The sequence below is a fragment of the Anser anser genome, assembly GCF_964211835.1.
Source record: "Anser anser genome assembly, chromosome: 7".
Lineage (NCBI taxonomy): Eukaryota > Metazoa > Chordata > Aves > Anseriformes > Anatidae > Anser > Anser anser.
In genome coordinates, this window is record NC_139727.1 from 7,525,811 (window position 1) to 8,102,526 (window position 576,716).

General features: G+C 41.9%; 3 protein-coding genes and 6 long non-coding RNA genes across 56 annotated transcripts in view; 6 read left to right on the forward strand and 3 right to left on the reverse strand.

Annotated features, from left to right (window-relative positions):
* The window catches only part of LOC310902288, a 455,554-nt gene extending 446,648 nt beyond the window's left edge, over nucleotides 1-8,906 (forward strand). For all 11 annotated transcript variants that reach the window (XR_014586613.1, XR_014586614.1, XR_014586615.1 and 8 more), the window contains one exon: nucleotides 6,598-8,906. This is a non-coding gene — a long non-coding RNA (uncharacterized lncRNA). The remainder of the gene's footprint in view (nucleotides 1-6,597) is intronic.
* A 5,962-nt stretch (nucleotides 8,907-14,868) lies between these two features.
* LOC310902576 lies at nucleotides 14,869-34,055 on the forward strand. Of its 10 annotated transcripts, none has more exons than XR_014586803.1 (6): nucleotides 14,869-16,210; nucleotides 16,570-16,618; nucleotides 16,949-17,073; nucleotides 27,318-27,419; nucleotides 28,169-28,386; nucleotides 28,688-34,055. It is a non-coding gene; the product is annotated as an uncharacterized lncRNA (long non-coding RNA). The 10 variants fall into 10 exon arrangements; XR_014586804.1 differs by having other exon boundaries at nucleotides 17,036-17,073; XR_014586795.1 differs by having other exon boundaries at nucleotides 14,869-16,618.
* A 7,696-nt stretch (nucleotides 34,056-41,751) lies between these two features.
* Nucleotides 41,752-48,237, reverse strand: LOC310902119. Its single transcript, XR_014586503.1, has 2 exons — nucleotides 48,149-48,237; nucleotides 41,752-44,823 (listed from the first exon to the last, which is right to left on the reverse strand). It is a non-coding gene; the product is annotated as an uncharacterized lncRNA (long non-coding RNA).
* Nucleotides 41,806-395,050, forward strand: ZMIZ1 (zinc finger MIZ-type containing 1). 26 transcript variants are annotated; one of them, XM_083843113.1, is made up of 25 exons: nucleotides 48,249-48,391; nucleotides 96,419-96,529; nucleotides 163,969-164,051; nucleotides 180,712-180,832; nucleotides 225,517-225,698; nucleotides 234,507-234,617; nucleotides 251,911-252,024; nucleotides 265,157-265,262; nucleotides 341,608-341,752; nucleotides 356,904-357,018; nucleotides 359,276-359,493; nucleotides 360,910-361,108; nucleotides 362,076-362,366; nucleotides 364,556-364,738; nucleotides 367,010-367,184; nucleotides 368,480-368,666; nucleotides 372,023-372,233; nucleotides 373,452-373,557; nucleotides 374,120-374,280; nucleotides 374,592-374,659; nucleotides 376,574-376,642; nucleotides 377,193-377,440; nucleotides 380,321-380,484; nucleotides 386,232-386,480; nucleotides 390,396-395,050. In XM_083843113.1, the coding sequence occupies exons 6-25, from the start codon at nucleotides 234,558-234,560 to the stop codon at nucleotides 390,501-390,503; spliced, it is 3,177 nt and encodes a 1,058-aa protein (XP_083699239.1). In that variant the 5' UTR covers nucleotides 48,249-48,391; nucleotides 96,419-96,529; nucleotides 163,969-164,051; nucleotides 180,712-180,832; nucleotides 225,517-225,698; nucleotides 234,507-234,557; the 3' UTR covers nucleotides 390,504-395,050. The 26 variants fall into 26 exon arrangements, 25 of the variants coding, with proteins under 25 accessions (XP_083699235.1, XP_083699219.1, XP_083699221.1 ...); XR_014586502.1 differs by lacking the exons at nucleotides 180,712-180,832; nucleotides 225,517-225,698 and having other exon boundaries at nucleotides 390,396-393,042; nucleotides 394,231-395,050; XM_083843111.1 differs by lacking the exon at nucleotides 225,517-225,698.
* LOC310902120 lies at nucleotides 105,332-163,962 on the reverse strand. The gene is made up of 2 exons (XR_014586504.1): nucleotides 152,285-163,962; nucleotides 105,332-149,368 (listed from the first exon to the last, which is right to left on the reverse strand). It is a non-coding gene; the product is annotated as an uncharacterized lncRNA (long non-coding RNA).
* Nucleotides 395,051-404,760: 9,710 nt separating the features above from the next.
* On the forward strand, nucleotides 404,761-412,490 carry PPIF (peptidylprolyl isomerase F). Of its 3 annotated transcripts, none has more exons than XM_083843115.1 (6): nucleotides 404,761-404,975; nucleotides 405,564-405,594; nucleotides 406,420-406,508; nucleotides 409,001-409,097; nucleotides 409,879-409,954; nucleotides 410,808-412,490. In XM_083843115.1, exons 1-6 carry the CDS (start codon nucleotides 404,811-404,813, stop codon nucleotides 410,941-410,943), a joined length of 594 nt encoding a protein of 197 aa, XP_083699241.1. In that variant the 5' UTR covers nucleotides 404,761-404,810; the 3' UTR covers nucleotides 410,944-412,490. The 3 variants fall into 3 exon arrangements, with proteins under 3 accessions (XP_083699241.1, XP_083699242.1, XP_083699243.1); XM_083843116.1 differs by lacking the exon at nucleotides 404,761-404,975 and adding an exon at nucleotides 405,021-405,354; XM_083843117.1 differs by lacking the exon at nucleotides 404,761-404,975 and adding an exon at nucleotides 405,178-405,190.
* Nucleotides 412,491-426,023: 13,533 nt separating this feature from the next.
* On the forward strand, nucleotides 426,024-457,467 carry LOC310902400. 2 transcript variants are annotated; one of them, XR_014586700.1, is made up of 3 exons: nucleotides 426,024-429,838; nucleotides 430,520-430,626; nucleotides 452,032-457,467. It is a non-coding gene; the product is annotated as an uncharacterized lncRNA (long non-coding RNA). The 2 variants fall into 2 exon arrangements; XR_014586701.1 differs by lacking the exon at nucleotides 452,032-457,467 and adding an exon at nucleotides 448,722-449,133.
* ZCCHC24 (zinc finger CCHC-type containing 24) lies at nucleotides 432,713-543,662 on the reverse strand. The gene is made up of 4 exons (XM_083843880.1): nucleotides 542,700-543,662; nucleotides 525,040-525,240; nucleotides 449,141-449,305; nucleotides 432,713-439,095 (listed from the first exon to the last, which is right to left on the reverse strand). Exons 1-4 carry the CDS (start codon nucleotides 542,937-542,939, stop codon nucleotides 438,982-438,984), a joined length of 720 nt encoding a protein of 239 aa, XP_083700006.1. The 5' UTR covers nucleotides 542,940-543,662; the 3' UTR covers nucleotides 432,713-438,981.
* LOC310902397 lies at nucleotides 507,718-566,254 on the forward strand. Its single transcript, XR_014586694.1, has 6 exons — nucleotides 507,718-524,432; nucleotides 553,405-553,603; nucleotides 554,993-555,140; nucleotides 563,878-563,971; nucleotides 564,792-564,892; nucleotides 565,418-566,254. It is a non-coding gene; the product is annotated as an uncharacterized lncRNA (long non-coding RNA).
* Nucleotides 566,255-576,716: the final 10,462 nt, after the last annotated feature.

Consider the following 576,716-nt stretch of genomic DNA (forward strand, 5'->3'; position numbering starts at 1 on the left):
TCTGCCAGCAATAAGATAGATGGTCCGTATCTACAGAGGAGCATTGCAAGCCTAGGCAGAAGACTTTTTTGGTTTCCTGAATAAAAGAAAGAGAATCCTCTTCCATAAGAAAAATATGTATGAAACAAAAAGTTTTAACTTCGGTTATGACAGTGAGGAGAAGCGTTTCTCTCTATTCAAGTATTGATCCATGTTTCCATACAGCACTGGTCAGTGTGCCCCCACTTTGGCTGTCCTTTTGTATGTTGTTAGGTAATGGCATGTTTGGGTTAGGGCTGTGGTGCACTGCATTGGTTTTGTGTAATGAGAAAGTAGAAATAAGATCTGAAAGTACAAATTATTTCTGTCTTTATTCTGTCTTGAACCAATATCTGATACAAGACTTCCCAATTATTTTGGGGTTCGTCTGTCTTCATGTGATGATCCTGACCTCCAGTTATGCATAACATGTCACTCTCAAATGTAGTGCAACACTTTGTACCAGGAACCGCATTTCAGAGAAGGTGAAGCTGGGGTCAAAACATTCCTGTTAATTGCACTGATTGCAGGAAAGTTATTCCATGACTGAATTTGGTGTCTGGTGTTAAAGGGGTTAGCTGCTAACTGCCTTTAAGGAGGACCCAGAGAAAGGAGGCTAGACAGTAACCCCCTGCCCAAGCACGTGCACACACACACAGATAAGTGTTGCTAAACTTTTGGGGGAGTGTGACAGGTAAGGAGCGAGTCCAGGTCGCTATGCAAGGGCTTGGAGGGCAATACACAACCAATCGGTGACAGAAAATTGGTTTCTCTATGTCCATTAATTTTGTACTGTTGTTACTGTGTAGACTAAATATAATATATTGATCTGATTTCTTCAAATCAGACCTTTAAATCAGTGAAAGGACATGGCCACCAGCTCATTCCTGCAGTTACTACGATGTTCTGACTGTTCTCATCTTCCACAAAGCTTATCTGCTATTACCATGATCCCACCAGGCAGCATATAGGTTTCCTTCCTGACCTGACTTTTTTGTATTTTTTTCGCCATTGATCGGTTCGTAATCTTTCTTTTAGTTGAAAATCTCACAAATGGGGCAAGGAGAGCCACACAAGCTCTAGTGCATGCAGACTATCACGGACTAGTTTTGGCTCAGTAACGTGCGATGTCAAGGACAAACAAATCCTGTCTCCCCACTATAATTTATGATTTGATATATCAGGGAAAGCATCAGTTCATTATCCTACTGTAATTGGGCTCCCTTTCTTCCACTTTTCCCAGAAATCCTTGCTCCCAAAACCTTTTCTTCTCAGACATCCGGGCTCTGAAAATTGCCTGAACAATACCTCATTTTGTAAATGTTTCTGTTGCCTGAGTCATCCTGTACCTTATTGCTGAGAAGAGTGCAGTCCTGCAGAGTAAGGGGAATTGCCTAGGGTTTGGGAAGGCTTACCAGCTTGGGCTGAAATTCATGAACTACGAACCAGGATAGCCATTTGCATCAACCTGAGATTGCTTGACTTGCAGAGCTCTTACTAGTGGCTACCTCAGGAGACTGAGAAAGTTGCAGTCTATCTAGTTTTAAGAGTTATTCTATCTGTGCAGGGAGGAAAAAATAAAAGGGGAGGGCGGGGAACCGTTAATGAGATTTTAGCTGACAAATGTTTTGATTTGAGTTCTTCGGGAGGATGCAGCAAAATTGTCAGAGTGACTTTCTGTGCTGAGGTCCAGCTGCTCTTCTTTGGCTGCTGTGTCTTCCCGGCAGCAGCAGGAAGGCCAGGCTCCATTTGAAGCCCTTGGCTTCTGACAGCATGCAACTCCTGCCCCGCAGGTACGCTGCCATAAGTACTCTGCCTTCGTGTACAATATGCCTTTGCTGAGTGGGTCAATGAGGAGGCAGAAGATAACCCCAGCAACTGAAGTTTAGCAGCTCTGGTTCACTGCTCAGCAAAGTCAGTGGGCTTCAAAAGGAAAGGAGCAGGGTATAAAGACCAGCCCGATTCAGTGTAACTCAAAGGAAAAGGTGGAGTGAAACCAGCTAAGAATCTGATTCTGAATGATGCAGGCAAGTTTGGAACATGCTTGTAACTGTTATTTATGTAACTTTCAGGTAACTAAGGCTGACTTCTAAAATGGCTTCTGTAAAAAGCTCTACAAAACATCCATAATGCAATTTGCAACCGCTCCCCTGTACCAGTGAGTGGAATGGGCTCACTGCACATTTTCTAAGAGGCAGGCAGTGACCACGGAGCAAGTTTTGCACTGAAATCAGGAGAAACTGTAAGTTTTGGCCCGAAGCTTGTCAAGTTTAGAATGAGTCAATGTTGACTTGAACCCAATATCTATAAGCAAAATCAACATAGTCTTTGCAAAAATAAAAAATGTTATCACCAACTGCACGCAAACAGTGTCAACTCTGCAGTACAAGCACGGTGGCAAAATATCTCAGGCCACGTTTCTGGTGCTGCTGCAAAGCATTTGTGACCAGACAGAAGTGGGTGGCACAGGCCCCATCGAAGCTGTGGTCAGGCAGCGGATCGTTAGGTCTGTCCCTTACTGACACATCTCTCCCAGGTAGGAACAGCTTTTCAGTTAGGTAAATGCTCGATGAGGTGTTTTTGCTTGCGAAGGAGTTGATTGTGACCTAATTAAAGGTGATCTAGTGGCACAGAGTTCTTTCTCCCCTGATTTTGTTCTTCCCACAGGCTGGTATTTTGCAACCCAAGGCTTCAGCTCAGATCCCCTGTTCAGAAATAGATCTGAACACAAGGCAATGGGAAATAATTTCCTCGTTAACTCACCTGAGCTGTCAGGGATTCTGTTTTCTCTGTTAAGGATGATGAAATTGCTAACCCCAAAAGCTCCCTGCCCTTCATTTAGGGATTAGTGACTTCATCAACATGAGCAGAACAAACACAGAGCTCTGAACTGAGATCTTGGCAAGTTCAAAGCTTCCCAGTCCAAGATGAGAAAATAAGGAAACACAGCAGCAACACTATTTGAGCCTTTTAACAAATGAAGGGACCTACAAGCTAATGATAAAGGCTTTGGAGCCAATCAGCCAAGCTCATCCCTGCTGTAAACCTGGTATTCTTCCAATTCAAACAACAGAAAAGGGGCAAACAAGAAAAATCCTTGGTAGCAAATGTGATTAGATGAAGCAAACAGTAAAGGCTCCACTGTAACTGCAGTTCATCACGCAATTAGTTTCTTAACAGCTTCACCATTCAGATGGCCTCTTCCCTGGCGCAGTGCCACGCCAGCCAAATAAATCAGCTCTGCATGCACAGCTGTCAGTGCGAGCTGTGTCTCCAGGCTTCAGGGCTGAGCTGGAAGGCTGGATTGAAAGGGAGAGGGGAGAGAGGCCCCAGTAGGTAGGTGGAAACAGGGCGGGGAAGAGAGGACGAGGTAGCCAAGTAGCACCGGCCTGATTGCACGGGGTGTCCAGGAGTCCCTAGAGGATGAAGGGGCTCACCAGAAGCATTGTGTTAGCGAAGGCCCTCGTGTCTCTGGCTCTGCTCACCTGAGAGCTGCTGCCTTCAGAAAAAGGAGCTATCACTAACCAAGGCAGCGGTCGCTTGTAAGAGGGGCAAAACCAGAACAGTGCTCTAAGGCAAGGCTCAAATGGGCACAGCTGGGTTTTGGGCTCTTAGGATGAAGTAAAATCTTGTTTGTTTGTTTGTATGCTTCACAGCAGTGCTGCTTTTCAAAGGCCACTGAAAATTATTTGATAGATTCCTTTTTGCCTGTAAACATTTTTTTTATTTTTTATTTTTTTTATAAATAACTACCACTGTATATTTCAATTATGTGGGGAAAAAAAATCACAGTAGACATTTTTCTTAAATCTGGAGGATGGGAGGCTATTTCAGTGTAGTTATCTCAATATTTATTTTCTCTTATATGATTTTAGAATGTGTAGAAAGAACAGAGCTATGGTCAAAATGATTTAAGATGGGGGGCCAGGTTATTGTAGGTGTTTACGGAACAGGAGCAGAGTTGACATTTTCTATAATAAGTGTCTGTTTGGTTTGGGGGGGTGATGATGGTGGTGTTTTTTTTTTTTTTGGGGGGGGGGAGGGTGTTGAAAACTAGCCAATAAATGTTTACTAAAAATACTGTTTTGGTCTAAAACCAAAGAAGAAATCATTTAAATTCTTTGGAAAAGTTTGAGTACGTAACATGCCTCATAACTCCCCTAGACCAGTGTGGAAGAGATTGTACTGCAACAAAATTTGGGGATTAAACGAGCTACTTAGCCCAAGGCATCATTTAAGGTACTTTCTTATTTAACACAAACTGTGTTATTGCTTATATAAGAAATCCTACTCTACAGCTATTTGTAGTGTAATACCACTGAAGTTAGGGAATTGAGACTGAGGACAAATTTGCACTCTTACTGCGTTCTTCACTTTATTTGACGTCAAAACCAGAATCACTCACAATTAGTTATTTATCAGTGTTAAAAGTTTGGCACTGCTATGGGGAAGGGGGGGGGGGGGGGGTGTGGAAATACATTAAAAGCTGATCACGGGAGTTCCTGCTCAAGTCAGTACCTGCCAACCCAAAGCAGTGCAACAGCCACGATGGCTTCAACTGATAGTTGTAGATAAAATGCTCTGGCCTGCAAACCAGCTGGGTTTAAAATAGAAAGCAGTGTTTGCATTTAGATGCCTAATTTCTCTACTTGAATTCATGCAGTGGAACTACCATTAACTCATAACTCAAATACTGAAGTACTTTGTGAACAAAAAGACTCTGTGCCCTGCCTTGGCTTCAGTGGGAATGGCTCCCAGCTTTCTGAAGGCCAGATGTTCGCCCTATCTTGTGGCGATATTTTGTTCCTTTATTTAAAGCAAAGGTTATTGTTTTTTAAATGGAAAAGAGAAAATATTTCTGAAGCCTACAAATATATCTGAAGATTTTTAAAGTCCATTTTCAGCATTGGTGTTCAAGTCACCTGTCCACAGATCTAAAGATATTTTAGGATACATCTAGTATACTAGAAGAAATGGACCTACCCTTTAAAACTGAGCCTGTGTTCTGTGTGACACTGATTTTGAAATTACAGCTGATAAAAATATAGTTGTAAATTATTTTTAAGTACTTAACTGTATTTATGTTCTTACTTTTAATAATAAATTCCCACATTTCAATGGCTTCTGACCAGCTGTACTGGAACCAAATCCACAGGGAGTTAAGACTCTTCACAATACCCCTGACCCAAAATCCGTCAAATCTCGTGGTTTTTTTTTATTTTTATTTTTTTAATGTACCTACAAGGCTAAGATAGTCATCACAAGAACCAGACACAGACTGAGATTTCAATCTTATTTACAACAGCATAAATGAAGTAACTTCACTGAGGCCAAGGGAGTTACTCTGGATTTACACTCATCACTCTAACAAATATATATATATATTTTAAAAAAATAAAAAATAGTGCTGGTTAGGACATTGTTAGATTATTATATCACTGAAAACATGATGGAGCTTTTTTTTTTTCCTGTTTGCAATATATATATATATATATATGTTTTTACACATCTTCAGTGAAAGTGTATATTACATTTTGAACAGAATTCCCATTTTCTATGAAAAATGGAATTTTATATTTTTACAAAGAATTCCATATACTTGCAAACTATTTTCTTTAGGAAAACTCTTCTGATGGAAATTTTATGACCTGCTATAAGCCTAACTCATAATTCATACAAATCAGACAGTGCTCAGCAGATGTTCAGGAAGGAGCAAGCCAGTGAAAAACCTAAATGACACATGCAATCCTGTGTGGTTACACTTGAGGTTCTTGATGTGAAAACAGGCAGGATGGGACAGTAGCTAAGGCAGAATGAGTTAGGGGAGTTATTGATTTTTTTCATTCAGTAATGCACCTAGTGTTTTTTTCAAGGAGGAAAAAAAAATGGTTTCAGATTAAATAAGGAATGCACCAGTTCCACTCTTAGAGAAATATTTCTGAGTGCTCCTTACCCCAGCTGTTGTGAAGTCTAGCTCATTTTTATATGCAAAGTGAAAAAATTTACATCTTAGAACATATCAAACTATATCGCTATAACTGTTCAAGAAGTTTGACTTGAATTTGGCAAAGATCTCTGTGACTCTGAAACTGCCATTGGCAGTGAATAAGATGATTGAGTGGGAAAAGTCTGAATCTGAGGGATATTCCAAAACGTGGCCTCGGGAGCAGCTTTCTCTGGGTCTCAGGACAAGTCACCAGGGCCAGGTCCTCACACGTACTTGCTTTTTCTGGAAAAGCGGTGTTTTGAACATCTCTGCTACAGTGTCTCTGTATTAATTCTACAGTTGTATCACTGCACAAATATATGAAGGACCAGCTGGATTAATGTAGATGCACAACTCTAAAGAGCAAGGCCCAGTGATTTCTTCACTGCAGCCACTGAAAGAAAAACCTGACAGTATTTACATGTAAACAAACACCCCTCTTTTTTCTCCAAAATGTAGAATTTCCTGCACAATGATGAAACTCTGCATTTTCTTATGTCATGTCCCATTTCCCTTCAATATTCTAGATGCAAGGAGGAATACAGAGTGTTTGATCTGCCTTCCCTTTGTAACTTTGCTTTACACCATTGCAGACTGGTGCTGCGGAAGCCTTTCCCAACCCAGGGATGCTGGTGGATGGATGGATGGATGGACCAGAGGTGTGCCTTTCCTGCAGCAGCCGGCTCCAAATGCTCTGCAGCTCATCACGGCATCAGAGCTACGGGAAACGGCCAGAGCTGCTGTTCAGCCATTGATCCCTTCCCCTCCCTCCTTCCCTCTCACGCTCTCCCTGCTGCCTGAGGGCTCGCCTGCCTCCTCGCTGGGCGCGCATCCCTTCTGCAGGCACGCGGAGATTGTGGTTCCTTGTCGGGGGGAGAGGTGGAGGTGGCAAGGAGACGGCCTGTGTTGGTTTTGCATCACAGTTTTTCAGTGACTCCACATCAGTAAAAAGAAAGAAAAGAAAAAAAAAAAAAAAAAGGAAAAGGAAAACAAGAGGCTGTGGCTGCTGTCAGAGCCTTTCCACAGTAGCGAGTGCATCTGCTTTTTCTGACCTCTGAAGCAAATCAATATGGCTTTAAATGATTTCCCTGATGCCTAGATCTCTTACCTTGCACTGCTGTTATTCCAGCCATGCCATTACCTGGTCATTCCTTCCTCTTCTTTTCAGACTCTCTCCCTTGGCTGTTTCACTTTGCCTTCTCTTAAAGACACACACAAAATGCTCACTGGAGCAGCTCAGTTTTGCTCACGTGTTTTCTCATACACACAAATGTACACACACAAACATTTCCCACTGCTTGCAGCCACACACAGTCACTGCAGTGTCTGCCTGTATCTCCATCTCTTTCGCTCATATGCACGCACTGCCTAGCTGAGCGCTGCCTAAGCAACATCTGCTTATCAGGAGTTTTTCCTCTGATGCCGTGGTTAGTGAAGGAGTGCTCATGTTTCTTTAAACCTCTGTCTGCCAGAGATACTTGAGCTGGAAAAAAAAAAAAAGAAAGAAAAAAGGAGGAGAGATAGAAAAAATAAATAAATAATCTGCTCAGCTCCAATCTTTTCCCTCTCCCATACACCCCATCCCCATTGGGGCAGACATGCTTGAGTATAAACCTATCGCTAGTGCTAAAAATAAGACCTCCATGCAGCTAAACCCACGCTTTTGGGACTGCCCTATTTTTTTAGATCCTGCCTAATCTAGGATTTGGGTTGTTCAGAAGATGAGGTATTCCTGATGGTATGAAAAGCTGTCAGAAATGCTTATGCATCATCTAAGTATATTGACATTTGGGTGCTGTGTATAGAGAAGCCAGCCCCCCATCAGTGCAGTCAGCTCAGGCAGGAGTCCCCCGAATGCCCTTATCCCTTCAGCGGTGCACAGAAACGCCTTAGCTGCTTAGCCCAGGCAGAACTTTCAGCTTACAAATCCAAAACACTTTTTCCAGCATGGTCAGAGTATTTCTTATTTATTTCTACCATGTATTGCTCTCTCACTAATTTTTGCGTTTTGTGATGCCTTTATACGCCTAGTCACCCACTTAAAGCACCTAGGAGATCATTATTTGCTTCTGATTAGCACAGTGCATTTGAGGAGCATGCTAGAGGCAAAAATTTGAAATTTATCAAAATGCAAATATTCTCCCATTGACCTCTGGAAAATGCATTACATTACAAAGTACTTTCAAAGAAAGCTAGAAAGGAAGAGGAGAGAGGTCATGAGTTTGCACAGAGGTTTATGATATTAAAAAATTAATAGTAAATGGTTGCTTGGAATTCCGCTTTGTGAGTAAAGCAGAAAGCTTTTTTTTATTTTTTTTTTCCTTTATAGTGGGAGTGGAGGGACCAGATTATGATACTCCTGCCCATTTTCTGTATCGCTTTGCTTACTTTGCTAGAAGAACCACTGAAGTGAATGAGGTTGCTTGTGGTGCATATTTTTCAATCATCTGCCAAGATTCAAATATGTAGTCTAATGTATGGCAATGGCCCAGGGTGAGAGACACAGGAATTATTCATGATCCTTCTTCCAATGTGAAAGACTCCTTCTATAACCTCAGCTTAATGACTCTGCATTTAAGAAGTAAATGGTTTTCACCAAGGAAAGTAAGAAGCAGCCAGATTTGCTTGGAGAAAATAACGGTAGTATTAAGACAAGTGATATCCCAATGGTGAGGTATTCCTGAGAAGTGCATTGAGGAAAAAGATGCGATGTTATGCAGGTTATTTGAGCTGGTTGCTCTCTTACCCTCACCAGTAAGAGTAAATATACTCTTTCACTAGAGAAGACTGCAGTTAAATGTTGGGTAATGCTGGCCAAAAAAAAGCAAATTCTCCACACACAAGATGGAAGCTTATGGCCTGCCTCATCCTTATTCTCCACAAAGCTTTTCTGCAAATATTTGTTTGCCTGGTGGCGTGACTCCTCTCTAATCCCGTCATAGATCCAAAAATGGCGGTGTCCTCTCAAAGCAAGTCAAAAGCTTTAAAATAATTTATCTTATCCAAGCAAGAATGTGCATGGATTTTAGCTCAGTGTTCAAATTAGCCCTGCTGTTGTAATGAGGAAAGTCACAGAAGCAACCTTTGAGCAGCGTTCTTACTGCATTCCCCATTGCTGGTGTTCGGTGTCTGAGGACAGGAGAAAAACCACAAGGAGAAGCACTACGGCTTCTGACTGTACCCAGTCACTCATAGCCTTACTCTTCATATACGTATCTAATGTGCTAAACACAGTCAAGAACGTAGCGTATAGCCATAGCCATGATGACTACTAGCATATAAAGTTCATGGGGAAGAAGCAGCATTCCTCCATCTCACAACGGTTGTTGTGCCATTGCTTAGCTGGTTCCCTCATCCCTGGCTATTGCTTCATTGCACTTGGTCATAAATGAAAGCTATCTAATGCTAATGACCATGGTGCCCACCCTAACCATGCATTTGAAATATTAATAAAAATAATTTATGTCATGTGACTGCTTTTTAACTAGCTGCTTTCAGGACTTTAGATCAGGATTATAAAAGACGTGCATTTATAAATTATTAGCCTTGAGCACATAAGCACTGCATACTATGGGGAGCACTTTTGTAGCACTTTAAATTAATTTATTGTTATTCATTCCAGCTGTCTGTGATGTAAACCTTTGGCTATAAATTTGTACCATCATCCAACACACCATTAAACTAAAGTGGTGCCCGTGCTGGAGCATATAATAAAACATATGAATAAGATTTCTGTGGGGACACTTTTTTAAAACTCTCTTCTCAGTTAATGACACAAGAAAAGTGAGATAACATAGTCACCCTGTAACTATGCATTCATTAAAATACATCTGGTGGGGGGAGACTTTCAAATTTGCACTTCTATTGAATTCTGACTCAATGTTTTTCTTTACCCGATTGTTTCAATTCGTATCCTATCTCAAGCAAAAGGCTTTGCCAGAACCCGTCATGAAGTCACTAGCTAAGACTGTGAGAGGATTTTGTTGGACCTGAACTTCTCAGCAGTGGAAATAGATCCTGACCACCGAATTACAGAAGTACAGGAGCAGAGCAGTTTTAATGTCTTATCTCCTCTGCAGGCAGACATTCTTTTTCCTACAGATCACCATTATGGTAACAAAACCTTATCTGCATGACTAACACCATAATGTCTTAATCCACTTAACAGTATAGATACATTTCATACCAGCCCATTGGGATACAATTTCCTAAACTTTAAAGCAAGTAGTGGTCGTGCAGTACGCTCTACCAAGCGGAGTTAGAACCTCCCAGCTTTTCTCTCTCCATATAGGTCTCATCTTGCTCACGTGCTTTTTAATACTTTATGTCATTTTTGTGGCAGATGATCTTTCCAAAACTGCTCAAAAGAAGTCTTGCCCATCTCATGTTTCTACTGGTTCCAGTAAGAGTTGGGCTGCTTAAAATTTTGCAGATTTAGACTCTTGCTCCTGATACCAAATATAGCTATAGGAAAACAGACTAAAACCTGGATGTCAGATTCATGGCTGACAGAATATAGCACAACTCTTTTAATTTGTACCAGCTGATCACATATTGCATACTTTTCATATCTTATGCTTTCACCCAGTGGCAAGGCTTTTGGAAAATTGACTAAGAGTGGAAAAAACATACTCAAAAATGATACATTTTTATTTTAACTAAACTCATTAATATAAAGATTAATTTGATGGAATAAAGTGTTTTTTTTTTTATTTTTTTCTGTTTGTTACTAAATCTTCCCTAAACTTCAAGGTTTGGGAATCTGAGTATTTAATTTGGGGTCCTCTCTAAATAATCAACAGGATATCTGCACTACTTGGGAATATGTCTATTATTACCCAATAACTGCCCTTTACATACCAAAAAATAATATTTATCTATAGGAAGACTATATAGCAAGGTACCACCCTGCCAGGGAACTTTCTTTTGATACCAATATCTAGAAATACAATAGTCCAAATTTCTTGAAACATTTTCAAGAGAAACCTCAAAAAGGAGCCTTTAGGACACAGCAGAACTGAATTCTGCTCCAGATACTTGAACCATAATGGTGTTCTTGCAAAAAGATTGACACTTCTTGACTCCTATGTACCATACAATAAATACTGTCTGATTTGTATGCCACAAACAAGCAAGAACCTTATGTGGAGAAGAGGGGACTTTTACTCTGTACAAGAGTGGAATATGATAGTGGTGTAGAGAAGACAGAAATCAATTGATTTATTTTTTTTTTTACACTTTTAGGAAAAACAGGTGAGCAGCCAAATTTACCTGGTAGTGTTAACCCTGCCTCTCTGAGCAAAACATAAATTACTATCAGGTAACAACTTTATACCACTTCCAATTATAAGAGGACACAATTATGACAGTCTTTGGTCTGATTGCAAAATGTCTCTCAGCTTCCAGTGAGATGTAGGGTCTTCACTTGAAATCTATCAAACAAGGAGTTAATCATAGTTTAAGCTTCCCTGACACAGGTACTTAGGAAAATAGGTATAAATTAGGAGCCTGAGATACCACATTATTGCAATTACTGGGTGAGAGAGTTAGCTGTTGTCTTAGCTGTGAGTACGAAGACCTGGGTGGTTACAGTGGTCAGCACTGTTTTGAGCAAAATTCTCTGTTCTTAGGGTGTTTCCTATGAAGGAAACAGACGTACCCTGTCACTTCTAGCTATAGAGTTAGTTTTCTGGTGATTTTCATGTTCTATCTGAGGGTATTTTGCCATGGTAGAATGTTATTTTCTTGTTCTAAGTTAGGTTTTAACTTACTACAAAAGAAGACAATTTGGTTGGGAGCGGGGTATATGGAGTTTTTTATTAATTGAATTATCACTGTTATTTAATTAAAATCTTGAGAGAACTTCCTTTTTTGTAACATATAACCTATAATTAGAATATAACTTACATGGTCTCAAAAGAAGGGAGTGCATTGAAGTTGTAGATGCTAACGTGACAGGATTCACCTCCCAGCTGCTAATGGATCTTTTCAGTTACCTGTGCCTTAATTTCCTCGCTGACTACATAGGAAGAAGGTGCCTTTTTCCCTTTGTTCTTAAACTGTAATCCCATAGGAGACAGTTCTATTCACTAGGTACTACCAAAGTTTGCTTAAGCCCTCTAAAGATGCCTCAAGGAGAACAAGAGGAGCTTGTCTTCAGTTTCCGTGTTCCCGATGACACGGGAGATACCTGCAGGACAGGCTCTTTTCCCTCCCTTTGTTTGGTAGGACCAAGCTCCTTATTCCATTACAGTGCTCCAGGCAGGCATGAGGACCTCACTTTTTGCCAAGCAGTGAAGAAGGGCTGTTTCTCTAAAGAGAGCAAGTCATGTATGACAAAAGATGAGTGGATACCAAGACCTGAAGGTAGCTGAAAGAAGTGGTGGCCAGGCTTCCACAATTCGGCAGCAGTAGTCTCTAAGGCAGCTGTACGAGTGGTACACTCCAGCTTTAATCCACATTGCTGCCCTCAAACAGCTGTGGAAAGATTGTCTGAGGAGGGCTGGTAGCCTGCTCATCCTTCAGTTTATGGACACGGGGCCTTGTGGACCCTGGAGGGCATCTGCTTGTATCCAAGTTGTTAAAGTGATTGCAATGCCTGCCACATCGCAGCCTCACAGACATATGCTAGTGGTTGTGGTACTGTCAAAATATGCTTTAAAGCCCATTTCAGCAGCAAGCTCACTTAGATTCTGTGCCAGGAAATGTTAATTACTGTGGTGCAGTCTTCTGTTTTCTGTGGTGCAATAACAATTAATTTACGCCATTTGGAAAAACACTTACACTTTTTTATTAAAAATCAATCGAAGGAAATCAATACAGTGTAAAGTAGACAATATCAAAATGAAAAGCTCTTGTTTTTATACTTGGGCATCCCTAATAAAATTTCATTGTTGACTCAGGCAGCTTGTCCATTGTAATCTAATGAGAAGCTGCCTAGCTTCTTTTTAGCATTTTGGAAGTTACCATGTAGTGGGGCAGCCATTTTTAGTCAAAGAATTCAATAATTAACCCCCAACTTGTAAGTCAACATGATGATGCAGATGCTGCTGCATTCGTTTCTCTGCATTGCATCACCTATGCACCTGATAATCTGTGGACTCTATTTTGAATCAAGATGAAGGTTAATTTTTATTTATAGTTACAATTGGAAAAACACTAGCTCTAATGGAAAGTGCTCCATTGCTAGAAGATATCACCATAGAGTAAATTCCACAGCAATTTTGGCATTTTAACAGGTCAGAGTAACACAAATGAATTGCTTCTTGCTGGGGAAATCTGTTTATTCTTCAGAATATAATGATTTAATGGGACAATGATCTTGAAGAAAAAAATCCCAGAGTTGTTTTTTTCTACCATTGCTCCAACCGCGCGAGGTGCTGCATAGCCTGGGAAGGCAGCTCATGCCAGTAATCTCATGGTTCCCTGGCTCCCTGCAGCAAGGGCCAGGCAAGACCAAGGTTCTTGGGAGACATGCGTCCCAGCCCCTCAGCACCCTGCCTCTGAGGGGGTAGGAGCCCTGGGACTTTTCTGGTGGTGATCCAGTGCCACAGCTCTAGCAGGGAAGGGGTCCCTCAGTGCACAGTGGAATGCTCCCAGCTGCTGCAGTGAGGAACGCTTTGCCCTTTAAAGCACAAGCTGCTGTTCTCATCCCCACGATGCACTGCCATGGTTGTGTGTTTCTGAGTGCAGCCACCACAGCTATGACTGGCCTTCTAGGAGTCAGCCAGAGCAAAACGAAATGGGATGGCTTGAACCCTGTGAAAGCATTAATGTAAGCAGCTGGGGACATATCACTGTGGAAGGGCAGAGCACCATTTCCTTTCTGCAGATAAAACTATCATGGGTTTGAGTCTGATGACTTTTGTTAATGGTGAATTGATAGAAGGTGCTTTTCAATGTGTGAAATGATCCAGATATGATGGGAGATTTTTCAAAGCAAATAGACAACTCTGGTGGGTCATGACAGTGGGCTGGGAGAACAAGTGTCACTGAGAAAAATGCATTAACTGGACTAATTTTAAAGGAATGGAGAACTCATACAAAACTGCCAGAAAGTCCTTCTGCTTTGCTACAGTGGTGCTGGGAAGCTAGACATGGTAACTGAACAAAAGGAAACACTCTGAAATAAAAAGTTTTGCAAATTGGGATGTTTGTTTTGAATTATCTCTAGAAATTTCAAAAGCTTGGCAATATGTCACTGTGATGCTGGGAAAAAAAAAAAAAAAAAAAAAAGCTGTGATCTGTGTATGTCATTATATGCAAGTGTTCCCCTCTGCAAAGGGAGCTATGATGTAACCAAAGTTTGTTACTGTTACGGCTGAGTCCAATGTTTCCCTTTACCATAAAAAATTACATTGGTCCATCTTGCTCTTTGCATGGGGTGTTGTATTTTTCCTCTTGTATATCCTATCTGCATGGCCTTTATTTCAGTTTAAGTTTTGTTTTCTGTCTGGTAAAACATAATGGCTCCTTACCTTCCAATGCCTGATCCAGCTAAGCTATGACAAGCTGTGCAAAGGTATGATGATTATTAACATTATATAAGCCCTCCAGACTCTTGAAATAAGGGTCCTAAGCATATTATTACCTTCAGACATATTAGTAAGCCCCACTGAGGTAAAAAGGATGTGATTTAGGGCACAGGTGACTACCAGCTAAGAAATATATATATTTTTTTTTTTTTCATTCACAAGGGTAATTGATCACTTGTGGAATAACTTCTCTCAGAAACTATCACTTGATCTGTATTTGAAGTGTATAGGAGTGAGCTGTATGTTAGTAATCTCCTTCTACTGCAGAATTGATGAGTCGCAATAAGACTGTAGGAGTTTCAAATAGAAACAGATGTTCTGTTGGACATCCTGTAGCAGAAAATCAATAGTAGGTGAACCATAAGTAGACCTTCCCTCCTGAGATGGCACTACTGTGATAGCTGTACAGGAACAAACTCACCATTGGACTGGGCTAGTAGAGGTGACATTAAGACAAGAAAGGTTTTGTGGCAGGCTTATCAAATGTCCACTATTTGGCTTACCTCAGGTAAAGTAGGTGCTTTGCATGATGCTCTTTAATTACCCTTCAGAGGTACTGTGTACTGATTTCCATCTGCAGCTGGAGTAGGCTGCTTTTCAGTTATTAGCATAGTCCTAAATTTTTGTACGGATATACCAGGTAGAAATGCAAAGGTAAAAGCTCTGAAAAAACATGGTAACATGTTACCTGTCCCAAGGAACTTAATATTTATCTCATCCTGAAGGATGGCTAGGGAAAGAAGCTGGAATGAAGCAATGTTTCTGCTTTTATTCAGAAGTCCACATGGAATGAGGAGCAGGAATTGAGTTTTCCAAATGGTACAACAAACATATTTAAGGGTCCTTTGGAATATAAGATGCTTTACAGACTTTAAATATTTCACTGGTTCTCACATTCAGGCAACGTAGTGTGGCACTCTATGAATGTGCAAGAGGGATTTTCAGCTGATACTCCTTTTTTTCTTTTAATGGATGTCACAATACAGAGAGAAATATTAAATGCAAGCAAGCCCTATGGTTTTGATTGTGGTTAGTCTGACGGTTCTGGTTTGCTTTAAGTGGAAGCTGATGAACAATGGTTTAAAAGGAGAAAAGGAAAACGGCCCCAGCACTGAGGTCAGTCAGCCACTTCCTACAAGCAGCTGTTTCAGTTTATTTTTTTAATTAAGTTTGGCTTAAATTAATGATGACAGTTTAAAGAGAACTCTTTCACCTATTTAGCTGACTTTACATCTGAAACCAAGTCCCTTCTGTCCAACTGCATTTTGTTACAAGACTTGCAGTTAAGTTCCTAAAAGTTCCTGGTTTCTCCCCACTTTATTTTGTCATCTTTCTGCTCTGTTATTGCCCTCTGCCCTTTCGTGTCCTTTCAAGGGAGGGCTAAAGCTATTGCTGCTGCGGTATGGAAACAAAGTGCCTCCTAATTGATCGTTAATACTGCCAGAGAGTGAGGATGTTTGGAACTGCCATATCAAGCCCATTTACACCAGCTTCTGGGTCAGCTCTTCAGCTGGTATAAATCAGCCATCCTTCCTGGCTTCTTAACAGTTCAGTGTAGGCTGCCCCACTGAGGAGTTGGTTTTGGCTCTGTAGCTTGGTGCTCTCTACAAGCACCAGATCCTACAGGGCTCTTGTCTAACAATGAAGGAATACTCCCTGCTCCAAAATAGTGGTAATTTATATCCAGAAGCCTTAGAATTAATAGCTCTAGAAGTATCTGTCAGCTCCCCAATTTAGGTGATGGGGAAAGAGAAACAGCAGTCTTAATTTATCAGAAAGAATGCAGCTGGAACAAGAGCTTCTCTGATCCTATGAGATACCACAGAGATGCACTCATGTGCATGGTTCTGATTCTCTTCCTAAGCCTGTGGAGTGCCTGCTTTTTTCAACAAACTTCATACTTGCTATAGAGAAGGAAAGAGTTACCTGCTCTGGGGGTTTTGGCTTCATTATCATGGAGATAGCTTTGAGGAATTTAAGTAATCAATTTAAGCATTTTCTGTAGGCCTGACTGACTGCTTCTCTTTTCAGACTAAAGTAATTTTTTCGTAGATGGGGAGACTTTGCTGTAGTGCTTAAGGTAAGAGCTGATGACTCATCACCAAAATAATGAATGAAGTGCTACTCCTTGTACCTTTCCGTAGTTTGCTAGGAAAGCAATAAGAATTGCATCATCACTCATTGCAGATATAAACATGATCATTATGTGTGCAGTCCTCTGTAAACAGTAAAACGTTAAATGTTCCTTAAATTGAAACAAATCCCATGGCCTGAGCAGTCCTAAGTCTTGTCAGGCGTACAAGATTTTCTAGGGAACGGTCTTTAACTTGATTCTTAAGAAGATTGTCAAAAGCAAGCAGACTTGTGGTGTTTTGGTCATTAACGAGTTAGAATTACATTGTCTCTACAGTAGAAGTCAGCAGAGGTAGGGCTGCACTTAGTAGGATGATAAAAAGAAATCAGTTCTATAGCTGATCTGAATCCATGACGGAAACAGGCATGAGCTAGGAAGGACAACAGAGGATGTTCTCCTGGGTAAGTCTGTGCACTTTTGCCTTTTTTTTTTTCTTTTGCACTTTCTTGGAACATACCTTCTAAGGTATATCTTGGTAATCATTATAAATGTTTTGTGATGCCTGATTATAAAGACTTTGTAACCTTCCTTCCTTCCTTCCTTCCCCATTGCATGTTGTTATTGAAATGACTGTTGCCGATGTAAGATCAAATGTAGTCTGCAGATATCAGGTGAAATCTCCTGTATAGATTTCTGGGCCCAATTCAGTTGAGATGATAAATAGCTGTGTAGGTATCATTATATAAAGTTGTCATAAATTGGGATTAATAGCAAACTGCCATGACTTGCAGTAATTTTCTACTTTTTGTGTACAGATCAGGCAAAAGTAGTTGAAAAAAGGTCCCTGTCTCTGCTCTCCTTCAAAAATACCTAAACTACTTTATTTTGGATGTCTCTTTTCTGCTTTATTATCAAGATATTTAAAATGAATTTCAAACAAAAATAGAAACATTTGAAGAACATAATGACATGCTGCTTTCTTTCAAGCCAATCTGCAGAACCTATTTCAGTGTACTTTGCACAAATTCAGAATTAACTTTGACTGACATTGAACTGTATTTTTTTTATGTTCCTCTGTGATGAAAATCTCTTCTTCACTTGAAAAAAACTTCTTCAGCTGTACTTCTGGTCTTTGTCTAAGGTGTTAACAACCAGACTCTAGCACCTTGTTTTCAATTTTGTCTCTGTTGGAGACACTACTTAAGTTTGGGCTTTTCTTTTATTGGCAGTAGCTACAATGATCTAGGCTTTAATCACCAGCAGCTGTAGAAATGAGAATAGGATTGCAGAAGTCCCCTCGAAGATTCATTGAATTCACATCTGCATGTGCACTGTTTTTCTAGTATTACGCTCCAACTCAGCAAGGTTTTTAATACCTTGGGAACTCATTCTTGGCTCTTTTCCCACCTCTGGGTTAAAATCAAGCGTAAAATACTTATTGTACAGGGAACAGTGATGTGAGCTGAGCAGAGTATCTTTTGCCTGGCTTATTTCAAAGGAACATTTTACAGAATTTATTCTATGGTTTTGCAGAGCCACAAACCTACACAAAACTCCTCCTGAAATCAACCAGACTCATTGTGTTAGCCAAGCCTAGTGGATGCAGAAATAGAACACAAATGAGTACTTGGTCTGGTATTTAATATCCAGCCTATCACATTGTAGATAGTTGGTAAAACACAAAAGGGAATTTGCAGACTGGGACTCCTGGGCTCTGGACCACTTAAAAAACTACTGTTCCGTAATGCCCATCCCACCCCTCAGGTAGAAGTTGCTGTAGCAGGGGTGCAGAACACATAGCTTGCTCTTGGGCCATTGCAGTTGACAGCATGGTGTATTAACTTCAACAGGCATTGATTTCAATTTATGTTAACATGCTGGGCTGTGAGCTGCAGCAGGAGGGGTCTCTGGTTCGTGACTCCTGTCAGATTCAGAAAAGCTGAGGTTATCACCTCAGCAGTAACCTTTTTAGCCACCAGAGCTGAATCCAATTCAATCATGAATCAGTGTCCTTAATTAATTCTCCTTTATAAAGGCCCAATGCAATCATACTGATGTCCATGGAAAAAAAAAAAAAAAAAAAAAAACCAGATGAGTTTGATTGTTCCTTCAATAATAAATAATAAAAAAATTTTAAAGGAGATAAAAAGCTAAAACCAAATGTGTCACTGGGGAAAGGAATGGGCCATAAATATATATCATATTTATTTTTCAAAAAACTTGTGTGTTAACAATTTAACCCTCACAGTTTCTCAGGAGGAAAATAATTACTGCTCTGAAAGACTGACTTACCTTCACTGTACTCCTTTAAAGCAAATGACTCTATTTGAAAGGTAGGAATACATTTTTAGTGAGAAAAATTATGCTTAAGAAGTAAACTGTCTTAATATCTGGATAGACCTTTCCAGTCTTGACATAGATGTATGCTTAATATTGCATATGCACGAACTGTGAAGAGAGATCCAATCTACAAAGGAAGGTGTAAAGTTTTGGTAAAGACTAAATTCTGAAGATTATCATGGATAAGTTTTCATCTCAGAAAGGTCAGCATTGTTGTACTCTTCAATACAGACATATCAAAAGAGGTTGGAAAGGAGAAGTGCTGCTCCAGAAAATGTCTTTCATTTTGGTCCTTGGGTGTCCTTACATTCTCCTGGCCTCATTAGGAAGCAAATCACAGTTAAGCAAGTTAACTGATGCTTGAAATCTCTGATTTGTGTCTTGTCTGTCTGTCCATCTTGAGTTTCACCACTGCACATGGGAATACTTGTCCAGTAATGATTAGGGAATAAAACCTGCGGCACCAGGATCCTGAGGGAGGGTGATAGGAGCAACCCAGTTTTCATGCAACAAATTCACAAGCCTGGGTTTTATATAGTGTATCTGGATGTTGCAGTGAAAGCAAAATAATTCTTCAAGTTCAAATTAGGACATATTTAATCTTCTTTGGAAGTAACAGCAAAAAATAAGCTGTTGTACTTTTGAAGAGAAATCCGTCAGAAGTAGATCAGCACACAGGCCCAGAGTGAACTTCCTCCATGGCTGTGCCCTGAGTGTGCGCACCTTGTGCTGGGCGGGCTGGCCAGGAACAGAAATACGCAGAGTCCACGCTGGGCCATGAGTGATAGGCTGTGACAAAGTAAGCTAAGATGAAAGAGACTTAACAGTAGTTAAATTAGGACAGAGAAAACCTTGTGTAAAACAGCATCAGTCTGGTCCATCTCTAGTATGACTCCAAGTTCATCAGCAGGCCTATATGGCTCTGAGAGAGTTGGAGACAACAGGAATGATTTTGCCAGCCTTAAATTCCTCAAAGTCAGAAGTAGCAGCAAAATCACGCCTGGGTTAAGCAGCACATGCCAGAAGGCCTTGGTGCATTTATTAAAAGAGGCTGCCTAAACCCCTCCACAAGACCACTGCAGGGTCCCCATCTGTGGTGGCACAGGGCCAAGGAACAGCCACAGTTGTGACACAGCTCAGCCGAGGCTGGAGTCACGGGCCTTGAGGTTTAGGGCACCAGGACTGTAGTGAGGAGAAGTCTGAGGGCACTGATGTCTGCATCCCAGGGCTAGGAGCAGCCAGGTTCCCCCCCCGGCTTTGGAGATGTGAGGGAGCCTGGGCCTGCGCGTTGCGAGTAAGGGAAGAACTTTTCAGGGCCACAGCGGCCCCTGACAGCCTGAAGTGCCTGTGCACAGTGTGGTGGTGGCGGGGACAGCCGGGCCTACGCACTGGTCACAGGAGTGGAGCTCATGCCCTTGTGGCACAGGGAGGTGCAAGTTGTGTAAGGCCTGGGTGAAACATTCCTCAGAGACATCACTGACTGAGGGGGAGAGGAAGGGAAGCCATTTGCAATCTGAGGTCTGCAAGTCTCCAGCTAAGAGACAAGCTGGGCAATAAGACCCAGGCAGAATGCTGATCCTTTTTTTTAATGGGTTGAAACAGAGCGAGCTGCAGCAAACAACACTGTGGATTTATTCAGCTGCAGGAGCGGCACACAGCAGGTGCCTTGGAGGGACAGAGGGAAGGAGCAGAGGAAAAATGAAAGAGGCTGAGGAGAGTGAGCAGCCAGGGAGAAACCTCTGGAAGGTTCGGGCATGCAGTCAGCTGCGTTCATGCTTTATGTCACTGCAGAACATTAAACGAGCACTTGAAAAGGTAATTAGCACCTTTTCATTGGACCAGAAATCAGAGGTGTAATTTACCAGAAGTCAGTGAACAATGTAAGAGATCTAATTTAATCACGTTGTGTAGCTTATCCAGGGTGAAAAATGAGAAGCATAGCTTGGCTGAGTGGTTACGCCTACAGCAAAGCCATTTCTGTCCCCCACACCCCCACCCCGCAGGACAATGCCGCCGGTACCTGAACTGCGCTTGGTGCAGGGCTGAGGCAAGACACAGGGTACTTGTACCATTTGAATTTTACGGCATCATTTTCATTGTTTCACAGTAAAAGCGGGAGGTCTATGATACACAGGGGATAAAAAGCTCCTGTCTAGAAGAGGTAAAAATTATAGCCAGAATTCTGCAATGTAGTCCAAATCTTTTCTTTCAGTGCCTCTACACAGATACTCCCAAATTCAGGTAGAAGGGGGGCAAACAGGCTTTGTTTGAGCCCAGTGTAGATGAAGCCTGCTCTTTCAATATTCAGAGCTCAGTTTAGACTGTCCAGTCCTGCCTTTAGGGTTTGGAATGGGTGATTCAGCTTATTTCTATTCTTTGTACCAAGTGAAGTGTTCAAAAGATTGATAGTTTTTTTCCTCCTTTTATCAAAATTTAAGTGCCATATAAAGAAACTAAGCTTTAACTCAGTTACTTTTCAAGCTATAGCACAAGGCAAGTTACCTTTATTGGGATTTCTTAAATAAAAACGTGAACTGTGTATGAGCACAGTTGTAAACTCAAGCTGTTAGCTAACTAACAAAGCTGCAGTACAGCAAATCATGTTCAACATTACACCACCTAATGAGGATTAAACTTTGTCCTCTGAACACTACTGCCTTTCCAAGATTTCTGACTTTGTTTTTTCTTCTAAATCTTTGTATGTGTTTCTGTGGCAGTCTGGAAAACCTGGAAGACCTAACCACAGTGGCTAGAATTAAACCTGCTGATCATACTGGCCACCTCTCGATAAGTACAGATGGTTCCTCTGCTATCACTGTTTTAAAGGTCTTCACAGTTGCACTTGAGAAAAGAGGCAGCTGAACCTCAGCAGCAGAGCAGTACTCTCTGTCCTCACGTGCAGCTCCTCTGTTGGCAGCTGTAGTGTGGCCAGCAGAAGATAATGAACTTGGAGGTGATGTGGTCTGTACTAAACATGTCAAGAGAACAATTTCTGCTGACTTTTTCTGGGTGAATAGCCGGGACAAATAGTAATCAGTCCAAACAAATAAGATTGAAAAAGTAGTAATCAAATTTGATGTGGCAATCTCTAAAAGAGATGCAGTTTACTTAACAAAAATTCAACAAGCAATAAGTGTCTCTTTGCTGCAAGACATTCCACTCATCCCATAATATATTACCATGCTCCTAATTATTATATCTAATTATATATAGATTTTCCTAAGCGCATTGGCAAGGGAAATATGTTGTAAAATATAAGTTGAAATATTACTGTGCTATTGTTGAGTCAGCTCCTGGGACATGAGGCGTTAAATATCTGTATCTGTGGCTGATTTCAGTGTTTTTTATGTTGCTTAACCACACTGCTAAGCTGTATTATTGCAAACTTCCCCTTGCTCATTAAATTTAGTTTCTCTGCTCTCCAGGTGTAATCTGATGCCTGCTAAAACTCTTTCCCATTCTTGCGCTTTTCTTCCACCAGATGTTTACTTCCCCAACTGGCCTTATTTCTTTTATCTTTTTTTTATTTTTTTTAAACTAGACTATAAACATTGATCATTTCAAGTTTCACGGTAAAACTGTACCATGTGTTGCTTCTTCCTTTGTATTGCAGCCTGGTATCAGTCCCCTGCAAACCCTAATATTCTTGGGTATGATTTGTACTCTTTGGTCAGTGGATGTGGGATGTGATATATTGTTACCTGTACTCTGTTTCATCACATGTCCTACAAACCACTTGAAAGATTTGGACCTTGAGGATGAGTCCACATTAAGTGAATTAGAATATTAAGCCATAAGGAAAAATAGCTGGCAGTAAAGCATGGAAGAGAGAGAGCCCTGGAATGGAAGAATTACTTTTTACTTTATCTCTCCACAAGTGGGTAACAGGAGAGAGTCTGACACAGGCATATTGTTTCAGCACCCCCATAAAATATGTTATGGCCTTCCTTAAAAAATGAATAGTAGTGATTAACTGTTAAAATGAATTGCTCTTTTTTTGTTGTTTAAAAAAAAAGGAGAAAAGACCCCTAAATCATCGCATTTATTAATTTCTAACCACTAATCTTTTTAAGTAATCCCCTTAAAACACCTCTGAAATGCTTCAAAAATCTCTAGGAGAGTATCAACCAATTACACAACAAATGGCTTCAAATAACCATTGTGTAGTCATGTGGTGACTTGCAATACAACTCCTGTTTCTTTGTCTCTTAATTACGCAATGATCATGTACTGCACTTGATGACTGTATTGAAATGTACAGCGAGCCATGCTGTCAGATAAGCCTTATACTGTGAGCAGTGGAATGAGGATGAGCTAGGAGGCCGACGTTGTGGCTGACATGACTAGGTATTTGGTAGAAGCCTTTTTAGGTGATTAACAGGTTGAATTTTTATCAAACGTTACAACTGTGGTTGCATATGGAAAGGCAACATAGATGAGGTGAACAAATGACAGTACTGTTGATGTTCCTTGTCTTAGGACAAATATAGAATAGAGGATGAAACTATTATTAGAAAAGCTAAATTTATTTTTGCTGCTTACACAAACCAACTAGATCTCCCATGGCATGGCTACTGTTTCTAGCAAAAAAAAAAAAAGAATAAAAAGAGAGAGAAAAGTCTGATTAACTTCAGATTGTTTAGTCTGGGGGAGTGCCATTCTGTCCTTGGAAAGGCTGCTTTTATCTCCTTGTAAAAACACTGCATCTTTCAGTCTTAAAGGACTCTGGTGTTTTCTCCTGTCTCAGCTTCATACTAAAATGGCTTGAAGCTCAAATATTCCATGATGGACTCTAATTGATTTCTAGTCAAGACCTCTTATATCATATTTCTGAAAAGCCCACTTCTTATTGGCAGGCTATTTTCCCCATTTTTGATTAGTGTGTACTTCTTCAGTTTTACAGCACAGGAAGCAAAATGTATTTACGTGCAAAAGTTACCTGAAAGGAAATGAGCAGTGGACAAAAGCAGAGCTCGGCACTGGCAGAGCAATGTGCCTGTGTTTGTGAGTGCCGCAGCCAAAGAGCACGGCGGCTGCCTCTGAAGATAGGCACAGATATTACAGTGTTGCGAGTTCAACATGCAGAAAGCAAAGTGAGGAAAATTATAAGTTTCAAACATCCCTTTTCTGTTTTTCCATTGCACACACTGCAGTCAGAGCAGCCTGACCACAGGTCTGTTTGATATTTATAGAATACAACTCAGTCACATACCACAGAAATGCAGAAGAGAAAAGACCCACTCACAAAACCTGTTAAAATGATTTGCTGCGTGGTACCTAAGGCTGATGAGCGTTGCATGCAATGGTGGCTGTGGGGGCTTCTCCCCTGGGCATGGGTCAGACCTCTTCTTGTGTTCAACACAAATGTTTTCACAAAGTCCATGATCTGTGGATCCGACCCTTAGATGTTATACAGGTAAAACATGGAAACGAAAAGGACTCTGGGGAAAAACATCTTATTAAACCCCTTCAGTTCTTCATTCTGGGGAGGAAAAAAAAAAAAGTGCACTTCAATGTAATAAAAAACAGTTCAATCTTTTGGAAAGATTTAACAACGCAATCTCACTTGAAGAGAAATTCAGCATACTCTCTGTAAAAATGGATCCTGGCAGTCCTCAGTACTTTTGTCCAAAACTTCCAAAACTCACCTGCCCAAGTGCGAAGTTAGGACCTGCCCTGAGGAAATGTAAATATGCTGTTATATTTTCCTAAGCTGCTAGCAAAAGTTTGTAAATGCAGTTTCCAGATCACACCCTTGAACAGAGAACACTGTGTCCTGTGCAGAAAAAAAATGAATGCCACATTGCCTTCTCTTTAACAGAGAAAACTTGGAGAGGGGCATGGCTGGACTCACAGAGACTGTCTTAATCTTTTTAACCATAGTTCCTTTAATTTTAATTTCAGAAGTAATTCAGGCTTATAGCATACGTCAGCCACTACCTAGTGGCAATTCCAAGCAGCTACAAAAGCGTTTTAACAGGTCTCTTTGCATCGTTAGAGATGTAGGGCAGAGCAAACCACTGTCCTGCAGTTGCGCAGGCAGTAGGATGGGAACGATAACTGGAAATTATCACAAAGGTGGATGAGAATTACCGTGTGGAAGTTGTCATAAACCACAGCAACCTCAGCAATGGAGTTGTGTGGGGCAATTCATTTTTGTGGCGCTCTCTTGCAAACAAGTAAAGCTTTACACAGTCAAATATTTCAGATGTGCTCAACATTAGCTTAATTCTAGCGCTGATGTGGGGACTAAATTTGATTTCCAATGATTTACATTAGTTTTTTATCACGACATGTCTAAGCATCACCTTACAACCTCACATGCTCATTGGTCCCCAACGCCATGTGTTTTTGTTTGTTTTGGTTTTTTAACCACAACTCTGCAAAGCAGAGGCCACCGTTGCTGTCTGCAGAGAGCACATTTCACATAGCACAAGCACTCCAGAAAACACTTCAGTAAAGTTCAGGGAGGCACCAATTCATGATGTAGATATACAGAAAACTTCATGCATGGCTGGATGCAGAAGAATGCATTCCAGAATGCAAACCGTGACACAGTGAAGTGGGATTTCTCCTGCTGTAGTGTCTTAAAGGGCACTACAAGGTCATATTACACTCATCTTTCTTAGATGAAAACTTTTGATCGTGGGATACACATGGATAAACCAGAGGGGTGATAGCTGCATGTCTTTGTGATTGTAACACACAATGTGAGCCTCAGAAGTGCTGGTCAAAAATAAAGAGGAGGAAAATAAATACAATGTGAAAAGGACCGTCTCTGATAGAGAGATGGTAAAACCTTCTTCTGACCAGAAAATGATGTCCTTATATGAGCGCTGGCCAGAATGAAACTAGAGAATGAAAGTCTTGTTTGGTGGATTTTCCTTTTTTCTGTACTGTCCCAAGGACACCAGATGTCCACAAAGGCAGCCTAAAATGTTCAAGGCATTCTTCCTCACTACCATTTCTCAACATTTCTCAGCACAAAAGTAAGTAGTGCTTCTGTGAAAGCTGTATCACAACTTTTTGATGAAATATTTTTCAGTGAAATAAAGTAAAATGTGAGAGACATGCAGTAGTAAAAAGTACATCTTTGGAAATTAAGTTGTTTGTTTGAAAACCCTAATTTCATTTTTAAAAATGCAACAGTATTAGTTTTAGTAGATGAAAAAGATCGAGTCAGCTGTTTTCCAAACTATATTTGTTTCCTAAAAATGCTGTAGAAGAATTTGTAGGAGCTTCTTAACAGTGATGTGAAAGCTGTCAGTGGAGGGGAAAAAAAACAAAAACAAAAAAAAAAAACACTATCTTGAAATCACAAAATAACTTAGCTTATCAGACACCACCACACAGAGCCTGCTCAGAGTTTATACTGCTGTAACACTGTGGTGAACAAAGCTGACAGTTTCCACAACTGGAGGTATTGTGAGTAACAAGTGAGGAGTTAGGCCAAAATTACAAAGGCAGCTGGATATGAACCTTGATGCCTGGCAGCATTTAAAGAAACAAATGGTTCTGGTGACTACCTCCCAGCGATTTGGTTAGCTATTAAAACACCCAGCACCTCCTGAGAAAGGAATATGCTACTCAGAAGTCAGTGATCTGCTAATGCTTCTGTAGTTACCTTCCTGAGTTTTAAATACTGAAAATGAAGTATTCTGATGTTAAATATTTTCAGAAAACTTAAATAACGCTGTAACTGTGAAGAAAACTGAGAGGAACAAATCATTCTGAACGTTACCAGCAATGTAATTCGCTCATCAGCTGGGAGACAAAGGAATGTCAATGTAAGCCTCTAGGACTGTAACTAGAAAGAGCAGAAGGTTATCTGGAAGACCAAGATGATGCAGTTTATTTTTGGTGTGCTGTTCCTCTGCTCCATTTGGTTGAGATTGGAGCAAAGCTGGATAATGAATGTAATATAGTGCCTGGGGACAGACAGTATATATCAGGATGGTTTAGCATGTAGCATAATATGTGAAAGACTAACCAGAAAGGCTTTTGTTTGGGGGGTTTGGTTTTGTTTTGTTTGCTTGTTGATTATGAAAGAGGCTGCAGTACCAGCTGGGCAACTGCAAATGGTTAATCTTCCAGAAATTCAGAAGAGCCCTATCAGACTAAAGCTTTAAAAAGAAACGTAGAAAATGAACCTACCCATTAATCATTGCAGAGTCCATGACCTTGCAGGTAAAATAGCATGCTAAATGATTATTTGCCTGCCTGCAAGTGCAATCACCATAATTTTAACCCTGTTAAGATGTTTGAAGAGTGCAGCCCTCTTGCTTTCTTCTTGGGAAAGAGCTCTTATAGTCTGTGTTGGTTGCACTTCCCTACTTTGTAACGAAGGTTCTTGAAATGTATTCAGAGAAAAGACAGACTGCAAGCAAGCAGGACTAGAGAGGACCCAGGAGCCCCATGGGACACTCTCAGATGGTCGCCATGCATGAGAAAGGGCAGCTCGAGAAAGGTAAAATAAATCGCTGTGGCACTGCAGGAGCTGGGAAGGCCTGGCTCTGCCTAGCTCGGCCACCCGTCCCCTCCGTCACTAAGCCAGTGGGAGCTTTTCTCTGCATTGCCATTTCTCCATCCCTAGAGGTGGGAGGCTGATCCTTGTCCTCACAGACCACAGTCACTGACACAGAGCTGGCTGTTACTACTGCCAGACAGGCTTGTGGTTAATACAATGGAAGGGAAAAAAAAATCTCCCAGCTATTTGATGCTATTGTTCTGTTTATGTGTATTCTTAATGACTTAGAAAGGGAAAGTAGAACATGCTGATTTTTATCCCGATGTCTGTTGTGAGAGGCAGACGCAGTCATAAGAGCTGATAGGAACTGTGATACTATGGATGAAAGGGTATATCAGAAACTGAGACTTGAAAGCTTTGTTTTTCGTAAGTGAGATATATAGCTTTCCAAGTAAAGGCGTTGCTTGGGGTGTGGGAGGACTGGTGAGCAAGACTGAGAACTGATACCTTCCTCAAAGTACTCAACAGAATTCATTTTTTTTTGCCTCCAGCTTTTGAACAGCTTTAGAACTGATTAGAAAAGGATAATTTTGAATATATGCATATATAGATAGATTAATTTTCTATGGTCTTCTTATCCTTCTGCTCCTAAAATTGTCAAGAGTTTCAAAGGGTATTGAAATGCATCCATATTTCCAACAACCATATTCGAAATACCAAATCAAAATATTATAAATTAACATTTTAAGGTAAAAAGCAGATAGACAGGGTCAGCTGAAAATCGCCTCAGGTTGATTGTCACCCTCCATCCCTCCCCGCGGCTGTTCATATCTATGCTACGTCCTCCTTGGCTGAAGGGCTGTTCTCGTCCTCCTTGCAGTCTGCCTGGGACACGGCAAACACCACTTCACCATTTCCACCAGGAACAAAGAACCATGCACAGCGCTGGCTGCTGCTGACGCACGGGGCAAGTTTGATACAAAAACATTTTTGTTACAGTGCAAGATTTGTCATGCTAGCATAAACCTTTGTGTGGAGAACTTTATCTATGCTTAGCATGATAATGGTAAAGCAGACATAAGTAAATTAACCGGCACAAGACAAATGTCAGTGAAGTTAGTTTAAGAAATTTAAGCCGATACAAAATGAAATGTGTTCCCTTTGGAATTGCCTGCTGTAGGGTATTTGTGTAGCAGATTTGCATCTTAATTTTAAAACCAAACTTAAATGTTACCTCCTATTTGATTTTCCTTTTGTTTTGCCACCAGCTTCAGCAGGCAGCAGAGAAGTCCCACGGGGCCACAACCCAGGGCAGCCTGCAGCTCTTGATCTTGCTCCCACTTGTGAGCAACACCATGAGAAGATCCCAGCAGCAGCTGTGGGGTGGCCCAGCAGACAGGCAGCACCAGTGCACATTGCACCTTGTAGGGAACAGCACTGGGCAGAGTATGATGCTGCATTAATGCCAACACTAGCATGGGGGAGCAGGCACTATCCCTACAGAGACCACGCTTTGGGGCAGCCAAAGAGTTTGCCAGTGCCAGGAGAGTTTTGGACAGTGCACCATTGCTTCTGCTGAATTGCCTCTTGGTATCTTCTACACACATGTTGATTTATTTGTCAGGAAACAGAGGAACCTGGTAACTCTGTGTGATCCATAATGATAATAACAAAAGATATAAATCAGATGAATTTCATTTGACTTGCACAGAAAGGGTTATAGTTTTGCCATAAAAGTTTATTCAAGCTAAGGTATTCTTGAAGATTACTATGCCATCCAAGGGTTTACTTTATGGATCTATACTATGAGGCTAGAAATAAAGGCTAGGCTGTGGCTTCGTTCCAAGTCCTTAGTATGAGTACTCAGCTGTTACAGAGTGGAAGTAAACCAGAGCACCTTTGGAAGCTCAAAGGAGATGGAGCAAGCCTTCGATAAGCTCCTAGAAGGATATCGAAAGAGCAACTTTCAATAAGCTCACACCTATAAACAAAGTCAGATGCTTCCTTCTTTCCTCTTAATCCTCCCAGGTGCTCTGACCAGGAAATTTGGGAACTGCAATGACATTTAAAATTCTTCTAGCCATCCCACCTGCTCCATGTCTTGCTTCACCTTCTTCTTGTAAACTCATATCCTCACACCGTGTCCTCAGCCCCCTCGAGCTGTTGCTCCCTGTCATCCTGTCTGATCCCCAGCCACTAGGGGCAAGAGCTCTTCCCAGCGCAGCCTCAGGAGCCACAATCTCAGCCTGGACCAAGTGTCTGCATGTCAGCTGCCTGTGCCCAGTGTCCTACACCACAAAACATCAGAGTGATCCATGGAGCAGCTACCTTAGAGCAGTATTTTTTTTTCCTGTAGAAAGCAGCATGTTCCAGCTACCATGTTTGCTCTCTATATCCTGTATGTTTCTGCTAGAATAAAGTTCCTCTTCATTCCAGGCGGCGGTGTGAAATACCTAGTGGTCAATAAAATCCCTCACAAGCTGTGGGATGACCACCACTGTTACAAGGCGCCCGAGGAACTGACCTGTGACAGTTTCAGTTAAAAAGGAAAAAAATGTACCCTCCATGTAATGATGCCACAAAGGATTCCCCTTTGATGCACATAGTTGGATGAGTTAAGAGATCTCTCCTCAGAGTTACGTTGTTTAACGAATGTTTTCCCGTTTATCAATAGCAGCAGTGTTAGGCTAGGTAAAGTACTGTTAGCTGCCTTTACACGCCCAGAAGTAAGAGAATGACACAAAACTTGATGCACTGCCCCACAGACTTCACTTTTCCAACCATGCAAAGGTTTTGAACTATTAAAGACATAGACACGGTGGGATTTATTGCTCCTCTTCCTTTATTAAACATGATGTGCTGAAATAGGGCTGACCTTACAGTCTTTTTGTCAGTTCCAGTTCTTGTTTCTTTTGGTTGCCTTCTGCCAGATAGATCCTTAAAGTTGGCAATGCTGCCTTGGAAGGCAGATCCCGTCCTTTCCTTTGGAACAGACACGTTTATGACAGCTGCCTTTTTGCTCTGTGAAAAAAGTGGTCAGCAAGAGGGGGTCTGGAAGCCTCCAGAAGCCCTGGCCATGAGCGGGCCACTGGGGGCGGTGGAAACAGGAGCGCTCTCTGTGCTGGCTGGAATTTCCTTTCTCAGGAGTTGCAGCTGGCACTCTGGGCCTCCCAAGGATGACTGCAATGAAGTCCTTTTTCCAGACTAAATAACCATGCTAATGTAAGCAGCTCTCTCAGAGGCTTGAAGATTTTTAACAAGATTCTTTTGATTCAAATCAAGCGGGTCTCTTACCTCGAGCTCTTCCAGAAGCGGAGAAGGGACTTGTGGGACTTCCTGAAGGCAGTAACAGAAGAGACTGCTATTTCAATCGCTCCCCTGGCCTCATTCGCAAATCTCTTCACTGTTTTCTGTGGGTTTGGTTGAACCTTCCTGAAAGCTTATCAGTTTGAATCAAAGCCTCACCTGCCTCCATATGTTGAAGACATTGTGCTATGGACTTAAGCAAGTTCTGGATAAAGCCTCATGAATTTTAAGTGTCCAGGTCTTTATCAAGGAGCTGGATTTAAAGTTTTTCCCAGTCCATCAAGACATCCTTGTGAATCATTGGCAAGAGCAAGAACATTTTGAGGAACTTCAGTTGTACCAAAGGAAAGAAACTTGTGATAAATTACATTAGTGGATGTTAAGTTTCAGTTTTGACCTGAGAGACATTATTCCAGGATCTTCCTCTGCAGCTAGCAAAGTATTTTAAAAGTCCTCAAGCGCTGATTTTTTTCACACCTCTATTGATAATGTGGTTACGTATCTGCTGCATTGCAGCAAAAGGTAAAGCAATTATCATATACTGTTTATCCTTTGTTTGGGAGAACTAGGAAGCTCAGTTGAAGGGCAACCTAAATGCATGAAAGACACTACTGAAAAACAAAATCTTTGTACTATTTTCAGGACAGAAGTGCAGAAGACAAGATTGTACATCATTTGTTAAACAGTCTGTCTTCCATGAAACCTCAAAAGCTTCTTTTCATATCCAGAATTTCTGGCAAGTTGTTCCTTAAACTCATACTGCTTAGCAGTTTTCCTTGCCTCCCTGTACGTTTACTTCTGCAGCGGCCAAGAGGGCAGGCTGAGCTAACTACAGATAGCATCATCTGATGCTCTACGTCAGAACCAAATATATAAATATATACATATATATATATAATACAGAGCCCTTTGATTCCCTACTCCCATTAGATGTTATGCAGCATTTCTATGCATTTGAGTGATGTTACTGCTGATACTTGGTTTTGGAAGATGAATGCTCACCCATACACAGGATTCAATTAACATTCTTTTATGACTGCATCCATATTTTTCTTAATGAGCATACTCCTTGGTGAGAGTGAATATTTACCTCGTGGCATTAAATCCACAGTTATCTACCACAGTCATTAATGATCATATAGCAAATGATCACCCCAACACTCTGGCTACATTCCAGTTCAAGTAATTATATTCTGCCTCTCTTAATTTCCTTTCGAGAGTAATTGGACATGATAATAGTCTTCACTTGTTATCCTAAACTGCTGTGCAGCCTGACCACATCTCAAAGCTTCAAGGACTTAATCACAGCTCCCAATAAGTAGAATATTGATAGATGATCTCTCTGTTCACCCCATCTTTTTACCACATAAAAATCCATTAATTATCATAACACCAAATGAAGGCATCTACCAGATTTGACTATGTAGATGCAATACACCATACCATCTGTATAGTGCTAGCTGTCTAGAGACATAAGCCAGGAGTTTAAATGTTCTCAGAAACTTACAAAGTCATTGATTTTAGGAAGCTGATGATATGAATTGCTGTACCTTTATGTGCCTCTGCCTTTGTCTACATTAGCAAGCAATTAGGCATAGGAAGAGCAGCTCAGTACAACAATGCAACTGGCTGTGAGAGCTCTACATCTAGAGTGCAGGCAGTTTGGCATTTTATTTTAGATTATATTTAGTTTGATTGACTGGACAACCTGAATGCATGTGGTTTAAATGTCTCCTAAGGACCACTTTTGTCCCTGCTAGGGGCTGAAGCACAACCAGTGTGTACCTGAAGTAGACAGCTTCTGCTTTAGTTTCCTCCAAAAAGAAAATGATTCATACACTCCAAAACTGCAAATCAAACTAGGGCAGGATAAATGAGGATGACGGAGACAGTTGCTGCAAACCTGCTCTACTATTCTGAGCATTAACGTGGATGGGATCCACTGTACGCTGAAGTGTATTGTTATATATGCAAGGACTGTTAAAGGACAACAGGTCTTAACCGGGCGCTGTATTCTGATGAACAATGGGAACAGAAGGTAATAACAGAGCTTATAACTGAATTATAATGTATGAAAGGAAGCTTTTGGACAGAAGAGCGAAAAAGACAAGCATGCTTCAGCAGCCTGGTGGGGGTGCGGTCTTCAGGAAGAAGATTCTCCAGCCGTAAGGAAACTGCTCCAGATGGCAAACAGTCCGAGACAGACGGAACTCGTAGAGTTTATTTGATATATGCTGGTTTATTTTTGAGTTATTCCAGAGAGACCAAGCAAAGAAACAGCATTGCTGCCCATTTATACTGCAAAGCACTTAGAACATGTAAGAGCACTCTTAGTGTGGCAGGAACCACCACTGCTGCGACAGCAAATGGGAGTCTCTGGAGTCAGTCTGGAGGATACCTCACAAAACCAGAAGATTACATTAGAGTAATAGGAAAAGTCCTTAGCATCAGGAGGAAGCAATGGGAAAAGTTGTATTTCATTTCTGACTTAGCCAGGCTCCAGATTCAGAACCACTTTTAAGGGTTTTAAGCCTAAACTAATTGTGAAAATGCTGAATTTTAGCAAACTTCTACGAGAAAGGAATTGAATACTAGAAGACGTAGAAGTAAAGAGAGTGTTAACATTTTGATTTTTTTCTCTCTGTGAGGTTATGTGAAAAAAAGCATAAAAATTTCTACAGTTTTTTTGTTTTTTCAAGAAAATAAATGTCTATCTAGAGAGATTGTTCCAGTTTGTTTTTCTAGTTGAAATGTACCCAGCAGTTCTCTGCATGCACCACTGTGGTGGTTTTACTCCGGTGGGCGGCCGAGCTCCACCACAACCGCTCTCTCACTCCCCCTCCTGAAAGAGGAACGGGGAGAAAATACGATGAAAAGGGCTCAAGGGTTGAGATAAGGACAAGGAGCTTGTGCAGTAATTATCGTGACGGGCAAAACAGACTCAGCATAGGGAGATACTAAGATTTATTGCCTATTACTAACAAGCTAGAGAAGCAAGAAACAAAGGAAAGAAACCAAAAGCACCTTCCCTCCTCATCCACCCTCTTCCACCTCCTCCCCCCGAGTGGCATGGGGGAACGGGGGTTATGGTCAGTCTATAGCGCTTCTTCTCCGCCGCTCCTTCTCGGTCACTCTCGTCCCCTGTGCTGTGGGGTCCCTCCCACGGGACGCAGTCCTTGCGGAACTGATCCGGCGTGGGCTGCCCACAGGCAGCAGCTCTTCAAGAACTGCTCCAGATATGGGTCCGTACCGCGGGGTCCATCCCTCAGGAGCAAACTGCTCCAACCTGGATCCCCCTCGGGCAGCAGCTCCTGCCAGCTCACCTGCTCCTGCGTGGTCTCCTCTCCACGGGCTACAGGTCCAGCCCGGAATCTGCTCCGGCAGGGGTCTTCCACAGGCCGCAGCCTCCGTCGGTGCAGGCCCACCTGCTCCACCGTGGTACTCCATGGGCTGCAGGGGGACAGCCTGCTTCACCATGGTCCTCAGCACAGGCCGCAGGGGACTTCTGCTCCAGTGCCTGGAGCACTTCTCCCCCTCCTTCTTCACTGACCTTGGCACCTGCAAGGCTGTTCCTCACTCCTCTCACTCTCCCAGCTGCTGTGTGGCGCAGCGTTTTTTTTTTTTTCCCTGTCTTAAATATGCTCTCACAGAGGCAGAAATCAACATCACTTACTGGCTCTGCTCTGGTCAGCAGTGGGGCCCTTACCTAACATGGGGCAGCTTCTAGATCCTTCTCACAGAAGCCACCCCTATGGCCCCCTGCTACCAAAACCTTGCCACGTAAACCCACTACAACCACATATCCCAGCAATTTACTACATGATGTGAAAGTCGGCCTCTGAAAATAAATAGTTTAGAGCTAACAGTAGCCAAAGCTGAGGTGTCCTAAAACGAGCACTAATCTGGAAGGAAAAAGGTAACTATATAGAGGTTTGAGAACCGTGTTGCAAAGATGTGTAGTTCCTAGGGAAGTGCAGACTCAAGTTCTTGTGAAATACACCATTTAGCACTTGTTACTGTCTAGTTGTATTCTTTCACTTTACTATTTATATTTACTCACCTTTTTGTGCCTTTTGATCTTTGCTGTAGCATCATAATTTTCAGGTCACTTCATTAACATTAAGTGCAAACAACATGCGATCGAGTAAGAAGTAGCCAGGAAAATGACAAAGAGCAGGGGGTCCTAGGTCAGGAGTCACCCTGAGGTATTTGATGGGCCAGGGAAGATTTAAATTCTTTCAGTCATTGTCTTCTTTACATTCATATGGTGCCGCACACTGAGGACCATGAGAGTGGGCTGAGGTCTTCGCATGTTTAACGTAATATGGAAATTTTCAGTTGTTATGTATTACCAGATAGGAAACATCTGCCCTGCTGGGGGGGGCATGGGACTGGGAAGGAACACCCAAGTCACCCAAAGTGATCCCTGCAATAGTGCAGGAGATATCCAATGACAGGAGCTTCCTCAGGATGACGATTCCACATCCTTAGCCAGGGAAATATTTCCTAATCTTACTGAACAAAACTACACTGCAGTTATAGACAGCAACTGTGTTTCATGTTATAGAAAAAAATAAACCAAAGGAAAAAAGAGTTTTAGATAAATGAAAAACTTCCTCACTGTCCAGAAAACTGATGATCAGTTTAATTCTGAGGATGTGAGCAGGACACTCGGATCAGGTAGCTTAGAGGATGAAATGCCAGCTAAATCTTGGACCAGTCGGCATCTCTCATCCAAACACATCTGCTATGAGAGAAGGGCAAGGGCAAGCCACTCCATGTGGTACGAAATAACATTCCTTGCCTCAGGAAAGGGAGGGTGAAAAAGAGTAACTATATGAAGAAATGATGGTCTATCTGCCCGTCTTTTGTCCTGCAGCACAAGGTCTGTTGCCGTTGCTCCATAAAAATTAGAAAACAGGAGTCTAATTGCCAGTAGCATCAAAATTATGCGCCTCACACAAACTACAGTTTGCACATAACCCTGGGAGGTGTCTGCAGTGCTTATTAAGGGTGTATAGCTGTGTCAACGATAGCTATGCTCAGCCTACTCTAGTTGCCTGTTATCCTGTAAGAGCTATTCAAGTCCCGTTCCTATGGGAAGGCTTTCAGTGAGATGACCGGGTGCCAGAGCTGCTCATTCCCAGGACATAGCCCTGTGTGGCATGGTGTGGTGGTGGGATGTAGCAGGAGCCCTCCAGCAGACTAAAAACAGTCCGGGGGGGATCCAACTCTTCGTGGAGGGATGCATATACTGACAGATACCCCACCACCCTTACTGCCATTGCAAGCTTTAAGCAAAAGGACTCAAAGTAAGCCCTTGCAGTATTCAGCCGTAATTCCTAGTCAATGGGAATTGTTCCTATTAAACTGAGAGTGCAGCTGATCTAATATTTGAAACTCCTCTTAAATATAAATATTGACATGGTTTAAAGGGATAAACCACAATGACTGGATTCTTGTTAAAAACTTTTTAAGATTAAAAAGAACTTTTTACAAAGTTTTCACAGTGTTTTCAGATGTCATTTCCTGTGATAAAATAGAAAAGGGGGTTTTCCCCTTTGAGACTCTCCTTATATAAAATATAACTCTCATAAAATTACACATCAAGTAGCTCTGTGTTTGACTTATTAATGGGCAGTAAATGATGTCACACGGGTGGCAAAGAGGGAAATAGGTTAAATTTTCCAAAGCCATATACTTTAGTGCTACCAACACAAAGTTGCTGGTTCTGAAATTTAATTACTCAGCTACTTTTATTTCTGGTAAGCGCAGATTACTTAGCTTGCTTCTCTGCATCAGTGATCCCATCTGTAAAATGGGAATAATCACTACAGGAACTACAGAAGCATTTACAGCTGCTGATTAACCCAGTCCTCACTGCGCATTCCCACACCACAGCAGCAGCCTTGTCTTCATCCACCGCTGTCTGCGTGTGACAGTGAGGACCAGCCTCCCCACACACAGGATGGCTGGTGTGGGGAGAGGAGAGGATAGGCTCAGGCGCTCCCACACCTCTGAAGCAGCCGGGTGAAGCCAGAGTGAAGCTGGCCCTGTGCACATGCAACACGACACAGAATGGCCTGGCTGCTGGGAGGATGCTTGGGCTACTAGAGAATGAAAGTGGAGATAATATTAGATAGCTATCAATATTACAAAAGCCTTTGAACTCAAAAGAACCTCAAAAAAAGCTCCCAGTTTTCTCTGCAAAAATCCTTGAGTTCAATCTTTGGCTTAGTAAACTGTTTCTTTTAGCAAAGCAAATTCAAAAATGCCACAGTGATGAACAATATAATAAAGAAAGCCATCATATTATTCTTGAATGAGGTTTAATAAAAATCAAATAAAAGCAATTATGTGAATTTTCAAGAGGATCACCTCTTCCTTCCCTGAGGTATGAAGCAGAATGAATTCAGGAAATCATTAGAATCAGAAACTGGAGCTGCACAACAGAGCCAGTGTTTGCTGTACAAAGACAAACAGAAATCTCTTCCCAGGCTAGCAGCCTGGTTGCTGAGGCTGGCTGAGTGGAAATTCCACCTATGGGTGAAGGAGGGTAATTAAAGAGGCACAAGAATTTCTTTGTAGTAGGGCTGGCTTTTCTACTCCGGAGCAGCCTTCAGCTTTTTCAGTTATTCTTGTTCTTCTTTATTCACGCAAAAAGATGGACATAGTGAAATACAGCTGCCCACAGATCTCTGTAAGCAGGTACATGGAACTGATACCCATTAACAGGTACCACATACCACTTTCTGCTCTGTTACACCAGTATATATATCCAGAGGTCCAAATTTACCATTTTCTCCTACCTTATGCAGTCATTTAGGTTGATGGAGAGCATTTGCAAACCACCCCCAAACAGGGTCAATACTAAAATACTTGTCTTTACACTTTCCAGTTGGAAAATGCACTTTGAGAGAAATCCAAATCTTTTGTGAGAATGTGTTGTTTTCAATGACGTTTTCAAAAGCAGAGAGCAGAAATGCATTATTTCAACATTCTCATTTATTCTGATAAGAGGAAAACATTTCATGCTGACTCTCATTTCAGTTGCTTTTGTTTTCAATGTTATGGTAAACTAAGTATTGCAATATTGATATTACTGTTTACGATTTTGATGACAAGTATGGTTATACAAATTTTTACAAGAAATCTTCAATGTGCCAACTTTCTCCTTCAGATTCAGAACAAAAATAAATTCTGAAATAGAAATCTTACTGTTGAACTAAAACATATAGCTAAATTAGAAACACACTGCTTGGAAGTCAGATGCAGAGCAACTCCCTTGCCTTCAGAGGAGCAGCTTTCGCTTGCTGCCTTATTCCAGGAGAACAGAGCTATGATGTCCTCCACATTATAAAGCACCTGTGGATGGTAACAGACTATTTAAAAGGGGAAGGTTGTATTCTGTTTAACATTTATAAATGACCTGATCTCCGCAAAGGAGGGTGCCTGAAGTTTGATGGAAGAGGCGGAAGCTAGACGGTGTGATCAGGTGCTCTATTTTCACTGTGAATGAACTTGTATTTTTGGTCAAATCATTCAGGGGCTTGAATCAGTCTTGTAGACCTTGGTCCTTACATGTCTCATGTAATCACTTCTTAATGTGAGTCAGATTCTTGCTCTGAAGTCAAACTCTGCATGGCAGCCCAACAATTAATTAGTAGAGCAGACACTGACTTAAAATGCACCAACAGTATTGACTTTCGTCAAAACAATTTAAAAGGAGAAACATAACAACTCAAAAATAAGACCCAAGGAGGTAGAGAGATAGGGAGAAAAGAGCCTCTGATCCTAATCTCGCAACAAATTGTATGCAAATGGTGCCTTAGGCAAGCCATGGGGCTGTGAGAGTTTTCCTGTTAAGTATTTTGTAGAATTTGGGCCTTAACTTCATGTCACAAATGTGGAGAAAAACACTGAAGTGGAGGGAGGTTTGTCTCTGCTCCTATTGATGCCCTGTGGGATTCATTGTTCAACTGCCTGAAAAGAACAGCAACAGACTCCTTGTTATGTATATTTTATAATTCTTGGAATGAGTGCTGTTTTGCCAAACTGCCAGTTTGCTTGGCATACGTTTTCCCCAGAGAAATGGCTAAGAACTGAGAAATGCAGGTTCTTCAAATTAAAAGAGGAAAAATAATCTTACTACAGGTGTCTAAATATTACATGAATTACGTGAATTCCACTCTGGCAAGATGCATCTTCCATATACTGATAAAAGAGCAAAATGGTTGTTCATATATTTGAAAAGATCAGAGTCACTTCTCTCTACCAGATCACTTTAAGGAAAGATAGGAGAGATGTTTAATACTGGGTTAAGGTAATTTATTGTTTGTTTGCTTTTTTCCACCTTTGTCATTTGAGAGGATGGTTGTTCTGGTCATCTGTAGAGCCAAAGTCTTCCTGTAGTCACTGAGGACTGACTAAAAGATCACACAAGTAGGCGACTGAGTCAAGGATGGGCTGTAGCAGCACAGATGGCCCATAATTTTCTTTTACCTCTGAAAATGATAAAACACTACAGGCAGCATGAGAATTTATACTTTCTTCCCACTAAGATTTCTTTTAGCAAAGGTGCCTTCTGATTTCAGGACTTTGACAAAGGTACCCTGTACTCCCCAATTTAATCTTCAAGTCCTACCGAGCCAGTGTAAGACATAATGCTGGAGGTGTCATTGTCAACCTTTGCACTCCCCACCACGTGTGACTGTAGAGCCTGAACAGAAATAATTTGAGTGGCTAGCTTCCATCTGAAAGTCTCAGTTGAGTTTTATTCAGTATTTAAACAAACCCCAATAGTAGCAGCCACATAACGTATGTCATACATCCTTCCAGCTGGGTTTGGGGATTTTCCAGGTTTTTAAAGGTGAAGTCCATGTAGTATTAAGTGCTCTTAAAGGCATTTCTACATGTTGGAACTATCTTTGTTCTACCTACCAGATAGGATCTAACAACCATATGCCAGCTGCCAAAAGAAAAGGAAAAAAAAATCCAGAAAGGATTATGGAAAAGTAGGCTCGGTAGAAAGAATTTCATCAAATGTTAGGAAGCCATTAATTCAAGTCAAGCTTGCCGCATGTGCCTCTGTTTTGTTTAAACAAAACACTGAAAAAAAAAAAAAGGGAAAAAAAAGTAGACTCATTTACAATAACAGGAAATCAAATGGATGCTGTTTCAGCATGTATACTGGAAAATGTATATGCACAGGGATTAAATAAAAGAAAATCTCTCAGCTAAAGAAATGGCTTAAATGATTACTTTTCCACTTTTAAATTTTCGAGGGCAAGGTTGAGTGGAACAAGTGTAATTCTGCTTGGAATAATAGCATTCTTCTTCTTCTTTAAAGGAGCAAGCACAGTAAACAGCAAATGCTAGTACCCTTCCCTCCGTAGCCGTACGTTGTGGAAGAGCACACAGGCAGTAGCTGCGTGGCTGTGGGTCACACTAGGGACGGAGCTACCAGGCTAGGCCTGCTCCACAATGGGAAAACTTCTTAGCAAGTTTGTGGCAGGTTAGCAAGGGCGGCACGCTCGGGTGGTTTAGCCTACATTTAAATGAGGGTGACTCAACACAGGGATTTAAAACACACGTACGCTGCGGCTGTGGCTGGCTTGTTGGAACAAGGCACCTGCCAGTGCGGTTCCCATGTCAGGAACAGGTTCAGGTACAGATTGTGGTCATGAATTTGCACTGATTTTTGAGCAAATCCTGTCACCTAAATTTCCAAGAATATCTTCTATTTCTGGTTGCAAATATCCAGCAAGGGACACCTTCACCATGGTTCCTATGTCCCAACAATCCCTACCAAATAGCCAGTTATGCCAGCATTGTTCCTGCAGGGATCTCAGAGCAACCAGTTCATTTCACAAACACCACCCGTGATGCATATCGATACACATATATTTGTATTCATTTATATCTACTTATGTTTAACAATATTTATTCATGTTGCTCATGCAAACCAAAAGAATCACACAATAGTTTAAGTATGAAATAAGCCAGTTACTAACTGCAGGTGTTTTCATGTCCAAGCTATCAATTTGAGACACCAGGGACATGATTTTTCAGAAGAGATAACCTTACAACTCTTCTTGCTAAGGGATCTGAATGTCAGCTGTACCAGCAAACTGATTTTGCTCATCTCATTAACCAAACTGTTTTCATAAATTAGGCAATGTCCATTCACAAAAGAAGGGGCTTTTACTGGAGCAGTAAAGGGGAGAGCTGGATTAGCACAAAAACATCTGCATTTCCTTCTTCTGTTGTTCTTCTAGGTCACTACAGTCATTTTACCTTTTAATGATACTGTGTGAAATGGAGCCAATGGCAGCGACCTCTCAGGTTAAAAAAAAATATGTGAAACATACTAGAAAAGCAACAGTGACCTGTAGGCAATATGGAGAGAACAGATCTGTATTTGCACCATTGCTAGCATCGCAACTCACATCTGGATTCTGAGATACCAAAAAGAAGTATATGACATCGTAATTGTAGACATTGTAAATGCTTTCAGTTAACCAGTTCAGAAAAAAAAATAGGGCCCAGGCAAATTCTTTTTTTTTTTTTTCCCCTCCTATTTGTGACCTGTATGTCTTCTCCAGATGGAAGTATTAGATTTTTTCCTGCCTATGCAAACTCATTGTGTGGCATGGGGAGGAGCAGCAGGTCCAAGGGACCTTGCTGGAGTGCAGGCTTACTCAGCCTGGGTAGTCATGATGCTGGAAACAAGTGTTTATCATACGAGTTGCCACTAGACATAAACATCCGAAAGACCTTTGGTCCTGCATTAACAAAAGTTAAAGCACTAACTTAACCTCACAGTGCTGCTATACAACAAAGACAAGCCGAAATAAATTCCCTACAGACAGGCTGAAAATATGCTACAGCTGTAATCCAACTTGCCTGCTTTCCAGTCATGACCACAAACACTGTATTCCATGAATTTTCGACACCCACTACCCATTATCTGAAGAATGGTTCAATTTATTGTAAAATCGAATGAAATTAATGCAACAGACCACTGTTTTAGGAATATTTATTTATTTATTTTTTGTCAGAAAGACTACATTTGTATGAAATCCTCTGTACTCCTTCAAGATTTCCAGTTAACTAACAAACACTTTACTGGAAATCAAAAATTTTAAAATGACACTGTACCGTCTTTAATCCCTATCAAGCATGAATGCAGACATTCTTATCACCATAGGAAATTAAAAATCCTGAAAATATGTCTACCGTTAGAAACAAAGTAGGAAATAGTCAATGTCCTAGACAGTTTCTCTTGTTTAACTGGAACCCACCAGTGAAGAGCTGTTTTAAAAATAATTTTGTATTACTAGATTTGATGATTTTTTTAATTATATAACTATATAGCATATCTGAAATATATATCTGTATATATCTGAAGTTCCAGTCAGTTCTTTCCCTTATACTTTAAATAAGCACACAAAAAAAACAATTATTAGTACTTTTTTCAGAAGTAGGTGTTTGGGGATTTCAGTGTTTGTGCAAATGGGATTGTTGTTCTGCAGTTGTGGGATTTATGTTTTCTTTTTTAAGGCAGAAAGCAACGGCAAAATTACACAGTCAAAAAGAAGTTTAAAAAAACAAAAGCAAAAAATAAAAGTAGAACTCTGGACAATTTCTCCAGCCCAGGAAGTATGAAAGAGGGAACTAATTACTGCCCCAGCTGTGGCTGAGTAGCCAATATGAAACAGCTGCGCTAAAACCCCCTCCTGAAATTAGTAGCTGGGGCTAGTGCTTGAGGCCTTAGTGAAGGTTGTGGAGTGTTGTTGTACAGCTCTGGGGAAGTCTGGAGGCTGCAGGAGATGGTGGCGTGTGTCCTGCTGTGCTGTGCCATGTCTCCTGTGACCCAGCATGGCCTGTTCTGTGTCCTACCAGCAACAATTGTGGTTGGCGGTGTGTTGTGTTGTGCTGGGACATGTTAAAGGTAGGTGCTGTGGACGTGGGGCTTTTTGACCCATGTGTGTAGGGTTAGGTTTGAGTAACAGTATGTGGCTATGAGTCCTCTAAATCCTCTTAAGGCATTGTTGCAAATTCTGAGGAAGCTCTCCTTTGTGTCTTGGCTTAAATTCAGTCTTGGTAGCTTAAAGCTCTTGTGTTGGCTGTTGGAGGTGGCCCTGAGGAAGCTGGGCACTTGTATGCGCAAGTGAGACTGCATGTGTGCAGTCGGGGCCAGCAAGCACGCCCAGAGTGAAATGGCGTGGGGAGGGCTACTTCTGACTCAGTACCGGTCAGGTTGGATGCAAGTCCCATGAATGCAGGTATCTTTCAGTGGCCATAAAAACAGCATGTGGCTGAAGTGATTAAAACCTCACACAACGTGTTTTGAAGCAGGAAGCTCTGTGGTGTGAAACGTGCTGTGGATCCCAGCACCTCTGTTACGCTGCTTTACCTACTGAGCAGCCCCCTGCGTGCTGGGTACCCGTGTGGTGGGGCTGCTGCCAGAGGCAATGAAAGCAAGCCAAGCCCAGCCCCTGGACTGCACGTGTGCATCCCTGTTTGCTGACTCGGGATGAGGAGACAAGTGCTGCACGTTTCCAAAGCCATGTTTCCTTCTGTGCCCGGAGTCATTATGGAGCATTTAATTCCCCAGGCCCTGAGTGCCCTGCTGGGCCATGGGCTGCGGCCTGGCCTGGCAGGAGGGCCCTGGGGCACCCGCCTGGGCAGGTGGGGAAGTAGACAGCGGGGGAGTACCTGAGTGTTAGTTTTCATCTGCCATGAAAAAACAAAAGTGTGTGGGGTTGTTGTTTTTCCTTATTTATTATTCTAACTGATAAGAATCTGAAAGGAATTGTGCCCAGGCATGACAGCTGTGGTTGATGAAGTAGTGTCCTCTATCTGGTTATTTATGAAAAGATCACTGCGTTTTATTTAAGAAGTGTGTTCTTCAGAGCATCCTCCTCCTCCCCTTCCCCACTAGGTTACATGACTGACACTTTTGCCATGACAAATCCATGAGTGTTTTAAAAATTTACCATGAAAACCCTGGAGCTTTAATTATTGTGCATTTACATAATTAGTGCAAATACATGCAATTACCATGTGTACCTACACAATTACCAGCTACAATGATGTACTAACAATCCTTATTAAACTTTAGTGGGGGAGGGATGCACTGATTGTGTGCGCGAGCAACATCTGTAGCTTGATCCTCCTTTTTCTCTCCCTTGTTTGAAGCCGCCGTGCTTGTCTGGGGACAGGGGCTGACACGCTGGGAGCAGTGACACGCTGGAAGTAGGTCAATCAGCTGTCCAAATTGGAGTTCTAGTGAGACGAAAACACGATAGATGCTCCCAGTAACACTTCCAGGGTGCAGTAGCTTTTGCTGTTAGTGTAACACCATCAATTCTTGATTACCCATGGGTTAATAATCCAAAGCGTGAGGTAACTGTGCTGCGTCAGTATCTGCACCTTCCTTCACATCTGTAGCTCACCTGAGTGGAATCCCCCAATTTGTACCATAGCTGCACTCTCCTTGGAGTTAGAATTATCTCCTTAAACGGAGTCCTTGCGGTTGCCGTGTCTAGCTGAATGTCTACTACAGGTGTTTCCAAATGAATTATTTATCTTAATTAATCTTGGAAAGAAGAAATGTTCCAGCCCACAAATGATCTGTTGTATAACATTTGCTTCCTCTCTCATAGAAATTACTTCATGTAAAAATCCAGAGTGTTAGGAGGTCTGCTAACTCAGTAGTTCTCCGGGAATTTCTCCTCCTTCTGTTGGCTCATGGACAATGAAACAGTAAACGATGCGTTAGGGACCGCACCTCTTCCTGTTGTCTTCAGTTTTTGCACTTATTCTGCTCTTCAGCTGTAAGGAATTAGTTGCCTGTGGTACCTCTGAGAAAGCGCCTTACAAGGAAACTCCTCTCTGCTCCTTCTCCCTTGTGTAGTCCCCCAAATAGTGAGGAAAAAGTCAGTTTGTTTCCTGCGCTTGACGGAACACAGTTCAAGCCTTGATGGTCTTTTATGCTCTTTACACATAGGCCTGTGGATTGTATGGTCACAGAAAACTTGTGTTTTGTTTTGTTTGTTATTTTACCTCTTCTTAAAGCAGAAGGCCATAGTGTCTGTTAAAGGAGTGAAAAATCGAGAGGTTAATTGTTGCTGCGAAATGCAATGAAGTAGTACTCTGGGCTCTCAGGCATGTTTTATGACCAATATGGCAATTACTGAATAAAATCCCATGCCCCAGAATGTTTATTTGTGTAAACAACTTATGGTTATTCATTCATATTTTATGAATTTCTTTTTTTCAAAAATTGTATTAACAATCTCTTGTGGTACAAAATAGGATGTGGTGTAACTTTTCTATTTAGAGTTGGTTAGGAAAGGATCCATTGAGAATCTAGTCCTGAGTGTGTTTCAGGCTACGTTTTATTTAGCGTGATTAGCTGTGTTACAAGGTATTACAGTGTTCTGGCAAGCTCTCTCTGGTTTGAAGCAGTCCTCGCGCTCCTTATCCTTACAATAACATTTTACTCCTTGCTCTCTTTTCATGTTGTCAGGCTGGCTAGTTCAGACTAAAACCTTTCACACAAACTCAGGCCAGGGTTCAACCTCAATGTTGTCCAGTTGGTGCCAGTGGTGTTAGTCGCCTTCCCCCCCGGATGGGGAAGAGCTGAAGCACAGGGGAGAAACAGAAGCAGGTCTCAGGCCTCAGCATTTGTGCTCTACAAATGGCTGCATGTGTTGCTCTTTAAATCTCATTATCTTTCACAATTAAAATTCAGTCAGGCTACAAGAAGACCTGCTTACTGTCAAAATTTGGTATTAGGTAGTCAAATGATAGAAAGACAGTAATATTTATTCCATCTATGAAATGAGAATCTACCTTGTGGACAGCTCTGCTAACATACTAAGTGAAATGATTTCGGAGTAGTTATGTGCCTGTCTGGTTTTACGTAGGGTTACTCGACTGTATTATTTGGAGCAGATGAAAAAAATTGTGGTCATTCAAAATCCATGGGTATGCTTTTGTAAGAGTGTGGTGTTGCACATAGCATTCTGGCTATCTTCCAGCTTTAGTTATATTCTGCCTGAAAACCTTATCCAAGTTAAAATGCTGGGGAATGTGTTGTTTTCTTCAGGTTTCTAATCCTGAAACTGTACGGTGTAGCTGGGGGGGGGGGGGGGGGGGGGGGGAGTTTAACAACAGGAGTGACTGAATCCCCTATTTACAAATCTCAGCTGCAGTGTTTGGAAGATCTGGAGCTTTAAGAGCAAGGCTTGGACTAGTTGAGTGACTTTATTCCAGATCAAATTTGAGATTTCTCAAAGTTGAGATGTGCTTGGTTTTTGATTCTAGATTTTGATTTGGCTCTGACAGGGCGCTGTCTCCTTGGGTAGAAGGACAGATTAGCATGCACCGGGGTGACAAGTGTTTATGTCCCTGTAAAAGTATACTTTCGGCACTATATAAATAGCATGTTTACAATGCTGTGTTTCCTCAGCTCACGTATGTTAAGTTCCTTCTCAGTACGTTATAATCACATGGCATGCCTTCTCTTCCTATTCTTTCAGCTCACTTTTGTGTTTTTTGAGCTGTATCCTTGACTCTTGAAGGCATACATCCTGGATTTCAATGCTATCTCGCCACATCATTTTTAAAGGCTTTATTCTCTTTGCCAAACTAATCAAGTCACCCTCCTTAAGCTAGAGTGGTGTAATGATGCTGTAAACCAGAGCCGTGACCCTTTGCAGAGGATGCCCTGTGCTTCACCGAGCCATGGGTGCCAAGCTGCTTGGTGGTTATTGGAGAGTCACAGCAACCGGGGTCTTGTGTGTGCAAGGTGAGGGACTTGTTGGTCACGTCAACTGCCTCAGTGGCAGCCCCAGCAGAGTTCAGACTTCTGAAACCATGCAACAATTTGCAGAAGTCTGGCATAAATAACGGCTTGGCTCGGGTAGGGTGAGTGTAAAAAGGAGGTGCAAGCGTAACTCCCCGCGCGAGACGAGGTGCATTTCCTTAGTGACTGAAATTGTGTTGCTGCTGCCCTCCGTCTAGCTCCGAAGCTCCTGTGGAGGAATCCAGTCCCCAGGTTCACTCACAAGTGAGTGAGGTCCTTAAGCAGCGCGGGCGGAGGAAGACCAAAGAGATCAAGTTGAGGACTACGCAACCCTTCTTAGGCACCGCCTGTTCGGGCCCCCCCCCCCCTCAGCGGCTCGGTGCGGGGCGCGCGGCGCCTTTAAGGGGCCGGGACGGGAGGGGGGGGAGCGGCGGCGGGGGCGCGCTCGGCGCGGGGGCGCGCGCGGCCGGCTGGCAGGCAGCGGCATTGTTCGCTGACGTCACTGGCAGGCCGCGCGGCGGCCGCTCTCCAGCTCGCCTTTGTTATTCGGCGCTCCCCGGCCGGCGCCGCGGCCGCACGCAAAACGCGGAGCCGGAGCCGCGCGGGGTGGAGCGGAGCGGAGCGGCGGGGCAGCCTCCCCGGGAGCGGGGGGCGGGCGCCGTGGTTCGGGGTTCGGGGGGGTGGGGGGTGGGGGGGCGGTGCTGCCCCCCCCCGGGGCTGCGAGCACGGGGGGCGGGCAGGGGGCGGGGCTGCGGGGAGGGGGGGGGAAATGGGGGGGGGGTCTGGGGGCGGCTCGCCTAATTAGCAGCTCCTCGTAAAGAGCTGATTGTCCTAGGAGTGCGCTGGGGGGGGCCGGGGGAGCAAGGCGGCTGCGGGCTGGGTCCTCCCCGCGCACCGCGGTGGGCTCCCGAGCCCCCCAAACGCCCCGGTGTTGGCGGGGGGCCCCCCCCTCTGCCCTCCCCCCGCCCCGGGGACCCCCGGCCGGAGCCGCCCCTGCCCGGGGGGGCCCCAGGGGGTGGCAGGGAGCCGGGGAGCAGCTGCCCCGTGCCCGCCCGGCAGCTTCTCCCCGTTTCCGTGCAAAAAAAAAGAAAATAAATAGTAATAAATAATAAAAAAATCTGCCGTGCGGACGGAGGCACCGCATGCTTCGGAGCGTGCTGGCTCCCGGGCGGCTTTCCCCCGTGGCAGGCAGGGAAGGGGGGGGGGGGGGGAGGGAGGGGGGTGTTCTCCTGCTTTGGCTTCGCGGAGTGGAAGGGTTTTCTCTTTTTCCTTTTTTTTTCTTTTTTCCTTCGCGTGCGTGCGACCCAGGAAGCCTCAGCCGCGCCTCCCCGCCTCGCACCCCGCCGTAAGCCGATATTCGCGATTTCTTTTTTTTTTTTTTTTTTGGAAACTCGCCTCCCAGCTCTGAACTCGGGGTGGTGCGTGTGTGTGTGTGCGTGGTGTCGGGGGGGGGGAACATCCCCGCAGGAGGCAGCTCCCTTTCAGATAGGAATCTGGGACAGATTTTGCCAGCAGCCACCGAGCGTGGCCCGCCGGTCCCCGAGCAGCCCGTGTAACCCGACACTCCAACTTGCCGTGCGCCCTGCGAGTTGATTCACTTACTCACCCGCCGGCACCGCGCTGCCTGCCGCTGGCCGTGGGCGAGGAAAAAGGGGGGGGGGGGGAGAAAGGGGAAGGGGGGGGAAGGAAAAAAAAAAAAGGACAAGGGTGGGGGGGGGCGGGGGGAGCCGGGCGAGAGGGGGAATAAAAAAAAAAAAAAAATCTGCCTGGCGGAATACCCCGCTAGAGCCGCGGAGCGGTGGGGGAGAGAGGACGGTGCCTGGTGCCGAGCCGAGCCGTGCCGAGCCGGGTAAGTTGGGGGCGCCGCACGCAGCCCCCCGGGCAGGGGGCGCGGACAATGGGGGGGGGGGGGGGGGGGAGCGCGGGGAGTGCCCTTGGGGGGCCCGGCCCGGGGCGAAGTTGGCGGCGGGGGCCGGCAAAACAAAGGGGGCCGGGGCCGGGGGGGCGAGCCCGGGGGCTGGGGGGCGAATTGCTGGCGGCTGGCTCCGGAGAGCCGCTCGGGAGCGGGGCCTCCCCGGCGGGCAGCAGGAAGGAGCCGCAGGCGGCCCCCCCGCCGGCCTTGCCCTGCCCCCGGTGCATCTGTCCGGGAAGCCGGGGGGGGCTCGGCACGGCTCGGCTCGGCTCGGCCGCCTTTGTGCGAGGGGAGCGGCGGCGGGCGGCTGAGCGCCGCTCCGGGAATGTAAACACGGCGCGGGGCCGCCGGGCTCGGGGGGGGGGCGGCGGGGCCGCTCGGAGCCGCGCCGGGGGCTGCAAACTTTGCGCCGCGCCCCGCCGGGGGTCGGCTCTCGCAGCGCCGGGGGGGGCTCGGGGGGATTTGGGGGGTTTTGGGGCTCCCCCAGCAGCGGGGGCGGCGGGGTGCGGGGGTAACCCGAGGGGCAGCCCCGGCGCTGCCCGGTGCGGGGCTCCGAGCTGCGAGCGGCACGGCGGTGCCGGAGGAGGGAAGGGGATTTCTGCCCCGGGTCTGCAGGCCGGCGCGGAGCGGGTGTTGCGAGTGCCTTTTTCAATGCGTTGACACGGGAGAAGAGGATTTAACTTGGCAGCCTGAACAAATGCTCTATCAAAGGTTTCCTAAGAGACAGTAGGAGAGCGGGGGAGATGAATGACCCGGGGTGGTTTTAGGGTGCTACCTCTGCAGGCTGCCGTTCACATACGCAACGGCCATTTAGGGCTCTGAATAAAACTCCGCGCATCAGAAAGGCGACGGGCTTATAAAATTTAAAAGGGCAAAAGCCCATTAATGCTGTGGCAGGGCTCTGGCTCCCAGCTCTGGTTGAGCAGCTCCAAGCGCCTTCAAGTGCCAGAGCTTTTAAGGAATCCCTAGCAGCAGCAGCAGCAGCTCCCCAGGGGCTGCCGGGTGGACCTTGGCCTTGGGCAGAGGCCGACCTGGGGCAGGCTCTGCTCCCCAGCTGGGGCAGCACGCCGTGGGGACCAAACGGGAGCCAAGTGAAAGCAGGACGGGGGGAAGAAAGGGCCCAAGGCCGGGATGCGCGGCTCGCAGCTCTGCTGGCAGGAGGCGGCTGGAGGCGCCGCGCCGGTGCAGCGGGGGCACGGCGGCAGGGCTCCGAGAGCGCTGCCAGCAGCAGCAGGAAAGTTTCCCAAAAGAGTCGAGCAAAATTACGCTCCGCTGACGGTCTCTGGGAGAGCAAGGGTCCGTCGAACAAACGTAGTTGGTCTGCGATTCAAACTTCCACTTCCTTCTCTCGATAGAGAGAAATTTACTGTGGCATCAATCTTCTCTTGGCGGGGCCTGATTCAGGTTTGTGAATGCCAGGAGACTTGCTCTGACCTTTTTCTGTTCAAGTTGAGGATGTTGAAACACCAGCCATCAAACAAAAGACACATTGAAAGCAAGATCTGCAATGGAGCACGTGTGACTTTGAGGCTAGTTGAGTGCGTTTGGTGGCTGTTTTCCGCTGAGCTGGGGGGAGGAGAGAGAAAAAGGCCGCTTATTTTTTTAAATGAGATTATGGAAAACATGACTTGAAATCCCCTAAATATCCCAGAGTCAAGGACCTTTTTTATTTCTATCTTTACTTTTAAAACGTCTTAGGAAAATGCCTCAATTTTTGCTTGTTTTTATATTTATGTATAATTTGCAAATGACGAGTATATTTTTTTCCCCGCGAGTGTGAAGATGACCAGGAATGTTACAGAATTTCTGAGTTTAAAAAAAAAAAGGCTTTAGAGAATTAAGTGACTTTAGGATTACAGTTTAAAACAATGAAAAATTCCCTGGGGTTTAATTGACAGACTTGCGATTTTTATCTACTCAAGATAATACTACCTTGAAAGGTGGCAGATTTAAAGATTACTCTGTAAATTGTAAGTTAAACTTAGTTTGGGCTTGGAGAATTGAAAAAGAACCCCCTCAGGACCAGTCAATGTAGGTATCTAACCTGCTGGTGGCACTCATAACAGGGGCAGATGCCGTTATTGTTTGCATTGTTTACAGTCCACAATACCTTAAACGTTGATAATGATTAGAAACAATAATAGAGGCTGTGGCAAAGGATCAATGAAAACTTTGCTTCAGGAAAGAAGCGAGTTGCTCTGTGTGCGTGTGTGTATATGTATATACACACAGTATTTTGTGCTGTTTGAGATGTGCAGTCACAGTGCAGTACAAAATTCTGTTTTTAGAATATTTTAAGAAACCCACAGTAGATAATAGATTGGTTTTGGCATAACCTAAGATTTGCACTGATCAGCAGTGGTTACGGGGAGCTGAAAGGAGAGGGCTCTCTGCAGCGTGTTTCCATTCATAACTTTTCTTGGGAGTTGCTTGCACTTTACCCTAAATCTCCTCCACTTTTATAGGTTCCAAAGGTTTTGTGTAGACAAAGGAGGAAAAAAAAAAACAAACAAGCAGCCAACAACCCAAACATCTCGGGTGGCAGTTACATCACTGATACTATAGTTGGAGACAATGTTGGCTGTTTTTTTTTTTTTTAGCAACTTGGTGTTTGTACTAGCAGCTCTGGAGAGCCTGGTTTCTTCTCTGGAAATGGAAGAAAAATGCATCTCCGAGGAAACAAAGTTGGCGTTCTTTTTGCCTTCCCCAGTGTTTCTGGGAGGCTTCAGGCAGCTGGACCCGGCTTCCTTCCCGCCCCAGGGGAGGAAAGGTGGCCGTGGGTGCTGGTGGGCTGCTGCTGCCCTACCTGGGGCGCCTGGCTCTCACGAGCAGTTCATGCCTGCGGTATGAGATTTGACCACTGTGCAATTGGCTGATTTGTTCACTCCTAGTTAGACCAATTTTTGTGAAACCCTATCCTCTATTACAGCCAAGTGACAAGGGTATTGCTGAAGAATTTAGGGTTGGTTTACGCTTGTTCTTGTCAACTGTCTGTTGTGGGATGAGGAGCATGAGTCCTCTTTATCCATTTCCGTATTTTTATGAGAAAGCACATCATATGGCAGCAATACAGAGCACCGTGGATGGGCACTGGTGTGCCTGCTGCTCAGAAGTGTGTGCTCCTTTCGCTGAATTTGGCATATGTAAGCTTTCCTGCTGATGGTAAGTGGAGGCTGTGTCAGTGGTATTAGAAATCATTTCTGCTTGAAAATGGTGTCTTTGGCTTAAAAACAAGGTTTGAGAATTGGAATGTTGCTTTGTCATATTGATTTTTCTTCTGCTTCTCTTTCTAAAAGCAAAAACTTCTTATGTAGCAATTTCATTTTATTTATTTCGCATTGGATTTCGCAGGATCATTAGCATGCCGCTTGGTTAATGTTTGAAATTTTTAAAGGTGGTATAAGCTGCAGGAGCAATGTCCAGGCAATGGGTTGTAATGGATCTCCACAGCTTGACTGTTGGAGGCAGTAGTGTATTATGAGAGTAGAGGATGGTCCTACACTTGTTTTGTGTTGTTTTTGGTTCTAATCCTCCAAGTTGCACTGGAGCTTACATGGCCTGGAAGGGTGAGGTTTGGGGGTTTCGGTACTGTGCCACTACCCTTTATCAAGCAGGGCAAATTGCTGTGGGTGTTCTGTATCTGGGGGGAGGGGGAAAGAAAGCTATTTTTAGGCAGGCAAAATCACTTTCCATCAAATTTCTCATGCAAGTATCAACAGAGAGAAACTTAGTTCTCAGCGAATGACTCACTCATTAAAGACCGTTCCCTTTGGAAGCCCTGGATAGGCACTCATTTGGGCCCAGGCCACCCATAATTTCCTTCAGTTGCTTGCACTTCTTAGACCTGTAACAGAGGATAGGAAAAGTTGTGCTCCTCTACCGAGTCCCGGGGCAGCCAAACACAGTCCCTGCTAGTGGGGTTGACGCTCTTCTGAATAAGGTTTAGGACCTAATGAAATCCCTGAACTCAGACCCATCTGTCCTTTCATTAGGTAATTCGATAAATCGAGCTGTTTTGTGTAGCATATTAATGTCAAGGTAGTGGCACAGAAGTTATCACGTTGGCATTCCATTAGGATTAATGTAGGAAGTGCATCCCGTTGTTGATAATCCGGCATTTGTTTTGACTCAACAGAGCAGCTTTGAATTGATTCCCAAAGTGACGTGGGCAGGCTATTGGTCCAGCATGGACGGGGGGAGGAGGGACACAAGACATCACGCCAAAGCCGTGAACGTGCACGCTGCTACTGAGTGGTGGAAATTGCATAGAACTGGATTTGGACTGCCCCTCCTGCTCCTTGTTTGTCTTCGTAAGGAGTTTGGTTTGTTTTTTCCCTCCTGACTTTGTGTTTATATGCCAGTGGATGATGGCAAGCTGATTTACACAAGCAATATGTCCTTGTGCGAAGGCGTCCTCCTGCAGCCCGCGGACCACAGCCAGGCGATGATACTTGGCCGCCCGACCCGCTGGCAGTGCTGCCCTCCTCACCCTGCAGAGCCCTGCTTCAGGTGCTCGGTGCTGGCTGCGAGCACAGAGCCGTGGTGCTGGCTGTCAGCCTCGTGTTGTCGGAGAAGAGCAGCGCTGCTGCAGGTCGGACTTGGGAAGTGGGGACAGCTCTAACCTATGGATGGTAGCTGGGCGTCGTCAGGGCTAGCATGAGAACGAAAGCCACGGGCGTCATGGAAAACCATCACGGGAATTGATTGTTGTCTTCAAAGCTCTGGTTCTGACGCCCTGAGCTGTGCCTGGTGGCCTCTGGTGACTCGGGCTCGCAGTCCATCTGGTCAGCATAGCGTTAAGTGGAGAGCACTGCCTGCTTGGTCTGCCCAATGCACAAACGTGGGCAAGCTCTGCCTGGATCAAGTTGCAGCTCTTTGCAGCTGGGAAATACCATTTGCCATCTTTGCTGATTGGATATGTGTTTGAGGAGTGAGAGAAAAGGAATACATAGACAGCAAGCTTGTGTTGTCTTTGGATTTTCCTTTTCTAGTGTCATCAAGGCTGTAGGTCTGCAATGGCTGACCAGCTGGCAAAGTGAGTGTTACCAGTTTCTTGGTTTCCGGATGGTCTCGTAACTAATCAGAAGGGCTTATTTATTGGGGCTGCAGTGACATAGACATGTGACAGAATAGTAGGGGCTTCAGTTGGCTGCTTGGTAGCAGGAACAGTTCCCTTGATGAATATCTGCTTGTTTCTTGGCTGTACTCCTGCTTCCCTCTGAGAACAGCGGAGCCTTTTAGGCTGCCCTGAAATGCACGCCCTCCCCTATCTCCATCAGGAAATTTTGAAGGGCAGGTCTCTTATTCCTCAAGACCCATTCCAAATACAGATGAACCGAGCGAATGTAGGCTCACTGTGTAAGGACGTGGTGGGATGGGGACGGCAGCGCAGGGTGCTGCTGAGGCTGTCTCCTGCTGGGCAGCTGCTGGTGAGAGGGGCTGGGGCTGGCCTTCCCTGGGCTCTGCCTGGTCTCACAGATGTTGAGAAGGTGGGCTGTCACTAGTTTGATCGTTGCTTCTACCTCACTGAAGGTTTAAAAATAATAGCCTTAAGCTCATGAGGGTTTTTACAACTGGTTTTGCATGCTGCTGCAGCTCAGAGCCTTCCCCTGCGCTGTTCACTCGGGATGATCTGGAGCGTTGTCCAACAGCCGCCCGGTAAACATGCTCCCTCCAGCTCAAAGGTTGCCATCTGCCTTTGGTTGTTTTAGAGGTGTGACGGGAAGAAAACAAAGAGGAAGAGTTGAGTGGCGGTGAGAAAAGGCTTGTGGCTCGGGCTGTAGGACAGCATGCCCTGGTTACCTTGCATGCTCCAGGAGGTGAGGGCAGCTCACCGCCCCATCGTCCTGCTGCCCCAGAGCCTGGCCTGAGCATCTGCTTGTCCAGCCAGAAGGTGGGCTGCCCACGTAGGAGGTTTGAAAATAGCCGTGTACCTTATGTATCATCACTTGAACATACACTTTAGTTTTTCCTTTGCATTGCGTGTAACTGTAAAAGCTTTTTGCTGTGTAAATGATTTTAAGAAAACACACCTTATCAACAGGAAAACTTGTTCAGAAAATGTTTTTGCTTAAAATGCGTGGCAAAAATACAAGTTACTGCAACCAGAGTAGTTTGACAACCAGTGCTGTCACATTTGCATTTTAAAGCTAAGACATTGGTGGGCCAACAGAAGATCCATTTGGCTTTCCATCCGTCCCCCCCCGGCCGCTTTTCCTCTATCCCCCCAATAAAAAAATAGGCAGGATAAAAGCTTTAAAAAGCATTTTGTAAGACTTTGTTGACATTGAATTCTCAGAAGAACAGTTTGTTTATATATCTCTCTATATACGAAAGAGAGGAGGGTTTATTATCCTGCAGGTTTGCAAGGGGAAAGAAGAATGATGTGGTTGTCAGGTAGTCTACCCGATCTCTTGGTGTCATGCTTGTAAAGTCTGTGTTTGTTTAATGCTCTTATAACCCTTTTCCCAGTAATGGGATCACAGAAGTTAACTTGTGTAGAGCTAGTATACAGCTTACGTTGGCCTCCCTTGCAGCAACCCAACGCCTGCCCCAAGCATTTTCGAAGAAAGCTTTTCTTCACTCCTCCTCTTAGCGCAGGTTGATGCACTTTACATTTGATTAAACAATTATTTTTTTTTTTAAGATGGGAATGCTTGTTCTAAAAAGACTCTGGGCTGTGAGCTGTCATCCTGCAAATGCTCTCGGGATCCTGACTATCTGCATGCTGGGGTCTCTGCTCTTCAGGTGCTTTGTGAAGCCATTAAGTGCCCCAGCAGCCGCTGTCTGTGTTTCACAGCAAGTCATGGTACTGAGCTGTGATGGGTGCGTGCCTGCAGACACAGGTGGCAGCTCCATGACTGGAAACGTGAGTGCAGCGTGCTGTGTTTATGAGGCTGGTTTGCCATGGATGTAGTGTGTGTTCAGCTTTGTTGCATTCACAGGTTTATTGCTTCAGAGAGGTCTGCTGTCATACAGCTTGTATGGCAGGGCTCAAAGCCACTCTCAGTTGCTCTGTGAGAAATGTATTGCAAGAACTATACATGCATCTCTTTGGTCCCCCTCTCAAGTATGAGATTTCTTCCCAGACTTACATCACTGGTTTAAAAAGCCTGGGATTGCAGTCCAGCTGGAGTGTGATACCATTAGACGCAGGAGCCTACTGGCTTTCCAGCTCAATGCATAGCTTTGGCTTTTGGCACTGTAAAACTCTGACATCTCACACATTAAAATCATAACAGCATTATGTAAGGAGAAGTTATTTTAGGTCAGTAGCAGAGCCTCGGAAAACTTGGTTAAAGCCATCTCAAGAGCTCAGACGCGTGGGCTTGTGTACCACTGTGGCCCATTCCTAGCCCATGTCCTGCTGCTGCGGGGACACCTCGGGGGGGTCTTGGCCACGCTCAAACACCCAACAGTGCTGGGAGCAGGCGCTGGGTGCCAGGAGGGCTCTGAAGCCCGGCCGAAGAATGTCGCACCTCTCCCTTGAGCGCCTGCTGTTGGCTTGTGGCACAGACGGCGCTTCTTCAGTTGACGTTGTTCTTCGTCAAGGGACAAGAAAATTATGGCAACAGCTGCTGGCAACCTATGGGAGGCAAAGTGCGGAATAAACCTGGGAGAGCCCTTGAAGTGTTTTTAATAACAAATAATTCCGATATTTAACAAAGGTGCAGCTTAGGTGTGAAAGATGCAACACTCTGACTTCTCCTAACAGTAACGTGCCTGCCTTCAGGATGAAGCCTGGCGTACCAGATGATGCTCAGGTGTGTTGCAGACAAAGGGAGGAACATTCAGACCTTGTTTATACTTCAGAAGGAATCAGCAACAGGACACGTGATAAATATTTTAAAGCCGTTGTGTAGACCACATGAAATTGCAATGAAGCCTGAGCACGGAGGCGATGGGCACACTTACTGACGGAGCAGCACAGGCTGAGAGCAGAAGGCAGCCCCCGGTGTAGAGCAGGCGGTGCTCGGTGCTGCTCAGGCTTGGGCTAAGGGGTAGCTGTGTGTGCAAATGCCTTGAAAAAGGCAGTGCTATGGAGTTCAGAGCTATTGGGATTACAGCAGGCTCGGAAAGGACTTTTATTCCACCTTCATCGATAGCAGATTGCTCTTTGTGAAGAGGCCAGCAGACGGAGGGACCTGGAAGGCGTGCGGTCTGCAGGGGAGCGGAGCAGGCATCTGCCAGGGGGTGCAGAGCTGGGGTTTGAGGAACTGGTGGGGGCAAGCAGATGGGCACCTTAAATTCAGGGCTGTTTTTTTTTTAATCGCTAAGCAAAATATCAGGATTGCTTTGTCTCTAAATAAATGCAAAAATATGTGAAATTTGGGATTCATCTGTTGAAGTTCCTTTTGTTAACTGATTGATATGTTGAGCATCCATTTTGAAGAGTTTGGCGTGTTGCCTCTAGGATAACAGAGCATGGTTGCTCGCCCCGGGCAGCAATTGTTGTAGGGCACTATTTTTTAACCTTTGGATACCTGGGGTCAGTGCTACCCGTGTCTGCAGCGGTGTCTTCACAGGCATGACACTGGACATGGACACCTAAGAGAGCTCTCACGTCTGTTTGCCCTGTAGCTGGGAGTACTAGACGCATGCAGGTAAACATCTTAGCGAGCTGAAATGAGCCAAGGGGAGGGCAGCGAGGCTGCTGTTGTGAAGCTCCCGGGGTCTGCAATGGTGACTAAGATGGCTTGATAGCTTCCTTATTGGCCACCATCTGCCTGCTGCCGGCTGGGCTCCGAGCAAGGCGAGCAGCACAAGGGGAGCAGCGTGGGCGCCGGCACGGCCAGGGGCTGGCTGCTGCTGGGGGGTGCTGGGCAGCGTGGTGGTGAACAGCAAAGCATAATGCTCCCGAGGCTTCTGGTCACAGTTGTGTGACACTTCTGTCATTAGATTTGTTAAATCACTTGAAAATGAAATAAAATGAATTCTAAGAGATGGTGTTTTCATTTTATTAAACTTTGTATCCTGAGTGCGTAGATAAATTATTCTCCAAGTGTGTGAACCCCTCGTGAAACCTTTTGTGGAAGAAAGTCCTGTACTCATGACTATTTTTGGAGTACTACTCCTCTGAAAATTCCACCAAAATTTCTAATATTTTTGGTATTCTGTGGTGTCATCTGTTTTAAAATGTTCATTTAAAACTTTGAATTTGGTCATCCAAAAAGGAACAGCAGCGTGTCAGCACCGAGTCTTCGTTCTCCTTTGTCTGAAACTACAGCTCCAGCCCTCAACACCTCTTTCTCAATAAAGAGAAATGTAAATCAAAAAGTACTTGTAATGTTGCCAACATCTTGTCCTAGCAGTATCCCAGCATACTAAATCATACAACGAAGAAACATAGTTCATATCTCCTGTCACATGAAAAAATACGTTTTTAAGTATAGCTCTGCTCTATTCATGCTCCTTCAGCGTTCATGAATTTATGCTTTGTTCTGCTGAAGACAACTTCACCTGATAAACTCCTTCTTGAAGTAATGAAGGACTGCGGAGTTAAGCTCCCCTTGTCACTGCTGCACCTGACTGAGGAATAATTTGTAACGAAATACAAATGCACATATGCTAATCTCTTGTGAAGATTGCCTGACATCTTCATTTAGTAAGGATTAAACCCTGCAAAAGGAACACAGAGGAGGCAGGAATTCTCTGGCAGTTGATCTATTTGTGTGTTTAACGTAGAATATTTTTAGTTCGAGATACAAAAATACAGACTTCTGTATCCAAAGAGACTGTTGTTTCCATTTATTTTAAAACCCTGGATGGGAAACAAGATGTTAGACCTATTATAATGCAACCTAGTAATTAACATATGTTGGCCTGCCTCTGCCAAGGCTTCCGTGTGAGTAATGCAAGTTGCACAAGTAGAGGAGTCAGGTTGTTTGTCAGCAAAGAGCCATACATACATGCATGAGTGATCAGATTGTAGAGGCATCATCTGAGGCTGGGATGGGAATCTGTGTTTGAATATAAAAGCAATTAGCGTTGTCCTCTCGGCTGCGTGAGGTTTGGAAAATTTTGGCTTTTTTCTCCTGTTGCCAATAAAAGAAATTATCCTGTGCAGGATTAAAAAAAAAGATAATGATCAATAGAAGCTTCCAAGTTTTTGGTGTGTGTTTATGTTTAATTCCCCAGTTACGGGGTGACTGGAGGGAGGAGTCTTGGGGATGCTCTCAGCAGCAGGAGGTCTCTGTCTCAGGCTCTCAGAGGTGACAGAGTGCTGCGGGCACGTCGGGTGGGTGCCGGGGCAGGGATCCCCCTTCTGTCTTCGGAGGGGCCTTCTGCAACAGAGGACGGGGGTGACTGTTGAACTAGACACGTCTTATCTGTGCTAAAAGCTAATGTAGAGGTCCTACGAGAAAGTACATCTTTATGTAAAGCACAGACTGCACGTGTTCTCTATAGATTTGTTACTTCCACCCAATGTGCACCTTTTGTGGTTATGCCAGTTAGACATAGGGAGAAGGAGAGGAAAGGAGCAAAAGCTGAAATTAAAAAGTGTATGTGTGTGCATAAATGTGTCAAAATCAAATCACAGGTAGGTCCAGATTTTGCTCGTTTCCCTCCCCCTTACCCCCCCAACCAAAAATGTATGAGCAATTAAGACCTACTTTCCTAGTAAGTGTTACGGGAAGACAAAAGATGTATTGTGCATTTAAACAAATGAAATGCGTCCTCAGAAGAGTTTGAAGGTCGTATATTCCTGAGCTCTAAAACGTGCTCCAATTAGTGCTCTATTTAAAAGCAGGCTTAGTTTGTTAACCTGGGAGCAGACAGTTGCACACCAGCTAATGGTTTAATGGGAGCTCCCACCTGGTGCCTGTTCTCTCTGTGCACTGATCTCGATGTGACCCAGTCATCTTGGGTGGAGGGACAGGGACGTGGAGGGGTAATAGGATCAGCTGACATCTACACACGTTGTAAGTATTAACCTACAGACACCGGAGGTTCTGCGGTACCTTACTGTAGTAGAGTGTAATGCATCATCACTTTTCCTTTTAGAGAATTACGTGTTTAATTTGTAGCTTCTATTTTGACACTATCTGTTAAGCTATAAATAAAGCGTGACTACAACAACGATGGCCTTCAGGCTACCTTCTGACTGTAAATTCACAATTGTTGGTTTTGACTTGTCATTTTCATGCTGTGTACCCTGGATGGTGTTGAAGAAAAGAACTTATAGAAATGTGGGTTTAGTGCTTAGAGTACTGATCGGTCTAATTTAAGATTGCCGACCTTAAAATAATCAGGCACCAGAAGCCAGGCCCATAGGATCGTTTAAAACAGTGCTAAGGTCGTCTTTGTAAGAGCTGGCTTTTGGGGCTTGTTGAGGGTTCATACTTTCAAGTTTTACCCACAGTCACAAGCGCTAGAAACTCCCTGAATAAACAGAGATGCTGTTACTATTGTTGCATTAAGGAGTTGGGTCTTCAGTGTGTGTGTGAAAATAGTACTAGACGTAGCTCCGGGACTCTGTACTTGTTTCTGTTCCGTGCTCTGTGGTGGTGGCTGCAGTTTGGCGAGGGAGCCCCATTGTGCTGCAGCCTGGGGGACGCCCTCCCCAAAGCAGGCTGCTGGCAATGCTGTGCCCCTGTTTGTCAACCTGTCCAACGTCTCGTGGCTTTCCCCCAAATGAAGCACGGACTGTGTGGGTTAAAATTTCTGGTTCTCAAATTGTTCACGTCCAGAAACCGCACTGAGAGCTTGAAGGGCAATTGTTGGGTTTAAAACCTGTTCCCCCTTCCACTGCTGTTAGTCCAAAGCAGGCAGATGCAGCAGGCTTTTTGGAGATGCTGAAAAAACTGGCTGCTCTAAGGGGGAAAATTGCTGGCTGGGAAAAAATACAGGGTGAGAAAGGTGTAGTTGGATTTACCTCCTTGGCATTTTGGCAATAAAAAGTGAAGTTGCTGAATTTGTATTAATATACTTGTTGTGCATTTAAATACCTGTCAGAAGGCTTTGTGATCTATGGGTACTACTTCTATCTTCACTCACAAATCAGCGGATGTCCCCAGGACTGTTGGACATCCATCCTTTTGAGGCATTTATGAATAAACAGTTCTGCCTGTTGTAATTTTGGTTGGTCAAGTCCCCCTGAATTGCTGCACTCTGTGCGGTTGTGCTAACACTTAAATACTGCCTGTGAGGAGGTTTGATTAAAATTGCATCTCTAGGTGCACGCTAAATACCTCTGATATCTCACCTACAAACAGCAGTAGAATTGTTGGTAAGAACGACAGCTGCAGGCAATAAATGAGGACAGTAATAGAAGGCTCAGGGCTGGGTAGAGCATCATAAATCGTGAGGCGAGAGCAGCGAGAGCGCTGACAAATCGGCGAGCAGCTGCAAACAGCACTTTCCAGGTAAGAATTACTGCGCTCGCTCCTGATAACTGCTCAGAAACCACCTCTTCCTCGTACGTGGGCGACTTCCCCGCTGCACGGCCGCTCGCGCTGGTGCAGTCGGTCGAGCTCGAGTGTTTTTGCCTGGGAACGGGGAGCGTTTCGCCTGGTGTCATCTCCGTACTGCGTGCCGAGCCTTTGTTTTCGTCCCGGGCGTGTGCCAGTGCGAGCTGTTCCTTTCTAGGAGGAATATCCTAATGCTTTTTGCAGCTGATGAGCTGTTTTATTTAGTTTCCTCGGAGACTTTGAAGAAGTGTTTTTTGGAAGGTGGAGATAAGGGGATGTGTTTGGCTGGTTTTAAGCTAGCTTGCTTTGTTAGCCCGTGCTTTGGGGCAGTTGGGAGGAGCCTGTATGCTCCTAAACAAAATAAAAAAGTAAAAATCTGGAATAGTACAGTTCAAGTAAAGGAGATAACGATCTAGTCACCCGGAAAAAAATCTTACTCTTGCACTGTTAGAGAAATGAAAAGTATTTTAATGGAATAACGATAGGAAACAGATGGCAAAGGGCTAGCGACTGAAATGTTTTTGAACACTAAAAAATAAGTGTCAAACACATGTGCCATATTTTAATTATAGCTGAAAGCATCACGTGGCAGAACGCTTTCAAATTCTGAAGTCTTTTATGTTAATATTCAACCTTAATTTCTGTTTTTTTGGTTACTGGGCATTATTCTTGGTAAATTCAAGCCTTGGGAGGGTTTGGCGGTCACAAGTTCCTGCCGCGAGCGCCGAGCCTCCAGAAGGGCGTTGCGGTTGGCGCACGTTCATGGCCGTGTGAGCGCGGGGTCTCAGAAGACTGCCCTTCTGGATGCGTACGCTGTCACTTGGCTTGGCGTGAGAAGTGGGTAATGCACGCGGGCTGCTGCTGCTCGCAACCAGGATGCAGGCAGAGCAGCTAGGGCGGCGCGGTGTTGGGTGCCCTCGGGGTCACCGCCCTAGGGGCTGCGCACACACTCGAAATGCAGCATCTTGTGCACAGCGGGAGCCTTTGTGGGCGCTGCTGCTGCTGCAGGTGTGCTGGCATGAGGTGTGCCTGGTGGGGCTGTGCTTGTGTCCGCAGGTGCTCGGGGTGGAGATTGTGGTTTTAACGCGCTGCGCTTATGGTTGGACAGCAGCTGTCCTCCTCCGAGGCTTTAAGCAGTGTACTTAAAGCATACAAATAAAGCGTTCCCAGGAGATGGTCCTTTAAACAACAGTATTTACATTATTATTTACATATATGGTAATCATGGGTCTACGTAAAGCTGCAGGTCCCACTTACAGCACACACACATGTATGTATGTACGGCCCCAGAACAGCCAGCGCCAGGCTGTTTCCATGATTAGCTGGTCTTGTTTTGAAAGGCTTTCCTGCCCCGATGTTTGCTCCCGTTAAGGTCACTGGTTGTGTGACTCACGGTCAGTAGGATCAGGTCACTGACTGGGTAAAGGGCTTTGTTTTTTGGGGGAGTGTTTTTAGCCTTTGCATCGCCCTCCCCCCGCCCCAATTAAGGTTAATTATCAGCTGAGGTAGCTGCTGTTGACACGGCTGGCTGCACTGCGCCCAGCCCCTGCGCTGACCAAGGGCCACGCTGGGAACGCAGGAGGCAGGTTGGTGGGGGGCCAAAACCCCCCCAGCTCAGCTGTCCAGGCTTCCCCTGTGGTCTGAAGTCACCTTCCAGTTCCCCCAAACAACAAAAAGCATTTACACACACCAAAACAAATTGTTTTTCCAGGAACAAATGCATGTTTTTCTTCTACAGAAAAATCTTCAAAAGTTAACAGCCGTCCCAGAGAAGTTATTTTTCTATGTTCCTGTGGCATTTAGGTAACATACATCGTGTGTTCAAACGCAAGTCTTTGTGCATTTTTGTTGAAGTTTTGCTGAACTTCCATCCTCCCTTGATTTAATGCTGAAATTGCTGAAGGGTGCCATTCATCTGGCTGGTGGCACGGTGATTTTTAGAAAACAAGCGGGAGGACATGTACCTGATTGAGCTCTGTTCCTAGCAGCACAGGACTTTGGCCAGGTTGTCCCCAGCATGGCCACATCCTGCCCTTGCCGAGTCCCCATGCTGACAGGAGCCACAGAGGGGAGGTGTGTGAGTGCCCAGCCGGGTCCCATCTGTGTCATTTGTTGTGTCCTCTGGAAGATGGCGAGAAGCAGTGTGTCTTGGAGATGGTGCTGGCCATGCCATCAGCACAGGGTCACTGGGCACCAGGAAGGGAGGGTGACAAGTGAGCAAGGGGCCATCGCTACCAGATGTGCAGTGGCTTGAGCATGGGGCAGCATGCAGAACTGTTTTCCTCAGTTGTTTCTCCTGGCCAGGAGTAAGCAATATTGTTAATATTGTGGGAGCTGTACCGTGATGCCCAGTACAAGCATTGTACTCTGTGAGAAGGACGGGTGATCAGTGCTTCCATCGTCAGGCTGTGGCTTGGCCTTGTTGGGACTGCTTCAGCCTCTGGTTCCCTGCTGCACGTTACTCCCATCCATACGCTGCGTTAGCATCAGTGTTTGTACAGGTGTGCGATGAATCAGACTGCTGAGCTGATGGAGAAAACAAAAACCTTCTTGCGTTTCTGTGCAGGTTCTCCTTCCTTGCCCCCACCTCTTGGTTCCCTGCTCTTTTTCCCCATGTGGACGTGCAGGTCATGGTGTGAGCATGGCACGGGTGGCAAAGCTGCGTGGGGCTGGGGAGGAGCACTTGAACTGCTGTTCCTGCCTTGGGAAGTCAAATGGATCCCCAGCCTCACAATTAGCTGAAAATAATAAATAAAAAAAATATATAACAATAAAAATAATAAAATAAAAAATACTCAAAAATAGATTGGGTCAAGTGATATTGTGATTTGCATAAACTTACATTCTTGTTAGTGCTAGAGCATCTGTTGCTGGGGGCAGGTAGGCTCTCACTAAATGGGGACACAAATTACCTGTGACCTTCTCTGCTTTGGCCACCACTTGGCCTCTGGTAGTACAGCCCTGGGAACTGGCCGGCGGTCCCAAAACCAAGAACCAAGTCAGTGAAGAGAACTTAGCTCTTCTGATACTGCCTGTGCCAGGCACCGGCCAGCTCCTAGGTCGAGCTGGTGACTTGGGAGGCTGGACATCTCCGCTGTCTCCAGCGAAGCGAGGTAATCCTGGAAACGCTCGGCCTCGGCTGTGTCTTTGGCTCATGGGCACCTGGCGAGTGCGGCAGGGCCAGGGCAGCCTGCTCTGGAGAGGAGCAGAAAGGTCTGCAGAGGGTGCCTCCAGGTGCCACGGACTGTGGAAGCCCTAATGTGGATCTTATGCAACATGGGATCCCCTCCCCCTCTTTTGTCTGTATGAACTGCTCTTCTACTGAAATGGATGGCTTCCTTTTCTGTCAGAGCAGGTCATGGGAACTGCGCACTGTAGAGCTGGCAGGAGGTAGCACTAACCTCGACACCCATCCTCCCCTAGGTTTGGTATGCCTCTGGGATGCCTCCAGCACACCCGTCCGTGGCGGATAAAACCACAGTATATTGTCAGAAAGCGCACGGTGAGGTCTGAGCCAGGCTCCCCTGTGCAGAGCTGAAGCATTCGCACTGGGACCCGCTCTTCCCAGGGCAGAGGCCCGGTGGCAGCAGCCCCTGGCCACCTGCTCCTGCCTCATGGCTGGGACACGGCTGCAGGACCATGCAGGAGTGGTCCCGTTCCTGCAACGTGCAGGGACCGGGGCTCCTGGGCACCGCAGCGATACAGATAACCCTGGCTGTTAAACTGCGTGTCTTGACTAGCTGCCAGTGGTGACTTTAAATTATTATTCCTTAAGTTCCCGAAGGAACATGGCGTGCCGTATTTTATGCTCCCTGCTCTTAGTGTTATTTTGTAGCTCAGCGTGGGGTTTTGGCTCTCAGGCCAGCTCACGAGTGGCCCCATTGCTTGGGTAATTGCAGAGTACATCGCTCTGGTTGTAGGTGTATGTGTGTCATCTGCGGGGTGCCTCACGGTCCCGGAGGCCTACACATCCCCCTTGATTATTCAGTGCATGTTAGTGGAGGGGCTTCTCACTTGTTAGGCGTCGTATGAAGGAGGGGACACAGACCTGTGCAATGGAAATGTATAAAACAGCTGTCTTCATCAGCTTCCAGAGGAAACTTGCCCAAGTAAAATGAATAAAAGCAAGTGAGAACCTTAAGCTGGCCACTATTTCTATGTATGTAACCAGGGACACTTTAAGCAATCTCAGTGAAGTGTTCTGGTGCACTGATAACGCCTGAAGTTAGCAAGTACGCATGCGTGCAGGTGACCTGGCTCTGCACCTTGTCCCTACACAGCGAGCAGACTCTTGCTGTTTGAGGTACAGCATGGCGTAAAGAGCTTGGTGAAGAAAATCACGCTCAAATAGGAGTACAGCTGGTAACTTTCTATGCAGACGTTCAGTACTGCCAGCCTTGATTTATAAAATAATTTTAAAAATATCACTTTGAAAGTTTTGAAAGTCGAAATAATTCTAATTCTCAGCAAAAAATTAAATTTACTCAAACTCTATTTGTGAATATCTTCATGTCTCGCTTTTATTTGTATATCAAAATTTTGTTTTGATTGGGAAAAAAAGGAGAATTCTTCAAAAATACTTTTTTCTATACAGTGGCTGAGTCTTGAAAATGCCTAAAACAGGTCTCTATCCCATAAAGTGCAATGCATGCTATTTCTGAAAATCTGTCATTTTCCACAAATATGAAGTGAGTCATCCAAAAAACTCCAAATGCTTTGAAGTCTTTAGAGTTTGTTTATTTGTAGGGCTTTTCTGAAAACTAAGGGCATGGATTCATTTTTATTTTTTGCAGAGGTCTTGCTTTTTCCTTTCCTGATTGGTACTTATATTCTGAACAAATCACCGTACTGAAATCATGCTATGTGTCAGTAGATTGAGAGTAACATAGCATGAGCTTCTGCCATAAATATTCATGGTGATATTTTGTGACTATATCTGAGGATATTTTACTGAAATTGTGTTGTTTTACATCTTTGTCATTATTCCATTCAACTCTCATAGCATATTATTAAAGCCAGTTTGTGTACAGACACTTGATTTTCCTTCTTTTGTCTTATCCAGAGTAAGAGATTGTTTGCATCCATTAATGTCATGTTAGGGACTCCAGGGCTGGAGTTTGATGGGATGCTGTTTTCTGATGGCTATAGGAGCTCTGCGGATTTCAGAAATTAATGGTGAGACTTCAGTGTATTACAAGTTAATAAAAACTTACAGCAGGCTTTATTTATATTGAAGCGCAAAATAGATACTGAGTTTTCTTTTTAAGAGTAAATTGTTTGGGGGATTATGACAGTTAGTGAATCACTCTGCCAGGCTTTGTGGTTTTAAAGCCAGAATGCGAACACTCGAGAGCATTTTTTCTGTCCTATTTCACTATCAAAGGCTGTACACAAACAGAGGAAACTGGCAGATGAGCTCGTCTATGGGAGGAAATAGTTAAAGTAGCTAAGCACCGGTGCTATCAAATGCATAAACAAACCTATAAAAGTAACTTTCAGGTCAACATTGTTAACTCACTATTTTAAAACATTTCTTACAACTGATGCTGAAGAGGGAAGAGGCTAGGAAGTATGATATTTAAACGGACCAAGCCTGCTTTCTAATACTGGGAAGTTGATGAGCATGCCTTGATTTTGGTGCTCAGCATTGCAAAAGTCTTTGGGGCGATGAAGACCAGGTTTAGCACTGCTTTGCTATTAGGATCCAGGAGGAAGTGCTGCTGCTCATGCTCCCAAAACTGCTTTTGTATCTTTCCAGTTTTTAATCATTGTGAATAACACTTCTATTAGTCTACCAAAGTTTTATTTTTTTCAAGTCTGAAACGGTCGCTGTCTGTATAGGTCAAGGATTTATCCATGTGCAGTGTCATGGAAATCTCCACGAAGGGTGCATGAGCTGCCTCGTTGCAAACTCCTACTTAAGCTTTTTGTAGGAAAAAGATAAAAAAATTGGTTTACAGCATCTAGGTAGACTGCTCAAATTCATCTGTGTGAGATTTCAGAATGTGTACAGGTATTGAAGCTCTAGTCTAGCTCTTTGACGATGTGTTTGCAGAATGCTAACCACTTAAAAGCAGCTTGGGGTTTTGGGTTTTGGATTTCCATGTTGCTCCTCCTCTGTTTGCAAGCCAGGCAATGCAGGATAGGGCTAATGCATGAAACTGAGAAAGCAGCTCCCTTCCTTGACCCCAGCCACTCGAGAACCAGGTGATGCAGTGAGCGCAAGGAAGGAAAATCAAAGTCACAATCCTGTAAATATTTATGTACATAGTTAAGGTTAGACATAAAAATGGTTATTTGAACTTAGTTGAACTCCTTGCACATAAAGTTAAGAATGTGTGTAAATATTTGCAGTCTGGAACCTATTTCAGGTTTCTAAAATATTTAAAGTACTTTTGAAAATACGTTTTTTATTAAAAATACTGCAAAGCCCCGTGCTGCAACAAGATGTGTTCAGAGAACGCAAACCTGGCCACATGCATGATTCCTTCCAGCAGCAGCAGCAGCAGCAGGCCAGGTAACAGCCGGTTTCCAGACCCGTGCTTGTCTCTTGTCGAACTACTGGGGCGCTCTCGGCAAGAGTTAAGTGTTCGGTTGGAGGGCAGGAGGTTTGGCTTTGGGTCACTGAACTCAGGGCTGCGGTTGTCTGATTCAGCTAATTCTTCCCCTGCAGACTTCTCAAGTAACTTTGAACAGATTGCTTAGGCTCCAAGTGCCTGCCTGTCCCAGTAATAAAATGGGGTTAATTATGCAATCTTTCTTCCAACTTTTGCCTGGACTTCCCCTGTTTTGGTGCAGAAGCTAGTTTCAAAGCAGTATTGTTAGATGAGTAAATGGAGAACTCACTAGATGTGCAGGTGCTTGACTACCTGGAAATGTGAAAGATGGGGCTCATCGTGTTTCTGTAGGGTCTCATAAGCACAGTGTATGTCAGTCCTCTCGAGAGCTGTGACTTTTACTTATTTTTTTAGTTCCTGGTACAAAGGAAGCAGTGCTGTCCTAGCAACCTGCTGTCTTCATTTGTGCTTTGAGTGCATTTTGTGTGTGTGTACAGACGTATATTTTTTAGTAGCGAGCAGCTGCGGACATGTGCATGCCAGCCATGTGCCGACGCTGTGCCGGCTCCAGCTCTCGCCCACCCGCCCACTTTCCTTCCTTCCTTCCGTGGAGAACTGGCAAACAAACGGCAGCCTCGGTGCCTGTGCTGCTCAGGCAACGGCCCGCCGGGGGGGCTGGATGGGGGAGAACATTTGGACGCCAGATCAGTGTCTCATTAGGCGTTTCTTTAGCGTATTTTACAAGTCTGCGGACAAACAGTAGTTAAGACTCAGATGAAGAAAAATTTATATGCTCCCTGCAGGAAAGGGGGCTTGGGCTGGGCACTGCTGCTGCACCCAGGCTTGTCCCACGCTGTTGCTGGAGGTGCTGCAGCGTGCCCAAACAACCTGGCAGGCAGGAGGGGCGGCTGGCTCTGCCCAGGATCAGTTTTGAAACCCCAGTTCAATTAATTGACTGCTTTCTACTCGGAGATGAGGTTTAGCAGCGCAGAGTACAAAATGCAGGAGCAAGTCTGAAATCAGGCTGAATTTACCCCCAAACTGTTTTAATGAATGGTAGTTTTGCCAAGTCATATGACTGAGTCAGCTGACTTCAATGGTGTTTTTAAGTGAGTGTTAGAGGAGGCATTAAGCTTATGTTTCCTCATTGCTGTTGCTGTGTTTTTACCATATTAGGGTCTTAATGTTTTCATTTATTTTTTCCACAAACAAGATGACCTTGGCAGCCAGTGACCTGCTTGTAGTCTCTGGCATGGTGGTGGTGCGGTGGGGGCACTCCTTAAACCCGTTCAGTATTGCCGTGCTGGGGTAGGAGGTAGCCCACACCAGCTGTGAGGAGGGAGGGATTGGAAGCGCCATCTAGGAGGAACAGGGTGCTAGTTTTGGGGGCCTGATGCTATGGCAGGGGGGACAAGCAGCTGGTCCCCCATTTGGCTGCATTTTGCTGCACAGCTGGAAGCCGAGTGGGTTTGCTCTAGTGGGGAAAGCCAGCCCTGGCACCCCTGTAACTGCAGGGTGCAGACAGGCAAGGGGCTGCCTCGGGTGCCTTAGAGCAAACAAATGGTTAAATGTGGGCCTGTGTCTTCTATATATGAAAAAGACGTAAATAAGTAGCGCCAGGCCTTGCTGACCCACATCGCAATTGCTGGCCAGAGAAATACTCAGCGTGCTTGGGCTGCACATACTTGGCGCTGTGCGCTGCCTCTGTGTGTTGCAGCTGCCGTGCCGCAGTTGCAAGCTTAATGAATAAAACTGACGTACAGAGCTCTTAGGTGTAGGTTTATTTTTATTTTTGCTGTTTTTGTGGGGTAAGGGAGAAATGAGTTGTGCCTTTTTAATCTGGGATTGCCATGCAAAGAGGGTTTGTGTGAGAACTGCAATGGTGCCTTGGGAGGATTGCCTGACTCTCTGAAGTTGCTTGGTCTGTTTCCCCTCTGTGTAGACCATGAGGGGTGCATGGGTGGGTGAAAAAACTCCTAGTGTGGGTCTGTGGGTTCCTGCTCTTGCCTTTGCAGTTGGCTGTGAGGCTGTGACCATGCGAGCAGCAATTTTATTTACCTTGGTCTGCTTTCAGCCTGTCGCAGTAGATCGGTTTCACTTGTCGCTTTGTAAATCATTATATAGGATTAGGCCTTTTACCAGCTTTTAAGAATTCTGCAGTCATTTTAAGGACTTTCCCCCTGCCTGGCTCAGCCAAGCGGCGGCGTTCCTCCTTGCAGAAATGACGCTGTGCGTGATGAGGAGGAAATGCTCCCTGGAAGGCGACCGACATTTTCAAAAGTGCTGTTCCACAAAGGAGACTTTGAACTGTGCTAAGCCTTTAAAAGTTGAATAATATTTTGAATGTTACTGTTCTAATGTTTTCCTATTGTCATGGGAGACTTGGATCGAGTCCCAGGGTTGTGGTTAACTTTGCCTCCAACTCTTAGGCCTTATTTATTACTGCTGAGGAGATGAACTTAAAGCTATTTCAGTCCTCTCTTTTTCAGCTCTTAAAATCAGTCTTAAGGTGTTCTAAGATTCTTTTTCTTAAACAAAAAAAGCTGAAAAGTGGCTGATTTTTTTTTTAAACTGAGGGATCCTGGTGAGGTGCTGCCTCCACGTGCTGCCAGGGTTGTTGCCTCATGCTGTGTAATGGCCGGGCCTGGCACGCTCCCCGGGGCATTTGGGAATACGAGTAATAAAGGTAGTTAGAAACACCATATGGAAAGATCAGACATGGTATACAGAGGCTAAAATTAGGCCCACCCAAGCAAAAGGTTTGCGTTTCTCCCAAGTATTGCTTTTAATGACAACTTCAGTGTCCAAAGGCACAGGGCAGGTACACCGCAGCTGCTGGGGGAGAGAACGGGACTGACTGAGGCCTAGGTCTGGCACAGCTGAAAATGCATCAACTGGGCAAGCGTTGTTTGCCAAGCGTTCAGTGCTCCTGATTCTTCAGAGCTGTAGTTGGAAACTCTTCTGTGTTTACCTGACAAATGAAATATGAAAAATCTGTAAACGTTAGGGGAGGAGGTGGCCCAGAAGTTCAAAGAGGTGGGGGTTTAATTGGCAGAGGACACAACCCATGGTTGTGGTTTCCTTTAAAGTCAGGTGAGTCGTCTTCCATTTCACGGCCTCTTGAAGGGTACAGCTAGAGGATCAATTTCAGTGGGATGAGTTTTTTTAGGAAATCAAGTTGATAAATACTTTAAGGACACAGGCTCTGTAAGTTCTCAGAAAGCTGTCTGATGTATAATAAGTAACTTCATCATCCTCCTATGTGTTGGTCAAATCAGGACTTCCATTATTATGTCCCCCTCATGCACTGCCCTGTGCTTCTATTTGGCATAAGGTATGATTTATTTGACATAGGATAATCTGCATATGGTTGCCATGACGGTATTTGAACTTCTGCTTTGAGGATGCAGGGTCTAAGGCTTCCATTGGTCCGTGAAGTCTCCAAGGGCTCATTTTCCATTTATATATACTTCCTGTCCATCCCCAGGAGCCTAATTATTAATGTAATAATATGTAATAATGGCTTATCAGACCAGATTGTTGGTGTAACTTGCTTTTGCCATACGTCAATGTATGTTAAAAGCATTTGTTGGTTTAAACTGCAAGCTCAGTATGCTTCTCTACTGAATAACTATTCCTTTTAGGCTTCTGAAGGAATAGAAATCCTTTTCTATTTAGCCATGTTAAGTGTGTGCTAAATGCAAAATAAAGGTAGTTTCATAGTTAGGTTTTTGGCCCAGGTAAAAAATGTAATAAATTAATCATGAGGCAGAGGAAGGGGAAGAACCTAATCAGATGCTAAAGAGACTTCATGAATATTAAGTACTTTCCACTTAAGCAGTCTTTTTAATAATGTGAAACATTAATAGCAGTATGATTGCATGCATCTACACCAGCTGTATAAGCGAGATAAAAGCCCCAGTTTAACGTGATTTTTATCAGCTTGCTCATGCTAGTGTTTGACTTACAGAAGAAGTCAATTTGCATGTTGGAAAACAGCTTTCTAACAAACAGAATCGGCTGTATGCACAAATAAATAGCCTAAGTGTCGCTTAATTCTTGATCTAGGGAATAATAGAATAACTGGTGGTGGTTAGACTACTTCGGGTTTTTGTTCCCCTCCTCCCCCCTCCGTGGTGTTCAACCTTAGTGCCTAGAGTTGCACTTAGTGGTTCAAGAATAAACCTGTAAATGCACGTTGAATATTTTCTGGTAACTAATTATAGGAACTGTTTGTTCCCAAGTTAATGAATTCCCTATTAGAGTTGCCTGCATTTAGCCTGTTACATGCGTTGCAAAATAATGATTGTGATTTTTTTTTAACGTGTGTGCTGTAAATGTAAGTTGCGCCAGTAATGTAGAAGCTGTACTTGTGACTTTTCTCTACGCTGTCCATGGATGTTTAAATTTATGCCCATTCCCGTCAGGAAGATACTTGGAAAGGTCTGCTTCCTTGAACCAATTGTGTTTTCCTGCCTGGTTTGCTTGCTCTTTTGGGTACTCCAAAAGGGAATTCTGATGAGGTGCCTTTAACTTTTGAAGACGGGAATGAACATGGGTGAAAGTTTTATACATGTTTAAGTGGATAAGTAGATAGCATTTAAAACAAAACAAAACAAGAAACATAAAACAAACCTCCGGCTTCAGGCTTGTCTCTACTATTTCCTGCTTAGAACAGCTGGTCTGCACTGCCCCTTCCTCCGACATTTCTGCTCCTGTTTGGGAGCAGCTGAACTGCTGAACCGGTTGCCTGTACTGAAGTGAGCTGGGATCCGTTTCATTTGCTCTTGGCGTTGCAGGCTGTGATCTGTAAAGAATCAGCAGCAGCCAAACTGCTCCTCTGGCACATGTCAGGTGAGCAGTCTGGAGCAGGGATTTACCTCCAAATTTGTGAATCGGAGCATGCAGTAAAAACCGGGATCCATTCAAGACCATACTGTAATACAGGTAATTCTTCTGGGTATGTTCACTCTTTGCTTGGGGAGCGGAGTCTGAGAGTAGAAAGCAGGTTAAGGAAACCTCATATATCTTCCACGGAGAAGGATGTGTTGCACACCTCTAAAAATAGTGGATTGCCAGAAAATAAGAAAAAAAAATAGGAGCAGCATTTCCTACGACTTGTTTGTGTAAGGTCTGGGCTGTTCTGTATCTAGAAGCAGTTTCTTATTCCCTCTGTGCGTTTGCTGGTGATGAGCTCTTTTTCTACGTTGCTTGTAATTCGAGATCTCGCTATGGAGTTAGGGAGGAGTTTCTATAGAACCAGATATGGTACTGTCTTTTGTAGCATTTTTTTTAAAGCATTCGTATTGATCTGTTTGAAAATCCATCTACTTTAATAACTCTAATTCATTTCTTACAAAACTCAAAACGACTAAATTGCTGTTGTCAAGTTTAAAAACAAAAAAAAAAAGGGAAGAAAGGTAAATGGGAAAGGATCTTACTCTACATTACAGCAGTTCTTGTTTGTCCCATCTGTCTTCATCTTGCCACTGTTACAGACCTTGACTTAATGGTGGTTTACTCACTTATTTTAACTACAAACGCTGGAAAATGTTGTTTGGGACTTGGGAAAAGATGAAGTTAAGAGATTAAAAAATAGAGAAGGAAAACTGTATTTCACTTTTGCTTTTTAAGGTGTTATGGAACCTTTAAATGTCTCTTCTTAAAAGTATGACAGCTTTTATTTGTTCTCTTTCAAATCTTAGAAGTGACAAGAGTAATCCTCTGGTGGGTTTCGTTGCCAGGCTCAGTGGGGCTGGGGGGAAAGGACATAGTGAGTTCGGGGACGTATGGCAATAGATCCTGGGTATTTCTGGGAGATCCCTTCCCAAATACTTGAAATTTGAACTTGGGTATATATTTACAATATGTGGTTATGGCTTAAAAAAGCCACTACGACTTGATTTGTTGTATTGCATTATGGCATCATTTTAGTAGCTGTGATAGTTGTGTTATCTGATTTATTTTGTTTTCAGTGGAGAAAGTTTTGGATGAAAAGGACAGTGTAAATTGGGCTATTTGCTACACAAAAATGTGTGCCTGTTCTTCATGATACCTGTGGAAACAATTTCAGTCTATATGGCAATGTATGTTATACACTCTTCCACACCCATGATTTTATGTCGTCAACAGCAGGGATTTATAAGACTTTAGGGAAACTGCTTTTCTGGGAGCTGAAGGCACGGTGGGTCTATTTGTAGCTTGCTTGGGCAAATTAGTGAATATTAGTGGTGCACTGTTTATCACACCATACTGCGTAAGCCCTTTTAGTTATAGACCCATAACTCACGGGTTACACAGTGGTATCTGAGTGATTTGGAGCTCTCCTGGAGGGAGAACGGAGTGGTGTGAGGCTGCGGTAACCATATTTCGCCTTAGTGTTTTGTGCATCAGCTGTGTAGCGTTTTTAGTTATTGCTAAAATTTGTGGTAGGAAGCTGCCTGAAATGAAATGTGAGGAACTCTGTATAATAATAAAATCAATTGGACTGTTTCCCCAGTAATTCTAGAGACTGATGCATCATTAATGTTGGTAATACAGTGGCTGTCAGATCACAAACTTCTCAATAAATGTGCAGCTGGCAGGCTTTGATGGAAATTGGAGGCAAGCAGAGAATGAGATTTAGGGCTTTGATATATGGCATGTCAGCCATGCGATGAAGTTTTTATCAATTTCTGTCACTTCTGTCTCTTATGCTCACTACATATGTGGTCTTCCTTGCAGTTTCTGTTGGTGGCTGAAATGATAACTGCACCTTTTTAATGTTTAGTAATGGAAATAGTGGTTAAAAGCCAACTTCAGTTTTAAATATGTTGCTTTGTTACACGGTGGTATCACATCAGAAATGTAATGCTATAATCAGCTACTACACAGCGAGCGATTCATTTGTAATAATACTTCTGATGGAAATTGAAAGCAGAACTAGTCGTCAAGGAGCCTGTGCTAAAACCAGAGCGAGGCCATGGTTTAGTATCCCAGTTAACAACCTGTACTGGGGAGGCATCAGGAGAACCAGTTGAGTGGCTTTTCCGGTCCTCCCAAATGTGTTTTTTCATGTTTGTGTTTTAAACTGCTTAGTAAATCAGGATTTCTCTGTATCTTTAGACTAAATCATTTGAAAGACTTCCTAGTCTTAGAGCAGCTGCTTGAAAAAATCAAGCGGGTATGTTGCAAATCCCTGTCAACGCCGGTTTAGGTCACAATTACATAAACAGCTGGAAAGTGGCACAAATATCTGCAGCATAAAGGAAAGATAAACATGCTAGTTTGCTAAGAGTAAACACTGATAAGGAAGTTTGAATTCGAACACCCTCAGCTGCTGCGTTGTGAGGAACACAAGCTTTTGTCGTGGGCTGCACTGATTTACGCTTTCCTTCAGTTGATGTTTGAGCCCTGATCTTCACACTCCCGTAACAAAATCAGGTTTGCAGAAACACAAATGAAATACTTGTGCATAATAGGGATGAATTTGTGACTTTGCATCGCAGTAGCAATAGCTTTGGGTGGCTCCGGGCCAAAGCTGGCCTAAATTTTTTCCCAGTTGTAACTCCTTGCAGGCTGGGTATGGCAAGTGTGCAAGTGCACTTTGAGCTGTGCTGTTGCAGGGGAGGACGTGCCCCTGCTGCACAGAGCTGCTGTTAATTCCTGCTCTTTAAAAGCTTTGACGAAAATGTTGTGTTTTTTTTTTCTCGTTTAGATTGTGACAAAATCTTACCTCTAAATGGAGGGTAAAATGAAAATTTGGAGGTATAGGTCCTTGGAAGCTGCTCCACACATTCTGAAGCGTCTGTGAAAAAGGGCATATTCCTGCACCATTTCTGAGAGATCCCTCGAGTAGCAGAGGCTCCTGAGAACTTCTCCTAAAGTAAATTGAGGGGTAAGATTCTTTACAACAAACAAACAAACAAAAAAACCAACCCGCCTCTCAGGAGAAGTTTTGAGTAACTCCAAAAACGTAGAGAAATAAAACGATTCTCAAAAAATCAATAAAATGAACATGCAGATATTTTATGTACAAACTTCAAAGCGTAATCACTTCTCCTTCTCCCTACCCCCACACCAGGGAGGAGGTAGCTGGTAAGTCTCATGCCTGAAATCCCATGGAAATTATTAGTAATATAACACTGCATAAAATGTATTACAGGAGTTTAGTTAAAAGAAATACCCTTTAAAAAATTGATAGACTGATTCTCTGTGGGCAGATTCCAGACTTAAAGAGGACTTTTTTTGAGCATAACCCAGCTTTTTTCGGTAGTTTGTAGCTTGATAATGCCATACTCACACTCCTGGGTTTGCTGTCATTACAGCTGCAATGGTTCTTTTGAGCTGTGATGAACTGGCAGAAGTTTGGAGAAAAGTCTTTGGCCCGTTTTGCCCCTCTGGGATTGCTTGTGCCCTGTCCAAAAGCAGTTTTTAGTTGTGAACACCTGCAGAGGAGGCAAGGTAATAAGCGTGCTGATTCACTGGTGCCCAATATAGCCTAGTGGTGTTGCCGTGTGAATACCGGTGGTGAATACCTAGGACTGTTTGGGCATGCCAGCAGTTTTAGGGAGGGTGAACAGAAGTTTTTTTCCTGAGCATTGACAGTAATTGCTGCATCTCTAAGCTGTGGATCAAATGCCTCATATAATCTTATAAGTCATCTGTCCCGGTAATTTGCAGTGCACATCAACACCTAGCGTCCCACAACAGCATAGAATGAAGGGTTGTGGTTCATGTGCAAAAAAAATAAGGGGGGGGGGGGGGGCTGCACATATCCAAGAGACATTTTTTCAGCTTTATAAAAAGCAGTAATATTTGAATAGTAAAATCATTTCTTCCCCAGATGATAGGCCAAATGCACAAGAATCAAAGCAAAAGATTTTGGTTTTTATCCCTTCTGCAGCTTGAAAAGAGTTACACACAAAGTAAAGGACACTGGAAACAGTATTTCTCAGGAAGATTTTAATTCCAGTTCTAACTAGTGTACTTGGTGTATTTTTAACTCCTCCTGTGGTCTTAAACCTATCTGCTCACCTCTCGTCTGTTCCCACTTTCCTCAGAGCCCTGGAATTGGCAGCTGCGTTTAGGAAGAAAGCTGTAATGCAAGTCCAAACTTTTCTTGTGAATATGTGCATGTGATGATTTGCTAGCTGTACTGTAAACATACTCGATGGTTTAAATGTAGGTGCCGACCCTCATTCAACTCACTGATAATTATCTTTTTCTTTAACCCAGAATAATTGGACATACTTATGATATTATCTACATATTTGACTTTCTTAAAATGACTTTGTCAGAAACTTTTTAGTATGATATGGTTTTACTTTTTTCCTCTTTCTTGCTCTACCTTTCAGTTTCTTTCTGTATTTCATCCCGTGCAGAGAGTCTGTGTTTGAGACCTTGTTCCTGTGAGTTTGGTTAAAGCTCTGTAAGTACACTTGGTGTATTCTAATGTGAGCGGAATTGCCTAAATAGATTTCATTCTGCATTAGCCCTTTAGAAGAGCTGATCTGAAGTTGTGTGTAAGAGTTTCCAGAAATGAGATTTGGATTTTTAGTTGGATTTGATTCATATTTGTTTCATTTTTGTAAAGCTTATCTTTCCTTTTATGGGTTAAACATTTGTGTTTGTGTATGGGTAGACAGTATTCGTTTTAGTTTTCTTTCAAAAGCAGGGCTCTATCTGGCACGTAGTCTCACAGGCAGATGAAATGATGAGGAATATATGGTGATGTCAAGAAGAATAGATGATAAAATTATTAAATTATGTTGCATTGTCTAATCTGATCACACAGCTTTCCTGTTACAAGTGACAAACTAATATGCCATCAAACTTGACAGCTCTCTTAGTTTATTGTAGAAATTTGACACAAACTGTCGTTCATGTGCTCTAGAAGTGATGTGTTTCAGATAACAGGAAATACATTCCTGTGGCACCTTATAAAACTGCTCAGTTGGCTGAGTGTTACATGAAAGGAAGCTTGGAGTCCAGTTCATAATAAAAAATCTGGGTTAGACTGAATACGTGCTCTGGTCCTCTGGCTTTCCTTGCATAGGGGTTGGTGGAATCATTATTTCAGAATTAATGATTTGGTTAGAAGAGACTCTGAAAGTACATCTGGCGTTGTTCCTGAAAATAGTGTGGTGGTGCCAAGCCTTGTGGTGGCTTTGTAATGGGGCTGATGAACACGTGGCCGTTAGCTGGCTGCCACTGGTCACATCTTGGAAATCAACTTCTCTCCAGAGGCTAAGTGGTTTGCCATTACGCTGACCCACTGCTCCACTGAGATAATACCAATCAGCTGAGAACATCCTGACTTCATAAAATGCATCCAAGGCAAATTGCTCAGACTAGAGTGAACTTGAAGCTGCTTTTTTTGTGCAGTTTCTGATGATGGAAGATAGGACTATATGTTACATATACACACAGAATTTTGCATCTCATTGGCTGTCTTGACACGATGGTCTGTCTGTTGTGGCTGTCTCACTGGTGGAGAATGCACTCAGACCAGACTTGTTCCGATAAAACATTTATTCCACGCGCTGGTAATCTGCCTGCACCATTCTGTAAAAGGCAAATCATTGTAAGCCAGGTAGAAGAATAAAGAGGGTCTGTGTTCTGTTTTACTCTGGGCAGTTCTCAAGTGCAGTTCTAAGAAAAACTGATAGTGAGCAGTTTTGTATTGATAAGGGGTTTCTCTCCCTTTCTAAGGTTAAACGCCAATCTGTACACAGAATTCCAAAAGGACTAGAGGTTATCTTCCCAAATTCTCCTTTGGGAAGATGGCTTCTCTCCCTTGGATGAACTTAACTGCTTTATTTCCATCTGTTTGCTCTCTGGTGCATTGTCAGAAGATGATCTGATATTTAAAATTTCTTGCCTCTATACTATTCTGCTCATATTAAAATCTTGCCAAAAGTGCTGATCCAGATTAGCAAGAACACGATATATCCATGAAGTATCAGGCATGATAAAAATTAGTTTTAACACATAGGATCAGGGCCATTAAGATTGCAAACTAATTAGAGACCGAATTAGCCTTGAATTACGACCGATTTTCATATCTTCTTGAGATGGAAAGACAAATATGTAGTAATAACCAAAGAGACGGCTTTTAAAACTTTTAAAATTCTCCAAGAAGGAGAAGAGCTGGAGTAAGATGAGGTTGCCTTTGTCTTGTTTTCCTCTTCAAAATATATCATTTATCCAGTGTTCTTGGAATTTAGCCTTAGTTTTCTCTGGGTGTTTCAGGGAAGAGAGACACTGCTAAATGATCATTCTTGACAAGGTGATGATAACACTTAGGTATCTAAGTTGTTTTATGGAGCTTACTGGCACCCCACAATTACGCTGTTGCCTTCCAGCCACTGCACACTCGTGTACACTGTATTTTAAGACTTTTTTTTCTGAGGAGTGCATTAAGAGTGTTTTAGTTACAGGCATCAGAAGATGTGTTAGGTGAAAGTTTAGAATTTTTTCTTTAAGGTTTACTGTTGTATTAAACCATTACAACTTATCTAAGTTCTCCTAAAACTCTTTAAAACCTCTGGATGGGTTGATTCGATTTCTTTCCTGTGGAAGAAGCATCTCTCAGATTGCAGCCTTCACGTTGGGTCAGAAGAGTTAAGTGCGTATCGTTGCCTTTGATCCATTTGCCTGGAGATAAATCCTCAGTATTGGATGGTCTGTGTGGGGGTGTGTGCTTTTCTTCAAAAAACGTTTTAACCTTCAATCAGTAGGGGCAATCAATGAATGTCCGTAGGCAACCTATAGAAGACAGGACAGTGTCTTTGTTACTCTAAAAACTAAGTTTTTAGAACAGCTAGAGTGCATTTGAGTCTGTATGTGTAACAACCAATTCTGTCATTTTTGAGTCAATTTTTAAGGCTGTTTGAGCTCAAGTTGAGTCAAGCACATGCTAATTTTGTCCTTATTCAGAAAAGTGCTTACATTGACCATATGCTTAAATATCATCAGCTGCTGAATTAAACTCAAATCCCTCAGGTGTTCTTCTGGTTTGCTTTTATTGCAGCCTCTGTACCTCCTAACAGGAGGTTGGTTTAGGATTGTCTTCGGTGGCATAATAATTTTATGAGGAGAGCAGAAACCTGTAAGTATATCATACAGTAGCATTTTGAGCTTTAGGGAAGACAGGGAACTTGGTCTGTAGCTCTCTTCTTCGTGTAGTGACTTAATTACTGGCGAAAACATCTGATGACTGTACAGTTTAATAGTGAAGTTTTAAAGAGCACCATAAAGATCTGTTCCTTCTTTCTAAAGGTATCACTTGCTGTAGTCTTTCTCAAATACTTATGCAACTATTTTTTGGAAGATCCAAAGGTTTAAACTGTAGTTGAAAGCCCTTTCTGAATTTGTTGCACTTTTAAAAAACCTATCATGTAAATGCTTTGTTTTCCTCAGATCTGTGCAAATTCTACATGTTAGTAATAAATTACTTCTTTTATTTTTTTTTTCCTTGAAACATCCATTTCCTTTGCCTTGGAGCTTAAATGTGAGAAGAGAAAGGAAACCAGAATATTAATTTCGTTAGCATAGCCAAATACAAGATTAAGGTGCAGAAAGCTAAGTGCCAACAGCTGCTGACTATGACAAGGGGTACTTGGTGAATGCCGTTTTAATGATGTTAAAGTTAGAAAATATGCTGATGAGTATCTTGAGCAAGATTAATTTATATAACTTGTTATAACTTTCAAGAGGGCTTGAGATTTATATCTAATAAATATTGATGGCTTGTAACTGAGTTTGTTGTGCAGATAAGTGCCATCTGACTATTATTGTCAAGCTTGTTTTAACCTTCAGAGATAACTTTTTAGGAGAGAAACATACTGCAAAAGCTATCTGGCAGAAAGTCAAGAGTTGGAGTCTGTTGGTCTACTTAAAAATGTTACTCATAGTGAAAGAGATTGACAGTGGTGTTTTTTTAAATATCTAACTCATTAGCTATTGTTCCACCCAGCAAAGCACTTCAGTGAATGCTTAATCCTGAAGCAGTCCCTTAACTTCAGGGAATACCACTGGCAGTAGATGCTTCTGGATTCTTTACCCAGAGTCATCTGGAATGCTGCGTAGACCTTCTGTTTAAATTAACCAGCCTGCCTTTGGAGCTCACAGCCTGTTTACCAAATGTATGTTGTGCTTTAAGCACAGAAACACATGCTGGTGCTGCCTTATCCCAAAATGCCGTAACGTAGCATTCATAGACATTTCTGGGAGAGCTCAACTCTTTTGAGAAAAATATACTTCAATATACGTTACTGCAGTACGGGTGCAAAGAGGAGTGCCATGCGAAGGGAAGCACTGCGGGCAGCACAAGGAGGCGTGTGCCTGGCCCTTCTGCAGGAGCTGTTGCAAGGCACGCTGGCTGTGTCTCCACTTCATTCCTGTACCTCTCTTCAAGAAAGACACAGTGTGAATGGAAGACTTTGTAAAATTATGACTTGACCTGCTTTCGTTAATGATAATTAATGTGTAATCATGATGAGACGTTCCATGAAGTATTTTCTGATTTGTTCATTGCAACTTCGGATGAGCATTTCCACCACGTTAATTCCAAGTTTTTGTGGTTTTCTTAAAGCCATGAATGTCAGGGCACCTTACTTGCTCTTTAAAGGAGTGGTATAGGAAAAGAAAAATCAGGTCTCTGGAAACTATCGATCTGATGCAGCCAGCACTTACGATATGGGTTCCACTGAAGTCATTGTCAGAAATGTGATTGACTCCAGTACAGCAGGGATTTTGCTTGTGCTCTGATGTGTAAATTTAAGTGCCTGTGTAGTCAACAGTGTCAGCAGAGTTTCCTTGCAAATAAAATAAAGCTTGTTTGCGTCATCAGGTGTTAAACCATGTTTTCAATTATATATATATATATATATATATATTTTTTTTTCGTCAGGAACATTTTCTTCACTTTAAAGCAAATTGTTTCAGATTGATGGTGAAAAGCTAATAGCACTGGGAAAGGATGGTTAAGGTTCTGAGTACTTATTTATTACCGGGCTTACATTTTGAAAACTGCAAATTTGAAAAATAGTGTTTTAGGGTTGCTAGTCCTGTTATCTTCTGGCTGGTATGCTGGCCTTTCTGGATTCATGGCTGTAATTTTAGGTTGCGTATAGAAGCTGTGCTTTGGCTTTAGGATGCTTACAGTGTGATGCTGATAGTTATGACCTTGCTTTTTCTTTGGCATAGGTGAGGATTTCAGGCTTGAAACAGCTTAGAATAAACAGCTGAAATGCTGATTTTCTCTTTAAGTGTGACTAAAATCTGCTTTTGTATTTTGAGCGTGAAATGGAAAGGAAGAACCTAGGAGTTGTGAATAAGAACTCAATTCCTTAAGTCTTCTCTATTTTAACCAGCCTAATGTTTCCAGTACCTGGTTAGGATCTCTTGATTACTACAATTACATAAAATAACAAAGCTCAAGTCCTTTGGGGAAACCCAAGGCAATTTCCAGTGGTGTTTGTGGATGGACTAATTATTTTAATACGTTTGGAGGAATGCCGTTTTTTTTTTTTTTAAACTTGAGCATCACTGTAAACAAAAACTTAATTGGCTGTAATTTGTTGGATAGTTAGGTGTTCAGGAAATGGACAGCAGAGCTCTGTTGGATAGAAGTTCTCTGCTTTTTATTTGCGTTTTGGGCATTCTCCCAGAGTGTTGCTGAGTTTCAACTCTTGAAGACTTGGTCAAGGAAATAGTCTGTACGGATTCTAATTTTGAATTAAAAATAGTAATAAAAAAGAGGGAGGAGGGGGAGAGAGTCCTAAGGGCTTGAAAACAATTTTGGAGGAGTGGATCCTTCTGAGACGTATCAATGCTTACTGTCCGTTTGCACAGCTAGGGTCTTAAGTAGAGATAGCTTATGAGGCCTCAGAACCAATGGATTAATGTACACCTGTTAGCATTTGAGGTGCTGGGAGGTGAGAGGAAAAAAAGGTGCTATTGATTTTACTGGGTTATTTCCAGTATTTTTTTTTCCTGTGTATATGAACAAAACTTGATAATTAACTTACTGCTGATAATTCCTCAAAAAAATGATCTTATAGGCTAACATTGGTGCTGGAATGAGTGAAAAGACCTGTTTTTTTCTTGTTTATTTTTTTATAAATCCAGAAGACCCACATACTGGAACACACATAGACGCAGCATCCCTGTATTCATAATGCAGCGACACCTGATATAGTACATTAAATCATTACACTTGTGTGCTTTTATCACTGCATGGGATCTTTGTCTTAGCCTTTGGACCTTGGATTTTGTGCTAGGGCCTTTAAGAAACAGCCAAAGCTAAAATACAAAAAATAACAGCAATCTGATAATGTAAATCCACTGGTGGTAACAGGAGCGAGGATGCCAGCTGGTAGTAGGGTGTCTTGTCAGCACTTTTAATCTTTTACTGAGGAAGGTCATCTAAGGAAGAAGTAAAAATGTTTTGATAAAACGAGGCTGAGGACCTGCGAGAGAGCTTTATTTTTAAAAGTCAAAGGTAGGTGTCAGCAAAACTTGTCCTGGCTCTGTTAGCTCAATTTTTAGCAGATTTGAGTGTAGAACTAGTACATGACCACACACCAGGCTGGCAATGTTGTGTCAATTTTTAGAAGAAAAAAATGGGATTTGGTTGTCTACAATTTGACTTCCTTTTATTTATCTGAAAGTGTTTTTGTCTGAACCCTCCAAGCAAAACTGTGCCTCCATCTGCCAGAAGATTCCTGTGCCATTTAGGCAAGTCCCTACAAGTGTTTTTTGGGTGAGTTTTGGTTGAAGTTCAGGTATTTGCACTGTGTAAGCTCAAAAGGCAATTTGAGTGTGAACCCATCCATACCTTAAACAAGAAAAAAATAAAAAACTGTAACCACAACTTGACACAGCTCCAGTCATTACCTACTGCTCATCAGCTCTAATCTGTGTGTAGCAGCTTGTTTCCTCTCCTCTCTTGAGGTTAAAGTTGCATCAAGGAGGGAATGTGTTAGCGTGTGAGATCAGAAGGCTTCCAGAGATCTGCTCGGCAGAGCTGCTGGCGTGGAAAGGCTCGCAGTTTGGGCCCGGGGCAGCCAGCCCAAACGTGGGTACAGGGACTAAAATGGCTTTGTTTGGGTTCTTCTTCCTACTTTGCTGATCCATAAATTACTGTCTGTTCATTTGGGGAGATAAAAACTGACAGGAGAATGGGCTCTGCTGCATCAAGGCCTCTCCCTTTGCCAGCTCTGCACAGACCTGGGTCAGGAAAGCTGTGAGGAAGTGCACGGGCGGTTGTGGCCAAAGGTCCAAAGTGCAGACACGCTGTTGCTGTTAGACAACAGCAGTGGCACATGTGGAAGCAAGCACAGCCTTCACAGCACTCGTGAGCGGTGAATAGAGCTGAAAAGCTGGAGAGTGGGTCTGTCTGCTGAGAAGTGATTGGCAGGGCTTGAACATAACTCATTACAGAAGCAGCAGAAGATTGGGAAACGTTCGTTTATGCCAATTGAAATTGCTCTGGTCCCTGGAGACTTGGCAGTGTGATTCACCACTATGAAATATTCAGGTTTTAATCATCTTTGCCTAGTGCAAAAACTGTAACTTGGCTGTTTCTGCGATGTTGAGCTTTCTTCTGCATAAACAAGCCTCAATGTATATGATAGGTACATGTCAATATATACAAAGTATAGCTGCTTCTTTAGCTTTTAAAAATGTGTGTATATACATATTTATATACATACGCGTATGTATATGTATATATACACACACACAGATATATATATTTGTGCATGCACACTTGTATTCATTTGTCTGCAGACTTGAGGTTTGTGGAAGAAAGGACCTGTCTGCTAGGCATGGTTCCTGTGTTTTGCCCAGCAGGGCACAGAGCTGAACAGCAGGTATGTGATCAAATGAGCCGTGGGTCATCAGAGAGGACTCTCTCTCTGGTTATATATCTTACACAGTTACCTAAATTTGTTGTCTGAATTGCTCTCATGCTTTATTTGAAATACTAAGTTCAGGTCTAGTTAGCCTGCCAACCTCTGCTGGATCCGAAGGTGGATTTCTGTGAATGCTGATGTTTTCAGTTTGTGTTTGCACGACTGTTCCTCGTTGCCAGGCTTAGTGCTGCAGAATAGCCCACGCTTACAGATCCCCCTTCTCCTAGGACTGTCTTCTAGGAACCCCAAGCACCGGTTCCTTTCTGAACGTGGCTGTCCGGACAGCTTGGAGTCGGCGTGCTTCCTGTTACATAGCAGAGCTGTCCCTCGGTGACTATAGGGTGAGGCTCTCTGCCACCCGATGGCTGCATGGCCCCAGTTACCCTGCATCCTTGTGGCCCTGCCACATGCTCTGTGCCCCCCCCAGCTCTGCCCTGACCTATTCAGGATGGTGTGATGCGGTGTGGTGTGCCTGCTGGCCCCACGCCTTGTGTATGGCTTCGGCTGCTTGCTGCAGCTCCGCTGAGAATTACTGAGTAGTTGCAGTGGGACTTGGAGTGACCGTGTTCTGGAGAGGAAAGCACACTTGTGTCCTTTATGCTTTTTGAAGAGTTGTAAGCAAGGGCTTGTAAAATAGCTTTCAAATGGCATTTTTAACTGGCTCTTAATGGATGCTAAAGGCCCTCTGGCCTGCTTGACCACCTGAAGGTTTCTGTTTTAATGACGCTGGAGGAAGTACATGTGTGGGAGACATGGGCCTTATGAAGCAAACCAGAACTAAAATCTTTTTTAAAAAACGAACTTAAATCTTTTTGTTCCCCTCCCTTAAGAACCTAAGAGATGTGTGCTTTTAGTTTGTTTTTATGAAGGCTTTGACACTCTGCTTTCCCCACGTATACTGTCAGAGCACCACAATTCACTTCTCTTAAGAACCCCTGCACTCACCCTGAAAGATAAGAATAAAAGGAAGAAGTAAGATCGCCATTGTTATTAATGCACAAGTTCTGTGTGTATGTGAGAGGGAGAAAGGCCTGTATTTCACTCTAAAACGAGTTACTCCTACTTCAATCCCTGTCCCCCATCTTCATGTTAAGGCCTATTTTGCACAGCTGAAGTGTGAAGTAACAAACAGATGATGTTAGACCTAAGCTGTTTATGCATATGCGTGTGTTTTTCTTAACAGGATCTCATTTAAAAGGTGGATTTTGTGTTTTGGCATTTGGGAAGAAACCTAAGGTCTGTTTTAAATCCCGGGTAAAATTGATTTTCCAAAACAGCAGTGTCCGAGGTGTCTGTGTTGGGCCATAAAGCCTCAGTCTTGCTTGCTGCAGCAGGAAGGATTCAAATGCTTTCAGATTTTTCTTACAAGGTTTTAGCTTGTTGATTAGTATTGATTGCTGAAGGAATTGGCCACTTGAGTAGATGCTGAATCAAATAATCCCCTCAGTTCTTGCCTTGCAAATCCATTGTCATGGAACAAGCTGCTGAGAAGCTTTGCATAGGTGCCACAGTCAGATGGAAAATTCTCTCACAGTCCCCTTGGTAAAAATTGCACTCTATTATTTTTTCGAGTTCTATTGACAAGTGATATTTGTGCATAAATTTTTAGAGTAATGGTTTGTAATTGCAGCTAATAGAGTAACAACAAAAGGCCACAAGTAGTAGCTTTTTGATACGTCTTAGTGATACAGACATAGGGAGATTTGGCTTTCTAAAACATACAGATCCTTTTGACGGGTGATTCTCCTCATGTCCTTGTTGAAAAACTCTCTACCACTGATTCAGTTCTCCTTATACATGTCCGGTATAAATGGAGCTCCTGTGGTTAATGCAACTTTTAATTTTGTATTCTAAACTGGTCCCTGAGGTATTGGGGGTGAAATCATTGACTGTCCTTGTCCCACCAGCTGAAGAGCTTGGCAGCAGTATGTGGTGCATGAGAGGTATGTCAAGATGCTGCCCGGGGAAGCACAGAGCAGGTGATACCATGGAAAAAAGCCTTGGGTTTTGTTTGCAAATTTCAGAGAAATGCAGTGGGTTTATTCTGCGTTAATTGGAATTCTTAGCGTATAAACTCAGGCCGATATTTGTAAGAGATTAGTGCTGACATGTGAAAGTAGGGATGAACCAAACTGGAGATGCGGGATCAGCCATGTAAGCCTTGTTTCTGCTAATTGTCTTGTACAAAGCCCAGGGAAGTCAAGCGATTCCTACTGTGCTGCTATTTACAGACTCGGACCCTGTCTGAAAGATGGTTACCTGTTAGGCGTGGACACTTCAGGGTCTGACTGCTCTGCTGGTTGTTTCTGTCCTTGATCCTGAGTTTCCCCTTTCTCCTACTGCATTTTCTGTTACTGTTCATGAAAAATGCTCAGCTGAGCTCTTACTGAAATCCTAGCTGTGTGCTTCGTACTAGCTATAGCTGTAGTAGTTGTGAAAATATTGTTTTATTTCATAATTTCAAAAGATCGGTTATTAAGTACTTCTCACTCAACTTACTCTATCTAAAATCTGTGAACTGTTCCAAATCGTTTGATTAGAGGAGAAAATTATTTACATGGGACATAGAAGCTGTGGGGAAAAACGTCTAAGCTTGGGAGAAAAATGTAGATAGTGTAAGTCATGAATTGCATCATGTTGTGGCAGGCATCCGCATAGTGCGGTTAGACTGGTAGGTGTAGGTCATACTGGTGTGTAGGAATAGCAGAGCTGTCAGTAGCGAGAGAGTTGTGCAGGAAAAGGTCCTTGTAAAGGATCCTTTGTAGGTAGTCATTTCGCCCTCTGCTTTGGTTTCTGATAAATTCCAGAGGCTGAATGTCTTTTAACTAGCCATTAGCTCTTGGATCAGGGATCAGTGTCCAGAGGAAACGTGTTGAGAGCTGTTTGTGACCCTCCAAGCTTCAGGACAAGCAAATGATCTGGAGGTGGGAAATATAGGTATGATAATAATAATACAGATACATACACATACATGCAGATTTTGACTCACTGATTCTTCCTTCTACTCTGGGAGACTAAAGTTCAAAGTGTCAGCCACTGACCACTGATCTGGAGAAGCCTATCTCAAAGAAAAAAAGGCATCAGAATTAGAGATCAGAACAAGGGAATTCCTAATCATTTCTTCCTAAACTTTAAAGAAAACATCAGAATTAGTTAAAAAGTAGGTTATTACAAAATAATATGAAGTATCAATACAATAAGTAGATTAATACCTGTAGTGTAGAAAATGAAGAATTATGATGTTGCTAGCACTGCCTTTGAGCATGGTCAATGAACAAGTTTTAACTAATTGCTTAATGCCTTCCATTTTTGAGGTCTCTGAGCTTGCTAGACACTTGGGAAGATGAGCAAATCTGAAAATAATTGAAATTGCTTTCCTGAAACATTGCAAAAGAAGCAAGGTAGTACCTAGTGCTAACGCTCTGTTCTCTTCCTCATGTCTACTGTGCACTGGCTTTTAGGGAGGTAGATGATGGGGCACTTGAAGCAGAACTGTTTGTCTCTTGCTGATTTTGCAAATCTAGAACTAACCCACTGGTTTTAAACATCTCTTCCATATTGCAAGCGCAATGCCTTGAAATCATTGTGCTGCTGCACAAGTCTTTACTAGCAGCTGGTATTGTTGCCAAATGATCTCTGCATATTGATAATAAATTTTTTCTGTTCTGCATGTAACTTTCCCTGGGGTGGTGTGAAACTAGAACACTGAAATGATTTATGAAATGGAAACCTGCTTGAAAGGTCGTATTAGTGGTGGTTTGACAGCTGTTTGGCTTTGTTATTTTAAGCAACTTTTATCATGGTATCAGCTTACAAAAAATAATAATAAAGGGGGTAGAGGATGGGGGGATGAATGTATAGGTGCTGCCACAGAAGACCCAAACATTCAATGCAGAAAGGTCCTGTCTCAGAAATTAATAGGTGCCAAACAGTTGAGCCTCATGTTTAGATCTGTGATAACTCAGTTTAAGAACTCAATACTGTGCTAAAGATGCAGCTTTCTTCTCTGATAGTGTATCCCTTACAAACACTAATGAGAAGTTGAAAGCTTTAACTATTATTTCAGAGTTGCTTTCCATTAGACTTATCTGTAACGGTCTTGAAATTTGCATTCAGGGATCTGAGAAATTTTGTTTTGCACCCTTGCTTATGGATTCTTATGCTAGTCTTGCTTTTGGTTGGGAAGGAGAAATGCCAGGGAGGCATGGGCAGTCCTGCTGAATCTTTTAGCTAGAAATCCAAATCGTGGTGTTGAAATAAAAATTCCAGAGAACTTACTGGAAAGCTCATGTGCTTCAAGACTAGAGAAAACTCAATAGCAGTTGTATCTTCTTTAATTGTGCATTCTTGGGGGGAAGGAGTGTCTTGAGGTGTGGACTTAAGTGGTTTAAAAAAAAAAGTGGGGTAAGTACTTTATGGGAAAAAAAGAACTTGACAAGAACGATGCATTACAAGTAATCCCTACTTTTGGTCAAAAGAAAAAGTAATCCCATCCAATACATTATACAGAGAGGAGCCTAAAGCAAGCGCCAGAGCTCCATGGGCTGCCTGCGGATGCCCCCGGGGGTGGCAGAGCGAGGACTGTTAGCCTGGCGGCTGCCTGCTCTGCTGTGCCAGCGGCTTGGTGCAGGCGGCCCTGGAGCTGCTCAAAGTGCCTTTCAACTTCCATTCCCCGTGTCCTCACAGCTGTGCACTGCTCGTGGTCGGGAGGGTAGTGAGCATCTCGCCACAGTTCATGGCGGTTCCTGGACCGAGGCACAAGCTTGTAGCTGTTGCGTGCTGCGCAAAGAATACGAGCTGTTACTCACCCAGTTCTGTATGCAGATAAGGATTAATAGCGTACTGGGATTGATTGTGAATTACTTAGTTTGTTGATGTATCTCAAAATCAATTCACTGATGTGTAATAGCTTTGTATTGTTATTTTAAATGCTGGTATTACCTTTCTTGGGGCTCAGTGTAGTAAGATAAGAGTTGTTCCTAAAGGAAACTTTTTTTTTCCATGTAGATTTGCACTAATGATGGTTGGAAATGTCTTTATTTTGTAACAAAGTTGACTGTAAACAGGCTAGAAAATGTTTTCCAGTGACAGCAGCTTTTCCTGGCTACTTCAGTATCAACATTTGGCATTATCTAGTTGCTCGGCTCAGTGCATTCTTGAATCGTTTTCAGGAAAAAAAACTCCATAGGACTTAGATTTGGAAGCAGACAAAGATTCTTTCTGTACTTTTTTTTCATCTTTAATGTTCAGTTTTTTCTGCATGAACAAAAATGTTCTTTGAAGAGATTTGTGCCCTCATGGAGAGTGGAACACTTTGGTTACGAGTGTTTCCTGCTGGTAATTTGTGAGTGGGCTCTGGGTGTGGGCAGAGTCCCCAGAGCGTTCCTGGGCATTGTGTTCAGCTCCTGACCTGTCGGCACTGTGCTCCAGAGCTATTATTACAGCTCATTTCAATAGGCGCAAGGTTGTTTAAAACAAATTAATTTGGGTTCTGGTAGCAGTGCTGCTGCAGGGCTAAGGTTTCACTGGCCGAGTTGTCTCCAGCCAGACCTGGTGTTTCTGTGCGCTTCGCATTGATGTTTATATAGCTATGGCTCGCCTACGGTAGCTGCTTCAGAGTAGGTCAGGTAGGTCCCTGCATGCTGCAATCATATGTGGTGTTCCCTTTTTGCTGCGTTTTAAACTACTGAACTTCAATAAAATTGCGGGGGATGAAAGTTGAGAGAGCACCTTTGTAAGACAAGCTTTCAGTCTGTCCATAAAATGGACAGAAAATGGGATTTAACTTCCCCGCACAGCTAGCCAGCGCATCACAGCCAGGCGAGGTGCCACCGACTGGCAACTGCCTCCGGATTCCCCATGTTGGCGTGAGTCATTCTGAGCTGATAAAAGCATTCGGTCTAGTCATAACTCGCCCCAGTAAAGATTCACAATAGCTTCAAGAGACTATCTCAGTCCCCATCACTTTCTGAGCTGAGGCCGTCAGTTTGGTGACATCTGGGTTTTTCTGCACATTATCTGTTTTACTGGATCGCTAGCGGCGGGCAGGCTTGGGGTGAGATCTTAGTCTCTGTGAAGTTGCTGGGCGTTTTACCACTGACCTCAATGCTCCTTTCTTCCCCGACACGTTATTTCAATACCATGTATTTCCATTAGAGATACCATCTGGGAGCACTGGCGGGTTGGCCCTAATGGCTGGTGGGTATGGGAGGTGATTGCTGGCATTGCTGCTGGCCCCGAAATCAGGTGGGGGGGAAGTGGTTGGGCCTCGGTCCCCAAAATTGTCGCTGCCTTGTATTGCTGCTACCTGTTTACTGCAGAAGACAGAAGCCTCCTTTCAACCCGTCTGCTTCATGTTTCAGCCTCTCTCCCGTTGCCAAGAATATTTTTACTCTGCATCCAGAGAAAATGAATTCATGCCTTCAGGATTTGTACTCTTCGCTCCGTGCTATGTGATAGCAACCCAGTGAGATACGCAAGTGGAAACTGCATTAATGATTGATAAAAGCTGAGAGCTGTTTAATTTTTTTTCCTGTTTAATGACTATCAATAATTTAATGCATTTACTGTATGTTTTTAAGAAATAACACCCGTATTAGAGGCTTGGGTTTAATGGGCTAAATGATTCAAGCCTCAAAAGATACTGATTTCCAAGGCGCAGCGTATCCCCTTTTTGCTGAGGGATAGGACAGACAAATACGTGTTGGGCTCAGCAGCTGGTGTCCTGTGTGCCCCCCGCCCACCCTGTTTTCCTCCTGTTTGCTGCACAAGGCAGGAGCCAACCTCCCTGCAGCCGGGTGAGGGTGGCTGCAGCGGCACGGAGCCCCGGGGGGACACTGCAGGCCAGGCCAGGCCATTGCTGCGCACCTGCGGCCTTGCTGCCCCTCGCCCCGCGGGGCCGGGTCCCACGCGGGCACAGCCATTTTGGTTGGCCTGTCAGCATCCGGCCACCGCGGTCGCCTGGAGAAGGGTGAGGAGCGCGGCCCCCGGAGGGAGGTGGCTTCCTCTCCTTTCTGCCTGAAAGGGGAAAACAAAAAGTGATTCCTTCCCCTGACATTTCCTGGGAAGGGAGCGGATTTTTCAAGAGAGGAGAGTCTTCCCCTGTGCTTGGGTGCACTGGGTTTGGTCCTTAAGGCTTTGCATATAAAATATCTGGTATAAAATGTTATTGTGTGTGTGTGTGTGTGTGTTACTTGTGTGTGTACCTTTTACTGGTGGTTAAGAGAACATTTAACTGGTTTCTTTGGTATTGGTGGCCATTGCAGTTAAAGACTGGTAAATAAAAGTCATGTGAAGGTTTGATATAAGCATGTCAACTAAACGCATGAGTAGTGATTTTGTAAACTTAGTTTTGTATCCGCGCAAATACCATTTTGTGAAGAGTTTTTTTGACACAAAGCAGGTGGAGAAATGTCTAGATGTATATTTAAGCTGCAAAGAAGTATGTAAACACCTCTAAATAAAAACATGACATTTAATATATTTGGCATTTGAATGAAAGTGACTCAAATTTAATAAAAAGTATGGTTTCAGAACTGTATTTCATATAAATAAAGAACAGTCTTCTACGTGGACAATGGTTGATGGGTAAGTCTGTTAAGTCCACTAAGACCTTGGGCAAATCAAAGGAAAATGTGAGATCTGTTTTGATTCTTTCTTACCCTGTTTTTATCCTTTGACTATACTTCTCCGACAATATTTTGATAACTTCTTTTTCAGTTATTTGTACTAGATACTTGAGAGAGAGAGAGAGAGAGCGAGAGAGCTTCCTCTATGTGCAGATAGAGTTCTGTGGAAATAATGTTTATATTTGAAGCTTGTTCCTGCAGAAATACCTCCAGTACAGGTGTTTGTGGTGGAAGTGTTTACTCTTTTCTGTGTATAAAGGCACAGGTGTGCATGTGTGCACACATACCAGTGACGGTGATGTTTTCACTTCATATTGAATTGAATGAGCTTTTTTTCTTTGTAGCTTGATCTGTGTGTTGCTGTAGCTGTGTGCGATGTTAAGTGCAGCTTTATTTTCATACGATCTCTGTCTCAGTTACAGATATCAGAAAATGGATTAGAGAAGGAACCTGCCACAGAAGGAGGCGAGGTTCCTGGTTCCAAACTGTAGGGATCGGGGTACAGTCCTGAGAGCTGAGGGAGGGCACCCAAAACCCATGGGTGCTGATAGGGTGGCCCCGGAAGCCATACAGCCTGTGGCCCTGATCTCTGTGTGCCTGGCAGCACCTCCAGAGCCCTGCTTGCCTCTGCCGCTGCCATCGGTGTTGTGGTGAGGTGTGTGAGAGCCCCTGTGGCTTGGTTCCGAGGAACATTTCAACCAGAGGTTGGACGAAAATTCTGTCATGGTGGATAGGAGTGCTTTTATCTTGTGTGTTTGTTTTCTACAAGAAGGAATTGTGATTATTTCTACCTCAATGGTTATTCATGGAGTAGTTACTTTATTAGATGAAGCCTTGTTGAGGAGGTTGAAAACAGACGACTATAAAAACATATTTTATTGTGATATGAACTTGACCTATTTCTATTAGTGTAAGCTGAGCAAGTGTTTATTTTACCTGAAGGAAGGTAGCCATTTGGAAAATGAAGACTGAAGAACCTTGAGAAGACTGGTTTTTGCCCCTCTGAAGTGTGCAAGCTGGTGATCGTGTGCTGTTCTTCTTTAACCCTGCTTTGCCTTATGTTATAAATGAAGCGGGGGGGGGGGGGGATTGAAGTTGGGGGGTTGTTGTTATGTACAGATGTACAGAAACACTCTGATGTTGTTCCTTCCTCTAGTTCTTGTTGTGATAAAGGTAATAAACATAACAGGAGATGCAATAAATCAGAAAGCCTTCCGGGTCAGTTGTGTATGATGGAGGCTACCTTTAACAGGGCAGTTCCCTGGACAGCTGGGAGCAGGCCTGATGTCAAGGGAGTTCCTTGTCACTGTCGCATCACATAAAGGGGATGAGCTCTTTGTTGGCTCTGTGGTTCAGACTGGAAGTGAGAGGAGCTACTTTCTCAAAACTCATTATTTTCTGAGCTTAAAATGTCTCTGAATCAATTAAAATAAGGATTAGATCCTAATGAATATCATGCAGGATCATTTAACTGTGGGAAATGGGATAGATTTAGTTAACACCTGGAAAAAAATGTGTATTTCCATTATACACCAAGAGGAATGCATTTGGCATTGATCCTTTGGAAAGAAGGGTTTCCAAACCCTTTGGCACTGGTCCTTTGGGAAGAAGGGAAGTCGAGGTTGCATTTCAGAATAGCTGGTCCAGTTCTGAACCTTCAGTTCGAGCACTGTCCAGAACTGCCATGTGTAGTGCAAGACTTGGTGAAAACCCAGCTCTGGCTGGGGGAATTGAGGATGATTTTTATTAAGCTTGATATAGGAAAGTAACTTGGCTGAATCTGCTGCAGAAGTTGACTCACACGCCATATGAGGGTGTTTGTCTTAACATATGCCTCCTCACTTATCTAATGTTGATGTCAATGATTTGTTGGTTTCCATACCATGTTTCCCAGTTTTCTGTTTGTTTCCTTCCTGTCGTAGCAGTAGACCCAAAACATTTTGACATTTTTCTCAAATAAATTATCTCTGGTCCTGCCAGAAATTGAGTCAAGTCTTTTTGTATAGTACGTCATTTCACTAGATTTCTCCAATTAGATTTTGACTTTTAGGTAATGCATTATTTCTGCTCATTTTAATTCATTTTTTATTGCCTGAGGATTTGAGAACAGAACAATTTCACTTTCTTTGAGGGAAGTGATGTCTGAGTCAAAACTACATCCCTAAGTGGTACTTATGACAGATTCCTGTCTTTGAGGATGCTGTTAATAAACTTTAGCTTTTTGCACTTAGCCTTCTTTTTGCCACCTTGATTTTATGTTTGACTAAAAATATGCTTCCTCTGAATCTTGTGCATCGACTCTAAATTTTTTCTTTTGGCAGTAAGAGGATGAAAGTGTAAAATTTTTAAGCACTTGAAATGTAACCAATATATCAATTCTTAACAGACTTTACCTGACTTATGGTGGGGAGTTTCTCTTAGCAGAGAGAAAAATGCTGTCTAAAGCATTCTTCTGATTTAATAATGGGGGAAAAAAAGGGGGAAATGATGCATTAGACTTGGGGATGCAAAACGAGAGGGTGTTTGGGGGGTATAACATATAGTGACCGGGTGTTCACTGAGCTGCTCAGCAGGTAGAGCGTAGCAGGTTGCCTCAGGACAGCTGCGTGTCAGCAGCAACTCACGGAAGGTCACTCCTTGCTGTGTCTCTGCAGTGAGGGCTGTAGTACCGTGTCCCCTTCTTTTAAGTGTAAGAGTATGAGTACTCCCAATGTTGGCTTAAGTTGCTTTGCATCAATTAGCGCAAAGGGGACTGGAGTCTGACGGCAGGTGGGAATGCCAAGGGGACGTAGGACATCAGGCAAGTGGAATAAACCAGTGTGGGAAGGAAGGTTCGCCTGCAGGGAACAGGCTGGGGAGGCACAGTCTTGAACAGGTCGACTTTGTCTTGGATTCCCTTCTTCTGCATAGTCAGATATTGCATGACCTATTTATGGTGAGTGTAACAAGGTAGAGGAGGTTTTGAGTCACTAATCTTGTTCTTTCTCTCCTTAGTGCGTGTTTTTCCTTTTTTGTGATCCTTATTTAGTTTTTCATTGTTTATTTACACTGCCATTGTTACTTCATGAATTCTTTAAATCATTGCCTATCTAGAGGGGAATCTGGACAGAATTAGTCTTGCAGCTTTAAGTCTTGCTGACAGGAGGAGGGAAGAGCAGAGCTTTTGTCCTTGAGAGAAATGCAGGAACTGTGGCCATTTGGAATCAGACAGACGTGGTCGGCCTGGAGGGAGATGTTTTTATAGAAGTGCTGCGTGGTCTGCTGTGTTCTGTATCTGTTGGAACTCCTTGTACCTACAGAATCTCTTCTGGGAGACTAGGATCCACTATGCCATTCTGCACTCTTGGCAGGCAGGATAATTGTCTTGTATGTGTGTGATGGAGGTGTGTGCAGAAGTCTATCGTAGGCTTCTTTCCATGTTTTGAGGTCTTGCATTTGGATTTTCCATGGGACAGAAAAAGGGCAGTGCTTTCTGTGTGAATCTGAGCTAACAAAAAGTGATGGAGAACAGACTGGATGTGTTTCCCTGTGCTCGTTCCCCACGGAGGACCTTGAGTGGATTGCCATTTCCTCAAATATGTTAATGGCTTGCATGCACCCTTCAAACTAATTTTCCACTTGATTTTCCTGCCTTTCATCAGAAGCAGGTACTGGAGGTAGGGAGGGGCCCATTAAATCTGGATGTCGGTAAGTTTCCTTAAATTCCTGGTCAGAATGGGGCAAAGAGAGAATCTGAGGTGACGGATTATGGTTTTATGGCAGTGAAGCAGGAGAAAAAATGACTTCTAAACGGCATTTTTATTCACAAGAATGCTTTTTGGTTCCCTTTCCCTTCATTCTGGTATTTCATTTTTTCTCTTATTTATTGAAAGATTCAATGTAGCTGGAGTAAGTTGTCTAAAGAAAATAGGTTGTTTTAAGAAGAAGAATAGTTATATCAAGCAAAAGAAATAGAAGTTATGACTGGTTGCACATGCACATGCCTCGTAATTCTAGATATGATCCTTGCAGTGCAGAGTACATAAGCACTTGAATGTCAGTGTATGCCTGTATGTTCAGGATACAAGTTGGAATTTGCCTTTTGCCAACTACTTTGATAGTAAAAGTGGTTTATTTAACTTACTACACAAGTGGGTACGAGTGTGGCTGAAGCATGTTTACTTCTCTCTTCTCTACTACTGAATGCTCAAAAATATTTTTGGTTGGGACTTTATCCTATCCTGATTATGGGACTTTATCCCAATCTGGGGTGAATCCATCTTCGTTTTCTTAGTAGTAGGTGGCTCAGCCTTCATATTCCTTATTTGAGTTGATGATAGGAGACAGAACAGCTTGAGCTGATATTTTGGGGCTGGGGAAGGAGAGGCACGGTAGCTCATTGAAGTAGTTGTAATCTGCAGCGTCTTAAAAAGAACAGAACTAATACTTATCGACAGATACTTATTTTTTGTTTTGTTTCCCCCTTTAGGGAATACTGTTGTGCTGAGGAAGAAAACAACTCCAACCCCCTCCTCCCCCTTTCCTTGCCTGAATTAGAAGCTCCAGGAATGTGCTAATTGGCGGCGGCCTCTTCAAAAAGGTAAGAGGCAATTGTTATTTGCTCACTGAGGTGTCTTGCCTGTTCGGTTCCTCTTGCAAAGATGGGTGATGTTAGAAGAGGCTTGTCTACATAAAGTCTCCGGGTTAACATGGGTTGCTCTTCCTTTGCCTTTTAACAGTCTGATGCAAGCAAAATATTTGTGCACTTTGTGCTTCGCTTCGTTGTGCGGGATATGGTCCCTCATGAAAAATTGGAAGATGAGATAGATTTTTAAATACTTGTGGGGAAAAAATAAATAATGTAACTCTTGTACTGTGGACTGATTAACTAAGTCTTTGAATATTAGCTTAGATGAGAAGATACTGAGTTAGGTCTAAAGAAGCCGAGTTGAAAAAATATAATCTCATTAAGTTTTTCTTCTTATTTTTTAACTTGGCTGTCTTTTCTGGGGTCTTCAGTGGTTTCATGGCTGCTTGTACCACAGGCAGATAAGATATGAACGAACACCAGCTCCATATCTGAACGGTGTTTTGTGAAGAGTTGCGGACAGGCGGTAATTCTTTACCTCACCAGACTTAAGGTTTTGGGCAGAAGTGCAAAATATGGTGGGTGAGAATTCAAATCAAGTACCTTTTTTGTAGTATCTCCAAGCAATTACATTTTGCAGTTACATCTTATGATGCAATCCACGTCAGTCTTTCCATTTCCAGACATAAAATTTGCAAGGGTGTATGTGCGCTGTAATTCATAGAGCATAATGGGATGCTTGAGTAGACTGAAGTAAGCTGCTGGACAAATTGCATGTATATTTTAATACTGAAACTCAGCGTTTAGATTTGTATTTCTTCAGGAGGTAGCTGCAGTACTTTGAGATGACATTCTGACTCTGTGATCGAGGCACATGCTTCTTGTAGTGGAGGCAGTGTCTTCTGTTTAGACCTCAGCCATTGCAGTTCAATTTGATGTCTTAGCCTAGCACTGAGAAGGAGTTTATGCGAGCTTGCTAGGTTCTGAATTTGGGAAGCCAATGCATGATGTATGTCTTTCTTCTAGATATGTTCTGTGGTACTAACCTTTGTGAAGGGTTTGGGGAGACATTGCAATGCAATAATGTCTTAAATTGTACCAGTGAGATTTGTCAGAGTTCATTTGTCAGACCCCTCAGACTGACTAAGTACACTAACTTATCAAGGATAAGCTGCAGACAGGTAATGTGCCTTGGGATGTTCTTTCTCATTCTCCATCTCATTCGTGATGGTGCAGAGGCAAGCTAAGTCTTTATTGAACGGCTGCTACCAGCTGCCTGGCTACCTTCTGCAATAAAGCTAATGACCTAATGGGCAAATGTTTCTTTGAGACCTTCAGTGGAAATGGAGACAAGGAGAAACATACAGACCAGCTAAAGGGTTCTTGAGGAGTTTGCAATTTCCCCAGGGCCCTGTCTATGTAATTACCTGTCTATCGCTTTGTCTCCTATCTTTTAATGCAGGAGGAGTGTCAGACTCCAGGCTGCTAATCTTTGTTACTATGGAAAGGCTGCTTACACTCCTCTTCTTGCACTTCAGAAATGGCAATCGCTGGTCCCCAGCTGGTTCTTTGAATTTAACTTAAAAATGGATGATAGCTTTTCTCCTTGGTGCCAGACTAAATAATGCAGCTGACTGCGCTGTTGCAGGCAGGCATTGCCTCTGCTGCTGACGCTGTGGTGTGTTGGGAGGACAAGCCCACAAAAGCTGCCTTGTAGCTGTTGGACCCGTTTTCCCCCAGACAAGTCAAGGGCTCTAAAATTCCTTTTGAAACACAGAGTCTTGGGGCACACCGAGACATGGGAGCCTTGGCTGAGCTGCAGGTGTGAAGGAAAGCTGTTGTTAAGATTCATAGCTCCAGCCGAGTTTTTGTACGGTTTCTGAATGCCTTCAAACTCCCTGGCTTTGGGGCTGTGGCACGCAAAAACTCTGCAAGCTGTTTGGTGGGATTGTGGACATCAGCTGTTGCTACTGCCTCCCACCAGCATGCGTCTCACGCAGTGATTTGCAGCGGAGGCAAGTTCTTCTGTCTTCTGTCTGTGCACAACCCCTCAGTCGACCCTTGGTCATTTCTCTGTGTCTGAGACATCTGTTTGTTCTTCTTAGACAGTGCTGGAAATCTGGAGGAGATTCCTTGCTTGCTGCTGTCCTCCTCCTTCCCCTGCATGTGCTTCCTGAGTTGCAATGTCAGGCAGATCATCCCTCCAAAGTTGTCATTTGGGAACGGCTCCAGCGCAAACACCTCGTCTGCATGCGTTCCTTTCTGTGTTAGCGAGGAGAGGGAGACAGTCCCCATGCTGGCCGGTAGTGGCCCTTTCCAGCTGCTGCAGCACCAGCTCACACGCCCAGGAAATGTGTTTTTAAGTCCCTTTGCCGTACCTTTGTAAAATGTCCTTTAACTGTCTTCAAGTGCATGGTATTTAAGCAAGAGTCTGTATTATCAAATGCCATCGTGCAGTCTGTATTCCTTGGGGTGAAAAGCTTTGGGAGGAAAGGCTGGGTGTGATACTGAAATTTGAGAACCAAAGCTAAAGGAAATTCTTGCCCATGTGTGAGACTAGAGCAGGGTCAGGAAAGGTGGGGGACGGGGAGGCCCCTGCCCTGGTTAGTGTTGAATGGGAACAGAGAGGAGGGCAGAGGCAGGGCAGGGACAGGGCAACAACAGATCAGGTTTGGCTAGTGGCCCGCAGCTTATGGTGTTTGCGCATTTAATGCTGAGCTTTCCTTCCCCATCTTTAACTAAATGTGTGCAAAGATTGTTTTTGATCATTTTTTTGTTCCTTGAAAGAGCAGCCATATCTCCATTCAGATTGTTTCAGAAATCGTGTTCATTATCCATGCATCTAGTATGATGATTTTGCACTGATTTTGAAAGAACTTCTGTTGTCATCCCCCCCTTCTTTTTTTGCCCTGTCATTTGCATCAATCTGAGCCATCTCCAAAGGAAAGGTGATACTGCTGCCGGCTAGCATTTCAGGTGGGTGATACTGGATGTTAAGCAGTGTGCCTGTAATAAGTTACCTGTCAGTGGGAAACTTACCCTGTTTGTATTTCTCTTTTCATACATAAATCAAGGTCATAGTTCTTGTGCCTTTGTAGAGCATTTCAACAAGGTATTTGTTTCAAGTCTTTTTTTTTTTTTTTCCCCCCTCCTAATCCTTTGAGAAGTTTTGGGTTAGGATTCAGTGACTGTACTCAGTAAAATGTAAATCCAGTAAGTGTCTATCAAAGCTTTATTGCACCTTACAAGAGGTTCTTCCAGAGTCCTGTTCATAGCCTTAACCTTCTCCCAGTTTAAATTGGGACTTTACCACTGCTTAAGGTCTTTAAGTACTTAATTAAATTCATTAAAGTTGAGTCTGTGCTATCTTGTTTTCTTTAAATTTCTGATTTTTTTTTTTTTACTTCATGAAAGTTACATGTTTAACTTTTTTATTCTGGTATGGATAATGTTTAATCTTAAAAATCTTACTTGAGAAGAAAAGCAATTTCCAGCAGTGTTTTTAAGGATGCTTGTATGTCTAGAATGTGTTTAGTGAATTAAAATTCACAAAGCTGGATGCTTACTTTATACCTTCAACATGATAGTTTTACACATCCTAGACAGTTTTAAACACACCAAGTGGAGAATTCAGAGCTGAAATTAACTTGTTTTTTAAATCACTTCTTTCACATGCAAGTTCAAGAAATGTTGAGAAATAAAGCAAAAGTCTGGCATGTACAGGCACAAGAAGCAAGGTTAAAACTGTAGTAAGGGATATAATACCGAATTTTTTTATCCTCTGAGTTCTCTGGGCCAGCCCTTAGCTGAGGGTAGCTTTCACAGGTCCCCTGAGGTGAATAGGGTAGCAAATGGGGTTGCAGGGGAGAGGTAGTGAAAAGACAGCACAGGGTTGCTGCAGGGCATCTGTGGGTGCAGAGGGCTTGAAGGTGTTGTCTTTTGCATGTCGTGGAGCTATGGCCATGGTCAGTTGAAACCCTGCAGTTCTTGAGTGTTAGCAGAGCGAGCTCTGGTGCCCGCGACCCTCCTCCAGTTTCAGTGGTTACAGCCCGCCTGCCTCCATTGCCCTTGGTGCAGTGGTGCTCTGTATGCCCGGTGGTTGAGCTGTTTGAGGTGTACAGGCTTACGCTGAATACACAACTGTGAGTGCACTTTGAGAGGCAGATGTTAGGTGGTGCGACGCGTTCCTGGGCCAGGGCCTGCCCTCCCCTGCTCGCCAGCCTGGCGCGGTGCAGGTCGGTCACTGCTCAGCTCCTCAGCGCCCACACAGCAGGCTTGCAGGAATGCTTCTGGAGGCCTGCTGTCTGCCCTCCTTCACCCCCTGTGCGGCTGTGTGCCCAGAGCTTGGAGGTGGCTTCTTGTGCTCTCTGAAGCTTCGCAGGCCTGCGAAGAGGAGCTCCAGCTGGAAAGACTCGCAGTGACTGCTGCAGAGCAGTGGGAGTACAACCCGGCAGTCTGCAGGATGAAGTTTTTGGAAAGAGCCTGTGGTGCTAATCCATAATTAGTGGCTGAGAGGAACAAAGTATAACGCATGGATATTAGCGTAGGTGGCAGGTTTTGGTATGGCTTTTGCTTATATTATGTGTTAGTCTCTCAAAAAGAAAGCTGGAAGGCCAAATCGGATTTGAATGTTTTTGTTGAAGCTAGCAATGGAAAAAGACCTAGTTTGTTGCCTTGTTTGCTTACCGGTGATGACTGTTCTCTTCTGCTAGGGAACAACTCATCTTGGTACATATTGCTCCATCCTTCAGCTGTGCAAAGATGCCTGTGTGTTCCTTAGGTACATCAACAATTGGAGTGTTCAGAAAGATTTTAGGGGAGAAATTTTGCTGGCTTGTTTTTTGCTATTAGTAAGTATTTCTAAGTGAAAAATCCTAAAACAGTGGTTTCAAAACCACGTTTCCTGGTGTTGTTTGTCTGCTTTCTACCGTCTGCATGGTTTAAGGTGTAGAAAACATGGTGCTGCTGCCAGGGAGCTGGGAGGCCTGGGTGCTATTTGGAGCTCTGGCGATGGTGCTGGGATCATTGATCTTGCCTCTTCCCCATGGGAAGACGTGCTAAAACCCTGTTGAATTAGCCCAAGTATTCCTGTACAGACCTGCCTTAGCCTCTTGTCAGATGTGAGACAGAAGTCTGTGGGAAGCCATGTGTTTGTGAGGAAATTTTGTCTAGAAAATCCTGTACAGATTTGAACTGGCTGGGTAAATTTGTACTGGGAAATGCTTTGTAACATGTGGTCTGAAACATTTTTGATCTGGTGCTGATGGCCTTAAAAGCCAGATGAACCACATCACTGACTCATGGTCACTTACTACGCTGCTGTGTGATGTAAACCAGAGCTTCCTTTGGTGCCTTCCCACATACAGTGCTGTCTGGCTGGACTGTGAATTTCAGGCTTGTGCTTATACTCTACAGTTGATAACCTAAACATGCTCTTTTCTTGAAAGAGATCTTGTACATTTCTTGTAACTTAAATAAAAAGCTTCCAGTAATTTTGGTACTATTCTACCTATGGTTTACCTTTGTGGAAAAGGAAATACGACCTGTGTCTTGGGGTGACCAAAGAAATTTTATTTCCACGTTTCCTCACTTCCTTCTCTCCCCCACCCCTTCCTCAAACTATGAGCTCATTATGATTTTAGGTGGTCTGATGATCTTTCCGTCTTCTCTGTGATGGTTATCACAAAAGAAAGGATGCTTAACTTTTCAAGGAAGAGAAACAAAGAAAAGGGAAGGTTTTTAGCTTCCCAAACACCTTTTGGATATTTGTGACATTCATAAAATCAGTTGAACAGAGATGAAAACTAGGTATACGAAAAGAAGCACTGTTTGCCAGCAAAATGAGCAGCTATATTTCAGTCTTCAGATGCTTGGCTAAAGAACAGTAACATAAGCTTTTTTGCTGCTAGAAATTGAGAATTTGGCCGTAATATGCAACTGTAAAATCTGTAGGCATATAGTGTAGCAGAAGCTGTCTTTATTCATATACAGCACATGGTATTTGGCTTGGGAGAAAGTTCTTCGCTCTCGAAGAAAGTCGGGGTTCTGTGTGGAACTGGCTGCTGTTTGTGCTTCATATTTAAAAGTCTGTTTTATTCCAGAAAGACAAATTAATCGTGGGTGCTATTGGTACTGTTTTCTTTTTTTTTCCTTGTTCCCAGCAACCCACTGTATTTACCTGGCTGTCGTCTTTCCATGCTGTTTATTTCTAAGCTTGTGATCATGATTACAGTGAGAAGTAGATGAAATTCATCTGTATATTCCAGCAGAGAAACTGAACCTTTCATGACTTCAACCTGTGGGACCTTTCCCTCCTCACTTCTCTATAAAAGTATTTGTGATATGCTCAGAGCAGTCTTGGGGTGACAATCCGAATTGCCTAATAAGATACTGTTGGTTTAGGAAGAACGGGGAATAAAAGGAAAGGGATGGCAGTATGCAAGTGGTGGTTCACCAGTGTCACGTTAATAGAATCCTCAAATCAAGTGCTCATTCACTTTAACCAGAGGTTAATTAATCAGAGTGAGTAGATAAAATGATAAGCTGCCTTTAATGAAGTGAAGCAGCTTTATTAGCAGTAAGCAAAATGCAAAATATTTGGTCTCTGGCACATGTGGCTATCACGGGGGACTGTGCTTTGCCACCAGCTTTGGAGTGCACTAGCCTTTTTCTCGCTGCACTCTGCGGGCTCTGCTGTCTGTGTGTGAGTCTGTGGCCAATTCAGAACGCAGGAGATCGAATCAAATGGGAAGTAGGTATAACATTTAAAAACAGAAAAAGTAATGTTCCTCACAGATCGATCTTCATGCTAGAGACCATCATTTACCAACTTTCATGCTTCATTTGTTGATATTTTTCTTTGTAGAAAGCAGGCTTTACACACACACAGCAAGCAAGCAAGCAAACAACCCCCCTGCGTGGGTTTACAAGAGTGCTGCAGTTGGAAAGGAAGCAATATGATCCTGCCTGGGAACTGCTAGCATAGCCTGAAACCCGTCAGCAGTTACCTGCCAACTCGCAGTGTATGGACAGAAACGCACCAGGGAGGTGCTACCTGTGTCTTTAGGTGGAGGGCCAAAGCCTGCCTGTCACTGGCTATTAAACCGAAGCAAATTTGCTTACTCTTGTTCAAACGATCTTCAGTCCTCAGCAGTGCATCTGTGCCGTTGTGGTGTTTGCCAGTGTCTCTCCCGAAAAACTGTAGAAGCCATCGAATGTGTGTCAGTGTGCCTGGCAGAGCAGGGCTGTAATAGCAAATACCCACAGAGTCGAAGATGAAGTAGATGAAAAAGAATGCATGTTTATGAAGATGCAGGTCTCTGGAATGCTGAAGTCATTTACTCTGGGCTAAGATGAATCGGTTTAAATGTCTACGTTTCAGCTTAAAATTAACTCCACTTATGACTAGATATAAAGATTGTTTCTCACGTACAACTCAGAATAGCAGTTGGTTCATGAAAGTCACCTCACAGGTAAACCCATTACAAATTAGATATGTGGTAAGGTTACTGTACTTGTGTGATCTGGAGAAGTTCAGCTGGTAGACTTAACATGACTTGATGATAGGATGCTAGCAAGTAATTCGTCTGCCACCAAGCTCACCCCTCCCCAAGCCTGTCCCTAACAGAGCCTGCTTCCCACTGCCATTCGGGTGTCCGTTCCTCCACCCCAACAGCTCTCCCAGTTGGACAGAGTAAGTGGTCTTGCATGCGTAAGTTGAAAGGTTGAATCCACGAAGCAGAGCATGTTGCTATAGAGGGAAACTCTCAAATGGCTGGTGAGAATGATATGGGGAAAAGGTACTGAGATCCTTGAAAGCACACTGGCAATTTTTGTCTTTACTGTAAAGTGACCTAGTACCCAGCTTGTGAAGGAAAAGCTACTGGTCAGGTGAGGTTGCAGTTACCAGCTGTGGTGATGCTCTTGCTGTACTCTTTAGGAACATAGCGTGCTGCTACTCTACTTACTGCAATTGCAGTGCAGTTGTTGTAGCATGCCTTGAGTCCCTTTTCGGTTTTCTGCTTGGATTTTTTGCTCTAATTACTCTGTGTTGTGAGTCTCAAAGCTTCAGAAGTGAGATTTCTGGATATGTAAAATAGAGTAAGAAATCTTGGACCTTGCCTTTATACTGAAAGTATGAGGTTAATCTAGCACCTTCTGAAAACCTTGTAAATATTTGCCTGGCTATTTGGCAACACTGCTGAACTGGTTGATTAATGCTTAATGTGACTGTTTCTGAAGCATGCGGCTTAGGTCGGGGCTGAGGCTCAGGGTGCAAGCAGCAGTTGCATGTGAAGACATCCCATCTGTGCGCCCTGTTGCCCATTCTCCAGGACTGCCACCCCCGAGACATGCAGGCAGGAGGAGTTGGGTGACACAGTGGTGTCCGCTCTGGGCAAAGTCAGCTGAGCCTATTTTGGCAGTGGTGACATTGGTTTGAGCTGTCCTGGCTGACTCTTTCTGCCCTGCTGCTTTTGGCTGGTCCAGCAACAGTGTGGTGATCCCTGACTTCCAAGTGATGGTGAGCATCTGAGTCTCTAATATTCTACAGAGCATTTGGATATGGAAGACTTCTGCATATATAGAAATGGCACCAGCAGGCAATTGTTAGTAACTGGTCACCGAGGAGGAGTAGCCTAGAGGTTAGTGACAAATCTGGAGATGAGCATGTTAAAAAAAAAATATGGTAGCTTCTGATACCTGTCATAGCTTGATGATTTAACAGTACCCCTTCTTGTATTGTATTGCTGCAAATGTTCTGAATGAACGTTTTTTTGGCATTGGAAAGTTAGCAGACAGATTAAATAGAAAAATGTTTGCAGCCTTATGAACAAGACGAATGAAAGTCTCCTTTGTTTTAAGTGAGCTAATCAGTGCGAGACAGCTTTTGTTTTTCTGATGTAAAGATTGCTCATTCATAATGTTGTACCACCTCAGTCCTTCCAAGTGCCGGTACAAATGGGAGAAGAGCCTTTCAGAGGACCTCAGTGCCATAAAAGACCTGAAGCATCATTCAAAAAGTAGTACATTTTCTTGCAACTGGCTACTGATGGTTTAGGTGAAATGACTGCCATGCGGTAATTGTACACAGTACTGCTGTCAGATGGAGGATCCCAGCAATCGGTTAGTCTGATTTAGTGACAAGCATAGGATAATCCAGTAACTGCAAAAAGTCACTGCCCCTCCTACTGTTCCCGAGATGGAAATGAGCAAAACCTTGATTATTGGAAAAATGACTTGTTCCATGACATTAAACTCCAGCCCTTTCCATAACTGCATTTATTTACTTATATTCTTTTTTTTTTTTTAAATCCATTTGATCATTTCTGGCAATAGCTTAATAGGGTCTAAGTATTTACCCAATTTAGACAGCTATATAGGCTTCAAAAATACAGCCACAGACTATTTCCAAAGAAATTGCCTGCTGATTCTGGCATTGGTTATTTCAGGGAGGCAGAAAAAAGAACACCTCATAGATGAAGGAACAAAGCGTGCAAGCTGTCTCCAGATCAAATGCAGCAGATGATTAATGTATCTGAAAGGTGTAATTGAGAGTGGTGGTACCTAGTCATGCGATGTTGTGCTGTTCCTTGGTGATTGCTGGAATGTTTTTGGCTGCTGGGATTCTCCTAGAGTCTTGATTTACACCTGACATAGAAGACGTACATCTGTGGTTTGGACTAAAGTTTAAGTTATTTCGTGGTTGTACCAAGTCCCCAAATGCTTGATTTAAAGGAAGCAAAAATAGTCACACATAATGCTGGCAGAATCCACTAGTCAAACAGTAGCTACTTTATACTTTGTCAATAACTTAGTAGAAAGTATCCTATAATCTTCAGTAAGATTGTTTTGAATTAGTTGGACACCTGCCTAATAACAGATTTCCAAGAAGTTAGCCTGTGCATATGGTTAATATTTCCAATACAAATTCATGACTGAAGTGCTACTGCAATAACAGTGATGGTCAGCTGATGGTCATTTCGTGGTTCATATTGACTTTCTGAATCTCTTCCTCACATACAATGTAAATGATATTTTTTATGTACTGATTTGTTACTTTATATACTGATCTATAGAATGTTTGCAAGTGCCTGTCTTGTCAACAGACAATGTTTCTGTAGTAGATACTTTCTGATTTCTTAAGATAAATTTTGAAAATAAAATATATTTTTTTCATTTAACAAAAATGTCTCGAAAGTGTTTGAGAATACGCTTGTACTGCAAAAGGTGGGTTCTACCTCGGTTCCTAGTAAGGAGATTTGTCTTCACTCTGGTGGGCTCCCTAGGGAAGGCTTCAGTATGTTTCTCTCTATACTCCTAATCCAAACAAACCATAAAGGAAGACATTAGAGACGATAAGGTCTGAGAAAATGGCATGTTGTCCTGATACTATGTGACTTGTGATCAGAGAACCTCAACCATAATTCCTACGCTTGCTTCATACGAGATCTGCCAGTGGGCAGACGTATTGGCGGGCTCTGTGGTACCCCCAGCTGACATATGGTACTTTAGGTCCTTTTATAATAGCACACAACACTGGGAAAGAATATAATTTCTTAAAACCTGTTATCAGACGGGGAACTGAGATGCAGGCGGCTCTGCTAAAGGACTGCAGCTCACTGTTTTCAAGCACAGTCGAGCACTTGCTGAAAGTGTTTGGCAGATGTCATTGTGAAATGAAAGAGGCTGTTGGGCTGCTACAAATGTCAATCCTATATTTCTAGCTGAACACGCGGATGCACAGAAAAGCCAAGTTATTTCCCTACAGTCCCCCAGCAAGCAAATGACATAGCTGGGAACAGAACTGAGATTTCCTGATGTCCATTCCCCTGTATAACTAAACCGTGCTTTCTTCTTCATTGTAAACACGAACCAAGCCAAATGGCATGCGCAGTTAGCTTTATTCCAGCAAAGCTGAGGGGGGAAGCAGGAAGGAGGAAGGGAATAGAGCCGTGAAGGGGGAGGGAAAGTCATTCAGGGACAACTGTACCTGCTGGGGGCACGGTTTAATGAAGAGCGAGGAGTGGAGGAAGCAGCCTGTGTTCCAGATGCATTGTTATCTGCAGAGTCCCCTATCCGGGAGAGCGCTGCGAAAGGTTTAATGCAAATCTGAGACCTCTGCCATTGTGTGAGACAGATTAGGGCTCATTTGCATTCTTTCTCCTGTAATAATTACCTAGCAAGGAGTTCCTGTTACCATTAGCTCCTTTCTGTTTGCCTGTGATAACACCATCAGCCATCTCTTCTCCATGGATTATGGACACTGTGAGGAAGGGCAGTGGGCCAAAAAAAAAAAAATCTTTTGGAGAGAGTAGTGGAAAAATGTGAATGCTGAAAAATTAAAATGCAGATAATTGTAGCAATAACCATCAAATACAGCTGGAGAAGCACTGTGAGACGAAGAATAAAAGTCAATATCAATCCATAGTATCAATGAGTTTGTGTGGTTTCAAATATCAGTTTAGTAAAGCCAACATGATTTTAACTGGCCTTTACCTATGGCGCTTGGAATTGGCTCAAATTCTTCTAAAATTAGCACATTTAGACATCAGTGTTATCAAGACGAATGTTAATAGTCTAAAAATGATGTGGTGTATCAGAAATTCAGGTAAAACTCAGCAAACAGTGCAGCTTTGAGTCCTGGAACTCAAGTAAGGCAGTTGGCCTGAATTAAAAAATAAAAGCAGGTATTTTTTTGTTTTCCCGGTGTGTCGGTTGAAGATGGGAGGAGTTAAATAGAAGAAAAAAGGCAACTGAACTTGGAAGGCTGAGGGTGCTAAAATGAGGTATTACTATTACCGCTGCACAGGTAGAATACCAGATGTGTGCAGCTAGCGGTTTCTGTTCTGGCTGTTTACTCTTTCTGTTGGTTTTGCACTCTGTATCCTTCTAGCAGAGCCGGTGGGGTCACTTGAGGAGAGGGGGGAGCCCCAGTGTCCCCCCAGCCCTGGCCAGGCTCTGGTTCCTGGCTGCAGCCCCTGCTCTGGGAGGGCACACAAGGCCCTTTTTGGGTCAAGGGGGCACTAAGGCACTTTGGAAACAGGGAATGTACCCCACGTTCCCCATGCGCCTTGGGAAGGGAGCAGCGTGGGCCCAGACCAGCCTCTGTTTTGGTGCAGCCGCATTATTTTGGTAGTGGTGTTATTCTGGCTTTCAGGGTGGTGGGGTGGGCAAGGAGGAAGCCAAATTTAAACAGCCTGGCTGTAATCTGCGAGCAGCCATTTTGCAGTTACTTAAATTTGTAAGCTTATTTCTGATCCGGAACAGGCTGTCGAAATGATGAGTTACGTAGCTAGTGGGGCTTTTTGTTTGTTTCTAAGTGATTTTTGGGGCCGTGCTGCCATGTTCACCTTGCCATCAAAGTGCAAGTGGCGGAGTGCCAGCAGTGCTGCGTGACCAGTCAGTCCCTGCCCCTCCGTGCGGAGTGGGCTGGGGTTGCGCAGGCTTGTGTTGGTGAGCTGCTGGGCACACAGGGAATTACCAGCAAAAACCCACTTCGGTTCCTGTGACTGGCACCATTTCTTGCTGTTAAAGATCTGTGAGGATACTTGCCACAACTCTGAACAGGTTAGAGATCCTTGCATATGTGAGCATGCTTGGCATACAACTGAGTTATCTAGCATTTCCCCCTTGCTGTTAGATTTACATTTTACAAAGGTCCCTTTTTCCTCCCCTCACCATCATGATAGGAATACTTTGTTTTGTAGTGAGAAAACAAGGGACATAGTTATTTCTCTGTGAAATCCTAACCAGTTGAAATACTAAGTAGGAAGGTCCATTACATTATACGCAGTTACCCCACCTGTCTTTGGTAATGGGCTCTGTTGTGCTGTGTTGGATAATGAAAGGATTATATTCGAGGGTGAACAAGGCTGACATTTTGTGTGTAAGACCTTTCCCAAGTAGCAATGGACTGCAAATGGAGGCACAGGTCTGCAAACAAGTAATCATTCTGGCCTTTTGTGAAATCACTTCTGCATGCTTGTTTTTTGTTTATTTGAGGATTTTCTTTAGCTGTGGCAGCAAGAAGAGAAATCTGGCAACACTTAAAATGTCAAGATATATGAACAGGGCTAAGCTGCATCTTCCACAGTATCACTAGATATTTAGTGTTAACCAGAAGTCGTATCACTATAAATGATTAGAGGAAATGACAGGGAACTGGAAATGTTGTTGACATATTTCTTAAGTCTGATTTTTCCCCCCCTTTTTTGCTCACTATAATAATGATAAAGATCACAAACATGACAGGTACACAAACATAATGGGAAATGAAATGTTTTCTAAAAAAAAAAAAAGCTCGAAAGCACACGTTTCTTAAAGAAAACAGGTACTTGTAATTCTAAATACAAACTGAAGGATACCTTTACGTTTTGTTTTAGAAACAGCAGCTTAAGTCTTTCGTTCATCTTCAGACCTTTTTCTAGGAGGAAGAAATACAATTTGGTGCGTGGCCAGCTGTATATAAATCATGTGCAAGTTGTGCCATCGTTAGGTAGGAATAAAACTGCGGTTGATATAATTGGAAAGGTCTAATGTATACAGTGTTCAGAGAAGGAGAGGGAAGTTTTCAAATGCTATCACAGAAAATAAAGGTTATGTACATCCAAATGTAAAGTAAAACATAGCAATGTATTTTCCTATGTCAATAATTGGAGAGAGAATAATACTAAAAAAACCCACCCGACTACTCAAAAGATACTGTAAGACGATCTGTGAAGCTGTATATTTATATAAATACAATTTGAAACTATTAAAAATTTATTTAAAGATAACATAGCTTCTTATGAGACTTTTATTATTTCTGTGGATTATTTTACTCCATATGGTCCTCCTGTTCCTCAAGCAGCTTTAATAATTAATGTAGTACAGTCACCATACGTATTTTCAATCTTTTATTTTGATTCTATAGCAGTGCGTTCCAATTCATTTATATTCGAAGCAGCGATCTTTTTTTCTTTGGGTATGTTACTGATACTGAGGCCTCATGATCGGGGAGAAGTGCACAGAAATTAGATTTCAAATCCCTTTCCTTCCTTACAGTTGAACTTGGACTTTAGAGCCCTTTGTTAAAGATCCCTATAAAGGCACATGAATAGATACGGTTTTGTTGGAGAAAATGTCACCATATTCAGCTCACTCTCCTCTCAAATGAGAGAGGTGTCGAAAGCTTTTGCAGGGTTTGAGCTCAGAGGTGCCGGTGCTGGCATTGCTCATCCTCTGTAATTGGAGGCAGTGGCCAGTCACACCCAGCAGCAAGGAGGCGTTCGTTTGCTCAGGCTGCGTACACTGAGGTACACAAGCTGGTCTGAGTTGTTTGTCAGTACTTCTGCAGATGAATGTGAATTTAAGCTTGCTTTTAAAATGTAAAAATTTTATGTTTTATGAAAATGCATGTCATGTCCTTTACTCCTCAACAAAAGTTCAAATACCCACTTGGGTGAAGGCTAACATTGCTGTATATATAAGCCACTTTAAGATGTGGACATCCCAACTTGGTAACATACTGTATCTGAGACGAGCAGATTTACAAAAGAATAATGAAAAAGTAGGGGGGACTTATTTGTGCTGTGCAGTGCATTAGCAAAAAAAAAAAAATAATAAGACCCACAGATTTTCAGCTGTCTGTCCCACAAGCACATCAAAGGATCAGTTGTTTATTCTTTGGTATCTTTGGGTGGCTGTGACAGATCGTCAGGCAACCCCTTCTGTTGTAACACAGACCAGATGTGAACCATTTTACAGAAAATGCTGGAGAAGTTACTTTTCGTAATCAGTGGCAGCAGGGCCACACAGACTTCAGCTGTACTTTTAAGTCTCCTTCTCTCTCTTCCTTCAGCTTAATACCATGAGGGTACTAGCTCAAAAACTGATAACTTCTACTTAGCAAAAAGGTTTCGTAAGCTTTATGCAGTATGGCAGAGTGATGATTTTCCTGAGTACTGAAACAAAACATGCACATGGAGAGCAGAGATATCCACAGCAGCAGACTTAAACATATGCTTGTAAAGTAATGTGGATATCGAAAGTTACATAAGCATAACCATACACCCACACAACTTACAAGACTAGACTTATTTTCAGCTGTCTTATTATCAAAATTGCAATTTATATAACATTATGTGAGTTAAAGGAATTTATGAAGCAGAATTCCAGAATTGTTTTAACTTTCCTGTTTCTATAAACTTTCTCTCTTTTCACCTTCAGACTTGTTTCCATCGTAGCAAGCAGAACAGTAACTCAGCCTGCGTAAGAAATATCTTGTGAAAAGGCCTGAAACGTGGAAGCACTGCAGAAAGCTGTTTTAGCATTTGTTGTTAAGCTAGTTACAAAATGTTTCCTTCAGACCCAGTCAGTCATAAGGCTGCTGGCAGTCACCCGCTGAGCACCCTGTGAGGAGCTCCGCACGCTGCTGTCCAGTGCTGCCCAGGCCCTGCGCAACGTGGCGGAGGTGCAGGCCTCAGCCCCAGGCAGTTCGCTTTCCTGGACTGAAAACAAGTCCATTTTCTGGGAGGAGCACGATGCAGGTATTCCCAAAGACTACGAGCGTTAATCTCTTCACGTGGCTTTGTGAACCCGGGCTTGGTTCTTTATTTGTGTACAGCTCTGTTAGGCAAAACCGTGGCGCAGTTGCTGCGAGCATGCGCGTGGGTGTTCGCGCTCAGGGCTCAGCCTCTCTGGAGGCACATGCGGGAGCTGGGACCAGTGGGACATTTGTATGCCTTGCAGGGTCTTGCAGGCAAGCTCCGTCCTCCTGGGACTAACTGCAGCCGTGGTTTTATTTTCCCTGCTCCGGCCGAAGGGGTTTGTGTCCCACGCTTGCGACTGGAACGTGGCTTTGGTCAAAGATCACGGTCCTAAGCTGTGACATTTGGGTGCGTTACAGCTCCGGCTGAATAAAACCCGCTGCCTTCTCTTGTTCGAGCGGTGCGAAGTTAGCTGGGTGTTTGAGTATAAAGGAGTTCACCATTATAAAACCGGGCAATCTGCAGAGAATGAGGAAGCTGAGCGCAAGCCTGCAAGCACAGCTTGTGTACATATTTGTTGAAAGCTAATTGGCAACGCAGTTGCCTTTCAAAGTTGTTCTTTCACCTATCAGTAGAGCACAACTCTGGTACTTAATGTACTGTTGATTACGTAAACACTACCCTGAAATATTTGTACAGGCAATTAACTCTTGTTTTTACACTACTTTGAGTTACAAATGGAATCTTGCTGCAGAGCTTGGAATAATTCTGTTCTGAGCTATATTTCATAATTAAATTAAATAATACTTTCGTCCAACTGGCGCGCATTGAGAAAAACAAGGGGTTGGTTATGCTGCGGGGAGCTGACAGTCTTTAAAATTCAGTATCCAAGAAACACTGACACAGTTTGTACCACATTGTTGAGGAAAAATGTTATTCACAAGAATTTTATCTGGAACAAATGTCTGCCTCCTGTTGGGTTGTGGTGTTTGAAGACTGCAAATGCTTATATAAGTAACGTTGGTCTGTATTTTCTATGGTTTCTGATGAAGCAGCTCAAGGCACACATGCGGCATAGGATTGTTGTTATCAGAACGATGTGCTGGTCTCATCTAACATGGTGTTGATCACTCTAAGGATACTTACGTAGACACATATTTATTTTTCCTCCCTCTTGCTCTTCTCAGACTTGGTTATCTTATAGATATTTTTGTCCCTGGTGAAACTAAGTCAGAGCTCTACAATTTGTGCCGAATAATAAATCTACTAAAATGTAACCAATTGGTAACAACAGTCTTAAAGCTAGTCCTTCATCCTCTAGAGTTTATTCACAAGTACTTGACCTAATACGACCATGAACTTGAATAAAATGTTAATAGATTTTATTGCAGTTCCTAGCGTGACTTGCTGCCATGATAATAAACCAACATTTATAACATCAATGGCTGTAGCACATTGGTGCTTAACAGAAGTGTAGATAATATGCTCCCTGAAGGTGTGGTGAGGGACTGCTTAAATTAGTTCAGCAGTACTTTACATATAATCTAACAGGCTGAAGGAGGTAGAAAATAAAACTAAATGAATCAAAACCCCCTTCATACCTTTCTTGTATGAAGACCTCACAACTAGATTAGGTTGCAGTTGATTGCACTTTTTTCTGACAAAACTATTTTTAATGCGTTGCAGAGCAGTGCAAAAGCGTTGGTGCTAATGGCTAAATGTACAGGCATCAGCCCACTTGCAAGTTTTGGGTTTGTTCTCTAAACGGTCCAAAACAACTGCATCTATATTCAGATAGTCTTCTGTCTTTTGCTATATTTTTTTTTCATTCCTGTAAGAACTTCTCCAGTGCAGAGTCTTCTTTAGTTAGAAATACAGGAAATGTTAAGAAAGTTACCTAAGACCGGTCTCTCCACAGTCTCTTTCAGATTTTACTTCCTCAGTTGTCTAGTAAAATGTCCTTGACACAGGGAATCACAGTTCTGTCTCTTTTTACATCCTTTTGTTCACTAAGTTTTGTTAAGGATTCTTCCATCTTTATCCAACTTTGACATGCAGGGAGTCATGCTATTTGGAGGGAAGAAGTAGGTGTAAAGAACAGTTTTTGAAATGCCTGATTTCATACACAGCCCCTCTTTCTGTGAGATAGAAACAAGCTAGTGGTAAGTATGGATGAAATCAGAAGAATGCTGCAATTATTGATGATTTTCAGTAGCATCTAGAACTTCTCTCATATTCCTACAAAGCCTACTGTAGAAAATTAAAGAAAGACATTTGATGAAGCATTACCTACTTGCCAGAGACAGGAGCAGCCATAATGCCTCCATCCAGTTGTCTTCTGGGGCCTGCGTTTGTTTATTGAAGTGATGCTAGAAAAATTATAAAGAAATCACTTGCCTTAGGGGAAAACGTTGGTTTCATGTTTCTTCGCTTTAGAACTTTTAAACAAGTACTTTGTGTAAAAATGAGTAGATTTATGTTTAATATGCAGGACAAGATTTGTAGGTAGAAGGTTTTAATTTTTATCAGGTCAGCTGTTGTACTTAGAAAAATCAACTTTCGTGGACATGAATATTTCTTCAGACTGACGTTTTAATGAAGCAACTAAGCGTCACTCATTTCAGGTTGACAGTCTAACCCGTCTCAGTTAAATTTCTTAATCCAAGGTCAGTAGTCTTCAGTTCTTAGTGAGTGTTGCAATCTGTAAAAAGGCCAGGGAGTTCGTAATCTGATCTTCGTGACTAGCTAGGAAGGAGGTTGCAGACTTGAAAGAAGCTGTAGCCTACCGTAGAAGTCTATTTTTGAATAAATGAGTATGATTGGATCGTAGTGGGAAATGCAACATTTTCATATGCATTTTAATTTGATATATGATTTAATCATGGCTGCTCCAATGATTTTTGAAAATGTCAGCTGTCATTGTAATTCAATTTCTTCGTTTCTACAGCGTGCCTGCCATTCTTTCCTAGATGGTTGACGCTGCCCCAGCGTCAGGCTTCTCTCCTGGTCTTTTCACTGGTCTGCGTTAGCAGGGTTGGTAAACGACCATTATTTGAACTTGTAAGACAAATGGTATAAACAGAGGTGAATGAACTGGAAGCTTGTGGTTGTTTGCAGGGACTCAGAATCCGATCTGTAGTTTATCCATTTGAGTCTTCCTTTAGTGAACTACTGTACTACACTGGCTTTCAGGGGAGAGCATGTTTTTGTTGGTTTTCATGCTAACTGTAGCTAGGAGCTAGTGACATTTGGTGCAGTGTTAATTCATACACCGCGGCAAATAACAGTAGCAAATTTTTATCTTGCGAACTTTTATCTTGCCTGGCTTCCTCTGTCACCAGTTTTCACTCATTGTCACTCTTAGGCGTAATTTCCAGTAAGCTGTAAGAGCTGGCTGAATTAATGTTTTTGGAGCCCGGGTTGCGCGGTTGCTGGGCTATTTTTCTTACTGATAGATTTGTATGACATGCTTATAACAAGTAAATGGTTAAAAAATGTTTTACTTTGTTTTTTCTCTTTTCCCATGGAGACAAAATATCTAAAGCACATTAATCTGTGTGTCTGACTCAGGTATGGTGGATTTCAAAACTAGGTAAACTGTAGCGCTCAGTCCCCCCTCCTCTTTTCTCCACCCCCACATCCAGAGAAAGAAGTAACCTAGTATCTGAAGAATGCAAGTTATGCAGATGTTCAAAAGGCCAAATAAAACAAATAGATGGGCTGCAGCTGCTAGAACAGCATAAAGCTAAGAACATTTGCTGCTGTGATGAGAATGCTGTATTTCAGCATGCCTGGCTTTTGCCCGTTTGAGGAAAATAGCACGGTGAATTAGTTTAACCAGTTTTTATCTTACTGTGATTGCTTTCATGATTGTCAAGATTTCAAAAAAAAACCCACAGCTTTTAATGAGAAAACGGGAGAATAAGTGGCACTATCCTTTCATGGGAAGGAAAGGGGAATTCTACAAAAGCATGAATGTTGTGCTTTGTTCCTAATCTTTCAGTGAGAGGTGACAGTCTTGTGTGGAAGTATCTGCAATAAAAAAATCCCACAGCTGGGAGAAGTTCGTGTGTTCGTTGATGCCATCAAATATCCTAAAATTAAAATTTGAGACCTGACGCCCTGCAATATATTAAAGATCAACTTGCCATTAGAAGTTCTGGGGCTGGGGGGAACTCAAGAAGGTTCACTGCCCAATATATTCTTCTAAACTGGATGGTATCTAGAGGTAAAGGTTAAAAATGGTACCATGTATGTTGGGACCAAATCAGTCATCAGATTTGAATAAATCATTGACATGCAGATTAGTGAAATTGTTCAACAGTTGATCTGCTGTTTTAGGACATTCCTGAGCAACACAATGAAGTGCCATACAGAGATGCCCAAGCAAATACTACCCTCCTCTGGTACGTTCACATAGCACAACCCTTTGAAAAATTTTACTATTGTCCTGGGAATAACATGGGCATGTCACAGTAATGTAGCAATATACTTGTGGTCTAAGGGAGGAGAACTCACTTCTCTTTTGTCAGCATTTCGTATTGCCGCATCAGCCCTTGTTGTGCAGAGTAAACTCACTTACCTATGGGGACCCATGTACATCTCATAAACCTGGGCAGCTTACTCTCTATTTGTGGTTTTTTTTTTCAGTATAGGATATAGAACAGCAAGCGAGATATGTTGTCTTCATCCTGAGCCTTTGGAATTTGCTCATCTGGGAATTGCTACACTGAAATGTTGGTTTTAACTGTGGGGTCGCACGGAGTTGGTCACCCACCCCCTCTCCTGGTCAGCCGTCCTGCTCAGGGTTTTCCATTTCCTTAATTCTGCAAAATCTAGTCTGACAACAGCTTGATTTCTGGGGGAAAAAAGAAAAAAAAAAAGACAATGTCATGATTTTAAACATCTGTTTGAGTTAAAATTTTGGACATAAAATGGATTTGGACTTGTATGTTACATACATGTGTAGAAAGTACATCATTCAAGAAATTTGTCAGGTCCTGTGTATTTTGGAATTTGGTTCTAGGACCACGGTAGATCTCTGTATTTTTCTTCTAACAAACTGACAGGACCCAGAATTACTCAAAGTTTTGAGTTGGGTGTGATTAGACCCTTTTCTATTAGTGAATGCCCCCAAACAGCTCTGAAACTTGTTAATTCTTGAAACTGAGATTTTGTTTAAGTACTAGATTAATTAAATTTTAAGCAGAGTAAATGCAAAGCAGCTAGATAAGACAGATGGAAATAGCTATATGAACAACTTGCTGTTTTCTGCTGTATTTCTGCAGGTGGGTCTTAATCCAAGAGTAGATTTTTTGCAGCTTGGTGAATCTGAGTTGCATAAAACTTTGTGCAGTCCTGCCTGGTCCCTCAGAAACCCCTTCCATTTCCTCGGAGGCTCAGCTGTGTTTGTACTCTTTTCCTCATTATAGCCTCTTCTTGAGCTGTAGGCACCAAGCTGCTTGCTATGCCTCTAAGCTGCTGCAGACACAGTGTTTGAAACTTCTTTCCTAAATATATTCAATGGCTCCCCGTGAGAAGGAACAGTCATCTTGCATAGGAGTCCACTAATCCAGTCATTTAAAGTAACATAATGTGTGACACAGAAACTAAATGCTGTCTTGTACATCTGTAACTTCTTTTGTTTCTGAATTTCTTGACCAGAGGGGCAACGTGCTGTTTTGTGTGTTCATGGATAAGGCTAAGGATATACTGTTGTACCAGCAAAGGGCCTTCAGAGAAGATGAATTCCTCCGTTTCATGAAGAAATGTACTGCAGCATGATTATTTGAGGAGGCCGCTGTTGCCTGCTTGCAGATACAGAAATCCTCTCGCTAGAGTATAAGTAATGTTTAAAAATAAATTAACAATGAGACATAAAAGAACACTTTTGCCCACTTAAAATGGTGTTGAGTCATACCATTAAGGCTTTTAACTTGCTTATTTGCATTGCAAACTTGTTATGAAGTCTATCATTTTCTCTTGGGGAAATATCTCTTGGGGAAATTGAACTCTCTTCTTCAGTTGATGACATTTGCACAATATGTTTCTGATGTTTGAGGAGTGGTGGGCGTGATCTTTGAGCTCTACTAGTGTGGTAATAGAAAAAAATGATAGTAAAGACATGTCATGTGACAAAATCAACTATTCTGGTTTTATTAGGTGCTTTTCTCTAAGGATGGCTACAAATTGACCCTGAATGAAGGATAGCTAAACATACTGGGAGCAAAGGAAACCATTGTGTTGTGTGTGGTCAGCTTGTTACTGAAACGTGCTCTGAATTTCCTTACTGAGAGGTAAAGGAAGCAGGACTTGTCTGATAAGACCACTGAATGTAATAGAACTGCTTTGTTTTTTTAAAACTTTATTATATAACTAATAACTCATGATTCAAGTGTAATACAGTGTATTATTCTGCAGTAATGTTTCTACTGCTTCCGATTAAAATTTGGGGAGATTTAATAGTATAGTTATTGGAAGAGGGCTAAAGTGGATGTCAGATTCTTGTGTGATGTTTTGAGGATTTTTGTAGCTATACTTACGCGGCTGGGTTTGTACTATTTGTCCCTTTGAGTGGAATGGGAAGATGGATGCTGTTTGTGTTCGTCGCGTGCAGCACTTGGATGTGTGTGCCGCCCTGCTGCAAGTGTGGGAACATAAGTGTCTGAGCTCTGAGTTGGTGTCTGCTGTTTGATGCCTTTATAAATAAGGGTTCTAAAAGCCGTGGAGTTGTGGTACCTGTGTGTTGTTTTCCTCACAGAGCCGGGACCTGGGTAATTTGTTGTGTGAAGGATATGTAACACCTCCAGTGCTGTAGATGACAAGGCAGATGACAAGACCCCCTGGTAGTTCATTCATTACTAGCTGTGTTGCAGTAGTGCTTAATCTGTACTTGAGGGTGGATCCCCTCTATGGTAATCGCTCTGCTTGTACAAAGCAGTAGGCAGTCCATGCCCTAAAACTTCATAGTATGAGTCGACAGCTGTGGAAGGAGACAAGGCACTCACAAGAGACGTGATTTGTCCCAAGTCACGCAGAAAACAGAAGTATCAAGGACAGAAAGCAGCTCTCTTGACTCCTGCTGCAGTGCTCTGTCTATTGTCTGGCATGTCTGCTGAACCCACCAGGGCACTTGGGGATGGATTTCTTCTGGGTGGAGCTACTTAACTAATAGTTGTGAGTTAAAAATGAAAGCCAGCTTTTTTTCTTTTTTTTTTTTCCCCCGTCTCATTATAGTTCTCTTTTCCATATTCATGTTAGACTCTCTCCATAGTTAGTGTTTGAGATTTTATGGAAATATTGCTAGTCAAGTGCTGCACTTGTGAGAAGGTGAAATGAGGACAAAACACAGGGGACAGATCAGAATCTTTAATCTTTGCTGCTGTGTGTAATTTATAAAATGCATTAATCTGGTTTCATTCATTTACTGAACCAGTTTGCACTTTGTCTCGGTTGCCTTGCCTTCATTTTAGCTGGTCTGATACCAATTTAAAAAAAAAAAAAAGGCTTTTAGCGAACATAGCAAGGAGGTTAGCACTTGTCCTTTTTTTGTCTGAGATCCCAAGGGTCTACCCCACAAAGTTGTGGGGGAGTGTAAGTGGCGTAGTTATACTTAAACAAATCAATTTCAATGCAGAGTTTTCCCTGTCATAATGATCAGTTTGCAGCACAAATCTGATTGATTTTTCACAGTTCTGTGGAAGAAGAAAAAAAAAACACCTAGTTGATGAATAGCACTGAGAGAGACTCAGAAAGTCGTTTTGTGGCTGGTGGGAGAAGCCGTGGCTGTTGCTCACCTTTCTTGCTGCCTCCTGCTCCCGAAGCCTTCTGCATTTAGCCTGGCCTCTAGGAAGAAGCTGCCTGTGAATTTGGTGGTACCCACCAGAGACTGTGAGTTCTGGAGAAAACAGAGCAAGAGCAGCAGTCGCAGTGGTGCAGAGCAGCGTCTTGCTGGGGTCAGCAGCACCCCACCTGCAGCAGGGCTGTGCGTGCAGCCCCAGCCTGACCCGCCGCCTGCCTTCTGTGAGCTGCCAGGCAGAGTAACTGGGGCACGAGGCTGCCTTCTCTTCTCCTTCTCTCTCTTTTTTTTTTTTTTTTTTTTCCTGCTACAGATTTTTATAACTCTCTCCAGGGTCAGAGGGTGGGGAAATGAATTATTTGTTTCTAGAAAGGACGAAAACTATGCACTGAAGGAAAAGTGTGAGTCTCTCCATGGTGGCGCGTTAACTGCACTTTGCATGCAAGAGGTCTGTTTTATTTTTACATCCTGATTTCTGGCCAAATATTGCCCCTGTACTGACCCCTTTTCGTCTACTCTTAGCAAGGTGTATTTAAATAGCTGGGTTGTAAATCTGGTTCTGGAGAACTTCCCACCTTGCCTGCCGTTGTCCTCGGTCCTGCTGTTGTTCAGCCAACACGGAGTCCCCGCAGCAGCAGCGGGGCTGCCCCGCGCCTTCTGGCAGCGCTGCTTCTGGCCTTCGCTTCATCTGCTATCGATTGTCTGCATGTGTCAAACTATTGCCTCACATGCTGTTTTTTTTTATGCACTGCATTTTCTAAGCCTGACTGTATTTTCTGACCTGTACTGGAAGCTCTAGGTAGAGGAAGCCCCTCATTGGCAGTAAGATGTGTGAATACTGTATGTCGTACAGGGAAAAGGTATGGTTGGGGAAGCACAGAAAGATTAACAGAGGACTGTTAAAAATGGTAGTTGGTCTCAACTACGTATTTGTTAGGATACCACAGAATTTTTAAAATCACAGGCCTGCCTATTAAAACGCCAGATTTTATTACTTCAATTACTTGGTTTCGAAAGATTTGCTTTTCTACTGAGACTGAACGCAAGGGCCTATATTCTTACCAGACAGAAATTGTTTTTCTGATTTTATTCACCATCTTGAAGTTCAAAGGCAAGAACATAAAAAGTTTACAGAAAATGTGAACTTTGGACTGATTTTGGTGATTTTTTTTCTCTTCTCCTGCCAGTATTGCCTATGCAGGATTCTCTGAGCTTCAGCGTACCCAGAGAAATGGGAATCCTGTGAAAGTTAACTGGAGGATCTGGCAGGAGAATTTTGTTCAATCCCACTTTACCAGTCTGAGTACCCAGAAAAGAAATATGTGCACTGGTTTTTAGGACACGTAAAGAGCAAGTTTCTGCCTGGTTTGGTTAGACTGTTTTTAGGAGGGGGGAAAAAAGGGGAGGAAAAAAGATAACAGCTGAGATGTCAGCTGTTTCAGCAACGGAAATAGGCAGGATTTGACGGAGCTGGAGAACTGTGGGTTGGGAAGATATCAGGGACACAAAAGCCTTAGCTGTTCGAAGCCTGGTGCTCTACAGGAAAGGAGTTGAGAGGTTAACATAACTGCTAAAGAACACACTAATGGTGGGAAAAATATTGTCAGCTTTATTGTCAATCTGTTTATATGACTCAAAGTCAGGTACTATTGCACAAGGTGGCATATAAACACCTTAGCTGATACTCTCATGCAGATCAGGGCTTTGAGGAGAGGTGTAGGATAGGCCAGGTAAGGGCAGCAACCCTGAGTCTTTTCAGTTCTCCTTTGGGTGGAAAAAGTACGTCAGCTAAGGGCGAAAGAAGGGGCTGTGGGGTTGTGGCGGCTGGCGCCCTGTGCACCAGGGTACGTTCGGAAGTGAGTCGCCTGGGAAATGGAGAGGTCAGAGTATGGGGCCTGGCTGGGGAAGGAGAACAGGAAGATGCGATACCGATGTCTGCGCCTTTCGTAGGCTGGAACTAATGGCTGCAAAACCCCCTTGCAGGTTCTCAGTCTGTTTAACTGAAGAGCATACACCTCAATCCTTGTTACTCCCTGCATCTCTTCAATTACTTTCTGCCACTAAACGCAAAGGATCTGAAATAGACCGTGGGGCTCAGCTCTTGGAGACATGTCGGTGTTTCTCTTTCGCAATCCGAGCACGCATTTCAAAGGATTACAAAATCGGAGTTGATAATGCACGTCGGTAATGTTGCTGTGTCAAAACCTCTGCAAGTTCCATGGAAACTCCTAATTGTGGGTTTCAGGCAGGGCGGGAGATGTGGTTTGAGCACCGTGTATGGCTGCTTGTGGGGAGTTCGGTGGCAGCTGGGGCAGGAGGATGGATGTCAGCCACTCTTCAAAAGAAGTTCATACCGAGGAATGACTTTCCCACTTAACATGTTAGTTTATTAGGAGATTATGCGTATTAAGAATCAAATTTCTGGCCCCATTAAGGTGCTGTAGGAATTTTGCCACTGACTTCAGTCAGGCAGTGATTTTACTAATAAATGCAACAAATCCAAAAGAAGATCCAGACACTGCCTCTGGGGAATTGACAGGAGAGGTGTAAAAGATGGCTTAGGAACAGAGACGGGGGAGATACGCTGGTTGTGTGCACGCTTCACTTTTCTGTAGCAAGGAGAAGAAAACTTTCTCAATATGCAGTGTGTGTTTTATTCCTTTCACAGTTTTCCAATTTCACCTGATCGTTGGGGGGAACTCTATAATAGTTTTAACATGGCCATTGTAATAAAATGAGGATGTTAAGAAATATGCTGTGACATGAAATGTAACTGCAAAAACTCTTGAAGTTTAAATTGGTCTTTTCACTCTATTGTGATTTCTAACAATACTATTATACAATTTGTAATTATGCAATAGTATTAAATATAAATTATTTCCATTAAGGAATATCATAATAAAATGTTCATGAATATTATTACTTCTGATCAACCACCTGTATATTCAGATATCTTACATTATAATTCTAAAATATAATTTTAAAGCCAGTAACTTCCATTTACTGACATATTTTAAAGCAGCCATTATTACAACATTAGTGATAAGGGGAACGGCAAAAACTCAAAATTTGTATTCTGTTATCACAAATTCCTGTTTCCTGGTTCACGTCATTGACACTATTTAATGCTATGATTTGAAATTAGGGTCTGAAGTGATGCTCGATGATTAAAACAAACAAACAAACAAACCTTAATACCTCTTCAAATCACTTCCAGTTAGGAGTAGAAATTTTAGCTGATCCAGAAGGTGGTAACAATAAATCTTTCAGTCATTTGTTGGAAGTAAACAATCCGAGGTTTACTGCTGTGGTTTGTATTCCAGCAGCTTCAAGATGAAGTCTGTGCCTTTCTAGGGGCTGTTTTAGTACCCAGGAGCAGGCTGTCTTTGCCTGGAGTGCTTACTATCAAAAAGTTGGGAAGAATACTCAATGGTTACATTGGTCTTTCTCTCTCTTTTTTTTTTTTTTTTTATGAATATGACAGGTGCAAAAGCACACTGTAATTTATATAATAGATACATGGCAGACCTAGAGTCTGACGTTCCTCTATCCTGCATCCAGAGCGTTCGTTGGCTTAGCTTCAAAATTTAGAAGTCATTGAACTCTGAGTATTGCAGCTCCATTGATCATTTGTCAAAACTCTTCTTCCTCTGCTTCAGCCCAGCACTTGTTCATGGCTGTGCAAGCCACAAATGAGCATGAAGTGGTATAACCACTTCAGCAAATGTATATATCCCACTCATCGGATAAGTCATCATCTTCTAGATGCAGCACACGGCTGTAGCTTATAAAGTAAAGTGCCTGTTGTTGGTTTATGTCCCTAGATTAAAGTTTGAAAAATGCACCAAATTTTTGTGGAATAAATTGTGTGGAGAAAAAACTGATCTGAAATCTATAAGCAATCTGTTCTCACTTGATGAGAATTTAGTCATTATTCCTTCACTCATAAACTTAGTGAGACTGCCTGTTTTCTGTATACTCTGGGAGTGGGGGGAGGGTTGTTTTTTGGAAAAAAAAAAAAGATATCCGATGTTTTATATATAATGCAAGTTTTAAAGCAAGATTATCCTCTTTCCTTAGTAGCTGGGATATACAGCCAGGTAAGCATACCGTATTTTGTAAATTAATCTTGTCTGAAATGTTTGTGGCTTGTCTTTTTGTAAGTAAAAATGAAAATCTGTGTTTAATTCTTCTGCATCTTGTCTTTTGAACACATTTGAGTGCCGTTTTAAATGGTAGCTGCCAAAATCTTATTTTTGCAGTTAATTTTACATATTTAAAGATTCATTGAAATGCTTTCTGTATGTTGTGGAGACAAGGACTAAGCTTCTATAAATAACATGCTGCTTTACTCCACATTTCAGTCAAATTAATAATTAGTGTTGTGCTTCTCAGTATTCTCAGTAGTGATGTACAGGAGAGCATCAGTGGATTTTATTCCCTATCGGGGTGGAACTGTTTTCAGCAACTGTATTAAGTGTGCAATGATAAACTGCTGTTGTAAATGGCGTTTTCTCCTTAGTCCACTAAGGATGCATTCCTGCTTATGCTTAACTTCTGTGCACCGTTGGGCACATCCTCCTAAGAGAGTTGTGCTGAGCTGCACCTTTTCTTGTGCACAAAGTTAGTATTGTCTATACATACTGTCTTTGTAGAATTTTCTTCTTATTTTAAATAGCTCTTTTTTTACTCACTCCTCAAATAATGTCATCCTCTCAGCTCTGTTATACCTTTATGTAGTAGTCTACTAAGGTAAATAATTTGCTTTGTCTGTATTGTATTTCTAAAGTAGTAATTTTTAGCCCCTTGTAAAGAAAATTTCAACTCAGGCAGACCCTGGGACCTCTCCAAAATTAGTAGAGGATTACTTGTGTTCGTGAAACACGCTGTGAGTATCATATGAGCATAACACAGTTCGGTCCCCTGCCATTCAGCAAATATCTGGGGTGATAGCCATGTAACCATGCCTCGGGCATGGTGCTTACATGGTTCGTCACATGAGGTGCTCTCCGGGTCGCGTGGTGGGAGCAGCCTGCATGCACTGCTTGCGGGACTGGAGCCGCTACCAGTCGCATAGCAAGGGAATGGTTTTGGAGCATTTTCCACCCTGTGGCAGCGTCGCTGTTGTGGGAACGATGATGAGGAATAGACTTGAAAGCTGAATCGATTCTTCAGATAGGTCACATCTAGATTCTCATGCTGGAGCTTCTCAAAAGAAAGAGCAATAGAACAGGGGAAATAAAAAGGTTTTCAAAAAACAGACAAATAGGGCTTTGGTGTACATGCTACAACATATTATTCTTTGTACAGATTGCAGTTTCCCATTCAGAAATGAGGCTGACAGCGCAATGACTGTCTCTTGCACCTCACCAAATATCCCGTTAGCTCTTTCTGTCCAGTTTATTAAAAAAGCAGGTGACTTTGTGGCTCTGAATAGCTGAAACACATTCTTTCTTCTACCCCCTCTCCCACTGAAGGGTGTTACTAAGTTTGGTCAAAAAAGGAATATTTAAAAGCGATTCCTCATACTTCTTGAAAAGTGAATATAACTGCTGTTTTCTTCCTCTACTGCTTCTGAAAAACATGGTGACAAAATTTCAAGGTGCCAAAAGGATCTCAAACGTCTATCCTTGCCAGTGGAACCAAGTAATTTGCCTATCCTGCCATCACCCGCAGAGGGCTTAGGGGTGGAAATGTCTCCAGTTTAATGCTCTAATAAAAAATTTATGGAGAACTAAACAATGCTTACCTGCAAAGCTAACAGCAGCGGTGTCACCGCTGTTCATTGTTGCATTACGGTTGCTCGTGCCACGTGCACCTCCGGAACAAGGACAGGGTTAACAACAGCTTTGCAGTGAAATTGGTGAGGTTTGATAAACACGACATGAGTTAGGAGGAAGGGAAAGCCTCCCTCCCCTTGCCGGGGTGCTCTGCGTCACCTCCGGGGCAGTGGCAGAGGAGAGATGCTGCTGGCAGCGATGGCCAGCCCGTGGCAGAGGGGCTGGTTGGGCGGTATCACCCCGCGTGGTGCCCCTGCCGGCTGCCCCTTCCCTCTGCAGAGAGACAGCTGGGGAACGAGGTAATCGGTTAATCACTGGTAAATTAGCCCTGCGTCTTTGCAGAGAACAAATGCGGTATTTATGTAAAAGTTGTTAGGAGTTTTTCTCTTTTTAATTAGCAGAAATAGATGCAAAATGAATGATGATTAGGCAGCTGATGAATTCGGTAGTACAATTATGCCTAAAGCTATGCCCCAGTACTTAATGCTGGATGCTCTGAGCAATCAAAGAAGCCTATTTATGTAATTTATTTATAAAACAAAGTTAGAAATAAAACAAGACTGTGTATATTGCAAGTATATCAACTTCAGTGCCTGAAAAAACCTTTGTAAAATTCAATGATATAAATATTTTTAAAATACATGTTTTAAAATGAAAAAGGAACTATTCCATAACAGCATTTTTACCGCAGTAATTGTTAACTTCAGGTTAAATGGAAGGCTGTTCCTTAAAAACACCAAATCCTGAGTGTTTGCTAGAATTGAGTACGGATTCTCCATGATTCAGGAATCGTGAAAACAAATTTATTTTCTCTCCTTCTGGCAATCTGGGCTGGAGGAGCGGAGGAAATCACAGAGCCCTGGGTGTCTGCTCTGGGAGGCTTTAAGAAAATGCGAGCCATTATGAGCAGCTGCCGCGCATGCAGCCAGTTGGGAAGGCTAAACTGATTAGTCTGTAAACACGGGGAGATGGTAAGTGTCGGTGTCAAAGGGACTGTGACAGTCATCAGCTTGTGGTTTATCTCAGGCCGCTGTTTGAATGATGGCTCTCCCCCGCAGAAGCAGTTTTATGGCTTTGCAGAGCTATAATCTGAGCCTGGGCTGGCGGGTCCAGCACCGCTCGGCGCAGCTCCTGGGCTGCCGGATTGTGCTGCCAAGCCTGGGCTGCCTGTCAGCGAGCCTGTTATTCTCTTTGCACCAGCCAGGCATTGCAAACCTAACATTTACTGGTCCTACCAGTGGAAACTGGCATTTGACCACTGGCAGAAGAGTATGAGCCTGCAGTGCAGAGGGGGACGGCGGGGGGGGGCTGCTCACAGGAGCTGCAAGTGGATGCTTCCTTTCCTTAACGGCTGGCCTGGAGCAGTGCAGTGGTTGCAAGAGACCCCTTGTGCACGGGGTGCTTGTCTCCTGTTGATGTTGCAGGAGGTGACGAGGTGGGTGAGCACGGCTGTAGGCGCTGGGCACGGTGATGTCCACACCACGCTGATGGCAGGCATCCCTCGGTGCTGCAGCCGGACTGGGGCTGGTCTCCGGTAAAAGTCGTGCAGCTGCACTTCTGCGTGAAGCTGTGTGTCAAATCTACACTTGGCTTTGTGTTCGATGCTGCTGAGGAACAGGGAGCTCCGCTCGTGTGGACTTCTTGACTGGTTTAATTTTGGTACCACCTCTTGGTGTAGTCTTAGGAGCTTAGGCCAAAATACAGCCTGTGTTTATGGGAAAGAAAAGGGGTTTTACTTGCACATGTGGTGTAAGGGACCTTCTGGAGTCCCTTATTTCCCAGTAGGAGCTGCCATTTCCCACAGCAGATTTTCTCTCTTCTGGTTGATGAGTGAGTTCCTCCTGCGAAAGCTCTTCGGGCCGCCCTGAGGCCCCGCCACCAGACACTCCGTCACCGATTCGGTAAGGGCAGCGGCCGCAGTCGGAAGCTCAGAAAGCCAGCATTGGTGGGGCTCTTCCATGTGACACCCGTGCTTGTGGTCAAGGCAGGATGGGGTTTGGGATGGGTCTGGAGACCAGTTTTGGATGCTGCCCATTGGGAGATCCAGATGAGCTCTTCCATGGTGTCCTGGGAGGATGAACCATAAATGGAAACCAGAGAAGGTGAAAAGATGGCTGTTAACTCCTTTAATCCGAGCAACAAGAAATTGTAAAGAGCATGGAGGATAAGAGGGTATAGAGATGCTTCCGAAAAGGTTAGTTCTGCTTTTGGAAGTTCTGTAGCACGAAGGAAATAATTACAAACTTTTTAAGAATTCATAACAGGAATTTCTAGGGAGCTTGGCTTGAGTTTTGGAGCAAAGGTTGTGGCCTGGAATTTGGATGATTCAGCAAAAGGCTGATAGAGGAAGAAAGTGAGTTTGTGGAGAAAGATATGAGACAGATATAGAGTACCATGTCTTTCTTTTTATTTTTCCTTCCATGTCTTCATTGCAATCATGGTGTCTCTTCTGCTTTCATTCTGCTCACGTAAAATAAAAATGCATCATATTTAAAACAGCTACATAGATGTCATGTGCAGCAGCTTTTACAACTGGCCCTCTATATATTACTTGTATTTACGTAGTAATTTTCGCTGCTGCCATTTGAATTGTGTAAGAGCATCTTTCCCTTCCTTCCAATTCCCATAAGAGCAAACCATCCCTAATACATCCTGAGGAGGCAGCTCCAACTGCTCATATCCCTGGTATGAGCTGTATCTTTAATGAGGGCCTGTAATGGTCCCTCCACACTTGCTCAATGGAAAAGCATATTTCAAGGCAGAGTCTTTGATTTACAAGTTGTTGGCAGCTACCTTGAAATAGGTGTATTTATCTCTGCTTTCCTGGCCAAGGATTTGTATGCAGTGAGACAAGTAAGAAACCAGTTTCTTCTGGATGCGGCGGGCAGCGCTAGTCGATCTGCAAGCTGCGAGGGTGCTGACATGGGCTACTAGTTAGCAGGGATAAGAGACCATTGATTTCTGGCAAATACATTATGATACAAGGCAAACATTTGTAAAAGCCGTGGAGGGAACGTAATAATATTCAGCAGTGGAAATAAAGAACGAAATTGATTTACCATGCTCCCATAAAGCAGCGCTCGTCCCCGCTGCCGAGTCCTGGTCCAGGCACCCACCAGGGAGCTGGGGGCGCCGGCTGCTCCAAGTTCCTGGAATTTGGCTTCCCCGAGGGGATGCCACTCGTTTATAACCTGCAGCTGTGCCGTCCAGGCCTGAACTTAGCCTGGTAAACACATCTGGCCAAGGACAGCCAAGCTCCTCGCCCGCAGCCTGCTTCCCCTCGCCCCCAGCCCTCGTCCGCCTCCTGCACCCTCCATCCTGCTGGGCATCTCAGTCAGAGGATGTGTCTTCCTCCCGCGCGGTTCTTGTGCAACTGGAAAAAATGAAACCGGGAGGTTTTATTGTCCTGGGTGAAAACTAAACCAGTGCTGGCAGTTTAAGTAATAGTTATACTTAGCTTTTTTATGGTGCTGGGTTTTTTCAAAGCGTCGGCATTTTGAGGCGTTCTTCCCATCGTTTCCACTCTGCTTTGATGCGTCTCCTCTAAACTCAGGGAGACGAGGGGAGTCAGCTTCATTATCTCGGTTGGGCCTGCAGAGGCGCGTTAGAGCTTCTCCACACACTGCACTCACTCAGAGTGGATTGGTGTATCGTCTTTATTTTTAAATTTAACTCCATGTCTGCTCTGTAACAACAAAGGCTAACATGGCAGCATCGCGCTGGAAGGTGCTGTTTCAGCTTGCTGCTCGTGTACCAGCTAGGGGACTTTCTCCTCCTCTTACAGAAGGTCAATGCTACGTGGTTTTGTGAATGTGGGATGCATTTCTAGGTCCTTAAAATATTTAAGTGCTAGGCCCAAAGGGCAGGCAGGGACGTATTTTTTCAGCATGTCAGTGAAAACACGGGAGTGGATGGAACTGGATATGACCTTGTAAGCTCAGTGTGTCAAAACTGCAAACGCTCCCACTTGATGTTGGGAGACAATAGGTTTTTCCATTTCTTGCTTTAAAAGCATTCTTGGTTCTCCAAGTGTTCCTTTATGCCTTGCCTCTTAACAGAACAGACTTTTTAAAGTCTAGGCAATGATGCCAACATATTTGTCCCTTTAATAAGCAAGCAACCCTGTTGTGGTCTCTTCCATAGTAGTCACCCAATCTGCTTCATCTCTTGTGGCATTTCTGTCAGTTCTGGTTTGTAAGTCTGGCCTGCAGATTAGAGCTGGGGGAGCCAGGATCATTATGGGATAAATAGCCCCTTCCTCTGCTGCAGCCATACAAAAACTTTAGGCCCTCTTACTAGGTTGTGATGATGCACTGTTATGGTATTATAATCGTGCAGTAATTCCTAAACAAGTGTTTTTGGCTCAGTCTTAGTTTTTGTGAACTGTCCTGTTGTGTCACTGCTCTGGCTAGCTACAGGGCTGGTATGCAGCCTCAGCTATGGCTCCTGCTTCCTCTTATATAGCTAGAAGTTACTCAGCTTTACAACTAGATCTCGTTTATTTTTACGCAGAGTACAAAAAGGGATTGTGAGTTTTGGACATTTTGTTATTTTTTTCCCCTGGATACATATAACATGATGTAAAAATGGCCAAAGTATGCATGGCTGCCAGTGCACCCTGTTAAAATCTGTGCAGTGTTGCTGTTTGCAGGTAATTAATGTTGGGATATTATTCCTTACATTAAATGCAAGAATTACTGTTGAAATATAAAACTGTAAGGATTTTAGTAATGACCTTTGTATATGCAATTAACTACAATTACTAGATTTGTAGAAGACATTTTGGGTTAGGTAACATGTACTAACTCATACTCTCACTTCCCAAAGACTGCTGAGTTGATGTTATTTCCAGTAAGTTTGTTGAAAGTGGGAAGAGTGTGTTTGTAAATGGTTTGATGCCACGTCACTAGCATATTTTTTATTTGTGAGTGTTGTCTAAAATCCATGCGGCGTGCATGTAAATGTGTCTGTTCATGTGTGTAGAAGCACACACAGTGTCAGTAAAAAAACAAGAGTCTCGGAGCAATTCATGATGAGCGGAGAAGTTAATGGCAGGTCATAGTCCAGCTCTGGAGGTGGCTGGTGGGTGAGATGACTCTGGGCTGGGGAGAGACAGCAAAAGCTTTGCCTGCGCAGCTAAGAATACTGGCCTCTCCCTGTTATGGTGGCTAACAGCTTGGGAGATGACAGATTACTTTTTGTTTTTCTTAAATAAGAGCTGGCAAGTGACTTAAACCAGTTTTTCTCGGTTTGTGAAAAAAAATCTTAGCTGTGCAACGCGTCATTAAATGAAAATACAGATTATCTGCACAGAAAGATGGAGATAGATCTGTCTTCTGAAGGAACAGTTTTTGTTTTCTCTCACTATTTCTAACCCATATTTATGTTTTCTATAAAAATCTATTTTTGTCTGGTGTGTGAGCAATTTGGTATGCAAGATCTATTTGTTTTCAGCCTACGTCTTTTAGCAATAGCGTCCATCAAGTGACTCAAAACAAACAGGTAGTGTGTTTCTAAGTGCCGTGAGGCTGAAAGGTGAAGTCGCCTTCCTCTTTCCATGAGGAAATTGCAGAAGCATTTGGTTTGCACTTCCCCTGTGCCCTGGTGTTACACCTGCCCGGTGTCTGCGGCTGCTGGGCCCGGGGGCAGAGGGGAGCGTGCACCCCGCGGGCTGCGCGCCGAGCCTGGCCGTGCTGCGGGACACCCCGTGCCTCTCAGGGCCGGCGTCAAGAGCATCACCAGGCTCGACTTCGATTTCTGCTACTGCCTGTGCTTTTGGAAAACTTGCCTTCGCCTTCAGACGAAGTGCTTGTAAAGACAGCTGGGTGTAGGTGGTGGCTGGCCCTGACCTCGCTGCTTGTGCACACGTGGAGCTGGTTGTGAGCCACTGTCTGCGGAGAGCTCTGACTGCACGCAGCACTGCCCTAAGGGTCACAAGTGGTTGTGTAAGGCAGGGGCCAGGTAAAGGGGAATGGCTGTGTGCTTATACTGATGAGGAGTCCAGGCACCTCCTCTCGGGTCCTCTGAATTCAGTCGGTGCTATGAGCATCGGGCACACTGCTGGAGATGCCTCGTGTTTCGAGCTGAACCAAGTGAGAGGAAAGCCGTGGTGCTCGGGCTCAATAAGGGCACAGGACTAATACTTTCTGTCCTCATTTCAGGCAGGATGGGTTTAAGAGAATCAAAAAACATTTAATAATGTTTAGGCTAAGTAACAATCTCCTCAGAAGTCCGGGATTTCCTAATGTGCCCAGGTCCCTGCTCTCCTGCCTGGCTGCCTGAGTGTGGCCGCCTCAGGTGTGGAGGGGTTGCGATCATTTCAGATTGTCAAGTGCACGAGTAGGTGTTTATGGCAGAAGACTTCCTAGATCACCTCTTCTTTTCTCCCGGTATAGGAAGGATAGAAAGCTGGGGTGTTTGGCAACGCTTGTGCCAAGAGTGAGCTTGGCGTATGCTGGATTCTGTTAGTCCTTGGGGCTTGCCATCTTGAGCAGGAAAACAATTTACAGAGCCACTGGGAACTGGATTTCCATTGTGCTCCTTGAGAAGTGGTTGCCTGGGATAAGGCCACCTCAAATGAGGTGATGGTTGTATGACCTAGGCCATCGTGTCCTCTTGTTCATTTGCTTCAGAAAGGAATTTTATATTTCTTCTCTCTTTGTACTCAATTTCATGTGGAATCACTTCAAGTGCCATGTGCTGTGTGTGCGTTCTCTGACTGCTTCAGAGACACACACTTTACAACAGGATTCTCTTGAGCACTTGATGTGTGAGAAGGCAGTGTTCAATTTCGGTTTTTAGGCTCTCTCTGCAGGTGCAGCTGAGCTGTTCAGTGTGAACTGGTACAGCTTTAGGACTAAAAGGTATGGTGGTACAGAGGCCACCTTCTTCTACATTTTTCTTCCAAACATATGTGCTGTCATCTTATGGCCGTGGCTGTCTCCAGTTCCAAACTGCCTGACAGTGTTTGCTAGCTGTTGTCCAAAGACCAAGTTTGTAAGAACTTTACCAAAATCCCCACGTTAGTGTATTCTGGGCATCTGTATTTTTTTATGTAGCCTTAAAAAATGTTATGGATCATTTCTCCTTGTCTATTCATTGAATTATAAGCTTTTTGAAATAATTACAAGCCTTTAGAAATAAAGGTTGTTTCATGCTCGTGTATTTGCACAGTGCATAGCACAATGGATGTGCACGTTCGGCTGGGCCCATAGTTTTCACTGCAATGCTTTTTTTTTTTTTTTTTTCTCCTAGCAAGCTCTAATTACGTCCCTTAGCCCTAAAGTCCTGCATTCCCTTTAGACTGTGTATTGTCCCGCAGGTAGAGGATATGCCTAGCATGGAAAAAAGGCTTTTAGGAACATCTGCCTTCTCTGTGCCGTCTGTGGTGAGAGCGCAGGCTTCCCGGCCCGGCTCAGCGCTGCATGCGAGCCGCGTTCTCTGGGGTATAAATACATCCTGTTAAAAAAGGAAAAGCACCGAGTGCAGCTAGCTTTCTGCTGCGCCGATGCGCTTCTCGGAACTGATGGGGCAATTCCTTTCTCCTGAGGTCACGGCTCCTGGGTGAGCGTGCGGACAATGTGCTGCCTCCTCCTGCCGCTGCCAGCCGCAGAGCCCAGCCCGCTGCTCCTGGGAGCACCGTGCTGCTGCTGCCCCTGCTTCCACCGGCCTGGGGGCTCTGGGGTGCTTACACCTGCCTGGGGGCACTGCGGCCCCCTCCTGCCCTGTGCTAAAGGGGTGGGAAGCAAGATGACCTTACTTCGTTCAGTGCCATGCAAAAGCCTGTGAAATGTGCACGTCTTACGTGCCTGCGAGATAATTTTGGGGTACAATCTGCATGAAAAATTTGAAACCTGGAATTTGTGTGCAAACTTTAGCGGAGGAGCAACATGTAACGTGACATTTTAGGTGACTGGAACAATGTCGTGCGTGCTTCTGCTCAGTGTCTGCTGGGTCAGTGCGATGGGTTGCTCTTCCAGCTAGTTTGTCACCTTTACGGTACTACTTTTATTTTATTTGAGGTTGCCTTTTGTCATAGTTAACGCTGGCTAGCAAGTATCATCAGCTTTGTAAGCTAGCTGTCTCCTTTCTACTCCAAAACAAAAATAGTGGAGGCCACACTGGTATTCATATATGCACAGGAAAGATAGCATTGATCTGTTTGATTTTGTTTTTTGTTCTTTCTTAAAAATAAATGCAGATTTTAGGGGAAAAAAAGAATTATAGACCTTTTATTTTTTGATAGCAAAAGCAAAACTGGTATGATTTACAAGTATTCAACAAATGTTATCTACCAAATTGTCGACAAACATGAGGAAATTAATCTCTTCACGTACATATTTTTAATTCACCTCAGCAGCCAAAACAGGATGAAATGCCATTTGCGTGTTTTTTCTTATTGACATAAAAAAAAACAAACTCAGTTTGAGAAAACATGTTTCAGTCATTTGTATAATTTATTTATTTTTTCCTTTTAATGGCTTAGAAAAATAAAAATGCTGATTCGTAAAATCTAGATCCATGAAACTGGGGGCTGTGTATGTAGACAAATGGTTTGTGAATGCCGTGTTCCTGCCCTAAGTGAAAAGGCCGGAATCCACACTTCCACCCGTTTCAGAGGAGCTCTTTATGCAATAAACTCTGGGATATTCTGCAGAGCGTCTCCCTCCATTCCTACTCTTGGGGCTTGTGTGTGCAGCACCTTGGGAAATAAATCATCTCGCTTATAGCCATTTCACAAGTCGTTTTATATAAACTGGAAGCCTGTTACAACCAGAGAAATCATGTCTTTTGTCTGTGAATATCCTAGAGTCTGTCAATTACAGTAGCATTATTTCAACATCATAGTTTCATAGTATCTAGTGCCTCCTTTCCTGTGAAGCTCTGTTGATTATTCCAAGACATAGAACAAATCTTGCGTTTGTTGATTTTACTTTATTTTATTAGACATTACTTTAAAGTAGTCAAAATACATAGCAGACATCAAAAAGAAAGGTATAAAAATACTTGGGTCAGGTACAAAAAGTCCATCATAAGAAACCTTTAAGTATGTTTAGCATTTGTTGCAAATATATTGATCAATTTTTTTTCACTTAATTGATTATTTTTCTTTCCCTGTCGCCTGGAGAGTTTTGAGTAGAGACAAGGTAGAGATCGGCACCGAGCTGCCACCTAAGTCTTGAGAACCCAGTCCTAGTCCAAGAGCCCAAGGAATGCCTGCCTGCATCCGTGGGTGGCTTTGTCATTCTTTGAAATTTTGAAGTTTGTCGCTTGCTTGAAAAGTAAAAATACGGAAATCTTACTGACCTAAACCACCCTTATGGTTTCACTATAGGGGTTTAGGGTTGCGGTTAGCTGAGCTGCAGAGGCTATGGGATTATTTCTGAAAGGTGACCAGACAGGGTTGTTGCCACAAGTCTGCTAACCTTTCAGCAGAATTTGCAAGGAATCTGTGGCTTGAAAAGGCAGAAACTTTTTTCTCTGTGGTAAGGGAGCAGTGACAAATCTTCAAGTGAATGAGATTTTTCTGAATTCCCTCTGAAATCTGTGATAAACTGGACTTGCATTCTCCATCATGTTTTGTAGGAATTTATTCGGCCCGGGATTGTAATAGTACATTTCTTGTGTGTGCCTCGACTCTTGCCTTTGGTGATGAATGGTGTGCGTTTGAGTGGTTTATGCAGTCCTGTTACTACGATTTCCATTATTGCTATTTTACCAGTAGTAATGTGTTATGTGACTTGGTTAATGATTGCAGTGCGATTCTTCATCACTACTGCAAATAGTCTGGGTCCCTAAAGAGATTAGAATGAAATGTCATAGCAACAGATGTGTGCTCCTGAAAACTTTAAGAATAATAGAGTATTTAGAAAGAAGACTTTAAGAAAAATGGAAATCTTGATTCCACCGAAACCAGGCTGTTGCTTTGTGAGAAGTGAGAATGCCCACATGTAGCACAGGGCTTTGTGCTGGTGTTTAAAGGCAGCTAATTTATAGCCAGAAGCTGTACAGCAACGACCTGTGCTTAGTCTCGTGGCTACAAGCCACACGTGGTTTTGCCAAAGATGGTTGGTTTATGTGCAGAAGTCTCGGTGATAGCGATGTCTCTTGACAGCCATTGGAAGCTGCTGTTATTAAAAACCCTATGCTTCTCATTAGAACAACTCTATTGTACGTATTGGTTAAATATAGATTACTAATGAAATGCCTTTTTATTGCTTTCACGGTGAATACTTTCAGCGTAAAGTTAATTTGCAGTGTTATGTAAATTCTGTTTAACTTCAATCAAGTTTTTAATTATGTTTTTACCACAGGAATTCCCATTGGATTTGTCATCTCCTGTTAGGTATTTAACATTGTGCAGGGTGTTTTTTCTTCTCTCTTCTCCCCTCCTGCTTGAGTCTTTGATGTCACGTGGAACAGAGCCTTGCTCGAAAGCTGCGCGAGTTTGATTTCCTTTCATGCAAGTATGATTTAATGAAGAAGAATTACACAAAACCAATATTGGAAATGCTTTATTGTTACGATATCGATTAGCAAAAATAAAATTAAACAGAACTGCCCCTGAGAAGACATCCAGCTATTTTGTTTGCTCTCTGCCCTCTCTCGCTTGCTCCAGTTCAGTGAACCTGTGATACTGACAGCACTTGGGTTTCATTTAAAATGTCAGTTGCTATTTAACACAGGATGACCGTTCAGTTCGTGGCTTTCTTGCATAGATACCAATTGTCCTGGCAAATGTTTGCTTGCCCACTGAGTGGATAAAGGCACTCTTTTTTTGGCAGACCATTAATCACTTGGGAGAAAGGACCAGTCAGGCCGCATCTCAGCCCCAGATCCGTGTTTTTAAATCTTTTTCTGATGAAATGAAGTGGAAATAGTTGATGTTGAGTTGCCTGTCTTCGGAGGTGATAGCAAAAAGCTTTCTCCAAAAAGTTGTGTGACATTTTCTGTGTTTTATGTAAAAATCTTATTTAATTCATGTGAAATGATGGAGATTGTTTGTGTACAACAGATTTCTTTTATTTAAATACATGGTCGGTTTTTCTGACAAAGTTGGGACTTCTTGAATTCGGTAGTGATTTTTTGCTCAAAAATTGTTCATGCCCAAGTGGAAACACTTGAAAGGATTCGTGGTGCATTCAGAATTGAGGTGTGCTTAACGTAGCTCAGGATGCACAAAATCAACAGCAGGCTGTAACGTCTTTACTTCGGGAACACACTATCAAATATGAATTAATTGCCATCTTAAATTACTTTCAGGTTGTTCGCAGGCTTGTACATTTATTTCTGGAGGACTGGGATTATAATTTAACAGTACCCTAACTGTCCTACCATTTTAAGCACTCAACATTGCTAGGAACTGCTTTTATTTAAAAAAAAATGCTACTTTGAGTTACTTGCAAAATGCTATTCATAGTATGCTTGTACACTTCTCATCCCCAGTTAGTGCCGGTATGCCAGCATTGTTCTGATAATACTATCAATTTGCCAGGTTTGCTATAGGAATGAAAAAGGAAGAATTAATCGACTTGCCCTCTTCAAAAAACACATTTTATATGTAACTATTACAAAGCATTTGATTGAGATGGGAATTGTGTTAGTTTCTCGTGGGAGATGTTTGAATTTCCACTGTTTAAAAATCAATTCAATTTGATGAGCAGTAGATTCAAACAGTGGAACCCATTAGGACGATTTCATATCACCAGTTGCACCCCGTTTAATCTTTCTGTTGGGAGGTAATTAAATTGAACTCATTAATTTGCGCAGATGTTTAGCGTTTCCCTCGAACTCGCCGTTCTGCAGCCGCCCCATCCTTTCTGCCCAGGTGTGTGCCTCTTCCTTGGGCGGTGGCGAGGGAGAGAGCCCGGGCTCGTGGGGACAGCACTGGGATTGCTCCTAGGGTGGCCCAGCCGCTGCTCCTGTACCGATGGGCAGTACTCTGTTCTGTAAGCCATGTGCAGGGTAGATAGTTGTGGTTTGTTTTTTAATCAGGCCTCTGTAAGCCATAAATCTGCTCGATTTCAGCGGGCTCTGAACCTATTTAGTGCTTTACCATTGTGTTGGCACAGAGGTTCTTGCTTTCGGTGTCAGTAATCTTTCCGCATTGCTTTTGAGGTCTTGGTTTAATTTCCTTTGAAGCAATGATTTTCTCTCAGGAGAATTTAAAGCTGGTAAAAAGCCCTGGTGCTGACCAGCTAAATTTCCTTTTCTATCTACAAAAGCCCACAGGAGAACGTGTGTCCTCACTGCACCCGAAATGCGTCTGGCTGCGAGGAGGTGGCTGCCGCTGGTCACCCGGGGCTACGCAGAAGGCACAGCAGTGCCCGGTGCGCCCCTTGGTGTCTCCTTGCCCTGAGCGTCCGAGAGCTGGTGCATGAGGGGTGACCCAGGAAAGACCTGTATTTCCCTAGAAATGTCTCAGGCTAACAAGAAGGGTGAATACTTCACTGTTGTAGCTCCCTTCGTGTTGTTTAGTAAAGAAGTGGCGTGCGTGTTTAGCTAGTAAGCTTTTTAATAATCTGGTAGCACAGTTAAATCACAAATAAGCTTTTCTTTTATTTCTTGACTCTGTCCAAAATTTTGTTCCACTTTAGAATCTGAAGCTGAAATCTAAATCCAAGCTCGTGTGACGGTATCCAGAATTCACAAAATACGAATGCTCCCACAAACTCCTAAAATAGTTTTATCTGGATTTTTGCTAGCATTCAGTAGATTCTGTTGCAGGGACGCCTAATCTCTTTGAGAAGAAAGGTCTTTTGGCTGATATTTTTAGCTCTTAACATCTTATTGGCTGCATGGGTGCTGTGAAGAAAGAACTGAAGGGATGGGAATGCTGGACCCACCACAGCGTGCTGGGATTGCAAAGCCATTATTGGAGGTCAAGTATAAATATGAAAATAAAGAAAGTGTATTTCTCATCCCTTGAAATCTAAGAAAGGTTTGTAAAGTCAGGGCATAACAGCGCCATAGTGTAACTGTGCCAGACTGGTAATTCACCAGGGATATTTCTGTAATTCACATTCACTTCTTTGAAACTGTTCTTGGGTATTTCAGACATGAAAGAACTGCACAAAACATGTGCAGATATATCACCAGAAAGCAGATTCAACAGTAAAGCATCTTCTTGTGGAGATGACAGGTAAACAGCTAGAGGGGTCTCTGCTGTTCTTTTCAGTGTTAATTGTTGCTGCACAGGAGCTCTGAATGCTTTTTCTTTCCTACTTCTTTTCCTTTGAAAAAGACCTTCACAAGGATGGAAAGAAAATGAAAACTTGCCACCATTTCTACTGTTCTAGCAATAAGAGATGGTTGGGTTCTTGCCATATGATCCAAGCTTTCTTGAATCCTTTCCAAAACAAGTGGAATCTTAACTAGTTGTATGGCTACTTTTCCTGCTTTTTAAAATTTAAGTAGCTCAGTCTAGGTGGAGCTGGAGGTGCCTGAATTTTTAAGCTCTTTTGTAAAGTGGAGAGATGAGGCCAAGCAGAAGGGAATGCCATTAGCGCACAGTGACACCGACAGCGGAGCTATTTAGACAGCTGCACGTGTCATATCATGTACTTGGGGCTCAGTCATGCTGCTATTTCTGTCTCGTTAGCGCAAATCACAGCATCTACTTTTTGCGAGCGTGTGTGCCTCTTCTCTTATCTGGGGGTGCTTCCTTATTTGAGTGGGAGCTTGAGAAAGGCTGCTAATATTCAGAGCCCAGGAACGAGCCGTCCGCTTGGCTGCAGAGCTGCAGGCGGTGCCCCCATGCACAGCCAGCGAGACCCCGGTGCCGAGTCCCTCTGCAGACATCACTGGGGTGCTGGTCTCAGGCTGGAGAGGCGGCATTGCTCACCAAACAGTCGTACGGATGTAAGATGTTTGTAAATCACAAGCCAAGCTATTGAAGTTTTTCAAAAAAAGATGCCTAGGAAAAATTGTTTTGTCTACTGGCTGTTGAACCTTCATATTCTAGATACTGCCAGTAGATAGAAAAGCTAAAAATATGCCTGAAAACTGAAAAAGAGTCAAAGGAGTAGCTTTCAGATAGCTGCCAGGCTCCAGGAGATGTAAACATTGCTTACAATGAAACTCATTGTGAAATTATACATTTGGTATGATAACTCAAAGCAGCTATAACAGTATCATGCTGAATTAAGGAACTTCCAGGAGGATAAACACAGGGTGATTTTTTTTTTTCTTTTCTTTTTGCTCATGCTAAACCATCTCGTTTCTTATACTTTGTTTTCATTAGCTGGCACTGACCTGAATGTTCATGATTGTCCAAAAAGTGAACTTTTTCAATATAGGAGGCCTACGCTAGGTTTTGCAAAATAGTCGTGAAAACATAAACACAATTTCGATGTTGTTAATTTGCATTTTAATAAGGCTTATTACCTGCTCAGCTGCCAACACTCATTTCTTTTTATGGCATATTCGTTTCAAGACTTTCTAAATTCTACCCCTTGTTGCTGCTAACGCTGTCCCGTGTGTTCGACACAGCTCTGGCAACACCTGTGAGCCCGTGTGCGTGTGTCAGATGGAGAAGTGAGTCTTTCTGAAGTGGGAGTTCACGTTGGATGCCCAGAAATACGTCCCCCAAAGTTTTTTTCATGTTAGTTGCAAATGTAATTTATTTCTTGTTTTATGAATTTGCTCTGCTTGAAGAATAATGCGTGTATTTACTTATTTCAATGGTAATGCTGTTAGTAACAGCTCATAATTTTAACAATGTATGAGGCTCATAAAAGGACATTAGCCAAACTTACCCTGTGTATTGATTTAGTATCTCTCCTCATATGGATTTTCTGGAAATCTTTCACTTGGTTCAAAATGAAGGAAATTAGATTTAAGTTTGTCTGTCCCCGACCATCCGTCTTGTGTTCTGCAGGAGCGCGAGTGCTGCTTTATCTGTGTCTAAGCCTTTATTGTCGGTACAACCTTTTATGGGTTAATTATTTCCTCAGCGAAGAGAAGAAATAAAGGCAGATTTTTCCGTGTGCATCGCACAGCAGTGAGGGCTAGGAGAGGCCTCGCTGGGAGAGCAGTTGACGTAGTCCTGGCGGGGGGAGCTGCTGCTCCTGGTCGCTGAGCCTCAGCTGCACGTAGCCCGTGCGCGACGTGCTGACACCGTGGGGGCTCGTGCATCTGTTGTCGCCCTGCCTCGAGGCTTCCCAGCTAATCGGTGCTAACGGGGGCTGTTTGGCCGTCCAGAAGCACTTGATCGTGATTCAGTCTAGGACGTAAATATTTCACAGTGACATTTGGTGACGTAGGGAACTGCTGGTAGGGGCTCTGACCCTTCAAATGCTGAAATCCAAATCCTGAATCCAGCATTTGAAATTGTTTGTGCTGTAACGCTGCTGGGGAACTAAGCAAAGCCTGGGTACAACGCGGGTTGCATCTGCCAAGTGAGCTACAGGGGAAAGGTGTCTTGGAAGGAATTTACGGGTTGTGAAAGGAGCGAGCTGCCTCTGTGCTGTGCTGAGCAGCGGGCTGTGAGGGCGGGCTGCCCCGCACACGGCTGGGCTGGCCCGTGGTGGGGCGAGGTGGGGCGCAGGCAGCCCCGCTGGATGACGTCTCTGAAAAGCAGGCGCTCAGCTAGGCTTGGGGAACATCTTCTGCAGGTCTGTGCCTGTGCACCTGTCTTGGCAGCCTCGGCAGAAAGGGGTTGTGACCAGGCTCGCGCTCTGCTTCACCAAGGCAGGGCAGCCCCATTGCCTTCCTCCTCCCTGCTCCGCAGCACGCAGTGGGGTAACCGTGCCTTGCTTACGGGAGGGGGACGTGGCCGCCTCCAGAGCTGCTGCCTCTGAAGGGCCGCATGGGCTGAAACCACTCGCTTTAATCTATTTGTAGCAAGAGCCCTTTTGATGGAGATGGTCATTTGCTGGTTTTGTCGGGGAAGCCCCCAAAGCTTCCCACAGGGCTCAGGTTTTTCTCTCGCTACTTGCTGCACAAACACGCAGCACTGGCCAGCTGCGATGCGCTCTGCCTTTACCCTGCAGCGCATAGCGCTGAATAGATTTGAAACCTTCGACATGCCTCCCTTTGCTGGGTTGTTTCCACAGCTCCCTCCATCCCATGAGCTCTCAGGGCCACAGGGACCTCTGCTTTCACACCGCTGGTGCTGGCACGGGGCGCGCGGACCCGAAGCGGGTTACGTCCCTGCCGGCCAGCCCTCGGGATCGGATTCTTTCCGCACGTGTGTTCAGCCAGCCCTGTTTTCTCCTCGCTCCCCTCTGGTTACATTTTCATTAAGGCCTCATACATATGTGATATTTTAACTCAAATGGGCTATAATAAATTTCATCTGGATAAGAAGTGCCTTTTCTGTGTCATAAATTCTGGCTTTTCCTGTCTCTGCTAATATGGCCCCCTCTCCTTAACGTTTCAGCTCTGTACTGATAAACTCCTCGGCATTTAAATGCTGCTGCAGCAGGCGGGAGGTGGAGAAGTGGGTCAGGCGGAGCTATCAGGAGAACAGTGACTTTTATAACTGGCTGAATAGGAAGCTCCCGGCTACTACTCGGATTTCTGTGAGGATGACTGCCGTGGCTGAAGGGAGAGAAGTAAAGCACACTTTCATTTTAAAAGCGCTTTGCACACATGAGTTAACCTTTTCAGTGCTCTGGTGTGAGCTGGGTAAATGTTGCTTCAGGTGAGGAAGCAGTGGCAGGAGGGTTGTGCGCCCTGGCCCCCTGCGTGGCTGCGGCTCTGAGCCCACCCGAGGGGCTCGTGGACAGGCTGGGCTCTGCCGCTCTGCCCTGCTGGGGCTCCCGGGGCAGCTGGCCTTGCCTGCTGCCACGAAACAAGGCTGGCATTTCGTGCTGCACTGCTGGATCTGGGGCACTGCTGGCACCAGGCGTCCAGTGCGGCATGGCAGCCGGAGCTGGGAGGCGCTGGCTTGCGTATCGGGCGTCCCAAGTTACCTCTGAAAGGGTTCTGATCCTCTGCTCTTCTTTTCTTGATCTTTCTTCTTTTCATTTTTTTTCCACGTTTTGAAATAACTGATGGTTTTTGGTTTGCAGATCTCCAATGAGAAGTCAGAATTACTTCATTTAAAAAAAACTTTTCATGTTGTGAGAGCATAACACTATATTCTCTGTCCATCTTTCTTACCTCATATTATTAGGCTTATAATTATCTCTAACATACGTGTGTGTCTTTGTAACGAGCCTATAAAATCTGTAACACATTTAGTAGTGCTATATAACCCAAGAGCGTGCCTGCTGTACTGTGGCTCAGCACCATCTCAGCACCACCACATGCTTGGTGGTGGGAGTGGAGAGGTCAGTTCAGACGAGCACTTCATTTGGAGGCATTAAAGTGTGTTGATACTAGATTATTAGAGGTTGTTGTCTGATTTGTCTGTTGAATTTCTTTGTGGTTTGTGCAGAATCAACCTGATTTCTTTAAATATAAATTTTTCATGGGGCATTCCTACCTTTTGAAATAATACTAGTTAAAAAGTAAATATCATTACAAGACTTTCTTGCTTAATCTTGGATGCTAAAGGAAAGCTATAAGAGGTCATTTGGTGAGCAATTTTATCAGGGATTTTCTCCCAGTTGAAACCACATGATGTTAATAAGCATTTACATAATCCCTAAAAACTGGTAGGCAAGTTGTGCACGTGGAAACATGAAAGGTAGTGTAAGCAGGCGTGTTGGTTTATCCTGAGAAGTGTGTTTTGACTGTGAGCCTCTGTAAGAGAAGGCTGGAAAAAGACAGAATCCCTCTGCTGTCTTTTTAACTAAGGAAGAGTTGGTGAATTGTGAAACCTGTTCTAGAAAATGGATTTTTATTTTTCAGTGAATCTATAAAAGCCCTTCATATTTCTGTCTTCTATCTGGTAGCCAGGTAGCTTAGTAAACAAACTGGATTGATTATCTGAAACAGTTATTTTTTATTTTAATGTTGGATTTGGGATACACGGTGCCACATAATTCATCTCCATGTCTTCTAAATTCAGTTGTGTAAGGTATATTTTATCCTGCATCCACTTCTGAAGGTGAAGAAAACCATATTTCTTGACATGTAGGTACAGAAACGTTAACTAACCGTAATGAATCCTGCTAGCATCTTCAAGCAGAAAATAAGACGAAGTGCAGTGTCTTCTATGAAATCTTGGCTCATCCTTCAGCAAAGGTCCCGAAAGTAAGCAACTGATAAGCAAACATCATGCGTTTTTTTTCTCTGGAAAGATGCATGAAATTAACAGATACTGAAGTGTTTGTTCATGGCTGAGAACAGAGATGTTCTGCTGTAGCTGGTGCTTGACCAGAGGAAGGTCTGGCTGGAACAGTTGGCTGCTCAGACTGACAGCAAGTACTTTGGGTTTTGAGTAAAACCTCACGGTCTTTCCCCTCCCACCTAAGTTTCTAAAATGGTTAGGGAGGATTCCTTTTAGGAGGATGAAAAATAGCATTGCTGCCTTTTGTTAAGGCATAGAGTCAAAAAGAAGTGAACACGACCAAAGATGGGAAGGTTTGGAGCAGCATAAAGACCAGGGATGTGAGGGAGGGGAGAGTTTATCTAGCTAGCCACTGTATTGATGTTTCTTCTGTCTATGGACCTGGCTAAAACATCAATCTGTGATATAAAATGGCTTTGTAAATGTTTCCTGCTAGCGAGAAGCAACTTCAGTGCAGGGTTGTAAGCTAAGTAGCTCCCGTTTTGATGAGCAGCGGTACATTGAAGGGGGACTGAGAAATAGCAACGGGTCTGAAAGTAATGCTGGGGTCAATGCCCCAACCTGGCTATTGGTCTCGTGGTCATCGTTCTATTTAAAACCCTGGCTTCTGGAGCCAGTTGATTGCTTAAACCAAACTGAGGAAATCATTTTGCATTTCTAAAGTTCCTAGCAATGTGAAATCCATAAGACAGATTGGAAATGTATTTTAAGTGTACCAGAAGTGTTTAAAAGAACACATGACATCATGTCTTGGAAGTTTGGGTGGTTGATCTATTAATTGTGGTTGATAATTTGTCATTTCAAATACAGGGATAGCTAGTTAAGTTTGATTTTTATCTTTTAGACCTTAAAAAGCTTGTAAAATGACTACCGAAACTCTTTTCCAACTAGCAAGTACGTTTGTATGCTGTCTGCTCAAAAGAAAATACTTGCTACTCTAAAAGTCCCTCAGTCGCACCCTGCGCACTCAGAGTGCAGCAGGTCGTTGTAACACGACGTGCTCTTTGTCTATTTGGGATTAAAAAATCACGGGCCTTGCCCAGAAAGTACCAAACACAGCATCTACACTGAGTAGGTCTGCTGGCCTGGATGTGCCGTGGCACTGCTCTGCTCTGCATTTCCCCCCGCACGGACACTTGCAATGTCTGTGCGTCCATCTTCACCTGGGCAGACACTTGTCTCTTCATTTCACCTCCAAAGCATGGCTGTCCTCTCATACTTCACTGCTAGAAGCCAGTGGCCTTTCTTAGAGCTCTCGTGTAAGATACTATCCTGGTAGTTTCAGCTTTACCATGGTATTTGAGAATAACATATGTAGCCTGGTAACAAATACAGAAAAATATATTGTGCAGCCGCCTCGTATTATCTACTGTGTGTATGTCATGTCACTTGTGCACTGCTTTTGTCTCGTTTTCTGATGGCCTGTAAGTTTCCTTATGGCTTGCAAGTAACCGTCTCTCCTTTGGCACCAGCTGCCATGCTATGTTCTGGATGCCGCCGATAACTAATAATTGTAATTGTTGTTGGAATTAATGAGGTTGTGGGGAGATTCTTTCCTTCCACAGTGGAATGATAACAATAGTTGTAGCTTTATTATGACTTCTTTTTAACTAGAATCTGTTACAGGTTGTTGGGGTGGGGGGGAGGGGGGGGAAGGGGGAGGAGGGCAAAAAACCAATAACACACAAAGCCCAGGTATTTAAGGTATTTACTGGGTAGTTCACATGATACAGTGACCTCTGAATACAGCTGCCCTCAGGGTCCTGAGAGTTTTCCTTCTGCATCCCGCAGTAACACCCTGTGGCTTGGGACAAATGACCTCTGTTGGCCAAGCTGGCCGCCAGCACAAGCGAGGCCGAGTTCTCCCAGGTCGGCAGAAGTGCATCGGATTATTCCAGGCAGTAGCCGACTCCTTTAGGTAGCGTGTATTTCTGTCCATCTGTGAAATGGGGACGGTGATCCTTTCCTGCCTGCCTCTCAGTGGGCTCCGTGAGGATTAGCCATGTCTGTGCAGCAGCGTCTGAGTGGTAAGTATGATTACAAAGAACAAGATGTGCAATTACACTGGAGGGGCAGCAAGCTGCGGGTGTCTTGTTACACGTACATCGCAGAGCAGCTGGCTGATGAGCTATCCTGACCTGTGCAGTTAAACCAGATTTCAGCACAGTTGGCTCGTTTATGGGCTAGTCTGATTCCTCACGTCAGGACCTCTCCTTTCTAAAGGAGGCACGAGATGGGGAAATACAGACGACAGCTCTCCACCAGAGCTGTGCGCTTCTGTTTGCTAGCCGGAACGACCCCGGGCACGGTGAACGTGAGCACCTGTAGGCAGGTGCCCTTGCCAGAAGGCTCTTCTGCCAGCAGTGTGAGTCCTGGTGCTCTGGCCACCTGCTTCTCCCCTGAGAGTCTCCTCGCCTCTGCCAGTGTCGCCGTCTGCACGTCAGACATGCTTCCCTGTGAAACATGCCTTGCTCTGCTCAAATCCCACCTAAAGACTTCATTCTCCTGCAGTGTCAACAAGAAGTAAATCAATAATAATAATAATCGTATTTGTTTTCCTTTATGAGCTTCCCGCTCACTGCATCCCGTCCGTTCGGTCTTGCCTGGACCGTGAGCTTCCCAGGTCGTGTCCCGTGCAGACGTCTCCTGCCTGCCTGTGTTGGTGCCCTGCACACCCCTGTTGGCTTGGCCTCTGCTTTTACCTACCTGAAATTTGTTCAGTGAGCAAGATGAAAAGTGCAAGTGAAAGGCAGCGCAAGTTCTCTTTCATTTGTTCTCTGCACAGGCTTTAATGCTCTTTGAGCGGTTAAGTTATAGCTATTGCTGAAATTAATGAGTGATAAGAAAGAGGATTTAGTTGTGTTTCCATTAGGTTTTATTAAGGCTAATGTAATGTTATGGGATAAATATATTATCACCTTCTGAGGGTCATTGTCAGTAAATATAACAATGAAGTGATTATTCCAGTGTTTTGCCTTAGGGAAAATTAAAGCAACTAGGAAAAAAAAATAAGTGTGATGCAATGCGTTCAGGTGTTTAACATCCCTTTATTTGAAAGTGGTGTTAAACAACTTAAGTCCATGTCAAACAACTGTGGTTTTCACTTTGACTGAAGCATTGACAAGGAGCTGTGGTGCAAAGGAAGGGCTAATACTTAAAATGCTTGTAAAAGAAGTTAATTAAAAAAATCAAAAGTACTGGGAATAAGGACCTGTGGGTTTGGATTTGGGTGCTGAGTTTTTGAGTTAGCCAGCTCACATCTTCAAAGGCCTGATTTTCAAAACTAAGGGTCCTGCAGCCCTTCCAAAAGACAGACATGACTAATGGCGTCTGAAGTCCGTAAACGGTACAGCAAGTGGGGTGTTTGGTGCACATGGTCCTGGGGGACGTTCGTGGAACCAACGCTGTGTGTGTGAGCAGGGAAACCAGTCAGAGTCTAAATAGTTTAATGTCATGGCACAGTTTCAATCAAAAACACTAGAGATGAGGCGTTCATCGAAATTATTCGCTTCAATAAAGGATTAAAGATACATTTTTGTCCTTACTCTTGCTGTGTTTTACCAGTATCTCTCATAAGCAGTGCTATCAGTTAGTGCTGGCAGGATAAAGCCCTGAGGATATTAGAACAGCATGATTTTTATCTTGACTGTGTCCCGTCTGATGGGAGCTACTGCTTGTGGCTAAAATGTTCTGCAGCGCTTTGGCTTGATTCATGCCGGTGAAGTTCGGCACTAGGATTAACATTGTCTGGATAAATCTCCCACAGACTGACCTGGGAATACACCCCACAGTTACATAAGAACGGCGTGTTAGAGATTAAGGTGGCAAACATTTATCTCCGCTAACAAAGAGTAGACCTGCTTTTCATCCGTACCGAAGCTGTGATTTTAGTGTTTTTCTGAGTGAGGATTAAACTACGTGTCCTGCTATTTTTTTGGTGTATTTTAATTTGTATTTGTTTTATGCATATGAAGCCTGCTCCCATGTTTCGAGGAATACGTTTAGAGTGCAGATAGCAGGATGATTTTCCTAATTCATAAATAAATTAATCTTTTAAAGGAAGAAACAAGACACCTCATTTCTCCTTAATGCTTGAGTAAGTTTTGGGATGCTCATTCTGACACATCTTGAGTACCCGAGTATTTTGAATGTGTAAATGACCCAACAAAATCAATAGAAACTCATACTTTAATGAGCTGTTTGGGATTAAGTGATAAAAGCACGTGATCTCTGGACTTTATTCATTTTGCCATGCAATTATGAAAAAGGAGTTGAGCATGAAGGGCAGGGAAGGAAGAAACCACTCTGTGAAATGTTGTAAAGCTCAGATAAAAGGCTGCCGATCCCAGCGCTGCTCTGGAGGTGACAAAGGTTGAGTGAGAGTCTACAGATTAAGGTAATGCTGACTCCTGGTTTGCAAATTATTTTTTCAGTCCTTACATGTCGAGCTGTTGTCCATGAAGAGAAGCCAGGGAGATGGAAGGCCACATCTTGCTGTTTTGGGAATGGCTACTGTTCAACTGTCACAAAAATAAGCTGAAAGGCATGAAACTTGCCTAATTGAGTGGTGAGGGTGTGACCCAACGCTGGCTAAAGCAACGGGCATCTTCGGTGCATGCTTAATGGGTGTTGAAGCAGACCCTGTTTTAATTCAGACGTTTTTATTTCTTGATCTGCTGGCATTTGGGAATGTGCTGTTATATGTGCAGCAAATCTTTAAATAACACGTCTGTCTGAAGACACTTGCCTTGCGTGAGAGTAATTTTTTGAAGCTCCATGCTGCCTCATTAGTTCTCTGCTTCAATTTTCCCAGAGTTACTGCTGCATCAAGTTAGACTTATCTGGTAACCTGGATACATACATTTGGTATAGTTACTGGTATTTATGTATTATAATGAAAGATCACATTTGGGCACTGAGGGCCCCAAATCCAGATCAAGCTAAGGAACTTATACCTATAGGATTTCTTAGACGCACCTATATGAGATAAATAATAATTGTATGGTAAACTTCGTGCCCCAAAACCTAAGTGTTTTTCTGGGAACATTTGATGGTTGTTCTTCTGAATTCTCATGTTAGTTGAGCAAGTTTCTCCAGAAATAAGGAAATTTCTCCAGAAATGGAGAAATTTTTTTTTGGTGTTTCCCTAGAAATATAACGGTATGGTTAAAATAAGGGCTGTTAGGCCACGAGCGGTCTTTGCTCTGTTTCCCCAGAGAGTGGCTGTGGACACCTTGGCCCACCAAGGAGCGTGCCTGCTCCCCATGGTGCCAGCTGACGGCACAGGCTCTGGGCAGGAAGGTGAGCAAGAGCTCTCAGCGTGGCCAGGAGGCCAGGCTATGACACAGGAGTGGGCATCTGAGCTTCTCACTTGCCAGGGACTCTTTTGATTCAGTTTTGTCTTTCATGCAGAGGATCAGGGTAGTCCCCGGTCTGGTTTTAAGGGAGGGGAAGGAGCAGCAATAGCATTGATCTTCACTGGGAGAAGCACGTCACGCGGGGTGTGCCACGGGTGCTGGTACTTCTATGGACAAGTCCTCAGTTTTACTCGTGACTTTACTTGACCCTTGCTTTTCTGTCGATAGCTCAGGGTCCTCCTGTCTCAGCTTCATTGCATGGAGACTTCTAGAGGTGTCATGAAAATTGGTTAGTTGTTGTAAAGTACTTTGTAAGTAATAAGCAGTAATACAAAAGTACTTATAGTAAGTATAAAGTATATAAAAGTATATAATAAGTATAATTAATGCTTCCAATAAAACTATGAAGAATTAATTTACAAATTGAGAGCTCAAATCTGGCGTTTTATGTCTGCAGGAATCAAAAGATGTGCTTGTGGTCATATTTCATTTGCTGTTTATGAAATAACTTATTTTCACGATGTAAAATTACCTAGTATGCAAACTCTCTTGATTAAGTACTTGAAAACAAACATGGCTTTGTAGTAACTTGTTATTTTCCCTGAAGAATGTGTGTGCCCTTTCCTGCACTCAGCATTGTACTGCTTCATGTGGTTTTGTCTTTGGTATACAACCCACTGTGCTCTAGCTCCACACTTGATTAAATGGCATTATGAACTCTCTAATTATAATACCTTCACTTTATTACACTCGAAAGGATTGGCTCTGGTGGATGGTAGTATGAACAATGTGTAATGTGAATGCACTATTTTAGTCTCATTATTGGTTTTATTAATCTGCGCATTGTGAGCTTACCTTCTGGTCGCCATCATGGAGCTAGATATGATCGTGGCACTGTGCATAATGAAGACATGATTCCTTCCACAAATGCTCTACTATCCAGCTAATAGTTCATAGTTTTATTAAAATGCAAAGCCTAAAATTAATAGGTGTATCTCATGTGAATGCAGGATTGAAAATACAAAGCGAAGAGCTGATTTTCTGTGTTGGCTGAATCTGATGCAGGCATTAAGATATAGTGAGCTATTCAGGGGAGATTTTGCTGGGAAAAAAAAACACAAAACAGGTACTCAGATGCTTGCTTCTGTAGGACAAAGAAGAAGTTCAGTGTGGGATTCAAAACCTGTCTTTGCTTTTCCCTTCAACTTAATTAATCTTCTGAGTGGTAGCAAAGTGGCAGCACTTTGCGGTATTTGTGGATTTGCCGCTTTATGTACAACTTCTTCAACAAGAAACTGTGGAGGTCCTCAGTGGGGTCTCAGTTTATTGGTGGTAATGTTACGAGCCTATAAAGCTCTTCATACTGTGCTGTCTTCGGACAAAGGCCGTGTCATTTTAATAGCACAATAGCAACGAGGATAGTTAATGGCCCTCTTTGTACAGAAAACTGTCCAGGGAATTTGATTGAAGAAGGAACAGAGCAGGAATACGCAGAGACTGGTCTGGGAGGAAGGGTGTGGTGTAGATCTTGACAGGGAGAGAGGAAAAATAAGCAAGTCCAAGTCGCGGTGAGGACCTTGATGGTCTCCTCCCAGCACCGCCGCCGGCTCCATCCCCTTCCCCACTTCCCGGAGGCGGCAGGCAGCACTGACGTGATGCTGAGATGAAGACGTTCTCTGCTCTGCAAGGCTCCCGGGGCAGCTCCCTGCACTGCTCGCGGCTATTTTGGATTTGGAGCAGTGGCACTTGGGCAGTCTACAAGAAGCTTCTATTTATTTATTTATTTTACAATAGGTGCAGGCTTTACAACCAAAACCTAATAATTGAGTTGTGTTTTTTTTTTTCCCAGCCGGATTACAGAGACCTCATCTCTAAGTCTATTTTGCGTCCTGCGAATGGGAGTTGTGGGCTGCTGTTTTGTGTGTTTGTGCCAGCAATTTTGCGGCAGGCTGGCAGAGTCTCTGTGCTGAAACCAAGTGGTGGTGGTTGGCAGGCGTGGCAGCCAGCATGTCTAAGTGCGGTTGGGTATAAAGAGCCCTTGTGCGTGCTGAAAAGAGGTGAGATTATAAATGTGAAACTGTTAAAGCCATCCTGCCTTGGAGTTTAAAGAAATTCAATTTCTTTTAAAAATAGATTCGATACGTAGTTTTCTCGCTGTAGCACAGCTTGATGTATATAGGATCTTGTGGAAGGTGCTGGGGTTTGCGTTGGGGAGCAAGGCAGATCAGTGGCAGATCTGGCATCGTGTGCGTGTGCGCCGAGTTATTCTTAGCACGAGCGGAGCCCAACCAAGAGGCTTCTGGTTTTTGTGCTGTTCTGTTGTATTTTGTACTAATGCTGGCCGTGGTGTTAGTAAGAGGAAAACGCAGTGCTGTTTGCTCACATCACGCAAGGTAGAGTTAGTGACCAAATTAATATCTCATTTTTCAGGCTGGAACCCAGCTGCATGGCAGTACCGTATGGGGAGCCAGTTTTTATATTGAGCTTGTTAATACTTTTCTCCTCCTTCTATCCTTTATGTTGACATTAATGTTAATTAGTTACTTGAAGCAACCAAAAAGTATTGACGAAAGCCCACAAACCCAGTGTGCTTTTGTAAAATTAGTGTCCTGCTTGAGCAGATATTTCTCCAGTAATTGACACAAAACAGCCTCAGAAGAGGAGGCAGAAGAAAACTGGTGATATGATTAATTCACCACGTTCTGTGTTTATTTCATGTTTATAGTGAAAAGACTGTAAATACTGAGCCAGATGTTCCACCTGTGTCCTCAGCTGAAGATCTGACCTAAATCATTTATTGAGGTGCTATCTTTCATGTTCTCTTCAGCTAGAGGTTTTAACATAATAGCACTAGAATTATAAAACCTTCTTTTCATTTGCCATTGATAAAGTAGTAAAACATTACTGGCAATCCTAATACAGTTTTAAGTTTAAAAAAAACCAAAAAAACATAAATGTGAATGCTACGGTCTGTATATTGCAATATGGGAAAAATAACCACCCATTTGTAAATGTATTTTCCCAAATGCTTACTAATTGCAGATGATAGTGACTCATCTAATGTTTTAAAAGCACATGAAAGTTTTTTCCTTCTATTATTCTAGATAACCTAGAGATAAGAAAATTGCATCAAATAAGAAGTGATCCCCTATAACATTCACTCTTTAAAGGAATAAGTGCTTACCTGATGCCAACCTTGTGGTTTTAGTGTGATCTCCAAAATAGCACGGAAGCTTGCTACTTCAAGTAATGAATTTAAAGCAGATAATATTCCCTTCTGTTTTACAGGACAGCTAATCCTCCTGGTTTTCTCTGTTTTTCTGATGTGCCGTGTTGTGTGGGAATGTCTAAGTATTATAAAAGGTCAGGTGGTTTCTGTCTAAGTAATGTACTGCTCCAGGCTTTAAAAATGATGCCTGTTTATGGTCCTGCCATCTGCAGGAGCAGCAGCCCATCATAAAGTTACTGTATTGATCTGTCACTAGTGCTGTCTTGTCTGCCAAATGAAAAATGGCTTAAACTCATAACCTGGGCCAGCAGTTTTCTTCTTGTAAGCCAGACAAAAATGCTATTGATCTTCTTTGCTGAAGTGTTCTTTTCACAGCTTGCCAGCATCAACACACTGTTGTCCTTACTCAGGGCTAATTAGCTAATAATTTAATGCAACTGAGACAGCAGTCTCCGTTCAGTTTAGCAGCAAGGGAATATGCTGTAACTTCGAAAGTATGAGGGACCTCTTTAAAGCTTGGTCATGATTGCAGTCCTTGTCTCAACTTTTACACTCTCCCTTTAAGTTTGATTTCCTCAGCACTAAAGAATAATGGTCTGCTTAGATTGTCTGAGATGTGCTGTCAGGTTAGGATTTATGGCAAAGCAAAACCTAGCTGGGGTCTTGGTGCCTGTAAGCTTGCATGGTGTTCTTGGTTATGCAGTAGCACTTCAGGGCTGTGATGACTTCTTGAGTGAAATCAAATATTTGATTAATTGAACTCTGTGGTTCATGAGCTACAGAACAGGCAAATTCAGTCATGTCTGAGAAACAATGGACTAACTGTCTCTTTTTCTGGAAAACCCCAACCAAACAAAAAATCCACTGCTAGATTGTTTTAAGTCCAAGTTTGTATGATAGATCCTTCTTAGGGAATATGTTATGTTAACCCTCCGACTGCTGTGGAGGCTGGAAGCTTCCAATGAACTTCAGCTTGGAAGCAACTGCTCATGCGTTTTGAAAACTCACAGAAGTTTTCCACAAGTTTTTTTGATCTTTTTAATTCAAATGTTTGGATAATTAGATATATGAAAGGTGATCACTTGCCTTCTGTTCCTACCTGCGTTTAAGAAGCAATTGGTACAAGGTACAATTTCAGATGGTGGATGGTTTAATGTTTACATCCGTGTTTAATCTTCTGGGTTCTTCTGGCTTGTCTAATACTCTTTTGTGATGGTCAAAGATACAGCATGTACTGTGTTTCTTGTAGAATAAAGCATAGTATAAACTTGGGAAACATAACTATTTTGCAAAGGAAAGAGATGTCAAACATCTAACAGTTTACAGCTGTTACATTTTTATTTTTAAAACTCGTGAGTGAAGGTTCACTCCTCTGCATTCTGTGTCCAGCCAGCGGAGGCCACGTCTTAGTTCATATTTCAGAATTACATGGGATTCAGGTTATATCTTTGTTTTCTGTTCCACGTTGCTGAGCACAGTTGAGGCAGAAGAAAACAGATAATCCTTTAGGGAAGTTATTCTTCACATTTCATACATCAATTTCACTGGAGTGTGGGTGCATATGTTAATTTTATATATGAAAAAGGAGTTCAATTTATGGGGACACTTAAAATTTGCTTGAAATAAGGGGACTTTTAATCTCTGAAAGCATCCCCAAAGTGCAATTAGCTATTCTGATCTCCTGATGACTCAACAGATGCTTCTGTAAAGTAGAATACAGCTGTCAGATGACAGAAGTGATATGCCACAGTATGTAATTTAAAATGACTGTCCGTAAGCAGCCATATTGTGATAAATGCGGTGTAGGTGGCAATAATGTCCATCGTTTCGGTAGTCCTGTAGTAACCTTTCAGTTTCAGTATTCGTTGTCACTCTGTGCAGGTTGCTGCTGTCGCGTGAAATGTCCAACTGTTCATTCATGCCTTTGCAAACTTGTTTGGGTTTTTCTGCTTCTTTTTTGGCTCCTTTTAGACACACGCAGGCTGTTGAGTAATATTTTTAATAAAACAGCAGACCTAAAGGTTTTTGTAAGCCTTTCTGAAGATTCCCAGTAGCCAATCCAACTGATTTTAGACTGCACTCCATCTGTCTAGGAAAGAAAGGAAATGCATTAGTAGTCCACACATGAGCAGCTTATTAGTTCATTCGGTATATGCAGTACAGTGATTCAAGACTGATCTAAAATATTCATCCACAATTACTGGTGCAGCGCAGTTCAAAGTGCTTCAAATCGGTGGGTTTGACTGAGAAATTTAAGGAAAATAGCTGCAAATTGATTCTGTATGTAATTAATGAAACATTTCATTCTTATGTAAATATTAAATGCTTGGGTTTTTTGTTTTGTTTTGTTTTGTTTTTTTCTTCCCTGTTACCGAGTCCTCCCCTCCCTGACCTCCATGGTGCTGTGTTTGTTCGAGAGGAGGGTGGGTGGGCTGGCATGGGGATGTGTTCTCTCGAGAGGAAGAATTAATTACTAGCCAAGGCCGCGAGTCACGTGTGGCACAAACAGTCCTTCCCCACCAGCTCTCCCCTCCTGGGTGCCCATCCCACCCCCAGGGGCTGGCAGGAGGCAGCGTTTGCCTGCGCCTCGCCTGTTGAAACCTCCCCATCGCTCTCTTGATAAAAACACACGGTCGCTGACTGCGCTGCCCGTGCCCACGTAAAGCTGGGGTGCAGTCATGAGCTCCCAGGCCAGCTCTGCCCGCCGAGGGGCAGGGGAGAGCTCGGTGGCAGCCCCACATCTCCAAGGCTTGGAGCAGGGTCTCCCAGGGCTCGTCTGCTGGAGTTTCTCTGCTGCTGTTGTGCCTGTTCAGAGCAGGGGCTAGATGCTATCGACTTGAATACGGGTTAAAAGCTTCTGGCATGTTGAAGAGAGAGGCTTTCTGAGGACACGAAAGAAGTGAGCGGATGTTTACATGGCTGTGAGAAGTGAGGTTGGTGAGGGAGGGCTGGGTTTTAGTTTAGGGTCTCTGCCCCCCCTCTTGAGTGTCACAGAAAATTAATCCAAGTTTTACAAATGCCATCCGTGGAAGAGTTTAGGAACAGCCTGCAGTAAAACTTACAAGATCCCGAGGCAAACTTCAGCTTGCTGTTGCAATGACTGTCTTTCCAGCTCAGATGTCCGCAGAGAGCACAAATTGTGCAACGCGTTCTGCTCTTGGCTGCCTCCCCGAGCCGAAGCTGGCCCAGAGTTTCAGCGTGGGCAGCCTGTCAGGGCTTGGCACGAGGGGAGGCCCTGCATGCTGCCCTCAAGCCCTCCCAGAGGAGCAGAAAACCAAGATCCAGGGCTACCAGTTTGGGAGCACTTGCGTAACAGCTCGTGCTGTGGGATGGAGGAGAGAGGAGCCTGCTGCAGCCCATCTGCTGCAGCGAGCGGCTGGCAGGGGAGGCTGGGGGGACCCGCACCACCCTCAGACTGCGTCTAGCTGTAAAATCCCAAGATAGGACTCTTTCTCTCCGACACGTCTGTGTGATCCTTCCTTTCAGTGCTTTTATTTCTCTGTAACATTAACTTGCACAAAAGGCTTGGGTCTGTAAATGCATGTTTGCCTCTATCTTCCGTAGGTTGCAGCGTTGCAGCTTTCCTCCTTTGTAAAGGCAAAGCCGGTGATGTCCCCTTGCCCCATGGTGCTCCACATGGGAATGTGTGTGTGCAGTACTTTCTGCTGCAGAAGGAGGTGGTTTGGGTATCGCAGTGTTCACTGAACTGGCCTTAAGTATGTCAACAAGAAGGACTTGGCAGTGGATAGATTTGAACTCAAGCAAAATGCCCAGCTTCACAATTAGAGATATAAATGCTTTTCTGTAGGTTTTGGCACACCTGGTAGGAACAGTGGCAAAAAATGATGAAATTAGTGTTGATAATGCAGATTTTTAGTAGTGATTTGACTGGCAGCAAAATAGGATGTTAAAATTACTTTTTGTTTTTTTTTTTCCCTTCTTCCAGAAGTGTACAACTGTTTTCATTAGTGTGGCCTTTAGCGCATCAGTTGGAGTGCCTTCTGTTCCCATAGCTGTTTGCTGCTAAGATCTGTTCTGATTTAGCCAAAAGGGGAGAAGTACCCACTTCTGTCTCCACTCTCATGAGTGGCAGATAATGCTGGGAATGGAAGTTTGTATATTGATCAAGCTCAAAAGGCTGGGATGATGAAAACAAAAAAACAAACAAACAACAACAACAAAAAAAAAAAAAACACAAAAAAACATGCACACATACATATATATCTGCAGCTGATATCACATAGCTGACCCTTACGCTTTATTTCGTAGGAGAAGGAGAGAGGTTATGTATGTTTTCATTAGATGCTTTAGTAAGAGCTCTTGGATAATGTTCTTTGATTGTGAAAATGAGTGCTCCTGATTTTTTATCTTTCTCTGTTTTAAGAAGTGAAACAAGGATGCGGGGGTTTCACTTTCTGTGGGTAAGCTTAGAGCCCTCCTTTGTCATTGTTGTTTGAGGAAAGTGGACAAAGGAAAATTTTTGGTATTTCAGCAATGTTCTACAAAAGGGTTTTAGTAAACGAAGGTTCAGCTCAAAACTAAACAACAGAAATAAGGGGTTTCCACATGAAGAAACCTGTTTTACAGGTGCTTTTTTAGCTAAGAAGAAAATTTTGAAGAGTTTTGCCTTATAAAACCTGGGCACAAAGTTCTGAAAGGGTTTTACTGTTGTGGTTTTCTGGTTTTTGTTGTTGTTGTTTGTTTGTTTGTTTGTTTTGTTCTTGTTACTTTTAAAATCCTCTTAATTTTTGCTGCTTTTTTTCATGTGTGTACTCCTGTACATGCAACCCTGTCTCTTTCCTATTGTGTTAGGAAGAATGGTTTCTGACCCAGATGAAAAAACTTTTTGTTCATAAACAAGATGTTTAGTGTAATGAAATGAAGTGGAAAAGATAACACACACATGCACAAGTGTACTGTTTTAAATTTCTTTCACCTCAGTGTTTTCCCTTAGTATAGGTTTTGTTTTTTTTTCCACCAGCAAAAATAATGTGCATGTATTACATGCAGCCCTAACCAGTTTGCTCTGCTACCGTGCATAAGTAGGAATGCCATAAAGATTTAAAGAAATACTCTACTGCCAAATCTAAGACATTTGTTAGTCTCAATGATGGCTTAATTTTTCGTATTCCTTGGTGTTTCATATCTTGACATTTCTTATGACCTACAATTAAAATGACTTCAGTGAAGTCTCAACCTATATCCAGATTGCTGAGTATGGTTGACTGTCTCCAGGGAAAGGCTTGAACTGCTTGCTAAATCAATTTGTTCTTTTCTCAAAACAGATTAAATATGTTTTACCGGTTTAAATTAAAAAATAAATAACCCCATATGACCTAACTGCTACATGTAAAATTAAAAACGCACTCTGCTCGTTCTGAAGGGCAGGCGTTTTGATGCCAGTGGTACGCTGATAGTATTCCACCAGAGAGAGAAATGAATGGTTAAAAACAAGCATGTCTAATCCTGTCTCGCTGCTCTGTTAGTCTCATTTGAGAATTAAGTTGATGGCACACTACTTGGGTGGGTGCTAACTGCTAGATGTGGCAATAATCTCCTTTCGCGGAGCCTGAGACGCTCTCCTGCTGCTGTGCCTCCTCCCTCCGGTGAGGTTCGTCTTCATCCTGTTCGTGCACACCGCTTTCTTTCCAGGTCACCCAACCTTCTTGCAGCCCTTCCTTTAGCAGGACTAGCTGCAGAACTCGCTCGTGACTCACCTGCACCATCAGTCGATGCTTCAATATGATTTTATTGGCTCCTCCTGCGCACAGCTTATTTTGTATCCAGCACGCAGCAGAAGTACAGGGGATCGGCAGCTTCTGTGCTGCGTGGAGCTGCGGAGGGCATGCAGGCAGCTGTACGCAGGGAGTCGGATGCACTGGTTATGCCAGCAGCAGCCTTTGTTCCTTCAAACCACTTCCATGGCCGCGCTCGAGTGGGTTATTGTTTGAGGCTGTGTAAGTACAATAGGATAGAAGGGAAAGGGAAGGGGAATTTTATTTCTAAAACAGAACAAAATAAACTAAAAAAGTTGCTATGGAAATAGATGGCAAATGGTCTGTAATAATGGGATTTTTCAAGAGGTGTCCAACCTCCAGAACAATGGCTCGGCGCAAGCCAAGGTTAATAGTGCTCATTATCTTACGCTTGCGAGCTGGCAACTCAGTCCTCTCTCACAAAGACGCAGCCCAGCACGCTGCCGCCCGCTGCAGCTCAGGTGGGGATGGTCACTTGGGAAATGGTGGCGAGCCGCACGCAGGGGTTGCGCTGGACTCAGCTGCCCCTGGGCTGGCTTTGGACGTTCCTGGCCACAGCAGGAGCAGCCCAGCCAGGCAGGCAGGAGCTCACGGCTGACAGCCCCACACGGAGAGGGCACAGCACCTCTTGTTGTCCCTGCTTCACCTCAGGCCACAGCACCGGGGGGCTGCCGGGGCCGCAGTGATGGCGGCCTGGTGGCTTCAGGTGTGCTGGGCCTCATGTGTGGCAGGGGAAAGAGAACAGGTTTGGGAAAGTTGTTGTCCTAGAAATGGGGTTGTAGTGGAGCAAGCCAAGAGAGGCAAAGGGTTTTTGCTGTTGGTGCTGTAAACTGAAGATCGTGACACTGCTTACTGCTGCCGTCAGGTCTTCTGCACACGGAGTGTGATACAGCCCTAAAATCCCCTTACATCCCAAAGTGAGGAAATCGCAAGCTGCATCTGAGAAAAGGTGTGCTCGTTATTTTGTGTTTTTCAAATAATGTCTAATGAAATTTTGAGATTGATTCCACTTCTGCTTTGAAGGAATCATTAAACTGAATTAAAGGTATATTTAAAAAAACAAACACAAAACACACAGAGGAAAAATAATAAAGGAAGTGGTGACTAAGTAAACAAACGTTTTGCTTTTACCCCAGTGGAAAATAGGAACAAACAAGCAAAACTACAAGTTTTCATTGCTCTTCCGCTCTGCCCCCATAACAGGCCGCCTGCCTCCCCAGAGGCCTGCCGATGGTAACAAGGCGCCGCGCGTGACAGCCGCGAGCTGGGTGCCATGTCGGAGCCCGGCAGCCTTGAGCAAAGCACGCTCTGCGGCCCCACGGCCTGTCTGCCTGCGACCCGCTGCCACAGGGGAGATGGGGGCATTTGGGTACAGTGTGACTGCTTTCTGCTGCCCAGCTTTGGAGTCAGGTTTCTGCCCTTCGGTTTATGTCTGTGCTGTAGCCAGCAGATGCTGTGTTTTAGTGGGATGGGTTGGTGTGCATTTTGGGTTTTGTTTTGCTAAGGATTAGAGGGGGCCAAGCCTAGGTGTAGACAAAGTTGACAGTTGTCATTCTGAAGCTACCATCCCTCTGACACCCCCATCACTTTTGCCCCTCCACATCTTTTCCTCCCACCTCTGATCCCCTTCCTTGCCCTGTCGCTGCCCAGGAAGGGAGCACACCACCCTTGGCAGGGCAACATGATCTTTGTTTACATTTCTGCGATGCTGTGAGCTTAGTCTCTCTTTTTCTCCCAGAAAGCACCTAGTGTGCATTGCTTACTTGAGTAACGCTTTATGCTTCTCCTTCATACAGAGCTAACAGACTTTTTGGCAGAAGACAGCATCGGATGCTCATCAGCCATATGCACAGTGTTGAATTTGAATCGCTTCAGAACTTCCAAAAAAAAACCCCTAAGTTTCTAAAAACTGGGCTGATCAAGGGCTACACTAACTGATGAGGACAGCATTTAATATTTAAACACTGTCTAGAAGTTTGTGTATTTTCCGTGTGGCAGAAGTTCTCTTGCTGACCAGTAAGCTGTGTAGGAAGTGCAGCACGTTGTGTTCTTCACTTCTGACCCAGTTGCAGCCCAGGATACGTGAGAGCTGGGGTTGCCCACACACTGTAAATTTCACCGCGGTTTTACAGGAATTCCAAGCTTGAACATACTGCAGTTTAAGGAGAATAATGCTAGAACTCAGGAATAAATCATGAAAAGAGGAAAAAACCCTGAAGTGCACCTGTCTAATGCATTTCCATACTACGATTGCACAGCACACTTTATGGTCTGTCTTGGCAGTATTTCTGTCTTCCAAGGATTTCTGTGTGCATGTTTTGTTTGCTCTCTCTTCATTTTTGTTTGGATATATAGAATTCAAGTTGCATTTTGTGTGTGGCAACTGAAGGTTTTGCTCTTGGTCATCCTTTGGATTATAGTTCCTCACTGTTGCTTCAGCCCAGCCGAGGCTGAGCGCTGAGGCAGGCAGCGAGGCCCCCGGGGGCTGAGGAGGAGATGGGGGCCCCAGGAAGATCTGTTGGTGAAGGGGTGACCAGGTGGGACCGGGGCACGGTGAGAAAGCAGGGAGGGTGGTTGTGCTTGACCTGGGTCTGCTGTGGTGGTGCAGCTGGGACTTAGGGGGCCTGAAGGTGGGCTCTGTTGCCTTCTTGTTGGCCTTCTTCCGGTCCCCCCCGCTTCACTGTTTCTCTCGTGATTTAATCATAAGGCTGTCCACCATGCTGTGGCTGTGTCCTGTACGTATACAAACCTTTTTCCATTGATCCACCTGTGCAAAATCACCAAGAACCAAGGCCCTGTCTTCAAATCTAAGTGTGGTACGTTGGGCCTCAGCTGGCAGCGGTGGTGGCAGGGGCCACAGGAGCCCCGAGGGGCCGCGGCCGCCCTGCAGGGAGCAAGGACAGCCCAGGGCTGGGGCAGCGGAGGAGGAGGCCAGGCAGGGAGGGGAGAGGGAGTTTTTGAGTCTTTAGGGCATGCCTTATGACCTCTGTAGCTTTTGTGTTTTCCCCTTGGAAGCCTAGAAATAGCACCTTTAAAACAAACAAACAGCAACAGCAAAACAAAGAGAAGCTGAAAACTGAGGTTTCCATGTGACGATGGGACATTTGAGAGCTGGCTGTAGGAAAAATTCCTGTTATTGCAGGAGACATGATCAAATCGCCAGGGCTGGCAGCCCTGCTGTGCTGCCTCTCCCTCCTGTTCTCGGCCTCCACAGCCCGTGCTGCGTGTGCTGCTTGTCTCTTTTGCTGTATTGATTTTTACAGTGTAATCTACTCAGAGCAAGGGTTTTGTCTATTATGCGTTTGTAATGCACCACACATGCATTACTATAGAAATAATCTAATACAAAGTGCCTGGGATTTCAAACATCCAGTGTTTCATAGCCAAAACATTTGGCCAAGAAATAAACCTTCTGTTTTTGTGCTCCCTCTGCTGGATCTGTACGCGCAGGAATTGCTGGCTGTGCCTGGAGCTGCGGGCTCCCCTCTCTTCCCCAGCTCGCACCCCAGCAGCTTTGCTATCCTGTGCTGTTTGGTGGATGCTTGCACGAAGTGCTTGACTCTTCCCCGAGCGCTCTCGATCAGCTGCATCACGGGTTGCGAACCGGGAATCGATGAGAAATTGAGGCAGTGCGCTGCACCACAGCAAGGCTGTGGTTTGACGCCAGGCAAGGTTGTTGATGCTGGTTTTACGGTGTTTGCAGTTGTCTCCTCTTCCCCCACCCATCTATTCTCATTTTCAAGGCATAGCCCCCTACCCCCAAGCTATGCCAGTGTGACTGGCTTGAGCATCTTCCTAGAAATAGTTTGAGAGAACTGATCGGGCATTCAGAAAGCTGATTTTTTTCCATAGGCTGAATGCAATTCAGACCAAACCCCTGCTCAGCATGCTGGCAGGGCTGGGGGCTGGCATGAGGGCCCAGGAACAGGCAGGGGCGATGGTCTGGCCCCTGAGCAGGTTGTGGGGTGAAAGCGTGGAGCAGATGCTGGTGGGGACCATGCCAGGGAAGCTTGGACCTGATTTTCAAAAGGGGTGGGTGGTCTGCGATGTGAATTCACCGAAATGTTAATGGGATAGCCCTTTTCAGAGGTGCTTTATAAAACAAAACAGGAATTGTGGTGCCAGTTCTGCAGATGGAGGAACTAAAGCACAAAAGAGTGGAGCGAAGCGTTGGCTTCGTATTTCACAGCGGTGCAGTTTAAGCTGGTTTAAGCAGCCTCTGATCTACCCTCTGCCATCACGGCTGAACACTCCTGCCCTCGTGCCGGTTCCCTGCGCTGAGTTGGCACAGCTGTTTATGAGACAGCATGCTGAAGGAAATAAGCTCCCTGATCCAGCTAACCGTGCAGCTGCACAACTGCAGGCTTGGAAGCGAGCGTCCAGGAGGGAGAAGTGAGAGGCAGAGTTGAAGCTGCCAAGCAAACGCTGCAGCCTGACTTGCTGAGGTCCCGTCCCGTCACGCCAGCAGAGCCTGGGATGGTACCCAGCTCCTGGGGTGGGTGGAACAAAAGTTTATCCTTTGGCGGGAGGAATGAAGTTAGATAAATAATTAATTCAGACTTAATTAAAGACCTAGTCTGCGTTAGTTGAGAAAGTCATGTTAACACGTACTAAATCTGAATCAATTAGCATGTTTCCCCTGGCTTGTATAAGCAGAACAAAAGCACTGGGGAAAACTTCTGGATGAGAATAAATATGTTCTGGGGGAAAACAGTCACAGTTCAATGAGGCCTTAAAAGCCAATCATTCACCCAGGGTGCCTGTCAATGTGTAACTTTTCTAGAATTGCCATTTGCTGCGGGACGAGAACAGCAGAGTTCCCATCTGACGCAGATTGTCCCTTGGTGGCACTATACATACCAGTGATGGGATGACTGTTTCTAGCATATGTTTTTCAGATATGTTTTTATTCATTTTGAATTATCAGTGAGGAGGGTAAATAAGATTGCGTAACAAATGTTACTGCAAGTAACAAGTTGCGTGAAAAACTCGAAGTTTTTCTGCTTTGTTGTTGGTCACCTGTGACTTTTGCATCACACGAGGTGTTATCCAAGTGCCTGCTTCCATTGCTGGTCATTGTGGAGGTTCTGCACTGGCCACGAGTTGCACATTATTTTTTTCCACCAGACTTGTTTTTTCCTGTTCAGTGAAAAATTCTTTTGCGTGGAAGTTACTTGGAATTTATTCAAAAGAGAAGCAAAATGTACTCATCGTGTTCCTTTCTTCAGTATGTGCTGAGTTTTAGAGCCTAGCAGCGTAAGCCTGTAAGGACACCTTGTCTGACTGCTGAAACAGCATGTAACAAAATACACAGTGCCCGTAAACATTCTGCAGTCTCCCTTTACAGTATTTCTTTATAATTAAAAAGCATTTCCTAGAAGTTGTGGTGCTGTGCCAATGTAATCCATAAGCTTACTTTGTTTTGCTACAGTCAGGGTGGTGTTTTTGAGGTATTTTGGTGTATCCATTTAAGCAGAGTTAGGGGGGTTGTTTATTTTTTTAATGGCACTTAGCCCGTAGCAGTCGGTGAGTGCCTGTATAAAGAGAATGAAAGAGACTTCAGGATGACTCTTAACTGAGAAGAAAGAAAAAAAAAGACCATTGTTGGTAAACTTTGGTTTAAGCCTCAACAGAATCCTACTATCTTTTCTTCATCTCATTTTTATGGACAAGAAAACCTGTAAGACTTAAACTGCTGAAGTGATTCTCCGGAGTTTGGGGTGGCTGGAACTGTGGACCAAGTCTCAGATCTGGTGCTCCAGACTTGTTCCTGGGACTCCTAAATGTCCTTCATTTATCTCAGGTCTGCGCAGTGAGCTTTTTCAAATGCTACCGTGTCACTCAGGAGAACGGAAGTATGATGTGCCTGTGCTTTTATTGCAGGAAACTGGATCTTGTTATGTGAGGGCATTGAGGAAACGTTCCCCAGCTACCGAGAGGAAGAAAGGCCGGTGGGGAATACTCAGGTAGGAAGGCTTTACAGACCAGTAGGCAGTAAGAAATACTTGGGGGCCTTCAGTCTTTTTCCAGATGCTGCTTCATGCTTTATGGTTTAACGACTGATCTGGTCACTATCAAAGTTTATTTGTTGCTTTAAGAAGCAGTCCTGTTTGGTCAATTGATTGCAACAACAAAACACTGCAAGCAAAGCCCTCAGCATAAACATTCCTCGGGCTATCCCTGGTACAGCTATTGATCGTGATACAGAATACAAACAAATTAGTCTTTGCATGAGCCATTTGAGCTATAAAACACAGCAATAATATGTTCTACTTGCTGCCAATAAATGTGCATTTATAATAAACAAAGGAGAAATCCCTGAGTAGAAATGAACAGTAGTTTCAATAACTTGTTCAATATCTCATGTCCAGCTGTTGTACAGAATGAAAAAGCAGATAGTAGATGCTCTGCATATTTTGTCCTCCCCCCTGTCTTTTGCTAACTTGTTCTGCTGGTGTTTTTTTTGTTCAAGATATCTTAAGTATTTTGTAAAGCAATAGGTAGTCTCATTTTGCCTTATTTCCAGTGCTGTTCAGAGCTTTTCAAATATTTGGTCGACATCTTAATTGTTTTGTGGACCAGCTGCCTTTCCTTACACTATCATGTGGCTCATCTCCTTTTTTACTCTTAATCACATCCCCGTGGCATTTCCTTGTATTGGCAAATATCATTAAAGAAACTTTCATGTATTTGTAGTTGTTTTGAACGCAGCTGAAATGGGAGGGAGGAGTTGGTACCTTTGTGACCATCACCACCAGGGATGCCTGGACGATAACTGAATCTGTTTCCAAAAGTATAAAGCTAATGATCATCAGAGCATAGATTTTTTTTTTTAATCTGCTGTACCATGCTCGTATAATCCTCCTCCCCTTCATCCATATTTTCAGTGCTGCACTTTGATGAGCTACAGACAGTTGACCCGAAGGCATTTCTTGATGAACATCTCTGTCTGCTCTCAGCCTTGAAAAACTCAACCTTTTCAAGAGCTGCATGGGAGAAAAATGTGTAAGACTAATATTTATAGGCTGAAAGAGAGGGGAGAGGAAAGAATCAAGTGTAAAACTTGCTTCCAGCAGAAATGCCATCCCTCTTTTACCTCTGGTAATGAGAAGCGTTTCTGACATGGCTACTAAAGCGAGTTAGTGGTGTGTGCCTGCCATTTGCTGTGCTTTTATACTGCAGAACTGTTTTCTTTTTTGTATGGCATTGCTTTGTTCTATTTTGTTTTAAGACAAAACAAATATTTCAACTGATACCCAACTATTACATTATGATTCATCCATACTCCTACATGTTAAATGATTAGTTCCAAGTACTTACACGATTGTTTGCAAAAATGGAAGGTTGTTATTCAAGCTCACGTTATAAGTACTTTTTTGTAACATTTAGTAAAGCTCATATGCATAAATCTTTTCATTAATAGCTCTAACTAAAATCATACTGGAAGATTAGAAGGAGGAGGGTTTTTAACTGTGCCGTATTTTGCACTGGGAAAAGATCTTGGCAATATTGAGAAATACAATAGTACTGATTATAACTGTAACAGGAGATTTGGAGGACATGGCAAATGTTTTTAGTGGTGCCTTAAAGAGTATGTTGTATTTTATGCCTAGTGAATATAGGTTTAATTCTTTGGTCTTTTATTATAAAAATAACATGTGCAGTCATAGAAACGCAAAAAACATCAAAAAAAAGAGAGAAAACACCCAGTTTTAAAACTGGGTACTTGAAAGAATCTGCTGAAGGTTTCTCTAGACTTGGATCCTGGTTTAAAAAAGTAAAACTAAAACTCACTTCTCTATTCCATGAAGAAACTCGGGAAGTAAGTTCCTTGCTGTGCCTTGGGGTCACATGGCCTCACTGCTGTAGAGCTGGAATGTTTGCCATGGTATTTCCGGAGGCTTCATAAACACACAGAAAGAACAGGGACTTCAGGAAGATTTTTTTTTTTATTTTCCTTTTTTTTTTTTTGGCAGACTAAATGTATTACAGTATAGGTGTGTTTTTTTTAGGAATCCAGAAGTTTTTATCAGATCAGTCCAATTAATTTTAATAATTCCTATTAGTAAATTCCTATCAAATAATAACCAATTCCTAAAGAAAAAAAAGTTAAGATACCTGGTGCTTTTTTTATTTTCTTGCTGCATTTCTTACTTAACGTAATTCCTGGCAACCTAAATATTAAGCCTAACTCCACTGTTTAGGTGGTCTTAATGGTTTACTTTTGGCATGTGTCACTGTGAGTGGCATTCTGTAATCTGACTTGATAGCTGTCATCTTGCAAACTGGAATAATGCAAACAAAAGATGATCACTCAAACAAGGTTACAGTGAAGAGCTATTTCCTAAGTCCTCCTGCTGCAGTGTAGAATCCCCAAGTCAAATTAGAAAAGCAGTGAATTAGTTCTGGCTCCTGGGATATGAGGGTTAAGATTATGCAAACCTGTTCTTTCTAATTGTAGGAATAGTACAGGCTCCTTTTGAGACTTTGCAAACACCAACTCAAGCTGGGATGGATTGCGAGAAGCTCTGTATTAGCCTGTAATGTCATGGATGTGGCAGGTCTTAGAGGCAATGCAGGCTGAAGCAGACCCTGCAGTGCCTCCTGCACTCCTGGGTTGAAAGAGATGCATCTTCCTCTTCCTCCTCCCCCTCCTGCCTTTCCCCTTCCAGACAAGCTGCGCTGCTTGTTGAACAAGAGCAGAGAATGGATGCATTTTAAAAATAACCCTGCAAAAATGAGCAGGGAAGGGGAGGATGAGTGGAGTATTTTTAGCCTAACCAACTGAATTCACTACACAGTGCCTTAACGCTGCCCTAACACTGCTAGGGAGGAGTGGAGAGAGGCAGTGTGATGGAGTTGATAAGAAGTGGCCAGAGGCAGGACCTGCTTATTCCAGCTGTTTCACCGAGAAAATGGCCAGAGCAGCGTGGCTGTGTATTGCAGGGGCCACTCAGTGCATGCTCAGCGGACATCTTATGGCAGTATCAATATGGCTTTGTTGCTGAGTCAGGTTAGTAATTGCACCAGAAGTTACAGAAAGGTGGCACACAGATTGTCACAGAGCTAGGAAGCAGAGTGGTTTTGTTGGTGGTGCTAGTGGTGTGGGTTTTTTTTTTTTTTTCCAAATTCTTCCCCTGAAGTGGCACACCAAGGAGCAGCCTGGGTAGATCAGGGACGGGACAAGAGCCTGGGTGCAGCACGTGGACAGGACTTCCTTGCTCCTTCGTCCTCTATCCTACCAAACTTTTTGAAGCCAATCTTTAGGACTTTAGTGACTGATTGTTAAGGGTATTGCCATGGTGTGGAAGTGTAGCATCATTTACCTTATTAAAATAAGATTTCTGGTTTGTTTGAATATAACGTGTGATGTCTGGTTGCTACTAGTACAGTGCTGGCTGACTCCTGCTGCTATCTCTACATGTCTCAGTGGACACTGAGGAAGCAACACAAATGTTGGACAACAGCAGAAAACAAAGAAGGAAGATGAGCAAAACAGTGAATCGAATGGTGGGAATGTCTTTGGGTAGGAAGAAGAAAGAATAAGGCAAAGATGTGCCAGGAAATAAGGCTGGAGGTGTGAGGAAGGGAAATCAGCCCCTAGAAACAGCTTTGCTGACAGAAATAGCTGTAAGAAAAAATGGATATTTTCCCTCCTTAAAGGTGGGAAGAACCAGTTAAGGCAGCTGTAGTGATAATTTTGGAAGTGATCCCATGCTGTAAGGGTAGGTGGGTGGGGTACAGCAATCGCTGTCTGAGCCCCTTCTGTTTGCGCTTCTGCTATTTCAAATGTCTGGAGCCAGGCCGAGGCCTGCTCAGGGTCGGAGGGCAGCCGGCTGAACCGTTCGTGTTCCCACTGCCGTGTCCATGGTGAGGTGGGGAGTGCAGAGTCCTTTTTTTCCCCAGTGCTTACAGGTAGAAAAATCTTGGTTGCTGTGACATAAAAATCGTACCATGGTCATTGGCCAAGTCTTCTGGATGGGTGTTGTCAGTGGCTGTAGGCACCGCTCTGCAGGTAGAGCAGTCGAGTGAGTGGGAACAGCGTGGAGCTGAGTAGCCCCGAAGGCACGGGGCCTGCTGTATGTGAGGAGAAACATGCTGTTTCAACAAGCCGCTTAACTGAGAAATTCCGGAGCACTGGTATTTATCTTCTGTAAAAGCAAGACGTGATTCAAAAGCAAACTGTCTTTTAAGTTAGGCGCTTTCTGCTTGTCTGTGCTTTTTCTAAGTGAACATGCAGAAATGGAGAGAAATACCCAAGAAATCTCATTCAGTGTAATGGAGTAAAATGCTAGTTATGTCTGAGTTTCTTCCTGATGTTGTCTCCAGTGCTTTGATAGTTAGTAAAACGCTGTAGCACTGTAGAAAATTTTAGGTGAAAAAGGGACACAAATGTACCTCATAAGTTAATGGAAACAGTGTACAAGCACTTAATTTTTTTTGGAGATGTTCCAGTGTTTTGTTTTGTTCCTTAGTGGATCTCGCTGGTTTGTGAGTTCTATGCCCTTGTAAGTGCAAAGAATTTTTCCAGTTAATTATGTGGTGATAATATGTATATCTGAATAGTGCTTTCCATGCCATTGGGTTTTGTCCTTTGTCACCTAGGAATTCCCAAGTCTTTGTAATGAAACTTTGTTTAGGCAGGCCAAAGGGAATCAGGGTGGAAACTTGTGCTCAAAAGCTCCATATTCTTAATTGCCTTTGACAGTGGGAAGACATCACTTCAGCACAGTGAAAAGCAACCAAAATAAAATATATTTTTAATGAAGGTTTCTCTATCTGGACGAATTGACCTGTATTGAACTGACCAGTATTTTAACCAGTATTGGTTAAAAATGAAAGAACCTTCTTGCAAACACATTGTGATTTATCCTGGTTTTACTCTGTCTAAACAAAGAGCCATGTACTTATAACCAGTATAGACGAGCCTTTTAGTATGAGGTACTTCTTTTAGCAGAGGTCTTTGGATTTTTTTTATTATTATTATTACTTTTTAATAGATTGCATTACTTTGAAGGGAGACTAAATAGAATCAGTATGGAAATGTTCTATTTATCATGTGACTGCACTGGAGATTGCTAGAACTCTTTTATGGTGATATGGACAAGATCCTTACAGCCTTATGAAGGATGCTAGCTTGCATTCTTGTGTAAAGACGTACTTCCAAAAGAAATAATATGCTGATTGAATATTTATTTTTGTTCAATATAAAAATATTTGTAGCTAACTAGCAATTATTTTACTTCTCCGCCCACCCTTTTCCCCTTAATCTTGTTTATCTCCTCAGTGTGTTCTTCCAGCAATTGGAAATGTGTTCTTCTGGGGTGTTCTAGATCAACTGCTGTAGCAGCCAAAAATCTGCATCTTTTCACTAAAAGCATACATAGAGAAGGGAATTGATGGGTTAATTTGACGTGTATAGCTTATGCATATGTATATTATATATGTGTATGCATAAGTTGTGACTCTCCAGAACTGAGTCTGAAATTAATTAGTTGAAAATAATGGATTTTATATATTTCTAAATGGCTAGCCAATTTTCAATAAGTTGAACTGATCTGCAACAGTAATACTGTTGAGAATTTTTCAATGTATTTCATATTGAAAAGTACTTAACTGAATTTAAATTCCTCTATTTAATCTTACTTGAAGTTAGAAAATTCAAGGTACAACTGTTTTTTTCACACATTTCATTAAGCCCTGCTATTTCTGATAGTATAACTTTCCTTTTGAGGCCTTCAAGTGGGAAGAGAGAAATGTTTTTCCTTCTCAAGACAAAAGAACAATATGAGTGTAATCTTACTTCTCAGTTTTTCCTTTGTCTATAGCTAAGTCCATCTCTTAACCTGGTATGATTAATTCTGCCTGATTTGTCAGTGTTTTTAGAAGTTTATGAAAGGATGGGGAAAAGGAAAGAAAAAATCCTTTCAAGCACCTATCAATGATTCAAATGCTCTCTTGAATCCTGAAGATACCTATGACTGAAATCTAGGTATTGGCATGTGTGAAATGCCGGCAGGTGTGTAGCCCACACTGATGTTCAGGTCAATGTACTTAAACTACCTGTACTCTGCTGAGAAAATATAGTTTGCACTACAGATCCAACAAAGGCTTTTCAAAGACAAGATACTGAGCTAGCAAACCATGGAAAGCTTCTGTGTGCGGAAAGTAGATTAAAATCTCACAAGTGAAAATAAACCTCTTTCAGCTTTAGGATGTGAATACGCAAAAGAGCCTGTCTGCAGCTCCACGTGGGATCTCTTCTCGCCCACTTCTACCTGTCCCATACAGCAGAAAGCTTAAGCAAGTGAGAACTAAAAATACTGCTTTGTACGTAGGGTAAGAGAAAGAAGAAAACAGGCATGAACAACACCTTTCAAAGATACTGAGTGTTTGTCACAGCAGCAGTCTGGTGGCAGGGAGTTCAACAATATAATTACACGTTGAATAAGAAGGTATTTCCTTTTGTTGCCTTTGAATGTGGCACTTCTTTAATTCAACGGAATTTCCTCTTGTTTATGTGCTCTCTTACTGGGTGGGCAGAAGCTCACCAAGTAACTTCTATTGGCTGGTTTCTGTTTAATATAGTTTTGCAATGACTGTTTTATTAATATCCTTTTAAAAGTAAACATTCCCAGTCTCTCCAGGCTCTTTTCTTACAATGTGTTTTTTTTATCAATTTATTTTCCTTTGATGATAATTTTCATTGCTGCCCTTTGATTTTTGTCTCATTTTCCTCTGAACTCATAACTTTCTCTCATAAACTAGTGCCAACCACTAGATTATAACTGCTCCTTTATTATAAACTGTGGGAGAAGAAGAACTCTTATTTTTCAGGTCCCAATTAGGGGACCTGAAATCCATCTGCCCTGGATCTGATGTGAGCCGATAAGCTAGAGGTGGAATGCTCGTGATTCCCATTGTCAGTTTTTAGAGTCATGCAGTATTTTGCTCTCCCTTTCCCTTGGCATTTCTGGTGCCTTTGTCCTGTCTATCCGATGCCTAATACCTACCTGGTACCTTTTTTTCTCATGCTGCCTCTGAAGTTCTCACCTGGAGATCCCTGTTCCATGCATTTGCACTCAGCCCTCATAGGCCTCAAACTTTTGTCCCGTTGGTTTGCATTTAAAGCGTTTTGGAGTTCATGTAGAGGGAAGCAGATAGACCTTGCAGTGGAGAGGTGTACCCCAAGACAGCGTGTACCTACACCGTGTCTTGTGAGCAGATGCCAGCTTGATCTGCTCATCTTCAGCTGGCCACATGCTGTATGGAGCCAAACCAGAAGTCCCGCATCCATCGTTAGCATTGTGTTGAGCCTGAGTTAATAAGCTTGGTCTCTTGGCAGGATGTGTTAGATCAGGCTTACTGCTGTGCTAATTGTGCTTACACAGCTTCCAGTTTGGAGCTGGCTCATTTACAGCTGGCTTGGATGGTGGCCAAGAAGGCTGGCCTCTGCCTGCAATATGCCATGTAGACATACACATATCCAGCACTTGAAAGTGTCTGTCAATAGCAGGAAATTATATTCTGAGGGAGGGGAAAATCTTTGGCCTGGCTACATGCGTAAATAAGGGCAATATTAATGAATGAGGAAGTAGGTAACAGTTTTAATAAGGAAAAGGATTAATTATTCCAAATGTAGACTTAAAACCACAAGTTCTTTTTGGTCCCTATATTTGGCCCCATCTTGTTCCTCATTTACCACTTCTTTTACAATATTTCTTGGGAACATTTCCCAGGCTTAAGGCATTTGGCTGTAGAAGGAGTGAACAGCCTGGTGCTCTAGCTGGGAAAGGCTAATCTAACCACAAGGACAAAATTTCAGAGAAGAGAAGTCTGCCTTTGCTTTTTAAGTCCATCCTTTGTTTTTGTCTATCTCTCCCCTACTTCCTGTGTTTGCAAATGAACTTGTACATGGGTTATAATGAAGTGTCAAGGATCTGCTCATCTTAGGATTGACGTGCTACAGTTACTTAAATGTATAAAATGCTTGCTAGCAACAGGAATTACGTAGGAAAAAAATAAAAAACCAACAACAAGATAGTGCAGTAAAAAAGCGAAGTTTGTTTACTTAGGTTTGGAAAACTAGAACTCAGCATGACTTGAAAGCCACATCCTTGGCTGGCATAGATTGGTTTCATCGGTTACCAGCAGTTGTGTTGTTTACTTCAGCAAGAATTTGTCTCCTCAAATATTATCTTCTGTCTGTGGAGCAGTGTGGTGGCCGAAGGGAACACGTAAGTGCCTATGTATGTACATCTAGAGAAAACTGGACTAGGCTCTCCTTTTATCGTGAAATAATACAATGGTGCATTAGCACATCGCTATGAGTGCTCTTAACATTTAAGCCCATTTTTCCTCAAATTATTTTGTTGGTCACAAGCATCCGTGCACCAGTGCATTAATTTGCTTGATAGTTTAGAGGCCACTTCTCCAGTTGAGCAACCCTCAAAAGACAGTACCAACCTTTTAGTTCTGAAATTGCTGTTATTAGAACAACTGGGAGAATGTACCTCTGTAAAGACAGAGTTGAATAATGATTTAGCTCCCAGAATTAATTTGAAATTTCAGCAGCATTAAGTAATATTTTAGTGGCAGTATAATCCTGTACATTACATATTAACTCCACAGACTGTACTGCCAGTGGAAGTGCACTGCAGTATTTAAGTGACGCTGTAACACCACGGTATTATATTCAGGTCATTAGGGAGCATTTTACAGGATTTAAGTTATCTGGCAAAATGTCAAGGGTGAATCATATAATCTGTGTTTCTTTGCATCTCCAAATATATAAATTAGGGGTTTTCTTTTTTATAAAAAGAAAGAAAATATTACACCTAACTACAGTGTTCCTATTCTGTCTCAGTCTGCTGTATCACCTGTGCACCGCTTGCACTGTCAACAATGCTGAGAGAGCAACCGAAAGAAAGGGGAATAATAGATCTAGATGGCTCAGCTGGTTGGTGATGTAAGTGGAGAAAACATTGTACTGAGTTTTTTTTCTGTATGAATCAAAGCAATTGATAGATAAGCATAAAACTGAGTATTTGGCTTTTGTGGCAGGCATCAGCAGGTGTCCAGAATGATGGGAAATGCTGAGATCTAAGATGTATGTTTTCCAGAGCAGATGCCTAATGCTAACCTTTCGAAAAGGCAGGGGCACTCTTCTGCAATTGAATGCACCAAGGGAGGTAGACACCTATCTCCTCTTTGTACCCTAGAAACTCATTATAAAATCATGTGTGTGGCCCATCAGAACTATTTTGGTACCTCTTTTCAAATGTACTCATCGTTCAGACAGCTACAGTTGACTTTAGAGGGAGAGATGAGGCTGTGAAAAGCATGCGTTCTCAGCAGCCCATTGCTGCCTCTGGCAGAAGTTCCTGCCATTTAGATCTGCCAGCTAGATGGTTCATACGATTATTCCATGAACCATTAGGGACAAACTGAGCCGGGTTAGTTTAAACATGTAAATAGTAGCTTTGGTTCATTCCTTCTTCAAGAAACAGATGATCATCACAGAAGTAGCCCAGCTGGCTAGTAGAAAATAAATTCAACCATGTGACTCTTTCTTGTCTTTCCTTCACTGAGTTTTAACTACAACTTTTGGGATAATGATGCTTGGAACAAATGAAAATAATAGCAGCAACAACAACAAAAGGTTCAGCTAAGGCAAGTTAAGAGGAAGTAACATCTAACTTCTAATGGTGGAAATGGCAACGGTGAGCTGCTGTTTGGTCAGGGGCTGATAAAACTTTTCAACCAGCAGAGTCACAGTCGTGTGAATAGGATGTATGGCTGTGCCCTTTCTGTGCTCAGAATGGTGGGGGGGGAGAAATAAAACAGCAACAGTTAGCTTATTTGAACAGTTTGTTTTCCTCTAGCCTAGAGTACTGGCCAAGTTCCTCTGTGGTAATTCCTGTTATCTTCTTGCTGCACTGTGTGTGATGGGAATTTCTTAGAAAAATCCCAGGGACAAGAGGTGTGTTTGGCTGCTGCGTGCCAGTGCTCTAATGCAGTGCTGAAGGTATTGGAATTGATTTTTATGAGTCTTCCTTCCAAAAATAGCTTTAACTTCTCTGTTAGGGAATGTTGCAAGGCTCATTTGTAGAGAAGCAGTGGCTGTGCACATGAAGAAATTACCTTACTTGGCTGACCTGTTGCCAGAGGAGGTTGTGGAGGCAGACCAGCAGGTTAAGCATGGCTATGGTCTACAGGTCCACAGATACCGAAGGAGGCAGATGTTCTCATCTGTGTAACAACAGTGGATGCTGGGGAGTAAACGAGACATAAATCACAGGTAGTGGTTTTTGTGCCCTGCCCGTCATCCTTGGAGACAGAATCCTGAGCTAGGTGGATTACTGGGTTAACCCTGTATCGCATGTGTGATGTTCCCATGGCATTCAGTATGTAAGAATACTTAAAATACTATCCATACTGAATTTTAAGTTACATCCAGAACGACAGAGGCACAGGGTGTTCTTTTTCGGTCTTGTACTTTTTTGCATGAGTAAAAACTAAACTTTCATGTTAATCGTTTTGGGGGTTTAAAACATCTACTTTCACAAAAGATAAAGTTTCTGTAAAAATATTGTGGACTGCTGTCTCTGATGTTGCTTTGGGTTTGCGTTTTTATTTTAAGATGTACACCAAAACCCAAGTCTGCCCCACCATTTCTGGTGGGTGGCAAATCAAAGTCAGTGGGATTTCATGAAAAATGGGTGTAGACAAGGAACTCTCCAGAGAGTGGTTCTCCACTGATCTGTGCAGTTACTAATGACTCCTATGAGCTGTCATTTTAAGGTAAAAATAGAAAATGTAAAATATTGATTACATAGGCAAGTACAAGAAACATACAGCTGTATACTAGCTCTCTAGAAACATGTAGATAAAAATAGATGTAAATCACACTTTTCCTGTTAGTACAGCACAAGTAATTGTGTTGCTATTGAGGAAATATGTCATAGGGCCATGGGCTTGTGTTTTGTTGAGTGAACTTTATTCCAGCTATATTGTTAAAGAAAGCAACACTGGAAATCTTCTGAGACTCCTTTTCCTATATTAGGGGCATGTGCTTGTTATCATGGTGCTGCAGCAGCGAGTAATACCATGAAGTTGAGACTGGGCTAGATCTTTGCTGTTCCATCAAATGCATATTCTAAACCAGGTGTTTACTGTAAGCCCTACACACTAGAAATGAACAGTTGCCTTGACATTTCATGTTGCTATGCCACTTTTACTGCCTTTTCAATATATTTGCTGGGGCTGTAACACTTTTTTTTGCACTTAGGTTTATGTAATTCCACCTTTCTCAACCAAAACAATCTTGATGATTTCTTTGATGGTACCTGGCTAAAGCCTGTTTTCCTCCCAGCTTACTGGAGGCAAACATCTGGGTTACAGGCTTCAGCATCCTTGCCCATGTCGTTGCATCCATTGTGACTTTTCAGTTTGAACCGTTGCCAGCTGATTTTGCCCAGAAACTTGTCAAACCAACTTGCGTCTAGCTTTTTATAAGGACTGGTGAGAGAGATATCAAGATAGTAGGATTGTTTGCATAATCCACATATTTTATAAGATGGTGTGTATATAATAAGCTCTGAGTAATTATATAATAGGGTAGTCATCCAGCCAATGATTACGTTCCTTAGTAGGGAACCTCAGTAATAGCTCTGGCATAAATAGAACTTTTTTTTTTTTTTTTGATAGTCATTACAGAATGGCTTTAACTAGTAACAGTGTTTATCTGAAATTGAACTCAAGTTTACTTTCCAGTTCTTTATGGAACAAAGGTTCTTTACTCAGAATAAACTTTAATGATGAATTTGAGGGTATTCTAAAAATAGGGTCCACTGTGGAGCTTCATTACAGTGCTCATTCCCTTCCTCAACAGTGTGATGCATGGATATGTATATTAGTCTCAAATAGTGCTTTATTAAAGAGTCTGAATAACCAATAAAAAATGTGGTTCCTAATCTGGTAACATTATAGGTTCATACATGAAAACAGGGAATTGACCAAACTTGCTCATTTTGTTGCATCAAGGGAGTTGAATTTCTGAAACAGATCAGTGGACTGGAATCCGTTTTGATATTAGTCAGTAATATAGCTGTGACAACATACAGCACTGGGAGGGCTGTCTTTGTCTTCCATGGCTGGTAAAATCATTTCTGTGCATACAAATATATGTACAACCAAGTTTGCAACTGATACTTTTTTTGGCCACACACAAAGCACGTTATCATTCTGAAGCTTCAGGCTAAATGTGTGAGCCCAGGTGTTGTATTTCTAATGTCCTTTGCATGAAATGTGAAATAATTGCTCAATTGTAGAGACTGTACGTATATTTATGAAATGCGAAATACAGGCATGCTCTCTTATTTCAAAAGTCTTAGGAAAATATGTGTGTGGTGAGGCCACACCATCTTCAGAACAAACTTCTTGTGTTCTTGAATTGTAGATATCTCAATCTTTAAAACTGGAGCAAATGGCAGAATACCTTAAATACCTTTGTATGAGTTTAAGTGATTTCACTCCTATTAAATATACATTGGACTTACTGCTACTAGCATGTGCTGAATGCATTTTCGTGAAGTAAGTGCTTCTCTTAAGTTTCTGTGCTGTGGAACAGTGGCCTCCCTACCGAGAGGGGAATAAACATGTGGGTATAGCAATTGGTTAAGTAAATGAAGCAAGTGAATTGTGGATAAATAAAAGTAAGTGGCAAAGAGATAATAGAGGGAAAGCAAAAAGCGCTCCTTTGCAAAGAGCAATAGACAATGGCCACCTCTCCAAGATGGTGCCAAACCCCCAGAAGAATCAAAGGCTTCATTCTTACTGGAGAGACTGAAAGAAGGTCGAGTTCAAAAGTAGCTTTGGGTCAAAAAGGAGGGAGGAGAGGGAGATGGTTCAATCACTGAGATGAGTAACTTCAGTTAATGTTTAAGTGACTGAGATGTCATTGAGAGAGCTGCTGCTTAGGAAGAGACCTGCCTGGCTTATATTTTCAGTATGGAGCTGCATGAAATCAATATCTGAAATAGGCTGCGCCAGGTGCAGGTTGTCATTATACCCTATTTACCGGTCCTTATTGATCCTCTACTTCCATGTGTGTGACGCTGGGTCTTCTGAGGCCACATGCCTTGGTTGTCTTGTGGCAATAAGCCAAGCCATTCTTATAAATCCTTCCTAATGAATTATAGGGGAAAAAAAGCTATACTCTTCCTTAACTGGTTAGGTCTTTTAGGAGGATAGTCAAGACTCTTGTGCAATTTAACCCTGGTATTTCTGTGAGGTAAACTGTGTCTTCACTTAGAAAGCTATAAGTTGGCATGAATGCTGAACGTATGCCATAAGCCATATTGCCACTGTATCACCTTCAAGTCATGACTGAACTTTTTTTTGTAGTGCATGGATGCAAGTGGTCTCAAGTCTAACTGTACAGAAAACTGAAGTTAAAACAAGCTTTTATAAGTGAAGGAGTTGTTCTGACAAAAATTCTGTTTTCTTTGGATGTATGATTATATTGGTTTCATTGCAAATTTTTACACTGTTCCTCTGACTTTACCAGTTTCCTCACGTGAGGAATAAAGACTGAATAAAAGCCTGGGAAACTTGCAAGAAATGCGTATCCTTGAGGTAAATGTCAGAGTGATGGCTCTTGGGACTAGATGTTATGTAAGGATTTTTTTTCATACAACATGACCAGCTAGAAAATATCTGTTTCCAGCTGTGCCTTGCTATTATACTGTTCAACTCTGATCTGCAAATTCTCTGGTGGGAGTAAAAGGGTAATTTGTTTTCTGTGCCATTACTTTTGGCTCCCTCAGCTCTGCCTGCCAGAGTGCTAGTGAAGTGGCACCAGCTCTGGTTGTAGGCCGTAACTAGCGGTGTACCCCAGGGGTCGATGCTGGCTCTACTACTGTTGAGCATCTCCGTCAATGATCACGGTGACAGGGCACGTTCGCTGAGGGTACAGAACTGGGAAGAGTGGCTCATACACCAGGGGCTTTGCTGTCATTCAGAGGGACCGCACAGGCTGGAGAAATTCAGCCAAGAGAAATGCCAAGTCCTGAACCTGGGGGGGAGCAGCCCCAGACAACACTGGTTTGTGGTGGGGGCCACCCAGCTGGGAAGCAGCTTGGTGGAAAAGGGCCTAGTGGACACTAAGTTGAACATGAGCCTTCCAGCCCCAGCCATTTGGTGGTTCTGTAACTCTGGCCACACTTTCAACGAGGTGGTTTCTCATGTACCTGTTCTGAGGAAAACAATTGATTTTTACCTTGTCCATGTATACTTTTTTAGTGAGCTTGGACTTGGTAATTTCAAAAATTACCACAGAATGAGATCTGAAGGAAATCGCATGGTGAGCATCATGAGGCCAATACCATTGCTGTAAGTTAATGTAGGTAGTACGGCCTGGAAAAAACATGCCTGGGTGGTAAATTGTGAAGCATTTGTAGCAGTAGAATGGCTTAATGTTGCTGAGAGTCCTTTCCTGTATTTATTAAAAATAAAAATGACGGTGGGCGTAATCTCAGAGACATGTACGAGTGTTTTCAGCAGATAGTCTCTGGATTTAGAAAAAAAAATAAGGTTTAATATGCTAAGGAGGAAGGGTTTATTAAATTTTTAAAAAACTTTTAGACATGTTGAGTCCCTGATAATCTCAGCAGCAGATACCTGTGGTTAGGTTGTTGAGGAAGTGTCTTCTATAGGCATCTCAATATTTTAACCATAGTTTTTCAAAAACATTGTGAGGCGTAATGCTATTGAATGAGATGCCAGAGTCTGAAAAGCCCCACTCAATAAACTGATATGTTGTTCAGGAAATTGATGATATATCAAAAGATGTTTCTTCAGATAGCAATCACTGGTATAGCTTCCCAGAATGAATGTGAAATTCGAACACAGAGAAGCCTGTATCTGCTTATAATGGTGCTGGTTTTGTGCGCAGAGTTCTGGGTTTATGTGGAGAGGGGTCTGACCCGTGACAAAACCGATGAAAGCTGTTTCAGCCAGCAGTACTTCTTGTGACCTTAAGCATTCCTTTGTTCGAGTGTGAGATTAATTCAATGAACATTTGATAGTGTTTTGTTTTTAATGATCAAATATACTGGATGAAAGCAGGTCTTGCAGTTAAAAGATGAGGTATATATTTAACTGAAGCATATTCTCCCAAACAGGAATAGAATTATGAATGTATGTCCTCTTATCAAATCTTTGTGCACAGAGCATAGAAGGCAACATCCATGGTGGCTTTTTTATTTACTTATTGATTCATTTGGAATAGCAGAATGTTTTCTTTAATCTGTTTTAATGGTTAATCCATAATTTGATAATTAATCTGGAATTTTTCGTCTGCCCTCAAAGCTGTGGGAATGAAGCAGTGCCCACTGGTGACAAACTGGTTATCCTGCGTTCAAGTCACTCAGTAGAAGGAACGCCAAGGTACAGGACTGGGTTTTGTCGTGGTGTGATGGATTGTACCTGCATCTCTTAAAAATAAGTGTGCCTAGGTTAGTTCTGTTAAAGTTACTGTCGTAAGGGGCAGTAATCTGAGTGGAACCACAGCAGTGCTTGCAGAGGCGGGTTGTATGTGTCCCCTTGGGTGGGATCAGCTGTGGGCACAGCTTCTGAACCTGGGAGATCCACCAGGAAATGGGAAAGCTTCAGGGTGAGTGAAGTTCAGGTTCTGGAAGGTGGGCAGGCGTTGTTTGGTCAGTCGGTCTGTTGGTGTTTTACAGGCCTCTGGAGGTGACCTTTGTATTCAGTGTGGGGAGTAGCATAAGTGAGCATTGCAGGCCCGCACTGAGCCACTGCTTAAGTGACCAAACACATAAATGAGCTGAGCGGCTGCACTGACCAGCTTTTTCACAAACTGGCGTAATTCCATCTCATTCCACTTTCCTATCTAATAAAGTAAGTGATCTTTGTTCGCACATGGATGTCTTGGAGTCGTCACTTATTTATCTTCATGACTGCATGTGAGAAAGGGTTTGGTTTTCCCTGTTTTACGGGAGACAGACAGGGCATGAATTGACTTGTAGTCTGTGTGTGCTATCTTACAGTGCTCGGCGGAACGATTGCGTCTTAAAGCTTTTCAAAAGCTATGAGGAAGGGGGCTTGTCGTTATGTTTTGCTTTATGTTTAGAGGATTTGAGAGCAAACCGCTGCAGTCATCTGACAGCAGAGAATTTTGCCTTTGCTCACTTTGTTTAATCTCTAAAAGTCCTTATCAAAAATCATTACTGTTTCAAAGTCTCATGAAGGTGTAAGAGTCTTGTGCCTACTGAAGGAAGCCCAAAGCAGTTAATTTGTTGTTTCTTTTCAAGGCAAGGTGCAATGTGTCTTTTGTGTAGCCAGCCTTGGCAGTGCTTTCCCCTCCCCAACTTCTTTGTCCCCCTTCTTCCCTTCCCCCGCCTCCCCAATTATTTTTCCAGAGCCCTTGGCTTGCTGCTTCTGGGGCAGCAGCAGCAGCTGCTAGTGCTGTCCTGTAATTCTTCCATCCCGGTCACAGGGGACTGGAAGAGAGAAGACGGTCTGTCTCAGCAGCAGTCCACCAGCTGCTGCTACAATGCATAATGCGTAAATTTGCAAAATACAGCTTTTAATTTTGCTTTGCAGTCAGAATGAAAAACTAGAACACACCACCACTGCCATCATTGATTGATTAATAGAAATCTACGTCCTCTGCTCCTTGGTTCAGACTTAGACCAAAAGTACTGGAAGTGGCTAAAAATAAAAGGTAAGAATCTTGACAGACTTTAAAACTGATGGAGTAATTAACAATACAGTGTTGTATATGTATGCTTGAGAATACACTGTAGGAAAAAATCTGTTGAGTAACACAAAATATTCGACTACATCAGAGTATAAAATTATGCTTATGGTCCTATTACTTTCTGAAGTGTGCAGATAAGCAGGGTTTCTTTGTTCAAGTGTCAGTGAATGAGGGAGTTGTACATATTCTAGCATAAGCAATTTTCCTGAAAATATATATTGAACTACATTTTTCAGTTTGGGAGCTTTCTTTTGAGGGATCAGAGGGAGGAGGAAGGAGAGTAGGGAGCATAGTTGCTATTCATTGTCTGCTAGCCATGAGGTTAGAGCATCAACAATGGTTTGTTCTGTGCCCAGTTGTGCACTCCGAGTAAGGAAGCAGCACACAGAAAAGGTAAGCAATCCCCAAACTACCCTTATAAACGGGTTTTTAACCTCTTTAAGTGTGTATTCAAGAATGACCAAATCTCCTTGTTAGACTATTCGAGAATCAGCCAAAACATGGCCTGAATTTGTGACAGAACTGGTATTCACTGAACAGTTTGACTCAGTGTGTAGTTCAGAAGACCTGAACTATAAAACACTATTCATCCATAAAAATAATTCATGTGGTTGTGGTGCGCATTATTGGCCAAAGAAAGACTGCTGTGTGTAGAGCTGAGAGAACTAATTTTATCACAAGTCAGTTTTGCAACCAATATCCCTAGAGACCATGTTGCCTTCTTTGTTTTTCTTTAAGTGCTCTGAAGTCCTTTGTTGTAGAAGCTGTACGGGAGCTGCAGTGCACGGAGGCTGGCACAGGAACTTTTCTGTGCCAAGTTGTTACAGGGAGCATGAGATGATCTGCATCCAGGCTTCCTTGCTGGTGGAGGAGCTGGTGGCAGCTGGCTGTCTACTTTTCTCAGTTGGTTTCATTGGGATCAAGGGACTCGGAGAAGCCAGCTGCCATGTTGGCATGCCTGCTAGAGGTTGTGCGTGAGGGACGGTGGTGATGGTGTTGGCTGTAGGCTGCTGCCCTCCAGCAGGCACCACAGAATAAACCCAAATGCTGAGCAATCACTGATCTCGTTTTGACAATGTGTCCACATTTTAACTATTCTGCTGAACAGCTGCGAGTACGCTAGCGTGTGGATTGTACATTTTGCTACTAATTAGTGTACGGTGGGTCCAAACCAAAGCTTCTAGTGCAAATTCGCCTGGATTTGTGTGGGAGCAGATCTGGGCCTTGCCTTTGTGGAACAAGCTAAATCGACTAGTAATGGCATGGTGTAATCTTGTGCCGATTCCCAAAATCACCTGTCCTCATTTTTGCATGTTTGATGTGATGCTCATGTCAACAATCTGAAGTGATAGCATAAAGAAACTCTAATCTCACGACATATTACTCCCAATAAATACATTGTACAGACATGCTGGCAGAAATAAACTCAATCTAGATCTGTCTTTGGGACTCCAAAGAAAAAATACAATTAAAATAGTTTAAAGAATCAACCAAGCATACTGTGTGCATGTGTGTGCAGCTATTATCTAAAATTTGTTGGATTTTTCTTAGTCTATGAAAACTACAGCCCCAAGTGTACACTGTGCCTTCCAGCTCCAGGGCAAATACAGTAAGAAGAGATTTATTATATGGTGACCCATTATACAGGCACCTGAGAGGTAAGAGAAAGGAAGAGGAGTGTTTTGCCCTGAAGTCCTTCCAGATTATTTTTTTTTTAAATAAACATGGTATGCTCAACTATTTGTATAAAAGTGGTGTTCAGTGGTCTCACTTAATTGAGGAGGGAAGTCAAATCCAGTGAAGTGCAGACGGCTTGTGTAGTTCAAGTGCAGTGTTTTGGTTATACTGCCCACACATTTGCAGAGAGAGAAGATAGAAATGAAAACAAGTAAGAGAGACTGTGTTCACAAATATTCACAGCAGAATACTTGGAAACACTGCTTTAGCTAGAGTTCATAATATTGCATATTACTAGTTTTTCAAAGTACCAAAAATTAACTATTAGAAACAATCTGAGCTTTAGAGACCTTAAAGGAAGACCAGTAGGGTACGTTTTAAAACTCCTGTGGTAGCAAAACAGATAGGAGCTAGCTAACGCCCTTCTGACCATGTGGCAGCAGGGGCCTCTAAGACTCGCAATAAGGATGCTAGGAAGGCAAGCACCCTTTTTCCAATATGTGTTTTCATTTGTCTTCCTCTTGTAATAAAAGCATCTACCTTCTGTCAGTATTTCCTGGGCTATGCAGTGAATTCTTTTGAAGATTATTAAATTGGCATTTTCTTGACTTTTCCTTCCTTTCAAAATTAATATCTTTAACATTTGACCAGTCAAACTCCCAGGCACAGCTTCTTCCATGCAGCAGTAGTTATCTCAGCACTGCAAACAAGACCCTTGCTAGATGCTGATTCTTACAGCACAAGCTGTTTTCCATCTATTCTGCAAGGAATGATTTTTAATGAAAAGAACAGCATTAAATTCTCAATGACAACCAACCTTTGCTCATTTCTTCCCCTGTGGGGATTTGATCAATCTCTGCAGCTTCCTGCTTAGACGCCGTACACAGGGGATACCATTTTGGGGGCATAGCTAACCCATGAATAATTGAAGGAGTGGTTTTTGAGGGAATACTTTGAACATTTCCAGCAGCTACAGCCTGACTATGCATCTCCCATGTAACTCTCTCTACATCAAAGTTAGAAGGTGGCTTTTACTGTTGTATCATTTCTATAAAACTTAGGCTGTGCAGTAAGCCCATAGTCTAATCTGTTGATCCATTCTGGTGCTTAGAACAAAATATTTTAAGGCAAGAATGATAGAGAAAGGGATAATAGGAAATAGTTTCAGAAGAGGGAACTAAAAGCACATTGCAACCCTCCTGAAAGAATATGATAACTAGACAATGGGAAACTTACTGCTTAATTCCACAGCTGAAAAAGGCCTTGATAATCAGACCTTATAAAAATACTTATTTCCCAAGATGTTGCCCTTAAAGGGAGGGAGGGAGAAAGAGGCAGAACAAAACATAAGTTCCAAGCTTGCTAAACATGTCACTTGGGATAACATCACTTCTGTTTGTCCTGAGTAAACACAATGCCAGATCAAGAGCCAGAGGATAATCTTTCACTCTAAATTGTTTTCCTGTAATATCCGAGGCTGCGCAGTATAAAATCAGGAGTGGAGAAGCCATCCTCAGTCTTTTGCTTTGCCTGCTGATACAAGCATGATTTTATTATACAAACATTTGCTACATTAATTGTGATTATTCCTAATCCTCCATTTTGCTTAATGGCAAAACATTTCACTGGAGGAAAAAAAAATTAGATTAAAGTAAAGACTTTTAGGCAGTAAAGGCTACTAATTGAAACTGGAAGGGATTCTCCCATGATGTAAATTCAAAATTACAAAAATTACTGCTAAGATAACTGGAGAAGTCATACCTCAAAATCTTTAGACAGGCACGTTAAGTTTTTCTGTGGTCTAATGCAGTATATTTTTTTCTGCTCTGTAAACTTAGCCTACTTTAGTAAATATTCACACCTATAGTTAGACATATATATGTTTGTACAATGTGCATTTTTTTTTTGTCTTCTGAAGGAATGTAGGGGTTTGGGTTGTGCGCGTGTACCCATGGGAACCTCTAAAAGCAAGTAAATCACAGAAGTGGATGCTGGAACTTTTTTGTGTTATTTAGTGCCTGTCTTCTGCAACAACTCTGCTTTGAAGTTGTGGAATAAAATGGTGGGGGTTTTTTGTTTTGTTTTGGTTTGGTTTTGTTTTGGTTTGTTTTTTTTTTTCTGTGTGAAGTTTGAGGGGGCTTTGTTTCATTATTTTTATTCCTCCACAGGCTGCGGTATACAGCAGTGTGGAGGCCTTAATTTTTTCTTCTTTGGAGGATGGTAGTGCTTTCACCAAAGCAAAACTGCAGCATGTGGAGGTTTACGTAACCCCCCTTCCTCCCCAGCCCAGACGGGAAGTGCCAGCAGCGGGCTGCTTCTGGCTCTCCCTTCCCGTACCACAAAACCTGACCGGCAGGCGCAGAGCTGGGTGCTGAGCGTGTAAAAGCATCCACGTGGACACTTCGCCGAGAAAGTCAGCAACGTTCAGTGCTCTAGCTGGGTCTGTTGAGTGGTAGGACAGTACTTCATAGCGACTTTTGAGGTCATATAGTGTTTATTAAAGCTTTTGAAAGAAAATATTAAACCAAAAGACAAAAATGCTGAAATACTCGACAGTGATTTCTGTTGTTTCAAGGAATTTAAGCCTACATAGTTGTGGGTCTTTGGTTATTTTCAGTGTCTTGTTTTAACACGATTTTGGATTCATAGTGTGGCATGTAGGTTACATCTGTCATTAAGGAACCCCAGTGAAACAGAAATTCACATGGTTGAAATGTCTGTCTCTGAAATCAGCTAATTTCTGTACGCTTTCTGTTCCAAGCCTCCCTCCGTTCCCCCACCCCCAGGTCCATTAGGCGTGAGTCAGATTAGCTCAGTGACTCTTATCGGGCCTCCTTTTCCTGTTACCCCCAGATAAATTTATATGACTTCAAGAGTGAACTCCAGGCATAACCTTAAATCCTGCTGGGGACAGGAGCTGCATTTGCTGAAGCTCAGTGCTGGTGAATAGTACCCCACTGTGCTCTATATGGGAAAGTGTGTGGGTGGCAATTTACATGGTAAACAAAGGCAGGCAGGGAAGGCAGATAGTTAAGCTTATGTTTCTTAATGCTTTCGATCTCTTTAAAACGTTGCTGTTGAGAATTAGCAGCAAGAAATATCACAAAAGGAAGATTGGTGTAGATTTTGCTATTTTAAGTACCAATCTTTAATTAAAAGGAATTTTAATGCATGTTTATTATGAAATTCAATTTATGATTTGAAATTAAATTTAGGAGTATCAATTGTGCTGATCTCTTGGTAGTAGCGAATAAAGACTGTACCTGCATCTGTTCCCTTTAAAGATAAAAGGGAACCTTTTATTTCGTCAGCAAAAAGGGCTCACAGTCTAACAGTGGATGTGAGATCATCCCCCTCCTGCTGCCTTAAATAGGTTCTTTGCTTGTTTGTCATCAAAGGTGTAGGGAGGGAACATGAATTAGATGGCAAGGGACTAGAAAGAGTGTCAGGAAGTATTGACATTCTTATTTGTGCCGTGTATCTACTATGTGACCTTGGACAAGTCTCTTCACCTATGCCATATCCTGTTATTAGATTATAAATCTCTGCTGGGAGAATGCATGTCGCAGTTTGCTTTTGTATCTGGCAAGGGGTCTATAGATATCAGTGTAAAACAAATAATATAAATAAGGGCAGCATTTTTTTCTGGAACACTAGCCTTTGCTGGAGACAGTGGTTTCTGCTTCAGCCCAACTCTTCTGCTCTAATACCCAACTTAGATGCAAAAAAGGCCGCAGCTTCACTCTGCTGCCTTCCTAACCCAATTTTTAGCAGGAAAAAAAATCTATAAAATTTTTCAAGATAAATGTTCTGAGTGACTGTGTAGCCTTTGAAAAGTGTTACAAATACATTGCAAAAAAAAAAAAAAGCAGAAATAAGATGTGATTAGTTGCAGTGTTTTTTCCTAGATTAAAGTAGAAATTTTCCTGTGGCATTGGTGTACGAGTTGTGTGTTTAAGCTGAGGTTACCACGTATGCTTCCCGGGGGGAAGGCTTGTCATCCAGAAGCAGCCCGGCCATGTGGTTACCGATCCCCACACACATCCTAACGAGTACAGCTCATGGCACTTCGGGGAAGTAACTGGTTTATTCCGTGTGATGAACCTCTTGTTCCAGTTCACCTCTCGTTTTGAACTGCTGCCCTCCGTGCCTGTGCTGACGCTGGAAAGGAGCCTCGCCTGGGAGACGCTCCCTTCCGGCTCGCTGACTCGCATCCAGGCTGCTTGCGTGCGCTGCCATGCGGAGAAGCTGCTGCTCTGTGCGGAGGGAGAGCTCCTTGTGCAGTGCTCCGCGTCACGAGGGTTTTGTCAGTACAGCTGGTCACAGACTGCTTCCGTCCCTGTACTGAGTACGGTTTGCAGTGTGGCTGATTTGTGGGCATTCAGCGCGCTGTCTTCTGCAGGATTTGCCAGGAGACGTTTCATGGATTTGGATGTCACTGCGAGGAAGAACTTGGTTGCTTATTGCAACTCTGTCAGCTTTTCTCTGGAAAACCTTACAGATCTGGAGGAGCAATTTTTTTAAAAAAAGAAAACACGTTTGAGGCATTTAGGAAATGGGAATTATATTTTTCAAGATTTTTGCTTCTAATGCGCTAACAAAAAATGGAGAAAAGTGCGATTTCCACGCAACAGTCACTTTAATTCTAGGACTTGAGTCTTTAATTTCAAAATAACATTTTAATTCAAAATAACATAAGAAAGATTACTTTTTAATGGTTTCATAATGTCAGAAAGGATAAATATGTCAGTCTAATCTATGTGCCTGCATAGAGCCAGGAGTCTCCTTTGCAATAATATTTCTATCATGCTGTTTAATTTGTTGAAGCTTTTAAAAGATGTCATGTGATGCAGTAATTTAAAAAGTAAAAAATTAAGATAGCAGAGACATGACATGAATACAATATAATGTTCACGTGGTTCAAATTGCTTTGAATAATATTCATATGCTGTCCCTATTTGTTCCTTGGGCATGATTTTGCTAATAGCAGTGAGGGTATTGACAAAGGCCTTTCCTGATAATTACACCCTAAATATAATTAAATATGAAGGTGGTGCTAGCAAGATGCTAATTGGCTTACTAATAAACTTAAGATTTTTCACTTTCTGAGAACCATGAAATTAGAGCACTTGATGTAACAGTTCTCCAAAAGTGGAGACCGCTGCTCAGAGTGCCTGAGTGAGCCAGCGGGCTGTCCTGCGGTGTCGTAGCGGGGGTCAGGGCTTCGTGCGTAAGGCACTGGCAAAATGCTGGCTCCGTGTCCATGGGATCTCAATTAATCCCATCGTGTAGAAGAGATGTAGCACCATTCCCTGTTGTTTCTTGTCCTTTTTGATTGTAGGCATAGACATTTTGTTTTATACACTTGTAAGGTTGGTTGTTGGCTTAGAGCACTGCTGCAATATGGGCAGTTTTAATGGTGTTTGCCATCGTGTGATAAAACCATTTGGGATTATCTGTGTAAATAGGGGATATTTCAACTCCAACCATTTTCACCCATTATTAGTTCAGCTGTTGGAAAGGCAACAGATGTCGCTTAGACAGCCTGCTTTATTCTTCCAAAAGCCAAAGCTCTCCTGGAAGAAGTATGTGTAATTTTCAGAACCAGTCTCGAACGGCAGCAGTACAAGACCAGCAAGACAAAAGGAAATGGAGGTTTCAGCAAGTGCTTCTGTAAAAGTTGGAATGCAGCTGGTCCCCAGAAAGGCAGGCTGCTGTTCCAGGACATGGTGTGCGTGTTGGGTAAGTGTGGCTACCGGCAGGGGCTCACGAGGAAGCCTCACTTCTCTCGGGACGTCTGAGCTGGTTTCACCTCAGGCTGTCCGGTCCCCTTCTCGGAAGCTGTCTCATCTGCTGCAGCAGGGCTGGCAGAGCTGCTCACAAACAGCAGCTGCTGACCTGCTCTGAATGACAGTCTGGTTTATTCAGGAAAACCAAAAAGCAGTGCTACTGACATAGTAATCTTTATAGTGGCGGCCTACCTATGACACATGGTGTGCAAGGCCTTGAGCTGAGGCTGCTACACAAGGATGACCATGCACTGACGGCTTTCGGTAGGAGCACGTTCTAGCAAAGGCTAGAAATCATTTCAGTCTACCGTGAAGTAGTTGTAGGCAGTTTAGAAAAAAATATTGCAAGTAATTGGCAGGAAAAGCCTCTACTTCTTTTTTTTAAACAACCTATTTTTGCTGAAATTTCTCTCTATGAAATAAAGTTTTTGAGTTATTGCTGGTTTTGTTACAAGGCAAGTTGAAGTTTAGCTCATCCCCTAATTTATCAAACACAAGGGATCTACAGTTGAGTCCAGGTATAGGAACATACATCTGCTGAAACTTGTTGTGATACAGTGAAATTTTTTGGCCCTGGTGAAGCATTATATCAAACATGATTTTAAACCTATTTGTTGCATCACTTATAGTTTTTGAAACCTTTGACTTTATCCTGTAACTGCTCTCAAGAGCTGATTTTTATCAAGGTTTCATTATATAAATCTTTTTCAGTCTTGGGAAGATAATGCATCCTTGTGCAAAACTGGCTTCTCGCTGAAATCAATGAATAGCGAGACCCGATTGCTCACAGGGCAGTGCTATTGTTGCAAGGTTATCAGGAGGTGAAAGGTACAAATCAGCTATTGGCTCCAATAACTCCTGTGAGGGAAATGTGGGGAAAAAAGATATCTCTTTTTGTAAATGAGATAACATAGTGGATGACTAAGGAAGGATTCTGACCTTTGCTGCAAGAGGTGCAAGTGCAACAAGATTTTGAGACTTTAGGAAGAGGAGGCTTAGATGCTCCCATTTGGGTTGTAATGGGAGGAGAACTTCTGCAAGGAGCATTCATAATGCTTGTCATGGGTTACAGCTGTGTATCATGCTTTAAAAAGCAAACCTTTTTCCCATGCTCTGAACTGCTGAGCTTGTTTGGAAGAAAGAAATACCACAGAAAAGACTATTCTTGAAATATTTGTGACCGTTTGGGAACCGGGAAGAATTGAAACTCTCCTAGGATATCTAGACCAAAGAGATACTGGTAAGTATGTCTGCTTCTGGAAGCCAGCCTGAACCTCCAGGAGTTTGGAAGTTTGTATGGTGCTAGTGGTAATTGATGACGCCTGCAAAAACAGTTTCATGTATTGGGTTTTGAACAAGGAAAACTTGTTGTGAAATATAGATTGTAATGTATTTTAAAATATTTAGAGAGCTAAAGAATTATTTTGGTTTCTTCCCCCTTCTGTTTCTGTTCCCAATAAATCTGAAACACTGGTGTTATGGAAATGATTTAAGAGGAGACCGGTCGACACTCTTAAATGTGAAAGGTAGACACGTTAAGATTCTGAACAGCATTCTGCTCTCTCTCTATTTGAAGAAGCATCTCTTTAACATTTAACACTATTAGCACATCAACATTGTAAAAGATGATGGTAGCATGTCTAAAATATTCTGTATATTTTTAAGTATCTTGTATATGTTGTCATCCTGTGTTTATAACACAATGCGTAGTAAGTTCAAAACCTTGAAAATTCCTTATTTGTGTAGTTGAGAAACTTATGAGAAAAAGGGTTTTTCAGGCAGTCTACTGAGATCCCATCTCAGATGAACTGGAAATCCAAAGTCTTTCCCATTTCCTATGAACAAAAAAGTTTTAGAAAAAAATCCTTTGAAATTGGTGTCTCTTAAACGAAGCAGTATGCTGTCCACCCTCTAGCTTCTCAATAGCTTTGTCTGTAACGCAGCTCTGTAACAAAAATATTAGTATACCTGCATTGTTGCTTGAGCTATTGAGCTGCAGTGGTAGTGCACTCCTGACCAAGACCCTGGCTTATTTTAGCCACTGTCAGAAGACCAAGACTTGACACTCCCAATTATTGAGCCTGTGAAACTTGCAGTATCCAAGGCAGGGAAAGTTGATATTTCAGAATATTTCAGATTCAGACACTGTTTTCTGAGGGAACTTTATTTCATCAGGAAAGCCTGTTCAAATCAGTAATCCTGGGTCTTTATCCAGCAACGAGCTGCATGCAAGTAGAAATCTGCTTGCATGGAATTGTCTTGAAGGTTCAGTGCCTCTGCGCTACTGAAAAGTACCTTCAGAAGATTAGAGCTAAAGCTACCTGCTTTAGGTTCCCTTTAGACTTTGTTGTTGTTTTTTAACCATTTTGGAAATGCCACCTTGCTATGAAAGGGCTTCCCATGCAGAGGTCTTGCAGATCCCAGCAGACAGGAGGGAAACAGGAGCTCCCAAGGAAGTCATCCCTTACCACACCTTTCCTCTGCTGGATTTTAAAGACTGTTTGGCAAGCTTGTTTGATTTGGCAAAACTTGTAATTGATGAGCAATTTTTAAGAAAAGTTTTACTAATAACTTACCAAAATTAGCGTTCTAACTGTTATGCTGTCTTACAGCTTAATTTATTGATTAATGTTTAAGCACAAACAATTGAGATGCAATATATTTTGGCAAACTAGCTAGTCCTCATCTGCATTTGAAAACAATCAAAAAAAACTCTAAAGCCCAAGAAGAGCTGTTGTATCTTCATTTTTGTTCTATTAACATTTACTCTGGTTTTAAGGCAGAGGAAAAAATGCAGTTTTGGAAAATGCTGTCATCTAATGCTCAGTGATAGTATCTGCAAGTTGTCGTCCCTTGAGCATTACCTACCGTTATGAAAAGGGAAACATGCTCTTATTTTTATCATACCAAAGAAATCAGTACACTCTGTTTTTATTTTTAAAAATATATATATGCATTTAAATAGTAGTGCCTGAAAGTGTAGGGATTAAAAGTGCTAATAAAAGTTTTGAGATTTTTGAGCTATAAAAATATTTACTCACGTATAAATGCTAAGACTAGATTTTAGAAAAACACATGGACACGTTTAACTTCAGTCTTGATCTTATTTTGCAGGGTATTTAGTGTAAACTCACCTGTACATGTTAGTGCAGTCCTGACTCAAAGCTGTGTCAATCAAACAGCTTAAATAGATAAATAAATTCATAGTTCCATAGAGATTAAGTGAGCTCCAGAAAATCCAAGCTTTGGAAACTTGTAAGTCCAAGGATCTTGGCAGAACTCTCTTTTATGTCAGAGCTAAAAGTAGGTATTTTTGTGGTTGACTGGCCTATTCTGAAAGGACAGAAGAGAAGGAATGCAAGGGAATCTGCAAGATGCTGGACCTATTGGTAAATGGGTAAAACCACCAGATTTTGTTCACTACACACACACAAAGGAGGGAGAACTGCTGTTTTCATCTTCTCCTTTCCTGAAGTTGCTTCTAGACCAGCAAGCAAAGTGGATAGCATCTTTAAGAAAGGCCGTATCCATGTTTGCAAAGAGAATGCTTTACCGATCAGGCGGAGTTTACGAACAGGATTACTTAGCAGATCCACTGAATGGGGAATGGATGAGAAATAGTCTTGAGTAGGATAGAAGAATTTTCAAAATGGCAAAGGAAATCTTTTACAGCTCAATGAAGGACTTTACCAGGCCAAATTCCAAAGAGAGAATGCTTCTTAAATGCTCAGCTACATGTTAACTACTTAGATAGTTTTAAGAAGAATACTGTCTTTAAAATATGTTTTAAAACAAACAAACACACAAAAAAACAGGTACCTTTCAGCAATAACTAAAGGCAATAGGCCAAGACCAGGAGATGTAGGTTCAGTTTTGGCTCTGTCACTCTCTTTTATGGCTTTGGGGAAATCACTGGCTCTTTCTGGGACTTAGTCTTTGTCCTCCAGACAGAGGTAGAACCATTTCTGTCCTGCTACTGACAATCTTGAAAATGAAGCATGTAAAGTTTTCAGCAGTAGATGCACTTAGATTTTTTTTAAAATGTGCCTGACCGTTATTCAAAAGTAGTCTTCTAATATTGCTGCAGTAAAAGTAAGATTATGTTATGTTTTCTTTTTGCATACCAAGCCAGGTTATAGATGCATTTGACAAATCAGAAATATGAAACTTGTTCCCCTGATCCCCACTATCTCATTCTTGTTGGTAATTATGCTGTTTGGCCCCAGCAGAAGAGAAGCTTGTGTTATTGCAAGTCCCTCTGGTTGGTGCTGCACACCTTTTCTCTTCTAACAGAGTATATTTCCTAACAGTTGGTACATTTTCAATCAAAAGGTTTGTTGCATTCTCCTTAAAATGAAAACAGAAACATGAGGTATTCTAGTTGGAAAAGGAAACAAACAAACAAAAAAAACCACACCTGCAACTTGTGTGGTACTGTTCTGTGCTTTTTAATCACATTGGGCAGCATCCCAGGGGTGCCACTTTACCACTGCAGCCAGCCAGTGACTTAATCTTAAGTAGGATTTTAATGAAGATCCTGGTGAGGATGTAGTAAAACATCCAATAAGGGCACTAAAGTTACCTTTTTGTCACTTTCAGCTCCTGCAACATACAAACCCCTTTTACCAAAGGCTATTTTGTACTGCTGACAATCACACTCTTAAGGTTTTTTTGCTTTCCGTCTGTCCCCACAATTTTGTTTTAGGATCAAGCTGAGACTTGTTTTTGTTTCTCAGCTAGTCTGAGTCCCCTCCCGAGCCTGAGAGCAGTTACAGAAGCTATCCGTTAAGATCGGCTTCCTTCGTTTAGCCTTGGAGATGAAAAACTCCTGCCCTTCCTCCCTGCCTCCAACACTGATTACCTTCTGTAAACCTGCTTCAAAACCTTGTTGTTCGGAAGAGCGTCGTATGGGATGGAGGAGGGGTGGGAGAAAATGCACTGGGGAGGGTAGCGGGGGAAATGAGAGTGCTTGACTGTCTGCGTATAGATAGATTTCTCTATCTACTCCACAAAGCTTTAGATCCTTACAAGCTTCCTCCCAAGTGCCTTTGTTCTTTGTACAGCTCGCTTGCAAACCTGGCATGTGGAATTGTTTTATTCAAACTTTACTGAAAGACAGGATGTACCTTCGAATTAGAAATATGATGGGCTGTCAGCCTCTTCCCCAAATTCCATCAGATCTCGATAGTTCTTAATAAATGAACTGACAGCTTATTAACCAGATGGTACAACAGGAGCTTCGTTCTGATGTAAAGTTTTAAATTGTGTTGTTCTAACAGGTATGCAATTTACCTCTTCATCTTTGGGAATGAGAAGTGAGCAAGGAAAAGTAGTTTTTCCCCTGGTTTATGGTCATGTTAAAGAATTTGAACTATGTCAAAAACTAGGATTGGATATCTTGCAGAAATATTCTCGGCCTCTGAGAAATTAAACGACTAGTTATTTAAGGATTCAGTGAAAACATGGAGTATTAAAGAAGCTTAATGCTTTTTTTTTCTTTTCTGATTCCTGGTAGACGAACACCATATCTAACAGCAAAAATAAATAAGTAGTTAGTTAAGTAGGCTTACAGGATCTTATTTTAAATATTTATTTGACGAAAACTAGACAACTGGCAATGAAGTGTTATTCTGTTTATTCCACTATGCATACCTTTTCTGCCTGCTGTAAATATTGTTGTATTAAAAGCTGATTTAAAAAACAAAACAAAACAAAAAAAGCACCCCAGTGATCTTCTGTACAGATATAATTATATTCATTTTCTATTTCCACAGATATTGAAGTGCCTTGCTGAAGGACAGGCATAAAGACACCAAACTTCTCAAGTGTCGTTCAAATAGAGGTCTTACAATTTTTCATTGGTAGATGACTCGCTTGGTAAAATTGGTCTGAGGATAAATCAGTAATGAGGGAACGGTGCTGCCAGCTGCATATTGCTGGGTGATTTTGCAAAATTTAGTTTTTCCTCCTCAAGTTGTAGAAAACTGTTAACACCATGGAAACTACCACTGAGAATGATTCTTGTATTTATCTTTTCACTTGGAAGGTCAGCTACAACTCAAGTGAATTAGGGACTGCAGTGTTTATCAGATCTGTGACCACTTCCTTTATAATAATTAAATCATAGAGTACAAGAAATGGTGCTTACAGCCCAAAACTGTCAATGCATTTTTCAGAGAAACAGGTTGGAACAAATTAGCTTCAACTTCTTATCCAAGGTGCTACCCTGTGGGACAGCCTGGGCACGCCACAGGGCGAGTGGCTCCCCTACCTACTGTTTTTTCTCTGTGAGAAATCATGGGATGGTTCACGAGTGAAATGTGAGCTCTGACATGCCCAGTGGCCGCCAGACAAGTTGTCTGTCAGTGGAAGATAAGGGTTTGCAGCCTGGTGAGGCTTGCTCTGCCAGCGTGGCTTTGTGTGGCGTGCTGGGCCGCGGCCGTGCCTGGGCCGCAGCTGTGTGTTGGCCTCAGCCGTGCGCACCTCACAGTGCGCTCTGACTAAACGGACGTGGAGCTGGCAGTGTGATTGTGCACCATGGTCAGCTGCCGCATGGTTCGTACCCTGTTTTCATAGGTTATGTGGACCTGTATTAATAATTATATTTACCTGTTGCATGGAAAGTTCATGTTGTCTCTGATTCAATGGCTAAACTTCACTGAATCTCGCACTGAATTGTTCATTGGGTGTTGCTAATATTTATACAAACTCTTCTCTTGCTGGTTTACGTATGGTAAATTTTCTACCTTGCAGCTTTAAATCCAAACATCATTTTCCTTAGTACTCCCTTTATCACAGGCTAGCTACGAGTGACAGACAGCTCAGGTAGGGTATTTGTTTTTAGAAGTACCAGCAGTTGCCATCTCCCTTCCAGCATTACCTGGCGATACCCAGTAAGGAAGCCATGCAAGAGCTGCAGTGCTGTGAGAGTATTTGTCAGAGACAAAAATAAAAGTTCTCGTTAGGTTTTACTCCTCTGAAGGTGTGTGGTGTAGTATGGGTGTTTATTCTGAAGACCAAGGAGTGGAAAATAGTGTGTGCGCTTTCATCAAGAACGTATATGAATCAGGGTCAGTTTTTTGTCTTTCACTTTAGTCTCATGATCAGACTTAGAACAAACATGTTTGTGTACACTTGCGACTTCTGAACCGTAACTGTTCCAGATTCCAAAAATTCCTGGACACGCTTAGGCTTTCTCCAGGAGCTTCTGCTGGGCGGGTGAGCACCTGCCTGGTGTGTGTGGTTCCACCGCGCTGCTCTGGGGAATCCTGCTGAGCCCAGCACCGGCCCCAGTGCCGGCTAGCAAATACGCCTGCGTAGCCAGCATGCACGTTGGCTCACAGAGAGCCAGAAAGCTCCTGGAAAATAACTAGAACAGACCTCAGAAAAACAATAGTGAACTAAATTAGTGATTTTTTTTCTTTCTTTCTTTTTGAAGGCAGCTGTCTCCTTGTACAGTTGTTGGCAAAGTAACTGAATGTTAAGCAGTTTGTCTGGACTGCGAGTCACAACTGGTGGGAATCTTTGGATGCTGAGATGGAAGTTTCTTGCTGTGGAGGACGAGTTAAAAATTTGAGAGAAAGAACACAGTTGAGTGATACAGAATTTTGTAGATTTCCTTAGCACCAAAATACTGTTTTCAATAGACACATCTCTCGAGTTCCGTGTTGAGGCTGAGGTCCATGTTATATTTTTAGAAATAGATGTTCTGGCCTAAACAAAGCTCTGTCTTACAACGCCCCTCTCCTCCTTTGGAAATTTATCACAAAGATGTGAATTATTCCGGCTTGTGGAGTCTCCATTATAGTTCTCGAGTCTGAGCTTATGCTTGACTGCATCTCACAAAACACGGTAGTCTGCTTTGCTATTACTTCCTTAGGAAGCCTTGTAATTAGTTGCTTCAAGAACTTCCATAATATTCCGATGAAATGTGAAATCCTTATGAAATAACTTTTCTTCCTAAGAAGTGTAATGCTATCTTTTCTAATAGAGTAGTAAATATTACATTTTTAAATGTCATTTATCCAATTAGAGCTTTGGACAGTATCCCACGTCATGGTCCTTTCACATAGTCCTATCCAAGACCATGCATGTCTTAGGATGAGGCAAAAAAGTGATTGCTAGTTTTTTTCTGTGTTGTTAGTGATTTCATTATGTGAGTTTAATGGAAACTCACACAAATACTAAATTACAATGTACGTTTATAATTATATTTGTAGTGTAAGTTCAGGATAGAGGGTGAATGGAATGTACAAATGGGAAGCACAAGAGAGCACAATTATCATTGTGTGTACTGTGAAAAATCACTACAAATTTAAGTGAACATTTGAAACATAAACGTACCTTTGAAAACTAAAATTAAATACGAATATAACTTAGTTTTTTTAATGATAGGGCAGTTTACTGTGTAGGAGAACAAATAAGCCAGAGTTTGGTCAATGCCATTAATTAGAAGAGGATGAAATGATCTTTTGCCTTAAAAAATGATATGTAAACATTTCTCTGTTTTGAGAATAATTGTGGGTATTAGAGTATGGAAATAATGACTATACTTTATACTATGACAATAGTAATATATATGAGAGAAATTACTATTGATTCTGACTTACTAATCAGTGTCACGGTTTGAGTATGGCATAGAAATAATAATTTCTTCTTTTTTCCTTCCTTTTCCTCTTTTCATCTTTCCAACCTCTATATGTCCTTTCCCAACATATTTTGTGAATGATAACAAAGAAAATGACTTGCACGACAGCACATGTAAAAGAATAAAAACAAAAACGAACCTCTCAAGCACACGGTTCTGGGAAATACAAATCTATTCCCTTTTGCATCAGGAGGAAGTTAGTCTTAGCTAATTGATACTGCGTTTTCCACTTCGATGTTCAGGTACTGCAAGCCTGTTGTTCAACCCTTTCAGAAGGGATTTTGGTCCAAGGATCTCAAAAATTTCTTTCCAATATTTTTAGTGGAAAAGATTTCACCCACAATGAAATGAGACATAGAGTAATTAGGCCACTTGCCTAAGGGCACATAGTTGAGTCAGTGCCATAAACAGGGAACAAGCTTGAGTTCTGGAACCAACTCCCTTGATATGAAATTTGAAAACACTTTTCCCTAATTTTACCGTCAGAAGGTTCAAATGTGAAAACCACTTTTAAAAAGTGATACATTTTTTGTGTGTAAATAACTTATATAAGGATCACAGATAAAAACAATGAATGCCCTCAGGAAAGAACTGTGCTGCCTTTTGTTGGTGAAAATTGGGATAAAGTGTGCCGTTTCTTGCTGACAAAACTTATTTAGCAGTATTTTTCTATAACAAAATCTGGACATCCACATACTACTTTATCTTACTGATCTGCTAAGTGTTTCAAGCATTCTTGAAAGTTTTAGCACTTGTGGTTCTATTCCTTAAAACCTGTCAGTATTAGGCCTTTTCAAGCATTTATAGACTTTTGCTAGACTGCATTCTCTGCTGCTCATAAAAATACATAGTGGTAAAGACAGCAAGCTATTTGTAAGTATTGCAGAATTTGAAAAGGAATCTTTTTTTTTTTTTTTTAATGGAAGATGTCTGTATATACCACAGAGAAATAATGAATTACATGTTAAAATCACAATTAAAAAGGCTTTGTTATGATTCCTATCAAAGTGCGAAAGGTGATTTGCTCTTTGACACAGACACTTGCATTTATGGAAGTAAGTTTTTTTTTTTTCCTTAGATGTTGTGGAAAAAGGTGTAGTGTCTGTCACTCTTAATTAAGTTTATGCTAAACTACCATTAATCTGTATTAAAACACAATTATAAAAAAACCTCAAATATTAAGTTCTTTAACCATTTCTGAACTATTTATGGTTTTATTTTTGATAAACATAATCATGTACCTCTTAAATGTCTTCGTATTCAAATCTTTGTGAAAGATACAGTTTTGCATGGTTGCTGTGTATGCAAAAGACGACATCACATTCCTGCAGCACGCATATCAGAACAAAATGAGCAATACAGGCTTTCCACAAAGTTTCATCTAAAGTTGTTCAGTGCAGTCCTGGAGTGTGCCATAGCAGCAGTCTGATGATGGTTTGATCTCTATGCCTTTGTCATCCTTGACCTTTCTAGAGAGAGCTACCACGACTCACTCTTCTAGCTTCTTGCAATGTTGAGAGTCAACTAAAAGTTAGTGAGATCACACTATTATGTCATGTAGACTCCTACCCCAAAACATCCATAAAACCGTCAGAGTAAGTGGACACCACTCAAGAATTTAAGCTAACTTTGAAGGCATGAATAGGTGCTCTGAATTATTCAATCCTCTAAAACAAAGCAGTCAGTAGAATGAGCTTTTCCTGATAGAACTAAAATATACTTTGTCATTTTAAGCTACATGTTTTCTTTAAATAGATGAAAAATACTAATTAAAAAATGTGTGTATTTTTATAGCTTTCCATAATTGCTTGAATAAGGATAAGAATCCATGTAACATAACATGTTGTATGCATATTAAGAGTCTTTTAATCAGGAACGGTTTGCTAGATGTATTCAAAAGGAATTTAAATGGATGGGTTGGTGAACTCATACTCGATTCTACTGGAATTGGCAAAAAGGGGGCACGAACCTGAATGCTGGCAATTGATGTCTTCATTTATGCGTTTATCTAAATATTTGAAAACACACAAACATGGTTTAGACACCTCTTAAACAGAGAGCTAGCCTGTAGGTTTCATGACATATTTTCTATTCATATTAAAAAACACAAACAAAAAAACACCCTCATTTAGTTCTATACCTGAAAAGAATAAATGTTATGTAGAAGGTTTCTAAATGTTCTTAATGGAAATTTATGCAAGGAGAACTTTCAGTTTAAAGAGGCTTCTCTGCATTCCATATGGACTGCAGAAGCTTGTAAATACCAATATGGAAAAATTTTCAGAAAAGGAGGGTAAAGAGTGGGCTTTTGTCAGACTTGGCTAAGTTGTTTTGGATTGGGGGAAAAAAAAGATTTTAAAAATTCTTTTTCTTTTGCTGTTAGATCTCACTGTATATTCTTCTTGTGGTATCTTGGAGATCTTGAATAGTGTTTTTATGTAACACATGCAGTTAAGGCAAGTGCAGGTTGTTAACTTATATGGGTAAGTCTGTAAAAATCCCATTCGAGTCCTCAAGCAAGAGTAGAAAGGGTTAAGGCAAGCTTTTTCTGCAAACACAGCAACCATAGGGAACCAACTTTGCAGTTTTATTATGTCCATTGAAATCATTACCCCAAAATTTTTACAAAGACAAAACATAGCATTTTTAGTACAGTGAAACTTTTATGGTGTTTCATAAAAAAAGCTAAATAGTTTGTATTGCCACATAGGGGATGGGTGTTTTACCTGTATTGCGGTCGCTAAGGTTTCCCAGTTCAGATAAGCTGGTTTTTAGCTGTTCCTTCAAACCTTCATGTTGCTTCTATTAGAGATTCCATATTAAATAAGCAGTCTGCGATAAAAGAAATTTCACTGAAGTAATTGTTGGGAAAATAATCATTTTTAGAAATGCATTTTAAGCATTGTGCTTCAGTAGTGACTTACCATTTCTTTGAGGTACTTTATTTCTTGGTTAAGTTTACATTAAAAAATGTTGATCCTCTCTTTGGAAAAACGTTCAAGATATGACATTTTAACTCAATCATAGTATATTTATCAGTGGCAAATAGGATACAGTGGGATTTTTTGAGCCGGTCTGGTCATTTAATGTAGTTGAAGGTTGTAGTTTATTTGATAAGATGTGTATTACTCTGATAGCTTATTCCATTGTTTTGTTCTCTAAATCGCTGGGTGTGTAAGAATTAGACTTTCAATAGTCAACACATGAAATTAAGTTCCATAAACCTTTGCTTACCTCCATGGAGAGAGCAGTTAATTTGTAAGTTGGTAAACCTCCGACCTAACTGAAGTACTTGGACAGCTCAGTCTGAGAAGCTTAATTTTCTTAATTTTGTGTAATAGGAACTTGCCACCTTGGATTTTTTTTTTTATTTTTTATTTTCCTAGAAATGCTTCTGAAAGTAAAAATCGATCTTTTTCTTTTCCTCTCTCTAGTCTTTGTATGGAAGGAAATACATCCTGCACATGAACTGAAGTATGACTGTAGGCTGGTTGTTTTAATCAACACATGCTCTTCTGATGAATTCCGGTCATGCTAAAAAGATAAACGATGCAACAGTTACAGAAACATATAGCTTTCCTTTGAATTAGTCTTTTGTAACATAAGTAAATTATCCAGAAGGCACTCGAGCACAACACTTTGATAATACAGGTGTTTAAATGGTAATAGCTATTGGAATTGGAATGGGAGTGAAACAATAAAGTCATTAGGGTGTTACAACATGAAATTAAGCTATCGCTATTACTGAGCAATATTATTATCCTAAAGTCTGCAACTCACAGAGCAAATGAAAACAATGTAATACCCCTCTAACAGTAGTTTACATTAGGATTTAGTTTAGCCATGATGTTTGCTAGTGTTGTAATATCTTTATTAGACAGCACTTGTGAGCTGGTGCACTGTATTGTAATACAGAAAGAACAACATAGAGCTGCTGAACATCTACCTGAGTAAATCCCTTTCCTTAGAAAAAATCATCTGTTGGTTAATATCCTCACCGTAGTGGTAGCTCTCATGTTATGGTTAGCAAGGGTGTAGAATATTAAGCATTTTATGTTTAATATTTAAAATAATTATTAATACAGAAGATGTATATTCCCTTGATTTCTCTATGAATATGTATAATTTTAATGACAATTCTTGTTGTTTGCTCTAAAATCGCAGCTTCTGATTTGCTCAATAATTGTTCTTGATCATTTGTCATGTGAAAATGAAATCTATGTTTATGATTACAATGGCAAAAAACAATACTTCTAAATAATTTCACTTGAACCTGACTTAGTCTGCGTGGAAGTCCACTAGGACAGTGTTCTGCTTTCCATTTATTAGTGCACTAGTGAAAAGAACTAATTTGTTTTCATTGTTCAAAGCCTTGGTGCTGAGACAATTCTTTCAGTTACTTATGATGCTGGAGACACCCCACCTGTGACCTGACTGCAGTTTGCTAGCCCATATACTTGCCTGGATGACAAAAGAAAAAATATTTTTCAAAATATAAACAAAATATTTTTCAAGAATCTGCTGTGGTTTAGTTCAAATCAAAAAACTTGTATGGCTTCTTTGGGACAGATCATAAGCTGATATATATTATCGCAGTGCCATAGAAGCAGCTGGAACAAGGCAGTGAGCATCAGCTGATAAATCACTTCCTTTTGTTTTTACAAAGAGGAATTTCTCAGTTGCAGTATCACCTGCATCAGGAATTCCCAGCATATGTTTATGAGGGGCTCACTGCTGCTTTTCCTTTGGAGCAGCTCTCCCTCGCTCCATGTTTTGCTCTGTGTTCCTGCCTCCGCTGCCAGGCACTCACTCGTGCACCGACTTAGCTCGGGCGCTCCTGTCTGTGCTTCCCCTGCCCCTCTGCCCTCAGCACAGGGCATGGGGCTGTTCCCGAAGCAGCACCTCTGCTGAGGAGGGCACAGGCTTACAAATCAGGCGAGGTGAAAAGTGTTGGGAATCTGAAGGATCACGGCGAGCAGCAGCCCTGCTGTGCCCGTCTTCCAGAGTTTCCCCTCCCCATGCCGGGCGTAAGCTCAGAAGCTCCCGCTGGCATTTGCTGCCCGCTCTCTCCTGCTGACAGAGCAGCGCAGGGAGCTCTTGCTGCCTTGGCCCGCACCTGCTTGCTGCGGCTCCTCAGCTGTGCCAGGCCGTGCTGTGCACACAAGGCACATGCAGGAGCGTGGGTTGGCTCTCCCCAAAACTAACCCTGCTCCTCGCTGGCAGCTGAGCCATGCCTGTGCCGCACGGCTGGATGTGCACGCCTCACATTATGGGCTCTGAAGCCCCTTCTTCCTCTCTCCCAGCTTGCATGCAAAGACGGAGATGGCTGAGCCATGGAGAATAATCCCTTGATACGAGTGGGATTATTCACATTTACAGTCAGGCCCCTGCAGCACCTACTGCGATGGTGAGCTGAGCTGTGCCCAGAGCGTGGAAATGCCAGCGCGGAGCACACACTGACGAACGATAGCGGCACACGGCACAGATTCACTGCTGAATCTTGTTGAAATTGCCTTTGTTTGTGAGGGAGTAGTGCTTACAGCTGCTGTCTTGTCTGTGAGGATTAGCTGGGACTCTGTGGTTCTAGGAAAAACAGCAAGTTTTTCCTTCCGGATTTCATCCTTTGTTGCTGCGTGCTCTGCTCTCGCGGTCTGTTGGGCTCATCTGCTGCTCTGCCCAGCTCACCGCTGCTACTACAGTAGCTGCTCTCTGGAGGGAAGAGAAGGAAAGAAAACAAGTGAAATGTGTTGTGCATAGTTTGCCTGACCTGAATGTGATTGTGGAGTTTATGTCTAATGTTTCTAAAGCTCTGTTCAATGTAACTTCGTTCGCCAGTGCAGTTATTCTGCGAAACAGTTCTTTGTGTGGACCTGAAAATTAAAAAGCTGGTCATGTTTTTGTAACTTGTAGGGGATACAGAGTTTGTTGTACAAGTAGGTACTATTTCTTACAATATTTTTAAGTAACGTGCATTGCAGGATTTAAACAAAACTATCCTTCCTTTGGGCTGACACTACAAAATGTCTGTCATTTTACCCGGGGAGTCATAACCTTGAATCTTGACTTAGCTGGCAGGAGCCAAAGAGCTACATCTCAAGGTCTGAAGTGACAATGAATGTGCATTTGAGTACTCTGGGGTTGTCTTGATTTATATTGCTGTCTTCCTTGCATAAATGATGTCTGGTTTGGGGGATTCTGACAATAACTGAGAACACTGAAATAGCCAGTCTTCAGAATAGGGGCTTGGTTGTTTGAAATGAGAAGGAAGTGTGCATGTGTGTATATAACATATTTGTAGTCATCCCTTAAAATTCAGTCTTTGTCTCTTCTTGGAGCCCAGTCAGGTTTGGTGACTATATGCTTTTAACCTAGACAAAAAAGAAAGAGAGAGAGAAATGGAGGGGAGGGGAGGGGGAGAGATAAGAGGTGGAGGGGAGGAATGAGAAAAGGCATGCCAGCTAGTGCAGCTGCAGGTTTTAAGCTTTGTAGGGACTGAAGCAAGGCTGTAGGCTGTCAGCACAAGTGAAGAAAAGTGCTGGAAAAGATCTGACAGACATAAACATGACTGCTTTCTGCAGCTATAGAAGTGCAAAGGAACAAACACAGATCTTGACATACACCCTCCTCCTTCTTAGGTAGTGTTACAAAATACATGGGTAGTCACCAATTTGTATAACCTATCAAAGCCCAGCGCTCTTGAATACCAGAGAAATATTAGTTGGCTAAACCTGTATTAACCCTGTATTAGGGAGATAATTAGAAATCTCAGACATCTTACTGTAGACATCTGTGGAGAATATTGTGTTTTGTTCTCAGAAATTTTAAGCAAGCTGGTGGCAGAGCTACTCAGATTCTTGGGGCTGTTTTCATGTTGCAGTGAATGTGCATGGCTTCACAAATTGTGTTTCTGTAAAGACTGAAATCACTGGGAACAACCAGGATTTCTTGACTTTAAGATCCACAGTCCTTCTGTGTGCAGAAAAAAAAAAAAAAAAGCTGCCCATGGATTAAAATGTACAATTTCCTTACTCCTGTAACAAAGCTTGACTTCAGCCCATGGAAAATCACTTGAAGGTAGAAAAGTGCAGTTCCTGTATCTTCACTCCAGCTTGATGTTATTCTTTTTTATTGTCATTAAAAGAAAAAAAAAAGACATAAATGTGTTTCCAAAAAACAAAAATTATCTTATTTCCAAAACCACACACCACCAAGGAGGGAAATAAGAAGGAGATAACTTGATTAAATGAAGGACATGGAAATTGAAAACATGATGTTTCCTATTTGAAGGATTTTAAAACATTGGACTCCATTTGAGTTCGGAGAACTGGCTTTCCCTTCAGGAAGTGTTTGCTCCCTGCTGCTCTGCAAAAACAGTGGAAAAGAGAAACCTTTTCAAGTCACTGTTTCCACTGTAAATAGAAGGAGAACTTGCAATGCCTAGTTTCCATTTTCCTCTTTGTTGTTATTGCTGGGGATCTCAAATCCCTATTTTCTTTCCCTGAGTGAAGCCCACACGGGAACCAGATTAAAAGTTAGAAAAGGCTTATGGGAGAGCGAGAGGGAAGGAAGGAGAAAGGGTTAGAGAGGGAATGGCCATGCCGCATGCACCTAAGGAGTAAACACATTTCTGTGGTATGTATATTTTGGAAATGTGTCTGTTCATAAGCATCTCTGTAAATTGCACTATTCAGTAGCAGACTATGGTAGCAATACACAGGAGTACTTCCAGTGCAACCCCCAGTGGGTAGAATAAGCAGCATTTCCTTGTGCGTCCCTCACCGTGAGCCTTTCACTCACCCTTTCTGCTGCTGCTTTCAAGACACATGCTCGGTTACACTCACTGTTAACAGAATTGAGGTAGGTAGAAAAACTGGCGAGAAAACAAGAAAAACTTGTGACAAATGAATCCTGCCGGTGTTCAATGAGCTGTCTCTTTAACAGCGCTGTTCCTTTTGGGGCTAGGGCTTGCTGTCTGTAAGCAGCACAGATCCACGGTCCCTCCGCAGAGGGACCCGCCGCATCTGGCTGGCCTGGACTGAGAAGACGAGAGCGCAGAGAAAGTGGATGCACTGGTAATGCTGCTTGCCAGCATTCGTGAAAGCTGCATTATAAAAACAAGCGCATCCCCACACGTCTGAATTGTGCTTTGAAAAATACCCCCTGCTTAAGGAAGCAGGGAGAGAGGGAGAAGCTCTTAGGTGTCTTATTAGCGGGTCAGTAGTGCCCCAAATGCCACTTCACTAGGAAAGGTATGAGCAAAACATTTATTCCTGAGTTAATCTCAGTGGAGAAGGTTTAAAGAAATAAAGAAATGCAGCCACGCTGTTGATTAATTTGCCCAGTGCTGTAATTATTGTGAAATATCAATACAACTTTCTTTCTTCCCTCTTAGTCGCACATCGTGGTTTTACTGGTACTACAGAAACCCTGATTATATTACCCTGGCATTCTCAGGGACTGTTAAGCAGGAGTCTTCTCTCTTTTGCTCTAAAACTCATCTAAATGGAAAACACATTGTCTTCATTATATGCCAGTGTTGAATGAACAGAGTTACCATAGCAACAGCCATCTGAGGCCTTGCTGATTTCAGGCCAGTGAATGGGGTAGACAAACAAAGTACCTTCAAAACCAGAAGGGAACAATTGCTATTCATTCAAGCCAGGTTTAAGATCAGCAAATGTCTTTAGCAAAAGAAATGCAGATAAGAAAGTATCAGACGTGGCCACAGAATAATAACAGAAAATTATCATAATCTTAAACTTTTCTGCCTGGTGGTGTAGCATTAAAGATTATTCTTACGGTAAAGATTTTCAAGCGAGCTGAAGAGACAAGCCACAATTTGCCTACAACCTGGCGTAGCAGCGTAAGTACCGGCAATTGATGTGCACGGTCTTTGTCACCCAGCAGCCGGGGACAGCAAGCTTGCGAAGGATGGGGCTGGTCGGGCAGGGGGGCACCGGGTGCCCCCGACGCAGCCACGTCCCTGCTCAGGCACAGGCTTTGAGAGCAGAGGGGAAAAGGAGGATCTGGGTTACGATCCTAGTGCTAAATGGCACGGCGGCGGTCTCAGGCCTCCGCAGGCTACTGAGCAGCTCTTAAAGTTAGTAGGGAGCCCCAGGATGTTTGTTTCACCATTTTGCTGCTCTTGAAAGACTGTGATACGCAGTTTTATGTATGAAATGGTTGACATACTCAAGATAAAACCTGGTTAGACTGAATATATATTCACATAAAATGCCAAGTAACTGACTGTGAAATGGTTGTCTTGAATTAGAGATGAGACGGGTGTATGCGTGTTTGTCTGGTACGTCTAACTGTGTTTTCTTTCTCCTTAATCCCATACAAGCATTTAAATAATAATTCTATGACTAAAGCACCGTTTCTGATCTCAGTGGTGTCGAATGCTCAGAGACGGGAAGAGGCAGAGGCAAGAAAACGAGCAGAAGCAGGTCGTGCATTCTGCTAGCAGCGTGCCTGTAACACTTCTTTAGAAAACAGTAGGGCGATGAAGGGCCTCTCCTGGTCACTGATGTGGATTTGACAATAGCTGTCACGTGTGGAGGTTGCATAGCAAATAAGCAGCGTGGCTAGCTCAGCAACAGGATTAAAAGGGCAGCAGTGAGGTTTCAGAGAGAGTTTGCTAATATGGGAGGCTGGGTCATCTTTTACCCAAGTGACCAGTCCGGGTGGGAGGTTATCTGAAGGGCTCAGCTGATCAGTGAGTCCCCCTGGGAGGTTCTCCAGCAAATTCGCAGTTCACTGGTTTTTCTGTGTTGGGTAGTTCAAGAAGAGAAAAGAAAGTAACAATAAATAAGATGCACAACTTGCTGCTGTCTGTAAATTAGTCCGTGTGATAACATAAACTGCTTGCTGTACCAGCTGGGGAGTTGGAGTCAAGGTGCCCTTGTGAGAGAGAGATCAACCCCCTCACTAATAATAGAGAAATCGTTATCTTGGGAAGCTGGTCTTGAAGACGGAATCTGTCAAACTTCAACTGTTTTCCCTACTATATTGTGTGTAGTTTGTATATGCGAAGAAGGGTTATAACAATTAGTGATCGGTTACAAATGTCAAGGGAAGTCTTAACAGCGATGTGAGACTGGCAATATGTATCACCCATAATAGCGGGTAGTTTCAGGCTGTTCAGAAAGGCATATTCTGTGTTCAGGTTATTCTTGCAAAACATGAATGGTGTAACAGGATGAATTTCTCACAAGTATTATGGGTATTTTTTTCAGGATGGGGAGACATACTCTAAGTACAAGAAGTATGTTTCACACAATATTTATACGAATTGAACTGAGGAAATAATTCAAAGGATAATGGTGAAAATACTATTAAAAGAAACACAGGTCAGCTGACCTTGAATAACAACTTATTTTCCATTTGGTTATGAATAGACAGGATAGACATGATAGACAGATAGACAGGATAGACAGAATAGACAGGATAGACAGATTTAAATCCTGGCAACAGAATTGTTAGTTAGAAGAATTAAGAGAAATTAAAGATTGAACTATTCAGTTTAGAAGGCAAGTTAATGGGAATGTGGGGGGGGGATTTTAAGTAAGGAATAATATGAAGGTGAATCTGGTCTCTCTTCGTAACATAAGAACAAAGAAATTTGCTGAAACTGAAAGGCAGAAGGCAAGAGCATCTAATACAAATAATGAACAATACAGAATGCAAAAAAAAAAACCAACAAAAAAAACCATTGCAAGGCCAAGATGGTAGCCAGATTCAGAAAAATCACAATTTTATTTCTGGGTGTCTATATTTGCGTGTGTTTTTTATATATGTACCAAACTAAGCTTCCACATGGGTTCCATTAATTGAATTTGTCTCCCTAGTAGTAAAACACATAAACTAATGAATTTGTGTCTAAACTGTAGAAAGCAAAAATTTCTTCTCACTTCTGTAATAGAGGTTATTGCAGAATTGTCATCTGTAGCTTTCAGTAGGTGTGGTTCTGATTGTTCTGAAGATACAATGCTGAAATGTCTTCATTTCTGCTTTTGTTTGTAAAAGTTGCCAAGAGGCAAACACAAATGAAGGTTTTTATTGTTGCTGGTGATGATATTATTCTGTGAAAGCACAGTATGTGCTAACACTTCGGATCCCCTCTTGTTTTATCTAGCGCTGCAGAGAGTGATCCACAGCTATCTGTGGACGCATTATAAACAGAACAGGATCTGCCTTGTCTTTACAATGTTATTAATTAGAAGTCTGATGAGCATTGTTCCTTGTGAGAAGTTTTGAGGACTGACAGCGGGCAGTTTGGACATATTTCCAGGTATGTTTTCTGAGAAATTTGGATAGATTTGTAGTGTTTAGGAAAAAACATAGATGTAAAGAGGATACTCCTATGTTTATCTCAGACCTGTAACCATAGGTTATACAGCATTTGTCTCTCCAACTGCCAAGGATTTTACAATAATTTTGAAAAAGATGGTTTTTAACAGAAATTTGTTACTGAGGTTCCAGCTACAAGGTATGTATGTATGCCCATGAAAGTTGGTGCATGCAGGGTTTTAGTTCAATCTGTTTTGATACCTGAATTAGGTAGTATTTAGACATGTCCAGAACAACTGTGGGGTTTGTTCTGGGCCTCCCCGCATCTGTCACACAAATGTTACTGCTATCGTAAAGCTATACTGAGAATGGGGGAGAGCAGCTCTGTGGGGAAGGACCTGGGGATGCTGGTGGATGAAATGCTCAACAAGAGCTGGCAACGTGCGCTTGCAGCCCAGAAAGCCACCCGTATCGTGGCTGCACCAAAAGCAGCGTGAGCAGCAGGGCGAGGGAGGGGATTGTCCCCCTCTGCTCTGCTCTCGTGAGACCCCGCCTGGAGCCCTGCACTCAGCTCTGGGCCCACGGCACAAGTAGGTCAGGGACCTGTTGGAGTGGATCCAGAGGAGGGCCACAAAACAGAGGGCTGGAGTACCACTCGTATGAAGGAGAGGCTGAGGGAGTTGGGGTTCTTCAGTCTACAGAAGGGAAGGCTCCATGGAGACCTTACAGTGGCTTTTCAGTACCTGGAGGGGGCCTACAGAAAAGATGGAGTGGGAGTCTTTGTCAAGGGGTGTAGTGATAGGACAAGGAGTAACAGTTTTAAATTGAAAGAAAGTAGATTTAGATTAGATATAAGGAAAAAATTCTTTATTATCAGGATGGTTAGATACTGGAGCAAGTTCCCCAAAGAGTTTGTGGGTGGAAGTGTTCAAGGCCAGGCTGGACAGGGCTCTGAGCAACCTGGTCTGGTGGGAGGTATCCCTGCCCATGGCAGGGGTTTGGACCGAGGTGGTCTTTAAGGTCCCTTCCAACCCAAACCAATCTGTGATTCTGATTATGATTCTAATCATGATACATAACCCCTTTCCTTGTCTTTTGTGCATACTGGGAGACAGTATGCATTTAGTGGAAAGCAGGTGAAAGACCCAGGACAGGTGTCCTGTGGTCTAGACAGCAGCGTTGTATAAGACACGTGATTGAAAACTGGAAACGTAAAAGGTTCCTCAGCAGTAGTATTTATACAGCACAGTTAGGGCCTGCTTCTTCCAAAGCTTTCCTCACCCTTTGTGCAAATGAGCATCATGGCTCAGGACATGGTTCTCATGTCTTCGACACTGCTTGTTTTCCCTGGTGTTAGTACGTCAGTGTACTTAAGCCTTGTCTAATAAAAAGCAGAGTACAAAGAAACAGCAGCTTAGGTGGGGGCAGCTGGGTAAAATGATGGATGTGTGCCTCTGAAGCAGTCATGAGACAGATACTTCATTTTCCTGTGTGGTATCTTGGTTAGTTTGTAATTCAGTAGCTTCACTGAAAAATTACTTGACTAGATAAATACTCGTGCAACTCTTGAGTAGTCTCCTTTTTTGTGTTTTAGTAGGAAATTACTATTACTGGGTTTTAGAATGCTCATTACACTTTGGTAACGAGCAGTAAAAATAATAGTTAACTTTGAGCAGCTTTTAATGTTAGAAGTTTTTCCTCCCTGTACTAAATATGACCTGGAGGATGGAGCCAGTGAGATGCTGTTCTTTTTAGCAGGGCATGCTGAGTATGTTCTAAGAGGCACAGTAAGTGAAACAATCCAAAACACAGCAATAAGATCACTTTTATCTCCTTATTGTAGTGACATCCTGTCTTATTTGATTGTCTCACAGCTTCAGGAGTTCCCATGTTAGGTTTCGGTGCGCTCAATCCTGAGGACACTCAGGAGGAGTGTGCAGAAAGGAGCTCTTTATGAAGAAAGTAGGGCCTGATAAAGCATCATCATCAACCTGGTTTGGTTGAAACAGAAGACAGGTGTTTCCAGCTCTTCAAAACAGGCAGCTGTCTGATCCCCAGCGACTTGCAATGGGAAGGGATAACCTGCATCACTGAAACCAGCCTTCTGCAGAAACAGGCAGCCATGTCATGACTCTTGACTCAACAACATAGGGGGGATTTGCTTCAGAGATAATCGTTGGATATGTTTTATGTGTAGAACGTAGGAGGCTTCGCAAATTTTGTGGCCAAGTGATTTGAGCAGTCTTGAAATACTAGAATGTTCCTATTCCCAAAGGGGCAATGAAATAGGAGAAAAGAAAAACGTTTCTTTAGGATTAGATTGTAGCCTTAGGATGAGGCTGGAAACATACTATCTTCATTCAAATACAGTGAATGTAAATAATTTGGAGACCGTAACTAGTTAGGAACATAATAGGCATGTAGATCGTATCACAGAAGATGAAGAGTAAAGGAATAGGAGTTCCTTTCTAATGGAAATGAAGCTTTTCAGTAAGAGAAGACAAAAGTGTGTGATGGCAGAACAGGAAGCCATGGCCTTGGACATAGTTGATATTCTATTATCCCACATTTGGCCTATGAATTATCTGGACAAACAATGAATAGAGGAGTTGTCCATTTTCTCAGAATAACCCATTTCATCCTGGAGATGGTTCCACACTGTCAGAATGAAGATGTTGCTCATTACTGCTACTTGTGTATTCTTTGGAATGTAGATAGCAACAGGAGATGGAAGCTACCTGTCTAAAGTACTTTTCTTATTTACTGAGACCTCCTCTAACTTACTGTACTGACCTATGCTGTTGTCCACAAAGACACTTTTATGCATGTATGTGCTGCAGGTAGAATCTATGAAGGACATTTTTTTTTTCCCAGGAAGTGCATTCAAGCTGCCTTCAAGTGGGATTGAAAAAATAAAAAAGTAGAATTTGTTTTCTTTCTACTTAAGAAAATATAGTTTACCTGTGTTACAGGTGTATTTGTGTTAGTGTTCGGCGAGAGTTACATAAGCTCCAATTTGTTGTGACTTTCTAAAGAAGGTAACAAAAAAATAAGTTCTAGTGTCCTTCTCTTGCTGTTCTTTTTTTTAATCGACTTAGTGAATAAGAACTGTTATTTTTCTTTTTAAAGTATTCATATTAAATAACTGTATTTATGAATTACGGCAAGCATCCAAAAACATGCTCCAAATAAGATAGCAGTGAGAAATGCTGGGAGTTGCAGGGTAGAGCACTCTCATATTTCCAAGTGGTTTTGCAAGAAGCTGTTGTTGTATACTGTGGCAAGGAGAAATATCTGATTTGCATAAAGCACAGCTTCATGACTGTTGTAATATGGGAATTGCTAGGCAAGTCTGAGTAAGCTCCTCTGCTTTGAAAGAACGTTGTGCTCATGTTAGTGTTCCCAAAGATACCTATGTGCTTGCATGCTCTAAATTGCACAGAGCTCAGTTTACCTTTCCTGGCAGGGAGGAGAGCCAAGTTACTATCTGTCTAGATTTTTTTCAAAGGTGATGCTTCAAGCTATCTTCTTTGGGCATCTGACATCTTCCTGCTTCATTATTGACTCCAGCACAGCACTTATTTTGAGAATCAAAACAAGGTAATTATCATCTCATTTCAATTAGTCCAAGTAAAAAATCCATGTGTATGTAGTGGAAAGAAAAGTATTAGGACTATGAAGTCTTTATATTTTGAAATACTGTTAAAATATACAAGTGAGCAATTCCTTTAACTTTCTAAGTATATGTAAATGAATTAAGAACAGGCAATGGAACAAAAGCTAAGAGTATCAGTAGGAAAAGTGCAGCTAAGATAGCCCTACCAACACTCTATTTGCAGATGTAAAATTCTGAAAGAAAAAAAAAAAAAGATTGCTTTTCCTTTATGGTAGTATCAGTAAAAAACAGTGCTCTGTCTCAGTTGTCACTACTAAATCTCAACCTTGGTGAGGTTTGCCCAGATGCATCAGTGGTTTCTCATGCCTATGGCATGCAGTTGTATAAGCCCCAGATGTGCACGCACTGCTGTATACCTCCAGCTGATGCTAAGAAAATGGGGACCTGGCTAATAGCTAAATTTAAATCAAATTATAAATCTTTTTATTCAATTTTGTTTCCATTTAAAAATTAATTTGGTTCAGCGATAGGCATGTGCCTGCAGACTGAAATGCTCTTTATCTAGACAGCAAGCTACAGCTGCCTTGACCCTTACCTAGAGGGACTCTTTAATCTATTAATTCAGTTTTTATGCCCATTCAGTTCTTGACCTCTCTGACTCAAGTTCCAGTTAGAGACACTCGTGATGGTTGTTTCTGTGATGGAGACACCTGCCCATTAACAATGGGACCAAGCTGAACAACCTTTCTCTTCTCATCTAGGCCACTAAGTAGGCAGATGGTGACAACATTTGGTCACCACTGATTGGGCTTGCATTTGAACTCTTGACCTAAAGGTGAAGGCCACTGTATCCTATTAGGAATACGAGCCATCAAATTCAGTTTTAGTTGCAATATGTCGCCTAGGATGTGTGTAAAGTCACTTTACAAATATGCAAAGGAAAACACTTCTCCTTCATCTGTTCTTTCTTTTATTGTTATATATTCTAATTAATGCTGTTAACTCTTCAAGTTAGCAGCATCTTGCTTATATGAGTGTCTTGTGTTAATGCACACTATTAACAAAAACTCTCCAAGATCCTGGCTCAGGAACAGTTCTGAATTTTCCTGTTTGAAAACACAACCACACACACGCGCACACTGTTTTAGGGACTCTTCACACTGTTGCTGTCGGAAGGCTTTGCCTTTTTTGTTTCCATAATTACTAAGCTATTTCCTGGGAGGTGGTTTCTACTATTAAGCAGCTACTGCTGCGACTGGATTATCTTGCTGTGTGCTCTCTGACTTGCCCAGCCATAGTGCAGCACGACTTGGTCAGTGTTCCTATGTTTGTTGGTCTCTTGAAAGTTAGTGTGTGCCTAACTATCAACATCCAGTACTGTGACACTATTTTCATTATCCTGGTGTCTGTAGTACACAACTTACTCTATGCCTTTCCTCTGTTTTCATAGAACTCTGCGTATTTTTCAAGGCCCAGAAGATTATCGTACTCCAATTTATTCTTGAAAATTTCAGTCAGGTTAACAAAAAATAAAAAATGTTACTAATCCATGACTTCTGAAGTAAGAGTATGTGTCTATTTAGATGTAACTAGCAAAGATGGATATGCATGTTATTTAGACCTACAAAGAGCTGCCAGCATGAGCTGACACAAAAAAAAGGTCTATAATAAGTTACAGAAAATACCCTGAGGCTCACGCTGCAAGCATTGCTACCAGACGCACTGCAAGATTCACAGTTGCTTTAAGTTTCTAACTGACGGATCAGCAGTTTTATTCCTGTCTGAAACAACAGGACATGGGATTTCTCCATCTACCTATTTGATCATGCACACTGCATTTTATCTGCTCAGGTGGTGTCTGGATCTGTTCATTTAGGTATCATTTCCAGTTCTAGTAGTTTCAGTCTTATACATATGAACAGCAGAATAAAGCAGGTTGAAAGATTAGAGGTGAGCATTTCAAAGCATGTAATATGAGCGCAAATACTGTTCTATGAGTTTGTGTTTGATGTCTGCGTATGAAGTTAACTCATGTTAACTAATATTGTGTCTGAGCCGAGGCCTTCTACGCTACTGAGCAAATGGCCCCTACGTGGGGCTGTGCTTTGTACGTGATGGCACTTTGTGCAGCTCTGCATTCGTTTTGTGGCTTCCCAGCCCAGCCAGTCCGTGCCAGTTCCAGGCCCGTGGCGCGGCACAAGCCCACGCAGCCTGCTCTCGCTTCCCCTCCTGGGTGCTGCGTTCTGGGAACCGCGGCACAGCGGCTCCATTCCCAGCAGAGCAGACCACCTATGAAGACAAATAAACGCTGGCTGTCAAGTGTTAGTCATACATGCGCCCTGTGGAGTCTCACTAGAGGGCACTCCTGTTTTTAACATTAAAAGACTCTCCTGCCAACTGCACTGCCCGTGCTGGTACAGGGGCAAGCTGCCTGAGGGGTACTGGAGACTCCCCCAGGAGTATGGAGACCGATGGACCTCTGGAAGAAAACTGTCTCAGGAAGGAAGGAAGGAGGACTTAAGGGATGCTTTCACGGGAACAAGAGAATTGAACCTCAGAAGACTGCAAGTGTAAGTGCATGGAGACATCTTGATCTGCAGGATTTGGATATGGTATTTTGTGGCTCAATTTTTTTCCAAAAAAAATTGAGATCCGAGTTGGAGTTGCTAACTGTATTTATGTTTCAGATGTCCATAAGGGAATTGGTAAGGAGTTTTTGCTGACTTGTCACATTGTATGCTATCTGAACTGCTGGGTTTGCACTGAGCAGGATCTTCGCACGTCCTTCGTTGCACTCAGTGGAAGAACAGTAACCCCAGTTGTTCTTAGTGGGCAGAAAAGAAATTCGATTAGGAGTTTAATGTAACTGCAATACCAAGCTGCTAAACTCTGACAGGAGTGGACCCAGGTTTGCAGTCATCTTAAGTGGTGACTGAGGGGTTACAGTGGGTTTTGAATGCTGTTACTGGATACGTGATTTTTTGGAAACAAATCTTGAGATTTGCAACTCACTAGGAGCCGCTAAACAATGGAGCCTTTTTTGTTTAATAACACAGCTCATCCAGATGTCAATAATTAGGTAAAACAGTGTATCATCTTGATTGCCTAGTGGTTGGTAATCAGTACAGAGCTAAAGGCTGCTTTATAAACAGCAGTTGGTGTATCATAGGCTGCCTTTGCACGAGCTGTGAGCTGCTTAGCAGAAAGGATGCACGAGGATGGCTAAGCAGCCATCCGCCAGCAAATGAAAAGCGCAAGCGTTATGTTAGGCAAGGTGAGGAGAGGTGGTGGCCTGTCTGTTCCTGGGAATTCATTACATGCCTGCATGTCCCTAGAAGGGTGATAAGGAAGATGTGTGTGAGAGATTTGCAATTCTGTTTTCCTTCAAAGTTGTAAATCAGTAGCACTCTGCTCTATTAAGGCTATACCAGGGCAAGCAGGAATGTGCTAATGGTCTTGCCCAGTGAAATGTTCTTTGTGCGCTCTTTAAAAATTTGCACTAGAATAAACTCTCTGATAAGGAAAAAGAGCCTAAGTAATCTCAGGGTCCTGTAAGCTTTTTAATAATTAAAGGCGGTAATATATCACGATGGACTTGTAGGCTTGTTTTCTTTCAGGATATTCATCTAAGTGAGCTTTCGTAATTTGGCTTTGTGTATGGCTAAGAGAGATGTATTGAAGAAAACACTAGCCTCACAATATACTTCATACAGATATTTTTATGTACTCGTGTGATTGGACTAATTGAGCAGTTCATAATTTTTGTGTATATATTCCCATAACACCCCAGGAAAATGTGTTATCCCTATTCCACTGCTGTTAAACAAATGCATAGAAAGGCTATATGGGTTGCCCAGGCTTACATGGGAGGAATTATGGAGTTGAATGCAGCTTCGTTAGTCTCTTGGCTAGGGTTCCAAATAATAGACAAATTTTTCCCATTTTATTGTGTATGAAAATTATGTATGTGTGCACATGTTAGTGTAGGGAAGGAGGCTTACACAAATTACTGAATATATTACGTAAAATGCCCATGTCTTACAAAACTCAAGCCTCTCTAAAGGTCTCCTCATCGTGTTTATTTTTGGCTATTCTTGGAAGTGAGTGTATTAGATTTTACTAATGAGCACGTAGAATTTACAATAAAACAGATAGGTCGTACGTTAATTATGTAAGAAACTTTACTCTTCCTTTTTGTAGTGCAAAATCAAGGATCATATAACAATTAAGGATTTTTTTTGTTGTTTTTCAGATTGTGTAGGATTAAAAATAATGTTTCATACCATTAACACACTTTCCAAAAGTGTCAAGGAAATAAAGTTTTGTTTTAAAAAATGATGCAGTATGAAGAGTCTGTATTCCTCTAAGTCAGTGAAGACTCTGGTTTCTTAGGAACTGATCTAGACTCGCTTTATAATCAATGGACAGAAATAGACATCTCCAGAGAGCAATTTGTCCCACCTATTTTGACATCTGTCTTAGCAAGGGACAAATTGCCCTCTGGAAGTACCTGTCTCCATTGACTATTGAAGGAACCTGGATGATGAGCTTAGACTAAAGCCCTTCTATTAGGTAGCCTTTTTAGGTCTTTTTTGCTAGGGTAGAAGAAAAATCACTAACAAAACCAAAAATTTCTTGTGTGTAGTGGTGTTTTCTTTTCTCTGCAGAAATTTCAACCTGACAGGATGAGTCAACCGTATTCTGTTGAAATGTGTTTTGTTTTGTTTTGTTAAAAAAGTTTCCTTGTTCTTACAATGTTTTTTACACCACCATATAGAAATGGAAGACTAGTACTTTCTACCGTGAATGAAAACATTAAGGAGAATTTGAGCTTCTGATTTATCAGTTTGTTAATTGTTGTTGGATTTTAGGTATATCATCATATATTTAAAAATGCTTTGGGATTCTATAAAATAATGAAATAAAAAGGGGGTCTATTCCATGACATATGCTTTCTAACAATATATGGATGAGATACCTGTTCCAAAACAGATGCAGCCAAAGATGATAGTAAATCTGTACGATCTATAACCCAGTCCCTACAGACTTAAATTAATTACACAGCTCAACAAATACTAACCTTACATACAAAGTTAAATGTCTTCTGGCTGTTTCTGAAGGAAGACCAAATGCTTTTCATTTTTCTTAGCTGTTGTGGTACTTGTGTATAATTTTGAAAGTAAAATTACTTTTTCCACTTATTTGTCTTTTTCCTTCTATATTGGACAAAATATTTATTGTTTCCTTTTTCTAGTAGAGCTTGAAATTAATTTTTTAACTACATTTCTTCGTGCAAAATCCATGACCACGATGCTTAAAGAAAGCGAACTATTTATTTTTAGCTGAGGCTACAAAGCACGTAAAGGTTTTTGCATACATTTCAGGTTTGTTTTTTAAAAAACCATGGGTGCATATGCATTGTCTTTAATTGCTGTACTAAAAAGCTTTAAGTAGCCTGATCAAACCTTACGTAATTATATACAGTGCTCAAATTGCTGTAGTGTGAAGCAGTATGCCATTTTGTTATTTATAAATTTTCAGTAGTACCATATCATTAATTTATTTGTTCCCTAGAACTTGAATTACTCTGTGTGCATTATATTTATTTTGTAAGGGCCCTATGATGTCATATTGACAAAACCTTAAGAACTGTAAGGACGGAAATTGCTCTTTTTTTTTATGTGATCTTTATCATGTGTTTTATGGTGTTAGTTTTAGGAGGAAATACTGCGAACTGTTGACTTTTAAACATTGCACAAAGAGAATCCTTTTGCATCACAGTGATAGCTAGTGGAAGGAAAGAAGAAGATTGCGATTTGTGAAGAACTGGAGTTGTAAAACAGCAATTCATGATATTAATTCTGGAATTACTTTGGGGAGGGGGGGATCTGAAAGCTGAAAAGCAGTTCTTCATGACTAAGAGCACCTTTGTAAAAAATTTGGTTTTGTGTTTCTATTGATCAGAGTAAGCTGGAGAGTTCCAGTGACAATTAAACATGGGATAGAGAGACAGCTTTATGGTATTGTGCCTAATTCACTTTTCACTGAAAATCATTACCTTAAAAATAAATATTTACATTTATGTTCAGTTCTTCTGTGAGAAACATAGAGCTGTAACAACAGGCTTATTTTGAGACCTGTGCAAACAGGAATTGCGTTTTCCTGCAAATTTTGGTCAGAAACCAGCAGTAAATTATCTGGTTATGGGTACTTTATGCAAAGCATCAATAATTAAGAATTATAAAAGCCTGTAGCCTTTGCCTTTGATTGTGGTTCATACTACTGGATGTCTCCTTGTTTAGGTTTTCAGGCTGAAAAATCTTAAAGAAACCTGATTCCAGAAAGCAGAGAACACCTGTCTTTTAAGGATGGGCCGTGTCAAGAAGTATCAAATCTGGATGCTTGAAATCAGTCAATGATTCTGCTATTTTATCCAGGTCTGAGGAACAGGAAGATGTATTCTTGGTTTTAGAAAATATATATTTTACCCTGCTGAAATTTCTACAACTTTTTAAGCAAGAAAAGTTTATGAATAATTGTTAGAACCATGTTGAGCGTTTTTGTAGGCTCCCTTAAGCGCAAACAATCTTTTTTGGTTAATATTTTGAATATTTGTTGCAAAAATGTAAATTACTAAAATACTCTGCATCAGGTCTTCCATTTAGCATTATCCTTTCACACTGCGGAGTAAACTAATGAATTGCAGCATGATTACATAGCACATAATTAACTTTGTAATTAATATGCAACTGCCACTTAAACTAAAGTACTGCTTATAAAGATGTACGGCAACAGTAAATCACAGGTCAGAAGTAGCACTTTGGAATTTTCTAAAGAATGAGAGTAAATGCAGAATCACTTACAGCAGCAGAGTAAGTTAATTAAAAAACAGATTAATTGTGAATGTCCTGTTTAATTTTAAATACCTTGGCTATTTCTTTTCCCTGAAGAAAGAACAAGTTTAAAGCCTAACTCATTCATTGTTTTCTTATATGACATATTTAAAAATGAGCAGTTGTTTAGCTTTAAACTGCCCTGGTTGTGATTAGGAATTGGTTAGTATTCCTTCTTTGCCTTACTCTCTATAAGGGTAGGATAAAAACAGCTGATTTTCACTTTGTATCAATTCCAGCTTTCTGCTCTAGTCCATTTCTTCATATCAGTCCAGTGAAACAAAGTGAGCCTTTGTCCTGCTGGTTTGTTTTTGAGGAAGATGAGCATTTGTGCTGTGCTACAAAAACAATTAAGAATGAGGCATAAGCAAGTGATGGGAACTTTTAAGCATCTTCAAGGTCTGATTTCATGAAGTATCATATAACATTAATACATACACTTTCTTTAACAGCCCTGCTAAATATGTGTTGGTGAGGACATTAGCATAGAATAACAACTGATGAAATTGGTTCCTGCCTTCAGGTGACATTCACAGAAGGCATTTCAGGTACCGACTGACCTGAAAGTCTCTCCTTTCTGTATTGTGCCAGCCTGGAAGTAGAAATGGGCACTTTTGGGAAAGATCTATACCCAGAGGCCATGAAAGGCTGGGTATTAGAGCTCTTCTTTCTGACGGTCTGAAGGTAATGAAATACACCAACTAGACCGTGTAAGTGTATCACATGCTGTAGTGTGTTATTCAGAGCTTCAGAATAGTTTCCTTCAACTGCTTGATCCGCTTTTGGGTGTATCCTGCTTATTGTCTGGCTAAACGAAATAAAGCAGGGTATATATCACAGTCACCAGGAAATGGCTACCCTGAAAATATAATGCATCTTCTAAGTGAATTAATGTTTTGTTAATGTCTCTTTGGTGAACCCAACTAATTTTTTTTTTCGTTCAGCAATACAAAACAGTTCAGGTCCCACAGAATTCTCAAGCACTTTGTGTATTCACTCTCTATTCATGGTACTCAGTATATTGGTTGTTGCTTCCTCCATGTTCTGCCTTTTTTTTTTTTTTTTAATGGCTAGCTTAAAAACTTCTGACCTGGAACAGAGTGATGGATGCTTCACAGTTGCTCTTCATTTTGGATAAGTAATCATTCAGGCATAATTATGTGCATCTCTTAGTACTCATGAAAACCTTCTGGCTGCTTAAATAGCTGGGAGGAATATACATTGCCACTGCAAATCCTTCAGAACTGGCTTCTGCTTGTATTGTGGTGTTTTGTGTTTTAGAGGGGAAAACATAGGAGAAGAAAAATTAATACTCCAGCAAAATTTGTTTTCTGTTTGCTGATTTTGTTTTTTCTTCATTGGTCAGCTGCTCAACAGGTTAATTAATACAGAAATGGATGGGTAAAAATAAGTATCCTGAGTTATGCTCCAAGAAAAAAAACACACTGGAAGTAGGGTTTGAATTAGGCTTCATGAAGGGAAGTAGACACTGTGAATGGAGTCTTAAGTTAATGGAAATTGTAAGGAGTTTTCTTACTTGAGTTTAATGTGAGAAACAGCTCAATTTTATAGTCATCTGACTTCTGTTTTGGTGGCTGAATAGGGAAATGAGACTGTGTGGGAGGTGTCTTTCTGAAAACGATGTGCAGTGCCTTCTTGGAGGTTCAGTTCTAGGCAGTACGAACAGATGTTTCTGCACTAATCTCAAATGTCACATTTCATGCATAAACCCTGGGGGATAATAATATCAGGATTCCCTGAAAGTATCCCTGGAGTTTAGCTTAATACTCTCTCACAGGGAAGAGTCCCACCTACTAACTTGACGAATACTTCCAGGCCTTCCCGAAGGCCTTCTCTCTTAACGCTGATCTAAATAAGGCCAGGGGAGTTATGACAAAAGCAATAAATCGCAAAATAGCAGAGCTTTGTGGTGGCAAGTAAGAATCATATGGCCTAGAAAAGCGGTAATGGCCACAATATCAGTAAAATAGTGAGATAGTATTATATTGAAACTGGGGAGTCATCAACATCTGTTAGAGGGGCAATTCCCTAATTATGATTGAGTTGTAATAGTTGGAGAAAATGCAGATAATATAAAATATCAAGAAGTTAATTTCCTGTCTTGCAAATGTCAATCTTTCTATTTTAAATATTTTGGTGACTATTCAGGAGAACTGTTATTTAAAAATAAATAAATAAAAATCTACCGTTGTCCAAAAGTAGAGAACCTTGTGACGGATGCTTCGATAAACTTTATAACTGTAGAGGAATCCTCAGTTATGTTTTTAACATGTTAATATTTTTCTTTTCACTTGTAATAGTTAGAATATGTTGGAGTCAGAGGAAGAAAAACAGTGAGGAAATATTTCCTGCAGCCTCTGTTAGAACGAGTTGCTATCTAAACAGAAGATAAGGGAGGGAGTTGTGCTGCTGTCCTCTTCCATCCACGCAGATTTTTTTGTGCTGAGGTTATAATGTATGTTAACATTATGCTGACATGGACAGCTCTAGCCAATAGGTTAAAACTGTTAGGTAGTTTGTCTTTTTGACAGATCTTGTCTCCATGTCTAGCAATTTATGTGACCTTCCAACTTTGATATTTTCCTTGCAAGTGAGTGCCCTAAATGGCTGCCTTCCATGCGCCGTTCTTGCTGCTTGCTTGGAGGGACGAGGCTGGCCGTGCCCCGCTGAGACGTGGGTCCTCGTTGGTGCTAAAGGATGCTTTTTGTGTTGAGTGCTTTCCCTTTATAATTTAGTGCGTGCTATTCATTGCTATTCATACCTGTTTGTTTTTTTTTTCCAGAAGAAAATAGGCCAAAACTAGGCATATGGTGCATGATAGATGAATTAAACTGCAGAATACAAACCTTGTTTCTGAAACAGATCTGTTAAATATCACTTGTGTGAATTTCTTTCATGCATACTGTAGCACTTAAGATTTGTTGTTCAGCCTTGCAAGAAAATGTTTACATGCGTTCTTATATAGAGATCGCTCCTTCCCCAGCATTTCATCCTGCTATGTCTGCACATGTGTGCATATGTATGTATTCGTGCGTGCTAATTTAATCAAAGGCTTATAAATAACAGCTCAGTTGGTTTCCACAAAAAGGGGCTCATTCAAAAAACGTTACACTGGTGATTTATTTTCACAGGCCTGTTGGAAATCTTCCTGGTACTTTGCTGCTTAGCCCAGGCAGAGGTTTTCTTCAGGTAGCTGTGTAAAGCAGTGCAATTTGCATGCAGGCCATTAAGAAAACAGGTGGGATTTATTAAAAGCACTTGCATTATGTTATTGAGGTCTAAAGAAACTTAAGTTGCAGGTAATACAAACTAATTCTTTCTATATACAGAAAATAAAACAAGGGGAAGAGAGTGAAGATTGTGTTCTAAGAGGTGAGCCCTGATACAGTGAGCCTGCATGGGTGACAGCAATAAACTAACCTTTGGCCCTAATGGTGCTTGAGAGACTTGAATATAAGTGAGAAAAGTAATCAGATTGGCTTTAGTACTTTTTAGAGAATGATTTTCTATTCTTAACATCAGCTAGAAGAATAATATGACAACATAGTGTTGCTTTTAACATTTTCTTATATTCGAGGAAGAACAGACATAGGTGTTAGGTCACTGTCTGATGCTTAAGTCAAGGGTTCAAAGTTGCCCATGCTGTCGCCTTGGACAAGCCACCTGGAGAACCTGCAGTGGGGCTCCTGCAGTGCTTCTCCGCTGCAGAAGAGGTTGGATGATCAAAACTGTAGTCGAGCAAGTTTGGCTCCCTAGACCAAGTCAAGATTTGAGTGAGGCATTTCCCTAGTTAACATTTCTGAAAAGCACACAGCTTTGTTGCTCAGCTTTACGAAGTGGTTGTGCAGATCACTGGTGATCATATGAGCAGGTACTGAACAGCAGATGTGTAAGTTGCTTTATATGAATAGACAGTGGAAATAAGTCACAACATTGCTAGATCATGACATGCGTGACCCCCTAAATTTTTTCAAGGCTATTGAAGGCAGTAAAAAATGTGTGTGCAAACTGGGTTCCTTCTCGTGGAAAATGAAAAGGCAAAAAAGGTGCCAAAATGCAGCCACTCAAGAATGACAAAAATCAAGAGCTAAGGATAAGAAGGGAGAAGGTGAGCAGAAACAGTTTTGTTCTGTGCATGTTTTGAAATTGTCACAGCAACTTGTCTCTCCTTGAGTTCATCAGAGTGAGAACGTGGCATATCAGTCTGCCTTCAAAGTACAGCCACAGCTGTACTGTGCATCTTTGAAAGGGGAGTTGTTTCCCTTTTGGAAGAGCTGCGCGTTGTTTCAAATAAGACGTTGCACCTCCTTGTGCCTGCTGAAGGCTTTGCTGCACTGCTCTGCCAGCTCTGTATGCGTGTCACCAGCACGTCGTGTTTGATCAGAATGAAAGTAGCTCCAGAGTACGTCTAATCAGGCAGGGGTTCAGAAAAATTTGAAGGCTATAAAGTTGACCTCTGGAGTGTGTAGCGTTGCCGCTGGAAACAAAAAAGAAAAGTGTGTAGCTTTTTGAGGTCTGCTACGCCATGCCGTAATAAGCATTTGAACAAAAAATAAGGAAGGATATGAGTAGAAGAAAAGAGAATGCCATCTGGACTTAAACTACTTTAATCCAGATGTCATCTGGATGCATAGTGTAAGTTTATCAGGTTAATTTAATTCTGTATCTGGAAGTGTAGCTGGATGTTAGAATTTGTCTTGAAATTCCAGGAAGAGTGATATATATAAGATGTTTTATCCTTATGTTGCAGTAGTACTTACACCGAAGATTTTATTTTATCGCTTCTCATTGTTTATGCTAAATTAGCATGTTGTAGCCCCGGTTTGCATTGTGATTTGTGCGTTAGGCACTGTATGTGCATTTGGTGGAGATAGCATCTACCCTGAGGAGCTCTCGATGTAATTGGAAAGCCAAAGGAGCTGGAGAAGTGAAGCGCTGGGAGGTTGTTAGTCAGGAGGAGAGCTCAGGTCTCTCTCTTCGCAGGGCTGGCTTTACCCTGAGGTTATGGGAAAAAGCTTCTGGGCAAGATACCTTGTAATAATGATGTGGTATGAAAAACACAAGACAGTCTAGGTATCTTAATTTATGGACCACACTGTAAATAATTCATTAGGAACAGTATTTCTGTTTACATTGTCTGTAATAAAGATGGGAAGTCAGCATGCTTCAGTTCATTCAGGACGATTTTCACTGGCAAGGGTTTTGAAGCTTGCTCCCTGGCTTGTTCCAGTGGAAATGGCAGTGGTGGTGCAAGGAAGCGTGCACTCCTCTCCTTAACAGGGCTACCACCTCAATTCCTAGCCTTTTTCTTCGCGGTTGTCTTTGTTCAAGCCCAATTTAGCATTTGTATAGTTGCTGCTTTCAAACACTTGAGAGGATTTTGAAACACCTGCTTGGTGTCCATGTTGTATTCTGCCAAATGCCGTTCTGGATTTGCTGACCTAGGGTGAGACCTAATGGAGGTATGGCTAACCGAGACTTGTGCTTTTAGAAGAAATGCTACTGAAATCTGTTCCTGATTATCCCAAGAGATTTGTGGACAGAGCAGGTGATATCTTTTAACAGGGAATCCATCAGACTTCTGAAAACTAAATTATTTGTTAAGATTCTTGTTAGAGTGAAACTTATTGCTTGGTACACATAAAATTCTCTTTATTTGTCTGTTAAGTAGGTCTGTGACACTGGCAATTCTCACCGACTAGTTTCTAGATATAAAGGTCATCCCAAGTGATAAGATAGTGAGAAACCAGAAGGCGGCAGTGCCAGCGATCACTGGTGTTCCAGTGAAAATCTGTCCTGAGGGCAGCAGACTTTGCTCCGTAAAGCTCCTGCAGTGCTTTGTGATCTAGGTATCTAGGAGAGTGTCTACTTCACTGGAATTATGGGCACTTAGAAGAAAAGCAAAAACTATGGTACAGATAGTAAAACAGTAGGCATGTGTGCAGCTTTGACTTGCCTGGAGTGAAGGTGCTGCAGTTAGAACTACTTTTGGATTTGCACTGTTTTTAAATTAACTGTGGGATGAGAAAAAATATTTCTGGAGTTCCTAAAAAAAAAAAAAAAGTTCCAGAGGCAATGCATCTGTCATTTTGGTCACATTTTGGGTGCTTGAGTATTAACTGTGGAGACTAACATACATAGCAGTCGCATTTCAAGCCAATATTGTGTTCACACAGTGCTGCACCACAATGCACAGAACCCCTCTCCTTGAGGGATACAGTCATTTGTTTTGCATGTCCAGTCTAAATCGTTTTACTCAGACTGTCAGCAAGGTTTCTTATCATTTAGGAATTGGTAGAGACTTTAAATACTGGACATTTGTCTGCAGGGCAATTCAATAAAACCAAATATCTTGGGTTTTAATGCATTTTCTGCAGGTCCAGAAGGATGAGTATGGGATGGCTCTCAGATCAGCTGTCTTAAAATGAAGATAAAATAGAGTATAGAGCTCACCAAAACTGAAGTTTGTGTCTAGATACATGTCTGATATCTTCAGTTTAATTTTGCTTTTTTTAAAAAAAAAAAAGTGTGCACCCACAGCACTAACTTGTCATAATTCAACATAAGTTGAGAGTTTGCGAGAATCTGCATTTCAGTAAACTCTGAAAGCAGTGCAGAAAATGTAATTCAGATGCCATCAAGTACTCTGTTTCTTTGGCTACAAAAAAATCACAGCCATCTAATTTCTACCTTCTTTCTTCGGCTATATTTAGCCCTTACAGGTTTTGCTGGTCCTCCTGGAATTTATCTCGCTTCTGTTCTGGGGAGTTGGATAAATCTTTACTTAAAATTCATCAGAAGAGACCAGGATAATGGTAGATATCAAAGTTATTAGAGCCTGTGTCCCAAAGCAGCAGTCAAGTTGCTCTGTTCTCCAGAGACTTTGTTAATTGAGGTAATGCTTTTCTTCCTCCTCCTCTCCTTCCCTCTCCCTGAGTGAGTGTCTCCAAGAGTGATGCATTCCCTGGTGGCTTACCAGAAATTACTGGTCTTGGGAGCAGTTCTTTGGTTCTCACAGAGCTGAAGAAAAGGAGAATAAATCTTATGTTTATAGGCTATAAAGAGAAATTACAGACTACTTTAATTGATTATATATGCATTCTTCACAATGCTAATCTTGCTGAAAAAAAAGTTCGAATCTGTCCTCATTCCTGTGTTGGGTGCAATGCAGTTGGGGTTGGGGGATTATGTTCTTCCCGAAGCCACCAAGTCACGGGGAATTTAGCTCATGAGGATGCTGTATCGCAAGAAGAAATTGGCAGGTTCCTTCAAATGCTGCAGTTCAACTTCCAAAACATGCCTAGTTTCATCAGATAAGGAAGAGGGCATTCAGTGTCAGAATGCAAATCCTTCTCATTTCTAATTCACAGTGGATTTGAAATGTTTCTTGCTAGGAGCTTTTCTTTGGGGTGGCCCAAGAGGTTTTGACCTAGGTTTGTTATATAGCAGCTGTCTGGTTCAAGAGAGATGTTATCAGAGCATGGCAAATATAAAATAGCATCTTCAATTTCTGATACTTTATTGTTAAATTGATAAAAAATATTTGCTGCTAGTGCCATCTCCCCTCCATCTTTCTTTTTCTCCTGAGATCATCTGTTTACAAATTTGGTTGTTCCTGTTTCCTCTGGACCTTTAGAAAATATTTATGTTTGTCTTCTATAGCTCATCTTGCAGTTTTGAAGCAAGTGACTTGGATGAACGTGTCCAAACCATTTAGCTTTCTTTTGCAGCTGATTATTGTCTGGCAAGACCAGGAAAAGGTTTGTAGTTCGTACGCATTTTTTGTAGACAACTCTGTGTGCTCAGCCCTGAAGATGCATATAAGCCAGGTGATGCTAAGAACACCTCGCGCCTCTCGCAGCATTCTGTAAGCAAACACAAAGAATTTCCCACAAATACATTACGCCTTACAACGGAGCCTCTGAAAGGAGCATGCTTCTGTTAGGTAAATAAGTGCACATCACATGCCAGAATGCAAATCCTTTTCAGTTCTTATGCTCACCTGATTTCCTCTGCACTGAGCCCAAAGGGTGAGGAAGAGATGTTAGATTCCCTCTCATTTTAGGAATTTGCAGTTTTTCCATGAGACTTTTTTTTTTTTTTTTGCAGCAGTGTTATTTGAGCGATCAGGGTTATGAAATGATTGGAGTGCAACACAGCAAGCTTTTAGGGATGCCTCATTTTCTTGTAGCTGTCCCGATGAGGATTAGCGTTTCTTACCTGCAAGCTACAGTACATTTAATAAACCCCTGCATCAGTGGATGCTGCTGTGGAGCTGTCAGTGTTTGTTCTCGCATATCGGTGTTGGAGTGTGCAAAGCCTCCGAGAGCACCACCGTGGCTCTGGCAGCCCTGGCTCTCCAGGAGCGCACTTCCCAGCACTTGTCCCTTTAATTTTGTGTTATTACCTCTTGCTGTTATAAACTGCGGTGTGCCTTTCCCTCCTTGCTCTCCCTATAGATAACGAGCTGACAGAGCTGGGTGGGATGCAGGGAAACTAACCGTGTAATACACGCATGCAGCAGGGCGATTACCCAGACCTGGGAGCAGCACAGATGCTCTCCGGGGTCTGCAGAAACCAGTCATTTTGGCCGGAGGGGCGGGCTGCCAGCACAGGGGAGGATGGTTCCTGTGCCTTCTGCTGAGCGCTGGCTGCCAACCAACTTGCCCAGACCCGAGGGAGCGCTCTCCTGAGCCAGAGATGCAAAATCATTACGTGCCCGCGGTCCTGCTCTTGGAGGCTTATTTTTATTTTTGTACTTTCCGTACAGGTCTTATGACAGCGCTGCGTGCGCTTCCAGCCAGCCCTGCCACCTTGGCTTTTGTAATCAGGCTGCAGATGTGCTTCATGATTGAACAACTTCTGCGCACCGCCGCTCCTCCTCCCAGAGGAGTCCAGCAGGCTTGCTTATGCAAGCTGTCATGCTGCCTTTTTTTTTTTTTTTCGAAAGCATGTGTGGGTTAGCTTTTGTGTGTTTCTGGCTGGCTGTTCATGCCTGCATATAACGGGCTGTGTATCTAAAACCGTTCCCAAGCGCACGGCTGTGGAAGAAGCCTCCTTAAAGCCAGGCACACTGGCAGCACTCGCAGCCCCAGCCACCATCAGTTCCAAGACCCTGCTCCCACCTCGCTGAAGCCGTGCCCGCTGGCGGCGTGCGCACGCAGGCACACACCACGCTCGCCTTCCCTCCCTCAGTCAAAGATGATAGAAAGTCTTCTGGGGATTATTGCACATTTGTAGAGCAACAATGGAGAGCAGCGCAGCACAAATATCTATTCTTCATCACCCAGCGTAACAAACGTTGCTTTGTCTCACATCTGGCCCCTTCTAATAGCTCAAAGCCGATAGCAGTAGCTGTTTAGCAGCTTCTGGAAAATAAAGCTTTATGGAAACGACTTCCTTTTTCAAGTGTTTAATGATTAAAATGGCCTTTCACCTGACATTTTGTGCGCTGCTTTTTTTTAGTATTATTATTTTTCCCAAGTACTCTGTCTAGCAGAGGAAATAAACAGTTGTCATGGATAAATATTAAACTTTTTGCAGTTTTATTCCTGAAAGGAAGCTAGCATTTAAGAGGCTCTTTGCGAATGAGTCTCTGCCAAGGCAGGCTCGAGCCGAGGATGCTTCCTGCAACGCGAGGCCATCGGTGCGTGACTCCGTGCCGGCATGAGTGTGGCATCGCGGGGTCTGCCCATTCCGTGGTGCTTCTTTGGCTTTTCGCATCCATGGGGGGCGTGCAGGGGGTCGCGACGTGGCCCCCGCCCGCCCGGGAGGTGTCGCGGCCGCTGTCGCCCCCTGCCGGCAGGACGTGGGGCTCCGGCCCCTGGCCGCCCCCTACAACATTTTTTTTTCCTATTAGGTTTTCTTGCTCCTCTTCCTTTGAGTGGTTCCAAATGGCTCCGAGTGAGATCCTGTTCGTCACAGGGCGGCTGCCAATGTGCTTGACCCGCATAAAAATTAAAACCCGGTCACTCGGTGCTGTTCCTTAGGTGCCGGGGTGCTCAGCCACCGCGCGTCTCCCACCACCGCTGTGCTCCCTGCCCAGCACATCTCCTGCGGAATGGCTTCCCTTACCTCTCTGAAAGGGAAAAATCAATACAAGGCACAAAATGAATGCTCGTGTTTGTTTCCTTTTGCTTTTACTCTTCATAGTTCCTCAGCAATTTTAAAAGGACTATTTTGGGAATCATTTTTCATAGCGAACACTTTGTTCATCTCTCTGTTTCCAAATCTAAAAGTAGCACGTGATGCGCCGAAGGGATTGCAGTCAGCTGTCACTTAACGACGTACGCCTTTAAGTAGCCCAGTGGCATATGGTTATTAACCACCAGACGCACTAGCGTGTTCTTGGCTTTCCAAGTGGGCTCTCCAGCACTCTCAAAATGGCTTTGGGGTGGCAAGGATTTGCTAAGCTTGTTCAATAAGGTCTCAATTTGTCAAGAAGTTGCACTCTTGCTCAGGACAGCAGATGACAAGTCCTCTGCCCGCTTCTCTGCTTCGGGGGACGGAGGGAAGCAAGGGGCAGGCGAGAGGGGGAGCAGCCTCGCTGCTGCTTGTTGTCGGGTGTGTTCCTCTGAGCATCCAAACCCTGAACTAACACCATATTTACTTTCAAGTTGTGGTGTGTTCTCTGTAACATCAGCTCTTTGAAACAGCGCTGAAATGTTGGATTTTTTTTTTGAAGGGCTGGTAGAGAACATGTTTTACTAAATTGCTCTTCACAGACGTGTTACTGGAAGTCCAGTTTCTGGCAGAGTATTTGCAAAGTTGTAGCTTGAAATTTCAACCAACACAACGTAGCAGAAGCTTGTGAAATTCCCTTTCAGCCACTACATGATTTCATTCCTTTTTAATATTGGAGAGTGCTTTGTAGTAATGGTTTGACAAAAAAAAAAAAAAAAGGATTCCATACACTTAGGGTTAAAAAAATGTCTAACAGGTCGATACATCTGTTCCTTAAAAAAACCACATTCTCCATTTTTGAGACATCATAAATATGTAAATGAGGGCTCTTTAATTACTGCCTAGGGCTATAAACTCACATGCTAGAGGGGAGGGAAGAAGGAAGGCAAAGAATAATTCACTTTTTTTTTTTTTTTTTTTTTAAGAGCGAGGGAGATTGGGTCTTTCCCTCAGAAAAGACAGCAGAAGAATGGGGCTTTTTATTGCTGAATAACCAGAAGGTGCTGGGAACACTTCTTTTTTGTTTATCCTTTTGGATGGAGATAGCATATAAAACAGTAGCGGACGACCTTTCTGGCTGATGTGTGCACGAAACAGAGGGGATTTGTTACGAAGCACCCCATGCAATTCCCTTCTCTATCCCGTTCTGTCAGAGCCCTTAATCCCGATCAGCAACATCCCCTGCTGTCCCTTGAGCCACTTGCTGTGTCTGAATCTTAGCGTGCTTTCTAACGCCGATGCACCAGAGGTGAGCAGGAGAGCCGGCAAAGTCATTTTCACTCGTGACCTGATAAGCGCTCGGCACTTAGCTGAGTGCCAATCTGCTCTTATTCTGCCCTGCCGGCCTTTCTGTATCTTAAGCACCATTATTTTCAAGTAAGGTGATCTTGCTGCTACTTTCAAAACAGTATGAGATCAGCAGAAAAGGCACTTTGGAAATTTCAGGATGTGGATGTGCCCATGGGGATCTGGACCGGTGTGCGGTTGTATCGCTGTAGTAGGTGTAGCTACTGGAAATGTAATTGTGATGATATTTTTCTTTCAGGCAAAATGATCTGATCTGGTGTCAAAACACTTATTCTGCCGTGGTAAAACTTAAGATCCATATGATAATTTTCACTTTCAGTGCTTAATCTTTTAATTCTAGCTGAGGTCTATGAAAGAATAATTTCCAGATAATAATGGTTTCCCACTAATGAGGTCCGCTTTTATTATAGCAAAAATGCCTTAGACCCAGTATGGTCACTGTAAGGATTTTCCTATTTGATGCTCCTGTGATGTGTCTGAGAGAGAGGTAAAAATGAGTCTGGAGCGTATGAGGAGGGATCTTCCAAACGCAGAGTAAGTGTTCGTGTCACTGTGTGAGGTGAGCCCTCCTACGTACAGCTTGGGTTGTTTGGTTCAAGCCAACGTCCCCTGGCCAGGGGCATGGAGGGAACAGGGGTGTCTCTTCAGGAGAAGAGAGCAGATGAACAGGGCTGGTGACAGGGCTGTGGAGGGATGGGGGCTGCTTGGCAGCGCAGGGCTGGGGCAGGGGAGGAGGCACAGCCAGAGAGCACAAATGGTGTGAGAAGCGCGTGGTGGGATGGAAGTGAAATGCTTCAGGCTGCCAGGGGAAGGGTGAGTCAGAGAGCGCTTTCGGTGGGAGCCACCGGGTGTCGAAAGCAGAACTGTTTTCAAGGCTGGATTTGATCAGCTTAAAAAAGACACCGAGTGACCTGTCTGGAGGAGAGCGGGGGCTCCCCTTGGCCGCCAGGTGAGCTCGTTTGACAGTCTGTACCCTGCCCCTCCACAAATGGCCTTCAGGAAACCTCTGCGTGTGGGAGACGTGACAATTTGGACAAATACAAGGGCAAGCTGCCATTCAGGTAGCTGACAGCAAGCCTTGTTTTTGCTTACAGTTAAGGCACAGAATTGGGGTATTATTTTACATACAGTCCATGAATCAGTGCATAAGATTGTTTGTTGGCGTGAGTGGCAGTACACAAAGGCAAGTCATGATCATTTCTTTGTGTAAAATCTCTCTGCAGTCTCCCAGCCCCAAAGTATTTTGCCGGGAACTCCAGAGGCAGCTCCTGATGTGATTAGCCCCATCTCTGAGCACTGCTGTATCTGGCTTTACTTGAGAATTGTGTTTTCTGGCAGTGTAGACTATGGCTATGTATCTGTTGCGTGGGATAGATGCTCTTTTCAACTTGGCTCTCTGTTTCTTTATGCGGCTTCATGTTAGTGAGGAGTTTATATTGATGATGCCAAAAAAATACAAAAATTGCATTACAAAGTCAACCAGAAATATGGTATTTTGCTTGTTGGTTCATTAAGCACAAGTACCCTGATTTGTTTATTTAAAAAAAAAAAGGCAAAAAAAAAAGCTTCAGTTTGCATTTCTTCAAATATGTCACCAAAAATCCCAGTGCATGTGTACGTGTTTGTTTTCAACATGCTCTCCTCCATCTGTCCTGATGGTCAATTAAAATGCAGATAATGTGTCCCAGCTTGTAAGATGGATCACTGCTGAAGTGGTGTCATGTCTGGGCTAGCTTATCTCTTGATAAATACCTCTGCTGTCCACTGAGAGATTAAACTTCATGACTGCTGAGGTTTGTTTGGGGATATACAGGCAGATAAGACTGTCTTACTTGCTTTTAATAAAATATATCAATTTACATTTACTAAAGAACCTTTGGATGGTGCTTGCTATGGAGAAGGTGTCAGTGGCATAATCAAACGATAATAGTGGTATGTGAAACAGCCTTTACTGTTTTGTAAGTATTACAGTTTATTGATAGGAGTGCTTTGCTGAACCCTCTTGTCTCTAGAGTGGGGAGATGAGGAGCCTGAGCTGCTGTTGTAAGACTTCATTTAGCTGTCTAGCAGAGAAGATTTCTTTCCCTGAGTCTAATCCGGCAGGAGCCGTGGAGGAGCGTTATCAGCGAGGCTCAGAAACGTGGGGTGCGTGGGACGCCGTGCCGCGGAGGCTGCCTGGCCGTGGCAGCCGTGTGCTCGGGGTCTCCCAGCGGGAACGCGGCTCTCCTCCTTCGGTGGGTGCCACAGGCGCTTGCTGTCAGGAGATGCTGCGTCACGAGAGGCGGCAGTGGCCAGCATTTCCGACGTGACATGGACCTGGAAAATTTGCTGTCTTCTCTTCTCAGAGGAGAGCTCTTTTGTGGCCAGTCCTCTGAATAACAAAACTGCTTGGTGCCCTTGGAGAGGCTCGTGAAGGAATGGTTCCTGCGTGAGCCCACCACCCTGCTTGTGCTAGCACGGAGTTGTAAATAAATACAGGGTTTGGATGAGGATTTGTGAATCGGTGCTCGCGGCTCGTTCTTGAGCAGGAGGATGCTTGGACTGTGCCGCTCTGTGGCAGTACAAGGATGTGGGCATTTGTAGGCAAAGCCTGGTTTCATGTTCCAGTGTGCAATATTTATGGTTTCATTTCCATTATAGATGCCATGAAAGTGATTGAAACAGGCGAGTATACATATGTATGTGTGAAGCATCTCTGTGCCCCTTACTGAGAAGTGAGTTCTAAGAAAAAGCACTTAAATCTGCTCAGCTTATTAAGTGCAGGCTGGAGTCCCATGTGATTCTGCCTAAAACATAAATAAATGGAAGTTACAGTGCAGAAGGTTTGGTAATATGAATTATGGACTGAAACTGGTTATTAGTTGTTGGCTTTTCTCTGTATGATCTGCTGTTGCACCGCTATAGAAAAAGACAGATTAAGGCCTGGGAGGGAAGGGGCAGCAAGGGTGCTCACTTACACTCGCCTGCATTTCTGTGCATTGCTCCTGGTCCAAACTCAAGCAGGATTTCGTCCATCCCCACCTCTGGGGCAGCAGAGCTGAGCCCCGCGGCAAGGGTGAGGAGCTCGGCACGACGCCTGCACCCCGGCCTCCTCCCTGCCCTCGGGTATTGCTCCTAGCTCCAGTCACACATTATTACCCCGTTACCCCCATGTGTGAGCATGGGACATGGCGTGGTGAGGCACCTGGCTCGCTACAGTAGTCACTAGTGCTACTCTGACAGGGCTGGTCCTGATGGCCGGGCGCACACAGCGCCGTACTGCCCACAGGGCCGGCACAATGAGCGCAGCTGGGGTCTGGGGGACCACGGGTGTGCTCTGCGGATCCTCCTAACTCCTTGCTATCGCTCATCTGGTGATTTCCTACAGCTGTAGCAACACAAATTCAGACTCCTAATGCCACTCTGAGCCTTCATTTCCATTTTCTAGTTTGTTTGTTTTTTAAAGTCATAGAGAAGCTTTAATTTGCCCCAGGCTGCGCAGCTTTGTAGAGATGGGACTAAAGAACAGAGGACATGTTTATTCAGAAGTAGCAAGTAGCTTGTTCAGCTACAGATACGAGAAGAGCCCCGTTTTTTCAGAAGGCAGGAGCTGCTTAGCCCCTTGGTGGGAGATCCGGTCCCTCTCTCTCTCAGACGCGGGGTCCCGCTGCGAGGCTTGGCTGGGTCGTGAATCCCAGTCCTTCGCTCGCTGTTGCCGCAGTCATTTCACGGGGTCGTTAAATTGATCTACTGGTTTTAGTATCACAGGACAGTCCGAAGTGTACCTGTTGCTTTTTTTTTTTTTCAGTATACAAATCCAGAGCCTGCATATTATTTCAGGAAAAAAAAATGTTTTGTGTTCCTTTTGGCCTTATAATACTCTGCCATACCTGATTCATTTAGTAATGAATTTATGGGAGGTGTTTTCTCCTAGAGGAAAATTAGGAAGAATCCTAGTGTCTTTGGCCTTGCAAAACCTAGACAGTAATTATTATCATCATTATTGTTATTATTGCTGTTTTCGTCTTGCAGTGTGATCAGGAGTTTCTTGCAGGCAGCTTTGCTGCATTGCTTTAATGCCATTTGTGTTGCAATTCTGTAACAGGGGCCTTGTTGGCACACGATCACCTGGAAGGTTAAATCTCAGGTAGATCTCAGGGTCACACTTGCTGTAGAGCTGATAGAAGTGCACAGACTGTGCTCAGTGATCTTTATTGTCCTTTTTGTCTTGCAGATCGAGGGATTTTAATGGCTTTCAGGTAGAAGCCAAGTGGAGACAATCAAAATGAACTCTATGGACAGGCACATACAGCAGACCAATGACCGGCTGCAGTGCATAAAACAGGTAAGCTGAAGGTGGATATCATTACTGCTAGAGCATTGTGTATTGTATGGCAGGGTGTATTGAGCACTATGGTTTCCTGCTTCCTGATGAATATCCTGGCCCTTTTGTGGGGAGGAGACCTTGAAAGCTAAACTTTCTGTTTCACCTTCCTAAGGAACCATCAGCCTAGAGTTTCACTAACGCAGTAAAATTATGTTCACAACCCATTTTTCCCCTGTTGCCTGAGCAGTTTTCTCTGGCCAGCTACTTTGGCCACAAAATACTTAGAAGCTGGAGTCCTGCTGTTTCAGTTTTATATTTGTATTAACCAAGTTAAAAATCTCCCTGACTACTTTTGCTTTGGGACGTGTGCATATTTTCTCTTGACCGACTGCAGCACTTCTTTGTTCATAGATTTCTGTGTGTGGTGGATGCAAACACCCTAAATCAAAGGAACTGGTTAAAAAAAAAAAAAAAAGCATGGGAGTGGTATTGGCTCAGTGTAGATTTCTAAACTTTTAATGTTTCCATCCTCTTAGCTGCAGCAGTTTCCATTATGTTTTGTTATGTTTGCCTACGTATTAGTAGAGGTTTATGGTATCTCAAACGTGTTATAATGCAAAGAACAGAAAAAGTGTGTTTGTTTGCAAGTCTAGCCATACAGATGCTTTGGCAGGATATGAAAAAAAGAACAGAGTTCATACTGAAAACAGCTGATTTTCTCTCCATGTTTCCTTTATATGAAAAGATTTTGGAATAAATTGAACAAAGCTAGTTCATAGGTCAGGGAGCAGAAATAGGAATCCGTCCCCGCAGAACTGCTGGTCATAATCCAGCCTTGGCCTGGGTGTGTAGTGGCTATTTTTTTCCCCTAAATCTCGCTCTCTCTCTCCCTCTCTCTCTCTCATCGCTCTGTGGTGAAAGTTAATGCATCTCATGGTTCTTCAGAGGCCTGAGGGAAATGAATTTGGGGATTTCATCCCAGTTCCTTATCAACTGTCTGGTTCAGAAAAAGCATGCCCTTGGCTGGTACAAATTGGTGCCCTTTTTGGCCATCCTATCCCAGAGGATGAAGAATGAAGTGACTTGCAGAACAATTTAACCTTCCAGCTGTAAGAACAAGCCTTCAGATCAAGTGGAGACAAATGGAGGATGTTGCTGAGTTCTGTCTTCTAGAGCTGACGGTTTCTGTACATAGAGAATTTGTATTATTTTAATAAGATAAAAGAATATCAAATTACATTTCTTACAGTATTAAAGAGATATTTTTGGCTATGTAATGGATGCTCTGTCAGTTAAACAACTAACTTCATTTATACATACTGCTGGTTTACCCAGACATCTAGGACATCCCTCTTTGAAGAGGAAGGCAAGGTTTTCCACCATTCAATGGAACATTCTCGGTTGTGTTTGATTCTGTCTGGAAGTTCAGAGGCTTCTGGTGGAGAGGGCGCTCGCAGTTGCGCTGTTCTGCTAACAGCAGAGGGGAGGTATCCTGCCTGGCTGTGGCTGCAGCTTCAGGCCCTCTTTTCCTACAGAGGCCTGAATCAGTGAGTATCAGTGCTTTTATTTTCAACTCATGACAAAGTGTAGTTAAGGAATCCAGTGGCTGACCACCAAAAATATATGGCAGAAGCTTTTTTGTGTGAGTTGCAATACTTGAGGTTTTGTCTGAGAGGAATGACTGTTGTTTGCTTTTTTTTTTTTCCTTGAAGAATTTGGCATAAAGATTCCTCCTTTTTTTTTTTTTTTATATATAGTTCCAAAATCTTGTACTGTTATCTTTGCTGTAGTGGAGGAAGGGACAGAAAACGACTCTGACTAGCTTTTTGGAGGAGACTCTTCTGTCATATGGTCATAAGTTTCCAGCTTGGAGACATTTTACCTTGTTCTCTGAGACAGTTCATTAGCTGGTAAAATTCATGTAGCGCCACAGCAAGGCGTTGGCAGTTCAGCCATAGAGAACTGGACCACACGCTGTTAAACGCACAGTCCTTGGTTTGGGGAGCGAAGCAGTACCTTGCATGGCCCTAACAATATACCCTCACCAATTTTTTGGGATTAGCAGCAGGGTCAGACAAAAATCTGCCTGCATTTTCTTCCCCGGTCTCCAGTCTTCCGCTCTTTATTCCCTTCCCAGCCTGTGAACAAAACACAGTACTGTTCTCTTGAAAAGATGTGTCCTTCCAGGTGGGTTAACACAGCGGCAGTGTGGAAGGTGCACTGCAGCAGGGGGCAGAAAGCCACCCTTCCTCGGCGCCCTGCATCCACCCATTTGACACCCTTGTTGGCAGCACACGGCTCATGGAGTCGGACCCCACACGGCTTGTGGCCCTGTGTGCCCCTCACCCAGCCCTGAGGAACCTGTCATGCACATGGCTATATCCCAGTGCCAGTGAACCAGATCAGGTTGCAGCACAGGGGCAGCGCCGGCTGCTTTCTTCCAGCTCTCTGGCTCGGGAGACGCCCACAATGTCCTTGCTGACTTCTCTTTCAGGATCAAGGTTGTGTTTTACCTTTATCTTTTTTTAGCATTTTCCAGCTACAAAACCAAACCTTGTATATGATCGGCTAGTTAGGAAATGAAGCGTGTGTGTGTGTGTTAAGAACTGTTTCAGAGAGATGAAAGGGCAAACTGAAGAGGTGGCTGTGTATTTACGCCTAAAAAAAAAAACAACACAGACTTCTGTGGAAGGCTGGAACAGCTTGTGTGGTCTCTTTGTAGCTGATTCCCTCACTATTTGTAAGTGTATGTGCTTTAAAATCAAACACGTTTTTTTCAGTGTTCAGGGGAAAAAGCCAAAGTAACAGTCTTCCCGGAACACATGCAATTAGTTTGTCCTGACACAGAGGACTCTTCAGGGTACGCTGAAGGAAGCTGCATCTTCAGGGTGCAGGCTGTTTCTCCTGGATTTTTGTCAATGCAAACCTAAATACAAAAGGATTTTGTGCTCAGCAAGGGTCAGAGGGCCCGGGAGCAGGACTGCCGGGCCACGATGACAGCTGGCTCTCACGCCCGGCCCCAGGGCCCTGTGGCAGCACCCAGCGCGGGGATGGCGGGGCCCTCCCGGAGCCAGGGCCCAAGCACGGCCTTCTGAGGGGGCCGGCCGGCTCCCGCCTCATAGCGAGCCCCAGCGAACTGACCCATTTTCTTAACCTGTTCCTCACAACTGAACTGTGATGAGGCTTTATTCACACACCATCCGTTGTTTTCCTTTTGTGATACGAGCAAGTACCAGCAAAATCTCTAGGTTGCAGGCTGCCCCCTCTCCACTCTCCCTGATGGGTCCAACTTTCAAAGCTTCAAGCTGTTTTAAACCTAGGGACTTTTAGATTTGTTGTCTCTGTTTGCTGGCAGTCAGTTTATAAGGCTCCTACACCTCTCCTGTGAAATTCTTGACAAGAATTCCTATAAAAAAAGTTCCTAAAATCTTCCTATTACTTAAGTTAGTAAGAAGCGACCCCTTTCAGAATAGGTTTGTGATGCCTTCCTGCTGTGCTAAGGGCACTTGTCAGGGCAGGTACTAGAGCTGTGCTAAAATTGTGGTAACAGGTTAAAGGGAAGTATGTGCAAGTGTGTCAGAAGTATTTGGTTGTGGTGTGAGCAGAGAACGCTGATTCTGTCATGTGTGACACATTACATCAGGGCACGCTGAGCAGTGTATCCTCAAACGACGCTGGATCATTTGGTGAACCCAGCTTAACTGGAGGCACACATCACATTGCTGATTTCTAGGAGGAGATTAGCATTTCTCCCCTCTTTTCCTCAGGAAGGCTTGTTGAATAGCTGCAGTTGCAATGCTTTATGATGCCTACCCATCCTTTCAGAGAGAGATGCTAAAAGTTGTAATTGCCATGTGTTTGCGTTGATCTTTTCTTTCTCAGATTGGAAACAGACAGTCCCATTTCTTTCATTATTCAGCAACTTGGTTTTTGGTTGCTCACTTGCAATTCAGAGGAAAATAGAATTCCCTGTATATTTACATAACTGTTAGCATTTAAGCCCTGAGATGTTTGAACTAATCCTTCTGCTTTTCAAAATTATTGTTGCAGACTCATGTAAATGCTCAGCAGTCCTAAACATGTCATTTTAATATATTGTGGATGGGTTAGTATAGACAGATATGAAATTACAGCTGAAAAAGTTTTAATAAAGCTTTGTGAAATTTTCATTCTTCATGAATTTTGAGAATTGGCAGTCTTCCTATGAAGGGTGTATATATTTAGAATACATTTTTTTTGGTTGTAATCCATACAAGTGTTACTATTTTTTAGCAGCTATATATGAGATAACATATAGCAGGGAACCTGATGGTGAAAAAGACCTTCCTTTTCAATTAAGAACATGATATTCAAGGGATCTAAAGTGTTGCAGGTTATTGGCTGAATGGTCCATAGATGCCATCTTGATAAATATATGCTTTTTTTTTCTTTTTTTTTCTCACTGAGACCCATAGCTGCAATTCTTTGTCTGCTTTCTTGCTCAGTCTGTTGGAATACTCCTCTGATAGAGTTAAGTATGTTTAGGAAAAAATGACAGCAGACCAGCTTTCCTGGCTCCTCCAGTCCACTTGCAGACCTGTCAATCAGCATTCCTGCCATGTTAGATCCTGCGTCCCGGTAGACGACTGTTCTGGCTCAGGCGGTGGAGCCACAAGGGAAAAAGCAAAGAGACAAAGTGCTGGAAGCACTTCTGGTGCGGGGAGGGGGGAGCACCATCTTGATGCTTGCAGCATTTGTGTAGCTAGCTTATCTGATGAGATGGCTGAGTTCATGAGATTTCAGTGGCTTGAATGTAACCCATCATCTTCTGAGGCAGGCTGGTGAAGTTAGGGTGGGCACAGTTCTCCCCTTCCCGGTCCTGTTTTTGTTTTATCGCAGCACCTGGCCTCGAGGGCTGATGCATTGGTATCGTCAACTGTTTTCAAATGAAAATGCACACATATTAAATTTACATTTAAAACTTTTAGTAGCCGTAGTATTTAGATTAATTTTAGTTTTTTTCCTGTGCAACTAGCTAATCAGGCGTAATGCTTAAAACTGCCTACTGGTAAATAAGGATGAACATTGGAAAATTCTAGAAATCTGTATGTTAGGTCCGTGTTGTTGCCTCGGTGTCAGATGAGCATAGGAAGTTGATCTCGTCAGCAGCTGAGTTGAACTCTGCAGTGAATACACAACCTAGCTGGCAACCCATCTCTAGCATCTGTCATACCATTTCTGGCTCTTCCTTCCTACGTGTGTGCTTGCTGCTTGACTTCCTTTACTTATGTGAGCTGGTGCAATGGCAAATCCATACCAGGCATGGCTTGTGCAGCATTTGCACGTAGGGGCTATTGTACCCGTTTGCAAAAGCAGAAAGTGACTTTAAAAATTGTTTTAAGAGAGGATGGTACTGTTAATACAAAGAGCCTTCAGCTGTGCAGACTTCTACCATCATCTGCTGAAGAAAAACTCTCCGCTGGTGTTGTTAGCTCCTTATTGCTTCTATGCAGCATGGAGGAGGAGGAGCCACTACCAGTGTGCACCGGGAGGTCGCAAAGCACATGCTGCAGGCAGCTTTGTAAACACGTGCAGGTGGAAAAGACGTAGGGGAAGAGAGGACAGGCTGGCATTTTGAAAACTAGAGAGCTGGTGCTGCAGAAAAAGCCTGCAAACCAGAAACTGTGCGGGTACGCTGTTTTTCGTCTGCCTCGTGTTACCTGATTTGTTACTGTGCTTTGGATGGAGCCTGTTGAGTTCCAGTGCAGCGTGTCCTGCTTGTTAGTGAAACTTCAGACAGTTTTGTCCTTTTTGTAGTACAGATCAACACAAATGCACAAACTACTAATGTTCATAAATTTGCCTGTGTGGGCTTAGCTGTTCTTTTTGCTGTTGTCCACATTGTATTCCGTCAGCAATACAATGCGTAAAGTACACAGCAGCTGCTGTGACTCTTCCATGAAGGGTTTGCCAGATCTCTTTGCTGGTAGACCTGCTTCTGATGATGTGGCAGTAATAGGCTTGGAATTCTTATCTTCTCATTATTTCTCCTGGGCTTTGCAAAAATTCCCTTACTGCTCTAGAACTCTTATCTAGTAAAGATGTATGTAAGTTTCCAAGGCTGTTCCAAGATGATCCATCCTGAGAAAAAGAATATGCTCATCAACCCTGTCATTCTACACTATTAGGAGAATGAGAGAGGCCTTCAGAATACCTTGGAAGTATGCAATTTCCATATTGTTCTTTGCTATGCAGATCAGGGGAAGGGAAATGTTGAGGCAAGCACAAGCAGTTATATATCACATGGTGACAGAATGAAATGCTTCATCCTTAACTGACCTGGACTCACTGACACAGATTTTTTCCTCTTATACTTAATTTGTACTGTTGATTTCTAACTGCTGAATAGGATGATGCAAGAGGTACGTACCCTTCCCACAAGTGCATCATAGTACAGAAGTGGTTGAAAAATCAATGGATTCTGTGAAGAACATGGAAGAGGGATCACTGCTTTGGGAGTTTCCGGGAGAGGTTTCCTTCCTGGTAGTTAGAGAACTGACAGAACGGTGAAGGGTGATGGTGCTACTAACAGTTTCACTCCTGAAAGCAAATAATTTTTTTTTTAGAGAGAATTTCTTCTTCTAGCTGTGTGATGTTCCAAGAAGGTGCGTTTTTTTCCAGCTCAAAGCGTTTTTGTTGGGTAGAGGCTGCTACTACAGAGTTACTAAGGAAATTGCTCCTAGGTCTTGCCCTCTATGATGCTCCTTTAAAACAGACATGTGATTGGTGATCACACGTGAGAAATTAGTTTAAGTCTAGTAGGTTATGGTTTGATACAGATTTTGAAAGTTTGGGTTTCTCTTTTGTTCTTTTCTGACATAAACGTAACAGAACATAACATTTCCCTAAATGCAAATTGTACCACTGCTGTAGGCAATGGACCTCCCATAATCAGTGATAGTTGGATATTTCTTCTTCATGGTGGCCAGTAGATGTCCACCAACAAATATGAAATTAAGTTTTTCATATGCCCCACCCTTCATTCAAAGGGCCTTTCCAAAAAGTAACCCGAATTCTTCATGAGGAGAAGTTAAATGAAACAGATTTGTTTGAATTAATATTGCAAATTTTGCTTTGTCGAAGGACCCCCAAAACAATCCTATTAGTACTTTTCCTTTTGACTCTGAACTGTCTCGGTAATGTCTAGCTGTCTGGTAGGACCCCTGAGAGTAGCTGAGGTGAATTAAACATCTTCCACAGTGGCATCAGTTCATGCAGTGGTCATTTTAAACAGTCACCTTGAGATTTTTTTCTCTATATAGATTAAGAGATTAAAATAATAAAGATTAAGTCTGTTAACTAAAAGTGCTATAAAAAGCACAATCAGTGAGTAAGTAAATTACTCACGAGTCAAAAAAATTAATTGGAAAATGAAATATGTCAAACTGAGGACTATTGCTTATTTTTCAAAATGTGTGTTTACTCTCCTGAAATTTAGAAAGTGAAGAAATTTATTTAAGAATTCATTTTAAAAAATTGGTTCAGTACGTAAGTCAGGGGAATTCAAGTCTGTCCTTTTTTTTTTTTTCCACCTTTTGCCATTATCTCATTTTGTACTTGCCATATTCCTTTCTAAAGGCTGTACCTTTGACAATAGTCTTCTAGTCAAGGGTTGTTGTAATGTCTCATTAATGGGATATTCATAGCACAGAATTTTTTAGGTAGTCCTCATTTTGCCTGCAGCCTTCACTTTTTCTTCTACTAAAAGACATCATGAAGCTAGAGTTTTTGTAAAGAAGGCAACTAACCAAGTCTGGAACAAATAAGCCTATTTTCACCAATAATACCCATTAACAATTTCAGTAAATATTTGGACTGCTATTTTAATAGTGCAATAGTATTCTAAGGGAAAGTACATGCTTTGAGAAAATTAACTTCTTGAAATGTTAGGATATTCAGGGCTCAAACTGCTTGCTGAAAAGCATGAGGGCATTAGAGAAGAAGGCTTCTGTATGATTATGCTGTCTATTGAAGTGTTGAAGGCAGCTGAAGAAGCCTCAGCATCTTTGCTGTAGTTGCATACAGAGGGTGCATGCTACAGTAGCACCATAGGACAGGGAGATACTAATGGAAGATGACTTGTTTCAGTTGCCAAGAAGAGTGAGTGAACTGGTCAGGAAAGCCGATTTCATAATTCAGTTGAGCTGTAATTGCAAATTTAAAGATAGATTGAAGCCTTATGTTGCTGAGCATGGTCTAAGAGAAAGAACAAACAGTTGTTCCTTTGTTTCTTGACTTTTTTTTCCCCCAGAAAGTCACTCTTTTCCTTAATCACTCACAAAGACAATATATCTCAGAGCCCTCTGATTATTTTGAGCCTTTCACAAGCCGTGCTGTTCTGAGGGCTTTCAGCTGACTGGACTGCAGGCCAGGTTGTATGAAGGGTACAAAGATGACTGGGCACTGCTGTTCTGTCTATTGATAGGTGAACAAAAAGACATCTGGCCACTCGTGTGCCCCGTTTCCATCAGTCAGATCTGGATCGCAGGCTTTTAAACCCCTAAGTCACAATTTCCTCAGAGGCTGAGTAGGGTGTGGTGGAACAGCAGTAGGTGGGATTATGACAGAAGAGGTTAAATTGGTTGCGTGTTCCCTTATATAATGCAAAGTTGTAAGTCTACTGTGGTTATGTGGGTATGAAAGATACGGAGCAGGAAGACTGCAAAGTAATTCTGGTCAGGAGAGCGCCGGAGTAATTCTTAGTTTAGCTCTTCTGCGTGGGGTGCTTGAGGATCAGGGTGTTGAGTCCACCTCTGACGCTTTGTAAAACAAACAGACACATCAACGTTGTGGTGTCTTCTCTTTCCTCCTGCGGTACATGCACGTGTGTGCAATCCTCCTTGCAGGTCTCGTGGTATAGGAGACCAAGGCTATTCACTCACCAGGCATTTACCTTTTCTGAAACCACTACTGATTTAAACTCACACTTTATATTGGCATGTGTAAATGAAGCATCTATGGAAATCTGCATTAATACAGGTTGTATTCCGTTACTGCTTACGCAGTAAGTGACTGAACACCTTGCCTTTTTGCAGTTTAGCGAATCCCGTATTTTCTATTTGTTCCTTTCCTCGTGTGATCTCCCGTCTTCCGCATTGATTCCCAGCCTCATTTCACCCCGTATTTTCACATACTTAAACCCTCCGGTAAAGAGGAGCTGGGCTTTGCTCAGTATTTACTGGTTTTGTTTCTCCTGAAAGAGAAGCTGCAGTGGACAAGTGGGGCAGAGGTGATTCCCCTTTCACTCTGATTTTACAAGAAGCCATGACTAACATGGTTTTAATCTCTCTCTCAGTGTATCTAGTGCCTCTCAAAATGTGAGCTTAATAAAATATTTATAAAGCCTACAATGGAATGAACCATGTAAGTGCAAGATAATTCTATTCATTAGGGATCTCTCAATCTCACAAATACTAAATTTGGGGGTGGGGGAAATTATCTGGATACAAAATGCACAGCTTGAGCCTTTTAATTTTTTGATAAATAAAACAATCTTTGATATTGAAGGGTACTGTAGAGAATTGAACTTACATATAACCATATCCAGATAAACAAAAATCACTCTCCCAAAAGAAAGTAAATAGCTCAATACTCCCCTCTATCCTCTTGAAAAAGAAAAGACCATTTGTTTTGAATCTTCACTGCAGATGAGTTTTTAATATACTGAGTATAGCTGCTCACGTAGATGGCCTTTCTATAATCACATTACACGACTAGGAAAAAATAGAGAAGCCACCTATTTTGGGTGATGACATTTTCTACTTTTAAAGCACATCCTCGCTTAATGTCCCATATTTCTGTGACACCCCTTGAGCTCTGTTGCAGCCAGCGGAGGGCATGAGCGGGAGAGAAAATGCCTCGTGGATGGGGATCTGAAGGAGATGCCTTTGCGTGGGAGAGGGGCTCACGGCTGGGCTCGCTCAGGGAGCCTGCTGAGGTTGTACAGTAATGATGGCACAATCAATGCATTACAGCAAGTGACTGTTGCTGATTTGCAGGTCCTCTACTGATTGCTTGTGGTGCTGACGATCTATCGAGTTTAGGTTTGCTGGGAGCATATTTGCGTGCTGAGTAATGCACGAAGAACGCCTTGTCTCCCCATGGTTACTCTCTATCAAGGGACCAGGAATCCTGTTTACATTCTTTAGATATGTGGTGGGTTTTTCTTTCCAGGCTGAACTCCCTTTCCCCAACATGCAGAACCACATTAATTCTGCTCCTGTGTTGCTCCAGCTGAAGGGCACGTAATCTTTCTTTTCTCTGCTCCTTCCCTGCCCCTTTCTTTCCAACAGCCCTCTCCCCCCTCCCATTCAGTGCAGCGATACGTTTGCATTATGTCTGATTGCAAGCATGTCCAGCTGAATATTAAGCTAGACAAAAAATAGTCTGAACTACCTGGTCGAATCTGCTAAAGTGCCTGGACACCAAATTGTGTTTCTCAGTGAGCAGAGCCGCTACATGCCAGAGGTACAGCAGTCGTGTGGGCATGTAAGAGAGTGGGCATGTAAGAGGTCAGCTCCTTCCTCAACCAGGGTCAATTGATTTACCTCCAAAGGAACTACATTTTCTGAATTAATAGTTTTGAGCATCCTAATTTTATATATAAAATTTGATAATTTTCCTATGTTGTGCTTTACTTTTAAATCTCTAGATTTTACAATCCTGTGAGAATTTAAACTTGGATTATTGTGGAGAAAAGTTTGAAAATGTGCCAACAGTTAAAAATTGCAAATAGATCCCATGAACTTCAGAGTAGTGTGCATGCATTTCAGTTACTATGAGCTCTCTGCAAAACTTGGAGCACGCTGGAGAACTAGCTTATGATTTGGAAAGATGGATTTGATACTGGGTTTTATATGACCAAAGTTCTAGATGTGTTGCACTGTAAAAGACAAATTTTGCAGAATTCATAGATGAACCTGTTGTGCAAACTAGGAATAACTCCGCTGAAGTCTGAGGAATGATTCCAGAGGATATATGTACAGTATCAGAACACTGAAAATCATCATTTTCTTTTGGCACCTCTCTTCATATGCATTGTGCTTTGTGGAGAAAAAGGAATATTAGTAATAGCACTAATAAAAAAATCTCTGGATTAAAAGAATTAGAAGTTTTTGAAGCATTATTATTAGTTAGAAGTGTTTTGAAAACGGTGGAGGGGCTTGTGAGGCAGGAGGAATGTGTGTATATATGCTGTGAGCTTAACTTTGTCTTCCTCTTACATTGATGGTATAGCTCCACCTTTGGGAGAAGTGTCATGATGCATTTAATCCGAAGTGTGGACTCCACGTTTAATCCAGTGTGGGCTGCTGGGAGCAGGGAAGTCCTGCTCCCTCCCCAGCCCCACCTGATATTTGCCACCACCGCTGAGTCAGGTCTGATGGCCTCGTGGGCACACAGGGAGCCTCGCTCAAAGAGATGACCGAAAATCAGTACTTGGAAGGGTAGTTTATGGGAAGAACAGCAAGCTCAGTCTGATGCACTGATAGGGGTGTCAGTACACAGCTCAGGGGAAGAAGCTCTCGGGAGCAGCCTACCGTGAGACTGAGCATATTGAGGAGATGCATCCTTAGTTCCAGGTCAGCCTCAGTCCAATACCAGCATGAAGAGATGGTGTATCGTACTCAGTGCCTGCTCCCGTGCGGTTTGCTGCTGGCCCGTGCGCTCTGCGCCTTCCCTCATGCCGCGCAGTGTGTGTGCAGGAGGGCGCAGGGCTGTGGTAGGAGCACGCCTGGGCTGGTGTCGCTTGTGGTACGGTGGCCACAGCTTTCTGTCCTGCCAGAGGGCAGCTGCCCCCGAGATTTAATTCCCCTGATTTGAGAACTCTGAGTTTTGCCAGAAGTCTGGCATTAGCGCACGCCTCGTAACAGCGGGTTAATTTCAGAGGGAAGGAAGGGCTCCCGACCAGCGAGCTGGGCTTTTTTCTGCACAGTCAAATCTCCGTCTGCTGCTGGTGTACTCTCTTGCTAGCGTAAAATTCCCAGACTCGTTGATTAGTGAAGCTAGACAGTAGACAGGGTCCAAGTGGCTAACCATGTGAGAAATGCAGTGACTGTAGGCTACTGTTAATTAACCTAGAATCTAGCAACATGGCAACGTGTCTGTGTGATAAGTTATATTATCTTCAGCAGCTCAATTAAATCAGGGAGTGAGACACAGAGCAGACGTAACTCGGCAAAATAAACAGACAACTTGAGTCAGCCTTCATAATTTGGTGCGACATCACGTAAATAAATGCAATAACTTGTTTAGCATAGTTAAGCAGTTTGCTGCTCAAAAACTTATTTGCGTGACATCTCATTTTGAATAGGTTAAGTTGTGGCAAATTAGGGCTGTGGCTTCAGTCTGATTTATTCCAAAGAAAAGAGGGGAAAAAAAATCCTTCACCAGAAATACACAGTTTGTAAATTGAAATTCTACATTTGTTTTCTACAGTAACAACTTGGAACATATGGATTCCATGTTTAAATGATTCACTTTCCATACCATTGCTGTCATGTTAGCATTTCCTGATGTACGCATGAGATAGCTTTAACCCTCTGTAATTGTTCTTCATGTTGACTGCTGCTCTTCCATTACTTCCTAGACTCTTCTCTCTAAGATACGCTAGTGTACATCTGGGTTGCAGTCTTCTATATTTAGAGGAGATAAGGCTGTTGTCCTTGCCATATTTCAATGTGGATAATTGGTTTCTGTCTCTAAAATTACATTGAGTCTTTGGTTGCAGGAAGTGGGTTGCACCCACTGTGGTGTGGGTGTGCAGACAGACAGATAGTACTCGATCGTGCTTTAGTATCCTTAAAAAAAAAGAGAGAGATCTTTATTGCATAAGCCTATTTCACACATGTATGGTATGAAGCATATAGTTCTGTCTCTGTTCCTGAGTTTTGTTGCTTATCAGGAGTTTGTAGTCACCTTTTAATTGGAAGAGAGTAGCAATTTCAAGAAGTGGCTGTATTTTCTAACATTTGTACTAAAAATTGCTGTGTATCAGCTGTTCCATGTAACTCCCCATGTGAATGTGTTTTTTCCCCTGGGTGAGCACATAGCAGCAAACCATGGAACAGGCACACAGGCAGTTGCTGTGAGAGCTAATAAATGTGGTCCTAATGTACCTGCATCAGCTGCCCGTATGCCCATGCGAATTTACAAAGGCGGTCTGTTCTTTACGTAAATAAAATGTTTCAGCTAGAGGTGGTCACGAGCAGCAGGTAGACTTTTCTGTCTTCCCTGGAATCCAGTCCAGTCCTTGGAAGGGAGTTTTGCTGGTACAGTTCTCTCTTGTGGGATGCAGTACAGTGGTGAGCAGGCTTCTTTGCTGTTTTCTCCATCCCCCTACACCAGCCTGTTAATTCAAGTGCTACAAAGAACACAAGGTTCCTTCCAATACCAAAAATAAATGACTCGGAAGACTGTCTCTTCAAAGCACCACCTGGTGATCCCTGCAATAATGACACACTCACATGCGTCAAGTATTTCTGTGATTTCTGTTCCGTTCAGGGTAAGAAAATATTAATCTTTCAGAGTCATAACTGATTACACTGAAAATTCTGTTAGGTTTTGTAATAACAGAAATCGTCATGTTTCACTAATAGCTTTCTAAAAAGCAGATGATACTGCAACCAATCTGGTAAATAACTGATTCATTCAGTTCATTGGCTTTGTTCATCCCTACTTCAGATTTTGTTCACACAAATTTTCTCTACTCGTTGATAACTGTTGCTTGCAAGCGAGGTAATATTACATGACCCTTCATTATTACATTCACTCCTAGTAGCTTTGAAGACATACCAAGGTGTGTCATAGCAAGCTCTGGTTCATTGTCACTTTTTTCAAGTCGTCTATTAATGAGGTGAATTCTTTCCTTGTTTACATGAAGCACAGTTTCAGACTAGACTTTCCAGGCTCACGCCTTCCTTCTGTCAAGATGCTGCCAATAATTTCAGTTGAAGAGGATGGAGCCATGCATGGGAAATGCTTCACAGAGAGCTGATGGATGGGTCTGGCAGAAGCTTTGTTTTGTACTTCTGTTCTTGGATCGAGAGCTAAGAAAATCTCTTTAATTTCTTGTTCGGTGAATATAGCAGATGTAATAATATCCTTCTTAAGCAGCCTTTTTGTTGTGAGGGCGTGAATGACATTAGTGCTTTTTGCCCCGGGTGCAGCGTTTAAGCTGTCAATAAATAAAAAATAAAAAATCATGGTAGACATTTGGAATGTTTTCTTAAGTAACTCAGGGAAGAAATCGCACCTGCTTTTGTGCTTTGATTCAGGCTGGGTTTTCTCTTTGTTTTCTGCACTTACCCTCGAAAAGTAACCTTGTCCTCTGCAATTTGGGAAAGAAAAATCTGATGAAAAAATTAATTTAAAATATAAAGAAAATCAGAGAACTGCGAGGAATATGCCACAGAAGGAACTATGTGTAACTGATAGAAGTGTCCCTGCAGGGTCAGCTTTTCTAGCACCACAGGCACTACTTGAGTACTCTCCACAGAGTTTGAAACCACTGGTATTCTGCCTACCTCTTCTGGTTTGTTTGGGGCTCTTTAGCCTCTAATGGAATTAATAGAATTGCTTATCTTGCCCAACTAGTTTCTAAACTAATTTCAGTTGTGCAGAAGCATTTAAGACGACGGGATTTCAGCATCCCCTCTGTATTTAGCAGGTGGGTTAGGGTAGCGTTCTGTCCCAGTGCAGTGAAATCCCTTGATGGAGAGTTACAGAAAAAACAGCACAATCGAGTCATTGAGGTCACCCCTGCTTTGACATAGGCAAGTAAAACGAGCCTTTCCTTCCAGAGGGAAGTGCAAAATCAGTATATTTTGGACCTTTTGCTCTATGAAAGAGATACTGCTTTTCAGTGGTGTCACGCTAAGTAGAAATCAGCATTATGTGATGCTAAGCTGAAATTAAGCCTTATGTGTGAGGTTCCTCTCTGCTTTTCATTTGTTAGCCTAAACCTGTGAAATATTATTTTGCATTCAGGTATGTCGTCTGTTTCTTAATGGGGACCTTTCATTGGAAGTGTTAATGGAAGATTTCGTGTGTAGCTGGCAAACAGTAACAACAGTGAAAGTAAATAATATCTAGCTCACGTTTAGCACTTTTCATCAGCAGATCTCAATTCACTTCACAAAGAAGGAAGGATTTTCAAAGACAATTTTAAGTACAGAGTTGGGTAGCTTTCAGTGAATTTTTCCATGGGTTGTTTCTGTGTGGAAGGGGTAGTTGTTTTTTTCTGTGGTATTTTTTTGTTGTTGTTGTTGCTGTTTTTTCCCCACCTACTGAGATGGCTCGGTTAATACTGCGATTTGTGTCCTACCCGTGCAGCATGTGTTCAGTGCAATGCTTTTTGTTCACCAGCTTACATGCGTTTGTTGCCTTCTGGAAACAGTATGTTTGATTGCAGCAGAGCTTACATGCAATATTGTAGAGGGTTTTGAAGCAGCTTCTGTTTCCCCTGCAGATGGAGTACTGAAGGCGCAGCGTACACTGAGCGATTTGGTGTCAGGCAATCACTTCTCTGGGGGTCTAAATGCAAAAAGCATCCTTTTCTTTTTTACTTAGAAGATTCCTAAGTCAAACTGCTGGCCCTGTCCATTGTGCAAAAAGCCTTAAAGTATGGTTTCTTAAATTTATTTATTTGGATTCTTTTCTTTCATCTGTACGCAGAATAGTTTGATTCCTCCACCAATGAGACAGGGAGCTGGCAGAGCCGTGTTACTCAGATGTGCACCTTAGGTGAAGCTGTCCACTGAGATGGGAGTGTGAGCTTTAGTCCGTGTTTGTAGAGCAGAGGAAAAAATGACATTGCACAATGTTTGTCTGCTTTTTCAAATCCTGCTAGTGTTTTAAGAATCTGTGCCACGCCTGTCAGTCATCTCTTGTTAAAAAACAAGGCCTCTGACCAAGAGCCTTCGTAGAACAAGAATTCCAGCAACATGATACAAAAGTTTACAAACTCCTTAAAACCTAGCATAGGAGCAATTTTTTTCCCTTTGTTTATGGTAGAGTTACTATATGCAGCTTCTCAGGCACCAGGGGAAGAGGGGGGAAAAAAACCGGGTTGTGAACATTATTGTTAATTCAGATGCTTAGAAGTGAGCAGTATGTGACTGATTCAGAGCTAAGGATGTATTTTAAAAATGATACTTTTGGGTTTTGTGCCTTCCTCTTAAAATGATCATCGTTTTCATGTTTTTCTCAGTTATCTCAAGAATTGCAAACCCACTTTTAAAAAAGATACTCACAGTTCCTAAATACACTATTTTCTTCTTGTTTCTGGAGTTTTCATTGAAACACTTAGCATCACCAGAATTGCAGAATTTAGTAGCAATACTATTCATATAAATTAAATTCCTTCTTTCCTATACCCTCCCTCTGCACCTGCTAAAATGTTGGAACACTTTGATAGTATAGCACAGTGAAGGATGATACTGTCAGTTATGGTATCAGGTAAGTTTGCTAAATGTTTCAAAAAAATACGGGTACAGCTTGTTCAATACAAAACCAGAAATGAGTGTAACAGTTAAAATTGCATTTCCCGTGCAAATTTTAAAATAAAAAACTTTTTTTTTTCCCTCTTGAAATTGTGCCGGCTTCTTCAGAAGTAGAATTTCACTCTGAGATTTCTACATGCTTGCTAGTGCTTTCACATTTTCAGTTGTGGCAGCATCCCAGCCACGCTTCGGTCAAGAACAATTCCTGTTTTTGTCATCCCAGAGTTGGTCCTCCCAATTGCTCATTACAATACATCATGATATACAGAAACCAAAATCCCTGGAAGGGACCAGTATAGTGTGTGCGCTTTGCTCTGTCACTGGTATTTTCTGAGACTGTCATGTTGCTGGCAGGCAAAGATGAAACACGAGTATTGGAAGGCATGGCTGCGAGACCAAGGCAAGAACTTTGAATGCAAAACTGGAATTTCCCTGAATTTGGACTTGGGCAGTTTTGGTGTCCAAGCAGAACCCATTACAGGTTGCAGATGTGAGAGGTAATGCTTTGGAGGAAGAAATTGAGAGGAGCTCTGGTATTCCAGCTTACCTTGTGCCTAACTAACGAGTTCATATCAGAAAATTAGGAAACCTGCATCAGTATTGATGAGAATGAATTAAAGTAGGATTTTCTGTGTTCTCTATACAATTTTTGGTTTTGTTTCCAAAATGTATGCTGTTCCTAGTTTCCAAACTTTGCATTAATGTGATGTGGGAAACTGAATGTCAGCACTTATGTATATTATTTACTGTGTTGCTCCATCTTCCCTTGTCAGCACTTACAGAACCCTGCAAACTTCCATAATGCAGCTACGGAGCTCCTGGACTGGTGTGGTGACCCCAGAGCCTTCCAGAGACCATTTGAGCAGAGCCTGATGGGTTGTTTGACGGTATGTCCGTTCCCCCTGTGGCAGCAGTTCTTATCCTCTGGTTTATACCGTACGTTGTGGCTGAGGGAGCTTGATTTTCAGTGTCTGCATTTTGTGGTTTTCACCCTTTTATCTTAAACACATGAAGGCAGACCCTAACGACTGTTTATTTGATTCTTTTACTGCACAGGAAGCAAAATTCAGTAGCAAGAAGTTAAATCATTAAAAAGAAAGGGGGGGGGGGAATAAATTACAGAATACCTAGCACAAGCTAGGTTACCTAACATGCACATACACTATTCATTTTCATGGTTTGAGATTGCCAACCAAGTTATCTTCTTATGGATTTAACAGATTTCTCAGGCTTTTATTTTCCATGGCTTGATTTTTGGTGGGTTTGGAGGGCTACATGTCTTCTATCTTAAGCATGCTGAACCTCCAGCTGAACAGTGTTTCTGCCTGTTGGGTTTGGTTTGTTGCATATCTTGACTGCAGGTCTAATCCTGACATAGTAATTTTAACAGTTTTGTTGACTTTGTTGCTTTTCCTTCCATTCATTCCTTAAGACTTCTGTAGCTCCTAAAGCAACTTTATTATAATGTACAGAAAACGTATTTTGTACACGACTTTTTTTTTGTAATGTTCTGTTTCCTATGCATTCAGCTGTGGGTTCCAGTCCAAAATTATTATGTAGAGTCAAGACTTTAGAGGAATTAAATTCTGTCTGGACTAGGAGAGTTCAAAAGCTTCGCTGCGATGTGCAGAACAAGATGATACACATAAATAGTGATGAAGGAGTCAGAAATTTTAAAATCATTAATGGAGAGACCATCTTTGTTCTTGTTGGGAGGGAGTGAAAGCTCATGGATTATTCTCACGCAGTCTGTAAGTGATGTATATAAAACAGACAACGAGACTGAGGTTTAGTTGCAGAAATCCAAATGTTAAGGAATGGCTCCATCTTAGTGTGCTCAAGTGTATAGCATCCCTCAGATTTCTATGCCAAAAAGTTTGAATAAATCCAGTGATACAAGAAGGCGTATATCGTACTTCCAAACAGAAAAACAGAAAAAAAAAATCAGAAATGTTAGTAGAGTCCAAATATATGATACTTAAAGCTTGTGTGTGAAGTGAAAGTTACCTTTGATATATAACTTCAACCGTGAATAAACGCGATGGTTGTGGTGTGTGACCATAAATGCATTTTATTTATAGTTTTTAGAAACTTAGGTAGCATTTTGAGGTTAGCATTCAGGAAAGGAGACATCCAACTCAAGCATGCTTAGGCAACCCAAACACAGTATTTCTCTGCAGAGCTATGGTAGAACACTGTAAATCTGACCTGCGACTTCCTTGCTGTTTAAATCTTTTCTTTCTACATAAGCAGACCTGCAGTCCTGCCCAAGTGCAGGGTCAAAATAAGGTCTGACTGCTAGTGATTCACTGTCCTCACAGAGCAAAAGGAAAGGGAGAAAGAAATGCTCCCCGAAAAACAGTGAGAGAAAACACACATCATCTTGTTAGCAGAGTACGTGGAAATGAAAATACTTTTTTTTTTTTTTTTTCTTTCCTGACAAGCAGGAAAGAAAAAACAATCCTTATTGTCTAAGGACTGTTAGCATTTGAACAGCATGTATTGCTTTGCTTCATAGTCCTCCCTGAACTATGAAGTGGGTGACATGAAATCCCCCCTTTCCCAAGCTTGCTACAGAATAAAGCACTATCTGCAGCGTAGGAACTGACTGGCAACATCGTCTTTATCATATCGTGTAATTTCATTATACTCCTAGCAAGGAAAAAACACAGGAACTTAACCTGTTGGCTTGTTTTGTGTTAGATGATAAATACAGAGGATATGTAGAATGCATATAAATGGTAAGGAATAGAACGGTTTCTTGTTCCTAACAGTAAAATTCCTCTAATTAAGGTATTCTTTCATTTCTCACAGTGTATATACTTCTTGCTACTTCCCATTAAATATTGTTTCTTACATTGCTACAACCCAAGAGTGTGATAATTCCTGGTTCTTCCTAATGCATAGCAGTACAGTAGGCAAGGTCTCCTTTTTTTCCTTTTTAAAAAATCATTCTATCTGAGCTCGCTTTATATATAGCCTCTTTTTAAACAGTTTTCTTCCAGGTGTATCAAGGGTGGATGTTAAGGCTCCTTGTTTACTCATCTTACAGGAAAATTTATCTACCTTTATTTAATAAAAATGTTTAAAATGTATAAAAATTAAGTCTGTTTACAGGGCAATTATTCAGAAATTAAAAAATAATAATAATAAAGAGAAGGGCACCTGAAACACTGGAATATCACAAGTAAATTTAACGTTAGTTTGCTTAGTGGCATATTCTGTACTACCAAGAGCCAATTTTTAGTAATACTGACAAAGTTTATCGGTGTTTTTCTTTGTGAAGATTATGCTAAAAGAAAAGAAAAATGAAAAATCTGTATGAAAGTATGTTCAACCACTAGAGCAGGATTATTGTTTTATTTTGCCAGTATTTGAAATGACCTTCAAAAACAGATTACTTTAAAATTCTCATACTTTCGGGATATGCTTTTTAAAACAAGTAGTCTCTACCATCATTATAACATTTGAGTTCCATGGATTCCTAAGGGCAAGTGCATTTATTTCTGAAAAGCTGTAAATACTAAAGACGCTTGCTTATAAGGCTCCTCCTCTTTAGTGTACAGAAGGATTTTTTTCTCTTATGACACTATTCTGTTAGCTCTCTGACCAGGGAAAAAGCACTACACTAAACTGTTCCTGGAACCGTCAAAGGATATGAAATCATATCCTACTAGAGGGTAACGCAGTGTATCCTAATCCAAATTGAAATATATTAATGTCATGGCTGAAGAAGGGCAAGCTGTCTCAGGAATGAACAAACCATCCATTCACACACATCAAAGTTTAAATGCATCAGATGTAACGACAGAGCATCAAAACACATCTGTTGTATTATGAATAGCCAATTTAATGGTAGCTCTGCAGGTATAACAGATTCTTTGCCTCAGTCAAGTCGTTTCTACTATATTTTTGCAAAAATTAACCAAGTAGAATTAATCATATTAATAAAAAGAAAAGGCACTCAAAATCTTGATTATGCTTTAATCTAAGGAGTGGTTCTTAAGAAGTAATTCTGTTTGTTCTATGCACCATCTTCTTGTCTGAACTCTTGGTAATGTCTGATTCACTTTATAACAACAGTATGTTTTTATTCCTGTTGCCGGTCTAACAGAACCTGAATGGATGCAGAAGAATGGTCTTGGAAATATTCTGCTTGGGCATCAGCAGTAAAGCTTCCAGCTTCACTTACAGAATTGCTTCTTTTGCTAATAACATCTACAGTAGGCTGTCACAGAAGGTTTCCTGTGCTTACATTTTAATGCTAGCACTTACGGAAATCTTAGTGACTGGAAAATTTCGTAAGTTAGCTAAACAGAGAGCATGTGCAAAACAGAGAGCATGTGCAACATCAACACATGTCCAGTGTTCTTCTTTCTTTTTGTGTGTAATAGTTGTGCACAGTATACATACTGGCTGTGAGTGGTAGATAATTATTGTGTATCAGTACGTGATACTACTGGAGTTAAACTTGATATTTCTAGGCTCCAGTGATGATCTATGCAGAATAATAGGTGTGGGTATTCTTATCTCAAAAACAAACTCAGGATTTGTTACAGCAGCTGAAAATTTACCAGACAGACAGCTGTCAGTTAAAGCCTGTTAACAGGCTTTGTTTAGCTAGCTAAATACCCTGCATTTGTTCTGTAGAAACCTTTTAATGATTATTCCTGTAGAGGTGGAATAACTTCAGCTAGTTATTTCAAGAACTGACACTGATGCTATCAAGGCCTAAGAAAAAAATGTGAAGTGCAAACAGTTAAAGAGGAAAGGTTTAGGGCACGTGGGTAAACCTATGGCATCTTAATGCTATAAAAATAAATTATATTTTCATGAACTAAGCCTTGAAAGCTGAGACCCTTGTAAGAAAAAAAACAAAGTGTGATTGTGCATTCATCGCCATTATGTTCAAACAGGTCCGATGGACGCTAGTTTAACAGCTTACCTTTTTATGTTCACCTGGTATAGAAAATCACCAAAGTGAGCAGGTAATATAAATTTATAAAACAAACAAAAACATTTAAACAGATAAATAAAAAGTCAAAGAGGGAGGGGTCAGCTTTGAATGTGTTTTCTTTCCTGCCAGTTACAGGCTACAGAAAAATTGCCTTTAGCAGCTTTGATGGAGCACACGTAAACAAATTATGTCCTTTCTCAGGGACAATAAACTCCTTTCTAACTTGCCAAGGAAAGCTGGGTGTTACTCTTCAAGAGTAGGTATTTTGAAAACAAACAGAACTGTCCATAGGCCAAAAAAAAAAAAAAAAAAAAAGAATGATGATCATGGAAATCCTTCATTCTGAAATTCCTGAAATTGCAGTGGATATGATTTTTGGTTTGTGACTAGCTCTTGCATAGTGTTAAAGGGAGCTGTAAAATTGCCTCCACTTTCCACAACAGTTTCTGATTCTAGTGTTCACAGTTAATAAAGCACTCTGGGATGAGATTATTTTATGATAAGACTAGTATTATTGATAAGTTTAGGAACGGGATTATTTTTATTTGAAAACCTGCTGCATATGGCACTACCTTACTTTTGTTTAAAATAAATAGCTTATATTACTACACAGCAGTTAGAAAAATAACCCTGGTTTGGCTGGACAAGGTTGTCTCACTCTTTTCTGCCTTTTTGCAGATCCACTCTAGTCTCATCCCATAGATCTGCTCTTGCTGAACAGTTTAACATGTAAATGATCCCACCGAGGGCATGGCTACCTTTTGTGTCTGCGCTGCAGTAAAAATGGAAACCAGGGGACAGCTGAGAGCAAAATGGACAGATTTACAGACTTGTCTTCAGCTGCTTTCAGGGAAGGACAATAAAGGCACTGCTTTGGTCTCTCACTGTGCTTCAGCGTTACAATGCACGGAGTTCATCGTTCTTTAGGGGTCTGCAGCAGCGTGCCTGAAAAGGAAATAAAAGGGGGAAAAGAAGCACAGCTGTGTGTACTTACTCTCTGACTGTACCTACAGGGTAGGTCAAATGAAATCCTAACACCAGGACAGTTTTGGACGGTAGGAGGAATTTAGGAAAACAGGATGTGCTTACCTGAGTTGGCTGTTGGCCAAAGCACTGAATGTAATAGAGCGTCTCTTGTGAAAAATGGGGTGATTGACCACCATGGTTAAGACCTAGGGCCTCTTTTCATCTGAAAGATGGAAATTCCTACCCCAGTTTGCCCACAAAAAGCAACATTTAGTCTTTCATTAAAAAGGTATTTATTCTCCCAGCTATCTTACTGGTCAAGATTTCATCTCTGAATGCTGGGTGTACCTCAGTAATCAGATGTGAGATATTCATGCATGTTTGTTTAAGAACTATTTCCTCTTTAAATTAAAAGTACACCCAAAGCTACACTGCTACCTCTACTCTCTCTGAACATCACAGTTTTAAATGAAATCTTTTGTACTGCTTGTAGCTCTTACTAGGTCTCTGTAATACTGAAGAAAATTGCTGAAAAAACATTATGGGTGGAACTATCTCCTATAGGTTCATTTTTAGTGATAGCGATGCATGGTATGATACCGTTTTTAATGGCATTTCTCCTCAGAAAATCCTGGACTTCAGGCTGTTGAGATTTTTCAGGTCATTTTAAGAACAAAAAAGCTGCTCTCAGTTTCATGATACAGAAATCCTTTTTTAGCTCAGACAATATGTAATTAAACATAGTTCATTAAAAAAAATTAGAACAAGAGCCATATCTTTGAATAACGTCAGGTTTCCACAACAGGATGCCTCAGACAGCAAAAACAACAAAATGAAGCTAATGTGTTCACAAGGTATATGCTGCTACATTGACTTCACACCTGGCTGGGTTCATTCTGCTTAATGCAGAAAGTACATAATCAAAAATCAGCATGTGACATCAAAAGTCACTTTTCAAATCAGGTTAAGATCTGAATTAGAGTAATTGCAGATGGAAGAGTTGGTTCAGCACATCTATACCCAGAAAACAGCAGGATGCAGCTGCCCTTTAGAGCCCTAGAAATGTTGCATTTGGTCGTTGTATCCCAAGACTAGAGCAATAAGTTCACATGGAAGAAATCTTGTTTCCGTCATCGTCTCTCCATGCATTTGTTAAACACACGTTTTTGTGTTTGCAGTGCATCACAGCGCTTTGGGGCTGTGTACATGCTGTACTGTCGGAGTACAGCCAGCAGGCACAGAACGCTCCTCCCCAGAGCAGCTCGTAATGCTACCAAATAACTCAGTGTTACTGGCTGTCATATGAGCTCATGATATCCTAAAGCCCTTTTTTTAAACTTGATTTTGCTAGTCAAGGCATGGGTTGTTTTACAGCTTTAAAGCATTTTTTTTGAAATGTGTTGCTGTCAAAATTAAAATGTTTTTTGTATTTCTGTATCACTTTCTTTGTGTGATGACTGTATGTTTCATCCATATCATTGTTCAAAACCTGTCAGGACTCAGGTGGCAATGGCATTGCAGTGACCCAGCGATCAGCTGGCTTTATTAAAGTGAAATCCTTGCATTTTTTCCTCTGGGAGAAAATTTCAGATGGAGGTGATTAAGTATGGGAACCTTCTCTTCTATGCTTATGCTTGTTAGAGACATGCATAGGAGAGGAGGAGGGAGTAAAGGAGCAGGTATCCTTATTCTGCATGGTCTGCCTCATTTTTTCAGGAAGTGACCAAGAAGTAGACAGCAGGTATAGTAGTTAATTTTATTTTGAAAATACAGTCCTTATCCACCTAATTCAATGGGAAATAGATTTAAGAAAACCCTAGTTTGAATAGGGTCTTTTACATTTTCAGAACCTACTTAATGTCTGTTTTCAAGCATCACAAGCCAGAAACTGGCTGACGACGTATAACTTCACTCACCTGCTTTGATTGTCTGCATTGTTGAGACAGCTCTTCTGTAACTAGAATGTAAGAGTCTTGTCCGACCAGGGCTTCAGATCACAAAGATATCTTCCTCCTTTTCCCTTTTTTCTGTTTGAAGCAGATCACCATTCACGTTGCAAAATTCTTCAATTTGCTTCCTGTTTATCTGATCTCTGTGTGTTACCGAGGGGGAAAAATTACCATCTACATTGCAGAATTCTAATTACAAAATTTCTGCTGTAGTCTTCAAACTGCATTCAGATAATTTCAAGTATGCACAAGTGGCTGAACACAGAGCTGTCTGAACTAGCAATCAGCTGGCATTTTTAGTTTTGAGCAGCCAGCAAATTGAATTGGAAAAATTCATTCTGATGCCAGCAGGGGGGGGTGCTCTTGACTGCTGCTAGTTAAGAGATTCTTTGAAAGTGCAACATAATGGGAAGGGAGTTTTGTAATAAGCAGCCATATAACCCTCTTGATTAACAGGCCTGTTAGGTTAAGAGCTACATTGTTCCAGTACTTCGTGGTGTGATGACAAGAAGGGCAGGGAGGGGAGCTTGCTGTGGTGTAGCTCCTTAGTCTTGCAAAAGGGGAAAAACAGCAGCAATAAAAACAAAGTATTGGAGTTAAATTCAGCAGAGGAGAAAGAAGTGGGTAGCTGAATTTCTCTGCTTTTTCCATTATTAAAACTTAACTCTAATAATTTTGCTCATACTATCAGTGACTCTGAGAGTTCAGCCATCTGGAACTCTGCAGAGCTGTGTCACAGGTGGTGAGTGTGAAATGTCAGGTATGAATGCAGTACTGTCCAGATTAAAGATTTGAAAGGTTTTTGGAAATCAGATTTTCTTATTGGTGGTTACTATTAGATTAAAGTTTGCTTGCAAATAAGATATATGTTACTTTAAAGACAGAACTTGAAATAATCATCAGTACTGTACCACCATTAAAATAAAAACTAGGTGTTGCTAGTATAAATAGGAAATATGTTAGGAAATAAGGCTGTAAAATACCATAGAGGATTACTGAGTGTGTATCCCAGTTTCGGACTGTGGTATCGTTGGCAAATGCTTTTTTTTCTTTAATCTGCTACTAAATTTCAACTGAATTTCATAGCATGTGTGCTTAGACCAACTAAGATGCATGCTTACAACATTGCAAAATGAAGTCATGTTTGAACACATGGTGCCACCTGTGTGTTGTCTGAATTTTTGCCTGTGTGCTGAACTTGAATTTGCAGTAGAGAAAGCCCAAGTATGTTTGCAAGTGGGTATCAGATCACTTAACCATAACATTGAATGGATAATTGAAACCATGTTGATTCGATCCTGCCTGATCAGAGTACTGTTACCCGAGTTAGGATCTAAATCACAGGAGTTTTCAAACTTGGGAGTGTTCCTGGGGTAGGGTTCAAGCAGAATTGGGTGGCTCCAGCCAGCAATAGATGTCAGCAATTGCTGAGATTTGGCTTGGGAAGGACTTAAGGGGACATTGTGTCCATTCTTTTTCCCTAAGGTAAATTTCATCAGGGTCTACTGACTAGAATATATTAACTTTACCAATGATCTTCTAATTGGTTCTTTGCATTTTCTGAATCATATTCCTATGACGCATTGGATGTCTTAAAGATACCGTGTAGTCTGCTAAAAATTGCCCCACTCCCAAACTCCAGAGAGATTGACAGACTGTTCCATTGTTTGACGGTCTTTAACATCTCAAAATTTTTCCAATATTTATCCCAGTCACTTGTACGTTGAGCAGATGAATTCGAGTTACATATTTTGTATACACAAGGGACAGTTGATTCACATCACCTGTAAGAAAGCTTTCTATGTATTTGAAGCCTAACCTTGCATCTTCTGCCAATTTTATCTTCTTAGATTAAAATCAAGTTATTGATACGTTTTTTAGAGCTTTACTTTCAAAACCATATACTTGCTGTTGACCTCCGAATTCATGTCCTCAGTATTTCTGCCTAACCAGTTATGCTTAATTTTCTGTTTGGGCATGTGATTTCTCTATCCATTTATAATATTTCATACGTGTTTAATTTTTGGAACACTTTTCCAGTTTATCAAGATTATTTTAAACTCTCACCCTGCTCTCTTAAGTGTTTGCAGACTCCTCTGCATGTCATCATCTGAAGTTTTGCAAGTTACCCAGTTTCATTGTCCAAGTCAAAACTGAATACATAGAAATGGCCTGTATCCAGGACAAGTTATGATTTGACAGAGGACTATTAATCAATAATCTGAGTAAAGTTTATACTAACGTCATCTAGGCTATGTTCATCTGTTATGACAGTGTCTTGTAGGGCAATGTCAAAAGGCATGTTAGAGTTAAGATACATGTCATCTAGTACTTTCCGTACACTTACAAGGCCAGTTAACTTGTCAAAGAAGAAAACTGCACTGTGCTGATGGATTCATGATGATTTTCTATATTACTCGCATAATATTGGTTTAGTAATTTATTTTGTTATCAGTCTGGGTAACTGTAATTTCTAAGGTTCACCTTTCCACCGTCTCAAAAACAGACATTTGATGTGCTTCTAAGGCCTCTGCCTTGAATGAATTCCTGAAGATAATCATTAGCAGTTACAAGGTTTGCCCAGGCTGCTTCCTTTGAGGCACTCTAAGGTAAATATCATCAGGGTCTGCTGAACTGAATATATTAAATTTACCATCTGGTTTCTAGTTGATTCTTTGCATTTTCTGGATCGTATTCCTATGACGCATTTGTCATCTTGTTTCTGAGAATCCCAGTGTTTTAATATTTAAAAGGATAGGAAATCCCTGGTGTGCAGGTTCACAGGAGGAAGGCCTTCTCACTACCCAGTGAGCAGTGTAAGAAATGAAGCAATGTCTCTGGGCACCGGTGGGCAACCTGCAACATGATCTTTGCAGGGTGTACAAACCGCTCTGTTCAACTTGCAGTTTAAAATAAAAGTAAGTCTTCAGCTGTTACAGTTGATGGAAGGACTTTAAAATACAATTAATGCAAAAATTTTTGAGCCTGTGAAGAAACTGGACCAAAAAAAAGTGACCTGGTGTATCTATGAGAAGCAGTACATAACATCTGAAGGCTGGGAGAGCAGCAGGGCCCGGTACGCACTCCTGAGCACTGCTAGAGCAGTTTGCTTCATGTGGTCTCTTTCCAGCCTTACTGGATTGGGTAGGAGAAAAATACGGGTGGAAAATAACTCTTTGCAAAATGGATATTTTATTAGAAATGTTTGTTTTCAATTAGGTAGTTGCTGGTTTTGCTGTTACTCTTTTGAGGGAAGGATGTTTTTCTGTCCTCTTTTTCTGTGGAAAAAGTCTTGAGTTTAGATTTATTTCTGTTAACAGAAGTGATTTTTTAATTTGTTTTCCTTCACATTTTTGATGAAAAACTTGAGCAAAAAGTAACAGTTGATTGGCTGGCTTCTCTAGACTAACAAATTCAGGTTCTGCGTCCTCTCGCTTTGGTAACCCACTTGCCGTGCTTGCTGACCCATGCCGTGTGGGCCTGCACAAGATGGTCCTTTGGCCACCAGGGTATGGTCAACACTGGGGACGTCTGCTTTCCATCAGACATGGCAGGGTACATAACAGTGTTGTTGCTGACTGGTAGAGGAAATTCAGAGAAGTACACTGCTGTTGAACTAAAGTGTAACAGAGTAAGCCTCGGCCTGCTGTTGGGACCCAAACTAGCCCAGGCTTTCCAGCCTCTTTAGTGAAGACATTGCAATCAGAGATCAGCTTTCCTGGGCTCAGGAGTTTATGATTTTTTTCTATTTCCTGTATTATCCTAGAGATTTTGTTTTGCATAATTAGCAGGATGTCAGTTCAGAGTTCTGACTTGACCACTGGCTAATGGTACCTGTGTATTCATAGCTCCACATTTTACAATGAACTAAGCATATGTTCGCGTATATGGTATATATGATATATATAAAGCATATATGATGCATTTTTTTAAGTTATCGTGCTCTCAATGAAGAGCAGGTGTATCTACCTTCATTCCTGATCAGTTTCAGAATGGGTAGTTTGATGATCATATGCTTTTTTCAAAATAGAAAATGGGAGTGTCCTTTCTCCTTTATTTTTTTAGGCCTAAGCCTGAGGCGAGTTGCTTTATGATGGTGCAGGATGGTACCTGAAGAAATTTAAATAATCTTTACACATTAATGGCACAGTGCTCTCAGAAGCCCTTAACAAGACTTATTTTTTAAAAAGGATCTCTGTCTGCTTCCTTCTGGTGTGGTACCCTTGTCTAGTGTGTACCTGTCAGTGGCCGAACTGTGGTGATACTGGAAGTAGGAAAAGGAGAACGGTTAGACATCAGTGTCCCTTGGATCTCACAGCAAACCACCAGTCTTACCTCCTATTGCTGACTTTTCATGAAGTGTGAAATATCCTGTTTTTCTCCTGTTGCTCTTTTCCTTGTTTTTGTTTGTTTTTATTTTTATCTAAATGTTGCAAGTTTGGACCCAGCCTCTTAATGAGGATTTCAAGAACCATCAGACTGTTGTGTGTAAAAGATTAAAGGTTGATCTATCAAGTTGGCTGTTTTGTGACTTATCAAAAATAATTGCAGCTTTCCTCCCAAATTATTTTTCTTTCCTATCTACAACTTAGTCAATTTTAAAGAGAAACAGGAGATAAAACAATGTTCTTCGGTTGTGTATTGTTTTATTGATTATCCTGAATTCTCATTTGATTCCCCTGAAGCTCTCTACTGCTCTATTTTGAGATTGAGAGGGTTAAAAAGGATAGAGAGGAGTCACTCCCACTTGATAAATTCAGATGAATCTGTAATTTCTAAATTAATAGGAAAAACAACAGCAACAAAAATCTAACCAGGAACATTATCCGTGATAATTCTTTCTTAAGAGAGAAATCTAATTCTTTACTGTTAATTAGGGAAAGTGGATAATGGAAGAAAGTTCAAAATAATAAGGTTCATGTAATAATGTTCAGTAGGTAGGCCAGAATACTGCATTTATTTACTGTCTGTAGGTTATCACATATCTTGGTTCCTTACTGGTTTATGTTGTTGCTTCTTTGGGAAGTCAGTGCTGGGCACAGGTAATTGCACTATCACTGATTTAGAAATAAGCTTTCAGAATAGGGGTGGGAAAAGGATATGTTGTTGTATTGTAAGCTATTTAGGACTGGGACTTTGTTTTGCTTCACCCAAGGAAATGGTGTTTTGTTTCCTTTGGAGTTCTTTGACCACTGGTTCAATGCAAAGTGATAATGGAAGTGTTAAGAATAATGTTTTTATCCATGCCTCTGAGTCTGAAGTCATCCCGTGCAACCAGAAGGCAATGTAAAAGCTCTGCTGTGTATAACTGTAGTTTGCCCAGAATGACCACAGTATTGTGTTTATACTACGCAGATTTTTATGAGGATACATTCTTGGCTGATAGCTGCGTTGCTGGCTTGGAGAAACAGTTGACTACTTTTCATCCTTGACCCCAGTCTTTCACTTGCCTAGTTTAGCTAGTCCTACAAGAAATTTAGATTCCTTCTAGATCAGCTCCCGTTTACCAGGAGAAATCAAAAAAAACCTAACCAACCAACCAAACAAACAAACAAAAACCCTTCTCTTCGTATTTATGTGTTTGTCAAATAGGCACAGGCCTATTTATTTGAGAAGTCTAGTAAATGGGCTTTGCAATACTGTATTGTTGAAATGCAGCAACTGTGACACGGATCACAGCAGAGGAGAACACTGCATCAATGAGGAGGAGGGCATTTTAACCTAGGGGATGTGAGCCGTGCTCTTCAAAACAAGGCCAGGAACTATTTGTGACCCAGGGACAGAGACTTAGGAGATTTTTTCATCACAAATTCTCAAGTATAGTGAAGTATATTCTGTATAATCTTTGCATATGGTCCTCCTGCACTACTTTCTGGAAAAGCTTTTTCCCTCCAACTTCAAATGAACTGTCAGGCCTTTCTTCTGGCACATGGTCAAATAACGAGATCACCAGAAGAGATTCATGTGTTCTCTTTGCTGTGCTTGCACTGGGAACTATGGGAGAACAATGCCTCATATCACGTTTGTGCTGTGGATTTTGCAACAGCAGATTCAGTTGTCTAACATTAGTGCTGATAAGCAGGTTAAAGTAACTTTGCAAAGAGCTCAAGTAACCTTTAATGAAGCTTTCTTTATTTCCCTCTGCAGGTGGTTAGTCGAGTGGCAGCTCAGCAAGGATTTGACTTGGATCTTGGATACAGGCTACTGGCAGTATGTGCAGCCAACAGGGACAAATTCACTCCAAAATCAGCTGGTAGGAAAAACATTTTTTGGTATATCAGTGATTTCTTGGATGGTTATATGCTTAATAAATACTACTTGCTACTGTATTGCTTTTTTAAAAACAAAAAACAACCAAGTGTTCTGTTGTAGCAGTGCTGCAGATTTTAGCATTTCAATGGTATGCTGTTCTGAGGATGATTGGCTTTGGGAATTAACATTTTACCCAACTAGTGCTGTTCATAGCCTTGTTTGATCTTGTAGATGAAGCGTAACTTCCGGAAACACTGATGTTCAGTAGTATTAGGGAGGAAATGAGCATACTCAGACCCCTCCATCTTGGTAAACCATTGATTTTCTGTTGTATGTCAGCCTTTCTATATTTTTTATGTTCATTCTGTAAGTGTCTGAAACATCTGTTGCCAAACTTTTATTCCTGGACTGCATATGTCTGTGCAAAGAAGTACCACAGTTTCTTGTAGGTCTATTCATTCACTATAGAATTTCAAGCCAAGAATAGGTAACAACACTATTAAGATAATACTACGTAGCACTTTTTTTCCTAGTGTTTTATGGCAATTATCTGTTATGGTGCTCTGATAGGGTAGGACATCAATGATTATGATGTATTGCTATTGTTTTCCTGTATTGTTGAAAGTATAAAATGCACATGGGAGTCTCTGCTTCTCACATTGTGTTTTATTTAACTGGAGAGTTTAATTTTGGTTCTTTTTTTTTAGCTGATAAGTGTCAACATAACGTGTACTGACTTGAAAAAAAGGCAGATATCTACACTCTGGAATGGAACAGTTAACTTTTCTAGTTAGTAACTGGTATACAGTCCCAGTTTTAGAATGTCAGAAAAGGTTACCTTCCTCCGAAGTAGTAATTTGTAGTCAACTGATTATGTGTTGGTAACATTTGTTTTCATGTAACTTTCTGGTCCTTACCAGCCTCAAATTTATTTCACTCGTGGCTATCTTTTGTTCTAACTGCTCTAAGCAGTTCCTTGTGCAAAGTGGCTTTCACATCATGACATATTCAATGGACTAATTAATCCTTTGTATGGGAAGGGATTATTAATTTTACTAAATGTCCAATGAACTGTCTAATTTTCTTTTGGGAAAGCTGTGTGGAAGATAAAACCTTCAGTTGACCAGTCACAATCTCCCTTTTTCTGAATTTATAGCAAGTTTCTCCAATAGTTAGCTATCACTTCTCTTCTTGGCTTTTTTTTTTTTTTTTTTTTTTTTTTTACGGGTTGTTTGAGGATTTCTTGCTATGAACGCATTAACTGAGACATTTCTTTCCCTTGAAAATATACCTAGTAAAAGTAGTCATACCTTTGTTCTTGGAAGTTCTTACTGAGTGTGTGTTAGTCTCTGAGGTGTGAGGTCTCTATCAGTGTGTTAGTGGAGGTAAGGTAGTCTTTGGATCTTTTCATGTTCTAATCCTTTTTGTTTGGAGCAGGCATGAGAGGATAGCCTTGAAAGCCACTGGTTGGTCAGTCATATCCTAGAAAAGCCCAGTTTCAGTGTTTCATTTATACAAATAATTATTTGGGGGGAATATCTGCCTTTTTTTTTTTTTGTCTAACTCACTACTCTAGCAATCCATACAGATTTCAGTCTTTCCATTGTTAATTGATACAATACTGGGAAAATTGTAATGAAAACATGAGCTCTTCTCTCAGTGTATTAAAAACCTTCTTTTCAGTCATTTGCTTTCCTTCCTACTTCCCAGATGCGTGTACAATTTATTTTCAGTGATCTTACATATCAGGTTTCACAGCTACCTTAGGTTAACCATATATATACTTGTTTCACCAATTGTTCCTGGGGTTTCATCATGCCCACCCACACCATGTTTTGCAGTGCTTATTTTGTCTGTATTAAGTAGTCAAAATTCAGGGCACGCCATAATGCATTTTGGTGAAATGTCACATGTAACACCTACTCTAAGGGTGTCACCTTCACATATGACCTGTGAGAGCTACATCATTGAATGGGCAGCTTGAAAGACTGACAGGTGAGGATTACAAATGTGAGATTGTTTCAGACTATCTTTATTTTTTTCTGAAACTGTTAATTTCAACATCTGAACGTATTAACATTTTCTGATTTCTAAAGCAAAGGTGGATCTGCTCCCTCATTCAGTTATCATTAAAAAGTTGAGTGTTTTTTTTTTAAATTTTTTAAACAGTGCGTATCATTGAAAGCTGCCTTTCACGATTTGCTTAAGTAGTCAGGGGTTCTTCCATATGGATTTGAGTAACTCATTCTTTTCCTTGTTACATCTGTTGAAGACACCTTCAACACTTCTTCCAGTCACTTTCTCATGTAGATACCAAATGGCATTATTTTTAATGAATAAGAATGTTTTTCCCTTCCTCCAGGCTTAAGGGGAATTTACAGTGGCTTGAATTCATTCCTCCAAGTAGGGATTTAATGCCACCAAAGGGATAGCTCCAGAAATGTTTTTAGTCTGTGTTGCATTGTTTCTGGTGCACTGAAATATTAGGAGAAAAACAAAAAAAACCACTTATCTAATTAAACCAAATTAGAGTAGGTGAACACTGGGGAAAATATTTGCACCAAACCCTTTTGAGGACCACTCACTGTTAGTGCCACTGTGCTGCCTAGGACAAGGCCTGTTGACTGACGTCCTGGAGGCCGGGACACCGCAAGTGACCCGTGGCTCTCGGGCTTTACAGCTCTGGTCAGCGCAGCAGGAGGACCACCCCAGGTCCAGAGTGCCAGCTAAGTGTTTGCTGGTTATCTTCTGTTCATCTGTTTCTCTCTGCTGGGCCCAGGTGAGAGTTAGGGTCCCCGTGGCCGTACCCGATGGTCTTGGTTATCCCTGGTGGGACAGGGCTGGAGCCAGAGGGCAGCACAGCTGGCTGCTCAGCAGGCCCAGAAACACCCCTGGCTCAGGCAGTCAGCCCCACCTGGTTTCATGACACTTGGCTTAAAAAGCTGTAGTGGTAGCTGCCTGCTAACCCACCTCACGTAAGCTGAAGAGGTTAGGCAATGATTACTCGAGCTGCGGAAGGCAGATCAGAGCACACCTGATGTGGGGAGATGGACAGCTGGAGCCGGGGGGACAGAAGCTTTCTCAGGTGGCATAGCCTTAGCAGGAGGAAGCCACGGGAACAGACCAAGAGCTGTCAGCTCTGTAGCATTTCCCAAACAGAACAGGACAGTCTAGTGTTCCTGAGACAGTATTTGATGTTGTGCTTTTTTGTCTGCTGTGTTTTACTTGGCCATTGAGATAGTCAACAATTAGCTAATGTGAATTGTTTCAGAGAATGCCTTGAGGCTGGAGACCTGTGTGGCATGAAAAATATTAAGTTGTCGTATGTGCTTTTAAATAGTAATGATGGTTTAATGACTGTGCCTTTTGTCTCTGCTTTCTGGTGTTTGTACCTGAAATAATAGCGATGCCTCCTTTTATTCTTCTAGCCCATGCTGCTGCATCTGGGCTGCTGCCTCAGCAGGAGGTCAAATACAGCGTTTCCCACCCTGAAGACAAATGACAAAGCCTTTAAAAATGCATGTCTCTCTTTTGGTGACAGCTGCTCCCCAAACCTTCCAAGGCAAATTCCTTTGCCTTGTTGTGACACCTATAGGGAATGGCACAGCAGGTTGGCTGCATGCTCATTTACTTTCAAACTACAGCAACCTCAGTTGCACTTAGTATGCAAGTGCATTGGTGTTTGCGTATTCCTGGCTTTCTAGCTCTCTGCCTGAGTTTTTCTTTCAGAATAGTGCCTGCTTGGACATCTAAACGTATTTTGGGCATGGTATCTTCTGCTTTTGCCCTTCCTGTACAAAATTTTAAGTTATGTGGTAGCTTTATTTTAAGGTCCATTATTTAAGTAAAACAGAATTCACCAGTCAGTGTTTGTTTAAAAAAAAAAAAAACTGTAAGGGAACAATTTTCTGTGCTGAAATTCAAGAAAACAACATCAAAAACTTTATCAAGCTACTGAACTTTATTGCTCTTGTAGCTACTTCTGCTTTTGTCAGGGGGCCAAGCTGAGGCCAGACAAGGGGACGACAGGATGAGATCATACAGGGAGCTTTGTCAGAAAAAGACAGTGTTCCCTATCTCTGTAAAAGAGAGAGGGAGAAAGGAGCCTGAGGGCAGAACCGTGCAGAAAAGGTACTTTAGCAATCACTGAGAAGCTACAGCAAACAAATGCCCTGATAGCTTGGACGGGCAGCTAAGTGTTAGCTGTTTGATAGCAGAGATAGCAACCCTTTTTGATAGTGGCTTGTTTTTGGTCCCTTAGGCTCTGTTTGCTGTGCTTTGATTTTATATTTGAAGAGAAAAATTATTAATACTCTTAATTGTATGTGAAATATAAAAGAAAACTTTATGGTGTTGGAGGATTTTACGTTAAACTTCATTTATTTGTTTAGCTTTTGTCATTGTAATATAACTGTGAAGTAATAGGGCTGTTCTTAGTGGGTCTGATACCAAAGCTGAGAGTAAAATGGACCCTGGGTTAAGGAAGGTATTTGCAGTATGAGAATATTGGCAAATGGTTGTGTTAAAGCATCACCAGGCAAGAGAGTGAGACCTACGAAGGTATGTCCTGATTATGGTGTGTTATCTGGCATGTTTGACTGTCTTGTTTCAAAATAATGGTATGGATCAAACAAAGTGTATTTTGGCATATTATTAAATCAAGCTTACAGAAATAAGAGAAAAAGAGAGAAGAGTGTGCAATACAAATAAGGAAAAGGTAGAAAGTAAGGATGATCTCTAGAGTATGTGTGACTAGAAAGCTAGATGAACATTTTGCCTGAGTTTTCAATAATCTCATATTGTCCGTGGAGGCAAGGCAGCTAGAAGGATTGCAAGTATAGAATGGAAATTGCTACCGCCAAGGCCAATGGCATCCGTCCAGCTTGAAGGGACCAAATGATCAACGTGCCTGCATTCGGAAAGAAATAACGTATGAAAATTCACTCACGTGCCTTACACCCAACATTTTCAGCAATTCAGTCAAGTCAAAAATGGTCCCTTACGACTGGAGTCGAAATGCAAATAATGTACCTGTATTTAGCAGAGTGGGTGATAAGAATGTGTAGGCAGCTTTATGAGAGCAGAATAGAAGAGCTTTGCTTAGGGTGTTCATGAAGTGAAAGCGGAGTAGGGTTATGAGTTGTATGTAAATGCTAATAAATAAAGAGCTTAGAACAAGAAGAAATGTAAAGCTACAGGATGGCGTTATCACAAAAGTATATAGGTGTAAATTGAATAAATTACTGAAATTGTGAAAAATTGGATTGGCAGTTGGATTTGGAATAGGCTTTCCATTAGAATGACAGTGGAATGGGAGGGAGCAAAGGAAAGGAACATTGAAAATATAACTTTTTTAAAAAACAAAACTCAATAAACATATGAAAGGGACTTTATAATGTGGTTCTTGATGTAGTTCGAAGCTGAGTTATAAGAATCTCCTTTATTTGTGTATTCCTTAATTCTTGCTACATTTCTGTGCAGCTATCTTATCCAGTGGCCCTTAGCATTAGTGTCCTAAAACTGTCCACTTGACATTCTTCATTAGAATAAAGGCAGCACTTTCTTGTAGCTGTTACCTTTTGAAACTGCTTTTGATGCAGAAACTGACTACATTTCAGGTGATCTCTGGGTTTACTTCCCAGCTCTTAGCACAAATTCTCACTGTGTGCCCTTGACTGTTTCGCTGTCTGTTTTGTACTTCTGTAGCTTTGAAGCAAGGATAATAATACGCCTTCCAGCCACTTGTATTTGTCTGGTTTAATTAAACTCAATATTATGCAGGGCAGAGAATACCTCTTCCCCTGTAGGTGTATATCTTAGTGCCGTGAAGCCATGGTTACAGCTTGGGACACTTAGGCTTTGTTATCATAGAGATAAATAATTCTGTCTGGAAGATATGCTGGCAAGCCATATCTGTATTGCAACTAAGACTCTCTTTCCTAAAGATTTATAGTATATATACTATATCTGAATTGTGCAAGTCGGCAACTCCCCTTGACCAAAAGGAAGTACAGTTAGCATTGATAAGTGGTGAGCAGCATTAATTTGCCTGTAGTCTGTGACAGCCCCATTTTCACTGACTGCAGAAAAAGGGACCCCACGGAAGACATCCTAGACTCCGCAAATCTGTCTCACCTATAAGTTTAATCAGAGCAACTCAGGTCTCTAAAAGAGCTGCAGTCTGGAAAATTATACCTCTGTCTGGATGGCTTGGCATGTGGCAGCAGTTCTCAAGCATCTCAAAATGGAGCATCTGAAGAGCCTGCAGAATGAGAGATGCTCTCCCCCCTAGAACTTAAACTCAGCTGTTCGGTTTTTCCTTCCTCTCAAGTGTCTGCTGTTGATGCATTTGGTCTCCGTTCTATATAGAAGAAACACTACCGTACTCGGGGCAGATTATCATTATCAATAGATTGGCAATAGATATCATTTTGCTGGAATAGAAATTCGGTTTTGGCAATCACTGTTGTGCACTTGGATGTGTGTTTCTAAATGAGGTTGTATGACTGAGCTGCTGCCGCTTTTTTTCTGTCTAGCCAAAATATCAGGTGCTTTATCTGGCCTGCTCTTTTTGCCATTTGACAGGTCCTTGTTACCATGGTACTAATTTTGACTTTTGAGAGATGTAGCAGTAAAACTCTGTCACTGGGTTGGAATGTTTTTGTGCTAATGCCTTTATTGTAGCACTTAGGAAAATTGCAGAGGCTCAACTATAGCAACAAGATAGCTCTGTTGTTTTCTTATTCTGTGCTTGGGATTTTCATGAGGCTCATAAGTCTCCCTGAATGTTCGCTTTGCTGGGGATTTGAAGTATACAGTGAATTAGCTCATTGTGTGGCTCCTGAGAAGCATCTTTTCCTGGTGAGCACAACACACTTTCACTTGAATTGGAACTGGCATTCTCCACAGAAGATTTATGTTGATTTCTACTGCTGTTTTCTGTCTTCTGCTGAAGGGTCCTCATATGTGCTCAGGGCAACTGAATATTTGGTGGTATATACAAACTAGAGGTTGGTGTCTGTGAATTTTAATCTTTTATTTTTTGGTGTTGTTTGGGGTAATGTATCTGTCCCTCTGAACATGAGCTAAGTCACAAACAAAGTAAGAAGGAAGGCAGCTATGAAAACATCCATTTATTCATAGGAAAGCAGAAAGCTAAGTCTTCAGAATGGCATTTGCCCCTCACAAAGTTACCTTTTCCTCAGTTTACAGCAAGCAGTCCTGAGTGTGTTCCTTTTTGAGTTGCAGTGCATCCAAATGTACCTCGCTGCCAGGGCTTTTATTGGGTTGTGTGTCGTGGAGGCATTCGGAGAAGTTCCTGAGGAGTCCAGCTATGAGAATAGCAGTTTGCATGGGTGTTGGTAGCTTTGTGCTGCTGGTCGACTGGATGACCAAAAGCATGAACTGTATGAACAGATCAGACCATCAAGTTGGCTCCAGGACAGCCAATTCTATCCCTGAATAAAATTGCCATTGCAGGGGTCAAAATTCCAGATCCGTTCCTAACTCCTGCCAGTTGGTCTGCAGCATGCAGGCAGCCTCTTAAGAGTTCTTGCTCCTAACACTCCAGCAAGGACAGTTTTGTTATGAAACACACTGGTTAATAGGCAAGATATTGTATGCAATGTTTCTCCTTACACAGAGAAATTTCCATACTGAGAAGTCTCACTGAACAAGTGTTTTAATGTTTCATCCTTTGTAATGCTCACATTCAAATACACCTGTTAAAGTATACTGATAGCAAGGTATTTAAATAAGTTCTACGCGATAAAATGTGTTCATTTAAGTATCAGTGTAAGACTAATCAACAAATCGTAAGGATTCGTCGTTTGAGATTGCTCTAATTTGTATTAGTCTTTGTGCCTCTTCATGAGAGGGAATTCAGGGAGAAAGACCAGAGAATAACAGAAAAGGGATCTGAAGAGTGCTTATTAAGTAATATATTCCCCAAACAAATGCGGTATTGTTCCTTACAACGTGTGCTCTTTTTCTGAGCAGTTCAATAAAGGTTGGAATGTTCATGTTTGATAAAGCTTCTAGATCAGTTCCATTTTATGGGTTATTTTTGTCTCAACTTATTTCAGTTTTTAATTACTCATGTTAAAAAAAAAACACGTCAAAATGGGTTTCGTCTGCAGGTTTTCCAGATGCTGAGGTAAATATTCTTTTTTTTTTGATTATGTGATTAAAATTGCAAGGGTATTTGTTTCTCATTGTGAATTTTCTTTTTCAATGTCCTAATAAATCCACTTTTTCCTCAGTTATTCTTGACACATCTGTACATGCTAAATCATGTTTTCTAGCAGTTACCAGTAACACCTGGCTTGAGGAATACATGCAAGAAATGAGATGTCACTCAAAAAAAACTGTCATGAAGTTCAGTAGCTTAACAGTAATACAACCCAAATGGTGGGGATCTGAAATTAGAAACTTGGTTGTTCTGAATCATATTTCTGTGACTCAATCCAGGCTTTTATCAAAGTCTACCTATGAAGTCCAAGAAACAAGTATGTGATAGTGAACATGTCTCTGGTCCTCTAAGATGCCTCTGTACACACAGGTGTTGCGGGAGACTGGGCTCGTAGCATTTCTTAATGTAGTGGAAGGAAAAAAATTATCAAGTGGGAAGGCACCTGGACATTGTGCAGTCATAAGCAAATCTCCTTGACTCTTATCTGTCTGTGTAGTAAGTATCTCTGTTGTACCTATGCTTTGTTGTTGTGAATATGCATTTCTTTTGTGCACAAAAAACATAGTTTTTTTCTTCTCTATCTGCTTGATTTTAGAGGTTCACTCTCACGCTTTTGTACTTAAGCAAAACTTCAAGTACTAGTATTTCATGTAGAAACTTAGGTTCTTCATGTAGAAACTTAGCTTCTGTGAAATATGTGATCAAACTAATGATTAAGTGCAGCCTCATTCAATATATTCCTTATTTCTTTGAGAAATATCTGCATTCCAAGTGTGCTGGGGTTACCCATTTTAAGTGGACAGAAAAAGTTATGGAATTTTATATATCTCCTGTCTGCCTATGTTGTCATTTCCCAGAGTCCTATGCAGGGCTTTGTAGATTGCAACCTGGAGTCGTGCATGCTGATCCTCAGTTTGGGGTTCACAAACTGGTTTAAAATGTGCATCTTCTAAAGAGAGCTCTCACAGGAAACATAAATTTAAATATTTTTAAAGGCAAATATTACTGACTTGGCTTTGAACTCAATAATAGAAAGATGAACAGGGGCTGCTCCTGAGGATATAAACTGAACAGTGAACATCTGCGTACAAAGCAGGGTATTTGCTTCTTGTGTGATAGTCTCCCCTATGATCGTCTGGTCAGGCCCAAATGACATTAATCTTGCTCACTCTGGAAGATATTGTCTTTCCATCATAGAAAAAACAAATGAAATTATTTAGTGTATTTACTACGGAAGCAATTTCAATTAAGACAGAGAACCAGAGAGACCTCTAGGTTCTCAGTGTGAAAAATGACTCACTGATGGTCTGAAATGAGATTGGGAGATGTAAATTGTTGGAAATTTATAACAGTTGCTGCCTCCCACTGGGAATGTTGGAGTGGTCCTAGTGGTCCTTGAAAAGCCAGATACCACTGCAAGCAGAAAGGGATTTTGCTTTAAAGGTCTCCTAGTATTACAGCCGAGTGTGTTTGTTTCAAATAATTAGCAGTAACTACAGTAACTGTGACTCAAAACCAAAAAACAACAACAAGGAATTGGAGTTGTCAGTGTTGTACTGTCTTGAGAGCAAAAGCAAAGACTTAGGGTAGATTTTTATTAGAACCAAAATTGTGTAGAGTTCCTTTCTCCGTTCTGTTATGACCTTTGACATTCTTTGTCAGACAGGAAATTGTTTTTAAATTCTGATTAAAAATTTTACTCAATTTAGATAAATATCAGGTTCTTAAGATGAGCATCATTGTAAGCTGGAGAAAGATTAGACTGGCATTGCAGTCCAGCAACATTGAGAACACAAGTAAGAAACAAATTAATTAATCTTTAATTTTGTGAAAAAATGCATATGTAAAGTCACAGTTTTGGAGTGGAGCAAATTCTGTGTTCATCTGTGGTTTTTTTCCCAATATTGGCCCCAACCTGCAGTGCCAGAGGAAGAAGGCAGATGCTCCTCAGGCAAGGCGGTGGCAGGACAGTACGCTAGCTGCAGCTCGGGGAGCTCCTGCCCCTGCGCTGCTCGCGGATATATCTGAACAGCTGGGTGAAGCTGGGGGCTGATCTGCCTGATGGGGGTGGAAAGAAGTGGTGTGTTGCCTGTTTGTGTTGTGTAAAAGCAAGATCAGCTCCCATGCACAATCATTCGGTGCCTCTAAAGGAAAAGCAAGTCATGGTGTGAAGTAAGAATCATGTCTGAGAGCAAAGTCCGTAAGGCTGTGACGCACAGTTGGTGAATCATCAAACTGCTGTTGCAGGCTCAATGGGATTCTTTGGTTATTGATTATATGGTAACTCTGACACATGCCAAACTTCAAGCTTAGTTCAAACTGTGGATTTATTGCTAATATAAGAACCCAAATCATGTGTCTGAGCAAAGCAATCAGCTGGGCACAGTTCAGCAGCCAATCTTCCTGGACAGTCCTTGGTAAGAGTTAGGCTTTAAACAGAACCCAGCCCTTCTGGAGGACAACAGAGTGGTTTTCAGCATCCCTTGAGAGCAGCTACGTATGCATAGGCATTTCAGCATTTTTCTTTGCCTGTAATGTGTGGAGTAGGAGACGTTGAAGGTGATGTTAGAAAAACAGAGGGGAAATCCTAACTACATCGTCTGTCTTGGCACAGTCCCTTCTGGTTCAGCCAGCACTACAGACTGCCAGACTTCTGCAGTTAAAAGTATGTTGTGTGTTCTTCCTTTCTTCTTGGTTTGGTAGAATTCGCATAATAGTGCATCAGTGACAAATGCATGGTTTCCCTCACAGAGTGGAAGACTGAGAATGTGGGGAGGGTTATGTTTTCAAATTGATGGAGGGTGACCCCCTTAATCAACCAGATCATCTTAAAGTATAGATAAAGATGGTAATAACCTCTCAGGAGATTTCTTCAAAGTCTCCAGAAAGCTAATACTGATCCATGGCTGACAGTCTGTGTGTGATGCAGATGATTCTGGAGAGGAACTTTTTAGATAAGGAAATATAAGTAAACAGAGGATCTGGAAGGTATGTGTATCTATTGTGAAGTAAATATATTTGGACTGTGATTTGAAAATATATCGAATACTTGGAATGATCTGGTATTTATTACATGTGTAGTCCCATGAAACGATTTAATCTGCAGGTGCCATTTAGTCTACAGAAGGGGAAAAGTCCCTAAGGGATCATTGTTCCATTGTCATATTTATTTGCATAGGTGCTGTTTTTATCTGCCTTTCATCTCTCTGTCCAAAACTCTTTACTTATCATGAGGTCAATAAAGCTATAAAGGTCACAGAGAGATTGAAAATACAAAGCTATGCTTGAGAAAGCTCATGAATGCAAAAACAGCTGTCTTCTGTAGCAAAGTTGAAATTGCTAAAGCTACTTTTTAAGTTTTCATGTCTAGAAGCATAATTTCTTAGTGATGCCTTTTCTGAAACTTGTAAATCTCCGTTTCTCTGGAGAGAAAGCCTCGACTGCTGCCTGCATAGGATGGTGAAAAACAGTATATTTGGTATTTTCAGTGTGTCCAGACTGAACGTCATCAGTCCTGCACATCAAAGAGTATCCATTCTTCTGGCAGGTGTTTATATGTTTAGAGTTTTTAAAGCAGAACAGTAGCAATGACAGAGTTGAAATAGGTCTACTTCTTTTTCTAAGGCAGCAAAAAGATAGGGCATGAAGAAGGCAGAGGTCATAATATAAGAGCAGAGGAAAAGGACAGCGCATGCCTGCTCTGCCTATAAAGCTGGTGAATTCTTGGCATGTGAATTAGTGTGGGAGAGTCTGAAATTAGAAGGGGATAGAGTGAAATTAGAAATTTTAGGATGAAAAATCCAGATGTGCATAGGGAAACCTGATCGTTTAGATAAACTAATTTTTCCCTACATCTCCTTCAACCCCAAAATGTCACCTTATCTTTACAAATTGAACTGTTTTAAAAGAATTGTATTAGTTCTGCCACTTAAAGCAAATTGCTTTAATAATCCAACTGGCTTGTTCTTATTCTGTTCTCTTGTCTCCATTCATACTCTCGAAGTACATGAATAGTTAATTTCTTATAATGTTCAGCTTTCTTTTCAGTATAGTTTGAGGCTGGACCTTTTAAAACTTTTTCTAATGCTATTTTTAAAGCAGAACTTCAGGTATGAGCCCGCAGTTTTTGAGTAAGCGAAGGACTAGTCATCTCTCTGCACGCACACCATTGCAAGTTAGGTTTCTAAAAAATCACAAAATCCATGGGATTTCTGATTGATATGTTTCAAAGTATACTTACCAGTACAATTAATGCTAAATGCACAACAAATCCATGGCGGTACCACTTGCTTGGCACAGCTGAGGCACCTGACAGTCACTCCATTAGTGGTACGCTGCCATGCAGCGTAGTGTCCCACTGTGCATTGCATTATCTTGGTACAGAGGATATGGAAACCCCACAGCGAGCTTTGTAGATTAGGATTGTGCTATACAGCAGAGAGTCTTCATAAAGAAGTACTCCTGGATTCCGTGTTTATTTTGAGTATTTTTCTCTGTAGTGCTTTTCGTAGGTCTCAACTGCGTAAAAATACGAGTAGCCAGAAGTGAAGTCATTTCTTGGTGTTCTTTGTTTTTCTCTTCCCCCCTCACCTCTGTACCCTTCCAAATCCACCTTTAATTGTGGCAGCCTCCAGTTAATAATGTCTGTCACGTGTTCCAGGTTTTAAAAGGCCATAAACATAGAAGAATGGGCTGAAGTAGCTGAGTTAAAAGGCTTGTTCAAGATGCTATCTGTGTGCTGACTACAATTGCATGGGCATATTAAAAGAAATCAGATTTTCCCGTGGAGGTGCTTAACAGAGCAGCCTGGCAGGAGTTTGGGCTTTGATCTTGCTGCTTTGCCCTGGTGTGTGTGTTATGGAGGCACCTAGCCGTCTTTTCACCTCTGGGGACATGAACTGTTATTTTTGATGTCTGGATGAGTGATGTTCATGTTCTTACCATTCTTCGTAGTTTTTGTTTGTTTTAATGTTTAAATTTAGTGCTTTATTATTTTGTGTTTGTTTTCACATGGCTTTAAAATCTCTGTTATATTGGGATCTAAAAGCCATTGTTCAAATGAACAAATAAGACATTTACAGCAGGCTCCTCCACAGTGCAAGAATTAACAATGGTGGAAAAGGTTTCCTATATAAAATTAATTTCTCTGTGAGGAGTCTGCTTGCTCATAAATTTTCATTTACAGTATGTGGAGCACAATGTTTTGCCCTTTATTTACATAAAGGGAAGAAAGGTGTTCTATCTTTTCCAGAAAACACTTGACTTTTAAAAAGAAAAATTGGACCACCCAGTTTACAATATGAATGAAATAATCCTTCTCTCTCATCATTCTTCGATGGTGAAATTGTCCTTATTTTGGAAGGCATTTAGGTCTATGCTTATTTTTTGAGACATGCTTATTCTCTTTTGCATATTGTAAGTAAAGATGAGTTGTTTAAGTGCATTCCTGAATCAGAACCTTAATGCTAATCCTTCAGTCACTGCAAAGAATAAATGAGGGGCAAAGACAAAGGGCCAAATTAAAATCAACGAGATCCTATTCAGATGGGCTCTGCTTCAGCAAGCACATATCTAATTATAAGCAGACAAGTAGGCTCACTGACGTCAAAGTTAATTAAACTGCTTAATTTTAGGCGCATGCTTAAATTCTTTGCTGAATCAGTATTTTTGAGCTAACGAATAATTGGACAGGATTGCTGGTCAGAAGCATGATTTTTGTGGATAGGAAGGAATGTCAACTCCTGCTTTCCTCCATCAGTTCTTCTGAGGTCATCTTCCTGCTGGCATTTTGAGTGGCAATGGTGAAGGCGTTAACGATATCATTAATATGACACTTGGATCTCAGTGATTTTTAAGGCACCTTTCATCCATGCAGTATGGCAGGATTGTGCCCAACACAGTAATGTTTCCAGGTTTGTTTGTTTTTCTGATGCTAGCCTTATGAAATGAATCCCTTTGCCTGGTCTCTGAAAGCCAAATTACTAACTCATTTTCATAACAAAATCAGAAATGAAGCATGGAGAGAGAAGTACTACATGAAGAATGCCTGTCATATATAAGAAGCTTTTATTCCTTTGGTTGCCTGTGTTGTTTATTTATGATGTCATAAATAAATAACCCATTATTTGTTGGCCTTGAATCATTAAGGGCCTAATAAGAATTTCCCCTGTAGGAATACAAAGGACAACATGATATGTCTTGCACAGAAACTCACATGTGGGAATTTCAGCAATGTTTCGTAAATGAGCTGGGGCTGGTTGTGAGCCTTTAACTATGCTCCCTGCCTAAATAACACAGTAAAGTTGCCCTAGTGTACTAGCAAGGGATTAATCAGAGAGGTGCACTGCAAAAGATCAGATTTCTTCCACTTGGTAAAATTCATGCCATGGGGATTTAAGGGCTGCAAAGGAAGTTAATAAAGTTATCAACAGCAATTAGTTCAAAAAGGAAAAGCAGGTAAGAGAGCTAAATAAATCTAGACTTGTGTTTTAAAACCTACTCAACATTTTGTTCATGTGTATGTTATCTTCTAATAGTTCTTTCCTGGTAATTGCCCAAGTCTACAGCTTAAAATTAATCATCTTCCTTTAGATACCAGAGAACAACATGCATTCATTTATGTATTCATATCTTTATGGTTTAAACAACAATAACAACAAAACAGCAAATAAATAGCCTTCCCTCCTGATGACTTCTGCGTTAGTTTCATCAATAGTGACTGAAAGCAGTTTCCTTTTGGAAAAATGCTCTGTTACCTTGCAGGCTGCCTTCATGAAGAGTCGCATAGGAAACAGTATTTGTCCATATCACATAATTTATTTTGAGCCGGTTAGCAGCGATGTTTGTAGTCTAAAGTAGCATGATTTGTACAGGTGACTTGTAAGTGAAATTACAGCTTCAGTTTGACTTGGTTACCTTTGCTAGGTAAGGTGAGGAGCAAGGGAGCAGCTGTTTGAACAGTGAATGAGAATCTGCTCTCTAATGAGAGAGCGCTACTGCCAGTAGCAAAGCATAAGGTTTCCTCTGTTTCCTCCTCTCTCCCATGGCAGCTCGTCATCCTGCTACAGGTCAAGAGTATAACCCGTAGCGAGTCAGATCTGCTGCTGTAACTGCCCAAGTTGTGTGCATGGTATTATAGGAGGCAAACAGCCTTGCAGGGGAGAGAGAAGCTGCTTGAAAGCAGATTGCTGCTGATGAAGAATTAGTGTGGCCAGGAAGTCTCTGAAATCCAGGTCCAGCCAACGTTGGTGAGCCTGATCTAAGGGATCTCCTATCTTCAGAGGGAGATCTCTTCTATCACAATAAATGTACAATCCCAAAGCTACGATACCACTGGTGAGCTTGGAAGATGTGAGACAGGCAAGCATTTGTTTTGCTGAGGTACTTGATATTAACTCCATCTGTGTTATCATTGCTACAATACTGCGGGGGATTTGTGAATGTTGTCCAACAAAAACAAACAACTACCACCTTCCCCAAACTTTTTATGCTTTAAAGTTGTAGTCTTAGTTTTGCTAGCAGCCCAATTATTGAATTTACGGCCAAAATATCTCAGCATTAAATCCCAGGTTTTATCTTTTCACATCAGCAAAAGGAAGTGTCCTGCATGCTCTCTCTTGGTCACCTTGCTAGCAGATGCTTCAGCCGTTAATTTCCAATGACTCCATTGTAACCAGCATACTCCAAAAATTGAAGGTAAATATGTATATGTGGCATGATCCTTTTAACTTCTGCTTGTCTTTGGGACTTCCCTTTCTACTGCTATTTTTGGTCGTTAGTGTGCATCATGCAAGCAGCTTTCCTGTGATGGCACTATAAATCATCTTTTTTGCTGGATATTGTCTCAGCCAGTTAAGTAGAAGAAAACTGCAGGCCCGAATAGTGGAGGTTTGCCCATCTTCTGGTGTAAGGTACTCCTTGATTGCATTTCATGTGTCTCCTGAAGATGCTGATGTAATTAATTTAAGCCAGGATATTTCTGTATCAATTTTCTGAGATTTGTTTCTGTGGAGTTGCATCTCCGTATTTTGCATAGTGAACAGCATCCAAGTGTCAAACTAGATTCAAAACACTCAGCTTAGTAATAGAAGGATCCAAGTGGGGAATGGTCATTTATACCTAAAGGTTGTCTAAATAGGAGGTTGTCATAAAAACCGTAATAAAATCACCTAAACGGGCAGATTTAGTTATGACTGGAGCACACTACTGCATGTCTTGAGCTACAGCTGGGACTGTAAGAACAACACAAAGCTCTGGTCCTGAGCGCTTGTGGCACGAAACCAGCTGAAGCGTACGTACATGCAGGGTATGAAGTGCTGCTTTGTTGATAACTGACTTTCTCATCAAAAAGGCTAATCGCATGTTCTTACTAGAGAAGCTAAAGTTGAGTGTCTACAGAAAGCATTGCTTTCTGACCTTTACAGCTGTTACCTCCAGGGCAGAGTGAAGCAGGATATTTGCCTCACTACTGACTGTGACATTTGTGTCCTAAAAATAGATCACTACAATCCCTTTGTGGTTCAGACTGGCACCCTCAATGGGTATGTAATATTCAGTCGGGTCCTGATTTTCAAAGGTTTCAGGTAGCTGGATGTGTCAGATAGAATGTTAAAGCCCCAAACTTGGGCCTATACGGTGAAAAAAATAAGAAGGAAAGTACCTTACAGTATTTTCATTTGCTGTAGTTCAGAAAATGTTTCCTGTGGAAGTCTTTGGCTTAAGCTGTGTGTGCTGAGATCAGAGATGATTAATCCACTTAGCGGATCCTTCAGCAATGGAAAGTGGCTGCACAAATCTGTGTAAACTGAGGGATCTTTTCCATCTCCTTGATTTACATAGTTAAGAGTTATTATGTTCTTAGCTACAAGCATATGGGGTTTAGTCTGCACCAAGACGAATGTCATAGCTTAATAGCACACTTACTATGAGTATTTTAATCGTACAAAATATTTACTCATACTTCTTATATTCTTTTGATGGTTTTATACTCTACTATAAACTGGTGATTGTATTTCAATTTTTATTTTTGAACATGCTTTGTATACCAAAATCAAGCATTTTAATGAATACATTTTATTTTCTGCTAGTTTTGATGGCTGTAAAAGGCAGTAAATCTGAATTTACGTTGGACTGCTGAAAAATGTAAATGTAAATGAAAAAGTTCATAATGCGTTTTATTTATTCTCCAACCAACCCTGTTATATTCTTCTGAAGCCATGCAAGCAGGTGTACCTATTTAACCAGATTCATGCTGACCTTCATGCAGTTAAGTACATCCATTGATATCAGTAGTAAATCGTTACATATGGGAGTTGTTGATCAGGGGAATATAAAGAATTAATTTTTACATCTGAGGAAACTTTTTTCAGTGGGATATTGAGCTTGAGCAACCTGACATGGTTAGAGAGAGGCTGGAAACCAAGTTCGCTCTCACTAAATCTGTTTGCCTACCTACATCTTAGATCACAGGTGCAATCATTTGAGGTCTTGGTAGTCCTTCAGTGTTTTCAATAACACTTCATCTGCTTCTGATGTTGGGAAGACATTTCCTTTCAGCACGCTGGGGGAGAACTGATGTGCCATTCCAGCTTTAAGCAGCACAAAGAGCTGTGTCAGATCCCTTCAGAAGTGCCAAGAAGACACAGTGAGAAGAGGAACCAGTAAAAGTACAGGTCCTCAGGGAAGATGTAGGTGGCATAGGGGTATAGTTGTTCATATAGCTCAGGCAGGTAAACAAAAGCTCTTGTGTTGTTTCACCAGTCACCTGCACAGAGGACACTTGTAGTTGAAGATGTGTACAAATTAGCTGTGGGACTAACATTTTCTGCTTGCTCTTCATCTTAGAGAGCATTCGGCTTTTCTTTCAGGGATGGAGAGAAAGGAGAAGGAATTACTGTGTTCTTGAGGAGGTATGCTCATAACTTTAAACCCACCTACAGCTTCTACCTAACTGTTCTTTTAATGCTACAGGAAAACCACAGAAAGTCTGTAACTTTTGAGCTGAAAAAACACATACTTCACATTAATAAGCAATTTCCCACAATAAATTGCAATGGGAACTTTGGGGTTCTTCCGCTGGAAAGAAAGATACTAATTGTTTTGCCATAATAAAGTGCTTAATAGGAGCTACTTCCCCACATCCCCCTTTTCCAGGTCAGTGTGGCACATTCCAATTTGTGTTTGCTTCAAGGCACAGAAGGAATCCCTCATGGAGGGGGAGGGTGGTTTTATCACGCTCGGATGCGCAAACAGTAAGCCTTTTGCTTTCTTCAAATACCCCCGTTTCCGAGTGGTTGTGAGGATTCTGGATTTCCCCACACACACTCCAAAAATGCAGCATCCTTTGTTTTTCCACCACAAATGAACTGAAACCCATAATCTGTGTACTGAGCAGAAGCGATTAAAATAGTGTGGAACAGATGGTTTAAAAGCTGCCAAAGATTGAATCTTTTGCTATTTTGTTTCTTGGAACAATCACATTAGTTCCTTAGTCAGCTTTGAGTGGGCCATCATAACTCATGGGAGAAGAGACAAAATAGTTGTTTCTCTGTCTTGGGCTGCTCATTAATGGCAATTAATTCATTTAATCTAGTTTTTATTTTTTAAAGGTCTATATTTGCCATAAATTGAGGTAGCACATCATTTTCTTGCATGCCAAAATGGAAATTTTGCACAGGCCTTTTAACAGTCTTCTGCCGGCTTCTTGGAACTTCTGCTACTTGCGTTTGGGTTTTGTTCCCTGGAGGAGAAGGCCAAGTTCCAGTTTATAGTATTTAGAGAGTAAAGATACCACAGGGCTTCTAAATATGTTTTCTAAGCATGTTTTTCATGCTCAGGATGTGTGTTTGGTAATGCATACGCATCGTCCATCTCATGATCCAGAGACCTCTCATAAGCTGCCAGCATGAGGTGTGCAGTCCCTGCCGTTCAGAGGAGCAGATGCCTCGCATAAAAGGCTTAAAACCAGGGGACTTACAGATCATATGGGCTCTTATCCTCCCCAAAGCGTCTTGTGAAACAGCATTTTTATTTTTATTTTATTTTTTAAGCCATGGTCTGTAGTTCAGACCAAAGGAAAAATTCTTCTAGACAGCCAAAGCATGTCAGCTATATGAGTGCGTGTATTGCAGCAGAGTGCTCTGTGCTTGCCTCTAGTATTCGCTTCTGCCATGGTACCACTCCAGCATTTTTGTAGGTCGCAAATTCCGGAAAGTTCTTTTGATATTCCTGAGTACCAACAGTTGACTAGTGCTTGCTTCTATATTGCAGTTCTTTGCTTTCAGTGAGTAGATCAAAGAGTTTGGCTTTCTCTTAAGGAACATTTCAGGGATGTATTTTAAGACTTCAGAAGAAGATCTATTGGTCACTTCTGATTTTTATGACACTTGTGATTTTCTTTTTGTTGTACAAACTTTGCCTGACCTGAGCCTTTAATATTTCATTGTTCTGACCCTAATTAAATGTAAAGTTTTTGATAGTAATCTTCCTAGTGAAATAATGTTATTTTTACTTATTTGATAATGCAAAAAATTGCCAACTTTTACATTCCAATTGAGAGATGAAATGTTGCCTGTCAATAACACACTGATAAATGACTTCTACAGAAGGGCACCAAAACCGAACTGCATTTGTATTTTTTATTTAAACATGCTTTTCATTTTGTTAAGGTTTATACTTCTGAATTAGAATTGTAATAACTGATTTCTGTAGATGATGCTCTGTTTAAGCAAAGCAATTTCAAAAACTTTAAGTCTCACCAAATGATCTGTGGAACTGAACCTCATGGCCCTGCCCTCACATTCTGTTTGGCCACTTCATTTTCCGCTGTCCTCTCTCACTGCAGCTCTGCAAGTAGAAGCAGCTCACTTAAACAGTTTTTCTTATCTGGGCTCTTAAGAACTTGGCTTCTGAAAGGTGTAACTAGAAATAAGGAGGCAGCCCCATTTTTAGAGAGTTAGAGATTTGGATTCTGGAGAGCCTGTCCCTTGGCTTTACTTGGTGGAAGACATTAGGTGTTTTATATACTACAGCTGTATTTACTAAGCAAGAGTTATTGCAATACACCTGAGACCCACTAGGACTGAGTAACATTTCATCTTCTAAATATTTACTCCATTTTCCTTTGTTTCCCTAAGGGATTAAAGGCTTGCTACTAAATTGTTTTTGATTCTCTGTTTTTTTCCTTGGAGGGATGAAGTGCCTCTTGTTGGTCAAACGACGGATGCTCAGTTAAAGGACTTAATATTTCCTAAAGTACCAATATTTTTCTAAGGCAGAGGAAGGCAAATGGCGGGGAGAACAAGGATTTTGATGATTCACTATTAAAACTTCTGGTTTTGTTTATTTTTTTTAATTCTCCTAAGTACACAGTCTAGGAAGTGACATAATTGCATACACTTTTAATTTCCTCAAGGCTCTGTGTGGTCTCCATCCAACTTCTCAGATGTTGGCTACAGATGTTTTTAAATCGCTTCCTCCCAATTAAACATCTGCTCTGAAGTGACAAAGTGTAAGACCGCATATGTCTGAAAGGCCAGTGTATGCACAAACAGTTTTCGTTAGTAGATATAACAGAAACTTTTTCCCTTGCCTCGGCTTTTAATGCACAGACGGTGAGAAATTGCTCTGCTTATTGAACTCCATGGGGGAGACAGAGTGGTGGTTTTAAGTACGCATTTTAAAATGTGCTGCTTCTTGTTGGTCTTCTGTGAAAATCTTTCGGATGTCTCTTACCAAGAATGTCACTTGCTGAACTATGCAAGGGTTATTTGCTGTCACAAGTGGGGTCGTCTCAGAGCAAAAGTGGTGTGAGATGATCTGGTGACTTTACTATTTAGTTGGAGGGAATGTAATAAAAAAAAATAGAACGTGGCTGTCATGCCAAATTAGAATTCATGTGGCCAGTCTCATCCTTTGATTATTCAATGGCTGATGGAGTGAATGTATGCAAGAGACCAACTGACTGAGTAAGTAGTAATAACGGTACTACATTTGGGGGCAGAAAAATAGGAGAAATGGTATAAACATATTTTTGTTTTGGATGACAGAGTTAAAATACTGAATATCAATGAGTTTAGATTAATATTTTTCCTTGACTTCTTCAGAAACACATTTCTTTTAATCTTTATGTTATTCTGTGGGGGTGAAACCAACAAAAAGCAAACCAGTGAAGAAAAGCTTTTGCAGATAGAAATGTAGCAATTTTGTACTTAATTCATCTGCTGACAAATTAACTTGAATTAAAGCACGTATGAGGGGAGTGTATGTGTTTGTGTATGTTGCTGACACTGTGGTGGCGTCAGATGATAAGATTCTACAATGTGTTACTTCTTCTGTTGCATCTCAGTCTGCTGAAGTGAAAATGGTTTACAAAAGCATGATGACCCATCGCTTGCTATGTTGGTCCTGCTAAGTAACTATTTTAAGGATTTTTAGTGGGGGAAAAAAAAAAGGAAGAATGTTCCAAATTACAGGTAAGGGATAATATTTCAGAGATGCAGCCTTCTGATTAAGAGCTTGCTGTGTATTAGATGACAGACGTTAAGTGAAATGTTTTCAGAACTACCGTGTTTCTCAAGCAGAAGCCCTAAGCATGAAGTTCTGTTACACTGTGGACAGTTGCAACATAAGCAAAAGATTAGCAACCTGATTGAATATCCTGATTGGAAACCTGATTGAGAAGATCAGCAACCTGAAGGACTGAACAAATTTAACTAGGCAATATCTATTTTAAGTCCTTCTATGTCTTGATCAAAAACAATTTCAGAGAGGCTGAATTCACGGTAACAAATATGGTGAAGTAGGCATGTGAGCTGAACAGTGACCAGTGCCCTCATTTTGTGTATGCTGCTGCACAGCTGCTGATGGTAACGAGATAACCCAGTTCTTATCGAAACCCAGGCCATAGAAAAAGGCCACTTAACCAAGTCACCTGGAACTCTCTTGGTACAGTCACATCCTTGATCATAATGATACATCTTTTTAAAAGGAAAGAATATATTACTCCTAGCCTTCTTAAATGTATAATGTTTGCTTTTTAAACATGTGATTAAAAACCTTAGCTTCTAGCCTTAGTCTGTTCGTTATTAAATAGCTAAATATTGTTCTAGCAAGTGCTGGCAACACTTAAAAGTGTTTTTTCTCCCAAGAAGGTAACTTCATCTGACTTAGTCATTGAAGAAGAAAGTGCAGAAAGCGTATGTTTTTCTGGTGACCTGATGCAGTGGTGCTTGGTTGCGGTGCTGATGTTACTCACTTGTGCTGTCAAAGGTCCAAGTGATCAAGAGATTGAGGTCAGTTGTGTTGAGACACTCAGCACAAAAAGTGAAAGTCCTTTTCTTGAAGAACTTGTAACTGAAATTGGTAGAAAGGACAGAGGGAAGAAGAGTTCAGAGTAATGCCTTTAGTGACAGAGGAACAAAAAGATTTGTCTGCTTTCACCATCAAGGAGATACGCATGAGAGAGACCATTGGAGGATTCTAGGAGGTGGGGTGGCTGTTATCAGTAAGGCTGTAGGGAAGCCAGTTGTCCCATGGGAACTGACTGCCCTGTGTTAGTACCCAACCTCAGGGCAAGGTGACCTCCTCACCTGCTGCCTCTTACGTACATCCGCAGTACCTTCCCTGTTGGCTCAGTTATTCCCTAAAGTAAGGATAGGAGATGAACAGTGGATTTGCTGTTATGCACTAACATAATCAATTACATTAATGTGTTGAATCCCTCCCAAACTGGGCTTGAATGGCGACATAGTGACTTCTTTTCTCTTCTCCGTTTACTCTATTTGGAAGTGCAATCAGTTGTATTAAAGGTCGGGAACTGCTTTTTTCATAAGCTTATGGACAAAAATGCCTTCTTTTCTGTGTCTGTTTCTTTCCTTACAACACAAAATGGAAAGTGTGCCAGGTTGCTTGGGAAGGTTTAGTGTAATTTGCAGGAATTCCCCATGGGGCCGTGTCTCCAGAGCACGCCTCCATCTCGAAAGCTTTTTCTTTCCCATGCTGCTGCCTCCCAGCTCTGCCCTCCTGAACACAGTTGCAGCCCCTCTCCTTCAAAGGACACCACTTGGCACTCCGGTAGTTAAATTTGGGAGTTGTAGGAATGAGTGGATTTTCCTTAGATTTGCAGTCTGCGTTTGAGCTTCCTTGCTGGCCTGCACAGCAGTTGACACAGCCATCCTCAGCGATATATAACCAAAGTGCAGAAAGGTTCTTTTCCCACACCTTTGTTCTTATCTTTGCATCCTCCAGCTTGGAGGATGACTACTATCAAAGAACATTGCTACTTAAATACCAGTTCTTTAATCTGATGTAATTATTTAGAGAATGTTTTAATGTTTTTGACAAAGTCAGTTGTCTCAGTCAATACTTTGTCTGAGAGTAACATAAATATTTTATAAGAATCAGGTAAACTGTTCCACATTTTAGTAGATTAGTAGGTTATTACTTGCCTTCTTGTGGCATTCCGTAGGGATTTGTGTCTTTTTTTCCTACTGAATGTCCATAAATCATGTTTGCTTTTATATGAGGTGTGCCCAAGTCTAAGAATTTAGTTGTAGTTTTGATGCAAAAAGTTAACAAGTAGTACTGTTTCTGTTCTGAGTATATACTAATCTTCATTGGGTCTCTGGGCAGTAGTATAACTAGTGATTAGTCATAGGAATATTCATTACATTGAACCTGTATTACTTCAGCCTAGCTGATGTCTCCCTGTGGTAATGGTGATATTTAAAAGACAAAACAAAACGTTGATTGATTTGATTTGAATTTGAGAGAGCAAAGGCTGGCAGAGGTGAACTAGGTTAGAAATCTTACCATGTGTAATCTGCCCTGGGAGCCAATAGAAGAATTAAACAAGAGTCATTACCTATTCCCAGCCTTCCTTTTTTTTTTTCATGGAGAAATTGCTACCAAAAATGAGGAAAAGCTAAAGAAAGTCCTGGTTGCTTTCATGAAGAACCCAAGAAAAACTCTGTGTCCATGTGGAAATAGAAAATTGTGTTGTGGACTTAGAGTAGTCTGCTTAACAGTGCACCAGGAGATTGTTTGCAGCCAGTAGTATGTGGCATGGGACTGGGATAACAAAAATGATACGTTAAGGGTCTTTGGATAAGATGGGATTCTTTTGGAGAAGATGGGATTCTTTTTCTCCCATCCTCCTCTTTCCACAGAAGTAAAGAATAAGTGGTGAGGAACCAGCTCTGTATTTCCCTCCATCTTTTTCCCCTTTCGTTCAGGATCATGAGAAGACTCCCAAATGCATTCGAAGACATGTAAGTCTTCTAAACTTGCTGAGGCAGTCGTTTCTCTCTTCTAAATGATAACGCTACTGAGGAATGGTATTGAAAAGTACTCATTAACCTTCCTGTTCCAGTTTTGTGAAGCTGGTTTCCACTTCTCTCCCCTCTCTTCCAATTCTGAGAGGAGTTTGACAGACCCCTCTGATTCTGATCTGATCCAAGTGGGGAGACTTAGTTCACTGAAATTCAGTCCTTCAGCAGAGGTAAGGGCTGCTATTAAATCCCAGAAAGGGATGGCAGATGAGAGTGGAGATAGCACTAGAATATAAAACCTAATTTTGACTGGACTATAAATTTTACAATTATAGGCTTTCACCCACAAGTATGTCTTCAAAAAAAGGTAATGGTGATTCAAAGCAAGAGAAAGGCAATTTGGAGAGGACATTCTATGCATGAGAAACTATAAATGGTTTTGATGAGATCTCTGGTGGTGTAGGATCTTTGTCTTTCCTTCTGAGAGCACATGCCTCCTGGAGGTGTAGTATCTCTAATCCCACAGTATAGAAGCTATTTTTTAAGCATGAGGCAGATTGTTTTTTCATTTGAAGTACATCTGTGTAAATATGTTGTCTATTCTTTTTTTTTTACATCTTTTTACAGAAGATTTTGACACAAGTCATGTTAAAGACTGCACAGGGTTTTCCAGACAGCAGTCCTCCAGGCCAAGATAAGTGGTCTGCAGAGTAATACTAAAGCATATTAAGCCTCATTTAAGTAACCTGCCAGCACTTTTTAATTTAAAATGTTGATGATAAAGGTGGACTAGTCAGTGAATAGTTTGGAGAGCTGACAGTGACTGGTCAAAAGTTTGGAGCTGTGGTGATACAGGCCACAGTTCCCAAAGCAGACTAATGATTTGTGGTTCCTCTGGTCCTGGGTGAGCAATTAGAAGGATGTTAAAGGTGCTTAACTTTTAGCTGCAGGAAATTGAGCACTTTAGAAAATCATACCCAATTATGCTTGCTCAAATTGAGGCATCCAAAATTTTAATTTCTTCTGAGAGTCTTAGCCAAATTATAGTTCCTCATTTAAGTCAGTCTCGCTGTATCTGAACTTTCACTTCAGCTTTTATACTTAAAGATGAGATGCTTCAGTGTGTATTTTGTAAATACTTTAAGAAATTAAAAGCAAATAAGTGTTTAAATATACAGTTGTCTGGTTAAGCTTCCAAAAAATATGTTCATCTCTAATGTTCACTTCCCAGTGTATTTAAATATGAAACAAAAAGCAAAGACAAATTTTCGGCTTAAGGGAACACACAAAATTCTTCTGTATTTGCTTTGAATGCTTCTTTAGAAGTATGTCCTCATCGAACTACCCATCCTTAAGCTTTTCTCTTGAGCTGTTCAATTCTCAAATGTTTCAAAGGTGGATAGTTTGCCAGTCTAGGCAATGGGTTGTATACACTGGACAGAAAACATGATCTGATGAGTGTTGATTAAAAAGAGGGCAGTTCTCCTCATTCACAGTGGAAAGTTCAAGGGTTCTTGACTTGATCAAGCTATTCAAAAGCATCTTGTACGGACAATATTCCTTTCTGGTGCCTGTATATCATCAAGGCAATGCTCTTGCGTGAAACCCTCCACGCAATGTTGCAGGAGAGAAGTAAGAAATAGTGTTAAATACTGATGGATAGTTTCCAGGTTATAGAGTAATGTATATTTTCACAGCTATACTGTTGATGCATGTTCTAGCAGAATGTAAATTATTTAACAGATGGATGAAGTTATTAAAATTTTTGAATGGTGAACTTTAGTATTTTTCTATATTCAGATACAGAAAATGTGTTTTGGGGGAGGAGGAACTTATAATCATCTTTGCTGTTTTATGAATGTAGAAATTCATTACATTAAAGAAACTTCTTAGTCTTTGTCAAACTCCCGTGTAAGATTGTACCTTATGTTAGATTTCCTATGGCTGTCCACAACATATTTCTCATCACATCAAGGAAATAGGGTTTTTTACATTTTCTTTTGGAGCTTATTCCAGACAGTGAACGGTCTTAATTTTAACATCTTTCTCTTGCAATTTTTTTCCTCATTTGCAAACACCTAAACCTGTTGTTATTGTAGGCCTGAGTAGATCAAGCCTGCAGTATATTGGCCAAACTGACCAGCATTGAACATACTTTACCACTGTTTCTGCTTTGACCGTCTTAAGTAAAGGTGGAAACTGTACATTTAACTTACCATGGGTAGTTTTCAGTAGTCATAATAAATTTTACTTCAATTTAATTTCAATTACCTTCTAATTCTGTTTCCTGAATTAAGTCTAGTTACTAGAAACTCCACAGTAGTTAATAGTTGTTGGATGTACACCATTCTTTTATCACAGCACTGAGAATTAAGAACCATTTTAGATTAAAGTTCATCTCTTGGAAAGAAATTCTCCATAGTGAGGTTCTGAAAAACCTCTTTAATTTGGTATTTATACCAAAGGGAGCAGGTCCCCCGTGACGACTGGTGATTCTTCTCAAATAATATAAACCTTCGTGGAGAGAGGCTCTGAAAGAGAGAGAAGGTAGTTTGTTAGTGGTACAGCACAATGCAGCAGAGCCTGAGACGGTGACAACAAACCTAGCTCTGGATTTAGAAATGGGATAGTCAGTAGTGAGGTCCCCAGGCTACTGATCCCTGGCAGGAGGAAGGTTTACAGTCCCTCTTGCAATGGGATGAGAACAGTCCTGTATGACTTTGGGGGCTGAAGTCAGTACCACAGGGCAGTACAGCCTGGCAGCATGGGAGCATATCAAAGGCTCGTGGCTCTTTGCAGCACATTTTATTGTAAGGTGTAGACATGCTCTTCATCTCAGAATAGACTAGGTCCATGCTAGAGATCCTCCAGTAAAATAAAGCCTATTTGTATACGTGCCAAAAGCCCTCTTTTAGTGAGGTTGTGTAATCCCTTAATTGTAAACCTAATTTCAATGGGTAGCCAATATAAGCAACATAAGGCATAACCCATTGCCAGCATGAACTGTGTCTAGGCTGGTAGGAGCTGCCAGTACAGCTTTCCTTCATGACTGTGCTGCTAAATACTTTTCAGTGCAGAGCAGGTCTTAAAGATTTTCAGCCACATTCAAAGAAATACATATACTGCTTTAAACAAACAGGCAGAATTAAGATGGTAAAAACAAGTCTGTGCTGCGCGTATAGGATTTTTGGTAGGATTGTGCTGGATATTTATTGGCAGCCTCAAATTGAGGGATACTTCTTTGATGTGGGGCAAGAATATGTTTTGGTAACTTCATGTTCTGCTCTTAGCTTCTCTAACCCACAGGCCATGGTGCTTTAAAATGAATCACAGTTTAAGAAGGATTAGCAGCTCTTCATGAGTCCCTCTATATCTATATATAGATATATAGTTATCTTTAGTTCGCACCCTTGTGCTTTGTTTTGATCTATTGTATTTCCATGATTTTGTTTGAGAAGACATGATTGTGTTATATATAAGGGAGGTGCTTCCTAAATCTTAGTAACAGTTGAAGGGTTAAAAATCTGAGGTCCTATTAATGTAGGGAAATGCTGACACAAGTTCTTCAGTCCTTTTCCTGACAGAACACCCATCTTTAATTTGCCTGTCTCTTCACCCATATAACATTGTACATCTGTCCTTGAAAACAGCCCTTGCAGCATGAGCATAGCCAGTGGAGTCAATTTAGCAAAGGTTGCTGTCTGTGTCCTAGCAATGCAGGCAGACAGCCTGGAGCTACGACTTATAATCAGCTAAACAGGTATATGAATAATTACTAAAGATAGAAGCCTCTACTAATTGCTGTTTTTAATCTTGTTCTCATAAATTGTTACAGAATTATTTCCCCCAGCAGCAACATGTCAAAACGAGTATTTTTTTTCAGATTCTAAGTAATCTAGTGGATTTTAGAACATTTTTAGTTTTAAGAAGATCCTTGCTAATATTTAAGCATATGCATACTCCCTGAGAGTATTTTAATGAATCCACTTTAAAGCTCTGTTCCACTGCCGACATGGTGGAAGGAAACACTGCACTGAAAAACAGCGAGGCCCAAAGTATTAGGAGTTGGCTGAGACTAGAATCAGACAGTTCCTGAAAGCAAAAACTGTACTGAGCTGTTGTTTTTCCTAAAATGATTGCTTAACAAAATGTTTCCTTGATATATCTGAGCAAAACCACTTTCTTTTCAGACCATTTCCTTTCTTCTGCAATCACTGTATATTTGATGATCAAAACAGACAAAACAATAAAGATCCCACTAGTTCTGTCTTGTTGTTTCTAATGCAGTAATCCTCCACAGTAAGTGGGAAAAATTAAGGGATGCTCTTAAGAGATTGATTAGGGTTTAGGGGAAGAGTGACAGTGACTGCATTTGGTCTTCACCAAGAACGTTTTGCCTTATTAGGCTACTTTGCAAGCTAAACTGTACTTTATCTCACAGCCCTCTAAAAATAACTCAGTATGGCTTTCTGGCAGATTGATATAAAAACTGTATGATGACGGTACATGGATTTGTTTAAATACAAAGCTAGAAGCATGAGCTGGACTCCGAATGATGAATGCCTTTGTATTCCAGAGTGGAAGCTTTCCAAGACAGTGATGCAAAGCCACCAATTTGTAACTTTTCTTTTAATCTGTAACTTTGGATTTTTATCTATTTATTTATTTATATAACCTCCCATATGTTGGATATGGCGTCATTAAAAAGTTACATGCACTTTTGATGGCTTTCTAGACACTGTGATGGTTTTGGAGAAAGTGACGTTCAGTGTTGGGTTTGGAGTTTGAATTACAAAAATATACTGCATCTCCACTTTCTCATTTGAATGCTCTCAAAGTTCACTTGTAGCATAGAGAAAGGGCCTTGCCATTAACTTCCTGATGTACAGAGTGCAAGTGCTGTGGACAAGGAAAGATATCTCTTCTTTTTTATTTATGTCCCATTCAGGGTGTTTGTATGACATATTCCTTCTCACTACTGATGCCTTCCATATTTTAGCAGGTTGTTTTTAACATGAAAAAATACAAATAAAGATAAGAATTTTAAGCAAATGGATAAGGTTCCCTCTAAAACCCCTTTTTGGATGAGGAGGACCTCAGTGAACCTGGACACACAGGATCAGACGGAGGGGAGGATGCTGTGAATTGAGGCACTCCCCAGAAGGCCCTGGCAGCCCTGCTCACTGCACTGCCTCGCGGGCTGGCGTGGAGGAAGAAGGAAGATAAGGGCACCTCTAACCTAGAAAGAAGAATTAAAAGAAAATAGTCCCTGAGATTGAGTATGTTCACGGAGGTTTTATTCTTTTCACATCCTAATGAGCAATATTGATGCAATTTATGTTTATGAAAAATATTGCTAACAGCCAAAATGGCACAAACTGTTTCAACAGTGCCAGGAAGAGTCCAGGACCCCTGGCAGGACTTTCACTTAGCAAGCTTCAGCTTCCTTTACTCCTCCACATCCCTTCAGCCCTCCACAGGCTCACAAGCTGCTGTTCTGATAGTTCGCTGCCTTCTCTCACTGAAACCTGATTAGCCTGCTGTCTCCAGAGCTGCCTCCTTATCCCTCTTAAACAGCTAACCAGGGAGAGAGGAGGCTTAGCTGTAATTAACTCTCAGCCTGCCAGAAGTGGGGGGAGGTGTCAGCTACAAATAGCTACAAGTTCAACAAAAATAAATAGTTTGACTCCAAATACAATCTTGGGCATCTCAAAAGCAGCAGAAAAATACATTTTTATTAAAGTGCTTAGAAAAATGTTGTTAGCAAGAGAGGTAGGCTAATCCTCATTGCATTTGAAAGTCTTGCCTTATGTATGACAATGTTTTAAATTCTTTACAGATCATATGAACCTGAAATATTAGTTTGAAATCCAAGGTATTAGTTGATCAGATATACCCCAAAGTGATAGCAGGCTAAAAAGTCTAAACTGCATGAGGAAAACTGGGCAGTTTGCAGACATCGTATAAAAATCAGTTTGATAAAAGTTAATGAAAAATATGTAACATGTTTTAGGAACTCACTTGATCATGCTGCAGCAAAACTTGATTTAGTATGGAAAGGTCTTTAATTAAACTCTATTTCTTTCTGATTTCCTAGAAGAGATGTCATGAACTCTAGCCCAAGTGCCAAAAGAGGCATTGAAAGTGAAGTTGAGCAGTGAAGGCATTTGTACTATGCTCCATGCATTTGGATGGGGCTATCTAAAAATTAAGACATCTCTGAAATTTTGGTTTCTGTATTATTTCAGATAAAACAATAAGACTCATCACAAAAAGCAGTTTTTAAAACATTCGTTAGCATTTGTAGCAAAATAGACCAACAGAAGGGAAGAATTTCATAAGTTGGGTAATATTTGTAATTCTTAGCCTCACCAGGTGGACAGATGGGTAGGTGTGGGCTGGGGCAGCTGCAAGAGCTCTGCCGTGTTGCTGGTGACATTGTGCTGGAGACGGTCTAAACTGATGTCGTCATTGTGCAGTGATTTTTTTCTAGTTCTGTAAAGCATCTCTTCTGACTGTCATACTATATTACAGATGTGATTTTTTCCTTAGAGTACTGTCCTTCATTCTTTATTTCTGCATGGCTTCATTACTTTTGTTTCTGTTTTCTTTAAAAGCATAACTGTGAAGAGAACCAAAGAGACAAAAATGATGAATGTGGCTTCATTCTGTAATTCTGTTCTTCTTTTTTTTCCATATTTCATTGTAATTGTATAGATCTTTTTGTTTTCCTGCACATGGTAAAGGCATTTAATCAAGAAAAGGAAGGAAGGGAGGAAGGAAATAGATTAGAAAGTTGCAGCACTGCATATTATTAGATGGTTTTAAGGAAGACTTCTTTTTACAAAGATTATAGCAATTTACAGATTCTTTTTGTTTTGTTGTTTTTTTTTCATTGCATTGCTTACAGGTCTATCCTGAACCATTGCTTAAGTATGAAGGAAAGTTTTTTTATAAGGTGTTAGGTAACAAGGACATGAGGATTTCTTTGGTCTTGAAAGGTAAATAGGACATAAATCTCTTTCAGGAGGTGTTGAGTGTTTCAGACCAAATGCAACATTCCAGTATTTTCAGGTATGTAGTCCAGATCAGAGGGTGCGTCAAAACATATAGATAGCAAGGGAGCATGCAGACAAAGGTTATGGTCACGGAAGAGAGCAGGAGAAAAGGAAATGCTGTGTTAACAGTTTGTAACTTTTCTACCTTTTTCTTCTAAAGCTTTATGGAGCAAGTGACCAAAGGTTAAGTACTCTAGTCTTAGAATGCTCTGCAATGGAGACTTAACAAGACTTTGACTTAAACAAGAAACAGGACTAAACCATATAAAAGAGTCTTCATTTATTTATTTATACATGTGTGCATGCATCCCAGGTTTTCCTCTCACACCTGTCTTCTGGAAGGAGTTGGTTTGATCCTGGAAAAGTGGGTTATGCATGAAAGACACTTGATGTGGAGTCAAAGGGTTTTTTTATTTTTTATTTTTTAAGTACATTGTTGCCTTCTGACTGAGATGCAGCCCAGTGATTTATAACCGCTTCAGCTGACTCAGCCTACTGTGAAATATTAGGAAAAATCCACAGCACCACTGATCCATGTATTCTGTGCATTTCAGCTATGTAATTGTAAGCCTTCTAAAGAGTTTTTTTGAATCCTTTGAATCAATAGTAAAATATATACATATCCAGGCAATTAATTCTTGGTCAAATAACCTACTCTAGATAAACGTTGTAAGGAACTACCCTGCTGTGTTCAGCAGTGCAGCTAAACTCTGATGAATAAAGATTGGTCCCCAAGATAAACCTTTAAATCTTTGGTCATAGAAAATTTGCATTGCTGAAGGGTTATATTATGACTCAGTTGGCAATAACTGGTATTACAGCTCCTTGAAGAGAATTTCCTTACTCCTTATGTTTTTTCTCTAAACAACTTTTTAGCTCTCTCCTCTGCACATCTCTTACAATGAAATTACAGTGGAACATGATGATGTCCCCCCTGTATTGTACAGTGGACGTGATACTAGAGCATCCAAATTAGGAATTTGATCTCTGCTCCTCTGCAGCCTTTCCTCCTTTTCCTCTAGGTGGTCTGTTACTTTATTACAGGTGTTTGTATTTTGTTCATGTTTTGCAATATCTCCAAAGAGGGGCAAGGAGAGAGAGAAGCATGAATTACACCCAAAAGCTACGTCACTTGACCTAGGTGCAGATGAGCATTGTGCCACCTATGCTGAGCAAAGACTCCCAAACATAGATATCTGTCTCCTGTTGACCATAAAAATTGGTGTTCCTTGGGCATGCGGGTCTGTTGGACTATCATAACTTCAGAGTGGACTTCGAACTTTTTAAAAATAAACTTCCTGAGTGGGAAGTGTCTTGGTATGGATAGCATACACCGTGTGTATGTGGTAGTGGTGATTTGTTTCTGTGCTAAGCGGTAACTGGCAAGATTGGGATTTGTAAGGAGTCTGATCAGCGATGTGCCTAGGCATTGATGACATGCACTAAACAGAAAACACTACCTCCTATTTCCAGGTAAACGGGACTCCTTCGGCAATCTTTTAGCTTCTCACCTTAATCAGCAAGGAGTGGCCCAAATGAGTGTCCTCCCTTTTGCCCCTGTAGGACTGAATGATGCCCTGACCCTCATCCTCTGGTCGGTCAGAGCATTGCGCTGGCCCTGCAGAGAACGGGCTGCCCAGGGTCTGAGGGCAGATGTGCCTGCAGGCAGCGGGGTCTGTATGGCATCGGGAGCAGCACAAAGCACGGCCAAAGAGTTTAGTCTCCCACCTTAGCATTTAAAAGGTGCTTCCCCAGCACGGACCCGCTGCTCCCAGTAGTAGGTGTCTTTAGTGAATTTTCTTAATAGTTATCGCTGCCTGAGATAACCTTCCCTGTGATGTAATTTGACATACTGCTGTCATTGGGGCTTAAACATAGTAATCTTTAAAAATGATTGGGAATTTGCCCTAGAGAAAAAAATGTTATGTTTAATTTCTACAAATGATAAACCACTCCTTCTTCAAAATACTGTATGCTATGAAGTGTGATTTAATCCATTTAACTACAGAGCCTGATGCTTCTGACAACTGTGACTCAAATGTCACCACAGAAAGTGATATTTCAAGTGGCAGGGTGGGATTAGAAACCTGCTGAAGATTTGTCAAAGGAGAAGTAAGTACATAATTTTTAGATAAGTGATTTGTCTACTCTAAACCACTTCCGCTGGAAAGACAGGCAGCTTCAAAGAGAAACCTACACTGTTAGACTAGAAAGTGCATTTAATTGCAGAGGGGGGAAAAACAATCCTTTTACTTATGATGACAGTTACAGAGAAAAAAAGAAAGAAAAAAAACTTAATACAATGGGGAACGTAAGTTTTCTATAGATAATTTTTTTCCCCTCAGAAAATAAGATTTCACTGAGTCTTGCATGAGGAAGGAGTCAGTCTTGATATTGAGGACCTCACAATTGCCTATACACTGTTGTTATTGTTGCTCTTTGTGGTTTTTGAGATATGAAATAACACCATAACAACTGTGAGAAAATTTTGTAAATGCAGTAAAACCTGAAACAAACACAAAAATATATGCTATGTTTATCTAGAATTTACGCAGTTATAGTCAATTATAAATTCCATTTGCAACCACGAAGTCTGAACTCAGTGCAGGTACCTTGCTGTAGGGAGTTTGGTCTTTCTTTGCATTATCAACATATACCTCTTAATGCTTTGCCAGTCCCAAATAACCTCCTCTAAAACTCATGCTATTTATCTATTCTGCCCGCCTAGCTGTATAATTTACATCTCCCTAAAGCATCCGTCCACTCTGAAAGGCCACAGAAACAGTTTCATGGGGTTCTGTACTTTTCTTGCGCGACCGAGTCTCAAATTTGATGAACTGGGATTGAGACGCCATTTTGTTTAACGGTTGGTTCTGTCAGGCCTGTGGGCCTGCCTTGGTTCCTGAGGATCTGGCTCAAGTCTTTGCCGTGTCGTAGGGACTATCCCCTATGGATAAAGATGCTCCGGGCCTAACACCGTGTTGGTAACACCTGTAGTGGGCATGTTGCGTCAGAACTCTTCCTTCAGCCCCATTGTGCAGCTTGGAGGTTGCAGAAATACCACCACGAGCCTGGTTTGCCATGCTGCTCGTTGCAATAGCCAACAGGAGAAAGCCATAGCCATGCTTGGCGGCCTGACCTGGAGCGGAGGCTGCAGGAGAGGAAGCTGGGAGAAAAGCACACATACCTCTTACTTGTTTGAAGTTGATTTGCTGAAGGAAAAAAAACAAAAACAAACAAAAAAAAACACCACACCATGAAATCTGACAATGCTCTTTTGTGGAATCACTTTTCTGAGAAGAAGTGTTCTTTGATATCTGTGATAGTTCGCTGTTCCGATCTGTCATGTTGCAGACTCTGTCTGCTGAGGTGTTTATAAAGCAGAATTAAGTGATTGTAAACGTGGCAGGGAAAGCTGAGGCCATTTTTTAGCTGGAAGGAATTTTGCTGGATTGCCGGTATTTCTGTTTTTTTCCCTGTAGGCCCTCCTTTCTCGTTGCTTGGGCTGTGTTCGCTCCCTTGCTGGGCCGTGCGGGCCGGCCGCCCGTGAGGAGCCGAGGTCCTGTGAGGAAGTGGCTCCATGCTGCAGGGGCTGGCAGGAAAAGGCTGGCTCTGGGCTGCAACTGCCCGTCCTCCTCCCAAGAGGAGACAGCTTTGTCACGTTGGCTTCCTGTTCCTTTTTATGTTTGGTGGGGGAGGTGTTCTCTTCGGTATCGTCAAAGGCCTTGCACCAAAGGTTTTAATGAAACAGGCTATGCTGCGGCACAAACTGAAATGTGGAACTTATTTAAAACTTGTGTGTAACTGAGGGAGGTGCATGGGAAAGGTGCTTGGTGGTGGGAGGAAGGAGGACCAGGCAGTGCTCAAGGTCTGGGCTCCAAACTTAAACAAAAACACACCAAAAAACAAAGCAACGAAGCAACCAAACCAAGGCTGTCTGGTATCCTGGTAACTCCCACCAGCAAACCACAGCTCTTTGCCGCCTGCCTCAGTTTCCCTGTCTGTGGGCAAAGGAGGACGCTTGTTGTTCTGTCAGGCAAGAGCAAGGCGATGAGTGGCCGGTTACCACCTAGGTGGTTAGCACTGTTGCAGCCTGCAGTGCCATCAGCAATAAACACACACCTGCTGCTTCACTAACAGGCTCAGCATGTCCAAGTAGACCCGTGTGTGGCCAGGTACAGACAGCCCCACGCAGGTACCAGCCTGGCCCAGTTAGAGCCCCACACAGGTACATCCTGGCCCAGGTACAGCCCCACACAGGTACAGCTCAGCCCAGGTAGAGCCCCACACAGGTACAACCCAGCACAGGTACAGCACCACGCAGGTACAGCCCAGCCCCGGTACAGTCCCACACAGGTACAGCCCAGCCCAGGTACAAACCCACGCAGGTTTCCTGGCCCAAGCACAACTGTGCTGGGCGCCGCCAGCGCTGCTCCACTGCAGCAGCCGCTCTGGACGCTAATTAGCGTGCCTAGTTTGATGGATTTAGTCAACAGCATTCAGCAAACAGGGGAGGGGGGAAACAAGTGTGTAAGATTTTCCGAATCTAAAGACTTTTCAGCCTCGATGCCCTTAATGGTTTGTTATGCGGACTTGGACAAGTGTTGCTTCCAATTAATTGATCAAGGGGATTTATTTTAGTATTTTGGCTGTATGCCAGAGAGGGAGGCTTTGTCCTGGTGGTTTAAGCACCACCCCTCCTTGCAAGTTTGAAATGTGAGCTGCCTGCTGTTTTTTTTTTTTTTTTCCTCCTCTCTCTGTTTCTCTCTCTCTCCCTTCCTTCTGGCAAAGTGGCTGTGGCTGCGTGTGTGCGCGCGTGTGTGTGTACGCGTGTGCGTGCGTGTGTATGAGTATGAGAGGAGGAGGGAGAGGTGTAATGGGAAAGCAAGAGATGGAGCACTAGAGGCAGAAAAGAAAACCATCAATATCAGTAACATGCAGCTGAGGTGAGATTTTCTGAGTGTTTGATTTTCTTAAAACCCTTTCAGAAGATTTAAAGCAGCCTTTTTCCATGCCGTCTGCTGAAGACGTACTCCTAAGCAATGTCATATGGATGCTTACATGTATATTGCTGTTTTAGGTCTGTTCGCGTATGTGTGAAGTTTTAAAGCTTAACCTGATTCTCTTTATTGTCTCTAGAGGGTTGTAGCTTGAGCACAAATAGCCTGTTGGCAAGTACGGTATGAGCCCATTAGCAAGACTCCATCTGTGATTGGTTTTGCCTGGAAACCGGGAGACAAGCAATGAATAATTGATGTGTGTTGTGCAGTAGCTGGACAGGCAAAGAGGAGAGAGAGAGGGAGAAACAGAGCAGGGTGCCCTCAGAGAGGGGAGAGAGAACAAGCTTGAAAATAGCTACTGGCTGCCTTGTGCTGAGATTAAGGCAACCCCGGCTGTCTTTGTTCTGCACTAGATGGTTTCTGCCTAGAAGTGCTTTCAGACATATGTGGCCTTTTTCTGCAGCAGAAGAGAGGCAGGAAAAAACAGAGGAGGGGGAGCAAAGGAAGACTAGTTTTTTTGAATGAAAGCTAACTTGTGGGTAAGTTGGTTTCTTCGGGGGGAGGGGGTGTGTACGTGTGTGTACGTGTGTGTGTGTGTGTGTGTGTGTGTGTGTGTGTCAGCCTGTCCGAGTGTGTGTGTGTGCGTGCGTGTGGCAGCGAGCGGGTGCATTGTGGGTAAGGCAGTGCTGCATGTTGTCAGATGGAAACAGCAGCACCAGGGGAGGAAAGGCAGCTCCAGCAGGAAACTGGGACACATTTGCATACAGTTACCGCTCGTTGTGTTTGCCCCTTGTGAGATTTTGGGATGCGAGAGGGAAATTCACATCTGGCTCATTTAACTGCTTTATGATGTTTTTATTTTAGAGGGTGAAATGTTTTTTCTTTTATTATTTTTTGCATGAGAATCTTGTTTATTTTACCTGCAATCATAAAACCAAAATGCAGCAGCAATCATCAGTGGTATTTTCTTCAACTTTAGCCTGCCTGGCACTGTCAAAATGTGATGTGCTGTTCTGTGAGCAGCAACGACAATCCTGCTGCCACCATTTCATTTTTGCTGTCTTTATAAAGACCTTGTCATGCATAACTCACAAACAGCGTGCGTCCGTGGCAAGTGGGTTCAAAGACAACTCCCAAGAAGTATGCGTGTCAGTGGCAGTCTTGGGTGTTTGAGATGACAAGTTTTTTGCCCCTTGTATTTACTAATAATAACTGTCTTGTTTATTTCTTTGCTGGTGTAAAAGCTAAAGAGATGATATAATTTGCATATGGTTTAAGGAGTTTTCAGAAAGTTTAAAACTGGTGATGTCAGAGTGGAAGTTGAGACTCCTACATGGTGCAGGGAGTGTTGATTTTTGTTTTAGTTACTTGATTTAAAGCAAGCAATAATTTTCACCTGAATAAGACGGTGCAGATTAATGTACTGCAAAAAATGAGCACAACAGATTGAGACGGCTTCAGTGTTTGCATCTCAGGTGTTTGAACCCAGCAAGCATCAACACCGTGGTTTGTTGGGGAAAGAGACTTGCTGTTGTAGATAGCAGCTCTCCCATCAGTAAAATCGCAGCACAAAGTGCAATAGGTTTTGTCTAAAGCACTGTCAGTATCAGATCCTGTGTCACTGAAGTCACTGTCAAAAGCAGCGCTGACTTCACTCATGTAAAACTACTTGACTCTGAGTTCAGGTGAGCCCTTGCGAAGGTCTGGCAGAAAATCCTGTAGTGCCTATGGACTTCGGATCGAATAGACACTTCATCTAGACAGAGCTGACTGGCTGAAATGGCCAATTTGAGCCCTCATTTCAGGCAACAACTTATCTTTGCTCAGAAAACTACAGAGGCTGATGTTGGTTGTGCAGATCTGCAGGTTCTGGAGAGAGAAGCTACTGTGCAGACAGTTGCTTTTAAGAAGTCGTGTCTCAGTAAGGTTGTGCTAACCAGGCAGTTGGGCTGGAATGACCTGAGAGAAGCAGGTAGCAAGGCCAAAACACCACCTGGAAATGGAAGTACATAAAATTCAGACCCAATTAAAATTGCTGTAAGTAATCCATTGTTTCCTTTAGTTTTTCTTAAGTTAGAACTTTATTGCAGTTATATTGGTAAAGAAAGTAATATCAGTGGCTAACTAAAATGCAGAAAAGTAGAAGCTCCTCTCAGTTGAGCAAAAGCATGTTTCCTCTGCACTGACACTGATCAGCTTAGCAGGATTTTGTTCCTCTTTTCACTTACTACTGAAATCAAAATGGCAGTTAAACCAGAGTAGAACTTGAGAACAAAAGTTTGCTTTTATGTAAATTTACTTCAGAAGAACTCAATCCGTAATGCTTCAGTTGGATTTTAAGCCAGCAGAGGAGTGCTACCAGAGACTCAGTTTTGAAATTAGGATGAAATTTTTTATTAAAAAAACTTAACATGAAATTGATCCCCTACACACACACCTTGCCCCTTTCTGGAGGACCTCTCAGAAAATCTCTGGGGAAATATGCCTGCAAATACGGTGACTTCTCACAAGCAAGGAAGCTGCCTGAACTGACAACGTCCAGTTTCGTGGTAGCAATTGAAAACACTGATCATGAGAGAGGTTTAAAAGTTAGTCTTAAGCGTCTGACTTAGTTTACATTTGTGGTAGAATGGGTGCGAATGTCAGATCTGTGCTCTTGAGATCTGATGTCTGGGTGGTTCTGACAGAAATGTTGTGTTCATACTTTAGAGAAACACGTGCTCTTATTTGTGTTGCTTGTGCTGCAAGTGGCATTTACTCCTGGAAGCCTGATGCTGGCTGCTGTGTCAGCACCCAAGAAAGGCAGTGCCCGTGTAACACACAAATTGTTGGTTACAAACCAAAAACCATGAGTGTTCAAACTAACAGTGAGAGAATAATAGAAGATACTTTGGGCTCAATTAATAAACTAATTTGCTGTAGTAACAGGTACAGTTTTAATTAGAGTGAGATAGTTCAGAGAGAAGAGTCTAAGAAAATAGGCTTTCTGTTGCCATTAAGGTTAATACAGCAATCAGACCAACAGCCACTGGATCCAACTCAACTTCCCCACCCCCCAAAAATCCCCAGCAATTACTAGATGTGTAGCTTGTCCAAGAGAATTGTGTTTTTCTGTGTCACAAGCCAAGCTGATGACACAGAAGTTCCCATGCTAGCTTGAGTTGTCACCGGGGCTGTGACAACTGTGACAACTGGGGCTGTGACAATGCAAGGCTGCTTGGCTGCAGTAGCCATACGTTCTCGTAATCAGGACACCAGCAAAAGGGAGTTGCTGATCAACAGCAACAAGAAATCTCAGCAGAGTGCAACCAAGAGGAAATTCACTCTATGGGATTTTACAGTTGTAATGTAGCTTTTCTCTCATGGCGAAAGAAGATAATATTATATTTTACACCAAAATGGTAAGAGCTAGCCAGGGAAAAATAAAAAGTAAAACAAAACGAAACCTTACTATGTGGAACATTGCTAAATGAAGTGATGTTCCAGAGATCTAGATGAAGAAGCTCTAAGCTCTCTGGTTTTGTTCCTCTCAACGTAAGAAGAGAGACTGCCCCAGGAAATAACTTCCTCAGGGCTTCTCTTGCAGAAAACTTGTTTTATCCTTGGTGGAACAGCCAGAGGAAGCATCTGTCACAGACACCTCTGAAAGTACCCATAAGCAGCTGGACAGCAGGGCTTCCCCAGCTCTGCTCAGCCATCGGTGACTGCAGGATGGTGCGGAGGCATTGGAGCTAGGGCTGAGCGATGTGAGGTGAGCCCCCGCAGCAGCCCCGCTGAGCCATGCGGATAGCTGCGCAGGCTGAGCCGATGGTGTACACCTCGGGGACCTCGCAGGGTACGTACGGCCTGCAGTGCATCATAGGTGTAACCTGGGGGTTTAAGAAAAAGTGCTGTAACAAACGTCCCCAGTCCTCTGAATTTCCTAGAGTTTGCTCTGATGATTTGCCTTGTGTTGCTTTTCCAGAATAAACCAGAAAGGGCTGTGAAAAAACACTAGCCATGACGCCTGTTTTGCTGTAGTGTGGAGTTATTGATCATTAGTTTACAGTGAGAGAAATGAGCAGGTCCTTGTAGAAATAATGAAAAGTTAACACATTGGAAAAAATAGTTTGTGTTAATCACTCTTGATTCTTCTAACAGCAGGACAGGGAAAGAAATTCCACCTGGTATACCTGCTTGCAAAACGCTTTAGCAAAAGGATGTTTAGGTATATAAAATACTAGCTCAGGAAGTAACTTGCAAGTGTTGTGTGCGTTTACTAGAAAGCTTGGCACTCCAGCCCTCCCCTCCCATTGGTTCTCCTATGCCCAAAATTTGAAGAAGCACCCTTATAGAAACGGGTGTTCCCCAACCCAGTGTCACTTGGATAAAGTTAAGGGAGGTTTAGAGTACTGCCAAGTTTGATAAAGGGTGCAGGTGAAAGGAGACCAGCTCTCCCACCTGCCTGCGTTGCCACCCCTCTCCAGAGGTCGGTAAGACATCAGCAGGTCACCATCAGAGGAAGCTGGCGAAGGTGAGCCATAAGGCCTGTAAGGACAAATAAATGCCCCAAAACAGCTTCCTCAATATCAGAACAATTTGAAATGCCTGAACAAAAACTTTTAAATTGGAATGTAACAGGAGAGCTAGCCTTCAAAATAAAAAGTGTGTTTCAATAATTATCAGAGCTACACAAATGCAGAATAAAGCAGAGCAGTAATAGCTTTTAAGGCATGGTGAAGAGTGCATATCCATTAATCATCGATGAAAAAGCAGCCAGCCAGTCTGGCACACACATAGGCTCTTGCACTGAGAATTTGGTGCAGAGACGAGAGAAGCCCAGAATGAACGCAGACCAGTTTTTTTCCTGATTATTAATTGGAAGTTCACTTCAGAATTTTCTCTGTAAGATCAAGACAGGGTATGGTTACAGAATGAGTGACACTGGGACAGTAATTACTAAAGCAGCGTGGAAGGCTGCCACTCAGCCTACCTGTAATAGGTGTTAAACATTTCTTCAGTTGTTGACCTGGATCATTCTCAAACGTCTTGCATTCTCTGGAGTGTGTTACTGATCCTGATTCTGAGCTTGTTGGGGCTCATTCTGTTGACAGTAATCCAGTGTGACCAGTGGCAGTTTGATCTATTCCAGAAAAAAAGTTAATTTTCTTCTCAGTTGTCTTTATTAGTACCAATAAAATGTTCAGAAACCCAGCTAAGCTCCTAATTCTTGTTGTTTATTGTAACTGAAGTACAGCTCTCATCAGTTTGATGAATAACCTTTTATGTTTGTATATCAGTTTCTAATTCCTCTACTTGTTAAAAGTTAATGTTTTCTGTACCTCCTGAGCATCCCTTAAATCCCTTAAATTTCAGTAGGTAGGCAAGCTGCACTCATGTCTATGTTGAAATCCTGGAAGCAGATGAAAAACCACAATTGTTGGTAAATGCAAGCTCATTAGAATTATATTTGTTGTAATATGCGGATGAGTTCCTTCTTTTGCATGCTTGTTATTAAAACTATTTGTACTGGATTTTAAAAATAATTCTGACCTAACAGTTATAAATGAAGCTGGTAGAGGTTCAGTGGAAGCAGAAGTAGGACAATCTGGAAGGCTCGTAAAATCGCTCCTCCACGTATTCTTGGGTATCTTTTATTGAGTCCAAAAAGGTAACCAAGACTGCTAAGAGCAGATTGTGAGATGACTGTTTTCAGTACTCAATTAGTTCTGCTAACCAGCTTTACTGACTTCTTGTTTGCTTTAGTGGATTAGTACATTCAGCAGTTTATTAACAAGAAATTGCCTTATTTTCTGCATTACTATGTAGCAGGAAGATTAAAAAATTACTCTCTTACATTGACATTTGTTTATCTGTATTCTAGTCAGACACCCCAGAAGGGTGCTAACAGTACCATTACTTTCACGCTTATGTACCAGCACCATCCAACTGTTTAAGAAAGTTGAGTTTTTCAAGCATTGCCCTAACACCGAGGCTTTCAAAGGAGCCTGTCATGATTTACTTATTCATACAGATTGCAGTGGCTTATGTAGTCTTGATCCTGCTTGATCTGCCAGCAGTATTTGCTTCTATTGATCACAGGCTGTTATTTGACTGCCTTGAGCAGCTTGCAGGTCTTCCTGGTTCTGTTAACGGGGTCTGCTACTGATATTTCTCAACATTCTCATTTTGTTGCTGACAATAGATTTAACTCCAGCCATGCTGCTCAGACAGATGTGCCATGGGGTTGTGTCATACCCTTTGTGGTTTTTTGCTGAGTTTGGTGATACCTTAGTGAACTTGGGAACTGTAGCTGGGGTTCCATCCAAATTCGGCTGGTAGCTCTGAGTCGTAATGCATGTTTGGCAGTGTGCCTAGCTGTTACGTGTGGTTCTAAGCGTGTAAAAGTTCCTACCATCCTAGGTGTAATAACATGGCATATTTTTGGAACCAAGAAATGGTAACGTTCAATCTTCCTTCATGTTCCTGCTTACCTTTTCATTCATACGCATTCTTACTGCTTTTCCAGCAATAGGGCAAATGAGAGGTTAGTCTGGAGGAAGCTTCTCAACCACGTTGTCTTCCTGAAGGTATTGTGAAATTGTCCTATTGCAGTCAGCTTTCTAAATGGCTATAAATGTTTTCTAAATATTCCTCAGGGTGGAAATACTGTAGTTTCTTAATTGGCTGATTTATCTGGAAGGTCTTCTAAGTGACTATCCAAAGTAATTTGTGGCTGTCAAGAAATACACATTATTAGAGAAAAGTTGCTTTGGAATCAGGGTAAAACCAGAAACGTCCATATAAGCTTTTATATGGCCTTATCCATTAGATACCAGAGATCTTAATCATTTTACTAACTGGCTTTATTTATGGCTCCTGTATATACCTTTAAGCTCTTTGAAAAATAGAAGTATAGATGGCCCTTGCGCGTTTGTGTTCCTGGTCCTAATATGAGGGTCACCTTCTTCTGAACATGCAATTAAGCTTCTGGCTGTCATTATTTGTGGCTCCTTGTGCCATTTTCACAGAGAAAGGGCCCTGCAGATGGTGTTTGAGCAGAGAGATGAGATAGCCAGTGGGTGGCTTTTTAAAGAAATATTTGAAGAATTATGGGGACTTGTAAGGAATAAGTATAATAAACCATGACCGACTGTTTTCACCCTTCCATATAGGCACTTCTAAATTTAGCAAGACTGGAATGTTGTCCTTATGGATTGCCAGATACTCAGGAAGCTGCTTCTTCATTTCTCCATCTATAAAAAATACCAGGGGGAGATTTATTCTTTCATCAAGAGAGTTTTGGACTTGGAGAGGTAGTTGATCATTTTTACATAATAACCCAAAATCTTGATTTTGCGTTTTGCAGTAAACAGAACAGAAGATGCCTTTGTAACTTCTGCTAGGAGTTGATTATAAGAAATGAGAAAAAAACAAACAAACAAACAAAAAACCACAAATTTTTCAAGTCCCATCTTAACTGCTGACTTAAAATGGTTCACTTGAAGCACTCACGAATCATGTTGCAAAGGCAGAGATGTCCTTCGTGTTAAATGACTGTAATCTAGAATGTTAGAGAGAGCTAAATGATTTATTGATGTCTTTTCCTGCGGCATTTACCTGCACCTGTAGCCAGCCCATTCCATTTATTTTGGCTCACTGACAAATTAGCAAGCTATTTGTATGTCAGACTTGGTCAGTAGTCAGCTCCCTCCCCCCTTACATATTGAACAGCTTTTAATTTAATTGTTTGCGGTGGTGGCAGTTTATTATCCCGATAGATGTCACTCAGAGGAGATCTTTTTTTTTTCCTTCAAAAACAAACAAACAAATAAAAATGATGATGATTTATGAGTGAATATCCTCATAGTGCCATGTAGAAGAGAGTATGCTGAAGAGCTTCAAGCCTTTTGTGTATACACAGGCAGCATCTTCTGTATCAGACATCCATGTGACACCTTCTTTTCTGTTGACCAATGTGGAATGTGAAATACTAGTTTCAGTTTTTATATTTATTTAATGACTACAAGGTTAACTGCTGCATAAACGTGGTGCATGAATGCTCTCAGCATCGCTGAAGCGTGCATTGCCACCTGCAGCGGTTATGCAGTTATTCTTGAAAAAGTTTTGTAGGGGATTTAGGAGAAAATTACTGTCTTGCTGAATTGTCTTAACTGTTGGCTCACACCATCGTCACTGAGGGTCCAAGTGCTGCTTTTCAAAGTCAAAACGACATCCTGCGACACGGAGGCAGCTGCGTGCTCTGACTCTGCTGCTGGGGTGTGCCTGGGGAGTCCTCTGTGAGGAGCTGAACCGCAGGTGTGGGGCTGCTCAGCTGAGCAGGACTAGTAAATCTGTGGTGTCGGTATGTTTTCTTAACCCGCCCATGTTATTTAATCCAGTCTTACTCTTTATAAATCATGAGTAACATGACTTTGATCAAGCATAAAGGATTTTCACGTAATGTGAACGTGCCCAGTGCCCACCCCGGACACCTGGTTCTTCTAGGATCCCCCGTGACTGCAGTTGGTGAAAGACCCAACTATATTTTTCTCCTCTCAAACGGCTCCATGTTTGCTAGTTAACACTGTTGGCACTGTACAGCTTGAAATGTTTTATGGTCTTACATCTACTTAACCTTTAATGTTCTCTGTCAACATCTATCATGACCTGGTGGCCTATAGTTAGTAAAATGTGCCCTTGCAGGCTGCCAGATACTATAATGGAATTAGGCCTTGAAAATTATCAGACCTGTCAAGGGGACTTATAATCCTCTAAGAGCTTTAAGTGGTTTCTTACCTTTGCTTGAACACGCATTTGACCTGGCTGAAGTGTTTTTTCTTGCTTGTTTTGTTTTTACTTCCTAGTAGCACTTTAAAAACTGCAAAAAAAATAATGGTTTCCTTGGCATATATATATGAGGGAAAATGTGGCGTCTCAGTTGTCTTTTTTGGCTTCTTCTTTGTCTCTTGCACCTGTAGAACACCCGTTAAGCTGTGCAGATATTTCAGTGGGAACGTGTTCCTTTAAGTAAGCAGTCATGACACTTCATTATGTGCATTTGTCAGTCAGCAGGCGCCATGCGATGACATGAGCTAGAAGGGAATGTCAGTCCTGCTTTGCGAGGGGTTTGGAGTCAATTTAGCGCGCACAGAAGGCACTGGGCTGACAGCCCTGCAAACTGGTGTCGGCTGTTCGTCTGCGGAGCGAGTGCTGTGAGGATGGTAACACTGCACGGTTACCTGTATTTACCACTCCTGTACTTTGTCCTGAGCGGTGGGTAGTACTAGAGATGCAAGACACCTTACCTTTTGCTCATCCGTTCTCAATTGAATTGCTAAAAGTGGTCGTAGTACCTTGGTGGTCTCCCTGTGATTGTAACACCATCAGAGACTCTGTAATGTTTCTGAACTGTCAAAAATTACATGTGTCATAGCCAGAAGAAATGGAAATGTACAGTAGAAGCAGCAATACAACCGATTTTGTACACAGCCAGTAGCTGAGTTCGGCAGGTCACCTTATCTGAGCCTGCATCCTGAGTCCCTCTTCAGAGCAGTCTCCGGTCTTTGTGAGGTTGTGGTGTCTGAGCTATTTGCTTCAAATTATTGCAAGCTGCTAATGTGACTTTATTTAGTTAAAAGCCGATTTGACTTTCACTTCTGAAGTAGTGGCCAGTGACTCAGTTTCTTACCACCACCAGGGTAACTTAAGGTAAGGGAAGAGGGAAAGGTAACGAAATGCTGGTGTTTGAAAATATCTTGTTTGAGACCTTATACATACCAGATAGAGGGAAATGCACTGCAGCCATTTCAGATGCAAGGAAAAGACCTATTACAGAGATTGTGCTATAAGAAAACAATGGAGATGTAAACAATCAGGGAAGGTAAGAATGCAAAACAAAATGTGGTTTCTGATATTAAACTGTGTATAGAGATTAGTCTCTTTTTAAAAAATAAATAAATAAACCTCCCCTCCTCCTAAAGAGTTCGGATTACTTGAGGTAACAATAATTAGGATGGATGCTGGAACAAATTGCCTTCCATGTTCTAAGCAAAGAAAACAAACGGGCAAACAACTATCTTCCAGGAAGAGTAAACACCTGTTTAATTTTTGAGAGCGTCCAAGAGCAGTTATGCTCAGTACGAAATTCTGAGCTGGAATGCTCCGAAATCTTGACCCTGTAGAAGTTATAAGTGTGCTTCCCTTTCCTTTGGCATACAAATCCCAAGAATTTCCCAGGGCCCCCATGGCAAGAAGCAGGAAGGGATAGAGATAAGAGTGAAGTCAGTCATCAGGCAACCATGGAGATTGTCACGAGATGGGCTGTCCCTTGTGATCCGAGAGCTTGAGTATATTTACGGGTATATTTTTACTTCATGACAGTCTAGTGAATGATCTCATCAGCTGTTGCTAGCAGATGCAAAAATGATGAGCTTGTGGTAGCAAGCCAGACATTACACTGTTTTCTGTGCTTGTCTTGGGATACGAGTGACAGACATGTCATCGACAGTTTTCTTTTCGAATAAAATTGTCCACAGCATTTTGGAAGAGTTCAAAGTGGATCAGGATTAATTGTTTGGTTGAGAGAAAAGACTCCTCCCGAGCAGTGGCTGCCTGTTGGTGAAAATTTAAGATGCTTTTTGGCTCCTAGGAAACAATGTTTTGAAGGTTATATAGCTGTCTTAAGAGGAAGTACCTGAACTGTTGCCATTTCTACTTTCATGGCAAAGACATGAAAACAGCTTGGAAAAACTGGGGAACAACAAATGTCTCCTTACGGTACTCACTGTTGTTTATTTAGCTGTTTCACAAGGACTCAAATACCTACTTTTTAATACATTTTGATTTAACAGCAAGGAAAAAACAGTTTCGCACTCAGACAAGCAGCTTTCCACAGTGCCAGATTCATCAGATCTGATTCTCTGCTGAGTTCATCTTAGCGTCAAATCACATAAAGCTGATGCAGATCATTGGAAAATGGGACCTCTGTCAGTGCTTAGATTATTTCATCCTCAGTGTTGATTCCTGGTTGTAATAGTTTCTGTTAGCGGTATGTTTTACTCTGAGCTTTCTATTTCTCAATTACAAATGTCTCTTCTGTATCTGGAGCACATATGCCCGACCCATATGAACACTCAGACTTTGCCTGTATCATCCAAAATAATGGGAGACAGGTACTTTACTTGAAATATGCATTTGCTTTTCCAGCCATTTAATCAGTGTAAGGGTGTACAAATTGCAAAAGGTGACAGAGTGACCCAAAGCAGATTGAAATGAGAAAATTTATTTAAATGAGGCAAAGTCTGATCATAAAATAATACTGTATGTGAGTTAAAGACCCTCTGGTTTTAGTGGAGACCTAAATAGCCGGAGTATTTCCTCTGTTGCTCGCTTCTCCCTAGTTTCAACTCTGTTTAGCATACGATGGCACTTTTCCCTAACATTGCCTCACTTCTTGCTTCTGTGCCTGCATTTGTGCAGTACCCTGACTGTCAAAATGTCTGTCTTACTGCAATATGAAAGTTACTGTGAAAGTAATATTTATTATTCATTGTCTTTACGCTGAAATGTCTCTGTATTTGTTGATCTTCACAAAGCATGCCAAACAGTTGATAATTTTTCAAAAATCTCACTTGAAAAAGCTCTTGTTACCTTAAACTGAAGGCTAATTGTGGATCTCAGTTTTCTATCAGAGGAATCACCATAAGCCACCCTTCTAATTTATGCCATTTCAAGCTGTTGTGCAGTTTCACTCATAGTATTTGGCAAAATTTTCAAAGTCATCTTCAGAGGACTTTAGATTGTTAACAGACCAAGGCATTTCTGAAAATTTTTACCAGTTGTCACCATCTAAAACTAGAGTCTACAGTTGAGTTTTCCCATATGTATTTTCATTGTTTGCCTAATCTGTTTCGAGATCAGTTTTGCATGAATCAAGTACCCTAGGGGGAAGAATCTAAGTGCTTCTCTCCAGAAGCTTCTGCTGCAGATTTCATTGATGATTAAGATATTTCTGGCCTGTCCTTAACTCCCCTTTTTCTTCCTAATTACACTAGAGATTGAAGATTATGTTACATACTGTATGAGTAGTTACATCTAGATACACCAGCATTGACTCAAGCAGCAAAATAATCCATAATCAGATTTCCTCCGGTGATGGCAATTTCTCCCTTAAAAGCTGGAAGGTAGAGCCACCTATCTGAGAGAGAGACAAGACCTGAGCTGCGGCTTCAAAGTGCAGTTAAGTAAGACAGGACAAGCGAAAAAAAGAGAGAGGGGAAGGAAAGATTACCAAACCAATCATTCTGTGGTAATTATGGATTTTCTAGCTTTTAAAATTGAAGTTAAACTATGGCTGCTATAAACTAGCAGTCAGACTGGTAACTTATGCTCACCTCACACAGCCTGTTAACATTTCCCTGCAGAGCTGTGTATACTTCCCTTTTCATAACGTGAGCTCTGAGACTTTACCTGCTCTCCACTGAACTTGAGTGTTACGCAGCGTGAAAGGCAGGCGCCTTTTGGAAGACAGTTTGTTACTTGCTTTCAGTGATCCCTCTAAAACCTGGAAGAAAGACATTAAGCTACAAGGACAAGGAATTTTGTGCAGTGCAAATGAGATCACCTAAAGTGAGATATACACATAAAACTTGGGTGAGCATGGAAATGCTAAGGACTGTGATTATTTACAACTCTCAATACAGGCAAAAGTGCTAGGGTAGGTATAGTTCTACAACAAAAATGTCCTTTTGCTGATACAGCTTGTTTCACTTGAGGAATTAGTATAAGCCATAAACTAGCAAAATCACTTTTCTTTGCTGATACAAACTGTATTTGCAATAGACACATATATCAAACTTTTTGAGGGTGGTTTTTCTGGCAGAATATCTACTGAAATGATCACCAGGTATAGAAAAGGTAAGAAACATACTTCTGGAAGCACCTTTTACTGCTTATATGAACTTCCCAGCCTGTTCACTGAGCTCTGTTTTCTGGGTTAGCGCTCTGTTGTTATCTCATACTGTGTGTTCAAACACAGACTGTTCCTTTAGTCAGTGCAGGGAGTTTGAAAACGTACTGAGAGTTCAAGGTTAGCCGAGGTGTGTGTTCTAGGAAATTTGTTTCCAAAGACACCTTCATGGGTATTTCTCAGCCTCTCTCTAGCCTGTTCCCCAAAGCATAATTTTTCTTTTTGTTTTAGCATCCATGAATGCCAGTAAACATAGTCTACAATTCTGCATGGAAAAAAGGCTGGCATTTAAAAATTTGTGCACAAAAATGGTCCACGAGATTCTCCTTGGCATTGTAGAATTGCATAAATAAAGCTTTACTCCTCAAGGGTCATCTTTAGGATCAGTCTGATGCAGACTTATACTTAATTTGGAGGTTTCAGTCCAGAAGGACTTATCCCACCCTGTGTTTTCTTTTGAGTTTCAGATATGAAGAACTATCAAAGAAATTATGAACTCTACTCAAATAGGCTTGACTTTATTGACAGCAACATCTTTTATATTCTTCACTGAATTCTTAGTTGCCCCAAACTGTTGACCAAAAGGCATCCAAACACTTCTTGCTCTTTCAGCAACCTCAGCTGTGTTTCCTTTGATAATTTCCTGACAAAGCAGTTTAGCCTGGTTTCATTATAAAAATATTCAACTCTAGCCTAGCTCTGAGTAAAAACTTTTTTTTATATATTCCCAAGGCTGCTTGGTGTTTTTTGCTCTTCCATGCAGCAACCTACCCTTCGGAAAGAAACTGGGACTTGCCAGAGAAAGGCATATTTGCAACTTGAGCAGCTTTTGTCTAAACCACATCTGTGAGCCTTTTGTAAATGAATTAAAATACAGTTATGCCTTTTACACCAAAATTGATGTGGTCCATTTTTCCAGCCAAATGGTCTTTAACTGTATTTGGAAGATCTGTTTGAAGATAAATGTTGCTGCTGGTCTCCTTTCTCCAGTGTTGGTTTGCCTCTCCAGAAATACGATTCTTCATTTTTCTGCTTATCTTTTAAGTTTTGACAAATATCCGGTATTTGGATCAAACGACAGTAGCGTGGGGCAGCTTCTCTCCATATACTCACAGTTTAAGCATAATAACTAGTTCTAGCACTTGATAATCTCTTGTCTTAGAATATCATGTTTAGCCCTTTTAAATACCTCATTAATCCAACGGTAACATGCAGCTGATGTAACAGTCAAGTGAATCCAAAATGACAAATAAAATGATAAAATAGTGATTGACAAACCCGCTGCCCGAGGTAGGGCTAGAATTTCTCATAAGCTGAATCTGGTTTGCACAGCCGTTTGTCTTCCTACCTGGGGAAGCCTGTCCTGAGCTCAGAAATGGAGCATCTCTCAGTTCCCAAGTGTTCCTGTACTCTGTGTGCTTGCAGGCAGGAGCCATGTCCTCTGCCAAGTTACTTGGGTTATTTTGCTGTAGGTATTTTCTCCTTTTGAAAATGAATTATATTCTCATCTGCATTCTGATTACTTTAAATATTATTTTAGAGTAAAAGCAATCAAATCAGTAATTTGTGTTTAGTTTTTAATACTTACAGAATTCAGCTGTTTCATAAACTGAATTTTCTCAATTCTCTTAATGACTATGAAAAGTTTCTGTGTCATTGAAACAGAAAAAGGGGAAGAACCTAAGCTCAGACCAGACCTTAAGGCTTCAGCCCTACAGAAAGCCTAGTGTGGGTGAACTGGGCTCAGGCCTGGGACCTGCTGTGTGCATGCTTTGACGCTACTGTTCCCAAGTAAACCAGGGTCACAGGTCCTTATCTCCCCATGCACAGCTTCACTGCGATGACGGGCTTTCTCCCTGAGAAGGTGTTTCTTCTCTTGGCAGAAGGATTGGGTGTGTCAGCAGGAAAGAAAGAAATTGTGCAGTCTGTTTGTGCTGTGTAACCAGAGCTGTTAGTACTCCTAATTCAAAAAAAAAAAAAAAAAAAAGACAGCTGAATAAACAGCTATAAGACCAAAAGCATAGGCAGGATAGCTGAAGTCCATGGAGATAGGAGTAACACAGGCCAGGACACTGAACCCCAGTAGGCGAAGCACGTGTGCCTGGTCTCACTCTGGGGTGTCGGTGAGGAAGATCTTCCCAAGCTAAAGAAGGAATTAGGTGCAGGGAGGAGGAGCTCAAGCATCTAATAGCAATATGCAATTTCAGATCCACTTCTTGCTTTGCAAGCTTATACTTGGCAAGAGCGCGTATGACTTTGATTGAAAAGCTGAGCTGACAAAACCTTTGTAGAACCGAAATATGAAGTGAAAGGAAAATCTTGTCTGGAGTTTGAGAACAGTTTTTTAAGGTTTCTCCTCTGCTGGGGAAGGGGCTGGCCAGCGCTGTGCTGGGTCTGTCTGCGGGCAGGTGGGTGAGGTACCTGAGCAACTTCCCTGCCTGACAGCTATACCCATTAGGCTGCATTTGCTATCTCAGTATCTCCAGTGCCATATGCTTTTTTTTCTTTAAATAACCAGGAATATAATAGGACAGATTTGAGCAGCAAAATGGTGTTAAGCAGAGGAATGATTCTGAAGAAGAATCAAGTGATTAATCTTGACACCAGTGGTCTGAGCCAGTTTGCGACAGAACTGAATTAGTACGTGCTGTGCAGTTCCTTTCATTGTCCCTGTTAGTGGAACAGTATCTTTAATCAAATTACAATCTTAGTTTCTATCTGTTTTCGTATGAGTCATTAGTATTTTTAATTCCATCCTTTTTGAACTTAGTAGCTTGGATATTGCTTACTAATACGCTTCAGAAGTGTTGCAGATGAGTTTTGTAGACAGCCTAGGCAGTCTCCTTAGCAGAGAGGCACATACAACTGTTTTTATTTTGTTTAATTTAATTTCACCGGTTCAGACTCACTGAGGTAAATACTTTTTTGAAATGCCTTAGAAAACAATGGTATTAAAAGCATCAAATATAAACATGAAGGAATTAGCATGAAATTACAGTGAAACAGCAGCTGGAAATGTAATCGTGTAGACAACTATAGTATAGCAATAAATCCGAAAGCAGTTACAAGATTTATCATTGAGTTACACAGATTTTATTCAAAAAGCAATCAGCAGCATGTCAGGATGCTGGCAGGGGCAGAATGCCCCCCTCCAGGGGCAGTGGTAGGTGGGGTTCTCCTCTCAGGGCAAAGTGCTGTGATGGCTCAGTTCTCTAGTCCAGAAGTTTATTTTTTATTAGAAAAGAGCTGCTCTCAAAACAGTGTTTACAATTATGAATCTGATCTTTTTCTGCCTTATCTATGAATTCTGCCATCTGTAGCTATGAAATATGTACTGCTCTAAAAGATGAATAGGATTTTATTCTCATTATTTGCTACCTGCATGTGATTTCTTTTATTTCTTCCCCAACCCTTGGTGTTAATGAGCATCAGTTCACAGTAGTTTCTTATTCTTGTAACGTGTTTTAGAACAGACAATCTTAGGAGAATAAATGAGGAACCTTAAAAGCACCTTTTTACAGTTGCTTATCAGAGTTTAATTCCCACGTTGATAACAAATCATAAGGTAAGGATTTATGATGCAAGCACAGTTCCAGACTACATTCTTCATGACTGGTTTTACCTTGATTGTGTTGGTGCTATTCGCGTATTTGCACTTCTTAAGGTATTCGAAGGAAACAGCATATCGTAAATAAGGCATCAGAGGGCAGTTTAGCGTACACCTTAGTATCTGTTTCTGGGAAGGCAGAAAAACAGGTCTGCTGGTCTGATTCAAAGCGATTTCCAAAGAGCAATGCTGTGTAAGGTCACTGTGAGAAGCTAGGGAAATCCCAGAGGAGCTGGGAGAACTCCCACCAGCTTCTTTCCTCAGTAACCCAGTTGGCTTGCCAGGGTGAGGCAGGAGGACGAGGTCTGCCCCTCGCTGTGGCCTGCTCAGTGAGCTGCAGTGGTTACGTGGCCCCGTCATGTCCTCGTTCCCTCTGTAGGAAACACATGGATGTGGCACTAGCGGGAGGAGCTAAAACCCTGTGCTGTCTGTGTGATGGAGAGGGTGTCAGCGTCCTTGGCCCTAGGAAAGCAGTCGGAATCCCACCTGGCAGACAAAACCCCATCCTTCCTGTCGTTGCTGCAGGTTTTGCCATTCTCCTGAGCATACTCAAGACTTTAGCAGAGTTGCTCATTTTCCTGTAATTGTTTCTGCTGTTCCCTGTAAATGAAAGAGAAACCACTGCATAAATCCTTCCTTCAATTCATGGCATTTTAGTTTTGGCATGATAGCTAATGACTCTTGATATGCATTTTATAATTCAACTTTTAGGTTTAAAATGCTGCCCCAGGTGTGAACTAAGCGTCTTATCAATGAGACCTGCACGTACCTCTTGTCTTTTGGACATGCAATCTCTGTGCATCATCGTGTTTCCTTTTTCACGTTCTATTAATTTTTTATAAGCTTCATCAGAACTGTAAAGCACAAGCTGTTTTCATGTAGATGGTTTTTATGGTGACTAAACATTGGAGAAAGGAAAACAAATAATTGTCCCAATATACACATTGCCTGGAACGAGCAGATTGATTTAAAACGCACTGCTCCAGTGCATTGCATAGACAGCAGTCTTTATGATTCAGTTCTTATTTTCTGGACTTCAGCGTGCTAATCCTGAGTTTTCAGCCTTTTTTTGTTTTGTTTTGTTTTTAAACTAATCTTGTTACTTTTTAAAGTAATGCAAGAAATGTATACATGTTGCTTTCATTGCAGAGATAAACATGGAATATCATAGAATAATTAGGTAAGAATAAGTGCTGTGTCTTTTTTGAAATTAGTATCCTGCATTTCAGAAATGACTATTTTTTTCTTCCAGTTTTGATCTTGATGAAACATGGCACATGGATGTGTGCAACTATTGCTATTCTACTAAGAACAACAACTAACATTTAATGTCCATTTGTGTCGTTTATCTAATGTCAGTAAGCATGTGTACATATAAATGCTTAATTTTATTTTGAATACCACTCGGCTCTTGGCTCCATAAATACTTTGTAGTGAGGATGTTGACCGTTCGAACTTTGTGGAAGAGAAAATGACAAGTGGTTTAAAAAAAAAAAATCCTTTTTGTGTACTAGTAACATAGCTTTGAAACCTTTTCTATCAAGTTTATCTTTTCCAGGAAGCTTCATGTTTCTATATCCCTTTTTAAGGTATCTTTCAATAATAGGGTTTTTCACTGTTTACTCATTCATATGTCTTGGTGGTTTTTCAGTCATTTTTTCTGATCTCTGAATCTTTTGACTATTTGGTTAGCTTTTTAAGGCAGAATAACCAAAACTGGATACTGTATTCCACTGAGCAGTGAGCCTTTTACTTAGGTAGCAATAATTAAAGTACTATTGCCACTTCTTTCCCTGGTCCCATCTTTCAATTTTTTACCATATATTGATAATTTTATCTAGCTTTTTACAGTGCCATGCCCTTTTCTTGAAAAGGTTTACAGGTTTAGAACCCAGTCACACCTTAAACTGGTACAAATGTTCGTATTCATCAAAATAAAACGTAGTATGGCATCCAGTTGCCCATACACCTTGTTTCCTTCCCCATCTTGTCTTTTTTTGATGCAGAAACGTGTCACCTGCGAGTTCTGTCATTTTACTTTCAAGCTCTTTTCCAGAGACTAGGTGAATGTATTAAACACTGTTATTTTTTGACGTCACTTTGATTCCCTTTGCATGGCAATCGTTTGCCATATTGAGAGCTGTTGATGTTGCTTGTTGGCGGTGTTGTTTCCTAGTAAGCAGTTTCAAGCTGGTGACAGCGCAGGTTGCCACAGATCCGGTGGCTGCTTAGTTTCTTGGGAGCCTCCTGTAAGGGGCTTGGTCCCAGGCTCTTCGAATAGGTGGATGGGTGACGTGAACGTGCCTCACTTGGGGCACCTCTTCGCTGACATCTTCAGAGGACTGTACTGGTTTGCCTTTGCCGCACGCTGCTCAGTTACACGTTTCTGGGTATTAAATCAAGATAAGTTGTTTTGAAGCCCTTTCAGCTGGGACTCCTCAGAAGTTTTGCTTTTAAAGAAAGCAATAGGATTCAATGGCCAGCCAAATTCTGTGTAGATGAAGAAGGGCAGTACCGCTTGTTCCTGTGGCTGGCTCTGTTGCCAGTGCAAAATGCAGGTAGCTTGTATCCTCTGTGCTCGCGCACTCAGCTGAGTTGTAGCGCAGCCCTCTGCTCTCGCAGCTCTTGAATGGTGCTATAGCTATCCTTATTAACAAATATTAATTGGTGCGCCTCTCCTTGAACCAACTTCTTAAACATCTTCTTCATAAGGCTTAGATTTCTTTCCAGCAATCAGAGCCTTGAAAGCAAAGCAAAGGCAGGGGCTTGGCTGACATTTGTGAGCCGGTCGGCTGGCTGCCGGTGCTCTGTGTTTATAAATACGGCACTGGGACTCACGATCCTGCAGATCAACAAGGTCAGTTTGAGAAAGCAGAAAAAGGAGAAGGTAGTGTCTGCCTGCTGCTCACACCACGCTGCATAGATGGACTCTGTTCATCTTGCCTGTTTGGGACTTCATTTTATTTTTTAATGTTTTTTAATTCATCATTTTCTACTCAACTTGTTTACACAAAGGATGCTTTTAAATGAGTAATGAGTGCTTTCCTGTTTGGCAGTTAGTTAAACTGAACTTTGTGTCACAGCTCTTTATGATTCACTCATACAAGACCTAAAATATTCAAGACTGGTAGGGGGGCAGAAAGCTCTGTCTGGCTCATGCTGTTTCTAGGAAAAGGGAGTCTTGGGGGGGAAAAAACCCTGCAAAGACCTACAAATTATGCAGTGTTCTTTCTGTCCATGAATAGTTTCTCTTGTGAGTGAATGAGGCTGTATTTTTGGATTTGCAGACAAAGCAACTTGTGCTACAACTGGCTTTTCTCCAAAGCACACTTTCTGTGCTTATTTTATTTTATTTTATTTTATTTTATTTTATTTATTTTTAAATACAATGATAGCCTGAAACTGATTTAAGGTCCTGAGTGGATACGTGTCCAGTTGGTCATCTTCGTGATGGTAATGCAGATCATCTTGCAGTGCAGCAAGGCTCTGCTGAGCCTGTCAAGCTGCATCTCTGGTTTAGCACAAATTTTGTTCTGTTTTCTCATCTCCCAACTGAGAGCTGACTCATGCTTGCACAGGAAGTCCAAAACTGAACCGAATTCGGATTTTGAATTGAATTCAGATTTCAGACTCTTGTTCTCTACCTGTTATGGTACCTTGTAGAGAATGCTGTACAACTGTACAGTTTCATTCTGAATTAAGACCTGTTACTGTAATATATATGCTCAGCAACTTTGGCCCTCTGTCACCTAATTAGAGAGGTCAGTTGGAAATATGTCCATTTTAACTTGTGGAGCCGAGTCAGCGGAGATCTGCTATAAAGTACCAGCTTGCTTGGCTTCAGTTGCATTTCATCCTATTACCTATTCCAGTTATGAATCCGTGCCTTTGTGGTTTACCATACACAGCATGGGAATAAAGCAATTTTGTTGCAGGTGTTGTGAAAGCTCATTATTTTTTGACTTTTAAAAAAGCACGTGCAGTACAATCTATTAAAGTGACAAAACTGACTGGCCTTTATGGAACATTTCTGGTATAACTTTTTTTAAAAAATTCACCTGCAAGGTGTTCTAATAGCTATTAATTGCGTGTTTATCAGTTTCGGTAGGGTTTTATAAGCTTTGCTGATCATTTCTCGAGACATCTGCATTGCTAAGTCCAGTTTCCTGAGCTGTAAAAATTAAAAGGCTTCTCACAAAAAGGTAAAATAACTTGTTAAAACTGAAAAATGCAATCCAGCAAGTTGACACAACTTGTAAATAATAATAATAATAATAATTGTTTTGTTACAAGAAAGAGACCCCTCTTATGCTGTAGTTTAAGTATCTCTCTGGTGGCAGCAATGTCAGAAGTTAAAAAATAAAAAAAAAAATCTGGCTGGTGACTTTGCAGTCGCTGACAGATTGGCTGCACAAAGGGGCCTCACATTCAGGGGCCCATCTCAGATGAGCCCTGACCTTGTTCCCATTGCCGGTGGCTAGGGTGTATGGCTTCCAGCCTGACATGCTGTGACAGCTGGGGACGGGACCGCTGCTGCTGTGCCAGTCAAGGGACTGAGACTGAGTGGGTAGGGGACCTTCAAGGTCTCCAGCACTGCTGGCCTCTGTGGGTTGGGCTGGTGGGTTGGTGATGGCATGGGGCAGGAGAAGAGTTTGGGGGAGTTGGGTGCTTTTGTTTGTTTTGTGGTTTTGGTTGGTTTGTTGTCGTTTGTTTGTTTTTCCTTTTTGAACTTTTCTCCAGTTAGATAGAGGCTGTTGTGTCATCATTGTCATAGCTGTCAAGAATTACTGACTTTTTACTTGAAAAAGAAAAAAAAAGGAAAAAAATATCAGTGGCTTTTGCACACTGGTGAGGATTGGGGATGTTACCATACGTTACAGTTTGTAGACGCAACCAGAACTTAACTCATCACTACCACAATCACCAAAACCTCTCCCAGGACTCTGTATGAGTTGGAATTATGGGATGCACTGTAATGGTTCATAGCACCCATGAAGAGAAGAGGTAAAAGGATTTTAATATCAAGTCCTTGAAAGATGCCCGTCCTACAGTTGCTGAGTTTCATTGCTTAAGAAAATATATGCAGGGAAGGTTTGTTGTTGTTTTTAAGTAAATATAGTCAGGAAAAGGTTGACCTGAGCAAAGGGGGACCAAAATAAATAACCTGGTTGGAATCTCTATCAAGGTTTTATGCCATGTGCTGTAAGCAGTACTGTAGTACCAAACTGAGGTCAGCAGTTTCAAAGATAATTTTCAGTGTTCAGTCTTTGTGGATTCAAAGAGGTTTTCATAGTACTCTTTATTAGTCTTATATGAGCAGCTGATGATGTTGGAGCTCCATTTTAGGTATATTGTTACAAAGGTAGGATCGCTAGGTCTCTTCCTTCCCATCACGAGACTGTTTTCAGGTCCTTATCCATTTGTTGGGTTTTAACGATTCAGGCTGAAATTTAACAGTAGGGGCATCTGTATGAGACAGAAAAGAAGAGGGAAAGAAGGAAAGATGAAAGAAAGAATGAATATATATATATATATACACACATAAAAATTTTATATATATATTTCAGAGAGCAGGCTAGGCCATTGTGTATGGAAAAAATGTCTGTTGACCTCTTCCTTGAAGAAAGTGTGTTCCCATTTGGCAAGATGCTGGACTTTGAGTAGCAAAGTCATCAGGTTTTTTTTGCTTTTTGCTGTTTTTCTTTCAAATCTACCCAGAGTTGGCTAAGTTGATACGTGGCTGAATAACTGTGGTTTGCAAGTACTCACAAGGGACCCCCTTGGCTGGAGAAGAGAAAATCTCCGAAGACCTCCTCTTGGCTGGCCGTGTTTGAAGTGCTCCCAGCTCTGAGCGCTCAGCAGCGTGCTCAGGCGCCGTCCCCACTTACCAGCTGTGCCGGCACAGCCGGGCAGCACCAGCAAAGCCAGATCTTTTCTGTAACTATCACAAATCACACCAAAACCAGAAACAGGTCATAGTATCACTGTCTAGTCACAATTTGTATGTTTGGATTTCAAACGTATAATATATATCCTCCAGAAAAAAATCAGCATTTACACTAGTGGGTGCCTCCTCCTGTGGTGTTTGTCAGGATACTTGGATGTTCTGCTGTCCATAGTGAGAGATACTGCCCACCTGAAGCAATGTGGAAGCTGAGAGGTTGCTGTAGTAGATGGTTTTGAGTTTGTTACTGTTGAAGTGATCTAATAGAAATTGAACACAACTTATTTTTCCGTAAGTGTGCAAAGTAGAATACAGTTTGCAAGTAGTGGATTAATACCCGGATTACGTGTGCAGGAATTTATTTTTTTTAATTCTTTATAGTTAATTTTTCTGGAAGAAAAAGCTGTAAAACCTGAAAAAAATTGGATAGCAGCAGAGATGTTGCAACTGATTTGAATCACATGAAAGAACATCTCAATTTCTCCTTCTAAGGATCAAAACTTTTGGGTGTCCTTTATTTCCATCAGTTCCTTGTCCACTCCTGGAGTTCAGCTGGTTAGAAGTGTGCAAACAGAGGGATGCACCCTTGCAGCACTGGCTGCTGTAGTTATGCAAATAATAAGAGTTAGCTTTGATTTCGCAAGATTTAGGCGCTATCACTAATATTTCATGGGGTTTTTGCTGTTTTGTTTTGTTTGTTGGTTTTGTTTTGTTTTATGATCCTCAGTTCTTCCATCATTAAAAATGCCAGTTACAGATGTGCTGCTTTGTGGAGGTTAAGGCATTTGCCATTATTAGTTATTAATATTTCATTAGTGTTCATATCAAAATCAGAAAGCCTGCTGTGCTAAGCACTGTACATACACATTTGAAGAGGCACGCTCTGCTCCAAAGAGTTGAGCAGATTTATACTTTAGTCCTTTCACCTTACTTATTATACTATTTTTTTTGCACTTCAGTTACGGTTACCTATGGAGAGCGCTTCCCTGGCCCCTGCACGGTGCGTTTGACAAGGAGGCATGTTGGAGACACTTTCTCCATTGCCTAGGGTGGATGGAAAAATCCCGAACTTACAAGAGCATTCGTTTGATCCAATGTAGTTTCTCACCTTTCCTAAAAGAGGTTTTTAGCAAAGACCTTACGATTTCTAGCCATTTATGAACGGTTCATCTGGAATACGCTGCAGAGGTACAGCAGCATCAGTTGCATGAGGTTGGGGTGCTCTTTGTTAATTGCTCTGTTGTTATCTCTCATTAGTATAGTGGTTGTGCTTTACAGTCCCCCTTGCTCCCTAATCTTAGCCCACAAGGGTTCAGGCTGGGGGTATTGCTGTGTGTTTTTTTTTTAATTGGTGTCTGTCTGCGGCAACTTGCTAGTCAGGAGCCTATCTGATACAAGATGTCATGTGTTTCATCGTAATACCTACAGTAACATTTGCTGTAAATGTGTAATCATTCCTCCAGTCTTCCCTTACGAAGTCTTTATACCTTTTTAACGTATCCCTTTTATCTTACAGAGCTGTTCGTGTTGGATTACCCATGTTGTGTTCTCCTGTCCTTACCGATTCCTAGATTTTCCCAGGTTGCAATACATTTTTGCTTTCTAAGGCTTCCTTAAAGATATCTTCCCTATTAGTTTATTGCAGTCTGTAATAGCAGGAGCTTATTCTGTACTCCATGAAAGCTTTGAGATACTACCTTTTATAAATACTCCAGTGAACTAGACTTTTTCACTGTAAGGCTTTGATTGCTTGATCCTAGTCTTCAGCTTTGAACCCTTTTTCCTCCATGTAATGCTCTGGCTTATGTTGCTGGACTGATGCTGGAGCTCTCTGTGATCGTGGCTCTTCGTCGTCAAACACATTCCATGCACGTGCGTGTGCTTGGAAGTCCTCTTAAAAAGGACAGTTTTCAGCCTTTACCACTTTGTTATTATTTGTTCTCTAGCGTTCGGTGGTGCATTTGCTTGTGCAAGAATTCGCGAAGAGGTTTTCGAATCCCCGGCTCATTTTTGCGACACAAATCTGTGCTTTTTTCGGCTGCCTTGCAGGAACTCCTCCTGTCAGATTAGCATGGTCTAGTGGTCTGCATCCAGGCTATGAAAAGAGCGTCTGAGCTCTAATCCCACATCTGATGTCGAGTGCATTGATCCTCTTCTCTTCAGGATGCTATGGATGACTGTGAATGTATGTCCTTAATGACTGGCATTATCCTCTGGAACAGTTCTTCTCTTTTTACAAGACCTTGTTCTATAGATGTGAAAATCCTGTTTCTGTGTTCATGGCCAAACCTATTCTCTTCTGTGTGGTCTTTTTGTCAACAGCTACCCTAAAGGTCCCTCAAAGAGAGGAAATAGTCTCGGCAGCAGAAATGTGTCTGAATGGACAGAAATAGTCATGCAGACCCACCAGTCAGTAGCCTCTGTCATCCTGGCAGCACCTGGATGGGATTTCACCGCATCTCTAGGCAGTAACTAGTCTCTGTGGCCTTCTAACCTGAGTGTTTTCCCAAAAGGATTATTTCGCTACCTTAGTTTCCCTCTTGGTAAAACTAGGATGATGTTCTCTTCATAGGATTAGGTGAGGATTAGCTAGTGTTTATCGGCAATTTGCAGATAAAAGTAGTACTTTGTTTACATGTACATCTTTTAGACTGCATGGGCTTGATACATGGCAGGGCTCAGCTCTGCATCTGAAAAACACCTGATCTGGGATACTGCTAAAAAATAATTGCATTTTGCAATTTGGAATTTTTCTGCCCTATTTTTTCCTTTTTTTAATTATCTTTTTACTTTTATGTATTAGTGTTAATACATAGAATTCGCCTGGTCGTGCTAGAAGTTCCAGTAGCATTTGTGGCTCAAGCTGTAAGGGCAATATGAAGTAGAAAGAAGCAGTGCCATCCTTCAAGAGTTATCTTGCTAGACAGAGAGTAAGTACTCACTGTCTGCTGTTGCCTTTCCATACCACATTTGCCTAGTTTATGAATTCAAGTATCTGAAACCTGAAATTCACAGTGTTTTTTTTCTTTGTTTTGTTTTTTCCTGTTGCTTTCACCAATTCTGAAAATAAAGGTTTTGCAGCAGCTGGAATCAGCTAACAGGCTCGTTGAAAATACATCTTGTTCTTCCATAGTGATATTGGCTCTGTGGGGCTTTCTTAGTAACATGAACAGATATGACTCAGAAGACAGAGGGAGAACAACTACGTTGTGTAGGAAGTTAAAAAATATTTTTTACCATTTTTTTGGCCAGCACCACAGCCAAGCTGTGCTGCCTGTATTTTATTTTTTTTAAACCCTTCTTGACAGCCTTTGGAACTTGAGCTGGTATCCTGAATTGATCTTAAACAATCAGCCTGAAATCCAAGAGAGAACAAAACAGATGTTCTCAACAGCCAGTTTTTCCTTTCAGGCCGGTTGTGCTACTGCAGAGCTGCAAGGATGGTGTGTGTGTGGAGACACGAGCAGGAGCAAGTCTGTGGAGCAGCTTTTACCCCACAGGCAATAAAGAGGGACACAAAACATGGAGTTTTAAAATGCTGTAATTTCTAGTTTTCATGGCACCGAACTGCAAGCTGCTAGTGCAAATTTATTTATGTTACTATAGATGAGATTGGATGGGCTATTGCCTGCATTCATTATTTGAATTTGGCCAAATTTGGACAATTTGGCTTCTTTTGCTTTCTTCCATAGATAGGTATACATGTGGGCTCTAAGCAGGAAGAAAATGTAGCAGAAAACTTGTTCTCAGAGTATAAGACGACACCAGAGGTGTGCAGTGAAAAAAAAAAAATCACTTTCTTGGAGCTGTTGTATTAACCCGTTCTTCCTTCTCATTAAAGGCCCAGGCAGTGCCGTCGATCTGTTCCTTGTTGCCTTCGTCCTTGTTCCTTCTGTTTCCGTTGCTCTCGAGGCTCCCTTCGTCTCTTCCTCCACCCTCATGTTTTCAAAATTACTTCAGTCTATTCCCCTTAGAGAAAATTTCCTAACACTTGGCTGCAAACCCCTTCTTTCTTTCAAGCCCTTCAAGTAACCAACTCCTTCCAGAAAACATTCCTACGTTAATTTCCCTGAGAAATTTTTGCCCATGCCTACTTGTTTTGAACTTTTATTGCATTTCTTTCAAGTCCTTTATGGAAGGAGCAAGTTCTTCCGTGCTTGCAAAAGGCCGTTTATGTAGTCCCTAGACAATAAATAGCTGGGCATAGTCTGCAGGCAATAATAGCATCTCTGCCAACATTTCTGAATCCTTATCTCTCTCCAACGTCGTATCTGCTGCTCTCATTTCTCTTGGTTTTGACCCTCTGGTTTAGTCACTTTCCCACGTAATCTATTAGTACACATCACAAAAATTAAATCATCATCTGTCGAACTAATAAAAAAGCAATCATTATGCATAGATGGAAAGTTATCTTTTGTACAGTGCACTTAAAATGGTGCCTTTTAGTAGAAGGATCAGATGGGTAGTCTGTAATGTAAGGGATTCAGCCTTCTTGCCATTAAAACTGTTTACAGCATTTCCCACCAACTTCAGTAGGAGCAGGAGTTGATCCAAGATGACTCTGACCAAGAACAGACAGTTTTATTTACCATCTGCTTGGATAGCATCTTGCTGTGTGTTTTGTAGTAATATTTGGAGATCTGGTGTCCGTTTTGATTCCTTTTATCCAGATGTTCTGGGAACATAAACCAGGCTCGGTTGCTATTTAGATAGGATGTTTGCTCAGTGCTGATACACACTGCTGCTTTTCTTCAGGCTGTGAAACAGAAACACTGTCCTTGTGGAAAGCTCTGCAGAATTAACGGGGTTTGAGGGCTGGGGAAATCCTTTACGTCCCTTGCTGCTCTCCCTCCTCCTTCCCCCCCTCTCCTTGCTAGACTCACTTCAGTTTCAGCTTCTGAAGATGAAAATCTTACCCCGGTAATGTCTTGTGGGTATTTCCGTCTTGGATAAACAACATTTTTTGTAGGCTCTATTGGTCGTGTCAGGTTGTATTCTAGTCATTTTCCCAGAAAAAAACCCTGAGGAGTCGCATACATTTGATCTGAAATGGTTTCCTATTTGTGTTCGCCACTAATGCTGTGTGGAATTGTTTAAGCATTCAAATTATATTAAAAAAATCATTCTTTTGCACTGCTCCACTGCTCTAACCAGTTTTGCTGTAGGAAATTGGCCCTAAAACCGGGTTCCTCGTGTCATTAGGACTGTCTCATTTTCTCTGTTGCCCCGGTCCTCCCCCTGCAAGGTTGGCGGCAGGCTGGGAGCCTCTCGCTGCAGCGTGGCGCAGGAGAGGAGAAGTGCTCGGCTGCACAGCATCCATGCTGCACCGTCTGCCTCCTCCTGCCTCCCAGCCCGTTCGCCTTTTCAGTGGCTGAGCCAATATGTCAACGAGAGGGGAGGGAGGCTTAGCGGAGCTGCCTGAGGAATTGATTCTCCTCTGCCTCTGCGAGCAGCCTGTGTGCACGCAGCAGCACACCGTACGGCTCTGCACAATACCCAGCTAATGCCCTCGTCAGCAGCTTCCAGGGGAAGAGCAGTGCTGGAAAAAATAATAGCGGGCCTCTGCAAGCCATAGAGAGTGCACGGACCGGAGCTAAATTTGGAAAGCTAAAGCTTATTTCATGCAAGATTATTAGAATTATTTGGGTTTCCAAATGCGTGCTCGCACGCATGTATGTATCGTTGGCCAGCTTTTCCACGTGACTCTGCTGGATCCAAATGCAGTTGTTATTTATAGATGGCAGGAGCAGGGATGGCATTATCTTGTAGCACTCCAGTCCTGAAATTATGGCACTTCTGTGCAGGGAGAGGGGGCCAGCTGCCCTCTGTGAGAACTGCAGCAGGCTGCTCTCCTGTAAACGTCTCTGTGATGAGACAGTCGCAAGTAACCCTTTCCCTCTCCCCCATTTTTCGTATTTGCAGACAGAGGAAAGAAAGGTTTTGAAAAGTCAGTGTGGGCTGTGATTTGTATTGCCTTCTTCCCTGAGTGCATGGAAAAAGCAATTAGCCATGTTCATACTTTTACCTGTTCCGTAGATAATCTCCTTCCACCTGTGTGAAAGACAAACATTCCCCAGCAGACAAAGAAACAGTGATTTCTAATCTGTCTGAGGCTAACGTTCACGTTAAGGTGCTAACTAAAGCCAGCCTGACGCTGACATCGGCTGCGTGCTTGCAGCACTGCCGAGGTGACCAGGGTGTGCAGGAGCAGCGATGCTGTGCCATGCTATGCCATGCCACCCCGTGCCGTGCCGTGCCTTCAGACAGCGCCTGTGCACAGAAGCAGCTGCCTGGCCCCTGCCTCTGCGGCGTGCCAGGGCCCTGCTGCTGGGGCCGGGCCCCGAGCTGCATCAGGGAATTGATCGAGCTGGAAACAAGCAGACACAATCAAACCAAACAAGAACTGTCTGCAGGAAAAAAAAAAAATCTCTGATGAGATGCCCGGTCAGGTTCATGGGGTGGTCATGCAGGCAGATGCTTCAGCACAGCTGGGAGCACACCAGCACAGCGGGGTATGGGCACAGGCAGCAGAAGACGGGATGGATACCTGAAGGCAGCGCTGCTGCTGCTGAGCACTTGGTGTCGTGAAAATACAATCAAAATAATCTGAAGATCAGGGTGGGTTAATTTAGGTGTTGAATCCAGTTTCTTATTTTATGCCAACTGCGGTTCTCTGTGCGGCTCTAATCGTAACAGATCGTAGCTGAGTTTTGCTTTATGGGTACTAAATAAAACAGGCGCAGTGTGTGTTGTATCTTAAAGGATATCGGAATACCTTAATGAGAGCATCTGTGGCTTAAAGTCTGCTCCTTTAATACAGCAATGTTTAAGGTGAGAAACAAAAAATGAATTCAGCAGGTGATTGTCATGTATTTTAAATTGCAATTTAATTGTACAGTTGCGGTATCAGTGATAATCTAAGACTATAAGCAATGCAAGATTTGTAGGGAGAGGCAAACATCTATTGTTTGGACAATTAACGCAGCTAGAAGAAACAAACTTTCAGGTGCACAAGCCCGTCTATTTTTCAAAATAGTTACCAGGTTTGCAGTGCAGCTTGGGAACAATTATTTGAGATTTAACTTTGGTATGTTAATTAAATGTTAATTCACAAGGCTGCTATCAAGAAAAGATCCTTGGTACAAGAAGAGCAGAACAGGTTGCTAGTAAGGGGAAGATGACAGAGTTTGCAGGGCTGGTGGGACATAGAAAAGGAGAAGTAACGACACTGTTAGAAAACGTAGGCATTAACTGGGGGGTGAGCTGGGAAACGTGGCCTGTTTGAAATTGCAGTATTTGCACACATTGGTCTGTTCTGTGTTGTCATAACAGAAATAATTAAATTAAAAACTCTTGTGGGCTGTTTCTTTTTGCTAATGTCCTTAACTATTTCCATGTTTAGCACGTAGAGATTATTTTATATGTGGCTGTAATTTTTTTTTGAAAAGAAAAGCAAAATAAGTGGATATGCACAGGGTGCTTTCAGCTTATTTCTGTTCAAATACAAAAGTTTGTATAATGTGAAAAAATGGTCCTGCCAGCCCCAACTTTGAAAAATAACTTTTTTTTTCTGCTTTAACACTTAAAGAGAAGTTGGCAAAGGTTGTATTAAACTAATCAAGCAGAAATCTGAGGACACCTGATAAAACATTCTTTTACCATAAAGATGTAAAATAGTGTAAAATTAAAGTTAAGAGCAAGACTGCAAAACCAAGAAGCAAAAGTTCCTAAAATAGCTTTTGGTCCTCCTCAGAAGTTCTGGCTGTGCAATGTTAACTTTGGAAACATGTTTCTGCTATAAATTTTGGTTGTGTGGTTTTTGTAGGATTTTTTTCCTCCTTGAAAGCCTCTCCAGATGTTTTACAGTTGTTGTATGAAAATGTTCCATGGCAGGCATTGAGAATGTGGGCACAGAGCAGTGACCCCTTGATGTGGCGGTTGTGGTTTTTCCTTGCAAAGAATGGAAGGTGTCCGATCTTCTCTGTTCTGGGACCCAGTCAGTCACAGGCAGCGTGACCTTCAGCACATCACCTGTACTCAGCTTCTTTCATCTCTAGAACTTAGCCAGCAAGCCGTTTGTCCAGAGGGCCGCTTCTGCAACCTCCGCAGGAACTCCCCGCTCTGTAACTGACATGTTAAGTATTATAAAAATACTTAAAACAAAGAAAAATAAAGTTTTCTTGTCTTTTTGCAGTAATAATAAATACAATCCAGATATAAACACTTCTCAGATGGGAGCTATTTGATTGAAATGTCTTTGTTCACAATCATAGATTCATTGGACTGTAAAAGACTTAAAAAAAAAATCATCGGTGCCATTCCCTTGTGGCTGAAGAACTGCCAATGCGATTCTTACCGGTTGCTTCTTTGACCTGTTCTCAGCATCTCCAGTCATGGAGCCTCCTCAGTTTACCCCATTCTCATGAGCAGGGTGGTCCTGGCACCTAACTCATGTCTTTTCTGTCTCTTTGCAGTTTAAGTAGCTAATCTTTTGGCTCTTCTGCTGCAGATACGGATAACGCATTGTTACTCTGCTGATGGAAATACTGCTCTTAACATCCCCACATCTTAAATAAACAAGCCTACTCCATGCAATCTTTTCTTGCAGGTTCTGTTGATACTTTTTTCCCTGATCACTCGTGACTTTTCTTCCCATTCTGTGGAGGTACACTGCTGTCAAGTAGAGAGAAGGGAGAACCTGGCACCTCTCAGACTGTGCCACCACTCAGGCAGCCAGGGCAGCTGCTGGACTTTTCTGCAGCAGGGCAGTGCTGCTGAGCCCCTGCACAGCTGCTGCCTTCAGCTCCATTTCTGAGAACTCCTGATGTGGCGGTTTTCCTCACCTTATTGTTCTGAAGGTGTGCGGTGTCGTACTTTGTACTTGTTCCTGTTGAACGTAGTTTCAGACTACTTCTCCAACTTGCCAAGATCATTTTAGCACCTTACTTCTGCAGTGAACCAATACTCCTTTCCATCTTGTGCCACCTGTAAATTGACGCAGAGCATGTTCTGTCCCTTTATCCATCATGGATATCCAGAAATGAAGTATTCAGTAATTTCAGACCCAGACCAGACTTACGCAAAAACTCTGATCATGCTCAGTTTTATTACTGGCCATCGATTTAAAATTTCTATGAGCTTAAGTTTCCAGCCATTTTCTGTTGTGTTCAGCTAGACCTTATTTCCCTTGTCTATTTGTAAGAAAGACATGTAAATTAGAACTGAAGCCTCAGTAAAATCGAACTAAATGATGTCTACCTTGCTCTCAAGAACCCTTGTTTGCTAGCGTAAAGAAAGTAAGAAGTGTGAGATGATTTTCTCCTGACAAATCCATTTTAGTTTTTCCTCATTTTTTACTTTCCTCTTAGTTCTTTAGAATTATTTGGGTTATTTTTCCCCAATAGGAAACTGAATCTCTAATTCTGCAGTTCTTCCCCTTGTTTTTTTTTTTTTCAAAGTACTCTCTAGATTTTCCTTATTCCAGTCTTTCATCATCTTACTGATTGTGCATGGATTCCCTGCATTGAAACTCTGCTTAAATGACTCTGGTATTTTATTTTTGTAAGCAATTTTTATTGTTCGTCCTAGTGTTAGTTAGCTCAGAATTTGTTGACAGTACTAACTGGAGAGCTCAGGATGGATTAAGGGAAACGGAGCCCCTCACCTCTGGGTCACCAGTTTGAATCCAGCCAAAGATGGGCTGAAGCGAGTCACTTCCACTTTCAGATGCTCGTGTTAAGTGTGAAATATGTGGATGACGAGAGCTGGCAATACCAAATAAACGCACACAGCGGTAATGAAGGACGCTGTTGTTTGAAACCAGAGCAGTGAAGCCCACAATAGGATGAGTAAGAAAACGAGCAGTCTAATGCCATTCAAGTGCATTTCTTTTGGAAAGCCGTATTCAAGATTCACTTGCTGGTGGCCTTTCACTGGCTTTGTCTTCTCTTTATAATGGTTTGTGCTTTCAGATGTAGCAACGTGGGTACAGCTAAGCCTAAATGAGCCGCTTATGTATCTTATCTGGAGCTGTACAGTGTGTTTAGTGCTTGCCAAATTGAGCCATTGTTGCTATGTTTTGTGATGTATTACTTTAAAGTTAATGCAGTGAATCTGGTAAGATGCTCTGCCAAGTTTTGGCAAGTGCGGAAGGAAATTGGGAAATCCCAGTTCCACTGAAGTCATGGGGTAAGGATAGCAGTATTCAAATCTGTGTCTCCAGCATGTCCTGTTCCAGTTGGCAAGAGCTTTGGGGAAAGCCTATATATATGTGCGTGTGTCTTGAGAGACGTTTGTGAAGAGCTGGAGATGTGCCAAGGCGAGCTGGACCCATACTGGAGACCAGGCTTGTGCACTGTGTCGTTCTCATGCAGCAGCCTTCAGAACACATGCTAGGTAATGCCCAGGTTTACTCTAAGTGTATTATTCAATAAAACCTCTGTTAATTAATTTGATATTACAGATGGTTTAATTGGGCAGTCCCCAAGTTATCTGTTTTGCTACAAACCTGTGTGGTGTGTGTTTGGTTTTTTAATACTAATACATAACTGCATTACAGTGCGAAGCTGGGTGTTTCTGCAGGGCACGACTCTGGCTTTGGTAATCAGGGAAACAGTGGTGATAAAGGGCATTACTTTGATGGTAGCGGTGAAAACCCGTATTGTGTGCTGTTACTCAGTGCTGAATCGTTGCTGCTGTTCACGTCCCTGTCGGGGTTAGTGGGTGTCCCCCCGCTCCTCAGGGGAACTCGGTTCTGTGCAGTTCCCTGCACACTTCTAAAAGCTGTGTCCGTTTGAGGGTGGTACCAAAGGCACGACTCTCCTCACTGCTCCGCTAGTGGAGCAGTTTTCTGTTGGTACTTTTTAACTCCAGATAAATCAGTTTAATCCAACCCATTTACTTGGACTGTTCAGGCTGATTCTGCCTGATGGAGAAGAGCAAGCAGAGCCCTCAGCTGCTCCAGAAAAGAAGCCAGCTGGGGTGCAAGCCTCCTGGGATGAGGTGGGAGCTAACACCTGGGAGCAAGCACTGGCTGTGTGCCCTGGGCATCTGCTGGCAGCCTGAGCCCCGGGCCTGCGAGGAGGGCTGGGCGCCCAGGGAGCGCCGCGGGAGGAGAGCCCGCGCCGAGCAGCCAGGCTGTTGAAAAATTACTGCTTCTGCTGTGTAATTGGCATTATATGCGCTTCTTTTGTGCTCTTGGCATTGAGGCAGACAGGGAGCAGAAGCCTGTGTAATGACAGGGGTAGGGCTTGTCTGTCGGAGGCTTGGGATGTGCAGCGGTGACTTGGAGGAGCTGAGAGGAGGGGAAAGCACCCGTATTCTGCTTTGATGGGTAGTTACACCCTGTTTCCTTTGTGGCCTTGCTTTCCTGCCCTGACTGACTAGCCGACACGTTAGTCAGCCACTGCCAGGCTCTGCTCAAGTGCGTGAGGGGGAGAGCTGCAGGAAAATGAGTCCTTGGAGTAGTTGGGGTGAGCAGTTTCTCTACTCTCTTTCTATTTCCCAGCTCCTTAAAGGCAAAAATGGCCTTTAAAATAAGAGGAAAACAGCCAATCTACTGTTTCCCAAGACCGTGAACAAAGATCCCATCCTTTTAATGTGATTGGAGTTATTTTTCTAATATTACAGCACATGGAGCATTAACTAGTTAACATTTTCTAATTTTTTTTCCCAAACAGTATATATTCTGCATTATCCTGTGTGAAAAGAACGACATTCTTAAACAACCAAGACAATATTTATTTCCCCTCCTTTCCTTTTATTTTCTTCATTGCTTCCCTTCCCACCCCATCAAATTATCTCGCAGGATGATTTATAAAAATTGTATTGAGATTGCAGCCTATACAGCAAAGGATACAAAGCCCTCAGTAGCTCTGTATTCCCTTTACATGGAATTCTCCGTTTAAGAAATACAAATTTGTTTCTAAAAGCAATATAAAATTAAGGGGTATGATCTGGGAAAAAAGGCTGGATTTTCTGACTTGGGCTTTAAAAAATGTTTTCAGCCCAGTGCATTTCATTCTGAGATACAACACCAACCCAGCGAGGTGGTGCTGAATAGAGAGTTCTCCAAGTCAGACTCATCCTTTTTCCCTAATATTTTCATTGCAGTGAGTAAGAAATACGGGTCTGCCAGTCTGCCTATTGAACTATCTGCTGCAGCTTAACTGCAGCAAGGAAACGGTAATCCTATTGTGCTCCTCCAGCAGTCTCCTGGGAAGCAGAAGGCATTGAAATTACTGAGCTGTTGTCCTATCCCCTCCTCACCTGTCTTCCTAGCTGTAAATATAGTGTCTGCCTGTAAATAACAGTTTGCTGCACCTTTAAGCACGCTCCCTAACAAGAGGCGGTGATTTACTGAGGTGATAAGCTGTAACTAATACTAGGGTATCATAATAGGTAAATAGATTAACACCATGCTTCTCTGTATTTTGCTTTCTAGGGAGCCCACTGGCTCATTCACTCCCAGATGCTTACTGCAGCACTTTGCAATGCGCTGAGTTAAATCAGTCGGTTACAGGACTGTAGCTATCAACGGCGGTGTGTATGCAGCTAATGAAATGCGTTAGTGGATCTATCGGGCAGCATTGATTGCTTAGCCTATTTGCCTTTCCCTTTCTGTTCCCTCACCCAAAAAGGATTATAATGGACTGTGCCCAATATTCAATGCCCGGGCTGTAAACTGCCCTTCAGGACGCGTCACCGTCATCCATCACGTAATTGCTGCTGTGTGAGTGCAAGTACGCCGCCAGCCTTTGTCGTCAAGAAGTCAGAAACCGCTCAGGCAGCCCGGGCACAACGCGTGGGTCTCGCCCACCTCGAGCTAACACTGTCTGCCCCAGTGTCTGCCCTCCGCAGGGCCTGCTGCCTCCGGGGCACATGCTGCCGACGTGCCCGCGCTGCCGCCTCGCCGGGGCCGCGGTGCCGGCTGATGGGTGCTCCCTGCCTTCACCAGCCGTGCTGCCGAGTGTCTGGTGGAAGTCTCTGCTTTGACGCCGTGTGACAGGTTTTCGGCACAAAAGGACCCTAGCAGGAAATGAACAATACTTGAGGGAGTGTTGCCAGTCCTCACAATGGTGCTGCACATCTTGTGATATTTGGCACGTTCCTAAATACCTGGCTCCTGGAGGCAGGGGATTAAATAACGATTGCTTCCTTCCTCTTTGAAGCAAAGCTTGGCTCTGTGGTTGCGGAGAAATGCTTGAAATGTCACTTGAGCTGAAGGGAAAAAAATCTTCTGCCTTCCACTCCTCCCTGTCCCCAGGCCCCCAGAGTATAGACTGCAGTGTTAATCTATGGTTTCTCAGTGAAAGTGTTTACAAGTATTGGAGGCATCCAGAGGCTATAGTGTGGCTGGCTCTGGGCATGTGGGAGTATTTATCAGTATTATGGGGAGAGGTGGGTCCCGTTCTGCACCAAGGCACTCATGCACCCTCACTCCTCTTTAGGGAAAGGAGAAACAAAGATGGGGCTGGGTGCAGGAAGCTGAGTACCTTGGAACGATCTCTTTTTTTTCCTGCTTCCTTTGGAGACCTTGTTGGCTATTTGTGATTGAAATTGCTTTTATTTTTAATCTTTGTTTTTCTCTATTTCACAAGTGCAAAAGCAGAGGCTGCTCATTTCTGTGTTGGTTTCCTAACATAGTCATTGTTAGCAAATCGGTATTGATTTATTCCTACGAAAGTACATCAACGTTTGAAGTAAAATGCAATCCCATTAAGAATGATACAGGTTTTCCAAATGGAGAAAAGTAGGTCAAATATTGCACCAATCAACCCAGAGCATGTTCCTTTAAGCAAAATAAATGTGTGAATACACTTAAACTGTCAGCATGTCATTTGATTGCCATTATTATGCGTCTTTTGGCATGAGCTGGCAAAGCCCTCTGCGACTGAACGCTGGTTGAAAATGTCAGCTCTGGTGTGTTAACCGGGCTGTGTTTTACATTTGTATTTCGTACGGGGGGCAAGGGGGTGCACGCTTAAAGAATACTTGTTTCCCCCCTGCAACAGTTGACTTCAACTTACGCAGGAGAGTTCCGCTATTGTATGCAAGGGGCATTGTAGCAATGCAGCACAGGAACGCGATTTAAATCTGATCATTAAAGTGCCGCAGCGAGAGGCTGTGAGAGACGGTGTGGATGGTCCATCTGCAAAATCTGTGCTCCTGGTTTACAAGGAGGAGGGGTGGAGGGGGGAGAAGAAGCAGCTGCTTGGCTGTGCTATGAGAGGGAGAGACTGACTGTTGGCACCATCTGTAGCTGTCCTTTGTGCTTGCTGCTTTATCTGTTCATTATAGTATGATACTGAATTTCTCGTGCTTTGAGTGTAAATGAGTTGAGATGTGCCCAATACTGTCAGCATAAAAAGCAGTAACTAAGTACACTAAAGATGAATAGTGTAATCTGTAAATTCATTTTGAGTTTGTTTCATCTGACTTGAATAGCACAGGAAGTGATGTTCTCCAGAAGGCAGCTGTACCAGATGTGGGGGGTATATCCTCATCCTACCAGCCAGCCAGCGCCGGTGGAGGTGGATGGGGTAAGGAAGAGGGAGGGCAGTGCAGTGTTTCAGGTGAATGAGGGCAGGGTCGTTCGGAGGGTCCTTGCTTTGGTTTGGGCAGGGGGATGCCCAGGGGCTGGTGGTTCTGAACTCAGCTGTGCTCAGCTCTGTCTTCATTCCGTGCACAAACACCGGCGCTGGGAAGAGAGCGATGATTATACATGGTACATGAGTCAAAACGTCCTGGGGGAGGAAAGGTTAAACCTCTCAGTAATGAGTGCTGTGATAGGGATGAGTAAATTCATTGCGTTTTATACCTGCAGTCTCCTAGTTTGTCAAAAACATGAGTCCTCTCCAGATAACTTGTAGAATGTAACTGTCTGGCTTATCTTGAGGACCTCTTTGTTCTTTGGCAGTTTACATTTCACCTTTATAAACGCGTCTGTTAGATATTAGTAATAATAATAACTCATTAATATCTTTTCTTCACTCCACCTCACCGAAGCAGTGCTATCTTGTTGGCATATTCCTTTCCCAGAAGTTGCTCTGCTTTTTTTCAAAGCAGGTATGGCTTTTGTTTGCGGATTCATGTCCTCAGACCCATTAGGTTGTTGCTCCTTATCTTATTTCTCAAGTGCATATACGTGTGCAGAAGGAGCAGCTCCCTCCGCATCAAAGCCACGGCTAAGATGGACGGTTTCCATTTGACACTGGAGTAATTACACTCAGCTGTGGCAGTGCTCAGCATCCCCTATTACCCTGACATGGCTGCGTTCACCGTTCGGCAGCACACTTGGTTCGCTCTTCCCAGCACTCGAGTGGCCGTAGCGTGCGTGGAGAAAGTCGGCCAGGCAGCGATTTTCATCCGGGCGGCTTGAAAAGGGGGAGGGGGCCTTTGTCACTGCCACAGTAGTAATGATATGCCAGGGATAAAAGGTGAGTATAATTTGATCAAATGCTTGTTGACAGATTCCTTGGCTAATAGAGAAGCAGCTTAGACTGACACTCAGTGCTGGAACATTTCACACATCTCGGGGGGAACACTCCCTGTAGGCTGCGTGTGAGGCTTACAATTTCGGAGAGGCCGTGTTTAGTTACATAAAGGAGTGGTGTCCCCTTTTTGTCATAGCAGAGCTCCCAACTGCTTCCCTAAACACCGCTCTTGACCTTCTGCCTGATAAATGCAGTGAATTCACTGCATCGCCTTTGTGCAAACGTGATTAATTCACAGGAACGGTCTGGGTTTAACTGGTTTTCTTGTGGCCATTAAACTTAAGAAATTTCAATTGCTTCTCAAACTGAAAAATCATATTTGCGGGTGTTCTTGGCAAAACACTTTTTTTCTGACAAATATGACTTCACAATTAGTCCCTTGGGAATTTGCTCTACTAATTATTTGTTGACAGTACCTCTGAGTATCTACTGAGAAAAGAAAGTGGTTGCTACTGCTTGGGATTTTGTTACTAGGTTAAAAGATAACCATCGGAAAAAAATAAGAAATGAAAATAAAAGCCTGAATTTTAGATAATTCTTCGTATGTCGCTTAAATCTGCAAGCTTAAAATTACACTGAGAGCTGTCTTCCTTAAACCGCTGTGGCAGTTTGTTTTTGAGTAGCCTTCTGGTTCTCACGTGCTAGCACAATCTGTTGGCTTGTGTTCGGTTCGCATCACCCTAGGAAAGCACCTAGTTTTAAAATAATTAAATACATTTTATTCTTACGAGGTTTTTGCAAAGCAGACATGAAAGAATGAAAAACGCCAAGTGCTTCCACTTGGTGATGTTTCTGCAGCTCCAGAACCGAGTGCAATTCGTCTGCACCTCGTCTGGCGAAGCTCTCCACCGTGCCATACCTTAGCGACGTTTTGCCGAAGCCACTTGTGGTCCTGGGGCTCCACGGGCAGCTCCGTGGCCTGGTGGGTGTTACTGGAGGCTGCTGTGCACTCGCTGGAGCCAGGCTTCGCTCACAGTTGCTTTCTCAGGCTCCGTTTATTCCAAAGAACATGGGTTTTGTAACAGGGGCTGGTCTTCTCTGACTGAGGGTGCCTAAGGAAAAGGCCACATTTTCAGAGATAATGAACCCTTTCATGTCTTCAGAGGGAGTTGCAAGCTTTTAGTCTCGAGGAAATCTCTGCCTATCATCGTTCATAAGCATGATTTTCCTGTAAGCACAGAAGTACCCTTATTGACCAGAAGATTAGTCACATAATGGAAACAAGCATTTATGGGTTATGCTGGTTCAAATATAGATCTAAGTGCCTAACTTTTGTATACATACATTAGTGTGGCTATATTCTCGTGTTTATCTATTCAGGACTGGTAGCTAATAGTTTTGGAAATGAATTCCAGCGCATGGGTTTCTCTTCATGCCTCTCCAATTAAACTTTTGCACAAAAATAGCCCAACAGAAAAGAGATCTTGTTATCCTTTGCTCCCCTCTGTGAATGATGTCTTCTGTATGTTTTTGTTACATTTCTGTTAGTGTGAAATGAACTCTTCCACATTTTTTTCACTCACAACAGCTACCCCATGTCCTTGTGCCTCATCCACTCTCCATCTCTTTGCTGCTCAGCTCAGACGAGTTCTCTCATGCCTCCTGGGCTGCGCAGAATGTTTGTAACTTGTGTAAAAACATTGTAATGATAGTGTAGGGCAATTACAGACTCAATTTGATAGGATAATAATGTGAGTGGTGGATCGTGGATGAGCTTTTCACTCCTGGGGCTTGTCTGCTCAGTTCGTGGCTCTTGTTATAGTAGCTTGCGTCTGCACTCAGCTGTACCGGTTATTCCGCTGTGCACTTACTGTCATTTTGTTCTGTTTGCACAGCGCTGCTTTCGTCGTGGTGTGAGGAGTTGGGACGGCTCTTGCTGCTTCGCCACCAGAAAAGCCGGCAGAACGATCCTCCAGGGAAGCTACCCATGCAACCCCCCATGAACTCTATGAGCTCCATGAAACCCACCCTCTCTCATAGGTGAGTCTCAGCCCAGTCTGCAGGAGTGGAAGCGTGTGCAGATATACCACGTGGCAGATCTTTTAACTGAAATGCTTATTACAGGGGTAGCTATGGCATTTTGTGCACTGAACAGTGCCACAGACAACAGGGGATGTATAATTACAGCACGTCCTAAATAAATGCAGTTTTTGTCTTTGCTGTTACCTGGCGCATAGTGGAATGATGCTTCCATCTTCAAATCTGTGCTCAGGTGAAGTGGGCTTAATTTCAAACTTGAAGCTGTGCCCTAAGGAGAAACTTCCACAACATATCTCTCAGCAGACATCTTCCTACTGTTTATTTAAATACAGCTGGCTTTTCTTGAGGTTGTTCTGTTTGTACGTTGCGTTAGAAATGCCATGCTAGTTTAAAGCAATTGTGTAGTGGGAGTACCCATAGCTGTGAGAATGTCCTATATCACCTTATATCAGATGAGGACCACAAAATAGTGAATTCAGAAAAAACGGGGGCACTAAAGGGCACTAGAAGAAACTAAAGATACGAGCTTTAGATTAACAGTTTACGCAGAGAAACAGAATTTGTATTTCTTGCCTTCGGAGCCTAGGTCAAGGCAAAAGCTGAGGAGTAAGTGTAGACAGGGTTTAACATTCACTTTATGTTTTATATTTCTGAGTTTTTTTCAAGGCTTACTTTCCCACAGCATCACGTTAAAGAAATCGCAATAGTATAAATTGTTTTTTTTGTGTAGGGCACTCACGTTAGTAAAGAATTATTACAGTGTAGGTGAGGCTAAATTCCTTGTACCTAGATCTGTGGTAGCATAATATATCTTGAACTTCCATGTTAGAATGGAGCTTAGGGATTTGACTCATCTTTGTACTAGTGTATTTGCATGTGTGAAATTGTCTTAAAACCACTTTTTTTCTCCCCCATATGTTGTATTTATGGGAAAACCGTGAGAACTCTATGCCTTTTTATTTTAGTACTTGAGAATAAAAACCGTTTTCCAGACTAACTAATGCAATATCACTGACTTTTTGGAGCACCTGCATTGTCACTTTTTTCAGTTGATTATGTAATGACGGATTGTAAACATGCTTCAAAACAAACAAAACAAACGCAGAAAACCTTCTGTTGTAAAACAATTTATTTTTTACACTTTGGGAGAAGCATTGCAGAATCCAAGATGAAATTTAGTGGAGCAGTCAGTCTGCACAAAAACATTTGGTGCAGTACATAAACACTCTTAGGTGTAGTTTTGTAGTTTTTAGATGCACAATTCACATCTGACCTTTTAGCCTGTGTTGCCCTGAAGCTCTTAAGATACAGAAGAAAGCACTGTCGTACCTCACAGAGGCAGTGTACTATATTGCTAGATAAGACAGATACAATTCTTTTGTCTTTCATGGCAGTTCTCCCTCAAAACCATGTCACATTACAAATAACTCTCTCCTGCTAAATACTCTCTCGCTGGCATTTCTGCAATAGCAGCTTACCCAATATTCTAGCTAAGAGTAGAACATCCTGTCCGGTATCAAGCAGTCCCTGTAAGTTTCTCTTGAGTAATGTCCTTGAAATGCTTTACTCAAAATGACGCTGGGAGTTAGTTCTAAATTACTGCTGTTTACCTATGAGATGTCCCTCTAGAAACATTATTTCCGTGGCACAACTTCTTATCTATAATAGCTGCAGCAGTATCTTAGGGATTTGAAATACCTGCCAGCCATGGAGCATCGCTGCTTCCATGTGTACTGTTCTCTCATCTGTAATTTAGCCATAACTATGACTGCTCGAAGTATCTCAGGTGGTACATTACAATGAGACATCTTGTGGCTCTCCAACTTCTTTTTCCAGCTGAAAGTGTTTATTTTCATGGATGTTTTATGATGGGTCTATCAGACAGTGGTGAACTATGGGGTAGGGAAGAACTGAGTTTTCTGTTTTGCTAAATAGAAGATGAAAAGCAGTTAAGTATAACCCCAGCGATAAAGCTGATGAGGCAACATTTGTATATTTGTATTAGATTACATTTGGGTCAAAACTTAGTATTAAAGTTCACAGTATGTTATCTCTAATTCACAAGGCTTTGTGTAAATCAAAAAAAAAAAAAGCCTGTTTTGCATTTTCTACAAGAAACTAATGTAGCTAGCTATTTCAAGATTTGTAGAAGAATTAGAAAGCAAGTTAGAACAACCAAGAGCATATTCAAGAACTTTGCATAGCTCAACAAATAGAATATAGGATATATGACAGCTGCTGAACATCACTAGACAAAAAAGAAACTTCCCCTGTCATCAGACTATCTCAAGTACCTAATGCAGGACTTTCTCTGACATTGCTTTTACTAGCAATAGAATTACCCAGAACTCTGGTCAGACGCTAGGTTATCATTCCATGTGATGCTACAGAATTACAGCTGCATAGTCTTGAAGCTTAAAGTGGCCTTGGCTGTCTAAAATAAACTCTGACTCAAGAATGTATCATAAGAGTTGAAATCTGAGGATTCATATTTAAGAAACTGTGGGCACATACATTGGAAGGAGTTCAGGTTTGGTCTATTTTTAGGGTAGCCTTTTATTTTGAAAAAGTGAATTGAGTAGTGGGAGAAAACTGAGGGTAGACAGGTCAAGGGGGGCTTTGGTTGCAATATTGTTAGTCAAATGGACTTAACGAGAGCAGAATGTAAGCCATGTGAGGATTTGCACATGTGCAAAGAAAGCTTTCAAAGTAAAGACTGCCTTGTGCTAATTTATTTTTAAATTTAGCCTTTCATTAACAGAGTGATTGAGTCTTAAATAAGTACACAAGTTGCATATAGAACAAAAATTCAATGAAATACCTACTTTATAATGCCAGATGGTTGGTTAGACTGCAAACTCACGGGCTTCATAAACAGTGAACGCTGGATTCTCAAAAAAAAAAAAAAACTTTTTTTTTTAATCAATGTAATGCAGTAATATTTAGCTCAAAATTGAGCATGAGATGCACTCATTTTTTTAGACTTCTTTACTGATTCACATACATAAACTTTACATGTGTTCTGAGGGACCAGTGTAAGACCTATCCACCTCTTTAATCCTGTGTAACTTCCAATTTAAATCCTTCTTAAAGGATTTATGGGGGACTTAAGGAGAGCCTGTAGTCTTTGGGCTGGCCGTTTGCGCAGGAGTGAAATTTCATGCTTAACGTAACTTCTTTGTATTGCAGTTTTCCATTCTGACATAATGTCAATAACAATAGACAAATACTACTCCAAGTGGCTGATTTTTACTTTTAAATGTGCTTTAAGATTTTTGGCAAATGCTGCTACTGCTTTGATGAAGTTCCTGCTTACCACTTCATTACATTAAGTGGTGGACCTCAGTAGATGTGGATCAAATTGAATCTTGGTTAAAATGGGCATGGTTTCCATCGTACTCGGTGGGAATTGCACCCTACTTTGTCAATGAGAACGCCTGAAGATGTGCAGCTGTTAATTGCAGCCTGCGATGTTGTCATGAGTGTTCTTTGGGTTCTTACTGTCATCTCTCTCGTTTCAAATTTTGGTCTTCTGTATTAATAAGCAGCTGTCCTGCAGTTAGTGACCAAATGTCTAGAGTAATGTCTGCATAGGGAAGTCAAGATTGATGAAAAATACAAAGATAAAGTTATTTTTAACACAAATTACTTAGTGCCAGAGGTTTTGATGAAATTAAACAGTAGATCAAATTAAGTAGTAATTCAATATTACAGTAGGTACTTTATTATCATTATTGTTTTATGTTCAGGCAATTGCCATAAATACCTTTTATTGGTAGGACTTGCTTTACAAGGGTGCTTATTTTAGTTTTTGTTTTGGCGCTTGATCTTCCAACTTAACTAACACTTGAACTTGCATTGGTAGGAGCAGCAGTCTCTCTGGGAGGAGAATGACGATTCCGTGTCTGATTTTGTACTGGGTGGTTAGGACCACCCTTGACATGGGCTGCTAAGAATCAAGGGTGATCTGGCAATAACACACCAGTAGCAACATTGTCAAAGTTTCTGCAAAGGTTGCAGCCTTTTCAATTTTGCCATCATAGGCAGTTTTGGCTGATAGTGAGAGTCACTTGAAAAATGTCTGGATGAGGGAAATGGTTCAAGTGAAAGCTCTGGTGTGGCGTATACAGTCTTAGGAAAACAAGCACGTTGTGCATCTTTCATACATCAGTTCCAAGTTGGAGATCGCTTCATTATTGCATGCGGCTGGGCCATAGAGGAGCAATCTTTGCAAAAGAATTCAAAAGTTAAGGTGAAAGGTAAGATTGTTTCGGTTGTTTCATCTTTTTATTTATGAAATTGTGAAATAAATATTATTAAGGACTGAACAGATGGCAAATCCTAATGTAAGAGAATATACTTGGTAAAGTATACTCAGTTAAAGTAACTATCCCAATTCTGTAGGAGCAGTCTCTTCTTTCTTTTTTTTTTTTAAATCTTCTAGACCAAAAAATGTTAGAAGCCACCATCAGGAGAAAACAAGAGGAAAGTTCAGAATCTGTAAATGTTTCTGCAGAAGTGCATTACCTAAAGGGGAAAAAAAAAAAAGGGACAAAATTTGTTGAAAGCAGTTTTAAATAAGACCCCTGATGCTCTAAGCACTGTGAAGACAAAACTGTAAGTGCTTGAAAATACTGTCCCAAGACTGTTTGCCCATCTTGTCCCCTGAGAGCACTAACATTAGATTTAGCATACTCTTATTATGGAGAGGAACAGGAAGAAAGCCTTGAATGTTGGAGCTAAAAGCAAATGATTAGTGCTCTCTACTTGAAAACTGAACGTGTGTGGCCATAAGCTGTTAATAATTAAACCTTTAATATTTTCATGTGAAAAATCTGCATTTCATTTTAGGTGAGATTATTTTGTGGTCAGTTCTTGTGGTACAAGGAGAGACTGATAGACATGAGCTCTAAAAACAGTAATGGGCAGGCTTAAATCCTCTTCAAAGGTATATTCCTCACATGCCTGTTAAAAGGTATAGGGCAAGGATCTTGTTTTATTGTGTGTTTGTTTGCAGCACCTCGCACACGTCATGATAGGGCTTCTGTACTGACTAGGGTGTCAAAGTAAGTGCTTTTGCTGTAAGAACAATATGTGGCAGTACAGCTACTGTAATTTTGTGATGGTATTTGTACGTACGTGTAAGCGTTACTCTTTACATTTTTTTCCTCTACGTTTTATGTATAACATAAAGTTTAGGGCTTTGTGGTGTATATATATATATATATATAGTTTGAATTAAAAAGTGCCAGCTGATATTTTTATAAATCCAGATGAAGACTTGGCAAATACTATTTAAGGAATGTCTGCTGACTGAGGCAAAATCTGACCTTCTCAGGCTTTGCCCTGTCTACAGTAGTTTTTAAAATATAGGTGTGTGTTTGAAAAGACAGCTTTCATCCCTGTAAACGGGGAATATTGAATGTCCCATTCCTAAAAATGCCTAATTGATTGCGATTAAAGTTTAGTGATACGCATAATAGTCTCATGAGCTTTACACGAGGGCTGCTTTCAGAAGCAGATGGTTTGTGCCCCGCATCGAGGCGATTGTGCTCTTCCAGTGTGTTGGGAAGGCTCCCCCTGTCACTTGCTCTCAGCAACCCAACTCATTTGGGGTGGCACCGGAGTTACAAATCATTCAGCAGGGACAATATTTGTAGCCTTTACCCATTTTCCCTGTCGGTGCGGTAACTGCACGGTGGCACAGAAAGCAGTGCAGTGCCTGGCTGTGTGATGCCGCGCTCATTAAAATCACCGAGCGTCTCATGCCGGCCTGCCTTCCTGGGGGGCCGCAGGGTCCCGGGGGCTCGGTGCTGTGTCTGGTGGTGGCGTCAGCTTGTGCGGAGTGGGAAAGGAAATTACTGCTCTAAAGGGTGCCTAACGTGTTCTCATTTTCGTATTTGCGGTGTTTTTTTGTTTGTTTGTTTTTTTGTGGGTTTTGTTTTTGGGGGGGGGAGTAATTGGCCACTATGAACACGTGTATTTTGTCTGAAACCTGGTATTTTTCTCGACGCCTCTTCCTTACACGGACCTGTAATTGATTGCTAGATGAAAACGTGACCCTCCGCAGGATTCCTCTGTAAATAGCTTATAAAAGGAGTGCATTCCCCATAAGCTGTCTTTTTTTTTGTATTGCTCCCCCTGCTCCCGTACGCTCGGGTGCTCGAGTCCCGTCGGTCTGGCACGAGGAAGAAGGAGTCGTGGTGCCGGTTTCCCAGCGCTGAAGCGGGTCACAAACTCCAGCTCGCCGTGTGTCAGGGCTGACAACAAAGGCGCACACCCGCCTGCACCCCAGCACCGCCCAGGGCCCGGCGCGGCTATGAAGGGGCCGCTCCGCACCTGGGGGGCTGCTGCGGGGCCGGTGGTTCCTCCGGGGCCGGGGGGGCTCCCCCGCACCTCCCCCCCAGCCCCCCAGCCCGGGGAAGGCATTGCGGGATGCCGGGGCGACAGCTCGGCGGCCGCTGTGCCACCAGCACCCTCCCGGCGACTTGCACGGGGGAGGCGTCCCCCCCACCCTGCGCCTCCCTGACACCGAGTGGGGACCCCCCTCCAGGGCTGTGGGGACCCCCCCGGGCTGTGCGGACCCCCCGGAGCAGCGGGGAACCCCCCGAAGAGCGGGGAACCCCCTCACAGGCAGCGGGGACCCCCCCGGGCCCTCCCGGCCCTCCCCGGCTCGGCCCGGCTCGGAGGCTCCGGCGCGGTCGCGCCCCCGGCCCCTCAGCCGCCCCCGGCCGCCCCGCAGTAAGTTGTGGAGGGCTCCTGCCGCTGCCCGGCCCGCCCCCCGCCTCCCTCGGAAAGCGGCTTTTTGTCTGCTCTCCGCCGGCGTAAATCAGCCTCGTCTCAAAAATCCGGGAAGCGCGAGTCTGCCAAGCGCCGGAGTCAGACCGCAGAGCTCCCCGTGCCCGGGGCTGCAGCCGGGCTGCTCCGGTCCCCCTGCCTCGGAGGCTAAAGCAGGAGTGGAAGCTGCTCACGCGTTCAGCGGCTCCTTCCCCGGTTGTTGTAGCAGTCGCTGACCTCCAGGCACTATGAATAAACAGCAAAGCTGGGAACAAAAGGAGTCTTCTGGCTGCCATTATCTCACATTAACATAGCAGACGCGCTGCGGTGTGAACAATGCGAGTCTCAGTCGCCGATAATCAGCGAGTACCCAGGCATTTGGATTACCAAGGCAACAGGCAATGGTAGAATACTGGGTGGGTGTGTTTTTTATTGTAAAGGAGCAGTCGGATATGGAAACCCAGGTATATTGATAAAGCAGAGCAGAAGGAATGCCTTGTGGCAGGGGGGGACTGAGGACTTGGGGTTGCATTCCGACACACGTGAGATAAATAAGGCATGGATGAAGCAGGTCTGTGCTGCGAGATGCAATAAAGATTAAACTGCATTTGTCAGGCTGAAAGCGATCATAAGATAATTTCAGCATTTTGGAAAAGGTAACAGGTGGCATGTTAACAATAGGGCTGTTACCGGAGGATTTTGTAATGTAATCTGGGCTGTAGTAATGCATTGCATGGTCTACTTGTGTGACAATGGAACTGGGTGTGATGCTTTAATCTTTTTTTCCTTTGATCAGATGGATGCTGTAGTCCCATACTGTCAATACGGTGATAACCCCTTCAGCTTCTGCTGAGACAGGAGAGGGTTTCCGTAGCATTTGTTTCTTACCTGCATAGCTGTGATCATTTGTTCCACCTGGGCAGAAATAAGTTGCGTTATCTCTGTGTCTCGGCACGCGTCCGCACACACACGTGTGTGGACATACGTGAAACCGGTAACTGCTACCAGTACCAGTACCAGGGCTATGTGTGTGCGAAGGGGGGTGTGGGTGCTTGCAGGCTCAGAAACATCGGAATTAATCTCATTATTTGGCCTGATGCATTTTCTAATTTCAGGGGTAGGTTCAGACGCACTAACTCTCGGGGAGCAGCGTCGGACTCTGCAGGCATGGCTGTGGGAGTAACGAGGCTGTTTGTAGAGAAAGGCGCCACGAAGCAGCAGCAAGCGTGGCACAGCCTGACCTGTAGCAGTCGCACGGGAGCGGGAAGGCAATGTTCCCGCCCGAGGTGCTACCTAAGTTACACAGGCCTCGCAGGCCTGGCCAGGACTACGAAGAAAAAGTTGAAGGCTTTCAGCTTTTAAGGTACTGCGTATCACCTGCTGAGCCGCAGCCTTCATTTCGCAGGTCTGTCTCCACGCACGCGGCTGTATCGTGCATATGTGTATGGCTACAAGTGGCTGGCTGCATTGTGCGTCTTGTGTGGCTACCTAAAGGGCTACTGGAAATGGGCGTGATACTTGAAAGAGCAGAGGCAGGGCGTGATAGCCATCTGCTAACTGCAGGTGCTATCTAAACCAGAAGCTGACAAATTGCTCGCTGCTTTCACCTCTTGACTGTTTCACCTGCATCTCCTCGCCTAGATCAAATTCAGAACATTTCCATTTTTTTTCAAGCAGCTTGCCAGGAAGCAATCTTCCTTCATTTTACAGTGGATTATGAAATTTCTAACCGCTTTCAGTCTTCCTCTTCACGTTACGTTGCTCATAGCCCAGTACAGGCAACATCCAGTACTGAAACAACTCCTGTGGTAATTCTCTTAATAGGGAAGGGCTAGATACGAATGCTTTTGGAGTCAGGAGAATTAAAGATTTGCACAGGGTTAGGAAGCGTATTCATCTGTTTGGAAAAAGTGGAGGGAAAGAACATGCTTGAGAAGTTTTGTGGGGATAATTTTTGGAGCTGGATATTTTCTCTGGAAGACCTGAATGTTTGGAGTCATGCCATTACGAAGTAGAGAGAAGCAGAATCTTGCAGAACATTTCCAAAATTACTTTTTTCATATTCACATTACATAAATACACCCAGTGATTTGGATGGGACTCTCCTTGTGTATCTGTTGAGTGAACTAAATAGCGGAGCTTTAATATATGCCGATGTCCTTAAATTTCTTCAAATAATACTACTAAATACAGAAAGGTATTTGAGGAAGGTATGCATCCCATAGGCTTCATCAGTCAAAAGTAACTTATTGCAGCCCTCCAAAGCCAGTGCTAGCATTCATGATTATTATACCATTCTCTTTTTCCCTCATGTTTCATGTAAGTACCTTAGGGTACCTGTACACATCGGCTTTTAGTTTGCTTTATGTTGAAATGATATGCAGAGATAGTCTTCACTGCCTTTGCGGTATGCCTTCATATCTCCTTGCTGACTGTAAGTGGTCTTCATACCCTTTCCATGCTGGTGTCTCCTTGCTTTGCCATCTTCCTCCAGGTGAATGGATTATCTTGAGTGGTTCCTACAGCCTACGTAAAATGCAGCACAAAAGGTCAAGTGATACCTTGATTAATTTTTTTGTGATTAAAAAAAGAAGTTAATAATAATGTTTTTTGATACCTGTGAACTAAACTAAAAATAGGTGTTGTGTTGTAAGCTAGCTTTGAATGTTTAAGTTGAAACATTTCAGCCAAACATGTTAGCTGTTTGAAGATGATGCATGTATCTAAGTTGGTGAGGAATTGGTTTTGTTCCCCTGGGGAAAAAAAAAATCAATGAAAATGAGAAGTTAGTTGTTTCCGTCTAAATGTGTGGACTTCTAAAAAAAAACAAACAAAAAAAACATTTCTGAAATGTTTCTGATTGCCAGTAAGGAGCAACTAAATCTGGTTTTCTGTTGTCACATTGCTTCTCCAAAGTAGTAGTATAGCCAAGTAGTATAGCCAAGTATACTTAAGTGGAAGTTTGAACAGAAATAAATAAAAATTTCCACTTCATCTGTTATTTGCAAATAGGTTGTCAGGGCCTACTAGCTAGAAATGGGAAAACTACTACTAGAAATGGGAAAACTTTGCTGAAGTCCTTCCTGGAGCATTCTAGTGTTGTAGGTAACTTCCAGTAGTGTTACATCTGTTCTTGTGATTTTATTTTTAAAGAGGTTTTGGGGATTTTTGATGCTGATAAGAAAATTACAGAGATGTGATGAAGTTCATGCCTGTTCCCTAACATCAGCTCACTGAAAAGGCCGTTTGAATTCAGTATATGCGTGGCACTATGTGCAACAGTCTTTTTCTTAGAGTATGCTTAAAATAAGTTTATGGTGGTGTCCTAATCAAGAATAATTGCTAAATGAATCTGTATTAATAATTAAAGCTACGTGTGTGGTGTTCATTTGAGAAAAAACAAAGTAAAACAAAAACTAAACCTGGATGAAAGTAAGTAAAGCTGCATAATTTATGAGATAATACAGCGTATGAAATGCACGTATCAATACTGGACTTAAAAAGAGCTTCATTTCCTGTTCTGATTGCGGGATTTGGTTTTTGGTTTTGGTTTTCATTGCAAACGAATGGGATTTTAGACAGAAGAGGGGAGAGACAGGAGCATGGAGTCTTGTTTGGAAATCATGTGCTAGTTTGTATTAAAGTAGTGTCACCTAGAGGCTCTAGCCAAGAATACAACCATGGGGTGCTCAGCACCCTGCACACCCTTGCTCCCACAGGGGCAGAGGCACGGACCGGGAGATCCACCACTTGCCAGAGGCTAAGAACAAGTAGGGAGTGCAGGGTCTGGTCTGTGTGTGGACTGTCCTGACTTGTGACTACGTGTGACTGCAGAGGCGTGTTGGCCCAGTTAGAGCTCGGAATATCACTCCTCGTCACCGTGGGCATTCTCCTCGCTTCAGGTGCATGGGTTGCCTGAGAAGACACCTGAGAGATGACAGTCAGCGTCACACTGGTAACGACCTGCTCTTACTGGTGTCAGTTGAGGAAGCTGGGATATGTTTAGTAGATTTAAAGGATTGTGTGGCCTGCGTGTGTCAGCCACCAGTCAGGTGGAGTGGCGGCACTTCAGAAGCATTAAAGATCACTGCAAAACTGTGAAGTTGGGTTGAGGGTAAGCAGCAAAAAGTAGTCACTGAAAGCCCAGTTCTGTGAGACTTGCTGTCAGTGCTTGGAGTGAAAAGATTTTTTGAGAGAGCCAACATCTGGTGCTTTTCTGCGGTAGTTGATAGATCTTCTGTGCTTTAGACAGGGAGAGATGCTTTACAAATACAGTTTAGACACCTGGCCTTCTCAACAAGTGATGCGGAAAATCACCAGGAAGATGCTACTACAGGAGGGTAAAAACCCTCCTCCACATTATGTAAAAATACCATTTTTCTCAGGATGTGTACTTCACTAAACAGTCTGAATCTCTCCTTCCTCAATCAATGAAGATACGTAAACAGAGTATCAGATACACATACAATTGCTTTAATGATAACTGTAGTTTCAGTTATGTAAACATATTTAAAGTACAGCGTTTCCAAATAATGCTACTAATCATGTGTGAGTTATGGTAATTCCCTGGCTTTAATTTACTACGTGGAGCTTACTTTCTCTGAAACAACTTTTATTAGAATTAGCTGACAGTCTCTGCCTGACATGAAGCCTGTAACTATTCTAAAGAGGTTGGCTATCTGTTTGGTTTTGTTTTTCTTGCTTTGGGATTAAGAGAAGCTGTTAAGACCTAACTACCAGTGTACCTCTCTGACATTAGTGCTGTATTACCAGTGGTTTCAGTGCATTTGCCAGCAGCTAAGAAACCTTTCCTCCTTATGCCTTGATCACAGCTTTGCTGCATCATAGTTTGAGAAGTATTTTCCCTTCATCTCTTCCTCTTTGCTCTATGGCTTCCTCTGCTGTTTGGCCTTTAATGCTGACCAGTAGTATGTATAGGTTCATTAACACTATTATAAATTTAGTCAATACTCTTTTAGTGGACTCCAGCTGAGCCCAAACTGACTCACTGCCCTCCAGGGTGTAGTGAGAGACTTAATTACCCTCGTACCATTCAACAGAACAATGTTGTGGGCAGCGTGTCGCTTTGGCTGGAGATGTTGAGGCTTCTGTCCCTATTGGCTGCCATTTTCAAGCTTCAAGAAAGGGACTTCAGAGTAATTTGCAGCTCTGTAGAGTAACAGCAGAAAGTTCTTTTGCAAATGAGAATTGGATTGGTCACGTTTCAATACAGTACTTAAATGGATTTCCCTTTGATGGCGAGAGAATTCCTTTGGGTTGTCTAAGGACAGGAACGCCAGTTAAAAGGGTGGAGAAGTGGAAGGGCAAGTAATCTTTTAGCTAAGTGCGGCGTGTTCCAGCATGTCATACTGCTTAAAACCAGAGGAGTGTTCACCCAGTGGAGGCACAGAAGGTGCTGCATCCAGCATGGCGAAAGTCGTACTCAGACACACGTGTAATGAATGGGCAATAGCCTGAGTATCGTGCTGGGGAATGCGAACCAGGAGAATGGCATGTGTTTCTCATTGGGGTAGGGGAAGTGAAATTTGTGTGAAGGGAGGTCTGGCTCAGTAAGTACATATTAGGTATATAAGTTGCTGTTCTGCAAGGCACATCCACCACTATTTCAGAGTTGCCAGAATTTCTGACACTAATGTTGTCTGTGATTTAAAACTAAGTCCTATGTTGGACAACGTAATAGTAATGTGATTCAATGTGCATGGTGAATGAATATTTCTCAACAAATCTACGCCTAGTCTTCTTTTCTGGCTTTCATGTGTTATGCTGGGTTTCCTATGCTGGAGACTTCCATAATATGTCAACAGTTTGGCTTCTTGAGGTATCACGTGACTGTAATAACGTAAAAATTGAGTGATTAGCACTTCGTAATTAGATGAAGTGATTGTATAGTCTTTGAGAACCCAGTGCAGTCTTCCACTAAACAAATGCTCTGACTCTACAGTTGGATGAATAATATATGAATTCTCTTCTGTGTACTGTAAAGGAGAATAGAAAAGAGAAACATACTTTGGAGACAGTGAAAAAATGGGTAAAACTTTGTAACAGCAGGATAAGGCATCACTAGCTCAAAGTCTGAGCATGTATACAAGCCATACGGCATATTTGCATTAGAATCACCTTCAGTGACTTTGTGGTTTGGTCCCTGCCTGTCCCTACCCTTCTTATTTAGTCCTACACTTACAAAATATTTGCTTTGTCCCTCAGGTTTTATTACTTGTTGGCAGCACCTCATTAGGGAATATAGAGGAATGGCTGCAGTGAGTCCTTTAACTGCTTATGTCATGGCAAGATCTTCTTTGTAGTCATCAAAGTATACAAGCACCCATATGTGCCATAAATATCTAAAAAAACATAGAGCAGACATCGGCAAAAACCGTCAGAGAAGAAAATAAAGTAAGAGGCATCATTTAGAGCAGGAAAAAAGAGGAGAGCTTCATAGCAGTCACAAATTCTGGGTTAGTCATCATTCATCTCCATGCTGACAGGGGACTTGCTGAAACGTTGCGTCACTTGCAAATGTTAGTCACTGAAGCCATTGTCTGAGCCTCCGAATGAGATTAGGAAGGTCTTCAGCCTTCTGAGAGAAAATATTTTAAAGAAAAATGGTCTAAGAGGACTTGCAGGTTGCACGGCATTAAATATGCCCTTATTCACACATTGTTTTATATGCATGCTGTCAAGGTAAACATTACCTGTCAAGCATCTCATATAGAATTAATGTTTTCCATTAATTTTCCCTAATTATTTGTTAGGGGAAATTATTCTTTTCCCTAATTCAATTCATTCCATTTTTTGTGATTCTATTATTGCTTAATTCAATTTAGGTATTTTGAAACAAATAGGTCAGTTTAAATTCATAGTTACGTTCTAATACAATGCTGTTATGCTGACACAGTGCTATGGAATTTGCTAGTTGTTTGTAAAATGTTATTTCATTTTAACATAGTTGCTATTGCTGTTACTCGATTATTGGTCGCTTTGGACACTGGCAGATTTTTTTAAAGGGGGGAACGCTTCTTTGTGCAATGTGATTGCTATTCTTAAATGGTTTACACTGGATTTTATAGGCAGGTTAAAGAGCAAACACATACACAGTCCTTGATTTTAGCTGGTAGCAGAAAAGGGAAGAGAATTGGTCCAAGCCTGGAGTGCTATCTGGGAACATGGGAGAATCACCTGCCTTGTCTGCCACAGAGCCCTTGTTAGGACATTGGCAGGCCGTTTGTCTCGCCAGCTGCTGTGTGAGCAGTTGTGATGGACTTCATGGTGCGGGCTTAGAAGGGCTCGGATATAGAGCTCAGAGAGCCTGTGGGGGTTCTTTAGGCAAGGTAGCCCCTTACAGAATTCCAGCAATAGTTGGCAATCCAAGCAAAAATGCCATTCTTGATACAAAATAGAAATCAAGGCCTTTTGAAAATGAAAGATCAATGTGTACTTATTAAATGACTTATATCTAGATGAGGAAAGATCATGTGTGTATATGTGTACATGTATGCAAATAGAAATTTAATTTACAAGTTAATAGTATGAGAACAAAAATTTTAAATAGGCATGTATTCTACAGTGATGGGATTAATAGTTACTTTCATAGGTTTTAACATATTTCATTAATTACGCTAGATGTGTACATATCCTGTGTTCGTTTTGCAACTATTAAAGCTTTTCTGTGAAAAGAACTGTAAGAAATGCTTGCTTGTATCTGTGGACAAAGCTAATGGAAAAATCCAATCCTCTCATCCACGTATTTATCTGAAAGATGTGTTGTATATCTGCAGTTGATTTTCTAGCATGCTGATTAGCTAATACTGTTTTTGGCATGCAGCTTATCCATCGTGTAGAAGAACACTATCTGAATTTCAATTTTCTTTTCAAAATGATGTTGAACTGCTTTTCCTTTAAAGGCTCTTCTGGCCATTTGGGGACCCAGTGCAGACAGTGGAGCTGCAGTCTAGTCTCAAAATCTAATTGAACTGATATGAGGCAGCTGAAGCAGTGATTGTTGAAGAGCTTGAGATGGATTGCCAAAAAATAAGTGCTTCTGAGCAACTTGCTTAGTGTCCTCATTTGAAAATCTGCCCATGAGTTGATTTTTACTTCCACTGGTAATAGACCTTTATGGTAAATGCCCTGTGTTTCAGTATAGTCAAGGAATTTGTTAGTTCTACGTGGCCTAGATATGATATGATCACATTGCTTTTAAAGAAGAAGAAACTATGCCTCTAAGAGTGCTGGAAAAAAAAGTGGGGAGTTAAAGAAATGTGGAAATGCTGGTGTTAATCCCTTTGTCCCCACCAGCAATTTGCTACCATTTAACCTTCCAAAATCTCATTTTCCTAAACATTTTTTTTCACAGTGATGGGTCTTTCCCTTACGATTCTGTTCCCTGGCAGCAAAATACCAACCAGCCTCCAGGTTCCTTATCAGTGGTCACCACGGTATGGGGTGTGACTAATACCTCTCAAAGCCAGGTAAGCTTCATTTTTATGTTTCCTCCCCCCTAGATACGTGTTTTGATTAATGTTTGCAAAATGAAAAGCTTTGGGGAAAATTCTCATAGGATCGATAAAAGTGTCTGTGTTCTCTTTGTTGTAAATGTGCATTTTTTCCCAGTTATGTTCTCTTTGGTATCATCAGAAAGGACGTGTTTGAGTCAGCAACTCGTTTAGCTGCATGCAAATGTCAGGCTAGGGTATAGCACATATTTTGCACTGTATGGTTTTAACAGTAAAAGCATGGTTTTGTTGTGATCCCAAACCTCCTGGGAATTTCAGATTGAAGAGGTTTTTTAATTAAAAATTGTATTTTCAGCTAGATTCACAAAATGGTAGTTTTTGTCATTTTTATCTGGCCTTATGTCGTACTAGTGGGCTGCTCAGATCTGGTGCCAACTCTACCTCCATGCTGAGGTGCTAACTACCAGCTGTAGGCTGTGCTCTCTCTTCAGCCTCTCTGTTGATACTGCCTTACTTTGCAACAAATATTTCGATATGCATTAGAGCAAAAGCATGATCTCCTGGCTTCCAGGTGAAAAACATATTTATTGGATTTGCATTTAGTTCTCTCCACGCTTTTACCTCTCTTTTTCTTCTCCAATGTGTATCAAATTATTTCATACAAAAAGAAGCAGCTTTAATGAAAAGGACACCAATTATCTCTGATAGTGCGTTCTCCAAGGAATGTGGTACAAATGTTCCTCTCAGACAGTGTAGTCCTTTTTGACACCATAGATGAAGTGCTTAAACACTTTGCTGTGTTTGAGTGCGGATGGTGTATGAATCTAACCCGTCTTTCCCATGTTTTCCAAATCAAACATCATACCAAATTTTTCTGTTTGTCAGATTCGAAATTTTGGTTAGAAAAGTATTGTTACAAAATACAAATACAAAATACAAAATTGTTGTGTATTGAGTCATTAAAATTGATGTGTATTGAGTCATTAAAAAATGTGTATTGTGTCATTAAAAAACGAAATCATTTAGGAGCCAAGTCATACAGATAGTCACGTGGCAGTTACATAAACACTGTTTGTGGCACAGTCTTCCTTCAAAAAATAAAGATAGGTAACAGTTACCAGATCTATGACATCATCTATTATTGTTGATTTATTTTTAAACCTTAAAAGAAAAGGTATCCCACCTGGGTGAGAAATAGTTGAGTAAATATAAGCATGTAGGACTATGATAGTATTGGCCAGAAAATGGAAATACAGTTCCTTGTGGGAATATTTCACACTTGGAAAAAAAAAAAAGACTTGGTGTTTTGTTCTATCATAAGAACACTGTTACATTATTTAAATTCTTTGTGATACTTCAGAAGAATTTGCAATAAAAGAAAAAAAGTGCTTTTGTACAAGAAGAAAACGCTTCTTCAGAATCACTGCAAGAAAAGGGTGAACCTGTGAAACATGAGGCTTGGTTATAAGCTGTTCAGAGCAGACTGAGATGAATGACAGGGTTTCCCTTAAGTCTTCATGCTCCCCAAGGAAGAGGAGGGAGCCAGACTCAGAGATTTGGCTTCAAATTCCAAGAGCCAACAAACTCAATACTGCCATGCGGCTTGGTCTTATGCAAAAGTCGTGACTGCTAGATTTATTCCCAAATAGCAGGAAGATTTCCATGCAGGTAACTATGAACCATCATGCTCATATCTCAAAGAAAATCATAGCATTTTTGGTTCAATTGAAAAAAGTTATTCAAACAAGCAAGCCGAGTACTTTGAAAAACAGAGCAAGGGATTCTTCTCTTAAGAAGTTATAAAACCAACTGATGGACTTCTGCAGAAAACAGGTTAAGCCATGGAAACACATTCTCTCACTGTTCTGGCATCTGTAATGTCCTTTACAGTATGCCTGTGGGACTGTATATTTGCAAGTCATTTTGAGGCCCTACATCGGAAAAAAAAGCATATACTTTCTCTTAATTGGATGAATGTCACCTAAAGAGCATGGCTGTAGCAGGTCTATATCAAAACTATTTTACTAAGTGTGTTTGTTAACTAGGCTACCTCCCGTGAAGCAAAATTAGAGTTCAATTCTCATGTTAGTTTGGAAACGGCAAAAGGAGAGAGCAGCAGAAACCAGTGCACCTAGACTTCAACAAGGTGAATACTCATTAGAGTTCAGAGTACAGGATGGTTATATTGTAATTTATTGATTCCAGCAAATCAACGCAATTTGCTTGATGTAGTTCAAAGTACAGCCCCTTACTCTCATGTTTCTACTCACAGGTGCTGGGAAATCCAATGGCAAATGCTAACAACCCTATGAACCCAGCAGGAAACCCCATGGCTTCTGGGATGACTACCAGCAACCCTGGAATCAACTCGCCTCAGTTTGCTGGACAGCAGCAACAATTTTCAGCCAAGGCAGGCTCCACTCAGCCGTATATACAGCAGGGCATGTATGGGCGACCCAACTACGCTGGAAGTGGAGGCTTTGGTGGGAGGTAAGATTCACACGTGTGAGGTGAAAAAGGGATGTAAACAGTTGATGAAGCTTGTTTTAGTGACGTGACGGAAGTGTCACGCACTCGTTTTAATTACATAACGTCTCAGTAGCTATTTTATGCTGTTTAACTGAAGCGCATACTGCTTATACAGCTTCAGAAATCAGATACCCAAACTGCAACAAAATTCATCACAGTAAATGGAAATGGCTTAGGTCAATCAATTAGCTCTAATAAACCCCAAAATAAAGTTTTAATTAAGAGAGATTGTTAAATAGACCACAGACTTAGGAATGATTAACATTTAATAAGGCCATGATGTGAAAGGTTATTGATGGTATAATTTAAAGATTTGTATGCAGGAATAAACTTGAGTAGTAGGCAACAGTAGATTCCTATGGATGGGGTATTTCTGCCTAAAGACTTGTAATCTGAAAAAAATCGGGGGTGGAGATTTTTGTTACAAGAGATGATCTAACTGTGTATTTATTCTGGAGAAGTAAATGCTGCATTTGCACAATAGGCCAAAACTAATACCCTGGGCTTTGTTACATGTTGACTTTCTGTGTCTGTCCTTTGTAAACAAGGGTGGTAAGTCCACTTAACTGAAACCACTATTTATGGCCCCTCTGCAAAGCCTGCTGATAAGGTTGTTAACATAGTCAGTCTAGTGTGAAGAATATAAGCCTAGAACTCGGGGGACTTTTATCTCTCCTTTCATCTCCGCCACCGATCTACCGAGTAACCTTGAACAAGCCATAAAGTTTCTGTACCTGTGTATTAATGTCTCTAAAATGGGCACAGTAATAGTGACCTGCATTTATAAAGATAGTTGAGGTCTTGGAGTGGGAAAGACGGGGTTTAGCTTCATTTATCGTACAATCAGTAGAAGAGCTGGGTAGGAGCTACAAAATTCAACGTGTAGGATCCGGAAGAGTTGATTGTGGTGGTTCTCCCCTGGCTATTTTGCTGAGGTTGAGGGAGAAGTGTTTTTACATTGGGAAAACTTGGTATAATTCACCATTGGGGCAGATGAATGCACTGGTGTGGAGGCAGCAGTCTGTTCATGTTGCTGTGCAGTCTGCCCCTAAATTATTGGGAAATGGGTCTTGCGTTAACTTTCTGGACTTCAGTTCAACTTCTCAGGGAGTTTCAGAGCTGCAAAGCAGTTCAGTGCTGATGAAACAACTGGAGGTGGTACCTTGCAGTCCTGGTGGCAGCCCTAACACTGTGGCATGTGAGCAGCATTTGTGTCTCATTTACACATTGAATTCCCCCTCCTGCTGGCTTTCACTGGAAATTGATACGTGGTTTTGGAACAGTTCCGGATGAGGATCACATCGAAGTTCAAAACAAAACCTACTAAGCACGTCTTAATTCTCTGTTTCTTTCTTTCTTTCCTTTCTTCCCGGTCAGTTACCCTGGAGGCCCAAATACCCCCGCGGGCATGGGGATCCCGCCACACACAAGGCCGCCGGCTGATTTCACCCAGCCAGCCGCTGCCGCCGCCGCTGCTGCAGTTGCAGCTGCAGCTGCTACAGCAACAGCTACAGCTACAGCCACTGTGGCAGCCCTTCAGGAAACACAGAATAAGGATATGAACCAGTATGGACCGGTAAGAGCGTAACCCTTATGTCTTTGTACCTGCCTGATTTGGACAATTACAGGGGATTGGGCTGCGTTCCCTTGTTTATTAGGGTACCAACCCTATATTTTTGCATGAGCATGGTTATAAATGCTTATGAGAAACTGCTGGAATGTGTGTATGTTGTTATGAGTCAAAGTACCCCATTTTTTCCCCTCCAATAAATTATGTGGTTTGTAGATTGTCCCTTAAAAAACACAAAGTTTACCCAAAGTTATGGCTTCATCTGATATGATGTATTATTGCTGCCTTTGCCAGCCCTGTGAACCTCTAAGCAAGAGTACCTAGTGAAATGTTTCAGAGTCTGGGAATAGGTTTTGTACTACTTGGGTAATTGCTTATTTTGCCAACTGCAGTCAACAGTTTTTTTTTTTCCCTTCAAATGAGGAAACAATAGAAAAGAAATTTGCTTTTTAATAAAGCTGTCCGTGAGAACAGCTGTGAGACATGCATTTCTGGTGATCCACAGCCTCCAGCATGTCATGATTTGCTGTAATAATTTTTTCTTCAAATAAACAAGGATTCAGTTGCTGCAGGTTTTCTCTTTTGCAAACCTCCCAGAGCTTTGAAGTATACAGGCCGATATGCCACATGAAATAACAAAGGATAGCGCCTTAGAAATTGTAGCATGGTGCTCTGTGTATGCAGCCAACTTCCTAGCCTGTTGTCTAATGGTAATAGACTAGCAAATTTAAACTATTTAATTGCTCATTGTAGATCTAAGTCTGTCAGTGTCTCTTATGCCTTCCACAATTCCAACTGAATTTTTATTATAAATAACATCACCACCCATCAAAAGTTGGAGAACATTGAAGGAAAATGCGACATAACACATCCCTTTCTTCCCTCCCCCCAAAAGCATGTTCAGCTCCCTCCTCCCATTTTAAATGCATGTCGCATTTTATTCTTTTTTTTTTTTCTTCTTCTTCCGTTGAAGGTTTGTTCCTCTTTCCAGATGGGTCCAACTCAGGCTTACAACAACCAGTTTATGAACCAGCCTGGTCCTCGTGGCCCTGCTTCGATGCCGGGCAACATGAACCCAGCAAGCATGGGTGCAGGAATGACGCCTTCCAGCATGAGCGGGCCGCCCATGGGCATGAACCAGCCGAGGCCTCCTGGAATGAGTCCCTTCAGCACCCATGGGCAGAGGATGCCTCAGCAAGCCTACCCAGGCCCACGCCCCCAGTCTTTGCCTATACAGGGCATAAAGAGGCCGTACCCAGGAGAGGTACGAAATTCTCTAACTTATTTTATTTTGTGTCAAGTATTGTTTTGGCTGAAAGCTGCTACATGCTGAGCAATGCGTAGTGTACCTCCCTCTGCAATAGCTATGTATCTGTTCCAAATTTGGTAGGAATGCTTCTTTTAAAGTACAAGTGGCAACAGCTCTTGCTTTTTAGCTTCTACAGTATTCAGGTTGGTCCTTGCTATGTTAGTCAAGATGACAGTCATTAAAACCATGAAAGACCCCAAACCAGCGGAGCCCTCAAAATGTCACTTTTTTGTTCTCGAGCTAGATGGTGAATTCATAGACCCTAAGCAGACTTCCTTCACAGGGGGGAATTTATTTAACTTGACAATTTAAAAGAGATGTTGAAGGTGAAATACTTACTTGAGCCCAATACATATGTGATTTGCATTTTCTTGGATAGTTTTATTGTTCTAAGGAAATACAGGGAATATGTTGTATGAACACCCATAATAATAACATTTATTTTGAAGAACATTTGCCTTTCAAACTTCTTGAGGCTTGATTTTCATGGGCGCTGGGATGAATATAAATCTTGCTGAGCTCAAGTCCCTCTGTGTCAGCACTTATATTAGATAAGTTTATTTGGAGTGTGGTATTTCTGTCTAAGTTTCCGTGCTGTTATGTGAGTTATCTGAGTGGCTTTGTGTACAAAATTACCTGGCCATTGACTTGTATTGTGACTTTGGGCAAGACAATTAGGGTCAAAATTTTAAAGAAATGAAGGAAATTAAAAATACAGACAGATTAGCTTTTGGATTTTAAAATGCAGAAATTCATTTTACTATTTAAATTGGTGTGAATTAGGAAGTAGATGCATCTGAGAATTCCATCAATTGCCTCTCAGCATCTATATACACCTAAATGTCTTTACAAATCTAGCCACCAGTTACTAGCTTCAGAGGTAATTTCCTGGTGAAATTATGTATTAAACTGAGGCAATAGCTATAACTCAGTTGTAGAGCTTTGAATATTATTATATTACTCTGACTATAATAACAGTACTAAGAGTTTATAGAAAACGTACAGTGAAGAGTACCATGCACAAAATATAACAAACATTTCTTCTTGAGCTACATTTAAATATTCAAGAAATTGTTTTAAAAAAAATCTGAAAAAAAGGATATGCTTTTAGAGGAATTGTTTCTCTGGGAAGGTATTTGACTCAGCAAATATAGCCACTTACTCTACAATTAAAAAAACAAAAACACAATGTGGCTTGTACAGATAATTTTTATCTTTAGATTTTGTGTTTTCAGGAAGACATAAATGCTGTTTTCCTGCTTCAGAAGCAGGTTTGTCATCATAAGTGAATACAGTCATTTTCCCAAGAAGTGGGAAAACTGAACAGGGCCCTAAGTGTGACATGCCTGCTTGTCTGGCAGTGTGCAAATTCTGTAGATGCTATTTGCATATGGGTATTTGAAAACTTTGTTAATGGAGACTCCTTATTAATCAGTTAATTTTCAAATTGACACTTCGCTACCTTTAAAGTTCCAGTTTTGATTCCAGAAGTGCAGGACAATACTAGCTAGAGCTAGCAAGGTGTTCACAACTAGTTTACTTGTGTTTAGTCTCGGGTACAGCTAAGGACTGCAACTCAGGGCAAGGATAGCAGCTGTGTTGAGCAGTAAGACATGGACCGACTGCAGATCTACTCTTTGCCTGTTCCAGGATTATCATCTTTTTATGTTACTTTTTCTCTGTGCTTCCATTCTCCATCTGGAAAAGGTGACACAAGAATGGTGCTGGTAGTGCTCACAAAAACACAGAGATATTGTGAACATTGCATTTGTTTACAATTCTGTTTTTTTTTTTTTTTTTTCCACACACAATGCCCTTTGAGCCATAGAAGTAGCTTAGACAGAAGGTTGCAGAGACTTGGCAACACTGTAAGGGTGTGTGTGTGTTTGTGTCTGTGTTAATGTGCAGGGAAAAATGTATATGGCTAATCTTATCCCACTTTAGTTCGTGGGACTTTCACCCTTTTGAGTGAGTATTCACCTATGACCATCAGGGCCCTGGCTTAAGCATGAGTGACACTGAGCGGAGGAGTATTCACCTGGAGGTTTGATTTGGTTTTGATTCCACTACTGTTTATATACAAATAATCAAGACAATTGCTTGCATGAAACAGATCGTTTTCTTTCATCTTTGTTGTGAAACAGCCGAATTATGGAAACCAGCAGTATGGACCAAATAGCCAGTTTCCAAACCAGCCTGGTCAGTATCCCACTCCCAACCCTCCAAGACCCCTTACGTCTCCCAACTATCCTGGACAGAGGATGCCAAGCCAGCAAAACACAGGGCAGTACCCACCTCCAACAGTCAACATGGGGCAGTATTACAAGGTAAGAATTCTTAGATTATCATTTGCATTCTGGTACACGTTTATGAATGAAGTCATACTCCTGACTTCTTGGCTACTGCTTTTACATAACTAAATGAAAGGTAGAAAAAAAGCACAGTGCTTATACTCATGTTCGGGATATCACAGGATCGAGTTAATTAGCCAAGTTAAATTGCAAATTCAGAGCGGTTCATAAAGAAAACTGAATGTTACTGCAGCTCATTAAAGGCTTTTGGTTCCACTTTAAATACATCATGTAAAAATAAGTGCATAATGGGATACAGCTGTAATATTTTCACCTATTCATGGCATACTATAAGAATACAACTTTGGAAGTTTGTAATAAACAAGTTCCACATTGCAAATGCCCAATTTCAGACCTACAGCGGTCACTGTTGGATCAAACCAGCCCCAAATTAAAAGCTGTTCCAGCTGTAGAATTCATCTTTGAACTGAAGTTTGCGTGACTTTTTCTCCCACTTCTCCCTTCTGTTTTCTCCATTTTTTTTCTCTGTGCTGCTTGTTTGAAGAAGTAGAATTGTTCAAATGTTGTATAAAACCTTTTTTTACGGAATTATCCTGAGCACTTCTGATTATCCAAATTGAGTCTGTACTTAGGGCCTTCTGAGATTCGATGTCTTTGAAGTGCACACAAAAGGGGTCTTTTGCACACAGGTACTCCAGTGAATATGTAAAAACTGGGTGGACCGTGGATGGTCTGACCTGCTCCTAAAACTTTATCTGTTAAAGTCTCTGGACTACCTTCTGATTTTGAAGGTTGAAAGTTGCACGATGGTCTTGAATTGGAGTTGTTCTGGTGTGCTTCACACAGAAAACACACCATTGAAAAAAGAGCCCCCCCAAAAAAACACCTTTACTATAGAGCATCTGTCCTACATGCTACCAAGCTGTCCACTGCAACACCGTCAGGAAAGTTCGTTGCATGATGGTAGTTTTTGCAGTACACTGTCAGGAAGAATACGGTAAGGATCCTCAACAACAGTAGTTCCAATGCAGTCACTCATGTTAAAATAGCAGCAGCAGATTCCTTTGAAGTTTTGAAGTGACAGATTTTTTAAATACATGTGTTCGAAGATTTTTGTTTATGGAATAGTTCTAACAGGGGATTTATGGTCTTTTCAATGCACACCTATTTTGTATTCAAATATAGACTGTTCTGGAAGCAGTTAGGTAATAAGAGACCTTGTCAAGAAGGGAGATTATCCTGGCTAGGAGAAATTTCAGCTTGCCATAGACAGGAGCTGAATCTTTGGACCATAATGATGTGGAGACAGTTAAAGTGTGTTAAAGAAAAACACAGAGAAAAATAGATTGGAAATGTAAATGCCTAAGAATTGCCTTTCAAAATGCAGCTCTCTTCTGGGGCACTTCAGAGTACCTTAAGCTAGCAGCACAGCATTTAGATGTAGCATCAGATCTGAGGTCCTGATATTTTGGCTGCCTGTAAAGATTTTCATCTTATGACACTTTGGTGTGTGTGTGCGTGCTTATGGTACACAGACTATTAAAAGGGGGTGCCAAGCAGTTGCAGTGTTGTTTAATGTCATCATCCTTTGCATGATTGTTACTGGTTTATTCTGTTACCTCTAGCCTTCCCCTTAATTACAAGAAACAAAACCAATGGTGTTTTAATATTAAAACTATGATTTATAATTAACCATCTGTTTTCTTTTAGCTTGTCTTACTTAGCAGCAAACTGAGAACAGAGTCAATTGTAGGTACACAGAACAAAAGATGTCCCCTGAGCTCCAGAGCTTTCATTCTGAATAGATGAGTTGGACAGGGGTGGGGAAAAAAAGGACAGATAGAAGTTAAAGGGTCACAGACAGTCTAATAGTGTGTCCTTGCGTTTTGTTTTTCATGTAGGCTTTTGTGCAGTGGGGCTGTTTTGGGAGAAAGCCAAGTAGATGTAAAGGGCTGGATGGGCTGGAGTGGTGTGGAGAGGCTGAAGCAGTTGGTTTTGGAAAGAGCATTCAGCAGAACGTGTTAAGCCTCTTAGCAGCCTTGCTTATATCTAGTCATTGCCAGAACTAAACTGGCTGGTCTGCTGGTTTCAGTTCCTGCTTTACTCTTCTAGTCTGCTTCTTCCCTGAAGGCCTCATTGGACGTCCTGTGGTTTCTCATCCTTCCGGAGACAGAGGGGCCTCCCTACCTTGTTTGTAGTCCTTGGTGTTTGATAGCAGTGCAGTTCACAAAGCTTATTATTCTTGTTTCAGACTGCTATAACAATGTGATGTTATTTATTTTCTAGCCATCAAGGCCTGTACCTGTGGCAAATTACCCTCATTCACCTGTTCCAGGAAACCCCACGCCACCTATGACTCCAGGGAGCAATATTCCTCCATATCTGTCACCTAACCAGGATGTCAAACCACCATTCCCACCTGACATTAAGCCAAATATCAATGCTTTACCACCACCTCCAAGTGAGTAGCAAGCAGAACGTTCCCGCAGTCCCTTATTGTCACTCCATTCTCTGCCATATACATTTTCAGTTTGGAAACCAGGTCTGGTTGCTACCCTGGAAGCAGCCCAGATTGCTAAGTTTTAATAGGTGGCATGGCCCAGCTGCACAGTGCAGGGTCACTAGAGTGGGTGGACAGGAAAAGGAAAGATTGCTGTCCGCTGCTAATATAGAGTATCTGAAAAGTTCTTTAAAGTTAAACTTGTAAGGATGTTACTCCTGAAGTTTTCCTTTGATACACTTCCTGAGGATAAAAGACTTAATTTTTAATTGTGTTGTGTGTGCTTGGTAGACCTGTTGATTGTATGAACTTTTATTGTGGTGTATTTTGTTCAAGGGCAAAGTCATTCATTGAACGTTACAGCAGAATGGCATACGTTGTGAATATTTATGGTGGTGTCTCTGTTGTGATCCATACAGGCTTCTTAAGAATATTCAGTAGTATGCCAAAAATTGATATATGTTCCTTTCTAAGCCATTCAACCTCACAGCTTCATTTGGCTGGGAACAGGGAAGGAATAACAAGATCTCTCTGGCTGTATACTAGCACAAGATGTTTGATGTTTTGAAGTGACTGATGAACAGTAGGAGATAGCATATTCTAGGGAACTGGAGAATCTTTGTTTCTTATAAAAGGAATTCTGCTGAATTAGCACTTTGCAGACAGTGTTTGGACTTGAGGATAACTGAAAAATTAAGTTGAAGAAGTTGGCCTGCAGTATTGTTTGGGCAAGACCATAGATAGCATTTAAAGACATTTGGTCTGCACAGTTTAGCTCTAAGTTACCACAAAACTTTGTGATACAAGGTCAGATAGTAATTGTGTGCCAGTATCTTGTGTCTTTGGAAAGGTTCAGCTGAAACTAATTGAGTAATGTTGTTCCCAGCTCAAAACAGAAGAAATAACTAAGTGTTATTACAGTTGGCCATAATCAAGAGATTTGTTGTCAGTCTTCCACTAACAGACTAAGGCTGGACATTGATCCTATCCAGTAATAAAAAACACAAGTTCTTGCCACGTCTGGTTTATGTTTGTGGTCCGGAATGGTAGGGTCCTAATGTTAAGTGTGGGAGAACATAAGACTTGGGTTTGTCATGCTTATCAACTCGAGCCTTTCACTTGTATCAATTAGATCTTGTAGCTACTTGTGATTTTCTTTTGTGTGTCTATAAACCTGCTAAGTTAAACCCAGTAGCAGATCACTGTGCCATTTGTTACTATTCTGTATAAATATACACATTATTATTGCACTGCAGATGCTAAAGGGAAAGTTCACGCTTTCTCTCCCTCTTCGATCCCAGCCAACCACAATGATGAGCTCCGTCTGACATTTCCCGTGAGAGATGGTGTTGTGTTGGAGCCCTTCCGGCTGGAACACAACCTGGCAGTCAGTAACCATGTCTTTCACTTACGGCCAACTGTTCATCAAACGCTGATGTGGAGGTAAGCTCAGTCTTGTGAGGAAGTCTAGCACCAGCGATGGAGAAATGGCAGGCCAGATGGACTTAATTCAGGCCAGATGAAATTACCATTAATTTCATTTGAAAAATCATGGTCTAGCTGGGAAAAATTCTTTGTAAAAACTCGCAGATAAACTCACCTGTTGCTTTACAGAGGCAACATGTACTACTAAAATGTTTCCTAATGCATGTTGTATCCCCTTACTGATAGTACATGGATAGCACACAGTGTCTGGAAAGTCATTGTAAGCATTTCATCATTTCTGCTCTGGTTAGAACGAGTGTAGGATGTCCGTGACCAACACCAGTACAAACTTTGATGGAGGAGACTCTGAAGTCCTTAGGTGCCTTGTGGCCTGTGAAACGTTGGTTGCAGGAGTAACTATGCAGGACTATTAGTTTCTGCCGAAATTACATGGTTGAGTGTCTGATAATGAAAAATAACACACTAAAGAAGGATCTGATTTAGAGGTTTGGTAAAATCAGTTAGAAAGACAAGTTCTTAAGTAAGTCTAACTTCATACATTCTCCCTTTCTTATGACTCCACAAGGGAGGATGGGTCAGAAATATTTGGGGCATAGCTTTTCATGTGCAAAGTCTTCTGTTTTTCAGTTACAGCAAGTACTACTTTCCAGAACAGAGGAATAGTTTTCCTAGGTGTTACTTCACTATATTTAATTTAGATTTGCATAAGTGATTCCAGGATATGTTCTGCTTCCATCATACTTATGGAATAACTTTAGATCAACTTACAATCAGAGCCTTTTTTTTTTTTTGCATGTTTTCAAATACTTCTGAATAACTGTCTCATTCTCTTTTTCTCAGAAAGCCTTTCAGTGTTATCCTGTTTTCTTACGAAATTATTTGAACCTGTTTCAGTGCATTGTGGAGCTTGGTTAGTTTCTCATTATCTTGTACAGAGATTGTTTTACAGGTGTAGCTGCTGAGGTGGTAAAACACTGCATCTTCAGCACATTTTCCATTATTCCTGCCTCACTTTCAGTTTTTTCCTGAGCCTGGATCAAATACCCCCCTGGCCTTAATGGGAATGATAACTGGTAGCTTCAGCTTTTTTCCATCTGAGGATGTTTTTCCTATTCACTGGTATCCATTTGAGACTTCTATTTTTATGGTGTGGAGAGCACATGGTGGGCAGGGGTGGCAGAGAGGTGAGCTGGGTTCCCTGCCCCTGGGACAGACTCTGGCTCTAAAGCTGAGGCTGGATGCTGGATACAGGAGTCATTTGCTGCCACAATGCTCTCCTAACCTGATGTAGCCTGGGGGTTAGAAATGAGAGAGATTTCAGACAGGCCACATCCAATAATTAACACCTAACTTTGAGGTCAGTTATTGCTTACTTGCATTTCATTATCATGGAGTACTAGAAGCAGAGGGAGTTTTGGCAGTTACTTGCCAGTTCTTATTAATAAGTAATCACTATTGGGGATTGTGCTGGCTCATTCAGTAGAATTATAGTGCTGCACTGAGGCATGAGGCTGTTTCTTAATATCTGTTCTTTCTTTCTTCCCTAGCTCACCAAACACATAGCCTTTATTTAAACTTATTTTAATGAAGACTCATAGGTAAACCATGCACAGGTCTGCTGTTTTGAAAGGCTTGTTAATAGTGGGGAGAATGGATGGTCCTGTAATGAAGTCATTTCAAATTTACCTCAGGGCTGGATGGATTCCAAAAAAATGAATTAGTCACATGTGTGGATGGATTTTGTTTTTATAGAGAATGATGGAATCGAGCCAGGTCTGAATATTTTTCTGCCAGTTAAAATACTCGGTAAAACCTCTCACGTGTACACCCATAATTAATAGCAGTGCAACTATTTTTCTCCCCATTGGGAACTCTTCATGGTTATGAGAAGCAGAAGATTTAAGGCAAGAAAAATGTTGCCTTGAAGCTGGCTCAGTCTTAGCACTGCTCAGTTATTAACAACGTCCCACTGTGGGGCTGCGTGCTAGGAACGGGAGGGTCTCCTGGTCTCTGTCCCCACTCTGAGACTTTCAGAAGACCTGGCCAGAGCTCTCAGGAATGGACAAATTCAGATTGGTTTTTAAATTATAGGTGCTACATCTGTTTTCCTCTGGATTTGGTTGATTGCTGCATATTCTGTTTAGGTGAGAATCTCTAGTAGATCGTGCAGAGAGAGCTTTCAAAACTTGGTAATGAAATATTGGAGGGAAAAATGGAAACACTTGATATAGATGGATTATTTTGAAAGGTCAGGTAATTTGTATTCTATACTTTCCTTTGTTAAAAAACATGCTTTTATCCAGTACTAAGTCTTGATGTTTTGAAATCTAGAAAAGACTATGTTAAATCAGAAATGAAATCTCTATTTCTGGAAAAGGAAAACTGAAGTTAAAGTGATGATCTCCTGAATGATCTTTTCCTCATGGGTCTTACAAAGATGTCTTCCTCCAGGCAAGATGAAGAAACGAGCACCTAAGTTTTCAAGCATAAAAGATAAACATTGGGCAGAACATTTCAGCTGTCATGAACAGCAGAATCCCAGCATTTCAGTTCAGTTCTTCGTGTTCTTTTAAATATCTTCTTCAAATTACTCATTTCTAACACAGCGTTAACATTCGTGTGTGAAACTGTGAAGTCATAGTCTCTACGCACTTAATTTTGATTAGCTTTATCTCAGCCTCTCCCTTTTTTGGAGGTGTTAGAAAACTAATTTTGAGGAGCTGAATAGTGTGTGGAATTTATTATTAGAGAGGTGGGAGGGAGTCATGCTCTGAAAGAAGCTCTAAATTGGGTGGATTTAATCCGTAGCTGTGTTAATTTGGAATCACAGAAACACAGGCAGTGAGAAGCAGGGGTCATTTTATCTTAGTTGATTTACGTCTTCCAAGGTAGGATTACCTATATCTCTAGTATGTCTGACAAGCATTTATGCAAAATGTCTTTTAAATACTCTCAAATAGCAAAGGATCCACAATCGTCCTGCACATCCTACTGCAGCGCATCACTTTGTTGTTCTTAACTCTAACACGCAGGAATGACCTGTCCGACGTTGATGTTTTTCTTTCAGCAGGATCGTTCCACAGTCTGTTTTTGCAACATGGTTTGAGATGTTCACTTGGAAAGTCCTTTTAAGTGTACAATATTAGAAACCTTGTAGTATGCTTGCATCATTAATTCATCATGACCTGCTTCTCTTAAGGGCTTTTATGAAGAAAGTGTGTTATATCCTTTATTGGCAATAATTTGAGAAAAATAGTCTGACTCATCATGAAAAAATGTTCCTAGCATCGAAAAGACCTCCTTCTGCAATGTGAAAGAAAAGTTAAAAGAAAGATTTATTGGTTGTTGTGCAGGTCTGACTTGGAATTACAGTTCAAGTGCTATCACCATGAAGACAGACAAATGAACACAAACTGGCCAGCTTCAGTCCAGGTCAGCGTTAATGCAACCCCACTTACCATCGAACGTGGTGACAACAAGACATCTCATAAACCTCTGCACCTAAAGCATGTCTGCCAGCCAGGAAGAAACACGATTCAAATTACAGTCACAGCATGTTGTTGTGTAAGTACATTGAGCTTGCGGCTGCAGCTGATGATGCTGACTTTGCTTTTTAGTGCAGTTTGCAAATGTTGCCTTAGCTTAAAAAGCCTTCCTCTCATTTTTTTTCCCATGGATTTTTCTGGTAAGGTGCTTGTTTAATGGTGTTGACACAGGCAGAGTACTAATACTGAAATTTTTGCTGCAGAATTATTGCAGAATATAGTGCTGTCCTTCTGATGTATTTGAAAGGACTTGGGGGCTAGGGGAGAATGGGAATTTGATCTTCTAGCTATTTAGTGCGTAACAAAGTGGCTGAAGGATTTTAATACGGAAGTAGACTATTGTAGTGTGGACTGTTGTCCAGTACTAATTTCATTTACTTACGGTATTAAACTGTGATTGGTGTGACATTATAATATCAACCCCATCATCATTGGTGGTGGTGATGATTTTGCATAAAGTCATTAAGATTAAAAACTTGTATCCCATGGTTCAGTCTAGATCGTGCAGCCTTCCCCTTTCTCCTTTTCTATGGTGTAGTTGCTCTTGGGGGCAAGTCCTATATTTTTAATGCGGATTGTTGCACACATTACAGTCTGAGCTTTTATCCGTTCTGTTGTCACTGACAAGAAAGCAAGCTTCTACCTCTCCCAAGGTCACAGAGTGAGGCACTTTGACAAGAAGCCTTTCACCCATTTTGCTTTACTCCACATTGATGTTTCCCCACATAGTACCATTTATCTATTGGCTAAGAGCAGGGGCAGCATCCTGTGAATCCACAACAAGCTCTTAGGACTCTGTTGGGGAAGAAGATTCAGTGAGTTCCAATACATCAGTAGCAAGTTGTGCAACCTGTGACAGAATCTGAGGGCAGGTAGGGTAGACTGTGTCAAAGAATCCAGAATCAGGTTTAAGAATAAGCCCTGATGTCAGCGATGAAATACATCAGCCCACTGTATTCTGAATATTAAAAAGAAAATGCAGAACATCTTTCTCTTTTTTTTTTTTTAAGCCGTTATATAGGAGTGTGCACACTCTGGGAGCAAAGAACAAAATACTGTGTAGCGCTCAGAATATCCCTAAGGGGATGTATGCACTCAGCAGAGCAGCACCAGCTTTCATATTTATGCATTAGATTCTTATGAAGCTATGCATCCAAGGGAGCAGTGCAACTCTGTTCAGCAGTATATGTAGCATATGTATTTGGTTCTCGTGGTAACAAAATTCATTCTCTTTCAGTCACACTTGTTCGTGTTGCAGTTAGTACACCGGCCATCAGTTCGCTCTGTGCTTCAAGGTCTACTAAAGAAACGCCTCCTCCCAGCAGAACATTGTATCACTAAGAGTGAGTTTTGGTTTTGTGTGGGTGATGACTTTCCAGAATCCTACGTTCAATTGTGATAAGCTATTTCTACACCAGATTTGCTTGCTTATTGAAAACTTTAAGCTGCACTTGTCAAGAATTTCCAGAACACCACCTGTGTAGATGAAATGCTTGGTACACCAAAATGTTGAGGGCTGTTTGGGTGGGGGTAACAAAGTTCAAAAACACAAGCTTAATCCCTAATGACAGCTCTTCCATCCCAGAAGAATCTCTGTTTTTCACCCCATATTTGTTTTTCACTGACTCAAAAGCCTTGCATGAAAAGATCCTTCTTTATTCATTTAGGGCTGCTTTAAGTGCTTGTGTGGCACTTTTTGTAGTTGAAGATATAGTTGAAACACGTGTGTGTGATAGTTTGCTGTACAGGACAACATTCTAAATTACGCAAAATACACTTACATGGATGAATTGTCCATTAAAGTGTTCTTTAAAGATTCAAGTGTTGGTCTGCCATTGGTTCTACATTAGAATTTCAAGTGCATGTGTATTTTCTCACACATATGGATACCTTCTTCCTAAACAGTAAAGAGGAACTTCAGTAGTGTAGCAGCGTCCTCTGGTAATGCGACACTAAACGGGGAAGATGGAGTAGAGCAAACTGCTATTAAAGTGTCTCTGAAGTGTCCGATCACATTCCGGCGGATTCAGCTCCCAGCAAGGGGTCATGATTGCAAGCATGTACAAGTGAGTAGATGCCAGTGACCTGGCAGTATTCCTTCAGCCACATGTTTGTTACCTTTTGCTTGGTTGTTGTAAGAGAGAGCTTAATGAAATGGGATTTCTTTTTTTTTTTTTTTTTTTGACTATCAACATAAATAACCAAATATATATGTTTAATGTAGAGGGAGAAAGTAAGTTACTTGGTTTAGGTTTTAGTTCTAGTAGGGTTCTTTATGGCAGTTGTACTTTCGTCTGACTGATTCAGTTAATACAGTATTATCCCCTGATTTCCTCTTTTTTTGTTGTTATTTTCTTTGTTTCTTTCTGATACATAGTGCTTTGATCTGGAATCTTACTTGCAACTGAACTGCGAAAGAGGAACTTGGAGGTGTCCAGTATGCAAGTAAGTGCAACCATCCTAAATGAAATGCAGGTGTAGATGATTTGACCAAATTCAGATCATATTTAAGGTTATGAAGGAAAGATAATGTATTTGGAAGGGACAAAATGGAAGTGCTAGGAAAAAAAAATTATTACATTTACCTTAAGTCCCAAGAGAATTGTAGTGATATTGCATGAATTGAGGGAACATCCTGGATTTTTTTTTTTAGAAATTCTGAAACAGTTAACAGTATATCTTCTCACAAAATACATACTCTGCCAGCTCTCATCAGGCTATCATTGTATTGTATAGAGTTCAAAGGAAGTTTAAATATTTGCAGAGATAAGACAGATATCTACATAAAACTAATGAACTGGGAATTGGTCTTCCTGTAGATTATGAAGTATAAGCAATGAGGAGATAGCAACATGCCATAATAAAAGGATAGGTAGCCTGTTCTGGAGTTACTTTTGTATATTTTTCATGTCGTAATGCCCAAATTACTGCACTTCAAATATGTAAATACTAAAAAAGTCAGTATTCAGCTGAGCCTGATGGTGTAAGGATGCCAGATAACTGTCTTAGGTACTGTGCTTTGAGTCACATAGGTATGCAGTTAATAGCTGTGTTCAAGGAGAATGGGAATTTTGGAGACTGCATCATTTTCCAGTACTTAGGTAGGAAATGAAGTTGGATCCTCCGAGGTCAGTGTCAAGTGTAAATTAAGGTGAGAGCAGAAAGCAGGAAGGATTCTACTTCACAGTAAGGCTATTTTAAGAAGGTAAAATATTTCCAAGAAGTTGTGAATACAAAAGTTTGGAGTAACTGACTAAAGGAAAAGAGGGATACCTTGGCATACCTTCAACCTTACGTTTTGACAGAGAGCTAGTGTGCTGCAGAAGAAACAGAACAAAATGCTTTGAAGTGGTCACAGATGGCCCATCCTTACATTTAAGCGAGCAGAAAGACTCACAGTGTGTCTGCAAGCCTGTTCAGTGTCTGTAACCTACAGTCCACAGGATTACAAGTTTGTTACAGCCTCAGCTGAGGAGCCAGTGCTCTTTAGCTCAAGCAGCTGTAGCTGTAGCAACTTGCAAGCATCTCTGCAAGTCTCCAGTTGAATCCCTGTTGTGTTAGCTATATACAGAAGTGGGGAGTGTCCATTTTATCTGCTTCTGGGAACACCACAGGCTTGAGATGAGCTTTTTTCAATGACCATCTGTGATTCATAGCTATCCTAAGGTGCAGGTGCTTTCTCTGAACTACCTGAACCTTTTCAGTCTTCTAAGTTTGGCTAAAAATCAGAGTAGAATATATTAAAGATACTGGTTGCTTCTTAATTTATTTATTAACAGATTCAAGTCAAAATGTTCATCCTGTTCCTCTAAGTATGAGCACCTGTATGTATGAGCATCTGCATTCAGATCTTAGTGCCTATATAACTAAATCATTTCTCATTTGGTTTTGTTCTGTCCCCATCTGTGCTGGTGTTAAGTAAAACAGCTATAACATGTAGTTGTTTTGGAGACATACTACAGTGTAGCTCAAAAAAACAGCAAAGATGCAAGTTGAAAAAATAGTAGTTCTAGGTGATGATCACAGGAGAGATTTGCTGTTTGAAAAGACTATAAATCTGAAATACAATTCAATAAAAACAACAATTTAAAAGATACATGTGGATACATTGTGGATACATAGAAATGCAGGTATCCTTGTCTCATATATTTGGTGTAAAAATCTGTTATCCTGGTGATGCAGATGTAGAACTGAAACTGTTTGTCCCATGTCATTATTAATTATGTGTTAAAGATAGTAAGTTGGTGGATCTCAGTCTGCTGATTTCATCGCTAACCTATCCTTCTTCCATCCTTCTTTCCAACATGTGCAGAGATATTCTAATATGGAGGGATGGTTGTTTTTTTTTTTTCTTTCCAGTAAAACCGCTCTGCTGGAGGGCTTGGAGGTTGACCAGTATATGTGGGGTATTCTGAATGCTATACAAAAGTAAGTGAACTTACTTATTTCTGATATCCAAGACTAAGTAATTAGGAGATATGTTAATGAATGCTGAGACAGTCATGCCAAAGTAGATCTTAGTGATTCAGCTTGAGTGTTCTGTTTCATGGCTCCTTGGTGGAGCCAGCAATATTAGTGAGTATAGCTAATGATAGAGTGAGTCAGTTTCCTTCTACTTAATATATCTTCTTTGGGTCTTCTCTTGGTGACAGCCTCATCAGTGAAGCAAAAGGAAGAGTGAGAATGGAGTATTAAATGTTTTCTTGTATTTAGAAGTAGTCCCTCTGATTCACATAGAGTAGACCACAGATGCGCTTGGTTTTCATTGTGTGGATGAAAACAGATATGTGCTCTCAGAGTTGCCTTTTCTAAAACTTGCTTGCAGCACACACTTGAGGAATGAAAGATCATGAGGTTGTATACAAGAGAGCATTTCAGAACAATTATTACCATGCGGTTCCTCATGAAAATTTCAACAGAAATGATAGGAGGAAAAAAAGAGCAATTAACGTGATAGAATTCTCACATTATTTTGCAGCTCAGAGTTTGAAGAAGTTACCATTGATCCAACTTGCAGTTGGAGGCCAGTCCCTATAAAGTCAGATATTCACATCAAAGATGATCCAGATGGTATTCCCTCAAAAAGATTTAAGACCATGAGTCCAAGCCAGATGATCATGCCGAATGTGATGGAGATGATTGCAGCTTTGGGTCCTGGGCCATCACCTTACCCATCCCTCCCACCTCCTCCAGGAGGCAACAACTCCACTGAATATGGTAACCAAGGTTAGTTTTACATCCTTGTGCACCCAAGTTGTCACTGTAGAAGTCATGGTTCAGTCATCTTTGTGATCCAGGTATGTCTTTGCATCTTCTCATGAAGATTCATAAGGAAAGCAAAATGTATGTGGCTGCTGTTCTGAAATTCTGCATTAAACTTTTCAGTTAAGATTGATCTGGTTAGAAGAAAATGTGTTCTAGTAAGGCAATTGGTGATTGTTGAATTTGTTGCCATGTGGTGCTCCCTGAATCAATGGACACTGTGTGTTCCCTTATGTATTCATGGCTTGCCACAGTATGCATCTTTCCTTGTCTTTTCTGTTGGTTTTTCTTCTGTTCCCCTATTATTCAAGGGAAGTCTTCTGATGCTACATTAGTTACAAAGCAGAGAACCTGACTCATTAATCCTGCCACTTGGTCAGCCAAGTTTAACCTGTGGCCAGATGGTTAACATGTCATAGGCTGCCCAGAAAGTGGGTGATTTTTAAAGAATTTCTAACTGCTTTGCAAACACCTTTGCATTAGAAAATGACTTCTGAGATCCTGTAGCCAGTGTTGCCAGTTTGCGAAACATGGAACTAAATCCAAGCAGTGGAAATACTTTTTAAATGACTGGTATACTGTGAATAACTAAATTAGAGACAATTCTGTAAATATGAAACCAGAGACTGTTCCTTTTGCATGTAATATGATATGACTCAGTTCAGCTCTGAGAAAAGACCAACTGTTCACACTATCAGAATCCCCAAATTGATTACAAGGTGATATATGTGCTTTTTGCAGGCATCTGAAGAAAAATGTCGCTTGCATGCAAAATATGGTTAATTTGCTCCAATGACTGCAAAACTGATGACAGATGATAAAACTTTTCAGGTTTTCAAACAGATGAATGATTACTATAACAAAGCCAAGAGCACTGAATCACAATTTTTTCTGTATTTAAGTAGGAGTGAAATGCAGTCAGAGCATGAGAACAGACCATCTTTCTTCATCATCTCTTTAGCTCTTTTACTCAGAAATGGACACAGTAGTCAAGTAAACTGGGTTGTAGGGTTTGTTTAGCAATGGCTGCCTAGACTGTTTCCCTCCCTTCCCCTGTAGATCTTGTAAATTCTTGGGTACACTACCTCGTAGTTTCATTCTCTATCAGTATGTGCGGTGAAACTTAGTGTTTCGAATTAGGTAATGTCCTCTGATTAACAGCACTCTACAAAAAAGTAGTAGTGTTATTACTACCGTGGTTTATGTTTGTTTATTTGGTTATGTCAGTAAGTATACTGAAGTATATAATTTGTAAATATACCCAGTACTCGGTAATACAAGACCTTATTCCAGCTCCCTGCTATTAATTTTTCCTGAGAAGCAAGGCAAGAGCAGTTACATTCTGTGAGACTTATCCAGTTTGCAGATTAACAAAAAGAGAATTAGTAAGGCTCTGCAGTATTTACATGACAGATCAAAGTCCCGACTTCTCAGAGAAATACTCATACATGGCTAATGACTTCTATTCCTGTGAGATTAAACTTCTGCTTATGAAGCTGTGCTGAAGAGCCAGTGATGCAGCTACTTCAGTTTGTTGAACTCCCTTCTTGACTCGAACATTCAAAGCTGCTGTACTTCAGCTGAGAAACCTCAGGCTCTCTGTGCAAGCTGTGAAGCTATTCTGTTATTTCAGAGTTCAGTATCATCCAGTTTGGTCACTTATACGAAACAGCTTCATGGCTTTAGTTCAGTTTTGTTCTTTGTAGCAAATAAACCGCCAGAGTCAGTACCTCAAGAGGAGGTGTTAACAGAGGGATCAGAACAGAAAAGAATATGGAGAGTAAATTCCCTGTGCTCTGATACATGCTTACTTAAGAATTAAGGTGACACTCACAGGGCTGAGGTGGAAGCGATCAGAATGTTCTGGTAATGGCCATACAATATTTGTCGTGAAGATCAGCAGAGGACCCCAGGCTTTTTGCTAAATGGTAAATGTGTCAGAGTTAAATCCAGATCATTTAGTCTGAATTGATGTGGGATTTTGGTGCTTCGGAAAACATAATTTCTGTCCAAAGTTAGGTAGATTTCAAAAATTCACTAATTTTTCATTACGAAAATGCATATCCACAGGCTGAAACACAAAATACAAGCAGGCAATTTGTAACTCTGAAAATGAGAATAGATATGTTTCCAGAAGGGGAAAATTGATGATGTATTTCCAGACAGTCAAGTGAATTTTATTAGGTTTCATGGGAAGGAGGAGAATTACCTCAAAAACCTCAGTTAGACAAGAAGGCCTCTTCTGCATTATCTTAATGGAAATTGCCTGTTTATACTGAAGAAGAAGAGGTAAAATAGATGCTGTGCTATGAACTGATACTGTGGCAACTTCCTGATACCGCTCTGTCAATTAGCTTCATCAGAAACTGAAGCAATACTACAATCCTACTGAGGGCATAGAAACGTAGATAAAAATAATGCAGGTGTGCTATATATAATTTGTGCTTGGGCAGTGAGTCACAGTTTCACTGTGATACTTCCGGATGCAAATATTCCTTAGAGTTTAATATTCCTTTGACTTTTTGTCTTGCTTAAGCAGTGACTGAACAGTTGTTGTTCAAAGTGTCAGCAGTTTTCAATGAGTTGCAAAACGTACATGAACTGCTACAGTGAATCCTAATACTCTTAGCAGTAGCCAGTATTTGAAAGTCAAATGACATTTTTTCCTCCCTATTCCTCCAGCTGCCTCTTGGAATGGGGAGTGCAACATTGCCACCACATTCAGCATCTGTTTCCCCATGCTATGCAGGGAGGATGTGGCACTGCACAGCTTTTACAAGAGACTCTGAAAGGTCAGTGTCAAGAAAAAAAAAATCATACATATTATATCTGTTTCTCTTCTAGGCAACAGTTACCAAGGTCATGGTAACTTTGATTTTCCACACGGGAATCCTGGTGGAACGTCTATGAATGACTTCATGCATGGGCCACAGCTGTCACATCCCCCAGACATGCCCAGCAGTATGGCAGCTCTCGACAAACCTCTCAGTCACCCCATGCAAGAATCTGTAAGTAGTGGCGCTGCAGACATAGATCGTTCTTTGTGGGAGTAAGGAGCTCTCCTCAGGACTTCGCTTATGATCTGCTATAACTTCTTCGGGGATTCCTAGCTTTGGCAGTTCTTGAAATAGAGTAGCCCTGAGAAATGTTGTCAGAAATGCCATTTTTAGGTTTTGGCCTTTTCAAGTTTGTGGAGAGACATGCTTGAGGTTTTTTGAATTGTCGTTTAAGCTTGTTTACCTGAAAGAGACAACCTGGCTCAGTGTGCTTGTGTTAATCGTTGTGCTTTGCTCTGACACCTAAAAAGACTAGTGTTCATTCCCTGGGCCAGCAGAGTCTGTGAATATCCATCCTCAGCAGACAGCTTGTAAGACATTCACTGACTTCAAAGTAGGGACAGTATCTTCCTTGGCTTTGTCCCTGAGGGCAAAATTTGCATCAAAGTATTCTGAGGGAGAATTCTACCCAAGTAGAATGAAAGGCACCTTTAAGCTGTTGGGAATAGGACAAAACTGTAGATTTCAAGGAGAGATGCTGCCACTGGTCTGAGGGTATATCAATGTAAGAGATGTAAAAAAATGGAAGTTCCTCAGGTCTCAGTTGAAGAGGCAGAAATGTGTTAGAAAAACAGCTTGCTCAATGCCCTAAGTTTTATATACAGAACTTTATATATCCAGAAAATGCAGTACTGCACCAGCTAGGTGATAGACAAGCTACGAGCAGCATTTAATTCTTAGGCATGGCTAGTCACCTATTTTAGCTCTGTGTGGTGTGTGTGTGTGTATATCCTTTTATATTCATTTAAGTTACAGGGCAGGGGCTGTATAGCGCACTGCACAGGAAGGATGTTTAACTTGACAAGTCATCTGTGCCATGTCTTTAGTGAGTACTAGAAAGTACAATTTCAGAATGTAATGAGGAAATGTGGTAGCAGATGCTTAGCAAAAGCCTACTCAGTCAATGTCTCCACTAGCTGGCAGTGGGTTTTCCAAGGAGGATGGTGAGAAATAGGAAGGGAGCGGAGAGAGAGTTGTTAGGATAGCTTGGAGTCATCCCAGCTAAGAAGATGACTGTCTGCAAAGAGTCCAGAAACTGTAATGACTTTACCACATAACAGGCTAATAAAGGACAGAACAAGCACGCTGTAAATGTAATTTTACTTTGGCAAATTTCACATACCGAGTTTGAGTAGTCTGAATTATCTGCATCGGAACCAACCGTACAGCATGAGAGTATATAGCAGTGAGGAGAATTGTTACCAACAAGAACCACTCACACACAGCTGCTGTCCTTTGAATCAAAGCCACAGGAAATTCTTCTGTGCCTCCCATTACATGACACCTACCTCTCCACTCCATCAGTAACTGCTTTACCTTTGCTATGGTAGTTGCCCCGGTGAAGTTTCTGAAGTGGTTGAATATGAAAGTGAAGAATCTGTAGCTTTCTGAAAATTGGACTCCTTACAGATAACAGCAAAGTTAAAAGTTGCTCAAGGCTATACATATTGCAGAATTATAAGAGGGCATTTGGGCAAATGTTAATAGATTTTTGGTTCTGTGGGCCAGACTGTAGCAGAACTAATACTAGCTTTTGATAGCTGGCAATTAAAGTAAACCTTTGCCTCACTTCTCCCTCATCTATCGTGATATGAAAGGTATGCTGTTTGGGAAAGGGAAGTGGCAGGCGCCACCCAGTTTATGTCTCTGGGTGATTTTCCCTAAGAAGGATCAGTTTTCAGGTCTAGTACCACAAGGGAATTAGACTGACCTTGCCAATTTGGCCACACAAGTCTTTAGACCACATTTGTGGACAGTTAGTACTCCTGCTCAGCTTTTTCAGTATTACAAAGTCTCTGCTTTCCTTTTTCTATTTTTTCCTTCTTGCTCTCTTCTCTCTCAAAAATGAACTGTTTGTTGGTAGCAGACTCGAGGAAAGTCACTTTAAAATTGCTGCTTTTAGAGAAACACATGCCATTAACATATTTCTGAACTGCGTAACTGATTGTCTTCAGACTGACATCTCTATATGAAAGTAACTATAAATCACATTACATAACTAAGGTTTCACGATGTCTGTACTCTTGTCTGGCTTTCTGTTTTTCTTTTTTACACATATAAGGTGTAGTTTGTTTTCATCTACTATTCACTTTGACTGTTTCATGTCCAAAGGGAGAGTCAGGAGACGTCTGGTCCTTCTAGACCAGAGGTCTATTTCTAACTGAAATCAACTAGAGCTGAATGCTGCTGAGAAAGTTCCTAATTTTCCCATTGTGAAGATGTATGTGGTGGCCTGCTTTCAGATAATAGTAGAAGAAGGAGTTGATCACTCCAGACACACTCTGTAGGTCACTTCAGAAAATGCAGATGTGTTTCTCCAGTGTAGGTAGGGCTGGGTAACAAAGGGATGGATTGTCAGAACCATCTTCTATCAACACTAGCAGTCCACTCTTGTGGGAAGAAGAAGAATTCAAGATCTGAAATGTGGCTAGAAGTAATACCCAGTGTAAAATGCTTTGAGAACTATAGAACAAATGTTTGCACTATGTTAGGGCAAGATAGCTGTCACAATTGCATTTTTTATGTTCTCAGAAATTGTGAGCAAGTTTTAAACAAGAATTCAGAATTAATTCTAGCTTACTGTTTACTGAAGACGGTGTAAGAAGTGGTATGTGACTGAGCAATGAATGATCAGGCCGTAGTTTCATATAAACATTAAGGTGTTAGGGAAAGAAGTCATCCCTCTTCTTTCTGTTTTCACTTTTCCTCTCTCACACACCAACAGAAGTTACTACAGCCATGAAGTGATCTGGATCATGTTACTGATGTGATTGAAAACTAATTCAGGGGGAAAACAAAGAAATCGACTTGGATACATGATAGTTCCCCAGTTTAGTTCACTGTGTATCTGCAAGGATGCATCTGATGACAAAGGAAAAATGTATGGGAAAAGTGGTAGAGAAGAGCAGCAGGGCGGGATGGCATCTTTCAGTGGTTCTGCCACTTAGTTCAGCTTAAAGAGTTAGTAAAACTGCGACCTCTGGAGTGGAGAGATGTATAAACAATTGACTTAACCTGCTGATCTTTTTTCACTATCAATTCTCTTCCGAGGTGAACGGAATATTGTTCTTCAGCCTGCAAGTCCTGTTGTTCTACATCTCAGCACTCCTAGAGGTCACTCCTAGCCTCGTAAAGAGTTGTTTTGTGCTATTAAACAGAAGATGTAGTTGTGTGTGCTATAAACTTTCCTTTTACAGTCTGTAAATGTTTTAAGAGTGCCACAGTTTACACTCCAAAAAATGACTCTGGAATTTCCTTGCTGCATAGGCAAAGGGAACTTTGTTAGGCTCAGCTTTCATAAGGTAGGTTAGTGCTTTTAAAATAAAACAAGGAGAGTCATAGACACAAGCTGGAGATCTACAGGTTTTATTGTTTAGAGTGGTTTTGTACCAGTTCAAACCTATCATTAATTAGCTGAATACAAATGGACAAATGTTGAAGTTCTGAGCATTTTGCTTTCTCCCAGGTAGGCTGGTGGGCCTGGATGAATAGAATGCTGTCAGATGGACTTTGAACCTGCAGCGCCTGTTTAAAAGTGATATCCCTCAGTCTTAAAATGAACAATTACTCCTCCTCCAACAGTTGTCTCAGGGCCCAAGATACTGCCTTATCAACTAAATACTTAAATAACGTTTACATATGTAAATGTAATTTATAGAATTTCTAACCTGTTTGTGTTTTGAAATATGTCTGAAAACATATGAATGCCTCTTGATTTAAGTAATTATTGTTGTTAACATACCAGTGTGACTCCTGCCTTGTGCATTTGGCAATACATTTATGAGACTTTTCAAGGTGATCCTGTTTTGCTTTGTTTTCTGGAAACTGCTTTCCCACTTAAGCAACACTGTCGTAAATTGCTTTTTACTTTTTGTTATTAAGCTTTCTTAATTTGCACACTTTCTGTTGCACGTGTCCTCAATGAATGAAGAAGGAAACAGTACTATTTGGACAGACATCTACTTTCACTCGGACTTTAGCAAAGTTTTTAGGCTGCAGATTTATTTATGTTAAGCTGTGGTCTATGGGCAGATTTTGTACAAGTTTACCCATAAGGTAACACCGATGATGTTACGGAGTACCTTTCAAGTAGTCCAACTGTGACCCTAATGGAGAGAGGAGTATTCATCAGTACTTGATAACAGTTATTTTAAGCTCTCACATGGGGAAGAGCCCCCAAAACAACATTACATGTAGAATCCTGCTTGTTTCCATCAACTTGCCTACCAAACCATTGGAAAGGATCTCCATGTAGCCGAGTATGAGTGTCCCAACGTATCAATGTTCAGATGTCAGTTTTCATGAGAGTGGAGCAATGTTTTTTTAAAAAAATGCTTGTTTCTGTGATTTTTTTCTTTTAAGTTTTGTGGGAATGTTTTTATTAGGTTTTGTAATAACCTCCCTTTCGCTTTCCAAAACTGAAGATTAAGGTTAAAATAACCTTGCAGTTTACTGTGATATGAAAGGGTCAATGCTGACATAGCATTTTGCTAGTTTCTGTTGGCTTGGCTGGATGAATTTCATGCTGTTGTTGTATGTATCTGTTCTTTTGTTTCAGCTCCACTTTGTGGCAATATGTAGCATTTCTCAAAAAATGTTTACATTTTTTGCTTCTCCATATACCCAATCAACATGAGACAACCGATTCTGAGGCATTCATACACTTCTTTCTCATGGCACCATGGTCAAGTCCCAAAGAGTCCACTAGCATTAAAGGTGACATGCAGCAGAAGGAAAAATTGGGCTTGTGCATTTTTGTTGCTTCTCTGTAATGTGAGAAAGATTTTTTTTCCACCATCCTTCCATAATAGGGTTTGGAAGATGTATATCGTTTGGTATTCCCCATAGCAAACATAAAAAATACTAAGGTTTCGCTAGAAAACTTACCCATGGCATGAATATAAAGTAAAAATGTATTGTGTAATACGGTCTGTGCTTACTTTAAGCTAATGCACAGTACTTTTCAGTCAGGCAGGATGTCAGCAGGTACGCAGCCACCTCCAGCAGCTCTGCTGGTGGTTGGAGAGCTTTGCTAACTGAGCCCACTTGTTCTTTTCAACCATCAGAACTCATGACTATCAGCTAAGAAAATCTGCAGCCCTTATAAGGGATGTTGCATTCTGAAAAGGAGGAAAAAAAAAAAAAAAAAGAGAGAGGAGGAGTAGGGAAGGGCTGGCATTTGCCAGATGTTTATAACAAGCTGGAACAAGAATAGGCAGTAGTGTCAGGCAAGCTACCCAATAAAGAATCCAAGGAGAAATTATGCATTTTCTCAGTTAATCAGTTTACTGGCATGGGGATCATTATTCAACAAATTCTCCATCCATTCATGGATTTATCTTTTTTTAAGGGAAAAGCATCTGCCTTGCTCACGCTGAGCAGCGCCCATTAGCCTCTTCCCCTCCTCCTCGGGGTTTGTTATTTTGCACGGTCAAGTCTAGTTTCCCACATCACAACGAAGCAAATGCAACAGCACAAACCCAACATGTTTATTTCCCCTTTGCAGATAACCCTCAAAAAGCCGAAACATTTCCTCCGGCATTGGGATATGGAGCTTTCTTTTCCGATTGCGCTTTTTTTTTTTGTCTTTTTAATTCATTTACGTTATTTCCTTTTAACATGCAGTTACAGAGTCAGGCACCGCGAGCACTGTACCTTGTGGCCTCACTTTCTTTTCCTGCTTTTTTCCTCCTCCGCAGATCCCTCATCCCGGCAGCACTGATCAGTCCCATACTTCCATGCAGCAAGGTTTGCACGTCCCTCACCCCAGCAGCCAGTCAGGGCAGCCATTACATCACAGCGGGCCTCCCAGCCAGCAGTCCCGGCAGCCGCCCCCGGCCGCTTCTGGCAACCATCCACACAGTGACCTGACCTTTAATCCCTCCTCAGCCTTAGAGGGTCAGGCTGGTGGACAGGGAGCACCCGACATGCCGGAGCCCTCGCTGGATGTAAGTCTGTGTCATACTATCATCTGCCTGCCATAGCGTGTGCTTGACATGGCGGCGGGAGGGCGGGGGGGGGGTGCGGGGATGGGGAGCCGCTTCCACAGCACATGCCATCGTCTCATGCTTGGGTACATGGGTGTAGTCGCTGCAGCTGAGGTGACAGGGCGCTCCTGGCTTGCTGTGGAAACTTTTCTGTTGTAAGTAGCTGCATGACGTGCCAGCCGTATCCTCTTTCTAGCGTGAAGGCAGGCGTTCCTTGAGACGGCAGGTCGGGCGCCTGCTCGGAGAGATCTCCCCGTCCTCCTCGTCGCTGGACGGGGACTCCCGTGTGTGCAAGCCCAGACCCTGCAGCCACCGCCGTGCCCAGATAAGAGGAAGGAGGCGGCCACACATGGTCCGGGGCCACACACCAGCCCCGGGGCGCGTGGCTGTGGGGGTCCTCACCAGGCCCACCACACTGCTCCCTCAGTTCGCTGCAGCCGCTACAGGCCCTGCTGCTGCCGCTCAGCAGCAAACATCCCTCCTCCTGATGTGCCACGCTGGCGTTGCGAATGGGAAAGTAAACGATGAAGATGTCTTCTGCCTCCGTAGCCAGGGTTGAGGGCAGCTCATGACTAAACAGAGATAAACCTACTGTTGAGGCCAGAAGTGATGTGTCCTACCATCTGCTCGCTAGTGCTGGAAATAAGTTATCTGAGGCATCCTTCTGGTTAACCACCTACCTACCTCACAAAATCTAAATTTCTTAGCTAGGGTTAGATTTTCATTTGAGTCATGCGTTCCCGTACTTGTATCTTCTGTCTGGTCCAAAGTCTGCTGCACAATGTAATTTTCTGAGAAAAGTGTTCACCTCTGTGCCTCAGATTTATATCTGTATTACTGTTGCTGTGTACGTGCATGTTCCCTGTCACGCGACAGCACTGTGCCGTCAGGCAGCCTCGCAGAGGGGCGAGAGGGAGGAAGAGATGCTCCAGTCACTGCAAAAAGATCTCTGTGGAGTAGCATCTGCCTGCTAGAGGGAGGCTGCTGCTCTGTCACACAGCACGGTGACGGCCACGTCCCTTGGGAGCTAGCTACAGGTCAAGTGGCAACCAGAGGTCTCTGCCCTTAAGGACCATAGGAGTAACATTAATAATAGGTGAAATAATCTCATTTTTTCTTCAGGTATTTAAGTAACAAAGTATGCTGTTACGGGTCAGGCACATAAACCTGGGTGAAAAGCAAAGTAGAAAAAAGCCTGTACGTTTATGATAGTACTGTGGATATCACTGATGGAGGCATGCTGGACTCAATGGGAGACTGAAATGGTCTTAGCTCAATGAGGAGCCGAGTGCTGTACAGTGTGGGGAATGTACGTCTTTGAAATATCTGTGAGCTTCATCACGATCAGATGAATTACTTCAGTGGGTTTAACTTCTGGTGGCTGTGTTGTGGAACCAGGCTGAGCGAGGCACCATGTGGCGTTATCTGTGAGCTGAAACCAAGCTGGGGAATGCACCATAGGCAGCTGAGTCTGCTGCCTGCTGACAGGGTTGTGATCGTTCACTAGTGCTTCAGTGTCACACAGTCTGGGGTTTAACCTGGGTAGAGGGACGCACCTGATACACATAAAGATGACTCACACCACACAGCAGAGGCCCTGAGGCTCACGGCCCTCCTTAGACCCCTGAAGAGTTCGCTTCAGGAGCACCGGGTGCACCGCTCCAAATTCTGCCAAGCCCAGCACATCCCCTGGTGTCTGCCCCACCCGTCTCTCCCTCCCTTCTGCTCCCGCTTAGCGCCTTCAGCGCCCCGCAGCTCCTGCTGCGCCCTTGGCTTTTCACACCGGCTGCGTGCCAGGCGCTGAGCTGCAGGGCCAGCTCTGGCTCTAGGTGGGCCCTGCCTTTCACAGGCCTGCACGAGGGTATCTGGGAACACGCCAGCATTCTCAGATACCCTTCCTCTTCAGAATTTCCACCCCTTTGCTCTTGCCACCCCTTATACAGTGTTAAATTATGCCTTAATTTAAAAAAAAAAAAAAAGTCTGATTCTATTTTTCGGGAGTCCTAGAAACATTTTAATCCCAAATTTTTGCCATTGCTTCAACGTGTGAAATACACCCTCAAAACTAAGGACTTCATCTTTAGAGATACTGAGCGTATTGTTTATAACTTTCACTTTTCTAAAAATAAAATAAAAATCCCCTATATACAAGAATGAGTCTCAGAGACATTATGTTAGATTTTTAACAATTGAGTTGGAAAAATGTGTAGGAAAAATTCAGCCATTTTTTTCTTTCTAAACATTTGGCAAGGCCGCCATTTTCTTTTGGTCTTCCATATTAGATATTCAGAAAAACTATGATAGCAGGTGAAATACATTTTGCCTTATCATTAGTCTAGTGCTATTACAACAGCAGTTTAGCTATGAATAAAAGAAGGAGGTGTTTTAAGAAAACATTCCTCTGGGACATTTTGTTTATGTAAACTTGGCATCTTCTTTTTTTTCTAAAACACTTAGGAAGTAATAAACTTCCTTCTACATTTCATGTGTAGCTTATTTTAAAATTATGTTCATCCGTTTAACGTTAGAAGATGAAGCTGCATTTTCAGAGGAGTAATAGAAGCATATAAATATAATATTTGCATGCTAAATGTGATGCAGTCAAGCTTTTGGTTTTATAGTATTTGACAACATAAAACAACTTAAGATGAATTTCTCATACCTACTGTTATTGTTAAATCAGTCCATGTTTTTCTGTCTTGGCCTCAACGCAACGCTGAATATAAAGGGAGCTTATTACAAACTCTTCCCTGTCATTTTTTAAATACGATACTTTTCACCAAGCCCTGGTGAGATGCAGAATAAACCAGAAAACATTGCCTTTTACAAAATCTAGCAGTTAAAGTGTGCTTGTTACCTGTCAGATCAAAAAGAATGAGTGATGCTTGGAAAAATGAATTTTTCTATTTGAAACACAGTATTTGTAAAAATATAAGTAAAAGAATCACAACTATTTTGATACTTTAAAATACTGTGGAGATCAGTGCATCTTCTGTTGGATGGGGTGCCATGCCCCTGACCGTTTAAAATGTCTCAAATTGCATGTAATGGTTTAGCTGAGTAAGCACTTCAAGCCCCCATCAATACCACGGAAAGAAATAGGACTCATCTACCTGCCTTGTCCCCCCTCTCCCGGTATTCTTCCTCAGGGTTTTTGCCGGTTTTTTTTTGTCTGCTTGTTTTTGGTTTGTTTTTTTTTGGGGGGGGGGGGGGTTGTTTATTTTTTGTTTGTTTGTTTTGAGGGGTGTTTCTTTTGTGTTTTTTTTGGGGGGGGGGGCAGGTGATTTATTTTTTTTTTCGTCTGATTTAGTTTTAGCTCTTGATGAGTTCTGGATCCCTCTGACTGCCCCAGAAGATACGTCAGTGTGCAGAGGTGTCACGGGGTGACTCAGTGTATGAGGAAGGGACAGGGCTGCCTCTTTCTGTAAGGATGCAGGCATAAAGCAATCACCATGCTACTGTGTGAGTCAGATCTGACTGGTGTTGTTGATCTGCTTTAAAGCTTAAATATGTTTTCCTGGTTCAGCCTTTTATATGAAACTAAGATACATAACTAGCATTTATCAAGAAGTTTTTTCAGCATTGCTAGCCAGGAAATAAACTTTGTTTATTGAAGAGCTTTGTGATAGGGAAGTTGATTGAGAAACCCTCACTGAGATGATAATGTAATTCATATGTAAAAGTTGACTAATGCAGACTTTCACAAACCAGTGGATGCTACATCATCCTAGGGTATTAGGCAGGGATACTGCCTTCAGACTTATTTGGATATATTAATATGAAAGCCAGTTTCCAGGAATGTGTGGTGTTTAATCCCTTTTTACACAAATGTATTTCTGTTATCTGTAATTTTCCTTTTATCTTTATATTTTATAGCTGCTTCCAGAACTCACAAATCCAGATGAGCTGCTTTCATACCTGGATCCTCCTGACTTGCCAAGCAATAGCAATGATGACCTTCTGTCTCTCTTTGAGAACAACTGAAACTATGTGTATTCCCCCATCCCTTTCACTTGTTCACACGTGTGTGGCTGCACAGCAAGGAATCTTAACACTCCTTTTCCACAAAAGAAGAAAAAAAACTCACAAGTTGATCCAATGGTGCACTCCCTGCTTTCTTCATCTTAGAACTGCTTTTGTCAGCTTCAAAAACTGCGAAAGTGACGGGAGAAAAAATAGACAAAAAATGCAGTAATCTCAGAGTCTGCCGTGCTACACATCACAATGAAGCATAGACAGTTGTGCAGCTATTGGAAACCCCGTTTGTTGTTCATCCTATAGAGAGAGAGTTCTGTGATAAACATAGTGTGAAGTATCTTGGCAAAAACCAATCTTGGCAAGGGAAGAAAAGGCAACAAAATGGAACTGTCTTTAATTGACCTGTCTCAGAGTGTCCTTCCAACGCATGTTCTTCCATTTTTTTGAAACTGTATCTCCCTCCACCCCACTTCCCCTCTGTCCCCCTCCAACCACAGGTTTGTGTTGGAGTAATTGTCCTGGCTACACACAAAAAGCAGAACACAAACACATTACAAAGCTCCAAAAAGCACAAATCATGCAGTAAAGTGGCAAAGATAGGGAAGACATACAAGCCCGTCAGAAGGAGACAGCAGTTTAGTAAATAAGTCTTCAGTAACGGAGTCCTGAGCATCTCCAGGCTGCAGCCGCGTGTGTTTGGATTTATAGAAGTGCAGGAATCGTAAATGCCTCTTCGCAAAGGATTCCTCTGTTCAAACACACAGATTGGAAACATGGGAAAAATAAAAAATGTTTTCAAAGTTTAGTTTTTTTTTGTGGTTTTGGTTTCAAATCAGTACCGTTTGTGGCTGTGCTAACATCCAGCTGTTGAGATTGATGGCACAGGTCTTTTTGCCATATATTCCATACAGAATGGAGAAGAGAGGGAGGGGGGAATGCAAACCCAAATACTCTTGATTATTACCTACAGCCTTCAGCTTCCTGAGTGTTTGTGTCACTGTTTGTATTGCACAATACATAGTAAGACAAGCTGGGTTGAAGGCAGATAGGAAATCATTGCAGGATGGGGGGAGATTAACATCACTATCTGCATAATTATTTTTAATAATCAGCTGGAAAAGGGGCATTGAAATTGGACAGACATTTTACAGCTTCCTTTTTGTTTTGCTTTGTGTTCTGTTTTCATGACTGTTACAAACAATTCAGCCTTTTTCTTTTCTCCTCTTTCAGTCTTTTTTTTCTTTCTTTTTTTTTTTTAACTTTAGCTGCCAGAAAGAGATTGTTCTCACGAAGGAATGGGCATGGGGAGAAAAAGTAACTTCGTAGAATGCTGCTGCCCTCAAGAGACCCTGATGCCACAATCACTGTCTTGCCCCTGTGATCCGTGCTTCTCGTGTGGTTGCTTCTCCTGCATGAGCTTCCTATTGCTTCTGTGCCCATTTCTGTGCTCTTTGTCTCTCTCTCTTATAAATTATGTACAGTAGCTGTGTAAGAAGTGCATGTGTGCCAACTTTGCCCTTGTGGTGCAACATTTCAGCTTTTGCCCACTGTACAGTTATTGTTTTAGTTTCTTTTTGTTACTAAAGCAAACTTGACCCTACTCCTTTCCTCATCCCAAACCCAATCTGATAACCTTTATTTGCTCGCCACAACGCGTTTTAAACTTAAGTGCCAGACAAAATTTTGTTTGTTCCTGTCTGACTAGATAGTTTCCTAGCCCTTTGTGTTTAGTTTGCAATGCTGTAAATGGCATGCTATGTGCTTACAACTCTGGATTTGCTTTTCTCACCAAAGTCATATTTGTAAATTCTTTGCGGTTTTTGTTTTATTTTGCTCTTTGTTAACGTTTCCCACTACTGCTGTACATGCGTCGTGATATATATATGCTAGTCAGCAGCACCTTGCTGTAGATATTAAAGGAAATGGCGGTTTAGTTCTTTTATTTTCCAGTAGGAGTATTGAATCTGTCAAACATATTATGTAGAGATGGTCCCACACTTATATTTTTCCTGTTTCAAGTTTTTTTAAGAAAGGCGCTGTTCATTATGCAAAATCAATTATTTTAAGAATTGCTATTGTAAATATCTTTGTGAATATTTTAGTATTGTCTTTGATAATATTCAACATTTTCATGATCTGGTTATACTTTTGCTGGTGTTTTTAAATACCTTGTCTGAAGAAAAATATGGGTCCTTTTTTAAAAAAGAAAATTGAGGGTTCTTTAACAGAATAAGGGAGGTTTGTTGTTTGTTTTTTTTTGTTGTTTTTTTTTCCCCGTTTTCTTTTGATAATTAGCCCAAATTTCATATCCATTTATGTGATGAATGAATTGATATGTCAGGCAGTACCTGGACAATCAGGGCCCAGCTCTGTCATGGAAAAAAGCTCTGTCATAGTAAAAAGCGATTGCCTAGGGCATACGCACAAAACCACCACCTAACCGACCGATGTTCACCGACTGTGTGGGTACTTGTGGGCTGGCAATGCAGAGGTTTTGTTCCTTTGCCCAAGTGAGCAGAACACCTAGGACCAGCTGTCTGAACAGGTAAAGATGCACTAAGGCAAGCAGCGAGCGTATAAGGTACCTTATTTATATCACTATGCTGGTGTTCCAGCCTTGGAAGCTGGGGCGCTCTAACACGTAGGGATGTTGGTGGGTGGGGAGGGAAACAGTATAGTATATTTTATTCTGCTTAGAAGTATCTTTTTTCTTATGTAGGCTTGACAACCTGTAGAGGATCTCTGCAGAATATTAAAGATACCTTGGTATAATACATGGTAATATGGTTGTGGTGTGGTGCTGCTATCACACAACTACTAGGAAAGACCGTTCTTCAGTTACAGATGTGTTTTGTAGCCGTTTTACTGTAGTAGTTTTCCCCTGTATTTTTGCTGCATTGTTTATATAGGTATTGAAGTCGTTTGCAGGGGTGGCTAATGATAAACTGACATTATGCCCTTAGAGTTTTTCTTTCTTTCTTTCGTTTTGTTTTGTTTGTTGGTGTTCTTTTTTTTTTTTTTTTGGGGGGGGGGGGGGTGGGGAGGAGGGAGTTTCTTAAGCCGTAGGTTTTGGAATAAAGAAGATTTCTCACTAGTTGGAACGGGTTGCTCAGATTTTTTTAAATTGATTCTGTTTAATGTTCCACCCTCCATTGTTTCCTGAGCAGCTATGTTAGTCACCTGAAATTATTTTTCTCTTAAACACAACGTTAGTATTTTAAACCAGGTATGTTAAGGATTGACCTTTTGCTAACTGGTAGTATTTAAAATGTATCATTTGAAAGTACCTGTTGGAAAGAGTAAAGGGAAAAAACTCCATAGATATTAGCAATATGTTTGGAGCAGTGTTTGCATCTGCTTTGTACAGTAATAGAGCATTAAAGTGGATGATTGACATTTTTAAGCTTAGAGAAACATTTGGTTTCCGAGCAGAACTTAAGAGATAAAATATGATTTTTACCCGTCACCCAAATGTTGGACATGTGAGACAGTTTTAAAACTATGTCAGCTAAAATCAGGTACTGTATAGTGGATTCAGTATGAAAAAGCTTCTAAATGAAAATTTAGTTATTTTTTTATCTGTTCACTGCCATATTAAAGTTTAGAGAAAAAAACTAGCAAATAGGGTAATCACAGTCATTTCTTTTAAAGCTTAATTATTATATGAAATTCCAGTAGTATTTTTATTCTTCTTTTTTTGTTTGTTTACTTTTTAATTGTTTCCCTATGGAAGTTCATCTGGGAAAGAACCCACAGAGATCTACAGTTCTGCTGCCAAGACATTATTATAGGACTGACAGATACACGCCAATGTCTGCAGTGGAGACTCAAGGGACATCTGTACATATGTAAATGACAAATAGAGACATGTTAACAGAAATGCATTCATTTTCCTTGGAATGTGCATTGTTTTTATTTCGCAGGAAAAAAAAAGCTTGAAGCTCCATCTTATGTGGAAAATGAATCCTGTTTGTTAGCGTTTGTGGAGTCTCAGCATTTGTTTCACCTTCACTTCTGTAATATACTCTGATCCTTCGTTTTGTTTTATCTTCATGTAATATTTAGCTTACGTGTACTAGTCTATCACCTGTGTATTTTTAGGGTGCTACAGAAATAATGAAGAAAAATACGGGGATTAAAAAAAAATTGTAACCAAATTCATACTTTGTACAATTTTTGATATCATGATCAGAGGAGAATTAAAAAAAAAAAAAGTACAATCTGAAGTAACATGCAAAAACGGCCATTGTCTTTGTTTGTACATTGTATGTACAGTACAATGCAATCATTTCATACTTTAAACTGGTCAGAAAAAATAATTGTGATTTTTAGTCTTGCAAAACTGTATGTAGTTAGATGATGTGACAACCTAATATTTATCTAATAAATATGTATTCAGATGAAACCTGTATATTAGGTGTTCATGTGGTTATTTTGTATTTAAAGATCAAATTATTTGACTATTGCTAGACATTTATATACTCTGTTGTAACACTGAGGTATTCTCATTTGCTCATGTTAATTTTTTTTCCTAAATAAATTTGCAAAATGAAGGTCTGGCTAATTGGAAACTGCTTTGTAAATTTTCACTTCTGAAACGCCCCACTTCCCCTTCTCCCTCCCTGGTTTGTGTGTTACTTGGAAAGTTATTTGTGCAGGACGCCACTTTTCAGGGAGCAGGATTTGCTACAGGAAGGGAAAAAGGTATGAACCAGGGTGGAAGAGACGCAGACTAAGAGATTATGAGTGCAGGTTTACTGATGGGCACAGGATCACAGAGGAAAAAAGACCAGGACATGAAATCATATCAGTGACTGCATACCACCTAAGTGCGTAATAAGTACATTGAAATGAAATCGTTGCATGATATGAATAACACAATAGTAGTGCTTGTCTCTTGTGTTGACGTGTGTTCTGAAATACAGGACAACTTAATCCTTGCGGAGAGAAGATGTTAGTGGAGAGATTAACTATCCAACACGGTAAATTTACCTTTCTCTTTGTTTAAAATTCTCATGAGTTTGATCATTTTACTTTTAACTGGAGTCTCTGTCATCAAAGTGAAATCAGTGACTTTGGAAGATGACTAAAATAAGACTTTTTTTTTTTTTAATGTATCCCCATCTTAAAGCTGAAGGACCTGGTTTCAAATTGCAGCCTTTCAGTTATGAAGTCTGCTTAACTTCTCAGCGCGTTGAACAGTAAGCAGACTGAACCATGGCTCGAGGAGCACGCACAGGGCACTGTCAGCAGCGGTGGCACTCGCAGCTCCTTTCCTGGCGGAGTTCCACACCCATAACTAGCTGCAGTCACATGCTAGGCACTTTGCATCCAGGGACCTGTTTTTATGGAGAATTACGGAGCATCTCTGTATATTGCATTTGTGGAAGTGTTTAGTTTAAACCCACCTTTCAAAGGTATTCAAGTATATAGGAACAACCTAACCATTTCAGAATATGAATATAATTCAGGTGTAGTAATTACCCTACAGGGACAGAAGTCCCTATTGTTGATGGAGAATACACATAAGTAGTTTTGGATAGATAAATAAAACTGGATGAGGTATTCATTTCTCAACGTTGGGAAAATTCATTTCTTTTTGCCTCAGCTTCTGCCTTCTTTGCTGGCAATACCAATTAAAAATGGTATTTTAGGATAAAGTAATAAAACTGAGTTCCAATGCACTCAGTAATGAAACAGAAAAAAGTATATATTTGTCCTTCTCAGCCAATAATTAATGAGTATTTTGTTTCTGGTGTTTTGTTTTCCCGGAAGCTCCCAAGAAGTGTCAGTGAGACAGTGTGCAAACCTGCTTTGGCACTGTGAAGACAGAGACAAGTATTTCTGTATGAAGAGCTCGAGCGAAGTCCTTAAGTGCTGTGTGTGTTTCAAGCTTACTTGGAAGACTGAGAAGGCTCTGACAGTTCTCCAAGTGGAGCTTCTCCCAGATGCCAGCCTGTTGACTCCAGGATAGGTATGACATGCACATCCAGTTCATGCAGATGTCTCCTGTTCCACCTTGTGGCAGGGTGTCCATGCGTTGCTTGCTCTTCCTGTGATTCCAGGCAGCCACACAGCACATCTCTCTGTCTGTGGTTTCTGTGCTTATCGAGGTGCATCATTGCCGAACAGCTTCAGAGCGCTTAAGGCTGAACATTTTTTCTCTACTCTTCCTAATCAATGTGAATCTCTGAATACGTATAAATTTGTGCGCATTGTATTACTTTACCATGCACTTCCTCATAACTTTTATAGGAGCAAGATAGACACTATTAGAAACATGGAAGTGAAACAACGAGGTTGTTTGGACAGCGGGGATGGGATTCCTGTGTGTGAACAGAGCTGCTTTCTTTCCTTTAAAGAAGTAAGCCAGATGGCATAGAAAAAGTTGTACAAGTCTCGCTTAATATACGCTATATGTAATATTCTCACTTGGTGTCCTTGTCTCGGACCTCTTAAAACTCATTAACATTTGACATTTGCATGTCTTGTCTTTTATTTGTTTGTATTTTTACCTAGAACCTGCTTCCTTCTTATCTGCTTAAATTTCAAGTCTGTCCAAATCCTCTTATACTGTGAATTTCCAGTCATGAATGATTACCTTTCTTCTTCCCGTTTTGAGTAATTATCAGAGTGTCACCATATTACAGTTTTCCATTGTCGCTGTCACTGGAATCCTACCAATTCCATGTAGAATATTACTCCTGATGTCTGTCATTGTGTCAGTGCCCTGTTCATATTTGTTCTCTCTCAAAGAAACAAAGGACAGGCATCTGCATCTTCTGCTGAGGCGTCTCATCTCCAGCAGTGTACAGAATTTTCCAGGCGAACTTAAACCAGTCTAGAAGGAACCTCATCAATTGCACAATTTCATTTAAAAAGCAAGCAGATAGCAATTATGGCATGACTCCTACAGGGCGTTAGCAAACAGCTTGGTATGGAGCAACTTACTGGTTTGCTGGCTACGTAGCTCATCTGCATTTCCAGGAACGTCTCACCTAAATTGTAACAATTGGTTTTCTGCTATTTAAATCCATCTTTATGTTAAAAATATTCTTTTTTCTAAATGTCTGGAACCGAAGAGATTAAGCCCTTTTCCCTCCATATTGAATACGTGAATATGTCTGCTTGGTTTGTCCAGTACCTTTCCAATTACTTATCTCACTGTATTTTTTGGTAGATCCAGGTACACACGTAAAGTTAGCTTCACTGGAAACATTAGTATACACCAATTTTTAAATACATGGGTTTCTCTATGCTTTCTTTTGATTTTATTGGATAGCCTAAGAGTTTCAGGATTAACAGTTCTATTTTTCCTCTAGATCAGAATTTTGAATGATTGTATTTTTAATTCAATATTGCAACCTAGACGTTCCTGTTTGCCCATAGTTGTTTTATGATGCTGTTCTAGAGATTGTGTTAAATTGTTCTGGAAAATTTAGTTTCAGTTGTCACCCAGTTAACATTTCAACACATTGATTATTGTGAACATGGAGGAAGCTGGTTAATTTAAAAAAAAAAAAAAAACCAAAAACTAGCCAAATGCTAGAAAAAAGTCCTATATTTTCAAAATATTCAGACTGTTGTTAGACTGTTAGATTGTCTTCATTTTTTTTTTTCATTTGGTTTCTAAAAACTGTTGAAGTACTCCACACTTACTTAAGAAAATTCTGGAGTTGAAGTCTTATTGGGGTTTTAATGCATATGTAAATTGTGACAAATTTTCACCAGCTATTCTTATATTTCAAATTTATAATCAAATTTATAATCAGTGCTCATTTTTCCTTGGTGATGCTTCTGTATTTCTCAGAATGTACATTCTGCATAGGCTTAAGACATGCAAAATCAGTGAATTTTGGACTTAGCCACGTACATGTCTCACTAGCTGTCCTACGTAGTGATTGGTGAAAATACCCAGTTCATAAAGCTAGGCAAAATATTTTGCTTCACAATAAATCATATTTTGGTTGCAGATTTCCTTTCTAAATTACGAATGGTGGTCTTCTGTGAGGAAACGTTCATATTGCTACTACCAAACTGATGGCAAAATTACAAAATTACAGAAGTGACACTGGGACAGAACTGAAAGTTAAGGAAACCTAGACTCCTATCTCCATTGAATGCTAATAAAATTAAACCCTGAGATTTTACGTATTTCACCAAACATTTCATTATCCAAAAATGATGTCTTCAGTTGCAAAAATGTCAAAGACATTTTTTGCAGTTGACAACTTGCAGTTGACAACAAAGCTCAGTTGGTGGGACATTGTGTATTCAGGTGATTGTCACATGCAATTATGTCATTTAAGTATATCATAAAGTTCCATGCTAGCTAACGCACTGAAGCTATTACATGCTGGTGGTAAGCAATCCTTTCTGTAGTGAAACTGCAGAAAAGTGGAAAGGAAACAGAAAGACTCTGTGTGGGGAGGTTGGCTCCAGGAGAACTGTTAACTGGAAAAATGGGTGGAAATCTTTATCCATTACATGTGTGAAGCATAATTTCTGAGTGACTCTTGTTCAGCTCAGTAGCTAATACTATCTAACTCTTTAGTTTTCAACTTCTGTTGTGAAGTCATAGAACTAAAAAACAGATGTCTCAAAACTATGATTATTGTTAGAATCAGTGTAATGCAGACAGGATGGTTTATCTTGTACAAGGTAGAGAGGAAGCTGTTACCTCAAAGAGTCATCATTCACGTTTACACACATGACAAATTCAAGGAAAACCCACAGCTTTTCCAGGCAGATAATTAAAGTAGAGCTCTTAAAGAACAGAGTAGAGAAGAGAGGTTATGAAGATATGGCAAAATAAGGAAAATAATTGTGTTGAAAGCTGCTAAATATTGGAAGGATGAAAAGAACAGAAAGGGGCTAAAATTGAACCAAAGAAACATGAGAAAATAATTCCAGAAAATCAAGTACTATAGTGGGGAAGGAGAATTAAAACCATTTAGTTGGGAGTCTGGGGCACTGCCAATGATGAGCCGTGGGGATGGCCACACACTGCCCTGTACCTCTGTAAATGCTCCAACCACATCCTGCTCAAGTGGCAAGCAAAATTCACCTCAACCTTAGAACATCGCATTACCACCCTGTTCATCCTAAAATGTTAACTGTGTGGTGTTCTTTCCCTTTGTTTCACCTGTTTGCATTTTTCTAGTGCTCTTGGCAGTGATTCTAAGACACGTCGGTACTTCTCTGGTTTTGGTTTTATCAGTTAGATATTTTCTATATAACTGAGATGAGACCTAGTCAGTGGAGTTGTACAGCAAGAGAAAAGGCCCTGCAGAAGCTGGTGGGTGCGACAGTGTTGTGACACCCTCCCAGGACAAACGGGCGGACAATGTGGTGCTGACTGCCACACTCTGGGAAAAAGCTGCTAAGAGTTGCTTGTGATGAGTATTTCCTGAGCAATTCCATTTTCAGTAGAAGCATCCTGACCCCCAAACTCATCTTACTTGTACACGATAAAGTTGCGTGATTGACCAATTCCAAAAACAGTTCAGATACTTTTACCTTACTACCTGTTCCTTAGGCCAGAGATCACAGGTAAAAAAAAAATACACAGCTCCCTGTAGATTTCAATTTCTGTGTTCTGATTGAAAAGTCTGTGTTTCGGAACACGGGAGGACTCCCTTAACTTTTGCTATACCTTGATAGTTTCATTTACAGGTAAGCAAAGCACTTCCACAGCCACCCACAGACAAGCGGCCTACCTGGACGTGCTGCTGCCTTGTAAAGCCCACTCACAGTAATAGCTGCATTTCTACCGTGGCCTGGAAACACACACTTCAAGCGTCCTACATGCCTTGTCAGCCTGTTGTGAACTGCCCATAAACGTTCATCGACCACCTCTGGTGGCGTGTGAGCAACGTTTTGGGAAGCTGTAGGCAGCTGTGCGCCACGTGCAGGCACTGTGCAATCTGCCATGCGAGCAGGCAGTTTCCATACATCACGCAGGGCGACTGAGCAATGAATTCCAGGCAAGCAATGTCACTCCGAGCTTCTGAAAGGAAAATGCTAATCATGGCTGTAAAGAGCACGAGTGGATTGAGGTTTTTCTTGTATGACTATTTGTCGGTAATTAGTATGAAATCACGTGGGGAAACTCCCCCTTTCTGTACAGTATGTGCTGCAGAGAAGGTTCATGTTGCGAGTCGGGTTATTACATGTTCCTAGGAGGAAACCTTGATCAGGGGAAATATTTATTAGCATTTTTTCTTTTTATCTATAAATGTACCTGTGTAGCTACTCTATGTGCTACGTGCTCTTGTATGATTTAATTTCATGCTGCAATCACTTAGTATAATGGAAAGGTCTTTCACCATCTCCCTCACTCTAGTCCCCATTCATAAATAAATGCATATCACAGATAACAGAGCACAAAACTCTTCCCAGCTCTCCACTCATCTTCTAGCTTAATAAAACCTCGAAGAAAAAAAAAAGTGTTTCGAAGTGCAGCATATGCTGGCTCTGCAGATGAAGGGTGGAAACGCCCACTGCAAATTCAAGCTCTCCCCACCTGAAACTGAGGTGAGCCCCTGTATGACTTCTCCCCCTGCTAACTGTCTTGATTAGTGGGGTCCTTGAGATAGCCAGGTCCCAGGTGGGGAAGGTTTTTACATGTTAAAATCAATACCTTGGGAGTTTCCCCCGTCACAGAGTATCAAGCAGTGTACATGCGAAATCCGGTTAATAGTAGATTGTAGTAGTCTCTATCTGAGTTTTTATTTGCATGGTCCAAGCTTACAACCCCATGAAGATCATATCAAGGATCAAGAAGAGTTGTGTTTAGTTGCATTCTTGCTGTTGCTAGGTAGAAAATGTGATCTTGCCACAGCTACCAAGATCAATCCAACGAGAGCAATCCAAGACTGACTGACACAATTACCCTGCATTCCCGTGTTACAGACCAGCAGGCATGCAGTAGGCCAGATACAGTCAGGAATGCCTGTCACTTTTTTTTTTTTTTTTACCAGTGCAGTGTCTGTCTGCTAGGGGGTTACACCATTTCATGCTGCTTGGAATCAAAATTCCCAAATTTAAGCTACATTTCAAGTGTTTCTGATGCTTTTGAAAAGTCACTTAACTGCTCTGTTTCCTGTCCATCTTGGCATAACGATGGTAAAATTTACGCAGTTACCACACAGTCCTGTTTATAAAGACGTTCAAGTTGTAAGCGATGTATCAATATGAAATACTGCTATTGCATTTTATAAGGTTCCTGTGCAGGAATTTCTCTGGTATGGCATGAGTCCTTCAATAGGTGTCTTTCTAAAAATGCCGATTTAGAAACTTCTATTAAAAGTGTCCTTCTTGTTTATCCGCCTGTAAATTCTGTATTGTCTTTTAAGGCTGGATTTGCTGGTACCAGCCTCCCTGATGGCTCTGCTGAGGCCTCTGTCTTCACTTTTGACTGAGCCACCACCTTCAGTCACTTATCCTGTATAGCTCAGGGTGCACTCATTTCCTAGCCAAGCGCTGTACGATTTCAACAATGAACATATCTTCAAACGGATCTCTTCAATGCTCCTCTAAATCATTTCACTTCACCGAGCTAGCTCCGGGCCTCATGTTCTAGCGATCCAAGGTGGTCTTTTGGCAGACTTTTTATATATATATATATATATATATCTTTTTTTCTTTTCTGTCTTTCTTGGAAAATGACCTCTGTGTAACTCAGAAGTTCCTATCATGCTGTCTGTACAAGTTTTAACTCATCTGACTGTGCAGGAATAAAACATAACGAGCAATTTAGCAGTTTTAATCCATAAGCCTATGGATAATGATTTAGCTTATATTCCCAAATAAGAAATCACCACTGTGACAGAGAGTGAGATGGTTTGCTTCTTGCAAAGGCCTGTAAACATGGAAAACAGCATTGTTTGCTCTACCAAAGATACCTGTGAACTCTTAGCAAAACAATTAAAAGCTGCTCTGGCAGTGCTTTCAAAGTGCAAAATTAAGATGCTACTTTCTTTCGCTTGTCTTCTGTCTTATTAAATAATAGGCCTTCAGGGCCAGAACTGTCTTTTATTATAGGTATGCACAGAACTCAACACCCAAGTGCTAATTTTGGTTTGGGCTTCTAGTGGCTACTACAATTAAAACATTAAAAAGAGTGTGGTCATTTTTCTTGTGGTCGCCAGAGAATTAAACAGATTGATGACTCGATTAAATTATTTCCCAAAACAAAGTAGCAGCTGAGAGCATAAAAGGCAACTGAAAAATACATACTGATTTAGCTACTATTAAAAATAATAATAATAATTGTAGCTGGTAATCACTATACAAAATAAACAGATGATTTTCAGTTTCACGTGCAGTAGGAGTCTTGACAGCTTCTTTCTTTAGTGTGTGTGTTTTCATGGTCAGAGCTGTATGGGAACACATCCCTTTTGCTCAGTCAGCCTGTTCCTTTTGTAATTTCTCTAGCTCTGAATCCAAAGTGTTGCCATTTCATCAGCTGTGTTTACTTCAGCCTTGTGTTATGAATTGGAGAACCAATGCTGAAATTTCCACTGTCCATTGTAAATGTGCAGCTATTTTACCCCAGTTCTGGAAGCAAAGGCACCCCTTTTTTGGGGTGATGCATGACAGTTGAATAGAAGATACATGGTAGGATAGGATGGCTTGCTGTTAGAACAATGTGTTTTGTCTTTTTGTGTACCTTTTCACCTGTCAAGGACATTTAAGCCCGCAGAGTCTACCCTTTGGTGTGGAGTATCTTTGGGATCATAGTCAAAACAAAAAACCACAAACCCTCCCCTAAGTCACAGTACTTAAATGTGAGAAGACAAATAAACATTTCAAGCTTTTATTTATCCCTGTTTTCCACTTGTGAATCTCAAGGATAGGTATTTTCCTTTTGTCTAGTATATGTTACAGATATCTAATATATTTTCTAAAGCTCTTACTGCTTCTATTGTTCTCTGGATTCTCTCCTAAAGCCCACGGTAATGGACACATTTGAGAGATTTAGAAAAGTTGCTAATCATCTCCCTTGCCCTACCTATCACTTAGGAGAAGTTTGCTGTTTTCTAAATGTTATATGCTGTATTGGCTATAAATACCAACTGGAATTTCTCATAACCAAACCAGATGATTCTCATAGGCACCTGCTTTGTAATGATGATACTTTATTTAGGATAGTTTGAATGAGAGCCAACTGTGAAGAAATGAAGAAGGATTTCATGAAATTAAGCAACTGGGCAACGAAGTATCAGATAAAAATCAATGCAAATGAAGTAATGCAAAAACAGTCCTAACTTTCCATATAAGTGGCTCTGTTCACCGTTTCAACTTAGCAAGAGTTGAGAGTTATGGTAAAAAGGTCCATAAAAATGTCTTCTTAAATGCTCAAGGCCAGCCAGAAAGTGAACATGTAGAAGAAACTATTAGTAAAGGAATAGAAAACAGAACTGAAAACACCGTTATGGCACTGTATGGACAAATTCATTGTTTACCCCTCTTTTGGATACTGTGCAAAGATCCGCTCATCTCTAAAAAGATATCATAAAACTGGAAACACCTTGGAGAAGGGCATTAAAGGTGATTAGAGCCACGGAACAGCTTTCTTATAAGTAGTGATTGAATTGGCTGCAACTTGGGTCTTGAAAAGACATGACTGGGAGGTGCAAAGATGTAGGTCTAAAAATCATGCCGAGCATGACATAGCTGGGTAAGACTCGTTTCCTCCAGTACAAGAAGTAGGGCGCATTACATAAAGCTAATGGAGCAATCTTTGAAGCAGATTCTTGATGCAATGGGGAGCAGATTTGTGGAAGGGCAGCTTCCCAATTATTGCCAAGGCGGCTGCTGCTGATGCTCAGGGTTAAGAGAGGTCCAATGACCTGGAAGCTGTGAATCGCTGTCTCAAAGCTCTTGTTAAATTTTCCTCTGATGTACTTGCACTGAATTGGCACGAGGTATGGATCTCTTTGGCGTGCCTGCCTAAAAACCTGTGTTCATCTAGTGTTTCTCAGTCTTTTGTGGCTGTACGTTGGGATTCTGCCCTGAACTTTGTGGTCGGGGCAGGACCCGATCGACAGCTTTCTGGAGGCAGCGAATGCCATTGGTGAAGTCCCTTTCAGCTGCCGTTTGTACTGACAAGAGGACTCGAACGGGGCTGGAAGCTCCCTGTTCCAATAACACGTCCGGTTGGACTAGGAGGCGAAGTGCAGGTGCGGAGCTGGGGCCGCCAGGCGGCTCTGTGAGGGAGGCCGGGCGGGAGGCCGGCAGTGCCCGCCCCGCGAGGGCGATAAAAGGCGGCGCGTTGCGGCCCGCCCGTGTCTGCGCGCCCCGGGCCCGATGCTGGCGCTGAGCGCCGCCCGCCGCCTCCTGCCCCGCGCCCGGCCCCGGCCCGGGCCCGCCCGCGGCTGCGGCTCGGGCTCGGGGCCCGGCGCCCCGCGGAACCCGCTGGTCTACCTGGACGTGGGCGCCGACGAGCAGCCGCTGGGCCGCGTGGTGCTGGAGGTACGGGCGGGGAGGGGAGCGGGGTCAGGCGCACCCGGCCGGGCCGCGCCGCCAAGGGCGGGCGGGGAGGGCAGCGGCTGGGGGGCTGCTCCGGGCACGGCCCCCGGCTGTCCGCGGGGTCGGTAACGAGCTGCGGGCGGGTCGGCGTCAGCAGTCCGGGCTGTCGTGAGTCGGTTTGCAGCGGTAGTTTCTGCGCCTTTCTCCTTGACCTCTCGGTAAGGTTGTGCCGCGTGGCTCCGTGCTGGGCACGCCTCGGTCCCTGCGGTTGTCCCCGCCGCGGCCTCGAGCCCCGAGGTCCTGCCTAAAGGTTCTTCGTGGTTATTGTAAGGCTGTTGTGTCGACTGGGACAGTTCTTAAACATCACTCAAGTTGGTGTTCAGTAAGTAGCCAACATTTGCATAGGAGAGGATGCTGTGAGTTATCAGCCGAATCAGTACCTGGAATTTCGCAGATTTTGGGGATGGCTTGGGGGTTCTGATAGCTCACATTTAGGTAAAAGGGTTCAATTGCACTCACCACACACAAGTTTTTCAGTGCACGTATGTGTGTAAAACCTGACTAATTCTTCCTTTTCTCTTTCTTCAACAGCTGAAAGCTGATGTCGTTCCAAAGACAGCAGGTAGGGCATCGCCTTGAGAATTTCACGCTTAAAATGGCAGGAAGAAGAATATTCTCTCGACTTAGGGAAACTATTTCCATCTTCCTTCCCCATTTGTTAAATCTAGAAATATGTTCTGAACTTTGTCAGAACAGTGCTAGGGTTTTAGTTTGTTGTTTCAAATAGTTTTATTTTGTAGCTTCTATGAATTTGCGTATAGGCCGTATGTTGGCTTACCAGTGGTGAATAACTATGCTTGAAAATGAATTGCCTTTCATTAAAATCAAACCATGGAACAAACTGGAAAGGGAAACCCACAAATGGTTCCTTCTGGTAGGGCTTTCTAACAACATACAGGGTTTTGTTTTCCTCGTCACTAGTTAACTAGTGCACTCAGGTTATAAAGTTCTTGTGTTTTTCCACGTGCTTCCTTCCTTATTGCTTATTTAGTGGTTCTGAAAAACTTGTAGCTTTCTTTCAGTTCTCAGTAGATGAACAGAGTAAGGAAAAACATCATCTCCACAGTTAATATGAGAACAAAGGCATAACATGCAGAAAATGCAGTCTTTGACTCCAGAATGGTGGGACTCAGGGGTGTAGGTAAGGTATAACAGCAAAATCCAAGGGCAGTGCGAGGGAGAAGGATTCTGTTTGTACCCTGGTTTGCTTTATTTCTGTAGTTTTTAGCAGTGTTTCTTTGAGGATGAAAACAACCAACTGATAATACTTTAAAGATATAATAGACTTTTTGAAGTGTATAAACTTGGGACCTAGTGAAGTTAATTGTGTTTGATTTTATTATGTGTCATGTATGGGAGCATACTGTTTTATGCTTTGTTTTCACAGAAAACTTCAGAGCTCTTTGTACTGGTGAAAAAGGATTTGGTTATAAAGGATCCACTTTTCACAGAGTGATTCCTTCGTTTATGTGCCAGGTAATGTTGTTCTTTGTTTTTGCTTTCACTGTTAAAATTATCTGTATGTTGTTCAAGTATTTTTAGAACCCTTTAGACTAGTGGTAACATTTCAAGTGGCTGTGCTGTAATAACCTTTGCCAACTGCAGAATGAACAAGTGACAGTGTGGCTTGTGTTTTTGCTCTTTTGGCTCTGGCTGTTGCTTAGCCAATCTTTTGTACTAATAAATGCAAATTCTGTATAGGCTGTTTTAAAAAAAATGGCTTAAAGCACAGCTTTTATAGCGGCATACTAAAGTATGGGTTATATTTGATGAATGGCACTCGCTTGTGAGTAGAATTAGAAGCAACCTTACATGCTGAGTAAGCTAAGAAAACAATGTGTCCATTCTTTCTTCTTAGTAGCATAATTTGTTCACAGTAAATAATGTGTTTCATTGGGGAAAAAACAACTTTTTTTTCCTCAACATCTTGCTAATGTGGAGGGGAGGAGGGAGCAAAAACGATTAGTTAGGATAAACTTTTGGGATGGCACGCACAAAGAAGATTTTCCTTTTATTTAAAGGACACCTTTCTGAATTCCAAAATGAAGTTGGTTAGCAGATTTTTTTGGCCTTCTTGAAAGTCTTTTTTCTATTGCACTTTGCAGATAAACGGGATTTCTGCTGTTTTAGTGCACTGAATTGTTTAATTCCTAGTGGTCCTCTCTTCCCTTAGGAGAGGTCCCTTCTTATCTACATTGCGTTGTATTACGGCTTTGAAAACAATTTGAGATAAAGGTCATAACAAGTGGGCTTTGTTAACTGGTGACTGTGGTGGTCTCCCATCCTCTTTAACTTAAAAATACAGCTGTCTGAACAAGAGGCCCTTGTATGACCTATTTCTGCTAAGAGACAGGGTACAGGTGTGCTGTAAAGGAACTAATTTCTTGCCTTTGAAATGAAAACAGCGTTTTTGTGGTGCTGACAAAGGGACACAATTTAATGGTCTTGCTGGGGTCTGAAATGTATTTATATAAGAAAGATAGAAATCCTACTAAGTTGTACTTCTAGTTTGTGAAGTTCTGTGTAGTGTGGTCCTCCTTGCCTCTTCCCTCCTTTGTCCCCACAAATGGACCCAAAATGAGGATACTAGGAAGCAGTGAGATGATGAATTAATGTTCAGGAATTACTCAGTAGTCATTACTGAAGTGAAATATTGTCATAGGTTTCCACATACTTTTAAGCAAGATGAAACAAGCAAGAGGCCCTTCTACTGTTTGAGATGGAGTGTTAATATGATTCAGGTGATCGGTATGCCTAATTGGAGTTCATCATATCCAGATGATGGCTGTGACTTGGTAATTAAGATGCCTCCATACGGCACCCAGCATGTGAAGCATACTTGTGGGATTGCATAGGTGTTGCTGTAACATAGCCCATAAAGGATTGCTCAGGGTGCGAATGGAAACACGAGTACCACGTGAGGGAGTTCGGGAGTGCCAGCCTGGGTAGCCTAGTTTCTAGGAGAGGAGACAGCAGCTTGCTGGGAGCAGTGTTTGGCAGCTGCCTTCGGGAGTCGCTGTGGTGTGGGTTGTGGTTTTTTTTGGTTAGATTTTGTGCCTAAACTGAGAGAGGCAGTCGTGTCTATGCCAGCAAGCAGCATGTGGCAGAGGGCAGTGTAGAACACCTTGGATGTAGCACGGGGTAGAGATGCAGATGAGAATCTACTGCAGTGGTTTGTGTTTTGCTAAAGGAAAAGGTACTGTATAAGGCCTGACTTTTGTGGCTTGTTTTCAAGAGGAATGGCCTCTTCAGTTACATCTTTGAATAAAAACAATAAAAACAGAAGTTTGGGATTACAACTCCCAGAGGTTCTGAATGTCTTTCACTTATCTGTCAGCTCACCTGTGAGTTTGAGTGGGGCTATCCAAATCTAGAAAGCAAAGTCATCCTGCTGTAGTGAAAGGTACTTGTGTCTGTCCACTTAGAATAAGGGAAACTGACGTGGCTGCTCAGTGCTGCATTGCCAGTTCTCAGCACTTAAGCAAGAAAAGGTGGAAGAAGCGAATAGTAATGTTGGAAAACCTGACTGGTATTTATCCCTCTTGGGAGAAGTGGGGGGGAGGAGGGGGGGATGTGGGATTTTCCCTGGCTTGCCTGAGTTAATATATTTGGGTGTATTTGCTCTGAGGCATTTGAGGTGTTTCTTAAAATCACTGCTGAATTGCTGCATCACTTTTGGGAACAAGACTTGTAATACAGAAAGGTGGTTGTTCGAGATAGAGACATCAACTGGAGAATATCAGCAATATCTGGAGCAGAAATTTGCTTTTAGCTTTTTTACATTTTCTTTTAGTTACATGATTTTAAATCCTGCTGTGACCATACTCATTTTTAACCTGAGATTTGAGAAAATTTGCTAATTTTATTACTTTTAAATGAGAGCAGGTGAGTACATTTTTGATAGCATCGTTTTTGATATAAAATAATGCTATGTGTGCTAGTAAAGTTAATACCCATTTCTATTTCAGGGTGGTGACTTCACAAATCATAACGGAACCGGTGGAAAATCCATTTATGGAAGTAGATTTCAAGATGAAAATTTCATACTGAAGCATGTAGGACCTGGTAAATGAACATATTCTTTCTGCCTTCTGATGACTATAACCTATAATGAAGATTTAAAAAAAAAAAAATCTTTAGATATGTGGAGCACATGGTAGTTACAGAAATGTTACTGAAGTTTAACAGTACATTGTCCCTGGCATGTGTTTATTTGTAGACTGCAGCATAAATATGTCAGCCCATAACAGATGATGTTGTTCCTTACATAAAAGGGACTATGCAACATCAAGATCATTAATTTTTTTGTTTTGTGTTTTACTTAGAAACTCTACCAAGGTCAAATTGCTACTTTGATTTCCTTTTTTTCCTAAGTCAGAGTTTAATTTTTACTTGAATGGTTATTGCAGAAGTGAAATAAAGCATTCTGAGGTTTCTTATCTATCTAACACAAGCACATCCTTATAAGATTAAATGAAACCCAGTAAAAATAAAGGGAAACCCATGCGGACACATCTGATGAAATCCCAACTCTTTTTTTTTTGGGATTGTTACTTCCTCATAGCAAGAAACTACTGCTGCTGTTGAAACACAGTAGAGGTTACCTGGTATTAATTACATACAGGACATGTACAAATAATTGTTACCACAGTTCTGGCTGTGGCAAGAAGAAAGGCTGGGCTGGAGGGAATAGTTCAAGGCAAGAAGGCGTTAGCAGTCATTTGGAGATCACGTGACCATCTTATATGTCTTCTGTCTGTCTACCATTAATCTAAATATGTGGAAGAAAATTGTCTTCTCTATGGCATGCTGTTCATACCAACCTAATAACCTGCTGCTGTTACAGGTGTTCTCTCGATGGCTAATGCAGGACCTAATACAAATGGATCACAGTTCTTCATTTGCACTGCAAAAACAGACTGGTACGTTCATAGCCCTGCATATCAACTTAATGAACTGATGCCTAGAACCAGAGGGTTTTTAGCTTTCTTAGTTTGTGATTTTTAATTTGCACATTACTCGACTGTAATGGAAAACAGATGGGTTTGTGCCACTTGAGGGAGGAAGGGCTGTGAGGGTAACAAGTAGCTTTACATGCAGTTGATACTACTCCAGACACAGATAAGACCCTATAAATTGTCTGAATTTCTGTCCCTTTTGTAGTTGTGTTAGTGCACCTCTCTTTTCCTTAGCTTATTTCAGTGCTTTGTGCACTGATGTTCAGTTTTCTGTGGTCCAAGCATAAAACAGAACTCAGTGAATCTAATGGTCAAGTACAGAAATAAAAAATAAATAAATAGAAATAAAAAACCCATCAAACTTAAGGACAGGACTTGATGGCAACTAGTTAAGTCTGCTTTACTTGAACAAATGCAGTACTTGTGCTGGTGACTGAGGATGTGTTAACCTGGAGCAGTGCTTGAGGGGCTTTACTAGCATATCTGCAGTGTGTGTGGCACGCAGACTGGCCTAACTCACCGTGCTTCTTGCCACATCATAGTTGCAGGTAGGGTAACTTTACTTCTGTGCTTTGGTGTAAACGGAAAAGCTGTAAGGAATGAGTCTCAACAAAACAGGGCCCCTATCCCTCATAACACGTACAAGGTCCAGAGCTAAAAGTTTTTCTTGTCACTGCAAGTGCAGTTGTCCCTTTCCCATAATCAGAGTTGATCAGCAGTAACAGCTATGATGATCTGTTTACATCCCTTTGCTGCACGTGATTTGGTCCAGTCTTTGTTGTTTTATGTAAATCTGCCTTTGTTATTTCTGTTACAGGCTAGATGGAAAGCATGTCGTTTTTGGGCATGTCAAGGAAGGAATGGATGTTGTGAAAAAAATTGAGAGCTTTGGTTCCAAGAGTGGAAAGACGTCCAAAAAGATTGTTATTACTGACTGTGGCCAGCTGTCATAACCTTTTGCCCTGCCATTCAGGACGACTTCAATGCTGTGAAAAATGGATCATAAAACCAAAACATTTCTGATCCCATGAGTAGCACCTATGGAGCCATATTTTCTACTTAACTTGGTCCTACTTTTATACTTCTATTGAATAATACTGCTTGAAAGCATAAAATGTTTAATAAAAACATGTTTTAACCAAGGTACCTTGGTAGTCACTGCCACAGTCTGTTGGTAGAGATTCCCACTGTGTTCTAAAAGAAGTAGTGTGGTAACTGAGACCATATCTGACTGCCCTGTTAATAGCGTTCTTACTATTTGGATGCTGTGGGTGTTAGAATTGGTGGTGGAGTTGATAACTAAATATTCAGTAATTGACAGATAGATCAAAGATAAATTGAGAAACAACATGTTCCCTTTGGTTCCAAAATAGTCATCTATTTTGTTGTTTGTCTCATCATTTTAAAAAATGATACTAACTAATGCTCTCAAAACTAATTGCAACAATACCATCAAATGTTTTCTTTCTGTGTTTCAAGTCTTTTCACTAGAATTAATGTGTGGTTGTGGGTTTTTAATTTGTCAGTTTCTGTAGTCTGACCACTGTTTAAAACTGAACTGATCCTTACTTGATTCAGCGGAGCAATTTGACTTCTGGGTTAAGTAAACTGCTTTAAGATGAGGTAGCGCGCTGGTAGAGCTCTACCAGTTCGCTAAGGCTACAAATGAGACAAAAGATGATGGGACTTTTTCTACTATCCAACAGTGAACTTACTGGAAGTACAGTTCTGCTCCGAGATGTTTTTGTGAAGAATACAGCACAGTACTCAATAGATCAGCTATTTTTTCACTTTAAGAATATTATCAGAGTGTAATGAGCTTGCTTGAGTGAGAAATAGGTTTTAGTGATTTTTTTTTTTGTCCTGTTAGTCCTGCAAAGTTGGCCCATCTCAGATTATGGTTCCTTCTCATACATCTCCAGAATTGGGCACTATGGAGTCACATAGCCGCCTGGGTGCAGCAAAATCATTATTGTTGTGCTTGATGCATGAGAAGGAGAGAATTCAGTTGATCAGATAAACACATTTCATTTGTAGAAACCAGTATGTTTTATGTGGAGTCCTTGAGCAGTAACAACTGTTGGAACCTCACAATATTACTTTTAGAATCGCTAAAGCTGTGAAGTATTAATGCTTGTGGGAAAAGCACTTGACTGTTTTTGTGTGATAATCTTGTTACTGAAGAGAAAAATAAAATGTGATAGCTCTTTTCAACTGTGATTACTTCCACTGCATTCTGCTAATACATGGGTTTAAAGCTATTCTTTACTGCAATTTTTTCCACTGAGGGCTGCATTCTTGTGTGTACATAGTAGTATTCTGAGAATAATTTAACAGAAAATGGAATTGACAAACTTTTTATTCTTTCCTGTTTCATCTATCTTTGTAGTATTTTTCAAATATTAATTTGTGCTGTTTTGGCATATTTCTGTTTGATATAATGATTGTTTTCTCTTAATTTGTATATGAAAAATAATTAAATGCAGTTCTACCACAAAAAGGTGTTTTTTTTCCCTTTCTTAAACAAGACTTTGGGAGCTTACCTGGAAGCAGGAATGTGAGGTGCTGAAGCCTGTTGTGTTCACTTGGGCTATTCTATTACATCCACTTTGCAGTGGGTCTGATCTGCAGGTTATCAGAAGCCACCTTGTTCCAGAGAAATGGCCATCAAGAGACAGGGCAATGGTACTGAGCTTTGCAGCTCTGAAATGTCCAGCTTATTCCATCATCTGCAGAGATAATGATGAGGGAAGTGTAAATTTACTGGGTGGGTATTTTTTTTTCCGAATTCTGCTTTGACTGGGTTTTCCAGCTTCTTGATAGACATCTGAGGCCATATGCCTATATGTGACAACAGGGCTACAGCTTGAACTGTTACCCCTGAGCTCAGGGCCAGAGGTGGCAGTGGTGGTGTGGTGGGATGCAGGGTTGCAGAACCTCAGCATGCTGGGGGCCTGTCCCATGGCTGTTGGCCTTGGTTTGCTTGTCCACTGCATGTGTCTGAAGATGGGCTTGCAGCTCCTGGGTAAGTGTGGAATTCAGCCTTGCTAGTAACTCTCTTCCTGGGTGTACCTCTCTGCCTCTTGGGTGCCTGCCCTCTCCTAGGAGTCCTTGTGTGTCACACAGCTAGCAGAAGAGGCTTCTCCCTTCGCAGCCTTGCTCCGTCATTGTGTCAGCCTGAAGGCTGCAGTCTGGAACAGGAAGAGTTAGGCAACGTCAGCATCTGCTTGTGCCTTCCTCACTCTGGGATTTTGTATTTCATCAGGGCAAAATTGTTACAGTAATGAATTCTGCCAGGGACAGAAGAGGGCTCTCACTTTTGAAGTTAATCCATTTCAACTCTGAGAGAAGGAAGTGCCCAAAATGACTTTTGAAGATGATAGAGATGTGAAATCCCAATAGGATAGATGCTTTCCTTGTTTTCTTCCAGTAAAAAAGCGTTGATCTTCGAGCAATTCAGAACATGGTTCAGTGTGAAGCAGCTGAGTGATTCTAGAGGAGATAACAGAATTCACACCTATATTAAAGTGTGAAAGAGGGCTGTCCCTGCAGTTGAAGTACAGTGTGAGGCCTCTTTGTCCCCATCCCCACCTTTTGCTACTTTGGTGCTTCCCTGGCAGGGGGGCTGTGGCACCACTGCTGCGCCCTGAGGTACTGGAGTCCCTTGTGAGCGATGCACCAGAGCGATTCAACCAAGTCTTTGCTAGTCTATTTTGTGTACAAAGGTGACTGTCCGGATTATTTTGCTGCTTATTTCACACAGCGTTCCCAGCCCGAATGCCCTGAGGAGCAATGTGAGGAGCGGGGCGGCGGCAGATGCCCCCCCGACCCCTTCCCTCACGGCGGCCGCTCACGGCCCGGCCCGGCCCGGCGGGCCCCGCACCGCCGCTGCCGCTCCCCGGCTGCCCGCGGGGCGGCGCCGCGAGGCCGCGCAGCGCAGGCCGGGGCCGCGGCGGCGCCTGAGGGCCGCGGCGGCGCGGGGCCGGCTCCGCCGTGCCGAAAGCGGCTGCTTCGCTTCACCTCGCTTCGTTTTGCTTCGCTTCGCTTCTTCCGGCTGCGGGACGGGTGGAGGGAGGGGGCGGCTGTTCCCCTCCGAGCTGCCCCCGCCGTGTGCAGGTCCGGGGGTGTCCCCAGCAAAGCACAAACCGACCCCCGCCAAAAAAACACCACAGTGTGCGTGGCAAAGCTGTTTCAACAAATTCACAGAGGGTTTTGTTTAGTCTCAGGGTTTAACTACGTTCCAGGCTTTCTGCTTACATAAATTGCTTTTGTTGGTGCGAGACTGAGGCTATCTGTGTTTGTTTATGAAGTTTAAATGCTTCGAAGAAAAGGCATCGGGGTACTGGGTCCTGCCTGCTGTTGCAATGCATGCACTGCTGGTAGCAGCGTGTCAACAATCAGGACCTCGAAGAAGTAAGCTGCTTGAATGAGAAAAAGTCATTTTATATAGCAATTCAAGGACAATTTGGATGTTCTGCTGCTGTAGAAAACTATAGAAACTGAGAAACTGTAGCTGGACAGACACTTTCAACCCAATTTAGAAGCAACCAGGCCAAAAGTACATTGTGCCCTGGCACGGCAGGCCTGGAGGAGCTGCAGGACAGAAAGGCTGCAGCCGGGGAAGGAGGTGACACAGCCACGGAGAGCCGAGCAGCAGCCAAGTGGCGTGCTTTCCCTCACACTGTGCTCAGGATGATGGCAGCAGGGCCAGGCGAGGCTGCAGCTTAAGATCTGGGGTGCAGGAGGACCCCGCTGCGAACTGTGATGGATGGACGATGAGGGGATATGGAGGAAATTGAGTGTGGCACCAGGAGGTTGCTTTGGTAGAGGGGATCTGAGTGGAAACAACCTTGGTTGACTTCAGATGCCATGCTCAAATGGAGAAAGGCCTGAGGCACCTCAGAGCAGAAGGTTATTAGTACCCGCTGCCCGTTGTCAGAGCTGAAGGAGGTGTCCTGGGACATGGCTGGACGAAAAACGTTGCTGATGTTGTCTACTTGAGTTCAGTGCAACTATATCAGAGGTCAACACTGACTCTGAATTGCTCATTATTTATTAGCCGGTTAAGTAAACAAATCTTCAAGTTAGGTCATCACTGGGACTGATGTAGTTTGAGAAGAATGGAGGCAAACTCTTACTCAGCAGCGCAGCCAACACCCTCATCTCGCAGGAATCCAGCAAAACGTTCAGATCCCATCTGGCCTGGGGAAGAGCAGCATAACCGAGCAGGTAACTGGGCTCCCAGCCCTGCAGCTGCTGCTTGGGCTGCATGTCCCCGCTGTGGGGACGATTCTTCACCTGGTTGATACTGTGCCACGTGTCTTGCGTGATGTGTGCCCATGCTCGCTATGGCTTAGTGGCTTATTTTTAGAGCCTGGCTCTGCTGCTGAGCAATGGTATTGCACATTTGGCTCTTGCTTTGTCGCCCTGGTACTAGGAAGCTGTGTTTTTTTTTTGCATCCACATCCCAGACCTCAAGGTCTGAGCCGGGAAGGTCAGGGTAGGGGCAAATCCAGGGGCTCTGGTGTGGCTCCATCCTCCCCTGATGGGTCATTAATTGCAAACAACCCAGAGCAACGTTGGTTTGAATGCCCCGTCTTTTTACAAATCATGAGAGAAAAAAAAGAAAACATATAACGGGGGGTATGTGTGGGGGGAATGACTGCCTCTTTAAGACAGGGTCAGGGAAAAGTTAAAAATGTGCAGATGCAAAGGTTTGGGGGGGAAAAACTCTGTCACCGTTCTCATTTTCACTCACCTCCTACTTAAAATTCATCCGGGAAGGTAGGCAGAGGGACACAACAGCTGCTAAAATTACTAGGTGGAAATCATTTTTAGCAGGCGCAAGTGCCTTGCGGTTTTCCTGCCCTCTCTCCCCCACCGCTCAGACCTCGCCCCCAGCTCGCTGCAGTTTCCTCCAGAGAGACTCTCGCATTGAGGGGCCAAACTCCATCCATCCTTCAGTCCATCCGTCTGTCCGCCTGATCCATGCCAGCCCTGTGGGACCCTGTCCCCAGGGACAGCCCCAGGCCCCACCACTGGCACATCCTTGGGATCTGCTCCTGCGAGAGGCAGGGGCGTGAGGGGGCGGCAGCAGCTGCGAGCAGTTAGGCTATTGCTGGAGCCATAAATTGTGCATTAGCTCTAAACAGTGCACGCTCCAAGTGATGCAGTGCCTTAGATTTTTTTCCTGCCTGCCAAAAGTCAGTGTTTGGTTAGGATTTTATTTTTTTGGAAGCACCGTTGCTATTAACTTGATGGTTGCCAAGGCCAAACAAAGTGCAAAGTGTCCTTGGAGAAAGCTGCGTGATTCTGTACATTAAAAATCAGGGGGGTGCCAGCACACGGCCTCAGCCTCGCAATCTGTCACATGGCTTGCTTGTGCTGCCAGCACCCTATAAAAGCTTTTGCTGATTTTTTTATAAGAACATTCCCATGCTTAAACTGCAGAAGTTCAAGCTTTGCATTTTTTGATCCGTTTGCTGCATGGGGCTGCACAGCTTGTGGGAGGAGCATGCAGGCGGCCAAGGCTGGCCGGGCGGGGGCAAAAGGGCTGTCACTTGGGGCCGGTGCACGGCTACACCCGCAATCAGAGCTGCAGCCCTTGTTCCACGCCCTGACGTTGCGTCGCTGTTAACCCACTAACCCTTGGCCCATCGGCTCGCTGGTGCACGCAAACAATAGCGGGCGCGGGTGTCTGCTGGCTCAGAGCAGGAAGAAAAAGCCCAACCAACTTTCTGTTAAACGCTTTCCTTCGCCTGCAGAGTGAGCAGGACTGCACGGAGCTGGAGGTCTCAAAGCACAGGGTGGAGAAGCGGGAGGTTGCCGCTGGGTCAGCCACTCCGCGGTGGCCACTGCTGCCATAAGCGGCTCGTGTGGACTGGCCGTGCCCTGCGGGGTCAAGGCAAAGCTGCTCGGTTTTCTGGGCTTTCATTCTGTTTCCTTTCCAGTTGATCCAAAACCACGATGCCGCTAGATTTTGGAAAATGGTGTTCATGCACACAGATGTAGGAGCACACAATGAAGGGAAAACAAGATGCTCCATTTAGATGCAAGAATGACTTCATGTCTGGGGTGAACCAGAGGATTACTTGGTGGTTTGTAACAAAATGCATAGAAATTGTTTTGGAACAGCAGTGGAGATAATTGTCTTCCTCTTCTCCACCTTTCCAGCACCACTCTTTTCATGCTGAAATGAACGGAAATGTGTTCTGTTTTTCTTTTATTTATTTTTCCTCTCTTCACAATGGCATGAAAGAATTTTCCAGAACCCATTCCGGCCCGAAGGCTTTCATCGGGGCCATAAACCTGTGTTGGGTCCAGCATGCAGCCCCCAAGGGGGCCGCCCTGCAGCACGGCGGCTGGCCAGCCTGTGGGGCACAAATCCCAGGCTGCCCCAAGCTGTGTAACCACTCGGGAACGTGGCTCCTGAAGTCCGCAGCCAGCTCTTCCTGCGATTAACATCTGATTCCTGAGACAGGGGCAAGAGGCAGGGGGAGACGGGGGCCTTTACTTTTGCCTGCCCGTCGCCCAGCAGCATTTCCCAGCTGCAGATGATGTTTTTTTTTCCTGCTTAATTGCTGCCCCAGTTAATGAGGTTTCTATCACCTCCCATAGCTGTTTCTGAAAGTGTCCGAGGAGCGGTGGAGGGAGGGATGTCCTTTGCTACCAGTGTCCCAACTGAGCAGTGACAACAGCATCCTGCAGCTGGGGGGCAGATTTACCTATTCTTTCCTCTTTCTGTTGTCTTGGCTTTCTGAACTCGGAGAGCTCTCAGTGGGACTTTGCAGCTGCAGTTGTTGTTATCCCAGCTAGGAGAACTCAATTCCTTTTTTTCCACCCTTTTCAGGCATTAGGAGCACCAGCCTGTGCCAGCTTCCTCTGCCCAGAAGCTGTCTCGGTTTCTCAGGAATGAAGCTAAATGAAGTTTTTCAATGGCTGTGAGCAGCCTGCAGATAACAGAAAATAGTTCTGTGTTGTTCTTTGCGAGTAGGGCCCCTCACAAAGTAGCCTTAACTCTATATCAAGGAGTCAAGGGGTTAAAATAATATTGTCCCAGCGTGTCATTGCTAACTAAGGTCCTGGGCTTAACAAGACCCCAAATTGTTCGTGTTCTGCTGATGTAATTTGTTATCCTGAATTTTCCCCTATTTTGTTATTTCAGCGTGCTTGTCTCTAAGGTCATAGCTTCAACCCAAATTCTTCACTTACCCTCCCCAAACTGGGCAGAACCCTGTGCCTGGCTGATAAACCAATGGCATTTCTGACCTCGTTTGTGCCTGCTGTCATTCCCCTGAGCTGGAGGCTGGGGCTGGCTCTGCCCTCACACCAGGGAACACTGGCCAGTTCCCTGCTGCTCTGCCTGGTAGGTGGGATATGCTGGGAGAGGGCAGTGGTACCAAAGGGAGAAATGCCAGGAAAAATCACTTCTGCAGTCCTCAGGCTGATATAGATCTTATCTAATCAGTGAAGTTTTTATCCTATTCCAATCCAGTATAATTTATCAGGAGAGGAGTCTTTTCTCCTGGGGATACACTTAATTTACAACTTTTTTTTCTTTTTTTTTTTCCCTGTAGTCATATAGCTAGGTATCTCAGAGTTGGGGCACCAATGCTGAGCTGGCTTTGTGGCCACCAGCAGACCATCAGCACAAATGAGCATGGACAGTATTTTACAACTATTTTGTACTAGCTGACACAGAGCCATGGAAAACTGGGGGAAAAAAATGTAGAGCAGATTGAATGAAAACAAAAATATAAGCTTGGTCCTTTACTTCTGGAAACTCTCCAAAAACCTCTAATATTCATTAGTGAGATATCAGCTTTCTGCCTTGCAGGATGAACTATAAAATATTATATCTTAGCCCTGCACATTTTCAAGTTCCTTCCCCTTTATTACAGCCACTGGTTTATTAAAACTAGAAATGGACCAAGACCAAATCTCGGCATGAAACTATGTCTGAATGTCTGCCTCCAAATCCTGCAGCTTGCTACAACTGCTCTCTAATGCTTAAAATAAAACTGAACCCCCTGCAACACCAAACAACGTCTCGTTCCTCCTCCCTTCATTCCTCCCATGAACAAAACTCCTCGCACCTGGACGTATCAAAGCTGATGGGCTCGTGGCTAACTCCTTGCCCACCAACGTCAAAAGCAAAATTCCCAGTGTGGTTGGCGGCATCTGAGGGTCTGATTCAATCCCATCTGAAACTCTGCCCAAGCATGTATGATCAATGATGATTTTGAAAGGGTATTATATTTAATTTTTTTTTGAAGTCCATTCATGTGGCCTGCTCTGTTCGCAAGACTAGCTGGCAGTTAATTTCCTCTCGCTTTCTTCCAAAGCATCCTTCCCATGTCCTTGTATTTTATGGTCTTCACTAAGGAATGTTGTCTACTGGATCATTTTTATTGGCTTTGCTTTTTAATAATCAGCATTTGACTTTAATGCAGTGTTTTTTTCGTAACAGAATTCATAGCTTAAAAAACAACAAAGCAGCCCCTTGTTCCCTCGGATAGATTTGAAATGTGATTACTTTTATAAGTTGTAAATAAAAGGCTGGTAGTTGATGCTTAGTGGGAAGCGCTCCCAGCGTGTTTCAAGCACTGTTTTTCAGCCTCCACCGATAAGAAAACTGCTGACTTGGGACTTTGGGGGCTGCTTTTTGCTGCTCTTTTCACTCCTGCTGCAGCTGCCTGCGGTCAGGAAACCTTGAGGCCTCACGGGGAGAGACACTCAGCCAGGACAGTGTGCAGTGATGGCTGCAGCACACGCCTGCACCTTGCAGGGTGGATGGCACGAGGCGAGGCTTCGCGCCTCCCCACCACGGTTCTGACTTTTCCCCAGGGCCAGGAGTTCAGGGGCAATGCAGCATCCAGGCAGAAGTAATTCCAGTCTGGTTGTGATGCCAAACTCTGCAGCTCAGCTCCAGTCCAGCCCCTGAAGGAAACGAGTTCTCCTGAAGTAGTCCTCAAGCAGGTGGGAAGGGTGGCTTGATGTCACACCACACACACACACACACACACACACACACACCAAATTAATTTGCGAAATGAGGGCCAATGCCTGATCAGTGAAGATGATGAGCTTTGGACCAAGCTACCGATAGATGTGGGTTTTCAGTCCAGATGAAGGCAAGCCAGAGGAGTGTGTAGGCTAAGAATGAAAGGAACTAGCTGAAACTTAGTGGCTTGCAGCACACAGGCTATCAGACTAGATGCTTTACATGTTCCGTTTTGGCCTCAGACTGTATTAAAAGAGAAACAACCTTTTTTCCTGATCTGATTCTTGCCTCCGCAGTACTCCTTATCATTTCTTCCTACTCTTGTTCTCGGTCTGTTCTTGGAGGAGTTACTTTCTCTCTGTCCTACTAGAAGTCTTTCTCTCTCTGACTTTATTATAAAAATAAAAATAGATAAAAACTAGGGATTTTGAAAGTCCTGAAGGGAGTCAGACTCGCAGCTTTATCTGAATTCAAAGGGAACTGGGTGCCAAACTTGGAGATCTTGTGAAAGACCCAACCCAAAGCCCTGAAATTCAGAGTAGCTTTTGAAAAAAACTCATAAAAAGGAAGCTTGCTGATAGTGGGCTGTCTCAACCTTTATTCCTTAATCTTAAGCATTTTTCTGATGGGGGCTCTATAAATATACTCAATGATGATGAGAAGTAGAAGAGTAAATGTCTGGCTTTCGTGTATGACTTTTCTGCAGTGAAAATCACCAAAGTTATTTTACTGGCTGGTTATCTCGAAGCAGCAAGTATCCAGACGGTTGTCTCCAACTGTTGTTATTAAATTCAGCAGGAAATCCATCCTGTCCAAAAGAATTATGAGTTTCCATTGCTCCTGGAGATGTCCAGAGATGCTAATGTGTGTGTGTGTTTGTGTTGCACAAGTAGCCGGCAGTGAGCAAGGCCGGGTTTTGATCTCATCCCCGAGCTGGGGGAGCTGGGTGCCAGCTGTAAAACTGATGTCAATGTCTAGCCCAGGGGGTTATTTATGAAGGCAAGTCTTCCAAAACACCCCGATTGCTCCAGCTACAAGTATGTTTCACATCACAGGGCAGCACTTGAAATTTGTAGTTCAGCATCCCGAAGCGGGGCCCAGATGCCGCCAGCGGCAGCCTTTGCCCTGAAGGAGTTGGCGTTTGTCAGCTATTTCTGCCCAGAGGTGTGTGAGATACCACAGTTTCCACTTTTACTTAAATGAGGAAATAACTGTGGTGGCGATCTGGTCTTTGTCACTGCTGTGGATGCAAAACCACAAAGTGCTGATCCCTTGTTTGTACTATACGGCCTGTTAGGGGTGGGAGTCATCTTCCAAAGGGGGTGGGAAGCAGAGCCATGGCCAGAGGGACTTTGCCACGGCCACCTGCCTGGAGCGGGACCCCTCGCCAGTGGCCACCAGCAAGGGGCTTGGAGGCAGGAGGTCCTGCTGCTGCTCCAGCCTCCCGCTTGCAGATTTCTCAAATCCTCCCCAAACTCTCTGTGGCGGGGGGGAGCCTGAAGGCATCTGCAGCCTGCCCCTGCTGCACCATGTTCCTCGGCCAGCGGATAAAGGATGGGATGGGAGAAGCGGCATGCTCAGCCTTGGCTGGACCTTGCAGTGCTGTGTTATTTCTCTGGTCACATCACTCCTGCCAAAATGGCAGCTGTGGTGCTGGTGTAGGCTGGGAAGGATGTAACCACACTGTTCAACCACCGGTCCCTGTTTGTTTTGCAGAAAGAGACGAGATATGTTTAGAAAAGTGCAGATCTGTCTTTAAAACTCTGGCTCATCTCAAAGATCATGGTATTTCTGGCAAACTGCACATATGAACATCTTTAAGGAGATGTCTGCACCAAGTCTGCATTTAGATCTCGTTGTAATACCACAGCCATGTATAGCCGCCTGGCAAAAGCCTCCCAGAGAAACACGACAACACAGAAACATGCTGCTGTAGCCTTGAGAAAATAGCAACATAGCACTGACACTGTTGAGATGTTTGATTCTATAGAAGATACCTCCAGACATAAATAAAAGCAGCTTTGGTGAGCACGTATACGCACAACAGGGTGCTGGCTATGTGACATACCACGTATTGCAGGGAATAAAGGCTGCATTGGTGGCACGGGGCATCCCAATGCAGCCCAGGCCTTGGGGCTTTTGGGAGCTGCTCTGGGCCCACACCAGCCAGCTACACCTCAACCAGAAGGTGGCAGGCAGCATTTCTCCAGTGCCTCCACATGTCTCTGGATCCTTTCCATCGCGTCCTGGGTGCACGGCAGTGTGCTCATGGAGCACTCGGCCTGGCAGGGCCCACCCGGCCTGGCTCAGGCTCCTTTTTCCAGCAGAGGCCTGGTACACAGCGCTCAGAAACATGGGCTGCCCCTGCCCTTCACCCTGGCACAGCAGCTGATGGCCATCAAGGCTTGGCACGCTGAGGTGTTAGCCACACTAATGCTGGCCATCTTGTTTCTGTTTAAGGGACAGTTTTAAATATTTGTGTAACTTTAGGAGGGCAGAGGGTTGTGCTGCAGTCACCCCACACTTGCTCTGTAAATCATTAGCAAATGTATAGCATCCCCTGCAAGGCTTTGTTTTTCACCTGTTGGACATTACTGTCCCCATCCTTATGGCTGGGCTGCCTGTCTGTGTCCCAAGGAGCACTCCTCCACAGGCTGCCAGAAACCCTCCTCCGGTCTTCTGCAGGTGTTCAGGGAGCAGTCCTAGGCCCTGCCCCAGTGCCCCGGTGTCCACCGGGCTGTCTGTACCATGCTGCCAGGTAAATAGGGCTGGCAGGAGAACAAAGCAAATTTAGCATGCCTTCAGTCAGGATTCTCCAGAAACCAGGTGTAGAGGTATAGAGAATAAAGCACAGAGCGCCATCATGCTACCCTGGGGCTCCGAACTTCTCCATCCTCTCACTTCCTCTCCCCTGTGCTGCCAGGCAGGTGTTTTGGGTTCCCCAGTGTCTGCACACAAGCACACAAACACACAGCAGTCAGCGTGTCAGGTGCAAGGCACAGTGACCGGCAGCAGTGCCTTGTACAGCGCTTTCCTCTCCGTGAGTGGCGTGTGTTTAGTTAGGAGGCACCAAGCTTCTAGGTCAGCTTTTCTACCTACCCCAGTTAGCGTGACCTACATTCAGAAAGCTTTCTGTGCGTTTATGTGCCTCATACAGAGCATTCATTACAAACTCATTGACTTTGGTACGCTTGCAAATTCTCATGGAGACAGTCAAAGAAGGAGCACGTTGTCCAGCTGTCTCTGGGGCAGAGTGCCCTTCCCACCTCCTCTCGCTCTGGGAACTTCATGCCACGTGCACTTTCCATCCTGGCCCCTGCAAATGAGGCAGGGCTTTGGCAATTAGTAATGACACTGAAATACAGCCATTCAAAAGAGCAGCACTCAAACCACACATACAAGCTAAAAACTCTTTTCCAGTGATGAGTTCAAGATGGATAAAGCCCGTTACATGTTGCAGGGCTCCATACAAGGAAGAATTTGAAGAGTTGACCCTTAACATTTCCTATCTTTCAAGTGCTGTGGTTTACTGTCTAATGGCTTACTGCTGACAACTCTTGATTATCTGGTGTAGCAAAAGGACTGGGATGACCAAGACAAAGTAAAAACAAAGATAATACAAAGCATATGGCAATTAAATGCTAAGAAAATAAAATCTGAGCATGGTGAAAGACCGAGATCCCTGAGCAGCACTGACCTGGGCAGGGGTGGTCACTGAGGACCACACGATGGGAAAGAGCTGCAGTTCATCCAAGGCCTTTTGCAACTCATTTTGGACTCCGTGTGCTCCCAGTATGATTAATCCAAAGCCTGGGTATCTGCCCAAGAATGGCTGAGGGCTGCTTGGTTTTTCTAACAGAGAAGTATTACTTCAGTAAAATGCTCTGCACCGTGTGCCTTGCCAGCGATGGCTCTATGTGAGGGCAGCACAGAAGAACAGCGAGTATTTTGCACCGCTGCCCTCCTCTTCTTTCCATGCTGCAGACACGTGCAGACCATGCTTGGTCTGGAATTTCCCCAATTTGTGATGTTTTCCACCCTGCCCAGGCCCTAGCTGGGCAGCACGGGCTGGCTTTTCACACCAATCTGCCTGCAAGTGGAGCTCAGTGCAGGTGGATGTGGGAATTGGCCCCAGATGTTGTAAGACATCTCCTGCTCCCAGCCAAGCTGCTGGGGGCTTTCAGAACAGTTTGCTGCTAGCTGGAGGAGGTGCAGAGAGGGGAGCAAACGCCCCGGGCAGTCATTCACGTGTGGTGGTGGCTCAGCACGAGCTCGGCCCCTTGCTGGGGCTCAGGGGGCTGGGGCAGGCTGGCTGCAGGGAAGGGCCACAAGGCCTCAGCATGCTGCTCATTCACGAGTGCTTGTGACTTTCCTACAACTCCTTTCGACCGTCTTTTCTCCGAAGTAACCATCCTCACTCTCTCCCGCTGGCAGTGTGACCCTGGAACAAGCGTATCATAGTTTTGGCATGTTTGGGTCATCCTACCACCATACAGCAATATTATGTGGCAAGCACAACATACGTTTTGGAAGGGACTTCAGTTTATTTTAGCTGCTCCAAATTTACTTGACCTGTTCAATCCAGCTTTCACACTACATCATCTCAATCGCTGGGGCTGCTTTTAGGTCATGCCCCACACAACATGTGCAGCCAGTTGGCCTTTCATCTGTATGCTTAATTGTCCAAAATGATTTCCATGTGATTAACACAAACCCCCACATCCACGACAGGCCAGACTGCGCCGTCCTCCCCGTAGCTTGGCAGGCGCGGGGTCAGGCCCACTGAAGAAGGAATAGCATGAAATTAGTAAACTGGAGCTTCTCGTGGGATGTTATCTGGGTAGGGTGTAGGCGATATTGACCCCATCACCTCGGGGAAAAGGCGACGCTTGCTGTCGGCATCGCTTCTCCTCGGGAGGGCGGCTCAGCCCCCGCTCCTGCCCTGCCAACAGCAACAACCATCACTCCGGCCTGTAAGCCGCTCGCTCGCCAGCCCACTGAATCACGCTGCAGACGTGAGACGTTTTTGGGTGCTAAAACTTTACAAGGCTCAGAGTTACAGAATACGCCCATGTGCCCTGTCTGGAAACTGGCTCCCGCCCCTGCGGAAAAAGCCAGGCGTCTTCAATTAGGCATTCATGGAGAGCAGGGACCAGCCGGGGCCAGAGCCAGGGGCTGCAGAAGTTTCCACATTTGCCAGCACCGGCCTTGCAGACCCGTCTGCTAACTCCATCTTGGGCTTCTCACTAGGCAACCAAAAGTGCTAAAAGGAGAGATTGAGAAGATCACTTTCACATCCCGCTTACTGTGTGCAGGATATTTTTTTTCCCGCACCACAAAACCATTGCACCGTGTCACTTGTCTCCCCTAATGTTTTGATATTATTGCAGCAAAGTGCTTTCTGCCCCAAAAAGCTATTCAGTGCCTCCAGCTGGCCCAACAATTGGAGTGCTTCAAACAGGGTTAGAGAAATCAGAGTCATCCTGGATGGGAAGGTCTCTTAGAGCTGTTGAGTGCCATAACCAGAGCCTCAGGTTATCATGGAGGTGTGGGAGGATGCCCATAGGAGCACAGGGAAGAAAACAAGGCTGTAACCTGGGCACAGGTGGCCGTGCTAAGGGATTAAAAGGGCAAACATGAGCTCAGACCCCACCTTCCAAAAAGTCAAGTTTTTGTTTCTCTGCTGAACCAGGGATGGGGACTGTGTGAGAAAAAGACCAGCAGCTATAATTGTGACTTGATTACAGAGGTCCCGCTTCGCTTCCTGCGGGTGCAGTAAAATGGCCATGGTCAGACACCTGCTTCCTTTCCATCTGGAGATGGCCATGTTGGGGCACTGGTTAAATCCTGTGCAGGATTGGCTGTGCTGTTTCTCTGTGTCCTTCTAACAAACTTCAGGACAGCACTTCCTAAATAAATGCTTCTCACCAGAAAAATAACTAAATTGCTCAAGCCAATGAATCATTTTCTTAGAATCTGGGGAGCACCAGGGCATTTGCTGGTGCTGCTGGTGGTGTGGGGCAGGGGCTGGTGTGGAGGAACCTAAGAACTTTGTTTGGGATGTGGTGAGGGCACAACTCTTTACTGTAAAGCAAAATACTGCTTTTCAAAAACCAGGAGTGGTGCAAAGCAAGTAATAGAACTGCAGGCTTGAAACAAAATGGTCGCAGAAGGCCAACAACTGTGAAATACCAGCAATGAGGGGAGCTGACAGAGGTAAGAGAAAAGGGGGAGGTAGGAAGCATCCAGAAACTTGAAGTTTGCAGTTTCAATTATTTCATGCACAGTCATTTGCAAACTAGATCTGTAGATGAAGGAGCCTCTGCTGAAGTTGGTCAACTTTATAATCTAAACATTCATGTCTCATTCCAGTGACTGAGAAGATTTTAAACAGCTGGGGTTTTTAGAAGATTAGTTATAGGGATTCTTTTTTTTATTATTATTATTTATTTATTTTTTGACCTGGGGAAAGGGGAACAGCTTTGGAGTGAATTAATAGCACATTCTTCTTTTTTTTTTTTTTTTTCCTTTTGTATCCCTGAAAGAGATTGGCAATATGCTAGAGACCAAGCAGTACCTCGGTTAAAAGAAAAGTATTTTTTAACTCTTAAGAAAACAAGAATACCTGCCAGGAGTGAAAATGAGGTTTATATGCCCATTACTGTAAAGTTAAACACTACCAGCTGTATTGTCTGCCTTTACGAAAAGAACCCAGGTGACAAATTTCCCCTACTTTTCATATTCAGAAAGCCATTTGAAATCTGCCAGGTTTGCTGGTAAGGTGTTGAAGAGAAGATCAGGTTTATGAAGTGTATTAAATTCTCATTAAATAAAAAAATAAAAAAATCTAAGCTATATTTCACATGTACAGTCCTTGAGGGAGCAAATCACACATACCTTAGACTGAACTTCACCTTTCCTGGGACTGTAAAGCCTTATTTGAGCCTCTATTTCTTCTCCCGTTGCGCTAAATTCCTGCGAGGAGGCACACGGGGCTCAACATAGGAAGGAAATAGGGGGAGAAAAAGTTCACTTTCTTCTCTTGGCTACGCTCATCTCACAAAAGCCTCCAGATGTAACTCCTTTTGTCTGAATATTTCTGTCTGCTTCAGACTGACATTTCCTCTCCTAGCAGAGAGATGGGCAGAGATATTTATGGCAGAAAAGATAAATTGTGAAGTGTTTCTCAGTCCAGCTCTGCAGTTACTCTCACGTCCCATGCTTTCTGCAGAGCTGAATGCATTTTCTGTCATAAGGGAGCGCCTCAGGACGCCAAGCAGCTTGAGAGGATATCTGGATGTGGGGTTGTACCCCAGGGTTCAAGAACATCTTTGAAGATCTGTGGATGGGGAAATGTGGGTGCAGGCTAACCAACCTCCACGGTCATTTGGGATCTCCTTGGCTGGGCAGCATGGCTGAAGGCCATCACTGAAGCCCAACACCACTCGGCTGCCTCCCACCCCATTTGTGGCATGGCATGTGGCTCAGACAAGGCCATGAGTCCACACAAAACCCCCTTCCCTCGCAGGGCTGGTGAGTACATTGTGCTTGTGGTGGCCGTAAGCCTTGCTTCCTCCCAGTCCTTAGCTGAATGGGAGCTGCAGGAGGGCTGGGGGCCAGTGCTTGGTATTTCCACACGCTTGTTTTTAAAGCCTACGACCTCATCCTTATGAGCTCCATTTACTGTACCTTTAGGACGCTATGAGGTGGGCAAACACCTCTTAGAAATTTTACTTGACTCAGTAAATTCCTCTTGCCCCCGGTGAGCCATATGGTGAGGCTAAGCGAGGGCTGAACCCTGTCCCACCACTGGGAGAGCAAGAGCAGGTGGTGCGCCTCAGCAAGCATGAATGCAGCGTGTGGATGCGCTTAAAATAACTTTAAACGCAGCTAATTAGGACCAGCTTTTCAAACAAAAATATCTGCTATGAATTTAATAATAATAATAAAAAGAAACTAGCTATAGTGGCACAGTATTCAGTTGTATACTACAAATTACAGTGGTGTTGCAATTAGTGTACTGCCAATTAATGCAAGCGAGCATGAGTATGGGTGAGTTGCAGGGTTTTCTTCCAGAGCACGAGTGCTGGGGAACTGAGGGGTATTTCCCCAGGAACAGCTGTCCCAGCTTGCCCCAACAGCTGGACTAACAGATGCCAACCAAGTTTTCCCTTATATACAGGACTGACAGTGTGTTTTAACTCGTATGTATCGCAAAACAGTCCTTTCAAACCAGCCCAACAATCAGGCCTGCTCCCATTCTGGTATCCCTTTTCCTACGATAGCTTACTCACAGAAAAGATATTAAAAACAGGCAATTAGATGGCTGTTGGCGTGGTCTCTGCTTCTGTGCTTTGGGACTTCCTGAGCCAGGGCTGCGCTTCATGGTTAATAATCCTTTCAGGATATATATATTTTTTAATGTGGTTTTCTAATTGTTTTTGATCTCATTTATTCTTTTCACAGCTAGAATATCCCATGGCTATGAATTTCAGTCTGCTGTGTAATTTTTTTTTGTTTGTTTTAATTCTGTTATCGCAGATAATTTCATCCAAATTTCTCTGATCCTGGTAGGAAAGCACTGTAGAAGCAACGAGTGTTTCCTCCCTTCTTCATGTCATTTATTATGTTATAGGCCACAATCACATCCGCCCTCAGTGATCTCTTTTCCAGGAGGAGGAGGCCCATTGCACAGAGCCTCTTTACTTAGGGGAACTACCCCCTTTCCTTTCAGTGGTCCTGATTTTTTTGAGTACTGCTTTACCCTTTTGGAGTTTGGAGATGCAACACTCATGAGTAATGGAGGGATAAGGGTCATATAATGATGTTTTCTCTTTGGTTTGCTGTCCCAAATTCCAAATCTCCTATTTGAATTTTATTTTAACTATTACGGTCAGTCAGTTAAATGATCCAAAACAACTTATTCCTGACTGTTACTAGCAAATGAAAACCTATAATTGAATATGCACCCTTTGGAGCGTCTTTTCAATTGTGCATTGTTTGTATTTATGACCATCAAACTGCGTCTGCCAGCTTTTCAGCCCATAACTCAGGATCACGGGCTGTCAGCAGCTACTCGTCTTTGGTTTTGCTCTTACCACCCTGAGGCACTGAGCATCACTGGTTGCTGGTCACCTGCCTGCGGAAGGCTCATTTAATGAAATTGTTTAGTTTCCTTTAAATTCTGAAGGATGTTGGTGTGAGTGAGTACTTGTTGTCTTTACTTAACTTTACTTCGTTTTTACCTCAGTTTAATTAAAGCAATGCAATCTCATGGAGTAGCCGAACTGCCAAATAAATACATCCACACCTTAGACCAAATAGCTGGGCAGGGCATTATGTGATCCGTGCAATCAAAGTGCATTCAAGGTTTGTCCAACTTCAGACTTTTCACATTCAGAGACATTAGCAGGGTGTGTTGGAGAACAGTTTGAACTGGTTCATTAAAATGTGTGCTCTCTGAGTTTCTTTCCCGGAAAGCTTAACTTTTGCATATTTCCTTGATGAAATTTCTACAGCTGCTTAAGACTTAACTGTGTTGAGATTTCAATGATGGGGATATTAAAATGAGAGCTACATGTTTTTCCCAGAGCCAGACTGAACTGTCCTTCACCTCCCAGCTGCCCGTGAGGCTTCCTGCTGGTGGCACCGATATCGTTGCCCTCCCGCACAAGCCTGTTTATTTCCACAGCAGCTGGCTGGGCACTGCGTGCCCCGTGCCCGTGCCCCAGCACAGCTGTAGCCCTGCAGCAATCAGGGACAGAGCCAATAAAGCGGGCAGAGGGCACCAAGGCCTGGTTTGGAGGGTGCCTGAGGGTTAGGGGTCTCTGAGTGGCTGTGTGGAGGTACTTTGTGAAAGTATCCATTGGGTTTTTTGTTTGTATGTTTTAAATCTGGTGATATTTATCCATTTATTGTTGTTTTATTTGGAGATAGTAAGCTTTGGGACCTCATTTTCTGTTATTCCTGTGGTGTTTTCCTACATTTTTAGTTTTCACCTCAGTTTTGCTGGCTGAAATCAAATAGGGCATACATGTATCTGGCTCCTTAGAATTCCTTTGAGTTGTATCTTCTCCTTACTTTGTGAAAGTATAAGGAAACCTTATAAAAACTTGGCTGGAACTCAGTTTCTGATGCCTGCTGCTTAGTTGTGTTCAGAAGTTGTGTATGAGAAAGCTTTTTTTGTGGTATTTCTAACTTCTGTTCTTAATTGCTGAAAGGCTAGCGCAAAAAATGTGAAGTAAAATCAGTGGCTTGCGCCCTGCTCCACTTAAAATATCTGTAAAGTTTTGACTAAGCTTTGCCTTCCCTGTTGTCATGGGTTTTGATAGCTTAGCTGGGCCTGCAAGCTCTGTTTTTGCTTTTTTTTTTGTAAGATGGTTGCTGCATTTTAATTTAGTTGAGTTGTGGAAGAGGCGCAAAGCCACCGAAGGCTGCTGGGGGCCGCTGGCCCTGAGGTCTCCTCAGCAGGCCCTGGTGGCACCACGACCAGCTGGGGTGGCTGATGGTGGTGTGTTCTCTTGCAGCGTGGCTTTGGCTGTCTCTACGCCACCCTGACTGCTGCTTGAGCTCCTTGTGAACGTGAGTGTCTCTGTCCTGGCCCCAGAAGGAGTCCCAGTGAATGCTGACAGAGGTAGGTGCTTCAGTGTATGTTCAGTTGCTAAAAATGTCTCCTGAAGGTTGTAAAAGTATTGTGAAAGGCGTTTGGTGCTTGAATGAGGCTTTGCAGTTCTGGTGGGTTGTGTTGAGGCCTGTTTTCTTGTCTGTTGTCTGCAGTCGTTTTGAGATGTGGATTGCAGGGATGGGCAATGGCATTACTTTCAGTAAAACAGGAGGGCTCAGTCTGCAGGTGTGGGCCCAGTAGTTGGTGTTATTGAGATGGGGGCTTGTAAATGTCCCGTTTCTCTCAGTTTGTGAGGTGAATGCTAGAGAAAAGCAAAGCTCAGTGTGGTATTATTCCCTTTTTTCAAAGCCCAAATTAATTGTGCACTGTGTGCTTCTCAGAAGTGAGGATTTTGTGTGCTCTTCTAGGTACGGGATGTTTTGGTTTGTAGTGGAAAGACCTGACTGTCAGCATTCAGTGCCTGGTGCTTCAGCCTCCCATCTTGTCAGTGTCTTACGTGTGCTTCGTCTTCAGAGGGATATGGGTGAAGGAGGAGCCTTTTGGCTTACTTGGCTTGTGCTATGTGGCAGTGAATAGAAGTGTGACATGCAGGTTGTCTATCTGTCCTTCCTAGCTCAAGGTGTAAGGTCTATCTCATACACCTCCTGATGCACTGGGGGCCTGAGGGGGGGCTCTGGGTGTGATGTAGTATGACTAACTTAAAAACAGTAACCTTGGTGCACTAAGTATTTCTTCTATGCTTTTTTCATTAAACTTCAAAGTATGGAGGTTACATGAAATCCCTATTATTTTTCCTAAAGCAGAAATTATTTGGCTCCTAAAAGTAGTAATTATTTGGTTACGAGCATTGTCTTGTAGCTTTATTCACACAGAACATGGAGGCAAAGCACTTGGGAATGAATCACAAAATTGTAGGGGTTGGAAGGGACCTCAAGAGATCGTTGGGTCCACCCCCCAAAGAATGAGGAAATGAGGGAAAAGAATGAAGAATGAGGGAAAAGTAGTTTGATCATTTATGTTGATGCAATATTGTTCGTGTTAATTTACTTCTGTTTTCAATATGAAAAAGATACTTCTGAGGGACAGCATAGAAGAATAGGGAGCTAGGACGTGGCTGTGTGTCTGCTCAGTGTTCTGTCTAGTCTCAGTGGCATGCTAAACCTGAGTTGTTGGCATTTGGTGAGCCCACGGTGCTGGTGGGAAGACGTATTTCATTGCTGAGCTTAGCTTTGTGGCTATAGCTGGCTATCAGAACAGTGCTACTGGTAAGTTTTACATTGAAGAGCAGTGTGTTTTGTTTTATAAACAACTTTCAAACTAGCTCTGAACATGTGCTTTTCTGTTCTGTTGAGCTCAGCTGGGGACAGAAGAGCGGTATTGCTAACAAGCAACAAACACTTCGTATGGTTCTGGCCAACTTGTAGTGTTCACAAAGAATAAATTAGAACCCCTCCCCTAAATCTTAAGTGATATAGCTTTAGTTTTAAATGTTATTTTTCATGGTAACAACTTTCTGGCACTTTAAGGTTTCCTGTCCAACTATTAGGGATTGAATTATGGTTTATTGTCTGATTATAGCAGGTTTTTCCTTCAGAAACATGTTAGACAGTACCAAACTGTTAAAAACAGAGGTGGCATGATTAACCCAAGCAGGTTGCCAGCAGGGAAGGCTTGGGGTAAAACTTTTTCACCCAGGATATCATCAGGCTTGTTGCAGATGACTAACTCTGTGGCAATGGAGAAACCCTTCCTGGTGTGGTCTGGGCCATGGTTATGCTGGGAAAGGTTTGTACCACCAGCACCAGGCTGCAGCTCGTCTGTACTGGGGAACTGAGCACAGCTGGTCACAGAACTTCAAAGGAATCAGCTCTCAAAAAAAATACCACTCTTTCTTGATTTTTTTTTCAGTATTTTAATACAGCATTAAAATGCTAGAATACTAGAGGAAAGCTGTATACTATCCAGCAAATAAGGCACATGTCGGAATGCCATTTTATGGACAACCCACAAGAGGTTTTACAGTCTGTTTAGCAACATAGTCACTTGGTAAGCAAGCTTGATTGCTGAAGCAGAACTGGTACCTCCGAGGCCTTCGTCCATAGGTTTTGTTTTTGTTTTAGCTGTACAAGTTTATTAACAGTTACAGAAAATGAAATTATACAAATAACCAACTGAATCTCACAAGGTCAATGGGTACAGCTAAACAAATGTAATAGTAATGAGGTTAATTTTTTTTAAAGCTGAAGAAATTCATAAGATACAGTGTTAGTTTTAGCACTAGTACACAATGCAGTGAGTGCTGTACTAAATAACCTTTTAAAGGAAACAAGAATCCAGTACAGGGTTGGGCAGACCTCCCATTTTAGCGTGGTAAAATATCAAACTAAAAACCCAATCCTTCATAATATAATCAAACTACATGAAATGTAAAGTGTAAAAATGCTTCAAATACGTGCACATGCATATTCTATATTGCTATGAGTTCTAATTAAAATAAACATAAATCCCTACAATCATCTACTTCAATCCATTTCTCTTTCATCCTTTGATTAATATTATTGCTGTAGCCGGTACTGCATAGCTGAGCTCACAGTCTGCAAAGAGTTGTGAAAGTCGAGTTGTCAGACAGCGTCCCAACCAACTCTTTTCCCCTCTTGCCGTGAAAAAGGACAAGAACTACCATTTGAAACTCAACACTTGTGCTTCAGAGTCTCTGAAAGCTGAGTCTCTGCGGTGCTTTCAGCATCTTCTGTCTCTCACAAGGTCATAAAGTGACAGTATACTTTTTCTCTCACTTGCTATATGTCTAGTGATAGCTTTTTCTAGCGATTCTTCCCCAAATACACATAAATAAAATGTATAAGCATTTTCATATAAGTCTAAGCACTTGAATAATATATTGGTTACTTAATACTGATATTTTCATCCAAGGATAACAAAAACAATATGGCTTAAAGAATTGCAAGGTTTTTTTGTCAGAATTATGTACCAACTTTCATATAATATTTTATGTAGACAATATTTCCTTCTTAATGTAGTTCTGTTGCATACTTTATACAGACAAAAGCATTGTAAAAAAAAAAAGTAAATTACTTCCATAAATATTTTCTTGAGGATACATCCTTAGTTCTGCAAAATACTTAAGAAAACTCTTACCTCTGTTAGTATCCTAGTTGAGAGGAAGGCCCTTCTGAAAGCTTCCAAGTTGTAAAAACTTTTCCCCAAAGAACAAACAATACTTTTTTTAAAAAGGCCCTCAAATATATACAAAAAAGTTACTGCAAAGAGTTTCCAGATAAGATAACAATTCAGTATTACAAGAAATATTTGTAACCATTCAAAAATTTTAACATCTAAAAAGGTTTCCAAAATACACACATAGTATTAAAAAAAAAATTGAAAGAAACTCTATGTCAAGTATAACTCATGATAAATACACATCTGCAAGTAAAACTGTAAAATACTTCATACAGGGGTAAACATTTATATCAATCATCTATAGCTAGTAACTGCACACGATTGTCCCTTTGAAATTCATCCTAGAAACACAAACCATCATCCCTATGTCTAAGATCTCAATCAGCCCTCTGAGCACTTCAGCAATATAGCAACATTAATGGACAGCAGTGGTTTTGCAGGTAGGAAAGATATGTTGAAGCCCAACCAGGAGTGGAGTGATATCTTAGAGAATGATTTGGTATGGGGGTAGTTCCACCACATTTTAAATGCTGGCAAAGGCAAGTGGAAAATGTATGTCAGTTCACTTAAATCATCAACATGTGTTTTTAAAATCATTGCATACTATTCAGTGGATAACTCTTAGGATCCACGCTAGAAAAGAAAATGCCATGTGACTGCAGGACATAGAGGACTAATCTATGAATACTAACATTTCCAAAAGCTCTTAGCTTCTTAATGGGTTAAGTAGTTCTTTTTGGAATAATGGCTAGAGCTTCACAAGTATGCAACCCATGTTTAATCTAAATTTCATATTATACAAAAGGTAAAATATAAAGATTACTTCTTGATAAAAGGCTTCTCTCAGACATACATAACTTCACATTTTTAGTTTACAAACTGAGTCCCATATAATGGGGAACTTTAAAATACACTTATTTTCAGAAATAATATATACTCTTGTGTATTTATTTGAAATTAAAAGGCAACTTTGAGACAAAAGGCCTCAAACTTTGCTTGTGTGGCATTGTTTTATGTCTGTGGTAGCAGCAGTAGAAACTGGCTAGAATGGGGCAATCCTTTTAAGCTACAGGGATTTTTCTTCGTTGCTACTAAATGAAGTATTCATAATAACTTCATTGGAGCTGCATTAAGTTAAAACAGCTAAAAGCCTATACATGCTGGTTTTGAATCACTGATACTTTTCTCCAAAACAGTGCCAATGCCAAAGACAAATGCCATGTGAAATGTTCTGACCACGTGAAGAAACAAATTTAGACTTTATTCAAGAAATAAATGTAAGTTGAAAAAATGTCCAAAAAGGGTGGTGGTGGTGGTGGGAACACAAGATAAAACTGGTGCCTGCTCGTTAGATATGTAGGTGGGCAGACAACAGCAAGCATCTGATGAGGTTAAAAATGAAGTTTGACAAATAAGTGCACAGAGACAAACTTCTCTCAGGTATACTCCCAAGAATACTCAATTTAGGGAGACTTGTGTGGATTTCAAGTTCTTTACTGGTCTGTGCTTCATTTCTGATAACTGTTTAATAATCCCTTTGAAGAATACTAGTTGAAGATCTAAATGCAGAGCTAGTTAAAGAGAACATAAGCATTTGTAAAAATCCAAGTGGTAAATCAACTCATTGTCTTTCCAGTCAAAATATTAATTTTTAGGTTTTCTTTCTGGCAGTTTGGAAGGGTTAGGTCTATGTGTGGATTACCTTAAAAAAAAAAAGTCAGATAATAGAAATTTACATCTTGTAGTCAATCTTTTTTCTATTATTTTGGTACAAAATCCAAAATCAGAAATTTCCCTTCTGTGACGATGGCCATAAGCTGTTGTATGTTACTTACACCCATGCATCTGTCCAGCAAGACACAAAGCATCCAGAAGAGCATGGAGCAGATGCCTGGGGCTGGGTGCTGCAAACCTTATGCAGGGATGAACGGAGGCACCTTGTGTGTGCTTCCCTGGCCACCAGCTCCTTAGGGAGATGAGGTTTTCAGCCGTGAACAGAATGGGGCTGCCTCACATGGCTGAGGGGAGCCCGAGTTGAGCCCTGCTGTTGTGGGGCTGGGGGTGTTGCTGCTGGTGTCTGGGTGGCCCAATGCTCTCCTCCCTCATCGCATGCCTCGCACCACTGGCAGGGGCAGTGAGGCCAGTGGGCTGCTTCCAGCCCCAGGAGGGTTTGCACAGAGAGTTAGGCAGGACAAACCATGGCAGTGTTGCTTCTAGATTTTCCCTGCATTTTGTTCTTTATCTGCTCTTCCCCAACATGAGTGCAGGGGAAGTAAAGCTGTTTTCTTCCTTGTTATTTTAGATTTACTTGATATTACTTCAACACTTTGTCTCCTGCCTAGAATATCATGATATAAATATTGAACTTTTAACTACGCTTTGAATAATTACTATTCTACAGCAATAGGTATTAATAGGTATTAATTATATTGAAGTTGATCATGTGTATTTTTAGGAACCTTATTTTAAAATAAAACCTAAAAGTCCATAAGCTAAAAGCACCACCATGCAGTGTTGAATCTGGATAAACAATTTATAGGAGGGCTCTGTCATGAAAATTGTGACGATTGCATATAATCATATTTTGTAGTTACCCTTTGTTCAGAATCTGGTGATATGCTGTATATCAATGTAGCTGTGCTGAGGGATGTGCTGTTTTACCAATTTAGTGGTTACCATAAGACAGGAAGAACTTAAAAGCAAAATGCTTGGTAGCAACATCTGAGTTTCAGGTCGGACAATAATTTTCTCTTATTTTGATGCGATGGAGTTTCTCTACTTGTCCTTTAGCTGGATGTGAAGCATCAAGGAGTATTTTGTTCATGTACTATTAAGTGCTCAAAAGGAAAAAACAGATCTGGTTTCATATATTGTTCCTTCAACACCAGGCATGCTTGAAACAAAATATCAAGAGCAATGCTAGAGGTCAAACTTTGAAAATACACCCCTAAATTCACCTGTGTATTTTCTTCATTTTTTTATGGACAAGTTAGTATCATTGCTCAGAGATTTTCTCAAAAGTAATTTTGAGTCTGTGCAAAACGCATTTTTTTGAAAATGCTAAAACTGCATATCTTGACTGATGCAAATGAAATCTGTTATTAGTGTTAACTTTCAATAAGCTATTTCTTCAGCTATTTTAGTTGATAGAATTGTCACTGGGCAAAATTAGTTTGTGTGATAAATTTTAGTTAATATTTCAGCATTATATCACATTTCTCATGCAGTGATGTCAAAGCTCTAGTAGATATTAAGTGAGCCTCACAGCACTGCTGTGAGGTAGGTATACTAATGTATTATTATCCCCATTTTTGCAGCTGGGGAAACTGAGGTCGAGAAGGATCTTGTGACTTGCCCCAAATCAGTGAGCTACTGGAAGAATCATGGTCAGAAGCAACAAATCCCGATGTTTTTCCGTTGACCAGTAGGCTGACGTGGGCTTACACATAAATAAAGAAGTTTGCAAGATATATAGATAACCCTACCACCAGAATCAGCGGAAACAATTTTGCCCTGTTTGTAGCAAAGCAGGGAAATAGTGAAAATTTCACCTCAGGGCAAATTTGTGAAGAGCTTCACATTTCCTATAAGAATGCTCAATAAGTATTCAATTTGCTTTACAAGAGCTTGACTGTACATACTTAGTTACATCTTGGTATTGCTTGGCATAAAAACACCCCTATATTAGCATTATGGAGTTAATCCTCAAAACAGATTTAATTCACATCAAGTTATTTAGGACTTAAAATATTGCTGCTAGGTATCATTCACACCAATCAGTCTCTCTAAAGGAAATTTAACAAATTGTTGATTAACAAAAAAAACACAAACCATTATCCCTGTAATTTTTCTTAGTAAGCTATGCAACTGAATTGCTTGTTGTGTCCTTGTGTCAATGTACTTACATAGACATACAAACAGGATACTGTCTCGAGGTACTTTCATTTCATGGTATTTTCCAATCCCTGATGAGATACTTCTTTGCAACTGGATGCCCCTGCCCAAAGTTCTACCTGAAATGGGACAACCAAACGTAACTCCTACATTTCTCCTAAGGTACATAGGTGTATCAGGAAGACGGAAGTGGGAAGGTTATATAGAGTGCTCTTCGTGCCTCGTAACACCCTTATGGCTAAAAAGTTTTTATATTATAACAATTTGTACAGTAGAAAACAGGACATAAAAATACTTCCAGAAAGTGGCTTTAAAACTACTATAAATAGTAAGTTTGGCTTATCATTTAATTAAGGGTTTGGGGGACAATTGTAAGCATTCTTATCCCCCATTATTCACAGTAAATTTAGTGTGCTTTCAGCCCAATGAATAGCCTATATGCATACAGGGACCATTGTAGCAGAATTATATGACAAGAGAAGGATCTGTTAGTCACACAAGCAAGCCAATTTCATCTCCTCCAAAAACCTCTTGGAATCCTTCCTGATGCTCTGCGTCCTGTTATGGCATTCCCTTTCTACACAAACCACACCCTCAAACAATTATTCACTTTTTTTGGCCACATCCTGCAAAAAAAAAAAATTTGCGTAAGCCCTGCCCAAATGACACTAACAAATAGAAAAGTCCAAGAAAGCAGTAGCACAAAACTCTCAGACTTTCTAAAACTCGGAAAACAATGATTTCCCTTCTTTTATGTTGTGGCTTGTTTAATCTTCCTTTGTCTTGTCATATAATGGGAATAATGTTCATGTTGTGGGTGAGTGCTTGCAATTAGTGGCCCCATAGTTATTTAACCTCTGCAAAACCCATTTATCACATATTCCTTGTCAATGTTACATCTTGCCTAATGAATAGTACTTCATTTCACCTGGCCATGATACAGGGTCTGTGTAAACAATCAGCAGAACCCGCAGCTGTGGTTCTGCTGTGAACACTATCAGTAATGCTTATGTGTGTACATATATATATGTAAGTTTACATATATATGTATGTATACGAATTCACCATAGTCCTGTAAATACCTGTTGCATGTGTGTGCATACACAGGAGAAATGTTACATTCTGTTAATGGTAAGGCATACTATTAGGTTATAGATAGGCAATATTGGCAATTATTTTAGCTTTTATCTTGATTTGTTGTGTTGCTGTTGATCGCGTGCTGCCAGAGGATCTTTCAGGATGATGGGGACGGGAAGAGGCCACGTGGAAGGTTTATTGCACACGGCGGCAGTAGTAGCCCAAAACTTTGCACTTCTCACACAGGTGCTGGGGATGTTCTTTGCTCTGGTCTGAAACATCCAGGCCATCCGGCTTTTCCAGGGGTCTCTGCAACGAAGAAAGTAAATAAGATTTGGTCCAAGGTTTTGTCACTGGCTGTTAGTCTTTGCTACATATTTTAAACCTGATTTTATGCTTGACAGAGCTTTCTCGTACCGATTACAAAGGTTCTGCATTTCTTTCCTGAACAGACCAAATGTTTTCAGTTCTTTGCTGTGCACGGGCACAGAGTGCCCTCACAACCTCGAATGATGTTCTTCATAACGGTGGTGCTTATTTGGCTGTAGGTGTTACTGACAGCCTGAGCTGGGGAGTAGACTTGTTTGGTCACGTAACTATTTATTCCCTTGGCTCCAGTAACTGAGACGTCCCAAAGGCATTAGCACCTCACGCATGGGAATCCCATTGCCCAGCAGTGCCAGGAGGGGGTAACAATGGTAGGACCGACTGCTGCTGCAGGAAAACTGTCTTACCGATGCGCAGATACTACACAGGGAAGTAAGGCCTTCCCAATATTCAGCCCCATATTTCTGAGGCTGAATTTTTCGAGGTAGAGCAGCTGCAAAGCTATTAATGAAAAAACAAACAAAACACAACACAACCTCTGCAATGAACCTGACTAATGACTTGACTGTATTTAAATAACACTTGTGGAGTCACAGAGCTGGCTAAACAACGGAACAAAACTGCTTTGATTCTAGTAATCTTTGCTCTTTAATTTTCCACTATATGTAAGAAGTTTCACAATCACTATGAAAATGTTAAATATTGCAGTAGGGCTGCTTGTTTGCAAAGTCTAATAGGTGAAGTGGTGATAGAGGTGTGAGGTAGAACATCATAAGGTGCGCAGATTTCTGAAAAACAAACGAAATGCCTTAACGTGATTTCTGTTTCCTTGAAATGCACCTGAAAAACAATTTCATTGCTCTGTGCATTTCTGTGAGGAACATAGTGGTTGTTCTGTGGGACTGTGGTAGAGCCAGCACATGGGGTGAAATCTGAAAAGAAGCCCTAAGCTTCTCGCAGTTCGCACAAGGGTAGCAGACCATTGCTTACCTTTTCTTAGTGTGGTTCTTGCAGCAAAGGATGGATAAATATAAATGGCCACAATTCTGTAATTTATCTTTTTGTACCTTCACTAAATAATATAAATTTGCCTTTAGCAGTAAAACCTTAAAGTACACCTGGTCCTTTAAGTTCCCTTGGTATTATAAGTTCTTCGTTCCAAAGCCACCCACCTGAGACCCCCATGGATAGGGAGAACAGAACCTTCTGAAACTCTTTTGCTACATAACACTGCAAGAACTGTTCACAATGCAGAAAATGGAAGAGTTTCCCAACTTCCAGTGGTTAAAATGAGGCAAAATATGTGTTTCCTATTATCCTAAACAAGGGATGTCTGCAACTTCTTGCTGTGATCAGTTGTATTGAATTATAAGCGCAACACTTCTGTTAGAGTTAGTAGAAAGATTATATGGGAGCAATTCAGTGGGGATTGACACTGATTTGTTACTGACTCAAGATTCCTCCCCACAATATGTTGGCTGAGGTTGTCTCTTTTTGTCAGTTTCAACTCATTTACAATTTCATTGCAAGTTGCATTTCCTATATCAGGTAGGGGGTGCTTGGACCTGTATTGGTGGGGGATGACGAGGGAGGATGGACCCCTTATATCCTCTAAAACTCTCAACCCCCCTGCATCCTTAATGAGTTTTGAATGACTTATTGGAAGTCAGTACGTATGGATTTGAGATCACAACTGATAATACTGAGTTTAGGCTTGCAACCCAACCACTATTGCACGCTGGGCTTCTGCAACAACAGAGGCAAGTTGAATAAGCTTATTTGGTCAGAAAAACGTCTGCCCTTCTGCTTCTACTGCTTATTCTGCCAACATCTACCCACAAATTTTGTTCAGGAATCTGCGTTACATAAATCTGGTCATAGATGATGCCCAGGTTGAGGAGCCCAAAGAGTTAAATTATTCTCCTCAATGGGGAATTTTAGAGCTTTGAAATGCTACACTTAAAACAGGCTATTTGACTCAGCTCTGATTGCTTCTACATGCTAGCCATGCTCTGATTAAAGAGAGAAAATACAGCAGTTATCATGTTTATTGATATAAGCCAGATTTTTTTAATACACATGGCCTTGGGAATCATTTTTCCTGGAAATAGTGCAAAGGACATTGGGAATGCCTTGAAGCGCCAAGAGTTTTTGGACTGTTTTCAGAAACAATAGCTCTCCGTGGTTTGCTTTCCCCCTGCGTTGATTGAGCTCAGCTTTTTGGCCCGTGAAGCATTCCGATTTCAGAAATGTTATTGTTACCAGTGTGTTACGACACAGAGGCTGGGAGAGAGGGGTTACGGACGCAGGAAACCAGGTTGCCAAGGGCCAGCTGGAAGGAGCGGAGCAGAGCTGAGCTGGGGCTGGGCTTCTGGTGGGCTCTGGAGCTTCAAAACTTCAGCACTGCTGGTGGACTCGCCTAGTTTGTGCTCTAAAAACCACGTCAACCCAACTTTTACATGAAATGAAGTCCTAGCTTATCTCTGTGTGCTTTATGGGTTTCCTGTAATGGAAAAAAAAAAAACAAACGACCCTGCAGACGCTCTGAGAAGCAACTGTTCTCTTTCTACTGCTGATTCTTACCCCTGATGGTGTAACCTTGTGGAGGTGTTTTAGGCGGTACCCTTACACCCTTTCTGCGTTCCTCAATGCTGTGCTAAAAGGGCAGGACATGAAACAGCCAAAGAGCTGCACATCTGCTGAAGGAGGACTTTGTGGGCACAGGTAGTTGAGGCTCACCTGGGACAACTCTCACCAGCTTTGCTGTGGTGGAAGCAGAGGGGAAGGAGAAGATGCTGACCACAAGAAGGGTCTGGCAGGCTTGGGCTGTTCCTTACCACCTATTGATTTGGGGAACTGTCTGAATGATGCGGAAGGTCTGCATGGCTGCAGAGTCTGGGAGGCTCCTGACCCTCCTGGTGCTCCTGGTTCGCTGCTGCTTCTGAGAGGGAGGGGTACAGGCTGTTGGGCTGAAGAACCAACACCTTTCCTTAGAAAGAGGTGAAATTCTTACAGAACAGTAGAAAATCCTGCTTTGCTTATCTGGGAAGGGCATTCTATTTTTCCATTAAAAGGGAGAGTTTAAATATTTTTTTTTTTAATGCAAGCCTGCAGCATTTGGCAGTCTATTTCCCATAAAAACTACGGGGGTGGGCATTTTCCAATTTCCTAGGTTTGTGCATCTTTAACTTTCTTCTGGTAGTTGCTAGGTGGAAATAACCTTGTGCAGCTCCACCAGGAAAGCATTTGGTGGTAGTGACTAATGCTGTTGCCTGAGGGGAATAATGCTGAACTAAATTTAAATTTATATAGCAATTCCTGTCCTGAAAATTAAATTTTGATTGTGCACTACTGCTCTCACAGCCTACATGTACTGATTGAACCCCACATTCCATAAATCAGCTTTTTGTAAAAAAAGAACAAAACACAAACATAGCCAAAACACCTCATGCTTAATAAAGTATTAGGTATAAGAAGAAACATCAATAGGACGCCCTTAAAGGAAATTATTCTCAGTGGAATTAAATGGGTGCTTATATTTCTGTTTAGAAGGTTGATTTGTTTTTTTTGTTGCTTTAGATTGGAAACATTTGATTTCACCATTGATAGATAAGGGGTCATATCAAAACTCAAATGCAAGAAAATGCTTTTTCCTTCATTGAGAGAGAAGCAGCAGTCTGGGTGACCTGTTTCCCCACTGCTGGAGCACCTAAGGATGGGAATGCAGTGGTTCCCCCCCCAGCCACTAAGGAGGGATTAAGTCCAAAGAGCGGAAAGATACTTGTAGGCCTGAAACTGCTGAACACTGTATTGGGCTTCTGAGTGATCAGAGCCATCCCTCCCTATGCTGAGGGAAGAGAAACACCTGGGAAGGGGAATTATAAGGCAACCGCTGCATTGCCTGTGGAAGTAATAGCTTGAATATTATGAAGAATGTATTTACATACCAAATTATTTTCAGTCGAGCAATAAATTTCTGACAGCTGGAAGCAAGCAGTGTCCAAGAGGACAAGTCAATCCCCAGATGGCTGGTTCCACACCAGTGCAACAGCTGTCATCACAAACAGCACTGGAGTCGGCCACAAAGACAAGAGACGGAGCCTTGATAAGAGGCCAGCCAGGAAGCAACCACAGGCACAGATGCTGCTGCTAGAGCAGGCAGGGGAAGAAAACGAAAATTCAAAGCTTGGCATCTGGGCTGTTACAATGCCAAGAACGCCGGTGCGTGGCTAAAAGGATTGTCTCCATGTTGGGGCAATATAAGGAGGAGCACAAACAAACAACTACATAATACCAAGACCTTGGAAGAATGAGAGGTAGGATTAAGTCCTGTCTGAGACTTAATAGCCATCCAGTAACTTGGTCAGGGCAGTTCTTTGCTTTCCTGTTCCTCAGTAAGACCTGAGCTCCACAGGCCTCTAATTTTTGCCCCATGTCTTGTGAATTCCTTTAGGTACTTCTGCCGGGGGATTTACTGCTTGAGGGATGCGGTGGAAATGCAAAAGGAGGAGCACAGTGGCACAACTTAATCATGAAAACAAAAATGCATGTAGAGCTTCCTTGCAGCAAGGAGCAGTTTTGCAGCTCAGGTGTGAGAGCCACCTGATTTTTCTGCTCTGAATTAGTTGGGAGAATGGCAGAAGATCTGCTTGTCAGGCTCTTGCATTACCACTTGTAGCCATGCTCTGCCATCTCTCTTAAATGCAGAGATTTAGAGCTGTATTTATAGAGCACTCTGAAGTATATACACAGCTGTAAAATTGCTGAGAAGACTTTTCCTGCCCCAGAGAGATTAAAAGCTCATTCTCACAGATAGGGTATGTGGAATAAGAGCACAGGGCTGAATAGAGACTTTCCTTGTGGGGAATTGGCACAGGCTCTTTTCACTCCAGGAAACGAGCCTCCAGGAACAAAGAGCAGGTGGCAGGGAAGTGTGGCTGCTCTCATCTCCAGGGACCAACTAACGAAAGGTATGCATAGGAAATCAAGATTTTAGTATAGCTGTAGAAGCCATTCACAGGTCCAACACGTGTGCTTGAATGGCTACCCCAGAGCTATCCAGTGGAGATGATTATCTTCAATACTGTGATACTATTGCTTGAGCCAGTTAAATGAAGTACTCAAGCTCAAACCATCCCTTGTGAATACCATGTGGAGAAGCCCTGCAGTACTGAGAAGTCCATAGATTGAGAGAAGTAATAGGGTAAGATGAAATAGAGGGACGGAGAGGAGGACTAGAGAAAAGGGTATGCCTGGGAATTGAGAGTAAACTCCTAATTTATCAAGCCATAATATCAAGGGAATAGCCATAATATCAATGGGAATATCTAGCCATTTTGAACAGAAGAATTTCAAAGCTTTCTCCTAAATGGGACAAAAGCACCTTAATCTCCAATATTCAGGGTTGACGTAACCAAGCATGGTGGTCCGTGTTGTTAAGTTTCAGCTATTGAACAGACTCTACAGATGTTGATCAATTGGTTGAGAGATGGGGAACATAGAGATACTTGGTAATGCTAAAGGATGGGGAAGTATCCTTGGAGATGGCTGCTGTCTTGTCCTAGATCCTTACCTTCCTGTAAGCACCTCTACCACCTGGGGTGACGCGTGAAATGGAGGGTGTTGATCTAGCCTGGTATGAGTTCTTGTGTGTAGATGGGTGACTGAATGTTTTGCCAACTTTTTCATGCCGTGTATGCTTATAGGAATGGAGACTTCATAACATGCCCTCACTGGGGAAATGCAGTAACTGACTCTTCTTAGACATGGTCTGAGCTCTTTGCAGTTAAGTAATTTTTATACTTGTGCAGGTTCTTGCAACTTGGCATAAGGCTATAGTTAAAGCTGAGGAAGCAACAATGATCAGCATCTGCTGATAAAAATGGTCCTTTTCTAACAATGTTCAAAGTATCATTGTGACCTAGCAGATTAAAAAAAAAAGTTTTTACTGAATGGTAGGTTAATGAGTAAGAAAGATGGTGAGTTGTAACATATTTCAGAGGGGTTATATTGACCAGATTGCTTTGGAGAATAAATCATTTCTTTTGCTAGAAGTAAATACTGTCTGAACTAATCAAACATCTGTCTAGCCAGTTCATCTGGATTTCGTTAATTGTTTTTTATTTATGAATTACTTGAATTATTATCATGTCATACAATATGGCAACTTTGCAGTAAAAGAACAGACTACAAAGTAGCAATACCCATTTTTCTTGAATGGAGTTTATCCGTATAGGCACTGAGTGTAAAAATGACTTCTGGGGAGAGAAAGCCTCTTTCCTTAGATGATTGAAGTTGGGGAAAAAAAGGTCCAATGGAAGCTTCAGATGAGTGAAAGTCCTCTGTCCGATCCCATATAATGAAGTCAGTAGGAGCAAAAAATTAGCTAAGAACATTGACTAATGCCCTGGGGGGGTTGAGGAGTGGTTGGGAAGTGATTATTTAGAAATGCATAGGAACTCTATTCATGAATCAGGACTCACCTTTGGTAGATGCCAGCAGAGTAATGAAAATAAAGAATAAGCAAGAAATATATATATAGAAATTGCTAAGGGAACGTAGTAGTTCTAATAGTTTATTATAATACAACCAAATATGTGCACCATATGCATGTGTGCTTTAACTTTCCAACTAGAAACACTGGACTTTGTAATTAAAAAAAATAGTGTTCACTGTGCTTTTATAAAATGCATGGCATTAGCATAAGAGTACTGGTGACTGGGTACAGAATATTTTCCAAAATGCTGTAGAATAACACCACAGGGACAAATATTGATAAATGTTTAGAGAGTCTGGTGTGGGACTGGATGCTTGGACAAAAAACATGCATGGGTTAGTAAACATTAGGCTCAGTCAAGAAGCAGTGCTGACCTCATGCAGCCTAAGTAAGCTCTCCTTTGCTGCTGGCTCTGTGCGTGAACTGGTGTTTTCTTTACTGTCTGGCTATTGCTGGTATGTTTAATCAGAAGAAGTACAGAGCACTGGAGGAATGAGAAAGAACAGAAGGAATGATGCTAGTAAAACTGAAATGCAGAAGCAGACACAGGTAAGGCGGAGACAACAGGATGCAAAATCTTTCAGTTTGAGGTTGTAAGTTTCAATCTGGGGAAAAAGCTCTAGTGACTGGCTGCAAATTGTTTACATCTGGAAGCCAAGCTGAAATGCACTGTGTCCAGCCTTGATGTCACGTAGCAGCAACACCTACTGATGGGACATGAACACATGGATAGATAAGAGGAGTAAAGCCCTTTCACAACTCAAATCAAGATCTTAGGGAATGATGTGGAAACAGTGATGGGGGTCAACTGTGTAAATCTGTGGTGCAGATGCTGTGATTGTTCCCCACTGTGCATGTGGCTCCGGAAGCACTATGGGCTACAGCCCTTCTACATTCTTTGACTTCAGTGCTATGAAGATCATAGACTCCTCTAGCCCCGCTGTGAGGGGCACCATTACCATAGGACCGTTTGCAAGCCTTCTTTACTACAAAACATTCATACTCCCCACTATATAAGAGTTCTTGGATAGCGTGGATGGGATACTTCTCAAGCGATTTCTTGTGACCCTTTGAACGCTAACAAAAATGATGGAAAGAATCTAGAAGAACAAGGTAAATATTTATAAACTTGTGTTATAAATCAGTGGTCTTGTAATTTCCCTGACCCTCGAGACTGTACTTCCATGCATGTGATAAATGACTGCATTGCTCAGCCCAGATTTCGGTGCAGTTGTCTAAGCAAGCTGTCTAAACAGAGGCAAGGAACCAGAGACTTTAGAAGCTTTGAACTTGTCTCATAAGTTAGTTAAAGAAAAATGCTTAACTTTCCTCCCATGTACATGCTACCACAAAGAAATTTTTCCTTGCTTTTTTTCTCACTTGCAGTATAGTTTCCAGTCACAATTTTGTCAGGAAAATTACTGCACTTTGTAAAGGTGACCTCTTGTTTTCAGGTTTGGACTCAGAGTGGCATTAGCACAGAGACAGCAGAATGGATCACATCACTTGAACTGGCCAGCAGAAACAATGATATTCACTGACTTGGCCATAAGTTCATTGTAATTTTTTTTAAAAAAAAGTCCTACGCTATTTAAAGAAAAAAAGACAAACATCACATAGTGAAGCATGTCAAGTGTAAAGCAAGTCTTCTGCCAGACTTCAAAAACTACCATTTATATTGCTTCATTGTACTAGCAATTATAAATCAATATTTTGGCTGTATATTGGAATGCGATGTTGCCATAGAAATGAGCCAAATTTTGCCGCTGGAGTTAAATGAGTATACACATGTGTCTAAAAGGGAAGAAATACACTTGATTAGATAATCTTAGGTGGGATAATGCTTAATAAGCTTATTTCTATCTCTCTCTTTCCTGTTTGTTGCAATGAATGTCAAGATTGCTTTTTTCATCATAATAAAGTAACAATATTCTTCAGGATTATTTTTTTCCTAACTCCCTTCCTCCCCCCAGAATCGCATGAAATGGTATGAAGTGTTCCTTATGAGCCCATGGAAAGATTCTATAGGAATTTTACAAGCACTTAGGTAGTTAATGAGACACCTAAGGTTCCCAATGGAATTTCCTTTTTACCTATTGCAAGTACATCCAAATGATCCATCCATGGTTTGTGCACCCGCTGTGAGTAGGCAGCAGGTAACTTGACCCATGCAGTGCTCTATTTATTGCTGAAATTCAGCTAGGATGAATTGCACCTGAGGCAAATCACACCTGCCAAACTCTTAAAATAATTCTCACCTATTCCATCTCCAACAATTTACTGTAATATTGCAAAATCACACTCAATTTTTTCCATTATGTTTCTTGCATTTGCTCAGTATCAGCCATCTTGAAGGAAAATACTGTGTGGCTTAAGACAGCTGTACTCCCAGATGTCTCCGTTCTGCCTGCACTGGAATTGACAGCATTAAATCCTAGGTGTTGCTCCAATATCAGCTGCGGTTAAATCATTCTCTAGAGGAGAGCCTGCAATGGTCTCTTTTTGGTTATGCAAAGTAACAGCTCTATAGCGTATATTGGCCAAAAATATTTTTGTGGGGTTGTCAAAAGTGACCTTGTGCATGAAAATCCAGCTTGGACAAAATCAGCCTGTAGCCTGCTTAGTCAGGGAAATGAGGGACATGAGCTCATGTGGTTGGTCTGTCCCGTTAACCACCATTGAACTGGCTGGCTGCTTGCAACCAGTTCTGAGAGGGTACAGACAAGAAGTGCAATTCAGTCATCCCATCATTATTTGGAAATTCAGGAGCAGGAAATGCAGGATGTTACCTCAAGGGACAGATGCAACTGCAATCTATGAGGGTCAGGAAGGAAGGCTCTGGCGGGCAGCACAGCAGGTACAAATTTCCTACCAGAGCAGCTACTCTGGCTTGACCCTTTCAGTTAAATAAAAGGCTTTCTCTTGAACTTCTTATCTTGGGGATCGCTTAGTATTATGGAAACCAAGAAACCTCTGTTTACCCAGGCTGTCCTTCTTTACTGTTGTTAACTAAGGTATTTCATAGGCAAGTGTCATCTCAGTGTTTTTCTGTTTTATTGCTAATCTTTATGAACAGACAGCTCGTGGACCAAATCCATTCTTATTTCAACAGGTGATCTAAAGAAGTATACGTGGGAAATAAGTTCACTGACACCAATGGAATACAATATTAAGTTGGTGAAAATATGAAGAGAGTCAGAAGCATCAGGAGGCCCATTTCTATGGCTGAATTTGTCTTATTCTATTGTCTAATGGCTCCATCTCAGATTATAAGGCCCCATAGTCAGTTTTCATGAGAAGATAGATAAAGATTTTGTTGTGGACGTATTTTTACTGAAAGGGTATTGAAATTTTGCAATTCTGGCAGTAGTTCACATTTCCAGGATGCTGAGAACAGCAGCTCATTTGGGAAACATTTTTTTGTCATGTGTAGTCCATGCCAAGTCATGTTAAGGTCATAGCCATGCTTTGCAAATTTAAGCATGTTCCAAGTCCCAAACCTGTATGCCATCAGGTAGGCATTTCTCCTACCTGTTTGTGAGGATAAACATTAATGTGGCACTTGATACATTCTTGTCCCATGTTAGCCCAGGAGTTTCCACTCATCCATTTTCTCTTGCATTTGGGGCACTTATATTCACCGAAGCAGCGTTTTTTGCCCTGGTATGGAGTCAAGCCTTCTCCTTTGGGGCGAGCCTGAAAAACAAAAGGAAGTAGCAATGAGTGATCAGAAAGTGTTGGAGGGGGAGTAGTAAAACAATGTTTTTATTTAGGAAACTGGGCAAAAGATACCAGAGCCAAGCATGAAGTCTGTATCTTCATGAATAGTTCATACGCTGAAGCTTGAGTTTAAGTTCTGAGAGTTACTTCTGAGAAGTATTCACAAGTTCAAGAACACTTGTGATGCTTCTGACACTGAGCTCAGTATTTAGAAATGTCTGTGCACTTTTTGTGATATTTGTTAATATCCATTTCAATACAACCAAATCGTATCTATTGAGTAAGTATTGCTATCACTGTATATAACATCAGAAGTAGCTCACTAGCGAAAGATGCTCTTAAGTAGGTCGTTTTCTGTTCCCCAAGAGAAGCTCTAAGAAAACATTTTACAGTTCTGCGTTGCACAGCTTCTAAATGATGAAATACTGGCAATCCACTAGTATATGTATATGCATCGTTGTATGTGACAGTCATACTGGGATTGAATATGAAGAGAAGGCATGATTTCGATTAGCAGAAATCACTAATTTCACAAACTTCATTAGGCTTCCTGTTCTCTGTAAATGATGTTTCACTAATTTCCATATTTTGAAGGAAACAGGAAGGGATATTCCCAAATAAAATGGACTGCTGTGATGTGTAAATATTAAACGTTGCCTAAAGAAAGCCTGTTTGCCCAGACAAGATATTACAGTTGACAATGACCTTATGTAAATAGATTTCTTCTAAATAATCACTCAAACTGCGTTGTACTCAACAACAGTATAATATACGTAATATGCTAATACTTTAAGGTGAAGGCGAGTATTGCATACAGCTGTTCTGAAGACAGCTATAAGGATGAAGCTGTTTTCCTAGAGTCTCCAGCAGGTGTTGAAATACTGCCCATGAGGGCAGTTGCCTAGAGGAAGAGACTTCCCCTGCATTGTGGCTGAGTGGTACAATCACCTATCAAAGGATTTGTTTATATGTCGTGCTTGTGGGGCATTTTTTTAAGGTTCCCAGATCAAGATTATGAAAGCTAAATGACCCATCATGCTGGGAAAGAGTTTGTTTTGTTTCGGGAGCTTGTATGATTTCTCAGTGTGTAGGTCCAAATTGCTTTCTATGTGAAAACATGGGTTGGGAAAGCAGGTGGTTGGCAGAAGACCTGAGCTTGGCAGGCGTGCTGGGACTCCAGCTCCTGTGCCTGATAGTGTTTGCTGCATTTCCTCCGGTGTCACATGTGAGAGTGTGCGGGAACAGAGCATCAAGCACACTCCACTCTGCACCCTGGCTGGTGGAAGGTGAGCAGGGGGCACCCTGAACCTACTTTGTCCATTTTGCAGTGTCAGTGAACAATATTTCCTGCATTTTTTGTGCTTATTCTTCAGCATAGTTATTCTTTAAATAAATAAGTAAATAGGACACAGTAGCACAAATAAATACCTATAATAGTTTTTCCTGATTCTGAATCCATTGTGTCACTGTGAATGTTCTGGCTCATAGCGTAGTTGAAGCCAACACTAAGACACACACACAGTTGTATTGTACAAAAAAGTGCTTGGTATAATGAGAAACATTTGGACTTCCATGACTAAATGAGTGCTGGCAGGCACCCAGGGTTTAATCCTCTGATCCATGGTGTCTCTTGATAAAGATGGGAGATTGTAATTGAATGTAGGGCAGGAAAATGTCAATTTATGGAGCCGTCCTTATTTGGGACACTTAATTTGGCTCTGCCTCTGAGGAATTTGTAGCACAACTCAAGTCAGTGTAAGAAGGACCACATGCTCGCTTCATTTACAAGTTCTCATGGAATTGAATAGGAACCCTGTGTACAGAAAGCTCTCTTGATTGTGAGATGCTTCCCCTCCTCCTGAGGCATCACACATTGCTTTATTTGCAGTTTCAACTGGGGCTAAGCTATTAAACCAGTAGAAGAGACTGTTTCCAACTCTTGATTTCAGTGACGATGCTTTACTGAAACTCTTGGTGCAGTAGAGCTGGAAATGCAGCCTCGTTGCCCCTACTAAGCAGCAGTCCTTTCAGAAAAAGTGCAGGTCACTCAGTGCATTATTTCCAAAAGCAATAGCACAGGCTTTAGAGGCAGAGGATGTCTGAGAAGTCTTGCAAATGTTTATAAACGGTATTTAAACATAACACTCCCACTGCAGAATGCTATGCCAACCATAAACAGTGTTTAACCATCAGACTCCCACAACAACATTTTATGCTAGCCACGATGCACAGGTGGGGGCAGCTCAGAGGTGGCCCCTCTGAACCAGCTGGTGGCTACAGGTTGCTGCAGCTGAGGTAACTGGCTGCAGAGGCATCGAGGTGGGATGCTCTGCCCTCACAAATGCGCAGGAGGGCACTGAAGGTGCTCATCCCCAGTGTCCTCTGTGTGTATAGCTGGGCACTGGAGGTGGAGGCTTTCTCAATTAGAAGGTTAAAATTTGGCTTCTCTGACTTGCTCAGTAAATCGGAAGCAGAACTAGGAAAAGAAGGCAGGAGATCTGACTCCAGAGGTAATTTCCTGTTATAATTGCTAGACTAAACTTTGGATTTATTTTAACTTTTCAGCTGTTGCAGCTCCCTCCTCATTCAATGACTTTAGTTTCCTGGCAAAGCTACAACGTTCTCTGTAGGTGTTTTGCTATTCTGTTTTATAGATGTTTACGCTTTGCCCTAACAAATTATTTTCTTTTCCATATTTTCAGTTTCTCAAACTGTGCCCGACAGAGAATTTGGATTCTCAAACAAGCTCATTTTCTCTAGCAAAAAACATCATTAGGAAGCAGTGACAGCAGTGAAGGCAACTCTCCAACTCCCTCCACCCTTCAGGTCCAAACAAAACAAACTTGACAGTATTTGGTGGAAGGCACGACCTGAGTGATGCACTAATGGCCTGAGAGGTCCAGACCAGGGTGGTTTTTTTTAGGCTTCACCAGCAGTGTGGCTGAATTGCATAGGCACTTCCAAGAAACAGCCTGCTCCTTCGTGCATGGAGCTGGGGCTGCCCGCAGGGTGCATGAGCACAGGGGCGGTCTGTGACAGGGCAGTGCCCCGTACTTGCCTAGCTGGAGGGCAGAAGCTGTTCTCACCAGAGGTTTTTCTTAACTAAGTGCCAAAGAAGAGTGTGATGCATTCTTTGTCTTTTGGCATTAGCCTACAGCCTCTGATTTTGGCAAAAGGTGGGACTTAGCCTGTTCAAACAGCTAAGGTCCTATTTCCCCTGCGACTCTTCAATGGTGTTTAACAGTAAGCCTTTGTTTATGTCCTACAACTCCTTCACCGAGCGGTATCTTCTCTCACTTCTTCTGTAGATATGAATTTGTTTTGAACTAATCTGGCAAAGTTATGCCTGTGTTCACAATGGCAAAATATTTTATTGTTACTGTGTTATCTGTTGTCCTGTTACCTCTAGTCCTAGGTAGTCTTTGGCCTGGTTACTGCCCCTGGCTGTGAAAGCTTGGTGGAACCTCTGCCAGGCTCTTACTGTGCTGGAAACAATATTCAAACTAGGCTACAAACCATAATATGGGCAAGATTTTGACCTTGTCAACTCTTTTTCTTGGGTAGTTGAGTTTTATTCTGCTCTTTAAATAAATTTCTACTGCGATGTGACTGTTACTTTCCTTTGTCTACATGTGTGTGCATCAGACAATTCAAAGATTATTTAATGCAGCCAGCACAGGTAGGCATTTGGGGACGATGAAATCCACACACACAAATCCACACATATTTTTCTGGAAGGACTGAAAACTAGGCGCTCCTTACAGCATGGCTCAGTGCCCACATGAGGGGACAGCAGGGGCTTTGCAGAAGGGAGAGCCTGCCCTCCCTGAGGTGCCTGGGGTGGGAGCGGTGGTGGCACTGGGCCCCTTCCCTCCTCGTGGAGCCTGGCTGGGGAGCAACCCCAGGAGCTCTGCCAAGGAGCCCTTAGTTTAAGAAAACATACCAAACAACACACAACACCAGGAACAAGGCACATAATGAAGTCAGTCTTGGGCTGGTCTCCTTAGTGCTGAAGCTGAAGGAAACTCTGTCTGGCCTTGAATTCAGGAAGCACCACAGATTCTGCAAAAGTCCTTGCCAGGCTCTCTATCCATGAGCAGCCAGACAAATGAACGGACCTTGCCTTCAGATTCGTCAAATAGGTACATTATTTCAATCTTCCAGACAAAGGCTAGGACAAATGACACCATCTTCACAACTTTACCTAGGGTGTACCTAACAGACAGTGCATGAGGTTTGCCTTAATGAGCTCCAACCTGTATATACAGCCAGTATTTTTTTGCATGGCACAGCAATGAAAATGACATCAATATTCCGTCCTTCACTGACACCCAGCTGCCTCTATTTTTCATCGTCCTCCTTTCTTCAGCCAAAACCACAAATTGGCCATAATAAGATTTTAAAACTGTTTAAGTTGAGCTTTTCTGCTGGTAACTGGCCAGCCAAGCTCTCACACAACCTATCGGATTGTGCATCTCATGCAGGAATCTGCCAAAGCACTTGGCAGTGATGGACATAATAAAGGACTCTTTACTTTCCCCAGACAACTCTCTCAAAGTATCAGTTTGTGCAGTCAGCAAAATCAAAACAAAACAACCCCCACACGTCCTGCTTAAAACTAGAATCATTATAAACAACAACTTGCAGAGTTCCCTCAAAGTGAAATGCAGAGCAACAGTTGATTTAATACTATTCTTTCCTTCATCTTCCCCTGGGTTTGTGTTGTGCAGCTGAAAGATATATAGCACAGGAGGAGGATGAAGTCAGCATGACAGTGGTAGGTGGGTCCCCTTCCTAGAAGAACTCTGTAAGGGTCCGCTTATAAGGATGCTCCATCAGAGCAGAAAAGCAAGAACAGGAAATGACAGCCTGATGCACTGACTGGATCCTAAGGGATTTGTAGGAGGGCCAGGGCTGGTTTTGAAATGTTAACCCTCTGACAATTGCAAGTCAGTACAACTATGAGGCTGCATTAAAAAAATACGCTTCCAGCACTCTCATTTTGCACTTCTCTGTGTACAGTTTTGAGAAACATGATGTGATGGTAAAGGATACTCCGCAGGCTCAGTTGGAAAAGGAAAAATGAAGTATTATGACTGATTTGATGTATGGGATGTCCTGGCACTCTACTCCTGACTGCTACAGGTTGTAGAGAATTGGGAAAGTCACTTTAGTTCTCCGACCTTTCTCTGCTCTGTGAGCAGAATGATTGCCTGTGGAAGTTTTCAGCAAAAGTAATGCCAAAATGACACGCACGATGAATCTATAGGTTGGTCAACTTTTTTTTTCCTTACTGACTTTTGCATTAATTCATACTTGAAAATCAACAGAACATCTGGACAGATGCAGAGGCTGTGTGTTTAGGAAACGAGTTCTAACTCGTTAGAACTTGTTCTCTGGTTTTGCTTGTAGTCCATGTTGCTGGTGTATGATGTTGCTGACGTGTGGCACTGGAGATTTCTGAGGTTTTTAACTGAGTTGTAGCTACATATTTAATTAATACATGCAATACAGGAAGAGCATCTAGGGGATACAGAAACCAAATTAATGCCTCGTTTCATCCTTCCTGTCCCTCATATAATTTGTGCATTAGTGATATGATGAGAACTTGTTTTGGGTCAGTTAAAGGAAAGGGGGGACTCTTCATTACAGCGTTTCTATTAAAAGCTTCTATTTGATTAACTAAACAATAGGTACTACGGAGTTTCTAGGTATAACACGTACCAGACTGAGGAACTATATCATTAGAAGACATGGCTAAAAATAAAGAAAACTTGCTAATCTGTTTGTGTGACCTAACAGAGGAGGCTAGTATGTATTTTTTCTGGGATTTTCCTAGCGGGTCTGACCTGTCACAAGGCCTAGGGCTACTTCAGTGGGGCGAGAGCTGTATTGCTCCTGTCATCATGGGAATCATCAGTTATTTACATCACCATCTTCACAGAAACAGGCTCGTTCTTCTCAGGCTGTCTGTGTGTATCTGTTTGCTGCTCCAGGGGTCACCACATACTGTGCTTTTCCTAGTAGTGTATTTTGTCACCTTGCATAGAAAACATTTTCACAGTCTACTGTGTACAGAAGGTTGCTCATACCCACATTTCTCCTTTCTTTATTTCATCTTCATACCTGTACCTCTATGGAGCATAATTACTCTTCGCTCCTTGGTCCTGGCACTTTTAGAGTAATTTAGACTACTCAAATACCCTTTAAACCTTCTCCTTTACAGGCTGTGTGACTCTGTCAGTTGAGAAAGACCTATTTAGCCATTTTGATCATCCATTATGACAACAAGCTCTGTTCATTACTTTTGCTCTTCTAGGATGTAGTTCCATGCAATCAGTGCCTTTCTAGCAGGGTGGTGTTCAGAGTAAAAACGCAGTTCTCCAGGAACAGAGCCTTGAAAGATGCAAGTTTGTGTAGCGCACAGTCCAAAATAATATGTCTTTATTTCACTTGAACAAATGTCCTACTTCTGCTGTTACAAACCTTTTTATTCGCTAAGCCTTGCTCTTGGGAAGCACCGAGAAGTATATCAGCTAAGCTGTGTTCATGAACTTTTTACAGGTATATTCTGAAATGGCAGAAGACCAATTTTATGTTTGTCATTTTAATACGTATCTCTTGGTTGCTTTGAAAAATCAGTTGTCAACATACCATACGATAACTGCAATTTTGATCTTGTTCCCACAATGGTAAACCAAGGGTAAGATTTGGCAGTATTTGTTACTAATAACACGCACAAGGTTTCTGATGATGATTAAAGCAATAGGTATGGTTGCCATGGACATGCTGATCAAAGTCTAGAAATCCAAGAAGCTGCCTTTGGCAAACATTATAACATTTAAATCAAAATCTGGTTTTGCAGATTTTTCAGAATCCTAGCCATGCTTGTGGACAAAGGCTTTTCTTCTGTTACAAGACACCTAGCTGGACTCATCATTAGAACCATCCTTGGGCCAAAGATGCATAACACTTTTTCTGTGCTAAGTCACTTTGAAGCATGATACTTGCAGAATTGCCCAAAATTAGTTACTATCTGATCTGTCAATGACTGAATACTGAATGCTCTGAGAAGCTCATAGTGTCTATTTCAGGTCACATAATCAGACTCTGCCTCCTCTCTCTTTTTGTGGGGCAGAGAGGTCATTTTGAAATTCCCCACCTATTCAGCCTTTCTTGCAGTGTTGTAAAATCACTTGGTACTATTTATGGTGATGGAGCTTCTGTAGTGTATCTGAGCACTAATACGCAAATAACACAATGCTTTCAGTCGAGCCCTTTAATAGAAGAAACTTTGGGTGTATAGTTATTGCACATAAATATTATGTGTAGATGAGTCTTGTTAGTGGAGTCTTAATAGACAGTGAAATTCCCATTGCATTCATAGTTGTAACCAACCTCAATTTTTTTGCCAAATGTTCACATGAATTTTCCATTTTAGAATTTGAAACAGTATGCTTACATATTCATTTATATCATGTGTTATATAAAGAGGAACAGGAAATGAGTGTTCAATACATTTGGTAAAATTTCAGAGCTGCAGAGCTCAACAAACCCTACCCTAGTTTTCCATTGAGGGAAAATTGCAAATAACCCTCTCGGTTAACTGCACTTCAAGGACTTATTTTACCTGTGTAGGCTACTCATTGCTTGTTGAATGACTGTGAAAGAGCTCCCAAACTATCTGTACTTGCAGCCAATCACAATTTTAATATGTTTGTTCCCGTAGGACATGAAAACAATGGAATTACTTGAGCATATAAATAGTTGCTTAATGAATCTTCTTTTGAAAGTATTGCATAACTCAGCCTAAACCAGAACTGAAAATTTTAAGAACAGGGTAAGAATGGGTCTTTGGCTCTTATGCGTATGAAGATAACAACATTTGGTTCACATTTTGACAGTTAATATGTATAACTAAGCAAACATGCTAAAAAATTATATTAGGGAATAGTGCTGTGAAAACTGTTTTCAATGTATTAATGAAATAAGAAGTAAAAAAAGAGCCGGGGCTAGAAAATGGGGATGGGTAGTGCCTAAATGAACCTTGGTCTCTGCTGTACAATTTAAGTATTGCATGTCATACAGAAAATAGGGATTTGCATATCAAATTAAGCATGTGGAAGAGTTAAAATTACACTCGCCTGCTGGGATGCAGTGAGGCACTTCTTTTCGATGTTACAAGATCATATTCTTCCAAACAGCTTGAGATAAAAGGAAGTGGTTGAAATCTTTCTTTCCCCTTCTCTGATACAAAATTGGCCATGTTGAATTAATTATGAAGAAACTAGGAATGTATTCATTTTAATAGTTTCCTGATGTGTGGACTCTTTTGTCCCTCTTCATCTGTTGCTTGAAAACATATAATAGCAATACTCTCCTCCTCTCTCTCTCTCTCCCCCTTCTCCTCAGCAAGCATACTGTATTAAATATACTGGTATTCTGTTCAATAGTTGGAATTGGAGTTTTGGAGCAGTGAGGGTCACGCTCTTGCTATAAAAAGGCTTTACCTCTTCCAAGCTGAGGTCAAGACCCATATTCGTGTTGCTGTAGAACCTGTTTAATTGGTCCACATTGGATGGCTTCAGATTTGTCCTAGGGCTAATGTGGCACAGCTGAAGCACTGCTCTAGTGATGAGTTGACATGCTCACTGAGGACTCTCTTCTGTCCTTTGAAAAGCAGCGGAGTAGCTCTGGTAGCTCCCTTGCCTCTCCTTGCAGGCCATGGGACCCTTTCAGAGACAAAGCAGGTAGGAAGACAGATGTCACTGGAAGTAATTTTGTTATTTGTGATGAGTGCTTTTGAAGCCCCATTCAAAATGAGGAAGCCTTATATTTCATCAGTGTTCTGAGATATGTCTATGCAAAGTCTCTGCCTGAAGAGAAGAGTTGGGATGGATTATGATGCTGATAGGCAGTTGTAGATCTCCGTTAGAGATCTTATCATCCTTCTGATGATATCTCTCCTCATTAAGTGTCCAGCTAAAGAAAATGTGTGAGCAGACTTGGTTCAGGCTAGATTGGTGTGCTACTACTTAGTCAAAGCAAATTTTCAAAAGAGGATCCAGACCAGGGTATTTTCTACATTATGTGGTGACGGTAGATCTTGCATTACTTTTTGTTTCATACTTCAGATGAGAATCCGAGACCTCTTTTTACACCAACCTGCACGAAGAATAATAGTGTCGTCCCTATTATCTGTACTGTTTGTGAGAGCTGCGTAAGAACCTTAGTTGCAGACTTCACAACTCCCCAGTTTAGTTCCTTGGAAAACATTTAGTACTTACTCTTCATGAAGTACTGGAGCTTCATCTTACAGTGGGTGCAGCTTGATAAAATTTTGGTGTGAATTTACACAAGGGAGCAGAGACAGGACTTGTGTTAAGAATTAAGAGGACTGTAGGTGCTGATGGGAGGTAGTTTCCTCTGCTGTTACAGTGGCTTTGTAAAATGTTGCTGTATGACTATCCACATCTTTTGGTGCCTTTGTCCTTTTGTAAATCTGGTACTGTTGTGGCTTTCCTCTGTCATATATCTGCTGGGCTGTGTTTGCTGAAAGTACTTTGGGAGGGACTTCAATACCACAGCAATCTTAAGAGGTAACCTCAACTTGGAGAACTGCAACTTTTGCTGGTTCATGAGAAACAATTGGCTGACCTACAGGGATGTCAGGAGAGACAGCTACTTTTTTCCTCTGAGGCAAAATGGTTTGTAGGACTCAGATTACATTAGTTACAATACATTATGCAATTACAAGAAAGATTTTATTTCAACTGGAAGTTTTGCCATCATTCATATATCTAAAACCAATGTGAATTTATTCACCTAGTTTCAAAATGAAATTGCATCATCTCAAAGCATTCCCTGCTGTACGTCTAAAATGTTTGTAGCCCACAGCAAGGTCAACCTGATATGACATATTTTAATATTCTTAATTAAGAAATATTTTCTTAAGAAGAATATCGAGTTCCTGTTCAGTTTTCTGAACAGTCTCTATCCTGGACTCTGACGATAGCTGAGGGACGAGCTCTCTGCTCGCTCCAGGCTGTGCAGGGGTGGGTGTATTGCACTGTGAGAATACATGGGGAAGGGAGGAGAAGCAGAGAATATTTTAATTCAGTGCATTTGCACGAGGCAATATAAAATGAGACCTGAGTGGTTTTGCTACTCAGGAAGCTGCTTATTTTGCTGTGGTTTACCTTCTGGACTGATACACTCTTGTCTTTTCTTGTTCCCTTCAGTTACGTATGAATCATAAAAACAATGCATTTCTTTTAGACTGATTTAGAAATGCCTTTGCTCCTTTAAAGGTTTTAGCTCTTGAGAACAGCTCTTGGAAAGCAAAGGAGATATTTTTAAGATATTAAGGACAAGTCTCAGTGGAAAACAATGTTTCTAGAACTTTGCCTTCTTCCCTCCTACTGCTCTGAAGGGGACAGGCTCTTAACTATCCACAAAATCTTGAAGGATGTGTGACCTGGTCCATAGCATATCCTGCACCCTACATAAGAATGGGTATAGCTGAAGTAAGAAAAAATCCAGCAGGGGAGTAGGAGCAATGAAGAAAAGACTGTGTCCCTGTGGTTAAGGTACTGGCCCGGGCCCCCGCAAGCCTGGGTTTCATTTCTGGCTTGCCTACAGCCTCTCTGTAATTTTGCAGACGAGTTACTTGATCTCTGTGCTTCAGTTCTTCATCTGGAATATAGGCAGTACTAGCATACTTTACGTTGTGAGAGTATGACTGTTTGTTACTACAAAGCGAGCAGTATGCAGAAATTTGAGTTATACTGGTCTCAGTTTGGGTTTTGAGCAAGGACTGCCACAGGCCTGTTACCAGTGAACCTGACCTCACGTCTTGAGCCAAGTTTTTGTTTTTTTTTTTTTTGAAAGGCTCTGCTCAACAGATGTTTTCTCTTTCATATGTTTTATTTTCCCTACAACCAGCCTGGTTAACATAGTCAGAAATGTCATTTTCTATTAACTGCTGGTGACATCTCCACTGATGTGTCATTTTAAAAAGTAAACAGACACTACATGGCAGCAGGTAAGGCAAGTACACACGTAGTCATTACGAGGATTTCTAGCTAGGAAATTGTTCATACAAAGAACAGAACTGGGGCACTTGTTAGAAATCTTCCCACTGCACCAAAACCAACAGGACGGCTGCCCGCACTCCACCTAACCTCCCCACCCAAAGCAGTGCAGCCGAGGCTCCCAGGACGTGAGCATGCTGGGCTGGCTGTGGCCTGTCCTCTGCGATGAAATACCATAGCAGGAGTGTCATTGCTTCTAGCTGGAATGGGCCCTTTGCTTGAAATATTAAGAAACAGGGAAAGGAAATAAAGACCAGATGAGCAACCACCCTCCCTTTCTCCACCTCAGTCTCCTTCCCTCCACCTCCCCACCCCCTTGCTGTCATCTCCAAGATGACATGCAAAAACACTGACCGAGTCAGTCAGCCTGCTTTAAATTACAGCATACTTTCTGAGCCTGGAAAAAGACATGCTATGCATACCCCAATGTGAAACATGACTTCAGCTGCTGATACCTAAACTGCATAAATGTTTATTATGCTTAATAAAGTGAGAGAGACTTTTCTGGTTCCAGTGTCTATCCTCTAGAAATATTCTGCCAGATTACACAGGCATGATGCATAGAAGAAAATCTTAGAAACCCAACCTTCTGCCTGCAGTGGCCATGTGAAAGTCTCTGCACCTCACGAAAAGCTCTCCAGTCCCAGCTGTCTGAGGTAGTCCATGTGCATGACATCACTTGAGGGTGTCTCACTTGCTCATTTGCCTTGGACTCCTGTGCAGGTGCCCAGGAGGAGCTCCTTGCTGGAGTTTTCTTCTACTGTAGTCTCTGTCTCTTATGACCGAGCAGGTTTTTATCATAACTGAAGTGAATCAGAAACGTTTCACTGTTTTAAACATAAGTTAGTTTGCAGTGGAAACTTACAGGCATATACACCTACACTTTAGATGACCCAAAGAACAACATTCTTTGATGTGAAGTCTGTAATGATACAGTACAAATCTGCGCCTCTGATTTCTTCCACCCTTCCCTTCCTTCCTAGTCCATCCTGTTCCGGCAGTTGTATTTGCATTCTCCACTGTGATCCTTCATTGTTTTTTTCCCTATATGCAAAGTTAGCTTGAATCATCTAAAAAAATCACCTGTGTCCCACTACCAAACATCATTGGCTGCTGCCAAACATTGTTAACCATTCTGTGATGGTTATGATTGATGTTTATAGTGTTACAAGGACTTTGAGCGTTTTAGTAGAACTCTTATGAAAAGAAATTGGGGACGATCAGTTCCCTCTACAATGTTTTGCTTGGTCAGATGCAGAAATATGACAAACCCTGAAAGAGAGGAAGGATGGACCATAATTAAGAGTGAGAATGCTGAACATAGTTCCAACTGTGTTCCAAGAACTTCGAGATTAAAATAATCACTGCTGTTAAAAAAAAATAATTATAAAAAAAAAAAAATTCAAAGCAAAACTCTGTTTTGACCAGAATCCGGTCGGGATAGTGAAAGAAAATGGAAACTGATGGGATTTTCATGCCCATATCCTTTAATACAAGTGCATTATGGTGATGTCTATTATACTTTTTATTCACTAGCACTTGGCCTATTCCTTCTTTGAAAAGCAAAACTGTTCAACCTTTTGCAGCCTTGCATTTGTACAGTGGCCCCAGACAGCCTTTCCTATATTTAAACATTTTATTGTCAGACACTCACACACAGCATTTCCTTATCACGGGTACCTAAAATCTTACTTCCTGAAAGTCGCTGCTTTCCTGTCTGAGTACAGAGAAGTAGCTGTCACCACAGGAGTCTCTTGCTGGACTGCTCTGATGTTGGCAGTACCCCAGATTTGCTGTTAGCAGCTGGCTACTGGGCAGCTGACCCAAAACAGGGCAGTAGCCTGAGGCCAGCTGTTAGTTCAATATTTTTTGACATCCACTGACCCTAAGCAGCATCAGGAGATGGCTTGGGAGGTAAATGGGCCTTACAGAATAATTACACTTTCTCCCCAGAAGTAACCTTAGAGCTGTGGTGTCAGTCTCTGCATGGCTGCTCTTTTGCTCTGCAAGTCACATGTATCAGAGGTAAAGCTGGTAAAAAGCAGCACAAGTTATTTCACTAGGCATGCACAGATGATTTCAGCTTCCATTGCTGTGCATTAGACAAGAATAAAGTAGTTATTGTTGTTTCAAACACTGGTGTCCAGAATGCACCTATTTGACATTTTCACGCCATCAGAGTATGATACCTTAGGTGAGAACTAATCTTTTTGCCTCTACCTCTATTTTAGAGTGGGTCTTCCCAGCTTTAGAGCAAAAAAATAACTGGTTAGTTATTATGGTTAACAGCAAAAAAAAAAAAAAAAAGTGTCCCTGACAACAGTGTGTTTCCCTTTTACAACCCTTGTTTAAAGGAGATGGCACTGAAAAGAATGAGATTTGGAAACTTTGCCCCTGTATTTGTTGCACAGTGTTATTTAAAAACTACTTCTTGCCTGTGCATAGTCCTGAGCCCAGTAGGGCTTCTCTGTATTTTTTTATTCTGACCATTTCAGAGTGCATTAGCGTGGGGAAGTAAATTTAACAAAAATTACCACATTAGGTACCTCTTTTATTAAAGAACGTGATGCTCCAAAAAGCATGTGTGAGGGACAGCTGCAGTGCTCAGCTTCTGTACATGTTCTAGGAGCATTTTTTTTCTAAGGTGCTAGTTCTAATTTTAAATATTATCCACATTGCCCTGTTCAGAATATAATTCTACTTTTGTCCTAGCAGGCGGTTTTAATACCCACAGGCAAGTAAAGTGAAAAGCTCATTATCAAACAATAGAAAGGATGAATACATGTTCTAATAGAAACCTTATGAGAGCAGAGGATCCACCAAGGGGCTGTAAGGCACAGAAGGCACGACAAGGCTTTGTGCTGTGATCAGTACTTTCTTGGAAACATGTCTGTGACCAAGGCCATTTTCAACTTCTCTAAAGTCTAAGGCAGTCTTCACAACACAGACAGTGAACAGGCCACTGCAAAATGTCTGTACGAGCTGCTGTCTCTCTCTATTGTTTGCTCAAGTCTAAAAAACTATTAATTTTTGAAAGGGTATTGTGCAAGAGGAATCTGGTGTGAAACGCTTGCCATAGTGTTGGCTTCAGAAGGCCATTGGAGAGGTGGGATGAAGATGTGGGGAAGGGAAGAATGCAGTTGTTTATCCCTTTTGCTACATTTTCCTCCTTGTTTTACCCTGATGCTCTTTCCGTAGAGAGATTCCAGTCTTAGGACAGGTTGGTGCCTGCTGCTTGTAGAGGTGCAGTAGGAGTGAGCTAGCCTTGATCTTGGAGGGCAAGAAAAACCCCGAAGCATTGAGAAACCTTATTAGGAGTGCTCGATTTGTTGTTCGTAGTAAGATACTCCTCTCTGTTACATGGGAGTATCTCAGCAGTTAATGTTATAAGGGGAAAAAAAATCTGTATGGAAAGACAGAACAGAAGATGAATAGAAACAAGTGCATCACACCTGTCTTACTATAAGGTTTCTGAGTCTAAGGATGTTTTCTTCCCCGGTCAAGGAGTACCGTAAAGGCTGTGTTGTTTTGGTAAGCCACAGATTCAGACTCTTGCATGGAGGCTGGCACAGTAGCGGGTGTTTTCTAGTCCCTTGATTTATTTATTTTTCCCAGTCTTCCAAGGCCCAGTTAATTTTATCCGTGCTGTACGTTCCAGTGGGACGTTCCGTTCAGTGTGTGGCTAGCCATGAGAGGCTCATTATCCTTCACAGACTCAACACAAACGCCCAATTTTGAAAGGCAACAAAAGCAGAGGCCGCTGCCCCTTTCCGGTCCCTCGGGCCGAGCTCGCTCCTCGGTGCCCAGTGCAGCTGTGCCTTTGTGCAGGAGGGCTCAGGAGGAAGCGGCGGGCTGACAGGTGTGCTGTGGAGAGGCCTCGGCCGGGCAGGCCGCCCACGCCCGCACGCACGTCCCCGCACACACGGCTCCTGTGTTCGGCTTCCTCCACGGCCTTCAAGGGCCTCCTTGTCGCAGCACGAGTCATCTCGTCACGCAGCCTGCCTTTCTGTGCTGTCTCCCAGCCAGCCCTGGCCAGAATAATCCCCTTTCTCAACCCTAATACCACAGCAGAAATGTCATCGTTATTCTGCAACGCTGGTATTTGTCAAGTTGATGGGAACAATGAGAGCATTCATTTAGCCGGGAGACAGGCAAAGGGCCTCAGGAAAAACCCTTCAAGGGGAAAGAAAAAGTTCTTCTGTCAAACCCTGAACTCCACTGGAGCTGCCATTTGTCTTGAGGTTTGACTGGGTAGGAGACGGGGGCTGCCTTGCGCTGGCCGTGTCTTCAGCTGGGGTCACGGGGCAAGCTCAGGTTTTATTTTTTAGGACAGCTGATTAGCAACAAAGGGCCTCTCTTCCAAGAGAGCTGCATCTTTAGTAATCATAGAGCTCTGCTGTTCAGCTGCATTCACTTGTGCTTTGTAAAATTAAACCTGTAAGAAATGGATTTTACCTTCCTGCTGATTTATACGCACATGCAGTTATTCTAATATGAGAGACCTGTATCTCCTGTCCAACATCCAGCAATATAAAGCCCTTACTCGTAGCGAGGGACAGCTTGAGCTCTATCAACGGTACTGGTAAGAAGTATCAAGATAAACTAAAGAAAGTCTGTTCTTCCTTGAACATCCTTGTAAGTGCTGCTGGATGCTGAGAAAGTAGAAATTCCACTGGAAACAAAAAGCCTAAGCAAGACGTCTAGCCCTTTGGCAGTTTGCTTAAGTTAGCAGTCTTCTTGCAAATAGCATTGGTTCTTCTTGCACTTGTTGAATATCAATAGATAGCAAGGGATAGCACTGCATTTTCAAGAGTACTCCACTGTAGAAAACTGTTGGGTTTATTTTCAATAAATATTGTATTACCTACAAGCTGAGTGTGAGTACTTAGCTCACTTGGAACTCTCCCTGGTACACAGAGGTGCTTAACCCTAGGCTATTTGTGTTATGAAGATGGCTACAGTGGAGATCTGGCAAGGTTTAAGAATTTCAGATAATCTTATCTTTCTATTTTAAATAGAAAATGAGGCTGTGTTAAAGCATTGTCATACCTTACTGCGGGGTTGGTGTGTTTTAGTGGAAAGCTAAATCCATTTTGTGGGCCATTAATAAAATACTCTGGGCTATTTCCCACTCACTCCCATTCCAAAGCACTCAGCAAATTATACAGTGTGTATCTACTTGTATTGAAATGCAGCTACCTCTGGGATTGAGAGCAGTATCAGTCTGTGCTTTGCATTTTGCTAACTCTTCACAGCAAGGCTTCTTTTATTTAAAAAAATTACTTGGATATGCTCCGTGTCTACAGTCCTCAGGAAGAGAAGCTGCTTCTAATAGCTATCAAATGCAAGGCTGTGTTAATCACAGTAGGATTTGAATCAGCTTTGAGAAGCTGAAATAATTTTATCATAATTCATAATTATTGTAAATAAGAGATTAATAGCAGTAATAGGAAAAGGATATAGAAATATCTTTTTGTGTATTTAGCTTTCATGCGCAAATGATAACAGGAAGAGTATGTGTTATTTACACTTAGCATGATGTATACTATTCACCCAGCAAAGATAGGGAGTTTTCCTTAAAATGGTGAAAGGCACAGTTCAATTTGATATAATGTTATTGCTAGGTGGGTCATGAGAGAAGCTTTAGTTAAATAGCTTCATACTGAATTTTGAGAACAAACAGACAGAGAAGACTCAGATGGTGAGATTGTGGCTCAGGTGACCCCTTATTAAAGGCTGACATAGCCAAGCTTGGAGGAGGAACCGTATTCTAAGCAATTCCAGTTCCTTCTTGAAAATAAAAGGAGGAAATGTGTCAAGCATGTCACTGTTAATCTCTTCTGATGGTTGCAGGGAGTGTTTTTGTTGTACAGCAAGATGCTACAGCTGTCAGACTGGCCTGTGGGCAACATGCTCCATTTTATCCCCCTTCGGGTTGCCAGGATGCATTTGGGGAAACATGTGCAAGAAATCATTTTAGAGATTGCCCATCACCCGCTTCTTTTTAAGGACATTGTTCTGAGCATGAAATCAGGATATAAACAGGAAGGGCTGTCTCCATCTTATCTGCATATGCAATAGCAAGGGAATCCAGATTGCCTTTGCTCCTCTAAAGCATCCACAGTGAAATGCCTTAATTCTAAACTGTATCTCAGGTTTTTATGACACCTTTGTGCTGGTTTTCTCGGGTTTTATCCAGATTATTTAACTTCTCGATCTGTTATATAAACCTGTAAAGCTTAAAATGCCTATCTTCTATAAATAGGAAACCCAAAAGAACTTAGCCAAACATACCTAAAAATGAGTGTCTTTTAGGATTGTTCCCCAATTACTTTATATCTATTACACACTGCCATTATTGCCAGTTCAGTGATCTATTATGACTAAATTTGTCAAACCAGAGGTGTTTCTTTAAAAAAAAAAAAAAAAAGCTTTGATGCCAGAAGGCTGTAACCACACAAAGACTATCTTTCAGTTCTCTTATGAAACAGATGTTTCATTGCTTCATATAGAGGAAATCGAGATCAGCTGATTACCTCACAGGTTGGCCTGAAAAAGTGAACATGCAACTTGCAGTCAAGGACTGTGAGAAGTGTTTCAGAACTGTGCTGTTTTACTTGGGAGAGGGGTAGCGGTGAACAACCAGCTTGGAGAGGTACTTGGCAAGGAGCTTCTGATGACAATATGTTTTTGAAGGCACCGTGAAACAAATAAATGTTCCAAAAAAGGAGATATGCACAACAAATTCCAGGGCAGGAGAACAGCTGCAAAAATGTTTTCTCCCTTTGTTTGATCTCCAGTTTGAAACTGAACTGCCTTGTTTCATGGTGCCTGCAAACAACTGAATTGCTTCTAATGCCACAACTCGCACGTGTCTGTTGCAACTATTTGCAGCCATCTCAGCGTGTAAGTGGACGAATGTTTAGCAGAGCTTTGATCAAGACGGCATTTGAAATGATTAGCTGGGATTTTCAAGGGGTGATCTCCTGTCACTGCTCTGAATACACCCACGTTGTGCAGGAGGGGTGAGGCCCTGCTGCTGTGGTGCTGCTGCCCTGCAGCCTGGGCACCGAGAGGTGCTCTGCTTGGGACGCAGAGGTGTGCGGGTTCTGCTCAGGCTGCTGCCGTGGGGCATGGCAGACCACGAGTGCTGTCGGAAAAGCTGTGTGGTCTGTCCCAGCTAACATGTGTACAGCTTTGCAGCTCTGTGCATAAGGTGTTTCTTTGGAAAATGATATCCCCACTTGTATTCGCTGGAAACCGTGTTGGGACTTTGAAGGATACATTTAACACTGTATAAGGAGAACTGTGCTGGAAACTTAAGGCAGCCCTGCTACAGCAAAGTCAGTTTTGTAAACTTGCAGAAGAAATTGCTTTCAACCACAACTTAGCAAGAGCCCGTTGAAGTGTGTGGGGCCAATTTAAGATTTGCATTCCCCTCTCTCAAGCAATTTGCTTAGCTAAAGTGGGTTACAGTACAAATGTTTAACCAAAAGAAAAAAGGCATGTCTCCTGTTCACCACTGTTGTGGATTAACAAAGAGCAGGGGTAAAATTGCATGTGAAGCTCCTGCCTGGCAGCAAGAGCTTTTCCAAGAGCAGTTCCAAATGTCCCCCTAGGAAGGAGTGCTGGAGGTGGCCTGGACTTCAGCCTGCAGAGCCTGTGCTGTGTGCAGGAACAGCTGGGAGGGGAGGGAGAGCACGGCGCTCGGGCAGCTGGCAGGAGGTCACTTAGTGTTTGCACTGGGGGATAGGAAGGATGAAAGGCAAGAGCTGGACCTTGCCAGAAAAAGGGCATATAAATAAAGGGTGGAGATTTTTTTTTTTTTTTACTATCCAGGAAATAGAGAGTAGCTATTCACAAACCTGTTTATTCATATAAATAAAATCCTTGCAGCACAGCATTTCGCATTCATTTGAATATGGTAATTTTCTTCATGCCATTTAGGTAGAGATGAATATCCCCACAAGCAAAGGATATACTCATTCCCTTAAATGGAAAGAGCTGAACAGATCATTATATTGAAACAAGATAGAGTTTGCAGAAGGAATTAAGCACCCCAGGCACACTGACGTCCTACAGTGTCCCTGAAATTCCTGGACCACGCAGTACCATGGCAAGATATCTAATAGGAGGAAAGGGCCCTTTTGGCCAGTGTGAAGATGAACTTCCCCGAGCAGCATCAGCACTGTTGCGCATTTGCCTTCCCTAATCCAAGTGCTTAGTCAGGTAAACATGTTTCAGAAAACAAATCAGCCCAGATGCTAGCTGAGCCAGAGTTAAGCAAAGGTTGCTCAGGTGCCACCATCTAAACCAAGGCCCTAAATCCCTTCCCATTCTCGTTCCCAGCTACAGAAGCAATAACCCAAACAGTTTTCTCCCATATTACATAAAATTTCCCTAACCCCATTGTTTGTCTGGTTCTTTCTTAGTAGAAATTGCAGCATGTGTTGTATGTGATTTTGAAGAGAATATTCTGAAAGTCTGCATTGCACGCTGTATTGTCAGTGGATAGATACACAAAGTACACTTATTGTAGAGTGTGGAAATTAGGTCAAATAGAAGTAGAGTTTAACATCTGAGGGAGAAACAGAGGCATCCAAAATACTGATTGGCATTAAAGGCAGGTATGACTTCGGTGCCCCTTCTCCTCTCAGTGAAAACAATGAGAGTAATACAGTCTGTGCTTTCAGCCTTGCCTACATATTCATCCTTTTTGATCAGTTGTCTGAAATCAGCTCTCTTCCAGAAAACAGAAGAGTAAATGAGGTGAAATGGCCATCAGATGGTCCACGCTTGTTAGTAATTAATTAACAAATTCTTCCCTCTTTCGTTTTTTTTTCCTGCTATGAATTTCATGCTCTTCCTTACTTTTTTCTCCTCTTTTCAGGATCTTAATTTTTAAAGGTTTCAAAAGAAAACAATTTTAAAAATAAATAAGTGTAAGATCTCTAGGTCATTTTTCTCTGCAGAAAAACAGTGCTGTCATCTACACGTAAAGCTTTTTTTTTTTCCAATTACGTATCTTCCCCCTCAACGCTGTCCTCCACCCTGACTACTTGCTCCTTTTAGTCTCATTATGACAAACAGACTTCTCTCTGTGGGGCTCGGTGGTTAGTAATAACTCAGCCCCATGAGGCAGAAGTATAACTTTATAGTCTATGTGATCTGTCATAAGTGGTGATATGTAGGACTGTACTGTAAGTAGTTGCAGGAAATGCAGCTTACAAACCTATTTATTAAAACCTATTGTAGAAACAGACACACAAACTGTAGCAATTAATGAAAAAGTCTCAGAAACCCGACTATATGACTTGCAAATTATTCTTGAACACAAAATTGCATCAGTAAACTGTTTTCAATTAATGATTTACCAGTTCCATTTGACATTGAGCAGAAGATCTCAGCTGAGGGTAGTAATTGTAGTAGACAGGAAAATATTGCACATTGGCTTTGGGTTCTTCTGAATTTCAAACCTAAAATGAGTATAGATGATAGCTTTGTTCATAATAATAACCTGCTGGGAACTTGAAATTCTGCCTTTTTTATCTCTTACAACATCAGTAGCAATCATTTTCCCAGACTTGACTGAAAAAACAAGTGTTCCTGACTGATGGAAAAAGAAGGAGCAAAGACCATCATTAACCCTTATTCATCATATTAATAATACATATAAAGAGACCGCAGAAGCTTAAGTGTTTTGCTTCAAAACCAGCAAGAAGATACACATCCTCTTGATGTACAGAAAGATGGAAGAAAATATCCTACTGTCTGTTTTCCCAGCATTAGGACCAAAGCACTTCTATACAGTATGATGTAACCTATTATCATTTGGCAATCTCTCCCACCCTTCTTTGGTGGAAATCTTGTTTTAAACAGGATTTTTCATTTTTAAATATATTTTGTATATATGTACGTCGCTACGTATTTACTTGGAGACAAGCTCAAAATGTGCATACCTAGTCCTCGGTGATGTTTGTGGTAATCCTTAATTGCAGAGTACCCTTATTTCTAAAGTTAAGAAATAGATATATATCTATTTTACCCTATTAAAACCAGTTTTTGCCCTCAGGGACAAGTGCTAGTGAGATGGTTGGCGATCCACATAGTGGAACTGTAGGTACCGTTAGGTAATATGGCTCAGTTCATGAAACAACTTGAAGGTGAGGATTTGATGGAGCAGATAGTCAAAGAGTTTAGAATACTCCATGAACTCAGTGAACACATCTGTAACATCTGTAGGATCTTGGCACGTGATCCAACCTGTACTTCTGTTTTGGGGAGGGGGTTAGAAGACGAGCTGACTCTTGAATTGCTAGGACATATGTTGTGCTGCTCTTGAATATCCTTAGCTTTCTGAAACATCTAGGCATTTTATTCAGGTGTACAGTATTGTACTGTATACCTGATATTCATGAATATGAAGAAAGAGGTGAGGAAGATATGAGTAAAGACGGCTAGATGATCTTTTGCAAAGAGGGGCTAGCCCACAGTGTTTGGAAAGAAAAACATTGCTTAACAATTATGACAAGTTAGTCTCAGGGAGCAATGCTATAATAAGCCTAGAAGAGTGACTAAATTTGACGAATGTTGGGATTGCGCTAGTCCTAAAACATTTCCCCAAACTCTCTTTTCTGGTTGCCAGCATCAGCGCGTGCTCTAGTTCAACTTGAGGCAGCTGGTTTTCATCCACGAATTCAGTTCACCCAACTGAACGTGGGCTCTCTGTGCGGCAGCGATATAGTTGCAGGCAGTGAAAACTAGCTAGCGCCATGTGTCACATATACATAATGCGACACGTAAATGCAACTGTCCAACCTAGTAAATGTAACCGCACAGATACAGTAAGAGAACAGAGGGAAAACTGATTCTTGTGGGAAGCTGCAAAAATGAGCCAGAGGAGAGGTACAGCTATTGGAAACGCTGTTCCTGTTGATGAAGACCGAAGCCATTTTAACACATCACTGGTCATCTGCTACTTTTTTTTTTTGGTGCAACAGCTGTATCTCATGGCCAGTAGTGTCAGATGCTAAAGAGGTGCAGGTTGAAGAGAATGGATGTGTTCCCTCCTCATTGCCAGAAGGAGGTCATCCATCAGTGCCATTAAAGTGATTTCATTTGTGTCCTGGCTTGTATCCAGGCTTCACTGGGACTGCTTCGGTTAGCTAAATAGATTCCCTTAACTCTTGTAAGACGTAGGTTTCTTGCCACTGGCAAAGCATTCCTTCAGAGAACTGTATTTTTATCTAAACCTTTGCAAATATGTCAGCCGGACAAGAAGCTGTTCAAGATGTTCACACAGGGAAGCAGGAGGTTGATTTGAACTTATACCATACAATTAACCAATCCTTTCATAAATATTATAAGAATAAGTATTGACTGTGCTGTTTAAGTTGCTACTACATTGTCTTAACCCTCCCCTTCCCTACGTCTGCTTCCGCCCTCCCAGTATCAGCCTAATCAATTCTGCAGACATTTGGGATCAGCAGCCTCTGGCAAAAAAGGCGATAAAGCTTCCCTAGTATTACTGTGGAGCTATAGGCCAGATCCAGGATTTTTAAAAAATATTTTTACTACCAGCCACAGAATGGCTTAGAGCCTAGATCCTGCAGTAGGAGTCCCTCCAGCAAACCCATTTAATGATTCATCCTCATCTTTCTTAAAAGAACTATAATGTTGTCTGCAATATACACACTGGACTTCACTGCAAGTGTAGGAACAAGATCCTACCAATTGCAGATATCCAGCTCATTAGTCTTAGGATCAACAGCATAACCTTTCACAAGCTTACAGGTAACATTTTAAAGCATTCCACTTATTGAGCCTATGCAAGTGGTCTTTTTGCTTGCCTTTTATGTTTGACCTTGTCAGCTTTCATGATTATGGTTGATGTCTGCAGCACGGAGCAGACACCACATGTATTATAATATGATTTTGCTACATTTTGTTTGTATTAGCAGATTGCATTTGAATGTGCAGTCATCACAATGAATGGGGTGCATGAAAAAGTTTTCTGTACAAATCCAAGGACAGCAAAAAAAAAAAATCTCAACTGTTATCTGAAAAATGGAAATAAATTGGTAGGGTCCCAAGTTCCCATAAGTTCTTCAATTGTAGTAAGAATAAGCAGGTATAGTTCAATATAGCGCCCTGGAAATGATTAAGTGTGCTTCATGCTCTGGAAAGTGAAGATGTGAGGGCCTGTACAACCTAACCCTAGTAAGACCCTCCTGTACAGCACTGCCCATCAGCCTGTGGGGACAGCCCCTTCACACCAGGACGTGGGCTGGGCAGCCTGTGGGAACAGCCCCTTCTCATGGGGACGGGTCAAAACAGCCATCACTGTGATCCTGGTTGCCCTGAACAAGTCCCTTGACCATACTAATGCCAACTAGATAGTCCTTATAAACTGATATAATTGATGGTCTTTGCTCAGCAGATAAGCTATCACCTATTTGAGATCAAAACTGAACAAGTTGAGTGCCAAAACTCTTGTAATGGCGCTTTTCTGGTTGCACTGTTAGCTGCAGAGACCAAACTGCATGGCACTTCCCTGGTATGCCTGTCTTCAAGCTGTACCATTACATTTTTATGCACCTACTTTTCTTCTGGAAATAAAATTGGGCATCCAGGAACATGTATCACTATTTGTATGTGAAAAGCATCAGTTGTTTTACTTCAGTTTGTGACGTTTCTTTCACATCTTCAATGTGTGCTAACGGTGCTCAGCAACTTTAAAATCGATGGAAAGATGAAACCCTAAAACTCTCTCAACAATATTGTTCAGCATCCCCACTCATTGGAATAAGCTGATGAAAGTAAAATAGAGGAAGAGGATGAACCTAAATGTAGTGTAGAAGTCTTGGCTTGTGTGCAGTCAGTAATACTAGGCTGTTTCATGCAGCTCAAAAATTATCTTTTGAAGTCAAATGTGGATTGAACAAGGACCTGACAGCCCCCATGAGCACCACCGTCAGTGCTGGAACTGGCATGGTTGATCCAGACCGAAGTTTGTTTCACAGCACTGAAGGGAGCAGGCCCCTCAACAGTCCTCAGTTTTAAGATGACTTTAGTTCTTTGCAATTGCCAATATAGCACCTGCACTAGAAACAAATTTTTAAAAAGTAGGTCATAATCACACGTGCAATTGTTGACTGCAGAAAACAGGCAGGCTATAAAGTTGTCCTGTTCTATCTGCTCTAAGTGCTGGCATGCAAAGTCAGGAAACCCAGAAAATGCAGGACCACCTGTGGAGCCCTTGTTACAGCATGATCCCATTAAGTTAATACTCTGAAGGCTCTCTGCTGACTAATACAGGCAAACATTACAGCCAGCAAGGGGTTTAATAAGTGGGACGCTTTTACCTAGGGCACATGCCAGCCCTAAGGTTGCTGCGGAAAGCAAGCACGAAAGTAAGCAAGAGGTTAAAAAAGAAAATGTCTGGCTTTTTCAACAGCTGGGTTCCATTGTGAAAGGGTCATGTGGTGCCAAGGAAAACAGAAAATAGGAAGGCACACAGATTTGTTAGTTTGAAGTAATTGACCACATGGTGTCCAATGGTTTGTGTTCTCATGTTCTCCAGAGCAAAGTCCCACGGGAGCTGAGGCAGGGGTTCCAGTTCCTAGCACTCTATTGTTTACCCTGATGGTTTCCAGATGCTGGAGACAAGGACAGTGAAATCTTTGGGATGCTGCCAAAGAATGAAAAAGACCAAAGAAAACATTGAGGATATTTTTTCATTTTATTTTTAAAGAGACAGTACTTCTTTTCACTAAGATCACCTTCATTTGCAATTCCTCTCCTCTCTCAAATACACATGCACGCACTTCTTTCCCTTTCTGCCCTCTCTGTTTCTCGGTCTTTTTGTATGTAAACAGCTCTGTAATGCAACCAACCAAGTGAGAGCAATGCAGACTTTTTTTTTCTCCCTTGGCATCCTTAGCTCATTTAGCTGTAACACAGTGGATGTGCAAAAATGGTCAGAAAACCCCAGCAAGAACTTCAGAGCAGGCACATCACCAAGAGAGTGTCAGCAGTGATGGGAAAGCCTCAGAAGGCTGTGAGTTCAAGTTTGCTTTGGCATGGCTGTAAGAAGTTTGCAGAACTCTACAAAGCTTTTCCAAACATCTGAACCATTGAAATTAGGGAAGGGGAGCAAGACTGGGAGAGCAGGAGGCACTTTCATCAGCAAAGCCAGAATGCAGAGAAGACCAAGGGAACGCAAATTATGAAAAGAGACCTCCTGGTAATTAATTCTCAACTCCTAGAAGGATGAGCTCTAAGAATAGGACGTGTCTTGCAGTGGGGAGAGCCGGTGTTTGGAGACCTGTCTCCTAGTCAAGCCGGCTGCAAGCGCTTTGAGTCAGAGCAAGTTTCTACATCACACCTACGTGTGTGTACGCGCTTGTGGTTGGGCAAGGGCTGTGGAAATCAAGGAAAAAGTTCCCGTTGCCTTCAAAAGGTTGTGGATGAGATACCTGTCCTGGTCCCAGTTTAGAAATATCAGGTTGTGTTTTTTTTTGTTGTTTTAATGAAGAACCTCTGTGGTATCTGCTACAGCTATGTCCTTCCTGCAGTCTTCACATCTCCTGAAAGGAGATGCATGGGAAGGGGTGTCTTGCAGGAAAAAGATCCTCTAGAGGAGGCTTTATGTAGAGATTAATTTGCTAAAATAAAACCTTAGCAAAGTCAGGTCTCTTGAAACAGTCTAAAAGCCTGATTCTAGATTCACTGCTAAGTGTAAAAATCCACCCAAATTATTGTTCAGAATGTTGAAAACCTGAGGCAAAGGCTGCTGCCAGGTCTCAGGCTCTCTGCTACTGCCGTCCTCTGCTTATGTGGTCTCTTTCAAAGAACCTCTTACAAAAACCAAAGATACTGAGACTTGGTGTTCTGGGCCTAAGCTGTGATAAAATGACACCACAGGTTTCCTTTTTCTGCTTCCTGTTTCCTGGACACACTGAAACAGAGCTTACAGCTCTTTCCTTTGTGATTTGTTAGTCTTTGGGTATAAGGCTGATAAAAATGTGGTGTTCAGAGAGGAGCAGTAGTTTGTTTCTAGTGTGTTTTATAGATTCTAGTGTTTAAAGCAATTAAAAGTCTCTGTAACAGAACCCACTGTGTTTCTTTCCATAATTCCTACAGCAAAGAGAACTTACTTTCTTTTTCTTACTGCATGCATTAACAATAACACAGTGGAGCTGAATCCTGACAGCACTGAAATCAAAAAGAGCTTGAGAATATGATTTCTCAGCAGATGTTATAAAACAGGACTCCCAACGTGACAGATACTTCGGCAAATGCCAGCAGGGGTATGTTTGCGCGTTGACTTGTATGTGCCTGGTCATTTTGTGAGTCAGACACAGGGCTGTGCTAACAGAAACCTCGATGCACATGCTTGCTAAGTCCATTCGCAAACAAGTTGAGAGGCACACGATGGATAAGCTGACATATCTATCCGTTCAATTACATGCTAAAAACGTTAACTGTCTTATTTTGTCCAAGAGCTGTGGTGCTTTCCAGCTCCACAATCAGATCAGACCATGCTGCATGCTAGAACAGGATGGCCTGTCTTGCACACTGGTGCAGTGAGGTACAGCATCAGCCTTTACCTTTTCCGCTTTTAAGTAATAAAATGTAAACTATTTGAAAACAAAAGGATCTCAGTTATTCTCCAGCTAACCTCGTTCCTCACTCCCAAGTAAAATGCAGTAAATGAACTGCAAGCCTATTTCTCTCTCCACAGACTGTAAAGAATTAAGGTTGGGATTACCTAGTATCTGAATCGTGTCTTGAATGGTGCCTCTTATCAGCAACCAGTCAGGGCATTCTGTATCAAGATGTCGTTTTACACTACAGCATGCCTCACACCCTGATTTTTTGTTGCTCTAATGCTATCCATGGTAACTGTATCATCTTCTCTGGAGTCAGAACTTTTTGTTGTTGGAACTGATGGTGTTTATTTCTGCCAGTGAAACGCTTCATTTCGTCCCCACGTGTACGTGCCAGAGCTGCTGTGCTGGGCCAGGCAGAAGCATCCAGCCTGGCAGGGCCAGCAGTGGCTGCCAGGGGGTGTACAACAAGCAGCTAAGCAGCAACCGGTGCTGCCCCAGGATGCTCAGCCCACCTCCAGCCGCCTGTCGCCCAGGGGTCCCCTGTGCCAGAGGTGTGGTACCTTTTCCCCACTCCTTTCTGGCCTTGCGTCTCTGCAGTATGGTCTGGGAGTACTGTTAGCATAGAGCACAGCTGGCACAAGCGAGAACAAACAGCGGTGGTGTGATGCGCTCGCCAAGTGCCAGTGCTAGCTCATAACTTAGTTCTGCTGAAAAAATCATGAGTGACTAACCAGTGCGTATTTCTTGGTTTGGGTGGAGGTGGAGAACAATGAGACTGCCAAATACTGAGCTAAAATCCTTATGTTCCCCATGCTTTGCCTTCTAACTTGAAAGATGCAGCTAAAATCAAAATGACTTGCTGTCAAATGAAAACTTGAATACTTAAACTTCAATCAATTTGTAGTCGTTCTGGTTTAATGCGATGTAAACAAAGTAAAACATAGAAAATGCTTTGAATGAGAAAACGTAACTCACACTTAAATTAATGCACTAAATTTGTTTAATTATTATTAAGACTTTAATTTTTGCAAAAGCATAGAGGCAGACTTGCAGCCTTGTAGAGAGACTGCATCAGTTTCTGAGTATATTTTGCCTCCATGTTCTCTGTCCCAGCAGACTTGAAATGAATAGGTGCCGAACTGGAAGTGCTTCTTAGTCTGCACGTAAAGTTTAAAGTGTACTGGAGGACAAGATTAAAATGAGCAAGGTTTAAAAGGATGTTTTATATGTGATGATTTTTCCTATTTCTTTACGTGATGCTGGATTGGTTGAAGATGTCTGAGGACTGATCCTTAGCTAGTCTAAATAGATATAGATGGATAGATGCATCTTGGTGGATTGGTAGTGGCTGCGAATCTAGCTCCCAGCATTTCCCTCTTAAACGCAACAGAAGAGCTGAACTGTATGGAAGGATATTTGCTGCAATCCCCTACACACAGCACTGCAATTTTGACTGTCTTCTAGGTTCTCGTTGAGGGGTATGTTACCAAGTTCTTCGTACCTTCCACTTTTTTAGGCACCTGAATAAGAGTTTTGAAAGCTTGACAGAAATTAGTACGCTTGGGGCTGCTGGTCTTTGCCAAGCTAGTATGAGTATCTAACACGCTGCGCTAGAGCTTAGCAGCAATGTGGAAACCTTTCAATTCCATTGCACTTTCAACAGCTGCCAACCTGGCACTCCAGTGAGTGAGCAAGTTTTGAATCAAGCCTGGTGTATTTTTTTCCAGGCAGATTTTTTCCTTACTGTAAAAACTGACTGCTCTTTTGCTCCTATTTTAGAATAACATATCATTTATGCTGTGTAAAAGGTGGTTTGAAGGAGACCTAGGACAAGCCTTTGGTGGCATAAAAAGACAAAATAATTTCTTACTAGGTATGTTTTTCTTCATCTGGATACATGTTTTTGTTACTGGAGAGATGAGGCATTATTTGCCTTGTTCTTATGTATGCCACTAAAACAACTGAAACATTTTAAATAGCGAATGTGAGAAGCTACTAAGTCCTTTATAAGCAACTAGCACTCTGGAGAAGCTCTGGATTTGGATGTTAAGTTTCAGACATCATGAAGGAGTTTTGTTTTCATATCAATCCATTTTTCAGGCGTTCAACACTAAATTATTATTTTTTTTTTTAATCTGCACTCCTGTGATTTTTCAAAAAATTAAAAGTAATGCAGTATGGACCAAATTCAGTACATAATGCCAAAAGTGAAAGTAGTATTTTGTTTTGTACTTGTTTCTACTGTTACTGTAGCTTACAATTTAAACATTTGAGGGTGTGAACCCTTAATCTAATGCTCTGCATCAGCCTTGGAAATAGAGCTCTGATCAAGTCAAGGAATTTTAAATGGGATATATGTATTTGTTAGAGAACAGAAGAAGCAATAGATACCTTCAACACTGGTAAGTGACTCCAGCGTGCTAAAAATGTGCTCGCGGCAAGCAGCTGATTCTCTTCAAGTACCTCTGACCTAGCAGATGTCTTAAAGTTAGGGAGCTATGACCTCAAGCACTGGCTTATGGAGAGGTTGGCTTCCAAAGAGGAGCTCCCAAAGAGACAGTCAGAGAGAGAAAATAAGAAAGGAAAATGGTTTTATTTGTTGCATCCGGTTAACCGATAACAAAACAAACAGAAAAACATACTCAATTATATCCTGGATTTCAAGAGCTTCAATTCCAAACTTCATTTGACCTGGTTACTCGGAGCTGTCTTTAGAAAATAAAATGCTGTCTTTCCTCCTAGGCATGAAAACTGTTTCCTGCCTGGGATTTATGGCTAGTGGTGGACCTCAAAGGACTGCATAACGTTCAGTATCATAGGAAGTGAAGCAGATAGAGCTGCGAACACAACCCAAAAAGGGGATTATCAGAGGATTTCTACAGTGGTTCTTTCTATCACATGTAGAGGACCCCAAGGAGCTTTCTCCCCACTTCTTTTGGCTTGTTTCTGCTTAGTGAGTTGTATGTCCGGGGATTGTGTGCTGTGGTCAGTGTCATCAGTTAAAATGCATGCAGTTTTAAGCTGGTTGCGTGGCTCTAAAATATTCTACATTGAGATACTGTCTTGTTGCCGTCCAAAATATAGAAGTTGGCTATTTCTGCTGGAACTGTTTAATGCTTTTTGAGGCTCAGGCCTAAAATAAGCACAGTTGGCTTCTGGCAGTGGTTTATATTGTATGCCTTCTGAGCTGTGAGTTTCCTTGTCAGGATGTCTGAGCAGGTTATGGTACAAGCAAATCACGCTGCTAGTAATCCACGGGCAAATCAGATAATGGAGCACTGAATGGCCCATGTGGTTTCAAGTCAGGCTTCACTGGCGGCAGCTGGAGCTTCACTGCAGAATTCAGTGGAATAATTCAGTGGCAGCTCCCATAGGGACAACCGTAAATAGAGGGACAGTGATGTTTTCTCCCTTGCAATCAGTATCTGGTTTGAGGGAAACTGAATATAAGGCACTAAAAGATTAGAAGCTTTATTAATTTATTTCCTTATTTTCTACTGAGAGCCTTAGAACTGATGGGAAATGTATGATTACCATCAATATTTCATATTTATTGTGCTTTCCTTTAAGCTTTGTGCAAATGTCACTTTGAATTCCTAATTCTTCTGTGTCATCTCACATTGGAATAAGCCTGAGAGGGAGATTCAAGCCTTGTACTCCATCCAGAAAAGCCGTGTTTGTGGTCTTGTTACATCTTTAGCACTTTGGTTGTATCTTTCGTTCATTCTCTCTTCTGTATGTGTTCTTTATCCTTTCTAGCAAGCTATTATTATTTCTCAGGTTATGTTAAAAAAAGGGGGGGGGGGGCAAAAACTATTACTCAGAAACTATTTATGCAAACTACTCAGTAGTCATAATTTTCTGCTTCTCATGGTAGGCTCCTTCCTACTTACATTTTTTGGATATAAAGCACAAAATATGACTGAAGGAGAACTTGCATTAAGGAAACAAACCTTTCCAGAGCCAGAACAGGACTTGAAGGGATGAGGGTTTAATTCCACCATGGCACCTGGGATGTGTCATTTCCTTCCTTATCCCTCGCTCTTCCCCATGGATCACCAGTTACTTTTGGCTTAATAGGAATGTCGTAAGGCAAACTAAGTTAATTATGTTAGATTTACCACAGCAAGGTGGGTCAAATAGAATAAAAGGAGAATGTAAGAAGACAACTAAGAGGAATAATGGATTAAGTTCCGTTACCGTACAAGGAAAGCTCTCCTGGAACTGATTAAGGGCTGTAGGATATGACAACGCATTTGAAAATTAAAAAAAGACTCTGTCATTGGCACTTGATACCTAAAGTTTTAGGCATGAGAGCTGAGATCTAGGTGTTTGCATGTATCTTCTGTCACAGGTCTAATCACCCTAGCACAAAATCTGATCCAAGCAAGATCTAAAATGTACATTTAACTTAGAAAACGTGAAAAAAATTACTGAAATCAGCAAAATTTTAGTGGATCATGGTCTTATGTCTCCAACAGTAAACTTAATTTGATGGAATCTGAAGTTCAACCACTTTTTTCTTAGAGAAAAGAAAAATATTCTTATCTCAGCTCTGTTTGATTCCACTGTGTGAGCTGTGTATGTGGGGAAAAGTTCAGTGCATGTTACTTTTCCTACCACTCAGACCATTTTCGATCAGACAAAAGAGAAAAGAATCATTGCTGAATGAGACTCTGTTTCCATTACTTAAGATGGCTCTCATCTTGCTGTAGAACTACGTGTGAAAGCAAAAGAGACAGCTGCGCCAAAGAGCCCAGTAACCCAGAAATTTCCTGTCCTATTCTTTCCTAAGGAGAATGCCGGGATTTGGGAGCTCTCAAGACAAACATGCATCTATATTCCCATATAAGATGGCAGTACAGCTGCCAAGATTGCAAGATACTACATAGTCCGTAATTGTTTCTGGGACAAGCTGTGCTAGGAATTAATAATCCTGCCTTTTATTTACACATAAAAATATATTTAAAAAAAAATCCCTGCTAGGTTATCCATTTAAGTCAAATGGGTGCTAGGATAAACAAACATGAAAATGGCTAATTCCTAGGCCCTGAGACTGTTTCATTGGGACTGGGATTTTATGACAGTTTTTGCTGTAGTGCTTTACAATTCTTGCTCACATCCTCCAGAAACACCATGAGAAAAGACTGGTTGGTGCGGGGTGGGTGTCTTTTTCATCTTGTGATGCACGTGTGGACTTGCATAAAACTGGAAGTAAACAGTTGTCCATCACTCAGGACAAAGATGCTTTTCTGCTGAGTTCACTTCCGATACAATTAAAATCAGGGCTGCAGTGCTGCCCGGGATGAACAGTCATAGGAGAGCTATAATGTTACTGATGTAATGCAGACTTCCCCAGCAGCTGTGGAAGTCAGAGGCTGTATACCTATAGCTTTGCTCTCATCCAGTTTGAGAACTGGCAGGCGTCCCATTTGTTGCCTACACAGCACCCCGAGGCTGCTGCAGTCCCTGTGTCTCCTTGGGAGCATTGCTCTCCAGAAACAGCCGCCTGTGCACGATCCAACCAGTTTACTTTTCCCCTTCAACTTAGCTCTTCAGCTGCGAAAAGATAACAGCGAGTACATAGTTTCAAAGTGGTGATTTGCCCTTTGTGGTGGATTAGGACACTACTCTCTGGATATGACTAGGGTTAAAACCTTAAGCAAGATTGACCAGAAGAACTCCTTGAATATGCCTGAGTTGGACTTGCCAAGGAAATGGGTTTTTAGTTTCTCCTTCTTTCTCTCCCTCCTCTCCTGGCACCTTTTTTTCACTACATGGCAATGGTGGAAAAAAAGGGAAGTCAAAGAAGGGAACAAAAGTAAAAGATATGGGATGTTCATTTGGTCAGACTAAGTGATTGCTTTTTTCCATTGTATTTAAAATCCAAGGATTTAGCCATTTTCAAAGTGGTTTGCAAATGCTTGCTGGTTGCATTGAAGTAAACTGAGTTACTGTGTAGTGACCTGCTGCTGCTCTTTCTGCGTGAGAACAGTCTGCTGTCTCTAGCACGGAGCAGTTCAGCAAACAGATCTGATCAGAGAAAAGACTATTTTAAATATCACCCTATATCTGGTGCTTGCATTCATAGTTTGTTTAGGTGGTTGTTTTGTTGGTTGTTGTTTTTATTATTCTGTCGGCAATAGATCCGTAGTGTTCTTATTTCTGAAAATGTACATAGCTTTTGTTAAAGATTACTCAGATTCTGCAATGCAACTGCACTCTTTCAAAAGTTAAAAGCAGTCAGCTAGGTGGTTTTTTTTTTCTCTTTTTTAGGGGAAAAAAGTAATCTTAGGTTCCAGTCTTGTAATTGGTTTCAAACAGCATGACCTGTATTACAGTTGGAAATTCCCCTGAAGTTTTAGGAAAATCTTCATAGGCACAAGGTTCCAAATGTAAATTCACGACCTTAAAACTGTATGTTTTGTCACTTAGTGTAAGCCCAGAGCTGTAACCATGTCTTGATATTTGAAAGGGAGTGTATTAACAATTCAGTCATTTTCGTTTAATGGTATGTCTGATAATTGTTTATTTGGAAGTAAACATCAGCCTTACCATATGTACTGAGGCAGACACATGCAGTCAGAAGGACCTGCTCTTCCAGCATGAGCCAAAGAGAATAAATAAATTTTCTTTATATTGGCTTGGGAACGTTTGTACTAGTTCAAATACAGCAACAACAACAAAAAATCCCTTCTACCATGTCTCCAAGAACCAGGCACGAATCTGATAGAGACATCTGTGACTGGAAAATGTGCCACATGCTGGCCAAGTTGTCTCTGCAGAATGAAGTATGGGATAAGTGAAAGCACTTTCCTGGAAAAGTGAGTAGTAGTAAACTATACAGAAGTGTGAAAGAGGCTTCTCCTCTGCTCAGTGATACCCTGCCAAGGCAGTCCAGGGGAAGAGATGGGATGAGGAGAAACATTCTGGGATGAAAGGAAAAGAAGGAGGAGAGAGAAGAAAAGCAAGTGGTTGAGGGACTATAGAAAACACTATGAAAACAAGATCAAAAATAACGTTTCTTCAGTATTCAGACGTTTTTCTTACATTTTCAGTAACGCATTGCTAACTCACCCCAATGTGTCAGCCAGCCAGTTAGCGCCCTGTCCTAGAGTGAGATGGCATAAAGGAGGAGAATAAAGCATTCTGGGAAGGGCTGAACTGAGCATGATATCTGTATGGAAAGCTATACGGCAACTTTGGAAGAGTTCATTTACAAGCTAATCAAATGTTATTAACAGCTCTTCAGATTCAGAAATGTTTAGGCTGTTCAGCACAGGTTTCCTCTCAGTTGTCAATATACTTCTGTTAAGTTCCTCCTGAGAGGGCTAAAATCTGAATTGGTTACTGCAGTTGTTGTAGTATAGGTCTGCAGCAAATCTAATAGCTCCCTTTTCACGTGGACTGTGTGATAAGGCCAGGAGATTGGTCTGGGAAAATAAAAGCTGGTCAGCCTTGCAGTGGTCCCTGGAAAAATCATGGGGCAAGTCTTCCTGGAAACCACTTCTGGGTACTTGAAGGAGGTGACTGGGAGCATTCAGCATGGGTTTCCTGAGGGTTAATCATACCTGATTGCCTTCTACGATAAAATAACTGCTTTTATGGATGAGAGGAGAACAGTGGATGTCAGTCACTTTGACTTAGCGTTGTTGATAATATCTCCCACAGCACTCTGGTAGCTGAGTTAGGACGTTATGGTCTGGCTAATGCGGTTGGAAAAAATCTGGTTGGATGACTGGGCCTGAGGGGTAGTGGTTTGCGGGTTGTACGCTACCCGGATGGCAGTAATGCGTGGGATAACACATGGGCCTGTCCTTGGACCCATCCTGTCTAGCTTCTTTACCGCTGATGTGGACGAGGTGATGGAGGGCTTGCTCATCAGGCTGTGGATGACACCAAGCCGGGGGGAGCAGTCGATCTGCTCAAGGGCAGGGCTGCCGGTCACACAGACCAAGGTGGGGCAGGTGGAAACTGCAGGAACCTCAGCACGGACAAACACAACGTCCTGCCCTGGGACGCCGAGGCCACACCAGCAGGACCAGGACGGGCTTGGCCCTGACCACTGCAGGAGTGGCCCTGGGGGCCCTGGTAGGCAGCGGGGGGACACGAGTGAGGAGCACACCCTGGCAGCAGTAAGCCAGCTCGGTGGGAGGAGAGGCTGGCAGAGCAGTGCTTCTTCAGCAGGGCATACACGCTGGGCAGAACCTTGAAGCTATCAAGGTGCAAAGCATACATATGGAAAAACATTTTCACCATAAGGAGAGTCAAGCAGTGAAAGCAAGGCTGCCAGAAAGGTTGCACAGCCTCCTTTCTTGGAGCTTGCCGGGATGGGACAAAGCCCTGGTTAATGCAATCTAATCTCACAGCTGACCCTGCTTTGAACAGGAGTTTGGACTGGAAATCTCTTGAGTTCCCTTCCAACCTGAATTATCCTATCAACCTAGGAGTTGTATTTTGCTGACTGAAAAACTAGTGAGCCATTTGGCGTTACAAAATGAAGAATCATTTGCTGGTTTTGTTTCATTTAGCCATTCTAAACTGTACTGAGGTTAATACCTGATGTTAGATCATATGTGTCAGGCTTTCTTCCAGTCTCATCACCTTGTTTCCATTCCCCTTCTCCCAGTATTTCGCAGCTTGAATTCCACTCTATCTCAAAAATGTTACGGGAGAGATTAAAGCAATTTCCAGACAGATAGCAATAAAGAATAGAGATTCGGAAGACTGTTAGGAAGGCTAAATAAATATTGAGACCGTTTAGACACAGTGAGTGAATAAGTACATGACAGAAGTGCAGAGTAAGTAAACTGGAAGTTCTCCTAGCTCTTTTTCACATAAGAAGGCGTTAAATTAAATTAGAAAATAATGTCCTGAAGAGATTTAAAAGAAATATGCCTTATACAATGCATTGTTCCAATCTTTGGCACTTGCTGAGACCAAGAACCAAGCAGGATTTTGTAGAAAAGAGTGAGAACAATGAATTAGGCATGGTAAAAACTCTTCTGCAATTAATAAAAACCATTATACCTCAAGACATGTGGCAACTACAGCTCATAAAACCTATCCTTGTCACATTATCTTAAGATTCTGTATCCACTAATGGATTTTTTGAATACTTCTTAAAGTATGTGGGCAGTCCCTGCCCTTGACTAGGAGTGATCTATTTTTTGAGGTTGTTCTTCTCTGTGCTTAAGCGGTCTGAGAAAAGGTGCTGGGCATTGACAGGTTTTTGGCAGCATTGGCAGAACTCACACTACAGTTGTGAAACGGGTTGTGAAAGATGATGGCTGTGGAAGGGGCTAGAAGAAAGCATCCAGCAACGCGGTGCAGGATGCCATAAGAGTATGGTTACTCACAAAGATAGGGTTGTGGAGGACTTAGTGAAAACTAAGACGCCTCTAGGAAGAGGGCACCGACAAAGATGCTAGTGTTGGGGGAGGGACAGAAGAGGATGTAATCAGAATAATAGAGAGGGATCTGAACTTAACTATAAGTGGCATTGAGCTGCAGGCATGCTGCTATTTTAGTCCATCTCCTGGAACTGCAGGGTTATTTACTGGAAATCTAGCCTGAAAATGCATTCTTTGTGTAATGCTCTAAGTAGGAAGCCACCCCAAGGGATGTGAATTACCAAATACTGTGACGCGGTGGTGTAGAACATAAACCCAAACAAACCAGGGCTCTCAAAGGCCTATAGCTAAATATTTATTTCAAAGTCAATTTAAAAACAGAATTTTCATCCAGCAAGAGCACACAGTAATCCTACAGGTCTCACTTGGCTCTGATACTTCCTCACACCGCATTCCCAGCCCCAACATTTTAATGTTCAAAGACTTGGGGTCTGCAGTGGGGTCAGTCCTGTGTGCTTCAGGTAACAAAAGGACACTTTTCGCAGTATCTAGCAGTACAACAACAGTACTTAATTATTCAACACAAGTTACAAAAACTACTAGTAACTCTAACCTGGCCTATCAGGAAAAAAAAGACATGGAGCAGACAGGAGTTGTGATTTACACCAGATTTTCACAGATGTTTAATAATTAAAATGCCATTTAATTCTTCAACCAGCCTCATATTAAGGTTCCATGGAATTCATCCAGTAGTAATGTGGCAAACTTACCTTTTGTGAATTTGAAAGACCACAAATTAATATGTTGCTGACAAAAAAGCTTTTAAACATTTGGGTTTCTTTAGGGAAGTTTGGGAACGCTCACTCCTCTTACTGAATGCTTTTTCATTTGTAAATAACCACAAGGACGCAGATGCAATCATTTTTTGAGCATGTTGTTGTCCTGAATGAGAAAGCCTCAGCATTTATCTTCATCTACAAAACTTTGCTCTCTCCATTATATCTTAATTCTTCACAGAAATTTTGTTCGTTAAATAAAATGCTGTCACAACCAAACAGCTGAATTAAAAGTACTCAGGTACCGAAGTAGGCAACAGTAGTGTACGCTTCTGTTTGTGTAGTTTGGCATTTCCACCTGCAGCATTTTTGCTATAAAAAGCTAATCTTTTTTGGTATAGCAGTTCAAGGATGACCAGATTTCATGGATTAAACTGTGGGAGTCTGTTATCAATTCTCTACATCAGAAAAGAAAGAAATAGGAGCTCAGTGAATTCCCCAAGACTGGCTAAGAGTTTCTAGTCACATGCTCCATGTGTTTAACTGGCTGTCCAGGAAACTCAGCTCTAGTTGCCACATTTGTTAGGTTTCCTAAAATTTAATTATAAAGAAAGGCTTTGAAAAGGTATGGCTGATAGGACAGCAGATGGAAAAGTCTTTTTGATTAATCTTGTTTTAATGAAGTTACACAGACCAGGAGGCTGCTTTACAGAGGTTACTGTCATGATGCCCATTCTACGCAGGAGAAATTGAAGTATGGATGGATGGAGGAAAAAGGTGTGCCTTATGTCACCCAGCTGGGCAGGGTGGAGGGGAGACCCTAGGTCTCCTGGCTCTGGGCTTATTCTGGATTTCAGGCATTGTATGTCTCCAGTTAAAAGACAGACTTGCAAATGCCTGTCCTGACAAATTGGTTCCTATGGATATGTTGTCATTACTAACGCTACCCCAAGGCAGGGCAGTGTAGTGCAAAAATGATGTTTCTCTAAGTCTTCTAGACTTGGGGCCTGATTTATTTGCTCTGAAGCAATCACTTTTGTCTTCCTGTTAGGACTGCTGCCACGTGGCCCCTGACACTGCTGAATCATCCCCTCACGCTCGTACACACTGGTAATATTTATTAAATGAAACACTTATGTCAACAATCAATGCTTGGCAGTGGAGAAAACATGACAGGAAATATCTTTAGTATCAAAAGGGTTGTTACACAGCAGGATGCATGCACTGCTTGAAAGTAGAAGTTTATGGCTGTTTAGCTAGGTCTTTACTGATATGCATCTAGAGAAAAGACCTAGATTACTGATAAGGGGCCAATTGGTGTGTTAACATCCCAATCTACCCTGCTTCTTTAAAGCTTGGTAGATTATTGTAATGGTCTTTGGAACTACAAGGTTCAGATATAAAATCAGCAGCAACTGCAAAAGCACACGTACCATTTTGCTCCCTAATAAATATTAAGGCCGTGCAAGAAATGGGAGTTGTATTGCTTGAACACAGGGAATAAAACACAGATGTAGCACGCCTATAAACCAGGAAAATTGCAAGCTGAAAGAAAGATGTCTGTTGTGATGAGAAACAGTGGGACCTGAGTGCCCCCCCGCTTCCCTAAGGTTCCTCTGGACATTTTAGCGAAGTGCAGGAAGTTTATTGCAGGTAGCACCGTCCTGAGACCCAGCATCTCCTGGAGGCTCTGGCGGGAATGAGGAGTGTTCAGTTGTCTAAGAACTAAGAGCTACAGGATTTGGATCAGGATCTGTTTTTCAGTCCTGTTGTCTAAGGAAAAAAGAAAGGGCCACAAACCACATTGTTACGAAATTTAAAAACGTCTGTAGGCAAATTTTCCTTTGGAAATTCTGCCCTGTGCAGCTAACCAGCACAACCTCCTGCTCAGAAATCCGTGTTTCCAGAAAGCCACAAAGCAGAGACCAACAGGAGAAAGAAAAGGCCATTTTACCTACATTAGGGCTTAGGTTTCCCTGGGAAAGTGGACTTTCCCAGCCAGATGTTTAGCTTGAAGAAAAGAAAACAAAACAAACAAGAACCCAACTCCTCTGGAATTTCACCCCTTGGATGCAAGGCTTTTCTGTCCCCTGTCCTGTTGGGCAGCTCATGCTAAGCTTCGGTTTCTGTTCCGCAGTCCCTGTGTCACCAAGTGACCACACTGCAAGCTTTTCCACACATACTCTTCTGCTTGGTTTGCCTCTCCCTTTGTTCCACTGGGATCGAGAATTATTATTTTGCTCAAAGGGAAGAACGTCAATGATTATGCACAAGATGAATTCAGAACCTGCTTACTGGAGGTGCACACCTTAAAGACAAACATCCTGTCATTGTAAATCCCAGGACTGCCTTTCTTCTTGAGCCTGCATTTGGAAGTTGTGGAAGAAGTCTCTGGGTGCTCTGCTCCAAACTCATTATTCAGGGCTTTGCTTATTAAGTATTACGTAATACTTATTTAGTTACTCGATAATTAAGATTAATAGGATGCTGACATTATACTTGAGTGCATGTGAGGAAAAACCCCAACCCAAAAGATTCAGAGATGTCTTCCATAAAAAATTAGCAGTGGGCTCAGGGTAAAATTAAAAAATAAAACAAATAATAAAAAAAAAAGAATCCAGAAATATTGAATGCCTGAGAGCTTACGAGCATCCAGGTCCATGGTTTGGATTCTGTCCCTTTTATAACTGCAAATCAAGAGATTGGCTTGACTCAGAAGCTGAGCAGCTTGCTCAGGCAGGTTCAAAGATTCTCTGGTCTGGAGCTGGAGATCCAACTTATTTCCAAGAATAACTTACATTTACATTTTTCTTCTTGTCCTCCACGGGCCTAACTATATTGCTCTTGGCTTATGGGAGGTGCGTGGACGTCAAAAGGGATCTTCTATGTTAAAGCAGTGTATTTCAGACACTACAGAAAAATAGTGAGGAACAAAGTCCTTTGAGTATTTTGAAATGATCATCTAGATTTTCGAGCAAATTGTCTGAAATGGACTGTACTTCAGTGTCAGGCTGGTGCCTCTTGCTACAATGAGTAGTGAATGAAAATTAGGTTATATTATCCCTGTCCTTATTTACCATGTTTCATGGGTTTCCAACAATATTTTCTGAAGCTAGGAATGTAGCACGGAAGACGGACCAAACTCAGAAACAACAGTGAAGGCACCAGCCATTGCTTTCTCTCAGCATACTACTTTGTTCTGTTCTGTAACTTCCAGCTCAGCCAGGCTGAGGCGATAGTGGTGAAGTGCAGTGAGACCACAGAGTTATTTTTCTTAGCTGCTAAGATATGGTGGATATGTGTTAGGCAGAACATATATTCTTCCAGGAGTGTCTCAAAGGGCCTGCTCATTGAAGTGTTTACGTGGAAACCACAACTCCCCGAGGAAAACAAAGTTAGGGAGGAAAATTTCTGTCCACTTGCTAGAATTTGCTGTAACCTCCAGCATCAGATTCTGTTGCAGAAAGAGCTGATTTTTTTTTTAACTGATATATTAGAAGCTGGGGAAAACCATGCATTGGAAGCACACAGTCCTGTACTAACCAGGTTTTTAACTTGGCTGCAGGAGCAGTGTGTTCTTCTGTTGGAATATATCCATCAAATCTATATTCAGTTGGAATATTTCTAACTTAGAGAAGATACATAATGGAGACATAGAAAAAAAATATTCATGTGAAGATGCATTTTTAGCGCAAGATGCCAGCCACCCCACTGACATAAGTCAGGGCTGCGCAGCTGCTAAGGATGATTCGGTTAGGTATCTTTGCACATGGGAGACCTGAAAAATTATCCAACCCAGTTAGTGCATTTTTCATGCTGTGGGAAGAAAGAGAGGAAATCTGTTTTGCTTTCTCTTCTCTCTTTAGATGATGGGGAGGGGATAAAGCAGTCTCTCTGGAACCGGTAGGAAAGCTTATGGAGACAGAAGCAGATGTTCCTGGGAAGCTTCTGGATTTTAGGGAAGTGGAAAGGCCTGGGGTATCTAATGCCTCCCCATCCCTACTAGTGAAATGCTCCCCAGAAGAGGAAATAAGAGAGAGATCAAAGACGCATAGAGGTATAAGAACACTGGTGTGAAGGCAGCGACAGTAATTTCAAGTAGTTAGCAGCAACTGGCTTGATTGCAGCTACAGGAGAGTTACACGCGTTATAACAGCTGGCATTTTGGAACATGGCCTACAAAATACGCTGAAATAGTGAGTCACCTCAGATTTCATTCAGCCATTTTACGTGTCTGTGTGCACCCATGGCAGGTTGTTCACTGGCTCCCATTTCCCTCCTGCTACAAAAAAAAAAAAAAAAGAGCCCTGTTCAATTTACCTTTGCTATACTTTTACATACTTTTACTTTCAAAGCAATGGAAAAAGGCTAGAAATCTGCTATAAAAACAAAACTAAACTGCGATTTCTCTCCTGAGGGCCCAAAGAACACACTGTGAACAGTACATCTCACCACTGCTTAGCCTGCTAATCTTCCAAGGCTCTGAAATCTGAGACCTTGTAAGCTACAGCGAGATTTAGTGTGTGCTTCGACCAGGGGTTAGCTCTGTTAAACTACCCACCCTCCTGAAGCTGGTTCTTCTCCTGTTTTTAATAAATTTTCAGGCATAAACCCAATAAGAGTCGTCGTCTTCCACTCAGGTTCTTCCCCTTGACACACGTACATTAGTTTTACTTCTTAGAGCCTGGCAATGCACAGTCATGTATCTATACCTCCAGACAGATGGGAAAGAAAATGCAAAAGTAGTAACGCCCAAATCTGTCCTGAAAGTTCAGTTTCACCCAAAACAGTGGTGTAGCCTGTAAATATCGAGACCCGTGAGATAGAAAATTTAAATTAAGTTGCGGGCTGTTGTTCCTACAGCGAAAATGTCTATAAATAAGTTGAGTGGACGTTCAATGCTTACAGATAGTTATAAAAATTTTCAAGACAGTATTCTTCCCTCAGGTCATGGCACAAAAGATAAATGAGTCTAACCAAAATATTGGTAGGAAAGCGAGGGAGAAGGATAAACTTGCTCTCAGCATGAGGAGCTGGGTCCTGATCCTTTATCTGGCTGCTAGAATCATCATAATAAAAGAGAGAACCAAAAGAGGTCTCTGTTACATGGGAGAAGCATTGTGGAGCGCTGTTTTCTGGAGCTGGCTTTAACCCAGAATCTCTTGTGTGGGTGAGACTAAGAATTCCTTTCAACTTGACTTGGATTGCAAGGCATCTGTAGAGCATTACTGTTCATGTCCTTGGACCACCAGTTTGGCGTATGGATAGCTTCAATGAATATGTTGGCTTTCTGAGGACTTTTTTTCCTCTGATTTAATGTTGTACCATCATCTCTTCACCAAGGGAGTCGTTTCCTCATTTGTGATGTGGTAGCTTTTGCCAGTTTTGGAAATACCAGCTTGAAAAAAGATGCATCAGTGTGTACATGCTGTTATAATTAGGTTTGGACCAAAACACGTTCACATTATCTGGTCACAAGGAAGTTGCTATCATCTGCGACTGAGCTCTGCAGCTTGACTGGCTTGCTTTTTTTGCACAGCTTTTTTGCTTTTTTACATTGAGAGCTTCAAGGGGGAAGGTAAAGGATGTCTGAAGTTGTACTATCGGACACGGTATAAATGTTGATGGAGCCAACTGCATGTAAATATGCATTTTTAGACGTGGCTTGGCCCTGCCTAAGCAAGGTAATGAGCTGCCTTACAACATCACGTTCATCTGCGTGTTTGAAAGCACGCTTCCTTTTCTAGCGAGGACACACGAGCTATGGAAAGAATTCTCTCGCTGGCAGCAGAAAAATCCAGACCAGAGCCGCTCTCCTTTGTGCAGCCTGCTCAGCGCAGAGATAAAGTTCAGTGCCATGCGGTTTCGCAATCGAGTTCACCGCGGGGGCTGCCGGTGTTTACTTTCAGGGACGACGGAGGCGGACGCAGGAGAAGGGAGCACTGTGGCCATGCGCTGGCAACTGCTCGACGCCCCGCTGCAGGCCTGCCCCTAATGGTTTGTGCAGCTGCTGGATGGGGTCTGGTTTCAGGGGCTGTGAGCTGCAGGAGCAGGTGGGACTCCTGGCCGCGGGTCCAGACGCGGGACAAAGCAGAAAGAGAGATCTGTCCTCTTTTCAGAGTGGCAAGGGGTCTGACAAGGAAGCACTTTGTGAGCTAGCTTAGCTTTCCCTGGGAGGCGAGCCCCCAGGATCCCTGCAAAGCCACCTGCCAGCTCCAGGGTAACAGGATCCTTTGTAAAAATGCTGGAGGACAAGTCCAAAGTTAGAAGAACAAATGTGTTGCACTGCTCAACCTCTAAGGTAATTACTGCAGTAATTTTTCTGTGTACTAGAAGGTCTTTGTTCGGGTCCCTGTGTATATGCACATCCTTTCAACTCATCAGCTCTGAGACGCAGTGCCTGCCAAGCTAGGGTTTAGTATCACCTCCCACGTTATTGTGGCCTGAAAAGGGACAGGATGCTCTTTATTTACTGCCATTCTGGGGATCCTTCTCCAGGGCTCGCTATCAATGTTTTTAGAATTTAAAGTAATTTGTAATTTAAAGCCACAATAGCCAGGCCAACAACAACAACAACAGTTCTGCTATTGAGCTCTGTGCAAGTTCGCATCCTCCGCTTTGTGTTCCCCCTCTCCCCTGTCAGCATTTGATGCGTTTTGCCAGTAGGCAGATATCAGATGTGATTTTCAAAGAACAGAAGCTTCTGTGATATTCATTTCAAGTAATGCTTTTATACTGAAATGTGCAGATGGGGAGAACATCCTGGGGCAAAAACTCTGCGATCGGGGAATAGGCCCGGAAGGGCTGCCTGCCTGGGACTGGCGGTGCTGGCTTTGCAGTGTGCGTCTTACTCCTCTGCGTGCCACTGAACATCTGTGAGGAAGGTTAGTGCTTTGGTTCTCAGGCAGAAAGCCCTATGCCGCGGTGGGACCCCACCATGCATTTCGGGCTTTGTGACCCCAAGCTAATAATTAAAGGTTTGTTGGTATCAAGTTAATTGCTTAAAAAAAAAAAAAAAAAAAACAAAACTCATCCTTCATTTTCTCTTTGGGCTGTAGATCTTTGGTATTGATATATTCCTTCAAACCTGGAGGGTTCTGACTGTTTCTTTTGGAAGATGAAATGTTATTGGAAGGAAGTCTATGCTCAGGAGGAGAAAGATGGAAAAAAGCTTTTAGTCCATGATCTCGAAGTGACCTCATTAGCCCCTCTAAGTAGGCAGTTCTCCAAGTCATGGCAGCAATAGACTGGAGGACACTGCTACGTGCCAGGTCTTCCTGGACTCCTGTGTGCTATATATATTTTTCCCATAGCCTTCTTTGCACTCTGGCCAGGCAAAGATTTGTCTTCAGGAAAAGTTCTCAGGACAATTGGAGTCTCCTTTAGTCCAGCACTGAGCTCCTCTTCGGTCTGTTAGTTTTGCTGACGAAGATGCTGGAGAAAAGCTGGCATGAAGGTTACTGAATGAAACTTGTGAAAGGAGCAGGGGACACTAAGCAATCTTCATCCACGTATGACTTAGCTAATTGCTAACCAATACCAACCACTGGCTTCTGGCTGTGCCAGCTCTGCGTGACACCCCTGGGCTGGCAGGGAGGAAACTACTGCTGCAGGATAAAGCTGTACATCTATTTATTTCATTGTTTTTAGTACATTGAGAATTAGTATAATTAGAGACCCAGGGTCTAATTGTCCCTTGTGCAATGATCTGCATGCAGAAGTGAACTTGTACCTTTCTGGTGATCTTTTCTTTCTGTCTCTCTTGACATACGCTTGATCTTCGAAGTAGGAAAGCTGGTCCATCTGCATGTGCTCTATTGAGATTTACTCATGCTAAATAGGTGTGTTCCATGTTTTCTCAAAGAGAAAGAAAAAGCAGGGACTAATCTTCCCCTTCCTCTGTATTTTGGTTCTGCAGCTGTACTTGTTCCCGCCATCACTTGCTTGGATCAAGATGAACAGCACAGACAACAATTTTTGCTGTAGCTAAAACCAAGGTAGAATTAAAATTACCTGGCTATCCAAAATCGTAGTATTAGCAGTATGACCAATCAGGTCATTTCCGAATGGGCTATTTCCCATTTTAATTGTTTGAGTATATTCCTTTTCTAACATGATAGAAATCTTTCTCTTGTTTGCTAAGCCAAGCTTCAGAAAAAAATTGCAGAGAAATAAAAATGACCCTGAATGCCTTTAACCAGTACACCCCTCTTGTTATTGTCAGCAGAAAAGTCCAGCCTTGATGATGAGAACGTGCACTGGTACTAGCAGAGGAACCACATCAGGAAAGAGTAAAGGCAGGCCCTTGCCAGCTTTATCTAGCAAATAGCATGATAGTTCTCCCTTCAGTTTTCTTTGAAATGCAATGAGCGGGTGTGTTGGGACACACAAACAATATGAACATGAATAATATTAATGGCAGCAAACAACATGAAGCATTTGAGCTGAGGACTGAACTCAAGTCTCACGTATGGCCATGCCAAACATAGCCTCAGAAGCATATGCCAGGGTTCATTAATGATGCCTTATTCCGTAAAACATGTCCTCAGCTGAGACTTCAGATCCAATTCTGAATTGAAACCATTTAGTTCTGATATTAATACCCAAGCAATGAGGCTGACACATGTCAAGAGAAAAAGCTGGTACAGTTCTTTCCACTGTGCTGGTGAAAGGGTATTTCATTCTGAATCACCAATGCCAGCAGCTTTCTATAAGCATTTTTATGAAATGCAGATTTTTGCTCTTTCAGCTCATCAGAAATGAATGCAGGCAGTTTTCTGTATATTTGTGGAGGAAAACAGGCAGCTAGGCAGACCTGGACAGTAAGCAAAGGCAACTTCCACTTTATTTGCAGTGTTTGGGCCTTATCCTAATTGTTGTGTCAGACTGAGGAGTGACATCAAAGTTGCACCAAGAAAAGGAAATCACTTTTAACCCACATCGAGGTCCTTAATTCCTCAACTACAGCATAACCCTATATTCATCTAGTATCATCCTGCTAGTAAAGTTGTTAGATAACATCACGTAACTTAACATCAAGAGGCAAACTCTTTCTAAATTTGCAAGAATTGAAGATAATGCACTTTTCTTTCTAAGAAAATAATTCCCTCCACTAAGCTCGTCAGTTTGTCTGTGATGTCTGATCTGAATTTTTATAGCATTCAAGCCTTGAGGATATAGTTTCTTTTTTAATGTGGCTAAACAGATTTACAGGAGCAAACATGATTAATAGGAGAAAATTATTTTGTTTATGTAGCTTAGAGTATTTACACAGGGTATTTTTACTCTTGAAATGCTATCCATCAAAGACCGATTGTGTTATGAAGAATACCTATGTAAAAATTATATCTGTTCAGTATGTCTGATCCCTCCAGGTTGGTTTCAAAGCTTGCAGAAAGCCAATGGACTTTCCATTGCCTTCAGACAGGCTTTAGATTATCCCTTACTGGTCATTCAGTGGAGTACAAGGCTACCTTTGTACGAGTGGTAAGAATTAACCTCTGTGGGTCTTCTTTTTTAAGATGAATCAAAGCATTTGCGATACAGAGGTCTAGATTATATCCTTGCTGGCAAATCAACAATACCTGTCTTTACTTATATGTTCCCTAGGAATGGATCTTTGCATGTAGGAATCCAGAGACAGAGCTCATATGCTACTAGTAGAGTCTTTAAAGGAGAATATGCAGCTAAAGTAGAGACAGGTAGAAATGAAGAAGCTCCGGAGAGCCAAGCCACTGTCTAGGCATCAAAGATTGAATTGTAAGTTCCTCTCAGAGTCTGGTTTCACTTTGTGGTTCATTCTGCATACAGACCGAAAAAAGATGTGGCTACACGGTACTGAAGAATGAGCTGCTGTGGATTAATGGCAGCCAGGTAGCCCCTTAAACTGTGCCGTACAAGTCCTAAGCTACTCCCAAGTTCTGTTAGTCTCACGGTCACTGGTGTGTTGCTGGCTTTCAGAAGACCATACAGGATGCTGGGGCTTGGTTCTCTGCATTCGTCATTTACGGGCTTGCTTTGCCCGGTCACGTTAGGAGGGAAGTTCTCTCTCACTCCTCAGCTTTCTAGTGTCACGAGTCACGCTACTAGATTTAGGAGGTAGTATATTGAGCTATATGCAGGAAGGGACTAAGATGTAAGACTTTCGAGTAGCTGCCATGGGCTTCATGTTTTTGGGAGCTCTACAGTTTTGTGTGACAATGCAACCAGCCAGTCCAGTTTGGTGGCAGCAGTGCCCTCAGCAGAAGTAGCCACTCCCTGGACCTCTGGCAAGTTGCAAGGCCAGGCTTAACCATGCTGTTCCTTAAAAGTGACATAGCCACAGGAGTGGATTTGTGACAAGATGGCAAAAGAACAAATCCCACCATAAAAGAACAACAATGAAAGGCCGTAAGGGGGGGAAAATGAATTCCAGAGTGGGTTGATGTGCTTACGCAAGACAATTTACACAATCATGGCATTGTACAGAGAAACAAAGATATGGCCTTGGGGAAGCTGCTGCCATTTTGTAAGTAATAGTTAAAAAATGCTTACACTGACTGCACTGAGAAATGCCCGTAGAGGCAGGGGCCCCAGTGAGGCACAGCAGGCAGCACCCCAGCCTGGGTGAGCAAGCAGACATGGCTCCCTGGGCAGGAGCCTGGCCCTTGCAAACACAAAAGGCTTTATGCCCAGCTGCATGCCCTGGCTGTACCTCTGAGCCACACAGCCGAGCATTGGCCTTTGCCGAAACCCTTCTGGGCTGAATGTGTTCATAGAGATGCACGGGGACAAGAGGTTTCACAGCAAGAGCTTCCATCCTCACTTTTTGTTATTGTCTGCGTCTCCGGTGCGTTCAGAGCTCGGCATGCTCAGCTGTGTTTTTAGAGCAAGTTCCTCCAGCACAGCTTCTTTGTTCCTGTTCTGCTCCAATCTGCTTGTATTTAGGCTTCCCCAGCGGGGTGGGAGAGCTCCACAAGTGTCAGTAAAACATTAGGTTTGGTTTTCTTCTTTCAAGCTAAGAATCCAGCAAATGATAAAAAACACTGGCAATGAAGTGTTGTGGAAAAAGGTGTTTTTGCAGCTAGGAATATAAATTATTGATGACTAATTTGGGAATGTGGTAGCTGACATTTAAAAACAAGCAATAGCTCCCCAAGGTCATCGAAGCAGAATGCCTTACTGGATGAGCTGGCCTGAGAATGCTGCACTGAGTTTCCAAAATGCTGGCGATTAGGCTTGCAGAGCATGGGAATCCAGTTTGATGAAGAGATTTATTGCAAGATCTGTTGTTGAAATCTCAGGATTTCTTTTCTGCCTGTGTTAATAAAGATTAAGATACAAGAAAAAAAGTAATTTTTTTTAAGTAACAAAATAAACTTGGGAAAATGATCCCCAAGTGAGAATTGGGTGAGATTTAGGTCTATGTGGCAACATAAAAGGAACTGTTAATTCAGGACTACAGAGAGCATTTAAGATAGGCATAGTAATGTCGTTCTCCAAGAGCTCTGCTCAGCAAAGGTCTAGCTGTAAGCCACTGCTTTGTCGCTGCATCATGTTAGGGAAGGAGCTCACCAGCATGGCGCACCACATGAGGAAAAGCGTTGCTCTCCTGGTGCTTCCATTTTGGTCATCTTCAGATTTTTCTGTGCTAACAGAGCAATGCTCTCTATCAAATTCACGATGTGGCCAAAACCATGGAAACATTTGTTCTCCTCCACTGTGTTTTTTATATAATTTGGTAGACAGATATCCCCATACGTGCTTCTGGGAGGTTAAGCTGATTTGTTACTAGCCTGCCTGATAAGATACTCCATGCTGTTTTAGTAACCAGTGATTACACAGTTTTCTTTCCTTTTTTTTTTCCCTTGAATGTAAATCTTGCAGCATTAAAGGGCTCTATACTTCTATACTCAGAAAGATTTCTCTCTATGAAAGAAATTTTTCCATCTCTTCCTGGCGGTTGCCGTGCCTTATGGCTACAAAATCATTTCTCTTTCAACCTTAAAAATAAATAATAGGAGAGGCAAACCAGTAATTAGACTGTGGAATTGACCTCAATGTTTAGCATGTAAGCTTCGTGACAGAGTCATTTAAAACAGGACATCACGAGAGGGAAAATCCTGCAACAGTGGAAGAACGCCCTAACCTAGATGGCCTAGGAGGCATTCTCTGGCAGAGCTGCCAGGGGTCTGCTGCACAGCAGATCAGCAATAAACCCAGGAAGCTGTTTTACCAGCTGAACCATTAATGTGGAACACGGATATGTTGAAACAGATTATGTCCCCTGAAAAGAGCCTTTTTTGGGGTGGTTTAAAAGTTGTGCTTGTAATTGTTTGTTTGTAATTCCGTAATGGGAATTTCAGGTTTGTGGATAAACAATGGGATAAGTGAACTAAGCAACACTAGCTAGTGTTTTACTTACTTTGGGGAAATCTTTTGTAAAACTTGATGTTTACATGACAGTTAGCACTGTCCTCCTGCCAGAAGATATTGAAAAGAAAGGAAATGAGCTGTGCTGTCATTTACACCCCATGAAAAGACATTTGATAGCTCAGAAAGATTTCTTGGTTTCTCTAGTGAGTTGTTTCTAATGTAAGCTGGCTGTCTTTATATGCTGGTCACGTACTTAGCCAAGCACAACAGCAGCACTGGAGAGAAAAAAAGGAAAAAAAAAAAAAGATAAACTGTAGGGCTAAATCCATTCTGATGTAGCTTCATTGCAGTCAATGGAGCTAAGCCAGGAGAGAATTTGTCCTGGAGACTTTGGAACAACAACAACAACAGAGAAATATTAAAACAAAGCCTAATAGAGCATTAGAGCTGAGATGAGTAACATGGATTTATCTGCAAGTTGCTTTCACTGTGAATGTAAAGAAAAATAGTAAAAGGAAAACTTGTTTCCAAAGCTGTAGTAAGCATGCACAGCCTATGTAATCTTCTCTGACTAGGAAACTGGCCTTTCCCATAGGCATCCAAAAATGTATCTCCCTATAAATATACTCTGTTATCTCCTGGTTTTGATCAGCTCACTTGTCCAGTTAGGTGCGTGCAACTGCTCACTTTAAAAACTGAGTCCTTGCCAAAGCTGTCCGTGCTCTCAAAGTAAATCAAAACTTAACAGTGCACATGTAAAGGAAAAAAAATGTGTCACTGATCAAGACAAGGACATGAATGACCTACTAGGACAGATACACACCACCTCACATAATAAATATATCATTCCTGCATGTGGTGTGACATCACAGATGTGCCTGAGCACACTTGATGATTTAGCACCTTTTGCTGTGAGATAAAGCTGTGCCAGATCAAGGCGGAAAGAAATCCAGGCAGCTGAACTATGAAATGCTTTCATAAAGACCATAAGTAAATAATTTAATATAAAGTGTTCTGCTCTTTTCAGTATTGCACATTCAGCACTAAAGGACAACAGGTGCTTCATGATCAAAGATAACTAGTTATGAAGATGTGTAGGATATAGAATCAACACTCTGGCTTTTTTTGTGTGTGCACTGATGGTTTTTTTCATTCCTCACCCCGTTTTTGTTGTGTATCCTAACAAGAAGCTCTGGGCGTTTAATATAACTCCTTTCCATGTAATCCAAGTAATTTGATCTGTTTCAGCCCATCCAGGGCTCATAATTAACCTGGTAGTCTCCACTTTAATCTGGGTTACATTATTTCTCTTTTCTAACCCTATTTGATAACGGGCAGAATTTGTGGAGGTTCAAAGGCTAGGTTCAGATAAACATTCCCAGGTTTAGATTGCTATCAAAAACTTTCTAGGCCTGCTAAAGCGACTTGGATATATCTAGATGAAAGATTCCTTTAACCTTTTAGTATCACCTGTGCTTTGGTTGTATGGGATAACTTGACAATAACTTTTCCTGTGGTACTCAGCATGTCAGTTTCCTGTCCCTCTGGAATTCAGCATAGCAAAGGTCTATAAACATGCAACAAGATGAGAAAAAGCCCAGTATCTGTACTTGGTCAGAGCTCAGTGGAAGGTTAGCTGTAATCTGGTTCAAATACAGACTTTTGCAGTCACTAATATTTCATCTGATTCAATTAAATCAGCTGTGTCTTGATGGCTATTCTCACTCCTGTGACTGAAAACAGTCATCTCTTGTGCTCCTTCCGCAGTCAGCACCTAATGATCCATGACAGCAAACTGTTGATTAGGTCACTAGTCAAGTTTGAGGCATGTAACTGTAAGATTACTTAATCCTCCATAGCTGGCCTCACGTTCTTGCCCAAATTCTGATTGCTGGTGGCATCATGCTCTGCTCCAATCACCTCCACAAGATGGTGATGCCTATGTACTAGCCTGTAAGGCCTGTACTAGCTAGAATTACTTGAGTCAAAGTACAGTATTGTTACTGAAACTAAAGATCACCCAAAATCCTAGTTTTGATGTCTTCTTTCAAAGATATTTCTTCAAAGTCTGGTGAGCCCATCTGAAGCCCGACACAGCGATCACTGTTGTGCGGTAGCTGCTGCCCACGCTGATGCCAGACATGATTACGGTCCTTAATTCCTCCCTTGGTATATAGATAAGAGAACTACACGGTGCTATCTCAGGCGTGTCACGGGGACGGGGAAGGATCTAATACTGACTTCCTCCTGGGCTGTTGGTTTTGTCATGGCACGTACCTTTCTTCTATTAACACGTATTTAACAAACTGAGGCACTGAGACAACTGCGGTATAGTGTACTGCCCACTGCAATTTGCAAACTCTAGGTAAGGCTATAAAAAGGCTTGCAATTTTGGGAAGTATCTGTTTCTTGTTCATTTTCTCTTCTGTTTCCCCAGAATTTTGCTAGAAAGAAAACTTTGTTTCACCCTTCCCTTCTTCTGGATCATGTGGATCAGAACAGGGTCTAGCTGTGCATCTTGTTTTAATCAAAGCAGGCAGAGGAGCAACAACACAGGAGCCTATTTTTATCATCTGAGAAACAGCTGTAGTTAAAGCAAGAAATAAATTGCAGTCTAAATGAAATTTCAGTGGTCCAGAGTATGGTTATCACCTGTCTCCAGAATGCAGTCCGAGAACAGATGTGATAGGTCCTAATATGCATACATGTGTTCTTGGGCGAGAATGATTAGGTGAGGACAACACTCTGTGCTACCCTGAAGAAAGACTGAAAGGCTCAGTCCATTCATCTCCTATCCCCTTATACTCCCAACTCCGGGAAAAACAAAACAAAACAAAAACAACAAAAAAGAAAAACCCCACAAAACTTCTTCCTATAAATCCCCCAAACTTCAACTTTTGTTTGTTGGCAGATGATTGCTCTGAACAAGTGGTTGCAGATAGACGGGGTGAGAGAGAAATCAGGCAGGTATGCTGGCACAAATGTTGCTGTATTTAGAGTAATGCTGCAAATAGCTCCAGGCAGGTTAGATAAGAAGTCTATGCAAACAGCGTCCTAAGAAAAACTGGGGGAGGGGAAATGGGGATTTAATGTTTTTTTCTGCTTGCTGACCATAGTTAAGATCTTCTCATTTGTCAAAGGGAAAATGCAGTGAGACTCCTTGTTCATTTTTGCAGAAGCAAAGCTTCTTGGCAAGAGGGTCTGAGACCCTTTCCTATTAACCTCTGTGTGTTCTGTGACTCTCTGCAGTACATGGAAGGTAAAAGCTGCAAAGGAGAATGGTCTACTAACATTTTTGTTCACTATTTGTGAGAAGCTACCTATCATGCTAGGCTTTGTAGAAACACATGGATGGAGGGAGTCCCTGCCCCAATGAATTTAACCTCTAGATGATAACATGGATAGGAAAACCATGCAAAATTACTTTTGTTTTGAAGATCCACTGTGTACGTGATATTAGCTCTTGTAGTCTTGCTACTGATTACAGTGGCTACATCAAGTCCACACTCGAGTCAGCCATTCTGTTCTAGCATTAAGTGGGGAACTTCTGGGAAAAAGAGGATGGTGGTATTATGGTAGTTTCAGTGTTGGCTTTATGGACAGCACATTTTCCCCCTTTATTAAAATTAATCTCTTAAGATTGAGATTTCATTGTACACTTTCAGTTTCTTCCTGTGATTTTGATGAAGAATGATTAGACTGAGTGAATCTGCGTGTTTACAACAGCAAAGGAAGGAGGCATGAGTTAAAAAACATTAGGACCTGCAAATAACAGCTGGGCATAGATAAAGTATGAGAAAGAACACGAATCTTCAAGGCTGCAGCTGAAGATCAAATGAATTGAGAGAAGTTGCTTTTTCCATTAGTGTTTTCACATGGCTCTGCCTCCAGGCTTCAGGCAAGACCAGAAGCAGAAGTGCCAAAATACCATGAGAAAGACTGCTCTTGCAAAATTTCTGGCCTGACCAGAATAGGAAAATCTCATGAAAGACTGTTCTCGTCTGCTTTCCAGCCCTGCTTGGCAGGACCAGAAGGCTAAACCAGGTTCCACTTGGAAGTTTTGAACCATATTTGAATATGCTGGTTTCCCATGTCTTTTGTAAATAGTATTCTGTAAATCTGTGGTATGACAGCTATACTAACTTTATAACGCTTATCCACAGTCCTGTGCGCACCAGCAGCGATGAAATGCTTTTCAACCCTTGTCTGCAAATTATTTATTATTTAGTAGCAAGCAGAGATCCAGAGTCTATTGAAGTAGGAGCTGTACAAAAAGACCAAAAAAAAAAGGGGGGGGGGGGGACAAAACAAAAAAAACATATAGGCCACCAGAGTTTAAACTCTAATAGTTAAGACGGGATTTTGCCACAGTTCCTTGACTATAAAACATGGACTGACGGTATTGCTAACCCAAAAGCATACAACTAGTCAGCATCCAACCTAGATTTTTTGAATTCGAGTCCAGAGCTTAAACCGCAAGACCATTCTCTCACAACCAAATGAATGTGTTACACATTACAAGAAGTCTAAATGCAAACAAAAATATCTGAAAAGCCCGTTGTGGAGGAAACTGGCTGGGATTCAGTCTGTCGCCTCAGTGAGTTCACATTTAGCCTAATTCACTCCAACCACAGAAGCTTGCATGTTCTATTGTAGTGCCTGTGGTAGAGAGTAAGCAGAACTGATTTCAAAGTCACTATGCACCATGTCTGTGCCTATTAAAAGGCAAAAATCGAACTCTTGGGTTCTGCAACTAGTAAAGCTAATGATGACCTGCAGGAAAAAAAAAAAGCGGGGGGGTTGAGAATTCATGACTGTAAAGTTGAGCCGTGGATCTACCAAAGGAAGGGAAGAAAGTTGGAAGAGCTTGTTGACTCAGCAAGCCTCCATGAGAAGTTCTCCAGGAATTTCTCCATGACTTAGTGTCAGTCACTGAAAGCCATGTTATTTTCTCACTTTAGAGCTCACTATTTTTAGTTGCTACAATCTAATTGAAGTAGCAATGTGATTTCTATTGAACAACCCTTTCCCTCAATGCAACACGCAAAAATGGCTGCCTTCAATAACCACAGACACCTAGTCCAGTCACTTTCTATATTAAAGATATAGCACAAAACCCCTATGCTGTTTCCAGTGTACATTTTATTGTTAGGACATGTAGCCAGTAGCAATGTGCTAGCCTGAAGTTCCAGGGACACACATTTACCAAGGAGGACCTGGCTATGATTTCGAAAAGCATGAATTCCCTGGGGAGAATGTGTGGGGTGCTGCAGTGCCTTAAGGCAGACTGGAAGAGCCAAGGAATATATTTCTGACTGTGCTAGGGATGCCCCATGCAAAGTCCATTAGGCAGAACAAATACAGCTCTGTTTTACGTGAGGCGAATGGATTCGAAGGGCACATTACTGCCTTCTTGTAAAAAAGGATGTTCTTTGTGACCAAAATTCCTCAGCACGCTGCACACTGTAGCTAAACTGGGGAGGTCCATGTACAATATCTCTGTTGTATTTCTGGGGCACTGCAAGAGACAATAGCAGAGGGAACAATCCTCACTGAACAGTAAATGGGATTATCTTTCTGTAGGCTTACAATATGTTCATAACTTACTGAGCAGAATTGAACCGTCTAGGCTCTAACGTGAGGCAGTTTGAAAGAGCAGCTTCTGGACCAGAAGAACATAAAACTAGCCCACAGCTTGGCCTAAAGTTGCTGCGATGCAGCACTGATGCCATCACTGAAGCAGTACTAGTGAATCTTGTCGGCAGGATGCCATAAGAAAGACAGAATCTGCCATAGAAAACCCAAGGTATTTTGGAAGGTTTCTGACTTTTATTTGCCTTATTACTTTCGTATAGAATAGTTGTCTTCCGCTGTTGACATTTCCCATCCCTGTGGGACCAGGGGCCTTTGTTACTGTGTGGAAGAACAGGGCACAGCAGCATAAAGCCAGGACAAGTGGTTACGATAAAAATTACTATTAGTATTGCTCTTGCTCCACTTTGAGATTAAAGAGGACGTTGGCTGAAACTTGTTGAAAAAAAAGTGCGTGATGTTAACTTTTGTTAGCTGACCAATGCATTCCTCAGGGTACCACTATTTTCTTCATTTCATCTGGTTCCCAAGAATGACAAAATAGCAAACTGTTGTTTTCCAGAATCTCTCTTCGCCATTTGTTAACCAGCCCCAAGTGCTTTAAGCACATATTCTCTGAACTAGCGGGGTTTTGATTGAAGAATATTTTCCACAGACCAGTCACACTATTATCCACCCACTGTGCTGGTTTTCTTTCCAGAAATACACTGTCAACTGAAACTACATGATCAGTACCAAAACAAATCGCTATTTGAACACTTACTACCATCCCATAGGGCGTAATCCCTTAACGGGCAGGACTGCCACTGGTTCTAGTGTCACTGCATTTCAAGGCGAGGTGGGGAGCTTCAGACGGAGCTCTTAGGAGGATGGGGCAGCATTCATCTTACATTTCAGCATGCAACTGTGCTGTGTCACAGCCAGTCACGCTATAAAAGACGGGCACATGTAGGAATGATGTGAAAGCACTTCACTGGATTCAGCTGGCTGGGATTGACTACATCACAAAAAATTGTCAGGCATCCTACAGAAGTCTTCTGTTTGGATACAACAGAAACACGTGCAGGAGGCTGTATCTTGCAGATAGTTTTTGCAATACACGGCTTTTTGGTTCCAAAGCCATCTCTTTAAGAACAGAAACGATACAGTTTGTTACAGGCAAGGCTTTCTGCACAGCTTCTGCACCAGCACAAGAAATGCAGCAAGTTTGAAAACAACATCTTGGTTGAGCTAGAGCTAGTTTGAGACTCTACCAGAGGGCATATCACGCCCCTTTTTGTGCACAGGACACCTTTAACAGTGTTGTTTGGGGCCAGTTTTGTTTTCGTTCTGGTCCCACCTACTGAAGTTGTGAATAATGGTGCCACAGCCATAACAAAAAACTTAATGTATAGATGCCTGCCCACAAATAAATGCACTGATATCATCCACATATGTACCAAAGGCCATCCAAGAAAGTGCCTGAATGCCGGTGACCCTCTTTCAAACCCAAACAGTAACTTCATCACCGTTTCATGCTCATTAAGATTTTACATGTTGTGTTTTAGCATTTGCTGGTAAGATGGTCAAAATCTTCACGGAGTTCTCTTTTGGCTGGTGGGTGACAGCAGAGGGATGTTCCCTGCTAGAGCAGCCACCTCTTTGTGCTAAAGAGACAATTATATTTTCCTAGGGCACCTGTTTACTTCAAGGGGAGAGCATACTTCCGTTGTTTCCAATATGTAATTCAAGACAGGTAATCATGATTTGATCTTCCTTTTTTATTTTTTCCCTATGGCGATATAAGCCTAATATCGACTAAACAGAAAATATATTTGGATTTGAGGTCCATATCTGCTAAATGCCTAGAACTGCTACATTATGCTCAGTACTGAAGATTAAAAGGAGAAAACACGTTTCTAATGCACATCTAATGCTGTTGATGATACCAGTATTGAGATTCGTGCCTGCAGAGCTGTAGTTCCTTGTTTCATCTATCAGAGCTATGAGGAAATGTGAGGACAAAGTCCGAGAACGGGGCACGCAGGGATCACTTCGCAGCCTTCCTCCTGCACTTCCTTGCAAGAGGACCGGTGGCTATTTTCACACTGCATTGATTCACTGACACACCTGACAGACTTTGAGCTCCAGTTCCACTAACAGCAATTCAAAATGAGAAGTGAGGCAAGTCATACGAGCGGATTGTTCACTACGAGGAACGCGGGGTGGGTGTGTTTTAGAAAATGGCTCATAAAGCCATTTAGAACCAAAAGTGAAAGTTGTCAGAGCAACTTTGCAAAGGTTCCCTGGCAGGGGCGTACAGCAGAACCTGCTCCCACCTCCTCTCCAGCAAGCTACTGAGCTATTTCAGACTGCTTCACTACAGATATGTGGGTATCTTCTCCAAGCAGGGAAGGTACTTACTTTTGATTCTTTTTGCTCTTCTCTCTCCTCCATCTTCTTGTTCACAGAGAAGCACTACCACAGCTGCTCCTCCCAGGAAGCAAAAGATCAGTCAACTGCTCATGCACACATCACGTCACACTATCAGTACACCACAAACTGAGCATGTCCTGATCCATTTGGTCTCAGGAAAATATCTAAGGAAAAAAATACTACTTTCATGGTATTTTTTTGTAGACAAGAAGAATTGGGTAGGAACATAAAATTTTACAAGAGGAAGTTGTTTATTGTACCCATCTATTTGCATGATGGCAAATGCTGTTGTACTGTGGTAAAATGCAGAAGGTCCAGTTTCTGATGAGAAACAGAATTTTAAGGCAAATGAGAATATTGCTGTCTTGTAACAAATGTCCTCTTTGATCATTCTTCTTCAGCCAGCATCCTCTGCATGGCACTGCTAAGTTTGTTGCATACCACTAAGCTGCAGTACAGAAAAACAGTTAACCATGTGTTTAGTGAAATGTTAACATACCCTATGTTCTCTCCAAAAAGATGGAAGGAACTCACCCAGGCACCTGGGCAGGAGCACACTGATCGCTCTTCTTTTGTTGAAACTGATGGAAAGGATGTGATCTTGTAACAGACCCTAAAGGCAAATGACCATCCACAAGAGGTGGGTGGGGGAAATGTACTGACACTGACTAGCATCTCGAGACAGGAATTTCTCCTAAGTGGGCTTCCATCTTGAGGCTGTGTGACGCTCTAGAGAAAAATAATACACAGGTGTATGCTGAACCTTTCTGTTGAAGATGTTCCTAGCTGTTAATGACTATGGAATTGGAGGGTGTCCTCTAAACAGGAAAGATTGTGAGAACCGGACACATGGAAAAATATATATAAACTCTAAAACAATGTTTTGCCATGTGGGAAAAAAAAAGGAAAGTTGGGAGGTTGACTTGAACACGAAGTAAGAAAAAGTTTCTGGACCAGTGAAAGCCAGTGAAGTAGTTTTTCTTCAAAATAATTTGAATTTAAAAGAAATGTTCAAAAATAATATTTCTATTTTTTCACTCATTTGATAAAAGAGAAACTGTATTTTTTCAAGTCTAAATTAGCTTTTTTATTTTTTGCTATTTTTGTAAATGCTTTAAAAACTGTCAAATGTAAGTGTAACGGTGTTCTGTCAAATGTAACTTCAAAGTGTTTCTTTCATCTGTTTTTTTTTTCAGAGGTTGCCTTTGTTTTTCTATTTATTAGTCCTCACGGTTAAACACTTAAGACATTAACTATTTATGATTCTACAACATTACTATGCAGCAAGGGAACTTAAGCAGAATTTTAACTATTCTAATACATTTAAAAAAAAAATGTGACTAAATTATACGTTCAGAAGTTAGAAAGATTTTTATATTTTGAAAACTACTAGAACAGCTTTGATTCTTACTTACAATGATGACTAGTATGAGGTAACTTTTAGTACCTAGTATCTGTCAGTGTGAGTCATTCAGTCTCCCAAATTCACTATTCCCTGAATCAGCCCCATACTTGAACTGGTTGTAATGAGGTGCTTGTCAAAGCTAGTTTAGGGGTGAGCTGAATCTGCAAATGAAAATTCACCATTTTCAAAATGTGGATGCTGAAGCAACAGCTCTCTTTTGTTTCAGTTTGATAATATTACATGAAGTTGTTGCCAAAAAAGGACCAAAGACAAAATAAGGACTAATAAAGTCTGGAGGAGACAGAATTTTTGAGGTGTGGTAAATAAGGAAGAGGTTGGGTAACTGATGCTATGACCTGAATGATTGGATCGGTTGCACACAACTATGTTCTAGCACAGCTGAATGTGAAATCAGAGAGATACAAAATGTTTTCTAATTCAGTTCTCAGAGCAATTTGGTCAGCTTTGGAGAAACAAGCAGATAGTTTTACTGCTTCCAAGGACCAAACCAAGCAGTGAGATGCTGGAAATAGATAGCACATCAGTCACAGGCTGGCTCTATAGCACTGTTGGTATCCAACCTGCAGTTCTCGGTGGTGACTGGGATGTAGGTGGTCAACATTTGTATCTCCAGCTTTGAATCTGAAAGGAGCAGATAGCGTTCTAGCGAGGGGGCATCATTTAAAACGAGAAATACTTGTTTGATGTGGAAACATGAAGAAAAATACAAAGTACAATGCATGGTTTAGAGAATTGTCTTGCCATATCTGACTCAAGATTAATGTATCCATTGCACAATTCAAGTTGTTTCCATCCCATAAACACAACAGCTAAATAAAGTCGGAGTGCCACGCTAGCTGAAATTCTCAGCTACTAGTATTACCTGGGTTTTCCTGTTTGTTACACAAACAGATATTGTAGGCCATATCATCCAATATTACAAATAGATGCATCCCCACAGACTTGAACAGAAGCAAGCTCACGTGTCTGTGAGCAATGACCCTGTTAAGCTTGAGTGCCTTCAAATATAAGGTCCAACACAGAAAACAGTGCTGAAAATTTAGGAGAGGTGGTAACGCAAAAACTGATAGCAACAGAGAAGAGGGAAGATTTTGCAGCTCCTAGTCCTGTCACTGATTGAAGTGGAGAAATAATTGCAAACTGCCTGCAGTGAAAAAAACTGCAGTGCAAAGCACATTTTCTGTGAAAAAGTTGACATAAAGAGCAAAGCTAGTGCAGGTATTATGACTTAAAATGGAGTTTGGGTTTTAATTTATCTTTATTTCCCCTCTTTCCCATTCAATTGGGACAGAGAAAGTAGAATTTGAAGTCAAAATTTTACCTGTTTTCATTCTAGATCATTATTTCCTCATGTTGTAATCCAATGTATTCAGAGATTCATTGTCTGCAGCATCTAAAATGTAGTGAGTGCCTCAAGAGAAATTTCTGTATCAACTACTTGGGTGAAATACTACTGATTCATTGACTTGACCTGTGGGCTTTTTCTGTAGAGAGAACTCAGTATTTGAAAGAAAAAGCTGTTTTCCTCCTGATCATCTGTGTCATGATTATATATCTTATTTTCTATCCCACAGGACATGTGTTATAGTAGCTCCTTTGGAGCTGGAAATTGCATGCTGTTTGCATGCAATCCTAATTCTCTATGAAAAGGCTCAGCTAAGTGAGAAGGACCACCAGCTCTGTAGCCTGTGGGATGTTTATCTCATTGGTTCTTGTAGACTACCCCAACAGAAAAGTCAGGGAGGGCTTAAAAGAAAAATCAGTTCCAAGGAGCTTTCTCTTCTGGAGATGTACAGTGTGGTGGTATTTACAGTGTCCAAACTCAGTTACTCATCCTAGCTAGAACTGTCATGAGAAGGAGTCAGATTTCTAAGCAGCAGTATGGAATACATCAGTGTTATAAGGAGACAGTGAAAATTTACTGCTGGATATTCAACTGCTGGTTTACAGTCTGATTTATGGAGTCCGACTAAAAAGTACTGTAGGCTTTTTCAAGAACTTCAAGTTGTTGGGTGGTGGTTTTTTTTTGTTTGTTTTTTGGAATCTATAGGTTTAACTACTGGGGCTCACTGCACTTTGGTTATGTACCTTATTGTAATGTACCCATCCAAAGTGTGCTAAAAACATCCAGAGATGAAACCACCGTGTCTTAGCTTGCTAGATATACTAAGCAGATAAATGATATGCTTTCTAGAGTGGCTTGCAGTGATGAATGAAATGCAGCCACTGGAGATTAAAAGAGAAAAGTACAGCAAAAAAAACATTGAGGTTAGAAAGCTAGATAAGGTTTGTGTCTCTGGGAACTGTATACAAGAAATACAAGAGCTGTGCTTTCCGTTCCCCATTATGTCAGCTTCAGTGCGCTAAATATCTCTTCTTCAGCCTTAATTATTCTACATCAGTGGAAAACCCCTTGGAAAGGAGACTGAATGGGTCAAAATCCTGATCTTTGATACCCTGGAAAAGGAATGAGGGATTTAACAGTAGCAGCTGGATAAGGAGAGGAATTGACTGGGGAAGAATCTCAAGAATGGAGGTGAGATAAAGAGAAGGTATGACACAGTGCAGAACGTGGGGTCAGCAGGGTCAGACCGTTTGTGCATGCTCCAGTAATTCTGCAGGAACAAGACAATACCCTGTTTCTAAAGGCTCACCATCCAAAGTTGCTTATGTCTGACTCCAGCTCCTACTGAAAACAGTAGGTCTTCGCCATAGATATAGGTCCCTATTTAAATAAACTTAAGGTGATGCTGTACACTGACCTCTCCGATTATGTTCCAACAGCTGGCAGTCTTCAGGCAACAGCTGTCTTCTCACTTCTCACACTTCCCTGGCTCCTATCTCAACTAGCTTCTGCTTTTGGCCCTTATCAGCCATCAAATGTATTAGGGCTTGTAGGAGAGAAGGCTATGAGGTAAAAAGAAAAGACATGATAAGAAGTATTTATGAACAACGATGCTTTCATAAGATACTGCTCTTCCTCCTGAGGAAGATGGGTAAGATCCAAGGTGTTGGATCTTTGAGGTGGCATTGAGGTGGTTTGCATCCTTCGTGGAAAGGGTCACTCAGGCTGCTCCCAGAAAGAGCGGTGATCATTACAGCTCTGCCACTAGTCCCCACTGTGCTATCTTTGCACGCTAGTCCTATTGAATCTCTGCATACCACCACCAGATGAACTGCTACAACAACACAGGCTCTAAGGCAAACTCTACAGACTGCATCCAGCTCTAATCACCCAACATCCATCATCACAAATAATCACCAATGGGAACCAGTGTTCAGATAAGACCTGCTCGTGAATAATGAGCAGCTCGATAACCTTGGCTGAATACGTGGTCTGTGATCTACTGATCTAGTACTTCGAAGTGCCTGTAGCTGCAGAGTGGTTCCCTTTGCAGGAGGCACAGACATTCAATAGCTCTGTTCAGTCTGACAGCAGACACCTCCCAGAGTTTGTGCTGATGCTAAACCGATGCTCTTGCTGAGTACGTCCATGAGTAATTCTGCTATCTCCTGATGGTCAGAAGATTTATCTCTGTCATACTGGATATAGCTATGGGCCTTTGCCACTGCCCTCCAAGCAAAACAGTACAACATTCAGGGATGTGAAGCTTGAAAACCCCTTATCTGCAGAATGCTGCATTATGTCTTTTCACTACCTATGGTTACATGACTTCTGGATCAGAATTAGCTGGGACCAACTGGCCCGGAGCAGAGGCAGAGCTTGCCGAGAGCTCTGAGAGAGGTGCAAGTGCTACGAGAAGGTCCCTTCTGTTGACTGCTCTGCTTTCTGGCACAAAGGAGATTGCTACCAGCAGAGCAGCATTCGTTAGTGAGCAGAACTGAGCTTTCCCGGGTTGCAAGCTGAGCTGACATAGTGTTACTTGCTCTCACAGGAGCTGAAGCTCAGCAGCAACGTACCTTGCACTTTGAATGGGAGAAGGCATATCTGACCTAATTTTTCCCATGTTAGGGGAGACAGTTACTAAACAGAAATGCTACATTACACACACAAGGCTGACCCTGGGAAGAGACTAAAAATGCAAACCACAGACGCATGCCTTGAGAAAGCTCAGATGCTAAATTATAGGGAATGGGCACAGAACTGACTTGAGTGACTGAGAGGGAGCTTTTGCTTCATGGCCATAAATCCTCCATCCACAGGTCTGGGAAGGGTCTGTGAAGGACAGAACTTCTGTAGCAGTAGAGCAACCTTCCTCTCTATCTTGCCAATCTAGAGGAGTGCTGCTGTTGAAACATAAAGGCAAAAGTAGCATAAAAGCAACTTGTGGCTTGTTTTAAATCAAATACAATGGAAATGAGGAAAACCCACAATGTCTCACAACCTGTGCCTATGGGAACACACCTTGGAGTCAAAGCATACCTTAATATGCTCTGATGTTATTGAAAGCACAAAGGACAATGCTTTTTTCAATTATTCACTTGTCTGAAAACAACTGGAAACATTCCATTGACTTAGTCACATAAAAAGCTTAAGTAAAAATTTATTTTTATTAAGCAGTTCCCCTAAAAATGAAGAAAATTTCTTTTCCCAAGTGGCTCCTTAGCCCAAGACTCATGGTACAGAAATTTCTTCTCAGGCCTAAAGTGTAGTAATTGTAAGGATTACATTATATTCCAGAAACGTAAAACAGAGAGAGAAAAAGATATGAAGATAGAGTTGTAGGGGGGGCTACATATGATCTTCTGAAGTGCCAGAAGACTAACTGTAGGAATTCACCTTTACGGCTTACTGGGTCTCTGTATGCTGTGGGGCTCCTGCACCGTGGTTCTGCCAAGCGTTAGGGTTCGCGTTGAAAGACAATGACCCAGAGCTACGGCTGTTGGGAAATGAGCTGGCAAGGAGACCAAGGGCTGCAAAACAAAATTCCTGTGAGGAATTCTTAGTCTGGGGAAGGAATGGACTGCGCAGTCTAAAGCTTTGTGGTCAGGGTAGGGGTTATGGAGAAAGCCTTTGGGCTGGAAAGAGGCTGCCAAAGAGACTGAGGGGGCTGTGGAAAGAATTGTCTCCGGGGAATTCTTGGTCTTGGAAAGAGCTCGAGCACCTTGTGTGCAGCTCAGCCTACGACTAGGGTCAGGCTTCAGAGAGGAAGCCCAGAGTTACAGCTGTGAGATGCTGCAGATAATCATCCAAAGAAAACCAGGGGAAAATGTTACCATTCTCCTTTCAGGTTTATTGAGTCTCTGGATGGACTGGGACCCTGAAACAGCACAGCCAAGGAAGCAAACAATTCAGTAATTTACTTCACATTGCTTTTTTATTTCTGACCCAGAATTGCCATTTGTGATGCTCAATGTAATTTTTCAGTAGCAGTGCTGAATTTGGGACATACTAGGTCTAGTTAGGGCTCAGGGTAACTGATAATCACTCAACTTCTTCTCAACTTTTCCACCAAGAATCTTGATTTGTGATCAGTTTCATCTCCAAGCTATCCCCACCCCCCTGCTGCCCTCTGGTCTCTGAAAACACGCTGAAATCTAAAGTTTCAGCCATTCTAGGAATCTCTCCTGATTCTTTTTTTCCCAATCTCTGAGAAACCTGATCCACCAGATGGGTGGGAGAGCTTATTGTTTTTTTGTCTGACATCTGGATTTCATTAGCAGACTCATGCGTGCTGAATCAGGAATGGAAGCTCAGAAGAAAGCAGATGAGAGTTAAAATTGTGTTAATGCTAACAAAAAAATAAAAATAAAAATGCCCCATTCCCCTCTCCAAGTTTGCAAACAAACACAAACCATGAGTCATGTGGTGAGCTCAGTGTAAGCAGCACAGCCCTTATCAGCTGTACCCACTTACGCTAATGCTGGATGCATTAATGTCTCAAGCACCGATGGAGAAGAACATTAACTTGTTTACTTATATATGTCAACATTATTTAAAAAAAAGAATCTTTTCCAATAGTTTCACATGAGCAGCATTACTTTTCAGGTTTGTGAGCTTATGAGAGAGTCTCCTGTCTTCTATTTAAATAGAGTCAGTACAGTATGCAAGGAAATAATTCACAACATACCAACCAGGTAAGACTTGCTGCTCAGGAGACAGCTGTAACTGATAGCAGCAAGGGGGGGGGGTATTTTGTTTATATATTTTTTAAAAGTTTAACATGCAGCAACAGGAGTGTTGTCCTAAAAGTCAGGGTGTTATTAATTACCATAGCTCTCTTTACTGAATAATAGAAATAGTAATGTAAGCAGCAGCTGTCTGTCAGTCCTGTATGTGGTGCTGTGCTGTGCCAACAGCCTCTGGATGGTTGTTAGATCTTTTTTTGCTAAGACTGATGGCTGCAAGTATACAGCATCCATCTCTCCGAGGCACAGGGAGCTCAGGCTGAGTGCTGTGGCACCCAGCCACAGCCCTGCTGGCTGCCGGCACGAAGGGGAGGGGGGGGGGGGTAGATTAAAGTAGTATTTGTGGCTGCCTTGCACAGGGAAAGAGGGACAGACAAAACGCTTTTGGTCATGTTGTAGAACTTCAAATGAGCCTAGGATAAGGAATCAAAATTACAAAATGGAGAAAAGGCAGAATTAGTACTTCATGTATTGTTAAAATTGGCATCTGCCCCCTCTAAAGAGGGGGACCTCAACCTACACATCTGATGTGCACGTACAGCTGCTATACTCAGGCAGGAGAATGGTATCACTCAAGGTACAGCTGCGTAATGTTCTTGTATTTGCAGAAAATGGATGGAAACATTTGGTCAGTAATGCAAAAATGACCACCATGTTCTAAAATCAGAGCAGTTAGTTTCATTTGAATACCAGCACCCCAGGCTACATCAGAGATATGGCTATCTCCTGTCCTGAGAAAGTTACATTCCTGTTACAGGTGAAATGCAGGTGGATGCAAACTTGCCTGTCACAGGTGTGTAACCACCTCAGGACAGAAATGAAGCTGTAATTTTACACGGTGAGTAACAGTTTTCAAGGAAGCCTGAAAAATACTGGACTTAATTCTCCACTTTCCCGTGTTTGGTGTAAACACTGACAGTGGCAGGCGCAGCAGAAAACCCCAAAGTGTGACCATGGTGGTGGCTTGTCCTCATGTAAAGGGTTCAAGAGAACCAAGCCCAGGCACACCTGGCATTACAGGACAGACTTCTTGTTCTGGATAAGAATGATCAAGACAACAGCACAGTTTTAGCCTCTTGTCATTTAGTCTAGTTTATTAGACCTGCTAAACCAAGACTTAGAGAAATCTGTCTTAAGTAGCAGACTCCTGATTTGTATTGAGCAATAAAAAATGCAGGCCTGGAATTAGTATTATTTTTTATTTTTAAAAGCTGTTTAAACCAATGCATTCTTTTTTCCTTTAATAATGAATCTCCTTTATCTCCTTTGACCTTCTGGAGAAAAAAAAAAAAACAAAAAAAAACATTTTTACCCCACAACTTTTTCTTTGAAATGAGGCTTTCTCACTGCCACTTTTTGCTCTTCCTTCTCTCATTTTCTCACCTCTGCAATCAGGCATTAGGGGTAAGAATAACATTCTCTCTGCTCTCACTTGCCACTGTGATGGTCCCCTTCCTGACCCATGAAAGACCCCGTGGGCAGTGTTGGGGAGCATGTGCTTGGGCTGCAGGTGGTGTGGGTGTGCTCATCCAGGTGGAACTATTGATTTGCCTGGGCTGTTGCAGAGTTTTATCTATAGCTGTACACCTGTGACATGGGTTAAAATTAGAGATGGATTCAAAACCAGTATTTTGTATGTGAAATCCCTGGGCCTGGGAAATTACACTGAACTCATGTCCAAAATTAAAGCTCAAGACCACATCTAAAGTTTAGTTGAAACGTGCTCTTTCTCTGCAGAAAGAAAAAGGAGTTGTTTTCAGGACTCGGTAACACACATCTCCAAAGGTTCTGCTCTACCCCATGCACATTTCTGTACAGCCAAAAAATGAGATAGAAACAGAGAGTAGTGAGTGTCTTGTGGAAAATCAGGCTAAAATCTGAGGCTGAACTAGTAATCAAGATTATGTCACTTCCAAAACGTCTGCTCTTACTGCTAAAATCTCCAAATATTTCAACTTATGTGCCTGTCCATGGGCTTTATTGCCTTAGCTAATAATTTGGCACTGACTAGGCCCTGACGTGAAAGGCTTATTCTCCATTTTGTCTAATTGCTATAGTAACATTTTAGCTTTTCTGAGCTGTAAAGGAAATTTAAAAGAAAAGACTTCTTTTTTAAGGAAAGAAACAGTTTTCTGCAAACTTTGGAAATGTCTCCTTAAATAACAGTCTCATCTTAGTGACATGTCAGACAATTTCTGGTATAAAATGTAAGATGCAAAGGAAACAAGTTTATGGAAAGCTTATCAGCAAATTTGACTATTACCTTATTGCGAGGTGTATTTTGCTATTAAAAAATAAATGCGAGAGTTGAAGATATTTAGCATTGGTGAGGTGATGCAGAGAAACAGAATAGGAATTGAAGCAGGACTTGTGCCTGTGGTCTGAAGTTCTGTTCTCAACTCTTTTCAGTTGGGCAGTTGGGGAAAACATTAGGTTTCTGAGACTCATATTACACATCCGTACTACATAAATACACTGACTTTCTGGACGTTGAGTGGAGTCAGAGCTAACACTTGCAGAATATAAACAGGAAAAAATATTATGCAAGTGACTGCTTAATGGTATTAATTTTAGGGAACAAATACTTTTTTATAATACTGAAAGCACTAGGAGTGGCCTTATGTGGAAAAAAATCTAATTCAAAAGAAATACAGTTTCTGCTCTCACTTGAATTTGCAAGAAAATTAGCATGATTAGATTGATGGGTCCTCAAAGTCTTTGGGTTTGATGTTTTAACAGTTACAAACACTGACTGTCCTTTCACAAGTGTGTACTGAGTGGTACTGCTGTAACAAGAAACCTGCAGTTTTAATAGCATCTGCACTAAATTGCCATTAATTTAAGGCTAAAACATGCAACTTTTACTGTGCAGGCAGCAAATGGCAGCTCTATCAAAACGTGCTCCTTGTGCGAGAGCACAATGACTGGAGAGCTACTCTAAAGGGACAGCCCCTTTACAGACTAAATGCAAAGCAAGCCCATGAACCCCAGCATCACTGACAAGATCAAATGCTTTGTTCTCCAATACATGTAATGCCTTCCAAAATAAATTTCCTCCTCAGGTCTCCCTTTGTAGCACCAGGATTGATGATTGTAAATAAGCCAGCTGGCTCAGTATACTCTGTGAGGTCTTCTATAAATATATATGTATGTATTTATAGATATATATTTGTTGTTATAAGAAATGCCTGTTTGCTTCAACTTTTATATTTTAGCGTTATTGTATTTTGTGCAAAAGTACTTTATGTAAAAGTGCAGAGAGGAAGGATTGTGGTAAATGTTAGAGCTGGAGATATATCTCAAAGAACAATCAATGATCTCTTATAGCACAACCTGAAAAGTTGTTTAATTATCATAAAATAGACTCACAGAATCATTAAGTGTGGAAGGGACCTCGGGAGGTCACCAAATCCAAACTCCTGCTCCAAGCAGGACTAACACTGAGTTCAGGTCAGGTTTTCTACAGCTTTGTCCAGTCAGATCTTGAAAACTTCCAAGTATGGATGGAAATTCCACAACCTGTATTTCACCCTAAACCAAAATACTCTTATGAAGTGAGAAAACATGATTCACCTCATGTTCCATTACTACTTGCTTATCAGTGCAAATGAGGAGTTTATAAACAAGTGAGGTTTTGACCTGGTAGTCTTTACTCTACCTTATCTCCAAATCAGCTTGCGGAGAGCTGGAAACCAGACGTTACTTTCCCTCTCGAGAGGAATGCTCATAGTAATTGTTTCCAAGCTAAGCACTTAATTATGGTTTATCATGAGTTTTACTGCAAGCTAAGCAAATACCAAATTGTTAGTAAATAGAGTTCAGATTTAAACCAGTGTAATAGCTATGTTCAGTCTACTTCAAAGAAGTTGATAAAAGCCTCCCAGTGACTTGCCCAGGATTTGGATCTGATCTGTTGTGCACAGTTTTAAATTAAATTATGCATGTTCAATGTAATTAGCTGTGTTATTAATATGCAGATATGCAATAATAGCAAAATAAGGCTGGGAGATTCTCTGGGAGGTTCTTTCACTTGTCTCAGGACAGGATCACGTGAAAATTCTGATGTCTGTTTATCCATAGTATTCCAAAAGTTTTCCAATCATCAAGAGCCTCCCCAAGCACTCTATTTCAATGCCTTCCAGTGCCTCCCAATTAGAAACAGCCAAATTCAAGCCCAGTGCTCAGGACTCATTAGCTGTGGGTCTGGAAAACAAACCATGCCCTTTATGGAACGTTTTAAGCATATTTGCAATTTATTATGTCATTTGGGATAGGACAAACAACATTGGTTCTGCAGCCTTTAATCAGTAGTCATGTTTCAGAGACCCGAAGTTAATCTCCTTCATCTCTACACTTCCCTGAATGACTGTGCTGAACCTGGACCCTGATGAGGCTTTATCAGTGCTGAAACCCTCTTCAGTTGAAATGCCAGGTATCTGTGAGGGTCTAGATTTAAACAGCATTCATCTCCTGAAGTCCACCTTGCTGTCAGCGGTCACCCCCCTCAAGCTTATCCAGATAGCAAGTATGCAAGTGAGATACAAAAGCAAATAAGAAGTTGGAACACAGCGAAATGCAGTCCAGTTGTGAGGCAGGTCTTCCAGTGCCAATCCCACAGCCACCTCATTGACAGCAATTGCACGGGACCCGAGAGGCCACCCCAAGGTCACTGCGAAGACCAAGCACACATGCTCTCTAACAGTATTTGCCTTTAGCACATCCGTTTACATTGCATTTCCCACAGCAGAAAAGCTTGAACTTGTACCAGTAATAAAGACTGAACCACAGTAATAATGGCTTAGTGATGGTACATAAGGAAGAGTTTGGTTTTGGCTGCTCTTCCAGACTTTGGGGAATGCAATTATCAAGGAGTGTGCTAAACAGGAAAGGGGAACAGACACAGTTCACTAGATATTTCTGTTTTCTTTTTCGCTATCTAATTGCTCTTATTCTGGTATGTTAGGGTTCGGTATCTTCTTTCGAAACACCCAGTTTATCAAACAACAGGATGTAAATGCCACACGTTGCAGCCATGGTTTCAGGAGGGCTTTGGGTGCATGCTCTCAAAGCAGGGCTGGTGGGATTCCCTCTTCTCAACACACAGCTGGCCGAGTTGCTCGCCCCTCTCATAAATGGTTTAAAGGCATGACATGAGCTGATTTTGCAGAATTTCCAAAATAGAGAGCAATGAATATCTTTTGATGTTTCAGACTTTTAAAGCACCTTAAATTTCCAGAGGTAAAATGGATGTTACAAAATTACAGCTCACCAGACTTTTGTTACAAGATTTCTGCAAGTGCTCACACTAAAAACAGAAAAGATCTGAGAAAAATGTATTCATCTTATCTCACAAACTCTGAGAAACTTGGCAGGGCTAAGTTCAAACATATGAAAAAAAAAAAAAAAAGAAAGAAAGAAAAAATAACCTGCAATAAATTCTGTATTGTATTTGAAAACCTAGAGTTTTCAAAGTGACTGCATATAGCAAAAACAAAAACAAAACAAAACCAAAAAACTTAGCCAAGTTCAAATCATCTAAAACAATTTTATCCAAGTTCTGAGTGGAAAAATATGAATAAATGAAAGTAGTATGTTGTGTATAAACAAGCAGAAGGAGAGCCTCAAATTGTTCCAGTATGTCATGATGTGGAAGCTTAGTACGTGCATAGGTGTTTGTAAAATGAATACCTAAGAAGTACAATTTCTTAGAGATTCAGGTGAAGAAATATGCACTATATAAAAAGGGTTAATGTGTTAGTGTGTATTTTTAAAATAGAGAATTAAGGGTCTGGATACGAATAGATTTGTCTTCTGAGTGCCATGTACAGTTTGAAAACAATTACAGCACAGATTACCAAAAAGGTTTTCTGTCTGTATTGGCCTTATTAAAAGCAATGCTACTGTACCAGAGATTAATTTACCTGTTGTTTTCTTTTATTATATATTCCATATTATCATCTTAACCTCTGTAAGAAGGATACTGGTTTTAGTGATTCGAATGTCTTTTTATCCAAAACAGGGATTCACCGTCAGGCTTGTACTAACTCTCCCAGCCCACAGAACTGAAGCATAAACAAGCAAGATCTGTACAGCACGGTATCAATTGCCAGTGAGTATATTCTGATCAAAAACTACAGTGAAACCTGCAAAGCTGAGCCATATAGGGGTTCAGATTCCTATGAGACTGTAGGGCTCATCCTGTAACTGAATAAGAATACCGATATTTCTCTCAGTTCACTGGAGAAAAGACTTGTTTATTTGGAGGCCATCACTAGATAACCAAAAGACTACTGTAAAATGTAGAAATTATAACTATATTGTTTTCAGAGTGAATTTTAAAGACTTTTTCAGTCTATGATCTTCCTTCACTTCAGAGCTTTCTGAAACATCATTTTCCACTATAAATATATATTTTTATTAAGACCTCTAAGCCAAAAACCAGAAGGGTAAAATGTTTGTTTTTGTAACGATGGCAGTTTATTCATCATTGCCATCACAGCCAGCCTTTGGTACCTGGAGAAAGCACAGCTGTGGACTCCTTGAATTTTGAGGACACTTGAGAGCCTTTCACAACCATAAGGCACAAGACAAATGAGATGACTGCTTCAGGCATGAGAGTTGCTGCAATCGTGCAGCCAAATAGCTGCCTGCTGAGCTAGCTCTGCTGCCAAAGACCCGCTATATCTGACTACAGGGAGGGACAGCTTCAGGGCAGCATGATCTGGCAGACCGAGCTGTGGACGGGGAAAAAAGGACTAAGCTCAGCTTGACGCTGATTTCTTCCACATCCTGCATGAAACCACAAAAGCAAATCTATGCAAACTCAGGCAGCCACAGTAATTACCTACTACTCCCGTTGACTTGAATACGTATTCTCAAGGTACTTTAGTTTGGCAGGATCTGCTTCAAAGATCACTGTTGCCAAAGGAAAGACTCCTATTGTTGGCCTCATTAATATGGATCACACCGTGCGTTTCATTCACAGAGCTAAAAACGCAGTCCAAAATGAGACTAATGTTGCATCTTATCACATATATACCTAAGGTAGTATGTCTGTATTTCTATGAGTATGCACAGGCATTATCCTCTATCAGTATAGCACAAAATTTGGAAATACGCTCTGCAACAGTTCTGTATCTCCCAGGGACTGGACTAAACAGTTTTCAGAGAGCTTGGCACTAGCAGGGGTTACAGAATAGCCTCCTCAGCAAGCATTCTGTACAAGGTGGCTGGAGTCATGTATTTTTAAGTGACTAGGTCTGCATACATTTTCACAAAAGGATTTGACGGCGCTTGAACGTGGTTAGGACAGAGAGACCAGCAGATGGAACTTGTGCTTGGCAGAAGCACGCAGTAAAGCACTTTGGAAACTTTGAGTACAGTGATGCTGTGCTGGAACTCTGGGCTTGGACACTTCCAGGACAAACCATTACCTCCCAGATTAACAAGGGGAATGACATAGGCAGTAAATGAGGTCTAGGATCTGTGTCCACATCTTTCCTTCCAAAAGAAAATTTTGAATAATGCTGAAAGTTCAATCATTCACTGACTTCTTAGGACCTGAACTAGGACTTTTATTCACACATGTCCGATATACTGCATCTACCCCCTTATGCTGTACTTTGTGTGGGTTAGATCTATATGACAGCATTATCTAATATGTGATTCTGTGATTCTAGGACTGAGTGTAGAGTGGCAACATCACAGAAAAACGGTAATCACCAAAACATTACACTGTAAAGAAGCAAGATTAATTTTGTAGAGGCCATGCACAGAACAAAAGAACCCACTGTTCATATTTTATAGAATTTAAATATATAGACTACATTGATAATAGGTGAAAAGAAACAATGTGACTTTTTAAAATGTCTTCTGTAAATTTCTGCATCTACGTTTTTCTAAAAAACAAAACAAAACAAGAAAAACAGAAGTTTGTTAAATCCCATTTCAGTTTCCAAACAGATTATTTTGAACAGGATATCAGACAAAGTGCAGATACCCGATGTACTTAAGTCCTAAAGCTGGCCTTTTTTTCAGTTATAATTATTTAGCCTCCTCGAAGATGATCATCACTTAAGATAGAATCAATACATGTATTTCCATCAGTACGGTACACTATCGACTCTTACAGTAACTGAGAAATAACATATCTTTATAATGTTCATAACAAGCAGATTTAAGGGAGGATATAAAGTCTCAAAGTTGTTACACAATTTCTTTGTTATGCAGGAAAAACTCTGTAAAACACCCCTTTCAAAATCTGTTTCTTATTAGGCAATCGCATTAAAAAAAAAATTAAAAAAAAATGATTAACGATATGCATTTTGTCCAAATCAGATTAGTTTATCCCTTGTCTCTTTCCAAACCCAAGTACTTAAAATATGCAAAACTACTTTGCTTTTTTTCTGTAGAATTTGCAAAACAACTTTTATTTTTGACAGCATTAGTAAAACTTAGCTTTGAAATCTAAGTGATGAAGTAGTGTATGTAATGTTCAAATAAAGAAATCAATTATCATCAAAAGGAGTGGTAGCAAATTGGGTCTTTCTAATAAAGGTCTGACCCTGCTGTCAGTACTCCATTCTTGTGCACAATGTTTTCAGAGTTTTGAAAGTAACTCATGCACACCAGGTCATCCCCAGTTGATCTGTTCTCAGATTTAGAGAAAATAAGGCAAGTGCTTAAGTTCCTGTGAAAATTTGTCTGCTCTTGTTCAAGAACACATTTCACTGCTGACTAGCACTTGCTTGTGTTAGAAATCTCCAGAAAGAACTATTTTCATATCACCTGCTCCTTAAGTAGGACTTGAAATTTAACTTTGATTTGTAGAAACAGGTAGGTGCCTAAACAACACAGGGCACCAATGAGGTCTGATCTGGGGTGCTTTATGTGTTTGTAGTCGCACATGTTCAAGACAGTGGAAAGCACACAAAGACAGCCATGAGCACTGGGGAACAGAGAGGGTGACTACCTTTTGTGAGGGGACCGAGAAAGTCTGGCTCAACTAGCCCTACAGAACGCATGCTGAGAGAGGATATGGTTGCAGTCTATTAATACATCCTGAGATAAACACCAGGCAGGGAGATGAGCTATTTCGGGGAAGGACACTGTTGGCAAGAGAACAGATGACTATACAGTGGCCACGAATTACATTTATCCTGGAAATTGACAGATTTCTAATTATTACAGTGAGGTTCTGGAGCACCTTCCAACTAGAGCAGCAGTGAGGGCAAAATACTGAAGTACTTTCCAACTAAAACTGGATCAGTTTACGAAAGGTGCTGGACGATATGGCTGCCTGTAACTGTAGCTACAGTGTCCTCCAGTCATTACTTGCTTATTGGCCAGCCATGGGCTATTCTCTTTAGAAAGTATTTTCATTATCTTGTTCACAGAGAAGTTGAAGATATTGCTAGTATAAACTTAATACATGGGAAAAAAATACACAGGATGTGCAATTTAAGTAAATTAATCTTCCTACCTGCAAAACAAATAATGCATTTCTCCTCCAATTCTGACGTGTCCACTTGAGACCATCAGTGCGAGTTGCAGCTTGCATGAATTGGTCATCACAGGACCCATTGCATACATTTGACTTCCTACACCGCAGGGCACGGTCATCTCCCCCAGCTCAGCACTGTCATTGCCAAGCACACCCAGGAGTTGTAGTTTTAATCCCCTTGCTAAGTAATGTATGCTGTTACATGGTCCTGTCTCAGTATTTTACTGTAGCATGCTAAACTAAGTGCATTAAACACAGAGGTATACAAACTGGAGTATTTTTGAGCTTAATCTTTCTCAAGGAAAATTTCACGTTTTCTTCAAGAGAACTGCCTTACTCAATGTATATTAAAAAAATATGAAGTAAAAATATTTTCAAATGCCGCGCCCAGGTCCGCAAATGTAGTTTAATTCCACAGCTTTCATTAGAACTAATGAAAGATATACAGCTAAATTCCATGAAGAAAACAGCTTAGCCCATGCATAGCAGCAGTTGGAATACACTCAGTTAAAGCTCATCTGACATTAGACTTGATTTCACACTGACCTTGCTCAGCTGGCAAATGCTTTTCTGACTGTGTTTTGGCTTATAAGTCTGACATCCCCGACTGCCACAAACTGTGGTTAATTCTACGCAGATTAATTCTGCTGAAAGTCACACATTAAGAGGGTAGGAGGTTAAAACCACAGTAAAGTAGATAACAGTAATGTCCACATTTTTATTTCTAGAATATTGGCAGAGCTTGAGTTTCCTTGGGACTCTACATAGAATATTACTGGAGTTGTGGAAGTTTAAGCCAGAAACACAACTACATCCAGCTGAAACTTGAGAGGATGGAGAAACCTTGCACATTGTGGCTTGGATCCTCAGGAAAAAAACTGCAGATCGGTAAGTGCTTTTAGTGCACACAGGTTTATGCCGCTTTTCTATGGAAATAAATATTGCCAGCTTTGCCACTACAAAAAAGTTCTTGGAGTCCAAGACTATCACATCTTGCCAAGTATAGCAAACCACTTCTATCAGAGGAGACATTTTGCACTAGATAAACTTGGAGCTTGTGTTACTGCAAAGCTAATTCAAAGTTCCCATCCAGTGTAACAATTTCTTTTCCTTTAGCATATGTAACTTGTTATATTTTTTATTAAGTGCCATTGCTAAACTGACTATAGGGTGTGCTGCTTGAAAATGTAGTTTACACAATCTTTGTGACAGAAAGTTACATATTAGCCACTTTTTAAGTTTCCAAAATCTACTTACTCATGTGCCTTGAAGAGTATCTTTGTAATGCTTATCTGGGGAATGAAATAGCAATTTTTTTTCCATCGGCATTGTGATAAAGAATGGATTAAAGGAACACATGGCTAGCTTGGCATTTTGTCAAGATATTTTTTCAGTGCTACTCTAAAGAACTATTTAAGTCAAATTCTGTGTTACTAAATGAATGAACATTGAAAATTTTCATGAGGGTTTTTCCAGAATATTGTATATTGCTTACCTGTGGGCAGTCTTTGATGTAGTGTCCCTTGTTAAAGCAGAGGTGGCACAGGTAGTTAGGAGGTGGCCTCTTGCTGGGTTTTCTGGCTTCTGAAGAAAGGGATAGGTCAGAAAAATGCTCAGTGAGGGAGCTTAACCCATCCACTATGTTGTTAAGGGAGCCATAAGGAGATGCACTCTTATACAGACTGCTGCTCAGAGCCTGCAAAAGAAAAGAAAAAACTTACATGAAATGTAGCACATTAAACAATTAAAGATTGTTCTCAGACTGATCTGGGTAAGGGAAGGATGAAAATAGCAGAAAAAATGTGAGAAGTTTTTCATTAAGAACATGGCTGCCTATTTGAGGGTAGCAATATAGAGGTTATTAATGAAGAGGATTTCTTGAAGGCAGAGCTGGTCACCCCACTGCCGGGGAACGTATGGAGCTTGCCACGGTTCACTTAGCCCAACCTTTCCACTGAGCAGTGATTGCTTTCTTGTGTTTGATCGTACCGCAGTCATGGTGTGGTTAGAACACACAGGCAAAAAGAACAACCCACAAAAGGCAACATTTTTGTGTCCAGAACTATTTACAAGAACAATACTGAAGTCAGGGAAAGGAAAAGAACACCAAGAAAAACACAAAGTAACTTTTAATTTCCAATCCAGTTAACGTGACAGTCAACACAGAGTCCTGTGTTGAAGCAATAACAAGAAATGTCCAGATCTACATCTATCTGGGATTTCCTATGGGGAAACCTTCTGTGATTCAAATGTTTTCTCCTAAATGGTAAATACCTAGTTTTTTGTACTTCACCTCTATAGGATCTTCACTCTCTCAATCTGCAAATCAAAACCACGAGCTCTTAATTTGTTATTCTGTTGTTCTGAAACTAAAAGAAACCCATAATCACCTATATACATAATCTTCCTAATGGAGATAACAAGTATTCATTCTCTTTAATGTTCTAAGACTCAAAAGAAACTGTGTAATTGGAATTTAAGGAATAAATGATAGCTTTCTTTTTTGTTTTGTATTTTTGAACGTGGTAATGAATCACTGTAGGAACAGAACAAACCCGTGTCCTTTTCACCCTGAAATGATGGGGCACATTTGATAGGGTGTTTCTCTGTTAGGTCTGATATGCCTCACAATAGTGCTATAATTGTGTAATTCTACTGGCATCAAAGAATTACTGCTGACTTATGGGAAATTGAGGTAAGAAGACATCCAATCTGTGCCTCTAATGGAGACCTTATTTTTCAGTGCTATTAAATCCAAATATTTAAATGGAGTCTTCATATATGTTATTCAGGTATTTTGCAGGTGTAGAGAAATTGGTTGAGATAGCTTGTGAAATAGATTTTAAAGGGGATTACATTTATCTCAGAGATCTCAAATATTCAGGGTATCTGTACAGTGAATGTGGTTTCTGGGTATGAGTCACATATTGAAAGAATCCTATGGAAGCCCTAGGTACCTCTCTGCCCACTCTTCCTGGAGTCAAACGCAGCTTACTGATCTCCACTAACCTCCATACAAAGCTAAAGCTGGTGCACGGCAGCAGGATCAATCCAAAGGGACACAGAGTGGGAGTGCAGAACCCCAAACCCTGCCTTCACCTTCCCATTGACCTGCTCACTGCCCCAGAGAAAGTGATTACAATTCTCTCTGCCCTTTTAGTCTAGGGAATGGAATAGGATGTTTTCTATTTACAAACCATAAGCAGAATGAGTCCAACCTCATGGGCGACTTCATACATCATCTGGCACTAAAATACCCAACATTTAACTCCAGCACAGTGCCGATATAGTTCTGTACTGGTTCAAGATGTTCTGGCTGCTGAAAGGAGAGTCAGCCACTTTGTTTCAGAGGTTAAACCTGTACATTTCAAAAGGAAAAGCTATTGCACAAACTAAAGAAAAGGTTTTAGCTGCTTTAGTCATCAAGTAAGCAAAGATACCTCCAACAGTCCCTGGAATTTATTTTCTAGGATTTATTGGACACTATTGGAATGAGAAATTCTTGGCATCAAATTGCTAAAAGGAAAGGGAAGTGCTACGGATGCCAAAATACTATTAATTAAGGGTCTCCAAGAAGTTCTTGTCTCCCTAGGAGCCACTTTCTCTTACATACACTTGGAAAATACAAAATCTTTCTTCTTAAGAGTCCCTCTTAACAAGAGATTCTTACAGTACTTCACATGCATTAAACACATCAGTAACTTTGCAAATTCCCTATAATCTGATTTTTACAGAAGTGTGTATATCCACACAGAATGTGTGAGATCCCAAATTCTTTACCTTTCACTGAAATGTGGAACAACCCCTGGGGATGCAGAATGTGTAACTCCTGCTCACCAGGAGGCAGCTAGTCCTGTCCCCAGGGCCAGCCCAGTGACAACTCAAACCATGCCTACCTGCTGCTTTCATTGGGCTTTGAATGAGACATATGGCTCACAGAGTTGAACGTTTTCCTTTCTACATACCCTTTACACTGAGATACTACAACCATTATAGCAGAGCATGGATGAGTTAGGTAATTCTCTCCAACACAGATACTTCTTGGCATTTTTCAGGTCAATGGGAGAACCAACAGGTTGTAAAGGTCACAGTTTTGGTCACCCCATCAGTAAACCTTCTTTACAAACCTTTGTTTGTTTAAACCATGGCAGCCAGAAGCCTTGTGAAAGGCCAGGACTCCATCACAGACTACTGGCTGTATTGACATGAAATCTCAGTCTTAGCAGACACCCACAGCTCTATGGCCAAAGTGTGACACGTGGCTCTGAAAGCAGCCACCTGGTTCAGCTGGCAGGGCATTTGTGCAATGTGTGCCAAAACACTGCCATGAGACACTTCTCTATAACCGTCTTAAGGCCCAGTGTTAAAACAAGAAAAAAAAAAAAAGGCAGATGATGGCAGAAGAGATGATGGACATTTTCAACATCACTGGGGCTTCAAACAACAATAATTTCATTAAGGAAAATTCCTAGACAATCCCAAGATGCAGCCTGTCCCTCCTGGTACAGAGTCAGGCAAATTGCTTCAATGGTTCCTGCCAGCTTGACCTGGAAAATGGTCTTACATCAGTTCAACTCCGAGTCAATATGAAAAGCGTAATTAATCTGGCACTTGAAAGGATACCATGAAGAGCACCAGTGCAAACAGAGCTACATCCTGTCCCTAGCTGTGGAAATCTCCAGTTCTTCACAACGAGATGAGGAAAAAAGCCGTTCCAAAAAGCCCAGTTATATAATAAGGGTGGTGGTGGGAAAATTCATCCTGGCCCTGGAATGAAATAGCAAAAGCCCAGGAACACGTAAAGAATACGATGAAAGCAAATGGTGATTTAGCCCATCCTGTCTTTGTAGAAGACAAGGGATGAATGAATATCGCTGAGATACATAAACCAGTATTTTTTGTCTGGGACGCTTAGCAAATCAGCAATTGAGGCCTTGCTGAGTGTTTGCACTGCTGCGAAGGGAATTTTTAAGGAGGGTTTTGAACAAAAACTTTGAATTAGTTTCACACTTAAAATGTCCAGGGGATGGTCGGGGTGACAGGAAGAACGCTGATGGTTTTATAAAGATGACAGTAGGCAGGGAAACAGGAAGGAAGAGAGCATTCTGACTCGCTCTGACTTCAAGCATAGTGGTACGGATCTGTGAGGTGCCAGGGAAACCGCTTCTCTGAGGGGTTCCACCAAAAGCAATGACTGCTTTGTGCCCATGGGGTGCCCCTAGCAAACTCAGCCTGTTTCTTTAAAATGAAGATAATATTTTTAAACCACAAATAATATCTCCCACTGGGAGCCTCGCTTTGAGCTACGGCAGGATTTGAGCTTGGCAGTGAAAGGGTTAGAGCTCTCAGGGAGCCCAGAGACCACACTGCATGTCTTAATTAGGAGGCTCATCAGCCCAGCTGCAATGAATTCAGGATTTCCTTATCTTGCTGCACTGGGAGGGTGGGGGAACTACTGGTAAAACTTAGAAATGTGCTTGGTGGGAAGTTCTGGCTGATAATGTAAGTTTGGTTGTTGTTTTTTGGTGTTGGTGGGTTTGTTTTTCTTCTTATTGTGAAGCATGTTGACTTAGTTGAATGGGAACCAAACTGAAAATCTGGTGGTCTGTTTTTAGAAGGTAACCTCTCTGCTCTGCAGGTCTTCAAGCTGCATCTGTCGGTTGTGCTGGGAAGCAAGGCTTCCTTTGTTATTTGTTTGCAAAGTGTTTCCAGTTAAAGGGTATGCAATCAGTAAGGTTCCAGTCCAGCCCTTTGTGACAGAGGCAGCTATTGTCTTCTATAGCTGCCTTACCCTGCTCCCAGTTGGGCAACACATGTGAGTGACTGAAGGGTTCCAGTATCCAGCTCACCTCCAAGAAATGCCTGGTTACGTGAAGGATCTGGCAAACACACTCAATTCCCTTGGCTGGTCCCCGCCTTTCAGAGACAGCTCTGGGGATCAGTGTGCCAAGAGGTGAATAAGGAAACACTGGAACAGAATTTCTCTCTTCAGCTTCTTTTTCAGCATTGGTATGATGTTAAAAACAAAGGAAGTGGTGCTGTATGCAATGTGATGATGCGTGGCACACTTGAACAAATAGGTGATAAGCCTTTCTTTCCAACCATCTCCTGGTATGGCTATTGCTTTAATTGTAAAGGTATTTTTTTTTAACTACGGTTAGGAAGCACAGATGCCATAATAGCATTTCAAATATGACAATGTTTAATTCTGTCCAAAGGTGATGGGATTACCTGTTTTTCCAGAGCCCTAGTTTATAGCTGATATTAATAACTGATAACAATCTGCTCTTGTGAGAATGGCACCTTGTTATTAGGACTATAGGGGCTGATTTATTTATTTATTAGGATTTATTTAGGTATGGGATGGAATATGTAGGGGCATGCCTGGGAAACTCAGTTTCTGCCCAGAGTTCAGTTTCTGGCTGCTGAACCGTGAAGGTGGTGGTAAGGGCTGCAGATCCACTTGTTACCTGAAGCCAGAATGACGTGTGTTGGTTTAACTGGTTAACAGCCTGTGCCTGGCCAGTACATTTGTTTAGGGCCCTTGGGTTGTTGGGTTTTATTTTTATTTGTGAATTACACTTCAAAGATTTTTTTTATCTCTGTCCCCTTGGAAAACAAAAAACAAACAAAACAACCAGCCAAATAAACAAAAAACCCAAACAAACAAAACCCTATGCTGGTACCCAATACCTCACTAGTTAAAAAAGAGGACAGAGAGAAGTATTTAAACTCTGTAAATAAGCATGAAGAAAATGCAACTTCTTGTCCTTCTTGAAGAGGACAGATGTTTAACCCCAAATACAGTAGCGAAACCTGGATAGAAGGAGCTATATAATTTTCCTAAACTGTTGGATTCTGCACGTAGTAATCTCACTGTTCTCACAGATGTCCTTCTTGGTTTCTGCTCGTTAAAGGATTTATCACTCAGGTTTGCAGAGGTGACTACTCCACCTTAGCAGGATAACTTCCTTTGGCTGTGGTATCATTACTGTGATTATTTGACCTGAAATCCAGTGATTTAATGCTTTTTCTTAAAAAAAAAAAAAAAAAAAGCTGTCTAATACTAAAATATTCTTCCCTATTTATAGCCGTTTAACAGAATCTCTAAGGACTTGCGAAAGAACCTGTTCAAGCTATAAGTCGGTACAATTTGTGCTAGTTCTCTCCACGTTTTTATTAATTGCATATACTGAGGTGAGCTCCTATAGTACTCCAGTATTCTTATACTGTCATTAGTTCTTCCATGACATGAAATAGCCTGTAATTGGAAAGCAATGAGCAAAGATTTTTTGATGACTTATTTTTGCTTTGGTATTTTGCCAACATGCTAAAGCAAACAAAAATAAAGCAGCCTTAACTTCCAGTGTTCACTTTAAGTCAGCAGGCGCCATGGCTGTTTGAAGTTTGCTGGAAAAAGGAGTTGGGTTGCCCTGTCATCGGCGTGAAGAAGTAACGTTTTCATATACTGTAAATTATAAACATTCTCCAGTCTGTGAAGTGTCTGTGATGGTAACCAGACTAGCTACACTAATTATTAGCCCTGCACTGAAATGTCAAAAGGTGCTGAAGTTGTTTATCAGCTTGGATTTTCATGAAGATAAGAATTGAGTACATCCCTGCGCTGTGTCATGAATAAAACAGTAGGACAGACAAGTCACTGCCCTCACTCAGTTGCTATTTTTACGTGAAAGGAGGGAGAAAACTGAAGCTATCAGAACAGTAATTCAGTGGCTTGTACATGCTCATATACAAAACTTAACCTGAGGGCCTGCGTCTGTCTTCCCTGGTAGTCACCTAAAGCTTGTTCCTGATGTGGGACTTATCTGTGGGGCTGTGCACTGTGTGTGAAAGCAGAACAGTGGTACCTGAAGATGAGTGTGTCTGGAGAAGAGCACTTCCAATCTGTGGCTTTTTTGTGCTCCAGTTCCTTATAAATGGTCAGAGCAGTTCCTCGATTTTGTTCCCAAACAAAATATTAAGTGCAGAATCAATGTTTATGGTCAACCCAAAAGCCTTCTGAAAATAGAAGGTTAAGTAAAAATACTGTTATAAATTTATTTATATTAACTTCAGCCAGCTAAAGTGTTTAATTACCAAGGCTGAACTGGAAAACCTCAAAAACTATTTCTCTATGGCTTATGTCTGCTTTAGCTCTTCTGCCAAACTATAGATACCTTTACAGAGAACAGTTAAAGAGGTTACTTATTAAAATTTTTTCACTGGACAAGTGGAAGCAAAGCTTATCACTTGCTGAAGTGCCTGGAGGAAGGAAAAAAGACCCAGGCTTCTGTTTCCTTCTCAAGTCAAAGCTTAAGTCAGCTGTCAAAAAACTTGGTCCTTAGGCTGACTTTAAGAAAATGTCAATTACTCAAGTTCCTCACTTAATGTACGTAAATGTAGATGAGTCAAGTGTACCTAAATTCATCCTTCTTCTGTAGGGGGATTTAGATAAACACGTGTTTATATTAATCTGCTAATGCCTGCTTCTAAATGTTCTCAGAGAGAGGGCACTAGGGTTTTCCCTCTAGAGAAATGGTGTTTTGAGGAGACAACTCTGAATGTGGCATGACTTGTCAGTAGTTGTGAAGCAAGTCAATGGTAGGGCAATGAATCTTTAATGTAGCGGCTAGATCTATCTAATCTAGCTCTTCTAGATCTGCCAGCTTGGTTGGCTGTGGCTTCTCAGACTGTAATTGCTTCCCACCTCTTAAATTGCCTAACAGCAAGTGGGTGCGATATGCTTCTCTGTATGATTTGCGTACCTTCACTTCATGGAAGAGTTGAAGAGCAGCACATGGCACCATCTCACTTCGGTTTAAATCTGCTGATCTTTAGAGTCTTGATCCAAAGCTTCCAGTGTTTGTCATTCAGGACTTTTACACATCTATGGATCTTAAAAAGTGCTGCTCCGTCTGCTCAGTGGTGCAGAGGTAACAAAGCTGGCAGTTAAGAAGTTCAGTCACTGTTGTTGGATTGCAGAACTTCAAGCAGTGCTCGGAGTTCTCTGCTAGCAGTGTGTGATCATTCCTGTAACAGCATCAGGGGAAGGTTTGGTGTGGAGGTCAGTGGGGACACTTGTCTTACACACTATACAGGGACCTCACAAACTGTCTTTAATGTCCATTAACAGAAAGGTGGAAAAGGAAAGGACGGATTTCTGGTCAAAGGTGCGCAGTCTTGGAGGAACTCTCTAAATCTTGTACCAAGCTTTGCAGGGATCCTTTTCATCAGTTGAAGGCTAAACAACTGCCCACTTATGTTAGAGAAGCTCCAACACATGAGCACTATATTAGGGACAAGGGAGACCATTCACACTGCAAATTACTTTAACACATCCCCACAGGAGCCTTCATTTCTCAGCCTGTCCCTGGGCTGCCTGCAGCTCGATCTCGCCCAGGTCACAGCCCAGTAACCTCCCTGACCTTCCCAGAATGAGTGGTGGTGGGGGCGGGAAGGCCCACCAGATCCCCTAATCCTGGTGCCTCCTAATGCTGCTGAAAAACGAGCATATTTTGTGGGTGTCAAGATGGGGTTCTCAGGCTACAAGGAGTCTATGAAGGTTATAAAGTGAGGGGAGAAACGGATGGATGTATTTTGACCCCTGCGCTTTAATACCCACAGCCACATTCTGTTAACATCTCTGTTTCCTGCAGGAAATCTTGTCTCAATCTGACCTACAGTTTGAAAAACAAGAGTCAGGTTTCCTTTCATTTGGTGGGTCTTTTGACACTCCAAACATAAGAAAAATAACACCCGGAAATAGATATGTGCCTGTTTAAGGCACACTTAAGAAAGCATTTACCTCCTGTGCAGCTCTTACATGATGAAAGGTTCTGCTAAGAAATGTTCATTTTGGGTTAAATAGAACTTTAAGTCTGAGACACTTTTGTTTATATCGTTTACATTCAGTAATGCCTTCTTGGCACAGAAACCTCTGCGATGGCTGCCAAAGTTTAAAAGAGGCAAAGCTAAGGTCACTGTCAGAGGTAGAAACAATACATCATCTGCCCAGAGCGGGCCCCTCACAATGTGCTTAGGGCCTCAGTTTCTGCACTCATGGGAAGACAAAAACTTTTCCTAAATTGAATATAGTGAAGAAAATAAATTGCTTCCATCTATTTACATGACAGGCTGGAATTTCATCTTACAACTCCAGCTTTTGGATAGTTTTATCTACATCTATAGCCACCCTCTGAACCAGTTGTTATACAGCATAGCTTCAAGTGTGATCTAAGCAAGCGGGTATAAAACTTCACATACTGCTTCAGATAAATTATAAAACTTGAGTGATCTAGTTTCAAATTAGACTTAAGGATTTTTTTTCCCAGGTTTTGTTTGTTGGGGTAATGAATATATTATTAATTTCAGTTGCAATGCGTCTTGGAGGAAGATGGTTGTAAGAATGCCTCTGTGTTTCAAGGACAGGCCCCCGATGCTCAAACCCTGTTCCCTCACAAGCCCTTATGAATCCCTCTTTTCAGGATGCAACATCTGTACAATAGGTCCATTGCTTTCCATTCAACCACAGGTATCCACAGCCCTGATGAACACACACGTATAGGTGCCTGGCAGGCTAGCTTAGTGCAAACAAAGTCTCCTCCTCTCAAACACTTCCTATTTCCCTGCTACAATCTCCAATGGGCTTAGAAATCTGGGACTCCTGGGTTTGCAAGAGCAGCCTATGTGAGCAAGATGATCCCTCTAAGATGTTTGCTTGGTTGGCAGTTAGCTGGATGAGATGTAAATATAGATAGCCAGATTCCTGAAATCCTTCTTGGGCATTGCACTTGCGTTCATTCAAAAGAGACACCAAATCCTGCCATGTCCTTGGAGTAGCTGGGGGTGGTCTTTTTATGTAGCAGCAACATATTTCTGTTTCGGGTATGAAAACCAGAGCCGTAGACCTTACAGAATTTCTCTGGACTGTGAGGGTATTTGCTTATCTTCAAACTGAATCTTGAGAGAGACAAAATGTATTTCCCAAGATGCAGGTTTGGGAACACCACACAACAGTTGTCCAAGCAGCAGCAGTTGTCAGTGGGTATGGAAGAACTAAGAAAAAGGCCTACAGGAGGCTCCTTAAAAACCCTCCTTCTCAAGCTATTGGACTTCTTAGTATTTGCTCACACCAAAACCCAAGACAGAAAGTAATGGGCTAGGCTTGTGATTATGTTAAAATTTGATAACTTAAAACCCACTGAGTCTCAAAACAACCATGCTGGCCTGGCTAGGCAACGAGGGACATATACAAAACCCAGTCCTCCTAACTTTTCTGAAGTGAATCTCTCTGTAATTTTAGGTTCCACTTCTAGTAGAACTAGGTTCTACTTCTAGTTTTCATTCCTAGAAGAAACTGATCTATGTTGTGACACTTATCAAATACCATCTGTCTGAGTTCTGTCAGAATTGCTGGAAGATTTGAATAGCTTTGTAAAACTTAATCAGTTCCTTTGCTCCGCTATAACTTCTCTGGAACCCAGACAGAAACTGAAGTAAACTGCAAGGAAGCATAGACTTAAATTCTTTCCATTTAATTTAATCATTTCATCATGGCTTTCTAAAAGAGGGAGAAGGGCAACGCAGGAGAGCGGCAAAATGGGCATCAGGCAGCTGGCAATTTCCCTAGGGGAGGAAACTGAGGACGGGTACAAATATCAACTATTACGTTTCATAAAGCAGCCCAGAAGCTTTAAGGTGACATCCATTATCACTTCTTAGGCATCATTTATATCCATACATCTAGTTTTGATGACAAAACACATTTGCTTTGCCTCTATGCAATTCCTTATCAATGTCGTATGATTACCTTTGTAATATCTGTGCTTGAGTCTTCATGCAAATGCACGAAGCCAGAATTTAAATTCGGAATTAGAAAATTGCCTTGCATTAATCCTCACCTAGTGACTGTCAATAATGTGATCTCTTCTGAACTTTTATAACTTCTTGCAGCGGTGCTGTTTCTTGCTGTCTTGTACAAACCAACAAAATCCCCAAAACAAAGTTTAAACAAATAGGAGGGGAAGGGGAGTGACTTTGGCTTTTGGATAAAATCATTGTTTTGTATATGTTTGGATTTTCTATTCATTCCATGCTTTTCATAAATATATTGGTTGATGTCAGATTTGACAGATTGTCTGTGCAGCTGACTGGAGAAGCATCTTCCTTTTCTGAGTAATTGAGTTGATGTCGAAGGAGCAAAAGAGGAAGGGATGAAAAATCATTACCCAACAGTTATATCACAGTTACATCACCCCTTTGTTTGGGTGCCTTGGCATGGAAGACACTGTAAAGTAACTGAGAACTGCATGTATAAAATAGAATTGTAATAGGAATCTTGCATGCTTTTGCCTCTGACTGTTTGGGTGGGGTTTTTCGTTTATTTCCCTGCATGTACTGCCTGGCAAACTTTTCAAGACATGGATGTATTTCTGAGACTAAAAGAAAATGCCCATGCTTTTCTTAGTTACAAGTTTGCATGTCCCAAGTGATCTGTGAGAGTTGGCAATAATTTTCAACTAATTGGGAAGAATACATATAATTGCTCCATTTTCCATTGCTGTTATTTTTTTAATGATTAGATTAAAAAGAAATCAGTGGTAAAAGGAAGGCCCACATCCCTCTTCTGCATGACCTGATGTAAGTTTAGCAATTAATATTTTAGCTCTTGCCAGCTTTTCAAACACAGTTCAGCCTTTGATGTGATGTGATGTGGCTAAATACTTGTGTTGCCATGAAGCAGAAGCCCAACTATAAGTCACATTTGAACAAGGTAACACTAGAGGCAGAGCAGATGCACTGCAGAGCTGCAGTAACATTGGTTTCACGTGTGGGGAGGGTAACGAGGTAAAGAGGCTTCGGCTACGGGGTTAACATCAGCATATCTTCGCTAGCAGCTTGCTTCCATGAGGTTTCTGCTCGGCCTTGCTCAGATAAAGAATCCCAAGGAAAAACAATGCAACTGTACTTAGAATGCTTAAAAGTTTAAAATATATATATACATGTATCCTGGCGAGTAGAGAAGTCAAAAGCCATGCCTAAGGGATACAAATGGAAGACTGGAATTTGTATGACTTCCCACTTCTGAAAATAAGAAATACATTTTGTATACGATTCCATTTCATATAACACCTTCATGGATGTAGTTTGTTCTGTTCTGGTTTTGGTTCCACCCCCTGTCCCAAGAAAAAGTTTTCCAAGGTCAGAAGTAGCAAAGCAAGAGGCCATGGCTGCAGAAGTAGCAACAGAGGGAAGGGGAAAAAAAAAAAAGAATGCTTCTGGGCTTGAAACTTGTCTTAGCACTCACCTGAATTTTGCATTTTACAGCACACATCAAACTAGAATTGAAAATGCAGTAGTTGCTAGATCTGAGGCTTTGAGACCAGAATACAGCTGGGGGTGTGAAATCTGTACTTTCTGTGCTGAAGCAGCGCTTTCAAAACAGCTTTAGAGATGGCTGCACGGGAAGACAGAGGCTGACATGCTGATACCCCAGAAGTCTGCTGACTCACAGAGGTTCAACTCTCTTGAATCCCTTGCAAGGACCAGTGCAAAAAAGAAATCCATGAGACAGTGCGAGTACCAGTGTACGTTGTGGTGCATGTATACAGAAGCAATTAAGTTTTGAAAGCTTCAATCATATGCATTGCCTGCTGACAGCATAGACTTACAGGGAGCCTCTCATCTTTAAAAATGGTTTATTTATTTTTTAATAACCTAAACCCACTATTGTTAGCAGTAGCGGTCAGGTGTCTTAGAAAGGGATTAAAAAACAATTGTTTTGGATTGATTGCTTTAGTTATCTGACAGCATCGTGCTAATATTTCATTCACCTTTGTAGGCAGTTTTGTGACAAGAAAAGAGAAAGAAGTACGTGTTGTTTTGGGTTTTCTTTTTTTTTTTCCCCTCCCCTTTTAAATACCATTTGTAAAACCACAGAAAAGCCTTTGCACCTGGGGAGGAGGCAGAAGGGAAAATGCACCTGAACTGCCATGCAAGTTCTTGAAAAGCAGTCTCAAAGGAGTTGACTGTCACTTTACATAGCCACAAGATATCTGTAATGGACCATCATCCTGAGTCAGAGAGCAGACAGGCCTCTAACACAAGAACTGCTGAGCTATTGCCTGTTTAAGTTAAGTTTTAGCACTTAAATAAACAATAATGAGAAAAATCAAGGCAAGGAGATCAATCAAATAATAATCACTGTTATTAATGGATGTTTTAAGAGTAATTTACAGCTGGCAGTCTTAGTGGAATGTTTAATTATTCCGTAACACAGTCAATTTTTTACTCAAATATGTGAAATTCCTAGTGCTCTAAATTTATCTAAATGACTTTTGTCATGCTGCTCACATTTTTAGGATGTAGATAGAATTGATAGATCCTATTTGCAGACTTAGCTTTTTTGTGTGTATGTGTTTTTGAAGTAGTACTTGAACTTTCTCCTTTTCTTAAGAAAAACCTAAATGTTTCAGCTTGAGAAATAGTAACATCTAATACTGAAAATGTAAAGGCCGACTCAGGCCAGCAGCCAGACTACCTTGCTGTTGCCTTTGTCCAGGTAAGAAAACCTTACTGCAGACACAGCCCTGTGCAGTGTGTTTGATGCTTTGTGGTCCTACACACTTTCTGGCTGTGCTAAAAGCAAATCTTAAACTTACTGGGAGAATAAGTAAATACAGGAACCAAAACTTTTTTGAAATTATTTTCAATGTGACTTCATCTACTGAAGGCAACCTATACACTGCACTACGTTTAAGGACACTTAAGTAAGAGGAGATAACTGTGGTTGTTGAGCCTGCAATGGAGAAGCAAGGAGTCCTGTCCGAGGAGGCTTTGTGCTGAGCGGATCACAGATATGCTTTGTGCTAGAGTACCTAATGACTGGCCAGAGAACCAGGGGAGTCAGAAGTGTCCCAGAGCATATGGCCGTTTCTGCTAATCCTCATCTCTGCTCTATTTGCCCTAGGACCTCACCGGCTGTGAGCAGCTTCACACAAGGTGTTTTGTCTCTTACAAAGTGTTTTGTCTCTGAAGTCTTTTGTTTGTGGCTGTTGAGATGGCAGCTCATTTAGTGGGCCGATGGCCTGATCTTGTATGGCAATCCCTGTATTACTCTGATACTTACAGGATGGGAGAATTCGTGGTTTGTTTTTTTTGTTTGTTTTTCCTTACCTTTCAAATTAGTTCACCTAGGCTAAAGAACAGGTCTTTCTTTGTAATGTATTGAGCTAGTTTGTTTGCCAAAAATTCTATGAAGGACAGACAGGAAACAAGGTTGTTTGATAGAAAATGCATTTTCTGTAGAAATGCTATATTCCTACCACACGTCTTCCTGTTCTTGCGTTTCATTATTTATTTATTTTTTAACAATAATATACATGAATGTCATTGTCTTATTAACCTTTCATCTTTAGAAAGCTGCTTCACAAGCTGTAGTGATCCCAGTGCTGCAGACCTGCTTCTGTTCCACAGGGGATTCATCAGGATTTGCTGTAGTATAGGCTCTAACTTCTTTTTCTTTAATTCCCCAAGTTTTCCTTCCTGAGTGAGCGATCTGCACTTTAATGCAGCCAACTGAACTAGCTTGTGTTCTCTCATTCCCAATTAGTTCCTCTCTTGCCTGTAAAGAATGGATCTGCAAGTCCCTGAGTCAAAAACATGAACTGCTTCTCAAAAAATTGGATTGTTTTCTAATCCCATACATGCAGTTATTTGTGCTTAAATAAGACCTGGTTTGGATCTGGAAAGTGGCTGCTGTAGAGGTTTCTGGAAGGAATTTCCCTCTTGGAAAGACATGCAAAGCATTGTACGTGGGTAAAGAATTCGCTAGGACATGGGCTCCTTCTCATGTAAATATTGGCCTGTACTGGAATTAGCACTTTATGTTCAAAGAAACAAGTTTGATTATAATATGGTAACTTGGAGTTACTTGTAGCTTTCTCCTCTTGACCGAAGTCAGCACTGATTTAGTAGGAAGCCTACTGTGAGAGTAGAAAAATGCCATATGACACTATTGCCCCATTATTCTAGGTTTCTCAATTATACCACGCAATGACACAAAGCCACAGTTACCTGGCTGTGTCTCAAATGCCTTAAATCCCATGTAACCAGCCTCACAACAAAACCTCAAATACTTGGCTCTGACGGATGGTGTTATAATGAGGGTGGAGTTCGGTTCAATAGCCAATTTAATACATCTTAATGTTCTAACATGCTTTCGTTTCATATCTAGGACAATAAATGCTGCAGTAAAGTTTTATTTAAAGCAGGTCTGTTTTGCAAAATGAGTCTTGCATATGGAACAAAACATTCATTGTCGCTTTACTGTTTAAACCTTTATTATTGCTTCTTTTTCTGGGTACAATGGGCTTTTATGCACCAAACAGCTGTGTTCATCATGTTTATTTAGAAGGCGTCCATTGTAGTGGAAAAAGTCTGGAGGACAAAAATCTTAGTGAAGTGCAAGACTACTCTGTGGGTGCTGGCTCTTTTTTTTTTTTTTTTTCTGTCCAGTTCTTTGGTCAGCATGCAAGTCACATACACAGGCACTGCCATGCAGACTTGCAAACCCAGTATAATAGCAACTTCTCACAAGTGCTGTCTCTTATTCCAAGCAATCTCCTCCAGAAATTTCTCAATTGCAAAGCAACCTACAGGGTGCATAACTATTTTATACCCTGTGATCCTACCATTTCTCAATCTGGTGCTATTTTGGCCTCTCATTAGGTCACTTTCCAAATACTGTATACAGCTACTTGTCAATCATTGTCACAGCCCAGCTCCAGGATGAGCCAACCCAGGACAAAACTGGGAGGAAAAAATGCCAACCAAAGCAAGCACTGTGCAGAAAACAGTCAACGGTTTAACTGTGGAAAGCTATGTGTCTTCCAAAGATAGCATAAGCCCACTTGATGCAAAAGTAGCATACAGCACTACTGCTCCCCAAAACAATTTTACGCAGTCAAAATACTTAGTGTACGCTGAATGGCATCCACAAATAAACAGATGTTAGAATTTCAAGAATTAAGAGCATGACATTGTAGGGAACTCTTGGGTGGCTCCTGCCAAAAAGCAGTCTAGCTTAGTTTCTGGAAAGAACAGAACATTCAGCATACTGACAGAACTTTGGTGTGTTTTTTTTTTTCTTGTTGTTGTTTTGAGCAACAGTATCTCTAACGCCTTCTAAGCCCCTCAGTGAAAGATGCAGAATAAGCAGACAGCATTAGCCCAGGGAACTAAAGCATTCCCTTGCTTCTTCAGAGCTCACCCAGTGTGCGAGTGTGCTGCTGTGCCCTGAGAGGTGGCAGCGTCCCCTTCCCTCTGCCCAGACCCCCTCCCTAAGTGCGAGGCCGCATTAATGCATGGTTCAGGCGAAGACTGGAAATAGAGAAAAGCGTCTCTACCAGCAGGGTACTCAATGCAATTGTTGCCACAGGCTGGAAAAGGAATGGGAAGAAACTAACGTGCTCAGTCTTTAAAGAATATTAATATCTGCATAGAATCAAATGACTCCTTATTTCCTGAATGGTGAGCTCTCCTGGCTGTCACTAGTACACCTCAGGAAACAGGAGAAGGTGAAAAGGAGTCGTGTAAGGTGGCACCCGTATGCCTCACAGGGGTGGCAGGCAGCTTGGTGCTGCTCCTGGGCCAGGGAGCCGGAGGTGGGGCTGGCCAGTGCCCCTGGGAGGTGGCCACGGCTGGGAGAAGGCCTGGCCTACCGGGAAATGGTGTTCCAAAGGAAAGGGTTTGGGGGAAAAATGGAAAGAAATGTGAACTGAGGGGAAAGAGGGAGAGTGTGATGAAAGGATTAGCTCCTACTCGCAAAGGGTGTAGTAGAAACAGAAAAAGAACTTGGAGAAACTTTAGGAAAACTTTCTCAGAGACTGTTTCAGAGGCTTCCTGCATGCATCCTTCATGTACTTTGTGTGGGTGGGTTTCTGTGTTTGTTTTTACTTCTCGTGAGAAAAAGGGAGGAAAATGAGGACCCGCTGTGAGCGGGGTGCATTCCGACATTTGGAAACCCGGAGCCGAGCGGTGTCCCGCTCTGCAAAGACGCCATGTAGGCCAGCCCCGGACTCTTATTGCTACCTGGAGAGCACAGAGCTCGTCAAAATCCCCGAATGGTAACCAGTGGGTAGGGAGCTGGAGGCTTATGTTATGCTCCCTCTTGGCCTTCTAGCAAAATTGGTGTGTTGTGAAGTCTGCGTATATTTAAACTGGGTATGTTAGGTTACCGAAGTCGAGTGCATCGGACTGACTGGGTTTTGATTTATATGCTCTCAAAAATAGTGTCAGTGTTGAGACTGGATGTGCTTTGCAAAATTCTGAAGGAAGAAATGATTTCTAATTAAGGAAAGAAGTACGTGTGTACGCAGCTCTGGCTCTCCGCCGCTAACAGCTGTAACACCGTGACTGCTGGGGAATTTGATTTGTTTTCAATTAACAACCCCTTTGCTGACAAAAGAAATAGGCATTTTGGCCGAGAGCGCTTTTTAAACCTATGCTGTAACTGAAACGGCGCGGGGAGGACTCTGAAATGTCACTGTGGAAGTGCCACAGCGGGTTGGGCATGCAGCCCACCCAGCCCCTCGCGACTGGAGGCCCGAGGCAGGAGCCCCTTGGCCGGGAGGAGCGCTGCTGCTGCTGCTCCTCTTCTGGAGACCTCTTGTGGGGCACTCGCCCTAGCAGAGAGAGAGGTGCCACCCTGCAGCAGCGAGGTCCCTCCGATGCAGAAGTGCTTGACCTCAACAACTTCCTGCGACAGGGAGCTCCGCAGTGAATTGTCTTTGTGTACCCTATAGTGTTTTTAGTTTCCTTCCCTTTGGTTTCCTACGGTCTGCTTCGTGCCTGACGAAATGCGCGCAAAACTTTTCACTCAACTTACTACCCCCTCCTTCCAGCCTCACCCCCAGTGTCTATAGATACATCTACAGAAGTGATTTTAATAATAATTTTAGTTGAAGGGGGGGACGTTTTGAGCAGTTAGGACGCCTGTAGCGCTTTTTGTGTGTCCCCCGGCGGCTGTGGCGGCCGTGTAACCATTTACCACAGTGTCAACACGGCCGGGCCGCGCTCCGTTAGCTGCGAGGGGCAGCCCCGGGGGCGGGCGGCGGCATCATGGCGGTTGGGGCTCGGCGGGGGCCGCGCACTCACCTCGCTGCGCTGGAGCTGGAAGAAGCTGTTGAGATAGCTGGAGCTGAGCGAGGAGCCCAGCTCCGGTGGGCTCTTGGTGTAGCCGAGGTCGGGGTGCTGCGAGGAGGAGGGCTCGGGGCGGAAGGCATCGAAGGCGCTGGCCTGGTGCGTGTCTTGCAGCGAGAGATAGACCCAGTTGAGGAGCTGGGCGGGCTGGTAGACGGACGCAGCGCTGGTGTCGATGGCTGACAACAAGCTCATCTTTCCCCCGAGCGCGCCCGGCGGCGGCGGCCGGTTCCGAGGTGCCGCTCCCCCTCCGGGCGCTCCGGCCCCGTCGCCGTCCCCGCCCGGGCCGCCTCCTCCCGCCCGCCCGCCGAGAGGACGGGCCGGGGGCTCGCTGCGCCCCGCGCCGCCCTACGGCCCGCCGAGCCCGCCCAGCCCCAGCGCTCGGCGCCCCACCGGCATCGCTGCGGGCCGCGCAGCGAACTTTCCGCGCTCCGCCTGCCTCCGTCCCTCCCTGCCCTCCGTCCCTCCCCGCCCGCCCCGCTATCTGTCTTTATTCCCACTCCGGGGCACCGCCGGGGAGGAGCTGCCGGCGCTCCGGCGGCGGGGCCGCGCCCCCACAGGCCTCCCGCCCGCCGCGGGGGTGCGGGGACGGGGGGGGCGCCGGCCGGACCCCTCCTTCCCTCCGGGGCTTCCTCTTCCCTTTCCCCTTCCCGGTGAGGACCGTGCTCGCCCTGGGCTCCGTGCGGGGCTCCCCCGCCGCCCTGCCTCTCCCCTTCCCTCCCCCGGGTCCGTGAGGGAGCGCCCTCCCCGCAGCACCTCTGTCAGGGGCAGCGTTACAGCGGCCGCTCGGCGGAGGCAGGGTTTCCCAAAAAAGGCCGGCGAGCCGTGCCCTGCTCCCTCGGAAAGCCATCGAGGTAGCCCCGGGACGCGCGGGAGTTAAAGCGAGTAGGCCTTTTAAGGAGTCTGGTAGCACAAAAGGGGATGATGGATGGTCCTGCCTTTAGGAAGGAGCCCGCGTGGGTAAGCTGGTAATTACAGTCCGTACACTCTTCCCCGCCGCCTCGCCTGCGATGGCTGGAGTGTCGTAGGGCAGCTGTGTGGTGCGAACACCACGGCAGAGAAGCCGGGGGGGGTTTAAAACAAAAGGAGGTGACTGAAAGACTTGAGCAAGGCTCCTTGTGCTGTTTCCTGACTTGCAGGAGACCAGCAGAATCTCAAATAATAATAATAATAATAATAATAAAGCCTTCCTTATTTAGATTTTTTTTTTTTTAATCTAACCTTTCAAACATCAAAGTTGGCATCCAGGTTGCCATAATGAGCCATATGTCTCTGTTCAGAGAGAAGAAAAATGGCTGTTCTGAAAAGGCAGGGTTGTAAGCCGTAGAAAATACAGGTCAGCATACGCACAGCAGACAGTGCTTTTTAGTTGTCAGCAGCAAACCCAAAAGATGGATGCATTTTACTTCTGAAAGCGGATGGTTAACTGCACAGCTATCTGCTTGTAAGAACTGAGTGAAGGTGTGAGGACTGTAACTTTCCACAACTGCAAAGCAAGGTCGAGTTTGGAAAACTGGCAGCAAGTTGAACTCCTTTAATGGTGCTTATACAGAGATAGATGGATATTTACTGGGAAAGTTCTCGCAGTGTGAATGCCATTTGCTCATTTATAAGCTCTCTTGTTTTACAAGCACTTTGGGGCACATCTAAACATGTGCGTATCAGCATGAGAAGGAGCAAACTACACCAGTGCAAAGGGCCTCTTCAACTGTCCACAGCACGGATCATAACAACAGAAGAACTAAATCAAACTGCACCCCCAACTCAAAGAGTTGCATAATGTATTATTCAAACAAAAAGTTTGAATGAGGTTTAATCACTTAATAAATTATGGATGAGGATTTTCCAGGATTTGCTGGGAAATGGTAAAAGAAGAAATACAGATCACATTTGAGGAACTTGCCTTTCTGGCAGATGGTGACAGTGAAGTCAGGATATGGTAGAAAATCTAGGAGGGGGAACTGGGCTGAAGCTGCTTGGTTTGCAGTTGTGGACTTCGTTTCTGTGAGCATGCTAATTCCTTCCTTAAAGACAATTTCAATTTTTATCACTTCCCTCTTTTACTTGACAAATTAGAGTATATTTATTTTTTCATTTGACAGCTCCACTGTTTGTCTTTTCAGAAGGATGCTGTGAAGCTCACAGGAGTTCTGAACAAGCAGTAAAGGCAATGTAACAGGGTTTATAAATAGTATATGTGAAAACAGAGTGGCCGAGGTGATACGGTGTTTGGGAAGAAGTGGTTTTGGTATGTTTAGATACTGCTCTACAAACCCAATGTAGTCCTCCTTGGAGCTGGTTGGTTGGATCACTTCAGACACACAACACAGTAAAGACTGCACTGGGGTGAGGGAAGGCAGAGATGCAGTACATGCCCTATAGCTGCTGCATTCAGAGGTGCACCAGCCTCCATTGGCATTTAGGGTATTGTGCATTCCGCCAGATGCATTTGGACGTCTCAAGTTTTTTTAATTTCCTCTCCGTGGTAGTCCTAGTGGCTTCTATTACCCATGCAGAGGAATGAGTGAATTGAATGGTTTCTTTATTCAGCGTGTCAAGAAAGACTGCAAATGCGTCCGCTCTGGATAGCTCAACCAAAGCACTTGCACTGAGGGGTTTGGTTGTCATCCTGGTCTGCTGCTCCAGTTTCTTCTGGAAAATAGTTTCTAGGCAGTCTCCCTCTTCTTCTGAGTTTAGTACTTCTTTTAGCTTAGCAAAATGCTGCTACCTCAGTTGCAGATGTCTTGTTCTCCTTGAGATGGTAATTTTTTTTTCCTTCCAAGTCCACTCTTTCTTCATCTCTAGAAGTCATAGGTTAGTGAGGAGGGGATGGGTGCAAACGGTCAGTGTAGCAGATGTATCACAGTAGAGAGAAAAGGAAGTTGTCAAGATCAATGTTGTCAGTTGTTCTCTGAAAGGTGTGTTGTGGAAAAACTATCCAGTGGCTACAAGGTATCTGTGGCACCTGCACAGCTCCTATTGATCACAGGGCTGGCGTATAAACACCATCAACTGTATAGATTATGCATTAGCTGTATGGTGCTGAAACAGTTACTTATTTATCCTCGTGGTCTTACTCGTGAGTATCCCTAATGAAGCCAGAAAACAACTGGAACTGTAACATGAAGCTTTAAATGGCTGCATGGCTTACATGACTTGGATAACAGTCCTGAAAGAGGTCAAAGTCAAACACACAGAGAGGATCCATCATTTTCACCTCAGTCCTATTCCCTAAGCAGCAGGTGACCATGTAATTTATTAATGACCTTGTAACTGCTCACCTTAGCGAGCAGGACCTCTTGCAGCTGCTCTCTTCCCAAGGAATCTTTGCAAGAGCGAGAAACGTAATTTCTGGGCAGGACTCTTTTCGTTAATCTAAAGTAGTCATGTTCCTTCTTTCAGTGCTCATACCTTTAGATGATGTCAGCCTTTAAACTGTCCTTCAGAAGTGTGTGTTTATGTTAATTGTTTGTGTGTTTTTTTGTTTGTTTTTTTTTGTTTGTTTTTTGTTTTTTGTTTTTTCCAAATGGTATTCCATATTTTAAAAATAAATGTACTCTAATGGAAAATGTTTTGGATTCTCATTATTTTTAAAGAGCTCTTGGTCGGAATTGCTGTCATCTTGGTTTATCTCTGGATTAGATGGGGCTCCAAAAGGGAAATAGAAGGAATACCTAAACTGGCAATAAGACTAGAGAGCTTGAATCCATCACTGGATTCTCTGTTTTGTGTAAGCTGGATACGTGTAATGCAATGGGCCTTTCAGCTCTAGCATGGAAGAATATTCCAACTGAATGTTTTTCATATTCCACAGCAGAGATTCTAATCTTATTATGAAATAATCTAGCTATGCTATGGAAATAGCATGTGTACGCTCTTCAGGTTTTGAGAAGGCATTTCAGTTTTACAGCTGTAAAACTGTATAAGTGCATCTGCATGTGGTGTGATGAGTTATGGAAGTTACGGACGCTTGTGCTTGCTGCATAGGTAGACAGTTCTGCTGCCAGAAACAGAACAGTGTAAATCAAAGTTTGTGAAAATGAGTCTAGAAAATGCATGCACTTGGGTATGTTGCACCACATAGTTTTGCAGCTATCCCAAGGCCCAGCTGCAGCCTAGTGTTCAGGTACAAAAGTCAAAATTCCCGTTTTCTTCTGCTGGGCAGAGGCAGCTTATAAGCACCCTTCCTCCTAGGGTACTTGCCTTGACATAGAAGGTTCTGGAAATGAATGAATATGAATTTATAGCTTATTCACATGCAGACATTTACTAAATACATACCACATGCAATAATGATTTGTTGTGGGTAGCGTGCCAAGCACAGTTCCTATAAGACTGTCTCAAACCACAAAGTGGGTAATTGGTGTAACAGATCTTCTTGGAGTGCATGGGCTTTGCACCTGGCCAGTTTATGGTTTCAAGTCTCAGGGCCTCCCCGCTTGCTCTGTGTTAAGATGTCAGTGCATTGCTGAATAATTGCATGAAAAAACTGTAGGAGATATGAGCAGCTGTATGAGAAATATTGGGTTTGGATTTTTAAATTTTTTTTGTGTTATTTCATGGGCTTCTGAAGTGCTCTGTTTATTTTGCTTTAAAAGGCAGGAGGTTCTCACCTCTAGTACTGACCTAGAAGTTCAGCATCCCTGGCCAGAACTGTGGCTGAGGCATCTTATCCCTTTTATTTAGCCCATCCTCGCCCCTTGCTTTTGCTCGACCCAGGAGTCCCAGAGTGTGAGGAGCCCAAGGAACGGAGCAGAGCAGAGGAGGACAGCGGAGGTTAGGGAGAGGGACCCAGGCGCAGAAGCAGCCCCTCTGTCCTACCTGAAGGAGCCGCTGCTGGCACTGGCATCATGTAATACTGCAGTTGTCCCAGAGACTATCACTGCCTCCTGCTTCAGCATTGTGCTGTCACCGGATTCTTTTGAATGCTTTCTTTACATACCTAGGATTATCTGTGATTTTTCTTTTTCTGTTATCCTAGCTTTCCATTTGGATAACAGAATGAGGATTTCGTTTGTTCACTGGAGTACATGCTGCTTACTCGCTGTGACTTCTGGGGCTGCGTTGAATCTAGAGCGGGCATTGCTCGTGTTTAGCACTAACCCTGTTCCAGGAAAGTTTGTTTCCTGGTTACTTCCAGTTGACACAGTATTTATATCAGAATCGGAAACTCTCCAAGGAGGTTTCAGGCAGTTCCTTACGTAAGAGGAATGAATTGCAGATGCTTGAAGACAAGAGATTGCTTTTCATGTCCCAATATTTGCTCCTTTGTCTCATGCAAGGTCTCAATTTTTGTCTCAGTCAGCAACCTCATGTGTCTGTGAAATTCTATGTGATTGCCTAGAACTCGTCTTACCTATATCCCCTGGCTTTGAGGTCTCTGATGCCAGCAGGGTCTGCTTACAGCTCTGGACAGGCAGGAGCTGCCGCCTAGCATCATCCCATCAAGGGCCAAAAAGTCATCAGCTTTTATAACAGATAAGTGGCATGCAGGTTTTGGATAGACTTACTACATCAGCTCTGGTGTGTGATTTTATGAGGACAGTTATGTTACTGCAGGCATAAATATGGACTAAGCTACTCTAATGTAAAAACAAACAAAAAACTTATATGTACTTTTGTCAATTAGAGATGAGAATAATTGCTTTCCTGTTTTTTTCTTACTATTATGGGTAAGGAAGATCAAGTTTTGCTGTTGGTTGCGTTTGTTTTGCCTAGTAAGGTGAAACTTTTTATGCTCTGTGTGGATCTAAACATCTCAGCAGGTGCAATGTAAGGCTTTGCAAAGACGAGACTGGTATCAGGCCGCGTGCACTGACCCAGCCCTCTCCCTTGCAGTTAGAGTACCACCTTCTCCTCTTATAGAGGGCTGAACAAGCCTACTAGTGTCTCTATCTAAAACGTAGCTGTTAATTTAAAGGTGTTAACATGCACCACCTGGTCCTGTGAGGCTGGGATTAGTCAAGCATATCATTAACACAAATAACTTGTTGAATGAAAAGTAAAAATGAAAGCTGAGGAAATCTGCTAGGGCGTAATTGCTCCAAAATTAACTTTCCACTGTTTCTGCCTTGTGGAATGTCCAATGTGCCAGGAAATATGAAGAGTGAATGAGCAGATGATGTATTTCTTGTCAAACTAATGAAACAAGTGTGAAGTTCATTTTTCTGCTTTTAATATTGATTGCACCTTGTTTTCTGCCCCTTGTCTCAGACCAGCCCATAGGCCAGGGCTGGCTGCACAGCAGCCGAAGCACCTTCTGCAGCTGATGCAGCTGACCTTCTCCACCTCACTGCTTCTGCCACAGAATCCCTGTCACTGTAAGCCTCTGAGGAAAAAACACTCATTCTCATTTATGCCTTCAGAGATGCTTCTTAAAAGTATGTAAAAAAAAAAAAAAATAATGAACTACTTGGGTAAATAAGGACATTGAAAAACCAGGGGATATCTGGTATAATCCTAATACTCATTTTATAGACCACAGAAAAAGATCTTGCTTGTTCTTATGTTGGATAAATATAAAGGATAGAGAGAAAATCCCATTACAAGTCTTTGTTGTTGTTTTGTGATGGCTTCACTCTACACTGCCTCTGAGGGAACACCTTTCAGGAAGGTGGCTTTAGCTCTGCAGCACAAATGACACGGTGATGATTGTAGCAGGTGGTGCATGTTCCCGCCATTGCCAAATTCCAGCTTTGATAATGGCACAGTTATGTATTGCTATAACACCAAAAACATTTTTCCCATCCATCTGCAATGATTTTAGTAAATGAATGCTACAGAGAAATGGTATTTAACAGATTTATTCAGGTCCAGAGAAAGAAAACAGTACTCAAATGAGCCAATTTTTTGGTTAAATTCATTTTGAATTAATGAAATTTCTCTTACAAAATATCTTTATTGACAAAATTTGTACAGAAAAATCTAAAACAAACCTGTTGAGTCTCTGGGTTCTGGAAACCCATCGAGGTTTTCTAGACAGGGAAAAATGTTTGGTTTAGTTGCATTGAGAAAAAAAAAAGGAATTTGTTTAATGCCACTTCTAGTAAATATGAAATTACTGAACCTTCTATCTGTATTTATAGTTTGCTTTTATGTACTCACTGATGGGTTTTGAATGAAGGACAGGGTAGTGAGTGAAAGTTAAATGGTTTTTGAGCTGTTAAATGGTCTGTGTTCATCTTTCCCTTCTTGGGTTCAGAGAAAAGGAGAGTAAGTTAATATCATGTTTAAAAACAATGCTAGAAATGAGTGGTTATCTACTGTTTTGAGAACTAGGAAATTGTCAAGCATAGATTGCTTTCAACGAAAGAGATGCACATGTGTTTTCCCTAGTTGGAAAGTAGGGGTGCAGGCTGTTGTTCCTTGCTAGTGAGGGTCAGAGGCATCTGCAGAAAAACTTTATGTTCTGGTTAATTGCTGGTGCAATGTCCTCCATGCTATTCGTTTTGCTTCCAGTGTGAACATGTGCATTTTGGCTGTATTTATATCAAAACATAGCAAAGTGCAGATGACAAACATCCACGCTGAGGCACAGAAAAGGAAGGGGTCACGCTTTTCAGCCAGATTCTTTCTAGGTCACCAGTGACTTGAATGAAGATGTCAGTATCCCACATCTGTTTTCGTATCTTTCCAGACGTCTTGAGGTGAGATAAGAGGATTCATGCAGCTAAGAAAAAAACTTATCTGTATTGTGTTCTTTGTGTGCCAGCTAAAAAAGTATCAGGCCTCCCCTGGCAAACTTCATGCTATGAAGAAGTTTCACTTGGCTTGAAGTTACCTATATTTAGTAAAGAATATAACAATATACTAGAAATAATATCCTTTGTTTAACTTTTTTTAAAACCTTTTCCCTTGGTGATCTGAAAATATGACTGTGCTGCAAATGTTGCCAAAATTATGATTCCCCTAAAAATCTTTGGAGAAGAACTGACAGTGACAACTAATATCCCCTGTAAAAAGTTGTGGTTTGGCTTTGATTTGTGGTTGACTGTGGCTGGAGTGGCAGCTGGAGGTGCAATTTGCAGAAGTACTTCCAGAATTGCCATTCATTTTCAGTTGCAGTCGGACAGTTTGAACTGGGTTCAGGCTTGGCTTGATTCTCTATTTTAACACACCTGGATCTTGTACTTTTTTTGCACTTCAAAGGTTCTCTTGTTCTCTCCACCATCATAGTTATGTGATGGTAATTCTTTCAAAAAGGATGGCTCTAGAAGGCCAATAAATAAATAATTCATGGCGTACCCCCTGAAGATCTGCTTTCTGGATAGCTTGAAGGCTGTATGTTAGCAGGAGGCTTGGGTTACACTGGGACATTTTTAAACGGACGGTCACACTTTTAAAATGAACAATTGTTTTTTATCATAATAGCAGCCAGCCTGAAGGGCTAATAAATTCCACTGAGTTACCAGAGATATAGCTTAGTCTACTTGGAATCCATAATGAATTTTTAATCGGACTATTATGGCTCCATGGTACCTGCATATTCCATTGAAAGCCTGAAAACCATCCTGTTATAATTCAATAGAAATCTAAAGAGTCATATATCCTCCTTGGGTTTCTTGAGCTTATTTTCTTGGCTTGTCATAACTCCCAGAGACTGGGGAAAAGGCCTCACTCTTTTCAACCTGCTTCTTTAATTATTTGCTTTCCCTCACTGAATTTTTCCCCATCAGTAAACTCTTTGTTCCCTCTCTTGCCCTGTAACAATTTGGGTGCTTGTTGTTTTGAAAATCTATTTGGGAAAGTAACCCTCCAACCCGAGTGGTGGATACTAAGTAAGGTTGTATCTACTCTATCAAGTACTGTGGCAATTTATAAAGGAAGGTCAATGGACCTGGTATCCACACTGCTCATTTCAGGCTTTTTTTTCCTCATAACGAGATCTAGTTTTGCTATCTAGACTACATGCCCTCTAGCAGTCAGAGCACATTTCAGCACAGGTTTGTATTAGGGCACATTGTATGTGCTTCGACATGTGAATAAAAACAGGGCAAGGGAGAACAGTCACAAGATTTACGACAGGAATATTAAAATGCTAAATTGTTGATATAGCTGCTCTCTAGGTGTATCTACCTGAGAGCAGTGCGTGAACTAGACTGTTCCTGTGGCTTGGTCTGGAGAGCAGACACAGTATGCTTGTATTTCTTCTGTGATGGTCTCGGGACTAATGGCAAATTCCTGCCTTTCCCTCTCCCATCCATTCAGGATGGATTACAGCAGTTTTCCCTCTTGTACGGGTTTCTTCAGTTACATAACTCCTTGTTTATTTAGTTGTTGTTGGTTTTTTTTAATGCTTTCTCCCCTGTGGAGGTTGAAAGGCTCTCAACTGAGCATTACTGTTACCAAAGTTTCAAAATGCTAAGATGTCCGTCCACCGTTTTTGCAGAGCTCAGAATACTATACGAATGGTTGTCATATTGGCATTCCACTAATCACAGAACATTTCCATGCTGTGGTACCCTGAACAGTTTGTCTTCGCTCATACTTCTATGTTTCGTCCATTACGTAGCTTATTTATCCCTTCTGCAAGGCTTCCAAAGAGATCCATGCTACCAGTAGTGGCCCAGCTTAGTTCCAGTTACCACTTATTCTCCTGGAATGGAATCAGAACCATGCTTTATGTGACGCAGAACACGAAACAGCCATCAAGTCAGGATTTTGTCGGTGGGGTGGGCAAAGTTACAACAAGCAAGCGTAAAAGAAAATGACCCTATGTCATTCTCTTCTCTTCAGGTTCTAAAAGTAATGTTGTTATTTAATGATCCTCAGCTGAATGGTACTCCAGAACTACGAAGTATTTTATCAGTATAGCCGACTGTGTAAAATCAGCTCTGTAGTTACTTAAACTCGCACCAACTGAACAACTTGACCGTGGATTACAGTGGCACCACGGCAGGCAGAGCCAGCCAAAGCTCTGACCTAGAATTTTGTACTCCGGCCACTAAACCACATAGCAACAGTTTGATGAGTGTTCTTTCACAATGGGGATGCTGGAAATACATTTGCTCCCTTGAAAAAATGTTCTGCGTTTGGGATGCAAAGTTCTACCCTGCCTTTTCCTCTGAAACAAGAACAATATACAGTAAAAAATAAAAAAAATAAAATCCTAGACAGCTCGTCTGCTTCTGAATTTTTGTTTTGTCCTCTTTAGAGAGTTGACTAAAATCCGGACACATGATGAATATTTCTCCTTCAGGTCATTGAACTGTTTACCTTTGAGCTAGCTTCTGCCTCTTTCTAATGAGCTGATTTGGCTGCTAAAAGTGCTGGCACTCCCCGGGACTGAGAGGACAATGTCTTCTGAACTGGTCCCTTACCCTGCTCTGCAACACAAGCTTTAGGGAATGGTTTTCACTGTTTATTGAGACTGGGATTAAGAATGGCTGTCTTTTGAGTGGCAGGCACTACTGGGGACCTGTAAAAGTCTCCCTTTGAGTTTTTCCTTTCTTTTCACGCTGTTCAGACAGTGTTGTAAAGTCGCACCTCTGTTAAGAGTGAGAAACAACAGCACTGCAAAGGAGTGACTTTAAAGAGCCTGGCTGTCTTTTGGCACCTGGTCATTCAGGACGGGATGTGTTTAAAACCTTAAGCCCCCCCCTCCAGCTGTCTGTGGAATACTTGTGAAAAACAAAAATAATGCTTTTCCTATTTTTCCTAGGGCCAGCTGTGTCTGTTACAGTCAAGTAACTAAACGGTGTAATCTAGCGCTGATATCCTTTCAAGCTAAACTGATCACCAAGGGAAGGAAAACCAAAATGCTCAGCCATGGCTTGGACTCTGGGCAGTGACTTGGGTTTGCTTGGCCACGCGTGTGCTTGTGGCTTTCAAGCATCTGCCCAGGCTCTGACGTCCCAAGGGTAAGACAGTGATTTATGACAAGCTTTGCACTTTAAACAGTTTTTCATGTAAAGTTCGACTGTTAGTGTCCAACTTCTCTTGCAGCTATGTAGGTACAGGCTTTGTTAGAAAGGGCTATTGCTATATCTGTGGGATATTATTTAAAACTAAAAACTATATATATGTTAAAAAAAAAAAAAGTAAACCATCCTAGCTTGTGATGAGTGCTTTGTTTGCAAACCGTTTTGCTGCATCTTACCTGGAATATCTCCAGCTCCCTTTTTTGCAGCAGCTGCTTGAGACACATTCCCAGAACTAATAAGCCACCCTTTCTTCCAACAAGAGAAAGGCTCTGGGTCTGCCGTAATTGCTCCCAGCATTCTGACTCTACCTGGAGTGCTTCCATCTCCTGTAATGAGTCCAGCGTCTGCTCTGCAAACCACAGTGTGCAGAGCTTTGGTTGTTAAAAATACTTAAGACTTACTTTCTCAAATGTACCTGTATAAGAGTTCAAGCCTTGACAGTTCTTAGTAGTATATGACACAGTTTTATTTGTTTTTGACTTCACACTTGATGCCCATTAACACTTCAATTTAAAAATGTATCTTACGAGATTGATAAATCTTTTCTTTAATAACCCTAAGCCTTGTCTTCTTGCATAATAGCATTTTAAGTATTAATTGTGTATTTCAATAGAAGCCACCATAGCACGTGCTTTTCCTCTTGACTACTCCTTGCTTCTCTACTTCTCTTTAGATGAGAGTTGCTTTATGCGCGTGTTTACCTTGGCAGATTTGGTATAAGTATTTCCAGATTTGTATTTGCAAGTAATTTTTGCATATATATAACAATGGCAGCGTTGAAATCCCAAGCAAAAAGTGCTATGTAGCTGAAAAGCTTGGTATAACTTCATAGCAGAGCAAAACTGCCAGCTTTTGTCTAAAAGCAGGAGTTTGAGAAATGCGAGCGTGTACGTTAAAGCAGGAATTAGATCTGCTGCCCATACGACCGGCATGCGTGAGCGCGGCTAGGCAGGTGCTGCAGTCCCGGCGCTGTGCGGACTGCTTGCTGCTGCACCTCCTCTTGGCTTGACCTTGGCACTGGGCTTCCACATATGGGAAATGGCTTGAGGCACTCTGTTTCCAAATTTCTTTCTCAAAAAGATAACAGGTAACTGAGAATGTAGTACGTTGTTTCTGCCAGTTGCAGGCTGGAAGTGAACCGACAACCTGGCTCTTAAGTTCAGAGGTGCTAGCCCTAGCAAACGTTTTTTTTTTCTTTTTAAATAGCACAGACCAAAACCAGTTTAGTAAGTTATTAGTTATATGCTGTGCCACTAAAGCGTTGAATTTGCTTAATTTTCGTATTTTCTCTTTCCATTTAATTGCTGCCTGCTATGTTGTCATCAGCATCTTCATTGGCGTAGCGAAGTCCTGGCCTGCTCAGCACACCTACCGAGGCTGGAGTAGGCTTGAACACGTGAGGCATTTGTGTGGTGTGAAGCTGTGTGCCTGGACTGGCCTCGCAGGATGCATGGTGTTTTTCTGTCAGTTGGATGTAAGTCATTGTTTGCATGTAGGCTCTGCTGAGAAGCCTTGGGAGAGAACAGAACTGAAATGCACTTTTCGTCAACTCTCTGCATATTCATATACATCTGTGTACTCAGAAAAATACCCAGTGATTTACACTGCCAACAAAAACAGTTGTATATGATGAATAGCCAATCCTTGCTATATACTGCTCCCATATGATCTACAGCATAAAAAATATTTGTAGAAGGGACTTGGCAAATAACTTTGAGAAATTAATACATGTGGAAAAAGCTGTGACAAAATTTAACAACAAAAAAACGTTTGAATCAATTACCATGTTTTACTTGAGAAATCCTTTACTTTAGAACTCTTTCATTTCACAACTGTGCTGTTTTCCAATCTTTCATAAATGTATCAGTAGTATAATTCATAAATAGAATTTTTTTCTGGTATTCATTTTTCATATTTGTGGAAGAGTAGATTTCATTTTATTATTATTTCTCCCATAAAAGGAATATGCATTTATATCTCTGTTTACATGTGTATGCTCACAGCTAGTTATTTTCCTTCTTAATGTTTATAAGAACTCTTCACAATGCCTTTTGAAAAGCACACAAACTCTATTGTTGCCTGTTCTGTTAACTTAACGTATTCAAATAGATGAAGGAGGGAGCAGATTTTCTTTAAAGAAGCCATGCTGCTTTCAGCAGTTTGCACTTGCTGTATCAATGTTGGACTGTGCTGGCCGTAATAACTTCTTGCTAGTTTCCCCACTAGATGTTCATGGTTATTATAAATCATTCCTTTATTATAGACTACAGTCAGTACAGTACACTCTACATCTTTGAATTGACTGAAGGTATACACTCTGACAGACTTTCTGCAAGTACACATAGTACTGCACCTGTCTGACCTTTTTATAACACAAATCAAGAGAGCGTTAGAAAATAGACTCAGGGTTTAAAAAAAGGTGTTTTAATCGCCAGTAGGAAAACAGTATTGGAACGGTGCATCCCAGTCGTTTGCTTTGGCCAGTGGTTATTTAAGGCCCAGTGATTCTGTTGCTTGCTCTACATGGGCAGTGAGTTAATATCCTGGAAGTTTTTTGATGGTCTGTCAGCAGTTCTTACAGATATTCCTTTGCAGTTTTCACCTAACATAAAATATGGTGTAAGTGTAATGGACTGTGGCGAGTTTTTTGTTTGTTTTTTATTTTCAGTAATTTAGGATTAGGTCAGATTGTCTGAAAAATGATGTACATATATGACCAAAAACTTGTTTTCTAATTTGACAAGAAAAGATTTTACCACAGACAAATTTATTTTATATTGTTTTCATTTGACTGTCTTGTCCAATATCAGATATATTGGATTTTGAGATTTAGCTCAAGTTACCTCTTCTTCAAGAATTTGTCTGACCCCCCACCTTGTATTTGCTCTTAATCTGTGGATTTCTAGGAATATGGAAGGGAATTTGTTATTCACAGGACTCTGTGCCTGACCTATTTTATTTTTTTTCTTTGCATGTTTTGCTCTACAGTTTTGAAAATAGTCACAGGCTAAATCTCCTAGACATGTCCTCCAGTGAATGCTACAAAAGCCTGAAATTTTAGCTACAAATTTCAAACACTGCTAAATTGCATGCACGTTGAGATGAAGGGGGATAAGTTTAGTTTAATTTCTTGAGTGTATAGGTCAACGGAGGTTATGTAGGAGGTAGAGAAGTAAGGCGTATATACTCATCCTTCGGTCAAGTCATAATGCAGCTTGTATAGATAGCAACATGGCAGATTTTTCTCCAGTCAGTAAACCACTAACCTTAGTCTCACTCTTACAGTACCACACTTCTCCAGGGTGAAAAGAAAGACACATATTTCTAACAGTGTTTGGTACACAGCACCTACACAGCCTTGTGACTACCAAATGAATGCACAGGCACTTGAGATTTGGAGTTCTTGACCACCCAGTTTTCCTGAAATTTCCATCTTTAACTTTCATTATGGTAGTAGCAAATAGACTATGAAAATATGTATTTAAATAGTTTGGCCAAAAATACTGCATCTATTTCTATAAATCTCTTAAGCACACTGTTAAATATTTGTTAATGCAGTGTAATCCTCTTGTAATTACCTATAGCTCTTGCTGATGTGTACTTCTCTCTAAGATAGCAGAAATTTCTTGCTTACATTTTGCTTTGCTGGAGAAATGCAAATAATTTCTGTTTGCAAGCAAAATCAAAACCAGGATGAGTATAGATCAGTAGTTATGATGTAGAGAACTGAATTGTGGTGTCAGTACCATGTACTGATGCATGATTGTTACTGTTCTTATACTGCTGCGTTAACAATCAAAAAAAATATGTCTATTTAGTGCTCTGCACGATGTTTAAAGCACTGTGTGTTAGTAAAGCCTGCTGTTTGGAATGAGTTTCCTATCAACACTAGACCTAATTTTGTTAGTTTTTCAGTAAAAGTCAGGATTTGGGAATGTTATCTCCTTTACATTTGGATAACAAGTCTGCAGGACATCTTTATCTATCTCAGAAGGTAGTTATATCTAGATTTATTACTGCCTGTAAAGAAAATGTGAGAAATGTAAGATCTTGTAGGAGCACTCTCCAGAAGTCTGAGTTTTCAGAACTCTTGTTTTGGCTATTTTTCCACTTTCTATTCAACGCCCAAACCTCTCTTTCCTTCTTCTGGGAGTTTGTTTTCATTGCTGCACCTGCTGATACTTTTGTTTTCCCCCAAAAGAGCTTGATGATAAACCTAGAAATTTTAAACATTTCAGCTGCTGAAATATCTTCTTAGAAATGAAACTTTAAAGAGTATGTTATTGCTTGGATTAAGAAGGGTGGCACTGTTGCTTAGAGAGCTCCCATAAATACAGTGTTGAAGCATCTCAAAGGAAAATGCACACTGGGAAAGAAGTCAACAGCAATCCATTGATTTCTTGCTACACTTCTGAACTGTGTGTCTGTTTTCAGCTTATAAATGAATCAATACACAGTGAAGTTGTGATCTTGAAGAATAGTTACTGGTATGCCGCAGCACTTGTTGCAGTTAGGGCAATAGATAAGAGCTGGGAAGAGCTGTGCTCCTGTTACTCATTCAGCTCAGACTTACTCCATGGTCTTAGGAAAGTCCCTTTCCTTCTTTGGCTTCTCACTTCTGTTATCCCCTTTTTCTAGTTAGACTGTCTGACTAAGTTATATGGGACTGTCTTTTGCTCTGTGTTTTGCCAAACACAGCACGAGGTCCAGCTGGATCGTCTGCTGGATCCCTTCTATATGTGTAGATCCATCTATTTTGTCCATTGCTGTAGTCCTATAGGTGGGTTTCTACGACCAGAAATGATCACTGTATGTAGAAAGTGATCACATCATGTGTTGATGGGATCTCCGAAGTCACCATTCTCCTTCTTGAACTGCAGCTGGTTTGTTCTCTTGCACTCTGCTTTTGATGAAGAGAAGGTTATCAAGTGTCTTCATAGTTTAAATTTTCCTCTCTACATTGAGGCTGAACACAGGAGTTCAAATAAGTTTAGATGTTTGGGAAGACTAAGCATAAAATCTTCCACTGAGAACATCCCGTTTTGAAATCAATTTCATATCTACCATGCATAGTAGTCATATGCAAAATGCTGTGTGCGTCACTGGGTACATTGGTATTGGTCTGATTGGACAGAATTGGGAAATAGGGCAGCTTTGTGGCACGCTGCTTCTGCTCAGAGCTGTTGTCAGTGATCTCTAGCTATGCCATGTGGTTTGCACAGTAGCTGCTGTAAAGAAACAACAAGTAGAGAAGAGAAGAATTTGGAGGTGGCACCAGACAACAGTGCAGCAAACGCTTACAGTGAAAAAGAGCCAGCTTTACTGGGGAGTGTCATCTGCAGTACATGCAGCAGATATTTCCTAGCAGGATCATGATTATGGAAAAAAATGTGGCATTAAAAAAGGGTAATATGTTGGTTGTAATGCAGACAGAGGAGCAGGAGGGAAAAATGAGCCGCTTGCTGAAGTTTTCAAGCAGATTAATTCTTCAGCTTGACAAATTTAGCTGAAGTATTTTCACAGTGTTTGAAAAGCCACAGTCGGTGGTGAACGAATAAAATGTGCTCCTTGCAGACAAGTAAAACAAATGAAAAGCCCACGACTGATCAGTTCTTGGTCCCATTTTAAACAGTCAAAGGAACAGAGTATGGATCTGCATCTGACCTGGAAAGTGCCAGTGTCTGCCCTGGCTGATGTTTCTGAAACAAATAGCAGAATCAAGGTCACAAATCACCAAATGGAAAAATATGCCCATCAAAAGAAATAGGGAATGCTGTGTATTGTGCCCAGAAAATAGTGTTTGCCTTTTGGTAGACAAATGTATGCTTTGAGGGGTTGCCTTCACCCATATACCTCTTCATTGCCTCTCATTTGGGTATTAAATTGTGTAGAGGAAAACTTTTAGGTGTGTAAGGAGATTTCATGGTGGAATCCCAGCTATTTCGAAGCTCAGCTGCATATTACCCTGTGTCAGCAGTAGTATATAGCTTTGTGCAGGCACAACAGATCTGATGATCAAAGATTTGATGTTGTAGTTTCTGTGAGTGTTTTCCAGCAAGTTTTATTGATGTGCATACCTTTCAATGTACTCAATATTTTTCTTGGGAAGGAATAGAACAAAAAAAAAATCCTTGTTATATGACTCTGTCAGTTGTCTACAAAAAGACTTAACTAATTAGTTGACCGTTCAGCCCTTCAGATGTGGCTGGAACATGGTACAGTTCCCTTGGGCTTTCGTTTTAGCGCTGTATTCAACTGTTTATTTCTGTCCTCTCATATTTCTTCCCTTCCACTGCCTCAAAGTAGCAACCTTATTAAAAATATACTTGATGCTACTGGATGCCTCAATGGATAATGGGGTTTTGTGTAGAAGTGTGTCAAAACCTTCACCTCAAATGCTGTGAGGAAGATCTAACTCTAAAATGTTTATTCCAACTAAGTCTAGTATGCAAGCTACTGAATTTTCCTAAGAATTCTAATATCTTCGGCTAAAAATGTCTTCTTGATCTGAAAAAGAACACAACAGAGGTAAGGTATCAACCATTTCTTTTGCAGTCAGTTCCAGGGGTTAATAATCCTTTGTGTATTAAAAGTAGCCTCACTTTTTATTCTTTTTATTCTTTTTGATAGTTTTTTATTCTGCTTATACACAGAATGCAACTACTTGATGTATATGAAGAAAAATGTAAATCAAAGCCTGCCCAGAAACATTTCTGCTGCAAACTGCTATAGGAAGTCTATCCTGAGGCACCAGGGTACAAATCACTGGTGGACAGCCCTTCTGGTGAGATGGTTTTTGTAGGGGGCCCTAGGAGGACGCTCATTCAAATTTCTTCCAAGTGTGTGGCTGGATAGTCATAGAACCAGGATTTTGGCTAGCCCTTCTAACTACTGGCTCTTAACAAATTACTTGAGGTTATTTGTTGATTTGGTTGAGTATTTAACTGGTTGGGGCAGGAATACTGGAAGATGTAATGCAAAGGAAAAAAATGACAGCACAGCTGTGCAAATAATGCTAAGATGTTCTTCATGTCCTCTCCTCACTGATTTGTATCTCCTCCTCCACATGGCCAGAGAATGCATTAAGTTGTATGTATGTGTATTTCTGCACATTTGATGTGCATAAATATAGTTCTAACATGGATTATTATGAGCATAATTTATTAATGATAGTTTGAAGAGCACACTCAATCTGTTACAGCCTTTAGGGCATCAGCAGTAGTTTGAGGGTCCAAGAGGATTCTGAACTATGATCAGCATGACACATGCCAGTAGGTATATCTTAATCAGAGGAACTGCCCTGGGGCTATTTTTAGTGTGGCTATCGGATGTCTTAGGATGGAAAATTGCAGAGCTCTGTTTCAAAAGATTCTACAAAGCCCGAGAGGATGACCTCAAAATATAAGCAGGTTTTTAAGACTGCGCCAAGCATGAATACATTGTAAGAAAGATGAAGGGCAATTTTTGCCCTTCATGTCATGCAGAAGTGGGAGAGGGGAAGATGCTTTCCCCAAAGTGTAGTAAGCCATAAATTCTTTAGTTTTTGTTTCAGGGTTTCTTCATTTCTTTTTCTCATTGTTCATATGGCCCAGTCCTAATACCTTCTTATTAATACCTGTATCATATAATTCCCTACTATGTTAAGCCTCGGCTGTGCAGATTGAGCTGGTGCGTTACTGCCACGTAGAGTTCAGTGCCAGCTACTGTATGTTTTTTATTATCTTTTGTACACTTAAAGGCAATCAAGAGACCCTTACACAGGATTGCTTTCACTTATCATGCAAATAAATGGATGGCATTTTATTCTTTCTTACTTATACACACAATCCAACCAATACTATTCCTAATGTGCAGCTACAAAAACTCCAGTAGAAAGTATATACAATAATTGCCACATTTATTTGAAATATAGCATGCATATACATATACAAATGCATAGACACATACCTTGTTCAACTACACTGAATTGCAAGCTACTGAAGAAACATATGCTTAAGATTGTAATGTGAGAACTAACTATGCTGCAAAGCATGACATGTGGCTCCATGTTCTTAATTTTAGTAGTATCTAATCTCTCTGTGGCAGTAATGCACCAGCTCAGTTTCCACAGTCAGGTGTAACTTCTTGTTAGTCTGCCCTCACTACATGAGAGTAGAAAAAAAAAAATATTTCTTTGAAATTCCTTCCCAAACTCATATAAAAGTGCATATGAAAATGCTTGCTTGGAATGAAAAAACATGTCAGTTTATTTGAGGATAGGATTTAAATATTCTCTTGATTTACCAGTACCATATCATTGTCTATATTCTTCTGGAATATGCTGGTGTTGGTTTTCTGAGTTTCGATACCTGCCTTGGATATGGAGAATTTTTTTTTTTTTTTCTTTTTGAAGTCATGGTCTTAACAACTGGGTGGCTGCACAACTCTAGTTCCACACAGAAGTTTTAATAGCTTAGTTGTCTGGTACCCATGCAACAATTGAACAAAATTTTATTTTGGTCTAGAAAATAATTGAATAAAACAACACACAGATATTGGTGACTGGCAGCAAAATGTTATGTGAAAGCATCTGTAATCTGACATACATGCATGTTGCTTTACTGAGTGCAGTTGGAGACTGCATTGCCTGAGGTTTACAGGTGGTAACGCATAAGGTTACGGGCAGGTCAGACCATGCAGTATCCTAACTTTAGTTTGTATGTTACCTTTTTTTTACTATTTGTAGTATTAAAAGGGGTTATAGGATTGTAACTGTTTGTTTTATTACCTAGCTGGGTCCTCTCTAAAAACCATACATTTCAAGACGGTAATGTGATCTGTTTCCTGTTCAAATTCTTTTACCATGCTCCCTAGCTAAAATCTCTGTCTCTTTCCTGTTTCAGACAGTGCTGTGTACGGCAACTGTACATATTTGTAAGTTTGCTGTTCCCTACCCTGAAGACTTCGTTGATTAAATGTTAGCACTTTGTTGCCTGATTTTCTTCCCTCTCCTTTGGCAGCTTTCCTCATCTCTTGGCAGTTTCAGTTCTTTGTCCAGGCTGTCCAGCAGGAGATATTCTCATTCTGTGTACATTTCACAGGAAGGACAACTTTTGTTGCTTCTCACAGAAGCCTCATAGAATGTGCACAATGTTTCCTTTTCAACCAGCAGCCTACGTAAATCTGTAGGTTCCAAGGAGTCTTCCTGCTATCAAACTGTAGCAGAGGTGAAAGACATCTCTTTCAGTTCAACCTTCCATTACATACCATGTTCAGCAATTAATTATTGATTTATTGCAATTACACTGAGGACCGTTGAGATGTTTTTTCTACCAAAAGTGCTGTGCTGCAGTCTTTAACTGCATTCATTAGATGACCTGGTGAATGGAAACCCCAATGCTTGTGGAATTATGAGACATATAAAGTGCCTTTTGTATGTAACTACTAATAGGATCAGTACCTGCATCAATGTAAATGATAATTTATTAAGGACAGGGTTAGTAAAAGCTCATTTGACGTTGGGAGTGGAGTTAGAATCATGCTTAAAATCTCACCCAAATGTCCTATGACCTTGTCCGGCTTGTCCTTATTTCATTGTACTCAGTTGGTCATTTGGTAATGGTTAGAATTACACGCATGGAATTAGGTACTGAATTAGAGGTATCTTTTTTTTTTTTTTTAATTTAAGTTAACAAGTACTTATTACTGCCTTGCAGCTTTCAAGCTGTCTTACAAGCAGAAATGTTTCACATCTATAATAGCAGCTGCTGTTTTCTCTTGTTCTAAGCATGCATTTTCTACTGCTCTATTCCTATCCCTCTGCATATCCAGTTTCCAAGTGAGCTGTTAAAGGGTTATCTTGAGAGGAGATCTCTCCTGCTTTCCTGGGCCTTTCCTGACTAGAAACCCAAGTGGACTTGGAATACAAACTTTCTTCAAATACATTAGGAGTAATTTTGCAGGGTATTCTGAAGCAAGTCCTCTCTTAGCCACCTAACACAGTGGAACTTTAGCTTGAATTTTGTGATTTTGCCATGTTAATCTATTGCTATCTATTTGATGCTAATATTTAACATGAATACTAGCCTGTTTTAAAAATACATATCATTTTCCTTCTTATGTACAAGATCAATAAAGAAGCTAAGTTGTTCCTATTAATAACTTGAATCTAGTAACCTGACTGCACTACCAAAGTCTCTTTTTTTTTTTTTTTTCTCCTTTCCTCCCGACAGGTCCTGGGAGGAGAAGGGGAGGTGTTAAATGAAGTTCCCCAACTATTCTGGTTTTGATCATATATTTAGAAGTAAGGCTCATTTGATACAGGTGGTAAGTAAATGGCTCCTAAACTTCTGCTACTAAGACTGTAGAGTTTCAATTGATAAGCTTCAAACAAATTTTAAAAGTTTATAATGTAATAAATTTCAAGTTGAACTCAGGATTAGAAAATTAGATTACAAATGCAAGGTATAGTGGGAGATAACACTGAACAAATGTTTATTCTGTTTAATAATCTATTTTACATAGATGAATTTGTGATTTGACAAACATGAATTGAAAGTACTGGTCGCTGAATTAATATTCAGAACTCAGTTACTACATTTGGATGATATGGACAGACCAGAAAATATACACAGAGGAAAGATTAAACACTCAATCAGCACGTCACAGAATACACTAGTAGAGCCAAGAATGGGGAATTAGGTTTGTTGTTTTTTTTCAAACTCAGGGTGGGGGAATCTGTTTGGGCTATGCAATGACTAAAGTGCAAAGAGTTCAGGGTAGATGCCTGCAAATACTTGGGGTACACGAACATCAGTGAGTGAAGGGAGTAAACAAAGAGTTATGACAGAAGCGAACAGGTTGTAGCCAGGAAAGTGGATCTGTTACGTTCTGCTGAGGGTGAACTGCATTAAGCTGCAAATATGGAGGCGGTGGAAACACATTTTCAGATGCATGATGAGCTTGGCCAGAGCACAGGAAAATATACAGTTGGGATCGGTCTTGTTTGGGCATGGAATATAATGAAATGAATCTATGATTATTTTTTTTCCATTTCTAGCATCTATGATGTCACTCTTGTGAAAACATTTCATGATAGAAAAATAGATAAAAATCCCTCCACTGATATTTCTGTCATGTTCTGCAGGGATGGAAAGTCACCATGCTGAGCTGTCAGAGTCCTGGAGAGTAAAACCTTCTTCTGCTATGCATCATAGGCAAGGGCAGGCCATGGTGTGGGCTGAGATGGTAATTATGTTTTATAGCATCTATATCTGTGGGTCTTTTTACAATCTGTTGCCAGAATGTACTATTTTAAGAGGTGAGCATGTGCCTGTTGAGGATTGATGTGAGCTCACCAGCTAGGGTCTCGCACGCCACCAAACAGCTGTCAGGACAGAGCATTCAGCTCCAGTCCTGTACTGAATTCCATGCAAAAAGCCCCTGCACCCATGTGGAGTTCGTGGATCTGCCTGTGCAGAGCTCATTGAGGGATTCAAGCAGACATCAGGTTGCTCCCTGCAGCTGTTTTTCATTGTGTGTGAAGTGAAAGAGTCTATCTTTGAAGCTGGATATGGTCTGGTGATCTGATGACATACTTTATTTGCCAGCATCCTTGGAAATGCCAGAAAGAAATGATGACATTTCTATGTGCTTGTTTAAATTCTCACTTTGAGTTTAATTCCTAAATGTCGAGTTTGGAGAGCATTGTCCTGCAGAACGATGCACTGCTTGCTGCTCTGCTTTGCCTGTGTCCTCTTCTCCCCATCGCAGGAGCACAGGACCCAGACACTTCCAGCGCAGATCTTCCTCTGGGGCAAGAATAACACAGGAGAGCTGAGAGAGGAGAGAGCAGTCTTTGCCGCAACATTTAAACAGCTGGGATTCCCAGTGTGCTGCCAGCCAGCTGGGCTGCAGCTCCAGCAAAGGACAACTGCCTTCATCCCCTCCTGCTGTTCTGCCATACGTACTGCACAGGATTCCTCAGTTGAGAGAGTTCTGTTAGTTTGCATAATGATCCCAGTATGGGGATTCTGTAAGTTGGTCAAGTCCTGTTTGGTAATTCAGCTTCATGTCCAGAGAAAAGCTGTACTTCAAAAATGTGTCCCATACTTGGACAAACTTGACAGTTTCTTTGAAGAGTTCTAAAACTGACAAAGTTGCTGCCTGATCAGAGAGCAACAGAAATGTGTATGAGGGACCAAGCGTCACAGTTTGAACAGTGATTTCAGCTTAGAGAAAGTGAGAGTTATACCAAGTCTTCGGTGTCAAGTGTAATTTCAGTGTCACTTGGCTGATAAAAGACAGGTTAAAAGTCTACCCTTCTCCTCTGCACTGGTTTCAAAGATCACCACCAGGCCTTTCAGATGGGTGTTTAAATTGCATCTCCTCTTAAACAGATAAAGAAAACACAAAACTGTTCTCCTCCCTGGTTGTTTCCTTTGTACTTCTCTTCATTATTTCTATGCTTTCGGTGTTGCCCTCTCTTTAAAAAGATCCTTGGAGAAGACTTTCAAAGATGTTAATTCCTTCGAAAACACAGCTTTATCTGCAATATAGCAGAGAAACAAATTTATGGTAAATCACTGGACATATTCAAGGTCTAAATAACTCTGAACTTCCAGAAAATTGATCTACAGAATACATGAAACAAAGGAAAATGCATAGCTAACTAGAGAAATTAAGTAATTTCCTCCTTGCTGTGATACTGCTTTTTTAACAGCTCTGTATAAAATCTGGCTAGAGGTAATGCTAAATAGGCTGTCAGAATAATTTCAAGTGAGACAATGGCAAAACAGATTTTTTCCTTTGAGCTGGATTAGTTTTTGTTTTGTTTTTGTTTTTCCCCATAATAAATGGGGTATGAACTCTGGCCAATTTTCCTTTTGACATTAACTGCTGCTTTGAAAACTCTTCCTAGGAACTAACTTGTTGAAGGATACCCCCTGCTCTAAAATATGTTGTGTATTTTTTTGTTTTGGTTTTGTTTTATGAAGAGGTAGGATCTTGCATTCTCAGTCTTGCGGTAACCAATGTGTTGCTCACATCATTTCTGAGAGTATAATAATTTTAGGACTGGTGTCAGTGATGGGAGCGTTGTTGTTTATGTAGTAGTAGTGGTGTAGTCACTATGAGCTAAGGGATCCTGAACAGGGATATAGTGGGATGAGGTACCTGTTTGCAGGAACGTACCCTGTAAAGAGTGTGGGGTGAGGCCTGCCACAATGAGCATAGTTGAAGCAGTTTGTGGAAAAGTAGTAGTGATGCCAGTTTTTAAAAGTTGGTTCAGGAACTGGTGCATTAAAAATGGTGCATCTGTACTGAGTCTTTGGTGATGTGTTGTTACGAAACTTGCAAAGTGCTAGTGGAGCTCCTCTGACACAGATGATCACCTTGGCTGAGTGCGTGGCCAGCTCAAACAGCGGGAAGCCGCATGGAGTCCAGGGAGAACGCTGTTGGCACAAAATGGCGGACACCTGTCGCTCTGTCAGCACGCGGCCTGCACTGCCCACCTGCTCTGCTCACCAGCACGTGTGGGCTACAGCCCTGGTGGCCCCCGTAGCACACGGCAATGCACTGAGCAGTATTCTGTCAGGTGTGTTGCAATGAGCTGCAGACATGGTGCCAGAGCTCTGGGCAGTCTATGCTACCACCTGCCTCTCAGGCTGTGGGGTATGCCTGGTGCTGCTACCTGAGATGGAGGACGAGGGAAGCACAGCTCTGTGAGGTGTGCCCTGGTGGATGAACTGCTCTGCCTGGTGGCCAAGCTTTGGGAAGAGGTGGGGAGGCCAAGAAGCATCTGAGAGTCTGAACAGGTGATAGATAAATGGAGCCGTGCTCTGTCTCCTCAGGTATGCACATGCTAACCTGGCATGGCCACTGCTGAGGCAGGCCCAGCATCTGGTCTACATCTGGGTAAAGGCAGCAACTTGAGGGACACCGAGCAGTGGAAGCAATTTACTACACGGAGCCACAAAAGAAGTCCCTGTCTGCCTGCTCAGCTTCCACTACTGAATAGGTATGAGGCTCTGGGAGTGGCAGACGAGGAACGTGAAGAGCCAGAAGAAGAGGCATCTGTGCAAGTCCTCCTTCCAAAGTCAGATCAACCAAGGACTCGTAGCACATGTACCATCAAGACTTGTCTCATGAAGAAATCATGGTGAGTTGTATTCATAGATGACTCTCTCCTCAAGGGAATGGAGGCAGACCAGACCCTCTTCACAAAGAAGTTTTCTGCCTCCCTGGGGCTCAGATCAGGGATGTTACCAGGAAGCTTTCAAGCATAATACAGCCTTCAGACTATTACCCAGTCCTCCTCTTTCGACTGTGACATAGCTCCTCTTCCAAAGACATAGCTATAGGAAGCCTGAGGTCCAAAAGGCAAAATCTGATCACTTTACATCTAAGGAGTTGAAAATCCAGTCTAAATCCTGAGGTGGTCACTCTGAATTCATCTCAGCAGTGGGCTCAGAATGACTCAATAGGAAGATGACAAAGGCTTCAGTCAAGAGGGCTTTTCTCTAGCTTTATACTGTCTGACTGTTGCAATAGTACGGTAGTAAATCAGCTCAGAAGGCTTATACATACAGCTTGTGTCTTTGAAAAGCTTACTGTGTTGTCATGTGCAAAACAGGAAATGTGTAATGGTATGAACCCCGGAGGAGCTGATCCAGGGCAAACTCTCCTGACCTCGTGGAAAACACATCCATCTGAACCTCACAGTGAAATGCAAACATACAAGTTAACCACAGAAGTTAAGAAATATCTTTGCCTGCATTGTATTGCTTTAATATGGAAAATTTTAACATGAGAAGCAGAGCAACAAATAATGTGTCCTTCATGCCAGTGCCACCATGGAACTGTCCTCGTGGTGGTGCTCTTCTTAGAAGAAATATTGTGCCCCAGGTTGTTTTGATTTTGCTAGCCAAGCAATATTTTACAGTGAATGACATACTTTCAGATTTACATACTATTAGGTATTGAATCTGTCCACAAAGAGTGAGAAAAATGTAACTGCTAAGGAGGGAGAGACATGATTCAAATTAACCTGAGTAGGTACCAAGTAGGTCCTTAGATAAAACTGAGTAGAGATTTGGTCAAGAACAGATGTTTTGTTCCAGAAATTACTTCTTCTGGACAAGACCAAATCTCCACTGAAGGCAATCAACCATATGTAACCGTGCACGTCAGAAAAAGTATAAGGCATTCTTAAAAATAAGCAAAACTTCACTCTTGTCTTGCACAGGCGTAAAAGTAAGATCCAGATGTTGGTCCTAGCATTATCTGAGGCCACGTGTTTTAAGATAAGAAGCCCAGGTTTTATTTCTCATTAAAATAAATTAAGGGAGGAATATAACACTTGAAACTCAGAAAGCAATGTTCTACTTTTCATATAAGCTACTTGTTATAATGATTTCTTTTGAAAAGACCTAGGAATACATTCAGAGTTAGAAACCACTTAAACTTTTAGAAGCCTGTAAACTATAAGGACTACTGTGTAGACATGTGCTAAATATTCACAGACGGACTGGTATTAATCTCTTCGTTTAAAATTCTGGTTGTTGCAGTAGTGTGTGTCTTCACCTACTGATAGAAACAATATTACTTCAGGAGCCTCTCAGTTAAATACAATGCTGAAGTTATTCAGTGCAACATAAACATTTAGCTCTGCAGTTTAGTCTGTAAACATTTTAAAGGCTGGAATGTTTATTCAAAATGACCAGAGTTCCAAAACTTGCAAAGCTGATCTGTTTGCAGTGCTAACAAGGAGTAGAAAATGATGAGGTTTACACATTTGAAAGTGAAGAAGACAAAATCCCATTTTTAGTCCCCATAAACAATTACCTTCAGGTTTTGTTTCACTTCTGAGTTCCCTTGGAACTGGCTGCCTGCTTTGAGCTGATCTCGGAAGAGAATTTGTTGGGATTAGAATCTCAGTGTAAACCCAGGTCCCAGTGAAAGAGAGGGGAAGGGACTGATGCAGTTATTATTGTCTTTTCTATTAAAAACAAAAACAACAAAAATATGTCAGACTGAAAAAAGTGGAGGTTGATGAGTTGCTTCATGAGCAATTAAGTCTTAACTGCCATGGAAATGGCAATTTCCAGTCACACAGATGTGGCTGTAACCTCATATTTTGTCCTTCTGTATTATGATACTGCTAGTAAGTCATCATCCATATATGCAAATAAACATGACTGTTCCTTAGTTCTTGGTTTGGTTACTTAATATTTCCACAGAACTTTGCTAGCCCTGGCATATATGATAGTTGTAAAAGGGTTGTTTTGGTGTAATAAGTAGAACTGCTTTTTTTTTTTTTTTTTAACTTCCTTCAATGCACTAAGCTGATGAGTCCAACCTGATCTGTAGCATGATTCATATCATCATCAACTCTGCTGTTGAATTCCTTCTGTTGAGTCAGAAGGGAGTTGGCAACTTCACGTTAGGGGGTCAGCACCAGAGATAATAACAGTCCAAACAACAGCTCCAAAATACTAAACATTTTCGTAAGTCAAAAGACAGTTTGGTTCATGTTGTGATGAAAGGGCAAGTGAAGGCAGGAAGATCTTGTTATGTACAAGCTAGTTCTGTTGTGATTAAAGTTACATAATGTTTTAATGAAATGACCATGTAGAAGAAAGCTGATTTATTTTGAACCTCGGAAGGAGTTAACCATGTAAGTGCTGTGTGACAAATACTAACTACAACATCAGGGAAGAACACACACCAGTTCTGCAGTTAAACGTAGATCTGCCAACAGAGGGGAACTATATAGTTCCTCTGTTGTTTCTGGCATAATTCTTCTGAATGTGTTTAAAAGTAATTATTCTCATAGATTTTTTTTATAGCTGTGCCCATAGATATAATTGCTGTAATGACACAAATGGCCACTTGAATTCTCCAGTGCACTTCTAGTGATTGGATGGCTGATATTACCCCATGTTTTGATCTGCTAAATACCCTGAGGTGACTTTATTTTGCCAACCTTTTTCATTCTTGCTATTAGTGCAATGATAGTTGCACAGCAGGGGCACAGTCATTATTGGAAATCTCTGTGAATATTCACGTTTATAAAGTTTTGGTAGACAGTAAAAGGACTCCCTCTATTGGCAAATCCAAGTGTAACTGTAAGATAAGAACTATGTGCATATATCTTCCCAGAATACTCGAATTTTGTGAAATCTCAGAAATTTGATTAATGCAGTTGAGAATAAAATAGCCACAATCCGCAACTGAATTGTAAATTTAGACACCTCTATAGTTCTGATTTATTTACATCTGAGTGTCACATACAATGTTTTTTTCTAACTTTTTTTCTTCATTCCTTACTGTAGGCTTATATTAAAATTAAAGAAAGATGGAATGTCAGTGGCTCATATTTGTAGGTGTTAAATATTTGGGGAGGTGAAGTAGTACAACTATTTAAAGATAAGACAAAATGTGTTTCCCTGTTTCCAGAAGAGGGTTCTGCTCACCATGTCATGTACTTCAATATACTGAGGGTCTGAGTCTTAACTGTTATCACCAATCTCTCATTTCTTTGTGCTCTGAACTCTATTATTATCTCAGATTATAGATTTTATTGGTTGATTCTTTTTTTCATTATGATGATGATTTTTTTACAAATCAGCTACTATTTTTTTTGTTTGCTTATTTGCAAACCAAAGGAGGTTTGTAAGGTTTAAAGCATGGGCCAGGGGCATAATAATAAAAAGAATTTGAGGCCAACTGTAAGTATCGTAATTAAGAGTGAGCTGGAGAGAGAAGGCATGAGAGCTGAACTCATCAAGGATCAGTCCCCATCCCATCTGAGCCTGTGTCCTGCACATGTTCCCTGGGCTCCCCACACAGAGCCCCAGTGGAAGGGCGCCGGGCAGAGCAGAGATGGGCATGTTGCTGCCTGTCTGTGCTGCTCCTTTGCCACCAGGCAACTCTCGCTCTCTGCAGTTTGAAGAACAGGAAAGAAGTGTGTACTGATTCAATCCGGTAGCTAAGTATGCGATGCTTGTTAGAAAAACCTCTAACTTTAGATCTGAATTTCCCTTCTTCCCCTTATACAGTTACTGCCTCGTTGCTGTCAGTACTGAGAACCCAAAACTGGTCTTTATAAAGAACTCTTTATAAAAAGAACTTCCTCTAAAAAATATGTATTGAGTTTGGGTTAAATATCATGGGATGCAGCTCTCTGAGGATTGAGGCTATGGTTAGGGTGCCTACCTGGGAGGTTGGGACACCTATGAAAGGCAACCTTTCAGTGCTTTCTTTTTTTAGCAGGATATTTTGAGCAATCTTAGGTAAAAGATGATCTGTACTAAAGATGGCTTGAATGGCATGGTTTTTCCTGATTGTGGGAAAGGCTCCCGGCTGAGTCATGGGCAGATTATGCTATTTCTGTACATGAGATATGGTTTGTTATGTTCCGATAGTTATGTCCCAAAGAATGGTTTCACCCCAGCAAGATGCTGCTGCAGCTGGAGGTGTAGTTTGATGAGGTGCAGACCCCTACCATCAGTGAGGTGAAGCAGCTCCCCTAGAGCTTGCTGTATACAGGAGACCCATGCATTGAATTCAATCACCAGAAGGTCTGACAAGTTGCACAACAATCACTTTTAACCAGAGCTGGAACTTTGTGTTCTGCTAGTCTCAAGAACAGATGAGGGAATAGAAGGAGAGCTCAATGTGGTATATCCTAACATAGGATTTAAAGTTGAAGAGAGAAGAGCAGAAGATACGGGAGAGGATTCAGGTATAGTGATTAACAGAGTAAAGGTGAAAGGCTGTGGATGGCACCACCTGGCAGGAGGTGCTGCAAGATGTCAAAGCAAGAATCGAGGCTAACCAGAGCTTTGAGTGAGAACTCTAAATCCCATCTTCTTTTCCTAATAGAGGAAGTAGAGTGATGAGAAAGTAAGGAGGAGGTAATCATTGGCACATTGCTGTAAAAAGGGAAGGGAAGAGTAAGATAGGAGGCAAGGAGATATAAGAATTAAGATATTTGTTTTCTAAATTGTTTCTCAAACTGTACAGAAATCAGGGCTGGTTAAGATGACAAAATGTTGCTTGCACAACGTCATGAAGCATCAGTAGTTGCTTTTGTTTAGGGATACTAACCTTTTTTCTTCTGAACCTCTGGGAATATGGAGTGTGGTGTCTATAAAGACAAGGAACATCAAGTCTTTCATGCCATAGGTGTAAGTACGTGCAATAGCTCGTGTTTTGTCAGTCATTACTTGTAATGACTTTCCTAAATGTAACTTTTGTAATGCAAATTTTTACTTTTCTTTAATATTTTAATCTGTGTTTTTAGTATGGCAAATCCCAAAGAAATTGGTAGCACTTGTATAAGAGGAAAGGTAGTGCAACACTTAGCTATTGAAAATAATTGAAAAATCAGTAGTAAACAGCATGAGTCTAATACAGCTTGTAGGGAAACATAGCTGTTATAATCATTGGAGCTTACCACTGACAGCTTAGTACAAATCCCTTGCCTCGTATGGACTACAATGGACTACAGGGAGTGCTGGAAAAACTGGCTTCACTCTTGTTTGACTTCTCAGAAATTCTGCCTTCCAATTGAAAATGCAAAGGTAATGTTTTGAAATATGCTGTTGAAATATTGTATTACAGTTGGGTAATTATCCTCAACTTCCTGTGAATTTACTAAAGAACCTTTCTTTCTTTTCTTACTTCCAAGGGGAGGAAATACTCTGCTCAACTACTGACCTGACTTGAAAACTGTGTGATACTGCTGAGTGACAGGCTGGCTGGGTTGCTTCACTCTTCATTTCCTGGAGACCATTTAAAAAAAAAAAAAAAAAAAAGGTGGGTATCTGTTTTTACATTACATTAAGTTCCACCCAGAAACTTTGTGGGACTGGAAAGTCATGTATAATGACCAAGCGAAGAGTTCAAAATGGTATTGTGAACTGCCACAGTTGACACATGGGAATAAATAACTGCTCTAGAACCCATTCAGATGGATTTCCATGTCTCCCAGTTGAACAACATTCAGAAGTACTTAAAAATACTTGCAAGTATTCATTTGTTTTTCCATGTTGGGAGCTTAAACTCTGCAGTTGCAGATGGGATGTGCATGCCAGGGCCACGTGAGCACCTTCTCCCATTATCCAACAATTATTTAGAGCTCCTCAGAATTAAATGTTAACTGCAGTTCTGAGTTCAGTTTTTCACAAGATGCAGCCCAATGCAGATCTAAACAAACTGCGTAAGAAGCAGTAATGGGGGTGTTAACCAGCAGCTATATCTGAGTGAAGCTGTAGAAAAGTCTGAACTGCAAATGGCTGAACCAGTGACTTCTGTGAGCGTGTGGTTGCAAGGTGTCAGCCTAGCAAAACAAGCTGGGTTACGTCCACCGAGCAGTAAAACACAGTTATCCAATTGTAACACTTCAAGAGTTTAATGATGTTTATATTAACATGAAATGGAAACTAAAGCACTTGCATCTGTTATTCCTTGATGAAACTGCTTATTTCAAGACCTCATTCTATTTCATGTGAAAGGTGATGGTTTGTGTATAAATGTGCACAGCCCAGAGTGTAAAACTAGTTTTTATCCTGATGTGAATTAATTTAGTAACAGTAGAAGGTGTCAGATTGACAGGCCCAGAGATCAAAGCTCAAGGCATGATTGTTTTAGGGAAAATTCAAAATATGTGCGAGAAAATTGTTTTGGCAACAATCCTGTGTACTAAAGACCAATACAGATCTAAGGTAGATGCCCCTTTGACAACATGGAGTCTGTACAGTCCATTACAATTTCTGGTTCAGTTTATGAAATGGCGAAGTTGATGAATTCCTTAGCATACATGAAGTTAAGCCATGGAGTATATCACCTGTATTCCAAACTGGGGACAATGAAAAGTCTTTAAAAATTACTGACATGAATGTATTGGGAAAATGAAGCTGGACCACATAAATCACTTCAGCATTTAATTAATTTCATTTCATTGAAATACAAGAAATGGATTTTAAGCAGTAATTTTTTTTTTAGGACTGTAACACATATTAGGTGTAATGCTACCTCTGAAGCATCACCAAGCCTGAGACACTATCAAGTGTCTCAACTTTCAAGGAACAAGCAGGAGAGAGGAATAAAAGCACTTGATAATGTGTTATGGGGATTTTGTCCATCTGAAGGGCCAGTTATAAGGGAGGATGACAGCTGCATAAAGAGTTGCAAACCGCATGATTTAGCAACAACATGCAAAAATGGGAAGTTTAAAACTAAGGAATTGTCGGGAGTAGGAACAAAACTGAGGAAGGAAAATGAACACAAATACTTCTTATTTTGTTCAGGTCCATGTGTTCCTTTCATTGGCTAAAAAAAACTGAAAGCATTTGAGTGTGTCTTTCCAAAATCTGCATCAGCTAACAAGACCGTAAAGAAGTGAACCCAGAGCACCTGTGGAAGAACTTTCTTAAAGAAGAGTTGGAAAATGATGTCTCAGTTCTCAAAATTAATGTAGGCCAGATCTATGTGTATCTTCCAGGGGCTGATCCTCATCAAGCTCATGCAGGAAGCTTGTGGGGTAACCTGGATCTCTCAAGTTCCAGGCTAGCACTCCCAGAATTGTACCATGGGCTGGCTGGTACTCTTAAGTTTCTAGGTTGCCTGACAGGCAGAATTAAAAAAACTTGCAGAAATATTGTTGTAGGTTCTGCTTGCTTTTAGTGTAAACACTCTCTTGTAGCGTATCCTTGAATTTTCACCAGTAAAATATTTTAATGATGGAAATACAATGCTGAAAAATGGAAGTGGAAAAAGGAAGGAAGAAGACAGTATCTGTGGAATCAGGGGTGTGGTTGTTGTCCAGCTATTGAGTTATTGTAGTTTCTATCACTCCATCCTGGTTAGTGTGCTGTTATGGCACAAACCCACTTGGAAAGGTATGAGGTTGGAGCTGAAGTTTGGAAGAGGCACTAGGAAAATTCAACGCTTGCAGGAAATACTGTTGTGATTTTGTGGATTCTCCCATAAAGACTTCTGGATTTGAATCGGTACTGAGTCACAATGTCACAAAGCAGTATGACAGTGCTCGAGTTGATATGAAAAGTCTCACCTACTCTGACACCAAGAATACTAGGCCCCATTTGCAACTATCTTATCCAGGTTGTGGCATCATTGTCCATATACATTTGGTTTGAAATCCTAATACAATGCTAGTTAATATGAGTAAAGGTAAACCTCTGTTCGAGGGGCATATGAGGGTTTGGGGGCTCTGTGCTGGCTAAATAGCAGTTTTGATATTAAATCCCTCTTGCCCTAATCTCTCCGGTAATTTTAACCACAGAAAATATTTTTGTTTTCCTCCCTATATCAGCTGCGCAGCATGGCTTTTGTGACTACATTAGGAACTGTCTGCTGGAGTGTTTTCTGCTTCCAGGCTGGGTTCAGGTTTCCTTCTGAGATGATTGAAAACCAGTCTTAAGAGGTATGTATATGTATATGTGCTATACTGTATGTTCGTGTACTTTTCTTCTTGTAAGCTCTTAGGGAAAAGTGCTGCAGTTGCATTCTGCTCTAGAGATGTAGTCAAACTATGACATAGTATTTGCTTTACCAGTAAAATTTCCTAATGTGCTTTTGAGGTGAAAAGTGTCACCTCACTAAGGTGAAAAACCCTCCTGCTAAGAATTCATGATACAGTTGAGCTGATCTATCAAGGATCAAAGAAAGCATGTCTGGAAGTGAAGGTGGAAAGGGGAGAGTGACCTTGTCCCTTTTTGGCAGCAGCTATACTGTGAATCTCTGTGGGAGTTTCGAATGTAATGCTGCTGAAGGTGAACAGAAGTGGACCTTTCGGGGAGCTCCTGTTAACATCTCTTTATTTTCATAAGCTCTAAGGGAAGCAATAATTTAATGTGCAAGTTACTTCTAGCTCTGTGACTTATAAACTTACATACTGTTCTTTCAAAAATGTTTTCTGTATTTTATGTGATTGTATATTTTTATACGTTTGGGGGTTAAAAAATTGACACTTTTCAGAATACACTGTCACTTGTTTGAGCCAACCACCTACAAGGTACTAAACAGAATTTAAGAGAAGAAATAG

What these genes read in the sequence shown, in the direction of transcription:
- ZMIZ1 (XM_083843109.1), top strand. Translation starts at nt 234,558, where the DNA reads ATGAACTCTATGGACAGGCACATACAGCAGACCAATGACCGGCTGCAG. An exon ending in AGAACATTGTATCACTAAGA is followed by an intron (nt 373,558 to 374,119) that starts GTGAGTTTTGGT and finishes CTTCCTAAACAG; the next exon opens with TAAAGAGGAACTTCAGTAGT. An exon ending in ATTCTGAATGCTATACAAAA is followed by an intron (nt 376,643 to 377,192) that starts GTAAGTGAACTT and finishes ATTATTTTGCAG; the next exon opens with CTCAGAGTTTGAAGAAGTTA.
- PPIF (XM_083843115.1), top strand. Translation starts at nt 404,811, where the DNA reads ATGCTGGCGCTGAGCGCCGCCCGCCGCCTCCTGCCCCGCGCCCGGCCC. An exon ending in TGTCGTTCCAAAGACAGCAG is followed by an intron (nt 405,595 to 406,419) that starts GTAGGGCATCGC and finishes TTGTTTTCACAG; the next exon opens with AAAACTTCAGAGCTCTTTGT. An exon ending in TGCACTGCAAAAACAGACTG is followed by an intron (nt 409,955 to 410,807) that starts GTACGTTCATAG and finishes TTTCTGTTACAG; the next exon opens with GCTAGATGGAAAGCATGTCG.
- ZCCHC24 (XM_083843880.1), bottom strand. Translation starts at nt 542,939, where the DNA reads ATGAGCTTGTTGTCAGCCATCGACACCAGCGCTGCGTCCGTCTACCAG. An exon ending in TCCAGCTCCAGCGCAGCGAG is followed by an intron (nt 525,241 to 542,699) that starts GTGAGTGCGCGG and finishes TTTCTTTTGCAG; the next exon opens with GCTCTGAGCAGCAGTCTGTA. An exon ending in ACATCAAAGACTGCCCACAG is followed by an intron (nt 449,306 to 525,039) that starts GTAAGCAATATA and finishes TTTGTTTTTCAG; the next exon opens with GCTCGCCCCAAAGGAGAAGG.